Source organism: Scyliorhinus torazame, chromosome 9, assembly GCF_047496885.1.
Source record: "Scyliorhinus torazame isolate Kashiwa2021f chromosome 9, sScyTor2.1, whole genome shotgun sequence".
Taxonomy (NCBI): Eukaryota; Metazoa; Chordata; class Chondrichthyes; order Carcharhiniformes; family Scyliorhinidae; genus Scyliorhinus; species Scyliorhinus torazame.
In genome coordinates this window covers 128025995-128513581 of record NC_092715.1, presented here as the reverse complement: position 1 = coordinate 128513581, position 487587 = coordinate 128025995, and the positions used below count along the sequence as shown (strand labels likewise).

Genomic DNA, 487587 nt, shown 5'->3' with positions numbered 1-487587 from the left:
TAAGATGGCACAAAGGAACTGGCTGAAGTCTGTACCTGATATGTGCATTGCTCTCTCCTCGTTTGATGTGCATTGCTCTCTCCTCGTTTGATGTGCATTGCTCTCTCCTCGTTTGAACCCGATTCAAGTGAGATCGTGAGGACCAAGCAGACTCTCCTTTCAAATTAAAGTAAGAAGTCTTACAATACCAGGTTAAAGTCCAACAGGTTTATTTGGAATCAGTAGCTTTTGGAGCGTTGCTTCTTCATCAGGGGAATGATGACTTTAACCTGACTTCTTACAGTACCCACCCCAGTCAAATGCCAGCATCTCCATCATGGCTTTCAAATTAAAGATAAGCGAACGTGGTGTGTGTCGCGAAGGTCAGTCGGCATGGGTTGTAAGATTTTATGATTGGAAAAAGTATGTCCTGGGAAAAAAGTTTGAAAAACACTGATCTTGGGAACCCATATTACAACTGAGATTTACAGTAATTGGCCAAATATGCAATGGCCACAGGACAAAAAACTTTTTCAGCAGCAAGAAATTAGGATTAGAAGGTAGAGGCAGGTTCAGTCCAGACCACTAAACACAACTAAATGATGTTCTGAAAAGGACTGAGGTGAATTGCCCCTTCAGAGAGCCAGCAGGTGCCAAATGGCCTCCGTCTGTGTCGTAGCCATTCTGTGAACCAGTGTTTGTGCGCCCTCTGATGGTGACGAGGAAACCTGCAGCCGACGCGCCCCCTGCCGATGCACAGGCGTATCGCTCGACCCTCTGACAGGCCGGGCGGGGGACGCTCCCTTTCAGCCGCGCTCTGGTGCAACATGGAGCCCGAAAGGGCGGGGGGAGAGGCGGCTGCAGACCCGGATGGCCGGGAGGCCGGCGCAGTCTGTGCGGAGGAAGAGCAGAACGTGTTGCAGGAACTGTCCGAGTTGCCGGTGGAGGCGGCGGGCAAGAGGCCGACTTGCTCACGATGCAGGTACTGGAAGCGATGTTTGCAGCGGGAGTGTGGCCTGAGAATGGCCTCGGGTGCCAGAGTCAGCCCCAGCTGCAAGTGAGTGAGAGAGAGGAGCTCAGTGCCACAGAATAACCCCCTCCCTCAATATCACTGCTGGTTCTGCGCTTTGCATCGAAACTCTTCTTTCAAACCCCAGAAATCCAGTTTTAATTGAATATTTAAGTCTATCTAAAGTTTTAAATCGCCCCTGCTGTCTGACTCCAGTGATGCTCTGGGAAGGGGAGCTGTCTGGATTTGATTGACGGGGACATCAGCCTATTGTCCCTGTCCTTAAATCATTGGTCGCCGTGGAAACTGTGAGACGCTTGTGGGGATTGGGAGGGGGAGCCCTGTTGTAGTTTTGACATTTGCAAAGATCCAACAAACTGCACTCTGCTCATCATGCAGATCATAAAATGGTTACAGCCCATGTGGGCTTTCTGTAAGAGTTACTCTGTTAAACCCACTCCACTGCCCTTTCCCTATGAGCCTTACAATGCCTTTTATTTATCCACTAGTTTTTTGAAGGCCACGATTGCATCTGCCTTCACCACACTCAGGAAGTGCATTACAGATCCTAACTACTTGTTGCATTAAAAAAATGTATTCCCTCATATTGCCTCAGGTTCTTTGCCATTCGTTTATATCATTGTCCTGTGGTTCTTGACTCTTGTGTCAATGGGAACAGTTCTCTCTTTCTCTGTTGTCCTGATTGCTCATGATTTTGAACACCTCCATCAAATCTCCTCTTAACCTTCTCCAAGGAGTGCAGGCCCAGCTTCGCCAATTTATCCACATAACTGAAGTTTCTTATCCCTGGAACCATTCTTGTGAATCTTTTTCCGGTTCTCTTCAGTGCCTGCGCAGAATTTCACACAATGCTCCAGTTGAAGCTGAAACTGTGTTTTATAAAGATTCAGCATGACTTACTTGCTTTTGCACTGCTTGTCTCGATTGATAAAGCCCAGGATCCCGTATGTTTTATTAGCCACTTTCACAACCTGCCCTGCCATCTTCAACAATGTGTGCATATATCTTCAGGTCCCTATGCTTCTACACCCTCCTTAGAATTGTACCCTTTATATTATGTTTCCTGTTGATATCATAGAATCCCTCCAGTGCAGAAGGAGACCATTTGGCCCATCGAGACTGCACCGACCCTTTGAAAGAGTACTTCACCCAAGCTCACTCTCCCGCCCTGTCCCATTTTTCACTTAATCTAACCTATACATCTTTTTGGACACTAAAGGGCAATTTAGCACATCCAATCCACCTAACCTGCACATTTTTGGACTGTGGGAGGAAACTGGAGCACCTGGAGGAAACCCATGCAAACACAGGGAGAACGTGCAAACTCCATACAGACAGTGACCCAAGGCCAGAATTGAACCTTGGTCCCTGGTGCTGAGGCAGCATGGTTAACCAATCTGCCATCGTGACACCTATTTCCTTATACCATGTAATTGATGCAGTATTCAGCTGCATGTTGATAAGTGAGTTAAAAGATATGTACACTATTTAAAGTGAAAGCTGCGCAAACCAGCAACACTTAGAGATGCAAAGAAAGTCAACAATGGAGATTCAGGGGATGGGTTAAAATATGTTGCCCGAGCCAACCTCGTAAGAGAGCATTGTACTTTGTCATTTTAAAATTGCTTACAAACACATTGTTTGAGATAATGTACAGCATATAAATTTGTTCTTCTGCTCCTGAGGAAGATCTGTGTATAACTTGCTCTGTGCTTTAACATCACAATGTCTTAGTTTAAGATCAATGAAAGGAGATTTTCTGTTCTTAGGAAGTTTTTCTCAAGTTAATAGAAATTAACATTTTGGAGTGCGATACAGAAGTGTGTGCGTGTGATGTCTGAAATGTGATGGATGCATCCTAAAATATTATATATATGTGATAATCTCCTGTGATGAATAGTCTGGGTCTGAACGACAGTTATGATTTTTGCATGGCTTTATCTGCGAAGGGATGAATACAGCAGAGAGGATGGAACCAGAGAAAACAACATAGTGGGGTTCAGGAGGGCAAGGATAAGAGTGGTAGAGATGTGACCAGAGCTTGGAGTGCATAAAGGACGTGGTTCAGAATTATTACTTTAAAAAAATGTATTTTATTGCAAACATGTATCAAAACAGGTTACAGCGAATAAACACCCCGGGAAACATACTTCCCAACAATCAGCTATCCAGTCTGTACAGATTTTCCCCCTTTTTCACCCCCCCTCCCCCGCGACAAACAGCCCCTCAAACACGGTCACTAACATCCCCCACCTTTCCTCAAACCCCCCTGAAGAGCCCCTTTACTCATACTTTATCTTTCTAATCACAGGAAGTCGCACAGATCACCCAAGTGGTTCAGAATTCTAATAGTAAAACCATTGGATGTGAAGAAAAGTAATGGGTAATCTGTTTATTCGTGCCTGTTGAATGGCAAGTGGTGACGGTCGTTCTTCTGAAATATATTTCCTCTTGATCTGATTTTTAATCACAATATTCTGACTATGTCAGAGACACTTTTATTATTGTTGATTCAAAACTTGGAAGTATTGTAATCCATCAGGAGTTCCTTCAATAACTTGCAAGTTGTTTATTGGCGGATGTTTTTGCTCACTGATGCTGCCTAATTTGTAAGTTTCATATCTTCCTGATTGTTGTTGATTGGGAGTTTTCAATTTTTACTTTTCACCTGTGTAGACATCTGGGTTGGTCACTTCCCAACTTAAAATGGCGAACCGCAAAGACTGAAGGGAAATTCAGCCAACACAGGCAAAATTGAGCAATTACAGAAATCATGTGTATTGAAATTTGCAAAAACCAGACAGCACTGAAACCAGCAGCCATCTGCATAGTAATGAGCGATTCCAAGGCACAATCGCAACACTTAAGGTGAATAAAGCCAAGCCAGACTCCTCGGCGCCAGCAGGAGCCAAGACAAAGGAAGGCCAACGGACATTTAGGGACCGCCCAGCGATCAGGGAACAACTCCAGTATTGGAGAAATCGATCCAAGTGATCGGGATGCAGTCCAATCACTTGGAACCAGGTACGGGGTCCGCCCCGAAGGGCGGGAAGCCCCTGGGGACTATAAAGTAAAGCCCCCAAGTTCAAATCGTCCTTCTTTGGCAGGGTCACTCAGCAACTTGAATCAACCCGTGAAAGTGACCTGTCCAAGCTGCCGCATCAACCAAGTAAGTCTCCAGTCAATGCTCGCTACGAGATAGGCGCTCCTAGCTACCAGTCCATACCAGCTTTTGAATCCTGCAGATTCAGGACCTGAACGAAAGGCCATTTGTTCCCCTGACCTGGAGGACCAGTCCGAAGCCAAGTACAGGCCTTTTAGTGATAGGAATAGTCTAGAAAGTAGAGTTTATGCATGAGTAGTAACTTACTGTATATAATAAATGTGTTTTGATTTGAATCTTACTAATTGGTGTGTTGAGTTATTGATCATTACTTGAACGTGAACCTCGTGGTGGTATCATAAAGATACCTGGCGACTCTAGAGCAAAGGTTAAACAAACAGAGCAAATTACGAATTAAGAGCCAACCAAAAGTTAGCAACACCTGTAAGTAACTTGCTCAGTTGTAGTTTGTTAGTTTTCTGCAAAGGTAAAACTGGAGCCAATCATTGCAAGAGTAACCCAGAAGTTAACCTGTGGGACCAGAGAAGTCAGATGTAGAGCTGGAACAGCCAAGCTTTTCAAATGGCAAACTTTGGATGGTTCTGACAGGATTAGATCAAACGTTACACAAAAAAAGGTTAGAAGAAGTAAAACCTCTTCTAACTTCTGGGTAACTATTGTAAAGAGCAGTCCGGACTCTTTCTCCCCCCCCCACCCAACACCACCCTTTTCCCACCTCTAACCACCCAGGGGACACCTCCACCCCTGACTAACCACAACTCCACCGTATTCTACACCCCAATGATCCCAACTAGGATCTCCAAAGTAACTTCTCCCCCTCCCCGTCCTGACATGACCACTCCCCCTCTTGCAGGCACAACACAACTCGTACCCAACTCAATACACCACCTCCCCCGAGATCCGACCCCTGCACTACTCTCTGATGCTCTTTCGACCTCTGATGCCTTTTCGACCTCTGATGCCCTTTCGACCTCCGATGCTCTCCGTTGACTTCTGATTCCCCTCCTACACACCAAATCCTATCCACTTTCCTTTGTCTTGGCCTGTCAGTTTCAGTGGGACCTTTAATTTACCTGGTTTATGGCAGCTTGTGCTGTAAAAAAGGGAGTGGAAACGGCACAGTGGTGCAGTGGTTAGCACTGTTGCCTTACGGTGCTGAGGACCTGGGTTCGATCCTAGCCCCGGGTCACTGTCCGTGTGGAGTTTGTACATTCTCCCCGTGTCTGCGTGGGTCTCACCCCCACAACCCAAAGATGTGCAGGGTAGATGGATTGGCCACACTAAATTGCCCTATAATTGGAAAAATTAAAAAACAACTATAATAAAAAAGGAGTGTGTCCTTCATTTTGACAGAGCTGGGGCGCTATGCTGGGTCTCGAGGACTGTTGTGTTGTCTGAATTTTTTGTTATCAAAAATATAATTTTTCGTAAAACTTTGCAAATTTAGCATCACATAATGTGCAATGAAGTTCAATTTCTTTAAATACAGCACTGTATATGGTTGGCATTCTGAGGTGCCCCACTATACTTACAAAAACATACATTGAGGTCTGCATTTTTGTTCTCGCATCAGGAATGCAGAGTTGGGTAAATGCCCAGCTCTGCAAGCCCAACTCCTGAAAAGCTGCCTCAGATGTTCTCATTTATGTTATACCTCCTCACCTCACCACACATTCCCCATGCCCCATCCATGCCGACCCATGCCACTTCATATGCTCCACCCACTATCATATCCCTCCATACCACCCTATGCTCCTATGTCTACTCCCATGTCCCTTTTTAGTTCATTTATCAACCCAACGTCTCTATTCCGTCTCCATGTCCCTTTGTAGTCCCTTTGCCAACTTAGAGCCAACTCATGCCAACCCATACCTCATTCCCTTCCACCTTCCTTGCCAACTCATCCAATATACACCATGTACAGACCTTAGGACTCTTGTTCGATGAAATTAAGTTCCAAGTGCATTCAGGTCTGGGCACAGATTGACGGGAAGGATGCATTTACCCGAGAATGGGTACCGATCTGCATGGTGAATATACAGCTTTACCAAATGTTCAGTTTTTCTCAATGAGAAGTATAAAATTGAAGAACAGATTGAAGTAATTAGTATTTTTCCTTCTTTAGTAAGTACTTCTGCAAGTCTACACTGTGTTCAGAATTTTGATTCAGATCTTATCTGCAAGTGTCAGTGAGGGTAGAGACCGTCACAAATTTCTACCTGTATTAGTTTTTTGGCAATTGCATTGAATTCATGAAATAGACATACATTAAAAAAATTGCAGCTACTACATCCTTAGAAAGTATTTTAGAAAATATGAATTAATACGGGACCCGGATTCAATTCCAGCCTTGGGCGTTTGTCTGTGCGGAGTTTGCACTTTCTCCCAGTGTCTGCGTGGGTTTCCTCCGGGTGCTTTGGTTTCCTCCCAAAGTCCAAAGATGTGCAGGTTAGACGGATTGCCCATGCTAAAATTGCCCCCTTAGTGTCCAAAGGTTAGAGAGGGCTGTGGGGATAGGGCAGGGACGTGGGCCGAGGTAGGATGGCCATGTGACCCGATGGGCCTCCTTCTGCACTGTAGGGTTTCTATCAAATCCATGAATAATTTGACAATTGAAATATTTCAAAGTGCAAAGTTGCATTTGTCACAGTGATAACATACGATGTTTACAACACAAATAGTCTGGGGAATATAGTAACTTAAGTTGTTTTTTTCAGTAGAGGTACCTGAGAAAAAGTTGAAGACTTCATGACTCACCTTGTTTTCATGTTTTATACTAAAACAAAGGATATTCTTGTTACTTTCCCTGATTTTCACGGGGTGTGGTTTGGCCTTCATACATCTCCATCAGTGAAGTAAAGGAAAGGATGAGACTTCTGTGACTGTCTTACTGTGAATCGCACTATTGTGTAAGAGTGATAGACCAGATACATAGGCCCATAACTTACAGGTTGCCCAGCATCGCATTTGGGGGGAACCCCATGATGCACTGGGAATCCCTCTAGGATGTTCCCACTTAAGGGTTTACTCGGCAATTGCCTAGACGTGCTAGCGCCCTGTGTGGAACCATCCAGCAGAAGTTTTAAGTTGTTAACTTCAGTTGGCGCTGCCAGTTTTACCCTGATAGTTACTCTGAAAGAATTAGAACAAAATAAATCACTTTTAACTCCAGAGTGACGATTTAATAAACCCAGACACAGCCTCGCGCAGGACACCCCACACAAACAGGACCCCCCCCCCCCCTCGCCGTGTGGATATTAATTTGATTCTCGTTCCTTTGTTGTTTAGAATTATTTTCCAGATATTATCCTGAAGAAACACAGTGGCTATCTACTCCCCAGAGCAGAGTCGTCTGTGACAACAGTTTGTTGTGCTTATCGATCTGCATTTTTACTCCTCCCTGGTTTATGCTCAACAATCCCACACTGCAATGGTAACCGAAAGATTCGGCATTAAAACATATCAAGGGTGTGAGTTTGTGGCACTTCAATCAAATCAGTTGAAGAGACACATTGTTGCTTTTCCTGTTGGCGCGGTAGAGGTATTGAAAAAAGTTATTGAACAAACCCTGAAGATACACGTGTTTCCTTGGCCTACTGCAATATTCCAATGAAACCCAACGCAAACTGGAGGGGCAGGACATCCTCTTCTGATTGGGCACTTTACAGCCCCTGGGACTTAGCTTTTGACTGTGACCCTTCTCCATCTTGACCACTTTTCCATATCCCCCCAAAAACTTTTTGTCCCAATGTACCATACCCCGGTCCCCCACTTGGCCATCTGCCATTTATTATTTTGTTTTTCTTTCAATTAGCACTGACCTTTGTTGTCCTATTAACACATTCTGCTACCTTACCGTAATGCCTTATCAACACCTTCCATTGTCCTTCACACAGCCGCTTACATGTCCTCTGTCTTTTAAAAAATTCCTTGATGGGATGTGGCCGTTGCTGGATAGGCCAGCATTTATTGCCGATCCCTAGTTGCCCATGGTGGGCTGCCTTCTTGAACTGCTGCAGTCCCTGAGGTATCTTGTGCCCTCTACATCTTTGTTGCAATCTCTCCTAGCTCCAACCTATCACTGACCTTCTACTTTGTTCCACCTGCTCCATTCCCCCTTGTACAGTGCATCATCCATCTCATTTCTCCCTCTCTTTAGCTCTGAAGAAGTCAAATGGACTCAAGTGTTAACTCTGTTCTCTCTCCATAGCTGCTGCCACAGCTGCTGAGTGTTTCCAGCATTTTCTGCTTTTATTCCTGAAAGGACAAACTCAGTTTCTTAATTTTCCCATTTCCTTATTTTTTAAAATCACTCGTGGGATGTGAGCATTGCTGGCTCGGCGAGCATTTATTACCAATCCCTTATTATCTTTGAGAAGATGGTGGTGATTTGTCAACATGAACTGCTGTGGTCCATCTAGTGTAGGTACACCTAGAGTGCTGTTAAGAAGGCAGTTCCAGCTTTTAATCCGATGACAGTGAAGAAACAGCGATTATAGTATTTCCACATCCTAATCTCCTTTTACTTCACACATCACGTCACTGTATTTTCAGCATGGACATCTAACATCTTTACATCTCAATTCCCCATCTTGATCATCTTGCGTTTTTGCTCCCAATTATATCTGTTATGACGCTGCGATGTTCCACAACAATGTTTCTGGTATAGCCTCTGTTTTCTTGAACTGAGGATTCCACCCACACTTCCTTCGCCAAACCGTGTCCCACGATGGTTGACAGGACCCGCAGCCATGTTATTTACATTTCACACCTTCTCCTCTCGCCTCTTACCACCTTGTCCTAAAACCATAACAGGGTTCCCCTTGTCTCACCTTCCACCTCAGCAAGTAACATTCATGCCACACAAGTGCCTCCCTTGAGAACTGTCGATTCTGATACTGGGAAAGTGTTCCATATCCAAAAGGCAAATTGAAAATGGAAAAGGAAGGAAAATTGTCCTGTGTCCACAAAGAGGAGTGTCCACAGGAGGGAGATAGAGAACCTAGTGGAGTGGTGTAGCGACAACAATCTCTCCCTCAATGCCAGCAAAATGCCAGCAAAACTAAAGAGCTGGTCATTGACTTAAGGAAGCAAAGTACTGTGCACACCCCTGTCAGCATCAACGGGGCCGAGGTGGAGATGGTTAGCAGTTTCAAATTCCTCGGGGTGCACATCTCCAAAAATCTGTCCTGGTCCACCCACGTCGACGCTACCACCAAGAAAGCACAACAGCGCCTATACTTCCTCAGGAAACTAAGGAAATTCGGCATGTCCACATTAACCCTTACCAACTTTTACAGATGCACCATAGAAAGCATCCTATCGAGCTGCATCACAGCCTGGTATGGCAACTGCTCGGCCCAGGACCACAAGAAACTTCAGAGAGTCGTGAACACCGCCCAGTCCATCACACGAACCTGCCTCCCATCCATTGACTCCATCTACACCTCCCGCTGCCTGGGGAAAGCGGGCAGTATAATCGAAGATCCCTCCCACCCGGCTTACTCACTCTTCCAACTTCTTCCATCGGGCAGGAGATACAGAAGTCTGAGAACACGCACGAACAGACTCAAAAACAGCTTCTTCCCCAATGTCGCCAGACTCCTAAATGACCCTCTTATGGACTGATTTCATTAACACTACACCCTGTATGCTTCATCCGATGCCAGTGCGTTTGTAGTTACATTGTATATGTTGTGTTGCCCTATTATGTATTTTCTTTTATTCCCTTTTCTTCTCATGTACTTAATGATCTGTTGAGCTGCTCGCAGAAAAATATTTTTCGCTGTACCTCGGTACACGTGACAATAAACAAATTAAAAAATAAATTAAAATTTAAAAAAAAAGTAAAATAAACTTGATTTCATAAGCACAAGACAAATTCTTCCTTATGTTAAAACTTGAATATTGAAGTGCTTCTGTTGTATTGCTCTACTGCAATCACTTGGTGGTGCTATGGGGAACAGCTAGACAGCAGAGTTGCTTCAGCACTGAAACCTTTACCACATCACCACCCAGTCAGAAAAGAGTGTCACTCCAGAAACAACACATCTCTGAATTTTCAGATTCATTTTTAGGGGCAAGTTTCCAACACTGGAATTTTTAAACTTTCATTTCACATCATTTAGCTGCGTGATTTGATATGTCACTGCTGTGCATTATTATTAAGTATACGTATATAATTAAGAGGCCCCTTGAAGGATTGATACTGGGACATGGTTCCATGGATGCTGACTGCATTGAGCATTTACTCATAGACAATGAATACTGTTCAGGATGTGACGATTGGACCTATCCTAATCCTTACTCATTATCCATTCACGCATTCTTCTACCAAAGATTAATGTGTAATGATCAAGAGTGGGAACCCAGGGCGGCATGTGGCACAGTAGATAGCACTGGGATTGTGGCGCTGAGGACCCGGGTTCGAATCCTGGCCCTGGGTCACTAACTGTGTGGAGTTTGCACATTCTCCCCATGTCTGCGTGGGTTTCACCCCCACAATCCAAAGATGTGCAGGCTATGTTAGACAATTAGTTGCTGTGATATGAAGAGTCTAAAGTTCTGTTCCTTTTTCACAAACATTCATTTATTTTCTTCCAACAGCCTTTGCACAAAACTCTCACTATACATCACCTGACAGAGGCCACCTGAAACCCCTTTTCATATCAGTGTCAATTAATGGATACTTAACATAAATGAGACAACTAATTGCAATGTCTCTTAACCCATTACTTAACAGTCGCCCCTTGGAGAAAAAAAATTAGGTGAAAACAAAATTTCAAGAAACTCAAAAACACACACATGATTTGCCCCCTTTGTTTTTTTGTTTGGACGAGAAAGAAAAAAAAAAAGTCACAGAAACAAGCGCCCTTCATTAACAATATCCAAAAGTTTCTGTGAACTCGTCCCTCTTTTCGTAAAACAGTCTGACAGTTGATAGCTCCTGTCAACCCATTTAATTTTTGTTATTTCCCCTCTGTCCAACATCTGCTTCAAACTTGCGATGTCTATCCGTAACCTCTTTTCATTGACACTTTTTGTAGAGTCCACATTTTCCCACAGGGATTTATTGTCAATGTAACAGTCAATAGGTATATTACCCAAATCCCCGAATCCCAAAATTTCTGTCAATATCATACTTATATAAAATGCCATATCCACCGCCTCTACAAGGCTTAACGTCTCAGCAGCCAAAGTGCTTTTTACCACTCTCCTTATTTTCTTTGTTTCCCACACAAGCGGGCAACATTTACCATTGTTCCCCAAAAGGAAAATTATGAAACCTCCTGCGCTTGAAACCCCATTACATAAATTTGCGTAGGACACATCACTATAAACGATGAGTTTCAAGTGCCTAAGGTCACCTAAAACTGGGAACTTCAAAACACAGTCCTGCATTTTTAGTTGGCCAACTCTTTATTTGCTCTTATTATGTCTTCCACTTTGTGATCATTCATTTTTGTACTCAACTCTAAGACATCAAAACTCACGTCCGGTCTAGTCTGTCTACCTAACCAGTTCAGTTGCCCAATTAAACTTCGCAGTTGCTCTTTTTCTATCTTTGAAACCATTGCGTCTTTTTGTGAAACTCGGCCACGACTAATTGCTTTTGAGCTGATGCTTTCTAAATAAGATTGCTGACGTAAAGTTGCCCCTAACTTAGTCTGTCCAATTTCCAGTCCAATATATTTAAATGCACCGTAAGCCTGACTTCCAACCCTTAATTCTTTCCTCAAACCAGAGATTACAATAGCTTCAAAATCACTAATCCCCCCCCCACAAAAAATCATTGACATGCATCATAAAAATGCCAGAAAGATTTCCTTTATAGTGCCAGTAAAACATTGCAGGATCTGCTTTCAACTGGCAACAGCCTAACTTTAACAAAACTGACCTTACCGAAAAATACCAGACTCTAGATGCATCATTTAATCCATATACACATTTGTTCAACTTCCAGAGTACCCCTTCTGTGTTAGCTGCTTCTTTAGGAGGATGAAGAAAAATGTCTCTCTGGAGCTGATGCCCCTGCAAAAAGGCAGCTTTTATATCTATAGGTTTGCATTCCCATGCCTTTGTGGCTAATAGAGCCAAGAAAGATCTTTAAAATAACCTTTCCTGCTGTAGGTGAATCTACCCTTAAATCCTGATCTAAGTTTTCTTCAAATCCCCTTGCCACAAGCCTGGCCTTTGCCTTATAAGTTCCATCCGGAAGAACCTTTTCCATGCAAATCCATCTGTGGGATAGAGCTCTTTGTCCCCTATCCGGTACTTCCGTGTATACCCCAAATTCACTCCAATTATGCAATTCTTGCTGTTTAGCTTCTTTGATAACTTTTTCATCTAATTTATTTGAAGCCACCAAAATCTCACGTGCATGTGGGCTTCTACTCCTATTAGTATTCGTAGTCTTACTCATGTTCCGAGATCTTGATAAACTACGTCCCCTCTCCCGCCTGGTATCTCGTTCTTTACTGCTACTGCTTGATCTTTCCCTTCTGCTGTGGGATGGCCTTTCAATAGTTCTTGACCTTTTCCTGCGGACCTGTTCATTATCCGATGTACTATCTGAACTGGCACTGCGTTTCTGTGCCCTCCATTTTTGAACTTTGTTTTCCCAATCCATTGTCCGGACTCCTTCCCCTGAATGCTGTACATTCAACCAATGTTTATACTTTCCAGTGGCCTTCCCTGCTCTACTAATAACAGTTGCATCCTTCCATTGACTAGACCCTTCAGGCAAGTATGTCACTTTTGTACCAACTTTTGGCAGTTGCCCTTTAGGAAAAATGGCCTGTTCTAATTCATCAGAAGTGTTGTGTTCCTCCACAGAAACCCTGTCGATATCAGTTAATTGGTCCTCATAGTTCTGTAACACATGCGTACCAGATGACTCTGGTTCCTCGTCATATCTGTTTGCTCGGTCTAAGTTTGAAAATTTATAATCTGTACCCATTATCCTTGATGAATGTACCCTAACAGTTTGATTACCATGTTGCAAAATAATTGTTTTGCCATCTATGCCTATGATCTTCCCTGGGCCTTTCCATTCATTAGAATTGTCTCTCTCATAGTATACCATGCTTCCTTGCTGAAAAACGGCATCTGATGGCCGTACGTTATGTCTTAAAGCTCTGTGAATTCTTTCAGAGACTTCTGCTTCCAAAAAAGCTTTTCTACTGTGATGTAATGCATTTAAATGTTCAGCAAAACCAGAGCTAATTGTAGTCCTCTCCCAAGCTGGAGGCTGGTCATCCAAAATGGACGGAATTTTAGGATTTCTACCAAACACTAATTGATAAGGACTATAGCCCCCAACCATCTGCAATGAATTATTTGCATGTACTGCCCATGCTAAAGCTGAATTTAGCCTGCAATTTGGTCGATCTGCCAAAATTTTCCGAAGCATGTCATCGATGACAGCATGATTTCTTTCACAGACACCATTACTAAATGGGCTTTCTGCAGCTGTATTCATAACTCTGATATTCATGTTTTCACACATATCCCTAAACTCCTCATTAGCAAATTCTCCCCCATTGTCCGTAAGGAATTTTGCCGGTGGACCCATTCCTGTCCCTATCCATTTTTCCATGATTTGATCCAGAATTACTCTCTTTTCTTTACTTCGTACAATCATTGATTGACTAAATCTGGTTGCTAAATCTACAAAATGCGAAATAAATATATTATTTGCTTTATCCCAGATCTTAAGATCCATGGCCACAATGTCGTTAAAATCCCTGGCCAAAGGTAGGGTTACTATCGGTGTTGCTGGTGTCCTTCTGTACTTCCTACAAACTTCACAGCGGTCACTAACCTGTTCTATCAGTTTAGTATAGGCATCATCCCTTACCCCTGCATCCTTTAATACATTTTTCAGCCTCCGAGGAGACAGATGTGCAAATTGCCTATGCAGTTTTAATACCACAAGCTTTTTATCAGCTAAAGTCCCATTTTCAACTGCCATTAACACATCCTTAACCACTCTACTTGAAATATTATTTGTCAGTAATGGAATACAGTAGTGTCCCGACTGTGTAAATTGTAAGTCCACCGTCTTTCCAAAAACTTTTGCCTTATCCTGTTCCATATCCAGTTTCAGGTGTGCTTTCTTCATCGATGGTCTGCTCAGAAGCAAAGGTATCTCACTTGATACAACATCTGTGCTAATGAAATGATTCACCTCGGCAATATTGCAAGGGATCACCACTCTTTTCAGCGACTTCAGAGTATTATCATCCCCAAACCTGAAACATGTGGAACTTTCAAATTCCTTAACCTTGTTACGATTTTCAGCATTCAAAGAGTCCAGGTAACATTTTAACCAGTCAATTCCATACACAGTAGATGTGCAGCCACTGTCCAATACAGCACAGCTGAAGGATTCTGCAACCAGCAACCTCCTTACCGGCGTAAAACTGCTTGTCAATAGGACAATGTCTTCTTTCTGGTCACTATCTTTTTCCTCTTCTGACTCTTCCATGTCATGTGTCGCTTCAAACACTCTATCATAACGAGTTGGACAGTTGAAAGCATAATGGTATTGAGAGTCACATCAAAAACATCGATTTATCATGCCCCGTGCATTTCTGGGGTTCATCTTCCTATTGTAGGTTCTAACTGGGTTTCTGTCTTCATAATTTCCTTGTCTCGGTCTCCTTCTATAGTCGTGAGCCCTGTTCGTAGCCATACGATTTCGCCATCCTGTTAGTAGTGTTTCTTCCGTATTCTGCCTTATTGCAGGCTGACCTATTTGGGTCATCAGAGCCATCGGAATCGAATGTTTCCCAAGAAACTTTTGTAAAGCTTTTGTCATCTGTTCGAATAAGGTATCCTTATCAGTAAACTGAACTCCTGTCAAAACCAGGAGCCTATCCATGTTGCTCACTCTAGCACAGTCAACACAGGCCTCTGGAAACTCCAGGTTGTGTTTCTGCAGTCTTTTATATAGTCTGCCAAATTCCATTATATAGTCTTCCATGGAGATATCCTCCATTTTCCGGAACTTATCAAAATCCGACCATGCTTCATACGTACTTAACAAGCCATCTTTCTTATAAATCTTATCCATATAATGTAATAAAGTCTCCAGACCTTCTTCTAAGTCTAACTCTTCCAATTCCAGCTCAGAAAGCACTTTGTTTCAGATTTTACTGCCATATGGTCTCGAAAGAGCCAATGCCATACCTTGTTTTCTCTTTCCCAAAGCAGTTACCTTCGTCCACATAACTACTGCACTTCTCCATTGGTCGTATGATTCCCTTTCAGAAAATAAAGGAGGATAGTCATATCCAGCCATCTTTATCCTCGGTTCTACTATATATCCCTTTTTTTTTCTTTTCTCACTCACTCCTTGGTTTGATCTGGAAAAGTTGTATCGTTCAACCCTTCACATTTTCACAGCAACCATCCTCTGCTACCAATTGTTAGACGTTTTAGTTGCTGTGATATGAAGAGGCTAAAGTTCTGTTCCTTTTTCACAAACACACATTTATTCCCTTCCAACAGCCTTTGCACAAAACTCTCACTATACAGCACCTGACAGAGGCCACCTGAGGCCCCTTTACATATCAGTGTCAATTAATGGATACTTAACATAAATGAGACAACTAATTGCAATGTCTCTTAACCCATTACTTAACAGGCTAGGTGGATTGACCATGCTAAATTGCCCCTTAATTGGAAAAAAAAAGAATTGGGTACTCTAAATTTATTTTTAAAAAAGAGTGGGGACCCTGACAGGTTTTCTATCCTATCCCTGGAAGCCACTGTTGTGTCCCTCTTGTCAACGTGATTTAAATCAGTAAATTAAGCAGGCTGATGATCTAACCTGGAACTTTCTTTGGGTAATATGACACTGTATCAAGAGCGTCTATTGCCAGGGAACTTTAACATTAATATAGAAAACTATTTTATTATATTTGAATGGGTTTCGTAGAATTTACAGTGCAGAAGGAGGCCATTCAGCCCATCGTGTCTGCATCGGCTCTTGGAAAGAGCATCCTACCCAAGGTCAACACCTCCACCCTATCCCCATAACCCAGTAACCCCACCCAACACTAAGGGCAATTTATCATGGCCAATCCACCTAACCTGCACATCTTTGGACTGTGGGAGAAAACCGGAGCACCCGGAGGAAACCCACCCACACACGGGGAGGATGTGCAGACTCCATACAGACAGTGACCCAAGCCAGAATCGAACCTGGGACCCTGGAGCTGTGAAGCAATTGTGCTATCCACAATGCTACCGTGCTGCCCACTATGTACATATGTTCGAATGTACAATGCCAGTTCTATCAGCTTTCTGAAATATTTTTAGAGATTATGCAACTCTGCTGAATATTTATAATATTTTGAAAATCAAATTCAGGATTTTGAAGGATTTCCACTCTCTCCATATCTTGACATTACAGTTTACATTTCAGGGTGTACTTGATTTCCATGTTTTAGTAAGAGAAGATGCAAGTGATTTTCGATCCTTTCTCAGCATAGAAAGTTGCTGATACAATACAAATTAGCATTTCAAAATTCATTCGTGAGATGTAGCGTTTTTGGCAAGGCCAAACATTTATTGCCGATCCCAAGAACTGGATTTTAATGCATAGAGAGTGAAGGGGCCAACAGTGCTTGGGAAATCAAGAAATGTAAGAAACACATCTTTAGAAGCTTTTTAATGCAACACTTCATTAATATTTGATATCTGGAATTCACATCAAATTAGTGCCAGTTCGGATGATGACGATCCACTTTATTTTTCATTCCTGGCATTTGGGCATCGCTGGCAAGGCCAGCATTTATTGCCCATCATTCATTGCCCATGGGAAGGTGCTAATGAGCCGTCTTCTTGAACCACTGCAGTCCTTTTTTATTAAATGTATTTTATTTCAAACATATATGAAAAGTTACAATATATACATAATTCGGGAAAAAAACTTCCCAACACACAACCACACAATTTGTACAGATTTTCCCCTTTTTTGTCCCCCCCCCTCCCCCCGCGTGACGAACAACTCCTGAAACACAGACACAAACCTCCCCCACCTTGCCTCGAAACCCTCCGCTGAACCCCATAACTTGTATTTGATCTTTTCCAGCCGAAGCAAGTCATATAAGTACCCCAGCCAGGTTGTTACTCCCAGTGGGGTTGATGACCGCCACTCCAATAAAATTAGTCGCCGGGCAATCAGAGAGGCGAAGGCCATAACATCGGCCCTCCTCCCCTCCATCAGCTCCGGCTTCTCCGAAATCCCAAATATCGCCATCAAAGGGTCCTGCTGAACCTCCTCACCCGCTATCCTTTCATGCGCCGCGAACATTCCCGCCAGAATCTCTCCAGCTTATCGCAGCCCCAGAACATATGTGCATGGTCCGCTGGTCCCCACCCACACTTCTCACACTCATCTGCCACCCCCTGAAAGAACCCACTCATTCTTGCCCGTGTCATATGTACCCTGTGCAGGAGGAGGTCGCATTTACCCTTTGTAGCGCCTCACTCCATACTCCCCAGTTTATCTCCCCACCCAGCTCCCCTTCCCACTTCTCCTTAATTTTCCCACCCGCTCTCCTCCCTGCTCTTCTAGCCACCTTTATATGTCTCTGATCCTGCCCTCCCCTTCCATGTCCGGATGCAACAGTCACTCCAGCAAGATGTATCTTGGGGAACTCTTTCCAAACCTTCTGCGCAAAGCCAACTTATCTGCAGGTACCTAAACTCACTTTTTCTCGGGAGCTCTACCCTCTCCTTTAATTCATCTATACTGGCAAACCCTTCTTCCAGATACAAATCCCTCACCTTAACCAGCCCCACTTTTCTCCATTTCCTGTATGTGCTATCTATCTTCCCCCCCCCGGCACAAAACTGTGGATTTCTCACAACAGCATTAACACTGACATCCCCTCTACCCTAAAGTGCATTATCAGCTGGTTCCAGATCTTCACCATGGACTGCACCATCGGGCTCCCTGAGAATCTTCTCGGCGCCAATGACAATGCTGCCGTCACCATAGCCCTTAAGCTGGCCCCCTACAGGATTCCTCCTCCATTCTAACCCATTCTCTACCATCTCCTTCCCGCCATCGCCTCATCCTCTCCACGTTCGCTACCCAATAGTGATGTAGCAGATTCGGAAATGCCAACCCTTCCTGCTGCCTCTATAACAGGGTCCTCTTAACCCTTGGCACCTTCCCTTCCCATACAAAGTCCAAAATAATTATGTCCAGTTTCTGAAAGAAGGCCTTCGGTATAAAGATCGGGAGTGTCTGGAATATGAACAGCAACCTGGGCAGAATGTTCATCTTAACTACTTGGACCCTCCCTGCCAAAGTCATATGCAGCGTGTCTCACCTCTTCAGATCTTCCCTAGCCTCCTCCACCAGTCCTCCAGCGGATCCCAAACATACTGTTGGTGTTTTTAGCACCCAGTGACGCCAATAATGTTGCTCTGTTTCGGTCCCAACAGAGTCACCAATACTGTGGATATTTCTATTTATCTTAGTGAACCACAAGCCTTCCCTTGCATCGATCAAATGACCACGCAACCAGTTAGTTAGTTCAAAAGATGGTTTATTTACACACACAAGAGTTATCTCAACATGCAAACACAATATCTACTACGAGTTAAACTACACCTATCAGCTACAATAACCTATACTTAACTTCAGGGCAACCGGCACTGTGCAAATGGATAAGGCCTTTATCTGGATTTCACTTGGCAGTTTTGAAGGAAGTGGCTCTGTCTCTGTTGGGCTCATCTGTCAGGTAGCAATCGTTGGTCTTGAACTTGGCTGGCTGTTCCTGCTACAATTAGGTTGGCACGGGCCGGATCCAAAAGAGTCAGAGCACATGGCTGTGCTCTCTTTTATCCCTCTAGGATCACGCTCTTTGGGGCGGGTTTCGATCAGGTCTGGTTACCTGTGTTTCAGATACACATAGGCTCTGTATCTGTCTGAGTCCTGGGTTTGCTATAATTCCCATGGTCCTTTGCAGGTGCCCATCTTAGATGGCTGCAATACAATAGTAGGTCGTCAGCATTGAGCGACACCCGATGATCCCTCGCCACTCTGCTGGCCCCCTACGAGCCATTGGCAGAGGCTCTATATCCAGCGCAACCAGCAAAAGCGCCAGTGGGCACCCAGTGGGCCTTGTTCCCCTGTGTAATTCAAAGTTCCGTGAACCAATGTCATTCGTCCGCACACTTGCCCTCGGTGCCACATATAACCGGCACGCCCATGCCACAAACTTTGGTCTAAACCCAAACCTTCCCCGGACCTCAAACAGGTACCGCCACTCCACCTGGTCGAATGCCTTCTCTGCATCCATGGGCACCACGATCTCCGGTACCTGAACTCTCGATGGGCTCATAATCACATTTAACAGCCTCTTTACATTACTAGAAAGCTGCCTGCCCTTCACGAAGCCTGTTTGGTCCTCCGCAAACATCCCCAGGACACAACCTTCCATCCTTCCCGCCACCAACTTAGCCAGCACTTGCACGTCTATAGTTAACAGCGATATGGGCCTAAATGACCCACATTCCAACGGGTCCTTCCCTTTTTTTGGTATGAACATTTGGTATGTCGTTGCCTGAGTCATCGTCTCCAGCAACACCCCCTTCTCCAACACCTCACTAAACGCCCCCAAGAGATGTGGTGCCATCGGGCCCCAGGGCCTTCCCCGACTTCATGCCCCTTGGACTGATCACTGTCTCCCTCAGCCCCAGAGGCTCCCCTCGTGCCTGCCTCTTCTCTTCTCTTCCGCCAGCTGTGGAAAATCCAGTTCATCTAAGAACCGTCCCATGTCCCCTTCTTCACCCTCCCCGGTCCACCCTGTACAGCTCCTTTATAATAATCCCCAAATGCCTCGTTTATCTGCCCGGCTCCGACACCACATCTTCTGCCCCAGTCCGTGTCTTCAGCCTCTGCAGCTGATGCGCTAACATTCAACTCGCCTTCTCTCCGTATTCATAGAGCACCCCTCTTGCCCTAAACAGCTGTCCTACCGCCCTCCCTGTTGTCAACTATCAGATTGCCCTCGTAACTTTTTTTCCCCAAACCAATCCCTACTTGGTGGGCACCCTCGAGTACTCCCTATCTACCTCCACTATCTCGTTCATTAGCCGTTTGTATTCCTCACTCCTTTTCCTATCCGCTTGTGCCTTGAATGAGATAATCTCCCCTCGGATCACCGCTTTTAGTGCTTCCCAAAAAGTGGCCGCCGACACCTCCTCGTTTTGGTTCAATTCTACATAATCTTTAATAACAGCCCGCACTTTGTCACAAAGCCCTCTTATCTGCCAACAACCCTGAATCGAGACTCCACCCTAGTCTCTGCACCTGTCCCGATCTAAGCCCAATCTCCGGCCAATGGGGCTTATGGTCCGTGATTACTATCCCCGCGTACTCTGCCCCCTCCACCCCAACCAAAATCTCCCGGCTCACCACAAAAAAGTCAATTCTGGAATATCCCCTGTACACATACGAAAAAAAGGAATACTCCCCCGGGTTCTTGAAGTGCCACCGGTCCACCATACCCATCTTTTCCATAAACCCACCCAGCTCCTTTGCCATACGTATCCTACCCATTGACCTGGGACTCGATCTATCTAACCTCGGCTCTAGGATAGTATTTTTTAAACTTAATTCCGGGGACCCATTTTTACCAACCGGCCAACCTTTGCGACCCACCATTTTCTCTGACCTTGCTTGTTGCTGACAAAAATGGAGGAAATGGTTTTGGGTCCCTTTGGCCCAAATTGTCCCTTTGGCTCCCCGAACTTGAAAAAAGTAGTTTTGCGCATGTGCACTGATGATCGGGCACGCATGCGCAGTGCGGCTGAATTTAAAAAATCTGTTCCTGGCCATTTTGAAGGCCGCTCGCAGCCGGCATTATTAAAAGCCAGCTACTGCGGCTGTTGTACGCGGATTTGCGCGATCCGGAGCGTTGCGATGGATGGCTCCACGACCCTCCCAACACCTGTCCGCGACCCACCCGTGGGTTGCGCCCACACAATTAAAATCTCCTCCCATAATCAACACATGCATGGCCACAGTTGCGAGCAACCCCCTCATACAACCTTCATCATGCCAATTCGGTGCATACACGTTCACCAGTACCACCGCGTCCCTTCTAATACTCCACTCACCATCACTTATCTCCTGCCCGGGTCCCTCACTTCTTTTGCGCTCACAAATCCCGTTTCCTTACTCATCCAAATTGCCACTCCCCGCGACTTTGAATCAGACCCCGAGTGCAAAAGCTGGCCCACCCATCCCTTCCTTAGCCTAACCTGGTCCTTCACGTGGAAGTGCGTCTCCTGCAGAAAGACCACCTCCGCTTTCAAGCTCCTGAGGTGTGCAAAGACCCGTGATCTGTTGACCAATCATTGAGTCCTCGCACGTTCCACATTATCAGCCTTACCAGGGGCTTACTCCACCATTCCCCTCTACCGTCCGCCATCCTCCTCTTTTGGCTCTACCCCTGTTAATTTCACCCTATACCATGCCCACCCAAGATGGCCCCTTTCTCTGCCCCGGCTATGTTTCTTCTCCAACCTTGTCTCGTCGCATCGGAGGAAAGGAAAACCCCCCACTCCTTCCAACCCCCACTCTACCCATACTCCCAATTACGTCAAAGTGCCAGCACCTCAGTCTTCCAGGATTGTTCAGTTCAACTCTCTCCCAGTTTATGCTCCCTGATAAAGTCATTGGCCGTTTCTGGGGTCTTGAAATAGTATTGCTGGCCTTCATATGTCAAAGCTTTTCCAGGTAGAGCAGTCCAAACCTGATTCACTGTTGATACAGCACCGCTTTGGCTTAGTTCAACCCCGCACGCCGCTTTGCCAGCTCAGCTCCAATGTCCTGGTATATTCGGACCTTGTTCCTCTCCCATTCACAGTTGCGCTTCTCCCTGGCCCACTTCAGAATCTTCTCTTTCTCCACGACCTTATGGAGCCTCATGATCACCGCCTGCGGCGGCTCCCCTGCTCTAGGCTTTTGCCTCAGAGACTGTGCGCTCCGTCCACTTCAGAGGCCTTATCCAACACCTCCTCCGCCAGCATCCTTGAAACGTACCTTGTGGCACTCACACCTTCCACTCTTTCAGGCAGGCCCACTACCGCAGATTCTACCTTCTCGATCTATTTTCCTGCTCCTCCACCTTTGCTCTCAACGTCTTGCAAAGGTCTCCTAAGAGCCCCACCTGTCTCCAATGCCATCGCCCAATCGCTGTGGTCCGACATCACCCTTTCAATCTCTCGGATCTGCGATCCCTGTGCCTCCAAACATTTCTCCACCCTCTCTATCGGGCCCTTCAGTGGTGCCACAGCCCCTTCGATGGCCTTCGAGTGATCCTCCTGGATCACCTTCCTCTGCTGGTGGAACGCTTCCTTGATGAAGACCATCAACTGTTCCATTTGGGGCTTTGCTACTTGCACTGGCCCTTCCCCCTCCGCTATCTTTCCTCTGGCTGCTGCGCCACGGGTCTCTTGGCCAAGTCCTTCACCTGCCAGGTTTGGTAACCAGCAGACATACCACTCCTGGGGGGAACCTCTCCTCCGACCTTCAGCTACACTTTGCTGTCGAAGTTGCATCCAATTTGGGGTAAAAATAGCTCTTTTCTACACCTTCAAGCAGAAGCTGCCCTGTGTGTGACCACTCACACCATGGTCGCCACCGGAAGTCGAATCACTGCAGTCCTTGTGCTGTAGGTATACCCACAGTGCTGTTAGGGCGGGAATATTTCGAGGTCAAATTGATATGTGACTTGGAGGAGAATGTCATTCCAAAGTGTTTGTTGCCCCTATTCTCAGTATCGAGGCCATGGGTTTGGAAGATGCGCTTGAAGGAACCTCGGCAGATTCTTGTAGTGCATCTGTAGATGTTGCCATCATGTGCCATTGGTGGAGGAAATGAATGTTTAAAGTCGTGGATAGAATACCAGGGAAGTGGGCTGCTTTTTCCTGGATAGAGTTGAGCTTAAGTGTCGCTGGAGTTGCACATTTCCAGGGTGACACGATAGCACAGTGGTTAGCACTATTGCTTCACAGCGCCGTGGACCCGGGTTTGATTCCAGGCTAGGGTCATTGTTTGTGCGGAGTCTGCAGGTTCTCCCTGTGTCTGCGTGGGTTTACTTCGGGTGCTCTCCGGTTTCCTCCCACAAAAGCCCCGAAAGACGTGTTTGTTAGGTGAATTGGACATTCTGAATTCTCCCTCCGTGTACCCGAACAAGCGGCAGACTGGCGACTAGGGGATTTTCACAGTAATTTAATTGCAGTGTTAATGTAAGCCTACTTGTGACACTAATAAAGATTATTATTATCAAGTGGACAGTATCCCATTGCACTCATGCCTTGTCCTTTGTTGATAAGGGACAGGCTTTGGGAGAAGGGATGAGTAGAATAGAAGGCGCAATCTCAATTTCAGTATATTGAAGGCGCACTTCTAACATGCTCGTTGAACCAGTTGAAGTTGGGAAAGAGAGAGAAAGAAGTGTTGTCTTGGAAAGTGGCGGTCAAAGTCTGTGGTCCACTTCACTGAGCCTTCCAGGGGAGGCGGTGACATAGTGATATTGTCACTGGACTAGCAAGCAGAGACTCAGAGTAATGCTCTGCGGCAGGTTCAAATGCCGCCACTGTAGATGGTGAAATTTGAATTCAATAAAATCTGGAATTAAAAGTCGAATGATGACCATGAAACCATTGTCGATTGTCATGAAAACCCATCTGGTTCATTAATGTCCTTTTGGGAAGGAAATCTGGCATCCTTACCTGGTCTGGCCTACATGAGACTCCAGACCCACAGCAATGTGGTTGACTCTTAACTTCCCCCTCAAGGGCAATTCGGTAGAGATGGGCAATAAATGCTGGCAAAGCCTGCGACGCTGCATCCCATGAACGAATAAAAGAAAATTCCGACATCTGTGAGAATCTGGAAATTCGCAGTGTTTTTTGGAAATGATAGGAAGAAACCAGCTGGAAAAATCAGGAAACCGTGATTGGAGGTTGCACGAAAAGCCAGCAGCAGAAGCGTAGTATTACATCCTGGATTCAATGCAGGAAGCAGTTCAATGACCTAAGGAGGGCAAGAAAGATGAGAACAATGGGATATTAACCTACATTGTGATCTAATATCATCCCTACCCCCTCAATCCTCCTCCTTAAGCCTACTCAAGCATATCATTCTTCTCACCAACTCACCTTGTAACTTTCTCCATTCCCTCTGCACTTCCTCATGTTTCCATCTATGCATCCACCGCCGACACTCATTCTTATGTAGTAGATGTCTCTACCTCATTATCACCCTCAACAAATGCTCTCCATCCGTTTGGTGAACATGTGCCATTGCTCTCACTCATAGGTCCTTTCTTTTGCTCCTTACTGGAGAAATGAGTATAGAACACCTTGGAGAGGCAGGGAACGAGAGATGGCTCTCTGGCTATCTCGCGATGAATAGCTGCAAGACGAAGAATGCATAGCATGCCTGGCCATGTCCCAGCTCCCAGGTCGCAGACTTAAATATCAGATAGTCACAGATACAGCAGTTGCTCATGTTATTGCATTCAGGAAATTGGGGTTAATGCCACAGCCACACCTGAGATGGTGTATGGTTTGCATAAGTCCTGTGATGGTGCACCCTCAGAGGGATTGAGCTCCTCTGAGGAGTTGGAGGTGGAGTCAGCGGTGACCTTGATGACTTCCAATTGTGGGAGATACAAGACATAAATGAGTACTGTCAAGATAAGAAAGCTTCAAGTTATTATTATTCATGTGATCGTATTTATCTCACAGATCAGCCATAATCTTATTGAATAACAGAGCAGCATTTAAGGGCCAAATGGCCTACTGCTCCTATTATATTGATGTCAACAGCAGATACGTGTGAAGACCCTTCAAACCACCATTGTACTGACTTGAAACTATACCACTGTCCCTCGGTCAAAGTCCTTGAACTCCCTTCCTAATAGCATTGTAGGTGTACCTACACCAGATGGACTACAGTGGCTTAAGAAGGTGGCATACCATCACAGTCTCGAGGGCAATTAGGGATGGGCAGCAAATGCTGGACTTGCCAGAAATCCTCAAATCTCACAAAACAATTAAAAAAAATATGGGTAGACCAAACGTAGATTGGATGACTATTTTGTGGAACACTTCCATTCAGTCTACAAGCATGACCTCGAGCTTCTGCTCAGCTATTATTTAGATGGTTTAGCACACTAGGCTAAATCGCTGGCTTTTAAAGCAGACCAAGGCAGGCCAGCAGCACGGTTTAATTCCCGTGCCAGCCTCCCCGAACAAGCGCCGGAATGTGGTGACTAGGGGCTTTTCACAGTAACTTCATTGAAGTCTACTTGTGACAAGCGATTTTCATTTCATTTCATTTCATTCTCCATCTTGCTGATAATGCTGACCTTTCTTTCCTCTGCCTGCTGCAGCATTCCATTGAAATTCAATATAAGATCGAGGAATTTGATCAGGAGCTTTAGGGCCTTCTGAACTGACCATTGACTTTAACCATTTCAGTTCGCAACCCCTGCGCCAAATGACCTTTTTGACCTTGAAATTAACTTCAAACTATGTATTCTGTCCAGCGTCAAGTGCTTAATTTCATCCTCCACAACATTGCTTGGCTTCAACCTTAGTTGATTCCACCGAGCTTGATACTGATGTCCATCACCAGTCTAGGCTTAGGCACAGGAATGCCTACTTTAGTGAAGTACCACAGGGTAAACTGCACATGTAAAACTTCAGACAAGCTTGACTTTTATAATAATACTCCTTGCCAGCCTTCCCCTCAATTAATCCAAAACTCCACTGCCTGCATTCTGTCCCTCAGAACGTCTGACTTACTCGTCACCTTTTGCTTGCTGACTTCCACTGGCTCTCCAGGTTCCAAAACATTGAATTCAAAACCATCTTCCTCCTCCACCCTCCTTCTGCAACTAATGTACCTCATTACTGCTCCAACTTATTCAAGGTAGAAATGACATCTCCTTGGTCTATGTGTTCAGCACCAGTGCACTGAGTAACTGAGTCATTGGGGAACAAATGCACACAAGTGGTGTCCAATTCTTCGAATTTTCAGCACACCTTTACTTTTGCTCATATACTTATTTGCCAATTATTTTTCTTGTGCTTTTGGTGTTTCATTGCTTTCTTCTCGATTATTTTTTAATTCTTCAAGTTTGTACTGGTTCAGCGAATCAACCCCATCTGACAAAAAAACATTTTTGTTCTCTGTTGCTCAAAGAAATTGGAACAGATTTTGAAAGACGTTCTATTATTTTAATTGTCTTGCGTTGTGATACTTTACACCTTTTGGAGAAGGCAGAAGAAGTGATTGGCATGCTTTGTGATTTCCAGTGGCCAATATTGCAATTGAAGCAAATTTTAAAATAAGAATATATTGGGTTTCATTTTTGACCTGCTGCTTGAACGTATTGGAATTGGGGATTGTGTGACTGTTTTTGAGGCGCCTTGAGTTTCCTTTGCACTGAATTACAGTTTTATGCTGTAGCAATAAATTGAAATTGACCTCATGTGAACTGTTGAGTGATGTGCCAGTGGAGCACGCTAGCTGCCCAGCTATCTGACAATACTGGCAGGAAGCCCAAACCATTTGGGGGTTGATATTTATTGACATATGAGTAACCGACTGTGGACATGAATTGATATTCTGCTCGCCAGCTCCAATCTGCTGGTGGCGCAGTGATATTGTCACGGGACCAGTAATCCAGAGACCCAGGGTAATGCTCTGGGTTCGAATCCCACCATGGCAGATGGTCAAATTTGAATTCAATAAAGTCTGGAATTAAAAGTCCAAGATGACCATGAATCGATTGTCATAAAAAAACTATCTGGTTCACTAATGTCCTTTTGGGAAGGAAATATGCCATCCTTTACCTGGTCTGGCCTACATATGACTCTGTACTGTCCAGCTGATGATCCTAGGATAGTGTCTAATGGACTGGTGAGTCTACCATTTCCAGTTTTCTCTGTAACTGTCCTTTCCCACCAAGTGGAGTGACTTACTTTGAAGATGCCAATTACAAGGACAGAGGTTTAGGCATATAGGAAATCCAATCTACTTATGGAAACTATCTTTCTGCTCGAGAACAAGATTGGTGGGAGAAACACTGAGTTGATCCTCAGGTTAATCAACACTCAGACTACCCCGTGTCTTCAATTATAAATTTTAAAACCCATCATTTATTTTTTGAGGTGATACAAATCTAAATCTAAGTATCATTTTAACAGGATTTTAATATGAAACATCAGATTCAAAATATCCAGAATTTTTTATGCTGAGTGAAATTGTGGCCCAGATTTTTCTCTCAGCAGTGAAGGAATGCCACTCCCTGTTCGCCTCGCCGATAACTTCCCATATACTTTTCGTGGAGTTGTCATTGGAGATGGTGCCTTTTCCAGCGTGGCAACCTCGACGGCGGATCAGTGGTATCTACGAGCAAGGCAGGCAACAAGGTTTTCAGCCAATCAAGTAAAGTATCTGAGACATAAAGGCTCTGAATTAGGAAGCATTAATTTGATTTATATGATATATAAAAGCAAAATACAGATTCAGAAATATGGATGGAATTATGGGCGAGAGTTAAAAGTGATATACCTAAGAAGCATTAAAAAAGTTTGTTTCTCAAAAAAATTCTCCAACATTAATTTTCTTGATGTGGAGATGCCGGCGTTGGACTGAGGTGGGAACAGTAAGAAGTCTGACAACACCAGGTTAAAGTCCAACAGGTTTGTTTGGAGTCACTAGCTTTTAGAGCACAGCTCCTTCCTCAACTGAGTTCTTCTCAGCAGATGAAACTCCACACTTGTAAAATTATTTTTTCAGGAATAAAGAGGCTGTTCAGTAATTATCACATCATTAAAAGCTCATTCACGTCTAAGTACATGAGCCTTAACCTTTTCAATAATTTTTACTGCAGAGTTAATGGGTAAGTACCGGAACTCACGTGTTCATAGAGTCATAGAATTTACAGTGCAGAAGGAAGCCGTTCAGCCCATCAAGTCTGCACCAGTCCTTGGAAAGAGCACCCTACTTAAGCCCACGCCTCCACCCTATCCCCGTAACCCCAGCTAACCTTTTTGGACATTAAAGGGCAGTTTAGCATGTCCAATCCACCTAACCTGCACATCTTTGGGCCGTGGAAGGAAACTGGAGCACCCGGAGGAAACCCACGCAGTCACAGGGAGAACATGCAGACTCCACACAGACAGTGACCCAAGCCGAAAATCGAGCCTGGGACCCTGGAGCTGTGAAGCAACAGTGCTAACCACTGTGCTACCATGCCGCCCATGTGTTGCGGTCAATTCAATGCAGAGGCTATTGATGAGAGCACCAATCAATCTGTGGAAGGCAGGGCATCACTAATACCCTGATCAACTTCCAGATTTCGCTTTTAGCTGTGCATGCATGAATGCCAGACGTTGCTGTCAGATTTATCCTTTGCTTATAGCCTCATCATAATACACATTTTTGGCCAACGTTTATTCATTAAATCTGAAGCTAAGTTTGATCCTTACTACACTTTGGCAAAATTGAAACATTGCCCATGGGATTGAAATATTTGTCAAGTATACTCAGGAGCTTGAGTGAAGCTGTGAGATTAATTGTGCTGCATATTTGAATCTTCTCGTCTGTAGGCTCTTATTGTTCTTTTTAAATTAATAGTTGCATTTAAGATGATTGGGTTTAATTTCTGAAAAGTGACTTATTGGCCAAGTTTAATTTCCGAGATGACTTTTGCAGCCATGTCATAACTCTTTGTCATAATGAAGCTGAATGGTTTAAGTCTTAATTTTTTGTGGTTTTCTGGAAAACAGTAATTGCAAGCAGCTCAGTCATTGATAACACATGTGCTTGCCTAAGACTGCTTACAGCATGACGTGACAGCGGTCACAGCTGGTGCAGACCAGGCAATGCCACAACCAATCCTTTTTAATCAAACAAATGTCAGGTTTGTTTTGATCAATAACTTTTGCAATAATTAGCATTTGCCATCATATTCAAAGGAGTACATAGAACATAGAACATTAGGTCAAGAAATTGTCAAATAATCTGCATAAAACAATCCGATGATTTTCATTGCTGACTAAAATAAATATAACTCCTATTTACTTTCTATTAGTTGTGGTTTGTACTCGTTGCCACTTCATGAGCGCTTCGGCCAAAAACAGCAGAGGTTTATGGCTGTCAATGAGCTGCTGCTATGTTAGAGAAGTCACAGTGGGGCCTCTTTGTGCACTCTTCGTTTTCAGCTAGTGCTTCTCCCAGGGAGTTCCTGAACCTCTACCACCAGTCAGTTCCCAGTGTGGCTGTTTTAAAAGCCTGGATTATTCTGGACCAGCTAACTGGAATGAATCGCTGAAAAGCATTCACTGTCGCCTTAATTTGTACTGTTGATGAGATAACATAGTAATTGACAGGTCCATATTAATTAAAAAAATAAACACTACTTACATTGACATTTAGTCATTTCTGATTTTCAAATCATGATTAAATAAAAACAGAAAGTTTGGGTTTTTGTCCAATTGTTTGGCTGTAATTCGTTTTTTTTCTATGTGACTGCATTGCATTACTATTACAGCCGCATTCGGAACTGATTTGAACATGGTGATAGCTATCTAAGTGGGAGCAGATATTTCCAAATTGCTTATTGCAAATTAAAATAGTTTGGTCTTATAAGTGTTCTGTATTCAAGTGCTGCAAATTCATCTATTTCAGTGCGAACAATAAATACAGTCATGTAACGTTATGGACATTTCAGTGAGATTTCACAAGAGCAAAGGATTAAAGTAGGGGTTTGGGGGTGGTGTAATGCCGCTGTGTATTGAGGGTAGATTCAGAGTCATGACTTTCTACCTCAAAAGAAAAATAATCAAAGATTTGTGTTACAGTTGCTCTATTCTTCAGCTTCAAATGAAATCACTCTTTTAATAAAATCAAATACTTGTTTTAAAATGTATTTTGTTACAGAGATTTAGTCACCATTTAATGAATATGCTTTTAGAATCTCATTCGACCTACATAGTATTACAGTACTTTTATGAACAAATGTATTCAAGATATGTTTATTTTTCAGCATCTGATGTATTTTATCTGTGCTAGAATCTTGAGAATGCTATGAGTTTTCCTTGTGACTTTCTGGATTTAAACTGTCTTTGTGAAAATTCTCATATACTCTGGTTACTATTTGTTTGTCTCTGGGAGTTGCTGATTTTGGATTGACTTTTAAGAAATATTTTCCTCCACTCCTGAGAGAATAACCCATGTTGGGAAACAGTTCTGTGGATGTTGCTAGGTCTCAGATAGTTCTCCCCAGTAGTAGTTCTTCATGTGTGACACCAGGCAGCAGGTGTTGCAGGGCCATTTGACAGAGCAAAGCATCGCAACTGAGCTTTAGTATCAAGGATTAAACCTTGGTGCTTCCTGGTCCATATAGTTCAGTACTACATCACATGGCTTATTTAACTACATGAGCCCTTTGGCAATATTTTCACACCAATCACTTTTAGATGGGATGGTAAATCAGATTTGTTTTGGACTGCAGGAAAGCAGCGACAGCACATACATAGCCAGGATGTGACAGAAACCTTCAAAAGGCATGACTGTCTGGCACTATTATTTTTTTTTTATTGTAAATTTATTGTACCCAATTCATTTTTTCCAATTAAAGGGCAATTTAGCGTGACTGATCCACCTACCCTGCACATCTTTGGGTTATGGGGGCAAAACCCACGCAAAGATGGGGAGAATGTGCAAACGTCACATGGACAGTGACCTAGAGCTGGGATCGAACCTGGGACGTCGGGCCGTGAGGCAGCAGTGCTAACCACTGTGCCACTGTGCTGCCCCAACTGTCTGGCTCTATTATGATCATCTATTTATGGAGAAATGCGATGCCTGGGATTTTAACATGGAAATTAATTAAATTGCAAATGTCTTCATGTGACTGAAGATGAATGCCAGCTCTTACTGGTAATTAAATTGTGCTTGATATAAGAGGTTATCAAGTTTAACTGTGAGAAACACCTTAAACACTGTAGTCAAATTAGATTTGGAGAGAAAGTGAAGAACATACAAAAACCTTTTGCGGATTTCTATATAGTACCTTTTCTTTGATATTTACCAAATGGTACAGTTTTGCACTCATCTTTTGAAAAGAAAACCTGTAAATAATCATATTTTGAGGCTATAACTGCCAGATGAGAAAATAGCAGTAAACAGCAAAAGAGTCAACATTGCTATGATTTTACAGTAATTGGTAAGATGAACTAATTTAAATAGAAAATAAGTTAGAACTGCTGCACTAAATTAGAATGTTTTCTTACAATATGGATCTTTTTCACCCCAAAATGCATGTAAGCTCATGTCTTCAGATCATTAAGAATCAGCTCTTTACAGATGGAAAGTAAACCAGCACAGATTCATTACAATTGCTGGAAAAGCAATATTGCTTCAATCTCTTCATATTTACACGAGAGGAACTCTCCAGATTAGATGATAATTCTAATCACGCACTTTCCAGTGTCTTGTACAGCTTCTCATCTTTGATGCACATTCTCATCTTTTATAATTTCACTGTGTGATAGGAAATATGAAAAATTGGGCTTCAGGAAAGAAGCAATAAAAATCCCCACAGGGCTTCAATGGTTGAAATGATGAAGTGATGTTCTGCTAATAATTTTTTAAAAATCACAGCTGGCTATAATGTCAACCTCTTTCAGAGAAAAAGCGCATGTTTTAATTATTGTCACAGTAACACTTTGTTTTACCCTAAGCTTCTTCACCTCCTTCACGTGCTTTGTTGGTGTTCCTTTGTTGCATGCAGTGAGTAAAATATTCTCCCTACATCAATTAAACTCTTAAATATCAATTATTCTCATAAAGAAAATATATTCTCCTATCTGCAGCACAACGATCGAATTACTTCCAAATCCCGAGTGTTGACACACACAATTTACACTACAGAAAACAACCCCATATTGTTGGATTATGACATTTGACAGGGTAATTTTGAAATGTTGAGTTAATGCCATGGTGCAGTACTGTGGCAATTATTGTGAAACTTGTTCAGCAAAGATTGAATTGCACTATGGATGCAGGATTGCATCCGTGATTCCTCACACAGTGAATTGTTCATACGTTTTCTATATGTTGATGTGTAGTCCCAGAGTGAAGGAAGGAAAACAAGGGTAATAGCTTTCTTCCAAGGGGCTATATGGAACAAGCCATGGGAGGTCAAGAGGAGGGAAAAAGAGGGCTGGACACTAATGCACCACATAATATGATACTGGACCACATTAATTGAAAAGTCCTAGATCTTGAGTTCAGTCCCTTGCTTGGCCTCCGTTTCCTCACTCTTCCAACTTCTTCCATCTGGCTGGAGATACAAAAGTCTGCGAACACGCATGAACAGATTCAAAAACAGCTTCTTCCCTGCTGTTAGCAGACTCCTAAACGGCCCTCTTATGGACTGACCTGATTAATACTAAACTCCTGTATGCTTCACCCAATGCCGGTGTTTATGTATTTAAATTGTGTACCTTGTGTTGCCCTATTATGTATTTTCTTTTTCTTTTCTTTTCTTTTCATGTACTAAATGATCTGTTTGAGCTGCTCGCAGAAAAATACTTTTCACTGTACCTCGGTACATGTGACAACAAACAAATCCAATCCAATCCAGTTGATGATCCGAGCAGCAACAAAAGCAGGCATGAAGCAGTTGGCCTCAGTACCGTTGGCTACAGAAATGAAAAAATAAGCCAGGATTCCTGCTACTGATTGCCATTTCTGAGACTTGCTGGAAAATCCACGAATGTGGGCATTAGAAAAGGGGTAGAATTTTGCTGTTCCACAGAGCCCTCAACAGTTAAAGGGGCTGGTTTAACACAGTAGGGGCTGGTTTAGCACAGCGGGCTAAACAGCTGGCTTGTCATGCAGAACAAGGCCAGCAACGCGGGGTCAATTCCCGTACCGGCCTACCCGAACAGGCGCCGGAATGTGGCAACTGGGAGCTTTTCACAGTAACTTCATCGAAATCGACTTGTGACAATAAGCGCTTATTATTATTATTATTATTAATAAATAGCCTGCTCGATGTTCAGGTTCTCATGTACATGCAAGGTAGCACCTGTGAATCTGTATCCCAGCATAAATTGCCAACTTTAGGAAAGTAGAAGATGGGGAGAAAAGCAGAAGGAGAATTGTAGCTCAAGATGAAGAATAATTTAATGAGCGGAATATTAGTATTTGCTAAAAGTGATCGAATCAAAATAACTGGTTAAGTGATTCTGGATTCTATAGCAATAAATGTAGTTTACCTCCACAGTGAGTGAAGAGGATTGTTTAATCTGGGTTAATCTAGTTTAGAATGTTTAGATTGGTTTGTCTATATTTTGCAAGTGAATACAATCCATCTTCAGTAAATGTTGAGGCAGTTTATGTAATTTGCATGAATATTGAGTTTAACTCCAGGAGCTGCTGTCGTCAGTAGAATAATAATCACGTAGATTAAATGCAGGCGAGCCTTGGAGCAACAACACATGCGTTATTCTTAAATCCAATTTAGCTGATTGATTTTATCAATTATTGTGACATGTCTAACCACTTCAGCATTGTTTACCTTAAAATTCCTGATTTTTTTTTTGTAAAACATTTTATTAAGGTATTTATAATTTTATAATGATAACAGTAAACAGTACAAATATAAACATAGTGCATAAACCATCTTCATCCCTAACAAATCCCACCTACTGTAAACGGAAAATAGCCTACACCCCCCCCCTACCACCTCCTCTTCCCCCCCCCCCCTCCCTCCCCTCCATCCCCGCTTTTTCTTATTGCCTCTGATGACAGTTAATTTTCCCTGAAGAAGTCGACAAACGACTGCCACCTCCGGACGAACCCTAGCATTGACCCTCTTAAGGCAAACTTAATTTTCTCAAGTCTGAGAAACCCGGCCATGTCTCTAACCCAGATCTCTGATTTCGGGGGCTTTGAGTCCCTCCACGCTAGCAATATCTGTCTCCGGACTACCAAGGAAGCGAAGGCCAAGACGTCGGCCTCTTTCACCCCCTGGACTCCCGGATCTTCCGACACTCCAAAAATCGCCACCTCTGGACTCGGCACCACCCTTATTTTTAGCATCGTGGACATGACCTCTGCAAATCCCTGCCAGAATCCCTTAAGCTTCGGACATATGGACATGATTTGCTGGCCCTCCCGCACACCTCACATACCTGTCCTCTATCCCCAAAAACTTGCTCATCAGGGCCGCCGTCATGTGTGCCTCAGTAGCTTACAGGGACGGCACAGTGGTTAGTACTGCTGCCTCACTGCGTCAGGGGCCCGGGTTCAATTCTGGCCTTGGCTGACTATGTAGAATTTGTACATTCTCCCCGTGGATGCGTGGAATTCGTCTGGGTGCTCCGGTTTCCTCCCACAGTCCATAGGTGTGCGGGTTAGGTTGATTGGCCATGAAAAAAAAAAAATTACCCCTTTGTGGCCAGGGTTGTGCAGGTTGAGTGGGGCTGCGGGGATTGGGTGGGGGAGTGGGCCTAGCTGGGGTGCTCTTTCAGAGGATTTATGCAGACTCGATGGGTCGAATGGTCTCCTTCTGTACTGTCAGTATTCTGTGTTCTAGGATGCAAAGTCTCACAGGTTTCCATTTATTTTGACCACTCTCATGAACTGCCATTTTGGGTGTCATTCTCTCTCTTTTAATTGCAATGACTCCCCTGATTACTCAACAAACTCATCCAGTGAATTGGGCCATGCAAACTAGCAGGTCACAGGTTCGTTCACCACTGTGTTCTATATCTGCTGATTTCAGCATGGATCAAGAGGGGTTGCTATTCAGTGGCACCCCTCCCCCCTACAGAAAGCTTACGTGTATGCCGGGCGCATACAGGATTGGGATCATTTGTAATGTTTGCCCATGCGCAAATGACACAAGAAAAACATTGTTGCTTAAAGTAAGCAAAATTATTCAAACAATCCACTTTTCGATTGTTCAGTGGGTGGCACGGTAGCACAGTGGTTAGCACTGTTGCTTCACAGCACCAGGGACCCAGGTTCGATTCCCAGCTTGGGTCACTGTGCGAGGTCTTCACGTTCTCCCCGAGTCTGCGTGGGTTTACTCCGGGTGCTCCGTTTTCCTCCCACTAGTCCCGAAAGGCGTGCGTGTTAGGTGAATTCAACATTCTGAATTCTCCTTCAGTGAACCCGAACAGAAGGAGTCTGGCAACAAGGGGATTTTCACAGTAACTTAATTGCAGTGTTAATGTAAGCCTACTTGTGACACTGATAAAGATTATTATTAGAAATTGATAGTGTGCATTGTGGCCATGCACCAGTAAGGGTTGCATATGAGTTGTGGCAGTACTGGTAAAATTATTATTTTAAAAAATAAATTTGAAGTACCAATTCTTTATTTCCAATTAAGGGGCAGTTTAATGTGGCCAATTCACCTCCCCTACACATCTTGGGGTTGTGGGGGTGAGACCCATACAAACATGGAGAGAATGTACAAACTCCATACAGACTTACTGGTGAAAATTGATGTCCTTGTGAGGGCAAGGAACAAAATAGGCAAAAATTCTAACGGGAATAGAGGGGAGAATTGATTTTAAATTCCTTTTTAATGTTGCATTAATAGAAAATTTGTTTGCTTTTATTTTCCACGTACAAAGGCATTAAAATATTAATTGGCTCCCATGCCTCTGTTTTGATAGCTGGCAAAGGTGATGAAATCTCAAGAAAAATGAATGCTTTCACAACTGAAATCTCATTCTCTGACACATAAACCCACTGAACTTGCGAATTACAAAGATTCAACTGCTCTGGAAAAGTGACAACATGCATTGAACTAGAAAATGCATGTGATCTTGAGTTGGTTTTGTGTTTAGTCAAAATTAAAAAAGCCAACAATCATGCATCATTCCTGATTATCTGTAATTTTGCATTCTATGTAATTACTTTTTTCTTCTGAGGTTTGTACAAAATTCCTAATATCATAGTGGCACGTTAAAGAAAATGCTTCATGAAAATTGGATTTTCACATTGTCACCAATGAAGAGAGTCCAAAAATTACAAAGTGAGACTTTCCATCTTTAACAACAACAACTGTTTTTCAGTAGCACCTTTAAGGCAGTAAAAATGTCCCAAGGCATTTCAAAGGACCTCAGCAAACAGAATGTGGTCACAGTCACATAAGGTGATATTAGGGCAGAAGACCAAAGGCTGGGTTAAAGAGTTAGTTCTTAAGGAATTTCTATACATTAGAAATCAAGGTGGAGAGGTTTAGGGAGGAAAATCCAAATCTTTTGGATTTGGTAGCTGAAAGTTACTTGTGGTGGAGTGATCAAAATTGGGTATACTCAAATAGGGCCAAAAATTGAAGGATTGTTCTCATAGCTTTGTAGTGTTAGAGGAGGTTATGAAGATAGGGGTGAGGCCATAGAGGGATTTGAAAAAAAGAAAGAGAAACTCAAAATCGAGGTGTTGCTTAACCAGGAGCCAACATAGGTCTGCATGTACAGGGTCCTGAGTGAATGGGACTTGGTGAGAATTAAGATGTGGGCAACAAATTTAGATGACTTCATGTTTATGAAAGGTGGAATGCGGGAGTCTTGCCACAAGTCTGTGGAATACTTAAGTCCAGAGTAAAATAAAGTTTTGCAACTGTATGACACCTTTCATGACCACCCAAAGCTTAACTGTTGAAGTCACTATTGTAATATAGGAACATAGTAACTTGCTTGGATGAATGCAGCTCCAACAACACTCGAGAAACTTGACGCTTACCAGAACAAAGTAGCCCACTTGATTGGTCCCCCTTTCACACATATATGCACTCCTTCCACTACTGACAAACAGTGACAGCAGTGTGTACCATCTACAAGATGTAGGTTTGGAAGGTGGTTCCTAAGGAGCCTTGGTGAGTTTCTACAGAAACTCTGTAGAAACTCACCAAGGCTCCTTAGGAACCACCTTCCAAACCTACAGCTGCTGTCATCTAGAAGGACAAGGGCAGTAGACACATGGGAACACCACCGCCTGGAAGCTCCCCTCCAAGTCATTCATCATCCTGACTTGGAAATATGTTGCCGTTCCTTCACTGTCGCTTGGTCAAAATCCTGGAACTTTGTCCTTAACAGCACAATGGGTGTACGTACGTCAGATGGACTGCAACAGTTCAGGAAGGCAGCTCAGCACCATCTTCTTGAGGGCAATTAGGGATGGGTAATTAATGCTGGCCTAGCCAGCGATGCCCATAACCCATGAATGAAAAAAAGATGTTACTTGTGTACGGATTCTTCCTGTTAATTCAATATTTCCCCTTTTATTTTGCCATTAGTATTTTTGATCTATGGATGATTTATGGACATGTATCTTTAAGTCAAGCAGCAGACTTCACGTGTTACTGGACAGAACACACTGGTACTATCTGCTGGTTTAAACAGGAGCTTCAGACTTGTCAGCACCAGAGAGAGAGATGGGGTGGGACTCTGTTTAATTGATTGGCTTGTGTCAACGAATTGGACCAAAAGGCTGTATTCTGCCCGGTAACGGGTGGCGATTGGATCCTACCCCAGTGGAATGATTTTCAGAGTTGTAAGGAGTTTCAGTTTGATCCTGGCAGCACAGAGACAAGGTCCTGTGACTCTCTCTCCTCCCTGTTTTCTCCAGAAAGGATGTCAATGCTGTATTCCTGCGGCTGCAGAAAACCTAAAGGAATCAATCTACAGGAAAACCATTACGGGATGCAAACAATGACAAGAACCTTCTCTGTATCTCTCCAGTGAGTGCTGGATTTCTGAAATTACATGGTCTGAATGAATCCACAATAAAAACCACTCACTGAAGCAAGGTTTAAAAAGGAGTAGGGTGCTGGAAACCACCATCTGAAACAACTATTATTTTTTTCCTTTTACTTTATGATTTTTACCTCTTTCCACCCCACTGTGTCTGCCTGTCTGTCGTGTGTGTGTGTAGAGGGTGGGGGGGGGCGGAGGCAAGCTAAAGTGGGGATTAGGAATTAGATAATAGTTACCCAGTTGTATTTGCTGCATATTTCATTATAGTTCTTGTTATAAATATACAGTAATTGTTTTTACATTTACAAACCTGGTGACTGTAATTATCGGACAGCCGCCGGCCAAAGACTTTGGGTATTTTTCTAAGAGTTATTGGTTAATTCATTTGTGTTGTGATTCTGGATCAGGTGTGGCTGGAATTGACCCCACGTTAGCCCAGGGTGTTATAACACTTGTATGCAGCAAGCTCCCAGATATAGCAATGTGGTAATGACTAGATAATTTTTTTGTGCTGTTAATCGATGGATAATATTGGTCAGGACACTGGGGATAACTGCCCTGCTGTTCTTCAAAATAGTGTCTTTTATATCCACCTGAGAGGGAAGATACAGCCTGGGTTTAATGTCTTATCTGAGAGACGGCAGCTCTGACACCTGCATTCTCTCGGTAATGGAGTGGAGTGCCAGTGTAGATTGTTGTACTTAAGTCCTGGAGTGGGATTTGAACCCCCTCCCCCTGTCTCCATGCCCTGCTCCTCCTCCCAGTTCCGTATGGTCTCGTCCAGTAGGGTCCTGACCTTTTCTATGATTCGTCCGTAGATGTGTCCACATTTGTCATCCCTTAACCAGTCCAGTCCTACCATTGTGTCCAGAATATGTTTTTGTCTCCTTGTGGAGGAAGGGTGTCATTTGTGGCTGCGCGCTGTTTTGATTGTGTAAAATCTGATTAGAAAGTTTCAAACATGGAATTCCAGGAATGAGAGCTGCCATGAGAGCCATGGATTTAGGAAGTGACAACACATTCCTGGAGATTGAAGATGGATGGTAATTTACAAAGGCAGAGGGGTCAGATGCTGATTTTTTAGGACTGCAGCGATGACAACAGATTTGAAGGAGTAGGGGACAGTATCTGAGGAGAGAGAACCATCAACTATATCAGTTGACAAACAAGCTAGGAAAGAAAATTGTGTGGTCAGCAGTTTAGTGAGAATAAGGTGGAAGAAGGAGATAGTACGTCTCATGGGTAGGATGAAGATGGTGAGGACAGAGAGGTAGATAGGAGAGAAACAAGAAAAAGGAAGGAATGAGTTCAGGACTTGGTCTTTAATAATAATCTTTATTGTCACAAATAGGCTTACATTAACACTGCAATAAAGTTACTGTGAAAAGCCCCTAGTCGCCACATTCCGGCGCCTGTTCGGGTAAACAGAGGGAGAATTTAGAATGTCCAAATTACCTAACAGCTTGTCTTTCGGGACTTGTGGGAGGAAACCGGAGCACCCGGAGGAAACCCACGCAGACACAGGGAGAACGTGCAGACTCCGCACAGACAGTGACCCAAGCAGGGAATCGAACTTGGGATCCTGGAGCAGTGAAACAACAGTGCTACCCACTGTGCTACCGTGCTGCTAAAAGACGTTCAGGCAGGTGAACGAGGAGAAGGGAAGGTAGTGGCAGAGGCAGCCCATTGGGTGGTCTCAATCTTGGTGACAACTTTATGAGCTCCTCACATTGGTTGTTGGAGGACATGGGGAAAGGAACCACATTTATTGGTTCTTTCAGATCTGATAGTGAATGACTAAATCAGTTGTTTGCCATATCTTAAGGGAGTGGAGATGAAGAACCTACAAGGGGGCATGGCTAGGCTGAGAGTGTAGTGGTTTTAATGGAGACTATGGCATCAAAGATGGGGGTAGGGTATGGCTGAGCCGATCGATAACTGCCAAAGTGTTGTAACGAACGGAGGGCCAAAGGCTGGAGAGTTGAGATAATGAAAGTGCAATTGTAAGTGAATTGAGGAAGAGTTTTATCCAAGGGGAAGAGATAAAGAAGGAAACAGAATTTGGAGTGGGAAGGGGAATATGAGTGGAGAGTGATACAAGGAGGTGATCAAAGATGGCCTTATCTGTGTTTGGCATAATGGATGTACTGAAGCTATGTGAGCTGTCAACCTACAGGGTGTGACATGAATATAGTTTAGCGAGTAATATAGTCAGTTTTACATACAATTCACATTTAATTCAAAGTATATTTTTTAAAAATTAGAATAAATGATTTTTCCTGGTTAGTGCAGTACACACCAATTGAGTGGTGATGCTTCCAAGACTTGTAACAGAGGTATTCTAAAACTCTGGTTTAGAACGGCCTGTGTATGACATTCCTTGCTATATAAAAATCAGACTTACTTACCCTTGGACCGACCCTAACCCTACACCCATACAAACAAAAGTAACAAGTCCCTCCGCCCAACAAAACGCAAGCTGCGCTAGAAGGGTTTCTGAGTTGGAGAACCACCTCAAATATTTTAACTAAACGTGAACAGGAGCAAAATCACATTCTACCCACCTGTGGGACCATATATCGGAGATGTAACATGCTGTGCTATTTGCTACCCTACAATCTGCATGTTTTACCAGAATTTCACAGAGATATGTCAAGAAATTAACTGAAAGACAACATTTTGTAATAGAAATGTAGAGGGATAAAATACTTTGTGTGTGTGTGTATACATACTACTTCATTCCTTCTGCTGTGACTTATCATTTATGAGTAAACTTGATGATCTGTTGTTGAATTGTCACAAATAGCTTTAAAAATATTTTTTCTTGTTGTAACTAACTTTCTGGTGCACTCCCAAACCTTTTTCTCCTTTTTTTCACATCACTAACTTTCTGCCATTGTCATCGTATTTCTGTTTGACACCAACTCTTTGTTGCTCTGTCAGTTTATTTATGTAAGCCTACCCATCTCTCTATCTTTTCTGTAATCTGTATTTTTGGCTCTTCAGAAATTTAATTGATTTGTATATTTTACCTTTTCCCAACCCTACACATACAGCAAAATGCAGCTTACATGTTGGAAGTGGATATTGATAGTGTTTACGAACAGGGCAGCGGCTGTAACATGCAGATGAGAGAGAGCAGCTTCGGGTCAGAATTTGGGACAAGGATGGAGAAGAGTAGGGGCCGCGATTCTTCTCTCCCGCGCCAGTTGGGTGAAGCGCCTGGCGCCCCATTTTTCCCCGCGACGCGGTCCGACGCCCTCCCGCGATTCACCCAAGCGGCGGGAACAGCCCCGTCGAGTTCTGCGCGGCGCAGGCCGGAGAATCGCCCGGGACACCCAAAATGGCGATTCTCCGCTACACCCGCTATTCTCCGGACTGCCCAAAACGACAGCTTCCCGCCGGTGCCATCCACACCTGGTCGCTGCCGGCGGGAACAGCGCGGGAACGCTGGGGGTGAGGCCTGTGGGGGGGGGGAAGGGGCTTCTTTCACCAGGGTAGGACTCAAAAGGGGTCTAGCCCGCGATCGGTGCCCACCGGTCGGCGGGCCCGCCTCTCTGAAGGAGGACCTCCTTTCCTCCGCGCCCCGCAAGATCCATCCGACACCTTCTTGCGGGGTGGCCTCGGGGAGGATGGCAACCACGCATGCGTGGGTGACAGCAGTTACGCGGCGGATGACGCGGCGCCGCTTTTATGCGGCGCCAATGCCCGGCGCGCGCTGACAACGCTGCTTTCGCGACACGCCCCCGAGTTTCTCGTGGCCCCGATCCTAGCCCATTTTCGGGCTCTGAATCGGTCGAGATCGGGGCCGTTTCGCGCCGTCGTGAACCTCGACGCGTGGGCACATAGTCGCGGGAGCGGAGAATCGCGCCCAAGGTGTTTCAGGTTGAGATAGAGTGGCGGCAGGGAGGCAGTGGAATCTGTACTTGGGACTGGAGAAAAGGAAGGTGTTGAGCTGGTTCTGCAAAGGAGTGTGGCTAGGTGGAGAGCTGTTATCACCTTGTGGTAATAGATCTATCATGATAGGGCCTTGGGGAAGTACTCATAGATTTCATAGAATTTACAGTGCAGAAGGAGGCCATTCAGCCCATCGAGTCTGCACCGGCTCTTGGAAAGAGCACCCTACCCAAGCCCACACTTTCACCCTATCCCCATAACCCAGTAACCCTACCCAACACTAAGGGCAATTTTGGACACTTATGGGCAATTTAGCATGGTCAATCCATCTAACCTGCACATCTTTAGACTGTGGGAGGAAACCGGAGCACCGGGAGGAAACCCACGCACACACAGGGAGAACGTGAAGTCTCAGCACAGACAGTGACCCAAGGCGCGATCGAACCTGAGACCCGAGAGCTGTGAAGCAATTGTGCTAACCACTATGCTACCATGCTGCCATGTGTAAATAGGGAGAGCTAGAGAGGAAATCTGCATTGCCAAAATAGACAGGGATGAAGCAGTTTTGTTTTGGTGAGGAGTGAAAGGTTGAAAAATGCAACATCGAGAATGACAACTGGAATGTTTGGCTGAAGTGATGTAACTGGAACTGGACCAGTACACCAGAACTGTGAGTGGGGAGAGACTGGAGCTGGAACACTCGAACTAGGTGTCAAGTAGAGCTGACATGTTTGTGATGGGGCCCTGGATTGTTACTGAGTAGTGAGCAGGGTGAGTAAGATGCCCAGAGTAATGAATTAATAAGGTTGGGGGTGGCGAGGTGGGGGGTGTTGAATGGTGTGTGGAACTATTTTGATTACTATAACAAGTTGAAATATATTTCTACCGACAATTTGTTGGCTTGTTGTATGAGGTGGTTAGCATGGACCCGATATTAGAACATAGAACATAGAGCTGTACAGCACAGTACAGGTCCTTTGGCCCATGATGTTGTGCCGAACTAGTCTGAAACTAAGATCAAATCAACCTACTCCCAATCATTCTAGTGCACTCCATATGCCTATCCAATAACCGCTTGAAAGTTCCTAAAGTGTCCGACTCCACTACCATAGCTGGGAGTGCGTTCCACGCACCAACCACTCTCTGAGTAAAGAACCGACCTCTGACATCCCTCCTATATCTTCCACCATGAACCTTATAGTTATGCCCCCTTGTAGCAGCTACATCCACCCGAGGAAAAAGTCATTGAACGTCCACTCTATCTATCCCTCTCATCATCTTATACACCTCAATTAAGTCACCTCTCATTCTCCTTCACTCCAATGAGAAAAGCCCTAGCTCCCTCAACCTTTCCTCATAAGACCTACCCTCCAATCCTGGTAAATCTCCTTTGCACCCTTTCCAATGCTTCCACATCCTTCCTATAATGAGGAGACCAGAACTTCACACAATACTCCAAATGTGGTCTAACCAAGGTCTTGTACAGTTGCAGCATAACCTCAAGGCTCTTAAACTCAATCCCACTGTTAATAAATGCTAAACACACTATAGGCTTTCTTCACGGCTCTATCCACTTGGGTGGCAACTTTCAGAGATATATGAACTCCGAGATCTCTTTACTCCTCCACATTCTTCAGAACCCTGCCGTTAACCCTGTAATCCACATTCAAATTTGTCCTACCAAAATTAATCACCTCATACTTATCAGGGTTAAACTCCATCTGCCACTTTTCAGCCCAGCTCTGCATCCTATCAATGTCTCTTTGCAGCCTACAACAGCCGTCCACATTATCCACTACTCCACCAATCTTGGTGTCATCAGCAAATTTACCAACCCAACCTTCAACTCCATCATCCAAGTCATTGATAAAAATCACAAATAGCAGAGAACCTGCACTGATCCCTGTGGTACACCGCTGGTGACTGGGCTCCAGGATGAAAATTTACCATCGACCACCACCCTCTGTCTCCTATGTGATAGCCAGTTACTGATCCAATCGGCCAAATTTCCCTCTATGCCATGCCTCATTACTTTCTGCATGAGCTGACCATGGGGCACCTTATCAAACGCCTTACTAAAATCCATGTATACAACATCAACTGCTCTACCTTCATCTATACATAGTTACCTCCTCAAAGAATACAATCAAACTTGTGAGGCAAGACTTACCCTTCCCAAATCCGTGCTGACTATCCTGGATTAAGCTGTATCTTTCCAAATGATCATAAATCCTATTCCTCAGAACCCTTTACAATAATTTACCTATGACCGAAGTGAGACTAACCGGCCTGTGATTCCCAGGGTTATACCTATTCCCTTTCTTGAACAAGAGGACAACATTCACCTCCCTCCAGTCTTCTGGCACTATTCCTGTAGACAGTGAGGACATAAAGATCAAAGCCAAAGGCTCTGCAATCTCATCCCTCGCCTCCCAAAGAATCCTAGGATATATCCTACCAGGCCCAGGGGACTTATCTATCCTCAGGCGTCTCAAAATTTCTAACACATCTTCCTTCCGAATATCTACCTCCTCCAAACTACCAGCCTGTATCGCACTATCCTCCCCAACAACATGGCTCCTCTCCTTTGTGAACTCTGAAGAAAAGTATTCATTTAGGGCCTCTCCTATACATTCAGACTCCATGCACACGTTCCCACTACTGTCTTTGACCAGCCCTAACTTCACCTTGGTCATTCTTTTATTCCTCACATAAGTATAAAAAGCCTTGGGGTTTTCCTTGATCCTACCCGCCAAGGACTTCTCATGCCCCCTCCTAGCTCTCTTAAGCCCTTGAGCTCCTTCCTAGCTACCTTGTACCCCTCAAGTGCTCTAACTGGACCTTGTTTTCTCATCCTTACATATGCCTCCTTCTTCCTCTTGACAAGACATTCAACCTCTTTTGTAAACCATGGTTCCCTCACTCAACCATTTCCTCCCTGCCTGACAGGGACATACATATCAAGGACACGCAGTTATTAATATTAGAATTTGATTTATCCATGTAACTTCAAGGACCTATCAGCTCACATTAGAAACTTAACTATAACATTGCAATCATAGCATTAAAGATTCAAAACATAAGATATAATATAAATAGATTGAATTACAGCCATCTTAGTAATTCATTCTGACCAGAGCTGGATCAATTGGTTTAGTGCTTTAGATCTCTCTATATTTGATTTTCTTTTCATGTTAACATTTTGACCCTTTTATAACAATATTATAATTTATAAAATTATTTTGAACATCTCGTATTCAGCAGTGAAAAATATACTGATACATTCAAGGCTAATTCCCCTACAAAAAAATATGTCGGAGTGAAAACTTGACTGACATGGTAAAATCTTTCCATTCTGCTCTCTGCTGGGGTAACAGAAATTTATTACTAAAACACTGGGCTGGATTCTCTGTTTTTGGGACTATGCCCCATGCCTTCGTGAAAACTGGTCTTTTACGCCAGCAAAACTGGCATCAACAGGCCACAGATTCACCGTCTTGCAGGGGGCTAACAGACTTGCTGTCGTGGAGCTCGCAACTCTAGCTGCCGATGCGGCCTCTCGCACTTACGAGTCAGAGCTGTGTGTGTGCAGAGCAGCGGCCTCCAGGGCCACACCTTGCTCCATGGCGGACTCAGCCCGTGGACCTGGACTGCCGAAACAGTGCCCTGCATCGGCTGCTCGCCCGCCCCGAACCAGCCGCACACATAGCCCCCAGTCCCGTTTGAAGCCCCCGTCCTCCTGAGTCCACAGCTGCCACTCGAGGTTCCGAACGGCAGGACCATATTAGAACCGCGCCGTCGGGAATTCGACTGGTTGGGAAAGGAGAATAGCGGGGCGGGCCTCAGGCAATGGCCTGAGGCGGTGGATACTCGGATTTTCAGGGCACAAAGAATAGCGAAACTGGCGCCGGTCCCGATTCCGTGTGCAAAAACGGATTCTTTGCCCTGTCGCCGAATGCGATTTCGACGTTGGGGTGCGGAGACTCCAGCCCACCATTTTCCACACAAGTTGAAAGTGTGTGTTGCTTTGATGTGCCTCTCTTCATTCACTAGGGGTCAGTGTTGTATTTTATCTGACTTTGCGACAAAATGTACTGTTTTCCCCCCCAGGCTAGGGCTGCTTTCCTTCATCATAACTTTTACATAATTCGGTTTTAGTCAGAACTGAATTTTACTTCATCTGAGGCATTTGATAAAATGTAAGTTAGATGAGACAGGTTCAAGTTACTGCTTTTTAATGATAGTATCTTTTTTTTAAATGTAAAGACTGGTGTTTACATCAGTGGACACATTACAGTCGGGACATGTAGATGAGAACTCTAGGGAACTTACCTTGTGACTTTTACCCTAGGATGCCTTCCTTGTTAGAAAGCATTATTAGGAATCTGCTGCCTGAGGAATCAATGGGTTGAGTATGAATCCTATAGCACTATCGATATATCTCAGCACAATGATGATGCAACCAGATTAAATTAAGTATCAGGGTGCTTACATAAAACATTTTGTCAAGCAGGAGATAGAACATTTTTCTTTTTTTTTTTGTTTGTTATATATAATCATAGCTGACATAATTTCATAATAAACATTTCAGTATAGTACTGAGAGGCTGCTGAATTAGCAGAGATAATGCCCTTCAGATGAGAAGTTTAAATATAGAAACATTTGGGGCACAAGAGGTAATTTGGATCATTGTGTCTGTGCTGGCCAAAAAGAGTTATTTAGTCGAATCCCACCTTGCAGTTGTTTGGTTCTTAGCCCTGTAGTTTAGGGCACCGCAAGTTCATATCCAAGTGTAGTTTAAACAAGAAGAGTGTTTCTGCCTCTACCATCATTCTAAGCACAGACTTCCAGACCTCCGCCATCCACTGAGTGAAAAACATTACCCTCAACTCGGGGGAGGCAGTGGCATTGTGATAATGTCGCTAGATGTGCAATCCAGAGATATGGGTTTAAATCCCACCGTGGCAGTGGTGAAATTTAAATTCAATTAATAAATCTGGAATTAAAAACTAGTCTCTGTAATTCATCACCATAAAACACCCATCTGGCTTACTAATGCCTGCTGTTCTTACCTGATCCAACCTACACTTGACTTCAAAGATTCAATGTGGTTGAATCTTAACTGCCCTCTGAAATGGTTTAGCAAGCCACTCAGTTTTTCAAACCACTGCAAAGTCAAAAGAAAGGAATCAAACTGGACAGACCACCCAGAAATGACCTAGGCACTGTAAACCACCAACCCAGCCCTGTCAACCCTGCAAATTATTCCTTCCTAACTTCTGGGAGCTTCTGCCAGAATTGGGAGAGCTGTTCCACAGTCTTGTCAAACAAGGGTCTGACATTGTCTAAAAGGTATATGATTCTGTTAGTATGACTATGTCACAGACACTACCATCATCATCCCACCAGAAGTGGCAGCACAGTGTTGTACAATGAGGAGGGAGTTGTCCTGGGAGTCCTCATCATCGACTCTGGACCCCATAAAGTCTCATGGCATCAGGTGAAACATGAGCAAGGAAAATTCCTGATTACCACCTTCTTCATCACAGATACCAGTTCATAGAACATGAGTTCATAGAATTTACAATGCAGAAGGAGGCCATTCAGCCCATCGAGTCTGCACCGGCTCTTGGAAAGAGCACCCTACCCAAGGTCAACACCTCCACCCTATCCCCATAACCCAGTAACCCCACCCAACACTAAGGGCAATTTTGGACACTAAGGGCAATTAATCAAGGCCAATCCACCTAACCTGCACATCTTTGGACTGTGGGAGGAAACCGGAGCACCCGGAGGAAACCCACGCTCACACGGGGAGGTTGTGCAGACTCCGCACAGACAGTGACCCAAGCCGGAATCGAACCTAGGACCCTGGAGCTGTGAAGCAATTGTGCTATCCGCAATGCTACCGTGCTGCCCCGAACTAATTCTATTCAGCTGTTTCTTGATATCATGTGGAGTGAAGTTACTGGATACTGCAAAGGCTATTGGCCCTGACAACATTCCGGCAAGAGTACTGAAGACTTCTGCTCCAGAACTATCTGCACCCCGAGCCAAGCTGTTCCAGTACAGCTATGACACTAGCATCTTCCCAGAAATGTGGAAAATTGCCCAGATATGTCCTGTCCTCAAAAAGCAGGACAAATCCAACCTGTTGATCATCAACAATGTGATGGAATGTCCTCGATAGTGTTGTCAAGCAGCACATATTCAGTATTAAACTCACTGACACTCAGTTGGGTTCTGCCAGGGACACATACCTCCTGACCACATACATCAAACATGGACACATGAGCTGAACTCAAGACCCGAGATGACAGTGACTGCCCTTGACATCATTGCTGCATTTGATTGAATTTGGTATCAAGAAGTCAGAGCAAAATTGAAGTCACGCTAAAACTCTCCACTAGTTGGAGCCATACCTAGCACAAAGGAAGGTGGTTGTAGGTGTTGGAGGTAAATTATCCCAGTTCTGGGTCATCACTTCAACTGTTCCATCAATGATCGTCCCACCTTCATAAGGTCAGAAGTGGGACGCTTGTTGATAATTATACTATTTGTGACTCCCCAGATACGCAAACAGTACGTGCCCAAATGCAGTAAAACCTGGGCTTTGGCGGTGACAATGTTATTGCTGCCCAAGTGCCAGGCAATAACCATCTCCAACAAGAGAGAATCTAACCATCTACCCAAGGCATTCAATGCATTATGCTGAATCCCGTACTATCAATATCCAAGGGTTGTCATTGACCAAAACTGAACTGGACCAGCCGTATAAATACTGTGGCTGCAAGTGTAGGACAGAGACTGGGCACTCTGCCTTCACTGTGAAAGCAGGCTCTGGAGATGAGCAGCTGAAACTGATCACAAACCGACTTGAAGAGAGCTTACCTCCTGAAAGCTGAAGTTGCTCATCCTGACTCTCACAACTCACCTCCAGAACCTGTGATCACACTGAGGGTTCAGGAGAGGGAAGAGGCAAGTGGGAGAGTCGGGGAGAAGGAGGGTTGGCGAGAGAAAATCGGTGAGAGGATGGATAAGGGAGAGGCCACAAGCCAAGGCGGCCAACAGTGAGACGGTGCGTTGGAGAGCGGGAGAGGCTGCATATCCAACGATTGACAAGAGGGTGAGTCAGGAAGTGGGGGGGGGGGGGGGGTGAGGGTCAGAGAGTAGGATGTGTAGTGAGTAGGATCGTCAGCGAGCATAAGGTACTGAAAGTAACAAGTTACCATATTTCTTTTATATTTTTAAGTTTGTTTAATTTTAAAAGTTATTTCATTTACCAATACAGGAATGTAGCATGTGATTCACTTAAAGTTGTACCAATTAAAATCACACCTTTCACGAATGCAACAACGATTTTAAGTGAGGATTTACTGTATCCGAGAAGTGAGTGGAGGATCGAGAGGAGACAATAGGACTGAGTACGGAATTAAAGTCAAAATTCCTGTTGTGGTTTAAAGTTGCGGAAGGTTGGAGGAATCAGAGTGGAGCATCAATAAACCCCATGTCCAATTTTGGAGACAGTGTGGTGGACGAGTGAAGTTCAGAAGCTATTTGAAGACATTGTTAAAGAGGAGTCACTGATGGAGGAATTCCCATTGAAATGAAGATTTGGGAAGTGTGCAGAATTGGTCTTGCTGTAGGCTTATATAGTTGTTTATGTAGTTGTTTATGTATGTTTTCTATAGTTCTAGCATAACCTCCCTGCTCTAACAATCTTGCTCTGGACCAATAAAAGAAAGCCTCACTTATGTGTTTTTTGACTGCATATTTACCTGCCCTGCTATTTTTGGGGATCTGTGGACATAGACTTTGTGGTCCCTCTGTTCCTCCACATTTTTGAGAGTCCTACCAACTATTATGTATTCCCTTGCCTTGTTTGCCCTCCCCAGATGCATTACCACGCACTTCTCCGGATTGAATTCAAGTTTCCACTTTTCTACCCATCTGACCAGTCCCATGATATCTTCTTCCAGTTTACAGCTTTTCTGTTCACCATCAACCACATAGTCAATTACCATAACATCTATCAAGTTCTTGATCTTCCCCCTACATTGAAGTCTACAACATTGATATATGCCACAAACAGCAAGGGGCCCAATGTTGAGCCCTGCAGCATCCTCCAAGCTACACACCATCTGGAATTGAATTCATTCCTTCACTGTCACTGGATCAAAATCCTGGAATTCCCTTCCTAACTGTACTGTGAGTGTCCCTGTAGCAGGTGGACTGCAGCAGTTCAAGAAGGTGTTTCATCATCACATTCTCAAAGGCAATTAGGAATGCGCAACAAATGCTGGCCATGCCATCAATGACCATATCCCATGGAAGAATGAAAAAACCAGTAGAAACAGCCTTGCAGTCAGAAATACACGTCAACCATAACCCTTTGCTTTATGCCACTGAGCCAGCTTTGAATCTGAATTGCAATCTTCATTTGGATCCTGTGAACTTTTAATTTACTGACCACTCTGCCATGTGGGACCTTGTTAAAAACGTTGTTGAAGTCCATGCCCACCACATCAAATATGCTACCCCCATCAACCGCTTGTCACTGCCACAAAACATTCAATCAAGTTAGTCAGACATGACCTTCCCTTAACAACTCCATGCTGACTGTACATGTGTAATTCATGCCTCTCTAAATGCAATTAATGTAATTTCACTGAATATTTTCCAATATCTTGCTTACCATCGAGGTTAGACTCTCTCTTGCAATTACTTGAGTTGTGGCTTGTTCTTTTTTTTAAATGGTGCAACATTAGCAATCCTAAAGTCTTTGGAATGATGTCTGTAGCCGAAGTGAATTGGGAAATAATGGTCAGAGCCTTTGCTATTTCTTTCCTTTTAGCAGCTTGAAAACATCCCATCCGGGCCTGGTGGTTTATCCAGTTTCAATATTGTGAAACACCTGAATATTTCCTCCCTCAATATTCTTTCCCAGCTAATATTTCACACTCTTACTCCTTAACTCCAAAGACCTCCTCTGTTGTGAAAACAGACACATTGGGGGCGATTCTCCAATATGGAGCCCAAGTGTTCGTGCCGTCGTGAACACTGTCGCGTTTCACGATGGCGCGAACCGGGCCCGGGTACGACCGATTCTGTCCCCCACAGGGGGCCAGCTAGGCACTGGAGCAGTTCACGCCGCTCCAGCCTCCTTTCCCGGCGCCAAATAGGCGCCGCGCCAACCCGCGCATGCGCAGTTGGGCCGCGCCAACCTGCGCATGCACGGGGGACTTCTTTAGCACTCCGGTCCCGACTCAACATGGCATCGGTGTTCAGGGGCCGACTGCACCAGAAAGTAGGCCCAGGGGGGGAGAGGCCGGCCCGCCGATGGGTGGGCCCAGATTGTGGGCCAGACACCATCGGAGGCTCCCCCAGTGAAGGAGCCCCCCCCCGATTGTTCGTGCAGAGTTCTCACCGGCAGTGACCAGGGGTGAACGGCGCCTGCGGGACTCTGGTGGATCCGCGCGGCCGCTCGGCCCATTTGGGCCGGAGAAGCGACTGCTCCGCTGATTCCAGCGTCCCACGTCCGGCGCCACGCCAAATGCGCCGGCGCAAATGGTGCCGATTCTCCGCACCTTGGAGAATCGTGTGCCAGCGTCGGGGCATCGTAGCGTGCTTGTGGCGATTCTCCGGCCCGGCGCGGGGCTCGGAGAATCGCCCCCATTAAGGGCTGGATTTTCACAGAGTCAGGAAGAGAGAGGATGGAAACCAAACTCAGGGCAATTTGATCTTCGTGACCTATTTTGGTTGTTGTAAGGGCCTATGAGAACGATACATTTAAAGAGTAAACATAATTGCTCTTGAATGGTAGATAAAAGTCCTGCTCTTTGAATGTGTCGGTGAGATTAAAAAGCCCTCTCCTGAACTGATTTTATTACAGGCCTAAGTTTAAAGAAAAAATTAGTATCTGGTTGTGCAGTTTCAATAGAGTTCTTTGTTGATGTATACTCAAGGGCTATCATTATTATCAGTGCTTGGCTGAGTTACAAAGACTACAATTATCTCAGCAGGAATTTCTGAGTTCACAGATTTACAGTTTAAAGAATCTGTTCAAGGATTAGCTACCTTTGATGTCGTGTCTGAATAATATTTTTAATCAGAGAGAAACTACTTGAGAGTTCAAATAGTTTTATGAGTGGGAGTTTTTCAAATATGTTGACACGGGACATGTATTAAATTGTTAGAAGTATTTTTTTCATATCCACATGGCTTATGAGGTCTGTCCATGATGGCTACTGAGTGAACGGCTATGGAAGTGAATGGAGGGTATGAAGGGCCATGGGGTGGCGTGGGGGAGGGTGGGTGGTGAGAGTAAAGTAGAATGAGGTTTTGAGTGCTAAGAGGACCTAACAACGTCTAAAACAGCTGGAATCAAGTCCCAGAGAACCAAGGCATACCTTCTAACCAGCCCACCTTGGTATTCACCTGCTCTTATTGTCGTCGCCAACTCTCTGCTTCCATAGTTGGCACTGCCCCAAGCAGTGAAGGAGTAACTTTTACTGAGGTGCGCTGTCCACCTCAAAGCCAATATCCGATCCAAGGTAATTATTAAGAATCTTGGCCACGTTTTGTGCCTCCACACAAGTTATTTTTTGGTCCCTAATTGACCCTACGCTTTCCTTTGTTCGTCTCCTGTTCTTTACATATTATAAACATTTTTTTGGTTTGCCTTGATTTTACTTGCCAATATTTTTTCATGCTCTCACTTTTCATTCCCTGAGGGGTTGAAATAAGATCTTATCTTGAGTGTTATAACGGTGTAGGTGAACGTTAATGATCCCATTTCACTGTTTGAAAAAAATGTGGCTGGGAATTCTCCCACAGTGTTAAAACATACATTCTCACTTCAACCAAACAAAAAGCAGATTAGCTGGCCGTTTGTCTCATTACTGTTTTATGGGATATTTAATTGGTGAAGTCAGGTAATTGTATTTGTGTCCAGAGCAGTCAATCAATTTGAAAGGTAATTTGTTGTGAAAGGCATTTTGAGACATTTCAATCTGCCAAGGTGCTATAAAAATGTAAATGGCGTACTAAATTGTTGTATCACACAGTTGCAGTTTAGATTTAATGTAGTAAAATGAACAAGAAAAACTCTCTCTGCCTTAGCCTCAATCTCAGTCTCACAAAAACACATGAAGTGAACCAATGGGAATTATTTTCCATTTTCTGCTTCAGCCTTCATCATTGCCAGTTTTAATGATATTACCAGTTTACCTGGCACTGAATTATGTTATGTTTTGTGTCATAGCCACATACGTATTAGAAACTAGGTAGGGCACCCCAAATTTACTTCATATCATGTGGTTACAGCCAATAAAGATTTGATTTGGTTGGATTTAAAGATTTGAAAGAATAAAGTATATTGTGCTGCACAGAAACAGATGCAGCATCTGTTGTCTGTTGGAAACATCTGTCTCGAGCCCCCCAGCTGACACGTTAATTAGTTACATTTTAATTTTGCAAATGGAATGACTAATAACCATGAACAACTGCTAACAAGCCCTACCTCATTGAAGGTTCAACCTTTACTAATAGTCATCAGCATTTTATTCCAACAGCCACCATGAGTTTATTCTATTGCTCAAAACTAGTTTGAAAAGTGATAAATGTAAAAAATAGCTAGCGTGGTGCCCCTCTTTAAAAAGGGTGGAGGGGGATAGACGCAGCCAGTCGTCTAACGTCAGTGATGGGGAATTGGAGACAATAATCTGGGACAAAGTTAATTGCATTTGTAAAATATGAAATCCAGCACAGATTTGTTGAAGGAAAATTGTTTAACATTGGGGGCGGGATTCTCCATTAGCTGACGCCGAAATGACAAAACGGGATTGGGCAGAGAATAGGTCCCGATGCCTAAATTGCGCGGGTGCCGAATTGATGCCAAACTGCAATTCTCGTCACTTTGACAGCGGCATCAATGCGTTCCGGAATGCAAGTACAATAAATACCGTTTGCATGTCATTAGCGGGCCCAACCTGGTATTCTCCGAGGCCTCTGCGAATTCTCCGCCTCCAATGGGCCGAGTTCCCGACGGTGTGCTTCACTTGTGCTTTTAAAAATTGTGAAACAGGCGTTGTGGCTGACGAGGGGGAGAAAGAGGAGGTAGGACATGGAGAGGTGCGACTGTGGGCTGCCGGGCCGGACACTGGCCGGGCTGGGTGAGGTGTGTGTGGGGGGGGGGTGGCCAGTTCAGGGGGAGGGGGGGTGATGGAGGAATGGGCCATGTGGCCGGGATGACACTCCACAGGACTGGGGCGGAGCCCAGGCATGGACAGCCATTGCTGCGGCCTGCAAGGCAGCAATCGTGCTGTGCACTTCATTGACCACCCATCTTGGCCTCTGGTTCTGCAGAGTGACACCGGACAGATGGGTGCCCCCACCCCAGCACCCCAACCTCCACCATACCCCCCACCACCCAACCGGCCATATCCCCTACCACACAACCAGTGGGGCATAAGGGCAACGACAGTGTAGCCCCTATGAGGGTGCCAGGCGGGGTCCGTGGAGCGTACTGCTGGCAAGGGTAGTGCCAGCCAACCGTATCCCTGGTATCAGGGACACATGCCAGAGGCCCCCACGGCGCCGGCCACCGATTGGGCCGGGGGTACGGGGATTGGGTGGTGGGGGGTAATGCGGGGGTGGAGCCTGTTGGACCTGGTTTGGCATGGGGATACGCACCATGCTAACATGTGGAGCTGCCTACCAGATGCACCTGCAGGCGGGGTTGGGGGGGGGAGGGTGGGGGGCGGGAGTGGGATATCCGAGATGTTGTGGTGTTCCGCCACCTGCCCTGTGGGAGTCGCCGGCACGGGCCCCATCAACTCCTCCTCCCTTGGGGTGCTCGATGACTCTGGGCTACAGCATGGGACGGGGGTGCGAGCAGAGCTAAACGCTGAGGCTCCTCGTCACCTGCCGCTACCAGTCCTAGAGGCCCGCTCTGATCTCGACCAGGGCCTGCATGGCCATGGAGCACAGGGAGTGGACCATCTCCATGGCACCGGTTTGGGGGCCAGCATGTGGTGCAGGGTGGGGGTCGGCCACCCTCCGGGTTGAGGATAGGGTTAGGGGTTTGGTGCCAGGGCCAGGGTTGGTGTTTTCCCTGAGGAGTTTGTGCAGTTTCTTCTGGCATTGCTGGCCGGTCCAGAAGGTGTTACTTACGGCACAGATCGCCTCTGTCACCTGCGCCCAGGCATGGCGAATGGCGGCAGCTGGCAGCCTCCTTCCCAGGTCAGGGAACAGGGTCATTCACCTCGCCTCCATTGCGTCCAGGAGGGTCTCAAGTTTGCCGTTGGTGAAGCGTGGAGCTGCTCTCCTTGCTGCCATCTTGTTGGCTGGGATGGTGTGTGTGGGGACTGAAGTGTGTACAGGCGACTGCAACTCAATAGCCTCCTGAATGTCAATTTCAGACCCGGCGAATCCCGCACCTCTTCTCTTTGGAATTGAGTGTGTTCCACGTGGCATCAGTGCTGGCCCCTTAACTGGAGTTGAATTGGTCTAGATGCGGCGCCAGTTTTGCTGTCATGGAACTCCATGATTTCTGCACCGGCATCGACACTTACTCTCAGAAATGGAGAATCCAGCCCTGGATATTTTGATTGCCACTTGGAAACCCAAATATATTACATCTACTGGTTCCCCTTTATCTGCCTCATTAGTTATATCTTCAAAAAACTCAAATAAATTTGTCAAACACAATTTTCCCTTTTGTAAACCCATGTTGACTTTGTCTGATCATGCAATGATTTAAAAAAAAAAACTTTTTATTGAGATTTTCACAAAATATCAACAACAGAATGAAAAAGGAACCCAATAGAATTAAATACAGAACAAAATAAAACAACCCCCCGCCCCCCCCCGGGTTGCTGCTGCTGCTGCTGACCATTGTCTACCGTTTTGCCAGGAAGTCCAAGAATGGTTGCCACCGCCTGAAAAACCCTTGCACCGATCCCCTTAAGGCAAATTTCACCCTCTCCAATTTAATAAACCCCACCATATCGTTGATCCAGGATTCCCCGCTTGGGGGCCTCGCATCCTTCCACTGAAGAAGAATCCTTCGCCGGGCTACCAGGGACGCAAAGGCCAGAATACCGACCTATTTCGCCTTCTGCACTCCGGGCTCCTCTACAACCCCAAATATTGCGAGCCCCCAGCCCGGTTTGACCCTGGATCCTACCACCCTCAACACCGTCCTCACTGCGCCCTTCCAAAATTCCTCCAGCGCTGGGCATGCCCAGAACATATGGGTGTGGTTTGCTGGGCTCCCTGAGCACCCAACACACCTGTCCTCACCCCCAAAGAACCGGCTCATCCTTGTCCCGGTCATGTGTGCCCTGTGCAGCACCTTAAACTGTATGAGGCTGAGCCTCGCGCACGAAGAGGAAGAGTTCACCCTCCCAAGGGCAGCTGCCCACGTCCCCTCCTCGATCTCCTCCCTCAACTCCTCCTCCCACTTACCTTTCAAACTCCACCACCAAGGTCTCCCCCTCCTCCTGCATCATCTGGTAAGTTGCCGAGATCTTCCCCTGTCCAACCCCCCCCCCCCCCCCCCCACCCCCGCCGAGAGCACCCTGTCCTGTACTGTGCGTGGCAGCAGCCGCGGGAATTCCACCACTTGCCGCCTGGCAGACGCCCTTACCTGTAAATACCTAAAGGTGTTCCCCGGGGGGAGCCCATACTTATCCTCCAACTCACCCAGGCCCACAAACTTCCTATCCACAAACATGTCCCCCAACCTTCTTATCCCTGCCCTGTGCCACCCCAAAAACCCCTCATCTATTCTCCCTGGGACAAACCGGTGGTTCCCCCGTATTGGGGTCCACACCGAGGCCCCCACTTCCCCCCGTGCCGCCTCCACTGCCCCCAGATTTTGAGGGTAGCCACCACCACTGGGCTCGTGGTATACCTCATTGGAGGGAGCGGCAGCGACGCCCTTGCCAGCGCCTTCAGACTCGTACCCTCACAAGACGGCGTCTCCAGCCTCTTCCATGGAGCCCCCTCCATCACCCACTTGCGCACCATCGCCACATTGGCGGCCCAGTAGTACCCACAGAGGTTGGGCAGTGCCAGCCCCCCCCATCCCTACTCCGCTCCAGGAACACCCTTCTCACCCTCGGAGTCCCTCGCGCCCACACAAACCCTGTTATGCTCCTGTTGACCCGCCTAAAGAGGGCCTTCGGGATAAGAATGGGGAGGCACTGGAACAGGAACAAAAACCTTGGGAGCACCGTCATCTTAACTGATCGCACCCTACCTGCCAGGGAAAGGCAACAAATCCCACCTCTTACATTCCTCCTCCATTTGCTCCACTAGCCTCGTGAAATTAAGTCTATGCAGGGCCCCCCAGCTCCTGGCCACCTGGACCCCCAAATACCTGAAGCTCCTCTCCGCCCTTTTTAGTGGGAGCTTGCCAATCCCCCTCTCCTGGTCCCCTGGGTGAACTACGAACAACTCGCTCTTCCCCATGTTGAGCTTGTACCCTGAGAAATCCTCGAACTCCCTGAGGATCCACATTACCCCCGGCATTCCCCCCACCGGGTCCGCCTCATATCGCAGTAAGTCGTCCGCATAGAGCGACACCCTATGCTCCTCCCCACCCTGCACCAACCCCCTCCAGTTCCTCTACTCCCTCAGTGTCATAGCCAGGGGTTCAATCGCCAGTGCGAAGAGCAGGGGGGACAGGGGACAACCCTGCCTCGTCCCTCGATGCAACCAAAAGTACCCAGACCTCCTCTTGTTCGTGGCCACACTCGCCATCGGGACCTCGTACAACAGCCTAACCCTCCTGACAAACCCCTCCCCAAACCCGAACATCTTCAGCACCTCCCAAATGTACCCCCCAATCTACCCCCTCGAAGGCCTTCTCAGCGTCCATCGCCACCACTATCTCCGCCTCCCCCTCCCTTGCCGGCATCTTAATAACGTTCAGGAGCTTCCGCACATTCGCGTTCAACTGCCTCCCCTTCACGAACCCCGTCTGGTCTTCGTAGATCACCTGCGGCACACAATCCTCAATTCTCGTGGTTAAGACCTTCGCCAGCACCTTGGCATCTACATTTAGCAAGGAAATCGGCCTGTAAGACCCACACTGCAGGGGATCCTTGTCCCGCGTCAGGATCAAGGAGATCAGTGCCCGGGACATCATTGGGGGCAAAGCCCCCCCCTCCCTTGCCTCATTGAAGGTCCTAACTAGCAATGGGCCCAACAGGTCCACATATGTTTTGTAGAATTTGACCGGGAAACCGTCCGGCCCTGGTGTCTTCCCCGCCTGCATGCTCCCTATCCCTTTGGCCAGCTCCTCCAGCCCAATCGGGGCCCCTTATCCCGCCACCAGTCCCTCCTCCACCTTCGGAAACCTCAATTGGTCCAGAAAGCGGCCCATCCCTCCCTCCTCCAGTGGGGGCTCGGACCGATACAGTTCCTCATAAAAGACCCTGAAGACCCCGTTGATGCCAACCCCACTCCGCACCGCACTCCCATCCCTATCCTTAACTCCCCCGATCTTCCTAGCTGCGTTCCGCTTCCGAAGCTGATGCACCAGCATCCGACTTGCCTTTTCCCCATACTCATAAATCGCCCCCTGGGCCTTCCTCCACTGCGCCTCCGCCTTCCTGGTGGTCACCAGGTCGAATTCGGCCTGGAGGCTACACCTCTCCCTCAACAGTCCCTCCTCGGGCACCTCCGCACACCTCCTGTCTACCCTCACCATCTCTCCCACCTGCCTCTCCCTCTCCCTTTGCTCTCTCCTCTCCTTGTGGGCCCTAATGGAGATCAGCTCTCCCCTAACCACCGCCTTCAGCGCCTCCCAGACCATCCCCACTCGGACCTCCCTGTTATCATTGGCCTCCAGGTATCTCTCTATGCTTCTTCGGACCCCCTCACTCGCCACCTCGCCTGCCAACAGCACCACCTCCAAGCGTCACAACGGGCGCTGGTCCCTCTCCCCCCTGAGCTCTCGGTCTACCCAATGCGGGGCGTGATCCGAAATGGCTATCGCTGAGTACTCGGTATCCTCTACTCTCGCTATCAGCGCCCTACTCATAATAAAAAAGTAGATCCGGGAATAAGCCTTATGAACATGCAAGAAGAATGAAAATTCCCTAGACCCCGGCCTTGCAAATCTCCAAGGGCCCACCCCTCCCATCTGGTCCATAAACCCCCTCAGCACTTTAGCTGCCGCCGACTTCCTACCCGTCCTAGACCTGGAGCGATCCAGTGCCGGATCCAACACCGTGTTAAAGTCCCCCCCCATTATCGGGCCCCCCACTTCCAAGTCCGGGATCCGACCCAACATGCGCCGCATAAAACCCGCATCGTCCCAGTTCGGGGCGTACACGTTGACCAGCACCGCCCTCTCCCCTTGCAGCTTACCACTTACCATTACATACCTGCCGCCATTGTCTGTCACAATGCTCGACGCCTCGAACGACAACCTCTTTCCCACCAAGATCGCCACCCCCTGATTCTTGCCATCCAGCCACGAATGAAACACCTGACCTACCCACCCCTTCCTCAATTTTACCTGGTCTGCCACCTTCAGGTGTCTCCTGGAGCATGACCACATCCGTCTTCAGCCCCTTCAGGTGCGCGAACAACTGGGCCCGCTTGACCGGCCCATTCAGTCCCCTTACATTCCAGGTTATCAGCCGGATCAGGGGGCTACCTGCCCCCCATCCCCACCGACTAGCCATAATCCCTCCTCGGCCAGCCACGCGCCTGCACTCCACGCCCGGCCCGTCACCCATGGTGGCAGACCCCCGTCCCAGCCCCCTCTACTCGCTCTAGCTCCTCCTTGACCATACCAGCAGCAACCCGGTCCCCCCCCCCAGCTCGGACCGCTCCTAGCTGCTTTGCTCCCCCCATTACACTCCCGCAAGTCAGCTGACCCCTGCTGACCCCGGCCACTCCCGCCTCACCTTCGACTCCTCCCATTGTGGGACATACCCTCCTCCTCCATTACCCATCAGCAGGCTCTCCGCCTCCCCCTTCCATACCAAGCGCGGGAAACAACCCTCGCTACCCCGCCCAGGCCCCGCCCCCTCCAGCCTTCAGCGCGGGAAAAAGCCCGCGCTTTCCACCTGCCCGGCCCCGCCACCTCTGACGCAGCTCCTTTTACAGGCCCAGTCCCCTCACCCCCGACTCGGGCCTCCCCCTCCCCCACGGGGCCCCATCCCCCCTACCCGCCATCCACCCCTGCTCCATTTACTTACCCCCCCTCCAAGAGCCCACCCGACAGACCCAACCAAAACAGTGCCCAAACCACTCTAACCACCCACACCGAACCAAAAAGAAACAAGAGCAAAGAACCCCCCCCTCAAAATGTAACACACCAACAGCAATCCCCGACCACCCATCCCGACCCTCAGTCTGTGTCCAGCTTCTCGGCCTGAGCAAAGGCCCAAGCCTCCTCAGGAGACTCAAAATAATGGTGCCGGACCTTGTAGATGACCCACAGTCGCGCCGGCTGCAGCATGCCAAACTTCACCGCCTTCCTGTGCAGCACCGCCTTTGCCCGGTTGTACCCGGCCCTCCTCTTCACCACCTCCGCATTCCAGTCTGATATATTCGAACCTCCGTGTTCTCCCGCCTGCTGCTCCTCTCTTTCTTGGCCCACCTGAGCACGCACTCCCGATCAGCGAACTGATGAAACCACACCAGCACCGCCCGCGGCGGCTCGTTAGCCTTGGGCCTCCTCGCCAACACTCTATGGGCCCCTTCCAGCTGCAGGGGCCCCTGGAAGGACCCCGCTCCCATCAGCAAGTTTAACATGGTGACCACATAGGCCCCCACGTTCGACCCCTCCAGCCCCTCCGGGAGGTCCAGGATCCGCAGATTCTTCCACCTTGACCGATTCTCCATCTCCTCAAACCGTTCCTGCCATTTCTTGTGGAGCGCCTCGTGCGCCTCCACCTTTACCGCTAGGCCTAAGATCTCGTCCTCGTTGTCGGAGATCTTTTGTTGGACCTCGCGGATCGCCACCCCTGGGTCGTCTGGGTCTCCAGCAGCTTGTCGATAGAAGCCTTCATCGGCTCCAGCAGGTCTGCTTTGAGCTCCCTGAAGTAGCGCTGGATAACCTCCTGCTGCTCCTGCACCCACTGCATCCACGCTGCCTGGTCCCCGCCCGCCACCATCTTGCTCTTCTTCCCTTGCACCTTCTTTGGGTTCATCACCACTTTTTTAGTCGCCCCGCTCCTGGTCCAAGCCATACACTGTCAGGGGAATATTACAATCTTCTTCCCACACCGGGAAATGTCGAAAAAATGCCGTTGGGGGCCCTGAAAAGAGCCCAAAAGTCCGTTCCAAGCGAGAGCTGCCGAACGTGCGACTTAGCTCTGCATAGCCGCAACCGGAAGTTCATGCGATGATTTTTTAAAGTGCATTGTTCAGACTTAACATAGAACATTACAGGGCAGTACAGGCCCTTCGGCCCTCGATGTTGCACCGACCTGTGAAACCACTGTAAAGCCCATCTACACTATTCCCTTATCGTCCATATGTCTATCCAATGACCATTTGAATACCCTTAGTGTTGGCTCCTTAACAATAGATTCCAGTTGAGACTCGAAATATGCTGGATATATTTTTTAACTACAGAATTGGATATCTTTGATTGAATTTTAATGATGTATTACAAGAAAGGCAGCCTGACCTATTAAAGAAAAAGGGAATGTTGGAGAAAGTCAGCAAGTCGGGCAGCATTTGGAGAAAGAGAAAACAGTGGTAATGTTTAGAATCCATTTGGCTCTTCATCAGAACTGAGAGAGGGGGGGAAATCTGTTGGACACTAGACAGTCGCTGGGAGAGATTGCAACGAAAGTGCAACAAATGTAAGAATGAGAGACCAGGTGCGGGGGTGCATTCTTCGACTTTGCTTTTCCAACCTTCAAAATATTAAAGCAATACATCACCTCGTAACATTTACACTCAAGTTTTTTAATCTTTATTGCGGTGTACTTTTTAAAATTCAGATTTACTGGTTAGTCTTTCATGAAAGACTTTAACAAAATCAAAATGTCACACTCTGGAAAAAGCTACATAAAGCTGTCCATGAGTAAAAACAGGCCTCTGAATATATATATAAATTTTGTCAAGAGTCTGGCCTTGTGACTTGTTTATAGTCACATAATATGTTAGCCTAATTGGGAACTGTTTTCTCCTGAGTTGAAAAGGCAGGTTTACACCTGATGGGCTCAGTATTATTTAAGAAATAAAACTCTTTTTCCAGATATCTCCCTGTAATGATTTCAGAATCAATCATTGAAGAAAACAACTTCCTAGCTCCCAATCTTGTACCATGACAAAGCCCTTCTTTACGATTCAAGTTTCATAGCATCATTACTCTTGCTCCTTCCTGAGTCTTCAGTTTGTGCGATGACCTGTCAATTGGAGTTAGACTGTGTCAAAACTCCGGAGTTGGAGGTTGTTATCATTATATTTGCCAAAAGAATCAATGCTGATGTATTCTTGTCATTCACCTGACAACTTTTCTCAAACTGTTTTATTCAAATTGAGTGAATTTTCAATTATTTCAAAGAATAGCTTTTGAATCATTTGGACCACATAATTGTCCCCACCATTTTGTCACACTTCATCATTCCAGCATCTCAACCACTACTCCCATGCTATGTCCTCTCTCCTTACCATCCCTAACACATACCATTGCCCCTTGCCATGCCATCCCCATCCCTCCCATCATCCCATTCTATCCTCTATGGGAACAATCTTCCCTACCAGGGTAACTTCATTGTTGAGGTTCTCTTACCTTCTGCTGCTTTTGTTCTCTCCCAAAACCCCCACATGCTGCAGCCGCAGGTATGTCACTTGGTCAAGTCCTGCCCTCGCCCCATTTTCAAAATTCTTTCATGGGATGTGAACGTCGGTAGCTCGGCCAGCATTCTTATTATCTCCACATAATTGCCCTTGTGAAGGTGGAGCTGAACCACCTTCTTTAACTGCTGCAATCCATGTGGTGTAGGTACACCCACAGTCCTGTTGGGAAGGCATTCCAGGACTTTGACTCAGCAACAGGGAAGGAATTGGCGATATAGCTCCAAGTCAGAATGGTGAGTGGCTTGGAGGGGAACTTGTAGGTAGTGGTGTTCCAATGCATCTGTTGCCCTTGTTCTTCTAGATTATAGAGGGTTTGGAAAGTGCTGTCGAAGGAATCTTGGAAAGTTGTTGCAGTGCATCTTGCAGACGGTACGCAAGGTGCCACCCTAACGGGTTGCTTTGTCCTGGATGGTGTCGAGCTTCTTGAGTGGGTTGAGTGTTGTTGGAGCTGCACTCACTCAGGCAAGTGAAGAATATTCCATCCTTGCTTGTGCTTTGTAGATGGTGGACAGGCTTTGGGGAATAAGGTACTGCAGAATTCTCACCCTCTGACCTGTTCTTGTAGCCACAGTATTTATATGGTTGATCCTTATCCGGTTCTGGTAAATGGTAACCTCAGGATGTCGATTGTGGGGGTTCAGCGATGGTAATTGTGGTGTTGGGTGCTCTGCGGTACAGATGAACTAACACGGTTGCGATTGGTACAACGCAGTTTTATTCCAACTTGTGGTTTACAGATCTGTCTTGGTACTCAGCACGTGGTGACTGTGTGAGTGTCTTTTTAATCAGGTCCTGTCCCTGTCCTGTCTCCAGATCGACTGACCACCAGGTGTCGTGTTTCTTGTCTTATACTGTCTCTGTCCTTGTCTGCGATTGGCTGTCGTGTTATGTGTGCTAATTGGTCTGTTGGTCTGTCTATCATGATGTGTGTGTTTGAATATCATGACATCCCCCCTTTTTTTACAGGATTATGTGCCTACGTGGTTATAAATATGAATGTGTCCTGAGTGCAGCTAAAGGTGTGTGTGCGTGATATTTACAGCATTAACATGTGGCGTAACTATATACATGGGGCGATGTCAGGTGTGGCATGCTAACGAGGTTTTACCATAACAAAAGAAGAAAAACTTTGAAGTGTGGTCCGGTCAAACGAGATCTGGAACGATAAAACAGTAACATGTTACAATACAATAGTTGCTAAACTTTAACGTGTGAACAGTCTCATAAGTCCAGTCCAGTAGGTGGGTGACGAATTCGGGTTGACCGCCTCAAGGGTGGGTCGAGAACCACCGGCTGAGGTGCGAGCCTGGCCACGGGTGGCGACAGAAGGGGCATGGTATATGGCAGCTCCACGAAGTCACTATCAGGAACCAGTGGAGGACACGGTGTCTGTGTATGGTTCCGTTGCGAGCGTGGAAGTAGGCGAAGGGCTCGCCGATTGCGCCTATGCACGGATCCATCCGGCATGCGCACCAGGAACGAGCGGGGAGCCACGCGTCGGAGAACTTCGGCAGGTGCTGACCAGCCACCGTCTGGTAGATGAATGCGGACGTTGCCTCCAGGGGCCAGGGAAGGAAGATCAGTTGCCCTTGTGTCGTACGATCTCTTTTGGCGATCACGCTGCAGTTGCATCTTATGCAGGACCGGAGCATGGTCTGTTGTTGGTGCCAGGATGGAAGGCACAGTGGTTCTGAGGGTGCGACCCATCAGCAGCTGTGCTGGCGAGAGACCCGTGGCTAGCGGGGCCGAGCGATAGGCGAGCAGGGCGAGGTGAAAGTCCGATCCGGCAGCAGCAGCTTTGCAGAGGAGCCGCTTGGCAATGTGAACACCCTTCTCCGCCTTTCCGTTGGACTGGGGATGCAGAGGGCTGTACGTCACGTGTGTGAAGCCATACGAGGCGGCAAAGGACGACCATTCATGGCTGGCAAAACAAGGCCCATTGTCCGACATGACAGTCATCGGAATGCCGTGGCGAGTAAAGGTGTCTTTGCAGGCCCTGATAACAGCAGACGACGTCAGATCGTGTAGGCGTATGACTTCTGGGTAATTGGAGAAGTAGTCCATGATGATAACATAGTCCATGCCAAGCGCGTGAAAAAGGTCAACACCCACCTTCGCCCAGGGGGACGTCACCTGCTCATGGGGCAGAAGCGTCTCAGGAGGTTGCGCCTGCTGAAACCTTTGGCAGGTTGTGCAGTTGAGCACCATGTTGGCAATATCGTCACTGATGCCCGGCCAATATACCGCCTCTCGGGCCCTCCGTCTGCACTTCTCAACCCCCAAGTGGCCTTCGTGTATTTGATTGAGAACCAGCTGGCGCATACTGTGTGGAATGACAATCCTGTCTAGCTTCAGAAGGATCCCATCAATGATGGCTAGGTCGTCCCATACATTATAGAACTGCGGGCACTGCCCTTTGAGCCATCCTCCCGTCATGTGGCGCATCACTCGCTGTAAAAGGGGGTCGGCCGCTGTCTCTCGGCGGATGCGGGCCAGACTGGAGTCGTCAGCCGGCAGATTTGCCGCTGTCAAGGCCACCTGTGCCTCGACCTGACATACGAACCCCTCCACATCTGGTGGCGTACTCACTGCTCGGGATAGGGCATCCGCCACGATGAGGTCCTTCCCTGGAGTGTCCTGAGTTTAAGTAGGATGCGCTGGAGGCGAGGGGTCATGTCGTTCAGGTCCTTGTTTATTATGCTGACCAGGGGGCGGTGGTCAGTTTCGACCGTGAATCATGGAAGACCATATACATAATCGTGGAACTTGTCCAAACTGGTTAGCAAGCCCTGGCATTCTTTTTCGATTTGCGCGTAGCGCTGCTCTGTGGGGGTCATAGCCCGTGATGCATAGGCAACCGGGGCCCATGACGACGTGTCATCCCTCTGCAGGAGCACTGCTCTAATGCCGGATTGGCTGGCATCAGTTGAGATTTTGGTGGGTCGAGACGTGTCGAAGAACGCCAACACTGGTGCCATGGTGAGTTTGCGTTTGAGCTCCTCCCATTCCAGCTGGTGTGTATGTTGCCACTGGAACTCTGTAGATTTTTTTACGAGATGGCGCAGAGTCGTTGTGTGGGAGGCAAGGTTGGGAATGAATTTCCCGAGGAAGTTGACCATGCCCAGGAATCGTAGGACAACCTTCTTGTCGGCTGGCCGCGGCATGGCTGTGATGGCGCTCACCTTGTCTGCATCCGGACGGACCCCTGACCGGGAGATGTGGTCCCCCAGGAACTTCAATTCGGTCTGGCCAAAGACACACTTGGCTCGGTTGAGGCACAGGCCGTTTTCCCGTATGCGGGCAAAAACGCGTTGGAGACGATGTATGTGCTCCTGCTGTGTGGTGGACCAGATGATGACATCGTCCACATATACGCGCACCCCTTCGATGCCTTCCATCATCTGCTCCATGATTCTGTGGAAGACCTCGGATGCCGAGATGATGCCAAATGGCATCCGGTTGTAGCAGAATCCGCCGAAAGGGGAGTTAAAGGTGCATAGCTTTCGGCTGGACGGGTCCAGTTGGATATGCCAAAATTCTTTAGAAGCATCCAGTTTCGTGAATATCTTCGCTTGGGCCATTTCACTGGTGATCTCCTCCCGTTTTGGTATGGGATAATGTTCCCGCATAATGTTATTATTGAGGTCTTTGGGGTCTATACAGATGCGGAGCTCGCCAGAGGGCTTCTTGACACACACCATGGAGCTGACCCATGGCGTGGGCTCCGTGACCCTGGATAGGACCCCTTGGTCCTGGAGATCCTGCAGCTGCAGCTTGAGACGGTCTTTAAGTGGCGCAGGAACCCTGCGAGGTGCGTGAACGACCGGGATGGCGTCCGGTTTGAGGCGAATTCGGTATGTGTATGGCAGTGTTCCCATGCCTTTGAATGCCTCCTGGTGTGTGGGCGAGGAGCGATTGGAGCTTTGCATTGAACTCAGCATCCGGGAAGTCAGATGTATCGTCTGGCGAGAGAGACAGAATTCGTTGTACAAGGTGGAGAGCCTTACATGCCTGTGCGCCCAGCAAGGAGTCCTTCGATGAGCCAACTATTTCGAACGAGAGTGTGGCCGTGTGTGTTCTGTGTGTCACCTGGAGCTGGCAGGATCCCATGGCCGGGATAACGTTCCCGTTGTAGTCGACCATCTTGCCATTGGTGGTCTGACCTTCATGGCATAGAATGCTGACCATGCTATGAGGTTGGCGGATGCGCCAGTGTCCAGGCGGAAAGTGATCGGTGATCGGTTGACCGTCAGGGTGGCACTCCATTCATCGGCCGGATTGATGGTGTTGACCCGGTTCACATCAATGACCGCAACCCGGAAGGCGTCTTGGTCATCTGTGTCGTTAGGTTGGATATCCTGATGTGGAGGCTGGATGGTTCGCATGTGTCTGCGAGGTTGTCAGAGATGTGGAGAATCCATCGGTTGAACCGCTCGACAGTAGGCAGCGTAGTGGCCCATCCTGCCACAGCATCGGCATTGTCGGTTTTTTGCAGAACATTGCCCTTTTAAATGTGCAGCTCCACAGTTGCCGCACGTCATGACGTCATGGCGTTCGTTACGCCACTGCGCATGCGCAGGTCGGTCTTGTGTCGGGCGCGCCTGCGCAGTGCGTCCCTCGATGTTGCCGTTGGTTTTGCTGCGCACAAACGCGGGAGACCTCAAAAAGCGCGCGAAACAGCCGTCCTCGTCCGGGCCGCGGGCCGGGAGAAACTCGATTGCCTGGATGCGTTCGGCCTCGTGGGCGGCCTGGCTTGCCGATTCGATCGCTTGGGACCCCCTCCGTGCCGATTCGGTCGCCTGAAATTGGGCAAAGTGGCTGATCGCATTTTCATGCAGGACACAGGCTTCCACTGCAGATGTTAAGGTCAGGCCTTTAATTTTAAGAAGCTGCTGGCGTAGGCCACTGGAGGCAACGCCAAAAACGATCTGGTCCCGGATCATGGACTCTGAGGTGGTGCCGTAACCGCAGGACTGCGCGAGTATGCGGAGGTGCGTCAGAAAGGGTTGAACGAGCTCATCCTTACCTTGCAGGCGTTGCTGAAAGATATACCTCTCAAAGCTTTCATTGACCTCAACGTTGAAGTGCTGGTTGAGCTTGAGGAGGACCGTGTCATATTTAGATTTGTTCTCGTCTTCCGCGAACACCAAGGAGTTGTATACATCGATGGCGTGCTGACCTGCGGTAGTGAGGAGCATGGCAATCTTTGTTTCGTCCGAGGCACCCGGTCTTACGTTGGCTCGCATGAACAGTTCAAATCGCTGCTTGAAGAGCTTCCAATTAGTGCCCAGGTTCCCAGCGACTTGCAACGGCTGCGGTTTGTTGTGGGTGTCCATGGCTCAGGATGGCAGATTTGCCGGCAGGTATCGATCCACTCACTGGTATCATGTGGTGTTGGGTGCTCTGAGGTACAGATGAACCAACGCGGTTGCGATTGGTACAATGCAGTTTTATTCCAACTTGTTATTTACAGATCTGTCTTGGTACTCAGCACGTGATGACTGTGTGAGTGTCTTGTTAATCAGGTCCTGTCCTTGTCCTTGTCTCCAGATGGACTGACCACCAGGTGCCGTGTTTCTTGTCTTATACTGTGTCTGCTGTTGTCTGTGATTCGCTGTCGTGTTATGTGTGCTAATTGGTCTGTTGGTCTATCTATCATGATGTGTGTGTTTGAATATCATGACAGTAATGCCATTGAATGTCAAGGACTATAGTTGGATTTTCTTTTGTTTGAAATGGTCATTGCCTGGCACTTATGTTATGCGAATGTTACTTGTCACTTATCAGCTTAAACCTGAATGTGTCAAGATCTTGCTGAATATGGATATGGACTATTTCAGTTTCTGAGGATTCCAGGACGGTACTGAATGTTGTGCAATTCTCAGTGAACATCTCCACTCCTGATGGAGGAGAGGTCATTGATGAAGCAGCGGAAGATGGTAGTGCCGAGGACACTACTCAGGACTCTTGTAGTAATGTTGTGGAACTGTGATGATTGATCTCTAACAATTACAACCATCTTCCTTTCTGAAAGCTATGACTCCAACCAGTGGAGAGTTTTCTGTCTAATTTGCATTGACTCCAGTTTGAATTGTGCTCCTTGAATGCCATACTTGCTCAAATGCTGCCTTGATGTCAAGGATAGTTATCCTCGCCTCACCTCTTGAGCTCAGCTCTTATGTTCATGTTTTGACCAAGGCTGTAGTGAGGGTAGGAGCTGAATGGCTCTGACAGAACCCAAACTAATTGCCAGTGAGCAGATTATTACCAAGTGTCGCTTGATAGCACTGTTGATGTAACCTTCCATCAAATAACAAACAACATCCGATATGACTGTGACAAAGGCAGATGATCCCACTTTGTCCATCTCTACTTGTCGGCAACCTTTGATAGTTGATCACACTGTCTTCCTCCAGTGCTTCTCCATTACTTCCCAGTTGTGTGGGACGTCCCTTGCCTGGTTCCATTCTTGTCTAATCGTAGCTGGAGAATCACCATCAGGGCTTCCCTTCCCATTTCCTCAGTGTTATCTCTGCTGTCAACCAAGGATCTATTCTTGCATCCCTCCAATTTCTCAACTACCTGCTACACCTTGATGATATTGTCTGAAAAGAAAACACTAGATTGCACATGTTTGCAGATGCCCCAAGGTTTGATCTCAATATAAAGATAAGAGACTTTGATATTATCAGACAAGAGAGCAGTCTGGGGATGTTACTGAGGTGGAAATGGTCAATTTTTTCCAATCAAATGGATTGGAGGCTAAAGCTCAGCTGGAGATGAATAGGAATTTGAACGTACAAAGACTCTTAGCTGGATTTTTAATTGCTGAGAGTGGGAATGGGTGCAGGCTTGTCTTGAAAATCATATTTGTGGAGGGCAGCACTTGTTATCGCTGCCTCAGGAATGCAGTGTAATTTTCAATGGCAGGGTGGGAAGGGGGAGATGTCTGGAACCTGTCACATCTTCAATTAACTGTCTGTTAAGCTAGTTATGGAACCAATTAAGAGGCCTCACTGGGACACTGTTTGGATTTCCAGTCTGCAGGCACAGGGAACATGCAGTATCTGTGACACGTCAGGGTGCACCTGGCATGTGCACAGTGGGGAGCCATCAGGGCTAACAGACGCACTGATCAGATAACAATTGGCAATCTTGCTCAGCTGCTCGACCATTGGTCCAGAATTACCATTGCTGTTACTGAGAGGCTGGTGAAAGGTTGGAGTCCTGAGAGGGACAGCAGAGTTTTGCAGAAGAAGGCCTGTTGCACAAACGACCAGACGCTCTGGAACTGGAGATGGGGACAGGCTACTCTGACATCGGGTAGAGCAACGAGGAGGAGGCAGAAGAGGCATCCTCTGGTCAAGAGAAGGCTGGAGAAGCCGAGTGAAGGGCTGCAAGTGGAACAAGGTGCTACTCATGATATCTGGTGAACTGCCCAAGAGTTAGCTGCTTGTAAATCATAGAATACTTACAGTGCAGAATGACAGGGTGCTAGTGATGAAGTAGGCTGTTGCTTTGTGACCCTGATGGAGGTGCTCTACTTGCAGAGATTAAGGTTACTTGTGCATCCATGATATTTCAAGGGTCAACTGAGGATCTGGGTAGCATTTCCCAGTCAGCAGCTCATCATATTATCAGGCAAGTCACAGATTTCCTACTCCAGAAGGGAAGGGGAGGGGAGGAATACATCCATTTTGACACACAGGGGTCAGCAATGCCTCCATTAATTGGTTCCCCAAGGTCCAGGGGGTCATTGATTATACCCAAAAAATCCATGAAGGTACAGATAGATCAGCCAACCTAACCCAACCCAATACAACAGAAAATAATTGTACTCATTGAATGCACAGCTGACCTGTGACCACAAGAAGCACATTTTGCAGCTATGCATTTGGTTCCTGGGAAAAGGCCATGATGTCTTCATTCTGTGTGAGTCACATGTGTCACATCTCTTCAGACCAACATCCAGATTATGCAGCTGGAGGATGAAGGGGGTGCTCCAGAGGAACGCAGCACCTACACATTTGAAGGAATTTTTTGACTCCTTATTGTCCTCATGGGAATCGGCAGGCTGGCATGATCACAAGAACCATGTTAATTTGTCAGTGCCTCACCTGACTAGCACCCAGCCGTATGTCACATGATTTGCATTCTGAATTTAAACCATTGAAGCAATTTTTCGAGCCTGCACACAGTCCCATTGCGACCCAAAGATGAGGAGCATGGGGTCTCCACTGCCACCATTGACCCACCTCACAGACACAGCACCCAAAACAAGTCTATAGTGCCTCCCACCCCTCCCGATTCCCCCCTTAGCCGCCTTCTCTGTCCCCACCACACTCTATGAACAACAGAAGTCTGAGCGATACCATCAAAAATATTTTTAGAGGGGCAGCACGGTGGAATGTGGTTAGCACTGGGACTGCGGTGCTGAGGACCCGGGTTTGAATGCCGACCCTGGGTCACTGTCCGTGTGGAGTTTGCACATTCTCCCCGTGTCTGTGTGGGTTTCACCCCCACAACCCAAAAAGATGTGCGATGTAGGTGGATTGGCCATGCTAAATTGCCCCTTAATTGGAAAAGAAATAATTGGATACTCTAAATTTGAAAGAAAACAAGGATTTTTAGAACTACATAAATCAACGTAAATACAAATAATGCAAGCTTCACCCAGGTGATCGATCAAGTGCAGCAATGATGTGGTGCCTTGCACTTACGTCTGCTTTTATTGTCCCCCTGTGGCTGAGGATGAGGTGGAGGCAACATGTTCCATTGTACCTGCAACCAACTGAGATGTCTGTGGCTTGTAACCTCGTCACGCGGATTACCTTGGGGCTCCTCCATAGATTCTGAGCTTGTGTCATTACAGGGCAGAGCCTGTCATAGGGCCTTGCAGCATGGCTGGTTCCTGAGTTGGAGGGATTAAGGAGGCAAGATACCCCCTGAGAGGTGGCACCTCATCAGCTTCTTTGATTGTCTCCGCCGTCTCAAGGTGCTATTGGTAGTTGTATGATGCTACTGACTGTGATGTAGCTGGCATCCACTCCAGTCATCTCTGCACCTTCAGGGACAATGAGTAGTCCATGCTACAAAGTGTCTCATTCTTTCTGCACATGGCAGTGCACTACACCTGCATCTACTCAGTGATGCTGAATGTTACTCTTTAAGAGGGTGGCCATTCTCTCAGGGGAGGAGATGGAATGCTCAAACCCATGAGCAATGACAGAGCACATGCACTACATGGACTCCACCATTGTCAGCCCATCATTCTACACTGCTTCAGAGATACCCAACCATGAGAAACTCATCAGCCTCTAGTCCTCCAGAAAGGTCCTCCTTGCTGTGACACCTGAGGCCCAGCACCTTTGCGCTCCGAAGCATGGCTTTGTCTGTCCTCCATCCTCCAAAGGGAGACTGCCTACAGCTGACTCTGCCACTCTCTGCACCTCCTGCCCAGTAGTGGTGCTTACCTATCTTCTCTGTAATAATCTAAACTGTGTTCTTCCATCCCTCCCAACCCTGGTGTCAATGCGTTTGCAATGGTGGATGGTGCAGACACGGGATGTGCCGGTGCAGTCTATGTCAAACCCCTCCTCCCGCACCAAGGAGGCTGGTGACATTTTTTAAAAATTCTTTCACGGAATGTGAGCATTGCTGGCTAGGCCAACAGTCATTGCCCATCCCTAATTATCTTGAGATTGCGGCAATAATCCGCCTTCTTGAACTGCTGCAGTCCATGATAGGAGAGGTGCTAAGTGAATATTTTTCATCAGTATTCACACAGGAAAAAGACAATGTTGTCGAGAAGAATACTGAGATTCAGGCGACTAGACTAGAAGGGCTTGAGGATCATAAGGAGGAGGTGTTAGCAATTCTGGAAAGTGTGAAAATAGATAAGTCCCCTGGGCCGGATGGGATTTATCCTAGGATTCTCTGGGAAGCTAGGGAGGAGATTGCTGAGCCTTTGGCTTTGATCTTTAAGTCATCTTTGTCTACAGGAATAGTGCCAGAAGACTGGAGGATAGCAAATGTTGTCCCCTTGTTCAAGAAGGGGAGTCGAGACAACCCAGGTAACTATAGACCAGTGAGCCTTACTTCTGTTGTGGGAAAAATCTTGGAAAGGTTTATAAGAGATAGGATGTATAATCATCTGGAAAGGAATAATTTGATTAGAGATAGTCAACACGGCTTTGTGAAGGGTAGGTCGTGCCTCACAAACCTTATTGAGTTCTTTGAGAAGGTGACCAAACAGGTGGATGAGGGTAAAGCAGTTGATGTGGTGTATATGGATTTCAGTAAAGCGTTTGATAAGGTTCCCCATGGTAGGCTACTGCAGAAAATACGGAGGCATGGTATTCAGGGTGATTTAGCAGTTTGGATCAGAAATTGGCTAGCTGGAAGAAGACAAAGGGTGGTGGTTGATGGGAAATGTTCAGACTGGAGTCCAGTTACTAGTGGTGTACCACAAGGATCTGTTTTGGGGCCACTGCTGTTTGTCATTTTTATAAATGACCTGGAGGAGGGCGTAGAAGGATGGGTGAGTAAATTTGCAGATGGCACTAAAGTCGGTGGAGTTGTGGACAGTGCGAAAGGATGTTACAAGTTACAGAGGGACATAGATAAGCTGCAGCGCTGGGCTGAGAGGTGGCAAATGGAGTTTAATGCAGAAAAGTGTGAGGAGATTCATTTTGGAAGGAATAACAGGAAGACTGAGTACTGGGCTAATGGTAAGATTGTTGGCAGTGTGGATGAGCAGAGAGATCTCGGTGTCCATGTACATAGATCCCTGAAAGTTGCCGCCCAGGTTGAGAGGGTTGTTAAGAAGGCGTACGGTGTGTTAGCTTTTATTGGTAGAGGGATTGAGTTTTGGAGCCATGAGGTCATGTTGCAGCTGTACAAAACTCTGGTGTGGCCGCATTTGGAGTATTGCATGGAATTCTGGTCGCCGCATTATAGGACGGATGTGGAAGCATTGGAAAGGGTGCAGAGGAGATTTACCAGAATGTTGCCTGGTATGGAGGGAAGATCTTATGAGGAAAGGCTGAGGACTTAAGGCTGTTTTCGTTAGAGAGAAGAAGGTTAAGAGGTGACTTAATTGAGGCATACAAGATGATCAGAGGATTGGATAGGGTGGACAGTGAGAGCCTTTTTCCTCGGATGGTGATGTCTAGCACGAGGGGACATAGCTTTAAATTGAGGGGAGATAGATATAAGACAGATGTCAGAGGTAGGTTCTTTACTCAGAGAGTAGTAAGGGCGTGGAATGCCCTGCCTGTAACAGTAGTGGACTCGCCAACACTAAGGGCATTCAAATGGTCATTGGATAGACATATGGACGTTAAGGGAATAGTATAGATGGGCTTTAGAGTGGTTTCACAGGTCGGCGCAACATCGAGGGCCGAAGGGCCTGTACTGCGCTGTAATGTTCTATGTAGTATTGGTGCACCCACAGTGCTGTTTGGGAGTCTCCTTTTGTGCGTTTCAGGCTGCAGTCCTTATAGGATTGACAAGAAGGTGTTGATAAGTTAGGTGGATTACCCATGCCAAATTTTCCATTAGTGCAAACAGATGTGCAGGTTAGGTGGAGTGGCCATGATGAATGTGCAGGGTTATGGGGATAGGGCTGGGGAGTGGGTCTTGGTAGAGTACTGTTTCAGAGGGTCGGTGCGGACTCGGTGGGCTGAATGCCTCCTACAGTACTATGGGGATTCTATGACCCTCTATAACTTGGACAACTCAGCAAGTGCCTCAACACAACCAAGACCTGAGATGACACTGGTCAATGACCTCAGCGCATTGGGCAGAAATTTCCTCCATGTCCTTCACCTAATGATAGAGTTATTAAGTGACCAGCTCTTCATGGCTTCCAACTTTTCCAAGTTGGATATCCTGTCACATTGGTACCCATGCAATGTTCAGCACTGCTTCTTGCTTTGAATTGGTGCAGGTACAAGAATCTGCCTCCTGTCTGTGCCATCTCCTGGATATTGCACATGTGATTCCTCTGCAGGATGAGGAAAGAATGAGTAGGCTGCCTCCCCTCAACTCTCATAACGTGATACTGACATGAGCTGTTGCCCATCTCAGTGGTGCCCCTGCTTACTAGTGGCCCACACATGAGGGTGTTTGACACCTCAGTGAGTCAGTGACTCGCTCTGCCAATGTTAGGGAGCACTAAATATACAGTCTTCTGAGCTTGGAGTTAGAGGCCTGAACCGTGGTTGGCACTTGCCATTCAGCTTGCCAGATCTTATGAGGTCATTGAAGCTCTTACAACATTTGACATGTGTCCTCTGAGTCATGCTACAATTACTGACCATCTCTGACACCTCTAGCCAGGCCCTTTCACTGAGTGGCAGGTGTGGGTTGCTGTATTGGCCAGAGGCCGAGAAGAAACTCTGCAGCCTCTTGGGCACAGCCTTGGTGCGGGCATCAAGGAAGGCATTCACAAGTCTGGGAGGCTATCCATTACCCGCCTGCCCCTGGCAATGCCGGCCTGTTTCCACTCTTCTCCCTGGAAGCCATCTCCACAAATGGCAGGCCCAGTCTTGGCTGCCTCTTACCTTTTCAAAGCGTCCTTGTTGACTGTGCCCTGCCTCCACATTGCCAATTGGGTGCTGAACCCACTCCTGGCAAAATTAGGTCATTTCCAATTGGGAATAAAGAAAATGAAGAAGTTGCGATCTGGCAGCAGGGTTCCTGAAGCACTCTGAAAATCCTGCCCTCTGTCAACTTGAAGGGGTGACCAGGAAATGGGCTGGGGTTTGTAGCATGGGCATGGAGTTTGTTGTCAGGATTGAAAAGGAATGGAACAGAGATTTTTGTAACTTTTGAGAAAGGAACATTTTAGGCCCAAAATGAGTTGGCAGCTGGGACTTGGAGTAGAAATAAATAAATGACTTATTTTGGCAAAACCATGCTAGTTTCACAATTGTACAAAATGACAACTTCTTATAAGTATATGATTTGTTTAACAGCAGTATAAACTCAAATATTATTCTGTTAAAGATAACATAGCGTGACTTTTTAAACAAAATTTGGAGTACCCAATTTTTTTTCCGAATTAAAGGGCAATTTAGCGTGACTAATCCACCTTCTCTGCACATCTTTGGGTTGTGGGGGTGAGACCCATGCAAAAACAGGGAGAATGTGCAAACTCCACATGGGCTGGGATCGAACCCGGGTCCTCAGTGCCTTGAGACAGCAGTGCTAACCACTGCGCCACCGTGCCATCAGAACATAGCATGATTGAACTGATTTACAGACATCCAAAAGACAGAAGAAGATCAGTTTGTCCATCGTGTCTGACCCATAGAGCCTTGAGTTTGTTTTATTCATTGTCAGGATATGGACATTGATAGTAAGATCAGCATTTATTGCCTATCCCTTGTTGCGCTTGAGAAGCAATGCTGATAATTCTTGAATCACTGAAGTCCTTGTGGTGAAGGTATTCCCACAATATTGAGAGAGAAACAGTTAATTTTTCACCTCTAATATTTTAAATCGAATGTGACTCTTCTGAACTGAAGGGTCATATTTGACGCGAAACATTAACTCTATTTCGATTTCGCTCTCCATAGATGCTGCCAGACCTGCTGAATATTTCCAGCACGTTTTCTGTTTTTATTTCAGATGATCAGAATCTGCAGGATTCCCTACTCCCACAATATTGTTAGGTATGAAGTTCCAGGATTTTACCCCGGTGATGATAAAGGAGCTGCAATATATCTAAGTCAGGATGATGTATGATTTGGAGGGGATCTTGGATATGACGGTCTTCCTGTTCACTTACTATCTTTATACTTCTAGGCAGTGGAGGTTATGGGTTTGCGAATTGTTGCCAAAGAAGCCTTGGTGACTCCCTTCAGTGCATTTGTAGATAATACACACTGCAGTCTCCATATGCTGGTGATAGCTTTAAATCTGCATGCAGGTGCTGATCAATCAGACTGCTTTGTCCTGCATTGTGTCAGTCTACAAGCAGATTGCTTTGACTTGCATTGTGTCAAGCTACGAGTGTTATTGGAATGACACGTATCCAGGCAAGTGGAGAGTATTTCTTCACTCTCCCAGATCTTGTCATGTGGGGAGCACGATGGGATTGCTTGAAGGGTCCCTCAGTGAGGACCCTCGTTCAAAGGCATTCAGTATCTGATCGAGGGTCCCAGCATCACGTGCTCACTGAGAGTCACCCTCCTGGCCTTATTCCCAATCGCCTGTGTCCCCATTGACCCCCCTGTGCCGTGTGCCCCCCCCCCCCCCCCATTCCTGCCATTGCTTACCTGTGGCTTGGGATCCAAAGATGATACTAGGCCTTGGGTTGTGTTGTACCGTCAGCAGCCCCTAGTTCCTGATGATACTGACATTCAATCGAGCAGCCAGCCTCTGATTGGCTGGCAGCTCTTGGTAGGTAGAACTTCCACCCTTGAGGTACATGATTCTGGGGGATGGCCAACCGCTGGGCAGTCACGTTCCTGAGTCGAGCAAAATCCAGTGACCCAGAAAATGGGTGATGCAGTTGGTGAACTCCTTGTTTCTAGTGTTTGACGATCTGTAATGAGTGAATTTCCAATAAGATTAAATGCAAGAGATATAGGACAGAATACAGGGGAAATCTTTTTTACACAGAGGTTTTTCCAGGTGTAGAACACGCTAATAAAGCTAGTAATTCAAGTAGAGACTGTGTCGGCATTTTAAGAGTCAGGTAGATTGTTGGTTGAATGAAAGGACGAACAAACTGATATGGATAGATAGGTACATGAGATTATAATAGTAATCTTTATTAGTGTCACAAGTAGGCTTACATTTACACTGAAATTAAGTTGTGTGGAGGCTGCATGTTCTCCCCCTGTCTGCGTGGGTTTTCTCTGGGTGCTCCGGTTTCCTCCCACAAGTCCTGAAAGACATGCTTGTTAGGTGAATTGGACATTCTTAATTTTCCCTCGTATACCCGAACAGGCGCCGGAGTGTTGTAGGACTGCTACTCATGTGGCAGCATTAATGGACCAAATGTCTTGTTTGAATGTTACAATTTTGATATAATGTAATTGTAATGACCTGTAGTAACTGTTGCCAATCGGCACCAGAGTCACCGATAATGTTGCCAATTTGCACCGGAGATGCCAATAATGTTGCTCTTTTTAATGAATGGAATACTATCCCACTAGCGTCACCAATAATGTTACCAAATTAACTAGATATGGCAGCTATTAATGACAATATTGCTTTTCAGAGTCGCCAGGTATCAAATGATACCACCACAAGGCTTTGCCGGATATCGATCACAGGACCACACAACCAGTTAGTCAGTTCAAGTTCAAAGATGGTTTATTTACACACAAGGATTGCTTCGACATGCAACACAAAACACTACAAGTTAAACTACACCTAACAAATACAATAACCTATACTTAACTTCAGGGCAACCGGCTCTTTGCAGATGAACAAGGTCTTTGTTCGGATCTTGCGTGGCTAGGTAGAAGAAGTGGCTTCGTTTCTGCTGGGCTCTGGTAGCGATCGTTGGTCTTGAACTTGTCTTCTGGTCGTAATGCTACACTTGGTTTTAGGCGTAGGCCGGGACCAAGAGAGACCGAACATATGGTTGTGTCTCTTTTTATCCCTCTGGGATTTCGCGCTCTTTGGGGCGGTCCTTAGATTTGGACTCAATAATTCGACAGGCTTCGATTACTGCCTTCAATTTTGGCCAATAAAGGGGTGGGTGCCTTGATGGCTGGGCGTGTCCTGAGCGGTCATTGACCTTTCTGTTTGGGCTTTCTTAGCAAAGGGAGTGGCCCTGGTTAGTCTTGCATCTGTATCGGTTACCTGAGTACAGTCCTTTTGTTCTGGGGAAATGGGCCATTAGAATGCAAACGAGCGGGGGTTTCGATCATGTCTAGCTATCTGGGTTGCAAATACTCACACAAGCTCTGAGTGTGCCTGGGTCCTGGGTTGGCCATAATTTCCATGGTCCTTTATAGGTGGCCATCTGAGATGGCTACATAACCTGCACAGGACTCATCCAGCTGGGCATGATTGTTCCCTGTGCTCAACTGGACTGAGTTAACCCAGCACTAGCATCAAAGGCAGGCAGCTGTAGAGCCAGCAAAAAAAAGGGAACGAGGACCAGGTGAAAGGAACCGGTCCCTGTGCATGTATGATGCTGTTGCTGAAATAAAGGACTTTTAAGAAGCTCGTTGGACTCCCCTGGCTTTATCACAGTAATGATCTAGATATTGCTGTAAAGTAATTGAGGAATGTCTTTCAACAAAACTTAAAAATTAAATCAAATTTTTTTTTGGTAACTTCAAGAGATGTTTAGAAAATGTTTACTTTCTATTTCATGCCTCCTGCAAATATTAAAACAAATTGTAAATCAAGTCTCAATTAAAAAAACAACAGAAAATGATTACAGAAGGCAAGCATTTTAACTTGTAAATTTGCAGACTTTTGTTTGTTTTCATTAATATTGCCAAATCCCTATCTGTCAACATAGATGTGTCAACGTTACAGACTGACTTGTGTTGCTTATGCTGAGGCCAGTAAGCTTTTATGTTGTTCACTTGGGATACATTTGTATTGCCACACACCGGCGCCTGTTCGGGTACACAGAGGGAGAATTCAGAACGTCCAATTCACCTAACAAGCACGTCTTTCAGGACTTGTGGGAGGAAACCGGAGCACCCGGAGGAATCCCATTCTGACTTACGGCGAATGGGATCAAAGGTTATCGGGAGAAAGCAGGATTAGGCTATTGAGTTGGATGATCAGCCATGACCGTGATAAATAGCGGAGCAGGCTCCAAGGGTCAAAAGGCTCCTTTTGCTTCTATCTTCTATGTATCCATGTATTTCAGATGTCTTGTTCCTGTATTTTGATTGATTTGTTGAACTCTGGAATCTACCTTGGAACGGGTGGCAGAAATCTGTAAAAGAGCTAATCAGCATTCTATCCATAGTGATTCTGCACTGAATAAAGTTTCTTGTATAACTATCTTCAATCCCCTGAATCAACTGCAATTTAAATAGATGCTTTGTGTGTCACTTTACTCAGCCAGCAACATATATTACTTGTAATTTGGTAACGCCGTTGTTTTGAAAAAAATTAATTTACGGGATGTGGGAGTCAAGTGGTTAGGCCAGCATTTATTGCCCATTCCTAGTTGCCCTTCAGAAGTTGTTGGTGAGTTGCCTTCTTAAACCACTGCAGTCCTTGAGGTGTAGGTAACCCACTGAGCTGTTAGGGAGGGATTTCCAGGATTTTATTCCAGCGACATTGAAGGAGCGGCAATATATTTCCAAGTCAGGTTGGTGAGTGACTTGGAGGGGAACCTCCAGGTGGTGGGGTTCCCAGGTATCTGCTGCGCCCTTCTAGATGGTAGTGGTTGTGAGTTTGCCTAAGCAACCTTGGTGAGTTATTGCAGTGCATCTTGTAGATGATACACAAGGCTGCCACTGTTCGTCGGTGGTGGAGTGATTGAATGTTTGTGGAAGGGGGAGCAATCAAGCGGCTGCTTTGTCCTCGATGGTTTGAGCTTCTTGAGTGTTGTTGGAGCTGTACACATCCAGGAAAGTGGAGAGTATTCCATTACACTCCTGACTTGTGCCTTTAGATGGTGGACAGGCATTTTGGGGGGTCAGGTGGTGAGTTTTTCGTTCTAGGATTCCTAGTCTTTGACCTGCCCTGGTAGCCACAGTATTAATGTGGCTAGTCCAGTTCAGTTTCTGATCAATGGTAACCCCCCAGGATGTTGATTGTGGGGGATTCAGCGATGGTAATGCCATTGACTGTCAAGGGGTGATGGTTAGATCCTCTCTTGTAGGAGATGGTCATTGCCTGCCACTTGTGTGGTACAAATGTAACTTGCCACTTGTCAGCCCAAGCCTGGATATTGTCCAGGTCTTGCTGCATTTGGACATAGACAGCTTCATTATCTGAGGAGTCGCGAATGGTGTTGAACATGATGCAGTTATCTGCAAACATACCCATTTTTGACCTTATGATGGAAGGGAGGTGATTAATGAAGTAGCTGAAGTAGCTTCTATGAAGATGGTTGGGCCTAGGACACTACCCTGAGGAACTCCTTTAGTGATGCCCTAGAGCATTTTCCACCACAACCATCTTCCTTTGTGCCAGTATGACTCCAACCAGCGGAGTGTTTTGCCCCTGATTCCCATTGACTCTAGTTTTGTTCGGGCTACTTGATGCCATACACGGTCAAATACTGCCTTGATGTCAAGGGCAGTCACTCTCACCTCACTTTGGTAGGATAAAGTTGATATATCTACAGACACAATGGGAGGTGGTGGCGTTAGCGGGAAGGCAATGGTATTGTTGCTGGACGAGTAATCCAGAGACCAAGTGTAATGCTCTGGGACCTGGATTCAAATCCCATCACGGCAGATAGTGATGTTTGAATTCATAAATTTTGGAATGAACAGTCTAATGATGACCATAAAACCGTTGTCAACTGTAAAACCATCAGGTTCACGAATGTTTTTTTAAAAATCTGCCATCCTTACCTGGCCTACCTGTGACTCCAGATCTACTACATTGTGATTGAAATGCCTCCGAAATGCACTCAGTTCAAAGCAATTAGACATGGGCAATAAATGCTGGCCCTGCAGAATTGCCCAAGTCCCGTGAGTGAGTAAAAATAGTTAAATTGTTCAAATGTAAAACAACAGGTAATCAGAAAGTGTCTGAGAAGGTACAAATTGAACATTATAATTAAACACTTTTCATAATTTACATATTTTTAAATTCCACACCAAATGGAGTGCAAAACAAATTTCCTTCTGAGAATAATAGTGTTCAAGGAAACATTTGGCATTGAATTACTCAATAGGCAGGATAATATCCCTGAATGTTGTTACAATTCCAGTAGATGTTATAACTGGACGGGAAGAATATGGAGAAACACAGATGGAGAATCGGGATCCGGACAAAATTGAAGCCTGCGCCCAGCCTCGCCAACCACTGTGCTCCAGCCCCCCACTGGCAGCGGGATCGAGGTCCGCGCTCGCACGCCAGCAGGAGGACACTAATGGAAACAAATGGGTTCTAATGACTCATTTTCATCCATTCAGCTGGCCCGGCACCAGAATCTATAGGCCCATGCAATTCCGCAGTCCTCCGGGCTGTGAATCACGTGGGCGTGGGTCACTACTGATATTTACCAGCGAGGACCTTGCCTTGGGCCAAGGGGGTAACCCTACCAAATCACAGCCACTAAGAGAAATGAATGAATGGCTTGCAGATGAAGGTTCCGAGGGGTTCTGCTTTTCTCTTTCCAGAAATAGACACATGGGGGGCGATTCTCCGAGCCTCGCGCCGGGCCGGAGAATCGCTGCAACCGCGCCATGACGCCCCGACGCGGCGCGCGATTCTCCGAGGTGCAGATAATTGCCGCCATTTGCGCCGGCGCGTTTGACGCGGCGCCGGCCGCGGGCCGCTGGAATCGGCGGGGCTGCCGATTCTCCGGCCCAAATGGGCCGTACGGCCGCACAGATACAACAGAGTCCTGCCGGTGCCGTTCACCCCTGGTCGCTGCCGGCGGGAACTCTGCGCGAAGGGTCGGGGGGGGGTGGCGGCCTGTGGGGCGGGGAATAACGATCCTTCACTGAGGCAGCCTCCGATGGGGTCTGGCACGTGATCGGGGCCCACCGATCGGCGGGCCGCCCCCCCCCCCCCCGGCCTACTTTGTTGCGTGACCGGCCCCTGAACACCGACGCCATGTTGAGTCGGGGCCGGAGCGCTGAAGAAGTCCCCCGCGCATGCGCAGGTTGGCGTGGCCCCCATTTGGTGCCGGGGAGGGAGGCTGGAGCGGCTTGAACCGCTCCAACGCCGTGCTGGCCCCCTGTGGGGGACAGAATCGGTCGTACCCGGGCCCGTTTTGCGCCGTCGTGAAATGCGACGCCGTTCACGACGGCACGAACACTTGGGCTCCATTTCGGAGAATCGCCCCCATGGTGCTTCCTCTGTCTGAGCCAGCAGGTGTATTGCCCAGGTGAATGTTATACCAGTAATTTTTTTTACTACCCCTGTCTGGACTGCTCTCTAGCTTCCAGGCAGGATTCTCTTTTCTGGGCGTGTGTGTGTGTGTGTGTGTGTGTGGGGGGGGGGATATCTTAGTTAGGGGATCTCTGGGGCGGGGTTCCCTTTAGTTAGGGTGTGTCCCTTTAGTTAGGGCATTTCTGGGGCTCATTCCGTTAGTTAGGGCTTCTCTGGGGGGTGTCTCTTTAGTTAGGGGAACTCTGGGGGGGGCTTGCTATTCAGGGGGTCTCCCTATTCATGGGGTCTCGGGGTGGTCCCCCTGTTCAGGGGGTATCTAGTGAGTAGGTGGGTTGGATCAACCCCGAACCTGGGGGAATGCGGGGGACTCAGGAATCTGGGGGTGAGGACTGGCGGCGGGAAGGAGTGGGGGCTGCTCCGTGATGCAGGGTGGGGGCTAATTTGCAATGGCGGGGCGTGGGGGGGGGGGGGCGCGGTGGCCTGCTGCTGGACCTCGCTATCGGGCTGCCTGCTCAAAATTGTGGCCTGAAAGCGGGATTCCTTCAGGAATCCTTCGTATTTCTCGCCATGCATAAATTTCCCTGGCGAGGGATACTCGCTGGTAGTGCAAATCAACTCCAATTCACTCCAGCGGGAGAACGTAGTCTCCCAAAAGGAGAATTCGGCCAGTGTCACAGGACTGCTAGTTACTTTTAACTACAAGAAAATTAATTTATTAAACATGAAAAATTATAATACAGTACTCCTTTATTCCCCCCTTAGCTTAATAAATAAACACAGATTTAAAGATGAACATTAATTACAACGTATATCTTGACCTACACTGGTCTCATTAACACACAACGTTCCTTCCAAGCACACAAGATGACTGTGGTCAAATACACACTTAGCTCTGAATCCAAGTTAGTGTCTGTGGATTTCTCCCCAGAATCCCCGCCCCCCCGCCCCCGGCATGGTGGGACAATGGCTAGCCGTGCTTCCTCACGGCGCCAGGAACCTGAGTTCGATTCCAGCCTTGTGTCACTGTCTATGTGGTGTTTGTGCGTTCTCCCCGTGTCTGCGTGGGTAACCTCCGGGTGGTCCAGTTTCTTCCCACAGTTCAAAGATCTGCCGATTAGGCAAATTGGCCAAGTTAAATTGCCCCATAGTGTTCAAAAGGTTAGTTGGGGTTATTACAACTGCTCTCAAATTACCTAAACTAAAATGTAAAAGCTATTTACATTACAAGGACTTCCAGTTGCTAAGGAACACCCACATGCTTATGTATTTTATTTATTTTTCACACCGTAACCCTCTCTAAGTGCAAGCGAATCACAGTTGGCATTGAAACCAACCCCCCCACAGATACAAACACCTTTGTCCAGTATGAATCTAAATATAGGTTTTACCCTTCCATGCACAGAAACATCAAATTAAACACACCTAAAACTATACCTTATTTTTTATGTTTATCAATACAGAGATGAATCCCTTAAAATTACCTTTGTTTTCCTCCCAATGTGCTTTGATCATAGTAATGATAAATAAATCAACTGGTGGCACAATGGTTAGCACTACTGCCTCATAGTGCCAGGGACCCAGGTTCAATTCTGCTCTTGGGTGACTGTGTGGAGTTTGTGCATTCTCTCCGTGTCTGCATGGGATTCCTTCCACGCAGAGAAGAGCAGATGAATTCTCCTAGGTTCTGTTGTAAGGTTTTGGGTGTAGTTCAGTGGGTCTTATTAAGGTATTTGTAATCTTAGATTATTTATAAGGTATTTATTAGCTACTGGAAACTATATACATTGATACAGTAAACGTCTAAGCTCGGAGCTGTCTTCATGATTGCTTCTTGTGGGGAGGCGCTGGAATAGTGGTATTGTCACTGGACCAGTAAACCAGACATCAAGAGTAAGGCTGTGGGGACCTAGGTTCAAATCTAGCCACTGCAGATGGTGAAATTTGAATTCAATAAAATATCTGGAATTAAATGTCTGATGATGACAACCGTGAAACCATTGTCGATTGTCGTAAAAACCCATCCGGATCACTAATATTTTTTAGGGAAGGAAATCTTCCATCCTTAACTTGTCTGGCCTACATGTGACTACCGATACACAGCAATGTGGTTGACTCGTGACTGCTCCCTCAAGGGCAATTAGGGATGGGAAATAAATGCTGGCCCAGCCTGCGATGTCCACGTACCATGAACGAATAAAAGAAGCATGGTTCTGTCCAACACTACATTGACCCTTCGTGCATGTCATGTGTTTTCTTACATCTTGTGTGGGCGGTACTGTACCCAGCCCCACATTAACCCGTTATGTGCCAGACCCTTTTTCAACTATATCCTGATCAAGATTATCCACAAAGTAGATTATCAGACCACTTAACTCATTCCTGTTTTTGGGGGTCTTTTGTGCCAAATTTCAAATATTACAGCAGTGATTATACTTTAAAAGTATTTCATTGACTGTGGGGCTCTGGGACATCTTGAGTAAATTAAAACCTTGAGTCAAAATGCAAATTATTTAATTTTATTCTGTAAATAAAAATCATTCTTCTGTGGTCTTAATTTCCTATGGCATTGCTCAGACTTATTTTGAGGTGGGAGGCAGACTTACAATGTCTAATTGCTTACCTGATTTGTTCCTTTATTACCACTGCTCAGGTACTCTAAGTGGGGATGTTCTCCAAATAGGTTCTCAGGTCAATTATAGTTGAATTGCTGTTAGAAGTTTTGCTGCATTTACAGTTGCTTTTTTCCTTCTGTAAGTGTAATGACCCCTCTGGGTTATCTCCAGGTCAGGAAAACAGCAGGAAAAACCTACGTTCTGTCTGTGGTTTATCTTAAAAGAGCATATAAAACACCAAGTCACTGTTGAATTAAGTGAGGCATCTGAATGTAATGACTGCCCTCAGAAATAGATAACTGTCATGTTTGTGAAGCTAGCTGTTGACATCTTTTTCTCCTGTTTGAATTTATACTATATATATATATATATTGACTAATATTGCTTTCTCATTGCAGCCGCCCTCAGAAGGTTTGCCTCTGCCCATTTCTACCGGTTAATCCATTGAACGTCTCCACATGCTTGTATATAGTACAGCATCCAGCAGAGGTGAGTAAGGTTATGGGAAGGAGCATAAACCACCAGCCATCTAACAAGAATGGGACTATGGGAAAGGGCAAGAGGAAACCATATTGTATGAGTCAGTCTTGATTTCCACAAGCCTCCCTTACAAAATTTGTAAACTTGTCAGTAACAGATTTTGCATCCGTTGCCATTTGCCCACACCCATCACAAAAAAAGTATCATTATCTCTGCTGCTGTGAAATTGCTGCGGCGACCTTCAGTGTCATTTCCTTTTCCAGGCATTTGACGTTGTTTTACTGTTTTGAGGCAGATTTGAGGGAACAAATGTATTAAGCTGTGTGAATGGTGACTGGTTTATCAAGCTTTTAAAGGAGCAGCACCATTTAATAATAACAAATTGTAAATCAGTTTTTCCTTGTCAGGATAAATAGAAAAATATTAAGCAAGTGCAGTCAAATGGTTGGATAAGTATCAATATGAAATCATCTCGGGTTAAGTATATGGCATAAAATCTGGCAGAAAGCCATTTACGTTTGACATTGACCACGCATCATTGAAGAAAGATTCCATAAGACTTCCGTGAGCTTGGAGCACTACTCTACGACAAAGAATCAAGAAGCCACTGTCTTCCTTTGCCTTGTGAATTTTCCAGATGAATCAAGCTTTGCCAAGGGAAGGGGTTGTGGGGCAGCCAAGTGACCATGTGCACTCTTCCAACCCTGTTCTTCAAATGGTCAATATTTGTTCCAGCTTGATCAAATTTAGATGAAGGAATGATCAGGTGAATTAGGTCAAGGCTGAAATAATGATTGTCGAAAGATGAGTAAGATTTATTTGCAGTCCCTCAACTTCTGACTCTATTCACTCTTTTCCTTCCTAAAGAAATAATTTACATTACATAATATGCCATGGATAATAATACCTTTTAAATCCTTTTGCCACAACTCATTGGAACACAAACAAACTTTTCAGTTTACCCACTCATTGTCATGCACGCAACTCTTGTGTGTATTTTTTCCTCCTCTCTATAGGGATAAAGACCCTCTGCTGATGCAGCACCCCCTTGAGCAACATGCAGCAAGAAACTCTGCAGAATGCGATATTGAAGTTGCAGTGCTGTTGTGTCTGATGCCATGTTGCTGCTCTGATATTTGCCACTACAGATCTGTTCACAAATGTAGCAACATTAGCCCTGGTATCTGTTTTAGAACCATGACTCCCCTAACCAAGTGTGAATGTGCATAGGGTGAAGGGGTACAATATCAAAATTAACAGATGGTAGAAAGTGTGGTTCATGGAGAGCACTGTCAGCAACTTCAAGAGAACATGGACATAATAGTAGATTGGGGCAGATGAATGTGGCAATCTATGGCATTTGAGGGGAATAACACGCAATGGTCAAACTTTAAAAGGACAAAAAAAGTGAAACTTTAGGGATTGGTCCATTAATCCTTAAATTTGGGAGGACAACTGACTAAAGCTTTAAATATAAACAAATTTGAATCTAGGGCCCGGATTTTAACACTGGGCTGCATTTAAATCTCACTAGATAACCAGCTCCGAACGGAAAGTAGATGGAAGGTGCAAAAAATTACAGTTGGGAATGAAGGGTATGACATCATTGGCTGTGAGGGCCATTCTGTCTGGGGGTCTCGGGATTGAGAAATGAAGCACAAGTCTTTGGCAAGAGAGGTGTAAACTTAACTTGTGTGGCTTGGAGGAACATTGATGTTCCTCCTGGTTCCATGAGGAAAGGAGCATCATAAAATAAATACATTTTAGGACATTTTCTGCCTCAGTCCAATTCCCCGCCATGTTGGCATAGTGAAAAACTCACCATGGCTTCCTGCGCAGATGATTGAGTTAAAATTGCAATCGTGACCCAATGATATCAATCGGTCAGAATCTGTGGAGAGAACAAATAAGTTAATGGTTCAGAGGTGGGCTCATCATTATTATTCTTTACATCATAAGTTTTGTCTTTCTTCCAGATAGTTATGAGATTTATTCCTCGTGATGCCTTTTGTATTAAAGCTTCAAACAATTACCTTTTACTAATTTACTGGTGGTTAAATACTTTGGTGTTGGTGTGAAATAATTCAATGGAAAATAAATTATGTCAATAACTTCTAATATTTTCCAAACGCAAAACTGTGAGCATGGAAATGTTATTAAATCTAGGTACAGTACAAACATTTCTCCAGTTGATTAATGAATACAATTTGTCAAGTAAGATTAACACTAATTTCATGAATTCTCATCCGATTAAGTCAATGGAAAATTTCACAACAGAGATTTCTTAACTCTGGGAGGAAAGATTGATTATGTTCTATAATCAAGTTTATACTTTGAGAGGTAATTGTAGGACCATACATGTGCAGATTGTGAAAACATTGGATTTTGGACATTGGATTTTCCCACCACATTGCGTTCAGCGCCGATTCCATTACACCAGGAGCATCGCAGGAGAGACTCAAATCCTGCACTGCCATGGTGCCAGGGACATTACCTAGATGCCAGGCTGGCAGTGCCAAGGTGCCAGATTGGCACTGCCAAGGGTTGGGGTCTGAGGGGGGTCATGCCCTTAAAAGGGGGGGGGGTAATGGGGGAGGGTATGAAGGGGTGCCATGAAGGTTTGGGGGTGGTGAAGGGGGATTCCTTAAAGGGGGGTCCTAAAGATGGGGGATCCTCAGCGAATTCATAGGGTGTGCTCACTTGGGGGCGGGGTGGGGCGGGAATTGTCCATGGGTGAGGGTGTAGGGGACCACTTGCTGGGGGGGCTGCTGAATCACAGGGAGTCCGTTGGATATGGGGTGGCTCCCATTAATTGTATGCTCACTTAGAGATCAGGGTACCCTTTCAAAATGGTGCCCTGATCTATGAAGATCCGATCTGGCTGGCGACTTTGTTTCCCCACTGCTGGAAACATTTCGAAATATGGGCTAGATCAGTGAGAAACTCCCAAAGCTCCAGAAAATGATCAAGTATTGATGAACACAGGCCTGGAAAACACCCAAAAAACTGGTGGGAAACACCCGGCCAACTCGCCCAAAATGACACTTTGGGCGTGATTCTTCTGTCTTGATTTGCTCGAGAGAGAGAGAGAGAGCACAATGAGGCCGGTGAATAGCGGGAGAGACAAAAACGAGAATCGCGTCGGGCGCCAAACAGTTTGTGATGCAATGGTCTGCTCCTGTAGACAAAATCGGTGGCGAGAAGCCAATAATCACCAATTAAACCCTATTTCCATACAATTAATGGGAGCCACCCCATATCCAACGGACTCCCGTGATTCAGCAGCCTCCCCAGCAAGTGGTCACGCTTTGATTTTTTTTTTTTTACAAATATTTTATTGAAAATTTTTGGTCAACCAACACAGTACATTGTGCATCCTTTACACAATATTATAACAACACAAATAACAATGACCTATTTTATAAACAAAAAAAAAAAATGAATAAATAATAAATAACAAAAATGAAAACTAACCCTAATTGGCAACTGCCTTATCACAAATAACACTCTCCAAAAATATAATTTAACAGTCCAATATATAATTATCTGTAGCAACGACCTATACATATTATATAGTATATATTAACAACCCTGAGAGTCCTTCTGGTTCCTCCTCTTTCCCCCCCCCCCCCCCCCCCCCCGATCCTGGGCTGCTGCTGCTGCCTTTTTTCCATTCCATCTATCTTCTGCGAGGTATTCGACGAACGGTTGCCACCGCCTGGTGAACCCTTGAGCCGACCCCCTTAGAACGAACTTAATCCGCTCTAGCTTTATAAACCCTGCCATGTCATTTATCCAGGTCTCCACCCCCGGGGGCTTGGCTTCTTTCCACATTAACAATATCCTGCGCCGGGCTACTAGGGACGCAAAGGCCAAAACATCGGCCTCTCTCGCCTCCTGCACTCCCGGCTCTTGCGCAACCCCAAATATAGCCAACCCCCAGCTTGGTTCGACCCGGACCCCCACTACTTTTGAAAGCACCTTTGTCACCCCCATCCAAAAGCCCTGTAGTGCTGGGCATGACCAAAACATATGGGTATGATTCGCTGGGCTTCTCGAGCACCTCGCACACCTATCCTCCACCCCAAAAAATTTACTGAGCCGTGCTCCAGTCATATGCGCCCTGTGTAATACCTTAAACTGAATCAGGCTTAGCCTGGCACACGAGGACGACGAGTTTACCCTGCTTAGGGCATCTGCCCACAGCCCCTCCTCGATCTCCTCCCCCAGCTCTTCTTCCCATTTCCCTTTTAGTTCATCTACCATAGTCTCCCCTTCGTCCCTCATTTCCTATATGTATCTGACACCTTACCATCCCCCACCCATGTCTTTGAGATCACTCTGTCCTGCACCTCTTGTGTCGGGAGCTGCGGGAATTCCCTCACCTGTTGCCTCGCAAAAGCCCTCAGTTGCATATACCTGAATGCATTCCCTTGGGGCAACCCATATTTCTCGGTCAGCGCTCCCAGACTCGCGAACTTCCCATCCACAAACAGATCTTTCAGTTGCGTTATTCCTGCTCTTTGCCACATTCCATATCCCCCATCCATTCCCCCCGGGGCAAACCTATGGTTGTTTCTTATCGGGGACCCCCCCAAGGCTCCAGTCTTTCCCCTATGCCGTCTCCACTGTCCCCAAATCTTCAGTGTAGCCACCACCACCGGGCTTGTGGTGTAGTTCCTCGGTGAGAACGGCAATGGGGCTGTCACCATAGCCTGCAGGCTAGTCCCCCTACAGGACGCCCTCTCTAATCTCTTCCACGCCGCTCCCTCCTCCTCTCCCATCCACTTACTCACCATTGAAATATTAGCGGCCCAATAATACTAACTTAGGCTCGGTAGTGCCAGCCCCCCCCCCATCCCTGCTACGCTGTAAGAATCCCTTCCTCACTCTCGGGGTCTTCCCGGCCCACACAAAACCCATGATGCTCTTTTCAATCCTTTTTAAAAAAAGCCTTCGTGATCACCACCGGGAGGCACTGAAACACAAAGAGGAATCTCGGGAGGACCACCATCTTAACCGCCTGCACCCTCCCTGCCAGTGACAGGGATACCATATTCCATCTCTTGAAATCCTCCTCCATTTGTTCCACCAACCGCGTTAAATTTAACCTATGCAATGTGCCCCAATTCTTGGCTATCTGGATCCCCAGGTAACGAAAGTCCCTTGTTACCTTCCTCAACAGTGGATCCTCTATTTCTCTACTCTGCTCCCCTGGATGCACCACAAACAACTCACTTTTCCCCATGTTCAATTTATACCCTGAAAAATCCCCAAACTCCCCAAGTATCCGCATTATTTCTGGCATCCCCTCCGCCGGGTCTGCCATGTATAGTAGCAAATCGTCCGCATACAAAGATACCCGGTGTTCTTCTCCTCCTCTAAGTACTCCCCTCCACTTCTTGGAACCCCTCAACGCTATCGCCAGGGGCTCAATCGCCAGTGCAAACAATAATGGGACAGAGGGCATCCCTGCCTTGTCCCTCTATGGAGCCGAAAATATGCAGATCCCCGTCCATTCGTGACCACGCTCGCCATCGGGGCCCTATACAACAGCTGCACCCATCTAACATACCCCTCTCCAAAACCAAATCTCCTCAACACCTCCCACAAATAATCCCACTCCACTCTATCAAATGCTTTCTCGGCATCCATCGCCACTACTATCTCCGTTTCCCCCTCTGGTGGGGCCATCATCATTACCCCTAACAGCCTCCGTATATTCGTGTTCAGCTGTCTCCCCTTCACAAACCCAGTTTGGTCCTCGTGGACCACCCCCGGGACACATTCCTCTATTCTCATTGCCATTACCTTGGCCAGGATCTTGGCATCTACATTTAGGAGGGAAATAGGTCTATAGGACCCGCATTGTAGCGGGTCCTTTTCCTTCTTTAAGAGAAGTGATATCGTTGCTTCAGACATAGTCGGGGGCAGTTGTCCCCTTTCCTTTGCCTCATTAAAGGTCCTCGTCAATACCGGGGCGAGCAAGTCCACATATTTTCTATAGAATTCGACTGGGAATCCATCCGGTCCCGGGGCCTTTCCCGCCTGCATGCTTCTAATTCCTTTCACCACTTCTTCTACCTCGATCTGTGCTCCCAGTCCCACCCTTTCCTGCTCTTCCACCTTGGGAAATTCCAGCCGATCCAAAAAGCCCATCATTCTCTCCCTCCCATCCGGGGGTTGAGCTTCATATAATTTTTTATAAAATGTCTTGAACACTCCATTCACTCTCTACGCTCCCCGCTCCATCTCTCCTTCCTCATCCCTCACTCCCCCTATTTCCCTCGCTGCTCCCCTTTTCCTCAATTGGTGTGCCAGCAACCTGCTCGCCTTCTCCCCATATTCGTACTGTACACCCTGTGCCTTCCTCCATTGTGCCTCTGCAGTGCCCGTAGTCAGCAAGTCAAATTCTACATGTAGCCTTTGCCTTTCCCTGTACAGTCCCTCCTCCGGTGCTTCCGCATATTGTCTGTCCACCCTCAAAAGTTCTTGCAGCAACCGCTCCCGTTCCTTACTCTCCTGCTTCCTTTTATGTGCCCTTATTGATATCAGCTCCCCTCTAACCACCGCCTTCAGCGCCTCCCAGACCACTCCCACCTGGACCTCCCCATTATCATTGAGTTCCAAGTACTTTTCAATGCACCCCCTCACCCTTAGACACACCCCCTCATCTGCCATTAGTCCCATGTCCATTCTCCAGGGTGGGCGCCCTCCTGTTTCCTCCCCTATCTCCAAGTCTACCCAGTGTGGAGCGTGATCCGAAATGGCTATAGCCGTATACTCCGTTCCCCTCACCTTCGGGATCAACGCCCTTCCCAGCACAAAAAAGTCTATTCGCGAGTAGACTTTATGGACATAGGAGAAAAACGAGAACTCCTTACTCCTAGGTCTGCTAAATCTCCACGGGTCTACACCTCCCATCTGCTCCATAAAATCTTTAAGTACCTTGGCTGCTGCCGGCCTCCTTCCAGTCCTGGACTTCGACCTATCCAGCCCTGGTTCCAACACCGTATTAAAATCTCCCCCCATTATCAGCTTTCCCATCTCTAGGTCCGGAATGCGTCCTAGCATCCGCCTCATAAAATTGGCATCATCCCAGTTCGGGGCATATACGTTTACCAAAACCACCGTCTCCCCCTGTAGTTTGCCACTCACCATCACGTATCTGCCCCCGTTATCCGCCACTATAGTCTTTGCCTCGAACATTACCCGCTTCCCCACTAATATAGCCACCCCCCTGTTTTTCGCATCTAGCCCCGAATGGAACACCTGCCCCACCCATCCTTTGCATAGCCTAACCTGGTCTATCAGTTTCAGGTGCGTTTCCTGTAACATAACCACATCTGCCTTAAGTTTCTTAAGGTGTGCGAGTACCCATGCCCTCTTTATCGGCCCGTTCAGCCCTCTCACGTTCCACGTGATCAGCCGGGTTGGGGGGCTTCCTACCCCCCCCCCCTTGTCGATTAGCCATCCCCTTTTTCCAGCTCCTCACCCGGTTCCCACGCAGCTGTATCTCCCCCAGGCGGTGCCCCCCCGCCCATCCCCTCCCATACCAGCTCCCCCCTCTCCCCAGCAGCAGCAGCCCAGTAATTCCCCCTTCCCACCCCCCCCCCCCCGCTAGATCCCCCGCTCGCGTAATTACTCCCTCCATGTTGCTCCCAGAAGTCAGCAAACTCTGGCCGACCTCGGCTTCCCCCCGTGACCTCGGCTCGCACCGTGCGACGCCGCCCCCTCCTTCCTGCTTCTCTATTCCCGCCATGATTATCATAGTGCGGGAACCAAGCCCGCGCTTCTCCCTTGGCCCCTCCCCCAATGGCCAACGCCCCATCTCCTCCACCTCCCCTCCTCCCCCCATCACCACCTGTGGAAGAGAGAAAAGTTACCACATCGCAGGATTAGTACATAAAACTCCTCTTTCCCCCCTTTTTAACCCCCCTCTTCGCCCCCCACATTCGCCCCACCACTTTGTTCAAACGTTCTTTTTAATAACCCGCTCATTCCAGTTTTTCTTCCACAATAAAAGTCCACGCTTCATCCGCCGTCTCAAAGTAGTGGTGCCTCCCTCGATATGTGACCCACAGTCTTGCCGGTTGCAGCATTCCAAATTTTATCTTTTTATGAAGCACCGCCTTGGCCCGATTAAAGCTCGCCCTCCTTCTCGCCACCTCCGCACTCCAGTCTTGATAAACGCGGATCACCGCGTTCTCCCATTTACTGCCCCGAGTTTTCTTTGCCCATCTAAGGACCATTTCTCTATCCTTAAAACGGAGGAATCTCACCACTATGGCTCTGGGAATTTCTCCTGCTCTCGGTCCTCGCGCCATCACTCGGTATGCTCCCTCCACCTCCAACGGACCCGCCGGGGCCTCCGCTCCCATTAACAAGTGCAGCATCGTGCTCACATATGCCCCGACGTCCGCTCCCTCCGCACCTTCAGGAAGACCAAGAATCCTCAGGTTGTTCCTCCTTGCGTTGTTCTCCAGTGCCTCCAACCTTTCCACACATCGTTTCTGATGTGCCTCATGCGTCTCCGTCTTCACCACCAGGCCCTGTATGTCGTCCTCATTCTCGGCTGCCTTTGCCTTCACGACCCGAAGCTCCCGCTCCTGGGTCTTTTGCTCCTCCTTTAGCCCTTCGATCGCCTGTAGTATCGGGGCCAACAGCTCTTTCTTCATTTCCTTTTTGAGCTCTTCCACACAGCATTTCAAGAACTCTTGTTGTTCAGGGCCCCATGTTAAACTGCCACCTTCCGACACCATCTTGGTTTTTGCTTGCCTGCCTTGCCGCTGTTCTAAAGGATCCACTGCAATCTGGCCACTTTCTCCTCCTTTTTTCATCCGTATCCAGGGGGGATTCCCTTCTGGTTTACCGCACAGTGTTTTTAGCCGTCAAAATTGCCGTTGGGGCTCCTATCAAGAGCCCAAAAGTCCGTTTCACCGGGAGCTGCCGAAACGTGCGACTCAGCTGGTCATCGCCGCACCCGGAAGTCTCTGGTCACGCTTTGATTAGTACTCCTTTTTAAAAAGGTGAACCTGGCGGGAGGGTTTCTGCGGGGAGTCGAGGAGGTGAGTCCCCATTTTCGTGCACAGGCAGTGTGCCCGGTGGTACAAGCTTGCCACGCAGTGCTCGGCAGGAGTTGGGGGGGACCCTTGGCTGGGGTAGGCCGGCATGCGAGGAGGGGGCATCCGTGCATGGCTCCACCATGCCAACCCCTGGATCGGGGGCAACCCTTGTTCCTGCCCGTCTGCCCCACCAACACCCATAACCTCCACCGACTGCTGAGGATTCCCGTGTGTGTGCTCGTCATGTAGCATGTGGGAGTCATTGCCTAACATCCCAGTCAGGCCGCGATGCCTGGACACTGTGCATTAACACTGTGGGAGGCCACACCACAAAGGCAGCAGCCAACATCCGAACACCCAGGGGGTGATACACCATTCCAGTGATATGTCCACGGTCGGATAGTGGGTGAGTGCACCGGGCGGGGACTAGCGCCCAGTCCAAGTAAAGTTATGAGCGGGTGTTGGGTACAGAGTCTGGGGTCAGTTGAGGGGGGCCCACTGTGACCGGGAGTGCATGGGCATGGCGTTCCGGCGTGGGGGAGAGGGGTGAGATCAACAGGGGAATAGAGGGTCCTGGGGTGGGAGCCACCGATGTTTGTCAGTCTCGTACTCTCCCAATTTCATACAGATATTGAATGGTGTGGATGGTATTTTGGACCCGGCAGAACAGGCCCTAGTTCTGCTGCTGATGGTCAGATGCCAGAGATGGCGGCAGCATCAGTAGAGGCTTGAGGCGGTAGCCCATGTGCTGGACCCTGTCCCCCACCATGAGGACGTGGCCACCCATAATGCCAATGTGAGACCCGCAACGGCCAGGGTGTACAATCGTCGCTGGTCATTTGAACAGATGACGGACATCGCGTGCCTCAGGAGGCTCCGCCTTAACAAGGGGATGGTGCGACACCTGTGCCATGTCCTTGCGGACTTGGCACCACGTGATGGAGGAGGACACCCACTCTCCGTGGCCGTCAAGGTCAACGCAACCCTGAACCTTGTGCCTCGGGATCCTTCCAGGGCTCGAGCAGGGACCTGTGTGGCATCTCGCAGGCCACAGCCCACAGGTGCATCCGACATGTCATGGATGCCCTGTTTGCCCAGGTGGAAAACTGTATAAACTTTGACATGGACCAAGCCCAAGAAGATGCCCAGGCAGCAGGATTCTCCGCCATCGTCGGGATGCCCCAGGACCAGGGGCTGATAGATTACATACATGTCACCTCGCATTGTTCTATGTTCTATAGTGTAGGTTAGATGGCTTTTGTTTCGGTGCAACATCGTGGGCCGAAGGGCCTGTACTGCGCTGTATTGTTCTATAGTGTAGGTTAGATGGCTTTTGTTTCGGTGCAACATCGTGGGCCGAAGGGCCTGTACTGCGCTGTATTGTTCTATGTTCTATGCACCGGGCAGGCTGAGAGTGTCCTACATTAACAAAAAGGAATTCCACTCCCTGAACATACAGCTCTGTGTGACCACCACAGGAAGATCCTGCATGGCTGTGTACGCTTCCCAGGGAATGTGCACTACTGCTACATCCTGGGGCAGTCGGATATCCCCAATCTTCGAGGACCATCCCAGGATGGCAGGTTGGCTCGTAGAGGATGAGTGTTATCTGCTGAGGACCTGGCTAATGACGTCAATACAGAGGACGGAGACTGAAGTGGAGACCCGATACAATGAGGCCCATGCAGTCATCCGGGCTGTCATTACTGGTGGATCGGAATGCTCAAAATGCAGTTCCAATGCTTCGACTGCTTCGGTGGTGCCCTGTAATACACCGCCCGGAGGGTCGCCCGCTTTGTGGTGGTCTGCTATGTCCTCCACAATCTGGCACAGCAGCAGGGCGACGTACTGGAGGTGGTGGATCAGTAACGTGTGGCCATCTCCGAGGTGGATGAGGAGGCGCTGATCCAGCAGGTGCTGGAGGATGATCCCAGGTATGAACCGGAGGACCAGTCAGAGGCTGCAGGACAAGTGGCAGTGGCGAGGGTCCAGCAAGCCTAGAGGGCCAGGGAGGCCCTCATTCTCGCCCACGTCACTTAGGACATGGCCTGGTCCGTCATCACAACCCTCCCAGACACCCCCATTTTCCACCCTCCCAGGGTATGTGTGACATCACTCCAGGGACTGTGTCGGCACCGTCAGCGGGTCAATGTTGAGGGCAGTGGGTTGATATCCTGTAGAGAGCTGAGCGTTGGTGCTCCTCAATCTCTACCATAGTCTGAGCCCTGCCCGTCTGCCGATTGTCCACTCACAGCCATCACCTGCACGCAGTGTGCCCGGGGGGAGGGCTCGGCTGGAGACATGGGCCAAGGGTTTGGATGTCGGCTCGCATTAAGGAAAAAGGTGACAGAGGCGCCATACCCAATGATGCCACCCTACTCTCCCCACCGCCCCCTCACCCAGTACCTACCTCCCCCCCCACCCCCAGTGCCCTCTCAGTGATCTTCAATGTGCATTGCCTTCCTTGCTCTACTGCTACGTCTAGGTATGTCCCCAGGATGCACATCCGAGGTGGAGGCAGCCTGTTGCTTACCGCGCCCATGGCCTTCGATGACCCTGGCAGGTCTCCTCTGGCGCCGGAAGGCCCCGGTGCAATTGGCGGCACATGCCATGCACAGCTGTGCCGCCCTGTCCGTGTGGAACCCGGTGGAGCTGGTGGTCACCATACCCACTCCATCGGATGGGTCCGGGTTGGCACCCAGCGCCCTCTCATCCCGCTCGGTGCCCACAGGGCACTGGGGTTCACCTCGGGACGGAGGAACAGCTTGTTCGAGTCCCAGCTGCCCCTGCATAACCTGCCCTTGCCAGCCCTAACGGCTCAATATTGTCTGCACCATGGTTGACGCCCTCGGCAATGCTGCTCAGTGATTGGGACATGCTCTCCAGCACCTTAGCAATGCCCACCTGCGACTGGGACAAGCTCCGCAGTGCCTCAGCCATTCCCTTCTGAGAGTGGGACATGTCCCACAGAACCTCATCAAGGTCACCCTAGTATTGGGTCACGTTCCCCCAGCAAGTCTGCCATTCTGCCGAGGCCATCAGCCATGGCCATCACCCACTGCGCCACACCTCGAACACCTCCACTAATGCTGCTGACGTCATGCACTAGGCTCTCCATTGCAGTCGCCACCCTAGCAGTGTTGGCCTCGATGCCACGTATCGCCAGCAATATCTCCCTGCGTCCTTAACCTCTGCGGCTCCTCCAATCGACTATGGACCTTCTGGAGTATCACCGACATCTCCCTCTGAATGAACCCGGCTGCTCCCTAACGCTTCCATCAGCTCCGGAATAGTGTGGTCCAGCGGCTCAGCATCTTTATGGGACCCAGCTGGACCCTGGGATCCAGCAGACCTCCAATTGCTGTCTTGCCTGGGCGTTCCTGCCTCCACCTGATGTACATAAGCAATTGTGTGGTGCTCACCAGATTGTGCCCCAGAAGCCTGACCACTTGTGTTGCCCACCGAGATGTGTGGCTCTGCGCTGGAGGAGGGTGGGCTTGACAGCTGTGACGTGTTGATTGTGGCATCCTCTGAGCTCTCCTCCGAGGTGGTCTCATGGGAGGCAGGGGATGGGGCCACCCCAGATGAGCTGGCAGTGTCGGTGGGAGGACCTGCGGGAGAACGAACATATGGTCAGTGGGAGGAATGGGTCATCCGGGGGTGGGGCCTGGTAAATCCTCACCTCTGCGGCATGCGCCAACCTCTGCATCGGTGACCGCTCTGCCCTCAGCCACCCCCATTACCTCCTGGGCCAGTTCCTCGAAGGTCATGAGGATTCTTACGTCTGGCGCACCTCCACCAGTCTGGGGCCTCTCCCGGCGACTGAGAGAACTTCTCCTGTGGAAACCCAGAGAGGGCATCATTTGCCGCACGCGTGGTTCACAATGGTGGGAGGGGAATTGAAGGGAATGGGGGGGGTGAAGGGAGGGTTGGGGGCCACTTGGCGGGTTGGGGGGGTGGAATCCTCGCATGGGGGCAGAAAGATCTGGAGGGGATGTTGGTGTCAACTCACCCGTGCTGACCTTCTTAGGGCACTGGGTGTTGGTCCTCCTGGTTACGCCTCCCTAGCTGACGGCCACTGTCACTTAACCCCAGGTGGCACTTGTGGCTCACCCTCTTGGACTCTCGGGAAAACAAGACGTCCATCCTGGTCTCAACCGCTTTGAGGAGCTTCCCCAGGTCCACGTCTCCAAACCTTGGGGACGGTCGTCTCGGCGCCATGGCTGCGATCTGAATTCGTTGGCTGTGCAAGAACTGTTTAGGTGCTGCTCAACCTTGTTAGCGGTGAGCTGGTGAGTATTGTCCTGGCGAATCCATTGACGAGCATTCATTTGCGGAGTGAAGTCTGTGGGGTCTCATTAAGTGGACCAATTAACGTATTATTGCGTTGCCGGCCTTGCCAGACCGAGCGCTGGGATGCTTGTAGCTGTTTCTGCTCGCTACCACACTTAGAAATCTTTCCGGAGAATCCCGCCCGTGGTAACCTTTTGGGAGAATCGCGCCCATTGTATTCTGCAGTGTTCTGCCGAGATGAATTGCACAGATGCAGGACATATTGTGGAAGAAAACAATTCTCATTTGTATGGAGGAATATGAAGAGAAACTAAGAATGAGTTTCATGTGAGCGAAATTTGAAAATGGGGCAGCACGGTAACATAGTGGTTAACACTGTGGCTTCACAGCTCCAGGATCCCAGGTTCGATACCCGGCTTGGGTCACTGTCTGTGTGGAGTCTGCACATTCTCCCCGTGTCTGAGTGGTTTTCCTCCGAGTGCTCCGGTTTCCTCCCACAAGTCCCGAAAGACGTGCTCTTAGATAATTTGGACATTCTGAATTCTCCCTCAGTGAACCTGAACAGGCACCGGAATGTGGCGACTCGGGGATTTTCACAGTAACTTCATTGCAGTGTTAATGTAAGCTTACTTGTAACAATAAAGATTATTAAATTATTAAAATGTCACTTATTTGACTGAATCCATGAATCCCAAACTAATGTATCAGATAGTGTGAAACAAACCGGGATTAAAAATCTGAGCCAGATTCTTCACTGGCAGGTCAATCTATTACCTGGTATTGACTTATTTGTTTTATTGATTAGCCTTTGCACTGATTAACAATTTAGAAGATGTATGCAACTGTCAAAAATTGGTGCAGTGGCACAAGAATGTCCATGTTCCATCAGGCTATGTCCTCCAGCGTGCTGGGATATGATTTCATGCTTTCTGTTTCTTATTAAGGAGAGAAATGTGTTGCTTTGGAAATATTACAGATTATTGTCGCTATTTAATTATTTTCCTATTTACTCCCTCCCACCAGCACCAATCTACCAGTAAATTAATGAATGGCAATACTGTACTTGCAATAGGAAATTTTTGATTATTATTGGGGACATTTGTTCAGAAGGACTGATTAGAATTTGGGAAAGGAAAATTAAGGGGGAAATCTCAGATTGGTTCTTAACTTCTCGGGCTGAATTTTAGTTCAGTGTTTTGACCCAGATGCTGGGCTGAATTTAGCAAGTCACCATAACGGGATTTTTGAGAAGGCAGCCAATTAAGAGAACACTTCCAGGTGTCCTGTGGGCAGGTTCCTGAGCTAGAAAGACCAACAGGATGGCCCGTGGCTCTTAATGGCCGCCAGCTCCACTGGGTGATGTGGGTGCTGCTACTATCGGCAGGACTTTAAGACTGAAGATTTTGTTACGTTCCTCATAGAGACCAACAACTTTCAAAGAAGGTCCCCTATTCTGGACAGGAGGGGGTCCGCTCAACCAGCACTGCTTCCCTCTTACCACCTGCCCGTAAATGGAAGATGTTTTGAATTTTTTTTCTTTTAGAATAAGCAATGGCGTATTTTCCTAATGCCTCGGTTTTTGTGTCATCCAATTTTGCCAATACTCCCTCTGCAAACTCGAGTTAGGATTAACTCTGCAGGTGAGTATTGTACACATTCAAACCCACAAAAAGGAGTGTTAACAATGTCTCACTCCACATTCACACAGTGAAGGGGGGGTGATGGATCTGAACTTTGTTCATATATTTATGTGTCGCTGCACTATATATTAATCGACAGAACTTGAGACTGAGCTTCTTGGGTGAAGTAAAGTATAGCTTTATTTGTGTCAGTTTTAAAGTCTATTGATCAAGTCAAATTTTATGCGAGTACAGAATCTAGAAAGTTTGTTTGTCCAACGCAAATACAGATGGTTGAGTTGAATTCAAAATACAATTCAGTTTGTGATAATTTCTTCAGATCAAAATGCACAATACAAAAATGAAACGGAAGGAAATAGCTGTTTGCAAACAAAGTAAAGAATAGGTTTCAAAGGTTAGGTTAAAGATGATTTCGGAGAGAGAATGAGAGAGAGAAGGTTCTCTCCCGGTCTCATAAGGAAATCATAACCTTTTAAGGTTCTGTCCAATTTCTGACTGTGATTGGGTTAAAATAATTATAATTCATCTAATTTGACCGAAATGTCTGTCTATCAAGTTTTAAGAGATAATGTGGCATGAGAAAATGTCTTTATGTTTCCATAATATGGTGTGATCAAACACCTGTTTCCCACCATGTTTTCTAGAACTGGGATTTTTGCCCAGTAATGATAACAATGAGCTTACTCTGCAACTTGGATAGTCAGTTTTCAAACTGACTTCCTTATCTGATCTTTTCCCATGCTCTCAGCCTTTTCTGCTGTCATGGCTAATATATGATTTTTAATAGTATAATGTCACTAAATCATTTCTTCCTTTAAACTTTTATTACCTATAAGAAAAGTAGCTTTCTATCAGGGGGATAGTACCACAGAGAAAATGAATATTGATTCAAGTGAGTTCCAGAGTCCTAAGTCACAGTCCATTGAGGAAGCTTTCACGTGGGCATTCGATGGTCAACAGGCTGGAGACTGGTGTTGCACGATTTTTTTTTCAAGTGGTGTTGATGCCACAAGATGAAGTAGGCATGCTGAGAGTGCGTCAAATCTGTAGGCGATGATACAATATCTTCCAGCAGAGTCAAGTTAGGTGACCGAGTTGCCCAACCTGGAATTTGACCTGTGGCCTGCTGGTAGATGGATGTCAAACAGCAGACTGGCTGCACAGCTCAGAAATGTAATGGTAAACTGCTCAAAAAGCCAGAGTCTTGGGCCATGTGGCCTTCCTTCTTCACAGTGACTTCAACAATGCATGTTGATTCAGCGTCTGGAATTTGGATTTTTTTCACAGGGCTGATAACATCTCAGCCATTATGTGTTCGAGCGGGTGCCATTTGTGTTGAGGGTCTGGTTTTTGGGAAGTCATTATCTCAACAGACCCACAGACTCTGCTGAACTACAGAAAACATATTCCCCCTGCTTTGAACAGGAGGGGGTCAAATGTAAATGACATTCCTGTAGCTTGCTTTAAAATTGGTCTGTGCAGTTCCAGATGGTCTGTTAGAAGCTCCTTAGACATATCAAAGTGTGATATTTCTGAAACTGAGAAGACTGGAGATAATCCTAGGCCCAACCATCTTCAGCTGCTTCATCAATGACCTCCATTCCATCATAGGCCAGAAGTGGGGATGTTTGCGGATGACTGCACAATGATCAGCACCATTCGCGACTCCTCAGACAATGAAGCAATCCATGTCCAAATGCAGCAAGACATGGACAATATCCAGGTTTGGGCTGACACATGGCAAGTTACATTCGCGCCACGCAAATGTCGGTCAATGACCATCCTGTACAAGAGAGGATCTAACCATTGCCCCTTGACATTCAATAGCATTACCATCACTGAATCCCCCACAATTGGCATCTTGGAGCTTAACATTGATCAGAAACTGAACTGGACTAGCCACATTAATACTGTGGCTACCAGGATAGGTCAAAGGCTAGGAATCCTCCGGCGAATAATTCACATCCTGGCCCACCAAAGTCTGTTCACCATCTACAAGGCACAAGTCAGGAGTGTAGTGGAATACTCTCCACTTGCCTGGATGAGTGCAGCTCCAACAACACTCAAGAAGGTCGACACCATCCAGGACAAAGCAGCCCGCTTGATTGCTCCTCATTCCACAAACATTCAAACCCTCCATCACCGCCGAACAGTGGCAGCCATGTGCAGAAGATGTACTGCAGTAACTCACCAAGGTTCCTTAGACAACGCCTTCCCAAACCCACGACTGCTGCCACCTAGAAGGACAGAGCAGGAGATACCTGGGAAACCCATCACCTGGACGTTCCCCTCCAAGTCACTCACCACCTTGACTTGGAAATATGTCGCTTCATTGTTGCTGGGGTAACATCCTGGAACTCCCTCCCTGACAGCACAGTGGGTGTACCTACACCTCAAGGATTGCAGCGATTCAAGTCGGCAACTCACCACCACCTTTTGAAGGGAAAATAGGGATGGACAATAAATGCAGGCCTAACCAGCGAGGCCCACATCCCGTAAATTAATTTTAAAAACATTTCCAGACAGAGGGTCAACCATCTTAATTGTCTTTGTTCTGCAGAAAGGCCCAGTTTAAAAATAAGAAATAGTAATAAGGATAACGTTTTTAAATGGTTTCATGGTTGGATTTCTGTTGGGTTGGAGGAACTGAGCACCACTTAATTTACTAGCATGACCGAAAACGTGCTTATAAATTACACCATACTCTTCACGCAATTGTAGCATTTGCTGGAAGCAGTTCAAAGTTACTTGCACCTTCCATAAGGCTTGCTTCTCCAAGTTTTGCTGAGCCATAACATCCAGTGTCCAATGAAAGTCTTCTGAGAGGCCCCAAAGAGATTTCGAATGATAAGGCCTTCTGGTTGCACCAGGGCAAATTTTCCAATTTCCTTTGATCTCGACAACTTCCATTTCTTGAGGAAAGCCTGGCAGCTAACGGAGAATAGCCTTGTCTCCTGCTGTTCGCGGCAGCTGCGGATCTCCTGTGTGTGTCTCTCTCTTTCTCTCTGTCCGGGGTCTCATGAGTCTGTAAGCCTGAGAATCTGCCTATACTAAAGCCAGCTCCTCATTTCTTCCTGTCCAGATGTAAGAACCGCTATGTGGCTCTCGACAAGACTTGACCTGGGTCCCAGGTTCTCATGGCAACCTGGTCACATTGGCTTACCTTTGAGCGGAATTAGTAGGACATCGAATGCCTCTCTTTCTTACTCCATTTTACATTGAATTAAAGAGACAATTTAAAACTAACCATCTTATTACCTTACACTCGTAACAACTTGTACATGGAACAAAAAATTCCGTGGCCACAGATGCCAGATAATTAATGCAGAGGGAGAGCTCCTGCACAGGATGGTCTATGGCCATAACTGTAGCCCTTCCAAACCAGTCGATCCATGCTGGGCGTCTGTGAATTTGCAGCTCTGGCCTCCCCGGCCTGTTGCTGGGAGGCATTCTCCATTCCACGTAAAAGCACCAGGCACTTTGGAGTGCCTGTCACTCATCAAAAAGATACAGGCTGCATGTGAAGAGTACCCCCATTGTTACTTTTATTGACCTAATTGGCTGCCCACATGCTGGCTGGCAGATAGCTATTACCACCCGAGAAGCCACCTTCCTGACAACAGACTAGAGATGGAACATGCTGGAAAACCAGCACACTGGCTAGGAGCTAGGAATTGCCGGCACACATGCCTCCAAGCCAACTTCTGCCTCAGGGTGAAAATTTTGCCCTTCGTGTTCAAATCTTCTGTGACTGCTCAATTTTCATGATCTCAAATTTAAAACAAAAGTCGCTAAGATCTCAGTATTGGGAAACAGATTTACGTGTTACAAATTTTGAAGGTGGGCCTTCTTTTGTGTAATGGCTCAAAACTTTTAACACTTTGTTTCTTAAATTAGGGGAATCGTGTGCTGCGAACAGTGCCTCTGCTGGCTGCCTGCCTTCCAGCTGAAAAATGCAAAGTCTTTATTGGTCGACGTTTTAATGAGGACAGGTAAAGATACCTTTAGTTCCATACTTGTACTTTCCTGTATTACAACATTGACTGCAGTTCAGAAATATTCCATTTGCTGCAAACTTTGGGAAACCTTTAGCTCATGAAAGGTGCTGCATGAATGCAAGTTGTCTTTCCTTTTTTCCTTTCTGTCTTACTTTGTTCCTCCTTCCTTTCCTTCAATCCAGTTTACTGCCAATTTATTTAATTTGCAAGTAGAGAGGTAGAGAACATCACTGGGGTACCAGTGAGTTCATTGTATCGATGACAATCAGGCTTTTTATGTAGTAGTTGAGGATGAGGTAGTGGTGATATTGAATAGGATAAAAATAGATTAAAAAGATGTAGTTAAAAGTGTCACTGTGTCCAAATGGGATCCATCCTTAGTTAGTGAGGGAATTTAGGGTTGGAATTGCCCAGTCTCTGGCCACAATCATCTGCCCCTCCTTTGTGGGTGGTGCCAGAGGATTAGATTATTGTAAATGTGACAGTCCGGTTTTCAAAAGAGGTGAGCGATAAAGTACAGGTCATTCATTTAATTGTTGATATTAGGACAGCAATCTCTAATAAATTAATTGGCATTTGTAAAGTATGAGTTATGGAGTCATACCTAGCACAAAGAAAAGCTATTGTGGTTTTTGGATGTTAATCACCTGCATTCGGGGGGGAGGGGGGAACTGGGTTGTTGCTGCATTGGCCAAAGGGGAGATGGAGCTCGGAGAGAGAGTCGGGGTGGGGGTCTGCCGCTGGGGGGAACGGGCACGTGGCTGGCCTAGAAAAGGGGATGGCTAATCGGCAGGGTGGGGGGGGCAGGAAGCCCCCTGATCCAGCTGATAACTTGGAATGTGAGAGGCCTGAATGGGCCGGTCAAGAGGGCCCATGTGTTCGCGCACCTGAGAGGACTGAAGGCAGATGTGGTTATGCTCCAGGAGACGCATTTGAGGGTGGCAGATCAGGTTAGGCTGAGAAAGGGGTGAGTAGGGCAGGTTTTCCACTCTGGGTTGGATGCAAAGAATCGAGCGGTGGCGGTTTTGGTGGGGAAGAGGGTGTTGTTTGAGGCGCTGAACATCGTGGCAGACAATGGAGGTAGGTATGTGATGGTGAGTGGTAAGCTGCAGGGGGTGCGGGTGGTATTAGTGAATGTATATGCCCCGAATTGGGACGATGCCGGATTTATGCGGCGCATGTTGGGCCGGATTCCGGGCCTGGAGGCAGGGAGCTTGATAATGGGGGGGGACTTCAACACGGTACTGGATCCAGCATTGGACCGCTCCAGGTCCAGGACGGGCAAGAGGCCGGCGGCGGCCAAGGTGCTGAGGGGGTTTATGGACCAGATGGGAGGAGTGGACCCATGGAGGTTTGTCACGCTGGGGGCCAGGGAATTTTTCACACTTCCATAAAGCCTACTCCCAGATAGACTTCTTCGTTATGAGCAGGGCACTAATCCCGAGGGTGGCGGACACGGAGTATTCGGCCATAGCCATCTCAGACCATGCCCCACATTAGGTGGAGCTGAAGCTAGGGGAGGAGAGGGACCAGCGCCCGCTGTGGCGCCTGGATGTGGGCTTGCTGGTGGATGAGGAGGTGAGCAGGCGGATCCGGGGGTGCATTGAAAGCTATCTAGAGGCTAACGATAATGGGGAGGTGCAGGTGGGGGTGGTCTGGGAGGCGCTGAAGGCGGTGATTAGGGGAGAGCTAATCTCCACTAGGGCCCACAAGGAGAAGAATGAGAGGAGAGAGAGGGAGAGATTGGTGGGGGAGATTTTAAAGGTGGATAGGAGGAATGCAGAGGGCCCCGAGGAGGGACTACTCAAGGAGCGACGAAGCCTCCAGGCCGTGTTCGACCTGTTGACCACCAAGAAGGCAGAGGTGCAGTGGAGGAAAGCGCAAGGGGTGGTGTATGAGTACGGGAAGAAGGCTAGCCGGATGTTGGCACAGCTTCGGAAGCGAGAGGCAGCGAGGGAGATTGGGGGAGTTAGGGATAAAGGGGGGAACAATGTGCGGAGTCCGGTGGGAATAAATGGGGTATTTAGAGACTTTTATGATGGGCTGTATAGGTCAGAGCCCCCGACGGAGGAGGGGGGATGCATTGATTTTTGGATCGGCTGAGGTTCCCGAGGGTGGAGGAGGAGCAAGTGGCTGGGCTTGGGGCACCGGTAGGGTTGGAGGAGCTGACTAAGGGGCTGGGGAGTATGCAGGCGGGGAAGGCATCGGGGCCAGATGGGTTCCCGGTGGAATTTTACCGGAAGTACATGGACCTGCTGGGCCCTCTATTAGTGAGGACTTTCAATGAGGCGAGGGAGGGGGGGCCCTACCCCCGACGATGTCCAGGGCGCTGATCTCGCTGATCTTGAAGCGGGACAAGGACCCATTACAGTGTGGGTTGTATAGGCCAATCTCTCTCCTCAACGTGGACGCGAAGCTGTTAGCGAAGGTGTTGGCTACCAGAATTGAGGACTGTGTCCCGGGGGTGATTCACGAGGACCCAGATGGGTTTTGTGAAGGGAAGGCAGCTGAATACCAATGTGCGGAGGCTCCTTAACGTAATCATGATGCCTGCAGTGGAGGGGGAAGCGGAGATAGTGGCGGCGATGGACGCAGAGAAGGCCTTCGATAGGATGGAGTGGGGGTACCTTTGGGAAGTGTTGAGGAGGTTTGGGTTCGGGGAGGGGTTCATTAGTTGGGTTAGGCTACTTTACGAAGCCCCGGTGGCGAGTGTGGCCACGAATCGGAGAAGGTTGGAATACTTTCGGCTGTACCGGGGGACGAGACAGGGGTGCCCCCTATCCCCTTTGCTATTTGCATTGGCAATTGAGCCTTTGGCTATGGCTCTAAGGGAGTCCAGGAACTGGAGGAGGGGGGGGGGGGGGGCGGGGGGGTGGGGGGGACACACCGGGTATCGTTGTATGCCGATGACCTGTTACTGTATGTGGCGGACCCAGTGGGGGGGATGCCGGAGGTGATGCGGATCCTCAGGGAGTTTGGGGACTTTTCCGGGTATAAGCTCAACGTGGGGAAGAGTGAGCTCTTCGTGGTACACTCGGGGGACCAGGGAAGGGGGATAGACGAGCTTCCATTTAAGAGGGCGGAAAGGAGTTTTCGGTACCTGGGGATCTAGGTGGCCAGGAGCTGGGGGGCCCTACACAAGCTCAACTTGACGAGGTTGGTGGAGCAGATGGAGGAGGAGTTTAAAAGGTGGGATATGCTGCCACTCTCCCTGGCGGGTGGGGTGCAGTCGGTAAAAATGACGGTGCTCCCGAGGTTCCTTTTTGTATTCCAGTGCCTTCCCATCCTGATCACTAAGGCCTTTTTTAAGCGGGTCAGCATGAGCATCATGGGATTCGTGTGGGCGAAAAAGACCCCGAGGGCGAGAAGGGTGTTTCTGGAGCGGAGTAGGGACAGAGGAGGGTTAGCGTTACCTAATCTGTGTGGGTATTACTGGGCTGCCAATGTGGCGATGATACACAAGTGGGTAATGGAAGGGGAGGGGGCGGCATGGAAGAGGCTGGAGATGGCGTCCTGTGTGGGCACGAGTCTGGAAGCGCTGGTGACAGCACCGCTGCCGCTCCCGCCGACTAGGTACACCACGAGTCCGGTGGTGGCGGCGACTTTGAAAATTTGGGGGCAGTGGAGACGCCACAGGGGTGAGGTAGAGGCTTCGGTTTGGTCCCCGATCTGGGAGAACCATCGGTTCGTCCCGGGGAGAATGGATGGAGGGTTCCTGAGCTGGCACAGGGCAGGAATTAGAAGGATGGGGACCTGTTTTTAGATGGGACGTTTGCGAGCCTTGGGGCGCTGGAGGAAAGATTTGGGCTTCCCCTCGGAAATGCCTTCAGGTACGTGCAGGTAAGGGCGTTTGTAAGGCGGCAGGTGAGGGAGTTCCCGCTCCTTCCAGCACGTAGGATCCAGGATAGGGTGCTCTTGGGGGTGCGGGTTGGAGAAGGCAGGGTCTTGGCGATCTACCAGGAGATGCAGGAGGAGGCGGAGATCTTGGTGGAGGAGCTGAAGTGTAAAAGGAGGAGGAGCTTGGGGAGAAGATATACGAGGGTGCGTGGGCGGACACCCTGGGTAGGGTTAATTCTTCCTCCTCTTGCGCCAGGCTTAGCCTGATACAATTTAAGGTTCTTCACAGAGCGCATATGACCGGGGCGAGGCTGAGCAGGTTCTTTGGGGTGGAAGACAGGTGTGTGAGGTGCTCGGGGAGCCCAGCAAATCACACCCACATGTTCTGGGCGTGCCCGGCGCTGGATGGGTTCTGGAGAGGCATTGCGAGGATGGTGTCTAAGGTGGTGAACACCCGGGTTAAGCCGAGCTGGGGGTTAGCACTATTTGGGGTATCGGATGAGCTGGGAGTGCAGGAGGCGAAAGAGGCCGGTATTCTGGCCTTTGTGTCCCTGGTAGCTCGGCGGAGGATTCTGCTACAATGGAAAGATGCGAGGCCCCCAAGCGTGAAAGCCTGGATCAGCGACATGGCAGGATTCATTAAATTGGAGAGGGTAAAATTTGCCTTGAGAGGGTCTGTGCAAGGGTTCTTCAGGCGGTGGCAACCGTTCCTAGACTTTCTAGCGGAGTGTTAGGAGGTGGTCAGCAGCAGCAGGGGGAGGTGGGGGGGTGTACTTTGTGTTTTCTACTGTGTTTATTATTGCTTAATGGGGGGTTTGTATATTGGGGGAATTCGTGATGTAGTTGTAAGATGTTTATTTATGTGTTCTTTGTTTTTCCTTTTTTCTGTAAGGGGGAGGGGTTTGTTGAAAATATGCAAAACTTTGAATAAAAATATTTTAAAAAAAAAAATCACCTGCATTCCAGGACTTGGTTTTGGATTTATTGTCAACGAGGTACAATGAAAAGTACCTCAGGAGTGTCTTAAGCCCAACTATCTTCAGCTGTTTATCAATGATCTTCCCTCCATCAATGAGGCCAGAGGTGGGGAAGGTTTTTAATATAAATTTAAAGTACCCAGTTCATTTTATTTCCAATTAAGGGGCAATTTAGCTTGGCCAGTTTAACTCTTCGCACATTTTTGGACTTGTGGGGGTGAGACCCACACAGACAGGGACAGAATGTGCAAACCCCACACAGACAGTGACCCGGGGCCAGGATCGAACCTGGGTCCTCAGCAGTGTGAGGAAGCAGTGCTAAGAGGTGGGGAAGTTTGCAGATGATTGCACAATGTTTAGCACCATTCCTGACTCCTCAGGTACTGAAGGAGCTCTTGTCCATATGCAGCAAGACGTAGACAATATTCAGGGGCGGGAGGGGGCTGCGGTGCCTGGCACTCCCAAATTTGTTGTATTATTTCTGGGCAGGGAACATAGAGAAGGTCTGGCAGTTGTGGGGGGAGGAGGGGGCGGGGTAGGTGCAAGTGGAGGAGGTGTCATGTGTGGGGTTAACCCTTTCCGTTCTCCCTGGGGAGATATACGGTGAGTCCAGTGGTGGCATCGTCCTTTAGGGTCTGCAATCAGCTAAGGCGGTATTTTGGTATGGAGTTTATATCGGTACTGGTCCCTATTTGTGTGAGTCACCGGTTTGCCCCAGCAGGGATGGATGTGACATATATGTTATGGCATAGGGAAGGGCTGGAATGGGTGGGGGACTTGTTCGTAGAAGGAAGGTTTGCAAGGTTGAGCGAATTACAGAGGAGATACCAGTTGCCGTGGGAGGGGGTGGGGCGGAGTTCAGGTATATACAGTTGTGAGATTTTGTTTGGGAGGAGATGTCTGTGTTCCCTTCGTTACCTGAGCACACTCTGTTGGACGAGTTATTATCGCAAGAAGAGTTGAGGGATGGGAAGATTGGGGATATTTACGCATGGTGGATGCAGGAAAAGTGCCAATTGAGGGGATTAAGCGGAAGTAGGAGGAGGAGCTGGGCATTGAGTTGGGATCGGGTTTAGGAGTGAGATTATGCACCTGGTGAATGCAACGTCGTCCTGTGCTGGGATGAGCTTGGTGCAGTTCAAAGTGGTGCATAGGGCTCACATGACACCGTCTTGGATGAGTGGGTTCTTTCCAGAGCTAGAGGATAAGTATGAGAGATGTGGAGGGCGGGGGGGTGGGGGGCAGCAAATCATGTCCACATGTTTTGGTCATGTCCAAGATTGGAGGGGTTTGGAGCCCAATATTTGAAGCATTATCAAAAATCGTGGGGATGGTGATGTTGCTAGGCCTTCTGGTGGCGATATTTAGGGTGTCGGAACTGTTGGACGGGAAGGGGGCCGTGTGTTGACCTTCGCCACTCTAATTGCCTGGCAGCGAATTCTACTGGATTGGAGATTGGTGGGGCCACTGAGGGTGGTGGAATGACTGGGGGATGTAGCAGAATTCCTTAAGTTGGAAAAAATTAAGTTTGCCCTTGGGGGGACATTAAGAAGAGAATGTTGGTGAACTAAAACAGTTCCTTTATCAGCCTGGAGAAATATATATAATAATAATCTTTATTGTCACAAGTAGGCTGCAATGAACTTACTGTGAAAAGCCCCTCGTCGCCACATTCTGGCGCCTGTTCGGGTACACAGAGGGAGAATTCAGAATGCCCAAATTACCTAACAGCATGTCTTTCTGGACTTGTGGGAGGAAACCATCACCCAGAGTAAACCCATGCAGACACAGGGAGAACAGGGAGAACTGCAGACTCCACACAGGATTCTCAGTGGCCGGGAATCGAACCTGGGACCCTGGCGCTGTGAAGCAGCAGTGTAAACCATTGTGCTACCGTGCCCCCACATAGTAATGTTCCCCAGGAGTCCATATTAGGGCCATTGTTCTTTTTGATATCCTACCATTCACAGCCCCTCCATAGTGAATTTGTTTACTCACGTGAATGTGTATGTACATCAAATTGCAGCTCGCGGCCCCAAAATTTTGCTAACCTATGATTTTGGCTCTCATGTTACACTGCAAGACTGTTTAAATCACCTGTCTCATGTCTTTCCCACATAGAAAGTGCGTACTGAGCATGCACCATCACTGTTCGCGATTTGACTCTTCATGAGAATTCACAGGAATGTAACCCAAGCGATTGACAGGAGATGACTGTACATTAATGACGTGGACATAATTTAAAGTTTTCAGTTCACATAAAACGCTGAAATACAGTAAGCGGCGAGAAGGATGGTAACAGACTTCAGGAGGGCGAGGGCAGTCTGGTAAATGGACTGATTAAATTTAATGCAGAGAAGTATGAAGTGATACATCGTGTTAGGAATTAGGTGATGAGGAAATATAAGAAAATGATACAATTTTAAACAATGCAGAAACTGAGAGTACTCGGGATCCACATATGCAAATATTTGAAGGTGGCAGGATAACTTGAGACAGTTTTTGAAAACGCTTCACTTGATGGAACTTAGATGACTGATTCCATCATTTTATGGACGATTGGGAGGACTGTAATCGGACAATAGTTTGCTGATGGGTAGGATATACCTGGACGATCCCCTACATAGTTGAGTAGATGTCATTGTCACAGGTGTACTTGAACAACTTAGATGGAACATTAGCCAGCTTTAGTGCACAGATCCTCAGCAATACAGCTGTGATTCCATCAAAGCCTATAAGTGTTTGCTGCATCCAGTTCTCATGGCTGCTTCTTAATGTTACGTAGAGTGATCCATATTTGCTGGACACTGTGCAACCCAATGACATGAAGTTAGCCCTGAGTAGTAGCTGCATACCTGCTTCTAAGATATGCCAGCTTTTGTGAAGAAGCACCATTTGGAATCGTCAGTGTTTGCACATGTTCTGGTGTTCTGCTTAAAGCAGATCATTACGATTCTAGACCAGACCCTCAAGTTCTTGATACAATCCTGTGAGGGACCAGCAATCTTTTGTTTAAAGCAGACAAAGTTTGAAAATTAAGATACTTGCAAAGGGAATAACGCCACAAGGTTCTACAGGTCTTGTACAAACAAAAGTAAACTTTACTGTACAAGGTCAGAAAGATAAAACAAATTGCAATATCTGTCTTATAGTCTCATATTCAAGGTAATTTAAGGTACCTATAAATTATACAGCAATGAGGGCTCAGGAGAAGCCCTGAAGGTTTAAGGCAGCTGAAGATCGATGGCTCTGTGCTGCAGGCCATTGAGGTGATGGTAACCTGTAAAGCAGCGTTCTGCTCTGTGCAGCTCAAAAGCTGATGTTATGTTTGTGAGTTGGAGTGCTGACGTGGAAATCCAGGAGAACAGAGTCTCAGAAGACATGACTGAAACCCTGCAAGGTTGGCAATGTTCGAGGCCATTCAGAATGACTCTTAGAGAGAATTCCAAGATGAGATCTTCAAAGCTGAAGATAGGAATTCTTCATGAGGGAGACAGAGTTTTAATGAGATTGGTTGACTCACAGCATTTATTGCTGTCTGGGTGGTTTATTGAGAAATTTTGCAATCTGTCTTGGTTGCATCTGCCCTTTGTTGTACAGTGCTGCACATTGCCTCAATAAATACTGTGGCCATTAACCCAGGTTTGTCATCGGCATACAGCCGAGTGGACATGGCGTTGGCAGCAAACGCAGCCCACCTATAGTTATGATAAGCCTATGCCTCACTGCATTTTAAGTTTGTGAATTTAAGAGCATAAGAAATAGTGGTAGGAGTCAGCCATTTGAATTTTATTTTCAATTTAATTTAATTTGAACATTGTACACCTGATCTTAGTTTTTTTTTAACCATTTGCTCCTCTTGAACTGCCAACTGTTTTGAAGCTGTTGGACTAGCTCATGCTATGTTTCTGAGTTGATACATTTTGGTACAGTTGTAACGTTTAATACAGTTCCATTCTGAGCAAGGGACTGAGGAAGAGGGCGCTAGACTGGTGGATCCCGTGTGAGAAGGTCATAAGTGGGTCACTCGGGCTGTCGATGATTCCTGGGTGGTCAGGGTAAGTGCTGGGTGGCTCCCTGACCCTTCCCCTGGAATGTGGGCACCTTGGCACTGGCCAACTGGCACCTTGGCACTGCCACCCTTGCACTGTGAAGCCAGCAGGAGTACTATGTGAGTGTCAGGGTGGCACTGCCAAGTGTAAGGGGATGAGGGGGGCCATGCACATGAAATGAGGGTTGAGGGGGTGTTTGAAGGCTGGGGGAGTGCAAGGCAGGTAGGTTCTGGCCTCCAGGAAGTCTGGGAGTGATGGGTGTGTGTCCTAGAAGGGAGGGGGTGCTGTAAGGGGGTTTGATGAGGGCCTGAAGCTGCGGGACCCCATAATGGCGTGTCCTCACTTGGGGGTGTGGGGTAATGTCCATGTATGTGGGGGTGACATTGCCTATGGGAGGGGGAGGGGGGGCACAAGCTCACTTGGAGATAGGGCTCCCTTTCAAAATGGTGGCCCGATCTATGAGTTCAGCTCCCAATGCTAAGAAAATTCCAAATGTGGGCCAAACCTGTGAGAAACTCCCCAGGGCCCTAAAAAGTGTCATTGAATAGCAGTGGGAAACTCCCTGAAAAACCCACCACAAAGCAACTTCAAAATTTTTTTGGAGAGTCGCGCCGTCCGTTTTGAGTTTTGCAAGCATAGGCTGGTTGGGTATGGTTAGTACTTTGCCTATTGTTAACAGCCAAAGCGATGTGCTATTTGATACAATCCACCAGTCACTCGTTGTATGGCCTGCACACCTGACATCACACCAGCACTGAAATTCTTATACCACATTACTCATTTGTGTCGCCAGCTGAATATCTTTTTGGATTGATGGCAGAATCCTCTTAATTGAGAATATCACTGTGTTGCTACTGCATAGTAGCATTGTGAAATGCGTAGCTTCACCTTAGCCTTCCAGGGTAATCTGAGGTAAACTAGGTACTATTCAGGATGGAAAATGGCAGCTTTATGCCCATTCATGAGTTTGCGTGATACACAGTGAGCAATCACAGAATCACAAAATAAGAACTATTGCTGCGCAGGAGGCCAATTGTCTGCAGAACTCAAAACATAGTGCTGAACATTAGCTGTGAATTTTTGGTTGGACAGAACTTGCTTAACAATCCTGATTGTGCAAAGAATTACAGCCGGCAATAAATTTAAGATTATCAGCCTGACTCAGAAGCCTTATGCATTCACACACACAGCCCTGTCTTTGCAGAGAAAAAGCGCACATCCACATATTGTGCCTTTTTCAACGCAACAAAAGTTTGTAGGGACCCATTCCCTGGTTCATTTCCCATGGCAATGCCTTGACCTGTCAGAGTCGATCTTCCTGGTTTGAATTTAAACAAAAGCTTGGCAATTAACTGTACCCTGGTGATTCTTTCTGTCAATGCCTCTATCTACCAGAGTCCACTTCCCAACCAATCAGCACTTCATTCTCATGCAGTATAAATTGTTGTTCCCTTTACAATTGGCATTCTTGCAAATCTGTCCTGATGAGTGCAAAACGAAAAGCTTCAACCGCATTTCTCCTTTTCTCAGTCGTAAACAAATGGCTGTTTGTTCAATCCAGCTAAACATGCAATTCCAAATGATATCTCTCTCTTCCAGTGATTCCCAAAAAAACTCCAGTGATTGCCCAGCCCCTCCCCACGCCACTTGCCACAGAAGAACCCGTGTCACTAAGCTAAATATTGCAAGCTAGACCATTTAGTTGTGGGCTTACTTATTTCTAGCACAGAGTTGCAGTTCTGATGAAATCTGGTTCCAAGAGAATATTTTTCACTGGATCTGAGAGAAAAATAATTGTTTGTCTAATTGGAAAAGTAGAATGTGTCATCAGAGCACTTGGTTTTTTTCACGATTGAAAGCAAGACCAGGAAAGTTGGGCAATGAGTTACTGTCTTTAAACCTTTTTATCCAGTTTGTCTCTAGAATAAAGCTGTGCGCCCTGCTGTGCATGATGTATACCTGCAGTTACAATGAAATTGTTGAAATAAAATGATTATTATGTCTTTTGCACACAGCAAGTTTCCAGAAACAGCAATGAAATAAATGACGAGGGAGTCTAATTTTCATGCTGGTGGTTGAGGGCAGAATATTAACTGGGTCACCAGGAGAACTCATTTGCTCTAATTCGAATAGTGTTCTATGATTTTTAAAAAAACAGTGTGTGCATATTTCATGAAGCTAATAATTACAAAGTCAAACACTCAGTTAAAAATTCAGTCCTGGTGTATTTTTTTAAAAAAAATGCTTTTAAGGGAAAGATTGTTAGTTTAACTGGAATTATCAGACATGGTTGCAGTTAACATTTTATCAAAAGGATAACAGCACCAATAATGCAGCGCAATAATGGCAGAAATGACAACTTTTTCACAATGTAGTGGCTCTCACGGACGAAAGTGTCCCAGAGCCCTTCATTAGAGTGGAGCCAGACAAAACTGGACACAGAGCCAGGGAAGGAGATACTTGTACAAATAACTGAAAGATTAGTCCAAGCGGTAAGTCTTAAGGAAGGTCTTAAAGGAGAGGGAAAGCTGATGTCAGGTTTAGGACGATAGTGCAGATCTTATGACCTATTAGGCTAAAGGCGCATCCACAAGCAGTGGGATTAAAAAAAGTGGGGAATGCCCAAGAGGCTAGAGTTGACCATCCCATTGGCACAGGTCCCCTCTTCCCCAGTACTGGTGCTAATGTCCCATGAATTCAAACCCATTCCTCCCACACCAATCTTTGAACCATGCATTTACCTCCTTAATCTTATTTACCCTGTGCCAATTAGCTTGTGGCTCAGGTAGTAATCCAGAGATTATTACCTCTTTGGTTCTGCTTTTTAATTTAGCTCCTAGCTGTTCATACTCCCTCAGCAGAACCTCTGTTCCTGTTCAACCTATGTCGTTGGTACCTACGTGGTTCACGGCAACTGGATCTTTACCCTCCCACTCTGTAGCCCAGATAAGATATCCTGAACCCGAGCACCAGGCAGGCAACACAACTTTCCGGATTCTCGATCCTGGTCACAGGGAACAGTGTCAATGCCTCTAACTATACTATCCCCAATTACGACTACAATTTATTTTTTCTGCCCCCACTTGAAAGGCTCCCTGTACCACGGTGTATCACTTGTTAAAGATTTGCCATTGACTTTCCTTGTACAGATGAAATACAGGCAAAAGTTGACTTTTAAAAGAAGATTACTATACTGCGTGGAAGTCCAGACTTGTTCTTTGGCGAAAACTTAAAAGAATACAAAGCTACATCAGTTATTTACTGCTGGTGCTCGTGAACTAAGAATGTGTATTTTTCCTCATGGCTCTTATTCAGTAGGAGACCCCAACTGGGAATAGGCTTTAATATTCGTAAATTAATGGATCATGGGTGGTCCCAGAAGATTGACATCTGGAAAAAAAAAATCAGGCCCATAAGACCATAAGACCATAAGACATAGGAGCGGAAGTAAGGCTATTCGGCCCATCGAGTCCACTCCGCCATTCAATCATGGCTGATTTCAACTCCATTTACCCGCTCTCCCTCCATAGCCCTTAATTCCTCGAGAAATCAAGAATTTATCAACTTCTGTCTTAAAGACACTCAACGTCCTGGCCTCCACCTCCCTCTGTGGCAATGAATTCCACAGACCCACCACTCTCTGCTGAAGAAATTTCTCCTCATCTCTGTTCTAAAGTGACTCCCTTTTATTCTAAGGCTGTGCTCCCGGGTCCTAGTCTCCCCTGCTAATGGAAACAATTTTCCAATATCCACCCTATCTAAGCCATTCATTATCTTGTAAGTTTCTATTAGATCTCCCCTCAACCTCCTGAACTCCAATGAATATAATCCCAGGATCCTCAGACGTTCATCAAATGTTAGGCCTACCATTCCTGGGATCATCAGTGTGAATCTCCGCTGGACCCGCTCCAGTGCCAGTATGTTCTTCCTGAGGTGTGGGGCCCAAAATTGCTCACAGTATTCTAAATGGGGCCTAACTAATGCTTTATAAAGCTTCAGAAGTACATCCCTGCTTTTATATTCCAAGCCTCTTGAGATAAATGACAACATTACATTTGCTTTCTTAATTACGGACTCAACCTGCAAGCTTACCTTTAGAGCATCCTGGACTAGGACTCCCAAGTCCCTTTGCACTTCCGCATTATGAATTTTGGCACCGTTTAGAAAATAGTCCATGCCTCTATTCTTTTTTCCAAAGTGCAAGACCTCGCACTTGCCCACGTTGAATTTCATCAGCCATTTCTTGGCCCACTCTCCTAAACTGTCTAAATCGTTCTGCAGCCTCCCCACCTCCTCCATACTACCTGCCCCTCCACCTATCTTTGTATCATCTGCAAACTTAGGCTCACATTCTACCAGCTGAATAGTGTTCAGATTTTCAATATAAAGATGAGGGGCCAGTACAATCTGAAATGCTGAATGCAAATACACCTTATTAGAATTCCCAACTAAGGGACAAATGATCTTTAGGGAACACCCATCAAGAAGACTGAGTTCTATTCAAAAAATGCTTCGCATTTTTTGTTTTATTATGTAGCTAAATGGTCAGCCATTTATCCTGAGCATGGAGTCCCATGTTCCAGATTCCCCAGGCAGGGGAAGAAACTTCTTTGGCATGAAGTTTTGCTCTTGAAGCAGATGCGGCGAGTTGGGAGATCGCCCGGTTTGCTGCATCCACCTCAGGAAAAAGTGCCCCAAATTACAGGATCTACATTTGGATGGGGGTGGGTGGGATGGGACATGGAAGAGCAGTGTTATGGTGGCGTTGCACATGTAGGTGGGATAGATCGGGCCAATCACCCCCCTGGACACAGATCAGAGGAGGTTACAGGTGCTGATAATTAAAAGGCCGCAGCCGGCTCAGTTATCTTGGAATTCGGCCCAATTGTCTTGTTAAATATTAGACCCTCTGGGCCTCAGCCCTCCCACAGCCTTACACCTTCTCTCCTCCCACTCATTTCTCATGCTCGAAGATGCCAGTTCTTGCCAACCAGTGCTCACCACCCACCCCATGGTCCATTATAGCCCCATGCCAATGTAGTGCCAACCCCATGGCACCTATCCAACTCGATGGCTCCTTATTGGCCCATACCAACTTCCTGTCAACTTGTACCCTTTGCATCTTTCATGACAACTTGTCCAGTATCCACCATGGGCAGGGCTCAGGAACCATACTGAGATAAAACATTAAACAAAACAAAGTTCTAAATATCCACTACAGCCTTCACTATATAAAAAAACACTCCATTCTTGAAAGCCCATTAAATACATTTAAATATCCCCAAGTACTTAAATCCCTTATTAAAAACAAACATTTGTATTCATAAATCCACATCCAGCCTCCCTACCCACCCCTTGGATTCTTGCAGATTGGCCCTACTGGTGGGGTTCAGTGATTTTTAGGAAACCTCCAACCTGATCCAACAATGTCATCCTTTGGCTTTTTCCCCTCTCAAAGCGCATCTCCATGGCAACATGAGACACATAGGTCTTGGTATAAATACTAATTAGTTATTTGCCAGACCCCCAACTTCACTTTATCTTGGAATTAAATAGACTAAGAAACAAAACATACTATCCACCATCAGCACAGCCACACTGGTCATTGTTAACAGATGTGAATATCTTTCACCTGCAAGCAAGACAGCATGTCTTCGTTCCACCACCACCACTTTTAATCTTTAGCAACCAAGCCCCAAGGCTTATTGTCAGTAGAATTCAGAACAGGTCACATGACACCATTCATTCGTCCATTTTACCCCAAAATAAAGTGTTCGGATCAGGACCAAAAACCCTGGGCGGGATTCTCCAATTCTGTTGCTATGTTCCCACGCTGGCGTGGGAACAGTGGCGCTTTACTCCAGGAAAATTGGCGCAAACGGCCATCGATTCCCCATTTTGCTGAGGCCTAGCAGGACGTCCCATAATGGATCTTCTGGAAATGTCCAGTCTGACTGGGTGATCTGGGCCAAAGTCGCAAAACATAATAATTATGAAACCTTACATTTGTAATAAGGAAGTAATAAATCCTTAGATAGGAGCAGACCTAGAAGGACCATGAATGCAGATATGTAAAAGCACAATGCGTGGTTACTAAGGTTGGTGAACATTTTTTTATTCATACACGGGATGTGGGTGTAGCTAGCTTGGCAAGCATTTAGTGCCCATCCATAATTGCCCTTGAGAAGTTGACGGTGAGCTGCCTTCTTGAACCATTGCAGTCCATGTGGTGTAAGTACACCCACTGTGCTGTTAGGGAGGGTGTTCTAGGATTTTGAAGGTACAACGATATATTTCCAAGTCAAGATGGTGAGTAAAATGGAGAGGAACTTACAGCTGGCGGTATTCCCATGTATCTCCTGCCCTTGCTTTTCTAGATGGTAGTGCTCATGGCTTTGTAAGGTGCTGTCTAAGGATCCTTGGTGAGTTCCTGCAGCACATCTTGCAGATGGTACACACGGCTGCTACTGTGCATCGATGGTGCAGGGAGTGAATCAAGCAGGCTACTTTGCCTTGAATGGTCTTGAGCTTCTTGAGTGTTGTTAGAGCTGTTGTTAGAGCTGGATTCATCCAGGCAAGTGGAGAATCTTCCATCACACTCCTGGCTTTTGCCTTGTAGATGGTGGACAGGCTTTAGTGTGTCAGAAGGTGAGTTACTCCCTGCAGGATTCCTAGCCTCTGACCTGCTCTTGTCGTCACAGTATTTATATGGCTAGTCTAGTTAAGTTTCTGGCCGATTATAATCCCAGGATGTTGACAGTGGGGGATTCAGCAATGGTAGTGCCATTGAATTTCAAGAGGCAACGGTTAAATTCTCTCTTGTTGGAGATGGTCATTGCCTGGCACTTGTGTGATGTGAATGTTACTTGCCACTTGTCAGCTTAAGCGAGGATATTGATGTATTAGCACTTTGACTGCTTCATTATCCGAGGAGTCGCGAATGGTGCTGAACATTGTGCAGTGAACATTTGCATTGTGCAAACTTCCCCACTTCTGACCTTATTTTCAAGGGAAGGTCATTTAAGAAGCAGCTGAGGATGGTTGGGTCAGGGACACTCCCCTGAGGAACTCCTACAGTGATGTCCTGGAACTGAGATGTTTGTCCTCCAGCAACCGCAACCACCTTCCTTTGTGCCAGGTATGACTCCAACCAGCAGAAAGTTTCCCCCCAATTCTCATTGACTCCAGTTTTGCTAGGGTTCCTTGATGCCACATTTGGTCAAATGTGGCTTGATGTCAAGGGTAATCACTCTCACCTCACCTCTGGAGTTCATGTTTGAACCAAGACTGTAATGAGATCAGGAGTTGAGTGACCCGAGTGGAACTGAAATTGAGCATCATTGAGCAGGATTTTGCTAAGTAAGTGCCGCTTGATAGCACGGTTGATGACCCCTTCCATCACTTTACTGATGATTGAGAATAGACCGATAGGGCAATAATTATTTGGATTGGATTTGTCCTGCTTTTTTGCACACACAACATGACTGGGCAATTTCCCACATTGCTGGGTAGATGCCTGAGTTGTAGCTATACTGGAACAGCTTAGCTAGAGGTGCAGCAAGTTTTTGAGCACAAGTCTTCAGTAATAGTGCCAAAATATGGCCAGGGCCCTAATCGTTTGCAGTATCCTGTGACTCCCGCCCTTCCTCCCCATCAATGAGGATGGGGATATTTGTGGAGCCTCTTCGTCCAGTGAGTTGCTTAATTGTCCACCACTATTCATGACTGGATGTGGCAGGACTGTAGAATGTAGATCTGATCCTTTGGTTGTAGAATTGCTTAGCTTTGTCTATTGCTTGCTGCTTACACTGTTGGCACACAAATCCTCCTGTGTTGTAGCTTCACCAGGTTGACACCTCATTTGTAGGTATACCTGGTGCTGCTGGCATGCCCTCGTAATCTCTTAATTGAACCAGACGTGATCCCCTGTTTTGATGGTAATGGTACAATGGGGAATGAGGTTACAGATTGTGGTTGAGTATAGTTTTGCTGCTGCCGATGGCCCACAGAGCCTCATGGTTGCCCAGTCTCGAGTTGCTTGATCTATTTGAAATCTAACCCATTTAGCATGCGGTAGTGCCACATAATACGGTGGCCGATATCCTCAAGGTGAAGATGAGACTTTGTCTCCTCAAGAACTGTGCTTTGGTCACTCCAACCAGTACTGCCATGGGCAGATGCATTTTTGGCAAGCAGGTTCGTAAGGATGTTTTTCCCTCTTGTTGGCTCTCTACTGTAGACCATATCTGGCAGTTGTATCCTTTAGACTCAAACAACTTGGTTGTACCAAACTTGGTGATGGACTTTACAGTCTCTCAGTACTTTCTCCAAGTGCTGTTCAACATGGCAGTATATTGATGCATCAGCTGAGGGGTTAATTCACAGGAGGTTTCCTTTCCAATATTTGACCTGATGCCACAAGACTTTGCGGCGTCTGGAGTTGATGTCGACAACTCCCAGAGCAATTCCCTCCCGACTGTGTACCGTTGTGCTGCCATCCCTGCTGGTGTTGCTGCTGCCTGGGACTATGTCAGGCTGTTGACAAGCTGTCAGATTTTAATAACGAACACTTTGCAGGTTCGATGTGTCTGAGTTTGCCATTGTCGTTTCTGGTTACAAGGTCGATTTCTGGTGGTCCATCCAGTTTCAATCTTTTTAGTTGCATCTTGCTGTGAGTCTGGAGTCACATGTTAGGAGGAGAGATTTCCTTCCCTCAAGGAGATTAGTGAACCAGATTGTTTTTTTTAACAATCCACAGTGGTTTCATGGTCATTATTAGACTTTGAATTCCCGTTTCTTTTATTAAATTCAAATTATACCACCTACCAGGTTGGGATTCGGACCCAGGAGCACAGAGCATTACCCTGAGTCACTGGATTATTAGTCCAGTGACAATACTACTGCACCACCATCTTCCCTTACAAGCACAAAGAATAACAGAAATGTGGCTATGGGCGCAGGAGATGGCGCTGACAATGCGTGGCACCGAGGCCAACACTGCAAGAGTGGCGACTGCTTTGGAGAGCCTGAAGCACAATGTTAGCACTGTGAATGCTGGTGCCCAAGGTGTTGCTTGGTCAATAATGGCCATGGCTGAGGGCCTCAACATCGTTTTCCAATTGCTGGTGACATGTCCCAGTCACAAGTGGAGCTTGTTGGGGTGCTGTGGAGCATGTCCCAGTCTCAGGTGGGAATTGGCAATGTTAGTAATGTGAGCACTTCACAGCCCCCAAGTGATTTAAGCAGTCCAATGCACCGCTCAATGACAACCTGGTGGCTACATGGACCTCATTGTAACGGGTCTCCACATCGATCACTGGCCTCGCAATGGTGACATTAGCCAGGTCCTAAGCAGCTACCCCTTATCCCCAAGAAGCAACCCACCATTCTGGGGTGTCTCTTGAAGACGCCAGGGATCTCCAACTGTCCCACGATGTAGCTGTTGTGCACACTCCCTGGTAAGTGTGCACACATGTGCATGATCTTCCAGTGGTGTTCCTACACAAGTTGAATGTTCAAGGAGTGGAACCCCTTCCAGTTAATGAAGGGTGCTCCCGGACCGCCCGGTGCATGCAAAGTGATCTGTGTTCCATCAATTACCCCTTGGACCTGGGGCATTCCGGCGATGGCAGAGAATCCTGCTGCCTGGTATGTTGATGGGCTTGGTCCAGGTCAAAGTTTATCCTGTCAGCTGCGTGAGCAAACAGGGCATCCATGACTTCATGGATGTACTTGTGGGCTGTTAGTTGGGATATGATGCACAAGTCCCCATTCGAGTCCTGGAATGACCCCGAGGAGTAAATGTTCAGGGCTGCAGTGAACTTGATGGCCACCCCGGGACCCTCTCATTCCCCGGGCCTCCCCACACCTTTTCATTACCTGCCATCTCTCAGGGTGCTATCCTACAAGCCGCTTGTGCTGGGGAACCCCGCCTGCATATGCACCCCGTCCACAGCATGGGCCCCTGAGTAACAAACCCCAGACGGGAATGGCACTGGACAAAAATAGACTGATTGATAGAAAATCAGCCGTGGTAAATGGTTATTTTTCAGACTGGAGGATGATCGACAGAGGTGTTTCGCAAGGGTTAGTGTTTTTTGATAACTAGATGACTTGGATATTGGAATACAAGTAACATTTCAAAGGAGTCCTATGATACCAAACTTAGAAGGAGTGACAATCGGCGAGGATGTTACAAATTGATTGCAACAGGACATAGGTAAACTAGCTGAATAGGCAAAAAAGCATCAAATAGATTTCCAGTCCACCTGAAACAGACCCCATTTCAACTCACTGGTGTTTTACATTTTTTATTAATGTTTTTCAATTTTACCAAATAAATTCAAAAAGTTAAAATTTTACAAATCTACAAATGAAACATTTCACGAAAAAAACCACTCAAAAGAATACAAACCCACACAACCTATACCCCCCCCCCCTCCCCCTCCCCGGCCCCTCACTTCCCCTGGTAACTGACGGTGATTAGTTATTTAAAATAGGCCGGCTTGAACAGATGGTTGATACAAATAGAGGCCAACCTCAATAGAGGCCCGAGCTTAAAATGTTGCCTGAACTGTCCCCATAGCATATTTTGTCGGCGAAAACAGGAGCAAAGCTGCCATCAGCGCGCCAAACCCAGACCCTCTACATGACCCCGCCTCAGCCTGCAACCAAGCGGCCCATAGGTCACTCCACCAACTCAGCACCTTTTCCACATTTGCCACCCAACAATAAAAACACAAATTAGGCAACGCCATGCCCCTCCATTTGTCTGTCTCACTGTAAAACTGTCGTACGAATTCCCGGAATCTTACCCACCATATAAAAGCTGCTATCAACTTCTTAACCCTCCCAAAAAAGGATTTAGGGAGGAAAACGGGAAAATATTGAAAAGAAACAAAAACCGTGGAAGTATATTCATTGTGATGGGCTAGACTGTGCCCGCCAAGGACAGGGGAAGGTTATCCCACCTTCGCAGATCAGGCTTGACCTTGCTCACCAGACTGGCGAAGTTCTGTTTATAGTGCTGGGCCCAGTCCCGTGCCCCTCGGGCACCCAGATATCTGAAATTTGATCCGACAAGGGAACAGGGAAACACCCAGGGTTGGCTCACCTCCCTGTGGGGTCCAATGGAAAATACTCACTCTTATCCAAATTCAACTTGTATCCCCAAAAAGCACCAAAGCTCTTCAGTAGCTCCATTATATCACCCATAGTGGGAACTGGGTCCGTCACATAAAGCAGCAAGCCATCTGTGTTTAGGGATACCCTATGCTCCACCCCCTCAACTATCCCCTTCCACTTGAAGCCTTCAGAGCCATAGCTAGGGAATCAATCATAAAATATAAATAGGAAGGGAGACATCAGACACCTCTATCTCATTCCCCTACCGAATTGAAAGTACCCCGAACTCAAGAGTGTTGGTACGCATACTAGCCGAGGGTTCCTTGCTCACCAGACAAGCGTAGTAGACGTATCCATGAAACAAACTTTGGTCCAAGACCAAACCTTTCCAAATCTGTAAACCGATACTTCCACTCCATCCGATCAAATATATTCTCAGCATCCAAAGACACAACCACCTCTGGATCTTGCCCCGCAGCCAGGGAAAAAACAACAGTTAACAGTCGCCGGACGTTGGAAGACAACTGCCGGCCCTTAACAAATCCTGTCTGATTTTCACCTACCACTCCAGGGAGACGAGGCTCTAACCATTGTGAAACGGCAGGGGTGGGAGCTTGGCGGGCGTTGGGTCGACCGGTGATCTGGAAAGGGAAAATAAAAGGAGGGACAGCCAGCTGCAAGAAGGCTGCTCGGGGTTGGGAGAAAGGCACATAGAGCTGATCAAGAGACCCAAGAAAATTGGACCGTATGGTGGCCTCAGTGCCAGGCGGGCACAGTAGGCAAACTGCCAATATTGGTGGATACTCAGCCCCATGATTCACAGGTGACAAATGCGGATTCTAGTACCAGTGCCCTGTGTGATGTTATAATGCATGGGATGGAAGGAGGAGGGCACTCCACCAGACAAAGAAAGCAGTGAGCAGGAATAATGCGGTGCACTGCAGTGGGATACAGTGTCAAAATATGTCATTGATCTTCCGTGCTCTGCAAGGGTGAATACCAGCCTGTATGGATGGCTTGGAGGGTGAACGTCAGTAGGGATGCTCAGGGATGAGTCATGCATGCAGACAATAGGCACACATCCCGATGAATGACATAGGTGGGAGATTGGGCTGTGCACCTTGAATGTATGGAAGGGTGAGGTGTCCCAGTCTGATGGGCACTTGAAACTGGTTCTTCAGTTGGGAAGCTCATGAGAGTGGAATGGTGTAGCAGGACAAGGCTTGATTAATTGGAACACTTGCTCACGTTCAGAAGAAGAGAAATGTGCCAGAGCATACATGAACGGGTGGTGTGCCCAACATTCTCATACTCTACCTTTCTAGATGGACAACCTAGATCTCAAGGGCCATCAAGGAGTGAAGTCCTCAGGAGTCAGGGTTGTCCAACTGGGTGCTTTGGAAGTTCAGGCAGAGATCCCTGAGGATCTGTGTGCCATAGACTCTGTTGTGGAGGAGTTACTGCAGAGCATAGGCACATCGTTGACCCTGAGAACTGAGCACACAACCGCCTCTATTGAGAGTGTGGCGAATCGCATGGAGAAACTGCTCCAAGATCTGCAAGCCTTCGTACAGGCAATGATCTCAGTGTCCCTGCCAGCGAGGGAGGAGCTGGGATGGGCACCAAGATGTAGCACTCGCAAGTGTACCTTTAAGGCACCTTGAACATAGGGCGGGTTTTCACAGGTGATTTTAGTTAATTTCATCAAAGTGTGTCTGCGTGACTTTGCCAAACATTTTGTGTTCTGTTTGTTGTCTGGTAGTTTTAAAAACAGATATAAAAGTTTTGTGTTGTAATGACCTGAGTGATGGTGGCCTAACGTTGGACTTCAGGTAGTTCAGTGACATTTGGCTCCAGGCATTGAGTTCTCTGACGATGACTATGAGCGACACCTGCTGTGGAGGATGTTTCAGTGACCCCACGGAACGATCCAGGCAGCAGAGCCGCATTTTCGGTAGCGCTATTGTCCTCTCCATGAGCTACCTTTTCAACTGATACCCCATGCCACCCAGCAACCGTCCATCTAGTCGAGTCAGAGCCATGAAGAGCCAAGGCATCCGCGAATGTTGAAGTATGTCGGCATCATGGGAGGTGCTCGGGAACCTCGCACATACTTGAAGAATTTGGGTCCTGTGGTCACAGACAATCTGTACGTTCACGAAGTTACACCCCTTCCCATTTGCAAAGGTGCCCGGCTGGTCTGCTGCCATCTTGATGGCTAGATGGATTCAGTCTATGGTCCTTGGATGCGGCAGAGCACTGAAATAACCTCAGAACCTCTGACTCACCCAGTCTGGCTGGCGTGGTTCATTCTGAAATGGATGAAGGTGCTTACCCAATTGAATAGAGCGTCAGTCACCAGCTTGATGCAGCTTTATACTATTGATTGGGAGACTCCACAAAGATCATTCACTGACCCCTGGAAAGATCTGGAAGCATAAAAGTCTAGGGTTACAGTGTCCTTCAGAGCCATGGGCATTCGGTGTCCACCCACACAGTTGGAGGTGATCTCTCGCCTAATCAATTAGCACAATGAAGTAACGGTTTCCATGGAAGCCTCGTGCTGCACTGGATCTACACTGCATGTGAGGCAGCTGATCACTGTCTGTGCACCCTGGCAGCTGGACAGTGGAATCTACTGTGGGCCCATCCTCATTGGCCTCCTTGCTGGCGCTTTACATCCTGTGCCTGCGCCTCTCCTCACGAAGATCTCTCCCTGAGGAGGATCCACACACACTGATTCTGTCCAGCAGTTATGACGTACTCACTACTTATGAGAACAAGGAGAAATATTGCAGGGAGAACAGCCACGACGCAGACCAAGATGTTGTGGCTCAGAAGGCTATCCAAGGGTTAAGACAGAATAGAAGTCTGGTAGTGATAGGGGACTCTGCAATTAAAGTTTACAACTGTAGATAACACCTATTAGTGTGATCATAGAATCAGTGCTGAGATTGCTGTTCGCAATTTACACTATTAATTTGGACTTTGGAATCAAAAATAATTTCTAAATTTGTAGATGCTACAGATCGTAGTAAAATAGTGGAGGTGTGGAAGATAGATGGATTGATTGGTAGCGTGTACTACTCTGGTAGCTGACATTTACAGCTAGACTCCTACTGAAAATTCATTTTCTTATGGTTGAAGAGCACCAGCTGCCTTCATGGCAACACATTCAAGTTGAGACCTGTTTCTAATTGGTATGTTAGAATGAACTATCACGGACAGATGTGTGCTAGTCTTATTATCAAATGGAGAGAAAAAACACTTCCAGATGATTCACTTTCACTGGCTCCTGCCTTTTCGGAAGGTGAAATTTGAAGGGGTGTTGTAAATCAATCAGTTATCACATTATGTAAGTCCCACAGTGACCACAGTTTCAAATTTGGTAAAACTGCTGCTCGTAACTCCTGAATGGAGGGACTTGTTGAATGAATCACTTAACTTTCCTTCTAAGAAAATGATGAAAATGCCAATGGAATCTCACATTAGTAACCAAGAACACATCATCTTTTGTTATTTAATATTAGATGTGTATTAGAGATTATAAAGGTTTTTATTCCCTTTTATTAAATGCACGGACTACTTTGTTTTATTTTCCTATTGAACAAAGACTAATTTTTGTTCAGTTACAGAAAAAAACTTTGTCCAGTAACACACACTATCAGCTCAAGCGGTTATGCTTTAACATAACCCAAGGCTGTTAAATGGTGAGGGGAGCTGCCCTATTTATTCTGTGGAGTGAATTTACAGCACCAGAGCCATAAAGTATTTTAATACATACTTGTTCTGTCAGGTTCTCCGAGTGAAGGTCTCGCACAACTAGCTGCAGGCCAAAAGTAAAACTATCAGTGCTTGCTAATCCCTGTTGCCCATATTTAATGGTGTTGCCTAATTTAACAAAGGAGCATGATCACTAAAACAAAAGCTGTCTTTGACAGTAATGCTGCTGTTCAGTGTAGCGCAACAGTGCAGATGGCACCAAACAGTCAGTAAATACTTCAGTTTGTTTTCATTTTTTAGGCTTACGTGCATCTTATTCGTTCAAAGTATTTCTTGACTCAAGATGGAGAAAACAGGGTGAATTACAATAAATAGAAGATAGTGAATAGATTTCTGGTATTTGTATAATTTCTGCTGGGGGAAAACTCAATGAACATAACTGACTATGTATTAGTTATTACTGTGATGCAAGGTAAGTGATGGACCAGGATTTATGCAGAGTTGTGGAAACTTTGCGGGCCTTTAGAAATTGAAGGTGTGACCCAATTGGAGGATTTCTGCCTCCATTCCCAGCATTCCCAATTGGCGCGGGGGAAGGGTGTACGCAATGAGTCATGGCCTGCTTTGCTGACCTGGTTGGCTCCATTGTGGAGTTAGACATCTAGCCCCCCTCAATTGTCGTGGAACTGAGCTCAAGGACCCATGGTTCTCGGCCCCGCAGAGCTGTCGAGAACCATAGTCTGGATGTGGGAACCTTTGGAAAGACACCTTCCAAAGGTCTTACCCATCCGTCAAATTCCAACTCATACCCCCACCCACCACCAGTGCCCCCCCCCCCCCATGCACTTCTATACCTTTTCACCCTCTATAGAACCAATGAACTATAACAATGGCATGTGCGAACAAGCTTTAAAAACACCCATTCATCATTTATTTGAAAATAAATGTTGCTGCAAAAACTCTGTAAAAGTGTCAATCAGCCAGACTTTTTAACTATCAGTCACAGAAACTATAAGCATTTGACACAACTTTGTCTTGTGTAAATAAACTTTGAGCCAGTGAAAAAATAGATCACAGAGAAAAAGTTTGCCAAGTTGTCAATCAAGCAATGTTTTCCCTTCTGTGCATCTGTTTCAACACAGTGAAGCCTTTATGCAATTCTGGACTCTCAGCCAAGCTTTATTATTCATGCTACGATAATTCAGGCATCCTTTACTGACAGAGAGGAATCACAAAATAAAAAATATTGTTCTTTGGTCAGCTGTAGTATTTGTAAATAATTAAGAAAACAGATACTGTAAACAAATTATTTTATTTTTGTTATTGAGAAACCAAAGTGAAAGCAAATTGAACGTGTTGTACTTTGTGCCTCAGAGATATGCAGAGATGATACATCGGATCCTATTGGTGGAATCTTCCAGTCTGCAGTATAATTTGGGAGGCAGGATGGCCACGTGTGAACTTGGGCTAGTCAGCTTCATCGGCTATGCATGTGTGAGAAACACAACAAATCTTTCAGTGCTTCCTCCTCGGTTGAACCGTAGCCAGTAGAAGTAATAACTTATAATAATCTATATTAGTGCCACAAGTAGGCTTACATTAACACTGCAGTGAAATTACTGTGAAAATCCCCTAGTCGCCACATTCCGACAATTGTTCGGGTACACTGAGGGCGAATTCAGAATGTCCCATTCACTTAAGCATGTCTTTCATGACTTGTGGGAGGAAACTGGAGCACCCGGAGGAAACCCACGCAGACACGGGGAGAATGTGCAGACTCCACACAGGCAGTGACCCAAGCCGAGAATTGAACCCGATTCCCTGGCGCTGTGAAGCAACAGTGCTAACCACTGTGCTACCATGCCGCTCTACATGGATGCCTGGAGTCAGCATTACCTGAGGTGATCTGTGAACAAATTGTAGTGATACATCTAGTCAGCACATTCTTTGAAGCTGTCCCTTCACCCCTGAGCATTTCAGCCAATAGGAACCGCTGCATCTAGCATTGGTCTACTCATGCCCCCTCCACCCCCTCCAGGGTGAAGCCCATCCTGGAGGACCACAGGTGAGTTCTCCTCATGTTCATTTATCCATGTGCGTAGACTGCAGCATTGGCTGGCGTGATGAAAGCCGTGACTACACACCTTCTCTGAGATTGGGCTTCCCTCCATCACCATTGGGACACATTTGAGAGACCTTGCCTTCCCAACCATCCTCCATTATCAGCTATGACCATCTACCCAGGTCCCTCAAGGTTGTGAACTAGCATATTGTTGTTGCTCTGAACTCCATTTCTAGTATCACTGTGGGTGTTCCAACAACACGACTGCAGTGGTTCAAGAAGGTGACTCACCACCATTATCTCAAGTGCATTTAATGCACAATAAATCCTGGCCAACCAACGACACTCACCCAAGTGTGAATATATAAATATCTGATCAGCCAAATCCAAGAAAACATTACCTTACATAAAAGGGCAGCACGGTAGCAGAGTAATTAGCACAATTGCTTCACAGCTCCAGGGTTCCAGGTTCGATTCCCGGCTTGGGTCACTGTCTGTGCGGAGTCTGCATGTTCTCCCCGTGTGTGCGTGGGTTTCCTCCGGGTGCTCTGGTTTCCTCCCACAGTCCAAAGATGTGCAGGTTAGGTGGATTGACCATGCAAAATTGTCCTTAGTGTCCAAAATCGCCCTCAGTGTTGGATGGGGTAACTGGGTTATGGGGATAGGGTGGAGGTGTGTGGTTGGGAAGGGTGCTCTTTCCAAGAGCCGGTGTAGACTCAATGGGCCGAATGGCCTCCTTCTGCACTGCAAATTCTATATTTAAAAAAAAAAGAAACTCACCATTGCTATTGTAATAATTGGCTAAACAGTTTCAACCAGTGCATCATTTTGGCTTTATATCGTAAGACCTGCATTAATAGATAGTGAAGTGTTTTTTTAAAGTAGAAATGCTCGCTAAGTAAGCATGTTTCAAACTAGCACAGGATCAAGTTGTTAAATCATCAGAATATTGGTCTCATTGCCCATTGCAGATAAAAGTCTTATGCACATTACGATCACAACATTCAGAAATTTGACAAGTTGCATCTTGAACACCTAAGATCTGTCTTGCACATTAAATAGCTGGGCAAAATTACCACCACCAGGACAGGCAAGAACACCAGCATTGAGACCATGCTGATCACCATATATCTTTCTGTAGAAGAATGCTGCATCAAGGAGTGCAACAAACGGAAGAAAAATGAACAGTGACAGAGTACTAAGGAGATGCTGCAGCATATCCCTGCCCTATGTAATATCATTACCAGCAGTGAGCAAACTTTGCAATTGATTGCATGAGCTAGCAAAAAATGTTAACAGCCGTAACTTAAATAGCCGAAACTTCTTAATTCCAGCTGCTCCCTCCCAGCCTGTGAAATATGTTGAAAAGCATGTCCCTCACATATTGGCTTTAATATTTGGTGTACCTATCAACACTAATTTTCCTTCTGAGAATGGTGCCATTTTTTTGTATGAATGGTTAGATTTAAGCTTTCTCCAGATACTTCCCTTGTGCCAAATATAGGAACCCATTTTCATTGATAAGCACTTGCTTTCTGTGAGTCAAAATGTGACCTTACACATAAAGCAATCTGGCATAGCATGCTACTTGGTAAAAATAGAACATTTTATTTTGTGGTGTATGCTAGAAATATAATCATGGAAAAGAATCATAGAATCCCTACAGTGCAGAAGGAGGCCATTCGGCCCATCAAGTCTGCACCAACCAAAGAACAAAGAGAAGTATAGCACAGGAACAGGCCCTTTCGTCTTCCAAGCCTGTGCCGACTATGCTGCCCCACTAACCTAAAACCTTCTACACTTCTGGGGTCCGTATGCCGCTATTCCCATTCTAATCATGTATTTGTCAAGACGCCCCTTAAACATCGCTATCGTCCCTGCTTCCACCACTTCCCCCGGCAGTGAGTTCCAGGCAACCACTACCCTCTGTGTAAAAAAATCCTTCCCACGCACATCTCCTCTAAACTTTGCCCATTGCACCTTAACCCATGTCCCCGAGTAATTGACTCTTCCACCAGGAAAAACCTTCTCACTATCCAACCCTCCGAGAGAACACCCTATCTAAGTCGACTCGTGTACAGGATTTCATGGTATTCTCTGATTTCTCCAATTTATAAACAGATTACATTTCTACAGACTATGTTGCTCAGGTTAAACAAAACTACAAAACAATCTTATGAAGAACTAAGATGAACAACAGATGATCAGAATCAGCAACAGTAAGAATAACAGCAAATATTAGCAAGATTATAATCATTCTTATAATTCACTGCATTTCTGTCAAGACCGTAAATATCAATGGCCTTGATTTTTCTCATATGCTGGTGGGAAGGCAAGTTTCAGGTTCCTAGTGGATTTCCTGCTGTGCCTTCCCTATTCTCACTGTTTCCCCAGCTGGCAGTAGTTCCTAGGATACTGAGGGGAAGGCCCTGCGGTCTCTTGAAGGAGGCCAAAATTCAATGTAATAATGTCCCTTTCCTCCATTCCAGTCTTGGGTCTTAACCGTTGAAGTTGGGAGATTGATATGAATCTTTCCTCACTGTGCTTCTGCTGCTGCTACTGCAGCACCACTGGTGTTGGTCTTAAGACAATTGCTGCTCTGTTTGCCAGGCAAAAATCCTGCTGGAAGCCTGCTTAAGAAACTGACTCCCAGCCCAGCAAGTGAGTTGGAGTGAGGCAGAGGTCCTCCCCTTATGATATAGAACTATCAATCACAGACACAGACTGCAATGTCATAACTCAACCAAGGACGAGCATAAGAAGGAACTTGCATTTATATACCATTTTTCACAAATTCAAGAGGTCTCATAGCACTTTTCACTGCCCAGTAAGTAATTGTGAAGCAGAACTGCAGTTGAAGCTTCGGGATATGTGGCAGCCAGTTTTCACACAGCAAGGTTCCGCAAACATCAGTGAGATAAATGAACAGATAATTTGTTTTTACTTATGTTGGTGAAGGATTAGTGCTCATCAGAACACTAGGGGAACTCCCCTGCACTTTGTGTCATGCCATGGTAGCTAGATTTGTCGTGAACACCAAGATAGATAGAAAAGTAAGTTGTCATGAAGAGCTAGAGGGCGGAATTCTCCGTTCCAGCGGCTGAGTGCCGGTGCCAAAGGAGAATCCACGGTTGGATCGCGAAGGGATAATTGCGTGACCCCCGCACCAATTCTGGTACCAATAAGGGGCTAGCACTGGCACCTCGTTAACCACCCTTGGACCGCGTGGAAAATGGCCTGAGAATCACCAAGTTCCTGGCTGCGCAGGCCTGACGAGCAGCACCAGTCGTGCCAGAAAACATGGCGCCGGCGGTACTGGAACTCCAACCCTCCCACCCCAACCCCTTAGCCCACCACTCCTCCTAGCCCTATCAGAAGCCCCCTGGCCAGCGTCACGGATCCCGGAGGAGTTTGGCGGCACTGGACTCTGTCTGCAGCCGGCACGCCGGGTCCCCGATCGCTGGCACCACACGTGGCCCAAGCAGTTGGGATTCGGCTGATCAGGGACAGAGCATCACGGGTGAGTCGACTGAAGACGCGCCAATGGCCTTGTGACTACGCGCGACGTGCATCCCGATGACGCCGATTTGGAGGGGGCGGAGCATTGCGACGTGCCGTCAAACCGCGCCTTCCCGGATCCGGCTTAGGAAGCCATTCTCCACCCGATCGCCAATCCTGACTCCGGTGACGGGCGACGGAGAATTCCGCCCAGAGTGTCTGCAAAGGGATATAGACAGGCTAAGTGAGTGGGCAAAAATTAGGCAGATGAAGTATAATGTGGGAAAATGTATTTAAATAGAGAGAGCTTTCTGAACTCGGTAGTACAGAGGGATCTGAGTGTCCTGGTACATGAATCACAAAAGGTTAGTACACCGATACAGCAAGTGATCGGAACGCAAATGGAATGTTGGCATTCCTTGCAAGAGAAATGGAATGTAAAAGTAAGAATTGTATTGCAGCTGTATAGGGCATTGGTGAGACCACATCTGGTGTATTGTGTACAGTTTTGGTCTCCTTATTTGAAAAAAGATATAATTGCTTTAAAGCAGTACAGAGAAGGTTCACCTAACTCATTCCTGGGTTGAATGATTTATCTTATGAAGAAAGCTTGAACAGGTTGGGCCTGTACCCATTGGGGTTTAGAAGAATGAGAGGTGATCTTATTGAAACATACAAGATCCTGAGGGAATTTGATTGGGAGGATACAGGGAGATATCTCCACTTGTATGAGAGAGTAGAGTCGGGGGACAAAGTTTAAGAATAAGAGGTCTATCATTTATCAAGGAGAAGAGGAGAATTTGTATCTCTCGAAGGGTGGATAGTCTGTGGAATTCTCTTCCCCAGAAAACTGGAGGTTGTCATTGAATTTATTCAAGACAGAATCCATTGAATCCCTACCGTGCAAAAGGAGGCCATTCGGCCAATCAGGTCTGCACCAATCCTCAGAAAGAGCACTGTACCTAGGCCTTCTTTCCACCCTATTCCCGTAACCCCGCGCATTGATCATGGCCAATCCACCAATCCTGCACCTGCTTGGACACTAAGGGGCAATTTAGCATGGCCTAATCCACCGAGCTACATCTTTGGCCAGAGTTAGGCAGATTTTTGAGAAACAAAAAAGGAGTCGAGGGTCAATGGGGTCAAATGGCAAAGTGAAATTGAGACTACAACTAGATCAGCCATGATCTTATTAAATGGCAAAGCAAGCTCAAAGGGCTAATCAGCCTACTCCCGCTCCTAAGTCCTATATTCCTATACCCTTTTAAATCTGTATGAAAGCACGTACTTGTTTTATTTTAACATTGTATCCAAGATATGTTTGTGGCAAAGCAGCAAACTCCTTCAGTACTGCATAAGAACGTCAGCTATGCTTTTATGCTCAGGTTTCTGGAGTGAACCTCAAATCCATGGCCAGCTGCCTGAGGAGAGGGAGCTACCACTGTGTGAAGCCAGTACCTTCATTAGGTTGATTTGATTATATTCTAAACTCACTGCAGTGAGGGATTTTTATAACTGAGCCACTGGAGAAAGTGGATTCCAGGTGACCCTGATCCTGCTATCCGTCAGTGTCCAGACCTGCTTTTTCCATTAAAGTTTGCTCAATAATGATCAAGAAAGGGAATCTGAGTTTAACTTTCCCCTGCAGAGCCTGGAGGTCTTAAGGCCTTTATTTTCTGCCCTGTCTACTTAACTCAGCACAAACAAAGGATGAATTATTCATTAATTATTAATTAACACAACGACTGAACTATTCCTTCCTGGTTCATTTTTCTTATAGTACACCAAATTAAAAATATACACCACTAAGTTACCCTTCTGGGTTTCGGGATACTGTCGTGTTTAACATCAGCGGGGTTCTTAACAAATTGGGGGCTTTTTGGCGGAACTTTGAAAAGCATAATTCCTTGGGTGTAGGGGAATTTGTGACTTAAATGTAACAAGAGTGAGGAAAGTGTAGAACCAAATGAGGAGGTGTGTGATTTAAAATAAGGTGACTGCAACATGACTCTTGCCTTTGCCAAGGCTTTCCTAAAGATGGAAGATGTAACTTTGTCTGGTTTACAGAACGTAACCAAAAGTCAGTTAACTGAATTGGCAGACATATCTGATGTGTTATGTACTCTGGGATAACACAGGCTGCAACTGGTCAGAAAGGCAAAGTCACAGTGATCATGGAGGACTTCAATATGAAGGTGGACTGGGTAAATAATGCTGCCAGTGGACCCAAGGAAAGGGAATTCATTGAATGTTTACAGGAGGGCTTTTTGGAACAGCTTGTAATGGAGCCCACGAGGGGACAGGCCATTCTGGACTTAGTGTTATGTAATGAGCCAGACTTGATTAAAGATCTTAAAGTAAGGGAACACTTAGGAGGCAGTGATCATAATATGGCCGAATTCAATCTCCAATTTGAAAGAAAGAAGGTAGAATCAGATGTAAATGTGTTACAGTTAAATAAAGGTAACGACAGGGGCATGAGGGAGGAAATGACGAAAATGGACTGGGAGCAGAGCCTAGTGGGAAAGACAGTAGAACAGCAATGGCAGGAGTTTCTGCGAGTAATTGAGGACACAGTACAGAGGTTCATCCCAAAGAAAATAAAGGTTATCAGAGGGGGGATTAGGCAGCCATGGCTGACAAAGGAAGTTAGGGAATGCATCAAAGCAAAAGAGAAAGCCTATAATGTGGCAAAGAGTAGTGGGAAGTCAGAAGATTGGGAAGGCTACAAAAACAAACAGAGGATAACAAAGAGAGAAATAAGGAAAGAGAGGATCAATTATGAAAGTAGGCTAGCCAGTAACATTAGGAATGATAGTAAAAGTTTCTTTAAATACATTAAAAACAAACGGGAGGCAAAAGTAGACATTGGGCCGCTCCAAAATGACGCTGGTAATCTAGTGATGGGAGACAAGGAAATAGCTGAGGAACTAAATAAGTACTTTGCGTCAGTCTTCACAGTGGAAGACCTGAGTAATATCCCAACAATTTGGGAGAGTCAGGGGGCAGAGTTGAATATGGTAGCCATCACAAAGGAGAAATTGCCAGAGAAACTAAGAGGTCTAAAAATTGATAAATCTCCGGGCCCAGGTGGGCTACATCCTAGAGTTCTCAACGAGATAGCTAAAGAAATAGTGGAGGTGTTAGTTATGATCTTTCAAAAGTCACTGGAGTCAGGGAAAGTCCCAGAGGATTGGAAAATCGCTGTTGTGACCCCCCTGTTCAAGAAGGGAACAAGGAAAAAGATGGAAAATTATAGGCCAATTAGCCTAACCTCGGTTGTTGGCAAGATTCTAGAATCCATTGTTAAGGATGAGATTTCTAAATTCTTGGAAGTGCAGGGTCGGATTAGGACAAGTCAGCATGGATTTAGTAAGGGGAGGTCGTGCCTGACAAACCTGTTAGAGTTCTTTGAAGAGATAACAAATAGGTTAGACCAAGGAGAGCCAATGGATGTTATCTATCTTGACTTCCAAAAGGCCTTTGATAAGGTGCCTCAGGGGAGACTGCTGAGTAAAATAAGGGCCCATGGTATTCGAGGCAAGGTACTAACATGGATTGACGATTGGCTGTCAGGCAGAAGGCAGAGAGTTGAGATAAAAGGTTATTTTTCGGAATGGCAACCGGTGACGAGTGGTGTCCCGCAGGGTTCAGTGTTGGGGCCACAGCTGTTCTCTTTATATATTAACGATCTAGATGACGGGACTGGGGGCATTCTGGCTAAGTTTGCCGATGATACAAAGATAGGTGGAGGGGCAGGTGGTATGGAGGAGGTGGGGAGGCTGCAGAAAGATTTAGACAGTTTAGGAGAGTGGTCCAAGAAATGGCTGATGAAATTCAACGTGGGCAAGTGCGAGGTCTTGCACTTTGGAAAAAAGAATAGAGGCATGGACTATTTTCTAAACGGTGCCAAAATTCATCATGCTGAAGTGCAAAGGGACTTGGGAGTCCTAGTCCAGGATTCTCTAAAGGTAAACTTGCAGGTTGAGTCCGTAATTAAGAAAGCAAATGTAAAGTTGTCATTTATCTCAAGAGGCTTGGAATATAAAAGCAGGGATGTACTTCTGAAGCTTTATAAAGCATTAGTTAGGCCCCATTTAGAATACTGTGAGCAATTTTGGGCCCCACACCTCAGGAAGGACATACTGGCACTGGAGCAGGTCCAGCGGAGATTCACACGGATGATCCCAGGAATGGTAGGCCTAACATACGATGACCGTCTGAGGATCCTGGGATTATATTCATTAGAGTTTAGGAGGTTGAGGGGAGATCTAATAGAAACTTACAAGATAATGAATGGCTTAGATAGGGTGGACATAGGGAAATTGTTTCCATTAGCAGGGGAGACTAGGACCCGGGGGCACAGCCTTAGAATAAAAGGGAGTCACTTTAGAAGAGATGAGGAGAAATTTCTTCAGCCAGAGAGTGGTGGGTCTGTGGAATTCATTGCCACAGAGGGCGGTGGAGGCCGGGACGTTGAGTGTCTTTAAGACAGAAGTTGATAAATTCTTGATTTCTCGAGGAATTAAGGGCTATGGAGAGTGAGCGGGTAAATGGAGTTGAAATCAGCCATGATTGAATGGAGGAGTGGACTCGATTGGCCGAATGGCCTTACTTCCGCTCCTATGTCTTATGGTCTTAACTGGATGCAGCTTTAACCAAAAGATACTCCAGACCTTGAAGTTAGTTCAATCTGATTTATTGAACCAGTAGCTCAGTTAGCACAGTTCTCTATGAGTTTGACTCTCTGCTAACCTAAGTGTGGTTACTCTGTCTGACTGAACCAGACTAGCTCTTAGCCACGTGCTGGAGGTGTGATACTGTACATACACCCTGACTCACTCTGTAGATGTTCATCAGTGGAACGAGGAGTGTGAGTGCCTCGTGCCTTTTATAGTGAGATACCACCCCTGAGTCCGGGCGCGCCCTGCTGTGAGATCTGGTCACCTAGGAACTTGAGTGTCGACATGCCAAAGCAACATTTGGACCTGTTCAGCTTCAGGCCATTCGCATGGACACGGCGGAATAACTGCTGGAGACGGGAAACATGCTCTTCAGGGGTCGTGGACCATATGATGATGTCGTCCACGTACACACAAACCCCTTCAATGCCCTCCTTCATCTGCTCCATGATGCGATGGAAGATCTCCGATGCCGAGACAATGCCAAACGGCATGCGATTATAGCAGTATCTGCCAAACTGTGTGTTGAAGGTGCAGAGCCTTCTGCTGGACTCATCCAGCTGGATTTGCCAAAATCCATGTGACGCATCTAACTTGGTGAAAAAACGTGCGTGTGCCATCTCACTGGTGAGGTCCTCCTGCTTGATGGGGTAGTGTTCACGCATTATATGACGTCGGCATCCTGACGCTCCGCTCGTCGTCGCACATGCGGGTGTCAGCCGCTTTGTTATCCCGTTCACATCGTGCATGCGTGGGGCCCCGGGAAAAGCGTGCAAAATGGCCGCTTTCATCAATGCTGAGGCACTGCATCCAGGAGATGGCCTGCACACTCTCTGCCTCGTGGGAGGCAAGTTTCTCATTTTCGGCCGATGTGTACTGGGCATAGCGATTTTTGGCGTGCTCATGCACTGTGCATGTTTCAATCGCGACTGGCAGGGTCATATGCTTGATTTTCAGTAACTGCTCTCTCAGAGGATCTGAGTGAACTCCAAAAACGATTTGGTCTCTGATCTTGGAGTCAGCAATATCATATCACCAAAGTTGCAGGACATCGCTAGCAGGCGGAGGTTAGTTAAGAAGGAGTTGAAAGATTCATCTTTACCTTGTAGACGTTGTTTGAATTTGTAGCGCTCGAAGATTTAATTGGTGTCCACTTCACAGTGACTGTCAAACTTGTCCAGGATGGTCTGAAACTTTGTCTTGTCCTGGCCTTCGGTGAAGTGAAAAGAGTTGAAGAGTTTGATGGCTTGATCACCCGCTGTTGAGAGGAGAAGCCCGATCTTCCTTGCATCAGACGCACCCACGAGGTCTGAAGCTTTGATGTACAGCAGAAACTTTTGCTTGAATGTGCGCCAGTTGGCACTGAGATTGCCGGAGGTCCTGAGCTGGTGAGGAGCCTGAATCTTCTCCATGGTGCCAGGATACATTCGCTGGTTGTCATGGAACGGACTGAGGTAAACCACCTAGATTAAGCAGTCACCTGGCAGCATGATGTGTTATGTACTCTGGGATAACACAGGCTGCAACTGGATGCAGCTTTAACCAAAAGATACTCCAGGCCTTGAAGTTAGTTCAATCTGATTTATTGAACCAGTAGGACAGTTAGAACATAGAACATTACAGTGCAATACAGGCCCTTCGGCCATCGATGTTGCGCCGACCTGTGAAACCAATCTAAAGCCCATCTACACTATTCCATTATCATCCTTATGTTTATCCAATGACCATTTAAATGCCCTGAATGTTGGCGAGTCCACTACTGTTGCAGGCAGGGCATTCCACGCCCTTACTTCCCTCGTGCTAGCCATCTGAGGAAAAAGGCTCTCACTGTCCACCCTATCTAATCCTCTGATCATCTTGTATGCCTCTATTAAGTCACCTCTTAACCTTCTTCTCTCGAACAAAAACAGCCTCAAGTCCCTCAGCCTTTCCTCATAAGATCTTCCCTCCATACCAGGCAACATCCTGGTAAATCTCCTCTGCACCCTTTCCAATGCTTCCACATCCTTCCTGTAATGCAGCGACCAGAACTGCACGCAATACTCCAAATGCGGCCGCACCATAGATTTGTACAGCTGCAACATGACCTCATGGCTCCTAAACTCAATCCCTCTACCAATAAAAGCTAACATACTGTACGCCTTCTTAACAACCCTATCAACCCTATCAGGGATCTATGTACATGCACACCGAGATCTCTCTGCTCATCCACACTACCAAGAATCTTACCATTAACCCAGTACTCTGTATTCCTGTTACTCCGTCCAAAATGAATCACCTCACACTTTTCTGCATTAAACTCCATTTGCCACCTCTCAGCCCAGCTCTGCAGCTTATCTATGTCCCTCTGTAACCTGCAACGTTCTTCCACACTGTCCACAACTCCACCGACTTTAGTGTCATCTGCAAATTAACTCGCCCATCCTTCTACGCCCTCCTCCAGGTCATTTATAAAAATGACAAACAACAGTGGCCCTAAAACAGATCCTTGTGGTACACCACTAGTAACTGAACTCCAGGATGAATATTTCCCATCAACCACCACCCTCTGTCTTCTTACAGCTAGCCAATTTCTGATCCAAACCGCTAAATCACCCTCAATCCCATGCCTCTGTATTTTCTGCAATAGCCTACCGTGGGGAACCTTATCAGACACTTTACTGAAATCCATATACACCACATCAACTGCTTTACCCTTGTCCACCTGTTTGGTCACCTTCTTAAAGAACTCAATAAGGTTTGTGAGGCACGACCTACCCTTCACAAAACTGTGTTGACTATCCCTAATCAAATTATTCCTTTCTAGATGATTATAAATCCTATCTCTTATAATCCTTTCCAAGACTTTGCCCATAACAGAAGTAAGGCTCACTGGTCTATAGTTACCGGGGTTGTCTCTACTCCCCTTCTTGAACAAGGGGACAACATTTGCTATCCTCCAGTCTTCTGGCACTATTCCTGTAGACAAAGATGACTTAAAGATCAAGGCCAAAGGCTCAGCAATCACCTCCCTAGCTTCCCAGGGAATCCTCGGATAAATCCCATCTGGCTCAGGGGACTTATCTATTTTCACACTTTCCAGAATTGCTAACACCTCCTCCTTATGAACCTCAATCCCGTCTAGTCTAGTAGCCTGTATCTCGGTATTCTCCGAGACAACATTGTCTTTTTCCTGTGTGAATACTGACGAAAAATATTCATTTAGTGCCTCTCTTATCTCCTCGGACTCCATGCACAACTTCCCACTACTGTCCTTGACTGGCCCTACTCTTACCCTAGTCATTCTTTTATTCCTGACATACCTCTGGAAAGCTTTAGGGTTTTCCTTGATCCTACCTGCCAGCGACTTCTCATGTCCCCTTCTGGCTTTTCTTAGCTCTCTCTTTAGGTCCTTCCTGGCTAACTTGTAACTCTCAAGCGCCCTAACTGAACCTTCATGTCTCATCTTTACATAAGCCTCCTTCTTCCTCTTGTCAAGTGATTCAACTACTTTAGTAAACCACGGTTCCCTCGCTCGACCACTTCCTCCCTGCCTGACAGGTACAGATTTATCAAGGACACGCAGGAGCTGTTCCTTGAACAAGCTCCACATTTCAATTGTGTCCATCCCCTGTAGTTTCCTTCCCCATCCTATGCATCCTAAGTCTTACCTAATCGTATCATAATTGCCTTTCCCCCAGCTATAACTCTTGCCCTGCGGTATATACCTATCTATTTCCATCGCTAAAGTAAACATAACCGAATTGTGGTCACTATCACCAAAGTGCTCACCTACCTCCAAATCTATCACCTGGCCTGGTTCATTACCCAGTACCAAATCCAATGTGACCGCGCCTCTTGCTGGCCTATTGTCATGAGAGTACCCTTTAAGAAATGGGTGTTTAAGAAATGTATCTTTAACAAATGGAGCTGCTCATGTTACTGGAGTGATGTCAGAGTGTGGGTGGAGCTGAGCTCTGCTTCTGCTTTTTTTAGTTTCAGTTTGAGAAAGAGCTTGGGTGTGTCTGTTTTTCAGTGAGCTGAATCTGAAGTTAAAAGTGAGCTGCACTGCTGTTGATCTCTGCCATCCAAAAACTACCTATGGATCGTTTGGTGAATTCAGAAGAAGTATAAATGGTTTCAGTCTTGAATGTAAACCCTGATGTGCTCCTGATACGAGGTTTGTTAAGCCTTTTGGATGTTAAAAGGACAGCATACAGATTACCTAGTGTTGTATTCTTTGGGGGGTGTATTTGATTTACTGGTTGCTGAGATGTTCACTGTTTGTTTTAGAAAGATTAACTTGAGTTCATAGAATAAACATTGTTTTGTTTTAAAAAATACTCGTCCATTTCTGCTGTACCACACCTGTAGAGTGAGCCGTGTGCTCCCCATACCACAATCTATTAAAAGTTGTGGGTCAGGTGAACTCCATGATACACTTTGGGGTTCTCTAAAGCCTGGCCCATAACAACTGGGGGCTTGAGGGGGATAAAAGTATATTGGATTGGCTTAGTGAACTTCAAGACAGTGATGGGCGAGCATATTGTAGTTGCTTTTCAGGTGTGGTATTTTAGTTTAAGTGGGGAGTGTGTTGTGGACAATGGCTCTTTCAGAGGCTCAGAAGTTTTTGGGAGTGGAGACGGTCACACGCAGTACCTTACAGACAGAGACTAAAAGCAGACTGTTAGATTTGGCAAAAACATTGCAGTTAACATTACCTGACAAAATGCGAAAAGATGATGTAATTATGGCAGTGGCTAAGCATTTAAAGTTGCCTGAGATGCAGTTTGACTCATTGGAAATGGCAAGAATTCAGTTGCAAATTAAACAAATGAAACATGAGAAAGAATTAAAGCAGCTTGAATACAAAAGAGAGAGAGCGGAAAAAGAAAGAGAGAGAGAGGAAAAAGAAACGGAGAGCGAAGAAAGGAGAAAAGAACGAATCGCCCTAGCAGAACAAATAGAAAGAGAAAGGGAGATACAGATCAGGGAAAAAGATAAAGAGAGAGAGTTTGAACTTCAGAAAATGGCCATGAAACATGACAGTGAGTTAAAATTGGCAGACATAAAGGGAAACGTACAGTTGGATGGTAGTGATGAGAATAGTGAGAAAGAGCATCAAAGTCGAAGGCTTGGTGGGAATCTATTTAAATATGTCCAAGCATTGCCAAGGTTTGATGAGAAGGAGGTGGAAGCCTTTTTTATTTCATTTGAGAAGGTAGCTAAACAAATGAAATGGCCACAGGACATGTGGGTATTACTGATTCAAACAAAGCTGGTAGGTAGAGCTAGTGAAGTGTTTGCATCACAACCGGAGGAGGTATCTGGGACGTATGAGGAGGTGAAAAAATCCATCTTAGGTGCATATGAACTAGTGCCTGAAGCCTACAGACAAAGGTTTAGAAATTTAAGGAAAGAATTTGGTCAAACATACATGGAGTTTGAAAGGCTCAAACAGAGTAATTTTGATAGGTGGATAATGCAGATGTGGTAAAACAGGATAAGACAGTGGGGTTTGTTAGAGTGGTAAAGGAAAGTCCAAGGGAAGCGAATTGCAAAAGATTGTACAGCCTGATCAAGAGGTGATTGATGACTTCCGGTTGTGGCTATGCAGAGCTAGGTCGCACGTTCGGCAGCTCCCGCTAGAAATTGACTTTTGGGCTCTTTTTAGAGCCTGTAACGGCGCTTGCTCGACGTTTCTCTGTGTTGAAGGAGATAGCAACATTCCCCCAATAGTGTATGGCTTGGACCAGGAGTGGGGCGACCAAAAACGTGGCAGTGAAGCGAAAGAAGGTGTGAGGGAGGAAGGCCAAGATGGCGGCGGGTGGAGACCAGGCAGCGTGGATGCAGTGGGCGCAGAAGCAGCAGGAGTTTCTTCAGCGCTGCTTCAGTGAGCTGAAAGCGGATCTGCTGGAGCCGATGAAGGCGTCAATCGATAAGCTGCTGGAGACCCAGACTGCCCAAGGGGCGGCGATTCAGGAGGTCCGACAAAAGGTCTCTGAGAACGAAGTTGAGATCCTAGGCCTAGAAGTGAAGGTGGAGGCGCACAAGGCGCTCCATAAAAAATGGCAGGAGAGGTTCGAGGAGATGGAGAACCGGTCGAGGCGGAGGAATCTGCGGATCCTGGGCCTCCCGGAGGGATTGGAGGGGTCGGACGTGGGGGCCTACGTGGTCACCATGCTGAATTCGCTGATGGGAGCGGGGTCCTTCCAGGGGCCCCTGGAGCTGGAGGGGGCCCACCGAGTGCTGGCGAGGAGGCCCAAGCCCAACGAGCCGCCGCGGGCGGTGCTGATTCCACCGGTTTGCTGATCGGGAGTGCGTGCTAAGGTGGGGCAAGAAGGAGCGGAGCAGCAGGGAGAACACGGAGGTCCGGATCTAATCAAGATTGGAGCGCAGAGGTGGCGAAGAAGAGTGCCGGGTACAATCGGCCGAAGGTGTTGCTGCACAGGAGGGGGGGTGAAGTTCGGCATGCTGCATCCGGCGTGTCTGTGGGTCACCTATAAGGACCAACTTCATTATTTTGAATCCCCGGATGAGGCGTGGGCCTTTGTCCGGGCCGAAGACTTGGACTGAGTGTCAGGGGCGGGGTGCTGCGGTGAAGGGATGGTTGGGGATTGTTGTGTTGTATTTTGAGGGGGGGGTTCTTTGTTCATTGTTGGTTCTTGGTTTTTCGGGGGTTGGTTGGGCACTGTTTCAGTTGGGTCCGCCGGGTGGGGGCTCGTGGAGGGGGGCAGGTAAACGGCTTGTGGAGTTGGTGGCCGGCAGGGGGGATGGGGCCCCGGGGGGCGGGGGGGGGGGGGCGGGGGGGGGGGGCGTGAGGACTGGGATGGGGGCAAGGGGACCGGGCCTTAAAAGGGAGCTGCGCCAGAGGAGGCGGGGCCGGGTGAGTGGAAAGCGCGGGCTTTTTCCCACGCTGAGGGCTGAAAGGGGTGGGCCGGAGCTGGGAAGCGCGGGCTTTTTCCCGCGCTGGGAGTGAAGGGGAGAGCCTGCTGGTGGGCAATGGGGGGGGGGAGGGGAAGTTCCATACTGGGAGGGGTCGAGGGAGTGGCGGGAGTGGCCTGGGAGTCTGCTGACTTATGGGAGTGCAATGGGGGGGGAGCAATGCAGGTCCGGGGGGGGTCCTAGCTGGGGGGGCGGGGGGAGAGCGGGGGGGCGGAGAACTGGGTTGCTGCTGGAATGGCTAAGGGAGAGCTGGAGTCGGTAGAGGAAGTCGGGGCGGGAGTGTGCCGCTGTGGGGAACGGGCTGTGTGGGGGGCGCGGGCACTTGGCTGACCTAGTAGGGGATATGGCTAGTCGGCGGAGGAGGGGGGCGGGTAGCCCCTGATCCGGCTGATGACCTGGAACGTAAGGGGACTGAACGGGCCGGTCAAACAGGCCCGGGTGTTCGCGCAGCTGAAGGGGCTGAAGGCAGATGTGGCTATGCTTCAGGAGATGCACCTGAGGGTGGCGGGTCAGGTAAGGTTGAGAAAGGGGTGGGTAGGCCAGGTGTTTCATTCGGGGTTGGATGCAAATTATCGGGGGGTGGCGATCTTGGTGGGGAAGAGTGTGTCGTTTGAGGCGTTGAGCATCGTGGCAGACAATGGCGGTAGGTATGTGATGGTAAGTGGCAAGCTGCAGGGGGAGCGGGTGGTGTTGGTCAATGTATACGCCCCGAATTGGGACGATGCGGGCTTCATGCAGCGTATGTTGTGCCGGATTCCGGACCTGGAGACAGGGAGCCTGATAATAGGGGAGGATTTCAATACGGTGCTGGGCCCGGCACTAGATCGCTCCAAGTCTAGGATGGGTAGGAGGCCGGCGGTGGCCAAGGTGCTGAGGGGATTCATGGACCAGATGGGAGGGGTGGACCCATGGAGGTTTGCGAGGCCAGGGGCCAAGGAATTCTCATTCTTCTCCCACGTCCACAAGGCCTATTCCTGGATTGACTTCTTTGTTATGAGTAAGGTGCTGATTCCAAGAGTGGAAGATACTGAGTACTCGGCGATAGCCATTTCCGATCACGCTCCGCATTGGGTAGACCTCGAGCTGGGGGAGAGGGACCAGCGCCCATTGTGGTGCTTAGAGGTGGGGTTGCTGGCGGACGAAGAGGTGAGCTGGCGGGTCCGAGGGTGCATAGAGAGGTACCTGGAGGCTAATGACAATGGGGAGGTCCAAGTGGGGGTGGTCTGAGAGGCGCTGAAGGCGGTGGTCAGGGGAGAGCTGATCTCCATTAGGGCCCATAAGGAGAGGAGGGAGAAGAGAGAGAGGGAGAGGCTGGTGGGGGAGATGGTGAGGGTGGACAGGAGGAACGCGGAGGTCCCGGAGGATGGATTGCTTAGGGAGCGGCGTAGCCTCCAGGCCAAATTCGATCTGTTGATCACCGGGAAAGCGGAGGCGCAGTGGAGGAAGGCGCAGGGGGCGGTATATGAACATGGTTAAAAGGCGAGCCGGATGCTGGCGCACCAGCTTTGGAAGCGAGAGGCAGCTAGGGAGATTGGGGGAGTTAAGGATGGGGGAGGGAGCATGGTGCGAAGTGGGGTGGGTATCAATGGCGTCTTCAGGGACTTCTACAAGGAACTGTATCGGTCCGAGCCCCCACTGGAGGAGGGAGGGATGGGCCACTTTCTGGACCGGTTGAGATTCCCGAGGGTGGAAAAGGGGCAGGTGGCGGGGCTGGGGGGGTTGGTTGGGTTGGAGGAGTTGGTCAAAGGGATAGGAAGCATGTAGGCGGGGAAGGCACCGGGGCCAGATGGGTTCCCGGTCGAATTTTATAAGAAGTATGCAGACCTGCTGGGCCCTCTGTTGGTAAGGACCTTTAACGAGGCAAGGGAAGGAGGGGCTTTGCCCCCGACGATGTCTTGGGCGCTGATCTCCTTGATCCTGAAGCGGGACAAGGATCCCCTACAATGTGGGTCATACAGGCCGATCTCACTCCTAAATGTAGATGCAAAGTTGTTGGCGAAGATTTTAGCCACGAGGATAGAGGCAGGTCATTCACGAGATCAGACGGAGTTCGTGAAAGGGAGACCGTTGAATACGAATGTACGGAGGCTCTTGAATATTATAATGATGCCGGCGGTGGAAGGGGAGGCGGAGATAGTGGCGGCGATGGATGCGGAGAAGGCCTTTGATAGGGTGGAGTGGGGGTACCTGTGGGAGGTGCTGAAAAGGTTCGGGTTTGGGGAGGGATTTGTCAGGTGGGTTAAGTTGCTGTATTAAGTTGCAAGTGTGGCCACGAACAGAAGGAGGTCAGAGTATTTTTGGTTACACCGGGTGACGAGGCAGGGGTGTCCCCTGTCCCCCCTGCTCTTTGCGCTGGTGATTGAACCCCTGGCCATGGCATTGAGGGAGTCGAGGAATTGGAGGGGGATGATGCGGGGTGGGGAGGAACATCGGGTGTCGCTCTATGCGGACGATTTGCTGTTATATGTGGCGGACCCGGTGGGGGGGAATGCCGGAGGTGATGAGGATTCTCAGGGAGTTTGGGGATTTCTCTGGGTATAAGCTCAATATGGGGAAGAGCGAATTGTTCGTCGTTCACCCCAGGGGACCAGGAGAGGGGGATTGGTGAGCTCCCACTAAAAAGGGCGGAGAGGAGTTTTAGGTACCTGGGGGTCCAGGTGGCTAGGAGTTGGGGGCCCTGCATAAGTTTAACTTCACAAGACCGGTGAAGCAAAAGGAAGAGGAATTTAAGAGGTGAGACGTGCTGCCACTCTCCCTGGCGGGTAGGGTGCAGTCAGTTAAAATGACGGTGCTCCCGAGATTTTTGTTCCTGTTCCAGTGCCTCCCCATCCTGATCCCTAAGGCCTTCTTCAGGCGGGTTAATAGGAGCATTATGGGGTTTGTGTGGGCGCAGAAGACCCCTAGGGTGAGAAGGGTGTTCCTGGAGCGGTGCAGGGATAGGGGGGGGGGTTGGCGCTGCCTAATCTCTGTGGGTATTATTGGGCCGCCAACATGGCGATGGTGCGTAAGTGGGTGATGGAGGGGGATGGGGCGGCATGGAAGAGGCTGGAGATGGCGTCCTGTGTGGGCACGAGCCTGGAGGCGCTGGTGACGGCGCCGCTGCCGCTTCCTCCAACGAGGTATACCACGAGCCCGGTGGTGGCGGCTACCCTCAACATTTGTGGGCAATTTGGAGGGAGGCGGGGGCCTCGCTGTGGTCCCCGATTCGAGGGAACCACCGGTTTGTCCCGGGGAGGATGGACGGAGGGTTCCTGAGCTGGCACAGGGCAGGTATTAGGAGGATGGGGGACCTGCTTGTGGACGGGAAGTTCGCGAGCCTGGGTGAGCTGGAGGAGAAGTTTGGGCTTCCCCCGGGGAACACCTTCAGATATATGCAGATAAGGGCGTTGGTTCGGCAGCAGTTGGTGGAGTTCCCACTGTTGCCGTCACGCAGGGTCCAGGACAGGGTGCTGTCGGGGGTGTGGGTTGGAGGGGGGAGGATCTCGGCAACGTACCAGGTGATGCAGGAAGAGGAGGAGGCCTTGGTGGAGGAGCTATAGGGGAAGTGGAAGGAGGAGTTGGGTGAGGAGATTGACAAGGGGGCGTGGGCGGATGCCCTGGGGAAAGTAAACTCTTCCTCCTCTTGCGCGAGGCTCAGCCTCATACAATTTAAGGTGCTGCATAGTGCTCACATGACCGGGGCAAGGATGAGCCGGTTCTTTGGGAGCGAGGACAGGTGTGTTAGGTGCTCAGGGAGCCCAGCAAACCACACCCATATGTTCTGGGCGTGCCCAGCGCTGGAGGACTTTTGGACGGGTGTAGCGAGGACGGTGTCGAGGGTGGTAGGTTCCAGGGTCAAGCCGGGCTGGGGGCTCACAATATTTGGGGTGCAGAGGAGCCGGGAGTGCAGGAGGCAAAGAGGCTGGTATTCTGGCCTTTGCGTCCCTGGTAGCCAGGCAAAGGATTCTTCTTCAGTGGAAGGATGCGAGGCCCCCATCCTGGATCAACGATATGGCGGGGTTTATTAAATTGGAGACGGTGAAATTTGCCTTAAGGGGATCGGTGCAAGGGTTCTTCAGGCGGTGGGAAACCGTTCCTAGACTTCCTGGCAGAGCGTTAGAAGATGGTCAACAGCAGCAGCAATCCGGGGGAAGGGGGCGGGGGGCTCAGGGAGGTTGGTTCGTTTTATATAATTTATATAACAATTCAAAGTTATGCCATTTGGCATGAAAAACGCTCCAGCCACATTTCAACGGATAACTGACAAAGTAGTTTCAGGATTACCCAATTGTGCGGTATACATCGACGATTGGTAATTTTCAGCCAGACATGGACAGAACATTTGAAACATCTGATGGAGTTATTCGGTCGACTTCTGGAGGTGGGTTTGGTGATAAACCTAGCCAAAAGTGAATTTGGAAAAGCCCGAATCACTTTCCTTGAGGAGTATTCGATACCTCGAGACAAAGGGAAATAATGCGATTTCTTGGCATGAGTGGATTTGATCGAACATGTGTGCAAACGTTTTGTAGCGTGATTGCTCCACTGATGGACTTGCTTAAGAAACGTCGAGAATTTCAATGGACAGTGTACTTTCAACAGGCATTTGACTGCCTGAAAGCTGTGATAACCAATGCACATGTGTGGAGAATTACAAGGGACTCTGTGATCAGATTAAACTAAAGTATCTGACTTTAAAGAGAAATGCTGAGGCGTAGAGAATTGGACGGATCGTGCAGAGACCTTCCTGTTCGATGAGACTGTCGATCATGAAGGATTTCAGTTGGAGGAAGAAGAACAGAAAAAATGGACTTTATTATTATACCCAGTTTGCGTGCGTTGTTTTTTTAAACGAACAAGTATATTTACTGTGTGCATTTCTTAAAGGATAGTGCAAAGGTAAAAAATGAAACCATCTTGAAGTTTTTTTCTTTGGGGTGGGGGGGGGGGAAGTGTCATGAGAGTACCCTTTAAGAAATGGGTGTTTAAGAAATGTACCTTTAAGAAATGGAGCTGCTCATGTTACTGGAGTGATGTCAGAATATGGGTGGAGCTGAGCTCCACTTCTGCTTTTTTAGTTTCAGTTTGAGAAAGAGCTTGGGTGTGTCTGTTTTTCAGTGAGCTGAATCTGAAGTTAAAAGTGAGCTGCACTGCTGTTGATCTCTGCCATCCAAAAACTATCTATGGATCATTTGGTGAATTTAGAAGACGTATAAATGGTTCCAGTCTTGAATATAAACCCTGATGTGCTCCTGTTTGGAGGTTTGTTAAGTCTTTTGGATGTTAAAAGAACAGCATACAGATTACTTAGTGTTGTATTCTTTTGGGGGTGTATTTGATTTACGGGTTGCTAAGATGTTCACTGTTTGTTTTAGAAAGGTTAACTTAAGTTCTAAGAATAAACATTGTTTTGTTTTAAAAGATACTCGTCCATTTCTGCTGCACCATGCCTGTAAAGTGAGCTGTGTGCTCCCCATACCACAATCTATTAAAAGTTGTGGGTCAGGTGAACTCCATGATACACTTTGGGGTTCTCTAAACACTGATCCATAACACTATCTACATACTATGTCAGGAAACCCTCCTGCACACATTGGACAAAACTGACCCATCTAAAGTACTCGAACTATAGCGTTTCCACTCATTATTTGGAAAGTTAAAGTCCCCCATTCAACTACCCTGTTACTTTCACTCCTATCCAGAATCATGTTTGCAATCCTTTCCTCTACATCTCTGAATCTTTTCAGAGGCCTATAGAAAACTCCCAACAGGGTGACCTCTCCTTTCTTGTTTCTAACCTCCGCTCATACTACCTCAGTAGACGGATCCTCATCAAACATCCTTTCTGCCACCGTAATACTGTCCTTGACTAACAATGCCACACCTCCCCCTCTTTTACCACCTTCCCTGACCTTACTGTGGGGAGGCAGTGGCGTAGTGGTATTGTCATTGGGCTAGTAAGCCAGAGACCCAGAGTAATGCTCTGGGGACCCAGGTTCGAATCCCACCACTGCAGATGGTGAAATTTGAATTCAATAAAAAGAATTTGGAATTAAAAATCTAATGATGACCATGAATCAGTTCTTGTAAAAACTCATCTGGTTCACGCATGTCCTTCCCTGGTCTGGCCGACATGTGATCCCAGACCCACAGCAATGCCCCCTCAAGGGCAATTAGAGATAGGCATGAACAAATTTTGTCTACAAAATTATGAGGGGCATAGACAGAGTGGATAGTCAGAGGCTTTTCCCCAGGGTAGAGGGGTCAATTACTAGGGGGCATAGGTTTAAGGTGAGAGGGGCAAGGTTTAGAGTAGATGTACGAGGCAAGTTTTTTACGCAGAGGGTAGTGGGTGCCTGGAACTCGCTACCGGAGGAGGTAGTGGAAGCAGGGACGATAGGGACATTTAAGGGGCATCTTGACAAATATATGAATAGGATGGGAATAGAAGGATACGGACCCAGGAAGTGTAGAAGATTGTAGTTTAGTCGGGCAGTATGGTCGGCGCGGGCTTGGAGGGCCGAAGGGCCTGTTCCTGTGCTGTACATTTCTTTGTTCTTTGTTCTTTGTACTGAAACATCTAAACCCCGGAACCTGCAACAACCATTCCTGTCCCTGCTCTATCCATGTCTCCGAAATAGCCACAACATCGAAGTCCCAGGTACCAACCCATGCTGCAAGTTCACCCACCTTATTCCGGATGCTCCTGGCGTTGAAGTAGACACACTTCAAACCACCTTCCTGCCTGCCGGTACACTCCCGAGACCTTGAAACCTTACTCATGACCTCATTACTCTCAACTTCCTGTACATTGGAGCTACAATTCAGGTTCCCATCTCCCCTGCTGAATTAGTTTACCCCTCCTGAAGAGCATTAGCAAATTTCCCTGCCACGATATTGGTACCCCTCTCGTTCAGGTGTAGACCATCCCATTTGTAGAGGTCCCACCTACCCCAGAATGAGCCCCAATTATCCAGGTATCTGAAACCCTCCCTTCTGCACCATCCCTGTAGCCACGTGTTCAACTGCTCTCTCTCCCTATTCCTCGTCTCGCTAGCACATGGCACGTGTAACAATCCAGAAATAATAACTCTGTTTGTTTTAGCACTAAGATTCCACCCTAGCTCCCTGAATACCTGCCTTACATCCCCATCCCTTTTCCTACCTATGTCATTGGTGCCTATGTGGACCACGACTTGGGGCTGCTCCCCCTCCCCCTTAAGCATCCCGAAAACATGATCCGAGACATCACGGACCCTGGCACCTGGGAGGCAACACACCAGCCGCGAGTCTCTCTCGTTCCCACAGAATCTCCTATATTTCCCCCTAACTATGGAGTCCCCAATAACTAATGCTCTACTCCTCTCCCCCCTTCCCTCCTGAGCAACAGGGACAGACTCTGTGCCAGAGACCTGTACCCCATGGCTTATCCTGGTAAGTCCCCCCCCCCCCCACCAGTATCCCAAAAGGTATACGTGTTACTAAAGGGAACGACCACAGTGGATCCCTGTACTGACTGTGGACGATGACTCCGGATGGCCTGCCTCATCAGATGGAGATCCTGGGAGAAAATCGATATGTGGTCAGTCAGAAGAAAGGATCATTTTGTTTGACATGAACAACTCACTTGGGACAGGTCATCTGGGTGAAGGGGCAGTGGATCCTTACCTCTGGATTGGATTGGATTTGTTTATTGTCACGTGTACCGAGGTACAGTGAAAAGTATTTTTCTGTGAGCAGCTCAACAGATCATTAAGTCCATGAGAAGAAAAGGGAATAAAAGAAAATATAATAGGGCAACACAACATATACAATGCAACTACATAAGCACTGGCATTGGATGAAGCATACAGGATGTAGTGTTAATGAAGTCAGTCCATAAGAGGGTCATTTAGGAGTCTGGTGACAGTAGGGAAGAAGCTGTTTTTGAGTCTGTTCATGCGTGTTCTCAGACTTCTGTATCTCCTGCCCGATGGAAGAAGTTCGGAAGAGTGAGTAAGCCAGGTGGGAGGGATCTTTGATTATACTGCCCGCTTTCCCCACGCAGCGGGAGGTGTAGATGGAGTCAATGGATGGGAGGCAGGTTCGTGTGATGGACTGGGCGGTGTTCACGACTCTCTGAAGTTTCTTGCGGTCCTGGGCCGAGCAGTTGCCATACCAGGCTGTGATGCAGCCCGATAGGATGCTTTTTATGGTGCATCTGTAAAAGTTGGTAAGAGTCAATGTGGACATGCCGAATTTCCTTAGTTTCCTGAGGAAGTATAGGTGCTGTTGTGCTTTCTTGGTGGTAGCGTCGACATGGGTGGACCAGGACAGATTTTTGGAGATGTGCACCCCTAGGAATTTGAAACTGCTAACCATCTCCACCTCGGCCCCGTTGATGCCGACAGGGGTGTGTACAGTACTTTGCTTCCTGAAGTCAATTACCAAAGTACTGTACACACCCCTGTCAGCATCAACGGGGCCGAGGTGGAGATGGTTAGCAGGCCAACCTCGCGATTTCCAGGGCTAGTTCCTCATGGGGGTGAGGACGCGAATCTCTGGGACTCCGCTTATTATGGGCTATCTCCTCCTACGTGGACAAAGAGAGGGCATTGCCAGCCACACACTTGATGGGGCAGGGGGGTCTATAACAGATGGCACGTGTGGGCATCGCACCTAGATATGTAGGGGGTGGGTTCCAGTGGGTTCTGAGGAACAAGCGAGAGGATCGGATGTCGTGTCGGAAAGGTGCAAAGTTTCAACCAATGATTTGTTGGGGGGGGTGTGGTCTGGGGATTTGAGGGGTGGTAGAACTGATGCCAGGAGACTTAACCTGCAGCTTGGTGGAGGTCATTCGTCTTCCGACATTGGATGGTGGTCCTCCTTGTCCTGCTGTCCGCACTGACGGCCACTGCCACTGACTCTCAAATGGCATTGCTGACCCTGCTGCTGGTCCTGGGACCGCCTTGGGGGAACAGGATGCCCCATCTCGCATCAACGGCTTCGAGAAGCCTGGCTTTTCTATATTTAGAGAGAATCAAGTATACCAGAAGATGATCCACTGAGAAATATTTTTGTAGATGGCAACCATTTGTCTCTTTCTTTGAACAGTTAATTACTGTCGACTTAATTTTACTTTTTTTTTTGGAAGAGTTTTTATTTGTCTGTTTATTGGAGGGGTGTTGCATTATGATATTGTATTGTTACTTTGTTTACCTGCTCCTTTCCTCTTAGAAATCAATGAAAAGAATTTACAAAAAATAATTATCCACATGATTGGGACAAAGGGATTCCATTTTTATTATTTGCTCTGAGGGATGCACCAAATGATTCTATAGCATGTAGTCCTTTTGATTAGGTTTATGGACATGTGGTTTTTAAACCTTTGTAATGTTTGATAAGGTAGAACTGATAAGAAATGGTTAAGAAATGAAATCATCTTTCAACTTAAGACTATTCATTTTTAAAAGGAGGGAACGTGTTAAGAGTTGGGGAAATTAAGATTAAAACATTAAATTGGGATAAAATAAACAGGGAGTTGATCAGGGCAGTGTCGCAAATTTTGAGATGTGAATTAGCATTCAGTGAGAAAAGCAAGTGTTCACCTATGTGACTGGAGGAAAACCAGAGGGTATAGAAGAGGTAACTTCAAAGTGGAGGGATAAGGAAATTGACATGTAAATGCAAAAATTGGACTCCACAGGTTGGATACACCAAAGGGAAAGAATGATATATCCATGGCACAATGACCAGGGAAAGAGACACAGACACAGCTACCACCCAACCGCAGAAACAATCTCCCGCTAAGAAGTTGCATATTTTGTGTTCGCTGAAACTGAAGACGTTTTTCCCAAACTTGGCAAATAACCTGTGCTGGTAACTATCTGTTGGATTTAGCTCACTGAGTTTTATAATATTAGATGTTGGTTAGGGACAAAGGGACGTTTCAGAGTTCAGGGAACATAGATAGTTGCGAACCAAGGGGTAGCTTCACAGGCACGATTCTCCCCAAAATTTCTAAGTTAATTTGTGGCGGGTTTTTCAGGGAGTTTCCCACTGGCTCTGCCGGCGAGTTCCCCACCACGATTCAATGACACATAGTCACTCTTTTGGGCCCTGGGGAGTTTCTCATCGGTTCATCCCACAATTGGAATTTTGTTTCATACTGCGGAGCTGAACTCCGAGATCGGGCCGACATTTTGAAAGGGTGCCCCGGTCTCTAAGTGAGCTTGTGGGTCTCCCACAGCCCCACCCATGAGCAATATCACCCCCCACAGACATGGACACTACCCCACACCCCCCACAGACATGGACACTACCCTACACCCCCCCAAGTGAGAACACCCCACTATGGGATCCCCCCTTTTCAGACCCCCCAAGCCCCCTTACAGCACCCCCTCCTTTCTAGGACCCCCCCCCCCCACCATCCCCCCCCCCCCCCAACCTCCTGGAGACCGCTACTTACCTGCCCTGCACTCCCTCACCCTTCAAACCCCCCTCCACCCTCATTTCATAGGCATGACTCCCCTTGCCCCCGACCCTTGGCATTGCCAGGATGGCAGTGCCAAGGTGCCAGCTGGGCAGTGTCAAGGTGCCCATGTTCCAGGGGGAGGGTCAGGAAGACACCATGCACTTAGCCTGACCACCCAGGGGTATCTGATGGCCGGGAGCACCCCCCAGGTGCCATTCCGCCTGGACCACGTTTTTGTGAACCAGCACTGCTCGGCGCCCTCCTGCAGCCTCCCAGGAGGGGCCGAAGAATCGAGGGAGGCCAGTGGATCCCGCGCAGGTAGGTCATAAGTAGGTTTACGACCTACTTCTGTGAGCGTCATTCGGTCCCACCCATTTGGGGTGGAGGTCTGACTCAGACATCACGCGGGACTCCGGAGAATCCTGCGAGGCGCGATGCCTGTCGGGAGGCCCGCTGGAAGCCTCTCCCTGCATTCTCCGGCCACACTGTTCTCTCCTTGAGCGCAACGTGTCCGGAGAATCTCGCCCCAGGTAATTCCGTGTGCTTATAGCCATCAGTGTAATTAAGTGTTGTAGTGTATTATAGTCCTTCTTGTCGTATGTATTTTAAGTTAATAAATATTCTTTATTAATTGTTGACACAACAATTGGAGTATTCCTCCCTAGTTCAAATTTTTCTCACAGTGTAGCAAATTGAAAATATACACCACTAAGAACCGATGTTGCAAGTTTCCATTCTGGGTTTTGGGCTACCCTCACATTGAACATCAGCACAGTTCTTAACACTATACCTGTTCAATTTTAACCTCTATTTGTTTCCTTGATTCTCAAGACAGTTTATGAAAGGCCACTTTGGCACATTTGGTTTTCAATTTAAAAAAAAGTTATGAAACAATGGAATATTGAATTATTTTATTCTTTTTTTTGTATTTCATTGACTCAAGTTTGCAAAAATTACAAACGTTCATTGCATAGTAATGTAGTATGTTTTTATCCGTAATTCCCAATCTCTCTATAGTTGATGCTAACGTGTTTAAACACTATACAGAGTATTATTTACTGAAAAAAATGGCATAAATTTGACAACAGTAATTTTTGCTGGGATTTAATGGTGCAGTTTTTGGTAGCATGCCCCTTAAAGGAACGAGTTCTCAGAAGTTCATGTGACACGTTCGGCCAGTCGGGTTGGTGTGCGTGAACTCTGGAGCTGAGCGTGGGTTTTCCATGACAGTTTTGGAGTCTGGAGCCATGGAGTACGGTAGCCTTTGCCTCACTTTCTGTAATAGTTAGTTACTTTAACAAACCATTTATTCGTTGATCTACTTGGTGGTTGTCAGTCTTACAGAATATAATATTTGGTGTTGAGAATCAATCGGAGTACCTTCCTATTGCTATGGAAATCAGGAGAGCAGACCTCATATGGAATACTTTTTTGAAGAAAGCTCGTCCAGCAGTCTGAGAGTGTCAAAATGCACCTTTTTGGGAAAATTGAACCATTGGACTCTAACACGGAGCAGTCGGTGCTATATGTTGAACACCTGTACTATTCTTTAAGGAAAATTAAATTGTGGGGGTGGGGGGGGGGGGGGGGGCGGTGGAGGGAGGGGGGGGGCGGCGCGGGTGGTGGTGGAAGAGAAGCAGTGGGTAATCCTATTAACAGCCTGCGGACTCCCATCTATAACCTGTTAAGGAGTCTGACTTCTCCAGGTGCCCCTGACTCCAAGCTTTTGAGGAGCTTGTGAAATTAGTCAAGGGACAATATCACCTAAAGCCCTCAGTGATAATGCAACAATAGAAATTTAACTAAACGACAAGAGCCCTACCCTAGGGGAGACGATAGTGCCGTTTGTGGCGTGCCTAAGATAAATGGTTGAACAGTGCTAGTTTCGGTCTGCACACAATGACATGTTGAGAGATAGACTAGTCTGTGGTGTGAACAACATTCCGATTAGTAAAACAGTCCCAATCACGTTTGTGTTGATGGTAAACGGTCAGCCACCTCGAATGGAGATGGACATGGGTGCCTCTACTCCAGTTGTAGGCGAACAAACGTATCGTTATCTGCAAGGGGCGGGGAGGGTCCAGCCCCTGATTTTAAGAAGCCCGATAGCATGGCTCGCCATGTAGATTGGGGAAGCTTTACAGATCCTAGGAACAAAAACAGTGCCCGTAAACTGCGAGCACCAGTCAACTCAACTGCATGTGGGGGGCCAAGTTTAATGGGCTGAAATTGGTTTTGCCAATTTAGATTAAATTGGCTAGAAATCATTAAAATGAACGAGGGAGTTTATCATTTAAAAAAATATATGTATATATTTATTCAAATTTTTCAACAAATTTTCAACAAACCCCCCAACCCTTGGGCTGCTGCTGCTGCTGACCTCCTCCGAACGCTCCGCGAGATAGTCGAGGAACGATTGCCACCGCCTGAGGAACAGTTGCACAGACCCTCGCAAGGCAAACTTTATCCTCTCCAGCTTGATGAACCCTGCCATGTCATTGATCCAAGCTTCCACACTAGGGGGCTTCGCATCTTTCCATAGTAGCAAAATCCTCCACCGGGCTACCAGGGACACAAAGGCCAGAATACCGGCCTCTTTCACCTCCTGCACTCCCGGCTCGTCCGATACCCCAAATAATGCTAATCCCCAGCTCGACTTGACCCGGGCGTTCACCACCTTGGACATAGTCCTCACAAAACCCCTCCAAAACCCATACAGCGCCGGGCACAAATAGAACATATGGACGTGGTTTGCCGGGCTCCCCGAGCACCTCCCACATCTGTCCTCCACACCAAAGAACCTACTCAACCTCGCCCCTGTCATATGCGCTCTGTGAGTAACTTTGAACTGTATTAGGCTGAGCCTGGCGCAAGAGGAGGAAGAATTAACCCTACTCAGGGCTCTGCACACAGACCCTCATCTATCTCCTCCCCAAGCTCCTCCTCCCACTTGCCCTTTAACTCCTCCACCGAATCCTCCTCCTCTTCCTTCAACTCCTGGTAAATCGCCGAAACCTCGCCTTCTCCAACCCATACACCCGAAATCACCCTGTCCTGAATCCCACGTGCCGGAAGCAGTGGGAATTCCCTCACCTGCCGCCTCACAAATGCCCTCACTTGCATGTACCTGAAAACGTTTCCCGGGGGTAACCCAAACTTCTCGTCCAGCGCCCCGAGGCTCGCAAACGTCCCATCGATGAACAGGCCCCCCATTCTTCTAATCCCTGCCGATGCCAGCTCCGAAACCCCCCATCCATCCTTCCCGAGACGAACCGATGATTCTTCCGAATCGGGGACCAACCCGAGGCTCCCACCTCGACCCTGTGTTGCCTCCACTGCCCCCAGATCTTCAGCGTCGCCGCCACCACCGGACTCGTGGTGTACCTTGTCGGCGAGAGTGGCAGCGGTGCCGTCACTAGCGCCCTCAGGCTCGTGCCCACACAGGACGCCATCTCTAGCCTCTTCCACGTCGTCCCCTCTCCCTCCATTACCCACTTACGGATCATCGCCACATTGGCTGCCCAATAATAGCCACACAGATTTGGCAGCACCAGCGCCCCCCTGTCCCTGCTATGCTCCAGAAACACTGTCTTCACCCTCGGGGTCTTATTCGCCCACACAAATCCCATGATGCTGCTGCTTACCCATTTGAAAAAGGCCTTGGGGATCAAAATGGGAAGGCACTGGAACACAAAGAGAAACCTCGGGAGGACCGTCATTTTGACCTACTGCACCCTACCCGCCAGTGAGAGTGGCAGCATATCCAATCTTTTAAAATCCTCCTCCATCTGCTCCACCAACCGCGTCAAAGTGAGCTTGTGCTGGGCCCCCCAACTCCTAGCTACTTGGATCCCTAGGTACCGAAAGCTCCTTTCCGCCCTCTTCAGCGGTAGCTTGTCTATCCCCCTTCCCTGGTCCCCTGAATGCATCACAAAGAGCTCACTCTTCCCTACGTTGAGTTTGTACCCCGAAAAGTCCCCAAACTCCCTAAGGATCCGCATGACCTCCGCCATCTCCTCCACTGGATCCGCAACATACAACAGGTCATCGGCATATAACGACACCTGGTGTTCCTCTCTCCCCCACCCCGAACCAATCCCCTCCATTTCCTGGACTCCCTCCGTGCCATGGCCAGCGGCTCAATTGCCAGTGTAAACAACAAGGGGGATAAGGGGCACCCCTGCCTCGTCCCCCGGTCCAGCCGAAAGTACTCCGACCTCCGCCGGTTCGTAGCCACACTCGCCACCGGGGCTCTATATAGCAGCCTGACCCAACTGATGGAGCCCTCCCCGAACCCAAACCACCGCAACACTTCCCAAAGATACTCCCACTCCACCCGATCAGAGGCCTTCTCCGCGTCCATAGCTGCCACTACCTCCGCTTCCCCCTCCACCGAGGGCATCATAATCACATTGAGGAGCCTCCGCACATTTGTATTTAGTTGCCTACCCTTCACAAATCCCGTCTGGTCCTCATGAATCACCCCCGGGACACAGTCCTCAATTCCTGTAGCCAGCACCTTCGCCAGCAACGTAGTGTCAACATTGAGGAGCGAGATCGGTCTATACGACCCACATTGCAATGGATCCTTGTCCCGCTTCAAGATCAAAGAAATCAGCAACCTGGACATTGTCGCCTTATTAAAAGTCCTCACTAGCAACGGGCTCAGCAAGTCCACGTATTTCCTGTAAAATTCAACCGGGAACCCATCCGGCCCCGGGGCCTTCCCCGCCTGCATGCTCCCCAATCCATTAACCAGCTCCTCCAGCCAAATCGGCGCCCCCAAACCAGCCACCACCTGCTCCTCCACCCTCGGGAACCTCAGCTGATCCAGGAATCGTCGCATCCCCTCCTCCCCCGCTGGGGGCTCAGACCTGTAGAGATCCCCGTAGAAGTCCCTAAATACCTCATTTATTCTCACCGCACTCCGCACCGTATTCCCCCCTCTATCCTTAACTCCACCAATCTCCCTCGCTGCCTCCCTCTTACGAAGCTGATGTGCCAGCATCTGACTCGCCTTCCCCCCATACCCATACGCCGCCCCCTGCGCTCTCCTCCACTGTGCCTCTGCTTTCCCCGTGGTCAACAGGTCGAATTCCGTCTGGAGGTTCCGTCGCTCCCTAAGTAGCCCCTCCTCGGAGGCCTCTGCATACCTCCTGTCCACCCTTAAAATCTCCCCCACCAACCTCTCCCTCTCCCTCCCCTCTCTCTTCTCCCTGTGGGCCCCAATGGAGATGAGCTCTCCCCTGACCACCGCCTTCACTGCCTCCCAGACTACTCGAGGGAGTTTATCGTGACATCTTAAAAATAAACACCAGGAGGTGGTCCAAAATGAGTTAGGCAAGATACAGGGTGTAAAAGCAAACATTTATAATGGATCCTGAGGCCACGCCCAAGCTTTACAGAGCCCAATCCGTCCCCTATGCCTTACATGAGGAGGCCGAGTCTGAACTCAAGCGGTTGGAAGAATTAGGCATCATCAAACCTGTACAGTTTTTGGAGTGGGTGGCTCCCATCGTGTCAGTGGTTAAGCCAAATAGAACCATGAGGATATGTGGGTCTGCCACCCCAGCAGGGCCACCTTAAACAGGGTGCGCTGCTCGGACTACAAGCAGTCCCATCAATCTAACTACTGGCACCCCAATGGCCCGCTAAGTACAGGATCCCACAGTGGAGACTGGATGTGATTCATATGGATGATAAGGGAATAGTGTAGATGGGCTTTAGAGTGGTTTCACAGGTCGGTGCAACATCGAGGGCCGAAGGGCCTGTACGGCGCTGTAATGTTCTATGTTCTATGTCCATGGTCAGGAATGGAGGTGGGAGTCGTGCTGGCAGTGCCAGACGGGGAGCGAGCAACTAGGGGACTGCAAACTTTGGGAGGGGGAGGCTCTGATCTCGAAAGGGGGTTAGTAATGGGGATACTCTTTTCTACTCCCCCCTTACCTTTCATTCCCAAGGCCCAAGCAAAGTGATCTGCCAGGCTTACATCCCTGAAAGCCATTTGGACTGGTCGGGGGTATTAGGGCCTCAATTGGGGTGAGAGTGGATCTAGGCCTTGACTGCTAACTGTGAAATTGGGGCAGGTGGGAGGTAGGAGGAAGACTAGCCGGGGACTTTTACAGGCTTGCTTGCTTGCCTCAGACCGTAAACTTCTGTCCATAATATTGAGACTCTTGGGAGATTCAGGATGTTATGATTTGTGCTGTTTTGCGTCAGTCTAGATACATAGAAGTATGTTTTTGGTGTTTAAGTGATGTTAATGATGGATGGGCTGCACCTCAAAGAAGGAAATAAAAATAAGAAATCACAAAAACCTTTGGCCTTTTGATAATTTAATTTTTTAGTCGATTATTTTCAAGGTTATAAACTGAGGAAACATAAATTTGAGTGTAGGAATAGGGATGTTTTACTACACTGGTATAGGGCATTGATGAGGCTATTGATGAGTATTGTGTGCAGTTTTGGTGTCCTTATCTGACGAAGGATGTTCTTGCTATGGAGTGAGTGCAACAAAGGTTAACCAGGCTGATTCCTGGGATGGCGGGACTGTCATATGAGGAGAGACTAAGTCGGTTATGATTATATTCATTGGAGTTGAGAAGTGTCAGGGGGGGATCTTGTAGAAACTTATAAAATTCTAACAGGATTAGATAGGGTAAATTCAAAAAGAATGTTCCCAATGATGGAGGAGTCCAGAATTAGGGGTCATAGCTTGAGGATAAGGGGTAAACCTTTTGAGACTGAGGTGAGGAGAAATTTCTTCACCCAGAGAGTGGTGAATCTGTGGAATTCGCCACCACCAAAAGTAGTTGAGGCGAAAATGTGTAATTTCAAGAAGGAATTAGATTTAACTCTTGGGGCTAAAGGGATATGGGGGAAAGGCGGGATCAGGATATTGAACTTGATGACCAGCCATGACAATGAATGGCGGAGCTCAAAGAGCCAAATGGCCTCCTTCTATTTTCTCTGTGTGAAGTACTATAAAATACTAAGCAAAGGATTTGTATTGTTAATTGACTGTTATGATATAACTTTTATGAACATTATGCTGCCTATAAAACAGCAATAAATAATAAGTAAGCATTCTGTTTTTTCTTTACAAAGTGTACAAAACCCACTTATTTTCTGCTGTTTTCTTGAATTGAGATAACTTGGACATATTGTTGAGGCAATAAAAATAGGAGCCAAGCAACTGCCAATCTAGAAAAACTTCTAACAGTAATAATTAGCATATAATTGACCTTGGGATCTGTTTCGATCACTTGTTCGGATTTGAGCAATGAATATAAAACCACAAGAACAAACCATGTCTTGGTTTGGGCACCTAATCATTGAATTTCTACCCAAGGCCATAATCAATGCTGTGGTAATCAGCTAGTATAGAAAAATAAATGAAGCTTTCATTTCCAAGATCTAATTTTAGGAACTCTTAGCTGTTTATTTTGAATATGCTTGAAATACTTAGGTTAATTTCAGATAAATAAAAAGCAAAGAGAAAAAGATTGTGAAGTAATTTTCAATAAAAGTGGATTGTATGAATCATTTCTGAAATGCAATCATAATGATGTAGGCAACTGTAGCAGCTAATTTACATTCAGGATTAGTGTCCAAAAAGGTTAGGTAGGGTTTCTGGGTTACGGGGATAGGATGGAGGCTTGGGCTTGGGTGCTTTTTCCAAGGGCCAGTGCAGACTCGATGGGCCGAATGGCCCCATGAACGTGCGGCGTCTGCACGTTCTCCCCGTGACTGCATTGGTTTCCTCCGGGTGTTCCGGTTTCCTCCCACAGTCCAAAGATGTGCAGGTTAGGTGGATTGGCCATGCTAAATTGCCCTTAGTGTCCAAAAAGGTTAGGAAGGGTTATTGAGTTACGGGGATAGGGTGGAAGTGAGGGCTTAAGTGGGTTGGTGCAGACTCAATGGGCCGAATGGCCTCCTTCTGCACTGTATGTTCTATGTTGTCTACAGATTTGACTAGTAATCTGGGATTCCAATGTACCAGGGCCTGATCCGTTCTCACGCCTTTGAAATTGTCTGTCCCCCAGTTAATTATTTTTACTCTGGATTTCTCCATGTCCTTTTCATAGTTATCCTAAACCTTAACACGATAGGATCACTGTCTCCTAAATATTTCCCTACTCACACATGGGGCTGGATTTTTGTTCCAGGGTTCCAATCCGGAATAGCCAATTAAGTGGCTGCATGGCCTGAACTCCATCGAATTAAGAACAATGGGTGGGTTTCCAAGGTTGGTCAGTTAATAGAAGTACCCCTAGCACTGACAGATTGGCAGCCCAGCAATGGGAGCTCCATATGCAAGTAGGTAAAAGAGAGGGTGCCTCAAGATGGAGGTGCTCTCTGAAGCCCTTTTAAAAACTTGCATGGAGGCTGCAGCTGCCAGGCCGCCGCCATGGAGGGGGAATTCTTCCATAGTAAAGCCTCAGTTGTGACCCTCTGTCGATCATGGCTGTGGGGGGAGGGGGTGAACTTGTAAGATGGAGTCCAGGTCATTTGGCTTAACATGGGAAATCAACCTCCATAATGCAACTAGATTTCAGCCTCAACAGGGTAGAGAGCAGCCGTCACAGTAGCCATAGTTAGGCCCTTTAGACTGCCTAAATAGGTAGATGTCACCCACTTCCCATCCAGCCTATTCAAAATAGGCGTGAACACAGTAAAATTCCAGCAAACAGGATCACCAGCTGGTAGCAGGAATTTATAGGCCATTGCAACTCCATGCTCACCTTGACAGCTCTTTGTATATCTGGAAAATTTGGCCCTTGGTTTACTTGACCCACGTCATTCCCCAGAACCATCAGCCTTGAAATTTCTAAATTTGTTTTCAGTACGTGTTGTGGATAGGGATAAGTATAATTATAGTACCAGCAAACTTGAGCAAATCTCTCTGGCAGCATCATTTGCATTGTTTACAGCTTCAATTGGGTCTCTTGCCATAGCAAGCATATATGCTTAATGGATAGACACATAAAATGCAACTGCCACATAAAACAATGCATGTACATTGGCATGAAATTAAGACTAATAACGCTTCTGCTGTTGTTCTGGTTTCAGACAGACTGCTTATTTTACTTATCGATACTGTCTATATCATATTAAAAAATTATTAAACTGCAAAGTTTATTAACGTTCCTTACTCATCAATAAAGCTAATAAACGTTAAAAGCTTTTACATTGTTTTGGGGTAAATAATTTGTTTCCTTCAGAAGCAGACTTGGTCAACGTCTTGTATATGTTTAATCTTTGTATATATGCAATTACTTATTGCTTTTAAAATTTCTGATTTGAAGTACAAGAGATAAAACTAGTTGCACGTACTCCACGGCAGCATATTGAGACAAAGAAAACGTGCGATGCTATAAATCTGAAATGGAAACATCATGCTGGAAACAAAATGGATGACCTACATTTATATGGTGCAAGCTTGTCCAAACTCTTTGTGTGGGGGGCCACATTTCAAAACCATTCTCACTGAAGGGGCTGATGAGCAAATTTCAGAAAGGTAAAGTTTGGCACAATATTAACGTGAATATTTTTTAAACTGAGGTGTGAAGAAAAAACTGGCTGAACAAAAAAAAGACAATAAGTAACAAAGCTCGAGCCTACAAGTGACTCCAGATCCATAGCAATGTGGTTGACGCTTGAATGCCCCCTCAAGGGGAATTCGAGATGGGCAGTGAATGCTGGCCCAACCTGCGACGACCACATTCCATGAAGAATTAAAAAAGGAGCATCAGGATGTGTGTATCTGGCTCACTCCCAGTCTCGGGGTGCTTACTCAGGCACACTACCCACTGTGAGAGTGGATAGGTGTGCATGACGTGTGAGGGTGAATGAGAACACTGATACTAAAAGTGAACCAGACTTATGGAGACATTCCGCTCTGCACACAGATGCCCCTCACACACACTTCCTCTCTCCCCTTATGGTTACCCCCTCTCACACACTCACAACCACTCTTATACTCTCTCAGTCCCATTACACTCTCAGCCCTCCTCATACTATCAGACCCCCTCACTCTGAGCTCCTCTCACACTCTCAGCCCCACTCGCATTCTCTTATCCATAGAATTCCTACAGTGCAATTCGGCCCATTGATTCTGCATTCAGCCTGAGAATGAGCACCCTATCTAGGCCGACACCCGGTATCCTGGTAACCCCGTAACTCCACCTAACCTGCACATCTTTGGACTCTGGGAGGAAATTGGGGGACCTAGAGGAAACTTACGCATACCCAAGAAGGTGCAAACTGCACACAGTCACCTAAGGCTGAAATTGAAACCAGGGCCGGGATTCTCCCGGCGGGGCGGGGGAATCCGGCGTAATGGAGTGGCGGGAACCACTCCGGCGTCGGGCCGCCCCAAAGGTGCGGAATTCTCCGCACCTTTAGGGGCCAAGCCCTCACCTTGAGGGGTTAGGCCCGCACCGGAGTGATTTCCGCCCCGCCGGCTGGCGGGAAAGGCCTTTGGCGCCACGCCAGCCGACGCCGAAAGGACTTCGCCGGGCAACGCATGCGTGGGAGCGTCAGCGGCCGCTCACGGCATCCCCGCGCATGCGCAGTGGAGGGGGTCTATTCCGCCTCCGCCATAGTGAAGACCATGGCGAAGGCGGAAGAAAAAGAGTGCCCCCACGGCACAGGCCCGCCCGCCAATCGGTGGGCCCCGATCGCGGGCCAGGCCACCGTGGGGGCACCCCCTGGGGCCAGATCGCCCCGCGCCCCCCCCAGGACCCCGAAGCCCGCCCGCGCCATCTGCTCCCGCCGGTAAGGTAGGTGGTTCAATCCACGCCGGCTGGCAAGGGTTGACAGCGGCGGGACTTCGGCCCATCGCGGGCCGGAGAATCGCCGGGGGGAGCCTGCCGACCGGCGCGGCGCGATTCCCGCCCCCGCCGATTCTCTGGTAGCGGAGAATTCGGGACACGGCGGGGGTGAGATTCACGCCAGCCCCCGGCGATTCTCCGACCCAGCAGGGGGTTGGGGAATCGCGCCCATGGTCTCTGACGCTGTGGAGCAGCAGTGCCATTATCTCAGCCCCCAACTCTCTAACATTCCCCACTCTCTCACCTCACCCTCTCTCTCACCCCACCCTCTCTCACCACCCCCCCCAGCTCCCTCACCACCTCGTACCATCCTCACATACTCTCACCACCCTTGCACTCTCAATCCCCCACACATTCCCTCCCCTTCACACTCACTCATGTCCCCTTACACTCACTCACACCCCATCAAACTCGCCCATGCCCTTCGCACTCGCTCACACTTGCTCACGCCCCCTCACACTCTCCACATGCTTCTCACACTCTCTTCACCCCGCTCAAACTCTACCACACTGATGTCTCTAGCCCACAAATTCTCTACCTTCCCTCTCACACTCTATCACTCCCTCCTCACACACTCCCTCTCTCTCTCTCTTTTTCTCTCCTCTCTCTCTCTCTCTCACACACAGACTTCAGTCACTCACATATTCAGACAGAGGCCAGTGGTCCCCACTCCTGCTGCCTTGTGCTCTGCTCTGGCATCCATCAGGTCCCACTGCTTGCGCCCTGCTCTGGATGCCTGAACCCTTTTTCTAGGCATTTGGGCCCTGCACCGGATGCCTGGGCCCCCCTCTGGATGCTTTGGCACTCTGCCGGATGTCACTCCCCACACCCATGCTCCCTGGGCCCATATCCCCGGCACCTTTGCTCCCTGGGCACCATGCTCTGACTGCTCTGCACCCTGGGGCCTATGCCACAGCATCTACTCTCCCTGGGTTCGGCTCATGGCTCATTTCTCCAGCTCCTCAGCTCCCTGGCCCTCGGCACTCCAACGCCCACACTTCCACCCCCCTGCAACAGGCCCTGCTCCTCAATTCCCAGCTCTTGATTCTCTAGGGCCTGAACTCACCTCTGCTGGTGCTCATTGCTCCTCCAACCACAGATTGTTTCCCACAGATTGCTGCTGATAGGCTCACTAGTAAGAATTGGTCTGTGATTGAAGGAGCAGCTCCATGGAATTCTTCCATTCAAACTTACCTGTTGACCGGCATTTTGAAAACTGACCCTGGGAGCCACATTGAGGGTCTTCAAGAGTCGCAATCCGTGGGCTGCACGTTGGACAAGCCTGATGTGGTGCCTTTGATAACCTGAAAGAGAGCCCCAAGTGCTTTACAACCAAAGAAGAATATTTGAAGTGTTGTCATTGTTGGATTTAAACCCATATCCACTGGTAGCCATTTCTGGGGTTTCAAATTCACCAGCAGTTCACTCTGGGGTAGAGGTGGACTTTATCGCCTTTGTCTCACTGACAGCTTGGAGGCGAATATTGCTTGGTTGGTGGTTCGGCTCCCATTCCACCCAGTGCCTGGTTGGCCGACTTAATGTCATTCCTACACTTTGAGAAATCACTTCACCATCAGGGGGTTGGTGGAGAGGTTCTACCTGAGATGGCAACTATTTATTTAATTTTTTAAGGATCTAGACACCGTCAGATGTTGAGGGTTTAGTTATAGTGTTTATGTTAATTATGTGTTTTTGTTGTATATTTACTTGTAACATTTTTGCACTCTTGCGTTGTCATTTGTTATTTTGTTATTATGTATAACTTAAAGAAACATATATTTTTTTAATTACAAAAGTTTCCCTGCAAACCACACACCATCCTGATTTGGAATAATCACTTTCTCTTCACTGTCACTGAATCAAAATCCTGGAATTCCTTTCCTATTTAAACTACTGCCTACTACCTCCTTGTTCTCTATTTTTATTTCATCTGGTATCTTAGCTATAGCTTTGATTTCTTCTTTGATAAGCAGCAATGCAAAGTCTTCAATTAGTACCTCAGCCATTCCTTCTGCCTCCATTAATGTATACCATTTTGATCACTAAACAGCCCTATCACACTGATAACTTCTTCAGTGTTAATATGCTGATGAATGGATTCCCTTTTAAGTTACCTGCCAATCCACTCTTAGTTCCTTGTTCACTTGTTCCCTATACCTTGATTATTCAGTCTGATTGTTCTTTGTCTCAACAAGTTGACATCCGTCAGTTACCCTTTTCCTATCTCTCATTCATCCCGAGACAACTTTGTTTCTGTCTCCACATATCGCCTCTAACAGTCCCCTTGGCCCACTCTTCTCTCTCATCTATATGCAAATATGCAATCCCTCAATAAAATGATATGCTGACATGGGGTCAAGTGATGAGCACCAGCACTTGCTGCCCAGAGGGCTAGGAATCCTGAGATGACAAAAATGCATGGAACCCATTTGGATCCAAGATTTGCCCCAAATTCAAATATCATCACTGATATTGTACTGTAGAAGATTAAGGAGAAATGGGAAGGGAGTTGGGAGGGACGATCAATTGGGAGGTATGGAGTGAGGCACTGCGTAGGGTAAATGGGACCTCCTCCTGTGCAAGGATGAATCTGATACAGTTTAAGGTGGTGCACAGGGTACATATGACTCGGGCGAGAATGAGTGGGTTCTTCCAAGGGGTAGCAGATCAGTGTGAGAGGTGTGGGCGCTGGCAAGCGAATCATGCGCACATGTTTTGGGGTTGTGAAAAATTGGGAAGATTCTGGGCGGGAGTGCTCGCGGTCCTAGCCAGGGTAGTGGGGGAGGAGGTGGACCTGGACCCTTTAGTGGTGATATTTGGGGTTTCAGAGAAGCTGGAGCTCATGGAGACGGCAGAAGGGCTGATGTCGTGGCCTTCGCCTCTCTGATTACATTGTGGCGAATTTTACTGGAGTGGTAGTCGGCATTGCCACCGGAGGTAGCGGCTTGGTTGGGTGACCTGTATGACTTCCTGCGTTTGGAGAAGATAAAGTATGAGTTCAGGGGCTCTGCAGAGGGGTTTGAGAAAAGGTGGGGGATGTTTGTGACCGTGTTTGAGGAGCTGTTTGTCAGAGGAGGTGGGGCGGGGGGGGTGAAAAAGGGGAAAACATTTGTTCAGACCGTACAGTTGATTGATGGGAAATATGTTTCCCGGGATATTTATAACCTGTTTTGATACATGTTTGTAATAAAATACATTTAAAAATAAAAAAGATATTGTACTGTAGATCTAAGCTTCCTGACTCGGAAACAGCAGGATAAAATACAAATTCAATTGATTTTGTTTGTGAAGGAATGCCAAATTTTGATTTTTAGCATTTGATCAGCCTTGTATTCTTTTCCAGTGATTTATATTTTTAATTCTAAGTGGATAAATCTACAAAAAACTGCTCTGTAAGACCATGAAGAAGGATTGTAATGTAATAGCTTTTGATAACATTTCTAACTTTCCTATCTATTTGTAATTATTCCCAGATTGATCAAACACATATTAATGAGTTTAGACACGAACAAGCAAAAAGACCAGATAGTCTGTGTGAATGTGCATTTTACAAATCTTCATCACTGCTACACATGGTATTTATAATTCATTTTTCATAAAGATTAGCCAAAGTCTTGCTTGTTTTGTTCACTATACCAACTGGAGTCCTGATTTTATATTTCTCTCTCTGCTCCATTACAAATTGACATTGGTTGATGTCCTGCCCTGGATATACCTTACGATAGATTTCTTGAATAACTGCTAACTTACGTACTAGAAGTGAAAATAATTATCGCAAGTGCTTAATACATCTGTTGTTAATGCCAAGATTGTGCACATAAGATGCCTTATGCCACAATAATGACTGCCTAATTCCAAAAAGAAAACATTGGCCTTGATTTTCAGTTTGATTTGATTTAATTTGATTTACTGTCACATGTACCGAAGTACAGTGAAAAGTATTTTTCTGCGGCCAAGAGAACATACACAGTATGTACACAGTAGACAAACGAATAATCAACAGAGTACATTGACAAACAGTGATTGGTGACAGTGCGAAACAAGGGGCCAAACAAAGCAAATACATGAGCAAGAGCAGCATAGGATGTCGTGAATAGAGTTCTTACAGGGAACAGATCAGTCCGAGGGGGAGACGTTGAGGAGTCTTGTAGCTGTGGGGAAGAAGCTGTTCCGATGTCTGGATGTGCGGTATCTTCTGCCTGATGGAAGTGTCTGGAAGAAGGCAAAGCCTGGGTGGGAGAGGTCTCGGATAATGCTGTCTGCCTTCCTGAGGTGGCGGGCGGTGTAGACCGACGTGAGGGTGACTGCAGGAATGAGCATGATTTGAAAATTGTGCTTCTGGATCATGCGTCAGTGCCCCAAAGCCTCCAGGATACATTGCTCCTTTCAAAGTGAGGGCAGGAGGGTGGTTAGTGGGCAACTCCCTCACCTCCAATTAACTGCTCATTAAGATTCTTAAGGAACTTGGTAATGGATTGATAAAAGGTCAGATATCTCACCAGTCAGTTTGACTTTGTGGTTTCTAAAAGACAAACTTGATTAAATGATTCCACTTTCCACCTATTATGAAAGGATTATTACGATGTGAACATTCTACTGCTCACTATCTGCAATTATAACGTGTGTGTTCCTGATTGCAGTGGATAGAAAGCTCTCAGTTTATAGGCATGACAAAGAGGGAAGGGTCAGATACCTATTTAGTCAGTTCTCTGCCGGGACTACCAACTACAAGTTTTCTGTAGCTTCCTAATATGTGCTGATCTGTGCCTGCGCCTACAGTAGGGTAGCAAGTGATATTTTCAACTCAGCCACCATACTGTTTATGCATTTATCCATGGGGCACCCAAATAGACGAGCAGCCTAATAATCAAACATTGTATCAAAGTTTTCTGTAGACGTTTGGATCGTTGGGGCTCCACAAAACCCAAAAGATGGAGCCTTTCTACAAGGAGGTGTTGAGTCCTTCGATAGGTTGGTTGCAGATCTTGGACCTTTTGGCTGCTGCTCTCCAACATACTGCAGAGGTTTGCCATCTGATGAGAGGGTCAAGTGTAAAATCAGTCTTCAACCAACTTAATGCAAGCAATTTGCTGAGTGATCAACTAGTATGTAACATAGTCCAAAGATGTGCAGGTTAGGTGGATTGGCTATGCTAAATTTCCCCTTAGTGTCCAAAGGTTAGGTTGGGTTACGGGGATGGGTGGAGGAGTGGACTTAAGTAGGGTGCTCTTTCAAAGGACCGGTGCAAACTCGATGGGCCGAATGGCCTCCTTCTGCAGTGTAAATTCTATGAAATATGAGTGTGTGTGTGTGACCATTTCTTTCAAAAACAAGGAAAATGTAAATGTTGACTGAAACATTTGTTTCTTTTATTTTAAAGGCACCCTGAACTTGCAGCTGTTTGCCGGAGTCTTAGTACATTAGTCTTGTATCCTGGACCTGAAGCAAATAACCTAGAAGAACTTGAACTTGACCCATCGCTGTCCCCATACAATATCATCATCATAGATGGGACATGGAGTCAGGCCAAGGGGATGTTTTATGGAAATTCTCTTTTTCGCTTCCCTAAACAAGTAAGTATTAGCTCACAATACTGCAGCAAGAAATCTGTTCAGTATCTTTTAAAAATACAATGCACATTTACCTCATTCTATGATAAACCACAGAGATCATGATGGTGACCCAATACCTGGTCTTTGCTGCGATAACTGATCTTGGCTGAGTTAGTAGTGGGTCATTGATTTTGGTGTCCTTAGTCTTGGAAAAGAGAAAATTAGCTACAGTTCCCGCTCAAAATCTAAATGCAAACTAGTCAAATTCACAATTGATATCACACTATGTAGTGCAGCCCGGGAAGAATTAGAGAAAATATATATGTGGGCAGAACATTGGCAGATGAAATGTGATATGGGCATGTGATATGAGAAAGAAGCATGCTGTTCTTGAATGATTAAATAGTGAATGGTGTAATTCAAAAATAAGTACTGGGGCAGCAAACCCAGCATCTCCTGGTTCTTTGCCTGTGAGCAAAAATGGCTACTCACTTCCTCGGCTCCCCACAGAAGCCCTTCCGCCAGGTTCACGTTTTTCAAAAGGAGCATTAATCGGCGCCAGCGTGGGCACTTGTTGGTGAGGCCTCTGAATGACGGGAAGCCGTTGGATATGGGGTCGTTCTCGTTGATTATATGGAAATTGGACTTAAGTAGTGATAATTGGTTTTTCGCCACGCTACGGCGATATCTCAATTTCGCCTATGGGAGCGGGCCGGTTGCATCGTGAACTGTTTGGCGCCCGGCGCGGTTCTCATTTTTGGTCTCATGCTTTTCACCGGCGTCATTACGCTTGAGCGAGAGCGCAATGAGGCTAGAGAATCACGTCCTTTATCTTTTCTTATGTAATATCCAGAACAATAGAATGATAGTAACTAACCTCTTTTTAAGTTATAAAGGTTTGGTCTGGGTTATTTTAAATTGAATTTCTCACTCCACAAGTAAGAAAATAGAAATGCATTGATGATGGGTGACTTTGGGGAAATACATTTTAAAGCATCCATGACGCCTTCAGGACGTTCCTCCCACAAGTCCCGAAAGACGTGCTGTTAGGTGAGTTGGACATTCTGAATTCTCCCTCAGTGTACCCGAACAGGCGCCGGAGTGTGACGACCAGGGGCTTTTCACAGTACTTTCATTGCAGTGTTAACTTAAGCCTACTTGTGACAATAATTAAAATTATTATTATTACTCAAGAACTGTATAGCCCTTTAACTTATTGCTTACTCTATCATCCAATTCTGTTATCTATTTGTGTGTGCGTGTGAACTTCCAGTGTGATGTGTGTGTGTGTGTGAGTGAAAGGTAGAGGGCGCTATTCCCCCCCCCCCTCCCCCCAACACGGCAGGTGGGAGAATCGCCGGGGCGCCGCGTGAATCGCGCCACGCCGCTCCGACCCCCGCACGCGATTCTCCCACCCCCCCGGAAACCAGCGCCGTGCGATTCTCACCGGGCCGCTCGGAGAACCGGCGAGCGGCGATTCTCCGGCAGGATGGGCCGAGCGGCCGCTAAGACACAAAAGGTTCCCGCCGGCGCCGTCCACCCCTGGTCGCTGCCGGCGGGAACTCTGCGGGACCGCTGGGGGGGGCGACCTGTGGTGGGGGGGAGGGGGGCTCCTTCACCGGGGTGTCCTCCGATGGGGTCTGACCCGCAATTGGGGCCCACCGATCGGCAGGCCGGCCTCTTCCACCCCCTGGGCCTACCTCCTTCCGCGCACGGCCCCAGAACACCGGCTCCATGTTGGTGAGGGAGCGGCGTGCGTAAGACGTTCCACACGCATGCGCATGTGCAGGATTGGGCTGCCCCAACTGCACATGCGTGGGTTGGTGTGGCGCCCATTTGGCGCCGCGTAAGGACGCTGGAGCGGTGTGAACTGCCAGAATAGGTCGTGTCCGGGCGACGGCGCGAACACTTGGCCTCAATATCGGAGAATCGCCCCCAGAGTATCTGTAACTATTTTTCTTAGACTGGATTAAGTGGAATAAAAAACATCCTCTTTCTTTTCAAAAAATTCAAACAAACCTATCTCTTATCTCTTCACAACATGTAAATACTTAAATATTTACTGAAATAGCAAGCATATCCTTTTGATTTTGTTTTTTTCAATACATTTAGAGTACCTAATTCATTTTTTCCAATTAAGGGGCAATTTAGCATGCCCAATTCATCTACCTTGCACATCTTTGGGCAGAAACCCACGCAAACACGGGGAGAATGTGCAAACTCCACACGGACCGTGTTCCAGAACCGAGATCGAACCTGGGACCTCGGCGCCGTGAGGCAGCAGTACTAACCATAGTGCCACCGTGCTGCCCAGCATAGCCATTTAATAAAAGCTGGTTATGGTCAAACAAGAGGGGAGCCATTCGACCCTCCCCTGCTCATTGTAACACTTAGCAAACTACACGCACTGCATAACTACACACTTTTAAAAAAATTTATCCACCTCTGTTCATAATTCAAGTGGAAGACATTTTCTGGACAAATCCAGCCAAGCACCAGGGACCTTCTCAAACAAAGAGCATGAGGTGTTTATCATTTACTGAGGCAGGGTAATTAAGTTGTTCATTCGTTTGAAGATTAGGATTTCAACCATCTTTTGTCATTGCTTTGAATATACCCATTCCCCTCAGATCTTGCTGAAGACTGACTTCATTTTGTTTTGTGACTCTTTATGTAAAATTAGGCAAATGTAAAATTAAACAGTGGTGTGTGCAACATTTTATCCGTTGCAGGAGCAGCTGCCATGTGGTTTGCTATCACCCAAAGTCAACATGAAGCTAATTTGACAGGTAGTGAGAATTATTGAAACATTTGTTTTATTTTCCTGCTTTTTAAGTCTATTTATGTCTTGCTCCCTTTTTATTTACTTTTGATGGATCTTCAAACATTGCAGTAAGAATGCGTTGTGGATTTTATATGAAGATTCTACAGAGAAAGAAAGGGAACTTGTAATCCGCCAAAATATCAGAACTAAACCAATTTCACTGCTTTATTACACTGGTGAGGAAAAGCATTCAGAATATTTGCGAATGTTTTTCTAATTTTCTTTTGCCTCTGATCCCCCAGGTAATCGAGAAATATGTGGAGCAGGCAGGAAAGAGGAGTTGAGGTAGAGATAATTGTATTGAATGGTGGCTCAGGCTCAGGGGGTCATTTTGGTCGTCTTCTGCTCCCATTTCTTCTGTTCTTATCTAATTCATGGCAAATACCTGAACTGGAATGGAATCAGTGTCCGAGCAGAAAAGATAAATAGAGCTGTGATTTGGACTTCAAACTAATAAGATGGGCAGAGGGATTTGGTGAAAAATGTAAACCTGAGAGATGAGAGCAAAGGCAACATAAATATAGTTATGGAACATCAGTATAAAATGACTATTTAAAATAAAGTGAGGGGGACAATTAATCAAAAAGATTAAATTGCTTGCACGGCAAAGTTTGTTAAAGTAAAGTACTGCAGATCCAGGAGATCGAAAATAAAAACAAAGTGCTGAAAAAACTCAGGTCTGGAAGCTCCAAAGAAGAGCCATATTGGACTCAACACCAACTCTGTTTCTCTCTCAATAGATGCTGCCAGACCTGCAGAGTTTTGCCAGCATGTCTGTTTCTATTTCAAGAAAGTTTGTATTATCTTTAACTGGCAGATTGTGAATCGTGAATCCCATGCCTGAAAATGAATACCAATGAATTTTAGCCCCAAGAATCTAAGTGGAATACAGGAACAAAAAAATCTGACCTACGCAGCAGGTTAATAAGAGCATAAAAAGCAAACCAATCATTGGGACCTTCATTTCTGGAGGAATGTAATTAAAAACCATGAGAGTCATGTTAAACATGTATGAATCTTTGGCTCAACCACACTTGGAGTACTGTAATTAGTTGCGCCCTTCATATTTGTAAAAGGATACAGAGGTATTGAAGAGGGTGCAAAATGATTAACAAGGGTAATATTTGAACAGGTTTTGGACTCTGTTGTGGAAAATAGAAGGTTGATGAATGACCAAATAGGCAACTTTAAGACATATAGAATCATAGAATTTACAGTGCAGAAGGAGGCCATTCGGCCCATCGAGTCTGCACCAACCTTTAGAAAGAGCACCCCATTTAAGCCCACACCTCCAACCTATCCCCGTAACCCAGGAACCCCACCTAACCTTTTTGGACTCTAAGGGCAATTTAGCAGGGCCAATCCACCTAATCTGCACATCTTTCGACTGTGGGTGGAAACCGGAGCACCCGGAGGAAACCCACGCAGTCACGGTGAGAACGTGCAGACTCCGCACAGACAGTGACCCGAGCCGGGAATTGAACTTGGGACCCTGAAGCTGTGAAGCAATTGTGCTAACCACTGTGCTACCATGTTACCCAAAGGATTTGATAGGGTAGACATGGGGAAAATGCTTCCAATTGTTCAGGAGTGTAAACCAGAGGTCATAAACATAAGATTGGCATTAATAAATCTAATAGGGAATTCAATAAAATTTTCTTTCCCCAAATAATGTGAAGTATGTGAACCATGGTTACGATAAGGGGTATGCTATTTCAGGGGTAGCTTAGATAAGCTCATGAGGGAGAATGAAACAGAATGGTATAACAATAGGTCTACATGAAGAGCTTCTTGGAAAATAAATGGCACCCTGAATTTTCTGTTTCTATGCTGTTGAATCTTAAGTAAAATAAAAGAGTTGACTAAATGATGCACTGCTAAATTAAAATTTAGGTCATGTGCCTAACAGGCACAGAGTTTTACCTAAAAGCGGGGCTAATTTTCTTCCCTTCTGCCGAGGAAGAACGGGCAGCTAGATTTAAATATTCATTTACTTGCCGCCTGTTTCTGCTGACATCTAAGGCACTTCCATTTTGTTTAGTGCCTTGAAGTGGTTGTTGCACCTCATTAACCTTCAAATTAGAGTCCTGCAACATTAACAGGATCCCAGTGCAATTCTAAAGTACCACTGGACAGAATGGGAACTTGGCCAGACCTTAACCAATGGAACTTAAGAGCTTAAAGGCAACACTGCAGGTCATTCCTAAGAAAATTAAAGATAAAATAGTTTGGTGAATGATTTCTGGAGGGTCATTAGAAGCATTAATGTTTTTTATAACCTCATGTAAATCCATCCCGATGATGCATGATCCTCCCGTGTGATTGCCCCCCCCCCCTCCCTCCTATTTCACTTCCTTGGGATCTCCAGTGAAGCCATCAGATATCCTGCCCCTTCCAATTGGCAAGCTGCTTGAAATGTGTGAATAGTTCACCGATGGAACAATCAGGTTTCAGAGGCCAGGAAATTCTTCGGTGTTGCTATCACTTTCCCAATGTTACTGTACCAGAAGTGGCACACTTCCAGTGCACTAATGACAATGGAACAGAGGCTGCTCCAAGGAACTTACCGATCATAGTGACTCAAAATTACTAAAATATGTGAAATTAAATGGTATAAACAAGTACGAACACCTCGTATTTCAGTTCCCTTATATTTTCTTCCAGAGTATCCATTAAACCAATGGACAAAAGCTTTTTCTTTTGGAGATTTCTCCACAGCAACAACTATTTGAATTTATATATCACTGTGAAGATACAAAAATGCCTTGATGCTTCACAGATGAGGAAAAGGAACCAATGTCAAGCTTTTGATGAGAGACAAAAGAAGTGGCTGAAAGATGAAAAATAATGGGTTTTGTGAAATCTTGTACAGCTTGCAAGGGAGATGAAGAGATTGGAGAAAGCATTTGCACAGCAGATCAGAAATTATCTGAAGCTTTGCCACAAATAAAGGAGAAGAGGGGTTGGGAGCTGTACAGGAGACAACAGTCAAAATATTGAATGACATGTTAAAACTTGGAGCTGAATTAAGTCCAGAGGGTGGGCTGAAACCTTAGAGGAAATGAAATGAAATGAAAATCGCTTATTGTCACAAGTAGGCTTCAAATGAAGTTACTGTGAAAAGCCCCTAGTCGCCACATTCCGGCGCCTGTTTGGGGAGGCTATTACAGGAATCGAACCGTGCTGCTGGCCTGCCTTGGTCTGCTTTCAAAGCCAGCGATTTAGCCCTGTGCTAAACAGCCCACTTAGTAGATAAGCAGAAGGATTTTAAAGTCACTGTGTTGGGGAACAAAGGACCTAGGTCTGGGGTGATGAGAAATCCGTGTTTGGTGTGGCACAGGATGTGGATAGTGGTGATAGTGGATAGTGGGAGTTTACAAAAGATAGAAATCTTGAGAATGGCAAAGAGACCATCGAATAAATCAGGACTAACGATGGCTAACGAAATAGATAAGGAGCAGTACGAGCAAATTGGAGGTTGAGATGGGCAATGTAACAAAGGTGAAAGGAAAGCAGCCTTTGTGATGTGGGATTTGAAGCTCAACTCTGGGTCAGGGATCACTGAGCTTGCATACAATCTGACCCTGTCTGACTCAGTAAGCAGATGAGAGATTTTGGCATTGACAGAAAATTATGGTTTTGTTTCCTTGATGATTGGTTAGTGATTGTTCTGGCTCATCTACAACATTAAAAGTTAGATAGGCAGTCTGCCAGTAAGATGAGGGGGAGAGCTTACTCTTGTTAGCATATTAATTAACACTGCCCCAAGCCTGCCACTGAAGAACATAATGGCACTCAAAAAGAAGAGGAAACTTTGAACATAATCTTGAAGGGACAGGAGGAGAATTCATTTTTGAAACGGAATGCAAGTGTTTATACATGTAGAAGTGGCTGTTTCATTGAGCAAGACCCCAGGAAACAGTCAAAGAGGATGTTAATAATTTTGATTTGGGATAAGCCTTGGTAGTGTGAGGTGAAACCGGACTGAACAAGGGGTTGTATGAATGGTGAGCACAGTTGTGATCAGGATCTTACAGGATTTGTGGAACAAACATTAAGTCCAGTTGGTCTGTGGTGCGGTATGTTAGTGTACTGATCCACGAATGCACTGTGTTACTGCTACATCTCCCTACCTTTGTAGATTTTAAATTTTATTTCTAATTTCTATCTTGAGGTTCTCTCCCTAACAGCATGTTGTTGATTATGCATTCTACCAGCAGCAGGAAACCGCCAACATGGTGTTGCTGCTATAATGCGACAGGAAGGCAATTAAACTAACTGAGAAGGCAATTTAGACATGTTTATATCCAATTGATTTCAAATTAGTGGCGAGTTTAGAATTCAGTGAGTGTCACACAGGGATCATTGGCTGTCAGATTGGTGTCTTGTGGCTTACTCCCCACAATAGCTTTGGATGGGTCCTGCACCTCTATCCATGATCGAGGCCAGCTTGCAGCATTCCTTCTGTGCGGCGATGACACCGCCTCTCAATCTACTGTCAAATCCCGTGCTGCACAGATTACATTCAGCCCTTACTGCCATAAGCCATCCGAAGATGCTTCATAAGGTGCAGGAGAAACAAGACGGGGAGGATCCAGTTGTTGTGGTCCACGTTGGGACTAACAACATAGGTAAGACTAGGAAAGAGGACCTGTTTGGGGATTATCAAACACTAGGGACTAAATTAAAGAACAGGTCCTCCAGGGTTATAATCTCTGGATTACTACCCGAGCCACGTGCCAATTGGCATAGGGTTGAGAAAATTAGGGAAGTTAACACATGGCTAAAGGAGTGGTGCGGGAAAGAGGGATTCCATTTCATGGGGCATTGGCATCAGTGTTAAATCCCAAGTTTCTTTACCCGTCAGTCTGGCCTCAATAAAAGTCGAGATGGATTTGCAGGTACAGCATTAGTTATTTTATTTAGCTTGCAAGCTTTCCTCAATTCTCAGGAGCACGAAGCACATCCTGCTTCGTAGACTTCAGGAATCAAGTGAAGCTGTAGAACAAAGGAGTCTGTACTGATACATTCAAATGGCATCAAGTTTCACATACACGATGCCCATAGGTCATCCTATATCCCTCCTGACCTGTTGATATATTCTGATTGGCTCACTTCCAATCCCTTCCTCTGGCCCCTATTACCCAGCATCCCTTTCTCCTCCTTTGGTGGACACACCTCTTCCTGCTTTGCCATGCAGTCTGAAATCCTTTGTCTGTGAACTCACCAGAATCAGACTGGCCTACCTCTACATTACATTAACTAATATCTCTAAAGTAACTATTTTATATCACATTCGTCATCAGTACTGGGGCAGGAGGGACCTGTACCGTTGGGACGGTCTTCACCTGAACCATCCTGGGACCAGTGTTCTAGCGAATAGGATAAATAGGTTGGTCACAAGGACTTTAAACTAGCAAGTTGGGGGGAAGGGAAGTGTAAAGCTATGGACAGTATAATGGTTAATGGAGATCAAGGCAGCAGGTTACGTGACAGGTTATTATGTAGAGATATGGGTTCAAAGACAAGGAAAATTAGGAGAATGGGTAAGAGGAAAAATAATTTGCGAAAAGTTACTGATCAAGGTGTTAGGATTCATAACAAAGACATAAAAAACAGCATAAGTGTACTTTACCTGAATGCTCGTAGTATACGAAATAAGGTAAATGAGTTGATGGCGCAAATCATCGTGAATGACTATGATTTAGTGGCCATTACTGAAACATGGTTAAAAGATGGTCACGACTGGGAGTTAAATATCCAAGGGTATCAGACTATACGAAAGGATAGAATGGACGGTAAGGGCAGTGGTGTAGCTTTGTTGTTTAAGGATGGCATCCGGGCAATAGTGAGGGATGATATTGGTGCTATGGAGGACAAGGTTGAATCAATTTGGGTGGAAATCGGGAATAGTAAGGCGAAAAGGTCACTGATAGGAGTAGTCTATAGGCCACCTAATAGTAACAGGATGGTAGGGCAGGCAATAAGCAAAGAAATAACAGATGCATGTAGAAATGGTACAGCGGTTTTCATGGGAGATTTTAATCTGCATATCGATTGGTTTAACCAGGTTGGTAAAGGCAGCCTTGAGGAGGAGTTTATAGAATGTGCCCGGGATAATTTCCTGGAACAGTATGTAATGGAACCTACAAGGGAACAAGCGGTCCTAGATCTGGTCCTGTGTAATGAGGCAGGATTGATTAATGATCTCATAGTTTGGGATCCTCTTGGAAGGAGCGACCACAATATGGTGGAATTTAAAATACAGTTGGAGGATGACAAGGTAAAATCAAACACTAGTGTTTTGTGCTTAAACAAAGGCGATTACAATGGGATGAGAGAAGAACTAGCTAAGGTAGACTGGGAGCAAAGACTTCATGGTGAAGCAGTTGAGGAACAGTGGAGAACCTTCCGAGCGATCTTTCAAAGTGTTCAGAAAAGGTTCATACCGACAAAAAAGAAAGACGGTAGAAAGGGGAAAAATTGACCGTGGATATCTAAGGAGGTGAGGGAGAGTATCAAATTGAAGGAAAAAACATACAAAGTGGCAAAAATTAGTGGGAGACTAGAGGACTGGGAAGTCTTTAGGGGACAACAGAAAGCTACTAAAAAAGCTATAAAGAAGAGTAAGGTAGACTATGAAAGTAAACTGGCTCAGAACATAAAAGCAGATAGTAAAAGCTTCTACAAATATATAAGACAAAAAAGAGTGGCTAAGGTAAATATTGGTCCTTTGGAAGATGAGAAGGGAGATTTAATAATAGGAGACGGGGAAATGGCTGAGGAGCTGAACAGGTTTTTTGGGTCAGTCTTCACAGTGGAGGACACAAATAACATGCCAGTGACTGATGGAAATAAAGATATGATAGGTGAGGACCTTGAGATGATTGTAATCACTAAGGAGGCAGTATTGGGCAAGCTAATGGGGCTAAAGGTAGACAAGTCTCCTGGCCCTGATAGGATGCATCCCAGAGTGTTAAAAGAGATGGCTAGGGAAATTGTAAACGCACTAGTGATAATTTATCACAATTCACTAGACTCTGGGGTCTAGATGCATGTAGAAATGGTACAGCGGTTATCATGGGAGATTTTAATCTGCATATCGATTGGTTTAACCAGGTTGGTAAAGGCAGCCTTGAGGAGGAGTTTATAGAATGTGCCCGGGATAATTTCCTGGAACAGTATGTAATGGAACCTACAAGGAAACAAGCGGTCCTAGATCTGGTCCTGTGTAATGAGGCAGGATTGATTAATGATCTCATAGTTTGGGATCCTCTTGGAAGGAGCGACCACAATATGGTGGAATTTAAAATACAGTTGGAGGATGACAAGGTAAAATCACTGTGACACCACTGTTTAAAAAAGGAGGTCGGCAGAAAGCGGGTAATTATAGGCCGGTAAGCTTAACTTCGGTTGTAGGGAAAATGCTGGAATCTATCATTAAGGAGGAAATAGTGGGGCACCTGGAGGGAAATTGTCCCATTGGGCAGACGCAGCATGGGTTCACAAAGGGTAGGTCGTGTCTGATTAATTTGGTAGAATTTTTTGAGGACATTACCAGTGCAGTAGATAACGGGGAGCCAATAGATGTGGTATATCTGGATTTCCAGAAAGCTTTTGACAAGGTGCCACACAAAAGGTTGCTGCATAAACTAAAGATGCATGGCATTGAGGGTAAAGTGGTAGCATGGGTAGAGGATTGGTTAACTAACAGAAAGCAGAGAGTGGGGATAAATGGGTGTTCTCTGGTTGGCAACCTGTAACTAGTGGGGTCCCTCAAGGATCAGTGTTGGGCCCGCAGTTGTTCACAATTTACATAGACGATTTGGAGTTGGGGACCAAGTGCAATGTGTCCAAGTTTGCAGACGACACTCAGATGAGTGGTAAAGCAAAATGTGCAGAGGATACCGGAAGTCTGCAGAAGGATTTGGATAGGTTAGGTGAATGGGCTAGGGTCTGGCAGATGGAATTCAATGTTGCCAAGTGTGAGGCTATCCATTTTGGGAGGAATAACAGCAGAATGGATTATTATTTAAACGGTAAGATGTTAAAACATGCTGCTGTGCAGAGGGACCTGGGTGTGCTGGTGCACGAGTCGCAAAAAGTTGGTGTGCAGGTGCAATAGGTGATTAAGAAGTCTAATCGAGTTTTGTCTTTCATTGCTAGAGGGATGGAGTTCAAGACTAGGGAGGTTATGCTGCAATTGTATAGGGTGTTGGTGAGGCCGCATCTGGAGTATTGTGTTCAGTTTTGGTCTCCTTACCTGAGAAAGGACATATTGGCACTGGAGGGAGTGCAGAGGAGATTCACTAGGTTGATCCCAGAGTTGAGGGGATTAGATTATGACGAGAGGTTGAGTAGACTGGGACTGTACTCATTGGAGTTTAGAAGGATGTGGGGGGGATCTTATTGAGACATGTAAAATTATGAAGGGAATAGATAGGATAGATGCGGGCAGGTTGTTTCCACTGGTCGGGGAAAGCAGAACTAGGGGACATAGCCTCAAAATAAGGGGAAGTAGATTTAGGACTGAGTTTAGGAAGAACTTCTTCACCCAAAGGGTTGTGAATCTCTGGAATTCCTTGCCCAGTGAAGCAGTTGAGGCTCCTTCTTTAAACGTTTTTAAGAAAAAGAAAGATACCTTTCTAAAGAATAAAGGGATTCGGGGATATGGTGTACAGGCCGGAGAGTGGAGCTGAGTCCACAAAGATCAGCCATGATCTCATTAAATGGCGGAGCATGCTCGAGGGGCCAGATGGCCTACTCCTGTTCCTAGTTCTTATGTTCTTAAGACACTGAACAAAGGTTTGGAGCAGCACTAGCTTAAGAAAAAGCAGCTGAGGAAGATAAATTGATGAATTCGCGACTTGAGTGAGCAATCATGTTTTATTGAGGTTATCGTGACATTTGATCGGTTTCTCAATCACACAAATTAAGAACCGGCCAATTGTAACAAGAATTGGATCATAATCATTTATCTTAATTAGTTGCATTCACTTAGTCCTTGTTGAGGATTCTCACCATGACATACAATTCAGGTGAATGATTCACCTGAGGAAGGAGCAGTGCTCCGAAAGCTAGTGTTTGAAACAAACCTGTTGGACTTTAACCTGGTGTTGTAAGACTTCTTACTGTGCTCACCCCAGTCCAACGCCGGCATCTCCACATAATGTATACCTTTTAAGTTTAGGAGCAGATGCCACAGCAAATGAAGTGCAAAAAGTATTTAACTTACATTATAAAATGTCAATAACATCACACTTTATTCTTTCTTTGGAACACCAGTTCAATGCAAAATGAATGTCTCAGGAGGGAAACAGTTCAGAACACTTATATGAGCATCAGCTAATCTTTTTTTGCCACCTGCAGTGCATCTCTCTACTGCAACATTGCATGATGCATATTGACAGTAAGTTGTTTGTAGCTGGCTCTATTGATTGCAGCTTCCAGGTGTTCTAATGCCTTTTATCTAGAAAAAGCATAACATGATTTTAGTTTTTTTGCAATAAATTATACTTTGAAAGCATTTAATTTAATAGGTTTATAGCTAAATATCTGTATCCAGTGCAAACAAAAGCAATCTTACTACTTTGCCACAGTTTTGAGATTATCTGTTTTGTTGCAATGAAGCATAACATTGCACTGTACATGAGGTACCCTCAATAATGATGCTTAGAGATTAAACTGTAAAGAAGGCTTTATTAGGCTAATAACTATGCTACAGATTTGGACGAGAGCTGACTGCTCTACAGACCATGAGGCAGGCCTTTATGTATGGCTCCCAGATGGGCGGAGCCAGAGGCAGAGTCCCCAGGGTTCCAAGCCTGGTCTTAAAAGGGACATCACCTTACATGATGATAAGGCAGTAACCGTTCATCACATTCACCCCCTGTTTAAAAAAATAATCCGGCGGGGGTGAAGTGCCATCATAGGTCCATCCGTCTCGGCGGCCGGATTGTCCTCCTCGATCTCCTCAGTTCGGGCGGTGGTGCGGCGGGCACGGACGTCCCGGTTGAGGGCACATCCGGGAGCACAGCGGTCGGAGCTTCGGTCCGGGTCGGGGCAGAGGAACTAGGCAGGGCCGGGGGTAGCGGAGCCGGCGCCGGCGGGGTGTGTAAAGGGGGGGCGCACGGTAGGGGCTCACCAACGGGTGGAGGGCCGGAAGGGGGTGTGTTGTAGGGGGCGACGGGTCCTGCAGGGGAGCGGCGCGGGAAGGGGCGTCTGTGGTGGAGGATCCAGCGGGCGCCAGATCCCGGAGGGAAACCGTATCTTGCCTGCCGTCGGAGTACTCCACGTAGGCGTAACTGGGGTTGGCGTGGAGCAGTCGGCCCTTTTCAACTAGGGTGTCCGTTTTATGGCTCCTCGCGTGCCTCCGGAGAAGAACAGGTCCCGGAGCCGTCAGCCAAGGTGGAAGCGAGACCCCGGAGGTAGACTTCCTGGGGAAGAGAAACAATCGCTCATGAGGGGTCTCATTTGTGGCCGTGCAGAGGAGTGACCTAATGGAGTGTAGGGCATCGGGTAGGACCTCCTGCCAGCGGGTGGTTGGGAGATTTCTCGACCGCAGGGCCAGAAGGACAGCTTTCCACACGGTCGCGTTCTCCCTCTCCACCTGCCCGTTTCCCCGTGGGTTATAGCTGGTCGTTCTGCTCGAGGCGATGCCTTTGCTGAGCAGATACTGACGCAGTTCATCGCTCATGAACGATGTACCCCGGTTGCTGTGGATACAAGCAGGGAAACCGAACAGGGTGAAGATGCTGTGCAGTGCCTTAATCACCGTGGCTGAGGTCATGTCAGTGCAGGGAATGGCGAATGGGAAACGGGAGAACTCATCGATCACGGTGAGGAAATAGGCATAACGGTTGGTGGACGGGAGGGGACCCTTAACGTCCACGCTCAGTCGCTCAAAGGGGCCCGAGGCCTTCACGAGCCGAACCTTGTCTGGCCGATAGAAGTGCGGTTTGCACTCCGCACAGACCTGGCAGGCCCTGACCATGGCCTTGACCTCCTTGGTTGAGTAAGGTAAGTTGCGGGACTTGATGAAATGGACGAGCCGGGTAACCCCCGGGTGGCAGAGGTCATTGTGGATGGCTTGCAGGCGGTCCTCCTGCGCGTTGGCGCATGTGCCGCGGGACAGGGCATCTGGGGGCTCGTTGAGCTCCCCTGGACGATATTTGATATCGTACGAGTAGGTGGAGAGTTCGATCCTCCACCTCAAAATTTTATTGTTTTTTATTTTGCCCCGTTGTGTGTTATCGAACATATAGGCGACCGACCGTTGGTCGGTGACGAGGGTAAACCTCCTACCGGCGAGGTAGTGTCTCCAGCACCGCACAGCCTCCACAATGGTTTGTGCCTCCTTTTCGACTGCAGAGTGTCGAATCTCGGAGGCGGTGAGGGTTCGGGAGAACGCTACTGGTCTGCCTCCTTGATTGAGGGTAGCAGCCAGGGCGATGTCTGATGCATCGCTCTCTACCTGGAAAGGGATAGTTTCGTCCACCGCGTGCATGGCGGCCTTGATGATGTCGGCCTTGATGTGGTTGAAGGCCAATTGAGCCTCAGCCGAGAGGGGAAAAGTGGTGGTCTTTAGCAGTGGGCGGGCTTTGTCCGCATACTTGGGGACCCACTGGGCGTAATAGGAGAAAAACCCCAAGCACCGTTTGAGGGCCTTGAGGCTGCGGGGGAGAGGGAGTTCCTTAAGGGGGCGCATGCGGTCGGGGTCGGGACCTAGAACCCCGTCTTCCACGACATAGCCGAGGATGGCCAGCCGGGTGGTGTGGAAAACGCATTTGCCCTTGTTATAGGTCAGGTTAAGGGCTCGGGCGGTCTGGAGGAACTTTTTGAGGTTAGCGTCATGGTCCTGCTGATCATGGCCGCAGATGGTGACATTGTTCAAGTACGGGTATGTAGCCCGCAAACCGTACTGGTCCACCATTTGGTCCATCGCCCTTTGAAAGACGGAGACCCCATTTGTGACACCAAAGGGGACCCTGAGGAAGTGGAAGAGCCGGCCGGCTGCTTCGAAGGCAGTATAGAGGCGGTCTTTTGGTCGGATGGGGAGCTGGTGGTAGGCAGATTTGAGGTCGACCGTGGAAAAGACTCGGTATTGGGCGATCCGATTTACCATTTCCGCGATGCGAGGAAGGGGGTACGCATCAAGCTGCGTGAATCGGTTTATGGTCTGGCTATAATCCACGACCATCTGTTTCTTCTCCCCGGACCGGACTACCACCACTTGCGCTCTCCAAGGGCTGTTGCTAGCCTCGATGACCCCCTCTCCCAGTAAACGCTGGACCTCTGACTTGATAAAAGCCATATCTTGGGCACTGTAGCGCCGGCTCCTGGTGGCGACGGGCTTACAGTCGGGAGTGAGGTTAGCGAATAGCGAGGGGGGTGCGACTTTCAGTGTCGCAAGGCAGCACACTGTGAGGGGGGGCAAGGGTCCGCCGAACTTCAGTGTCAGGCTTCGGTGGCTGCACTGGAAATCCAGTCCGAGCAGCAGGGGGGCACAGAGGTGAGGGAGGATATAAAATTTGAAACGGGTGTATTTGGCACCCTGGATCGAGAGATCCGCAATACAGTACCCCGTGATTTGTACCGAGTGGGACCCAGATGCGAGGGCTATGGTTTGGGATGTGGGATGGGTGCGTAGGGAGCAGCGCCTTACCGTTTCAGGGTGGATAAAGCTCTCCGTGCTCCCGGAGTCGAAAAGGCATGCAGTGTCGTGCCCGTTGACCTGGACCTGCATCATGGAGTTCTGCAGGTGTTTTGGCCGAGTTTGATCGAGGGTGATCGCACCCAGTCGCGGGTAGTCGGAGTCGTAAAATGGCCGCTGCCGTTGGTCACACGTCGGGTCGAGAAGATGGCCGCCGACCAGATGGCCGCTCCCATGATTCGCACGAGGCTGATGACGCGTCAGAAGAGGATGTGTCGGTTCGGTGCGCAGCAGCATTGCGAGGCCTGCGGGCCTGAGAGCCTGATTTTCGGGCCGGCTGTTCTTTGTTTTTCTGGCCCCTGGGTCTGGCCAGGCAGACCCTCGCAAAGTGCCCTTTCTTCCCGCAGTCGCTGCAGATCGCGGAGCGGGCTGGGCAGCGTGGGCGTGGGTGCTGGCCCTGCCCGCATAAGTAGCAAGGTGTGCCCCCATGGTGAGCGGGTCGCCGCGTGGCGCAGGCCTGTAATACGGGCGAGTCTGAGGAAGTCCGGGGGGGGCTGGCAGAGTCCGCGGGGTACGTACCCAAGTTATGTCGGGCCACCTCCAGCGAGGAGGCGAGCGTTAGAGTCTCCTGGAGGTCTTTTGCCCCGTTTTCGAGCAGTCGCTGCCGGATGTAGGTCGAGCGGATGCCGGACACGAAAGAATCTCTGATGTGCAGATTCATATGGACTTCCCCTGTCACATCCTGATGGTCACAGTCCCTGGCCAGCGCGGTGAGTTTCTCAACAAACTCGTTGAGCGATTCCCCCGAGCGCTGCCGGCAGGTAGAGAGCAGATGCCGGGCGTGCACCTCATTGACGGGTTTGACAAACCGCTTGCGGAGCAACTCAATCGCTTCCTCATAAATCGTCGCCTTTTCGAGCGTGGCGGAGATTCTGTGACTCACCCGGGCGTGGAGTAGACACAGCTTGCGTGGCCCCAGGATGGGAGTCTCTGCGGAGTCCAGGTAGGCCTCGAAGCACCGCAGCCAGTATTAAAAAATTTCCTTTGCCTCCGGCGTTCGTGCTTCCAGATTGAGCTTCTCTGGTTTTAGGCCTGCGTCCATCCTGAATCTAGTTTAGCCTAATAAATTGAGGTACCCTCAATAATGATGCTTAGAGATTAAACTGTAAAGAAGGCTTTATTAGGCTAATAACTATGCTACAGATTTGGACGAGAGCTGACTGCTATACAGATCATGAGGCAGGCCTTTATGTATGGCTCCCAGATGGGCGGAGCCAGAGGCGGAGTCCCCAGGGTTCCAAGCCTGGTCTTAAACGGGACATCACCTTACATGATGATAAGGCAGTAACCGTTCATCACAGTACAGAAACCTTCCATAGATATTATTGAATGGTTTGAAATGTTATGAATGCAAATATAGGAGCATTGTGTTCTGAACAATTCAGCAGAGAAAAACAGTTAAAATAAGTGAAAAGGCCGCTCAGTAAAGTGGATACTTTCACCAGGCTATGTTAACTCAATGTTTTTACAGTTACACAACCCTTCCGTGAGGTTTTTTTTCTGTCTGGCTGTTGATCTGTAGTTACAAAAATGAGAAAATAAATAATTTTGTCAAGAGTCCCATCTCACATTGGGCTTCAGACCAATCCGCATCCAACAACCTCCTCTGAAAATTCTGCTCACATTTTGACTGTGCGAAAGATTGCACCACAGCAGCTGAGACAATCCACAACATTCTAAAATGATCACCAATGTTCTAAATAAAACAATCCACAACATTTTTAATAAAGCAATCTACACCATTCTAAAAAAATAAGTCAATGTGTCCTAACTCCCAGTGTTAATGGATCCCACATTCCAATCTTTGCCAAAAAAGTAGTTCTTCCCTGGGTTGTACCCTATCTGTGTACCAAGTTTCACTGAAATCTGGCCATTCATTTTTGAGACACTAACAAATGGGGGGAAAAAACATGACCTCCACTTACCTTCAGTAATGATGGTGGTAGATCTATCTGGAGCAGCTGAGGAGTATTTCTACATTTAAGAAAATTACCACAAAATGTATTTTTTATGCTAAACCATGTGTAAAAACAAAGTTAAAAGATTATTTTAAACCTGAAGAGAGAAGCAATACTGATAATACAAAGACATAAATTGTTTATATTGTTAGCTAGGTTAACCCTTATTTTCTAATATTGTAACTGTGCAGAAGTAGAAGCTATTGCATGATGCTGTCAGATTGCATTGTTTTATCACTTCATCAATTTAATGAGAAGCATCTTGTTTAACACCACATGGTTAACTGAACTCTTCACTTGAGCCAAAGTGGATTCTAAAGCATTGGCCCACTTTATACCATCATAAATGTTTAGTCTATGACCCCAAGAGCTTTGCTGTAATGCAAAGCTTCTGTAATGCAGGTGACAGCTCTGTAAATGTCATCTTTAGCATTATGCCATAAACAAACTTACTATGTGTCATGTACATAAAAATGGTGTTTCGCTGAAACTGGTTTGGCAATGAGGATCATTAACTGGGTCTGAAAGTTAAAGACTAGAAACATTCATATACCTTGTTTAGAGTTACTTGAGCTTTCCAGAATGTGATTTCAAACCTTTGATAATTTTAGTCTGAGTTGCAAAGCAAATTTCAATTACTAATATTCAACCAGAAAATGCTTTTCATTCGGTCAGACAACATCTGTGGAGACAGAAACATGAATAAACAATTGACCTGAAACGTTGGACCAAATGTTTCCCTCAGCAATGGGAACCACAAGTCAGGTCATTTCCAGATGCTGTGTTCCTGATTTTAGAAAGTCAACCCATTCAGAAGAAATTTTCATCCAGAGGAGGTGGAAGTGGGCTGGAGTCAGGGCTTTCGCCTCATGAAACAGTCCTGAAGTGTCCATCGAGGTCTGTGGATACAGAGATGGGCAAATTAGAAGGCCTCCAGTCTCCAGGACATTATTCGTGGTTGTTAGATCCCAATGCCCATCTCTCCCCCAGGATGCCCCATGCCCTTTTATACCATCTCCATTCCCTCCCACCCTACATATGATCCATCCACCCCACCATTATCCTTCCATATTTCATGCCTCTTCCATACCCCATATGCATCCACCATAGCAACTCTTCCAATTTCCACTACGGTATAGAATCAATGACTCATTTGCAAGTCTTTGAAATGCTACTGAAATTATAAGAAAATTAATGAGACAATCTTGCAAAACAGTTGTCAGGCCATCTGTTCGGTCTTTTGTTGATACAGTTGTGAGATGTAATCTCATAATGAATGTCTGGCTGAGCTCGAAGACTCACTAATGGATGCAGCTCTGTGGGGACTGTGCAACTGCCAATGGGAATTGCTACATTTGTTTGATTGACAATTTTGTGAGCTTGTAAAATATTTCTGTTTCTTTTAAAAGATATTTCAATGTCTTCATTTATTTGGGAAAGATTAAGAAATGTTAAGTGACTTAAAACCTTTTGCAATGGGAGTGTGAAAGGCTGTGTTTGACAGTTTTATGAGCTTGTAAGATGGGCAGTTTTTCAAGAGGACTTTGAATGTTTTTTTTTTAAGTTTTAAAAATTTTAAATGAGCAATTAAAAAATGTCATTTTTAAAAAATATTTTAGTTAGGATATCCATCCAACATTAAAGTAATATTTACCTTAATCCCTCAGTGAGTGAGAGACATATAAACTCGTCAAGCGAATCTGACTATCCAATGCATACTCTCAATACTTGTTGTGTGTCTTGGGCTGCATAACTAATTTCTTAAGAATATGGGTGAGGGGGCAGCATGGTGGCGCAGTGGTTAGCACCGCTGCCTCACGTTGCCGAGGTCCCAGGTTCAATCCTGAAGAGTCGAACTGTGAAGGAATTTATGTGAAGATGTATAGTCGTAATGCAGACTCCTGACTCATGAGAAAATTAACCATAATGCGTTCCGGCAAGCATGGCTTCTCTAGAATCAATAAGAGCCAGGCCATATGTGGAATTTAACAATTATATAAACTCTCTTAGAATCAAGAAGCTCCCGTTAATAGGAAAATAACTTTTTACTTCATAAGCCCTCATTACGACTATACATCTTCACATGAATTCCTTCACAGTTTGACTCTACAGGAATGCTTTGAGGACATCCCAAAAGTGTTTCCACTCCTGGGAGTCTCCTGCCGCAAGCGAGTTTTGAGAACAGAAGTTACTTTAGGAATCTGATATCAGGCATAAGAACGACATGCCCTGCCCAGCCCTGCTGGTTTGAGCGATTAGTGCTTTGATGCTTGGAAAGTTGGCTTGGGAAAAGATGCTGGCGTTGAACTACCTTTCTAGACACTGGACCCGAAGGATCTTGGGTGTCTCTGCTTGATGAAGAAAGGAATAGACAACTAAATTCATCATCACCTCCAATATTACAGCTCAGCCTTTAGCGACTGAGATAAAAGGTATTTGAGGACCAGGATCTCAAATCTGAGACTAAGGTCGTGGTTTACTGGACAGCACTGATCCCTGCACTCCCATATCCTTTGGAAACTTGGACAATGTACAACAGGTACCTCAAAGAGCTAGAGAAGTACCACCAGCAGTGCCTTGACAAAATCCTTTAAGCTGTGATATAGGTCTGGAAACTGGGTTGTGTGTGTCATTTTCAAAATAAAATAAGGAATTCTTTCAAGTGTCTTGCATCTGAACTGAGACTTGCTCATTTTGGTTTTAGATGTGACCTGCTTTAATCAACCTTGCTCCGACAATTTAAAATATACTCACTATGTTTTAATGAGTTGCATTCTGAAACATTCATTTTTTGATCGCATTTTTAACATTTCCATGAGTTTGCAAGCAGGCTACTCACTCCACATTTTCAGAGTTAAATCCTTAGGATACTTGATACCAAACCACTGAATTTGGCATGAAAACCATCACACGGATCTTTAATTGACACAATTGGGGATTAAGAAAAAAGTAGGGCAGTTGCTTGTTGTCGCAATAGCAGCTTCGGATGTAACAGTGCTATGCCTTTATTGTAATAACAGAATAAAAGCTCAGATATTTAATGTAGTCCTTATTGCATTGAAACCATGATTATAGCACACTATAGCATTTTAATTTATGTTTTCTTCGTAGTATCGAATACTTGTTAGAATAAATTGCTTTTATTTTAAATGATAACCTCACCTACTGAGAATTGTTAGTGTAGAGGGTCTTTTGTGTCTAATTAATTTTTAAATATTAAGAACTTCTGTATTGCAGTTCGTTGGATCTTTGAATTTCTTATCTAGGATATTTCTAAAATGCTATTTGAAAGATGGACCTTAAGCATAATTGGGATGTGTGAATTCAAGTTTAAAATGTGGTCATTTTTCACTTTTTCCCAATTAACTAAGGATGAGATTTCAGATTGTCCCAAAGGCATCTTGATATCCAAGGTATTAAGCGGCTTGATTTGAAATCTTCAGGTTTAATTTACAGTTTCGATATTTGGCTTTTTTTGAATAAGAGTTTGCCTCTTTCGCATGATTGAACAAGTTGATAGGACAGAGCTGAGATTGTTGCTCACTTGTACTGGGTTTTTCCACTTCCTGACATATTAGTTTAAGTAAAGCTTCCTGATTCTAGCAAACAGAGATCTGTGTAATTCCATTGGGAATGCAAGCCTTTCTTTGAAGATGAGGCATCAAGCTGGGTTCATCTCTAACCCGTTTCCCGGAGGTACAAATCAGAAACATATTTACAACATAGTCACTTTTGGAAGCACCATAGTGCTCCAATTAAAATATTTCTCAAATCCATGAATAACTAAGATCAAATCTAGGCTGTGATTAAAAAGCACAATTCCTTTATGTATTAACCTTTGTGGAATTAGCAAACATAAATGCATTTCAAAATCAACCTTGTGACTTCAAACAGTGCAGTGTTTGATAATTCAGTTTCAGCTGTGTATTTTTTCCAAATGTTTTACAATTAATATTTGCCTCCCTTCTTGCTGCTTCTATTAGTGCCACATCAATCTAAAAATTGCTGTAAAAGAGTTAGTGATGTTCCCATCTATTGAAAGTTAAATAATTTAGAAAATAGAAGCAATTCATTTCTCTCTTCCCTCCCCCTTGATCTAATATTCCATTCTTCGGCTAAATCTTGTAGCACCACTTTTACTCTCCTTATTAATTATTTAAGAAATTCTGCTACATAAAAGATTCATAAGGTTTCTGTCAGTTTTTAAATGTATGCAGTTTCAGAATATGAGTAACTTTAGGGCTCTCTGAAGAATCTATACTGCTGTGTGTTCTGAAGCAAATATATTCTCTCAGCATTGACCTGGTTGTCAAAATATTTTAGTTAAAAGCTGTGTTTTATGTTCATTGTCTTTTTTTATTTGACAGAAGAAATATGAAATTTTAAGCATTGCTGGTCCTTTGCTTCCTTATAACAACTCTGCTTAAGAGATAAAGAAATAAATGTCATATAGTCACATTGTGCTGTAATGTAAGTCATTTGCATTGTCACATTTATCTTTATTCTTCAAATGTCAGCAGAATAAAACATTTTATTTCTTATTTAAAAAACAAAGCCACCTTTGTAAATTGGCCTCTCCAAGTTAACATTTTTTTTTATCCACAAGATCCAAGTCAATAAGTTTAAAAATAAGTAGCATTGAAAATGAGATATTTTTATGAACAAGTATGCAATTAGTTACGTGATTGTTAGAGCGCTATGGACGGAATCTTACCTAAAAATGGCGTAGGGTCAGTTCCAGTGAGCAAACCATGCAAATCCCACCGGCGGCAGGAAATTTCATGGATTATTGAGCCTCTTAAAGAAAAGTTATTTTCTTTACGTGAATCACACCGCTCTCGTGGCAGACTCCCGCTGATTCTCTTATCCCGGGCTAACTTAATCACTGCAATCAACAGGAAGCTCCATTTAAATACTCCCCGGGAATTGTTCCAGATCCAATCGAGGGGATAGCAGTGAAAAGAAGAGAATACCAGAGTGAGCGTTGAGGATTCCTGACAGAGCCCTGACCCTCAGCACTCCACGTCTCTGAGACTTCCAGCCATGTGCTTCCCCCTTAGTGAGCACTTAGTGAGTGCCTTCACCACTAAGTCCCACACCTCCCCCCTGACACTGCCATTTCCCCACAGTTGTCCCTCTCAACTCCACCAGGATGAGGCACGTGGACCCTCGAGAGTCTCAGTGGCACCTTTCCACCGACCATTCCCCAAGCTACCCCAACCCTTGCGTTAGGTGAAAGAGCAGTCAAGTACATGCATGGGATCAGCATCTGCATCATCATGGGGCACCTCAAAGACGCCCCCCTGTCATAACCTTGAATGGGATGAGTGATGACCATCATGCCTTGCACAAGGGACACATCAGCGTAAGTTGTGTTATATTAATGATCGAACTCCAATGTTCATTCAGTGCTTGGGGCCAACGCTTCCAAATATTTTATTTTACACAAGTAATTAAGTAAACAAAGTCAAATGAACTGAGGGACAAATTAATGGGGCAGGGCCAACATGTCAGAGTTGATTTGGGCACAAATCCATCATGGAGGACACAGGAAATGATACCTGCATGCCAGTCTCCAGACCCCCTTAAAGCAAGGTGCATCCCAAAATGAAGGGAAGGTAAGGCCTGCTAGCAACTTGTCCCCCCAAGATTGAGAGACTGAATCCGAGTCCTGGCCCCAGTTGAACTTATCTGTGTCCCCCGTGTCCTTTACGATGCACCCTGAGTATTGAACACCCTGGAGATTCATGGCTGCCTGAGTGCTCACCTTCAATACCCACCTTGGAGGTGAAGCCGCCAGGTTCACATTTGTTAAAACCTGGTGTAAATGGCACCAGCAGGGCATCACACCGGTGCTCACTGAATATTCAGTGAGGAGGGGAAGGTCCGGAGTAAGTGCTTGCGAATGACATGCTAGTGTATTAAATGGAGGTTCCCCGTCTCTCGCGACGTGTTTCGCATTAATCCATTGATGTGGGAGGGTGAAAATCGGAAATCCTGATCTTGACTTGAGCCCACGCCACCATTCTCACTGACAGCTAGCGTGGGCTCAAAATCACCCCCCTATTTGTGTTTATTGTTCCTCTTCCGATTTGTGATAAAATGCTAAAAGCGTTAACAATAACTCTCATACTAATAAACCATTAGTATTGTATGTATGCTGAAATTATGTCCCCTCATTTTAAAGGTTTCAGAAGCTTCATCTATTGCTGGAACTGTCAGATTTATTTCAGAGGCATAGCCATATAACCCACAAGATAGCCTATGGATAGCCCATATAATCTCTCAGTGTACCCACCTAAAGTAATTGCTTCGCACTTTCTTTTCTATCAAGCACATCATACATTGGATTTATACTATAAGGATTTGCTTTGTGTTGATGTGTCAATGAAACTGTAACAATTACTGTGGTCTATATGTAGGGCAAAGCTTTTAAATTTAGTGTAATGTATCATGTTGTTTAATAGCATGGATCCAGGCATTGCTGGAACGCACTTAGTTTGTTAAATCTAATTAGGAATGCACATTGATTTTATGCACATCAAAAGTGGTAGTTATTCCAAGCCTTCTGCGTCACTGCAAGGACCAAAGTAGTTACACATTTGTAGTAATGATCTGGAAATCGAGGAAGTGAGATACAAACAGTAGAAAAAAAGATTACTTTAATAATACAGCCATCATTTCCCAGCTTTTCTACCCATGACAGAACCGTTATACATATCTATGTGTTCTGTCTGAAGGTGATGGTGATAATGGCACAGAAATTGCTGCAAAATAAATGGTGAGTTCATGGCTATTGAATTTGAGACAGTGGTAATATTCCATGAGTTCTGGTTCACCAGAAATTTCTGAATAATTTGCCCTGTTGCTCCACTAGCATTCGAACCACATTACGATTCCAGCATGACTTATCTATTGTGTAACATAAAAGTGCTGATTCTACACGTTTATATAAATAAGATCTCATGACCTCTATCTGAGCTTCCACTGCACAACTGATACTGGGAGGCCTCTGCCTGTGGAGTAGTGAAAGTTGAGTTAGTGATGAGCAGATGCTCCATTATGGGTCAGTTTGGCAGTGCTACCATGGAGGAGTTCATGGTGAGTTACATGATGAAAAGAATGGGTTTCATGTTTTCTGCGATGTCCTGTGCCATTGTTGAACTGGACTCCTCAATGCTTCTTTCCTGTGATAGGTGCCCATCTGATAAGCCTGCAAATGCATTAAATATCTCGGTGTGCACGTTCATTGGCATGTTCCTATGGTGCTGAGGCCTTCATTTAAGTCCTCTGTTACCTTAGCCTTAGGAGTTTGCATACAAGCTCTGACCAAACTTCTGGGCCTGACTTGTTCCCAGTGACTCATCACGTGCAGATCTCTGCTCCATTCTAACCTGTTTGTGCAGTGCTAATGTCTGACCTGGTAGCTGTGAGTGTTAGTTCAAGTGACAATCTTCAAGGACACTGTCTCTTCTCGCTCTTCCCCTGAGGCTACTGTTGCTGAGCAGCTGGCACTGAAAGGGGAGATTGAGGTAAGAGACGGTGGGGAGGAAATCATGAAGGTCTACAATTACTCCCGTGGTAGTTTTCTATTTCATGGCACCTTTTTAATAATAATCTTTATTGTAACAAGTAGGCTTACATTAACATTGTAATGAAGTTACTGTGAAAAGCCCCTAGTAGCCACATTCTGGTGCCTGTTCAGGTACACAGGGAGAATTCAGAATGTCCAAATTTCAGGATGAGGGTGGGTACTGAGTGGGAAAGTTGCATAAGGCGGCAATCTTCCTTGTTGGTATTGCCACTGATGCCCATAATCCTCGGGACCTACTGCTCAAGGATGATGAGAGGATTAATCTATGGATTGCCTGCCTTTCCCATCTGTTGTGAGAAATCTTCTCTTGAAAGGGTGAGGGTAGAAAATTAATGATTATTTACCTGTGTATATAGTTAACGTCCCTGGTGTTAAGGATGAGAGATGTGATGGTCAGATGCATTCTCTCACCTTGACCAGCTAAGAGAGGGGCTATGACACTCTGGGCTAAGGCATGGTCAATTCCAGCCCCCCGTGACCCGGATTCGCAACACAATTGTATTAACCTCTAATTCTTAGAAAAATACCCAGAGTCTTTGGTCTTTGGCTGCCCAATAATTACAGTCACCAGGGGCGAGATTTTCCGACCCCCCGCCGGGTCGGAGAATCGCCGGGGGCTGGCGTGAATCCCGCCCCCGCCAGTTGCCGAATTCTCCGGCACCGGATATTTGGCGGGGGCGGGAATCACGCCGCGCCGGTTGGTGGCCCCCCCCCCTCCCCCGGCGATTCTCCGGCCCGGATGGACCGAAGTCCCACTTCTAGAATGCCTGTCCCGCCGGCGTAGATTAAACCACCTACCTTATCAGCGGGACAAGGTGGCGCGGGCGGGCTCCGGGGTCCTGGGGGGGGCACGGGGCGATCTGGCCTCGGGGGTGCCCCCACGGTGGCCTGGCCCGTGATCGGGGCCCACCGATCCGCGGGCGGGCCTGTGCCGTGGGGGCACTCTTTTCCTTCCGCCTTTGCCACGGCCTCCGCCATGGCAGAGGCGGAAGAGACTCCCTCCACAGCGCATGCGCGGGGATGCCGTGAGCAGCCGCTAACGCTCCCGCGCATGCGCCGCCTGGAGATGTCATTTCCGTGCCAGCTGGCGGGGCACCAAAGGCCTTTTCCGCCAGCTGGCGGGGCGGAAATTTGTCCGGCGTGGACCTAGCCCCTTAAGGTTGGGGCTCGGCCCCCCCAAGATGCGGAGGATTCCGCACCTTTGGGGCGGCGCGATGCCCGACTGATTTGCGCCGTTTTGGGCGCCGGTCGGCGGACATCGCGCCAATACCGGAGAATTCCGCCCCAGGTTTGCAAATTTAAACGCAATAACGTTTTATTTTATAACAAGAACATAGAACATAGAAACTACAGCACAGAACAGGCCCTTCGGCCCACGATGTTGTGCCGAACCTTTGTCCTAGATTAATCATAGATTATCATTGAATTTACAGTGCAGAAGGAGGCCACTCGGCCCTTTGAGTCTGCACCGGCTCTTGGAAAGAGCACCCTACCCAAACTCAACACCTCCACCCAACACCAAGAGCAATTTTGGACATTAAGGGCAATTTATCATTGGCCAATTCACCTAACCTGCACATCTTTGGACTGTGGGAGGAAACCGGAGCACCCGGAGGAAACCCACGCAGACACGGGGAGGACGTGCAGACTCCGCACAGACAGTGACCCAAGTCGGAATCGAACCTGGGACCCTGGAGCTGTGAAGCAATTGTGCTATCCACAATGCTACCGTGCTGCCCTTAAGAACAAATAAATCTACACTATATCATTTTACCGTAATCCATGTACCTATCCAATAGCTGCTTGAAGGTCCCTAATGTTTCCGACTCAACTACTTCCACAGGCAGTGCATTCCATGCCCCCACTACTCTCTGGGTAAAGAACCTACCTCTGTATCCCTCCTATATCTTCCACCTTTCACCTTAAATTTATGTCCCCTTGTAATGGTTTGTTCCACCCGGGGAAAAAGTCTCTGACTGTCTACTGAAATATGCAACAAGTACAACTGGTTAATTCCTAATCCCCCTCTTTAATTTGCCGCACCCTCTATATACACACACACACACACACACACACACACAAGGCAGGAACATAGGGGAGAAGAGAGGTGTAAAAATAATAATCACCTTTTATTGTCACAAGTATCAAGTTACTTCGAAAAGCACCTCGTCGCCACATTCCAGCGCCTGTTCGGGTAAGCTGGTACAGATAAAAGTCTGTGTTTCAGATGGTTGTCTTGTAGCATACCTTCCTTAAATTTAGGCTTCCAATTCCAGATGTTCACTGTAGATCCATTCATTCAGGTTCTCTGTAGGTTCAGAAATACAGGAACTCACAACATTTCTGGAGAGAGAGAGAGAGTGAAGAGGGGGAACAGGCACTCACAGCTCCTTCTTCCTTGAACATCCAGGACCAACTCTGCTTTCCTTCCACTCAGCAGAATCCAATCACCACCTGTTACCAGGCAGAATATGGCCATTTTGCCAATTCATTGACCACCAGCCAACCAATCGAATCGAGTCCCACGCCATCTCTTGGGTGCCACAAAGTCTGCGTTCGGCTGCTTGAAAGCTAGCACCACATATGTTGGAGCAACTTTTTAAATTCCTCATTCTCTCTGCTGCTTGACTTAAAGATACATGTCCATTATGCATCCATGGATCAAAATGACAATGGGAAATAAGGGAATCAACAAGAAGGACCCTGACAGAGGTCATTAAATGTTTTGTAGCATTGCTGCCAGTTTCTGGATGTCAAGCTGTGAGCATTAACCACCCTTACCACGTGTACCATCCCCACCAGATGGGTAGTTTTGAGAGCTTCCTGCCCCTTGCTGGAATGGTGGCCCCCTTTCTGGCCTCAGTCTCTCAAGACAAGCAAGTCTAAGGTGGCATCACTAAAGATGGTGGGACCGGGTGAGGGGGAACGCTTTACTTCACCTGATGTGCCAAAGTGTCTCCCTGCATGCCAATAAATAATTATCCAGCTACCTGCAGTGCATTGCTGCAAATTCTCTTTTATACAAACTGTGTCTTTTAAAAGGCAAGGTTGCCTGGAGCACATGGTTTCTTCCCAATGATACTTGGCACCCCAGTGGGTCTGCACAGGATCTGATCCAGACTTCGTTCTTTCCTGCCCCCAGAAGAACCCATTTATATCTCTGTAGGCCAGTAAACCTCAATTAATTTGGCATCTGAGCCTCCTATGTTTTGTGGAGTCCCAGCTGAACCAGTGAAATTGCAGCTCCTGTCATAGTGAATCCCTGGGCCACTTCCTGACATATTTGCCATTCTAAGAGGTGGGTGGAAGTTTCATTCCGTTTAAAATTAATCCTGGAATTTTGCAAGAATGTGACACAAATGAGTCCTTGATATTTTCTGGTGGTTTTTACCCAAATTATGGCAAATATTTAATCTGAGAAAATACAGAGCTATATTTTGTTAAGTAAACCATTGTTGTTTTGCTGTCTTTTTTATACAAATGTAAGCAGAAGATTACAGATATTGACAGCAGTAGAAAAGAAAATCAGGAGGAGTATAAAATGGCTGTCAGTTTTTTAATGTTTGCTCGACTGAGCAAGATGAATTCATACTGAATGACCTAGTCAGTTAAAATTTAGCACAAGTCAATCTCAGGTCTGTTCTATAGATTCCTCTTGACTTATAAAATGTAGGGTCTAAAGACAGGATTTTCTGGATGTTGGGGTTCCCACCTAAAGAGTCAGCAGGGATTGCATCCTGATCACAGCAGCCCATAACCATTTGCGCTCCATGGAGCATTGATTGGCTGGAAACGACTTGTAATCTCAGCAAGTGGATGTGGAAAGGGGGCCCTTGAGGGAGATGCTCCCTCTTGCCTGAGACCCAAGCAGGGTAACCTGCTGGGCTTAACCTTGTTCCTGAACCCCTCTCACTCACCTCATAATTGAGGTTGGATGGGGAGGGACCCTGAAGTGCCTGGCCAATAATTGGCCCTGGGCTTCGACCACCTTACATAAAATTGTGAACCGGTTAGGAGCAGGTAGGAAGGAAGTAGGAAGGCCACCCAGGACATTTATTGGGAGCCTATCTGCAGGAAAGGGAACTATAAAATTCTGCTCCAGATCTTTTACTTAAGTTACCATTGATTTAACTATGGTATATTTTTGATTTGTGGTGATTAGGATTATATTTGTGTTTTAGATTTGAATAGTGTTAAAATTGAGGCATAGAGCCGAATTTTACACATCCCCTGAGGTGGGCATGGGATTCCCCGGAAACCTGCCACCCAAACCCAGACGCAATTTCACGCTTGGGCAGCAGAGCCTTGGGTGGGAAACCTGCCCATTCACCTCTTAAGGCCCTTAAATGACCACTTAATGGCCACTTAAGGGCCTTATAACACCCAGCCTCAATTTTTAGGCTGGCAGGTGTGGGTAGGGTGGGAAAGTGGCAGTAAACTTTTCCCCCAGCTGGGCAAAAAGGTGTGTGTGAGGGGGGGGGAGGGGGTAGCGCCAGCGCCCTCCGAAGGCCCCCTCAGAGTTGGGGCGCACTTCCTCCTGAACTTTGGGAGCTCTGCGACACCCACCCTTCCTATCCCCTCCCTCTCCTTCCCCCTCTACCTCCCTCCCCCCTCCTTCCTCCCCTCCTCCCCCCCCCTCTCCCTTTCCCCCCCACCCCCCTCTCCCTTCCTTCCCCCCCCCTTTCCCCCACTCCCTGACCCTTTTTACACGACAAGCCAGCCACATCCACAAAACCGGCCTGGCCCTCAGGACAAATTAATCACCGTTGGGAGTTTCCATTAATTGTGCTCGTTTGCAGTCCTTCGAGGGGGCTCTGCAAATTAAGTTGTTTAATTTGAGTGCAGACACCAATAGCCATGGTCTTTTGCATTTATATTTATCTAAACTCTTGCTGCCGTCCAATAAAACCAGCAAGTGATTCTATCTTGTTTTTTATGAAGTTGTAATTTGAGAACAGGTTATAGATGGTGTCTTTGACACTGATGAAAATGCTTAGCTTTGTGATCAATCATTTTTCAGCTGCATTAATCAAACTGTACCAAATTACACATGTCAAGAAGTATTTTTGAAACAAATTTGTTTTAAGACACTGCCCAATTGTGAAGTTCACAATGAATTTTGTGTTTGGCAAAACGCAAATCAATTTGAGTGAGAACTCAAGAACAATTATTCACTTCCCAAAGTGCAATTTGCAGCTGGATCGTCGATTGTATTCAAAGGGAAATACCCAAACCTAAGGTAGAAAATTCCACATACATATTCAAGCTGGAGGTTCAATATGTTGGAATTTTAACTACAACTGCCTATCTGAAGTTGACAGTTGATCGGCATGACTTGAAGAAAGTCAAAGTGTTTCGTGACATACATTTACAACAATTGCATGACTGGAAATCCCTGCAGAATCTATAAACAGACAGCTCTTAAACTGTCACTTTGAATTACTGCTACTTTATACTTTCCCCCTGGAAACAGATGACTTATTTATGTGTTATTGACAGTGTTTGTACTGTGGAGGTGCCTTTATTGTGTTGAGTGTGTAATAAAAATGTTAACGCCATTTGAGATGTTAACCTTTATGGGGATTGGATTTTAATTTTGTTGTGGAAGTATCATGTCTAAAAACAAATATGTTTACGTGAGTAACGCATCACTGATACTTGTCACATTTTTCCCAAAGGATTTTTCATTCAGTGGATTAAACAATGGTGAAGCTCAGCACCAATTCACAAGTCAAAACTGAAGCATTTGCAACTATTTTCAGTTTGACGTTTGGGTGTGAATTATCCATCTAGGCCTCCTCCTCAAGTTCTACCATCACAGGATTCAAGTCTTCCAGTCTAACCAATCCAATTCACTCCATTTAACAGCTGAGTGCATTGGATACAGCAAAAGCAATGGGTCACCACAACATCCTGGCTGGGGTATTGGGGACTTGTAGTCCAGTATTAGCCTCATTCCTATCAAGTTCCAGTACACGTCCCAGCTTTGTCCTATTCTCAAAAGGCAGGACAAATCCAATCTGGCCAACCACTGCCCCGTTAACCTACTCTCAGTTATTAGCATCGTGATGAAAGATGCTTTTGACAATGCTATCAAAAAACACTTATTTGGATTCTCCCATTGGCAAACCCACTTGCAATGTCTCTCATTCATTGTTGGTCTCTTTATTATGAATCTGCATTTTCACTTCTGCTTGTTTTCTTCAATGAAAAAAACTGGCTGTGTTAGAATTTAACTCTTACACAATAAGCAACATCAAATGTGCTAATTCACACGGTCAGAACTTTTTGAGAAATGTCATTCTAACTCTTTCTGTTTTTGGTTACACAGAAATCATTTCCTTACAACTTGTTCCATTATTCTGCCAATTATTGACCACACTATTCATGCCAAGTTACGTTCTTTGTTCTTGTTCCACTGAAAGCTGGTCTTTGTGTGTGGGCATTGGCATTGAATGTCTGCAGACTATCAAAAAGCTGGGGATATTGCAGCTGAAACCTTCTTCTGTCCTAACCTAGTGTCCGCTTTGCATTTTTCATCCGCGATCATTCTGGAGCAGGAATATTGTCTCTTTGTTTCCTTATCTTTAAAAAAATATATATGTTTATTCAGGTTTTCCAACAAAATTTTTGACAAACCCCCCCCCCCCCCAATAACAAGATAAAAGAAACGCAAACACAGCAATTAAACATTGTACATTGTACAAAACATTTACATTGGGTTTCCCCATGTACAATCGCCCCCCCCATATGACATTTAAAGGTACTCGTAGGGAAGCCCCCCCCCACCCACCCCCATTCCCCCCGCCCAACAGAAACCCCCCCCTTTCCCCCCCCCCCCCCCACCCTAGGGTTGCTGCTGCTGCTGACCTCCTTCTAACACTCCGCGAGATAGTCTAGGAACAGTTGCCACCGCCTGAAGAACCCCTGCACAGACCCTCGTAAGGCAAACTTTATCCTCTCCAGCTTAATGAACTCTGCCATATCATTTAGCCAGGCTTCCACACTGGGGGGCTTCGCGTCCTTCCATAATAACAAGATCCTCCGCCGGGCTACCAGGGACGCAAAGGCCAGGATACCGGCCTCTTTCGCCTCCTGCACTCCCGGCTCGTCCGTTACCCCAAATAATGCCAACCCCCAACTCGGCTTGACCTGGACTTTCACCGCCTTGGACATAGTCCTAGCAAGACCCCTCCAAAACCCATCCAGTGCCGGGCACGACCAGAACATGTGGTCGTGATTTGCCGGACTCCCCGAGCACCTCCCACATCTGTCCTCCACCCCAAAGAACCTACTCATCCTCGCCCCTGTCATATGCGCTCTGTGAACAACCTTGAATTGTATTAGGCTAAGCCTGGCGCAAGAGGAGGAAGAATTAACCCTACTCAGGGCATCAGCCCACAGACCCTCATCTATCTCCTCCTCAAGCTCCTCCTCCCACTTGCCCTTTAGCTCCTCTACCGCGGCCGCCTCCTCCTCTTTCAGCCCCTGGTAGATCGCCGAGACCCTGCCCTCTCCAACCCTCCACCCGAAATCACCCTGTCCTGGGTCCCCTGTGCCGGGAGCAGCGGGAATTCCCTCACCTGCCGCCTCACAAACGCCCTCACTTGCATATACCTGAAAGCATTCCCCGGGGGTAACCCAAACTTCTCGTCCAGCGCCCCTAGGCTCGCAAACGTCCCATCTATGAACAGGTCCCCTATTCTCCTAATCCCTGCCCGATGCCAGCTCCGAAATCCCCCATCCATCCTTCCCGGGACGAACCGATGATTCTCCCGAATTGGGGACCCAACCGAGGCTCCCACCTTGCCCCGTGTCGCCTCCACTGTCCCCAGATCTTCAGCATTGCCGCTACCACCGGACTCGTGGTGTACCTTGTCGGCGAGAGCGGCATCGGTGCCGTCACCAGCACCCTCAGGCTCGTGCCCACACAGGACGCCATCTCCAACCTCTTCCACGGCGTCCCCTCTCCCTCCATTACCCACTTACGGATCATCGCCACATTGGCTGCCCAATAGTATCCGCACAGATTCGGCAGAGCCTGTCCCTACCCCGCTCCAGAAACACCCTCTTTACTCTCGGGATCTTATTTGCCCACACGAAACCCATGATGCTCCTGCTTACCCGTTTAAAAAAGACCTTGGGAATCATAATGGGAAGGCACTGGAACACAAATAGAAACCTCGGGAGGACCACCATTTTAACCGACTGCACCCTGCCTGCCAGCGAGAGTGGCAGCACATCCCATCTTTTAAAATCCTCCTCCATCTGCTCCACCAACCGCGTCAAATTGAGTTTGAGCAGGGCCCCCCAACTCCCAGCCACCTGGATCCCTAAGTACCGAAAGCTCCTTTCCGCCTTTTTCAGCGGCAGGTCGTCTATCCCCCTTCTCTTGTCCCCTGGATGCACCACAAAGAGCTCACTTTTCCCGAAATTCAACTTATACCCCGAGAAGTCCCCAAACTCCCTTAGGATCCGCATGACCTCTGCCATCCCCTCCACTGGGTCTGCCACATACAGCAACAGGTCGTCCGCATATAGCGACACCCGATGTTCCTCTCCCCCACGGACTCCCTTAGTGCCATGGCCAAGGGCTCAATTGCCAGTGCAAATAGCAAGGGGGACAGGGGGCACCCCTGCCTCGTCCCTCGGTAGAGCCGAAAGTACTCCGACCTCCGCCGATTCGTAGCCAGGCTTGCCACCGGGGCTCAATATAACAATCTGACCCAGCCGATAAACCCCTCCCCGAACCCCAAACCTCCGCAACACTTCCCAAAGATACTCCCACTCCACACGGTCGAAAGCCTTCTCCGCGTCCATAGCTGCCACTACCTCCGCTTCTCCCTCCACCGAGGGCTTCATAATCACGTTGAGGAGCCTCCGCACGTTAGTATTTAGCTGCCTGCCCCTTACGAACCCCGTCTGGTCCTCATGAATTACCCCCGGGACACAGTCCTCAATTCTCGTAGCCAGCACTTTTGCCAGCAACTTAGCATCCACATTAAGGAGCGAGATCGGTCTATATGACCCACACTGCAGTTGGTCCTTGTCCCGCTTCAGGATCAGAGAGATCAGCGCCCCGGACATTGTCGGGGGCAAGGTCCCCCCCTTCCTAGCCTAATTGAAAGTCCTCACTAGCAACGGGCCTAGCAGATCCGCGTACTTCCTATAAAACTCGACCGGGAACCCGTCCGGCCCCGGGGCCTTCCCCGCCTGCATGCTCCCCAATCCTTTAACCAGCTCCTCCAGCCCTATTGGCGCCCCCAAACCAGCCACCTCCTGCTCCTTCACCCTCGGGAACCTCAGCTGATCCAAGAATCTGGGGGCTCAGATCTGTACAAATCCCCATAAAAGTCCCTAAATACCTCATTTATTCGCACCGCACTCCGCACCGTATTCCCCCCGCTATCCTTAATTCCACCTATCTCCGTCGCTGCCTCCCTCTTACGAAGCTGGTGTGCCAGCATCCGACTCGCCTTCTCCCCATACTCATACATCGCCCCCTGCGCTTTCCTCCACTGTGCCTCTGCTTTCCCTGTGGGCAACAGGTCGAACTCCGTCTGGAGATTCCGTCGCTCCTGAGTAGCCCCTCCTCGGGAGCCTCTGCATATCTCCTATCCACCCTTAAAATCTCCCCCACCAACCTCTCCCTCTCCCTCCCCTCTCTCTTCTCCCTATGGGCCCTAATGGAGATTAGCTCTCCCCTAACCACCGCCTTCAGCGCCTCCCAGACTACCCCCATTTGCACCTCCCCATTGTCGTTGGCCTCCAAATATCTTTCAATGCACCCCCGCACCCGCCCACACACCTCCTCATCCGCCAACAGTCCCACATCCAGGCGCCACAACGGGCGCTGGCCCCTCTCCTCCTCCAGCTTCATCCAGTGCGGGGCGTGGTCTGAGATGGCTATGGCCGAGTACTCCGTTCCCTCCACTTTTGGGATTAGCGCCCTGCTCAGAACAAAACAATCTATCCGGGAGTAGGCTCTGTGGACGTGGGAAAAGAATGAAAATTCCCTGGCCTGGGGCCTGACAAACCTCCATGGGTCCACTCCTCCCATCTGGTCCATAAATCCCCTAAGCACCTTGGCCGCAGCCGGCCTCTTACCCGTCCTGGACCTAGAGCGATCCAATGCTGGGTCCAGCACCGTGTTGAAATCCCCCCCATTATCAAGCTTACTGCCTCCAGGTCCGGAATCCGACCCAGCATGCGCTTCATAAATCCGGCATCATCCCAATTCGGAGCATATACATTTACCAGAACCACCCGCACCCCCTGCAGCCTACCGCTCACCATCACATATCGACCTCCACTATCCACTACAATATTCATTGCCTCAAACGACACCCGCTTCCCCACTAGTATTGCAACCTCTCTGTTCTTCGCATCCAGTCCCGAATGGAACACCTGTCCTACCCATCCCTTTCTCAGCCTAACCTGATCTGCCACCTTCAAATGCATCTCCTGAAGCATAACCACGTCTGCCTTCAGTCCCTTTAAGTGTGCGAACACCCGGGTCCTCTTGACCGGCCCGTTCAGGCCCCTCACATTCCAAGTTATCAGCCGGATTGGGGGGCTGTTCCCCCCCCCCCCCCCCATCCCGCCGACTAGCCATCTCCTTTTCTAGGCCAGTCACGTGCCTGCGCCTCCTGCACCCTCCAGTCCCCCAGACGGCGGACCCCCGCCCTGACCACCTCTCCTACTTCCAGCTCCCCTTTGGCCAATGCAGCAGCTACCCTATCCCCCCCCCTTTACCCCCCCTCCCCCCGCTAGATCCACATCTAGCCCTTTTGCTCCCCCCATAACACTCCCGTAAGTCAGCTGACTCCTGCTGACCCCGGCCTCTCCCGCCATTCCATCGACCCCCTCCAGTGTGAGAATACCCCCTCCCTGGCAGTCAGTGTGCGCCCCCCCCTCCAGCACCACCCATTCCCCCCCCGGCCCCCTCCCCGGCCCCCCACCCCCGTCCTTCTCTAGCACGGGAAAAAGCCCGCGCTTTCCTGAGCTGGCCCCGCCCCCTCTGGCACAGCTCCTTCTGCGGCCTTACCCCAATTCCCCTCCCCGGGCCTCCACGCCCCCTCTTCCCTCGTGGGGGTCTGCCCCTCCAGCACCGACGCACACACTCTCCCACAGTCTCCCCATCAAATCCCTCCACCCATCCCCACCCAGCACCCTAACAAAAAGAACATTCCCCAAACGTAGCAAACACAGCAAACATCCCCCCACAACAAACCCTCAATCCGAGTCCAACTTTTCAGTCCGTATGAAGCTCCATGCCTCATCAGGCGTTTCGAAGTAGTGGTGTCGATCCTGGAACGTGACCCACAGTCGCGCTGGCTGCAGCATACCGAACTTCACCCCCTTTCGATGGAGCACCGCCTTCGCCCGATTAAAACCAGCTCTTTTCTTCGCCACCTCTGCACTCCAGATTCGGATCTCCGTATTCTCCCACCTACTGCTCCGCTCTTCCTTGGCCCATCTCAGGACACACTCTCTGTCCATAAAGCGGTGTTACCTCACCACTACAGCCCTTGGCGGCTCGTTGGCCTTGGGTCTCCTTACTAGAACCCGGTGAGCCCCATCTAGCTCCAGAGGCCTCTGGAAGGCTTCCGCGCCCATCAGCGAATTGAGCATCATAGAACATAGAACATAGAACAATACAGCGCAGTACAGGCCCTTCGGCCCACGATGTTGCACCGAAACAAAAGCCATCTAACCTACACTATGCCATTATCATCCATATGTTTATCCAATAAACTTTTAAATGCCCTCAATGTTGGCGAGTTCACTACTGTAGCAGGTAGGGCATTCCATGGCCTCACTACTCTTTGCGTAAAGAACCTACCTCTGACCTCTGTCCTATATCTATTACCCCTCAGTTTAAAGTTATGTCCCCTCGTGCCAGCCATATCCATCCGCGGGAGAAGGCTCTCACTGTCCACCCTATCCAACCCCCTGATCATTTTGTATGCCTCTATTAAGTCTCCTCTTAACCTTCTTCTCTCCAACGAAAACAACCTCAAGTCCGTCAGCCTTTCCTCATAAGATTTTCCCTCCATACCAGGCAACATCCTGGTAAATCTCCTCTGCACCCGCTCCAAAGCCTCCACGTCCTTCCTATAATGCGGTGACCAGAACTGTACGCAATACTCCAAATGCGGCCGGACCAGAGTTCTGTACAGCTGCAACATGACCTCCCGACTCCGGAACTCAATCCCTCTACCAATAAAGGCCAACACTCCATAGGCCTTCTTCACAACCCTATCAACCTGGGTGGCAACTTTCAGGGATCTATGTACATGGACACCTAGATCCCTCTGCTCAGCCACACTTTCAAGAACTTTACCATTAGCCAAATATTCCGCATTCCTGTTATTCCTTCCAAAGTGAATCACCTCACACTTCTCTACATTAAACTCCATTTGCCACCTCTCAGCCCAGCTCTGCAGCTTATCTATATCCCTCTGTAACCTGCTACATCCTTCCACACTATCGACAACACCACCGACTTTAGTATCATCTGCAAATTTACTCACCCACCCTTCTGTGCCTTCCTCTAGGTCATTGATAAAAATGACAAACAGCAACGGCCCCAGAACAGATCCTTGTGGTACTCCACTTGTGACTGTACTCCATTCTGAACATTTCCCATCAACCACCACCCTCTGTCTTCTTTCAGCTAGCCAATTTCTGATCCACATCTCTAAATCACCCTTAATCCCCAGCCTCCGTATTTTTTGCAATAGCCTACCGTGGGGAACCTTATCAAACGCTTTGCTGAAATCCATATACACCACATCAACTGCTCTACCCTCGTCTACCTGTTCAGTCACCTTCTCAAAGAACTCAATAAGGTTTGTGAGGCATGACCTACCCTTCACAAAGCCATGCTGACTATCCCTGATCATATCATTCCTATCTAGATGATTATAAATCTTGTCCCTTATAATCCCCTCCAAGACTTTACCCACTACAGACGTGAGGCTCACCGGTCTATAGTTGCCGGGGTTGTCTCTGCTCCCCTTTTTGAACAAAGGGACCACATTTGCTGTCCTCCAGTCCTCTGGCACTATTCCTGTAGCCAATGATGACATAAAAATCAAAGCCAAAGGTCCAGCAATCTCTTCCCTGGCCTCCCATAGAATCCTAGGATAAATCCCATCAGGTCCCGGGGACTTATCTATTTTCAGCCTGTCCAGAATTGCCAACACCTCTTCCCTACGTACCTCAATGCCATCTATTCTATTAGCCTGGGGCTCAGCATTCTCCTCCACAACATTATCTTTTTCCTGAGTGAATACTGACGAAAAATATTCATTTAGTATCTCGCCTATCTCTTCAGACTCCACACACAATTTCCCATCCCTGTCCTTGACTGGTCCTACTCTTTCCCTCGTCATTCGCTTATTCCTGACATACCTATAGAAAGCTTTTGGGTTTTCCTTGATCCTTCCTGCCAAATACTTCTCATGTCCCCTCCTTGCTCGTCTTAGCTCTCTCTTTAGATCCTTCCTCGCTACCTTGTAACTATCCATCGCCCCAACCGAAACTTCACACTTCATCTTCACATAGGCCTCCTTCTTCCTCTTAACAAGAGATTCCACTTCCCTGGTAAACCACGGTTCCCTCACTCGACGCCTTCCTCCCTGTCTGACCGGTACATACTTATCAAGAACACGCAGTAGCTGATCCTTGAACAAGCCCCACTTATCCAGTGTGCCCAACACTTGCAGCCTACTTCTCCACCTTATCCCCCCCAAGTCACGTCTAATGGCATCATAATTGCCCTTCCCCCAGCTATAACTCTTGCCCTGCGGTGTATACTTATCCCTTTCCATCATTAACGTAAACGTCACCGAATTGTGGTCACTGTCCCCAAAGTGCTCTCCTACCTCCAAATCCAACACCTGGCCTGGTTCATTACCCAAAACCAAATCCAACGTGGCCTCGCCTCTTGTTGGCCTGTCAACATATTGTTTCAGGAAACCCTCCTGCACACACTGTACAAAAAACGACCCATCTATTGTACTCGAACTATATCTTTTCCAGTCAATATTTGGAAAGTTAAAGTCTCCCATAATAACTACCCTGTTACTTTCGCTCATATCCAGAATCATCTTCGCCATCCTTTCCTCTACATCCCTCGAACTATTAGGAGGCCTATAAAAAACTCCCAACAGGGTGACCTCTCCTTTCCTGTTTCTAACTTCAGCCAATACTACCTCGGAAGAAGAGTCCCCATCTAGCATCCTCTCCGCCACCGTAATACTGCTCTTGACTAGCAGCGCCACACCTCCCCCTCTTTTGCCTCCTTCTCTGAGCTTACTAAAACACCTAAACCCCGGAACCTGCAACATCCATTCCTGTCCCTGCTCTATCCATGTCTCCGAAATGGCCACAACATCGAAGTCCCAGGTACCAACCCACGCTGCCAGTTCCCCTACCTTGTTTCGTATACTCCTGGCATTGAAGTAGACACACTTCAAACCACCTACCTGAACGCTGGCCCCCTCCTGCGACGTCAAATCTGTGCTCCTGACCTCTATACTCTCATTCTCCCTTACCCTAAAACTACAATCCAGGTTCCCATGCCCCTGCTGCATTAGTTTAAACCCCCCCAAAGAGCACTAACAAATCTCCCCCCCAGGATATTTGTGCCCCTCAGGTTCAGATGTAGACCATCCTGTCTGTAGAGGTCCCACCTTCCCCAGAAAGAGCCCCAGTTATCCAAAAATCTGAAACCCTCCCGCCTGCACCATCCCTGTAGCCACGTGTTTAAATGCTCTCTCTCCCTATTCCTCATCTCACTATCACGTGGCACGGGCAACAACCCAGAGATAACAACTCTGTTTGTTCTAGTTCTGAGCTTCCATCCTAGCTCCCTGAAAGCCTGCCTGACATCCTTGTCCCCTTTCCTACCTATGTCGTTGGTGCCAATGTGGACCACGACTTGGGGCTGCTCCCCCTCCCCCCTAAGGACCCGGAAAACACGATCCGAGACATCACGTACCCTTGCACCTGGGAGGCAACATACCAAACGTGAGTCTCTCACGCTCCCACAAAATCTCCTATCTGTGCCCCTGACTATAGAGTCCCCAATTACTAATGCTCTGCTCCTCTCCCCCCTTCCCTTCTGAGCAACAGGGACAGACTCCGTGCCAGAGGCCCGTACCCCATGGCTTACCCCTGGTAAGTCATCCCCCCCACAAGTATCCAAAGCGGTATACTTGTTTCTCAGGGGAACGACCGCAGGGGATCCCTGCACTGACTGTTTTTTCCCAGTCCCTCTTACAGTTACCCACCTATCTCCAATCTTTGGTGTAACTAATTCCCTGAAGCTGCTATCTATGACCCCTTCTGCCTCCCGAATGATCCGAAGTTCTTCCAACTCCAGCTCCAGTTCCCTAACTCGGTCTTGGAGGAGCTGGAGATGGCAGCACTTCCTGCAGGTAAAATCAGCAGGGACACTAACTGCATCCCTCACCTCAAACATCCTGCAGGAGGAACATTGTACTCCCTTCCCTGCCATTCCTCTAACTTTCTACCAAGATCTAGCTAACAACTAAATTAAATTTTTATAAAAAATAATAATAATATAATAAAAATATGGTACTTACCTCAGACCAATGGGTTTTATTATTAGGTTAGAGGAGGAGGGCGGGTGGGAGACACTACACGTGTAGTGTCTCGGGTTTCCTCTCCACCAGAATTTATTGGTGAGGGTCTTCCCAGACGTCCGCGGGTCGACTTCCTGATCCCGCCTAAAAAACTAATTTAAAGAAAAGAGAAAAAGTCTCAGCTCCTGCTGAAACTGACTCACCACTCACCAGCTGCTCTCACGCCGCCGAAATCGACTGGCCTGCCCCTGCAAAGAGAAGTGCTTTTAAAGGTTGACTTACCTCCCAGCACCCTCCTTCCGCAATGCTCCCACTGAAACTGACTCGGGGCATCGTGCTCACATATGCCCCGACATCGGGCCCCTCCACTCCCTCAGGGAGACGCAGAATCCGAAGATTCTTCCTCCTTGACCTATTCTCCAGGTCCTCAAATCTTTCCACCCACCTCTTGTGCAGCGCCTCGTGCACCTCCACCTTCACTGCCAGGCCCAAGATCTCGTCCTCATTCTCCGAGGCTTTTTGCCACACCTCTCGAATCGCCGCCCCTTGGGCCTTCTGGGTCTCCACTAGCTTCTCAATCGCCGCCTTCATTGGCGCCAGCATTTCGGTCTTCAGCTCCTCAAAGCAGCGTCTAAGAAACCCCTGCTGCTCCTGTGACCACTGCGCCCATGCTGCTTGGTCTCCACCCGCCGCCATCTTGTTTTTCCTCCTTCTCACTTTTCGTTGCTCCAAGATCACTTTTTTCACCGCTCCACTCCTGGTCCAATCCATATACTGCCGGGGGGGACCTTGCTGTCACCTTTCCACACTGGAAGCCGTCGAATAATTGCTGTTGGGGCTCCTCTAGAGAGCCCAAATGTCCGTTCTCGGCGGGAGCTGCCGAACGTGCGACCTACCTAGGCATAGCCGCAACCGGGAGTCCTCCTTTGTTTCCTTCTCATCTGATCGTAATTGTGTACCCCTATTCCCACCATAGCTAAGGTTCACTAACTTCATAAAGATTGAGTTAGGAATCTTCCTGTTCTCTTTGGTTCAGTAGCACACCAGTCAGTATCTTTATCTCCTGTGCCACAACATAACTGAGGCACGATCAATTTGGCTGGAGACGAAGTTGGATTCAAACTGAGGCTTTATTAGTATCTAAAGTGTGGCCTCCTACAACAGCTGACGAAATGGCTGCTAGCTGAAGGCCACGCATATTTATAACCCGGCTCCTGGGCGGAGCTAGCATGCAGGGGCCCAGGTGAACCTGTAGTGCAGGTTCTACCATACAACCCTTAATATAGGAACACAGTGGTTTACCATATTCAACCCCTGTTAAAATTGAGTCCGGCGGGGTGGTGGATAACTATATACAATTCGCAATCTTTAATATTTACAGAACAGTGAAAACAAAATGTCTCTGGTCATCCAGTGGGCCGGTCAGAGGTTCAGCCGGTCCGGCGCCTTGATCGTCCTCTGGGATCGACGAAGTGGAGCTGGCGATGTTGTTGCTGTTGTGGCTGATGTTGACTCCGGGAGCGTGCCAAAATCCTCTTCATCAACGGGGCTGGGCAGGGGGAGGACGGACGGTCCTAGGTGGGGTGATGGGGGCGGCGGGGGAGGGGAGGGTGGCGACGGGGTGGTGTGGGGGCAGAACCTGCTGGTGCCAGGTCTCTGAGGGAGACGGTATCCTGGCGGCCGTCAGGGAACGCCACGTAGGCGTATTGGTGGTTTGCGTGGAGCAGGTGCACCCTTTCCACCAACGGGTCCACCTTGTGGAGCTGCACATGTTTACGGAGAAACACGGTTCCCGGAGCTGTGAGTCAAGTTGGGAGCGATACCCCGGATGTGGACTTCCTGGGGAAGGCAAAAAGGCGTTCATGCGGTGTACTGTTAGTAGCAGTGCAAAGTAATGAGCGAATGGAATGTAGTGCCTCAGGGAGGACCTCTTGCAAGCGGGAAGATTTCTGGACCGTAGAGCCAGCTGGACGGCCCTCCATACCATCCCATTCTCCTTTTCTACCTGTCCGTTTCCCGGGAGGTTGTAGCTCGTCGTTCTGCTGGAGGCGATACCCCTGCTGAGCAGGAACTGGCGTAGCTCATCACTCATGAATGAGGAACCCCTATCACTGTGGATGTAGGCGGGGAAGCCGAACAGAGTGAAGATAGAATTAAGGGCTTTAATGACGGTGGCAGACGTCATGTCGGGGCGTGGGGTGGCGAAGGGAAAACTGGAGTATTCATCGATCACACTGAGGAAATACGTGTGTCGATCGGAGGAGGGGAGGGGGCCTTTGAAATCCACGCTGAGGCGTTAAAAGGGGCGGGAGGCCTTCACCAGGTGCGCGCGGTCCGGCCGGTAGAAGTGCGGTTTGCACTCCGCACAGACCTGGCAGTCCTTGGTGATCGTCCTTACTTCCTCGACGGAGTAGGGCAAATTTTGTGCCTTAATGAAGTGGGACAACCGAATGACCCCTGGGTGACAAAGGCTGTCGTGCAGGGTCCGGAGTCGGTCTACCTGTGCGCTGGCACATGTACCTCGGGATAGGGCGTCTGGGGGCTCATTGAGTTTACCAGGGCGATACTTAATCTCGTAGTTATAGGTGGAGAGCTCGATTCTCCACCGCAAGATTTTGTCATTTTTGATCTTGTGTGTTATTGAACATGAAGGCTACCGACCGTTGGTCAGTGAGGAGAGTGAATCTCCTGCCGGCCAGGTAGTGCCTCCAATGTCGCACAGCCTCAACGATAGCATGGGCCTCCTTTTCGACGGATGAGTGCCAAATTTCGGAGGCATGGAGGGTGCAGGAAAAGAATGCCATAGGCCTGTCTGTCTGGTTGAGGGTGGTGGCAAGGGCGACCTTTCTACTTGGAAAGTGATACACAGTCAATACGCTTGAGTCCACGTGGAGTCACATCGATTCAGCTTTAATCAGATAGAACTGTACCCAGCAGCGAAGTTACAGAAGTGAAGGCTGCTGGGACGGCATTGGTTCTTATACCCCGCCTCTCAGGGCGGGGCTATGTACATTGCCCAATGGTAGACCCCGCGGTCTAGCCAATGGTTATTCCTCCCTCTGGTACCGCAATACCTGGTATTACCACAGAAAGGAAGTGTTTTGTCTACAGCGTGCATTCCAGCTTTGGCAATATCAGCTCTGATCCGGGCGAAGGCCTGTTGGGCCTCTGCCGTCAGGGGGAAATGAGTGGACTGTATGAGTGGGGGGGGGCCTTGTCCACATAGTTTGGGACGCACTGAGCATAATACGAGAAGTACCCCAGGCAGCGTTTGAGGGCCTTGCGGCAATGGGGGAGGGGAAGCCCCATGAGGGGGCGCATGCCGTCGGGATCGGGCCCCAGAACTCCATTCTGGACCACGTAGCCGAGGATGGCTAAGCGGTTTGTACGGAACACACACTTCTCCTTGTTATACGTGAGGTTGAGGAGAGTGGCGTGCGGAGAAATTTAGCGAGGTTGGCGTCGTGGACATGGCCGCAGATGGTCACATTGTCTAGGTACGGAAATGTGGCCCGCAAGCCGTACCGGTCGACCATTCGGTCCATCTCCCTTTGGAAGACCGAAACCCCATTGGTGACGCCGAAGGGGACCCTAAGGAAGTGATATAGCCGGCCGTCTGCCTCGAAGGCGGTGTATGGCCGGTCCGATTTACGGATGGGGAGCTGGTGGTAAGCGGATTTCAGGTCCACCGTTGAGAAGACCCGGTACTGTGCAATCTGCTTAACCATGTCAGATATGCGTGGGAGGGGGTACGCGTCGAGCTGCGTGTACCTGTTGATGGTCTGGCTGTAGTCCACGACCATTCAATTTTTCTCCCCAGACTTAACCACTACCACTTGAGCTCTCCAGGGGCTGTTGCTGGCCTCGATGACTCCCTCCTGAAGCAACCGCTGGACCTCGGACCTGATGAAGGCCTTATCCTGGGTGCTGTACCGTCTGCTCCTGGTGGCGACGGGTTTGCAACCTGGAGTTAGATTGGCAAAGAGGGAAGGAGGATCGACCTTTAGGGTCGCGAGGCTGCACACAGTGAGGGGTAGTAAGGGTCCACCAAATTTAAGGGTCAGGGTCTGGAGGTTGCACTGAAAATCCAGGCCAAGGATAAGTGCAGCGCAGAGGTTAGGGAGGACGTAGAGGCGAAAACCGTGGAACTCTACGCCTTGGACTGTGAGCGTGACCGTGCAGTACCCCCGGATCGCTACGCGATGGGATCCGGAGGCCAGGGAGGTACTTTGATTGGTAGGGTGTATCTTAAGGGAGCAGCGCCTTACCGTATTTGGATGTACAAAGCTCTCGGTGCTCCCGGTGTCCAGTAGGCAGGAGGTCACGTGGCCGCTGACTTTCACGCTGGTGGATGCGTTGGTCAGAGTGTGTGGTCTGGACTCGTCGATCACCATGGATGCGAGTCGTGGTTGATCGTCGGGTAGTGAGGCGGCCGCTGCGTCGGGGTCCTGAAACACCGTTGGTCTCCATGTGCTGTGGGGTGGACAAGATGGCGGCGCCCGGAGGTCCTGGGGGTCACAAAATGGCGGCGCCCATGGAACACACGTTGCGGGGGTGGAGCCAGATGGTGGCGCCCATGAAACGCATGTGTTGTGCGGGGGAGAAGATGGCGGCGCCCATTGCTCGCACATGGCCTGGGAGGAGGGGAGGAGAGTGGCGCCCATTGTCCGTGACTGGGGGGGGTGGGGGCAACCGCTGCCGCTGAGCAGGCCTGGCACACAGCTGCAGGAGGGGAGGATAGTGGCGCCCATTGTCCGTGACCGGGGGTGGTGGTGGGGGCTGCCGCTGAACGGGCCTGGCACACCGCTGCAGGAGGGGAGGATAGCGGCGCCCATTTTCCGTGACCGGGGGGGGGGGGGGGTGGGGGCTGCCGCTGAGCGGGCCTGGCACACCGCTGCAGGAGGGGAGGATAGCGGCACCCATTGTCCGTGACCGGGGGGGCGACCGCTGCAGCTGAGCAGGCCTGGCATACCGCTGCGTAGTGGCCCTTCTTCCCGCAGGCCTTACAAAGGGCAGCGCGGACCGGGCAGCGTTGGCCGGGGCGTCTTTGTTGGCCGCAAAAATAGCATCGGGACCCCCCGGAGATCACCGGCTGCCGTGTAGCGCAGGCGTACTGGGTGGGTAGCGACCCCACTGGGGCGGCTGCCTGTGGGGCCCATGAAGAGTAGGAGGAGTGGGCCGCACGGTTGGGGGCGGAGGACTGTACATTGCGCAGGGCGACCGTCATGGAAAGCGTTAGTGTTTTAGTCTCTGCGAGGTCATGCGTGGCCCCTTCTAGGAGCTGCTGCCTAATAACATCGGACCCAATCCCAGTTACAAAAGCGTCCCTCATAAGGAGGTCTGAGTGCTCCTTAGCTGTAACGTCCTGGCAGTCACAGTCCCGAACTAGTTGGATCAGGGCCCTCCAGACGTCTTCGATTGACTCACCAGGTAGTTGAACATAGAACATAGAACGATACAGCGCAGTACAGGCCCTTCGGCCCACGATGTTGCACCGACATGGGAAGTCAAAAAACAAAAGCCATCTAACCTACACTATGCCATTATCATCCATATGCTTATCCAATAAACTTTTAAATGCCCTCAATATTGGCGAGTTCACTACTGTTGCAGGTAGGGCATTCCACGGCCTCACCACTCTTTGCGTAAAGAACCTACCTCTGACCTCTGTCCTATATCTATTACCTCTCAGTTTAAGGCTATGTCCCCTCGTGCTAGCCATTTCCATCCGCGGGAGAAGGCTCTCACTGTCCACCCTATCTAACCCCCTGATCATTTTGTATGCCTCTATTAAGTCTCCTCTTAACCTTCTCTCTAACGAAAACAACCTCAAGTCCATCATCCTTTCCTCATAAGATTTTCCCTCCATACCAGGCAACACCTGGTAAATCTCCTCTGCACCCGCTCCAAAGCTTCCACATCCTTCCTATAATGCGGTGACCAGAACTGTACGCAATACTCCAAATGCGGCCGTACCAGAGTTTTGTACAGCTGCAACATGACCTCATGACTCCGGAACTCAATCCCTCTACCAATAAAGGCCAACACTCCAAAGGCCTTCTTCACAACCCTATCAACCTGGGTGGCAACTTTCAGGGATCTATGTACATGGACACCTAGATCCCTCTGCTCATCCACACTTCCAAGAACTTTACCATTAGCCAAATATTCCGCATTCCTGTTATTCCTTCCAAAGTGAATCACCTCACACTTCTCTACATTAAACTCCATTTGCCACCTCTCAGCCCAGCTCTGCAGCTTATCGATGTCCCTCTGTAACCTGCTACATCCTTCCGCACTGTCGACAACACCACCGACTTTAGTGTCGTCTGCAAATTTACTCACCCACCCTTCTGCGCCCTCCTCTAGGTCATTGATAAAAATGACAAACAGCAACGGCCCCAGAACAGATCCTTGTGGTACGCCACCTGTAACTGAACTCCATTCTGAACATTTCCCATCAACCACCACCCTCTGTCTCCTTTCAGCTAGCCAATTTCTGATCCACATCTCTAAATCACCCTCACTCCCCAGCCTCCGTATTTTCTGCAATAGCCTACCGAGGGGAACCTTATCAAACGCTTTGCTGAAATCCATATACACCACATCAACTGCTCTACCCTCGTCTACCTGTTCAGTCACCTTCTCAAAGAACTCGATAAGGTTTGTGAGGCATGACCTACCCTTCACAAAGCCATGCTGACTATCCCTAATCATATTATTCCTATCTAGATGATTATAACCTTGTCTCTTATAATCCCCTCCAAGACTTTACCCACAACGCGTTGCGAGCGTGTGTCTGGCGAAGAGCGTGTTCGTCTTCTGCTCATAACTCTCTTTCAGTCGAGTCATAGCGTCAGCGTAATTGGGCGCATCCTGGATCAGCGGGAAGATTTTAGAGTTGAGTCTGGAGTACAAGATTTAAATCTTCTGAACCTCTGGAACAGGGGTCGGCGCCGCGTTGATATACGCTTCGAAACAAGCTAGCCAGTGCTGAAAGTCCTTTCTGGCGTCGCTTGCGGGTGGATCCAGCTGCAGTCGATCTGGTTTAATCCGGAGGTCCATCTTCTGAATCAGATACTAATAAATTTACGCACAATCAATTTGGCTGGAGACGAAGTTGGATTCAAACTGAGGCTTTCTTAGATCTGAAGTGTGGCCTCCTACAGCAGCTGACGAAATGGCTGCTAGCTGAAGACCACGCATATTTATAACCCGGCTCCTGGGCGGAGCTAGCATGCAGGGGCCCGGGTGAACCTGTAGTGCAGGTTCTACCGTACAACCCTTAATATAGGAACACAGTGGTTTACCACAATAACCTTGCATATGATGTTGCTTTTTGCTGTCGGCTATTTGTGTCATTTTTCATGAGAAACTAAATAGCTTTAAGAAAATAAAACCTTTATCCCTCTCTTTGCGTTTAGGTTCAACTCAAAACCAGTTTGTCGAGCCAATACATAATTCGAACTCAGCCAACAAATACTTGTCTCTCTACACTGGAGTGTGCAGCCTTTGCACTGTCTGTGGTGGAAAAGAACCATTGCATTCATGAGGTAAGAAGTCACAAGGTGCAGCAGTTCGAGGCAGCCCATGTTACGTTGCAAATTGTATAGTTATGCTGACAGGAACAAAATAATTCATTGGATTTCATGCATCAGAGACATTAAGTAAATTGAAATGATTTGAGTTTATTAAAATAACTAGGCTGCGTGTAAACACGTTTATGAATGGTCTTAATATTTTTGTAGGGGTGGGAGGAAACACTAACTGACACTGAAGTAAATCTTCATGAAGTAATAGATAATGCATTCTCTGCATTTTGAACATTCTCTCAAACATGTCAGATAAGTAGCACACCTGGGGCGGAATTCTCCGCAATCGGCGCGATGTCCGCGCGACCGGCGCCAAAAACGGCGCGAATCAGTCCGGCATTGCGCCGCCCCAAAGGTGCGGAATCCTCCGCATCTTGAGCGGCCGAGCCCTAACCTTGAGGGGCTAGGCCCGCGCCGGACTGATTTCCGCCCCGCCAGCTGGCGGGAAAGGCCTTTGGTGCCCTGCCAGCTGGCGTGAAACTGACTTTGCCGGGCGGTGCATGCGCGGGAGAGTCAGCGGCCGCTCACGGCATCCATGCGCAGTGGAGGGGGTCTCTTCCGCCTCCGGCATAGTGGAGACCATGGCGAAGGCTGAAGGAAAAGAGTGCCCCCACGGCACAGGCCCGCCCGCGGATCGGTGGGCCCCAATCGCGGGCCAGGCCACTGTGGGTGCACCCCCCGGGGCCAGATCGCCCCGCGCCCCCCCCCCCCAGGACCCCGGAGCCCGCCCGCGCCGCCTTGTCCCGCCGGTAAGAGAGGTGATTTAATCCACGCCGGCGGGACAGGCATTCCAGCAGCGGGGCTTCGGCCCATCCGGGCCGGAGAATCGCCGGGGGGGGGGGGGCCCGCCAACCGGCGCGCCACGATTCCCGCCCCCGCCGAATATCCAGTGCCGGAGAATTCGGCAACCGGCGGGGGCGGGATTCACGCCAGCCCCCGGCGATTCTCCGACCTGGCGGGGGGTCGGAGATTCCCGCCCCTCATCGTTCTCTATGCCCACGTGCCCCACTGCAAGCCCCATATTACTACTATCTACCAGCCATCGTGCTGAAAGAAATGTATAGCTCATTACAGAGTGTTAAGCATTGTTTATTTCACATTTAAAGATTCTGGGCGGGATTCTCCGACCCCCCACCGGGTCGGAGAATCTCCGGGGGGCAGCGCGAATCCCGCCTCGATGCCGGCTGCCATATTCTCCGGCGCCGTTTTTCGGGTGGGGGTGGGGTTCACACCACGCCGGTCGGGGGTCGTTGGCAGCGGCCCCCCTGGCAATTCGATGGGCCAAGTGGCCGTCGGTTTGTGGCCAGTCCCGCTGGCGTGGATTAGACATGGTCCCACACGGCGGGACCTGGCAGGTAAATCGGCTGGGGGGGGAAGGGGGCACGGGGGGATCTGGCCCACGTTCGGGGCCCACGATCTGCGGGCGGGCCTGTGCCATGGGGGCACTTCTTCCTTCCGCGCCGGCCCCTGTAGGGCTCCGCCATGGCTGGCACAAAGAAGACGTCTCCCTGCGCATGCGCCAGAATACGCTGGCGGTTACATGCATTTGCGGGATCACGCCAGCCCTTTGGCGCATGTGCAGACTCGCGCAGTCCCTTCGGCGCCGGCTGGCGCGGCGCCAACCCCTCCGCCGTCCAGCTAGCCCCCCCAGAAGTGCGGAGAATTCCGCTACTTCCAGTCGGCCCAACACCAGAGTGGTTCGTGCTGTTTTGACGCCGGCGTCGGGCCATCGTGCCTATTGCAGCGAATCCTGCTGTCTATTTCGAGGGAAACAGGTTGGGTGGAATCTTACCATATTTTTTCCAAGTGGCAGGCTCAGAATGAAAACTGGTTTGTAGCTCTCCAGTTGCACAGCCCAGTTTTCATTCCAGACCTTGATCCTCTTTAACGAGAAAAAAATGAGTGGGCATGGTTTATGCCATCACTCTGGTGGGTGGTGGAGCCTGATAGAGCCGGCACCTGGCTGAACAGAGATTGGGGCGCCACCTTTAAAAGGCTGGGGTGTGCCACCCCCCCCAACTCCGGCCCCCCAAACACAGAGGCATCAGGTGCTCCCCACTGCCCCAGACAATCATTGGAGACTCTCCACCCTTTATCAGGCCATCACCAGCCCCCCACCCCTGGAGAAGTATCACCAGCGTTCCCCCCCCCCCCCCCCCACTCAGTGTCCGCTCTTCCCTGTGCCTGCAAGTTCCCTCCTCACTGCTCGCTCAGCCCATGCCACAAGCACACATAATTGGAAACTGTCCCCACCCTGCATTGGGTTACCACAAGGGGCTGTGCGAGGCATGTGGCTCTCCCCCAGGGGCTTTACTTACCATTGTGCCCTCGGAGGAATTCCCTTGACTGAATCTCATTTTTAAAAAGCTGTCGTGACGTCAGTGAGGTATGAATATTTAGTGAGGGGGTCATGTGGCAGGGAGGCCCGTTGATAACTTTAAAATTTATTACCATCCATTTAACTTATGTTCCCTCCCTTTGAACGTTTGAACCTCATGATATCACCGATGAGGGGTGGGGAAAATCGAGAAATGCAATCTGCCCAGAGATGATCGTTGTTCTGAATTTGGGAAATTAATGAAGTTAGCATGAACTTGAGATGGAATCAGAATAATAAACAAGTAACCGGGCTTCTAGAGGAATAATGCAATGTGATTTTCCCAATCACATGGCTAGCAGGCATCTGGAGATATTAAGGTGCGAATGGCCATATCAGAAATCTTGTTTACCAGAGATCAGTGGTGTTATACAAACGATAACTTCTAAAGACAAGGAATTTGAGAGATGTAGACAATTGAATCCACAGAGTGGAATATCAAAGAGACTGAACAGTATAACTGTTGGCAACCTCATTGGGGAAGGAGGCTAGTTCTCCATCCAGCAGTTAGCAGGCCCGTTCCATCTATGATCTGAGCCAGGGAGGCCTGTTCCATCTAACATTTAGAGCCACAGCAGACTGCACATATTCTCCTCTAAAAGATGCAGTTTTGTGCCTTCGCTGAACCAGGAAGAGATGTTTCCCAGACTTGGTCATCTCAGCAGTATTGTGTGGCAACTATTAACTGGATTTTACCCATATAGAGTTACTAAAAGTGGATGTTGCTTGGGAAAAGGGGTCTCTTGGTGAGTTCAGATAATGTGGATATATTTTGGGAACAAGGGGTAACTTCAGATAAAACTGTGCGTTTCATAGAATCATAAAATTTACAGTGCAGAAGGAGGCCATTCAGCCCTTCGAGTCTGCACCGGCCCTTGGAAAGAGCACCCTACTTAAGCCCCACGCCTCCACCCTATCCCCTTTATCCCCATAACCCCACCTAACCTTTTTGGACACTAATCGCAATTTAGAATGGCCAATCCACCTAACCTGCATATCTTTGGACTGTGGGAGGAAACCAGAGCACCCAGAGGAAACATGTTTAAAGTGACATGGTGTATATTAGTCTTTTGTCGTGTGGTTTTTCTTTTCTTTTACTTTAAGAAATGTTTTGTATTAATTTTTTACACAATGACTGGTCTGGGGCGCAATTCTCCCATCGGGAGACTGAGTCCCGACGGCGGAGTGAAAACCGGAGTGTTTCACTCCGGCATCGGAGCCCACTCCCAGCCCCCTATTCTCCCGCCATGGGGGGCTAGAAGCGGCATCGTGTCATTTACGCGCGCTGGGTTACGCGGCGCCACGTAAATGACGTCACCCGCGCATGCGCGGGGTGGCCGTGCCAACCCTCGCATGCGCGGTTGCTGTCCTCCCTGAGGCCGCCCCGCAAGAAGATGTCGGATGGATCTTGCGGGGCGGCGGAGAAAAGGAGGTCCTCTTTCAGAGAGGCCGGCCCGCCGATCGGTGGGCACCGATCGCGGACCAGACCCCTTTTGAGGACCCCCCCGGTGCAGGAACCCCCTGCACCCCCCTCACAGGCCGCCCCCCTCAGCATTCCCGTGCTGTTCCTGCTGGCAGCGACCAGGTGTGGACGGCGCCGCCGGGAACCCGTCGTGTTGGGCAGGCCGCTCGGCCCATCCGGGCCGGAGAATCGCCACTCGCCCGTTGCAAACGGCGAGCGCCGATTCTCCCAGCGGCCAGCCGTGATTCTCGCCACACCGGTTTTGGGGGGGGTGAGAGAATCACGTCGGGGCGGCGTGGCGGAACACGCGCGGCGCCCCGGCGATTCCCCCACCCGGCCTGGAGGGGAGAATCCCGCCCCTGGTTCCTCACTGGGTTGTATATTGTTCGTGATATTATTCCAAACAAAAATACACCACAAAGAATCAGTATTTCAAGGTATCCTTCGGGGTTTTGAGACACAAACATTCAAACCCTCCACCAGCGACGAACAGTGGCAGCCTTGTATACCATCTCCAAGATGCACTGCAGTAATTCACCAAGGCGCATTAGACAGCACCTTCCAAACCCGCAGCCACTACCATCTAGAAGGACAAGAGCAACAGATACCAGGGAACCCCACCATATTGGAGGTTCCCCTCCAAGCCACTCACCACCCCACCACCCTGACTTGGAAATATAATCACCATTCTTTAGCTGTCTCTGGGGAAGCATCCTGGAACTCCCTCCCTAACAGCACAGTGGGTATACTTACACCTGAAGGACTGAAGCGGTTCAAGAAGGCAGCACACCACCACCTTCTGAACGGTAACGAGGGATTGACAATAAATGCTGGCCTAACCAGCAACGCCCATATCCAGTAAATGAATTTAAAAAAAACACTCTCACAAGTAACATCAGTGGGGTTCTGAACAAAATTGGGGTCTCCTGGCCAGAATTTTAAAATGCGTAAATCCTTTTTTTAATGAGCAGATTCTGCCGCAAGTTCATGCCGAGCTTTTGCAGGGTGGCAGCACCACTTACAGAGTTCTTAAAGAAGAACAAGCACTTTAATTGGACGGAGGACTGCAAAACGGCCTCTCTAAAAAGGCAGAGTCTCGCCAGTGCCGTCCACACCTGATCGCAGCCGGCTGGAACTCTGCGCGCAGGGTCGGGGGGTGAGGCACATGTGGAACCAAATGAGAATATGCTGTTTGAAATAACAAAACTGCAAAGATGGTTCTTGCTTTCGCCCAGGTTTATTTGGACAATATTAATGTAGCAAATTTGAAAGGTGTACCTAAAGCTAAATTGATGGAATTGTCTGATAAATTAGAATTCGGATTATCTATCTAAAGGGACTAAGAAAGCTGAAGTAATTGAGACCATAGTAACCGATTTAAAGATATATGCGATGTCAGACAGGCCCAGTACTTTGAAAAGTGGGGAAATTGAACTCGCTAAAATTCAATTACAAAGAGAATTAGAAATGAAGAAATTAGAAATGCAAGAAAGAGGGAGCTTTCCAAAGGGAAGTGGAAATGCAGAAGCTAGCAATGGCAGAAAGAGAAAAGGATAGAGCGAGAGAGAACATCAAATTAAAATGCAGCAAATTGCAACCAGGACAACACACCTGGATGAAGAAAAATGTAGTCTGGACATGAACCTAGTGGGGAGATGTTTTGATTTGTGCAAGCACTTCCAAAATTTGTTGAAAGGGTCGGCGAGGTATTTTTTAACAACTTCGAGAAAATAGCTAAACATATGAAATGGTAACAAGACATTTGGACGCTGCTCTTTCAAAATAAATTTGTAGGTCGGGCAAGTGAAGTCTATGCGGCTTTATCAGAGGACAGGTCTGGGGAATACGAGACAGTGAAGAGAGCTATACTGAGTGCTTACGGGTTAGTACCAAAGGCTTATAGACAAAAGTTTCAAAATTTCAGAAAACAGTCTAGACAGACTTGTTGAATTTGAAAGGGTTAATAGTAATTTTGATAGGTAGATGAGAGCATTAAAAATAGAGGAAACCTATGAGGCCCTTCGAGAAGTAATTCCATTGGAAGAATGTAAAGTCTCATTATCTACAATGATAAGGACTCATAGAATCATAACATAGAATCCCTGCAGTGCATAAGAAGGCCATTTGCCCATCAACCCTGCACCGACCCTCATTTGCAGAAACAAACAGTTAAAACTACAAGACATGCATCAGAGTTTACTGACGATTATGAGTTCATTCAGAAGTCAAAGCCGTTATTACGACAATCTTTTTATTTTGAGAAAGACAGAAAATGGGAAGGTGCAAGAAAGGACAGTCGAGCAAGAGAGGGAGTGGTTGAAAATTCCAAGGAGACTTCACCTCAAAATATAGAAGATAATGCTGAGAGGATAAGAGAAGTGAGGAAAGTTAGATGCTTTCTTTGTAATAAACTGGACCATACAAAGTCAGCATGCTGGGGATTAAATGGATAGTCAGTTGGAGTTATAGATCTTAAAATGGGAAATATGAAATCAGAGGCTGGAAATCAGGAGATGCAGGTCGGGTTTATGCACAGAAGAAAAGAGCAAACAATAGGAATGAAAGTGACCAGCAGGTGGCTGATGTGTTTAAGGATTTTGTGTGCGAAGGTTGAGTATTTCCATGTGGACAGACAAGAATGGGGAAAGATATTAACGTTTTAAGAGATACAGGTCCGAGTCAAGCCCTAATGTTGTGAGAAAAAAAAATTGTAGTTTAGAAGGGATATTGAAGGAAGAGGTTCTGGTCAGCAGCATTCAAGGCGAAACAAGAAAAATTCCTTTGGTAAAAATAAACTTGAGTAGCTTGAAGACAGGACCCCTGGTTGTTGGAATGGTAGAAACATTGCCCATTGCAGGGATCATTTCATTCTCCGGAATGATATAGCAGAATCACAGTAGATGCCTACTGTGGTTGAACAGCTGATAGAAAACTCAGTTCCAGAGAAATTTCAAACAGACCATCCAGGGTTTTTCTTGATTGTGTAGTGACAAGATCACAGGCTCCTAAGATAAGACAAAAGAGTGAAGAACTACGAGTTTAGGATGAGATAAGTGAGATCAAGTTATCTGATACGATCTTTAGCAAACTGAATGAAGATGAAACAGACAAAGGGAAAGAGACAGATGTGTTTAATTCAAAGAGACTGATAGAATTACAACAGGGTAATTCCAAATTAAAACAAATATATCAGACAGCACAGCAGGGAATGAAAGCAGAACCTCCTGGTTTCATAGCAGGGAAAGAAGTGCTCCTGTTTTTACCCATATCAGGTAAACAACTGATAGCCGGATGCACTGCACCATATCAAATCAAAAGAAAGCTGAGCAAAGTAAATTATCTGGTACGCATGGCAGATAGACATAAATTGCACAGAGTGTATCATATCTTAAAGTGGAGATGCCAGCGTTGGACTGGGGTGAGCACAGTACGAAGTCTTACAACACCAGGTTAAAGTCCAACAGGTTGGTTTCGTGTCACTAGCTTTCGGAGCGCTGCTCCTTCCTCAGGTGAATGAAGAGGTCTGTTCCAGAAACAGCGAGACCATGCAGACGCTACGACAACGAAAGGATGTCCCGAAGCGTGGTACATTGGCGAGACCATGCAGACGCTACGACAACGAATGAACGGACATCGCGCAACAATCACCAGGCAGGAATGTTCCCTTCCAGTCGGGGAACACTTCAGCAGTCAAGGGCATTCAGCCTCTGATCTCCGGGTAAGCGTTCTCCAAGGCGGCCTTCAGGACCCGCGACAACGCAGAATCGCCGAGCAGAAACTTATAGCCAAGTTCCGCACACATGAGTGCGGCCTCAACCGGGACCTGGGATTCATGTCGCATTACATTCATCCCCCACCATCTGGCCTGCGAAATCCTACCAACTGTCCTGGCTTGATACAATTCACACCTCTTTAACCTGGGGTTACCCCATCTCTGGATCTGTAAAGATTTAATCACCTGCTAATGGTCGCATTCCTAGCATTGTTTGGCATCTTTGTATTTGTCTATATATGTGTTTCTGGAACAGACCTCTTCATTCACCTGAGGAAGGAGCAGCGCTCCGAAAGCTAGTGACATCGAAACAAACCTGTTGGACTTTAACCTGGTGTTGTAAGACTTCGTACTATATCTTAAAGTGTATTGGGATAGAGGAGATGACTACAAACATAAGGTGTTGATAATAATGAAACAGGGAGAAGAAGAGTCACGTTCTGAAAGTGACTTACCTAAAATTAATTTGGGTTATGAGAAATCATGAAAAATTTCAAGAACTGGTTAAATTATCTTCCAGATAAGAGCCGGAGCGAATTGAAAGAGTTACTGCAGTCCTTTTAATGTATTTGTGGGGATAAATTTGGTAGAACAGAGGTACCAATGCATGATGTAGATGTGGGTGATAAAGCAGTATCGATATAAGTTAAATCCAGAAATGTTATCACAAATACAAGAGGAAATTGAATATATGCTCCAAAGTGACATTATTTAATTGAGTTCCAGTAATTGGAGCTCTGCCATTGTACTGGTGCCGAAGCCAAATGGAACACAAAGGGCTGGATTCCCCGATTGTGAGGCTATGTCCTCATGCCGGGATGGGAATAGTGGCGTTTTACGCCCAGAAATTTGGAGCAAAACGGCCACTGATCCATCGTTTGGCTGGGGGCTAGCATCCGAGCAGCATAGAGCACCCGGCTCTATTGGCTGTGCAACATGGCGCCGGACACGTGCGGACACGGACTGCAAAATAATGTCCCATTTTGGCCGGCTTGCAAGCTCCGGGCCACGCCCCAACAGTGCCCCAGCCCCTCACAAAGTCTCTCTTGCCAACATATCGGCCCTCCCCCGACTGTGGTGGCGCTGGACTGAGTCTGCAGCTGCCATGTCGAGTTCCCAACGGGTGAGACCATGAGAAACTGATGGCGCCGAGAATTTGGCCGGTTAGGGCGGACCATCGGGGGTTGGGCCTCCGGCAACGCCTTGAGGTTGTCGATATGGTGCGCAGTGTACTCTGCGAGTACGCCACTTTGGAGGGGGCGGAGTGTCGCGACAGAGGCGCAGCCCCCGATTTGGTCGGAAACAGGTATTCTCAGGCCGATCGACAAACGGGATTTTGTTGTCGGCGACCGGAGAATCTCGCCCAAAGACTGTGTGTGGACAAGAGGAGAGTGAATACCGTCACCAAGAGGGATTTGTTTCCTATTCCACGTTTAGAACATTGCCTGTATGAGTTGGGCAGTCTAAATTCATCACAAAGATAGACTTGCTGAAGGGCTGTTGGTAAGTAACTTTGACCAAGAGGGCAAAGGGGATCTTCGTATTTGTGATGCTGAATGGACTTTATCAATTCAAAGTTATGCCATTCGGGATGAAGAATGCACCTGCAACTTTTCAGAGACTCATGAATAAAGTTATTAAAAGTCTGAGTCACTGCTATATACATCTGCACCCCATAAAATAACTGACCACTTGAAAGGAGCCAATCTCATCATGAATCTCGCAAGAAGTGAAATTGCTAAAGCCCAAATTTCATATCTAGGACATGGTCAAATGGCACCACGAGATGCAAAAATGCAGGCCATTTGGGATTTTCTGGAACGCAGCACAAGAAAAGGGATTTTAATGAGCGGATTCTGCCGCAAGTTCATGCCGAGATTTTGCAGGGTGGCAGCACCACTTACAGAGTTCTTAAAGAAGAACAAGCACTTTAATTGGACGGAGGACTGCAAAACGGCATCCAAAGATTTATAAACTGTGTTAACAACAAAATCAGTGTTAGCTACACCAAGTTACAACAAGCAATTTAAACTGACTGTGGATGCTAGTGATATTGGTGTGGGAGCTTATTTGCTACAGGAAGATGAACTTGACATTGAGAAGCCTGTGGGCTATTTCTCAAGAAATTAAATCCTCACCAACAGAAGTTGATAAAGGGACTTGAAGCTTGGTACTGACATAACAACATTTTCAGTTTTACGTTGCCAGTAATTCCAGAGGTACAATCATATATACGGACCATAACCCCCTAAAATTTCCAGAAAAAGTTTGAGATCGGAACACCAGGGTTATTCCAAATGGAGCCAGTTGTTACAATTATTTAATATAAAAATTAATAATGTAGCCGAGAGAGAACATCATCAGGGACACTTTATCATGAGTATATTGCAGGAGGCATGGAGTGAAAGGCCAAATTGGTTTACTTTAAACCAGGACTGTTGGGAACTGCCGGAAGCTACAGTTAAACATTCTGCTAACGTGCCCCAGCTGGGCAGGCCTCCGCCCGCTCACCACAGGAACTCGTATTCTATGAAACCCACAGGAAGATCAATTAGTGATCCTCATGGTCTTCGTGAGGGTTATCACATCCCTCCCCCCATAAGTCTGAATTTTCCCCTTCACTCCCGCCACTTGATACAAGGCCTCTAGTCGGCAGCAGGATGGAGCCGGATTGGGGCCGTGAAGCAGACTGGGGATCATTGTTTCCTTGTTGAGCGTTGAAGGGCTACAAGTGGAGGCTCATCTTCAGTGCTGACCTCTAGCAGAGGATCAATCTACTCAGTCTCCATTTCGGACTCCGAATCTTTATCGTCGGGGAGAGCGACGTTTGGGTCCCCCATAGACTCAGTCCCCTTGCCTGAGGTAGTCGTAATGGGCGTTAAGGACATCGTCTCTTCCGAAATAATCTCTGCCGGAGTGGGTTCTGTGCTTCTCAAGTGGTCGGAGTGTTTCTTTCACGGCCTTCCCTTGGACTTTGACTTTGTAAGAAACCAGACCGTCCAGCACGACTCCTCGTATCCATTGGGAGCCATCTCCAAAATTCCGCACATTAGAACATAGAACAATACAGCGCAGTACAGGCCCTTCGGCCCACGATGTTGCACCGAAACAAAAGCCATCTAACCTACACTATGCCATTATCATCCATATGTTTATCCAATAAACTTTTAAATGCCCTCAATGTTGGCGAGTTCACTACTGTAGCAGGTAGGGCATTCCACGGCCTCACTACTCTTTGCGTAAAGAACCTACCTCTGACCTCTGTCCTATATCTATTACCCCTCAGTTTAAAGTTATGTCCCCTCGTGCCAGCCATATCCATCCGCGGGAGAAGGCTCTCACTGTCCACCCTATCCAACCCCCTGATCATTTTGTATGCCTCTATTAAGTCTCCTCTTAACCTTCTTCTCTCCAACGAAAACAACCTCAAGTCCGTCAGCCTTTCCTCATAAGATTTTCCCTCCATACCAGGCAACATCCTGGTAAATCTCCTCTGCACCCGCTCCAAAGCCTCCACGTCCTTCCTATAATGCGGTGACCAGAACTGTACGCAATACTCCAAATGCGGCCGGACCAGAGTTCTGTACAGCTGCAACATGACCTCCCGACTCCGGAACTCAATCCCTCTACCAATAAAGGCCAACACTCCATAGGCCTTCTTCACAACCCTATCAACCTGGGTGGCAACTTTCAGGGATCTATGTACATGGACACCTAGATCCCTCTGCTCAGCCACACTTTCAAGAACTTTACCATTAGCCAAATATTCCGCATTCCTGTTATTCCTTCCAAAGTGAATCACCTCACACTTCTCTACATTAAACTCCATTTGCCACCTCTCAGCCCAGCTCTGCAGCTTATCTATATCCCTCTGTAACCTGCTACATCCTTCCACACTATCGACAACACCACCGACTTTAGTATCGTCTGCAAATTTACTCACCCACCCTTCTGCGCCTTCCTCTAGGTCATTGATAAAAATGACAAACAGCAACGGCCCCAGAACAGATCCTTGTGGTACTCCACTTGTGACTGTACTCCATTCTGAACATTTCCCATCAACCACCACCCTCTGTCTTCTTTCAGCTAGCCAATTTCTGATCCACATCTCTAAATCACCCTCAATCCCCAGCCTCCGTATTTTTTGCAATAGCCTACCGTGGGGAACCTTATCAAACGCTTTGCTGAAATCCATATACACCACATCAACTGCTCTACCCTCGTCTACCTGTTCAGTCACCTTCTCAAAGAACTCAATAAGGTTTGTGAGGCATGACCTACCCTTCACAAAGCCATGCTGACTATCCCTGATCATATTATTCCTATCTAGATGATTATAAATCTTGTCCCTTATAATCCCCTCCAAGACTTTACCCACTACAGATGTGAGGCTCACCGGTCTATAGTTGCCGGGGTTGTCTCTGCTCCCCTTTTTGAACAAAGGGACCACATTTGCTGTCCTCCAGTCCTCTGGCACTATTCCTGTAGCCAATGATGACATAGAAATCAAAGCCAAAGGTCCAGCAATCTCTTCCCTGGCCTCCCATAGAATCCTAGGATAAATCCCATCAGGTCCCGGGGACTTATCTATTTTCAGCCTGTCCAGAATTGCCAACACCTCTTCCCTACGTACCTCAATGCCATCTATTCTATTAGCCTGGGGCTCAGCATTCTCCTCCACAACATTATCTTTTTCCTGAGTGAATACTGACGAAAAATATTCATTTAGTATCTCGCCTATCTCTTCAGACTCCACACACAATTTCCCATCCCTGTCCTTGACTGGTCCTACTCTTTCCCTAGTCATTCGCTTATTCCTGACATACCTATAGAAAGCTTTTGGGTTTTCCTTGATCCTTCCTGCCAAATACTTCTCATGTCCCCTCCTTGCTCGTCTTAGCTCTCTCTTTAGATCCTTCCTCGCTACCTTGTAACTATCCATCGCCCCAACCGAAACTTCACACTTCATCTTCACATAGGCCTTCTTCTTCCTCTTAACAAGAGATTCCACTTCCTTGGTAAACCACGGTTCCCTCGCTCGACGCCTTCCTCCCTGTCTGACCGGTACATACTTATCAAGAACACGCAGTAGCTGATCCTTGAACAAGCCCCACTTATCCAGTGTGCCCAACACTTGCAGCCTACTTCTCCACCTTATCCCCCCCAAGTCACGTCTAATGGCATCATAATTGCCCTTCCCCCAGCTATAACTCTTGCCCTGCGGTGTATACTTATCCCTTTCCATCATTAACGTAAACGTCACCGAATTGTGGTCACTGTCCCCAAAGTGCTCTCCTACCTCCAAATCCAACACCTGGCCTGGTTCATTACCCAAAACCAAATCCAACGTGGCCTCGCCTCTTGTTGGCCTGTCAACATATTGTTTCAGGAAACCCTCCTGCACACACTGTACAAAAAACGACCCATCTATTGTACTCGAACTATATATTTTCCAGTCAATATTTGGAAAGTTAAAGTCTCCCATAATAACTACCCTGTTACTTTCGCTCATATCCAGAATCATCTTCGCCATCCTTTCCTCTACATCCCTAGAACTATTAGGAGGCCTATAAAAAACTCCCAACAGGGTGACCTCTCCTTTCCTGTTTCTAACTTCAGCCAATACTACCTCGGAAGAAGAGTCCCCATCTAGCATCCTCTCCGCCACCGTAATACTGCTCTTGACTAGCAGCGCCACACCTCCCCCTCTTTTGCCTCCTTCTCTGAGCTTACTAAAACACCTAAACCCCGGAACCTGCAACATCCATTCCTGTCCCTGCTCTATCCATGTCTCCGAAATGGCCACAACATCGAAGTCCCAGGTACCAACCCACGCTGCCAGTTCCCCTACCTTGTTTCGTATACTCCTGGCATTGAAGTAGACACACTTCAAACCACCTACCTGAACGCTGGCCCCCTCCTGCGACGTCAAATCTGTGCTCCTGACCGCTATACTCTCATTCTCCCTTACCCTAAAACTACAATCCAGGTTCCCATGCCCCTGCTGCATTAGTTTAAACCCCCCTTATTGATATCATCTCCAATTCTGAAAGTCTTTTTGGGTCTTCTAGTGTCGTACTTTCTTTTTTGAGTCTCCAGTTTTGACTCCACCTTAGCACTTAGCAGCTCCCCAGGTAAGGAAACAGCAGGCTGAGCCTAGTGTGCAGTTATCATCCCATTAACAATTCTGCTGGTGCAAGTCTGGGCCACTTTCATATCCAGGGAACCAGCAGGTTCTTTCTTCATTCTGGTTTTGAATGTTTGAACTGCCCTTTCGGCCAGGCCATTGTACGATGTGTTAAATGCCATTCAACTTCATGAATGCCTGAAATTTTCCATTGGTAAAGGGGCTACCTTTATCAGATACAAGGACTTCACGTATGCCATGGGTACAGAAACTTTGCCGGAGTCTTTGTATTGTTGCTTGAGAAGCCTTTGAGGACATTTCTGCACTGTAAATTCTATGATTCTATATAGTGTACTTTCAACTTTTTCAAGTGAGCATCCATAGGGAATGTCGATCCCAAGAGTACATAGAACATAGAACATACAGCACAGAACAGGCCCTTCGGCCCACGATGTTGTGCCGAACCTTTGTCCTAGATTAATCATAGATTATCATTGAATTTACAGTGCAGAAGGAGGCCATTCGGCCGTGGTCAAAGTCAATGTACACCCATCCCTATGGTCTTCCTAAACATCCCCATAGGTGCAAAGAGGCCAAAGGTGGGAGCTTCTGGTTCTCCTGGTAAAAGGAGTACTGATTCATCAGATTCTTGATGTCTGTATTGAGCCGGGCCACCAGACTTTGCTCTTTGCGAGCATTTTTATCTTGAATACCCCAGGATGTCCATTGTGTAATTCTCTCAGGATTGGACACCGATCTGGATGAGGGACTACTCGGGCTCCCCACAGGATAATGCCATCCTCTACACTCAGCACTTATCATTTGGTGAGGGAAGGCTTTATGTAATCTGTGGGGTATTGTCTGATTCTGCCACTGCAATCATCTGATGGAATTTTACCAGTGAGTGGTCCTTCTGGGTCCACGCTTGCATTTGCTTCGCAGATACTGGCAAGGTATCCAGAAAGTTCAAGGTCATGATGACTTTTTCCAATGCCAGCAGAGGGGCGAAGCTTGTGGGAAGTGGGAGGTACCTCAGGCTATTCACTTGTGTTCCTGGGTGGTGCTCGAGTGAGTATTTTTAGGCTGCTAACAGTAATAGCCAATATTGGACCCGAGCCGAGGCGATGTGGGGAATCGCTTTATTCTCTTTGAAAAGGCCCAGCCAGGGGTTTATGGTCTGTTATGATTGTGAAATATTGGCCATAGACATATGGATGGAATTTCTTCACCCCAAAAATAACAGCTAATCCTTCCTTTTCGATCTGAGAACAGTGTCTTTCCGTGTCCGCCATGCTTCTGGATGCATATGCTATAGGTCTCCCTGTGCCAGTGTCCCATCGATGGGAAAGGAGTGCCCCTAATCAATATGGAGAGGCATCATGTGTTAACACCAGTTCTCTCTTGGGGTCGTAATGAGTCAGGATCTTTGATGATAGTAACTGCTGCTTCACCTTTGTGAAGGCTTCATCCTGGGGCACCTGACATGACTACTTCTGGTGCTTTTGTAACAATGTCTGCAGAGATGACAGTAAAGTGGCCAAGTTTAGAATAAATTTCACATAGTTTGCGAGGCCGAGGAAAGATTTTAATGCTGTTTTATTTTGTGTGGTTGGTGCCTCTTTGATGGCCTTAACTTTATCCACCATGGGGAGTATGCCTTTTTTATTGACGCAGTGTCTTATGCAGATCATATGATGTGATGATGCTATCCTTTAAAGGCATATTAACAAAATCAATAAATAAGTATTACTTCTGAATTATCAGTCATTTTTGTTGTTTTAAATCTACAGGTTATCCTACGTCCCCTTCAAGCTTTGTGCTCATTCCAGCTTCAGCATGGAGCTCAGATCCATCACAGCAAGGAGCATCTGATCAAGAATGGATTGTATGCAAAATCGATGCCAAAGAATAAACGTAAACTCAATAGAATGGAGTGTTTAGTGGACAATGTCAAAGTATAGGAAACAAGTATAATTTTAATATGGCTTTATTTTTGCAGAAACTTTCTTATGAAATTTTCTATGGATCATCATAGTTTTCTATCTTTGAATTTTCATTTAGACAGCACATCAATTTTCTGAAGTCTGATTGTTTGTTGCTTTCCTCAGGGCTTCCCATGCTACATTGCCGAAATTTAGGCAAATGCTCAGCATGAATCTTGTTTACATGGGGTTCCTCCAGAAATCTCATTGACTTTTTAGCAGAATAGTGACAGACCTTCTGCGGAGTCACTCCTTAATAGGTTTAGAGGGTTAAAGCTGGGTTTCTTCTTTATTCTGTTTTCTGAGGTCAAGTTTACAATTTTACAGTTCTCAGTTTTGTAATGATGGAGGGTTATATTTTTTTAAACAACATGGTTTTGTTAGCCTCACTTGGGAATTTACCTCCTTTAGGCAAGAATAGGGCATTTGACTCAGGCCCATCTTTTTTAAAAAAATCACCAATCACCATATGACCATATATGGTGATATGGTCAATCACCATATCAATAACAACGATTCCATCCTCCCACCAAACCCCAGCAGTAGCCCGCATGTTCACATAAACAAATAACAAAAAGGAATCAGGAATCACCCATAGTCACCATCAACACACACCACCACCCCCCCCCCCCCCCCCGCCCCCCCCAACTAATGTTCCATGTTATTCAGTTCTTGAAAGTGCATGTTGAATAATGCCCATGAATTGTAGAACCCCTCCATCCTTCCCCTCAGTTCAAACTTAACCTTCTCAAGAGCCAAGAATTCCAACAGGTCCCCCCGCCACGCCAGGGCACAGGGTGGAGAGGCTGCCCTCCATTCCATCAGGATCCGCCTTCAGGCGATCAACGAGGCGAAGGCTACAACATCTGCCTCCGCACCCGTTTCCAACCCTGGCTGGTCCGACACCCCGAATATGGCCACCCAGGGGCCCGGGTCCAGTTTCACGTGCACCACTTTAGAAATTACCCTAAAAACCTCCTTCCAGTAATCCCCTAGCTTTGGACAGGACCAAAACATATGAACGTGATTAGCAGGGCCCCCCCCCCCCCCACTTAGTTCACACACATCTTCTACTCCTTCAAACAATCGGCTCATCCTGGCCCTCGTGAGGTGTGCTCTGTATACCACCTTCAGCTATATCAACCCCAACCTCGTGCACGAGGTAGAGGCATTCACTCTCACCTCACACAATAAACCCTCCTCCATATCCTCTCCCAACTCTTCCTCCCACTTTTCTTTGATCCCTTCCAGTGGTGCCTTCTCCTCTTCCAAAATAACTCCGTAAACCGCTGGCACTACCCCCTTCTCCAGTCCCCCTGTCGTCAGCACCTCCCCCAGCAATGTGGAGGCCGGCTCCTCCGGGAAGCTCTGTATCTCCTTTCTGGCAAAATCTCGAACCTGCATGTATCTAAACATTTCCCCTTGCTCCTGCCCATACTTCGCTTCCAGCTCCTTCAATCCTGCAAACCGACCCCTAAGAAACAAATGTTTCAGTGTCTTAATCCCCTTCTCCTCCCATTTCCAAAAATTTCCATCCCACCTCCCTGGCTCAAATCTGTGGTTCCCCCGAATCGGCATTTCCCTTGACCCTACCCCCAACCCGAAGTGTTATGAAATGAAATGAAATGAAAATCGCTTATTGTCACGAGTAGGCTTCAATGAAGTTACTGTGAAAAGCCCCTAGTCGCCACATTCCGGCGCCTGTTCGGGGAGGCTGCTACTGCTGGGAATTGAACCGTGCTGCTGGCCTGCCTTGGTTTGCTTTAAAAGCCAGCGATTTAGCCCAGTGTGCTCAACCAGCCCCTGAAAAATCGACGAGGATGGGAAATTAGCGGGGAGTTAGCGAAATTGCCTCCAAATTCTCAATGAAGCTATTATTACCGGACTCCCTGAGTACTTCCCAGGGGCTATCGGGAGCGGCGCTGTTGCTAGTGCTTTCAATCCCGACCCCCTGCACAAACTCTCCTCCATTCTGACCCACTGGGAATCAATCAGCTCCGCACCTTCTCCACATTCGCCGCCCAGTAATAATACATCAGGTTCGGAAGACCCAAACCCCCTGCCTGCCTTCCCCTCTGTAGTAGCACCTTTCTAACTCTGGCCACCTTCCCTCCCCATATGAACAACGTAATCCTTCCCTCAATCTCTCTGAAAAAAGCCTTTGGCAGGAAAATTGGCAGGCATTGAAAAATAAACAGAAATCGCGGCAACACGTTCTTTTCAACCGCCTGTACCCGATCCGCCAGTGACAGAGGGAGACTATCCCACCTTGCGAGATCAGCTTTCACTCTCCCCACCAAACTAGAAATGTTGTACCTGCGGAGCCCCCCCCCACTCCCGGGCCAACTGCACCCCCAGGTACCTAAAGTCAGTCCCTGCCCTATGGAATGCAGCCCCACCCACCCCTGCCCCCACCCCTGGCCGAGACACCACAAAATACTCACTCTTGTCGAGATTTAGTTTGTATCCCGAGAAAGACCCAAACACTCGAAACAGCCCCAATATTCTCCCTATCAACACACTTGGTTCCGACACGTATAACAGCAAATCATCGGCATACAACGACACCCTATGCTCTATTCCCCCCGCACTATTCCTTTCCATACCCCCGAACTTCTTAATGCGATGGCCAACGCGAGTGCAAACAGCAGGGGGGACATAGGACATCCCTGCCTAGTCACACGGTGGAGAGAAAAGTATCTCGAGCGAATGTTGTTTGTGCGGACACTCGCCCTCGGCTCCTTATATAGCAGCTTTACCCAGTTCACAAATCTTGGTCCAATCCCAAACCGCTCCAGAACTGCCATCAAGTACCCCCATTCTACCCGGTCAAATTCCTTCTCAGCGTCCAATGCCACAACCACCTCTGTTTCCTTCCCCTCTGCCGGTGCCATAACGACGTTCAATACCCTTCTAACGTTTGAAAAGAGCTGCCTCCCTTTCACGAACCCCGTCTGATCTTCACCTGTCACCTTCGGGAGGCACTCTTCCAGCTTACCCGCCAGTACCTTTGCCAATACTTTTGCGTCCTCATTCAGAAGCGATATGGGCCTATACGACCCACACTGTCGGATCCTTATCTTTTTTAGGAAAAGGGAAATAGATGCCTGCCCCAAAGTTTGTGGCAACACCCCCTTCCCTATCGCCTCCTTAAGCACCCCCACCATCAGGGGTGCCAGCTTATCCTTGAATTTTTTAATAATATTCCACCCATCCGGCCCTGCCACCTTCCCCAACTGCATCCTCCCAATCACATCCTTTGTCTCCTGCTCCACTATCACTCCTTCTAATGTAACCCTATCCCCCTCCCCTAACCTCGGGTACTCCAACCCATCTAGAAATTCCTGCATCTCACGGTCTCCCCCAGGTGGCTCTGACCTGTACAACCTCTCATAAAATTCCACAAAAACCTTGTTGATCAGATCCGGAGCCATCACCAACTTCCCTGTCCTATCCCTCACCTGCATAATTTCCCTTGCGCTGCGTCCCTCCGGAGCTGACCTGCTAACATACCTGCCTTATCTCCATGTTCGTAAACTGCACCCCTTGCTCGTCTCAGTTGGCGCACTGCCTTCCTGGTAGATAGTCGGCCAAAGCTCGCTTGTAGTTCCTTCCTCTTTTCCAGCTTTGCTGGGTCCCCATCCTCTGCATAACTCCTATCTACCTCCAACATCTCATCTATTACCCTCTGCCGCTCCAACTTCTCCTCGTTGTCCACCCGGCCTTAAACAAAATCACCTCCCCCCTCACCACCGCCTTTAGAGCCCCCCAGACGACCACCTTCGACACCTCACCCGTACAGTTGAAACCTACATATTCCTTAATTACCTTTTCAATTTTGTCACAGAATACTTGGTCCCCCAAAAGTCTAATTTCCACCCCGGCTTCTGCGCTACCCCCTTCTCCAACACCATATCCACCCAATGCGGAGCATAATCTGACACTGCAATTGCCAAGTATTCCGACCCCTTAACCCCAACCAACAAAGCCTTCCCCACAACAAAAAAGTTGATCCGCGAATATACCTTATGGACTGCTGAGAAAAATGAGTCCACCCATTCCCTCGGGTGCAGAAACCTCCAAGGGTCCACCCCTCCCATTTCCACCATCAGCCCAGCTAACGCCTTCGCCCCCCCTGATGGGACCAGCGAGCCCGGCCATGACCTGTCCAACTTTGGCTCCTGCACAAAGTTACAATCCCCCCCCCACTATCAGTTTGTGTGTGTCCAAATCGGGGATGGCCCCAAACACCTTTGCGAATCCCACATCATCCCAATTGGGGCCGTATACACTTAACAGCGCCACTAACCTCCCCTCCAGCGCCCCTGTCACAATCACATATCTCCCCCCCCTGATCTGCCACCACCTTCTCCACATGGAAGCGTACTCTTTTGCTGACCATTACCGCTACCCCTCGAGCCCTTCCGTCAAGTCCAGAGTGAAACACCTGACTAACGCAGCCCTTTTTAAGTCTCACCTGGTGTTTCACCCTCAAGTGAGTCTCCTGCAGCATTGCTACATCGGCTTTCAAACTTTTAAGATGTGCAAGCACCCTTGATCTCTTGACCGGCCTCCGAACCCCTCACGTTCCACGTGACTATCCTAACTGGGGGTCTTTCACCCCCCCCACCCTTATTATCCACCATCATCATACCACCGGGCCCTGCCCCATGAGCCTGACCCGCCCCCATCCATTATTAACATCGAACCCCTTCCCCTCCCCCTCCCAAACCCCCCCACACATTTCCTCTCGAAAAAACATCTCCCAGCATCAATCCCTTCACCCCCATCGCTCGCCTCGTAGGCCCATTGAAACCTGCTAACCAGGCTCCAATATCCGCAGCCTTCCTCTCACCTCACCTCCGTTCACTAGCCGACTTTAGTTAGCTAGCGCGGGTGGCTCCCCCCGCCAAGATATACCGTCCCCTCCCACCCAGTCCCAGAGAAAGAAAAACAACAATCAAACCCATACAATTCACTAAAATAAGATATAACCGTCGCAACACAGAATGCCAATCAATCCAACCAATATCTTGAACTCTGTAACAATGTGAAGAGAAGTAAATTACAATACACGCCAGTCAAAAGAAAGTTATGACATTTATACATTTTCCAGCTCCCCAATCACAGACTACAGTCTCTCTTCCAGCTCGCTCCTCACGTCAGTCCCAAGCCTTCCGCCCTCACGAACGCCTCAGCCTCCTCCACTGCCTCCTCCACTGTCCAAAAGTCTTTGGGATCATACGTCACCCTCAGCTTCGCCGGGTATACAGCAACAAATCGCACCCCCTTTTTGTACAGTGCCGCCTTCACTCGCCGCAACGCTGCTCGTCTTTTTGCCAACTCCACCATCAAGTTCTGATAGATCCAAACTCCAGCACCACCACACTGCACCTCGCGCTTCTGCTTCGCCCAGCTTAATACCTTCTCCTTCATGTATGGAAGCAGATAATTACAGCTCTTGGCAGGTCATTCACCTTGGGCTTCGGCCTTAATGACCGATGAGCTCAGTCCAGCTCGTACCGGGAGGAGTTCTCACCCTCCCCCATCAGCTCCGCCAACTTCTTAACAAAGTACTCTGTTGGCCTTGGGCTCTCTGTCCCTTCGGGCAAGCCCACAATTCTCAGATTGTGCCATCTCGAGCGGTTCTCCAAGTCCTCGAGCTTTGCTCGGAGACCTCTGTTGACCTCCAACACTCTCCGCAGCTGGTTCCCCCATCGAGGTGAGTTGGGTCTGTGCTGCGACACGGCCTCCTCCACTTCCTTCATCTTCTCGCCCTGCTCCCTCACCTCTGCCGATGTCTTTGCCACAGCTACCCTCACCGGGGTGATTGCCTCCTCCACCAGTGATTTCAATGCAACCGCCGTCGCCTTTCTCAAAGCCTCCATATGCCTCGCAAACTGCTTTTCCAGCTCCACCACCATCACCTCGGTCATCTTTTCCACTGTAAGTAGTGCGGCCCCACCATGCGGTCCGGCATCCGCCATCTTGTCAGCGCTTTTGCTGGCCCTCTCATTCAACCGCGAACCCGGGTTTTCTTCCTTCTTCCTAGCTACTTTTCGCATCCTCTAACGACTTATTATTTTTTTCTTTCTTTCTTCAATCCGAAAATAAATAAATAATTATTTTCAAAATTTTTTTCCAAAAATTCCAAAATCAAGAAATCTCTTCCCCCGGGGACCGGATGTCAAACTCCTCAAAGATCCATTTTCAGTGGGAGCCACCCAATGTGCTCTAGTTCCCCTCTACATCGCGTTCTGGACTCGGGCCTGCCACCTCGATTGCCTCGCCTCATGTCAAGCTCCGCCCACGCATCCGACCTCTGGGTCGATGCCTCCCGCTTCGGCCACCGGACACTCCCACGGGGCTCCTCACTGGCTCCAAACTGGACCGACCCGACGCCCGTCCCTCAGACCCTAAAGGCCGAAGAAACCCGTGAAGAAAGAACCACGAGGAAACGCCCGAAAAAGTCTGAAATATCGCGGACCGGCGGGAGCCTCTTCTCGACGCAGCCACTCCGCTCGCGAGCGCCACCGGAAGTCAACTCAGGCCCATCTTAATCAGGATTATCACTAGGAGCTTTTTTATCTGGACTGCTTTCGTTAGGACAATTTTAAGATGGGCAGCCGGTTAATCCACATGTCATTTTAATTTATCAAAGAAAATAATCTACAGCTATGAATTGGATTCCAACTTCTGTTTCATACATGGAAAGACTGTAGCGGCTCAGAGGAAAATTCCCAGTGTAAGTCATCAGGACCTGATTACATTATAGGACCCAATGTGCAGCACCAACTTCTATTTGTGGCAGAACTTCAATCTGCTTCAAATGGAACACGTGATATTACGGGTGGCAAAGTTGGAAGAAGAGAAATTTCTTGTCAGGAATGATAGCCCTTTGGAAAATGTCAACAGTTATTGTGACTGGTGGAATAAAGACTTTCAGCTGACACAAACGCCCTGTTTTCATTTTTTCAATTTCTGGACTCCTTTGTTTTCCAGGATGAAACTGGTCTATTATCACTTGGAATGATAATGTAGGGTCTGTCAAGGATGGGAGGAGGGGATGTGTGATGCTTTGATCTTGGTTCTCAACTGGACCTCCAAATTTGCCAACATTTCAGGATGATTGACCCTCTTCTGAAGGGAGCTGTTAAGAACTGGCTGTGCTGACAGCAGCAGAATTTTCTCTAGTTGCTGTGCCAGGGCTGTTTTCAAAGCTCCTTCTCACCCTGTCTCCCCTTTTCTGGCAGGTTCCTCCTCCATAATAGATGACCTGTTCCATGGCACAAATGCCGGTAAAGTGGTACAATGTATTTTCAGGTGCTGTTGCACCATGTGTCCTTCAGTCCTATTGAAAGCAAGTCCCTGGTGCATTCTTGCGTAGTTCAGTGCACACTGTAAAGTTGATATCAGCCATTTAAAATACCTTGGGCTTGATTCTCCAAAATGTCCCCACGCCAGTGTAAAAACGCTGCCGATTCACACCAGACTTTCCTTAAAAATAATTACAGCTTTTCACCTATCTTGAAGGGGCTGGCAGGGCACCGGAGTGCTTCTCGCACTTCAGCTGCGGATACGGGCACTTCCGGTTGCGAATCCGCGCATGCGCAAGGCGGCCTGCAGTGGCAGAGCCGAACACGATGGCGGACTCAGCCGGCGGACCTGGACCAACAAAAAAGGTCCCAATGATCTGCCCCGCGCCGCTTGATCTAACCCTCCAGATCGCCGCCCCGGCTGCCCATAAGGCTCCCCCCCCGGTACTTAATCCTGCTGCACCCACCAAGGCGGCCGCGGACTGAGTCCCGACTGGCCAAACGTGGTTAGAATCACGCCGTCGGGAATTCATCAGGTCGGGACCAGAGCATCGCTGGGAGGGCCTCTGGCAATGGCCCCCCAGCCACACCGCGTAATTCACACGTGAGCGATTCTCCGGGGACCAGAGAATCATGGGAGCGGCAGCGGGTCTGGTCCTGTCGTAAAAGTTCATTCTCCACCCCTGCGCCAAACGTTATTTATGCGCGGGGCTGCGGAGAATCCAGCCCATTAACTATTCAATACTCCGTATTTGTCAAAAAAATTAAGGAAAGAGTAATTCCAATTAAAAATAAAGGCATGTGCATTCAAATGAATGTTTATGGCAGCTTTCTTATCAAATCTTGCAGATATCAGGATGTCATCCAGGATAGCATGCTACACAGAAGCTGCAGTGCTTCAATATTTAGGGTGTAGTAATAACGAAAATTAAAGTTGAGCTTGGTGTATTTATTTGTTTGCAGTGGGGGGGAATTATCTTGTTCTTTTCTCTGATCTGCATTTGTTGGGGTAAGTATTAGGCTGCAACTAACGCTACCTGGAGGGCTTGAATCAGCTCCCTATAGTTCATTATTGGACTTTAATCTTTGAAGCTCACTTAATTAGGGGTTGGAAAGAATAATAATTGATTAAAACAAATCTGTTAATTTACACTGCTGCCTCGCCTGCATTGCTTTGCATTTTAACTCTGTGTGGCTCAGTCCTGGCTGGAATAAAATATTAATTCAAATCCAGAATTCAAACTGCTGCAACTTGCAAAAGGTGCACAGTGATAATGGCCATTTGCTGAGTCATCAAATTTCATCAAAACGGTTCAAAAAGAATTGAACAAATGGGTGATGAGGTGCTGTACAGCGTTTCCAACTATAGTTCCCTATACTGTCCATTGCTAATAACAAACTTGCTGCCAGGCACTTCACGGAATTCTAATTGGGAGAGAAAAAAATGGATGTCACATGGCCAGTTCACTTTGTTAATGACTGCCATTGGTTGCAGCCCATGTTGCTAATCAAGTAATGTGCAGTGTGTGTGTGGATACTGAGAAAGAACAAATGTGCAAAGTAAATTCCAAACCCTTGGCAGCTGTGTGTTTATTTTATCTTACCTCTGTAGGAGTATGTTTTATTTGCTTTCCTTGAGCAAATTAAAAAAAAACTCTGCTTTGTGTAAATGAACTGATGGTTTACATGGAAAAAAATCAATCTGATGAAAGTATCATTTACAGATTTGATTGCTTTGAAAAAGACATCCAACAATGAAAATAACAATTTATTTACTATTATTTACCTTTTGTACCCGTTTTTAATAAAGAGCAGTTGGAGCAAGACCTTTCTCGTTACCTTTTGATTATTCATTTGTGTGTGATATATAATGACTTTTTTCTACAGTCAGTTGTTGATTATTACCCTTTTTCAAAAACTACCCTTCTGGGAAAGAATATTGGGCGGGATTCTCTGATACTGAGGCTAAGTGTTGACACTGTCGTAAATGCCATTAACTCCCCATGACAGAATTTTTAAAAATCCCTGAACTGTGCTGGGACCAGTGTTTCGGCAAGTTGTATAAGTAGAGAGGGCTTTAAACTAAATAGTGGGGGTGAGGGATCAAGTTCGGGAAGATGCAAAAAATTAAATAGAGAAGACAAGGCAAGGAAGGAATAAGATAATGATGATCATAGTGAGGCAGGAAGGAACAGAATGTCCAAACTTAAGTGCACCAGCAGATAAGGCTAGAAGTTCCAAAAATAGTAAAAACACAGAACTAAAGGGTCTGTATCTGAATGCACCTGGCATCCATAACAAAACAGATAAATTGCCAGCACAATTAGATCAAAATATGTATGATCTGATACCCGATACAGAGACATGGCTGCAGGATGGAAAAGACTGGGAACTGAATATTCAGGAATACGTGACATTTAGGAAGGACAGGAAGCTAGGAAAAAGTGGCGGGGTTTCTGTTAATTACGGATTAAACTGATACAATAGGGAGAGATGATATTAGTTCTGGAAATCAAGGTGTGGAGAGATGAGAAATAGTCATTTTTGGAAGGGGTTTATTGGCCCCTCACACTAACCACACTAGGATGGAGTATACAGGAAGAAATAATGGGAGCTTGTGAGAGAGGTATGGAGATAATTATGGGTGACTTCAATGTACATATAAATTGGACACACCAGATTGGCAATCGTAGCCTGGATGATAAGTTCATAAATTGCTTTTGGGACAGTTTATTAGAGCAGCACATCCTAGAACTAACCATAGAGTAGGGTATGCTAGATCTGGTAATGTGCAAGGTGAGATTACTAATAAATGACCTCATAGTGAAGAAACCCCAAGGTAATAATGATCATAATACGATTGAATTTTACATTCAATTTGATAGAGAGAAATGTGGATCTAGAATAGTGTTTTAAATTTAAGTTTGTTCTTTGTTCTTTAGGGTTTTGGCAAAGGTAGGTATCATGACCGGTACAGGCTTGGAGGGCTGAAGGGCCTGTTCCTGTGCTGTTTTGTTCTTTAAGGGCAATTGTGAGGGTATGGAGACAGAAGTGACTAAAGTGAACTCTGAGATTAGGTTAAGGGATAAGCTGGTCGAGATGCAGTGGCAGACATTTTAGGAGATATTTCACAATACTCATATAAGACACATAAAAGAAGGATTGCTCACCTGCAGTAAAATTAAAGATAAAATTAAAGTGAAAGGAAAAGCATATAATTCTGCAAATTTGAGAGATAGGTCAGAAGATTGGACAGAATTTAAAGAACAGAAAAAAATGACTAAAATCAACAAAGAGGGAGAAATTAGAGTACGAGAGAGAAGTAGCCAGCAAAATTAAAACATGATAAGTTTCTTCAGGTATTTAAAATAGAAAAGTGTAAGTTAAGGAAGTATTGGTTCTTTGCAGAGTAAGAATGGGAAATTGATAATGGAATTAATAAAGAAACAGAGGATGAATTGAACAAATAATTTGTATCAGTCTTCACTGTAGAGGATACAAATAACAACCCAGAAATAATTGTGATCAGGAGGTGAAAGGGAGGGAGAAACTTAAACAATTACCACAATCACCAGGGAACATGTATCACAACATTTATTGGAACCAAAAGCTGCCATGTCCTGATGGACTTCATCCTAGGAGCTTAAAAGAAGTAGCTGCTGAATTCATAGACTCATTGGTTTTAATTTTCCAAATTCCTAAATTCTGGAAAGGCCCCATTGAAATGTGACTCCTCTTTCCAGAAAGGAGAGTGACAGAAAGCAGGTAACTACAGGCCAGCTAGTTTCACATCTGTTGTAAATGCTGGAATCTATTATTAAGTTAATCGCAGGGCACTAGAAAATCTCAATGCAACCAGGCAGAGTCCACATGATTTTGTGAAGGGGAAATCTTTGACTAATTTATTGGAGTTCTTTGAGAAACTATCGAGCAACATGGATAAAGCTAACCTGTGGCTGTGCTGTATGTAGATTTCCAGAAGCTATTTGGCAAGATGCTACATCAAAGGTTATTACGCAAAATAAGAGCTCATGATGTAGGGGATAAGATATTAGCATGGTAGAGGATTGGTTAGCTAACAAAAATAAAGAGTAGGCATATATGGGTCAATTTTGATGGCAAGATGTGAAGAGTGGTGTGCTGCAAGGATTACTGCTTGACCTCAACTATTTACAACTTGTTTCAGTGACTTGGATGAAGGAAGAATAGAAAAGCAGTATATTACGGCACGGTGGCACAGTGGTGAGCACTGTTGCCTCACAGCGCCAGGGATCCAGGTTCAATTACAGCTTTAGATGACTGTATGGAGTTTGCACATTCTCCCCATGTCTGCGTGGGTTTCCTTCGGGTGCTCCGGTTTTCTCCCACAGTCCAAAGATGTGCGGGTTAGGTGGATTGGCTATTCTAAATTGCCCTTTAATGTCCGAAGGTTATGTGGGGTTACGGAGTTAGGGTGGGGCTGTGGGCCTAGGTGGGGTATTCTTTTGGAGGGTTGATGCAGACTTGATGGGTCGAATGGCCCCTTCTGCACTGCAAGGATTCTATGATTCTATTTAAATGAGGAGAGACTGCAGAACACTGAGGTATGGAGGAATCTGGGTGTCCTAGTGCCTGAATCACAAAATCTTAATATGCAGGTACAGCAAGTAGAATGATGTCATTTATTGTAAGGGGAATGGAATATAAAAGTAGGGATTTTTCACTACAGTTGTACAGGCTGCTGCTAAGACAATATCAGAAATACTGTACAGTTTTGGTCTTCTTATTTAAGAAATTGTATAAATGCGACATATCTGGGATGTTTGATGGGGTTGGGGGTGGTGTATTTTATGCTGAAAGGTTGGACAGGCTAAGTCCATATCCATTGAAGTTCAGAAGAATGAGAGGTTACTTAATTGAAAATCCTGAGAGGACTTGACAGGCTGGATGCTGAAAGGATGTTTTCCTGGGTGGGAGAGACTACAACTAGGGGACACAATTTAAAAATAAGAGATTTCAGGAGGAGACGAGGAGAAATTCTTTCTCTCAGAGTCTTTGGAATTCTTATTTTTAAATTGTGTTCCCTAGTTGTCAAGAATCTATCTACCTCTGCCTTAAAAAATATTCAATGGCTCTGCCTCCACCGCTCTCTGGGGAGGAGAGATTTTCCATTTAAGAGGAGATGAGGAGAAATTCTTTCTCTCACAGTCTTTGGAACTCTCTTCCCCAGAGAGAGGTGGAGGCAGGGTCATTGAATATTTTTCAGGCAGAAGTAGATGATTCTTGACTAACAAGGGAATCAAAGGTTACCAGGGGTAGGTGAATTGAAGCAGCATTCTTACCAGTCATGATCTTATTTAAAAGCAGCCGGAGCAGACTTAAGAGGCACATTGATCTACTCTTGCTCTTAATCTCTACGTTTGTATGTTCACATTTGTCCAAATTATTGTTTCAAAAGCTTTCCCAACAGGAGTTTAAACTGTCTGACTGTAGTTGTTGGGTTTATCCTTATATGTTTTCTTGAACGCAAGTGTAATGTTTGCAATTCTCCAGTTCCCTGGCCACCACCCCTGTAGAGGTAAGCGTGTCTCTTTGGCACAAAAGAAGACAGGAACCCTGGAGGTACTGTGCAAGCTGGTTAAAAAGATCTAAAATCTGGAAAGTTAGGTGAATAGCTCGGAGGTGCGAAAGAGCTGGGTGATTTCCTAGAAGTGTCCAAACTGTGAACTCAGGTGTGATTGGTTGGTTAAAACGGAATTCTCAAAATCTACACCATCAGGACTGTTGTGCCCTGAGAGAAAGAGAATTCTTGGAAGTGCATCTTGCGGATGCTGATCGTACAGGTGAAACTTGAAGGTGAAAGCTTTTTTAAAATACTTTTATTAACAAATTTTCAATATAACACCTTTACATCTGTATACGTCAAATAGTTTATATTATTTCAACCGTTCCTCCAAACCCCAAAAAGCAACAACCAATTCCCGATGTCACACCCCCCCCCCCACCCCACCCCCCCCCCCCCCCCCCCCCCCCCCCCCGGCTCCCCTCCCCCTTCCCCAGTGCCTAACATCCGACAATGACCTACTCTGAAATAGGAAATAAATGATTGGCACTTCAGTGGAACCCTTCAGCCAATTCTCTCATTAAATACTTGTTTTTTTTTAAGTACAGAAATGCCATCAGGTCACTTAACCATGCCTCACACTGGTCGGGGCCAAAGACTTCCAACCAAGCTGAACTCACCTTCGGGCAATTAAGAAAGTGAAGGCAAGAGCATCAGTCTTCCCCGCTTGATTGCAACTCCGGTAAATGTCAGACCCCCAAAATAGCCACCAGAGTACATGGTTCCAAATCAAGCCCAGGGATTCCTGACATAGTGCTGAAGACTGGGACTCAGAAGCTCACACCTTAGTAAAGGATTGGAACATTTGTGCATGATGCATGTGTATGATGTATGTAGAGCACCACTCGCACTTATCCTCTACATCCGAGAAAGATCCACTCATCGAGCCCTCGTCAGGTGTACCCGATGCACCATCTTAAATTGAATCAGGCTGAGCCTAGCTCACGAGGAGCTGGGGTTGACTCTGACTCTGTATAGAGCCTTGCTCCTCACCGCACCCTCCCCCCCAAACCCCTGGCCCAACTCCTCCTCGCACCTCTTCTTAATCTCATCCAATGGGGCCTGCTCTGTCAACACCAGCCGACCATAGATCTCCAGCATCCTCCCCCCAACTACATCAACCACTGAGAGAATTCTGTCCATCACCGAGAGAGGGCTGGTGGGGAGGGTAGGCAGGGGGAAGGAAGCAACCTCCTTGTGTACAACGTTTTGCACTTGATAGTACTGAAACTGATTAACTCTTAGAAACTTGTGCATCTCCAGTCACTCCTCAAAACTAGCGAACTTCCCATCTACAAACAAGTCACCAAACCACTCTAACCCCTCTTCCCTCCAAGCCCCAAAGGACGAGTCCAAAACCACCAGCACAAAATGCTGTTGTTGTGTCTTAGTGAATGGTGTAATGGTCAGTGACAGAGAGAAGGTAAGGTTGACACTGCTGTTGAATGGGAAATCGGGTTGGAGTTGCTGGTATACACTTGAATTAGTTGAATTAGCAGCGGTCTACTTTAGCACGTTTAATGCAGCAGAATTAACTTTCACTGTGTGCATGCTGCCTGCATGAGTTATACCCATGTCATCAGCGAATAGCCATTGCCAACCAATACCTATCCATTGGTTTATCATGATGGCCCAAGTGCATCTGGCGCAGTGTGGCTATCCTGCCCGCTACCAGGATTTCACGCTTCGACCTGCATGATTCACAGCCTATAGTCACACACCGGTTCCCCATTTAGCGCATGGAATCTCTTTTGGATGAATCTCTTCTGGTTTTGATATAGGGTAGAGTTGAGATGCAACACCCATGGTGTGGTGTGTGTGCAGTCAATGGCACTCGGCACCATGGGCATGTCAGTCACACACACAATCTGTCTGGTTCTCTTTAACAAGAGGGAATGAAATATAACTCATTCTCTTAGAATACAGAGCCCTGTTACTTCCCTTATGCAAAAAAAATGATATAATAACCCACAAGTAGGCTTACATTAACACTGCAATGAAGTTACTGTGAAATCCCCTAGTTGTCACATTCCAACGCCTGTTCGGGTACACAGAGGGAGAATTCAGACTATCCAATTCACCTAACAAACACGTCTTTTGGGACTTGTGGGAGGAAACCGGAGCACAAGGACAGGACTGTGAGATGTTGCTAATATCATGAGCTCCAGCCTGAAAGGAGCCTGATGCATAGATGCTAATGACCACAGCCACCTTCATAGCCATGGTCAATGCAGTCCGTGCCCTACTTGAGATTTCAGACAAAACTGCAGCAGGTGACAGGCTTCAATGAGGACACCTTTACTAGAGTACAGATATCTCACTCATTGTTTGTCACTGAGGCTCAAATAATGAACATCCTGGGCAGATATGGCCTTCAGCTGTAAGTTTTTTCCATGTACTGCTCCTCCCTCTTCTAGCAGATTGCCCTCTAGTCATTCTTCCAGTCATGCAGTTTGTCCAAGGGAATGCCTATTAGTACACCCATGTCTAGGAGCAAATTATTTCTACAGAAGGCTTAAAGTCAGCATAAAGTCCTTCAGCACCTTACACTACTCCTTGTAGACTTTTGAAATTTGAAACATGAATGTAGATTTGTAGCAACAACCAGAAGATCGCAATAGCAATTAACCTGTAAATAATTGATGATCCAACAGCAGCAGCAATAACAACCTATATTTACATAATGCCTTTAAATAATACTAATAGGAGGTCTTTCCTACTACTAACAATGTTCGGCTGAGTCAGGTTAAGAGATGTGTCATGTGAGGGTACCTTTAAGACATGGATGTTTAAGAAATGTACCTTTAAGAAAACAGTGATGTCATAGAGTGGGTGGAGCTCAGCTCAGTTCAGCCATTTTGAAGTTTGGTTTTGCAGTTTGAAAAGTGCCTGGCTGGTTTTGCTGAGAGGAGCTAAAAAGTGGCTGGCTGGTTTTGCTGAGAGCAGTTTAAAAGTAGAAAGCCAGTTTGAGACAGCAGCTTGAGAAGTTCTGTTTTGCTGCGATCTGCTTGAAGGGAGAAAGCCAGGTTTGAAAAAGCAGCGTGGGTATGTCTATGGGTTTCCAGAGAGCTGCATGAAGAAAGCAAGGTGCTGGAGCTGAAGTCACCCAAGCTAACATATCTCTGCCATTCTACAGAAAATATATATATCCTTTAACCTGATGTGATACTGTTTAAAGGTGTTCAGTCTCTTGGAAGTTTGAAGGAACATTTTAAGGAATTATTTACTGTTGCAATATTTTCTGAGTTATCTTTGAAGTAAGGGGTGTTAAGAGATCCAATGTTTATTTAAGATGTTAAGTTGAATTCATGGAATAATCAGTGTTTTGTGTTTAAAAACCCACGTGTCCATAATTGTCATATCACACCTAGGGAAAAAGCCGCGTGCTCGGAAAAGCAACAAATCCATTAAAGGGAGAGGTTGGTTGAACTCCATGATACATTTTGGGGTTCTGAAAATGCCTCGCCCATAACAGATGGTTTTGGCTGGAACGATGAGTTCCAAAGTACCATTGGTGGCATCAAATCAGCATTGCATGCTGACTGGCATAATGATCTGTTTGCTCTGCTTCCTTCCAGCAGACATTAATTTTACAAATACTAATAACCCTCACCAAGATGGTCTCTGGTACGATTCACTGCTGAAGTGTGTGTGCATGTAACTAACAACATTTTGAAGTGGCACCCATGACACCCAAACAATGGCTACCAAATCCAATTTAGAACCATTAGAGTTTCATTTGCACAATTTTTTTAAACGTATGACAACATGTTAATAAAGGTTAAGATAAGCATATAGGCTTTTTCAATGGGGACACTGGGATTGCAAAATGGGTGACCTTCATTTGGAAGCCCAATATTCTTGTTAGAGAGGTTGCTGATGCCTGTTTTGGATTTTAATTTCCACAATTTAAAAGCAAAGAAGTAACGTTAAATTATAACGGACAGTGACCCAGAGCCGGGATTGCACCTGGGACCTCGGTGCCTTGAGGCAGCAGTGCTACCCACTACACCACCGTGCTGCCCTCCAGTCCACCTAACCTGCACATCTTTGGACTGTGGGAGGAAATCGGAGCACGCAAAGGAAACCCACACAGACGTGGGGAGAAAGTGCAAACTCCACACAATCACCCAAGGCCAGAATTGACCCCGGGTCGCTGGAGCTGTGAGGCAGCAGTGCTAACCACTGTACCACCATGCCACCCATCGTCAAAAGAAGGGACATTTTAGGTGACAGTCTACTTTTAACACAGAACGTTAATGCCCTTGCAGTGACAGTGGTGACAGTAGAGTTAAGCAAAAGTTGAAAGGGAATTGGTTGGGAAAGGGAATTGGGATTAGGTAGATAGCTTTTTCTGAGAGTTAATACAAGCACGGTGGGCTAATTGAGTTTCTTTTATGCTGTTGTGTAGGTTAGGTCGAGCTCAACACAGACTGGTGACGAAACTGACATCTTGTAATCTGTAATCCGCCTGGGTCAACTCAGCAAATATGATTCCTTTTAAAGTTTAAGCATTAGAACCCTTGTTGAAATTGAATTAAGACCAGTCATTTTTTGTATCCAAGGCAAAAGCTTAGTTTTGAAAAAAAATCCTGAGAAATATTAACCAGCGATTTACTTGCATGTGACCTCTTATCACTTCAGCTCTTGCAGTGTTCAACTTCAGTGCTGGAGGAGGCATTTTAACAATGTGTCAGGCATTAATCCATAATGCTTCAATTAATCCTGTTTCAAGAAATCATCTGCAGCACAAATTGCATTTAATTACAGTACAGCTTAAGACTGCAATTGTATTTCCACTCAAGCATAACTGATAAGCTAGTCAGTGGCAGTAGCATGCTTCCAATAGTATTAAAAATATATTTGGAAACATCATGTTAGATACATCATTTTTTCATCCAGATGGAATGCAGTGACTCGTAAATTGTTAATTACCGTAATGCATCATCTTGACAACACCCATAGGTACTACTACATCGTTTAGAAACAAACATTTAATATCAACTGTTATAATTTAGAGACAAGATAATATTTAGTACATTATCTAACTGGAAACAACACATTCCTTGAATATCTTTCCCAAAAGGCCAGTCCTGAAAAAGAGCGACTGGGACTTTCAGCTAAGGTCAAGGACAGTTATTATTGGGTGGATTTTCATGCTGGCTTTGGCTTAATATTCAGGGAGGAAAGAATTTCAAGCTGCATGTCAAGAATCAGTTGGGGATTTCACTGAACTCTCAGTGGGTTACTGGCAACAATTTCCTTGGCAACACAGGAAGTCAAGAACACCAAAACTAGGAACAGCAAAATCATTTATTGTCACGTATCGAGGAGACTTCAATAGGACAACTATAGTATCTGAGTAGGAACAGCTACCTCCCACCCAGCGAAGACTGTAACTCTGTGAGGTCTTTGTTCAAAAGGCTAGAAAATGTTAAAGATCTAAATGGTATTCTGCAGAATTGGACAATTTCTAAACATAGTACCTGACTATAACCAGCCTCATGCACCCCAAAGAAAAACAACTGACTGAAAGCCCTTTTCCTGAAATCTCAGTGGAGGTAAGTTGACATTGTGCAGTAAGTTAGGCTGGAAGGTGCATGTTCCTAACAATGCTGGTGACACAAACCGTCGCATTGAAGATAAGGATTATCAGTCACTTTAATTGCACAATCAGTATTCACAAAACATTTATGCTCCCATAACTCTTCCACCATTGTGATTTATTTATCACATGTATTCTGAATTTCATTTGAAGTATTTCACTTTGCTCCTGCTAAAAAGCCTAAGGGTGATTTTCTATCCCAAGACAATTTTCCACCCAAACAGGTGGCAGACCTTCTTTCTTATAACATTACAGCTGCCTTTCATTCGGTCCCACAAAGATGTTCCATTCTGCTGGAGTGGCTGCCACATCATTGACTGAAACACTTGGCAGGTTAGGCAGCGTCTATAGAAGAGGAACAAAATGAATGTTTCGGATCGAAGACCTTTCGTCAGAACTCGAAAAGGTTAGATATTTTTTCTGATCATTGTCTCCTCATTTTGCTCATTAAAAACATATGCGGTGGAATTTTCTGTTCCCGATACCAATTATTGACGCCGGGGCAGGATTCGTGGACTTCTACGACAGCAAAATTGATGCCGCACTTGGACTGATCCAGCAACCGCTGAGGGGCTAGCACCGGCGCCATGTGGATCAAGACCGATGTCAATGAAAAACGGTGTCTGATTTGCCGGGACCGTGATTGACACTCAGGAGGTTGACAAGCTGCAGCTGCATATATACGCTTCACTTCCCACACACACCATCCCAGCCAACAAGATGCCAGCGAGGAGAAGGGCACCAGGGTTCACAGACACCGAGATGGAGACCCTGCTGGATATCATGGAGGAGAGGCAGGCCACCCTCTACCCCGGCCAGGGAAGGAGGCTGCCAGTTGCCGCCGTTTTCTGTACCTGGGCTCAGGTGACAGATGCTGTAAGTGCCACACAAGCAGCACCATCCGTTGCTCTTGGGCGGGCTGCGTGATGCCCTGCTGGCAGGTGATGGCCATTGAGGTGGGGGTGGTATGGCGGAGGGTGGGGGCAGAGGAGGTGGAGTGGGAGTGGGGGCTGGGGTGTGGGGTGGTGGTGTAGGAGAGTGGGGGCTGAGGTGAGGGGGTGGGAGCACCCATACACTTTGCAGAACCAATGGTCAAGCTAGGTGGTCAGTGGGGTGCGTAGCATGATGGCTGCCTTGCAGGCATGCCTGGACACCGCCCCAGTTCCATGAGGGTCACCGTGGCCCCACGGCCTGTCCCAGTCACCCACCAACCCCCTGGCCTTGGCAGGGCCCCTTCCCCCAGCCAGCCTGGCCAGTGTCAGGACCGGGAGCCCACGGTCACGCCTCTCTGTGTCCTACCTCCTCTCTCTCCCTCATCAGCTATTATGCCTGTTTCACCATTTTTAAAGGGACAAGTGAACCTCGCCATCAGGAATTCCCCCTGGTGAAGGCGGAGAACCACGGAGGCCCTGGAGAATACCGGGTCAGGGTGCAAATAATGTGCCAATGGCATTTATTGTACTTGGGGAGTGGAACACATTGAAGCCGCAGTCGAGGCACCAGAGAATTGCGATTTGGCGTGAAACCGGCGCTCGCCATGATTTTTGCGCCAGAACCGATTCTTCGCCCAATCGCGTTTCCCGATTCTAGCATCAGCTGACGAAGAGTCCTGCCCACACTTTACCACCTTCCACAGCTGTCATAATATACACCAGTATATCATGGTGCAGACACACACTGATGGACACACAGTGGGACCAATCAACATACACAACACCGCAGCCAATCACCAGTGAGAGCACATGCACTATAAAGACAGGGGACATCAGAGTTCCCGCTCATTCAAGTAGCAGCCAGCTCAGAGCACAGAGCTCACAGCCTGCAACACAGACATTCAGCATGTGCTGAGTGCATCAACTGGTTAGGACAAGGCAAAGGTCTTTAGTTAAAGCTGGTATCGTATTTACCTACAGTTCAAGTATGTTTAAATAGTTAACCTTTTAATAAAATAGTGTTGCACTCCAACAAGTGTTGGTGACCTGTATGTGATCCAGAACACCCAACACATCAACAGCCACTTTTGGTTTCACAGCTTTGTTACCTTGTCCTTTTAATTATAAATTACAGTACAGAAAGAGGAATCTGTAGCTCCTGCTGATTTTAGCTCTTTAGAAACACTTGGGTTTGATCTATGTCGAAAAACATCTCTGCCATGTACTACTAACTTCACCTATATTCCCTACCACTCTCCTAATACCAACAAATATGTGTAGCTTTTCATCTTTTTTGCAAGAAAAATGAATTCTACTGGTTCAATAGTAAAAATATCAAGAGGACCTCGGATGCTGACATGTAGGTGGAGGTCACCTCGACATGTCACCATGTCCCCCCAAATAATGATAATCTTTATTGTCACAAGTAGGCTTACATTCACATTGCAGTGAAGTTACCGTGAAAATCCCCTAGTCGCCATATTCCGGCACCTGTTCGGGACACAGACGGAGAATTCAGAATGTCCAAAATACCTAACAGCATGTCTTTCGGGAGTTGTGGGAGGAAACCGGAGCACCTGGAGGAAACCCACACAGACACGGGGAGAATGTGCAGACTCTGCACACTCAGTGACCCAAGCCGGGAATCGAACCTGGGACCCTGTCGCTGTGAAGCAACATTTCTAACCACTGTGCTACCGTGCTGGTGGTTTGTGCTGGCGATAGAGCCCTTGGCCATTGCGCTGAGAAGCTGAGATAAATGGAGTGCGATAGTGAGGGGCAGGGGGATGGAGCAAAGGGCTATAGGCTGATGACCTGTTGTATATTTCCAACCCGGGTCCCATGGTGGGGGACATAATGAGGCTGCTTAAGAGATTTGGGGTTTTTTAGGAATACAAATTGAATTTGGAAAAGCGCGAGTGCCTTCTGGTCTCCCCGCCTGGGATGGGAACGGATTTGGGGGATTGCCATTTTGTGTTGCGCGGACTCACTTAGGTACCTGGGGCTGCAGGTAGCTCGGTATTCGGTTTGGTTCCGTAAATTTAATTTTATGAGCCTGGTGGGCAGGGTCAAGGCGGATTTGTTGAGATGGGATAGGCTCCCCCTATCATTGGCAGGCCGGGTGCAGGCAGTAAAGATGAATGTTTTGATGCGGTTTTTTGTTTTATTCCAGTATTTACTGGTCTTCTTGCCAAAAGTGTTTTTTATGCGGGTGGAACAGCTGATTTTGTCATTTGAATTTTTCGAATATCAATTTGTCTGGGCAGGTAACATAGCAAGAATTCAGAAGATGGTGCTTCAGCGAGGGAGACAGTCGGGGGGGATTGACATTGACGAATTTGATGTATTATTATTGGGCGGCGAACACCGAGAAGGTGTGAGGTTGGGGTAGGGAGCCAGAGGCAATGTGGGCGAGGATGGAGGCAGGTTCATGTAGGGGGTTGGGTTTGAGGGGGCTGGCAATGGCTGCACTTCCTTTTGCATCTGGGAAATATTGGGGCAGTCCGGGTGTATGGCCACGCTGAAGATCATAGATTCATAGGATTTACAATGCAGAAGGAGGCATTTGGCCCAATGAGTATACACCGGCCCTTGGAAAGAGCACCTTACTTCAGCCCACATCTCCACCCTATCCCCGTAACACAACCTAAGGGCAATTTGGCATGGCCAATCCACCTAACCTGCACATCTTTGGACGTTGGGAGGAAACCGGAGCATCCAGAGGAAACACACGCAGACACGGGGAGAACGTGCAGACTCCACGCAGACTGACCCAGCGGGGAATTGAACCTGGGACCTGGGAGCTGTGAAGCAACAGTGCTAACCACTTTGCTACCGTGCCACCCTGGAGGCATTTCCGGCAATATTTTAAGTTAGGGGTGGGGTCGAAGCTGATGCCGATCTGGGAGAATCATGTGTTTGAGCCGGCGAGACCGAATGCTAGATTTTGGAGAGGGGGGGGGGGGGGGATGACTGACTTATTTCTGGAAGGGCGGTTCACGATTTTGGAGGAGTTAGCAGAGAAGTTCCATGGGGTGTGGCCTTTAGGTATATGCAGGTGTGGGATTTTGCAAGGAAGGTTTGCCCAACGTTTCCGGTGACACCGACCCCTTCAAAATTGAAGGTGATGCACCAAAGCATTCGCTTTGGTGTGGGATCAGGCCATGAAGTCATTGCAATGCCGTGGTTCCAACCTGGTAATCGAAATCCCACCCTTTAAGTCTCCACTGTCCTGCAGTCAGATAGCCTAAAGTATTCACTATATCAAGGTTCGTACCTGAATATTGGACAAAGTACTCAAAATATATTGCTCTCTGTGCAGCCAGACCCATAAAGGTGTTTGTCTTCAGGGGAGAATTGAGGGAGAAACTTGAAGAGGAAAATATAACTTCTTATAATTTTGTTCTTTCTTTCACTTCTTGTCAGGTTATAATTCAATTTCTATTCCACTTCTCTGACAAGTTTTGTAACTAGATTTCTGTCTTTGTTATAAATATGGTAATTTATGGTACATAGAACATGATGTCAATAGCCTTTAGCTTGTTAGCACCTTTGAATCTTCATTTTATGGACAGGTCATCATTGTAAATGAGCAACTTACATTGGAAAATGGACTGAAATTAGTTGTAATTAACTAAACAAATTAGGTTTAGATTTATAGACAGATCAATCCATTGTAGTAGTGTGCCTTTATATTGAATTATTTTATTGTGCGTAGTTGAAGAATTGAACTGAGTCATAATTGAATCATAAATCTTCTTTCACAAGATAATTACATTTGACAGAGGAAGATATAGCTCCTGCATATGAGCAAATTCACACATTCGTTTTTTGGGTTAAAGTTTTACAGGATAATTTACAGCAAAAAATGTGCTTTAGTATTTTATATGTTCGATATTAGATTATAATTGTACATGACAGTTACAGCAGATGTCCTGTATCCTTGGGGGGAGCAGGAGGCTCTTCAGCCACTTGACGAGAAGTCCGGGAGAACAGTCACCTTTGAGGTCAATGCCAACTGTGTAGCTCCAAGGATCTGGACAGAATGCCAGAAGAAGATTAGTAACCTCACCCGAGTGGTCAAGGTCAATGGATGCATTTTCAAATTCCATTTCCTATTAGTTGCGTTACTAGCCTCAGCCGCTGCTCCATTCACCACACCCACATCACTCACCTCCCAACGATCTTTATCAATCATGACTCAAACCTATATTATATGCTTCACCTCATCCTTGCACACTTAGCACTGCTCGAATAGTCACACTCATGTCTCACAGCTTGGACTCACTGCCTGGCATTCAATCATGACAGCCATATCATCCAAACAGGCTTCATGTCACTCACTCTCTGTTGCAGGAGAAGGTGGTGAACAACTGAAGGCAGTATCAACTAAGTGGAGGGAGAAAGGCATACTTCCTTGTTCTGACCTCATGAAGGAGATAGTCCTGACCGTTATGGGAAGACCATTGCTGAGGAAGTAGCCACCAGTGGGACAGAAGCCATTGAAAATAATGTTTTGCTCATGCCTAATCTTCCCTCACATAATCCACTTCTCCCTCATCTTTAACTTTCTTCTGGTTTACAACTTACAGATGATGTTAGCATCCACCTCTTACTTTCTCCTCACCTCAACCTACACACCAACCCTTGACCTTTTTTTATTTTCAACAGCCAAGAACTGTAAACTCCCTAGGTAGTTGTGGAAAACAGGAAGATACTTATGATTAAGTCACAGCACCATTATCCAATTTCACACCTGCACCCACCATCTCAGACACAGTGGATATTTTAAGGGATAGCGTAGAAATGAGAGTGCCGTGTTGTGAGGCAGAGGGCAGAAGTGTGCTGCAGCCAGGGCAAGAGAGACAAGGAAAGCAGTGGTGCTGGCTCACCGGTGGGAGGGCGCGGGGAGGGGAGGAGGTGGGTGTGCGGGGGAAGGGCACACATGAGGTCTGCTGCAGACTAGCACCAACAATTCCTCGGGCTTTTCACCCAGCTTAGAACCCATGTTTCCAGTATGAAACTAGTCGCTAACTCCATTAACAGACCATGGAACCCAGTATGATGCTGCACTTGATGCCAGATGTTCCAGCTTCCATTGTAGTACATGCAGCAGCCACCCAGACTGTTCCCACCATGGCTATGGATCACAGTGATCAAAGGGGATTCCAGAGTGTCATAGTAATCCCTCTCCAAAAGTTCACTAGGATCACTGATGCAGTACCCCATAAGAGTGACAGTGGCTCCTTGGAGGAGGCCTCTGCTCACTGAAAGAGAGCATTCATTTTTCCTCCTCTGCCACTGTGCCAGTATCTGTGCCATTGCCCATCAGCTAAACAATCCCAGCATGCTGCTTCCGAGACCCAGATGGAACAGTCTGAAGCCAGCTCGATAACACAAAGCCTTTCAAAGTTATCATCCGGGGCAATCTACATTTCCCTCCATTGAAAGGCAGCAGTCTTCCATCAGCCAAACTGCAGCTACATGGGTAGCATGTGGAGGATAGGCAGAGCCGGGGTGGGGGGTTGAGGATAAAGGAGCGCGAGAAAGAGCGAGATTGAGAGCGGAGTTGTGGAGATAAAAGAGTGTGAGAAAGGGCGAGGTTGAAAACGCAACCAGGAGGATAAAGGAGCACAAGAAAGACCAAGACCTAGAGGTAAGATAAAAGAGTGCGAGAAAAGAGTGAGACTGAGAGAAGAGCCCGAAGGATAAAAGAACTTGCGAATGAGTGAAGCTGAGAGTGGCGATGGAAGGATAAAAGGTCATGAGAAAGAGCGAGACTGAGAGTGGAGAACTGCTTGGATTTGGAGCTCCTGAATTCGCATCAGGATTCAAAAGTGTCGCGAGGTAAATGGAAGCAGCTGAGTATGGTCAGATAAGTATTTACTTATTCCGCTCATAGTTTGTAAGGTCTATATTTTGTGGTCCATTGTTTGTAGGGGCTATATTCTGTGGTAACAAGGACCAGGGAAGAAGGGTCCTAGAGTAATTGATATTATTTGATTTTCAGTATCTTCTAAAATGTTTAATTTAAAGGGATAAGATACGATAGGAGAGCTCAAGGCCATGGTGTACACCTCCTGCTCTATGTGGGAAGCCAATAATATTTCTGCCTGTGGCCAGCATGTATGCAGGAAGTGCCTCCAGCTGTAGCTCCTCGAATTACAGGTTTCAGAACTAGAGCTGTGGCTGTGAACACTGTGGAGCATCTGTGAGGTGGAGAGCATCATAAATAACACATGGTACCCATGGACACAGGAAGGCTATTCCTGATGGTGGGCAAGTCCAGAACCAGGGGTCACAGTCTAAGGATATGGGGTAAACCATTTACGACAGAGATGAGGAGAAACGTCTTCACCCAGAGTGTGGTGAGCCTATGGAATTCGTTACCACAGAAAGCAGTTGAGACCAAAATATTACAAGTTTTCAAGAAGGAGTTAAATATAGCTCTTGGAGCTAAAGGGATCAAAAGATATGGAGGGAAAGCGGGAACAGGTTACTGAGTTGGATGACCAGCCATGATCATAATGAATGGCGCAGCATGAAAATTCCAGTTGGCCTCCGATCATTGACCTCAATTGGCCTTTGAATTATTTTAACAAGTTACTTACCACTTGTAGATGGGTGCCATTCCGTTCCCGATTCAGGTTTCAGGAAATGGCTCAGGGGTGGGATGGTGCTGGCAATCCAGCAGGCCAGCCATCAGTTTTAAATTCCCCAACTGTCTCCATTCCTGCCCCATTTCAGGACAAACATCCTGTGTGATGATTGTGGAATTGAGCTGAGGATTTTCTTTTGTTATTCATGGGAACTGAGCTTGTTGCTCCAGCATTTGTTCCCATCCCTAATCCCTACTGAGATTGTCTTGGTGAGTCACTTTCTTAAAAGTCTACAGGCCATGTGGTGTAGGTACACACACAGTGCTCTTAGAGAGGGAGTTCCATGATTTTGACCCAGTGACAGTGAAGGAACGGCAGTTTCCAAATCAAGATTGTGTGTGACTTAGAGGGGAACTTTCAGGTGGTGATGTCCCCATGTGTCTACTGCCTTTGTTCTTCTAGGTGGTAGAGTTTGCAAGTTTGAAAGGTTCCGTTGAAGGAGGCTTGGCAAATTGCTGCAGTACATCTTGTAGATGGCACACACTGTTGCCACTGTGTTCCAGTTGTGAAAGAAGTGAAGGTTTAAGGTGGTGAATGGAGGACTGATCAAGCTGGATGCTTTGTCCCGGATGGTGGTGACCTTCTTGAGTGCTGTTGGAGCTGCACTTATCTAGGCAAGTGGTGAGTCTTCTATCACACTCCTGACTTGTGCCTTGTAGATGATGGCCAGGCTTTGGGGAGTCAGATGGTGAGATATTTGCCACAAAATTCCCAGCCTCTGACTTTTTCTTGTAGCCGCAGTATTCATATGGCTGGTCCAGTTCAGCTTATGATTAATGGTAACCCCCAGGATGTTGATGATGGGGCATCCAGCGATGGTAATGCCATTAAATGTCAAGAGGAGATAGTTAGATTGACTCCTATTGGATATATTCAATGCCTGGCACTTGTGTGGCACAAATGTTACTTGCCACTTATCAACCCAAGCCTGAATGTTGTACCAATTATGCTGCATGGACTGTTTTAGTATCTGTGGAGTTGTAAATTGTACTGAAAAACGCAATCAACAATGAATATCCCCATTTCTGACCTTATGATGGAGGGAAGGTCAGCTTAAGATGCTTAGGCCCGAGGAATTCCTGCAACAATGTCCTGGTTCTGAGATTATTGGCCTCTAACAACAATAACCATTTTACTTTGAGCTAGGTATGACTCAAACCCTTGGAGAGGTTTGCGACTGATTCCCTTTGATTCCAGTTTCACCCCTTGATGCCACATTCAGTCAAATGTTGCCTTGATGTCAAGGTCAGTCACTCTCACTTACTCTCTTGACTTCAGCTCTTTTTTTCCATATTTGGACAAAGGCAGTATTGAGGGTAGGAGCCAAATTGCCGTGGCAGAACCCAAACTAGGCATCAGTGAGCAGGTTACTGCTGTGCCAGTGTCAGTTGATAGCATTGTTGATGATATTGTTGATCACTTTGTTGATCGTTGAGAGTTGACTGATGGGATGAAAATTGGGCAGATTGGATTTGCCCTGCTATTTGGACAGGACATAGCTGGACAACTTTCACATTACCGGGTAGATGCCAGTAGCAGTACCTGAACAGCTTGGCTAGATGCGCGACTTATTCTGCATCACAATCCTTCAGTACAACTGTCGGAATGCTGCTAGAACACATAACCTTTGCATTATCCAGTGCATTCTGCTACTACTTGATATCATGTGGAGTGAATTGAATTAGCCAAAGAATAACATCTATTATGTCAGGGTCCTGAGGAGGAGGCTGAGATGAGGGGGGCCAGCACGATAGCACAGTGGTTAGCACAGCTGCTTCACAGCTCCAGAGTCCCAGGTTCGATTCCGGGCTTGGGTCACTCTGTGCGGAGTCTGCACGATCTCCCCATATCTGCGTGGGCTTCCTTCGGGTGCTCCGCTTTCCTCCCAGAGTTCAAAGATGTGCGAGTTAGGTGGATTGGCCATGCTAAATTGCCTTCATTGTCCAAAAAAAAGAGGTTAAGTGGGGGTTACTGTGTTACGAGGATAGGGTAGAGACGTGGGCTTGAGTACGGTGCTCTTTGTAAGGATGGTGCAGACTCGATGGGCCGGATGGCCTCCTTCAGCACTGTAAATTCTATGATTCAATGATTCACTTGGTTGAAGATGGTTGCAAATGCTTGTCTTGTCTTTTGCACTAATGTGCTGGGGTTCCACATTGTTGAGAGTGAGAATGCTTGTGGAGCCTCCTCTTCTAGTTAATTGTTTAATTATCCACCATCATTCATGATTGGATGTGGCAGGACTGCAGAGCTTTGATCCATGATCCATTGATTGTGAGATCACTTAACTCTGTCTATCACATGCTTCTTCTGCTGCTTGGCATGCAGGTAGTCCTATACAGTAGCGTTACCGGGTCAGCACCTTATTTCTAGGCATGCCAGGCATGTTCTCCAATGGTCATCATTTAGCTTGGGCTGATCCCTGGCTTTATGGTAATGGTTGCTGGTCCCTGAGGTTACATATCGTAGTTGAATACAATTTGTTTGCTGCTGATGATTCACAGTGCATCATTTATGCTCCGTTTTGAGCTTTCTGTATCTATCCACATATCCATTCATGCATTTAATATCTTAAAATCTTTTTTTTTTGATAAACAATTTTATTAAGACATTTTGGCAGAGTAAACAACAACAATATAAAACAGTGTGCAAAGAACAATCAATATAGTGCAAGAAAACCAGCTCCCCTCCTACAAGGACCAGCCTAACTACCCCCCTAGTCTACGTTACCCAAACCCTCCCCCCCTCCCCCGCTGACGATGAATTTTCCGCGAAGAAGTCGATAAATGGTTGTCACCTCCGGGAGAACCCTGCCAGTGACTCTCTCAAAGCAAACTGAATTTTCTCCAGACCGAGAAAGCTCGCCATATCCGATAGCCAGGCCTCCGACGTCGGGGGCTTTGAGTCCCTCGATGCCAACACAATTCATTGCCGGGCTACCAGGGAAGTGTGGTAGTCAGTGTAGAGGCATTACGGTACCTGGTAATGCTGGAACACCATTGGTAGATATTGTATGTTTCCTATTGGTCAAGCTGTATGGTAGCTCCGCCCTGCAAGGTGGGGTATAAGAGCCCGTGCCGCCCCAGCAGCCTTCATTCTGTACCTGAGCTGCTGGGGGAAACATTTAGCTTATTAAAGCCTTCAGTTGGACTACAACCTCGCTTTAGTGGTCATTGATTGTGCATCAGGAAGTAAAGGCCAAAACGTCAGGTAAACATAGGAGGAATAGATTTCCAGGTTGATCTGCTTGTTAACAGCATCCTCACATTCCTTGTGGTAGTTCTGCTGCACTTGGGAAGCCACTGCTTCTGCTACTGTCACCTAGAAAGTTCTCTCTTCTCCTGGACTCCCGGGTCCTCCGAAACCCCAAAAATAGCCACCTCTGGACTCATCACCACCCTTGTTTTCAGTACGCGGGACATAATGTCCACAAATCCCTGCCAGTACCCCCTGAGTTTTGGACATGCCAAGAACATGTGGACATGGTTCACCGGTCCTCCCGAACATCTGGCGCACCTGTCCTCCAATCCAAAAAATGTACTCATCCGGACCACTGTCATGTGGGCCAGGTGGATGACTTTGAATTGAATCAGGCTGAACCTAGCGCATGTTGCGGTCGCGTTAACCCTACTCAAGGCCTCCGCCCATAACCCTCTTCCATCTCACCCCGGAGCTCCTCTTCCCACTTAAGCTTCAGCTCCTCGATCTGCGTCTCCTCTGCTCCCATAAGTTCTTTTTATATATCGGAGACCCTCCCCTCCCCCACCCACCCACTGGACACTACCCTGTCCTAGATCCCCCTAAGTGGCAGATGTGGGAAGGATGGAATCTGTCTGCGTAGAAAGTCCCACACCTGAATATCTTAAAATCTTTAACCTCAGTCTTGAACATACTCAATGATTGAGCCGCTACAGCCCTGTGGGACAGAGAATTCTAGAAATTCACCACTCTCCGAGTGAAGAGATTCCTCCTCAATCTTAAATGAATGGTCTACCCCTTATTGTGAGACTGTGTTTCTTGGTCAAAACCCTGCAGCCAGGGAATCATCCTGCATCTACTCTGTAAAGCTCTGTAGGAATTTAGTACACTTCATTGAGGTCACTTCTCATTCTTCTAAACACCAGAGGAAGGGGTAAGTGAGGGCGCTTGGCAGGGTAAATGAGTAGAGGTGGCGGTAGGCTTCGTGTAGAAAGAAAGAGTTGGGGGATATTCAGAGTGATGAAGGTGATCGGGGGATGGGGGGTGTAAGGGAAGGAGTAAGGATTACTGAATGAATGGTGGGGGGAGAAGGAGTGAGAGAAGATGAAGGAGTGGGGGATTGCATAAGGAGTATGGGGGGAGAGGGAATTTCCAAGTGAATGTGCAAAGGAGGGGCTTGCAGAGTCAATATTTGCATCAAGGGGAACAAATTTCGGGTGAGTTTGGAAGGACGAAATGATGAGTTTGAGAGTCAGAGCGAGCCAGTAGGGTGGAGGCTGTGGGTGCATTGGTAGCGGCAGAAGGGGCGTTGGAGGTGGTTGGTGGAGTCTCGGAGACAGACACAGACACTGGGGTGAGAAGTGGGTCAGGATGGTCAATGTAGATGGAGGTGAGGTGCTCAGCGAGGTGGGGAATGTACCTGCTCACCTGGACATTGATGAAGGAGAAGGGTTGGGCTGTAGGGTAACAGTGGGAATGTCGAAAGTGGTGCCAGTGGGGTAGGGGGAGCGGGGGGGAGGGTAATGGTGTTGGGAAGAAGGACATGGGTGACATGGGAAGGGGAAATGAGGAGGGAGCTGATCAATAACCATACGATCACCATCTTTTCAAAAGCGAAAGTAATCAGAACCACGTGTTGGGAGGACACAGCTGCTGCATGGCAATGGGTGGCCGGAGATACCGGTCGGTGCGGATGAATAATTGAAAGAAAACTGCAGAAGGCAGTAGTGGAAAAGCTCTGGACAGTGAGATGTGTGGGAGATGGGTGTGAGAGAGGATCCACGTGTGTGGGGGAGTGCTTGCATGAGGCTGTGAAAGGCCCTGCTACACACTGCACCAAACTGTGAGTGTTGCAGGAGGGGTGGGGGGTAAGAGTAGACATTATTTAGTGCAAGTGTGAATACATTTATAGTTTGTACAGTGACAATGTTCACCTGTGCAACAACTTGTGCTCTTCATTTCTCTATACTTACCACTATGTCTAGGCGCTGCTGGTACAGCCGCAGCATGGGCGGAGGCAGCCTGTGGGGTTATCAACCCACTTGTCTTTGATGACTTCAGCAGCCGTTCTCTGGAGAGCTGAGGCCTAGAGGGTCTTGGCTGACTTTGACTCTCTACTGATGGGCCAACTGTTCCTCTGTAGTGACAGAGGACGAGGTTGAAAGAGTCACAGGCTGAAGGAATATGGAGGAAGCAGACAACCTCTGAGAGTCCTGAATGAATGATCAGGGGTGTCTAGTTGCTGATCTTCCTCCCTCCCTACGGGTGCCCGAGAGCCCCAGCCTGACTCATTAAGGGGAAGAGACACCTAGAATGACATCAAATTTCCCCGTTCCATTCTTGCATTGCCATTTCATAAACTCACCCATGACAATGGCGATGGAGTTCAGGTCAGCGTGTATCTCTGAATGAAACTTAGCATTCTGTTGGGAAAGGATCTCTATGGCATCTGCTACCCTCCCTATGGAGTCGCACATGTGTGGACCAATAATAGGACAGGTGGATAGACTCTTCTGCCTCACATCCACTTTGTTGATGACATACAACAGCTCTTTCTCCTGTTGCCTGACTCCTGCTGACTCTCCAACATTAATTGGAAATTAATTCCAGAGGCATGTCATCTGCCTGGGACCTCACAGATTCCTCTTCCCCAGCTGCCTCTGACAGCCGGGGAACACAGCTGAACTTGCCGCCTCTTGCTGCAGACACATGTCTGTGCGGTGACCACCAGACGGTGCGACCCACATTGTTATGGCACAGGAGGCCATTTGGACAATCGTGTTTGCACCGGCTTTCCAAATGAACATTATGACTTATTGCCATTCCCCTGCCTGTTCCACTTCCTCTACACATTTTTTTATATTCAAATAATCATCTAATGTCCTTTTGAATGCCTCGATTGAACCTGTCTCTACCATACATTCAGGCAGTGCATTCCAGACCCGAACCACTTGTGTGAAAATAAAAATTCTCACATCACATTGTGCCTCTTTTGAAAATCACTTTAAATCTGTGCCCTCTCATTTTTCATCCTTTTACGAGCGTGAACAGTTTCTCCCTATCTTCTCTGTCCAGCTCCCTCATCATTTTGAACATCTCTATCAAATGTCCTCTTAGCCTTCTTATCTCGAAAGAGAACAGTCCCAAGCTCTCCAATCTATCCTCATAACTGAAGTTTCTCGTAGCTGGAAACATTCTTGTAAACCTTCGTCGTCCAGTACTTCCCCGGAGCGGAGAAACCACAACATCTTCTTCGCAGCCTTCAACATGTCATCGATGAAGATGAACATCTTGCCAAGGTCATCCCCATACTCCCACTACTTGCCTTCAAACAACTGCGCAACCTCAAACAAACCATTATTTGCAGCAAACTACCCAGCCTTCAGAACAGCGACCACGACACCACACAACCCTACCATGGAAATCTCTGCAAGACGTGCCAGATCATCGACATGGGTACCACCATTACATGTGAGAACACCACCCACCAGGTACGCGGTACATACTCGTGCGACTCGGCCAATATTGTACACCTCATACGCTGCAGGAAAGGATGTCCCAAAGCTTGGTACATTGGCGAGACCATGCAGACGCTGCGACAACGGATGAACGGACATCGCGCGACAATCGCCAGGCAGGAACACTTCACCAGTCAAGGGCATTCAACCTCTGATCTCCGGGTAAGCGTTCTCCAAGGCGGCCTTCAGGACGCGCAACAACATAAAATTGCCGAGGAGAAACGTATAGCCAAGTTCCGCACAAATGAGTATGGCCTCAACCGGGACCTTGGATTCATATCGCATTGCATTCATCCCCCACCATCTGGCCTGGGCTAGCGAAATCCTACCAACTGTCCTGGCTTGAGACAATTCAAACCTCTTTAACCTGGGGTTACCCCGATCTCTGGATCTGTAAAGACTTAATTACCTGCAAATGCTCGCATTAAAAGCATTGTCTGGCATCTTTGACTTTGTCTATATATATGTTTCTGGAACATACCTCTTCATTCACCTGAGGAAGAAGCAGTGCTCCGAAAGCTAGTGATTTGAAACAAACCTGTTGGATTTTAACTTGCTGTTGTAAGACTTCTTATTGTATAGATTCAGCATGGCCTCCTTGCTCTCCTAGTACTTTATGCCCCTATTAATAAAGTACAGCCTACAATATGCTTTATTAACCGCCCTCTCCATCTGTCCTGCCATCTTTAATGATCTATGAACATATACACCCAGGTCCCTCTGCTCCTGCACCCCCTTAAACATTTTATCCCTTATTTTATATTGCCTCTCCATGTTGTTCCTATCAAAATGCAGCACCCTACACTTTTCCACACTGAATTTCATCTGCCACCTATCTGTCCACTTCATCAACTTGTCTATGTCCTTTTGAAGTTCTACACTGTCCTCACAGTTTATAATATTTCCAATTTTCATATCATCCTCAATTTTTGGAACTGTCCCCTGCACATCAAGATCTAGATCATTAATATATATCAGGAAAAGCAAGGGGCGGGATTCTCCGATCCCCCGCCGGGTCGGAGAATCGCCGGGGGGTGGCGTGAATCCCGCCCTCGCCGGCTGCCGAATTCTCCGGCGCCAGAGATATGGCGGGGCGGGAATCGCGCCGCGCCGGTCGGCAGGCTCCCCCCGGCAATTCCCGGGCCCGTGATGGGTCGAAATCCCGCCCGTTCTATGCCGGTCCCGCCGGCATAAATTGGAGTTGGTCCCTTACCAGCGGGACATGGCGGCGCGGGCGGGCTCCGGGGTCCTCGGGGGGGGGGGGGGGTGCGCGGGGCGATCTGGCCCCGGGGGGTGCCCCCACAGTGGCCTGGCCCGTGCTCGTAGGACACTCCTGCACCGCCTGCAGACAGTCTGGTGGTCATTCACTGCCTCTCTTCCTGCTTTCCCTTAACCTGTGGTGGGACCACTTTCTAACTATGCTATCCATATGCATTCTAGCCTCCCGGATGCATCAAAGTGACTGCAGCTGTCGCTGGCATTGTGAGGTTTGTGCAGCTGGTAACACATCCTACCTATGTGGATATCCAGGCCACAAGAAGTGTCTGTGTCTTCCCACATGTTACAGGATGGGCATTCCATGGGCCAAGCCGCCCTGCCATACCTTTACTTTACAAGCTATTCATAGGAGATGAGAAAGTAGAATTATGCACCAGGTCCGCACCTGCCTGCTACTTTCCCTGTAGCTCGCCCTGTCGTTCAAACATTGATTGTATAAAATTATTAAAACTTATCACTTACACAGAATAAAGCAGAAGACTCACCTGTTACTTAGTTCCCTTTTGCTGGCTTCCCTTAGCTATAAGAAACTCATAAAAAGGAATGAAATCGGACAGACCACCTGGCATGGACCCAGACACTGTGAACGACAGAGGCAAACCCAGCCCTGTTGACTCTGCAAATCTCCTTACTAACATTCAGAGGCTTATGCCAAAGTTTGGGAGAGCTGTCTCACAGACTAGTTAAGCAACAGCCTGACATAGTGATACTCACAGAATCACACCTTACAGACAATGTCCCAGACACGACTATCGCCATTCCTAGGTATGTCTTGACTCAGTGGCAAGACGGACCCAGCAGAGGTGGCGGCACAGTAATATACAGTTGGGAGGGAGTTGCCCTGGGGGTCCTTAACATCAACACTGGAACCCATGAAGTCTCATGACTTCAAGTTAAACATGGGTAAGGAAACTTGCTGTTGATTACCTCGTACTGTCCACCATCAGCTGATAAATCAGTACTCCTCCATGTTGAACAACACTTGGAGGAAGCACTGAGGATAGCAAGGGCACAGAATATGCTTTGTCTAAGGGACTTCAATGTCCATCACCAAGCGTGGCTCGGTAGTACCACCACAAACCGAGCTGGCTGGGTCCGAAAGGACATAGCTGATAGACTGGGACTGCAGCAGGTGGTAAGGAAATCAACAAGAGAGAAAAACATACATGACCTCATCCTCACCAATCTGCCTGCTGCAGATACATCTGTCCATGACAATATCGGTAGACGTGACCACCGCACAGTCCCTGTGGAGACAAAGTCCCGTTTTCACATTGAGGATACCCTCCATCATGATGTGTGGCACGATTACTGAGCTAAATAGGATAGACGTCAAACAGATGTAGCAACTCAAGACTGGGCACCCATGAGGCACCGTGGGCCATCAGCAGCAGCAGAATTGTATTCAACCACAATCTGCAATCTCATGGCCCGGGGTATCCACCACCCTAGCCATTACCCCCAAGCCAGGGGATCAACGCTGGTTCAATGAATGCAGGTGAACATGCCAGGAGAAACATGGGGCATACCAAAAAATGAGGTGCCAACCTAGTGAAGCTATAACACAGGACAAATTGTGTGCCAAACAGCATAAGCAGCAAGTAATACACAGAGCAAAAGTATTTCTGCAATGAACACGCCATTTCTAAGATCTGCAGTTTTGCTAAATCCAGCTCTGAATGGTGGTGGACAATTAAACAACTCACTGGAGGAGGAGGAGGCTCCACAAATATCCCCATCCTCAATGATGGAGGAGCCCAACACAAATGTGCAAAAGACATTCGCAACAATCTTCAGCCAGAAGTGGCGAGTGGATAATCCATCTAGGTCTCCTCCGGAGTCCGCAGCATCACAGAAATCAGTCTTCAGCCAATATGATTCACTCCACATGATAGCAAGAAACAGCTGACGGCACTGGATATGGTGAGGACTAAAGGCCCTGACAATATTATGTTTTGGGCCAGGGTTTAGAGAACCCCAAAGTGTATCATTGAGTTCACCTGACCCACAACTTTTAAACCAAACCCACCCTGTAGCAAAAAGCCTAAAGGGAAAGTAAAAAGCTGCCAGACAGCCTAGCTCCACCCACTCTCTGACATCACTGCAGGAGTAAAAACCCATTTCTTAAACGTATTCTCACATGACACCTCCCCCCAAGAAAAAAACCCCATCAACTTCAAAATGGTTTCATTTTTCACCTTTTCACTATCCTTTAAGAAATGCACACAGTAAATATACTTTTTCATTTAAAAAAAAAACAACACACGCAAACAGCTATAATAATATAGTCCGTTTTTTTTTCTTCTTCCTCCAATTAGAATCCTTCTCGATTGACAGTCTCTTTGAACAAGAAGGTCTCTGCACAATCCAGCCATTTCTCGACACCTCGGTATTTCTCTTTAAAGTCAGATATTTTAGTTCAATCTGATCACAGAGTCCCTTGTAATTCTCCAACACAGGAGCATTGGTTAACACAGCTTTCAGGCAGTCAAATGCCTGTTGAAAGTCCGCCGTCCACTGAAACATTCAACGTTTCTTCAGCAAGTCTATCAGTGGGGCAACCACGCTACAAAACTTTTTCACAAATGTTCGATCAAATCCACTCATGCCAAGAAATCGCATTATTTCCCTTCATCTTGAGGATATCGGAAACTCCTCAATAACTGTTGGTTTCACATCCTGTGTGACCATTCGACCCTGTCCGATTCTATGGCCAAGGAAAGTGACTTGGGCTTTTCCAAATTCACTTTTGGCTAGGTTTATCACAAAACCCGCCTCCTGAAGTCAGTCGAATAACTCCATCAGATGTTTTAAATGTTCTTTCCATGTCTGGCTGAAAACTACCAGATCGTCGATGTATACCGCACAATTGGGTAATCCTGAAATGAATTTGTTAGTGAACCGTTGAAATGTGGCTGGGGCGTTTTTAATGGCATAACTTTGAATTGGTATATACCATCTGGAGTCACAAAAGCTGAAATGTCCTTCGCCCTTTCGGATAAAGGTACCTGCCAGTAACCTTTAAGTAAATCAAGTTTGGAAACAAAAACTGATTGTCCCACTTTCTCAATGCAGTTCTCCAAACGTGGGATGGGATAAGAGTCCGTTCTTGTAACTGCATTCACCTTTCTATAGCCCACACACAACTGTTGGGTATCGTCTGGTTTAGGTACCATCACTATGGATGAGCTCCATTGATAGCAACCCACTTTAATTATGCCATTTTTAAGCATACTCTCAATCTCTTTGTTAACATGTGCCAATTTTAAAGGGTTAAGTCTGTATGGATGTTGTTTGATTGAACCGCATTTCCCACATCTACATCATGTATAGCCATTTTACTACTTCACAATTTATCTCCACAAACTTGCCCATGTGATATCAATAACTCTTTCAGGTCAGTTTGTTTTTCCTCTGAAAGGTAACTCAACAATTTATCCCAATTTTTAAGAACATCCTCGTTTTCCAATTTAATTTGAAGTATGTCAAATCCACAGTCATCTGGATTTGGTTCGTCACTTTGTGTTAGAATAATTAAAACCTCCTCCTTTTCTCTCCTTCCCTTTCAAAGTACCTTTTAAGCATATTCACATGACACACTCGGTGAGTCTTCCTTCTATCTGGTGTTTTTAACCACATAATTCACCTCCCTTAATTTCCTTTCAATCTGATAAGGTCCACAAAACCTTGCTTTTAAAGGTTCACCTACAACTGGTAACAACACTAAAACTTTATCTCCACTGGCAAAACTACGAACTTTGGATTTCTTGTCCACTATCCGTTTCATCACATTTTGTGCAACTTTTAAGTGTTGTCTAGCCAATTCACCTGCTCTATTTAATTGTTCACTAAAATAATGTAATTTCCGATTTCTCACTCACCAATTTTTCCTTAATCAATTTAAGTGGTCCTCTTACCTCATGATCAAAAATTAGTTCAAAAGGACTGAATTTAGTTGACTCATTAGGTGCATCCCTAATTGCAGACAGTACGAATGGAATTCCTTTCTCCCAATCCTCTGGATAATCTTGACAATAAGCCCTCAACATTGTCTTTAATGTCTGATGCCACCTTTCTAATTCTCTCTGCGATTCTGGATGGTACACAGTTGATTTAAATTGTTTTATTCCTAAGCTATCCATAATTTCTTTGAATAACCTTGAGGTAAAATTTGATCCTTGATCCGATTGTATTTCTGTGGGTAGTCCATATCTAGTAAAGGATTTAAGTAACTCTTCCACAATCTTTTTAGCTGTAATATTACGTACTGGAATGGCCTCTGGAGACCTAGTAGACACATCTATTATAGTCAAAAGATATTGATTCCCACTTTTCGTTTTAGGAAGCGGTCCTACGCAATCAATTAGGACCCTTGTAAAAGGTTCCTGAAATGCTGGAATGGGTATTAAAGGCGCTGGTTTTATCACTGCTTGAGGTTTCCCTATCACTTGACATGTGTGACATGATTGACAAAATTTAACTACATCTTTATGTAGTCCAGGCCAATAAAAATGTTTTGGGATTTTAGCTTGAGTTTTGCTTATTCCAAAATGACCTCCCACTGGTACCTCATGTGCAACTCACAACATCTCCTTTTGATACCCTACTGGCAATACTACTTGATAAACGTCTGCCTACTTTTCATCCACCTGCATATGTAAAGTTCTCCAGTTTCTCATCAAGACATCACTTTTACAGTAATATCACTCTGGTATACACTCAGATTCCTCTTCCGTTATGCTTTCTGATACATCTGTTTTATTTCTACATCTTTCTGTTACAACTCCGCCAATTTTCCTGAACTAAAAGTATCCGCCTCATCCTCCACCTGCCCTTGTTCTTTTTCAACCATCTGATCAAAAATCATTTCTGATAATTGCACTTCAACTTCATCTTCACTCTGATTTCTCCTCTTGTCATAACCTGTGACTTTGCGACCTTGTTACTACACAATCCGGAAAAATCCCAGGATATTCGTCCTTCAACACTTCAGTTTTCTGATTTTCCACTGGCTTATCAACCACAGTAGGCATCACTCCCAACTGCTGTCCAGCTATATCATTACCCAAGATAAACTGTATTCCTGGACAAGATAGTTTCTCTATTACTCCTATTACCACTTCACCACTCTTCACTGGACTTTCCAACTTTACCTTATATAATGGAACACTACTCCTCTCACCCTGAATTCCACATATTACCATCTTTTCTGGCAATATTCCTTCCAAACTACATAACTCCTCATCTCTGACCATTAAAGATTGACCAGCTCCCATATCTCTTAAAATTGTAACTTCTTTACCTGCTCCTCCTGATACACATGAGTAAACTTTACCCACACAAGTAAATTCTTTAAAGACATCTGGCACCTTCTTATCAATCACCTCTTGATCAGGCGGTACAATCTTTTGCACCTCCTTCGCTTCACTTGGGCTTTCCTTTCCCACTTTAACAAACCCCACTGTCTTATCCTGTTTCACCACATCAGCCTTCCCAGTGCTTTTCTTCAACCACCAACACTGTGACTTTACATGGTCTAGTTTATTACAGTGAAAACATTTGAAATTTTTCATTTCTTTTCCACCGTCTTGGATTTCTTTTTTAGTCTGAGGTACCCTCTCCTTATTATCTCCCATCAGATCACCTTTACCTTTACCACTTGAGTATTTCTCATGTCCCCAGTTTCTATCCCGCACAGGCTGAAACTGATGTCGGAAACCAATCTTTGATTTATGAACTAATTCATAATCATCTGGCCATTTCCACTGCCAATCTCGCAGTTTTAACCCTCTGTTCTTCCACATGAATTCTCACTACATCAGGAATTGAATTTTTAAACTCCTCCAAAAGTATAATTTCTCTGAGAGCTTCAAACGTTTGGTTTATTTTCAAAGCCCTTATCCACCTATCAAAATTACTCTGTTTGAGCCTTTCAAACTCCATGTATGTTTGACCAAATTCTTTCCTTAAATTTCTAAACCTTTGTCTGTAAGCTTCAGGCACTAGCTCATATGCGCCTAAGATGGCTTTTTTCACCTCCTCATACGTCCCTGATAGATTGGTGTGGTACAGCAGAAATGGAAAAGTATTTTTTAAAGCAAAACAATATTTATTCTATGAACTCAAGTTCACCTTTTTAAAACATAGTGAACATCTTAGCAACCATCAATTCAAATACAACCCCCAAAGAATACAACATTAAGTAATCCTTGTGCTTTCCCTTTAACATCCATAAGACTTAAATCAAAACCTTTTAACAGACGCGCCTCAGGTTTAAATTCACTACTGAGAACAGTTACCACGTTGAAATCAGCAAATGGACATTCATAAGCTTGCAGAGATTCACACACATCCTGCTGTGATTGCAGCTTCTCCAAAAGTAAAATGAAACCAAACCCACCCTGCAGCAAAAAGCCTAAAGCAAAAGTAAAAAGCTGACAGACATCCTAGCTCCACCAACTCTCTGACATCTCTGCAGTAGTAAACACCCATAGATAGGAGATTATGTGGGAACAAGAGAGACTAGTTGGTGTGTTGCCTCCCAGGTGCCAGGGTGAGTGATGTCCCGGATCGTGTTTTCGGGATCCTTAAGGGGGAGAGGGAGCAGCCCCAAATCGTGGTCCACATAGGTACCAACGACATAAATAGGAAAAGGGATAGAGATGTAAGGCAGGAATTCAGGGACTAGGGTGGAAACTTAGGTCGAGGACAAACAGAGTTATTATCCCTGGGTTGTTACCCGTGCCATGTGATAGCGAGACGAGGAATAGGGAAAGAGAGGAGTTGAACGCGTGGCTACATGGATGGTGCAGGAGGGAGGGTTTCAGATTTCTGGATAATTGGGGCTCATTCTGGGGTCGGTGGGACCTCTACAAATGGGATGGTCTACACCTGGACCAGAGGGGTACCAATATCCTGGGGGTGAAATTTGCTAATGCTCTTCGGGAGGGTTTAAACTAGTTCAGCAGGGGCTTGGGAACCTGAATTGTAGCTCCAGTATACAGGAGGTTGAGAGTAGTGAGGTCATGAGTAAGGTTTTAAAGTTGCAGGAGTGTACCGGCAGGCAGGAAGGTGGTTTAAAGTGTGTCTTCTTCAATGCCAGGAGCATCCAGAATAAGGTGGGTGAACTTGCGGCATGGGTTGGTACCTGGGACTTCGATGTTGTGGCCATTTCGGAGACATGGATAGAGCAGGGACAGGAATGGTTGTTGCAGGTGCCGGGGTTTAGATATTTCAGTAAGCTCAGGGAAGGTGGTAAAAGAGGGGGAGGGGTGGCATTGTTAGTCAAGGACAGTATTACGGTGGCAGAAAGGATGTTTGATGAGGACTCGTCGATTGAGGTAGTATGGGCTGAGGTTAAAAACAGGAAAGGAGAGGTCACCCTGTTAGGGGTTTTTTATAGGCCTCCGAAAAGTTCCAGAGATGCAGAGGAAAGGATTGCAAAGATGATTCTGGATCGGAGCGAAAGCAACAGGGTAGTTGTTATGGGGGACTATAACTTTCCAAATATTGACTGGAAACGCTATAGTTCGAGTACTTTAGATGGGTCCATTTTTGTCCAATGTGTGCAGGAGGGTTTCCTGATACAGTATGTAGATAGGCCAACGAGAGGCGATGCCATAATGGATTTGGTACTGGGTAATGAACCAGGACAGGTGTTAGATTTGGAGGTAGGTGAGCACTTTGGTGATAGTGACCACAATTCGATTACGTTTACTTTAGTGATGGAAAGGGATAGGTATATACCGCAGGGCAAGAGTTATATCTGGGGGAAAGGCAATTATGATGCGATGAGGCAAGACGTAGGATGCATCAGATGGAGAGGAAAACTGCAGAGGATGGGCACAATGGAAATGTGGAGCTTGTTCAAGGAACAGCTACTGCGTGTCCTTGATAAGTATGTACCTGTCAGGCAGGGAGGAAGTGGTCGAGCAAGGGAACCGTGGTTTACTAAGGCAGTTGAAACACTTGTCAAGAGGAAGAAGGAGGCATATGTAAAGATGAGACATGAAGGTTCAGTAAGGGCGCTCGAGAGTTACAAGTTAGCTAGGAAGGACCTAAAGAGAGAGCTAAGAAGAGCCAGGAGGGGACATGAGAAGTCTTTGGCAGGTAGGATCAAGGATAACTCTAAAGCTTCCTATAGATATGTCAGGAATAAAAGAATGACTAGGGTAAGAGTAAGGCCAGTCAAGGACAGTAGTGGGAAGTTGTGCTTGGAGTCCAAGGAGTTAGGAGAGGTGCTAAATGAATATTTTTCGTCAGCATTCACACAGGAAAAAGACAATGTTGTCGAGGAGAATACTGAGATTCAGGCTACTAGACTAGAAGGGCTTGAGGTTCATAAGGAGGAGCTGTTAACAATTCTGGAAAGTGTGAAAATAGATACGTCCCCTGGGCCGGATGGGATTTATCCTAGGATTCGCTGGGAAGCTAGGGAGGAGATTGCTGAGCCTTTGGCTTTGATCTTTAAGTCATCTTTGTCAACAGGGATAGTGCCAGAAGACTGGAGGATAGCAAATTTTGTCCGCTTGTTCAAGAAGGGGAGTAGAGAAAACCCTGGTAACTATAGACCAGTGAGCCTTACTTCTGTTGTGGGCAAAATCTTGGAAAGGTTTAAAAGAGATAGGGTGTCTAATCATCTGGAAAGGAATAATTTGATTAGACATAGTCAACACGGTTTCGTGATGAGTAGGTCGTGCCTCACAAACCTTATTGAGTTCTTTGAGAAGGTGACCAAACAGGTGGATGAGGATAAAGCAGTTGATGTGGTATATATGGATTTCAGTAAAGCATTTGATAAGGTTCCCCATGGTAGGCTACTGCAGAAAATACAGAAGCATGGGATTCAGGGAGATTTAGCAGTTTGGATCAGAAATTGGCTAGCTGGAAGAAGACAAAGGGTGGTGGTTGATGGGAAGTGTTCAGACTGGAGTCCAGTTACTAGTGGTGTACCACAAGGATCTGTTTTGGGGCCACTGCTGTTTGTCATTTTTATAAATGACCTGGAGGAGGGCGTAGAAGGATGGGTGAGTAAAAATACAGATGACACTAAAGTCAGTGGAGTTGTGGACAGTGCGGAAGGATGTTACAAGTTACAGAGGGACATAGAAAAGCTGCAGCGCTCGGCTGAGAGGTGGCAAATGGAGCTTAATGCAGAAAAGTGTGAGGTGATTCATTTTGGAAGGAATAACAGGAAGACAGAGTACTGGGCTAATGGTAAGATTCTTGGCAGTGTGGATGAGCAGAGAGATCTCGGTGTCCATGTACATAGATCCCTGAAAGTTGCCACTCAGGTTGAGAGGGTTGTTAAGAAGGCGTACCGTGTGTTAGCTTTTATTGGTAGAGGGATTGAGTTTCGGAGCCATGAGGTCATGTTGCAGCTGTACAAAATGCTGGTGCGGCCTCATTTGGAGTATTGAGTGCAATTCTGGTCACCGCATTATAGGAAGGATGTGGAAGCATTGGAAAGGGTGCAGAAGAGATTTACCAGAATGTTGCCTGGTATGGAGGGAAGATCTTATGAGGAAAGGCTGAGGGACTTGAGGCTGTTTTCGTTAGAGAGAAGAAGGTTAAGAGGTGACTTAATTGAGGCATACAAGATGATCAGAGGATTGGATAGGGTGGACAGTGAGAGCCTTTTTCCTCGGATGGTGATGTCTAGCATGAGGGGACATACCTTTAAATTGAGGGGAGATAGATATAAGACAGATGTCAGAGATAGGTTCTTTACTCAGAGAGTAGTAAGGGTGTGGAATGCCCTGCCTGCAACAGTAGTGGACTCGCCAACACTAAGGGTATTCAAATGGTCATTGGATAGACATATGGACGATAAGGGAATAGTGTAGATGGGCTTTAGAGTGGTTTCACAGGTCGGCGCAACATCGAGGGCCGAAGGGCCTGTACTGCGCTGTGATGTTCTGTGTTCTATGTTCTATTTCTTAAAGGTACTCTCACTACAGATATTTATATACATACCCATTTATAAACACACATTTCTTAAAGGCACTCTCACATGACAATTCCAACAGTAGAACTGAAGATATGTGTTCCAGAACTTGCCGCATCCCTAGCCAAGCTGTTCCAGTACAGCTACAGCACTGGCATCTACCCAGCAATGCGAAAAATTGCCCAGATGTGTCCTGTACACAAGAAACAGGACAAATCTATCCCAGCCAGTTACAGCCCTATCAGTCTACCCTCCATCATCAGCAAAGTGATGGAAGGATTCATCAACAGTGTTATCACTTACTCGGCAATAACCTCCTCAAGGATGCTCAGTTTGGGTTCCGCCAGGGTTCTCTCAGCTCCTGACCTCATTACAGGCTTATTACAAACATGTACAATAGAACTGAATGTCAGAGGTGAGAATGACTGCCCTTGACACCAGGGCAGCATTTGACTGAGTACGGCATCAAGGAGCCCCAGCAAAACTGGAGTCAATGGGAATCAGGGGGAATATTTCCGCTGGCTGGAGTCATATCTGACACAAAGGAGGATGGCTGTGGTAGTTGGAGGTCATTCATCTCAGCTCCAAGACATCACTTCAGGAGTTCCACAGGGTAGTGTCCTAGGCCCAACCATCTTCAGCTGCTTCATCAATTACCTTTTTCTGGACTTCCGGTTGCGGCTATGCGGAGTTAAGCCGCATTCGGCGGCTTCCGCTAAAACTGACATTTGGGCTCTCCAGAGGAGCCCCAACGGCAATTTTTTCGACGACTTACAGTGTGGGAAGGTGAGCAAGGTCCCCCCTCCATAGTATATGGATTGGACCAGGAGTGGAGCGGTCAAAAAAGCGTTTATGGAGCAGAGAAATGTGCACGGAAGAAAAAACAAGATTGCGGCGGGCGTAGATCAAGCGGCATGGGTGCAGGAGCAGCAGGAGTTTCTCAGGTGCTGCTTTGAGGAGCTGAAGAAAGAGGTGCTGGCGCCAATGCTGACGGCGATCGAGGGGTTAGTGGAGACCCAGAAGGCCCAAGGGGCGGCGATCCAGGAGGTGCGGGAAAAAACCGCGGAGAATGAGGATGAGATCTTGGGCCTGACGGTGAAGATGGAGGCGCACGAGGCGCTGCACAAGAGGTGGGCGGAAAGATTCGAGGACCTGGAGAACAGGTCGAGGAGGAAGAATCTTCGGATTCTGGGTCTCCCTGAAGGAGCGGAGGGGGCCGATGCCCGGGCATATGTGAGCACGATGCTCAACTCGCTGATGGGGGCGGGGGCCTCTCTGAGTCCCCTGGAGCTAGATGGGGCTCATCGGGTCCTGGCGAGGAGACCCAAAGCAAACGAGCCGCCAAGGGCGGTAGTGGTGAGGTTTCAACGTTTCATGGATAGAGAGTGTGTCTTGAGATGGGCCAAGAAAGAGCGGAGCAGCGTGTGGGAGAACACGGAGATCCAAATCTATCAGGACTGGAGTGCGGAGGTGGCAAAGAGGAGAGCTGGTTTTAATCGGGCCAAGGCGGTGCTCCATCGGAAGGGGGTGAGGTTCGGGACGCTGCAGCCAGCGCGATTGTGGGTCACATTTAAGGATCAACACCATTACTTCAAAATGCCTGAGCAGGCTTGGACCTTGATACAAACTGAAAAGTTGGACTCAAACTGAGGGTTTGTGGTTGTGGGGGGGGATTCGGTTGTATACAGGGTTTTAACTATGCTTAGGGAATGTTCCACGGGTTGGGTGATAGATGGGGATGGGGGAAGAGATCTGATGGGGAGACATTGAGAGAGTGTGGGCGTTGGTGCTGGAGGAAGGGGAAGCCCGGGGATGGGGGAATTGGGATAAGGCCGCAACAGGAGCGGTGCCAGAGGGGGCGGGGCCGGCTCAGGAAAGCGCGGGAAAAAGAGAAGGACGCGGGGGGGTGGGGGGGGGGGGGGGGCTGGAGGAGCGCACACTGATTGCTGGGGAGGAGGGGGAGGGGGGATTCCCACACAGGGGGGGGGGGCGGTCAATGGAACGGCGGGGAGGCCGGGGTCAGCAGGAGTCAGCTGACTTACGGGAGTGTTATGGGGGGAGCAAAAGAGCTAGATACTGATCTAGCGGGGGGAGGGGGAGGGAGGGAGGGGAAATAGGGTTGCTGCTGCATTGGCCGATGGGGAACTGGAAACAGAAGAGGTGGTCGGGACGCGGGTCCCCCATCTGGGCGACTGGAGAGTGCAGGAGGCGCGGGCACGGGACTGGCCTAGAAAAGGAGATGGCTAGTTGGCGGGGGGGGGGGGGGGGGGGGGAAGCCCCCCAATCCGGCTGATAACTTGGAATGTGAGGGGCCTGAATGGGCCGGTTAAGAGGGCCCGAGTGTTCGCGCACTTAAAGGGACTGAAGGCAGACGTGGTCATGCTTCAGGAGACACATTTGAAGGTGGCAGACCAGGTCAGGTTAAGAAATGGATGGGTAGGACAGGTATTCCATTCGGGGCTGGATGCAAAGAACAAAGGGGTGGCAATACTGGATGGGAAGCGGGTGTCGTTTGAGGCCAAGAAGATTGTAGTGGACAATGGAGGTCGATACGCGATGGTGAGCGGTAGGTTGCAGGGGGCGTGGGTGGTATTGGTAAATGTATACGCCCCGAACTGGGATGATGCTGGATTTATGAAGTGCATGTTGGGGCGGATTCCGGATCTGGAGGCAGGAAGCTTGATAATGGGGGGGGATTTCAACACGGTGCTGGATCCAGCATTAGATCGCTCCAGATCCAAGACGGGGAAGAGGCCGGCTGCGGCCAAGGTGCTTAGGGGGTTCATGGACCAGATGGGGCGAGTAGATCCATGGAGGTTTGCTAGGCCCTTGGCCAGGGAATTTTCTTTTTTTTCTCACGAACACAGAGCCTACTCCCGGATAGATTTTTTTGTTTTGAGTAGTGGAGGGAACGGAGTACTCGGCCATAGCCATCTCAGACCACGCCCCGCACTGGGTGGAGCTGGAGTTAGGAGAGGAGAGGGACCAACGCCCGCTGTGGCGTCTAGATGTGGGATTACTGGCGGATGAGGAGGTGTGCGGGAGGGTGCGGGGGTGCATTGAAAGGTATTTGGAGGTCAACGACAACGGGGAGGTGCAGGTGGGGGTAGTATGGGAGGCGCTGAAGGGGGTGGTCAGGGGAGAGTTAATCTCCATCAGGGCTCACAGGGAGAAGAGTGAGGGCAGGGAAAGGGAGAGATTAGTGGGAGAGATCCTAAGGGTAGACAGGAGATATGCAGAGGCCCCCGAGGAGGGACTACTTAGGGAGAGGCGAAGTCTCCAGATGGAATTCGACCTGTTGACCACAGGGTAGGCAGAGGCACAGTGGAGGAAAGCACAGGGGACGACGTACGAGTATGGGGAGAAGGCGAGCCGGATGCTGGCACATCAGCTCCGTAAGAGGATGGCAGAGAGGGAGATAGGTGGAGTCAAGGATAGCAGGGGAACTACGGTGCGGAGTGCGGTGAAAGTAAATGAGGCATTTAAGGACTTTTATGAGGAGCTGTACAGATCTCAGCCCCCAGCAGGGGAAGAGGGGATGCGTGGGTTTCTAGATCAACTGAGGTTCCCGAGGGTGGAGGAGCAGGAGGTGGCTGGTTTGGGGGCGCCAGTTGGGTTGGAGGAGCTGTTGAAAGGACTGGGGAGCATGCAGGCAGGGAAGGCCCCGGGGCCAGATGGGTTCCCGATTGAGTTTTACAGGAAGTATGCGGACCTGTTAGCCCTGTTGCTGGTGAGGACTTTCAATGAGGCAAGGGAGGGGGGGACCCTGCCCCCGACAATGTCTGGGGCGCTGATTCCTCTGATCCAGAAACGGGACAAGGACCCACTGCAATGTGGGTCGTATAGGCCAATTTCACTCCTCAATGTGGATGCTAAGTTGCTGGCAAAAGTGCTGGCTACGAGAATTGAGGACTGTGTCCCGGGGTTGATTCATGAGGACCAGACGGGATTTGTAAAGGGCAGGCAGCTAAACACCAATGTGCGGAGGCTCCGAAACGTGATTATGATGCCATCGGTGGAGGGAGAGACAGAGATAGTGGCAGCTATGGACACGGAGAAGGCCTTTGACCGGGTGGAGTGGGAGTATCTCTGGGAAGTGTTGCGGAGGTTTGGGTTTGGGGAGGGGTTTATCAGTTGGGTTAAGCTCCTTTATAGAGCCCCGGTGGCGAGTGTGGCTACGAATCGGCGGAGGTTGGAGTATTTTCGGCTGTATCGAGGGACGAGGCAGGGGTGCCCCCTGTCCCCCCTGTTGTTTGCATTAGCAATTGAGCCTTTGGCCATGGCATTAAGGGAGTCCAGGAAATGGAGGGGGGTGGTTCGAGGGGAGAGGAGCATCGGGTGTCGCTGTATGCGGACGACCTGTTGCTGTATGTGGCAGATCCAGTGGAGGGGATGGTGGAGGTCATGCAGATCATAAGGGAGTTTGGCGTCTTCTCGGCCTATAAGCTCAATGTAGGGAAAAGTGAGCTCTTTGTGGTGCATCCAGGGGACCAGGGAAGAGGGATAGACGACCTACCGTTGAGGAGGGCGGAAAGGAGCTTTTGGTACTTGGGGATCCAGGTAGCTAGGAGCTGGGGGGCCCTGCACAAACTTAATTTGACGCGGCTGGTGGAGCAGATGGAGGAGGACTTCAAAAGACGGGATGTGTTGCCTCTCTCGCTAGCGGGCAGGGTACAATCGATTAAAATTATGGTCCTCCCGAGGTTTCTTTTTGTGTTCCAGTGCCTTCCTATTATGATTACCAAGGCCTTTTTTAAGTGGGTAAGTAGGAGCATCATGGGTTTTGTGTGGGCAAACAAGACCCCGAGGGTAAGGAGGGGGTTTCTGGAGGGACAGAGGAGGGCTGACGTTGCCGAATCTGGGTGGCTATTATTGGGCAGCCAACGTGGCGATGATCCGTAAGTGGATAATAGAGGGAGAGGGGGCAGCATGGAAGAGTTTGGAGATGGCGTCCTGCAAAGGAACGAGCCTGAGGGTGCTGGTGATGGCACCGCTGCCGCTCTCGCTGACCAGGTACACCACGAGTCCGGTGGTGGAGGCAACGCTAAAGATCTGGGGGCAGTGGAGACGACATAGAGGTAAGATGGGAGCCTCGGTGTGATCCCCGATCCGGGAGAACCATCGGTTCGTCCCAGGAAGGATGGATGGGGGGTTTTGGAGCTGGCATCGGGCAGGGATCAGAAGGATGGGGGACCTGTTTATAGCCGGGACATTTGCGAGCCTAGGGGCGCTGGAGGAGAAGTTTGGGTTACCCCCGGGAAATGCATTCAGGTATATGCAAGTGAGGGCGTTTGTGAGGCGGCAGGTGAGGGAATTCTCGTTGCTCCCGGCACAGAGGATTGAGGACAGGGTGATTTTGGGTATATGGGTCGGAGAAGGCAAGGTTTTGGCGATATATCAAGAGATGAAAGAAGGGGAGGAGGCTTCGGTAGAGGAGCTGAAGGGCAAGTGGGAGGAGGAGTTGGGGGAGGAGATTGAAGAGATGATGCCTTGAGTAGGGTTAATTCCTCTTCCTCATGTGCCAGGCTCAGCCTGATACAGTTTAAGGTTATTCACAGAGCGCATATGACAGGGGCAAGGCTGAGTAGGTTCTTTGGGATGGAGGACAGATGCGGGAGGTGCTCGGGAAGCCCAGCGAATCACGCCCACATGTTCTGGTTGTGTCCGGCACTGGATGGGTTCTGGAGGGGTTTCGCGAAGACTATGTCCAAGGTGGTGAAAGTTCAGGTCAAGCCAAGTTGGGGGCTGGCATTATTTGGGATAGCGGACGAGTCGGGAGTGCAGGAGGCGAAAGAGGCCGGTAGTCTGGCCTTTGCTTCCCTGGTAGCCCGGCGGAGGATCTTGCTTATGTGGAAGGACGTGAAGCCCCCCAGCGTGGAAGCCTGGATAAATGACATGGCAGGGTTCATTGAGCTGGAGAGAATAAAGTTTGCCTTGAGAGGGTCTGCGCAGGGGTTCTTCAGGCGGTGGCAACCGTTCCTGGACTATCTCGCGGAGCATTAGAATGAGGTCGGTCAGTAGCAGCAGCAACCCAGGGAGGGGCGGGGGGGGCCTCTTTCGGGGGGGGGGGGTATTTGGGCGGGCGGGGGAGGGGTTTTTCCTCGGGGTACTTGTAAAACAAAAAGCATATGGGAGGGTTAATATGTGCGGGAGAAACCCATTGTATAAGTTCTGTATTATGTTTGCTTAATATGTTTGGTTTGAAGTGTGTCTACTTCAATGCCAGGAGTATACGAAACAAGGTAGGGGAACTGGCAGCATGGGTTGGTACCTGGGACTTCGATGTTGTGGCCATTTCGGAGACATGGATAGAGCAGGGACAGGAATGGATGTTGCAGGTTCCGGGGTTTAGGTGTTTTAGTAAGCTCAGAGAAGGAGGCAAAAGAGGGGGAGGTGTGGCGCTGCTAGTCAAGAGCAGTATTACGGTGGCGGAGAGGATGCTAGATGGGGACTCTTCTTCCGAGGTAGTATGGGCTGAAGTTAGAAACAGGAAAGGAGAGGTCACCCTGTTGGGAGTTTTTTATAGGCCTCCTAATAGTTCTAGGGATGTAGAGGAAAGGATGGCGAAGATGATTCTGGATAAGAGCGAAAGTAACAGGGTAGTTATTATGGGAGACTTTAACTTTCCAAATATTGACTGGAAAAGATATAGTTCGAGTACAATAGATGGGTCGTTTTTTGTACAGTGTGTGCAGGAGGGTTTCCTGAAACAATATGTTGACAGGCCAACAAGAGGCGAGGCCACGTTGGATTTGGTTTTGGGTAATGAACCAGGCCAGGTGTTGGATTTGGAGGTAGGAGAGCACTTTGGGGACAGTGACCACAATTCGGTGACGTTTACGTTAATGATGGAAAGGGATAAGTATACACCGCAGGGCAAGAGTTATAGCTGGGGGAAGGGCAATTATGATGCCATTAGACGTGACTTGGGGGGGATAAGGTGGAGAAGTAGGCTGCAAGTGTTGGGCACACTGGATAAGTGGGGCTTGTTCAAGGATCAGCTACTGCGTGTTCTTGATAAGTATGTACCGGTCAGGCAGGGAGGAAGGCGTCGAGCGAGGGAACCGTGGTTTACCAAGGAAGTAGAATCTCTTGTTAAGAGGAAGAAGGAGGCCTATGTGAAGATGAGGTGTGAAGTTTCAGTTGGGGCGATGGATAGTTACAAGGTAGCGAGGAAGGATCTAAAGAGAGAGCTAAGACGAGCAAGGAGGGGACATGAGAAGTATTTGGCAGGAAGGATCAAGGAAAACCCAAAAGCTTTCTATAGGTATGTCAGGAATAAGCGAATGACTAGGGAAAGAGTAGGACCAGTCAAGGACAGGGATGGGAAATTGTGTGTGGAGTCTGAAGAGATAGGCGAGATACTAAATGAATATTTTTCAGTATTCACTCAGGAAAAAGATAATGTTGTGGAGGAGAATGCTGAGCCCCAGGCTAATAGAATAGATGGCATTGAGGTACGTAGGGAAGAGGTGTTGGCAATTCTGGACAGGCTGAAAATAGATAAGTCCCCGGGACCTGATGGGATTTATCCTAGGATTCTCTGCAGGCCAGGGAAGAGATTGCTGGACCTTTGGCTTTGATTTCTATGTCATCATTGGCTACAGGAATAGTGCCAGAGGACTGGAGGACAGCAAATGTGGTCCCTTTGTTCAAAAAGGGGAGCAGAGACAACCCCGGCAACTATAGACCGGTGAGCCTCACGTCTGTAGTGGGTAAAGTCTTGGAGGGGATTATAAGAGACAAGATTTATAATCATCTAGATAGGAATAATATGATCAGGGATAGTCAGCATGGCTTTGTGAAGGGTAGGTCATGCCTCACAAACCTTATTGAGTTCTTTGAGAAGGTGACTGAACAGGTCGATGAGGGTAGAGCAGTTGATGTGGTGTATATGGATTTCAGCAAAGCGTTTGATAAGGTTCCCCACGGTAGGCTATTGCAGAAAATACGGAGGCTGGGGATTGAGGGTGATTTAGAGATGTGGATCAGAAATTGGCTAGCTGAAAGAAGACAGAGGGTGGTGGTTGATGGGAAATGTTCAGAATGGAGTACAGTCACAAGTGGAGTACCACAAGGATCTGTTCTGGGGCCGTTGCTGGTTGTCATTTTTATCAATGACCTAGAGGAAGGCGCAGAAGGGTGGATGAGTAAATTTGCAGTTGATACTAAAGTCGGTGGTGTTGTTGATAGTGTGGAAGGATGTAGCAGGTTGCAAAGGGATATAGATAAGCTGCAGAGCTGGGCTGAGAGGTGGCAAATGGAGTTTAATGTAGAGAAGTGTGAGGTGATTCACTTTGGAAGGAATAACAGGAATGCGGAATATTTGGCTAATGGTAAAGTTCTTGAAAGTGTGGATGAGCAGAGGGATCTAGGTGTCCATGTACATAGATCCCTGAAAGTTGCCACCCAGGTTGATAGGGTTGTGAAGAAGGCCTGTGGAGTGTTGGCCATTATTGGTAGAGGGATTGAGTTCCGGAGTCGGGAGGTCATGTTGCAGCTGTACAGAACTCTGGTACGGCCGCATTTGGAGTATTGCGAACAGTTCTGGTCACCACATTATAGGAAGGACGTGGAGGCTTTGGAGCGGGTGCAGAGGAGATTTGCCAGGATGTTGCCTGGTATGGAGGGAAAATCTTATGAGGAAAGGCTGATGGACTTGAGGTTGTTTTCTTTGGAGAGAAGAAGGTTAAGAGGAGACTTAATAGAGGCATACAAAATGATCAGGGGGTTGGATAGGGTGGACAGTGAGAGCCTTCTCCCGCGGATGGAAATGGCTGGCACGAGGGGACATAACTTTAAACTGAGGGGTAATAGATATAGGACAGAGGTCGGAGGTAGGTTCTTTACGCAAAGAGTAGCGAGGCCGTGGAATGCCCTACCTGCTACAGTAGTGAACTCGCCAACATTGAGGGCATTTAAAAGTTTATTGGATAAACATATGGATGATAATGGCATAGTGTAGGTTAGATGGCTTTTGTTTCGGTGCAACATCGTGGGCCGAAGGGCCTGTACTGCGCTGTATTGTTCTATGTTCTATGTTCTATTTTCTATGATATGTTTATGTTCTGTTCTGTTCTTTTTTCTCTTTTTCTTTTCTGTTACGGGGGGGGGGGGGGGGGGGGGCGCGGGGGGGGGGGGGGTTTAATTGGTTGAAAATTTTTGTTGGAAAAGCTTTGAATAAACATTTTTTTTTTTTAAATTACCTTTTTCTCATCATAATGTCAGAAGTGGGGATGTTTGCGGATGTCTGCACAATGTTCAGCAACATTTTCGACTTCTCAGATAATGAAGCAGTCCATGTCCAAATGCAGCAAGAAATGAACAATATCCAGGCTTGGCTGACAATTCCATTTGTGCTGCACAAATAGAACAAAGAACAAAGAAATGTACAGCACAGGAACAGGCCCTTCGGCCCTCCAAGCCCGTGCCGACCATGCTGCCCGACTAAACTACAATCTTCTACACTTCCTGGGTCCGTATCCCTCTATTCCCATCCTATTCCTGTATTTGTCAAGATGCCCCTTAAATGTCACTATCGTCCCTGCTTCCACCACCTCCTCCGGTAGCGAGTTCCAGGCACCCACTAGCCTTTGCGTAAAAAACTTGCCTCGTACATCTACTCTAAACCTTGCCCCTCTCACCTTAAACCTATGCCCCTTGAAATTGACCCCTCTACCCTGGGGAAAAGCCTCTGACTATCCACTCTGTCTATGCCCCTCATAATTTTGTAGACCTCTATCAGGTCTCCCCTCAACCTCCTTCGTTCCAGTGAGAACAAACCGAGTTTATTCAACCGCTCCTCATAGCTAATGCCCTCCATACCAGGCAACATTCTGGTAAATCTCTTCTGCACCCTCTCTAAAGCCTCCACATCCTTCAGTTAGTGTGGCGACCAGAATTGAACACTATACTCCAAGTGTGGCCTAACTAAGGTTCTATACAGCTGCAACATGACTTGCCAATTCTTATACTCAACGCCCCGGCCAATGAAGGCAAGCATGCCGTATGCCTTCTTGACTACCTTCTCCACCTGTGTTGCCCCTTTCAATGACCTGTGGACCTGTACTCCTAGATCTCTTTGACTTTCAATACTCTTGAGGGTTCTACCATTCACTGTATATTCCCTACCTGCATTAGGCCTTCCAAAATGCATTACCTCACATTTGTCCGGATTAAACTCCATCTGCCATCTCTCCGCCCAAGTCTCCAAACAATCTAAATCCTGCTGTATCCTCTGACAGTCCTCATCGCTATCCGCAATTCCACCAACCTTTGTGTCGTCTGCAAACTTACTAATCAGACCAGTTACATTTTCCTCCAAATCATTTATATATACTACAAAGAGCAAAGGTCCCAGCACTGATCCCTGTGGAACACCACTGGTCACAGCCCTCCAATTAGAAAAGCATCCTCCCATTGCTACTCTCTGCCTTCTATGACCTAGCCAGTTCTGTATCCACCTTGCAGGCTCCCCCCTGATCCCGTGTGACTTCACCTTTTGTACTAGTCTACCATGAGGGACCTTGTCAAAGGCCTTACTGAAGTCCATATAGACAACATCCACTGCCCTACCTGCATCCATCATCTTAGTGACCTCCTCGAAAAACTCTATCAAGTTAGTGAGACACGACCTCCCCTTCACAAAACCATGCTGCCTCTCACTAATACGTCCATTTGCTTCCAAATGGGAGTAGATCCTGTCTCGAAGAATTCTCTCCAGTAATTTCCCTACCACTGAAGTAAGGCTCACCGGCCTGTAGTTCCCTGGATTATCCTTGCTACCCTTCTTAAACAGAGGAACAACATTGGCTATTCTCCAGTCCTCCGGGACATCCCCTGAAAACAGTGAGGATCCAAAGATTTCTGTCAAGGCCTCAGCAATTTCCTCTCCAGCCTCCTTCAGTATTCTGGGGTAGATCCCATCAGGCCCTGGGGACTTATCTACCTTAATATTTTTTAAGACACCCAACACCTCGTCTTTTTGGATCTCAATGTGACCCAGGCTATCTACACACCCTTCTCCAGACTCAACATCTACCAATTTCTTCTCTTTGGTGAATACTGATGCAAAGTATTCATTTAGTACCTCGCCCATTTCCTCTGGCTCCACACATAGATTCCCTTGCCTATCCTTCAGTGGGCCAACCCTTTCCCTGGCTACCCTCTTGCTTTTCATGTACGTGTAAAAAGCCTTGGGATTTTCCTTAACCCTATTTGCCAATGACTTTTCATGACCCCTTCTAGCCCTCCTGACTCCTTGCTTAAGTTCCTTCCTACTTTCCTTATATTCCACGCAGGCTTCGTCTGTCCCAGCCTTTTAGCCCTGACAAATGCCTCCTTTTTCTTTTTGACGAGGCCTACTATATCCCTCGTTATCCAAGGTTCCCGAAAATTGCCGTATTTATCCTTCTTCCTCACAGGAACATGCCGGTCCTGAATTCCTTTCAACTGACAGTTGAAAGCCTCCCACATGTCAAATGTTGATTTGCCCTCAAACATCCGCCCCCAATCTATGTTCTTCAGTTCCCGCCTAATATTGTTATAATTAGCCTTCCCCCAATTTAGCACATTCATCCTAGGACCACTCTTATCCTTGTCCACCAGTACTTTAAAACTTACTGAATTGTGGTCACTGTTACCGAAATGCTCCCCTACTGAAACATCTACCACCTGGCCGGGCTCATTCCCCAATACCAGGTCCAGTACCGCCCCTTCCCTAGTTGGACTGTCTACATATTGTTTTAAGAAGCCATCCTGGATGCTCCTTACAAACTCCGCCCCGTCTAAGCCCCTGGCACTAAGTGAGTCCCAGTCAATATTGGGGAAGTTGAAGTCTCCCATCACCACAACCCTGTTGTTTTTACTCTTTTCCAAAATCTGTCTACCTATCTGCTCCTCTATCTCCCGCTGGCTGTTGGGAGGCCTGTAGTAAATGCCAGGCAATGACCATCTCCTACAAGAGAGTATCTAGCCATCGCCCCCTTGACATTCAATGGCATTACCATCACTGAATCCCCCACAATCAACATCCTGGGGGTTACCATTGATCATAAACTGAACTGGACTAGCCATGTTGATACTGTGGCTACCAGAGCAGGTCAAAGGCTAGAAATCCATCTACAAAGCACAAGTCAGGACTGTAATGGAATACTCTCCACTTACCTGGATGAGCCCAGCTCCAACAATAGCACCTTCCAAATCCACAACCTCTAATAATAATCTTCATTAATGTCACAAGTAGGTTTACACTGCAATGAAGTTACTCTGAAGTCCCCTAGTCGCCACACTCCGGCGCCTGTTCAGGTACACTGAGGAAGAATTCAGAATGCCCAATTCACCTGACAAGTATGTCTTTTGGGACTTGTGGGAGGAAACTGGAGCATCCGGAAGAAACCCATGCAGACACAGGGAGAACATACAGACTCCGCACAGGTAGTGACACAAGCAGGAATCAAACCCAGGTCCCTGGCGCTGTGAAGCAGCAGTGCTAACCGCTGTGCTACCGTGCCACCCCACTACCATCTAGAAGGGCAAGAGCAGCAGATACCTGGGAGCCCCTCCACCCGGAAGTTCCCCGACTTTGAAATATATTGCCGTTCCCTCAATGTCGCTGTGTCAAAATGCTGAAACTCCCACCATAACAGCACAGTGGGTGTACCTGCACATAAAGGAATGCAGCAGTTCAAGAAGGCAGCTCACCACCACCTTGTGAAGGGCAGCTAGGCATAGGCAATAAATGCTGGCCTAACCAGCAACGCTCACAACCTATGACGGAATTTTAAAAACTGCCGACAATTTACACACACTCCCTACGAGTTCTGTACTAACCAACCACATGCTCAAGAGGAGTTGTATATTCATCAATCAATCAGCTTACAAGATTCCTGTGATGTCACTGTTCAATTTTTGAACTTCTTTCCAAGTTCAGTGCACAGCCTGACCGACCTGCTCCAAAGTGATGTTCTCCTTGCAGATCCACCCCACTCCTGAAGGTAAGTGATAAGCTCAAAGCCTGACACTCGCTTTATCAGCTCCTGAGTACTGTTTTCCTCACAGGTCTGCCTCTCTCCTGGCTCCTGAAGGTAAGCAATGCTGATCTATATTATGACTTGCCACCTCTACATACTTCCAGCGACGTCAGGCGATCTAGATAACCACTTTACCAATGTCGCATTTGGCACACTTGGAACATTAAGGGATCTTATAACCCCCCAAAATAGGTAATGCTGAGCTCTATCTTCAGGAGAAAACGCTGAACACAATTTTAGCTCTAGAAATCCTTCGAGTAGCTTTTAGGAATAGTCTAAGGTGGTTGATGTTCAGATTCGATTTATTCATGGCATGGCGAGGGAATCAAATAGGTGATTTTGACACAATCAACCCAGCAGGAAGCTGGCAAGATGAGATCATCTGAGTGTTTTACATACAGCCTGATTTTCCATTCCACTGAATCTAATGGAAAGTAATATCGAACAGCAGTAAAATGGATGGCCGAACTGGTCTTGTAAAAGTAGTCCGCCAGGCTGATGAGATAAGATTAATCTGTAGCTAAAGCTTGCATCATTCAACGGTGTCAGTGCCTTAACAATGGGGCAAAATAATAGTTTCATAGTTTAGAATTCCTGCAGTGGCCGGGCAGTCATATTTTGTTTATTCTTCTCCTGTTTCAATATAAGCAATTAGGGATGTGCAGTAAATTCTGGCCTCACAGCCCATGTTTGAATAAAAAAAATAGGATTTTCCTTGAGAGAATTTATTCCTGTTCTGAGAAATCTCTGATCCTTATTCTTATTTGACATTGCCTAACCTTTTCTCATTTTCCATTCTCTCAATTTGCAATGTAAATAGTGTCGAGTGTGTTCTAAATCAAAATGGAAATAGAGTGCCCTACTGTACTTAATCTAACTGAGGCAGATGGGTCACCATACCTCTACTTCATTGCCATGTTACTTGTTCCAAGTGCTTTTAAATTGCCAGAGCCAATAATGGGAAATGATTATTCAATGTTGCTCCTGCACACCTTAACCAAATTCATTCTGATAGAATTGAAACACTTAGTACAAAGTACAGAAGATACTTAATATGCCTGATTGAGTCATTCACTATTAAGGGCCTGCTAGTTTGGAGGTCAGTGATATTACATTCACAGCAGAATGTGAATATATATTAAAACATTTTTCTGGAATTTAAAGTAATTGCTTTTTGGTTTCAGGTATTTCCTTGCCTCTTCTGAAGATACTGATACTTGTTGCAGTAACACTCCACCCCACTAGTAGCTGCTTCATTTTGGCTACATAATCCTGGCCAATGTTGCAAGTAGCCTTTTAACAATGTGACGATTGTTAATGATTGCCAATCTACCTCTCATGGCTGGAAAGAGAATACATTAAAAAGTGTTGAGTCTCATTCCTTCAGTTAGTGACTTGTTGGAGATTTTGAAAATGTCAATTTATAAAATTTTAATTTTATTTCCACCCTTTTCCTTTCGGTTTCTTTTTTTTCTCCCCAATCTAATCTGTTTTTCTCTTCTGTTATTTTGCTCCCTGTATCGGGTTTGACATTGAACTTCTCTGCTCTAGTTTACCTTCCTTCTTGGTATTTCCTTGTTTAGTTCTCAATTCTAAAAGTTTATTGGTTAAAGAGACAGACTGCTGGCCTTGTTATTCACTCAGGTCCCAGATGCTCCATTACCCATTATCAGCTTGCATTGCCATTAATTTACAGAACAAAATATGCTGCAATCGTTGGCTGCAGGAAATAATTTAACTAACCTGGCACGCCGTGAGATGCTCTGCTGCAGTAAATTCTGGGCCAATATTTGTTATAAGGTAGAATGTTGTCTCATAAAAAGGTTTAGAGCTTTGTACGGTTGAACAATAACTGTTTGATAACAACACATAACTATATATTTTGTATATATAAATATAATTATATGTATATACACAGGATACAGTCCTGACTAGGTGCTATCTTCATGCCAACTTCTACCAGACTCACTATTATACTTTACTACACCCGAGGTAGGATGTTCTTTCAGAGGGTCGGTGCAGACACAATGGGCTGAATGGTCTCCTTCTGCACTGTCGGGATTCCATGATTCTATAATGTAGCGGTACTGTTCCCGCAGTGCCAAAGTAATTCTTAAAGTCACGAACATCTTAATACTATACAAATGGTGACATTTTCATGTGAGATGTTTGCAAAACTCTTTATGAATTTGTAGCATAATGACACCATTAAGAGACAACGATTAATTTTGTTAAGATTTAGTGCATTTTGTCAGTGGTTTATAAAAACAAATTATTGTTACTTTTGCTATGAAGCTGCATCTGTTATAACCAGGAAGGGAAGAGTGTGCAGTTTCTCGAGTCCCACTATTCCACAGGTCGCACCAGAAATATAAATTACCAACTCACCAAAAGGCCAATTGTTTTATTTCAATAAACTCAGAATGATAAATTTATTCTGAGACAAAGCTTATTTTTTGAAAACAATTTCAAAAACTGGTTAACATACAACTTATAATTGGAAGTGTAATAATATGTTACTGTGAAGTGAAAGCAAAACTCCTTAAAATATAACAACTGTGAGCAAACTGCCTTTTGCAAGAAGTCACATGACTAAATGTCAGCTAAATGACCAGTAAGGTACCTGAGGAGATAAGAACTATTTGCCTATTTGAACTTTAATTGCTGGAGAATGCACACACCAAAACAAATAGAGCTGGTTGAGGAAAAACAAACACCTTTTAACCAGTATGAAAACTTAATGAAAAAGGATGAAGTTTAAGGGGTTTAAACGCTGTTGATCTGGTATCCGCGCATGCAAAAACGGATCACTGGCCACAGTACCTTTTTGGAAGTTAGTTCCAAAGGTGCTTTGGTGTGCAGAACAGAGTGGGACCAATGTCCTTGGCATCTCTCCCTCGTCTCAGCTTCCCAGGTTTCCAAATACAGACATGTTATACTGAGATGAGATCTCTCGCTGCATACTGATAACTGCACTGAATTTCAGATAAAGCAAGCAGAGAGCGAATTGGGCAACCTTCTCCTTTGTGTATTTTTCCCAAAACCGAGCCCAAAAAACAAATTCAAAACAGAAACTCATCTCAGATGGATTTCAGAAAAATCACCGGGGCCTCACAGCCTCTGAAAGCAGCAGATTTTTTTCTCCAGCAATTAAAGTTCAAATAAACAAATAACTCATGCACCAACTCGCACTTTTGTGGAGCAGACCATAGGGATGTTGAAGATGACTGGTCTGGTGGGGCCCTGCAATTCAATCCACAGAGGATGTCATGCACCATCATCGCCTGCTGCACTATGCACAACCTGCTGCTGCAATGGGGGGCAGAACTGCCTGAGGAGAGATGGAGGAGAGGCACGCTTCCGTCAAAGGGGATGAGGAGGCTGAGGTGATGTCTTTGACGCAAAGGATGTTAGCCATGAGGCAAAGGTGATGTCCAGATGAGGCAGACAAGCTTGGGATGCACTCATTGCCACTTGATTCATGGAGAATGATGAGGACACCCTGCTATTTTCACGTGGCATCTGTGTGCATTGCATGCATGTCTGAAAGATAGCTGCACACATTCCCTCTGTGATAAGCCTCCTGTTTTGGAGATGCAGAAGACCTCATAGTCCCCTTATTCTAGGAGGATGATGATGACTTGATTTGGGGACAGTCCATAGATCTTAACAAATCTTATGCGTGACTCCTGCTTGGCTGCTGGCAGCTCGCTTGTTGTTAATGACTAGAGTCATATCATGGTGATGTAATGGGGTAAGTTTCACCTCTCCTGATTCTATGGCATCCTTTGTGAGCTGAACTCATGAGGAATAGTGCCACGGATGGAGAAGCTGCTGGGATGGCGATCCTGCCATACGTCAAAGGTGCAGAGAGCACATATGGGGAATGACTGGAATCTGTGATGCCAGCTCTGTACATTGTGGCATTCATCCTAATTCCCATCGAGATACAGGCATGGCTGATGTGTCCAGTCACTGTGAAGGAACACCATCAATTTGGTGGGAAGGTTGCACAAAGCACAGGCAGGAAGCTCGGGACTGAGCACTCGGTCTTTATCTTCTGCAGGAATCAGGTTTTCACTTCAAACTGACAGAAACACAGCTCATCAGACCAAGGAGCCATAGGAAGGGTAAAATTGGTGGGAGTTTATTTACAGAGATGAACGTTGTGCACAAGTGATTAACACCTGTGTCCGTGCCGTATAACTACAACTTCTTAACATCCCTTACCCTTACTCGCATCTTGGTGCATCCCCAACATCCACAGTGGAGGTGGAGACACCCTGTTGAATGCTACACCCTGTTGTCTGTGAGGAATTTGGTGGGTGACCTATGGGGACCCTGGCCTGCTTTGCGTGTCCTGATGTGTGGCAGTGTTGTCCACCTTGATCTGTGGAGCTGTAGCTGATGCAATCACAGGAAGAGGGGATTCAGATGGGCAGGACACTTCCAGAGTCACCTGGATGGATGGCCCCAGGGTGTGCACCAGCTGATCCTCCTCCCTATGGGTGCCCACGGGCCCCTGGCTCCCTCCTTGAGATATTGGGGCAGCTGAAGTGATCTTGTGAAGCCCAGCCATCCTGTGGTGTTGGCACTGATGGATACCATCTAATGCAGCAGTGAAGGACAGAGGTCTTGTGCCAAGGTCTTTGCTGCAGCTGCCACCCTACCAGTGTTGGTCTCATTGCATTGGCCTGTTGGCACAATCACCTCAGTATGAATGCGGATTAAGTTCTCCTTGCAGCCTTTTAATCCGAGGCGTACAGCAGACATCCCTTCCTGATTTCCCTGAGCTTGTCTTTGCAGCTTCAGCTACTGAAGCGTGACCGGATCCAGAGCCTCCTCATCTGACTCAGACTCATCAAATTCCTGGTCTCCAATAATCCTTTGGGTGCCAGCACCCTGGGATGTCTCTGTCTCTGCATGCAGTGGATTGGATGCCAGTTTATGAGCCCGAGGCTGCTTTAAAACTAGGTGCCAACAAGGTGTGTGACTCTGCACAGGTGGAGGCTGTGGGTGAACACTATGGCCGTTCTTCAATTTCGGGCTTGGAGAATTCATGGTCCATGCTGCTGGTGGGTCTGGAGTCGAGGACCGGGCTTGTCAACCCTCCCGACTGCTTCCCAGACGTGCCTGCGAAAGAAAGGGGAGGTCTTTAGTGCAAGGCAGGAGCTTTAGAAACTGGGGACATGACCCAGATTGTGTGAGTTTGTGATTTCAGAGTGATGAGAAGAGTGACTTACCCTGGAGGAGATATTCATCCTCTTCTGGCACTCTTCTGAATGGCATTTGCACTGACCCACTGCTGCCACCTCCTCCCATGCTGGATTGGTAATGCGCTGGCAGGTTTTTGCCCACAGTGTGGGTATATCACATCGCAGCAGACCTCCATGGTGTCCAACAGTCGCACGAGGGAGGCGTCGGAGAACATGGCTGCGGAGTGTTTCCTAGGTCTGGCAGCCATGACTTCCCAAAGAACTTTGAAGTGTGCTGGCTGAGTGCAGAGGTGTCTTTTAAATATGACAGAAGATCATCAAAGCGCTGAGTTTGTGGTGAGGCAGGTGAATCAGAGGCTGCCTACCAGTGATATGATTATGCGACCAGAGACTGCTAATGTTTGGACAAAGTGCCGCACTATACGGTGGAAAAAGGCCACCATTGCCGTTGGCGGGTTCCACGCCGTTTTCCCTCCTGATACTGGATGTTGCCGATATTGGAGTCGATTCTGCCCATAGTTTCATTAAATCCAATATTTGTTTGTAAATTATTCTCAATAACTCAATTAATCAGTGATCCTTTTGGACCATAATAATTCATGTTATTTTCTACTTTCTTATTTTTACCCACATTCTTTTCTTTTGGGTCTCACCAAGCTATGAATTGCTATGAAAATGGATGGCACTCATCTACCCGCACACCACCATACATTGATCTTTTCCCACTGTCTCTGTTTCAGGAGTGCTACTTGTATCCAATTAGTAGCTTTTGTCAAAATTGATTTTCATCTCATCAAGCAGCTCTGGTTCAGTAAAGGGACTTGAGAGGCAGAATTGCAGGATTATGCAATTAGTATCCTTTATTTGTCCTCGAGAGGCGAGCGGTAAAGCATATTAACACCTCACCAGTTTATAGATCAGGATCTCAGTTTGTAACTGAGGATGAGTTTGCAGAATCCTTCAGAATGTCCAAGGCTACTTTCTCCAATCATTTCTTGGAGTAGTGAATACTAGAAAATAATATTATTTTCTTAATTAGTCTTGTTGTTACTTGCAAGTGAATAGATGAATTCAAAAGGAGCAATAGAATTCTGTAATTAGTGAAATTTTATCTTTCTACAGAAAAGTTCAGTGCACTTTGGCTGTCATCAAGAATTGAAGGAATGTGGTTTAATTTCCCTTGTTCATTTTCACATTAAGAACCATAATTTTACCAAACTCTTAGTTAATAGGCTGGGACGTAGAAGGTTAACAACAAGGTGTATAAAGGCATCTTGTGGCATATTCAAATCTTCCTCCACCATGCCATTTTGCCAGCGGTGAGAGAGCTGGCCAACAGGCCACCACTGGAAGCTCAATTTAACCACTTATGTGGCCAATTCTGGGGCTCTGGGGCATTTTGCCAATGGCTGGGAGAACCCACCGCCACATGGGGTGACCATCCAGTGAAACCTGATGGTCTTCCAGTGGATGGGGGTTGGACCTCCATTTCGGGCACTCCCCAGTCAAACAAATACTGGTGGTATTAGCTGCTCTGCCCCATCCCCCTCCCTCCCGTGGAATCGCACTGCCTGCCATCAGTGACAATCCCATTCAATCACCAGAGCCTGCCTGCCTGGCTCTGACATCTCCACAACCCACTTACCATTCCTTGAGGGCACCAAACCATTGACATGCTCTCATCTTGTAGCTACGGCCTCAGCAATAGTCACACTGGTGGTGGAGCTTCTGTGGCTGCTGGGTTGCCCGCCCTCTGATTGGGGAGGCAGCTCTTGGAGTGGGCTGTTATCCTTAATAGGGCCGGCAGTCCCGGTGACCGCCAGTTAATTTGTAGCAACCCGGAATATGATCCCACTGACACTGTAGTTGGTTGAAGCAGCCTTGCGTTTCACTTTCGACACCGGCAGTGGGACCTCAGTCTCTAAGATAAGACTTGGCCCAAGGTTTCAGTTTTTAACTCAACGAGTTTATAACTGAAAACGTTTCCAAGTCTTTCAATTTATGAACAATCAAAACTTAAACTTTGCAGATGGTACTTCTTTTTCTTGCAATGAAGGTGCAATGAATTACAACGATTTATTTTGTCTCTTCGTTGCATAACTAGAATTACCTTTTCTAATGTGTTCTTTCAGCCACAATGCTTGCCCTCGTGCACATAAACAGACCAAGTGCCCAATAAACGAAACGTTAACAGACCCCAAATTTCATTGGGGTACTTCATCCATTGAAGAATGGCAGAGTGGAACCTTGTTTACCTACATACTCGATTATTGATCTCATTCCAAATTATGGGATGCGGGGGGGGGGCGGGCGGCGGGGGGGGGGGGGGGGGGGGGGGGCGGGGGGGGGGGGCGGGAGAGTGTGAAATTGGATAAGGGCCAATGATGAGCGTGGAAATCATTTTTTAAAAATAAATGTTTTTTTATTGGGTTTTTGAACAAAGTATATTTATCATTATGTACACAGAATAAAATATATATATATACATATACAGAAGAGAAGGGCACACCCAAACATACCAAAAATAAAGGAATAATAAAAAATAAAATAAAATAGAATAACTGGTAAGGTGTTATGCACCAGCTCAACAGCAGCAACTCTGTACAATTGGCAATATTATTTACAACACATAAGTAGGCGACTGTTTGTGTGTGTGTGTGTGTGGGGGGCGGGGGGGGGGGGGGGGGGGCTGGCTGGGGAGGTAGATATACATTAGGGTGCCGGAGAAACAATTACAGAGGGCTATACTCGAATGGGTCTGGTGTTGGTGTTGTCACTTGCTTCTCCCGGACAGATCTCGCTGCCGTTGTCGTCTCACCTCCGCTTCAGCCGTTTGTCCCGTCTTTCGCCTGGATTTCCCTTGTTCTCTGTTCCTGTAGAAGCCAAGTTTGTTATCGTTTCCCGTGCCCTCCTTCCGGCTATCATTTCCCTGCATCCGCCCCACCTGTCTGGTTCTCCTCTATTGTTCCCTGTCCCTTGTCCCTTCCATCTCCCCCCCCTCCCCCCCACGTCTGCCCCCCCTGTGGTTCACCTTTCTTTCCTCTTAGGTTTAGCTGTACAGCTTTGTACACTGGCCCTCACCAGTATGCGCCAGTTTCCCCAACCCTTCATGTTATCTCTTGCTCATCCACCCTCCCAGGCAGTCCCCCCTTTCCCCCCCCTTCCCCCCCTCCCCCCCCCTCCCAGGACGTTCCCCCCCCCCGTCCCGTCCCGCCCCCCCCCCCCCCCCCAAGGTTGCTGCAGCTGCTGACCGACCTTCCTCTAACGCTCCGCGAGATAGTCTAGGAACGGTTGCCAACGCCTGTAGAACCCCTGCGCAGACCCTCTCAAGGCGAACTTAATCCTCTCCAACTTTATGAACCCAGCCATATCATTTATCCAGGCCTCCAGGCTGGGGGGCTTCGCCTCCTTCCACATTAGCAAGATACTTCGCCGGGCTACTAGGGATGCAAAGGCCAGAATGCCGGCCTCTTTCGCCTCCTGCACTCCCGGTTCGTCCACCACTCCAAATATTGCTAGCCCCCAGCTTGGCTTGACCCGGACTTTCACCACCTGAGATATTGCTCCCGCCACTCCTCTCCAGAACCCCTCCAGTGCCGGGCATGACCAAAACATACGGACATGGTTCACCGGGCTCCCTGAGCACCTTCCACATCTGTCCTCCGCCCCAAAGAACCTTCTCAACCTCACCCCCGTCAAGTGCGCTCTGTGGACCAGCTTAAATTGTATCATGCTGAGCCTGGCACACGAGGAGGAGGAATTAACCCTACCTAGGGCATCAGCCCACAGACCTTCCTCGATCTCCTCCCCCAGCTCCTCCTCCCATTTACCCTTCAACTCTTCTACCAGTGCTTCCCCCTCTTCTTTCAACTCCTGGTGTATTTCCGACACCTTGCCCTCCCTGACCCATACACCCGAGATCACCCTATCTTGAACTTCTTGTGCCGGGAGCAACGGGAATTCCCTCACCTGTCGCCTCACAAAAGCCTTCACCTGCATATATCTAAAGGCATTTCCCGGGGCTGTCCCCACCCTATTTCAATCTCCAGGTCCTCCTCCCATTTCTTTCTTGTTGCGTCCAGTACGGTGTCGGCCTTTTCTACCAGTCGGTCATACATGTTGCTACAGTTTCCTTTATCTAGTATGCTTGCATCCAGTAACTCTTCCAGTAATGTCTGTCGTGGCAGTTCTGGGTACGTCCTTGTCTCCTTTCGTAGGAAGTTTTTGAGTTGTAGATACCTTAGCTCGTTCCCCCTGGCTAGCTGGAATTTATCTGTCAGTTTGCCCAGTGTTACGATCCTGCCGTCCGTGTATAGGTCCCTGACTGTCAGTGTCCCTCCGTCCTTCCCCCAGCTTTTGAAGGTGGTGACGTCAGTCAGTGCTGGTGCGAACCATGTTGCAGATGGGAGCTTTGTCCGACATTCTGGTCAGGCCAAATTGCTGCCGTAGTTGGTTCCAGGATTGGAGGGTGGCTATCACCACCGGGTTGCTGGAGTGTTTTTTGGGTGGAGATGGGAGTGCCGCCGTGGCGAGGGCCCAGAGGGAGGTCCCCCTGCAGGAGGCCTCTTCCGCGCGCACCCACTCGGCTTCTGGCTCCTTGATCCGTCCTCTTATTCGCTCGGCCGTCGCCGCCCAGTGGTAGAATTGTAGGTTTGGGAGGCCTAGCCCCCCCCCCCGGATTTTGTTTTTTGTAGGACCACCTTTGGGATCCTAGCATTCTTCCCCCCCTACAAACGCCATGTTTGTCTGGTGTTTTGAAAAAGGCCTTGGGGATGTAGATCGGAATGGATTTAAGTAGGAGGAGGTACCTGGGCAGCACATTCATTTTCATCGTCTGTACTCTCCCCGCGAGGGAGAGTGGGAGTGTGTTCCATCTTTGCAGGTCCTTTTTTACTTCCTCTGTCAGACTGGTGAGGCTCCATCTGTGGATCCCTTTCCAGTCATGGGCTATTTGGATCCCCAGGTAGCGGAATTTGTGTGGGGCTTGTTTAAATGGCAGTCCCATTAGTGCTGCCCTCCTTATTTGTGGGTGTACCGGGAAGATCTTGCTTTTGCTGATGTTGAGTTTGTAGCCCGAGAAGGCGCCAAACTCTTTCAGGAGCGCGATGATTCCGTCCATGCTACTTTGTGGGTCCGAGATGTAGAGGAGCAGGTCATCTGCATAGAGTGAGACTCTGTGCTCTCTACCGCCCCTTCAGATCCCCCTCCAGCTATTTGCTGCTCTGAGTGCGATTGCTAATGGTTCGATCGCTAGAGCGAACAGCAGTGAGGACAGTGGGCATCCTTGTCTGGTGCCCCCCTGCAGCTGGAGGTATCGGGAGTTGGTGTTCTTGGTCCGTACGCTCGCCATGGGAGCGTTGTATAGGAGCTTTACCCAGGAAGTGAACCCTGTTCCAAGCCTGAACCGCTCCAGTACCTCGATGAGGTATTTCCATTCGACTCTGTCGAAGGCCTTTTCTGCGTTGAGGGAGACGATCACCTCTGGTGTTCTCTCCCCGGAGGGGGTCATTATCACGTTCAGCAGGCGCCTGATGTTCGAGGTCTACCTTTGACAAAGCCCGTCTGGTCCTCTGCGACCACCTCTGGCAAGCAGTCTACTAGCCTTTTGGCTAGGATCTTGGCCAATATTTTGGCATCTACGTTCAGCAGTGAGATGGGTCTGTATGACCCACATTCTCTTGGGTCTTTGTCTTTCTTAGGTATCAGCGAGATTGAGGCCTGTGCTAGTGTGGGTGGCAGTGTGGCCCTAGCTAGCTAGTGTGGGTGGCAGTGTGGCCCTAGCTAGCGAGTCTGTGAACATTTCCCGCACGTGCGGGGCCAGTGCGGTCGCAAATTTTTTGTCGAAGTCCGCCGGGAACCCATCTGGTCCTGGCGCCTTCCCTGCCTGCATGGAGCTAATGCTGTCCATGATCTCTCCCAGTGCTAGTGGTGCTTCCAGGCCCCAATTTCTGCCCTCCCCCATGACTGGTATGTCCAGTCCATCAAGGAACCGTTTCATCCCGGACTCCCCCATTGGGGGCTCTGAGGTTACAGCCCTTGGTAGAAGGCCTTGAAGGTTTTGTTGATCTTTTCTGGTTCTTTTTCTGATGTGCCTCTGGTGTCCCTGATTTGTGCACTTTCTCTGGTGGCTGCCTGCTTTCTCAGCTGCTGTGCCAACAGATGGCTGGCTTTATCTCCGTGTTCGTATAGGGTCCCACGTGCCTGGCGTAGTTGGTGTACTGCTTTCCTGGTGGAGGGCAGATCAAAGTTCCTTTGTAGCTCTTTCCTCTCAACCAGAAGCTCTACGGTCGGGGCCTCGCAGTATTTATGGTCTACCTCCAGTATGGAGTCGACCAGCTGCTGCCTAGCTGCCCTTTCCTCCCGATCTCTTTGCGCTTTGAAAGCAATGATTTCACCTCTTAGTACGGCCTTTAGTGCTTCCCAGAATGTGGAGGGTGAGACCTCCCCGTTCTGGTTGTTCTCCGTGTACTCTGCTATGTCCCACGATATCTTTTCGTCGAAGGCCTTGTCAGCTAGTAGGGAACGTCCAACCTCCATGTGGGGCGTTGGGCCCTGCCCGTCTCCAGCCTCACGCCCATGTAGTGTGGAGCATGGTCTGATATCACAATTACGGAGTATTCCACTTTGTCTATCCCCGGAAGCTCCGTTTTCTCCACCACAAAGAAGTAAATTCTTGTGTATATGTTGTGTACTGGGGAGAAGAAGGAGAATTCCTTCTCCCCCTGGGTGGGTGAACCTCCAGGGGTCCACCGCTTCCATCTGTTCCATAAAGTGACCAAGTTCCCTTGCCATGCTTGAGGCTTTTCCCGTTTTGGGGTTTGATCTGTCTGTCGTAGGATCCTGTACACAGTTGAAGCCCCCCCCAACCCCCTCTCCCATGATTAGTCGGTGCGTCGCTATGTCAGGGATTTCGGCCATGGTCTTCTTGATGGAGCCCGTGTTGTCCCAGTTGGGTGCGTACACGTTAACTAGTACTACCGGTGCCCCATCCAGGGCCCCGCTCACCATGACGTACCGCCCCCCTGGGTCCGTAACCGTCTTTGTGGCTCTAAACATCGTCGTCTTGCTGATCAGTATTACCATCCCCCTGGCCCATAGCAGGAATGGTAGGTTTGTCCCACCCAGCCCTTTCTTACCCACAGTCGGTCCTGCTCTCTCAGGTGTGTCTCTTGGAGGAAGACTATGTCGGCCTTCATATTTCTTAGGTGGGTGAGGATTCTGGATCTTTTCACTGGGCCGTTGAGAACCCTTACGTTCCAGTTGACTATCCTGGTGGGGGGCTTCTGCCCCCTCGCTCCTGTGGGATTAACCATACTTACCCGGTGAACACGCCCCTGCCCTCCGGGGTTTCCCTTTGTTAGGGGGCATCCAGGATGGCCGCTGTCACTGCTCTCACCATGCGGTCGGGTGTGCATACTGTGTGTCCACCACACGGGTAGCCCCCAGAGACCGCACTGGGTGGATGTTTGCAGTGATTCTTTGTTTCGAGCCCTTGGTTGTGGCACTTTATAGCCCTATTGCTATTCCTTTTCTAGCCTTGTTTGTCCCTCCTTCCCTGTCGTCGTCCCCCCCCCCACCCACCCCCGGTCTCTCCCTCCCTGTGTCTCCCCCCCCCCACCCCGGTCGCTCCCTTCCCCCCCCTTTTTCCCCCCTCTCTCTATTACCCCTCCTTTGTCCCTCTTTCCACTGTTCCTATCCCTGATTGCTCTCCCGCCTCTGCTGAGTGGTCCTCCCCACCCCCTGCCTGGCGCCTTCCCCTCTGTTGGGGGCGCACTGCGGCCCTGCTTTGTTGCATGTCCCCGGCGCTAGCTTTCCTGCTAGTGCGGTGGCCCCCCTCTCGGAGTTACTGTCTCGCTTCTCCCCTGCCCGGCCTCTGCGGTTTTCTGCCCGCTCTTCCCCATCCTACCCTGCACTCCTCTCGCTTGCTCTCCCTTCTCCGCTACTCTCGCTCTCTCGTGCTGGGGCCTGGTCCCCCACCTGAAGCGGTCCCTAGGGCAATGGTTTGCTTTTTGTTCAGGGTGCGCTCGCCGTGGCGAGGGTGGGGGGGCCTGGCATTGCCTCACCCCCCCCCCCGTTGGTGCGTTGTTGCCCCTTGCCAGGGGCCCCTAATTTCTACCCTAGCTGTTGGTTTTCCAGCCCGTGTTTCTGGACAAACTCGTTTGCTTCGGCAGTGGCTGTGAAGAAGTACTCTCTTTCTTGGTATGTGACCCAGAGTTTCGCTGGGTGCAGCATACCAAAATGTACGTACGCAATAGCTGCTTTCGCTCTATTGAATTCGGCCCGTCTCCTGGCGAGGTCTGCCCCAATGTCCTCGTAAACTCTAATGAAGTGTCCTTCCCATTTGCAGGTTCTGTTTTCCTGGCCCAGCGCAGGATTGTTTCCCTGTCTTGGTCCCGGTGAAGTTTAGCTATAACTGCTCTCGCGTGGTCTCCTGCCTTGGGCTTCGGGCACAGCGACCGGTGTGTGGTATTCACCACTGTTGTATTATATTGTATATACTGCACTGCATACAAGGGTATTACCTAAGGCCCCTGTACTACAGGTACGGGAGCAGATCCTTGCCTGCTGGCTCCGCGTTTGAAGCGGACGGCTGCCTTTACCATTTCCTTAGGGTTCCCTTCGGTGTCACTAATTGGGGCAGCACGGTAGCATTGTGGATAGCGCAATTGCTTCACAGCTCCAGGGTCCCAGGTTCGATTCCGGCTTGGGTCACTGTCTGTGCGGAGTCTGCACATCCTCCCCGTGTGTGCATGGGTTTCCTCCGGGTGCTCCGGTTTCCTCCCACAGTCCAAAGATGTGCAGGTCAGGTGGATTGGCCATGCTAAATTGCCCATGGTGTCCAAAATTGCCCTTAGTGTTGGGTGGGGTTACTGGGTTATGGGGATAGGGTGGAGGTGTTGACCTTGGGTAGGGTGCTCTTTCCAAGTGCCTGTGCAGACTCGATGGGCCGAATGGCCTCCTTCTGCACGGTACATTCTATGAAATCTATGGGTCTCGGTCTTCCAACGGGAGATGGACCGAATGGTTGACCGGTACAGACTGCGGACCACTTTCCCGTACCTGGATAACGCCACCATCTGCGGCCACGACCAGCAGGACCACAACGCTAACCTTTCCAAATTTCTCCACACCGCTAAACTCCTCAACCTAACCTTCAACAAGGAGAAGTGTGTGCTCAGCACAAACCGATTAGCCATCCTCGGCTATGTGGTTCAGACCCCGATTGCACGCGCCCCCTCATGGATCTCCCCCTTCCCCACTGTCCCAAGGCCCTCAAACGATGCCTGGGGTACTTTTCGTACTACGTCCAGTGGGTCCCTCACTATGCGGACAAGGCCCACCCACTCACCCACTCCACCGGTTTCCCACTGATGGCCGAGGCTCACCAGGCCTTCAACCGTATCAAGGCTGACATCGCCAAGGCTGCGATGCACGCGGTCGACGAGACGCTCCCCTTCCAAGTCGAGAGCGATGCATCAGATGTTGCTCTGGCCGCCACCCTCAACCAGGCAGGCAGGCACGTGGCATTCTTTTCCCGCACCCTCCATGCCTCTGAAATTCAGCACTCCTCCGTCGAAAAGGAGGCCCAAGCTATCGTTGAAGCTGTGCTGCACTGGAGGCATTACCTAGCCGGCAGGAGATTCACTCTCCTCACTGACCAACGGTCGGTTGCCTTCATGTTTAACAACACACAGCGGGATAAGATCAAAAATGATAAGATCTTGTGGTGGAGGATCGAGCTCGTCACCTTTAATTACGAGATTTTGTATGGCCCCGGTAAGCTCAACGAGGACCCGATGCCCTGTCCCAAGGTACATGTGCCAGTGCCCAAGTGGACCGACTCCGGACCCTGCACGACGATCTCTGTCACCCAGCAATCACCCGCTTTTATCACTTCATTAAGGCCTGCAATCTGCCCTACTCCATCAAGGAAGTCAGGGCTGTCACCAGAGACTGCCAGGTCTGCGCGGAGTGTAAACCGCACTTCTACCGGCCAGACCGTGCATGCCTGGTGAACGCTTCCCACCCCTTTGAATGCCTCAGCGTGGACTTCAAAGGGCCCTTCCCCTCCACCGACCGCAACACGTATTTTCTCAATGTGGTCGGCGAATATTCCAGATTCCCCTTCGCCATCCCATGCCCCGATATGTCGTCTGCCACCGTCATCAAAGCCCTCAACACAATCTTCGCTCTGTTCGGTTTCCCTGCCTTTGTCCACAGCGACCGGGGATCCTCATTTATGAGCAATGAGCTGCGCCAGTACCTGCTCAACAGGGGCATTGCCTCTAGCAGGACGACCAGCTACAACCCCAGGGGAAACGGGCAGGTGGAGCAGGAGAATGGAACAGTCTGGAAGGCCGTACAGCTGGCCCTACGGTCCAGAAATCTCCCGGCCTCCCGCTGGCAGGAGGTCCTCCCCGACGCACATCATTCCATTTGGTCGCTCCTGTGCACGGCGAGTAACGAAACCCCCTATGAACGTCTCTTTGCCATCTCCAGGAAGTCCACCTCCAGGGTTTCGCTCCCAATGTGGCTGGCAGCTCCAGGACCCATTCTCCTCCGCAAGCACGTGCGGCTCCATAAGGCAGACCCATTGGTTGAGAGGGTACAGCTACTCCACGCAAACCTGCAGTATGCCTACGTAGCGAACCCCGATGGCTGCCAAGACACAGTCTCCCTCAGGGACCTGGCACCAGCTGGGTGTGTCCCCCCCCCCTCTGCCCCGGCGCCATCCTCCCTTCCCCCAGCGCACCCCGCCACAGTCCCCGCTCCAGGACAATCCGTCGTCCTCTTGGTCCCACCCGGGGATGAAGAGGATGTCGACATGCTCCCGGAGTCACCGACGACCGAGCCGACGCCTGACTCGTCACCAGCACTGCGGCGCTTTCAACGACGGATCAAGGCGCCCGACCGTCTAAATTTGTAACCTTCTCTGAAATTTTAATGACAACCTGTATGTAAATAGTTTTCCACCACCCCGCTGGACTCATTTTTAACAGGGGGTGAATGTGGTAGTCATCATTGTTGTATTATATTGTATATACTGCACTGCATATGAGGGTATTACGGTAAGGCCCCTGTACTACAGGTACGGGGGTAGATCCCTGCCTGCTGGCTCCGCCCAGTAGGCGGAGTATAAATGTGTGTGCTCTCCGAACTGCAGCCATTTCAGCAGCAGCTGTAGGAGGCCACACATCTCTGTGTAATAAAGCCTCAATTACTCTCTACTCTCGTCTCGTCATAATTGATAGTGCATCACGGTGCGCTCTGTCCATTTCTGGTGGGTTGGGGAAAGTTTTCCTCCCCACTAATTTGTCCAGCATCTCGGCCACATAAGCCGTGGGGTTTCTACCCTCGAGCTCCTCTGGTAGGCCCATTATCCTGACATTTTGCCTTCTCGAGAGGTTTTCCTGATCGTCCACTCTGCCCTTCAGGCTCCCCAGTGTTGTGCCCAGTCTCGCCACCTCCTTCTCCAGGTCCATGATCCGGTCGCTCTTGTCAGTCGCGGCTTTCTCCAGCTCCTTAATGGTCGCCTTTTGGGCTTTTAGTTTCTCCTCTGCTCTGTCCAGGGTGAGCTGCACCTCCGCCAGGGCCTTGGCCATTGCTGCCTGCACTGCAGCCTCTATGTCCGCTCTGGCCTCTGCCTTGTTTTCCTGCTGATGTTCCCTCAGCGCCTCGGCAAAGGCTGCCTTCCAGTTCCCCCTTGGCCCAGGGGAAAATGCTCCAGTCTGCCCAGTTCTTTTTGTTGCGGCGAACCTTCCGTTCCGCCGCTTCATGCGCTGATTAGCTCATCTGAACAGTCTCACACATTGCCCCGTCTGCTTTTGGTGCCCCTTCTCCCTCTGCTTTGGCTCCCTTCTGGCATTATCCCCCCCCCCTTTTTTTCCCCCTCCTTTTTTTTTTCCCTTTCTTTTCCCCTTTATTCCCCCCCCTTTTTCTTTTCCCCTCCCTTCTCTCCTTCACCACTTTTTTTTCATAAAATTCTTTTCAAGAGAATTTTTTTTTTTTAAATGTGAAAAAAATTATTTTTCTTTAAAAGTTTTCTTTTCAAACTTTTGTTTTTGAAAAAGGGGAAGTTCTTATTCCTTTTCCCTCACTCACCCAGGTCGCGAGAGAGGCTTCTGGTTGGGCCGGGAGTCCCTCTTTGTCCCTCTGTGGTGGTCGCCGCCAGGGGGAGGGGGGGGCTCGGTCCTTGCTCCTAGCTTGGTCCCCACTTTGGTCCCTGCCTTGGTCTGGGCCGCTGCTCGTCTTACCCTGCGCTCTCCTGCTGGAGGTGGTGGGGGGGGGGTCGTTGGTCGTTCCTGCTGGCTCGGTCCCCGCTTTGGTCCTGGCCGCCGCTCGTCCTGCCCTGCGCTCTGTTGCCGTGCGTGGGGTGGGGGGGGGAAGGGGGGGTTCCCGTCGGATCGTCCGCTCCAGAGCGCCCAATTCTCCCGCTCTAATGAGCTTTGGAGCCCGGGTTTTTCTTCGTCCCCACTCTCTTGTTGCGGGTGGCCCAAACGGGTGAATTTGCGCACTTGGCTGCAAGTTCTCGGCGTGGGGTGGGACGCAACTTTGTTTCCTTCCAGGAGCTCCTCCACCCTCGACTGCTCTCTTCCCCCGCTGGAAGCTGAATCGAGCGTGGAAATCATAATGGTCAATTAACCTGTGCCTGTTTGTTATGATGTAGGCAGCATCCACACCTCATGCTGCTGGATTATTATAACAATAGTCATAACCAGGAGAAAGAAATTAGAGTATGAGAGGCAGCTAGCTAGAAATGTAAAAACGGACAGTAAGCATTGAAGACACGCTGGGTCGAATGGTCTCCTTTGGCACAATACCAATTCTGTGATTCTGCGTTTGGTCTTCCAGAGAGTGACAATGGGGAATTATTAGTAGATAATGAGTAAATGATGGATGAAACAAACAAATATTTTGTTTATGTCTTCATTATAGAAGATACAAAAATTCCAGTTATTGCTGTAAATCAATCGTCGGATCGAACCAGCGTCAAACCAGCGCCTGCCCCGATTCCGGTGTTGGAAGCCATTCTCCGCCCAATCGCTGTTCCCGATTTTGAAGTCGAGCTACGGAGAATCCCATCCCTTACCTTTGAAGGATTGGAGCGCATGGCGGGTGCACATAGACATTTAATTAATTTGATAGACATTACTGAATCTTAAGTAATGACCTATGCCTGGATAATAACAGACGTTCTAAGTGACAGACCGTTATTTAAATAAATCAGGAAGCCTCAGCTGAAAATTAGAAATCAGTGAGAGTAAATAAGGGGTTGAACCATAGATATTGATTCCCTTAAAAGCAATAATAATAATAATCTTTATTGTCACAAGTAGGCATACATTAACACTGCAATTAAATTACTGTGAAAAGCCCCTAGTCGCCACGTTCCGGCACCTGTTCGGGTACACAGAGGGAGAATTCAGAATGTCCAAATTACCTAATAGCATGTCTTTCGGGACTTGTGGGAGGAAACCGGAGCAGCCGGAGGAAACACACGCAGACACAGGGAGAACGTACAGATTCTACACAGACATTTGCCCAAGGCCGGAATCGCACCCAAGTATCTGGCGCTGTGAGGCAGCAATGCTAACCACTCTGCCACCATGCCGACTCAAACCCAGAACTTCTGGCTCAGCTACCCACTGTGCCACAAGACCTACTAGTTACTCAGATTAGTCCACAATAATCTGCAGCCCAGATGAGGTATAAAGGTATATTCTGGTTTGATTTCCACGGAATTAACCTGGAATTTAATTGGTGACACCATTGCTGAGGACTTTAGAAGATGTTCCTTCCTCATCTTCTTATTCTCCTTCTGTTTCAGAGAATAGAGCTTCACCTGCTAAGAATGCTTATTGGGAACTGAGTCATACACTCCCTAGGGTTTCCCATCCATTAAAATGAATGGGTGAAAATTGCAAGCAGCCATAGTTTGATTTTAAAATGCTCTCCTGGCAGGGATCTTTCTAATCTTCCCCATCTCTCTTGAAGGCATTGCTTCATATGAGAAGGCAGTTGAAGGGCACAAACTGTTTCTTCGTTGCTTGCTCAAGTGTATGAGATTAGACAGTCAATGTTATTATCCAATTCACCTCCGAGGATAACTCATAGAATTATAGAATAGAATCCCTACAGTGCAGTAGGAGGCCATTCGGCCCAACAAGCCTGTCTTGTTACCTGTGTGGTAGGTAGCTCGTGCTACTCAATCCTTGGTTGATGGTGAGGTCTTCGGAATCTCGATGAAGAAGACTTGAACTCGTCCAGTTACAACAAAGATGTATTGAGTAACTATAACAACAAGTGCACGAGTTATTTACTTTAACTTTGATACTAGCGATCAGGTTAACAAGATCTAACTGCAATAACTATACGTAACTCCACTAGCCATCTGAACTATTCTGATATTGTCCTGGTCACAATACACCCGTGAGAGAGAGACTGAGGGAGACACAATGTAGTTGCTTTCTTTACCCCTGTTGGTCTGGCCCTCTAGTGATCATGTGGTGCTGTTGATTACACATTAACCCCTTGAGTACATGCACATACAGAGTCTGCACCGACCCTCTGAAAGAGCACACTCCCCAGGCCTACTGACCCACAAACCCAGAACACCACCTAAACTTTTTGGACACTCAGGGGCAATTTATCATGGCTAATCCACCTAACCTGCACATCTTTGGACTGTGGGAGGAAACTGGAGCACCCGGAAGAAACCTACGCAGACACGGGGAGAAAATGCCAACTCCACATAGACAGTCAGCCAAGGTCTGATTCGAACCCGAGTCCCTGGCATTTTGAGACAGCAGTGCTAACCACTGTGCCACATTGGCACTCATTCAACATTGTCATTACTTATCAGCAACACTTTCCAGCAGGGGTCAATGTTTAACGATTAAGAGTGGGAATTTTGGCTGATTTTGTTTCCGAAGTCGGGTTTGATCAGATTAATTTTAGCACCATCCTGCTGAGATCAGCTAAAATGGTGTACCGTTGTATTGACACTGAGACTTTCTTTGCCTGCTTGATGCAGATGTACTCAGCAGTGTTTACTAACTGAACCAACAATGGATCAGTGAAACTGTCCTTTTGTCTCTTTTTTGTTCGTTTCCACCACGATAATGTGGCAAACTTGATTCAAATCACATGATTATCATCTAGGTCTGCAACCTAGAAAGACAAGGGCAGCAGATGCATGGGAACACCACCACTTGCATGTTCCCTTCCAAACCACACCCCATTCTGATTTGGAAATATTTCACTGTTCCTTAATGTCACAGGGTCAAAATCCTGAACTCCTTTCCTGACAGCGGTGTGCATGTACCTACAACAAATGAACTACAACAGCTTAAGGAGGCAGCTCACCACTATCTTCTCAATTAGGGATTGGTAATAAATGCTGGCATAGCCAGTGACCCCCCACCTCCTATGAAAGAATACATTTTCAAAAGTATTTCATTTGATTTTTTGACGTCTGTTCCACAGCTTTTATAATTTGTTTTATTTTTCACTGCAGGACCATAATATCAGGGGAGATGAGATAAGTGAATTGCGATAAATTAGATAATACAAACTAATCAGATCACTGGAGTTTCTTCATTACTTTCTGAAAGCTCCTTGTTGGTGGTGAGCTTTATTTCCCCTTTTTTTAAAGGTTTATTACAAAAAAACACATTTTGACAGAAGCATCTCTTTGACTTGGCTTGGATTAAAAAATCTTTGATTTCCCTCTTGTCTGTGTAATGCGTATTTGGTAGATCTTTTCACTACAATGTATGTATGCATTAGGCACATAATCAAATATCAAACAGAGTTAATGAGCAGGATTTAGCAGGCCCATTAGTTCCAGTGGCAAATCCCGTCATGCCATGAAATTTTGCGAGAGGCCAAAAACGGGATTTGCGGCAGCATGGTTCCCATAGCCATCTTCCTGAGGAAGGGCATGAACCTGATTTGCATGAATTTGTATCTATTACCATGTACTTAGTGTAGTCAACATTGCATCTTCAGCCCTCATTGAATCTTCCTACCCACCAGGTGTGACGTACACTAGTGCAAATTACTACTGCTATTTAAACATGGGAACCAGGGGCCACGGCCTCTAAGAGGGAGGAAGGAGGTGAGCACTACTGTCTCCATCTAGCACCAGGGTGTCGAAAGGGCCAGAGCCCACTGGACAGCTCAGGAGAAGGGGTCGGGGTCTTGTGGGTGTTACATTTGGAAGATTTTAGGAAAATTGGATTGTAAATGCATTGGGCAATTTAAAGGTTAAAAGCCTGGGGTTAGAATGTGTTTTATTGCAATGGTCATTTAAAAGAAAAGGAATTCTGCTCTGCAGGGTCTGGGTAGTTTCAGCAGCCAACATGTGAAATTGACTGAGGAATGTGTTTTCAGTTTAGGTTAATGGACCCAGGTTTGACTGGAGAAGTCCCTGGGGAGTTAAAAGTGCTTTGCAATCTGCAGAAAGATTTGTTGTTTTTTTAGCTTGGAGAGATGAGGTCACTGCTGGGTGGAGCCAAGGACTGCAGAGAGACATTTTGCGAAGCTGCGGAGAGAGGCAGATTTGGAAAAAGCTGATAAAAGGGATGTGTTTTGGAAAAAAGGTTTTTGGAAGTGACATCTGATCTCGCAACCCTTGTGTTTTTTTTAGACCACGCATAAAGGCAGTTTCCTTTCCCAGTAGGATAGGGATAAAAGAGTAATAATAATTTAAGAGCAGAGTAGTCTTGTCTGAAGAAAAGGAAGAAGCTAAAACAACCAAGTTGAAGCAGTTATTTAAAGATATTCAGCCAGAGTCTGAAGGGGTTCTATCAAGAGCCAGAATCTGTTCTGTCCCATAACTATTACTCTATGCCCTGCTAACCTTAAGCTAGATTAAGATCTGTATGTTTCTTTTCATGTTGTTCAATGGGAAATTGAGTAAAAGTGTTAAGGGGTAATTGTAAGCTATTCTTTCTCAGCGTGAAGTTGAAAACTTTAATATTGTGTTCGATCCTGGCCATAGGTCACTGTCCGTGTGGGTTTTGCACATTCTCCCATGATTGTGTGTGTCTGACTAGGGAGATTGTATGGTACCTTTGCCAAGTCTGTGCGGACTTGGTGCCATATGTGGTGGCAGAGGACACTCGCTCCCTGTGGCCATGAAGGTCACAAAAGGCCTAAACCACTTCGGAGTCCTTCAAGGACTCCATGGTTGACCTGTATGGAATATTGCAGGCATTCGCCCATAAGTGCATCCAGGAGGTCACAAATGCACTTTGTGCTTGGGTTTTGGACTTTATATATTTTGACCTGGACCAGGCCTGGTGGGACGAGAGGGCTGCGGGCTTTGGAAACATAACCTGTCTGCCACAGGTGCAGGGGGTGATCGATTGCAGCCATGTGGCTCTTTGCGTACACGGGCATTAGGGAGCCCCCTTCAAAAACCAAAAGGGATTCCGCTTCTTCAATGTTCAGTTGGTGTATGACCACCAGATGTGCTTCATGCACGTGTGCCCGTTTTCTAGGCAGCATGCATAATAGTTACATCCTAGCATATCGTAGATCTCTGACATTTTTGAGGGTCACTCCAGGCTGCAACAATGGCTTGTAGGGGACAAGGGATATTCCCTCAGGTCTTGGTCGATGATGCCAGTGCGGAGGCCAGAGATCACAGCAGAGTCTAGTTACAATGATGCTCACAGTGCCATCCGATCAGTAATTGATATGGTTCCGATGTCACGACAGGTCCAATGAGGCTCTCCAATACAACCCCCAGAGGGCCTCCCACAATGTTGTGGCCTTCTGTGCCCTACACAAACTGGCTTTGTAGCAGGGTAATGCTACATTCCCAAGGGTGACCTTGAGAAACAGCATGTTTCCTTGGACGAGGGGGTCTTTAAGGAAGACGTCAAGGAAGTGTCTGCTAAAGATACAGAAATTGGCGGTCGGCTGCAGATGAGGGTGCACATGTGCATTAGGGATGGGATGCACTCATTGCCTCCCACCTTATGGAGTAGGACTAGCATGTTGTCCCACATCGTGCCCGCCCCCCCCCTCGCTCCCCGGACATCGGGACCCCTCTGCAAACAGGGGATGAAGGTGGCTGAGATCTTAATCATCAGGGAGGTGGGGCTGAGGAGTCCGCGAGTGCCTGGCGTCCAGTCAATGCAGGAGGGTGATGACAACTAGCAATGAGGAACGGTCTGTGGTGCTCCTTGGCTGCTGCTTATGTCTGACTCCAGTCAGTCGGCTGCCAGCACACTGACTCCCCAGCTCATGTCTGAGTGAGGTTCAGCCCTACATTCCTTTGCTCTAGAGGGGGATGAGGAGCGAGGGTCTAGGGTTCACTGAATCATGCCTGAATCCTAACTCTGCTAATGAAACATTCACACTGTATGGGCCTAGCCATCTGGTGGACATTGTGGGCCAGTGAATACAACTGTGTCCCGATGGGGAAAAATGCGTTGCCACTGGGGAGCATGTTAAAGATTGTGAGGTGTTAAGGTGGTGAAGAAGAATAATATTTAATTCAGTGACATGTCCAGATTTAACATGTGAGATTTCCCACAACCACCTGTGCCTAACTTCACTTGTGCTCATGCTGTGCCCCTACAATTTCTTTGACCTTCGTACCTTCCCACTATCTGTCCCTAGGAACACATCAGAGGTGGAGGTGGCTTGCTTCCTTTCATGCCCTGTTGGCCGAGATACCTTTGGCAGGCGGCCTCTGGAGGGCCAGGACCTGGAAGGCCTGCCGTACTTTTGGGTGGCACTAGTGGTGTTGCGTCACCTTGCTCTGTCCGCTGTGCCTCAGTTACGTTGGTGTTGCATCTCTGTGTCTATTCGTATACCTGTAATTGCATACCATATACCCAATAACAGAGATTCAAGACTAGCTTCTTGGGTTAAAAGCAATTTGTAACTTTTATTTTGTCAGCTAGTAGTGCCTACTGGTATTTTAATTAAGTTCAATTTTAACACAAGTGCAGAATTTAGGAAGATCCGACTATCCCTGCAGTAAACTAGTCAGATGTATTGAGTGTTTGTTCTCAGCAAATACAGATAAGTTGAATTGAATTTAAAATACAATTATAGTTTGTGGTAATTTCTTCAAATCAAGATACACAGTACAAAAAGACTGTGCAGTTTAAAATAGAACAAAATAGCGGTTTTGCAAAGCAAGCAGATAGAATAGGATTCAGAGATAGGTTGAATTGATTCTAGAATGTCTTTCCCATCCTGATACCTAAATTTTTAAGGAGATTACTATCGTTAAAGTTTCTTCTTTTTTACAGCTGTGATTGGTTTTAACTAATCTATAATTCATTTAATTCAGCCAAAGTGTCTGTCTGTCAAATTAAAAGATAAACATTTCTGTATTTTTCCATAGTGAAACACATTTCCCACAAGAAACTATCACTATGAGCTGACCAGCCATTACCATCGAAACAAAACTAGGATTTCATCCAAGTTCTTTGTGAGACAAAGGGTCTTTTCGCAGCATGACCTTGCGCAGACTCTAGCAGTCTATGAAAATGTGCTCATCAGATCAATTCACAAGCACACAGCTTTTCTTACTGTCATGGTTAATATATGACTTTAAATTTTAGTTAATATGATTTATCTAAATAATGTCTTCCTTTAACCCTTTTTTACCTATAATAAAAGGTTGGTTTCTATCAACTGGTCTCAGAAAGGGTTAGGGTTAGAGTTCATGTTGGCTGGACACTCTCCTGAATGAAAGGCCCAGGGCTATGCTCCAGCAAATCCTCCTCCCTCTGGGCCCTGGGTTACTGCATGGGATGGAGGGGCAGCTGGAGTGAGCTCCAGAAGCCTCAATGTCATATAGCACTGCTAGTCTTTGAGGCCTGTCATTGTCTGAACCATACAGCTGAAGCCTTTAGCCATGGTGCTCACGGACTGAACCTTGCTTTGGAAGTTGGTCATGGATCTGACCTCTTGTCCCAGCATTTCCACTGCGGATACCACCCTTGCAGTGTTGGCCTGTGTGCCATACATTTCCGGCACCATCTCCTTCCTTCAGATTTGAGCTCACAGGTATGTAATTGACCGCCCCTCCTGGTATTCCCAGCTCTGCCTTTTCATCTCAAGCAATTGAGGGATAAACGTGTTCAGAGGCACCTGGCTGGGGCACAACTGAATCCTGGGATCCAGCAGACCTCTGACTGTCCAATCCCTGGGCTGTTCCTGCCTCCACCTATTGTGCATCAGAAGCAGTGACCAGATAGTGACCGAGTAGCCTGCTGGTTAAGTTCACCCACTGAGGTGTGTGTCACTACGATGGTGCGGGTGATAGCCGTGACACGCCATTGGTGTTCTCTGAAATCTTCTCCGGGGTGATGTTGAAGGTGGACGGTGGGACACTGGTGGTGGATGACCCAGGCTCTTCGCGTGATGTTCCTGCAAGGCAAGGAGGGTAGCATTAGTGCATGGCCTGGTCCAGTGTTTTGAATACATAGAACTCACTTGTATTTGTCATCTGGATGAAAGTGCGGTGACTGCACATTTTCCCTTGCAGGCTCATCTCACTCCCAGTACCGGCCTACTGCTGCTCCTCCCCTGCGAGCTCCATGCCTCTCTCCCTCTAAGGAGTGAGGATACTCAGCTCGGGCATCCCACAGCCCGTCTTCTCTTGCTCGCATCGCTTGTGAGCAAGCTTCTCCTGCAGAAACACAAATGGAGATGAGGTTTGTGGGTCAGTTGTTGATGATACATGGCATGTGTGGGCACTGCAGATAAGCAGGGAGGGGTTTTGAAAAGAAATGCAGGGGGGTTGTGGATGCTGTTGGTCGGTCGGGTGCTGGGACCCTGCATTGTGCCGGCATGTGGGATCGAGGTGACATTCTGGGGGTTATGGAAGGGTGGAGTGCAGGCAGGACACAGGGAGCACTCACCCTGGCTAATTGGAGTAGGTCATTCATCTCTTTAAACATTTCACACCCATCCTCTTTGTCAAGCTGCTGGAACTGACTGACTAGTGCTGTCACCATCTCCCAGACAGGATTCATCACCTTGCTAGAGGATCTCCTGCCAGCCCATGGGTATGTTGCTACCCACCTCTTCTCCACAGAATTCAACAAATGGGTTAGGATCCCTTCGTGGAATCGAGGTGCTTGTTTCCTCACTGCCATCTTCCTGGCTTGAATGAGAGCAGGTTCTGTGGTGCCGTTTAAATGCAGTGCCCCTTCATTGAAGTGCTCAGATGACCCTTGGCCATTTTTCCCATTGGGGAAAATAATTATTTTAAGTGACTGAAAATTGAGTTCCAGATTGCACTGGCAGGAATTGCACCCGTTTATGCACCGAAAATTACTCTGTCATTTTTTCAGAAAATACGGACCTATATTTTTGCTTTGAAACATCCCAATCAAAGAATCCAGCATTTTACAAGAAAACAGCATGGGATTTGAAAGTGTTGTAACTGCAATCACCAGAACTGGTGGTATTGTTTCCCTCTCTCCTGCCAGTCAACTAATGGTTGATAACCATCAAGGAAAACACAGAAAATGAAATGTCCAACCACTGTAAAACTGTGACACCCAATGTGGAGAAGAGCCAGGTAAACAAAACTCGAGGAAATATTCACAATTTGAAGACATCAGAAAGTTTCAGCAATCAAATTCTGCTGGGTAATTCTATCTGCAGAGGACACAGCATCTCAGGATCCATAGAATTTTAAACTGATTTTCATAAAGAAAATACTTACTGGTCATAGCCAACAGATTGTCCATTGGCCAGACCTCTAATCTGAATGGCCTGCCCAAGTAATAGATCTGTGTTTCCCTCTTGCGGCAGGATAGGGTTCTCACCCAAAGTCACTTTTCCAGGTTTGGGATCACACAACATGAAGGGCAATTTCCTTGAAGGATTCCCAATGCCAAAAGGAAGCTTGACATTACTGAAGAGGAAAATCTGCTAATCCTATCGAAATCTGGTGCGGCAATCCCCTGGGATTCTCTGTCTTGCCAACCAGCCAATGGGGTTTCCCATTGTGGGAAGCCCCAAGCCGTCGGAAAATCTCTGGGCTGCCGGCGAATCAGAGAATCCCGACAGCGGAGAATCCAACCCAGGGTGTGCTTCCTGATGCACTGTGTATGTGTGCAATTTCGAGGTGGACGGGCTGAGGTGACGATGAAAACCAGCTGCATGGTGCCAAAGGTACTGGAGCTTCAATGCACAATCTGGCTGCAACACCTCTCTTTCAGATGGGAGGACGCCATAATATTTGCAATACCTGTTGGACAAATATCTGTGAATCTGACAGCCCACCTCACCATGGCTCAAGAAACAAGCTGGCCACGAACATTCTCTCATATTTGATGAGGACATACAGATTGATAATACCACCACCCATTCTTCGGCAGTCTGTATCATTATAGCTTCTCTTCTCCTGACAACCAGATGCACAGGACATGACAAGACAGTAGGGACAATTATTGCAAAGATTTTATATAGATATTAAGCATAAGTTGGCTTTGATCGATTGGGGAATGTTACTTCAAGGGATGACAGGGATAGACAATGCAAACATTCAAGGAGCACATGGGGGAACTGCAACAATTATTTATTCCTGTTTGGCACAAAAGTAAAACGGGAAAGGTGGCTAATCCATGATGTACAAGGGAAATTAGAGATTGTATTCAATTCAAGGAAGTAGCATACAAATTGGCCAAGAAAAACAACGGGTCTGAGGATTGGGAGGAGTTTAGAATTAAGCAAAGAAGGACCAAGAAATTGATTAAGAAGGGGAAAATAGAGTACGAGAGTATGCTTGCAGGGTACATAAAAACTGACTGTAAACTTTTCTATAGGTACATGAAGAGGAAAAGATTGATGAAGACAAATATTGTTCCCTTATAGAAACAGGGAAATGTATAATAAGGGACAACAAAATGGCTGAGCAACTGAATACATAATTTGGTTCTGTCTTCACAAATGAAGCCACAAATCAGAAATGTTGGGGAACACAGGGTTTAGTGATGGGAGGAACTGAACAAAATCAATATTAGTAGAGAAATGGTGTTGGGGAAATTGAAGGCTGTTAAATCCCCAGTGCCTGACAATCTACATCCCAGAGTACTTAAAGAAATTGCTCTCGAAATAGTGGATGTATTGGTGATCACGTTCCTGGATTCTATAGACTCTAGAACAGTTCCTACAGATTGGAGAGTAGCTAAGATAACTCCACTATTAAAAATGAGAGGTAGAGAGAAAACAGGGAATTATAGACCAGTAAGTCTGTTGTGGGTAGCGCGGAAAATTCGAGAATCTATTGTCAAAGATTTTATAGCAGAGCGCTGAGAAAATAGTAGTCGGATCGGACAGAGTCAGATGGATTTATGAAGGCGAAATCATGCTTAACAAACCTACTGGAATTCTTTGAGGATGTAACTAGTAGAGTTGATGAGGGGGAGACAGTGGATGCGGTATATTTGGACTTTCAGAAGGCTTTTTACAAAGTCCCGCATAAGAGATTGGTGTGTAAAATTAAAGTGCTTGGGATTAGGGGTAGTGTTTTGAGATGGATAGAAAACTGGTTGGCAGACAGGAAACAAACAGTAGGAATTAATGGTCATTTTCAAATTGACAGGCAGTGACTAGTGGGGTACCACAGGGATTGGTGCAAGGACTTTAGCTATTCACGATATATATTTATGATTTAGATGAAGGAACAAAATGTAATATATCCAAATTTATTGACACCAAGTTGGGTGGGAGAGTGAGCTGTGAGGAGGATGCAGAGATCCTTCTGTGTGAATTGGACAAGTTGAGTGAGTGGGAAAGTGAATGGCAGATGCTATATAATTTGAAGAAATGCAAACTTATCCATTTTGGTAGCAAAAACAGTTGTCTGCATGCCCATGAATTAGGAGAGGGAAATATGCAACAAGACCTATGTGTCCTCATACACCAGTCACTGAAGGCAAGCATGCAGTCACAGCAGGCGGTAAAGAAGGCAAATGGTATGATGGTCTTCATAGTGAGAGGATTTGAGTACATGAGCAGGGATGTCTTGCTGTAATTGTACAGGGCCTTAGTGAGGCCACACATGGAATATTGTGTGTAGTTTTGGTCTCCTTATCTGAGGAAGGATGTTCTCGCTCTAGAGGAAGTGCAGAAAAGGTATTGGAGTATTGATTTATTGATTTATTCATAGTTTTAGGTGCTAATTGCATGCATGTAGCTGAAAGGTAAAATTATTAAAAATGTCCTGACTCTGGGAATCCAGTCATTGTTTCACATAATTAATTAACCATTGTATTCCAGTGACTTTACTGTGCAAACTCATACATTGTTTCAGTAGATGTTTCATATAATGAATTAGCCAATGTATTCCAGTGTATTCAGCACCAAAATTGCATCAACTAATCAAGTACAACAAAGTTTCCAGGCCAAGCGGTGGCATGAGAAACCTATCCAGTAATTTTCCTAAGACTGTGCACATAGATGCTGAGCTAGTTGTGATAGGCACCAATCAATCTTAAGTAATCTCCAATCTTTGATTACTAAATCATCCTCCAAGTTACAGACATCCATTTGAACAAACCAGGAGGTCTCAGATGAGAATTGGAAACCAATGAGAGTAAATGAGGGATTAAACCAGAGATAAAGGGTGGGATTCTGCGACCCTCCACGCCGCAATCGAGCCCGGTGCGGGGGCGGAGAATAGCCGTTCGCGCCGGAAATGCCCTTAAAAGTAAGACCTCGTGGTTGAGGTCTTGTTCCTGAGTTCCTGCATTCCTGAATTCTTGAATCATCTATCTGTTTGTTTGTGTTTAAAGGTTCTTTATGCTTTGATGTTTTATGCATTTTTGCCATTTCTTTGACCCTTTTATGTATTGTTTGATATTTTGTTTCTAAGTTTTGGTTCAGTTCTTATTCACGTGTGTTCAGTTAATGAATAATTAGGAATACATTTGTATTTTTGAGACCTCCAATCAACCGGACTATCGACTCTCATTGAAAGGTAAAAGAGTTCCAACAAAAGGTTTACCAGACTGATTCCTGGAATGACGGGACTGAGGTGTGAGGAGAGATTGAATCAGTTAGGATTGTATTCGATGGAGTTCAGAAGAATGAGGGGAATCTCATAGAAAGAGTAAATACAGGAAGGATGTTCTCGATGGTGGGGTGTCCAGGGGTCAGAGTCTGAGGTCACAGTCTGAGGATAAAGGGTAAACCATTTAAGACAGAGATGAGGGGAAATTTCTTCACCAGAGAGTGGTTGGCCTCTGTAATTTGTTACCACTGGAAGTAGTTGAGGCCAAAACATTTTGTTTTCAAGAAGCTGTTAGATATAGCACTTAGGGGGAAGGGAATCAAAGCGCATGGGGGAAAGCGGGATTTGATTATTGAGTTGGGTGACCAGCCATGATCACAATGAATGGCAGAGCAGGCTCGATGGCCTCCTCCTGTTCAGGTGCCATGACCTTCTACTTGACACTCCCGTGTAGTCCCAGCAATGAACGCCATGACTCACTTGTTATCCCTGAGGAACATTGTTAAGATCAGACTCAGTGCATTATCACTGGCAGGACCACCCTTTTTAAAGTCAGCATGTTGCTGACTAACCTTTCCATTGGGGACAGGTGGTGAGCAATACGCTCCCCCTCCCCCCACCCTAAAACTTATCCCCAACTACATGGCTTAAAAAGGTTAATGAGGGGAATGAAATGGAGATAGTGGAGGGCACTTTGAGGCCCTCTCACTTCAGGTTGCGTCTTCAGGGTCTTGCTGCTGCCAGCCCTGGGCTTACCTATACCTTTTTGCCCATTGTTTTTGGGGAGCAGTGGATGGCTGACCTTGAGTCAGACCGATCCAGAGGGTGGCAAAATGTATGTAGGGTCAATTAAATAAAAGAAAAAATAAACCTCTCTGTACAATAAAGTAAATCATTGCTGGTAAGAAAAATGTGATGTATATATACAATTGTTTATAAATATGAGAAATGCCAATAAAAAGATTTAAAACAAAAAAATGTTCAAACCAAACTAATAACATTGCCAATTGTACATTGGTAACTGAAATAACTAATTTGGGCAGCACGGTGGTGCAGTGGTTAGTACTGCAGTCTCACAGCTCCGAGGTCCCAGGTTTGATCCTGGCTCTGGGTCACTCTTCGTGTGGAGTTTGCACATTCTCCCCATGTTTGCGTGGTTTTCGCCCCCACAACCCAAAGATGTGCAGAGTACGTGGATTGGCCGCACTAAATTGCCCCTTAATTGGAAAAAATGAATTGGGTACTCTAAATTTAAAAAAAGAAAGAACTAATGTATACATGGAACTGAAGATAGCTGCAGGTGTGTCAAATTTACATTGGGTGATTACACACAGGATTGCATCTGGTAAAATTCACTCAAAGGTGCAATTAAGGAAACAACCAGATTACATAATTTACCCTGAAGACACAACAGGGTATCTATAAATCAATGTGGTAATGGACTCAATTGTTAACATCCATGACAGCCGACACCATTTTGCATCTGTTGCAAGGCAACCACAATGCCTGGCAGGGTAGGTATTCTGTTTTGAGACACTGGAACACTTCCACGACCATAAGACATAGGAGCAGAATTAGGCCACTTGGCCCATCAAGTCTGCTCCGCCATTCAATCATGGCTGATATTTTTCTCATCCCTATTCTCCTGCCTTCTCCCCATAACCCCTGATCCCCTTATTAATCACTCAGTGATTTTGCCTCCACAGCCTTCTGTGACAAAGAGTTCCACAGATTCACCACCCTCTGACTGAAGATATTCCTCCTCATCTCTGTTTCAAAGGATCGTCCCTTTCGTCTGAGATTGTGCCCTCTGTTTCTAGTTTTTCCTACGAGTGGAAACATCCTTTCCACATCCACTCTATCCAGGCCTTGCAGTATCCTGTAAATTTCAATAAGGTCCTCTCTCATCCTTCTAAACTCCAATGAGTACAGACCCAGAGTCCTCAACCGCTCCTCGTATGACACGCTCTTTATTCCATGGATCATTCTTGTGAACCTCCCCTGGACCCTGCCAACACACCCTTCCTCAGATATGGGGCCCAAAACTGCTCACAATACTCCAAATGGGGTCTGACCAGAGCCTTATATAGCCTCAGAGGTACATCCCTGCTCTTGTATTCTAGCCCTCTCAACATGAATGCTAACGTTGCATTTGCCTTCCGAACTGGAGTTCTGGTATCCCACTGCTGGTTTCCACCATGAAGACTGATGCAAAGCAACTATTCAGTTCCTTTGTCATTTCTTTGTTTCCTATTACTACTTCTCCATCCTTATTTTCCAGTGGCCCAATGTCTATTCGTGCCTCTCTCTTATCTTTTATATATTGAAAAAAGCTCTTCCTAACTCGTTTTATATTACTAGCTAGCTTGCAATCATATTTCATCTTCTCCCACCTTATTGATTTTTTAGCTGCCCTCTGTTCACTTTGTTGCTAACTTTGGCTGTTGTCTCTTAATTTGGCTCTGTTTAATTACGTTTGCTCAAGAGTCGCCAGGTATCTTTCGACACCGCCACAAGGTTCAGAACCGAATACTAATCAAAGACTCGATACACCAGTTAGTAAGTTCAAAAGCAATGCTCATTTATTTACACACAGTCAAATCTACTCATGCATAAACTCTACAAACTAAACTACCACTATTACTAAAACCTATACTTAGCTTCGGGTGCCCACTCAGTCAGAAGAACAATGGCCGTTACTCGGTTCTGAGGCTGCTGGGTTAAACTGTTTACAGGGTATCAACTAGAAGTGTCTATCTCGTAGCGTGCGTTGACTTGGAACTTACTTGGTCTGGTGTAGCTGCTAAGCTGGTCTCTCTCTTCGCTGCGAGCCAAAGCCAAAGAAGAAGGATTCTCCCTTGGGGAATACCTTTTATACTGAAAAGGGTTTCGCATGCTTTTGGGCGGGCCTTGAACTTGGCCTCAATTAATTGGGTCTTTCCAAATCATTCGTATCGATCTTCCTCCAATAGAGAGGTGGTTCCCTGATTGCTGGGCGTGTCCTAGGTGACCGTTGGTCTGCTTTCTTTTAGTCTCTTCTGGCGCCGGGGTGTCCGCCTTAACATTGTGTATCTAAATGTTTCCCTTTTGTCCCCGAAGATGGCTCATTAGTATGTAGATTGCTTAGCAGTTTCTGTCCTGTCAGAGAGCTTAAGGTTCTAATCAACAGACAGACCTTGCACCTGCTTGTTTCTTAGTATTGTCCAATTTTCCCTGCATTCTTTGCAAGTGTCCATTTTGTAACTGGGACGTGGCCATCCCCGATGGCTACAACTTTTAAATATTTCCCAATCCTCTGGTTTTCCATTAATCCTCGCCACTTTTTATGCTTTTTCTTTTGCTGTCGTTGACTTCCCTCGTCAGCTATGGACCAACCCTTTGACAGCCATTTTCGTGACGAAGACTGCCAAAGGCTCCAATGTGGCCCAATGCTATTTGTACTGTCATTTTTGTTGTAGACTTAAATATCAGATTTATCCTGACAACCAGTGAAGTGAAGTCAAGGTCTTGTACTTTCAAACTCACTCTGAAAATCTTTATTGTGTCGACCTGTACCTGGAAGCACTAAAGTAAGGAAAATTTGTAATTTGTTTAAAATGTTTGTGGAACCTGTAATTGTTTTTAGGAATTTTTGGAAATGACTTTGAAGAGTTTGTATCAATTGTAAAGGGATCAATTGTAATTTTGTCAGAGGGAGGTCATGCCTAACAAATTTGATTGAATTTTTTGAGCATGTGACCAAGGGTATAGATGAGAGTAGTGCAGTGGATGTAGTTTAAATGGATTTCAGCAGAGCGTTTGACAAGGTCCCACATGGGAGACTTATTAAGAAGGCAAATGCACATGGAATCCAGGGTGATTTGAAAAGGTGGAATCATAATTGGCATGGCAGTGGGAGAGAGAGGGTGATGATAGACAGCTGCTTTAGTGTCTGGAAGCCAGTGACCAGTGGCGTACCACAGGCTCCCGTGCTGGGCCCCCCATTTGTTTATCAATTATACAAATGACATAGATGACTCATGTGGGGGGTAGAATCAGTAAGTTTGTGGATGATACAAAGATTGGCCGGGTGGTTAACAGTGATATTGAGTGTCTTGGGTTACGGGAAGATATAGACGGGATGGTCAAATGGGCGGATAAGCGTCAAATGGAATTTAACTCTGAAAAGTGTGAGGTGATACACTTTGGAAGGAGTAATTTAACAAGGAAGTATACTCTGAAAGGTCTGACACGGGGAAGTTCTGCAGAACAAAGGGACCTTGGAGTGTTTGTCCATAAATCTCTGAAGGCATAAGGGCAGATTAATAAAGTGGTGACAAAGACATATGGACATTCGCTTTTATCAATCGAGGCATAGATTACAAAAACAGGGAGGGCATGATGGAGCTTTATAGAACTTTGGTGAGGCCACAGCTGGCACTGTGTGCAATTCTGGTCATCACCGTATAGGAAGGATGTAATTGCATTGGAAGGGGTGCAGAGAAGGTGCACCAGAATGTTGCCCGGGATGGAACATTTAAGTTATAAAGAGAGGTTGGATAGGCTCGGGTTGTTTTATCTGGAACAGGGAAGACTGAGGGGTGACCTGAATTGAGGTGCACAAGATTATGAAGGGCATGGATAGGGTGCATAGGAAATAGCTGTTCCCCTTAGTTGAAGGTCAGTTATGAGGGGAGACAAGTTCACAATGAGGGGTCTGAGGTTTAGGGGGGATTTGAGAAAAAATGTTTTTACACAGAGAGTGGTGATGGTCTGGAATGCACTGCCTAGTAGAGGCGGGGTGCCTCATATCCTTTAAAAGGTGCCTGGGTGAGAATTTGGCACGTCTTAACATTCAAGGCTACGGGCTAATTGCTGGCAAGTGAGATCGGGTGGACAGGTCAAAGCCTTTCATGCATCGGTACAGACTCAATGGGCCGAAGGACCTCTTCTGCAATGTAGCTTTCTGTGATTCTGTAAAATTTCTTGAATTAATAAATCCTGGTCCATGTGATCTGGCAACCCTTAACCTGAAAGCAGTGCCAGATGGAAGGAAGTTAAGACACATAAATCATGTGGCCACAAAGGAGAGATTTACTTAATCATACTTTAAGTGACATTTTTAGTTGATATTTACGAAAGCTATTCAACTGGGGACACATTGATTGTTCAATTTCAAGTCAAGGTGTTTTTTCAAAACTTTAGTCAGTTGTGAAGCTGTCTTTTTCACAGAAAATCAAAATCCTGAACTGCAATGAAGAACATTTTTACACTATGGTGTATCTGGCCAAGAGATCTAAAGGGTCATAAAATGAGCCAAAATCAACAATCACCTTCAGTTCAAAGCTATGTTTTGCTTTTTGCAAAGTTAGAACTTTTGATAAGTCTGATAAGAAATGAAATTGGACACAAAGAACACAGAACCACTTTCCTCTCGGGACAAGTCATTAACCAGTTGGACTTAGAATTATTTTCGGGGGCAAATCATAAACCACTTTCCTCTCAGGATAAGTCATTAACCAGTTGGACTTAGAATTATTTTCGGTGGCAAATCATAAACCACTTTCCTCTCGGTGGCAAGTCATAAACCACTTTCCTCTCGGGACAAGTCAGAGTCATGGGGTCATATTTTCATGTTGGAGGTGGGGGATCGGGAGGCAGGACTCATCCCATTGTGATCCCACTTCCATCTTGACTGTACTGGGAGGAAAGATCTTCCGGCGTTCCAGGCTCCAAGTGTCTTGGAGACAGCTGGCCATCAAATGGAAATGGAGGCTGACCAAATCCAGTGGGGGCAGTTTAAAAGGCCCACCTCCAAATTAACAAAAACCTTGGTGTGGTGCTCCTGATACAGTCAATGGCATACCTATATACAGTTAAACCTTCTAACCACTTTAATTCCCTCTCCGTCCCTCACCCACTTCACACTCACCTCTCTCCCTCACCTCCTCATCCTCTCACACACCTCATCTGCAACCCCTCATCCTGAGCTTTCCACTTCCTCACCCTCATTCTTGAAGCTCTACAACCTTCACCCTCACATGCCTCATCTCTCTCACCCTCGCCCTCTCATCCATTATCCACTTATTAACATAACTCACAAGTCCTATTAAAACAGTTGGAAGCTGCTGAACAGCCGATAAAACCCCCTAAGTAAAATAACAATCTCATCAAACCAGCTTTGTAAACAAATTCAAGCACTATAATGTCTAGGTTGATGGAAAAGCCCATAAAACTCTCCAAGCAAACAAACAGACTTCAGAGCTGCTAAGTGAAAAACGCCTCAAATGAATACACAAAAGCAATGGGAAAGGATTTAACATTTATATCTAACAAGGCTAGCCTTTCAATAGTGTCAAATTTTCTCTACCTTGTTATAATTCATCTTACTGAGCACAGAATCAATACATGCTACAGAATTTAATGATGGGCAAGTCCAATACTGTTCTTGCACCCAATGGTGCACTAGGCAGACCTTTGTCTGTTTCCATAGCTAGTAATTCCTGGAACATGTTGCTAGTCTGTCTCCAGGGGCTTATAGCTTGAGGGGCGCCTCTCCACTTCAAGCATGGCTGACCAGAAGTCTCTCTTGCTCTTACCCCCAGTCATTGGAGAGTTTGGAAGGATTTGAAACACTTAACCTGTTTGACTGTGTTATGATCGCACATTCCTTGGCCATCAAGTCCTGGGGTGGAACTCAAACTGGAGCTTCTGGCTCAGAAGCAGAGACTCTTCCCATTGCACCACAAGTTCTCCGTAATGATGAACAATGAAAGAGGCAAAACCACGTGAGTCACTGTAGCACCATCAATATGACGTGAGGCAGGTTGAGGTAATGTCAATTGAAGGCTTTATTAAGCAGAACTTTATCCCCAGCAGCGTGGTTACAGAATGCAGCTGCTGAGGGAAATGGAGGGAAAAACTGGGTTCTTATACCGGCATTTCTGGGTGGAGTCCAGTAGGTGGCAGATCCTATCAGGACCTGGCATCCCTCCACCAATAGCCTGTCGACACATGGTGTACCGTATTACCCCTAATACTTACCACCACATTCACCCCTTGTTGAAAGAAAACCCGGCGGGATGGTGGTTCGCATGGTGGTAGGGGTTTACAGAGTCGGTACTGTGCCGTAACTTTGAACAAAACACAAAATTATCGCTTCAACTGGGCCAACGGGCCAAACAGGGTCGGCATGATGCCATAACTATAACAAGACACAATAACTGAAAACTGGGCCAACAGGCCAAACAGGGTCGGCATGATGCCATAACTATAACAAGACACAATAACCGAAAACGTTGAGAGTTAAAGTGATTCGATGAGCCGGATGGGCGCCCTGGTCGTCCTTTCCGATCGTCTCAGGCGTGGTGGTGATGGCGCTGGCTCGAGTCCCGTCGACTCTGGGAGCACAGCGCTGTCCCCTGTGTCCTTACTCCTGGGCGGGTCTGGGAGGAGAACCGAACCCCCCGGGAAGGGGGTGGCTGCGGGATGAACCGACGGGTGTGAGGAGGTGGTGATTGGCGTTGGGGGGGTGTGGGTAGCTCCGGCGGGCGCCAGATCTCGCAGGGAGACCGTGTCCTGTCGGCCATCGGGGTACTCCACATAGGCGTATTTCGGGTTGGCGTGAAGGAGATGCACCCGTTCCACCAACGGATCTGACTTGTGCGCCCACACATGTTTCCGGAGCAGAATGGGTCCCGGAGCTGCTAGCCAGGTCGGAAGTGGCGTTCCAGAGGAGGACTTCCTAGGAAAGAGGAGGAGGCGCTCGTAAGGCGTTTGATTCGTGGTGGTGCACAGCAGGGACCGGATAGAGTGAAGGGCATCCGGGAGGACTTCCTGCCAGCAGGAAATTGGGAGGCTCCTCGACCGGAGGGCCAGCAGGACGGCCTTCCAGACCGTTCCATTCTCCCTTTCTACCTGCCCGTTCACCCGGGGGTTGTAACTGGTCGTCCTGCTCGAGGCTATGCCCCTGCTAAGCAGGAATTGACGCAGTTCGTCACTCATAAAGGAGGACCTCCTGTCGCTATGGATAATATAGTCGGGGAAACCGAGCAGTGTAAAAATGGTACCGAGGGCTTTAATGACCGTGGACGCTGTCATGTCGGGGCAGGGGATGGCGAAAGGGAAACGGGAGTATTCGTCAATGATGTTCAGGAAGTACGCATTGTGATCGGTGGAGGGGAGAGGGCCTTTGAAATCCAAACTGAGGCGTTCAAAGGGTCGAGAGGCCTTAACCAGGTGCGCTCTATCTGGCCTGAAAAATTGCGGTTTGCACTCAGCGCAGATCTGGCAGTTTCTGGTGACTGTTCGGACGTCCTCGACGGAGTAAGGGAGGTTGCGGACCTTAAGGAAGTGGTAGAAACGAGTGACCCCCGGGTGGCAGAGGTCCTCGTGGAGGGCTTGTAGACGGTCCACTTGTACATTGGCACATGTGCCGCGTGATAGGGCATCGTAATCAGGCAGTATGTGGCCGCCTGTGTCGGGGTCCTTTAGCCAAGATGGCGGCATCCACGGATCGAGCTCGGTCGGGGGTGGGCAAAATGGCGGCGCCCATCTCTCCCTCGTGGCGTCCGGGGTCCAAAATGGCAGCATCCGTTGGTCACACGTGGATCGCTGGGGGGGCTGGGTCTGTGGTCCCATTTCTTCCCCGGAGATAGCGGCGACCCCGCAGGACTTGCACACCATCGCGTAGTGGCCCTTCTTCCCGCAGATTTTGCAGGTAGCCACGCAGGCCGGGCATCGCTGCCGAGGGTGTTTCGGCTGGCCGCAAAAATAGCAGCGGGGCCCCCCCGGTTGGTCTGGTGTTTTGGCCGCGCAGGTTTGCGGGGGTGGGGGGGGGGGGTGTCAGAGAGTCGACCGCACCGGATGTCCACGGAGCCCAAGGGGCTGTAGTGCGGTCGGGGGCGTAGGTGCGGGCGTTACGCGAGGCCACATCGAGGGATGCCGCCAGTGCCCGAGCTTCCGTAAGTCCCAGAGATTCTTTCTCCAGAAGCCTCTGCAGGATCTGGGAAGAGGCCAAACCTGCCACATACGCATCGCGGACCAGGAGCTCTGTGTGTTCACTCGCTGTTACCACCGGGCAGTTGCAGTTTCGACCCAGGATTTGCAGGGCGTTATAAAACTCGTCCAGCGATTCCCCTGGAAATTGCCGTCGTGTGGCGAGCTGGTAGCGAGCAAAAACCTGGTTGGCGGCCGGATGTAGATATCCTTCAGCGCGGCGATGGCACCGGTGAAACCGTCCTCGTCCTCGATAAGGGGGTAGACGTCAGGACTCACCCTGGAATAGAGGACCTGCATCTTTTGTTCGTCAGTCGGTGTGCCGGGGGCCGTTCGGAGGTAGCCCTCAAAGCATGCCATCCAGTGTTTCAAGATAGAGGCCGAGTTAGCTGCTTGGGGTGCGATGCGGAGGCACTCTGGGGCGATTCGGAGCTCCATGTTCCCACGTCGTTTTCTTCAATTTAAATTCTGCTTAATAAATTGTAGCACCGTCAATATGACGCGAGGCAGGTTGAGGTAATGTCAATTGAAGGCTTTATTAAGCAGAACTTTATCTAGAGCAGCGTGGTTACAGAATGCAGCTGCTGAGGGAAATGGAGGGAAAAACTGGGTTCTTATACCGGCATTTCTGGGTGGAGTCCAGTAGGTGGCAGATCCTATCAGGACCTGGCATCCCTCCACCAATAGCCTGTCGACACGTGGTGTACCGTATTACCCCTAATACATACCACCACAGTCACTCACCTGATGAAGGAGCTGTACTCCGAAAGCTAGTGATTCGAAACAAACCTGTTGGACTTTAACCTGGTGTTGTAAGACTTCTTACTGTCTGTGTGGAGTTTGCACATTCTCTCAGTGCCTGTGTGAGTTTCCTCTGGGTGCTCCAGTTTCTTCCCACAGTCCAAAGATTTGTGGGTTTCATGGATTGGCCACACTAAATTCCCCCTTAGTATCCAAAGGCTAGCTGGAGTTATGGGGTCAGGGGGATAGGCCGGGGGAGTGGGCCGAGGTAAGGTGCTCTTTTGGAGAGGTGGTACAGACTCGATGGGCCAAACAGCCTCCTTCTGCACTGTAGGGATACCCTGGACACATTTGAAGAGACACATTTGAAGAACCAGCACAGACCCCTTTGGGACTCTATTTGTCACATCCTGCCGATCAGAAAAATACCCAATTGTGCATACTCTCTGTTTTCTGTAAACCAACTATTTTTTATCCATGTAAATATGTTACCTACCCCGTACACCATGAGCTTTTATTTTCTGCAATAACCTTTGATGTGGCATTGGGCAGCATGGCATCACACTGTTGCTTCACAGCACAGGGTCCCAGGTTCGATTCCCGTTTTTTGTGGAGTCTGAACCTTCTCCCCGTGTCTGCTCCAGTTTCCTCCGGGTGCTCCGGTTTCCTCCCATAAGTCCTGAAAGACATGCTGTTAGGTGAATTGGACATTCTGAATTCTCCCTCTGTGTACCCGACCAGGCGCTGAATGTGGCGACTTGGGACAGTCTTCAAACTTCGCAATAATGCCTTCAGTTCCTTCTTCCAGATCATTTCACAGTAACTTCATTGCAGTGTTAATATAAGCCTACTTGTGACAATAAAGATTGTTATAAAGATTATTATCTTATCAAGTGCCTTTTGGAAATCCAAGTACAATACGTTTAATTAAATGAAAAAACATGAAAATCGCTTATTGATACAAAGACATGCAGAGGGACAGGTAGTATAGAGGAAACGGGGGGCTGCGAAGGCCCTTGACAGCTAGGAGAGTGGGCAAACAAGTGGCAGATGGAATACAATTTTGTTATGTGAGTGTCCCTTTAAGAAAGATTTTGTTTGACCACATGGCTTGTAGCACAGCTTCAGTGATGTCATTTGTGGGTGGAGCTGGGCTGTGGCTGTCAGGTGAGAGGGGGTTTAGTGTTTTGGGTTTCAGTTTTGATTTATTGCATTGAACTACAGAAGAAAAAAGCAGTATTTCCCCGTTTTCTCTGTTTTTATTTTAAAACCTGTTCCAGAGAACTGAAAGTACATTGGGTGTGGCAAACTGCCTTGGAAACTTGAAAGATAGAGTTGCTTTCTGGAAAGAGTTTTGAATCTGCTGGTAAAAGGACCAGTCCCATTCAATTGAGATTACAGTGTGCCTTGAAAGGGGTTTTGAGTTATTGGATTTAAGAGTTGTAGAGCTGGTCATTAACTTCAGGAAGCAAAGTACTGTACACATCCCGGTCAGCATCAACAGGGCTGAGGTGGAGATGGTTAGCAGTTTCAAATTCCATGGGGTACACATCTCCAAAAATTTGTCCTGGTCCACCCACATCGACGCTACCACCAAAAAAGCACAACAGCGCCTATACTTCCTCAGGAAACTAAGGAAATTCGGCATGTCCACATTAACTCTTACCAATCTTTACAGATGCACCATAGAAAGCATCCTATCGACTGCATCACAGCCTGATATGGCAACTGCCCAGCCCAAGACCACAAGAAACTTCAGAGAATCATGGACATAGCCCAGTCCATCACACGAACCTGCCTCCCATCCATTGACTCCATCTACACCTCCCGCTGCCTGGGGAGTTGCCATATCAGCATAATCAAAGACCCCTCCCACCCGGTTTACTCACTCTTCCAACTTCTTCCATCGGACAGGAGATACAAAAATCTGAGAACACGCACAAACAGACTCAAAAACAGCTTCTTCCCCGCTGTTAACAGTCTCCTAAATGACCCTCTTATGGACTGACCTGATTAGCACTATACCTCTGTATGTTTCACCCAATGCCGGTGTTATCTAGTTACATTGTGTACCTTGTGTTGCCCTATTTTCTTTTCTTTTCATGTACTTAATGGTCTGTTGTGCTGCTCACAGAAAAATACTTTTCACTGTACCTCGGTACACGTGACAATAAACCAATCCAATCCAATCCAAGATACATAGATTACTGTAGCTCTTGTGTGTTTTTTCATGTTAATGATTGAGAACAACTTTTTGGTCACTGTTTTACATATGTTAACTACATTCTTATAATAAACTTTGTTTTGATAAAAGCGTCTAGGAAATCTGATGAATCAGACCTGAAATGAAGACTCTTGTGCTCATCCCAGCCAAATTCAACATAAAAGTTGTAGGTCAGGTGAGCTTCATAATAAACTTTGGAGTTTCTAAGCCCTGGCCCATAACAACATGGGAAAATATAAGGTTATGCACTTTGGAAGGAGGAATGTAAGCATAGACTATTTTCTAAATGGGGAAATGCTTAGGAAATCAGAAGCACAAATGCACTGGGAGTCCTTGTTCAAGATTCTTTTCAGGTTAACGTGCAGGTTCAGTCAGCAGTTAGGAAAGCAAATGCAATGTTAGCATTCATGTCGAGAGGGCAATAATACAAGAGCAGGAATGTACTTCTGAGGCTGTATAAGGCTCTGGGTCAGATCCCGTTTGAAGTACTGTGAGCAATTTTGGGCTCCGTATGTAAGGAAGGATGTGTTGGCGTTGGAAAGGATCCAGAGGAGGTTCACAAGAATGATTCCTGGAATGAAGAGCTTGTCATATGAGGTGCGATTGAAGACTTTGGGTCTATACTCATTGGAGTTTAGAAGGATGAGGGGGATCTTACTGAAACTTGCAGGATACTGTGAGGCCTGGATAGAGTGGACCTGAAGAGGATGTTTCCACTAGTAGGAAAAACTAGAACCAACGGACACAATCTCAGACTAATGGGATGATTCTTTAAAACAGAGATAAGGGGGAATCCTAGCTTTGACAAAGAGTCATTGGACTCGAAAGGTTAGCTCTTTTCTCTCCCTACAGATGCTGCCAGACCTGCTGAGATTTTCCAGCATTTTCTTTTTGGTTTCAGATTCCAGCATCCGTAGTAATTTGCTTTTATTTATGAGCAGGAATTTCTTCAGCCAGAAGGTAGTAAATCTGTGGAACCCTTTGCCGCAGAAGGCTGTGGAGGCCAAATCACTGAGTGTCTTTAACACAGAGATAAATAGGTTCTTCATTAATAAGGGGATCAAGGGTTATGGGGAGAAGGCAGGAGAATGGGGATGAGAAAATTATCAGTCATGATTGAATGGCGGAGCAGACTCGATCGGACGAGTGGCCTAATTCTGCTCCTATGTCTTATGGTCTTATGAAATCCTAATTGACTGTGATAGCTGCATAACTTGTATTTCCTGTTGATACAACCCGCAGTAAGACTTCTAATTAAAACATACGCAAAAATTACTTTGCAGTCCATAAAGCGTTAATGAATTTTATACAAGTTATCCTAATTATGTATAAAAAATTTCTCAGGCAGTGTTGAAATCCTCTTAAATAATTGAACAAAAATCAATAAGTGAATTAAGTGCATCAGTAACAGTCAACGACTTAATGTTCACCATCTAGTGATTTAGTGGTACCATTATTAAACAACAACTTGGATTGCTTATTATTCTGCTTAGTCAGGAAGGCTCAAATCTGCTGATTTGCAATACATGGACTACCTTTTCATCAATTTCATTACAATATATATTCAGTGATTGAGATAGTAAGCTATTCATATGTAGGACAGATAAGCATATATTTGCCTTGATATTTTCTGATAGTATTAATTCCAAAATTAGTGTGTAACTTTAATATTTATGGGAAGAAAAGAAATCTTGTGTCATCCTCTGGGTAGTTCATCTTCGGTCTTACTATTGCTTTCAAACAGTTCTATTAATGGTGATCTTATTGGCACCCTACAGTGCTAATGCACCGCTTGCAAGCATTTTCTTCAAAGCATGTGGTTGTGTCGTACTCTTAGTACTCTGCTCAATATGCTTATTTATCAGATCAAGAGACAGGCTAATTAGATGTCAGGCTTTTAGTGACATGATATCAGGTCTTTAAACTTCAGGACACCTAAGGTGCTGTACTGCCATGTTTCAGTCAATAGTTGGCAAAGCGAAACGAACAAAAAAGAGAATTCTATTAAGCTACAAGATAAAAAGTCAAGGCAGTAGGCAGTTTATTATTCAATGAAACATGCAGAATTGAGCAAGTTCTGAGCAAATGGCTTCCTTTACACAAGCAATTGATTAACCAGCAAGTATTCATACCATCATATACTTACCGCTAAATCTATCATGCTTTGTCTCTGGGGTAAATAATCCATTATCTTTCTTCAGAGGTTTCACATAAATAACCGCTCTGATTTTAATCCCACTTTTCAATGGGAGCAGTGTGGTTGGGCAGGAGTTACCGGGGCGGAATTCTACCCCCCCGCCCACGCCGGGTGGGAGAATTGCTGGGGTGCCGCGCGTGTCCCACCACACCGCCCTGACGCCCGCACGCGATTCTCCCAGCCCCCCCCAAATCGGCGCGGCGAGAATTAAGGCTGGCCGCTGGGAGAATCGCCGCTCGCCTGTTGCAAACGGCGAGCGGCGATTCTCCGGCCCGGATGGGCCGAGTGGCCTGCCCAATACGATGGGTTCCCGCCGGCACCGTCCACACCTGGTCGCTGCCGGCGGGAACAGCGCGGGAATGCTGGGGGGGGGGAGGGGGTGGCCTGTGGGGGGAGGGGGGGGTTCCCTGCACTGGGGGGGAGGCTCAAATGGGGCCTGGCCTGCGATCGGTGCCCACCGATCAGCGGGCTGGCCTCTCTGAAGGAGGACCTCCTTTCCTCCGCCGCCCCGCAAGATCCATCCGACATCTTCTTGCGTGGCGGCCTTGGGGAGGACGGCAACCCGCATGCGCGGGTTGGCGCCGGTTAACCCGTGCATGCGCGGGTACGCGGCTCCGCTTTTACGTAGCGCCGCTTTTACACAGCACCAAGGCCCGCCGCGCGTAAATGACGCGACGCCGCTCCTAGCCCCCCAGGGGCGGGTGAATAGGGGGCTGGGAGCGGGCTCCGACGCCGGAGTGAAACACTCCAGTTTTCACTCCGGCGTCAGCACTTAGGCTCCCAATGGGAGAATTGCGCCCCAGGTTCCTGCAGCGTCCTCACATGCATGGATTTAATTCCTATGCCTATTACAGATTGGTGGGAGCTACGTGATATAGCAATGTGGAGGTCCAATTATATAACTCAAACCCAGATGTAACTTTACCTCAGCAATTCATGCACTGTCTTCAAAAGCTGATCCATTTTGATATGGTTCTTTTGGCCCAGGTAAAGCAGGGGTGCTCCTTCTCACCCAACAAAGAAATCTTACTTCTCCCCTGTCCCAAGATTTCTCCCCATCCTCCTCCAGCTGTAATTTGTCTGGAGCCACACTCCTGCATTGCGGGAGCACGGGAATATGGCATTGAGATAGCGAATCAGCCACAATCATATTGAATGGCAGAGCAGTGGGTGCACAGTTGTTAGCTCTGCTGCCTCAAAGTGTCAGGGACCCGGGTTCAATTCCAACCTTGGGTGCTTGTCTGTGTAGAGTTTGCACTTCCTCCCCGTGTCTGTGTGGGTTTCCTTCGGGTGCTCCGGTTTCCTCCGACAGTCCAAAGATGTGCAGGTTGGGTGGATTGGCTGTGCTAAATTGCCCCTTAGTGTCCAAAGGTTAGGTGGGGTTACAGGGATAGGGTGGGGGAATGGGCCTAGTAGGGTGCTCTTTCAGAGGGTCGGTGCAGACTCGATGGCTGAATGGCTTCCTTCTGCACTGTAGGGATTCTATTATTGAGCAGGCTCAATTACCTACTCCTGCTCCTATTTTCTATATATCTGTTTGTCATATTCGCATCCATTCTCTTTGGACCACTCTGCCTTTTGGTTCCCATCTGATTGCCGTGGTCACCTGCATGCCAAGTTGCCATCTCTCATTTTGGGCTGGAAACAGAACTGAATTATGTAAATGAGACTAGGGGCTGAATATTCCTCTGGATTCAGGAAACTCAACCTGCCCACTTTTGCGGCTCACAAACTGCACACTTTTGTGTGGCCTCATTGGCCATTTTTGGCTTTGCAGTTTGTGAGGCACACTGGAGTGCTTGGGGACTATGTGCTGAGGCAGGCCAATTAGAACACAATATCCCACCTTTCAAAAGTGTTTACAGGCCCCCTAATGCTCATGCCTCACCTATCTCATTCCAACCACTATCATGTCAGCCCATACCCTCACACATCCATTTTCTCAATGAATCCTCCTTGCCCCACACATCACCCATGACACCTCTTTGCTCCCCAAGTATCGTCCATGTCAGTCAACCAGAATATTAACCAGTATATACTATGTATAGACCTCAGGTTCCTTGCAATATCATAGGGAATTTTTTATATTCCATGGGAGAAAAATAAACTTCTCACCATCGAAGAAAAGCCTTTATATCATTGATGTTGACAAAAAAAACTTTCAGACATGTGAAAAAAGTTTGTAATTCATTGTAATCCTATTAATTTATATCAATAAACTAGAAATCACATCAAGGAGACAACTTGATATTGCAACTTCTTGAAACTGTCATTCAATTGCACGTGAATGGAATACCTACTCTGCTGGAACCCATTAGCACCTGAAACTTAGCAAGCTTGGTTTTAAATGGTGAATGGAATGCTATAGAAAGATGAAAGAAACTAGAATGTTGGAATGCTTTGCAAGAATATTAGTAAAGTATCTTGGGATAGAGAATCTAATGACCTGGTTGAACCATGGAGCTATTTATTGTGCTTTCTTCAGAGTAAAGTTAAAGATGTAGCGAATGAAGCAAAAACGAAAGACTTTAAAAAGCCTAATTTCAAAGTGGAAGATGATGGAAATGGCGAAGGGTGAGAAATATTGTGAGAAAAATTTACTGACTAGCGAAGTCAGCAGACAAAATTGCACACCTGTCAAAAAAAAAACTCAGAATTGTTTGATTCTTGCAAAATGTAAAGGGATAATAATTTGTTGGAGTAAAGTTTTACCACAGCTGACCAAACAATAGACTGAATCCTGGGAAGGAAAGAACAGAAGTTCCTTATTGTCACTCAATGCAAGGGAGCGGGTGGTTAGAACTTTTTCAAGTGTCAAAGTCAGAAGTTCTTTTGTTGTTAGTCAGAAGCATTCACATCACAGTGCAAAAGATGACAGCACAGGCTGACTGGACATTTTGTAACATTGTTGTGGCATGTTGGTGCTTTCTCTATTGGAAAACCAATGAAATGCATATGATTAAATACGCAATGCTGGTTAATGGTCTGGAACAGTGTGTTGAGGATCAACTGGAGAATGGGCTATTATAGAGATAGTACTGTGCAATGAGAAAAGGCTAATTAATAATCTTGTTGTCAAGGAATCTTTGGGGAAGAGTGACCATAATATGATAGCACTTTACATAAAATTTGAAAGAAGTGTTGTTCAATCCAAAGCTAGAAACTACAAAGGTATAAGGGACAAGGTGGCTGAGGTAGATTGGGAAACTACATTAAAGGGTATGATGGTAGGCAGGAAATGGCTAGCATTTAAAGAATAAATGCATATTTTTCAACAAGGTTACATTTCTTTAAGACACAAAAAGCCAGGAAGAAAAGTAATTCAACCATGGCTAAAAAGATAGGTTAAAGATTCTATTAGATCAAAGGAAGAGGCTTACAAAGGAGAACTAAGAAATTGATAAAGAAAGAGCAAATCAAATATGGAAGTAAACTAGTGAGGAACATACTAATGGATTGTAAAATATTCTATAGGTATGTACAAAGCAAAATGTTAGTAAATAAAAATATGGGCCCATTACAATCAGAGAATGGAACATTTATAACGGGTAATAAGAAAATTGGCAGAGGAACTAAAGCCCATAACTTGTGTTTGGCTTTCCGGTGGAAGATATAAGAAAAAACTCCCAATATATTGGGGTGCCAAAGGATTGGTGAGATTGAGGACTTGAAAGAAATTAGTCTTGGTAAAAAAATAATGCTGGAGAAATGAAAGGGACCGAAAGTTGGTAAATTCCCTGGACCTGACTGAAAGAAGTGGCTGCAGAGATCATGAATGCATTGGTAATCATCTTTCAAAATTCTATAGATTCTGGAATGGTGGCTGCAGATTGGAAAGCTACAAAATGTAATCCCACTATTTCAGAAAGGGGGGAGAGAGAAAGAAAATATAACAACCCTGTTAGCCTGATATCAGTAGGAGAGATAATGCTAGACTGTATAATAAAGCATGTGATAACTGGGCACTTAGAGAATAATGGCAAGATTGGGCCGACTGAACATGGATTTACCAAAGGGAAATCATATTTAACAAACATGTTGGCATTTTTGAGGATGTTACTGGCAGGATAGATAAGGGACAGTGGATGTGGTGTACCTGAATTTTCAGAAGGCTTTCAATAAGGTCGCACACAAGAGTAAGAAAAATGAAAGCACAGAGGGTTGGCAATAATATACTGGCAGGGATTGAGGCTAGGTTAACAGACAGAAAACAGAGAGTAGGGATAAACCGATCAATCTCAGGTTGGCAGGCTGTGACTAGTGGGGTACAGTTCTTGGGCTCCAATTATTCACAATGTATATCAATGATTTGGATGTGGAGACTAAATGTAATATTTCCAAGTCTGCTGATGACACAAAACTAGGTGGGAATGTGAGTTGAGGAGGAGGATGCAAAGAAGCTTCAAGGAGATTTAGACAGGCTAAAACCAAGGGACCTAGTCTGAAACTCAAAGGTAAGCCATTTAGGACCGAGATAAGGAGGAAAGTCTTCTGTCAGAGGGTGGTAAATCTTTGGAATTCTCTACCCAAGTGGGCTGTGGAAGCTACGTTACTGTATGTTCAAAAAAAAAGATGGTAGATTTCTAGATACCAATTACATTAAGGGATAGTGCAGAAGATAATTTTAAGTTAATAGGTAAGTAATAACCATGTTGAACATGGAGCAGAATCGAGGAGCCAAATGGCCAAATCCTGCTCCTAAATTCCTATGTTCCTAATAAAAGTGTCAGCTTGTCTTTAAAGATAAGGTGGTCATGATGAACCACTGCTTTAAAAATACATCTACATTACAATACAACAGCTAATAGTGACATTCAAAGGTGTGAAAACATTTTAAATTTATTTTACAGAATGTTCCAGGCTCCCCAGCACACTTTCTATTATCTTCACAAACTCTTAAATCTGGTGTGCTTTTATTGGCCTCCCCAAATCCCGCACCAGCAGATGTAAATGACATGTGGAAGAACATCAGATTTCCATTTAATATGAGGAACCTAACCCCAGTGGGGGCAGGTGTGCGTCTTTCACACTACACATTCCCGATCTGCAAAAAGGCCAGATTAAAATGGCGCGGGCTCATGAATGTGGAGGAAAATCAGATTTTCCCTGAAAAAATAAACTAAGTGTGTCCATTCACACACTGCAACACATCTCTGCACCCAGATATAAATTGGGAGTCCTGGTGTGAACTTTATTCCTTGACATTGAACTGATGGATTTCTGAGGGTATATCCCAGAGCTGAAGGGGTTGGATTACGAGGAGAGGTTGAGTAGACTGGGACTGTACTCGTTGGAATTTAGAAGGATGAGGGGGATCTTATAGAAACATATAAGATTATGAAGGGAATAGAAAGGATAGATGCGGGCAGGTTGTTTCCACTGGCGGGTGAAAGCAGAACTAGGGGGCATAGCCTCAAAATAAGGGGAAGTAGATTTAGGACTGAGTTTAGGAAGAACTTCTTCACCCAAAGGGTTGTGAATCTATGGAATTCCTTGCCCGGTGAAGCAGTAGAGGCTCCTTCATTAAATGTTTTTAAGATAAAGATAGATAGTTTTCTGAAGAATAAAGGGATTAAGGGTTATGGTGTTCGGGCCGGAAAGTGGAGCTGAGTCCACAAAAGATCAGCCATGATCTCATTGAATGGTGGAGCAGGCTCGAGGGGCCAGATGGCCTACTCCTGCTCCTAGTTCTTATGTTCTTATGCTCTTATTCCAAGTTAAGGAAATATATATGGAATGGGAAAACTGTGATTTAATTCCCAGCGAATTTGGAAGATAATGACCAAATTTCATTGTGCTTTAATTTTGATTTTGATCAAGGTTTATTTGCCACAATCCTTGTTTTGTTAGAAAAGGTTATTTCCAGAGTCTATTTAAGATCAGAAACATTTTTTAACGTAATCTCAATAATTGGAAAACTGGGCATTTAAGTTCCTTTCCTGGTTTATTTGCCTTATAACCAGCACTCACTTGAAGTTAAACCGGAAGGCTGAAAAGTGTTTTCTATCTGGCTTCCTTATTGGCTAATTTTGCAATGTACATGCCCCAAATGTTTGTGTTATGCACTTGTTTTCTTCTCCTACTCTCCATGTTTGGGTACTGTATCGTTCTGTGATATGGTACAATATGTTTAATTGCTCTAATTCTGTCACCTTTGCTCTTGAGTCGCCAGGTATCTTTCTGATACCGCCACGTGGTTCAAGTCCGAGTAATGATTAATAATCCAACACACCGCTTAGTAAGAGTTAAATCAACGCTCATTTATTATATACAGCAATCAATACTTATACATTAATTCTACCTCTAAGCTACTTCCTATAACTAACAGGCCAATACTTAACTTTGGAAATGGCCCACCAGGTCAGGGAAACGAATGGCCTTTTGAATGGGTTCTGAGCCTGCGGGATTCAAAAGCTGGTACAGGTCGATAGTCAGGAGTGTCTATCTAGTAGCGATCGTTGGAGTAAAACTTACGTTCTCTTGCGGCTGTTATAGAGGGTCTCGAAGGGTGCGGAGAGGAGAAGGGAAGAAGGGTCGATTTGAACTTGGCCCCTATTCTTATAGTCCCCAGGTGCTTCCTGCCTCTCGGGGCGGACCTTGTACCTGGTTCCAAGTGATTGGACTTGGTCCCAATCACTTGGTTCGATATTCTCCAATGCTGGAGCGATTCCTTGATTGAGCGGTGGTCGTTTACCTCTCTTTGTGTCAGCTCCTGCTGGCGCCGAAAGGTCTGGGTTGGCTTTGTGTGTCTATTTTGTATCAATTGTTCCTGGGGATTGCTGATTAATATGCAGATTGCTGGGGTGTTGTTATGTTGATGGCTGCAGGTATCGATTCGGTCTGGCTTCCCCAGAGGCGAATACACTGTTTTACCTGCAGCTGTCTGTTTGAGTCCTGTTGGCTGATTTTCCCATCAGCCTCTTCCGTTCACCATTTTACATTGGGGTTTGGCCATTCTAATCGGGAGTCAGCCATTTTACATGGCTACATTCCTCCTTGTGATCCTAACGCGAAGCGTGAAGGATCACATCATGTTTGTTACCTTCCATTCCCTGACCGGGGGACACACCTCCTACATGGCCTCTGCACTGACCATAGCTATGCACAGAAAATTTTAACTACCAATTCTTAGGGCGCTATGTCAGACAGGGACATGCATGACAAAATAACAAACTTGGAACCTCTAATTTATCCTTAATATACTACCCTCGCTAAACATTCCATCATCCTACCTTCCTCAATCATACAACAAAAATCACAACATTTCATAGTCTTTCCTGGCTTGGCAGTCAAAATTTTTTATTTTTTTGTTCATGAAAAAGTTTTTTTTTTTAACATCTCTTTATTTACAACAACAATAAACGCAGGTGAATGCACTTTATTATTTTATTATAGATCGCGGGGTCGGGGGTCTGGTCGTAACCGAATATAGGGGATCTGATCTATATACCGGGGTTCGAGCGCGGTAGGCTCTCCTCCATTTACGTAGGCGCATAGTCTGCACGATGCAGCAGAGTATCGCCAACGCGAACAGTGTTTCGATCACATAGGACAGGGTGTACCAGGTTATGAACCTGGCACACCAGGAAGATGCAGTGTCGCTGGTGACTGGGCTCTGGGTACTGCGGGGCAGTGAAACATTAACGGCTGGGGTGTTTGAAGTCATGGGGTTCGCGGTCACGCGCAACCAAATGTCCAAAAACAAAATGTTGATCACGATGAAGGAAGTCCTCATGGCTGTCCTCTTTCCTTCTCTTTCTTCTTTTCTCTTTATTTTCTCCGATCCTGGAGCTTCTGGAGTTCTGTAGAAACAAGCATAGTGTCTGTAACTATCTTTGTTTAATATCTGGTATGCTAGTGTGTCTGTCCTTTTGGTGCCAATTATTCCCTTATAATTGGTCACTATGTGTGACTCCCTCATTTTTTTTTTTGAAAAAACAAATTTTAGGACACGGCACACTTCCCAATCTTGAACCAGTGCTGATTTACCATCCAAATGTTCCAGGATGTAAATAGCAGATGGCGGGCAACCTAAAGGTTCCCTAAACAAACAAAACTTTTTGAAATGAAAAATGCCAAATGAGGTGTATATGGGCCGCGACGGGTAAGATTTGGATGGAGTCCCTGGGTAGGACGGCTACCAATGCCGTATCTCCCCTACCCGAGCGTAGTTGACCAGCGGGGGGGTCCTCAGGCAGAGCGGGTCTCAAGCGGTTTCTCCACTGCTTGAGCAACCGACAAGAACGGGCAAAAATGTAGTCATCGTGGTGGGGCTGCCGTAGTGGTTCTATCCCTCGAACCAGAAGGGCAGTTACGATCGGGCGTCTGATACCCGAACAAGCATCAGCAGAAAAGCTAGTTCCGCTGAACAAGCGTCTGGCCACGGTGGGTCTCTGAGGGCAAGTCCTCAGAGGTTTCTGCTGAATGGGCATGTGGCAGTGAGAATAAAATTCTCCTGTCGGACATGCAACATGTAACAAACAAAACAACATAAAACATTCTACAGGTTCCATCAGGAAGGACAACACTTCTCCCAAGCGGTTCCTTTTAAAACATCATTTGGACACCTCAGTTCTCGGTTGCGAACAGGGTCGCAAAGGGGTTGGCGGCTTGGGAGTCAGACCCGAGGTCGTCACCTTCTCCCGGGTGCCAAACTCTGGAGTGGATTAGGGCTGAAAGGGCTGTATGGTGTGAGTTGGGGTTGCTCTCGTCGTTGCGGACGAGTCTGTAGGAGTTGTCACGGTGCCAATAATTGGTGTCTAGTTGTGTGGGGACAAAATCGGGGTCGTCAGTGTGGTTCGGTGGTCGGTGGTGGGGTTTGTTCAGAAAAGTGATCAGGAAGGGATCACTGGGATCGTAGTTGGAGTCGCTGGGTGTGGGTCTGGTTGCCTGGGGATAGTAGGGAGGCGTGCTGTGGCTATCGTCCGAGTCACAGTCGCTGTCTCTGCTGCTGCAGTCTGTGGGCGTTCCGGGGCGGAGTGTATATTTCGGGGGTGGAGTCGAGGTCGAGTCCATGGCTGGGCTGGACGTGGTGGGGGTTGGTCGGGTTACGTTGGCTGTGGGCGGGGTGTGGTCTGCTGCGTCAAGCATGACGTGGTGTGCGTGGTTCGACTGTGCTCCATAAACCTTCAACTGGTTAATATGAAACCACGCAGTCTTACCATTGGGGTACTTGATTTTGTAAACGGATGGGCTTACTTTGTCCGCAATGGAGTACGGACCCGAGTATTTAGGTGACAGGAATGTGCTGGGCTTCTATACAGACAGCATCACTTGCTGGCCGATATCGTACTCCGTTGCATGCACTGTCTTGTCGAAACAAGCCTTGCTCTGTTTCTTTTTGGTGCCCAATTTTACTGCGGCTGCTAACTGAGCCGTTTTTACATTAGCAACTAATTGCTCCACGGCTTTCTCATGTGTGAAGGCCGTTACTTCGGGGCTGGTCAGGTCTAAACCTAACAAGTAATCTGTCCCTTTCATGGGGCGTCTGGTCATGAGAGTGTGTGGGGTGTAACCTGTGGATGTAGAAATAGTGTTACGCAAAAACATCAGCGCAAAAGGGAGGACTGAGTCCCAAGTGGTGTTGTTCTGCTGGACCATTTTTCTGAGGGTGGTTTTTAGGGTCTGATTCATGCGCTGCACGATACCACTCGACTGTGGGTGGTATGCAATGTGGAATTTTTGGGTGATGCCAAATATCGTGAGGACGTTCTGCATGATGCGTCCCGTAAAATGAGAACCTTGATCCGATTCAATGCTGCGGGGAGTCCCCATCTTGTAAAGATGGGTGGGTTAGAATCTTGGCTGTGGTTTTTGCAGTGTTTGTGTGGGCTGGAAATGCTTCCACCCATTTTGTGAAAGTGTCTATGACCACAAGTATATATTTATAGCCATTCCTGCAAGGGGGCAATTGACCGATAAAATCAATCTGGAGGTTAGTCCAGGGGCCATTAACTGGTCGGGTGTGGCTGAGTTGGGCCTTTTTGGCATATCTGTTGGGGTTATTCTGCGCACAGATAAGACAATTTTCTATGTAATGGCTTACATCTTCCTTTAAATTTGGCCACCAACAAAGCTGTTTGAGATGGGCTGTAGTGGCATCGATTCCCTGAAGTCCATGACCGTCATGGAACAAGCAAATCAATTGGTTCCTGTCCTGTTCAGGAACCACATAAAGGGTGTCCTTTAACACCACACCGTCATGTGTGGTCAGTGTATTTCTGAACCTCTCGTAGGAGGCGGGATACTTCCCTTTCACAATCTCCGCGAGATTGCTGTCCTGCTTCTGGGCCTCTACTAGATCCTCTATTCTAGTCTGTGTGACCTGAACTGCACTCACTGGTGCACTTTCGGGGGTTTCCAAAAATGCCCATGCCTGGAACCTGCCTTAGCCAGTGCGTCGGCTTTTACATTTCCAGGGGAGGAGGAATGATGGTGGCTGCGGACTTTTATGATCCCAAAAGTCCTGTTCTGGGCTTTTTCTAAAATATGGCGGAGTAATAGGGCTGAGGGGAGGGGTTTCCCATCTGCGGAAACAAATCCTCTTGCTTCCCACAGGGGCAGAAATTCCGTAAGGCTGTTCCAGACATAGAGGCTGTCTGAGTATATGTCTGCTGGGCTGGGGAAGGAATCTGGGTGCTCAACTATGTATGCAATGGCCGCAAGCTCTGCTGCCTGCGCGCCTAAGTGTCCGGGTACTTTCAACGCTATTTCCTCGAGGGCGCATCCCTGCGCGTCCTCGACATAGATCCCGCAACCTGTTATGCGCTTCCCATCTAAGACTGTGGAAGATCCATCCACATAAATCTTAATGGGCTCACACGTGTCCGTGTGCGGGGGGGCTCTGAGATGAATTTCCTATCTTTCTGGGGGGTGTCTTAGCGATAAAGGGGCCTGTATTGTGGTGTGGAGAGATAATCTCACATTCATGGGGGGTTCCGGGGTACTGTAAATTGTCGGATAAGTAGGTGTGTGTCTTTGTCCTTTTTACAGTGATGTCCCGTCCCTGCAAGAGAAGGGTCCATCTGGCTGCTCTTATCTGACTAACTGTACCGTCCTTGAGTCGTCCGTCCAGTAAAAGTTGGGTGGGGGTGTGTTCAGTCAGAATTGTGATGGGGTTCAGTCTGGTAATATATGAAAAGTACTGGACTGCCCAGAAAACTGCGAGCAGGTGCCTCTCACAGGCTGAAAATCCCTGCTCCACAGCATCTAAAAGTCGGGAGGCGTAAGCTACGGGCCTTAACTGGTCGTGCCATTCCTGGAGGAGCACGGCTGAAAGGGTGCGGTCTGTGGTCGCTACCTCTATGGCGTAAGGGGAAAGCGGGTCTGGAACTTGTAGTGCGGGGGCTGCTATGAGTGCCTGTTTTAAAGAGTCCACAGCATCCGTATGCTGCGGAAACCATTCCCAGGGGGCTCCCTTCTTTAGGAAGTCTGAGAGGGGCGCTGCCTTGCTGGCGAAACCGTCAATGTGGTTTCGGCAGTAGCCAACCCGTCCTAAAAACGACCGGAGGGCTGAAACGTTCTGGGGAAGGGGCAATTTAGCGATCGAGTCAATCCTTTTATGCTCGATCTCGCGTTTACCGTGCGTGATAATTGTTCCCAAATATACCACTTTTTCTTCCAAATTCTGGGCCTTTTTGGGGTTGACTTTACAACCAATTGCGTGTAATAGTTCCAGGAGTTCGGACAGAAGCTCAATGTGCTCTTCCTTGGTGTCTGTCTGCAGTAGTAGGTCGTCTACATATTGTACCAGACATTCGGGGCGAGAAAATTTTGCTAATCCATTTGCCAGCTGTCGGTGGAAAATGGAGGGGGAGTTGTGGAATCCTTGTGGCAGGCATGTCCATGTGTACTGCTGTGCTTTAACGGTGAAGGCAAATTTGTACTGGCACGCCTTTGCCAATGGAATGTACCAGAATCCATTCCTGATGTCCAAAACCGTGAAGTAGCGGGAATTGAGTCCCTGCTTGAGCATGGTCTCGGGACTTGTTGCAACGGTGGGGGCTGCTGCGGGGGTGACTTTGTTGAGCTCCCGATAATCAATGGTTAGTCGCCATGATCCATCGGGCTTTCTCACTGGCCAAATCGGGGCATTATTAGTGGAGGCTACTGATCTAAGTACGCCCTGCTCTAATGAGCTCTCTATTACTTTTAAGATTTCTCCCTCTGCCTCTTGGGGAAATCCGTACTGTTTTGGGGGTCTAGGGTCAGGTCCTGTTACTTGTACGGAGCCAGTCATCCGTCCACAGTCGTGCTTGTGAGTCGCGAATGCTGCCCTGTTCTTTTGCAGGACTTCCCTAACCTGCTTGTCCGCACTAAGCGTGGTCGGGTTGAACCAAAATTTGCCTACGGCTCTAATTTTGTTCATGTATTCCCCTATGTTGAGCGTTGCGGGAGCTCTAGCGGATTTTGCCATCTTCCAGACACACTGGTTGACTGGATCGAATGAAAGGTGGTGGGAATTCATGAAGTCAATTCCCAGAATGTGTTCTGCTGTGTGGGGCAGGTCTACTAAAACTACGGGGTATTTGGTGGTGATGGTTCCGATTTGAATGGGTACAGGGGCTGTGATGTGTCCCTGCTGTGAGTGGCCTGTAAAGCCGCTGAGGGTGATAGTGGCTGTAGTGGGCCACGTGTCTTTTTGAAATAGGGTGGAGGAATTTATGGTGGTGCGGGACCCTCCTGTGTCCCAAAGAAATTCGATGGGCTGTCCCCGAATTTTCGCTGCGACTACGGTTCGTCCTGACCTATCCCAAAGGGTGTCGCAGACCCAACTTGGGGAGCCCGTACACCATCCGTCCGTTCCGGTCAAGTCCGTCTGATCCGAACGGGCGCTAACGCTATGGATGGGCTCTGTCTTTTTCTTACTCAGAGTGCCTGTCTGTTGGGCTCTCTGTGGCTTTTTAGGGCCATTGCACTCTTTTGCGAAATGTCCCAACTGTCCGCAGTTGTAACACTCTAGTGACTTGGGTGGGGGGCTCATTTACCCAGGCGGAGTTGTGATGTGTTGCTTTTACTGCCTGCATGTCTACGGCGGCTTGCTTTTCTTCGGTGTTTTTAACTTTGGGTTTACTCTGAACAGATTGCTCCCAAACGTGGGACAATCTTTTCACCACCCACTTCTCGTTATGGGCCTCTTCTGAGGGATCATAACTAGTACAGGCTTTCTGTCCTGCATCTGTGGAATGGGAGATAAGGGTGCGGGTCCATTGGCCATGTTGTCTGGGGACAAATGGGCGCGGTCTACGTCTCCGAAGACTGCTGCGAAGTGAATCCACAGGCGTCCAGCGAACGCTGTGGGGTGCTCAGATTTCTTCTGCCTACACTTATTGAGGCCATCTACGGGGTCACCCCGGTTATACCCGATCGCATCCAGGATCGCGGTATGCATTTCTGCAAGGGTGCCTCCTCCTACATTCTGTGGGTCGGGAAGGGCTGCTGCTACCGACGGATCTAAACTTAAAACCATGAGCTTTACATGTTCTCTCTCGTCCAGGCCGTACATGTTCGCCTGACGTCTAACTGTGGCAAAGAACTGGTGGGGGTCTGAGGTGGGGAGGAACGGTGTGATCTTCTCGCACGCGTCCCGTAATTGGGTCACTGTTAAGGGGATGGAATATAGAAATTCCGCATCGTCCGATGTGGCTGTGCGGTGGGTGGTTACAGGGTTCATTGGAGTCTGAACTACCTGCTGTGTGGGGGGTTGGGGTGCTTTTCTCTTCTGGGGCTTTCCCTGCGCACATGTTCCCTGAACATATCTCTGCGCTGTTTCTTGTAACTCTTCCCAATCAGGACCGTCTTCCTGGTCTAACTTTTCCCCAAAGGTTTCCTGAAATCCTTTCTGAACAAAAAGCAGTGATTGCAGCTCTGCAATCTGCTTCCGGCACTTTGCATGATCTATGGTGCTCTGTCTTTGTTCTGGGGTGGCAACCTGGAGTGCTGTCAAGGCTGCCTTGAGATCACTACACTGTTTCTGTAGCGCCTCTACCTGTTTTTCTGTCTCTTTTCTTACCAGGACTGCACGTTGCGTGTCCTGATAGGTCTTTTCATACTGTGATTGGAAACTGCTTAAATGCGACAGACAAGACTGGTGACCCCGTTTGGCGTCAGCCACTTCTTCATCCTTTGCTGCCAATTTCCTCCTTAACTCTAAATTCTCTTTCTCAACTTCGCTTACATTGACTTTACTCATCCGATGTATGCCCTCAACTTCTTTGTGAAGCGTCCTGACAACCTCCTCTGTGCCTCGCAATTGTGCCAAACAGGACACGATTGCCATCGGCTGGCGAGCTTTTCCCAAGCTATTTTTGTGTATCTCGCTCAGGCTCTCCCACCAAATATGCCCTATACTTCCGGGACCTGATTCCTCATTATCGCAGAAATCATTCCACGGGGGCCATCCTTTGCCCTTGAGATATTTCAGGATTTCCTCCTCCCAAATGGGACAGTGTGCCACTCTACTGCTGCTGGTCGCTGCGACCGCAAATTCCTCAGGGTTCATGAGGCGCTGCATTGCCTGCATGGCCATCTTTCCTATCCGACTGCTTCTTCTAAATTTGGAACAGGGGGCTAAGGTGGTGTCGTAGATGCGGGTACGGCTTTTGCTAATTTCCGAAAATACAGACTTCCGACAGTTTTGACGCAACAAAAATCCATCAGTTTTACCTTATAGACCTGTTAGTTACGTATGCATACACACACTTCCGAATTATGACTATTAATCAAAACCGCTTGAACACTTGTGGTTTTCTGTTTCCAATTGGGTTTCTAATTCAAATTTCTTGGGTTCTCCCGGAGTGGTTTCCCACTTCTAGATCGGGTCCCGTCAGGATGTCGCCAAAATGTTGCTCGTTTTAGCCTTAGTTTAATTGCTCTAATTCTGTCACCTTTGCTCTTGGGTCACCAGGTATCTTTCTGATACCGCCACGTGGTTCAAGTCCGAGTAATGATTAATAATCCAACACACCGCTTAGTAAGAGTTAAATCAACGCTCATTTATTATATACAGCAATCAATACTTACATATTAATTCTACCTCTAAGCTACTTCCTACAACTAACAGGCCAATACTTAACTTTGGAAATGGCCCATCAGGTCAGGGAAATGAATGGCCTTTCGAATGGGTTCTGAGCCTGTGGGATTCAAAAGCTGGTACAGGTCGATAGTCAGGAGTTTCTATCTAGTAGCGATCGTTGGAGTAAAACTTACGTTCTCTTGCGGCTGTTATAGAGGGTCTCGAAGGGTGCGGAGAGGAGAAGGGAAGAAGGGTCGATTTGAACTTGGCCCCTATTCTTATAGTCCCCAGGTGCTTCCTGCCTCTCGGGGCGGACCTTGTACCTGGTTCCAAGTGATTGGACTTGGTCCCAATCACTTGGTTCGATATTCTCCAATGCTGGAGCGATTCCTTGATCGAGCGGTGGTCGTTTACCTCTCTTTGTGTCAGCTCCTGCTGGCGCCGAAAGGTCTGGGTTGGCTTTGTGTGTCTATTTTGTATCAATTGTTCCCGGGGATTGCTGATTAATATGCAGATGGCTGGGTTGTTGTGATGTTGGTGGCTGCAGGTATCGATTCGATCTGGCTTCCCCAGAGGCGAATACACTGTTTTACCTCCAGCTGTCTGTTTGAGTCCTGTTGGCTGATTTTCCCATCAGCCTCTTCCATTCGCCATTTTAAATCGGGGTTTGGCCATTCTAATCGGGAGTCAGCCATTTTACATGGCTACACTTCCTTATTGGCTAATTTTGCAATGTACATGCCCCAAATGTTTGTGTTATGCACTTGTTTTCTTCTCCTACTCTCCATGTTTGGGTACTGTATCGTTCTGTGATATGGTACTATATAGCAGGCACCCACTCATTATTCTTCCTATTTGAGCCAAGCCAGAGAGTGCTGTCAAGCTAATCAACAGTGAAGAGCTTCAGACTGTGCTGATCACTCTCCTACCTTGAAGTACATACACGTGCATTACAGGAGGCGGTGTGGTGGGAGGGGGGCGGGGGGTGGGGGGGGGGGGGTGGGGGGTGGTCACAGGCTAGTGATTAGGAATAATACTCTAGTTTATACCCCTCTTCCTAGTTGGGCATGTTGAAGCTACTTGTGATATTCTGTACTGAGATACGCAGCACGGTAGCCTTGTGGGTAGCACAATTGCTTCACAGCTCCAGGGTCCCAGGTTCGATTCCGGCTTGGGTCATTGTCTGTGCGGAGTCTGCACATCCTCCCCGTGTGTGCGTGGGTTTCCTCCGGGTGCCCCGGTTTCCTCCCACAGTCCAAAGATGTGCAGGTTAGGTGGATTGGATATGATAAATTGCCCTTAGTGTCCAAAATTGCCCTTAGCGTTGGGTGGGGTTACTGGGTTATGGGGATAGGGTGGAGGTGTTGACCTTGGGTAGGGTGCTCTTTCCAGGAGCCAGTGCAGACTCGATGGGCCGAATGGCCTCCTTCTGCATTGTAAATTCTATGATAAGCCAACTCAACAGGACCAATTGTTCTGTGTAATTCAACCACACCTTCCAGTAACAACTAAGTATATTAGACATTCATATTCAATGTCAATCTTCTGATATTCTATTTGTAAATCACTTTATAAATCATGAAAATTAACTGAATTAGCATTTGAATTTAACATAACCATGTTTCATTTCCTATGTAAGTTTAGATTCACTTATTTTCTGATCCATATTGACTTCGTAAACATACTGTCAATTTTCAGTTGAAAGCAAACATTCTCGAGAGTTCCCCAGAAGTCCAATGGGATATATACTTATAAAACAAAAGACTGGGGATTCTGGAAATCTGAAATAGAAACAGAAAATGCTGGAAATCCTTAGCAGGTCTGGCAGCATCTGTGGAAAGAGAAACAGAGGTAACATTTCAGGTAGACATCCTTTCATCAGAACTTATGACAGGTTCTTGATCTGAAATGTCAATGCTGAAAGAAAATGTGCATAAGTAGGTAGATATATAAGAAGGTAGGAATAGGAGAATAAGCCAGAGAGGAAGATGCTGGTGATGAGGAAGTTCCTGCCCATTCTGTTGATTCCCAAATGGAAAAGAATGAATAGGTAAGAGACATGGCCATGTAGCCAGTGCTGACAATGTACAGGAGGGGATCATCACCAGACCTGTCCTAGTGCAAAATGAATTGAGATATCTCACAATTTCCATTGAGCTAGTCCCTTGCGAGCAACTTTCAAATAAAGAACCTTGTATGGTTGTTATCACAATTACTCAGGGTAATGCCTCTCCCACAATGGAGAGAATCAATATCAATGTGTTTGACTCAGTTACATTAAAATAGCTGAAACTCTCACTATCATAACCATAGATCTCAACATATTATAAACACACATGGTAAGACACACAACCTGGCCCCCTCACATAACTGACAGCGCCTAGAATAGAGGTGCCAAAGCCACCATCCTGTGCATAATCAAACCATGCCCACAGCGATGAGAGTGACATTACAACCTAAGACTTTACACTCTACATACTGAGAGGATTGTGTGTGCCAGCAAACGTGTAGATCAGGCATACCATGCAGAATGAGCTCATAATTGTGCAACAACAGTTCTTAGAATGAATTTGTGTACCATCCATTCTGTCTAATAGTCCAGTTTCTAGAGTGGACACCACATGGAACATTCCAGGCTTCCATAAAGCTCTGCTGCCCTCACAAAGCACATCCCCTACAACCTGGAACGTAGCGGAGACAGCAGATGAGCAATATGCCCGAGAGCATACAGATTCTTACATCTAGGCCAATGTGTGACACTACCATGTGGATGAATGCTTTGCACCCAGCAGACATGCTTGACATGCACCTGCTGCCCAGCATCTGTTCATGGAGTCTGATCATGAAAACACCCTTAAATCTACTTTGGATGAAAAGATACACGGAGCATCTCAGTGCTTGAGCCATTGAACACTGGATTCTTGCGTGCTAAATGAGAGAAGGAAGAAGCCTTTCAATGCCTGTTAATCATAGAATCCCTACAGTGCAGAAAGAGGTAATTTGGTTCATCGAGTCTGCATCGACCCTTCAAAAGAGCACCCTACCTAGGCCCACTCCACTGAATTCCCACCTAACCTTTAGACACTAAGGGGCAATTTAGCACAGCCAATCCACCTAACCTGCAGATCTTTGGGAGTGTGGAAGGAAACTGGAGCACCCGGCAGAAACCCACGCAGTCATGGGGAGAACGTGCAAACTCCACACAGTCAGCCAAGGTCGGATATAAACCCGGGTCCCTGGCGCTATGCTGCAGCAGTGTTAACCGCTGTGCCACCGTGCCGCCATCTGGTCACATCCTTACTCTTGATGACTTAACATTGAGATGGACCCGAGTATGCCATTTTCATTATCACTGGTGAGAACACCCTTCATAATGCTGCCATTCATTTGGAGTTCTGTTGTGTACAAACACACACCAAGTCATCCGAGTGTATGTAAATATATTTAAAAAGTACTCACAGGTACACAATGTGAAAAGTGGAACCAATGTGAACCCATTAGTGTTCTAGGTGAGATGGTGTCCTGTGCCGACGCGCACACCTGCACAGTGTCCTTAGTGCTGCCTCAGAGTAGGTGGAGGCATTCTGCTCGCTTCTCAATCTAGATGGCAATGAGGAACATGGTGGCCAGCCAGGTCATGTAGGCACCGATTAAGGCCCTCCTTCAAACAGCAGCCTCCACGTCTCTGCATGGGTAGCCTACATGCAGAGCCTACTCACACATGCAGAGCAGACACATTCTTTAGCGGGGCTGGGGAGGTAAAAGATGATGAAGGTGTGAGAGGCTCCCAATACCTTCACCCTCCTCAGTAACCTTCACAGCCCTGGGTTGACCTTCAGATAGGGTTGATGCGGCAGGCTGTCTGGTGTGCACGAGTCATCCATTCCAGCAGCTGCTGTGCCAAAAGTCTGACCATCCTCATGTCTGCCATAGATGTCAGCACATATACCCTGAGCAGAGCATTCCAGGCTACTGAGGCATGGTTGAACCCTTTCCTGGTCAAGATGCTGCTTTTCCATCCACTCCGAGTGCTGCTATTGCATGTGTCTCTCCATGGGACTGGCCAACCACTCATGGTCAGAGCTCTTGCAGTTGAACTCATAATGCTGATGGACTTCTCCATTTGCAGTCCTTGACCTCCTACTGCCTCTGGAAAGTTTTGCCGGTGTCCACACATCTGCTGCTAATTGTCCACATACAGTTCTCCAAAAGGTGACTCCTAAGGCTTCATGTTCCTCCCCACTCGAGCACCATCATTACTTTCTTCCCTCTTCTGAGGGAGATTGTGCACAGATGTCCCTGATTCTGACATGTCCTGCATCACCATTGCCGCTAAGCGCCCAGTGATTTTAACACAGCCTTTATCACCCACTACCGATGATTCACCATCACCAACAGGCTCTGGCACCCTGGCAATTTCCATGGCCATTTGTTCAACCGAGTGAAGCTGACCCACCCCCATTTCAGGCCATCTCCTTAGCATTTTCGGCCCTTTTCGATTGCAAAGACACCATTGCTTTATGTTAACCTGATATATAGTGCATGCGGTGATATTTCTCTTCACTTTTTCTGTGCAGCACTATGTTCTGTGCACACCTACATGAGCTGTGTACACATGCAAGCTTCAATTCTGAAACAGAAGTGTGTGCCAAGTCTCACATCTCAGCTGCAGCAAGGCAGACATGACCCTTCCCATGGGGTTTTGTGTGGATGAGCCAAGCTACTCACCTTGCTGGGACACAGCAGGTCATTGAACCTTTCCTGTGCTGAATCCTTGAGTGCTGTTTTTTTTTCTATTTCGCTCACCGCAGACATTATTTGAATGCAGACCTTTTGGTTGCTGGAGGAGCATTACAGTGGCCAGCAGCATAGAGGACAGGTGTCCTCTTCTGGATATCTTCCACCAACATTTGGAGGTCCTGATCATAAAAACGTGGGGCAGCTGGAACCACCTGCTTCCCCACTGACCCTCTGTGTGACATTCTACTGATAAAAATACACAGCGAGAAAGTGTAATGAGCCATTCATATAATAGTGCTCTCATTCACTTTTACATGCTTCCATGCACTCACTAATCCTTTTCACTATATCATTACTGATTACTGTTAAGGTGTGATGGAGAAAATGTCTCTGCACAAATGCTGGGTGCCGTGTATGTTGTGGCTATTACTCCAAAGTAGCATGCTGTGCTCCGTGATTGACAGTCCTTCTAGTTTACTCCCTCTTAGTCGCACTGTTATGCCATAACAGTATAGTAATAATAATCTTTCAGTATACAGATGAGAGAAACTTAGTCCTCAACCATGAGGGCGCATCCTGATAGATGCAAAAGGGCAAGTGGATAAGATAATTGCCATGGCATCCATTGAGACTTGGCAGCTAAGTACACTGCAGAATACCAGGTAATGATGGCAAGATGATGCCATCTCCCATGGCTGTCTTGTGAATCTGCTCCATGGTTTCAGTATAGTTCGTTGTGAATAAGCAGCAAAAATCACAATTTTTTCCTGTGGAAAGCCCATGATGGGACTTCTGTTCCAGTTCAGTTAACAGTTGGACAACATTTAAAGAATTCCCTTTCACCTGACAAGTCGATTATATCTCCTCCAAGGCACATGAAATTTACCATGGATGTCCAACCTTTCAAATGGGCCTTTCTGACGGCCTGCATTTTATCTGTAACTGAGTCACCCAACCCACACCAAACCTGCCTCCAGACCCTCACCTCTTCTGGAGTTGCCCGCCCAACCTCTTGTAGCTTCCCCCACCCCAGACTAAAATGTTGATGTTTGGTCATATCATAATATGCACTCATACTGTCCTGAGGTAAAGACAGGTAGTGATAGACACCCAGGTTAGCCAATCAACACACAGGACAGAACACAACGAATCACTAGACAGAACACTAGAGGGGGACTTCCTACAATAAAACACACGAGGCATCAGCACTCCACCTCTTTCCACTGGTGACAGTCAGGGTGTATATATTAGTGAGCACCTTCTACACGTGACTCAGGGCTAGCCTGGTCTAGTTAGTTAGAGTTAGTATACGTAGAGTAGTAGAGTGTCAACCCTCAGCAAGCTCTGTGCCTTGTTACAGAAGTTCTTATTGAACCAACGTGTAAGTTTGGTGTCTGCTTTACAGTCTAACTGCATTCAGTTACAGTCCGTGTTACCCCAGGGTCAATAACACAACAGGTCAGACATTTTTAGAAGTCAGGTCCAGGGGGCATGTGACGAGCGGTTGAAAATCCAGGCCTTAATCTACTGTACGTAATGTACTCCCTTCCCCAGTTCATATACAAGTCATGGGAGGGGGGTCACCAACTTGGGGGGGGGGGGGTGCTGCAGGGTGGCGGGTTGTTGAAAGGAAAGGGGTGGCTCTGAGCAAGACCTGCCTTCCTGCTGTCCAGTCCCTCGATCAGGTGCCAGTGAATGAAAGAAACCCTCCAACATCACCCCACATGATGAGTTCCATGCCGGCCAATGCTGAATACCAGTGACGGCAGGATGAGGCCCTTCAGTGGCATCAATTGTCCATTTGAGGACTTCAATTGGTGTCCAGGTAGGAAGGCCACCGCAAGCCTCCCTGCCCCAAACATAATCGGGAGAAGGTGGGTAGGTAGCTGGGTCTGTACCGACAACCTCCAGCCCAATCAAAAGCCCCTCTGAATTTGCCTCTGTGGGGGAGGTTAAATTCTGCCTGATATGTCTGGACCTCAGGATCTTTATCACGCACAAAATTATGGTTTTGTGTATCTAAACTGAGAATTAATTGCCTTCTCAAAAATGTTACAACATCCACAATGCCCCAGTGTGATTGATGGTGAAGAATCATGATGAAAGTTGAAGTTGCTATGATAATTTAAATTTGATGGAATCCACTAATGATGGAGACATACTTTAAGTGTATTAATATTATATTCACATTCTGAACTCGACCTAAATAGTTTTCAACTATAAATACTGTGATAAAGGTAGTCACCAAAAACCATAAAATATCCATCTTATCTTTCTTCTGGTATTGATTTTTACATCATTTAACCATGATTTGATTCCTGAAAAAATGTCTTTGCCATAAACAATCGCTATTGATGCAAGAAATTCCTATAGGCAAAAACTGTATTCCTGGCCTGTACATGCAGGCTGAAAGTACAGCTTACCTGTAGGTAAAAAATAAATAAATCTGAAACCTGTCCTGTTTTTGCCAATTATGCTTGCTGCTAGAAATTATTATGGCAGAGCCTCCACTGCACACAAGGTAAACCAGCCTTTGGCACTGGAGGCAATAGCAGCAGATTTATATTATGGTACTGCCAACAAAAACTTTGCTTTCTCCCTCTAATCACACTGGCATCTGCATCCCCTCCCTTGGTACAAGTTTGGAAATAATTCATGCTGCTGCCTTGAATCCTTGTCCCCTTCCTCTACCATGCTTCAGTTCCCAGTGCTCCCTCCTTCCTTCTTCCTGCTGTTCTGGGAATGAGATGTTGTACCGTGCAGGGATTATTATTAATAAATTTGCCAACCTAAGTCTCACAAAACATCTTGAGGAATTCCTGCACACAGGAGCACAGGGTAGAAATGATGCCAACTGAACTTAAAATGTATGTGAGTGTATGCACTATGTGCACCACCATATCTGGAGCTTTCTGATCTCCTTGGCATCTGTTCCTTTGCCTCCTCTTCCGTTAAATACAAGGAGAGCATGTGGAGAACTGCTAACAATCCCCACATTTTCAGTTATATTCTATTGGGTTTGGCAACATTGGAAGCAAACAGAAATGATCATCTAACTTCTTTACGCCAGCTGCAAGGTTTTATAATGTATTTACTCATCCGGTTATCTAATACATATTCCACTACAACATAATTTATTATGATTTTAGTTACATCGACTTATGTTGTGCAAACCAAACAGAAACCTGCTGTTTGAGCAATTTATGGTAAGTACATGTAATACAAAATGTAATAAAACCAAACAATACTGCTGTTAGATGCCTCTTTGCTTTTGGAAATATTTAAATCCCCTTCAAGTTGCATTCTGTGTTAGCGACTGACTATTAAGCTCCAATAATTCTGCATACATTCATTAAAAAACAGTATCAATTTGATTGACAACTGTTCTCTGAACGCCTCAAGTGCTCTCAATTGCACCAGATGAAGCAGCCAGATTCGCTGACAGACACAGGTCACATTAAATTGAACTGCACGGTTTCAGTTAGAAAAGGCATGAAGCTAATCACCAGGAATTCATGCTCTGAAGCACAAGCCTTTGAAGTTTAAAATCTTGAAACATGATCTCACTCATCGTGCCATCACTTAGTCGATAAACAGAGAAAGCAGATAGTTTATTTTAAATTTTTTAACAATTCCAACAATTATTGTTCTTAATACATTCATTAAACTACGATCAGGTATTTTGAATGTGAAGAAAGCACTTTAAAGTTATCTCCTTTGTGTTTTGATTAAAAATCTCTTATTTACCCGGATATTTTCCATTGATTTTATGGATAATTTATAACTGTTTATCAATTTAACAATGTAATTTGGCAATCTCTAGTCATAAAAGTGAGCAGAGTAAGTCACCCTGTCGAAAGTGAGAGCTGACCTTGAAGTGCGAAATATTGCAAATAAACACTCTGGCTTTTTGAAAAGCTGACTTTCAAATGCCACCACCATTTGGCTACACAGGTGCTGTTTATAGAAATATCTGTCTACATGCTCTTTGACATTCTCCTCACACTACATGCTCAATTTGTGCGTATTGAAATCCATCCCAGATTTGTGCAGTATTCTAAATCTGTCTTTGGCTTTCACTCGCTGTTCCAAGACTGCCATCCATCAGCAGGTGCTGATCCTCAACGCCTCAAAGGACGCACTATGAGGTTGCGTACCAGCTGAAGGGCAATGGCCATCAGAAAGCCAGCTGAAGTTGGATCATGTATCAAAAAACATGATGACATCTGCTGCAGCCAGTAAAAGCTGCAGTCATATTGGAGAAGAGAAGAGTTTGAGCTCACACCTTTTACACCTGTTGTCTCCCAATCTGTGAAGGTAACAAGACAAGCGGATCAGATTGTCACATAATCATACAGGATCCTTGGGCTTTTCAGAGGATTTTACGGTTTTATAGCTTGCTAAAACACAGAAGTTATGCAAAGCCTTTTTAAATCACTTGGCACCACACTCCAGGTAGCCTGGCAAGATCTTGGAGAAGGAGATGTTTTCTGCAATTATATAGAACATAGAACATACAGTGCAGAAGGAGGCCATTCAGCCCATCGAGTCTGCACTGACCCACTTAAGCCCTCACTTCCATGCTATCCCCGTAACCCAATAACCCCTCCTAACCTTTTTGGTCACTAAAGGCAATTTATCATGGCCAATCCACCAAACCTGCACGTCTTTGGACTGTGGGAGGAAACCGGAGCACCCGGAGGAAACCCACGCAGACATGGGGAGAACGTGCAGACTCAGCACAGACAATGACCCAGCGGGGAATCAAACCTGGCACCCTGGCGCTGTGAAGCCACAGTACTAACCACTTGTGCTACCATGCTGCCCACCAATTATACCAGGACTGAGGGAATTTAAATATGTGGAGTCACCAGATCAGCTGGGATGGTTCTCCTTAAAATGGAGCATGGAGACTTCATAGAGGTGAGCAAAATTATGAAGGGTTTTGATATTGTATGCAAGAAGAAACTGTTTCCACTGAGCAGAGGATCAGTAACCAGAGGAGGCAGATTTAAGATAATTGCCAAAGGAACAAGAGGAAAGATAACATGCATGGTTGTTGCACAGTGAATTGTTTTGATCTAGGTGGAGCTATCTGAAAGACTGATATAAGCAGATTCAATAGTAATCTTCAAAAGTAAGTTGAACATATACTTGAAAAGGAAAAATATCTGTTGGGCTATGGGGAAAGAATGGAGGAGTGGGACTAATTGGATCGCTCTTTCAAAAATCAGCACAGGACATGATACAGTTTGGCAGATTTCTGTGCTGTATGATTCTGGGTTCTAATCTCAATCCTCTGCTAAGATTATCTTGTGTCAACCTGCAACATTGAACCTTTGAACAGCAGAAATAGAATACCATCCATGTGTGTGTATCAATACCACTGTCTAAGGAAAAAAAATGAATTAGGAATATTTGTCAACGGATAGAATCACTCAAGATCTGGCTTCTGAATTATTTTTGCTGCACTTGTACTTTCTGTATTTCCACTTGGAAATATATCATACTTATTTCTGTAATATGGCTTAAAGAAGGGCAAGGATGGCAGCTCAATATTCCTCATTAAGGATTTTCCAATGAGGTAGACAGGAGGATTAAAAGGAATGGTGGGGTTGCAATATTGGTTAAAGAAACAATTACAAGGGCAGCACGGTGGTGCAATGGTTAGCACTGATGCCTCATGGCGCCGAGGTCCCACGTTCGATACCGGCTCTGGGCCACTGACCGTGTGGAGTTTGCACATTCTCCCAGTGTTTGCGTGGGTTTCGTCCCCACAACCCAAAGATGTAGGTGGATTGGCCATACTAAATTGCCCCTTAATTTAAAAAAATGAATTGGGTACTCTAAATTATAAAAAAAACAGAAACAAATACAGTTTTGAGGATGGTTGATATATTGGAAGGACAATCAAATGAAGCCAAATGGATTAACCTGAAGAACAAAGGAGGGCAACTGGGAGTGTACTATGATCCCCCAAGATGTCAGAGGGAGATAATTTCAGCCAATTTCTGAGATGCTGAAAAACAATACAATAGTAATAAAAAGTGATTTCCACTACAAAGAAAATAAGACTTGCACTTTTCCCAACCATGGGCATCTCGAAGTATTTTACAGTCAAGGAAGTATTTGAGGTCTATTCACTGTTGCAATGTAGGATATGTGGTAGCCAATTTGCTCTCACAAACAGAAAATGTTAATGATCAGACAATCTATTTTTGGGATGTTGATTGAGGGATGAATAGTATAAGGAAGTCAGGGATATTTCCCCTGCCCTTCTTCGAAGTCAGGATTATTTGACCTTTTATGTCCACCTGAGAGGGCAGATATGGCCTCCATTAATATCCTATCCAAAAGACAGCACTCCATCATTGCTGCACTGGAATGTTGGGAACAATCTAACGGAAAGGTTTTAAGTGTCATTTGTGGAGGACTTTGCTGGGAATTTCTCCCCGACTCTGATGGCGAGTTCCCCGCCGCTATCTAACCACATTTAGGGTGTGATCTACTGGCCTTGTTGCGCTCTCACTTGAGTGTGACACGGCCGTTACAAGTCAAAATCGGGAACCCCACCAGGCGCCGATCAGTTTGTGATCTTACCGGCCCGTTCCCATTGGTGTGATCAGGATCATACTGTGGCATGGTGAGAAACCAACAATTACCAATTAAAGCCAATCTCCACACCAATAATGGGAACAACCCCTTACCTAGTGGGCTCTTGTGATCTAACTGCCTCCCAGCAAGTGGTCACACGGGCGTTGGTTAGTACACCTTTTTAAAAACATGAATCTGGTGGAGTAGCTGCTGTGAGGATTGGAGGAGGTGAGTAGTCATCTTCGAACTTGGGCAATCAGCCCGTGGGCACTGGGGTTACTGACCCAATGCTTGGCGAGGGGTGGGGGAAAGTCCCTAGTCGGCCTTGGCCTCGGTTTTGGGGGTGTCCAGCTATTGGTGGGGAGGGGTCGCCCCTGGGCTGGGGGGTGTGTGCCCCAGCGTCTGTGGGTCCGCCATGCCATTCCCTGGATCATCTACCCGTAAGGGGCCAGCTCCCGCTACTGCCTATCTGTCCCAACGACCACCCATAACCACACTGACCGTGGCGCCCTTCAGGCGCACAACTGAAGGCTATTGCTAATAGGGAATTGAAAATTGTCGTAATGTGAGCACCTCACAGTCCCCAAGTGGATTCCAGTGGGTACACATGCCACGTTGCAGGTGAGAGTTACTGTCCCGAATCCAACCAGACTGTGAGGCCTAGACACTCAGCCTGAACACCGGAGGCTTCAACACCACAGAGGCAGAAGGCAGCATCCAGACACCCAAGAGCTGGGCCTCAGCATTGGGGACATGTCCACCTCCAGAGGGTTGGTGTGTGCACTGGGAAGGCAACCAGCGCCCGGTCCAGGTAATCTTACCAAGGGGTGTCTGGGGTACAGGCTCTGGTGCCCGGGGGCTTGCGCTGTGGCCAGAATGCATGTTCAGGGCAAGTTGGGCGGCACCTTGAGAGATGGCAGGGGATGTGAGGCGGAGAGCATGAGGGACTGGAAAGTATCAGGTTGGAGGCCATCACTGATTGACTGTCCCTCACCCTTGTGAACTCAGTACAGATATAACATGGGATAGATGGTATCTCGGACCCCGTGGAGGCTGCTTTCGCGGTGCTGCTTTCGGCGGCCAGACACGGATAAGATAGTGGCAGCAGCATCGACAGAGGCTTGAGGTGACGGCCCATGTGCACGGCGTCACCCCGCATTGAGGAGTCAGCTGCTCATCAGACTAGGGAGGGATCTAGAGGGGAAGCCGGTGACGGCCCAAAGCGTACAGGTGTCACTGGTCATTCGAACAGATGATGGACAGTATGTGATGCGGCAGACTCCGCCTCAACAAGGGGACTTGGCATCTTCAGACTCTCCAGACCCACCCCTTCAACCCTCCCTCCACCCCCTCCCCCTTCAATCCTCCCTCCACCCCAACCCTCCCATCACACCCTGAGCCTCCCCCAACTGTGAACCACATATATGGCTACCGATGCCCTCTCTGTGTCTCCTCAGGAAAAATTATGCCTTAATCTGCGGGAGAGGGCCCAGACTGGATCTGGGCTGCCGGATTTGAGAATCCTCACCATCTTCGAGGAGCGGGCCCTGGGGTGACTGGTGTGGCCGAGGACATGCTGGTCACCAACACGGAGGCTGGCGGATGGTGCAGAGGTGAGGAACCACCAGGCTCCACCTGTCAAACATGAGTAGTGATTGCCTTACTGACTGACTCATCCCCCCACTGACCACATGTCCATTCTCCCGCAGGTCCTCCAGCCGATGGCACTGGCCCATCCCGAGCGGCCCCCTCTCCTGACCCCGAGGGGAACACCTCGGTGGAGAGCTCTGAGGATGCAACTGTTAGAGTCGTGGCACAGCTGCCATCCCCATCCTCCACCAACGCAGATACACACACCTCGGTGGGACATGTTAGTGGTCAGGCTTCTGGGGCACAATCTGGTAAGCACCACACTGCTGCTGATGCACATCTGGCAGGAACCCCCAGGTGAGACAGCAGTTGGAGGGCTGCTGCATCCCAGGAACCAGCTGGGTCCCAGCCTGATGCTGAGCCTCTGGAAGTGGGTTACCCGGAGCTGATGGAGACGACAGGGAGCAGCTGGGATATTCAGAGGGAGATGTCAGTATCACTCCAGCAGATCCATAGTAGCTTGGAGGAATCCCAGAGGCTATGCGCACAGGAGTTGTCGCAGGCAATGAGTGGCACCGAGGCCAACACTGCTAGGGTGGCTACTGCAGTGGAGAGTCTGGTGCATGACGTCGACATCGTGAGTGAAGGTGTACAAGGCATCGCGCAGTCGATGACAGCCATGGCTGAGGGTCTCGGCCATGTCTGCCTTGCTGGGGGATGTGACCCAGTACCAGGCTGACCTTGATGAGATGCTGCAGGACATATCCCGGGCTCAGATGGGGATGGCTGAGGCGCTGCAGAGCTTGTCCCAGTCGCAGGTGGGCATTACCGAGGCGCGTAGAGCATAGCCCAATCACTGAGGAGCATCGCCGAGGGCGTCAACGTGACAGTGCGGACCATGGGAACCACCAGGACTGGCAGAGCCAGACGATGCAGGGGTTGCTGTGGCTCTTACCAGCTGCCCCTCCATCCCAAGGTGAACCCCAGGGCCCTAAGGGCACTGATGGGAAGAGGAGGCGCTGAGTGCCAACCAGGACCCGTCCCATGGAGCGGCGTCAGTGGAAACCAGATCCTCCGGGTTCCACCCCTCTGATGAGGCCATGTTTCGGGGTCAGCACGCAGGACAGGGTGACACGCTGTGCATGTGCTGTCGACAAGTGAGCCGGGTCCCTCCGGCACCAGAGGGTGGCCGCCATGGACATCGAAGGCAACAGGACAAGGTAAGCAGCTAGCTGCCTCCACTTCTGGTGTGCATCCTGGGGACACAGCAAGACCTGGTGGTAGAGTAAGGAGGGCCAGGCACTTGAGGATCACCGAGGGTACTGGGGTAGGGGGAGGAGGTGGGGGCATAGATAGGGGGTGGGGAGGGAGTGGCATTGGGGGCTGGGAGGTGTTGCGGGGGTGGCAATATTGGGAATGGGGTATTGTACAGCACATTAAACAACTTTTTGGACAACCATTATGATGTCTCTGTCTTTCTTCTGCAATGCAGCTGACCCTCAGACCCTTTGTCCATCTCTCCAGGCAATCCCCCCCTCCCTGTGGCACTCATCCATCCTCCGGCTGTGGACATGCCCCAGAGCTGTGTCCCATCCCCTGGGTATTCGGATGTTGGCTGCTGCGTGTGTGGCGGTGCGTCCCACAGTGTTCAGGCACAGTGTCCATGCATCAAGGTGTCATTGAGATGCTAGACAATGACTCCCACTTGCTACATGGCCCACACACTCATGGGAACCCACTTGGCATGTATCAAATGCTCACTTAACCACAATTGCCAATTCCCTATTAGCGATAGCCTTCAGCCGCGCAGCCACAGTCCTCAGTAGTCAGTGGGGGTTAGGATCCAGGGGTTGGCATGGTGGTGCCGTGAGACATTGCCCTCCCCCCCCCCCCCCCCCCCGGCACCCCCCCCCCCCCCCACTCTCCCTTGGCGGCCCACCCCTGCGAAGGGTCCCCCCAACCCAAACCGTGGATCCCCCATCCCCCACTGAGCACTGAGGCAGTAAGCCCAGCGCCCTGGGCTCTTTGCCTGTGAGGAAAGATGGCAACTCACCTCCTCAGCTCCCTGTGTATTATCAGGTATTGCAGTACCCGAGAGGCTGAAGTTCCATTGGTTAAACCTGGGGGTTTACCATTGGCTGTATAGTATGTAGCTCCACCCTGATAGGCGGGGTATAAGAGTCGGTGCCGTCCCAGCAGCCCTCATTCTGTACCTGAGCTTCTGGGGAACAGTTCTAGTCTATTAAAGCCTTCAGTTGTGCTACAACCTCGCTTTAGTAGTTATTGATCGTGCATCAATTTAATAGTCTAGACTTAAGTAGAAAGGATGGATCTCCGAATCAAGCCGGAGTGTCTGCAACTCAGCCGCCACGCGGAGAACTCAGCGGCGATTTTCATGCACTGGCTGGCATGTTTCAAAGGCTACCTTGAGACGGCTGGAGGCACACCCTCGGGGGAGCAGAAACTGCATCTCCTGCACTCCTGGGATCTACACCCTCATCGAGGAGACGGAAGACTTTGATGCAGCAATCGAACTTTTAAAAGGAGATTATATCCGCCCAGTAAATCAGGTCTACGCACGTTATTTGCTTGCAACGAGACGACAAAGCCCCGGGGAATCGTTGGAGGAGTTCTACCGCGCGCGACTGATGATAGGCAGAAGTTGTGGCTGCCCGCAAGTTTTGGCGAGCGACCATACGGAACTCCTAGTCTGGGATGCCTTCGTAGCTGGTATGAGCTCCTCAGAGATCCGCCAGCCTCTTATAGAGAAAGATACCCTGGGACTTAGGGAGGCACGGGCCCTGGCTGGGTCCATGGACGTTGATGTGTTGGGTACTCTGCTGCACAGACGAACCAACACGGTTGCGAATGGTACAACTCAGTTTTATTACTAACATTTATTTACAGTGGTAAACTGGTTACTGAGGTTTGATCATAACCCTAGAATCTGTGGACCTATTCCTAATACTATCTTGGAGTGGCACTCAGCACATGGTGGATGTCTGAGTGGCTTGCTGTGAGCTCTGTGCCCTGAGCTGTCTCCTGCTGGAATGCCTGGGAAGTGCCGTGTTCCCTGTTTTGTAGTGTGTATGCTCTTGCCTGTGATTGACTGTGGTGTTGTGTGTGTGTTGATTGGTCCATTGATCTGTCCATCAGTATGTATGTATGTTTGTATCATGATGTTTACCTGAATATCATGACATCCCCCTTTTTTTACAAGAACATGTGCCTATGTAGTTATAAATAGAGATGTGTACTGAGTGCAGCAGGATGTGTGTGTGTGCAATATCTGCAGCATGTACATGGGGCTAAACTATATACAAGGGGCGATGTCGGGTGCGACATAGCAATGAGGTTGTACCATAAACAAAGAATGGGGAAATGTTGAACGACAAAACAAACTCCTGTAACGACAAGGAAGAACAGAAACATATTAACACAGTGGTATTATGAGTTCAATGTACAAACAGGCTCATAAGTCCAGTCTAGTAGGTGGGCGACGAATTCGGGTTGACCGCCTCAAGGGTGGGTCTGGATCCACCGGCTGAGGAATGGGCCTGGCCACGGGCGACGACGGAAGGGACATGGTGGCAGGAAGCTCCACGAAGTCGATATCAGGAACAACAGGAGGGCATGGTGCCGGTGTAAGTTCCCGTAGCGAGCGTGGAAGTAGGCGAAGAGCCCGGCGATTGCACCTACAAATGGATCCATCAGGCACGTGAACCAGGAACAAGCGGGGAGCCACGGGTCGGAGAACTTCGGCAGGTGCTGACCAGCCACCTTCTGGTAGGTGGATGCGGACGTCGTCTCCAGGCGCCAGTGCGGGAAAATCAGTTGCCCGTGTGTCATATGCCATCTTCGGGTGAACGCGCTGCTGTTGCATTCTGTGTAGTACCGGAGCATGGTTGGTTGTGGGTACCAGAATGGATGGCACAGTGGTCCTGAGGGTGCAACCCATCAATAGCTGGGCTGGTGAGAGGCCAGTGGCTAGTGGGGCCGAGCGATAGGCCAGCAGGGCTAGGCAGAAATCCAATCCGGCAGCAGCAGCTTTGCAGAGGAGCAGCTTGACAATGTGAACGCCCTTCTCCGCCTTTCCATTGGACTGGGGATGCAGAGGGCTGGACGTCACGTACGTGTGTGAAGCCATACGAAACAGCAAAGGACGACCACTCCTGGCTGGCAAAACAGGGCCCATTGTCCGACATAACAGTAATCGGAATGCCGTGGCAAGCAAAGGTGTCTTTGCAGGCCCTTATGACAGCGGAGGATGTCAAGTCGTGCAGGCGTATGACCTCTGGATAGTTTGAAAAGTAATCACTGGCGATTACATAGTCCCCGCCGAGCACGTAAAAAAGGCCCACACCCACCTTCGCCCAGGGGGGCGTCACCAGCTCATGGGGCTGAAGCGTCTCAGGAGGTTGCGCCGGTTGAAACCTTTGGCAGGTGGGGCAGTTGAGCACCATATTGGCAATGCCATCACAGATGCCCGGCCAGTATACCGCCTCTCGGGCCCTCCGACTGCACTTCTCGACCCCCAGATGGCCTTCGTGTAGTTAGTCGAGGACCAGCTTGCGCATGCTGGGCGGAATCACAATCCGGTCCAGCTTTAGGAGGACACCATCAATGACGGCCAAGTCGTCTCGGACATTGTAGAATTGTGAGCACTGTCCTTTGAGCCACCCTCCCGTCATGTGGCGCATCACACGTTGTAGAAGGGGGTCAGCCGCAGTCTCCCGGCGAATACGGGCCAGACTGGAGTCGTCGGCTGGCAGATTTGCCGATGTGAAGGCCACCTGCGCTTCGACCTGACATACGAACCCCTCCGAATCGGGCTCTAGATAGGGCATCCGCAATGATAAGGTCCTTTCCCGGGGTGTAGAAAAGTTGGAAGTCATACCTCCTGAGTTTCAGTAGGATGTGCTGGAGGCGAGGGGTCATCTATGTATGATGCTGACCAGGGGGCGATGGTCAGTCTCAACGGTAAACTGGGGGAGACCATACACGTAGTCATGGAACTTGTCTATTCCGGTCAGCAAACCCAGGCACTCCTTTTCGATCTGCGCGTAGCGCTGTTCTGTGGGGGTCATGGCCCGCGAGGCACAGGCGATCGGGGACCATGACGCAGTGTCATCCCGCTGTAGGAGTACCGCCCCAATGCCGGACTGGCTGGCATCAGTCGAAATCTTAGTGTCACGAGATGTGTCGAAAAATGCCAATACCGGGGCTGTGGTGAGCTTAATTATGAGCTCCTCCCATTCCTTCTGGTGTGTGGGCAGCCACTGGAACTCCGTGGACTTCTTGACAAGGTGGCGCACAGCCGTCGTGTGGGAGGCAAGGTTGGGAATGAACTTCCCCAGGAAGTTGACCATGCCTAGGAAGCGTAGCACTGCTTTCTTGTCTGCTGGCTGCGGCATGGCTGTAATGGCGCTCACCTTGTCTGCATCCGGACGGACCCCTAACCGGGATATGTGGTCCTCCAGAAACTTCACCTTGGTTTGGTCGAAAGAACACTTGGCTCGGTTGAGGTGCAGGCCGTTTTCCCATATGCGCGCAAAGACGCGCTGGAGACGATTGATGTGCTCCTGTGGTGTGGTGGACCAGATGATGACGTCGTCCACGTAGACGCGCTCCCCTTCGATGCCCTCCATCATCTGCTTCATGATCCTGTGAAAGACCTCGGATGCCGAGATGATGCCAAACGGCATTCTGTTATAGCAGAACCTGCCAAAAGGGGTGTTGAAGGTGCAGAGCTTTCTGCTGGACTGATCCAGTTGGATCTGCCAAAAACCCTTTGTGAAGATTTTAGCCCGGGCCATTTCGCTCATGATCTCTTCCCGTTTGGGTATGGGGTAGTGTTCCCTCATTATGTTGTTGTTGAGGTCTTTTGGTTCAATGCAGATCCGGAGCTCGCCGGAGGGCTTCTTAACACACACCATGGAGCTGACCCACGGCGTGGGCTCCGTGACCCGGGACAGCACCCCTTGGTCCTGGAGGTCCTGCAGCTGCTGCTTGAGGCGGTCTTTGAGTGGCGCTGGGACCCTGCGAGGGCCATGAATGACCGGGGTGGCGTCCGGTTTGAGCCGTATTCTGTAGGTGTAGGGCAGTGTTCCCATGCCCTCGAATGCCTCCTGGTTGTGGGCGAGGAGCGATCGGAGCTGTGCCCTGAATTCTGCATCCGGGAAGTCAGATGTGCCTTCTGGAGACAGAGCGTGGACTCATAGCACAAGGTGGAGAACCTTGCATGCCTGTGCGCCTAGCAGAGCTGGCAGGATCCCATAGCCGGGATAATGGTCCCATTGTAGTCGACCATCTTGCAACGGGATGGCCGAATTGGTGGTCTGACCTTCATGGCGTAGAAAGCTGACCATGCTATGGGGTTGGCGCAGGCGCCAGTGTCCAGACGGAATGTTATCGGTGATCGGTTGACCGTTAGGGTGGCACACCATTCATCACCCGGATTGACAGTGTTCACTTGCACCGGCTGGTGGGTCCTGGCTTGAGACATCCGGTTCCCATCAATGACCGCAACACGGAAGGCGTCACTAATCTGGATATCGTCTGGGCACGACTCGTAGGAAGGAGGCTGAATGGTCCGCACGTCCCTGCGAGGTTGTCGGAATTGGGGAACATTGATAGGTTGAGCTGCTCGACAGCAGGCAGCGTAGTGGCCCATCTTGCCACAGCGGAGGCATTGTCGGTTTCTTGCCGGACATTGCCGCTTTAAATGTGCGGCTCCGCAGTTGCCGCATGTCGTGATGTCATGGCGTTCGTTGTGCCACCGCGCATGCGCAGTTCGGTCTTGCATCGAGCGCACCTGCGCATCACGTCCCACTGTGTCAACGTCATTTTTGGCGCGCACAAACGCGGGAGGCCCCGGAAAGCGTGCGAAATGGCCGCCCTCGTCCAGGCCGGGAGGAACTCGATCGCCTGGACCCGTTTGGCCTCGTAGGACGCCTGCCTCACCGATCCGGCCGTGTAGGACCCCTGCCGCGCCGATTCGGCCGCTTGAAATTGGGAGTAGCGGCTAGTCGCGTTTTCATGCAGGACACAGGCTTCGATTGTGGAGGCTAGGGTGAGGCCTTTAATTTTTAATAGCTGCTGGCGTAGTCTGCCCGAGGTGACCCCAAAAACAATCTAGTCCCGAATCATTGAATCGGAGGTGGTGTCGTAACCGCAGGACTGCGCGAGGATACGGAGATGCGTAAGGAAGGATTGAAAGGGCTCATCCTTAACCTGCAGGCGCTGCTGGAAGAGATACCTCTCGAAACTCTCATTTACCTCGATGCTGAAGTGTTGGTCGAGTTTGAGAAGGACCGTCTTGTACTTGGTCTTGTCCTCACCTTCCGCGAACACCAGGGAGTTGTAGACATGGATGGCGTGTTGACCTGCTGTGGAGAGGAGGATGGCGATCTTTCTGGTGTCCGAAGCGCTCTCCTTTTCGTTGGCTTCCAGGAAGAGCTGGAAGCGCTATTTGAACAGATTCCAATTGACGACAAGGTTTCCAGCGACTTGTAGCGGCTGCGGTGTGCTGACGGTGTCCATGGCGCAGGATGGCAGATTCCGGAGGATTCGTAGGTAAGTCCCACAGTTACTCCTGGTACTATGATGTGTTGGGTACTCTGCTACACAGACGAACCAACACGGTTGCGAATGGTACAACTCAGTTTTATTACTAACATTTAGTTACAGTGGTAAACTGGTTACTGAGGTTCGATCATAACCCTAGAATCTGTGGACCTATTCCTAATACTATCTTGGAGAGGCTCTCAGCACATGATGGATGTCTGAGTGGCTTGCTATGAGCTCTGTGCCCTGAGCTGTCTCCTGCTGGAATGCTCAGGAAGTGTCGTGTTCCCTGTTTTGTACTGTGTATGCTCTTGCCTGTGATTGACTGTGGTGTTGTGTGTGTGTTGATTGGGCTGTTGATCTGTCCATCAGTATGTATGTATGTTTGTACCATGATGTTTACCTGAATATCATGACAGACATTGCCTCCAGGAACGCACAATCCTACGTGCCCGACTGCGCGGTGGCCCCCTGGGCAGTGTGGAATCCCGCAGCAGCAGCCCCACAGACCTTCTCCGTGTCCCCGCAGGCCTGCGCTATAAGGCGGCCCGCCAACTCCGATGGGCCCCACTGTTTCTTCTGTGGGCAGGAAAAGCACCCCCGCCAGCACTGCCCGGCCCGCACATCCACCTGCAAAGTGTGCGGCAAGAAGGGCCATTTTGTGGGGGTCTGCCAGGCACGAGCGGTGGCCGTGGTCTCCAGCGGCGACTCCGGACTTCCACAGCGAACTTCTCCTCAGGCCCCAGGCGGCCAGCAGTCACCGCCACCCCCATATCCTAGGGCCACGTGCGGCCCACGGGCGCTGCCATCTTGTTCCCCGGACACCGCGCTGGACGGATGGGCACCGCCATTTTGTCCATCTCCGACCACCATGTGCGACCCATGGGAGACGCCATCTTGGATGGGGCCCCAGGCCCCCAGCCCGGCCAACTACACACTGCCCGATCAAAATTCACAACTGCTGCGTCTGGCCTCGGTGACTCTGGACCAAACTCGACATCGAACACTCTCAACAGCAACGACGACGGTCTTCATCAATGGCCACGAGACGTCCTGCCTGATCAACTCTGGGAGCAAGGAGAGCTTTATACGTTCCGACACGGTAAGGCGCTGTTCACCTTTTACCCACCCTGTAAAGCAAAGAATCTCCCTGGTCTCCGGTTCCCACTCAGTGGAGATAAAGGGTTCTGTCTCGCAAACCTCAGTCCAAGGAAGGAAATTCAACAATTTCCGCCTTTATGTCCTCCCTAACTACGTAGACAAAGCCCGCCCCCTGATCCAGTCCACAACCTTCCCCCTGTCGATGGAGGCCCGCCAGGCCTTCAGCCGCATCAAAGCAGACATTGCAAAGGCCACAATGCACGCCATCGACGAGTCCCTCCCCTTCCAGGTCGAGAGCGATGCATCCGACGTAGCTCTGGCGGCCACCCTCAACCAAACGGGCAGACCTGTGGCCTTCTTCTCCTGTACCCTCCATGCTTCCGAGATCCGCCACTCCTCAGTCCAAAAGGAGGCCCAAGCCATAGTAGAAGCTGTGCGACACTGGAGGCATTACCTGGCCGGCAGGAGATTCACTCTCCTCACTGACCAACGGTTGGTGGCGTTCATGTTCGATAATGCACAGCGGGGCAAGATAAAAAACGACAAGATCTCGCGGTGGGGGATAGAACTCTCCATCTACAATTACGAGATCTTGTATCATCCCGGGAAGCTAAACAAGCCTCCTGACGCCCTGTCCCGCGGCACATGTGCCACCGCACAAGTGGACCGCCTCTGAGCCCTTCACGAGGACCTCTGCCACCCGGGGGTCACTCGCTTCTTCCACTTTATCAAGACCCGCAACCTGCCCTACTCCATCGAGGAGGTCAGGACAGCCACCAGGGACTGCCAAATCTGCGCGGAGTGCAAACCGCACTTCTACCGGCCAGAGAGGGAGCACCTGATAAAGGCTTCCCGTCCCTTTGAACGCCTCAGCATGGACTTCAAAGGCCCCCTCCCCTCCACCGACCGCAACACGTATTTCCTGAACATGATTGACTAGTACTCCCGGTTCCCATTCGCCATCCCCTGCCCAGACATGACCGCAACCACCGTCATCAAGGCCCTCCATAGCATCTTTGCACTGTTCGGTTTCCCCGCTTACATACACAGTGATAGGGGGTCCTCCTTTATGAGCGACGAACCGTGTCAATTCCTGCTCAGCAAGGGCATCGCCTCAAGCAGGACGACCAGTTACAACCCCCGGGGAAACGGGCAGGTAGAGAGGGAGAACGGAACGGTCTGGAAGATCGTTCTACTGGCCCTACGGTCCAGGAACCTCCGAGTCTCCCGCTTGCAAGAAGTCCTCCAGGAGGCCCTCCACTCCATCCGGTCACTGCTTTGTACGACCACCAATCAGACACCCCACGAACGTCTCCTTGTCTTCCCCAGGAAGTCCTCCTCTGGGACCTCGCTCCCGACCTGGCGAGCAACACCCGGACCCATCCTGCTCCGAAAACACGTGCGGGCGCACAAGTCGGACCCGTTGGTCGAGAGGGTCCATCTGCTGCACGCTAACCCCCAGTACGCCTATGTGGCGTTCTCTGACGGCCGACAAGATACAGTCTCCCTATGGGACCTGGCGCCCGCCGGAACCCCACGCGCACCCCAACCACCACCCCCACCCCCCCCCTGCACAGCACCTCACAGGAGGGTCAGTCCTCCCGCCGCCTCTGCCTGGGCCCTCCCACCCACCGATGCCCCCTACAGGCGCCCCCCTCCCAGGTAAACTGCTTTCCCCACCAGCGCCGTCTAGGGGTGACGAAGCTGCCATGGAGGCCGAAGCCACACTCCCGGAATCGCAGACGCCTGGACCCCCACCGGAATCACCACCGAGGCTCAGACGATCCCAGAGGACGACCAGGGCACCCAACCGACTGATTGCTTCATTTTAACTGATCTGTAACTGTAAATAATAAACACTGACGGTATACAACTGCCTTGACTGTAAATATCCTCTAAACACTGTAAAGAGGTATCACGGTACCTCCATATCTGATCATACCATGTTGAATACAGTTGTAGACGCTGGCCATCACCCCCGCCGGACTCCTATTTTAACAGGGGGTGAATGTGGTATTATCAGGTATTGCAGTACCCGAGAGGCTGGGGGTTTACCATTGGCTGTATAGTATGTAGCTCCACCCTGATAGGCGGGGTATAAGAAGCAGTGCCGTCCCAGCAGCCCTCATTCTGTACCTGAGATGCTGGGGAACAGTTCTAGTCTATTAAAGCCTTCAGTTGTGCTACAACCTCGTTTTAGTAGTTATTGATCGTGCATCACTCCCCACAGAAGCCCTCCCGTCAGGTTCACGTTTTTCAATTGGAGTACTAATGTGCGCCAGCGTGAGCCCTTGCTGGGGAGGCCGGTGAATGACAGGAGGTCATTGGATGGCTCTCGGTAATTGTATGGAAATGGAGCTTAAGTGATGATAACTGGTTTCTCGCCACGCTACGGAAGTCGGCCGGTTGCATCGCAAACTATTTGGTGCCTAGCACGGTTCCCATTTTTGGCCTTTCTCACTATTCCCGGTCTTGTTTAGCTTGAGCGCGAGTGTAACCAGGCCGGAAGATCGCGCTATAGAAACCTTTCCATTAAATCACTTTTTTGGATCATGGGGCATTTGTCTCCACTCAAGCCCACACTTGGAATTCTTTTCATCACCGGGGAGCTGAATTCGCTGGCCACACTGTCTCCTCAGGGATTGGGCCACCATTTTGAAATGCTGCCCTGATCTTGAAGTGGGCTTGAAGGTCCCCAACCCCCCACTCATGGGCAATGTCACCGCCCCTCTCCCCCCCTCCACACACACACGGGCACAACCCACATCCGCCCAAGTGATGACACCACGCTATAGAATCACTGAGGGCCCCCCACTTTTTAGCCCTTCCCAAGCCTCCTTTCAGGTCCTCCTCTCCAGGATCCCACCCTTCACCCCCCAGATTTCTAGAGACCCCATCCTACTTGTCCTGCACCTCTCACCACTTCTGCAGTGGGACTTGAACCTAACGTGCTATTAGCTGAGCCATGGGTCGTTGCTCTTTTTAACCTTAGTCTATTTGCTCTGCTTACGTCACCTTTGCTCATGAGTCGCCAGGTATCTTTATGATACCGCCACGTGGTTCAAGTTCAGGTTATGATTAATAATACAGCACACCGCTTAGTAAGGATTAAAACAACGATCATTTATTATATACAACAAGCAATATTAATACCCAAATACTACTTTCTATACAATAAACCTATCACTACTGGCCAATACTTAACTTAGGAAGAGCCCACCAGGTCAGGGAAACGAATGGCTTGTCCAATCAAATCTGGCCCGCGGGATTCAAAAGGCTGCTACAGGTCGGTGGCTAGGTGTCTCTACCGGATAGCGATCGCTGGATTCAAACTAACAGTTGCCGGTGGCTGGTCTTGCGAAGGTCTCGAGCAGGCGAAGAGGAGAGAGAGAGCGATCTGAACTTGGCCCCTCACTTTTATAGGGCCCAGGGGCTTCCCGCCTCCCAGGACGGCCCTTGACCCTGAGTCCCAAGTGATTGGATTTGTCCCCAATCCCTGGGGTCGATGTGTCCAATGGTGAGGCGATTCCTCGATCGGGGGGTGGTCGTTCACCTGTCTTTGTTTCGGCCACTGCAGGTGCCGACAGGTCTGGCCCGGTATTCAATTGCTAATATGTTGCAATTGTTCCCGGGGATAGCTGATTTCACTGCAGATGGCTGGATAGATGGGCTGCAAACAGTCCTGAATGTAACTGCAAATACCTGGGTTGATGGGCTGTAGATAGCCCTGAGTATCGATCTGGGCTAACTTCCCCAGAGCCGAATATGCAATACTGTCTGCAGCTGCCTGCTTGTGTCTTCTTTGGCTGCTTTTCCCAGCAGTCTTTCGGGTTAGCCGTTTCAAACTGGGTTTTGGCCATATTTATCGGAACGCAGCCATTTTACATGGCTACAGGGTGATCATCTACACAAAAATAGGTTTTGGAATGTCCTCAGAAACAGAATCTAAACTCGTTTCTGTTCTGAGGTCTGGTGTCTCGATTTTCCAAGGGAAGTACATCTCGAGAAGTTTCAGCAAATTTGTTTTGTAAAGCTATTAGCTGATCGGTATGATGTTGCCAACGCTTTCATCATCTGTCGGCACGGATAAAGAAGACATGGAAAATGATTCACAAGTTTTATTTATTCATTCATGGGTATGTGGGCATTGCTGGCAATTACCCTTGAACTGAGTGGCTTGCTCCCATTTCAGAGGACAGTGAAGAGTCAACCATATTGCGTGTGACAAGTAGCCCAGAACCGGTAAGGATGCCAGATTTCCTTCACTACAGAGTACTCGTGAACCTGATGGGTTTTTCTAACAATTTATGATCGATTCATGGCCAGATTTTATTAATTGAATTTGAACCCCATCAGCTGTTGTGGTGGGATTTGAAACTAAATCCTCAGAATTTTAACCTGGGCCTCTGAACCAGTGACTTTACGATGATACCCAAGTCTCCTGTGTAAAACCAAAGAAAATCCACTGATGTTTCATAAACAAATAAAAAGCAATATGATAACTGTTATATCTCTAAGTTAGCCGCAATGAGAAAGGTAATGGAGGTGCCCATATTCTGGATTCTTTCAAAACACGATAAGAGATTTCATTAAGAAGTGATACTCGTACAATCTAAGATGGTGAACTAAAAGCCTATGCAAACACTCTGCTAACATCACTACACATCACGTGATGATTCAGAAGGCAGGATATAATCTCTGTTACATAACGCCCCATCTCCTTTATTTCTTTTGTACAATGACAACTACTTAACATTATACTGCAGACCCACTTATGCGTTATCTCTATACATATATATAACTCAATATGATAGTCTCTCAGGTGGATGTCTATTCATTTTGGATTGAATCCAACATCCTGGAACTTGGTTATTCGAACCCTTGGAAGTGTCCTCATTTCCTTCAGTAGGTGGTACTTCCTGGAAAGTTACCCCAGTGTCCGTCTCTATAGGTTTTGGAATGTCCTCAGAAACAGAATCTGAACTCGTTTCTATTCTGAGGTCTGGTGTCTAGATTTTCCAAGGGAGTACATCTCGAGAAGTTTCAGCGAATTTGTTTTGGAAAGCTATTAGCTGATCGGTATGATGTTGCCAACGCTTTCATCTTCCGTCGGCACGGTGTCTGATATTGGATCTGTTATTGCTAAGATCACAGCAGGTACCTGTTTCTCATTGGTGGTGTAACGTCTGGCTAGCACTGGCTCTCCTTGATTGAATACTCACTTTTTGCAGTTTTGCTCCCTTCTAGCAATCTGTGCTTGTTGTTTCTCTGAAGTATCAGGCAGAATCAACAAATTAAACTGTGTTTGCTGTTTACTTTTAAACTGCAGCGTTGCTGGTGATCTCTGTGTTATTGTGTGTTCAATGCTCCGATAAGACATTAGGAATTTGTTCACTCCTCTTGCCAATATTCTCTGGTCTTTCGATGCCTTGATGGAACGTTCTGCCAATCCATTTGTTGCAGAGGATTATGGAGCTGACTTGATGTGATCTGTTTCCCTTCATAGAATATCATAGAATTTAAAATGCAGTAGGAGGCCATTTGGCCCATCGAGTCTGCACTGGCTCTTGGAAAGAGCACCCTACCCAAGGTCAACACCTCCACCCTATCCCCATAACCCAGTAACCCCACCCAACACTAAGGGCAATTTTGGACATTACGGGCAATTTATCATGGCCAATCCACCTAACCTGCACATCTTTGGACTGTGGGAGGAAACCAGAGCACCCGGAGGAAACCCACGCACACACGGGGAGGATGTGCAGACTCCGCACATACAGTGAACCAAGCTGGAATCGAACCTGGGACCCTGGAGCTGTGAAGCAATTGTGCTATCCACAATGCTACCTCAGGTGGTCCTCAAACTCCTTTGACAACTCCCATTATCACTTACAATCTGCTTCCATGTTCCAAATCGTGTGAAGATTTTGTTTAGTTTCTCAATGATCTGTTCTGTCATTGTGGATTTCATGATTACGACTTCCAGCCATTTAGCGTGCGCATCCACAATCATGAGGAACATGTAATCCTCCACTGGACCAGCATAGTCCATATGAATTCTCTCTGTGTCAACCATTCCCATGGATGTAATGGTTGTAATAGTATGTGTTTCTTAGTTTTGCGTAGGATTGACATTGCCCTATTTTCTCTTCAATTTCAGCATCTAATCCCGGCCACCAAAAATAACTGTGTGCCAGTTCCTTCACCCTCACCAGACCAGGCTGTCTTTCTCTGTCTGTTAGCTTTGACAAAGAGTCATTGGACTCAAAATGTTAGCCCTACAGATGCTGCCTGACCTGCTGAGATTTTCCAGCATTTTCTCTTCTGTCCCTCATGTAGTTGGTCAAGGATTTTATTACGCAAGCACAGCAGAATAATCACTCGGATTCCCAGAATAAAACTCCATTGTGGACGGTCAAGTCTTTCAGTGAAGTTGGGCTTGATGAATGTCTGACAGCGTTCCTTTCTGGCCCAGGTCCATCACCTTCCCCTTCACTGGATCAGTTCTTGTGTAGCTCTGAACCTGACATGAATTCACAGGCAAATCATCTACGATCAAGAAATACAGGATGTTGATGAAATTATCTTCGGTTTCATGCTTGACTTGTAACAGCAAACCCAATAAAGCACCATCATTTTCATGTTGCTGCAACTTGTGATATTGGATATCTACATGTGTTGACAAATCAAAGACCATCTCTGCAACCTACTAGCTGCTAAAGAATACCTTTATACGGCCCAAAGACCATTGTCAAGGGTCAAATATCTTCCAAAAGATCAAAATGACGTCCCACCCCGAAAATTATGCTCAAAGTTCCCCCCCCACCAGCTGAGCGTAAATCATCACTCCGCTAGTAAGAGTCTGTGAAGCAAATGCTATCGGTCGCTCCTCCCCCAAAGGACAACCACACCAACCCCACAGGGTGATGCATCGCAAGCAAGTAATAACTTCAGCCGGGTACTGCAACAAACCATCAGCCCTGATCTCTACCTCATTCCATGCACCTTTGTACGCTTCCAGCCAGCACCGTCAGGTATGCAATGACTTCAGTCATGTTGCTAAGTTTGGCACAAATTTACCATAATAATTGATCAATCCTAAAAATGACACCAATTGCATCGCACCTCGACAAAGCAGCATTTCCAAGATTGCTGCTATCCTCCTCAGCTCTCCATGCAAGCCAACTTCATTGATGATGTCACCCAGACAATTCATGGATGTCTTGAAAAGGTCGCAACCGTCCTTTTTAACTCAAAGATTGTCATGTTGTAGATGCTTCAGAGTAGCTTCCAAGTTCTTCAAGTGTTCCTGCTAACTTGAACCAGTGATGAGGCTATCATCCAAACAACATTGCACCCCATTTAGCCCACTCAGAATTTGATCCATGGACCATGAAAAAGAGCAGGAGCAGATGACATTCCTGAGAAGTCCTCTGTAATGAAGCAGACCTTCATGCGTCACGACAGTGAGCAGTGACTATGATTTTGCAGCCACATTCATTTGTAAATATGCCTGTGAAAAATCAACTGCACTGAATTTCTGCCCTCTGGAAAGTCCAGCAAACCTGTCTTCAATCAAAGGCCATGGATAATGATCTGCGAACAAGACTGGGTTAATAGTTGCCTCAGAATCTTCACATATTCTCACTGAATTATCATGTTTCAATACAGGAACTATTGGAGTTGCCCAATCACTTGTAGAAACTGGTTCAATGACTCCTGTTTGGATTAGTCTTTCTCGTTCTTCTTCAATTTTTGTCCAAATGACATATGGGACGGTTCTGGCTTTGAGACATTTTGGTGCACTGTTTGACTTGATTTTTAGCTGCGCTTCAACTCCAACCATTAGCCTTGTGAATCTTCGAACACCTTCTCACACTTCACAAGAAGTTGTTGCATGTTGCTCTTTGAATCCACCAGTTGATTTTCTGCTGCCTAATTGAGTTTAATCTTTCACAACCATGCTGTACCAAATAAAGCAGGAAAATTGTCATGGACAATGTATAGAGGAAACTCCTCGGTCTGTCCATTTGCTTCTACATTCACCATTATGTATCCTTTTAATGGTACAACCTCTTCTGTGCTCATCCTTAGAATCACATTTGATGGTTTTAAAGGCAGATGCTTCAACTTTTGATTATAAATTGTCTCAGGTATTAACGATACAGCTGTGCCCGTATCTATTTCTATTTTGATTTTGTGGTTTTCGAATTTTGGATACACCAAAAATGTTGTAGATCGCCCAACACTGACATGACACCTAGTTTCAGCCCCTGAAGTTGCTCTGGTGCATTGTAGAATCATAGAAGGAGACGATGGTCGGTTTCCACGGTAAACTGGGGGAGACCATACACGTAATCGTGGAACTTATCTATTCCGGTCAACAAACCCAGGCACTCCTTCTCGATCTGCTCATAGCGCTGTTCTGTGGGGGTTATGGCACGCGAGGCATAGGCGACCGGGGCTCATGATGCAGTGCCGTCCCATTGCAGGAGTACCGCCCCAATGCCGGACTGGCTGGCATCAGTCGAGTTCTTCATATCCCGAGAGGTGTCGAAGAACGCCAATACCGGGGCTGTGGTGAGCTTAGTTTTGAGCTCCTCCCATTCCTTCTGGTGTGCGGTCAGCCACTGGAACTCCGTGGACTTCTTAACTAGGTGGTGAAGAGCCATTGTGTGGGAGGCAAGGTTGGGAATGAACTTCCCCAGGAAGTTGACCATGCCTAGAAAGCGTAGCACTGCTTTCTTGTCTGCCGGCTGTGGCATGGCTGTAATGGCGCTCACTTTGTCTGCATCCGCACACACTCCCGACCGGGATATATGGTCCCCCAGAAACTTTAGCTCAGTTTGGCCAAAGGAGCACTTTGCTCGGTTGAGGCGCAGGCCGTGTTCTCATATCCGCGCGAAGACACGCTGGAGACGACTGATGTGCTCCTGTGGTGTGGTGGACCAGATGATGACGTCGTCAACATAGAGGCGCACCCCTTCGATGCCCTCCACCATCTGTTCCATGATTCTGTGCAATACCTCGGATGCCGAGATGATGTCAAATGGCATTCTGTTATAGCAGAACCTGCCGAAAGGGAGTGTTGAAGGTGCACAGCTTCCTGCTGGACTGATCCAGTTGGATCTGCCAAAAACCCTTCGAGGCATCAAGCTTTGTGAAAGTTTTAGCCCGGGCCATTTCGCTCGTGATCTCCTCCCGTTTGGGTATGGGTTAGTGTTCCCTCATGATGTTGTTGTTCAGGTCTTTCGGGTCGATGCAGATCCGAAGTTCGCCAGAGTGCTTTTTAACGCACACCATGGAGCTGACCCATGGCGTGGACTCCGTGACCCGGGATAGCACTCCTTGGTCCTGGAGATCCTGCGGCTGCTGCTTGAGGCGGTCTTTGAGTGGTGCTGGGACTCTACGAGGTGCGTGAATGACCGGGGTGGCATCCGGTTTGAGCCGTATTCTGTAGGTATAGGGCAGTGGCATGGTTGTGGGCGAGGAGTGAGTGGAGCTGTGCCCTAAATTCAGCATCCGGGAAGTCTGACGTGCCTTCTGGAGACAGAGCGTGTACCCGCTGAACGAGGTGGAGAACCTTGCACGCCTGTGCGCCTAGCAGGGAGTGCTTTGATGAACCAACAATCTCTAAGGACAGTGTGGCCTTACACGCATTGTGCGTCACCTGGAGCTGGCAGGATCCCATGGCCGGGATAACGTTTCCGTTATAGTCGACCATCTTACAACAGGATGGCCGAATTGGTGGTCTGACCTTCAAGGCGTAGAAGGCTGACCATGCTATCAGGTTGGCGGAGGCACCAGTGTCCAGACGGAATGTGATTGGTGATCGGTTGACTGTTAGGGTGGCACACCATTCATCACCCGGATTGACACTGTTCACTGGCATCGGCTGGTGGGTCCTGCTTGGAGACATCCGGTTTCTGTCGATGACCGCAACGCGGAAGGCTTCCCGGTCGTCTGTATCACCGGTCTGTATATCGTCCGGGTATGATTCAGAGTATGGAGGCTGAATGGTCCGCACGTCCCTGCAAGGCTGTCGGAATTGGGGAGCGTTGGCAGGTTGAGCTGCTCGGCAGCAGGCAGCGTAGTGGCCCATCTTGCCACACGGAGGCATTGTCGGTTCTTTGCTGGACATTGCCGCTTTAAATGTGCGGATGCACAGTTGCCGCACGTCGTGATGTCATGGCGTTCGTTGCGCCATCGCGCATGCGCAGTTCGGTCCTGCGTAGAGCGCGCCTGCGCGTCACGTCCCTCTGCGTCGACATCTCTTTTGGCGCGTACAAGCGTGGGAGGCCGCGAAAAGCGCGCGAAATGGCGCCCCCGTCCGGGCCGCGGGCCGGGAGGAACTCAATGGACTGGACCCGCTCGGCCTCGTATGACCCCTGCCGTGCCAATTCGGCCGCTTGGCATTGGGAGTAGCGGCTGGTCACGTTTTCATGGAGGACGCAGGCTTCGATGGCGGTGGCTAGGGTGAGACTTTTTATCTTGAGGAGCTGCTGGCATAGGGTGCCCGAGGTGACCCCAAAAACTATCTGGTCCTGAATCATGGATTCGGGGGTGGCCTCGTACCCGCTTGGACCGCGCGTGGATACTGAGGTGTGTAAGGAAAGATTGAAATGGCTCATCCTAACCGTGCAGGCGCTGCTGGAAGAGGTACCTCTCGAAACTCTCATTTACCTTGACGCTGAAGTGTTGCTCGAGTTTGAGAAGGACCGTCTTGTACTTCGTCTTGTCCTCACCTTCCGCGAACACCAGGGAGTTGTAGATGTGGATGGCGTGTTGCCCTGCCGTGGAGAGGAGGAGGGCGATTTTCCTGGTGTCCGAAGCTTTCTCCCTTTCTGTGGCTTCTAGGAAGAACTGGAAGCGCTGTTTGAACAACTTCCAGTTAACGCCGAGGTTTCCAGCGATTTGGAGCGGCTGCGGCGGGCTGATGGTGTCCATGGCGCAGGATGGCGGATTCCTGAGGATGGGTAGGTTGGTCTCACAGGTACTGGGTTCCAATCCTGGTACTATGTCGTGTTGGGTGCTCTGCTACACAGACGAACCAACACGGTTGCGGAAGGTACAACTCAGTTTTATTACTAACAATATTAACATTTGTAAACTGGTTACTGTGGTTCGTTCATTACTCTTTAACCTGTGGACCCAGCCCTAACACTATTTTGGAGAAGCACTCAGCACATGGTGAATATCTGAGTGGCTTGCTGTGAGCTCTGTGCCCTGAGCTGTCTCCTGCTGGAATGAATCAGAAGTGTCGTGTTCCCCGTTTTATAGTGTGTCTGCTCTTGCTTGTGATTGGCTGTGATGTTGCGTGTGTATTGACTGGTCCGTTGATCTGTCCATCAGTGTGTATGTGTGTTTGCACCATGATGTTTATCTGAATATCATGACAATGTGCATCCTGGGGAAACAACTAGACTTAGCAGCAGAGCATGTAGGGTTAAGCAGATAGAGGATCACTGAGAGGGCACTAGGGAGAGGAGGGGGTGGCACCATTGGGGGCTAAGGACAGTTAAAGTCACGATTGTTCACTATTGAAACACATTATAACCGAGACATGTGACGTCTCTGTCACGTTATTCTGCACTGCAGGACGGCCTGCACCCACCTCACCCAGTTGCCCTTGGCTCCCCCCCTGCCCTAGTATCCCAAGCTCCCTGCTACTAGATCTAGCACCCGCCTCAAGGCATACCACCTGCAGGTGATGAGTGTGATCGCGCTGACAGCAGACTATGCCATAGACTGAGGAGCACCAGAGCTCAGCTCACAGCGAGTCATCTTCACCCTCCTGCCTTGTATATTGACCCGCTGACAGCGCCGACACAGGCCCATCAACCTGGAGTGATTAACACAGACTCTGCAAGGCTGGGACAGGGCGATTTAGGGGGGTGGGGGAGAAGAGGGCGGGTAATTAGTGGGTGGGGAATGATTGGTAAAGTGGGGGTGGAGGGAGGGGGGTGGGAGAGGTGAATCAGGTGGGGGAGGGGGACGGTGGGTGGGAAGTGGAGAGATGACTGACGAAGCCACATCCTATGAGGAGCGGGCGAGGATGAATGCCTCCCTGGTCCTCCGACTGCCCCAGGATGTAACTGTTGTGCACATATGCACATATGAGGGGTGGTCACACACGAGTTGAACGTTTAGTGGAACCCCTTCCTGATAATGAAAGGTGCTCCCGGACCGTCCAGTGCGCGCAAGGAAACATGTATGCCATCTGTTACCCCCTGGACCTGGGCATCCTGGCAATGGTGGTGAACCTTGCTGCCCGGGCATCTTGATGGGCTTGGCCCAGGTCAATGTTTTTTGTAGTCATCTGCCTGGGAAACAAGGCATCCGTGACTTCATGGGTGCACTTGTGGGCTGTAGGTTGGGAAATGCCACACAAGCCCCCGCTCGAGCCTTGGAACGATCCTGAGGCATAAAAGTTCATGGCTGCGATGACCTTGATTGCCACCGGGAGTGGATATCCTCCTCCTCCATGTGGTGGCAAGTCCGCAAGGACATGGCACAGGTGCCGCACCGTCCCCTTGTTGAGTTGGAGCCTCCTGTGGCACATGCTGTCCGCCATTTGTTCGAAGGACCAGCAACGCCTCTACACCTTGGGCCGTCACCAGCCTCCCCCTCTGATGGGCGGCCGGGTCCTCAGGGTGTGGGGCAGGGTCCTGAACATGACCCTTCGCCTGGAGCCTCTGTCGACATTAGCGCTGCCGCCTTCTCTGGCATCTGGCCTGCCAACGCAACCACGAGGGTAGATTCCAAGTTATCAAGCATGATGTAATATTTGTAAGGAGTTGGAGAGGATGAGAGACCCACAAATAGCTCTGGCTTCCATCACAGTACTTTCGGATCCCCCAAGTGTCACCACCATCACATCCCCTGAAATCCTTCAGGATGTCATCCAACGCGCCCTGCCAAGCACCTCTGGCTGCAGCAGTGGCCTCTGGGCACAAGAGCCCAGACCTTTTCCCCCAAACACCCGCTGGAAAGGTGACCTGGACCGGGCACTGGTTCCCTCCCTGGTGCACATACCCACCCTCTGGTCGCGGGGATGTCCCCAGTGCTGAGGCCCAGCTCTCGGGTGTTCGAATGTTGCCTGCTGCCTCTGTAGTGTCGATGCTTCCGGAGCTCAGGACAAGTGTATCCCTGATTGAGATCCTAGGCAGTAACAACCACCTGCGTCATGGCACGTGTAACCATGGGGATTGACTTGGGAGCTGTGAGGTGCTCATATTACATGAATTATCTATTCCCCATTAGCAATAAGCTTCATCTGTGCGACCAGCGGGGTTAAAGTGACCATCACCATATTACCATGGATGGGGCTCTGTCATAGGGTGTTCAGTGGGACAGACAGGCAACATCTGGAGCTGCCCCCATTATGGGTATACACGATCCAGGGTCTGGCATGGCAGATCTGTGGGTGCTGTGCCCAGGGTCGACACTCCCAATGATGGCGGCCACCACTCCTGACCGAACCTGTCCACCCAGGGGCTCCACCACCTCCTCCAATACTGCGGCAGCGGCCCCATGCCTCTGGGCTGACTGCCCAATTTCAAAGATGGCTACTCACCTCCTCGGATCCCCACAGCAGCCACTGCACTCGCCTCACATTTCTAAATAGGTGTGCTGGGCGGCACCCGTGTGACCATTCGGTGGTGACTCAGTTAGAGCACGGGAGGCCGTTTGATGGGGGCGTCGCCTTTCTGTTAATGGAAGATTGGTCTTAATTGGTGATTATTGGTTTCTCACCACGCTGCGGAGGGATCTGGATCCCGCCAACACGAGCGGGCCGGTTAGATCATAAATCGATCGGCGCCCAGCGTGGTTCAGAATTTCGGCCTCTCCCGCTATCTAACCAGGGGGCTCGTTTATACACTTGCCACAACACGGCCGGTAGATCGCGCCCAGATTGTGGGAGGTGGGAAGCGGCAAGCAGGCGGCTCCACCAAATAAACTCATCCAACACATTAATGATAAGTAAAAAAATATTATTATTATTATAGACACATTGTTGTAGTCACCACTGTTGTATATATTAGGTGATTTGTGGTAAGGCCCTGTACTACAGGTACGGGGGTAGTTCCCTGCCTGCTGGCTCCGCCCATAAGGCGGAGTCTAAATATGTGTGCTCCTCGTACAGCAGCCATTTCGCCAGCTGCTGTAGGAGGCCACACAACTTAGTGTAATAAAGCCTCGATTGCATCCAACTCCCGTCTTTGTGCAATTGATCGTGCATCAATTTATTACACTAAAGTTTTCAGAAGATGGACCTCCGCATCAAGCCGGATCGCCTGCAGCTGGATCCACAATCTGGCAACGTTAAAAAGGACTTTGAACATTGGCTAGCCTGTTTCGAAGCTTACATCAGGTCTGCATCAGACCCAATTCCGGAAGCTCAGAAGATTCAGATCCTCTACATGCGGCTGAGCTCCAATGTCTTTCCGCTTATCCAGGACGCGCCAAACCACGACGAAGCCATGGTGCTACTGAAAGAAAACTACGCTCAGCGGACTAACACGCTTTACGCCAGACACATCCTCTCCACGCGCAGTCAACTCCCTGGTGAGTCAGTAGAAGACTTCTCTAATTCCCCTAGTCAGAGACTGTGACTGTCAGGCCGTCACGGCCACGGAACACTCGAACTTGCTTATGAGGGACGCATTTGTTACGGAGATAGGGTCAGATTACATCCACCAACGCCTTTTAGAAGGGGCCACGCTCGACCTCTTGGCAACCAAAAAGCTTGCGCTGTCGCTGATGGTCGCCTCGCGCAACATCCAGGCCTGCACCCCCGGCGGCGCAGCCCACCCCTCCTACGCATCGTGGACTCCGCAGACGGCCGCCCCATCGGGGCCCCACTTAGCCAACCCCACACCTGTGCCGTGCGGCAGCCAACCAACCCCGGACGCCCCAAATGTTACTTCTGTGGGCAGCCAAAACACCCCCAACAATGCTGCCCAGTCCGAAGCGCCCTTTGCAAGGCCTGCGGCAAGAAGGGGCACTTTGCGGCGGTGTACCAGGCCCGTTCAGTCGCCGCTATTGTTCCGACCCCAACCCCCATACGGCGAGTGGGCGCCGCCATCTTCCCCTCCTCGGACCACGCACGGGCAGTGGGCACCGCCATCTTCTCCTCCTCAGACTACGTGCAGCCCGGGGGCGCCGCCATCTTGTTCAGCCCCCACCACGTGCGGCCCGTGGGCGCCGCCATCTTGTCCTCCCCAGGAACATCAAGCGCCGCCATCTTGTCTCCCCCATGGCACCTGCGGCCCGTGGGCGCCGCCATCTTACCAGGACCCATGCCACCTGGGCACCCCATCGTCTGCCACCATCGACGATCAGCCGCGTCTCGTCTCGGTCACGATTGACCAGTCTCGCCCACACAACCTAGCAACCGCCTCTACAAACGTGAAAATCGATGGGCACGAGATCTCCTGCCTGCTGGACTCCGGGAGCACCGAGAGCTTCATTCATCCCAATACGGTAAGGCGCTGCTCCCTCGCGGTACACCCCGCCAATCAGAGAATCTCCCTGGCCCCCGGGTCCCACTCCATGGCGATCCTGGGGTACTGCATAGTCACTCTCACTGTCCAGGGCGTGGAGTTTACCGGCTTCCGCCTCTACGTCCTCCCCAACCTCTGCGCTGCCTTACTACTTGACCTGGACTTCCAGTGCAACCTCCAGAGCCTAACATTGATATTCGGCGGGCCCCTACCACCCATTACTGTGTGCGGCCTCGCAACCCTAAAGGTCGACCCACCTTCCCTATTTGCAAACTTAACCCCAGATTGCAAACCCGTCGCCACCAGGAGCAGACAGTAGAGCGCCCAGGACAGGACCTTCATCAGGTCCAAAGTCCAGCGACTGCTTCAGGAAGGCATCATCGAGGCCAGCAACAGCCCCTGGAGAGCCCAAGTGGTCGTGGTGAAAACTGGGGAGAAACACAGAATGGTCGTGGACTACAGCCAGTCCAATAGGTACATCAATAGGTACACGCAGCTCGACGTGCACCCTCCCACGCATATCTGATATGGTCAATCAGATTGCACAGTACCGGGTCTTCTCAACTGTGGACCTTAAATCCGCCTAACACTAGTTCCCCGTCCGTAAGGTGGACCGCCCATACACTGTCTTCGAGGCAGATGGCCGCCTTTACCACTTTCTCAGGGTTCCTTTCGGCGTCACCAATGGGGTCTCGGTTTTCCAACGGGAAATGGACAGAATGCGTGCCACTTTCCCGTACCTGGACAATGTCACCATCTGCGGGCACGATCAGCAGGACCATGACGCCAACCTTGCCAAATTTCTCCACACCGCCACACTCCTCAACCTAACTTACAACAAGGAGAAGTGTGTGTTCAGCACGAACCGCTTAGCCATCCTCGGCTATGTGGTCCAGAATGGAGTTCTGGGGCCCGATCCCAACCGCATGCGCCCCCTCATGGAACTCCCCCTCCCCCACTGCCCCAAGGCCCTCAAATATTGCCTGGGGTTCTTTTTGTATTACGCCCAGTGGGTCCCAAATTATGCAGACAAGGCCCGCCCACTCATCCAATCCACTCTTTTTCTCCTAACGGCCGAGGCTCACCAGGCCTTCAACTGTATTAAGGCCGACATCGCCAAGGCCGCGATGCACGCAGTCGATGAGACGCTCCCCTTCCAAGTCGAGAGCAATGCATCAGACATCGCTCTGACCGCCACCCTCAACCAGGCAGGCAGGCACGTGGCATTCTTTTCACGAACCCTTCATGCCTCTGAAATTCAGCACTCCTCCGTCGAAAAAGAGGCCCAAGCCATCGTTGAAGCTGTGCGACATTGGAGGCATTACCTGGCCGGCAGGATATTCACTCTCCTCACTGACCAACGGTCGGTAGCTTTCATGTTTAACAACACACAGCGGGGCAAGATCAAAAACGATAAAATATTGAGGTGGAGGATCGAGCTCTCCACCCACAACTACGAGATTTTGTATCGCCCCGGTAAGCTCAACGAGCCCCCAGATGCCCTATCCCGAGGTACATAAGCCAGCGCACAGGTGGACCGACTCCGGACTTTGCACGACAACCTTTGTCACCCGGGAGTCACACGTTTGTACCACTTCATCAAGGCCCGCAATCTGCCCTACTCCGTTGAGGAAGTCAGGGCAATCACCAGAGACTGTCAGGTCTGTGCGGAGTGCAAACCGCACTTCTACCAGCCAGACCGTGTGCGCCTGGTGAAGGCCTCCCGACCCTTTGAACGCCTCAGCGTGGACTTCAAAGGGCCCCTCCCCTCCACCGTCTGTAACACGTACTTCCTCAGTGTGGTCGATGAGTACTTCAGATTCCCCTGCGCCATCCCATGCCCCGACATGACGTCTGCCACCGTCATCAAAGCCCTCAACACCATCTTCGCTCTGTTCGGCTTCCCCACCTACATCCACAGTGACAGGGATCCTCATTCATGAGCGATGAGCTGCGTCAGTTCCTGCTCAACAGGGGTATCACCTCGAGCAGGACGACCAGCTATAACCCTTGGGGAAACAGACAGGTGGAGAGGGAGAATGGGACGATCTGGAGGGCCGTCCAGCTGGCCCTACGGTCCAGAAATCCCCTGGCCTCCCGCTGGCAGGAGGTTCTCCCCGACGCACTGCACTCCATTTGGTCGCTCCTATGCACTGCGACTGATGACACACCCCATGAACGCCCCTTTGCCTTCCTCAGGAAGTCCACCTCCGGGGTGTCGCTCCCGACTTGGCTCGCAGCTCCAGGACCCGTACTCCTCCGTAAGCACATACGACTCCACAAGGCGGACTCGTTGGTTGAAAGGGTACAGCTACTCCACACCAACCCACAGTACGCCTACGTAGTGTACCCCGATGGCCACCAAGATACTGTCTCCCTCAGGGACCTGGCACCAGCAGGTTCCACACACACACACATACCCCTCCGGCCCGGCGCCACCCTCCCCTCCCCCGGTGCACCCAGCCGCAACCCCCACCCCAGGACAATCCGTCCTCCCCCTGCCCACGCCCGAGGATGAAGAGGATTTCGGCATGCTCCTGGAGTCACTGAGGACCAGACCGGCACCGGAATCGCCGCCACCACTGTGGCGCTCCCAACAGCAGATCAAGGCTCTGGACCGACTGAACCTGTAACTTGATCTGGACTCTTAAAACATCATCCTTCTGTATAATTCTCCTCCATCCCCGCTGGACTCAATTTTGTTTGTCTGTATTTTAAAACATGTACTTGTGTATAGTTCTCCACCACCCCCGCCAGACTCAATTTTAACAGGGGGTGAATGTGGTAGTCTCCACTGATGTATATATTAGGTGATTTGTGGTAAGGCCCTGTACTACAGGTACGGGGGTAGTTCCCTGCCTGCTGGCTCCTCCCAGAAGGCGGAGTATAAATATGTGTGCGCCCGTACAGCAGCCATTTCGCCAGCTGCTGTCGGAGGCCACACATCTTAGTGTAATAAAGCATCGATTGCATCCAACTTTCGTCTTTGTGTCATTGATCGTGCATCACACATGTTTACCTGTAATGTTTAATTATAATTATTTACAAAACGTGCGTCAATAGAAGGATTGCTAAAAAAGAAATTGCCGACAGCGATGTGCAAATATTTGTGAATCTGAATAAGGGTACATGACTAAAAACGGGGCTAAGAGAAATAATCCTTGAAGACCACAGCACTCAATTGGTCTGACCAGAATCCTCTGAGTCAGAACCAAGGCCTTCTCCATGGACAGTGCCATTCCCCGTTCATTTCATCAACTTTAAACAGCAATAGAATATTCAAAGCACTTCTACAAACTGAAACAATGCTAGTAGAAATCAAACAGCAACTAACCAGAAAGCAGTTGATGATCCCTTTAAATAGTACTGCTGGAGAATCCTTCCTGCTACTGAATGAATGTTCAGCTCTACGTGTTTAAGAGAGCGTGTGAGCAGGAGTACCGATGCATAAAATGGTGGTGCTTGTGTCAAATCCACATCACATTTTGACTGATGCCATGACCTAACTACTCTTCATAATTCAGGTACCTCTTCCTAATGCCTGCACCAACCCTCCTTCCTCCAAAAAGGTATTCAGCACAGGCTGCACTAGAAGCATGTGCGTGCTGTGCTGACCTCGCTTTCAAGTAACCCTGATGGAGGTTTACACAAATGGGCCTGGACTAAGGACAGGATTGGTTTCTGCTGTGATCTCACCCACAAGTGAATTACCGCTGAAGTTCAGAGTTAAAGTTCAAACAAAAAGAACAGTCACTTTGTTGAGATAACAGAAGGCTGTAATTGCTGCAGAAACCATACTCTGACATGAATTATTGCCACCAGAGGGGTCAGGGGAGAAAGCTGGATAACAAAGCGAAGTCACCTCACTGCTTTAATGAAGAAAAGGTTATATGTTAGAATGCTTTCCTCCTTCCCGACCAAGGTACTTTAAAATGTGATTTCATATGAGGGAGTTCATAACCAAGAAATTGCTGAATGAACTGAACCAAGCAACTACCCAGTTTCACTGTTTGTGGCTGTTAGGGCAGCTGTGATAGCAATTTTAGCCTCCTTAATCTCAATCACATGATCCGCAGTAGATCATCCCACGGTTCACTTTCCTGCCTCGGGAAATGGATACCTGAAGCATCTGTGCTGATTGCTGGCCAAAGAACTGCTATCTGATGTTCATTTATTTCCTGACAGAACTGAACTTTCCATTTTAAAATAGTTACAAGGGTTCTATGCCAGCACATTTTGTCAGTGGAACAAACTACGGAATATCCATAACTGGCAGGAAGTCTCAATGAATTGTATTTGAAAGAAATAATTAAAATGCAAATGTACAAGATGTCTGTGTTTGCACTTTCCTACAGAAAATTGGATTTAGCAGTTCGGAGACAGTCCAGTGTCTCATGACAAAAACGAACCTTTGCACTGCAAGTATGGAAAGTGAAAAGCACAAACTGAATTTCATCCATTTCATATTATTTATCGTTCAAAGGGGAAGATTTGCTGCTCTCTTTGGCAAGGAGTTTAGGCTAATTTTGTTCCAATTCTGAGATTGGCTAATCTCAGCACAGAAGGGTGCACAGAGCCAATGTTAACTGTGACTCCCCAATGGGATGATGGCTTGAAATTAACGTGGCCGCCGGTGCTCTGGCCTCAGTATCTTAGTAGGAACCTTTAGCTGTTTCAGGACCAATGCATCGATGCGAGACAGGACATCCTGTTCCCTTGAGGGGGTCGGAGGACCAGCAGCAGGATCAGCAATGCCACCTGGGAGGTAGTGGTAGCGGCTGCCAGTGCGGGCAGCATAACCAGGAGGACTGCCGTCCAATGTCGGAAGAAGAGCAACCATCTCCACCGCACTGCAAGGGTAAGTTACCACCTCTCTCCTGGCATCAGTTCCGCCTGCTACCCTTCAAATTCCCAGTACCCCCTCCCTTACACAAATCACTGGCTGACACCTCACACCCGCCCCACATCCGATCTTTGTGTTTGTTCCTCAGAACCCCCTGGCACCCACCAGCACAACCTTTCATGCCCACACATGCCACCTGCTATAGACCCACCTGACCCATCAAACGTGCATCTCATAATGCCCTCACTTTGTCCCCGCATGAGAAGATAGCCCATAATAAGCAGGGAAAGGCCAAGATGGGGGGCGGAGTACCAGTTCTCAACCCCTATGAGAAACGGGCCCTGGAAAACGTGGGATTGGCTATGGAGAGAGCCGTCTCCGACAGTGAGGTTGGCCTGCACCAAAGAGGTGAGGATCCACTGCCCCTTCATCCAGGTGACTTGCCCCAAGTGAGTTGTTCACGTCAGGTAAAATGATCCTTCCCTCTCACTGACCACATGCCCATTCTCTCACAGGATCTCCATCCGTTGGGGCTGGACCACCTGGAATCATACCCACCCCCCTACCACCCAAGAGACCACCTCGGAGCTCTCCTCCGCGGAGACCACCATTGAGGCGTCACAGCTATCACCCGCACCCTCCACTTGCACAGAGACACACATCTCAGTGGGTGACATTAGTGGACAGGCTTCTGGGGTACAATCTGGTGAACACACACAGTTGCTGATGCACATTAAGTAGAGGCAGGAACACCCAAGGCAGTCAGCAGTCAGAGGTCCGCTGGATCCCAGGACTCGGTTATCCCAGAGCTTTGCAAATGCTAGGACATGGCTGTGAGATTCAGGAAGGGATGTCAGCGATATTCCAGTGAGTGTATAGCCAATTGTCCCAAAGGTTATGGGTGCAGCAGATGGTACTGACAATGCATGGCCCTGAGGCCAACACTGCTAGTGTTGCAACCACAGTAGAAAGCACGAGGTCAGCGTCTTAAGTTGTGGTTAAGGCATGGCTCAGTCTATGACGACCATGGCTGAGGGTGTCAACATCATGTCCCATCGCTGAGGGACATGAAATTCTGACAGAATTCCCACAGTGCAGAAGGAGGCCATTTGGTCCATTGGTCTACACTGACCCTCTGAAAGAACACCCTTCCTTGGCCCACTCTCCCACCCTGTCCCTGTAACCCCATAACCCCACCTAACCTGCAAATCCTGGATACTAATGGGCAATTTAAGATGGCCAATCCACCTAATCTGCACTTCTTTTTACATGGGAGGAAACTGAAGCACCCGGAAGAAACCCAAGCAGACATGGGGAGAAAGTGCATACAACACTCAGACAGTCACCCAGACAGAACCCGGGTCCCTTGAGCTGTGAGGCAGCAGTGCTAACCACTGTGGCACCGTGCTGCTTCACGTGTCTCATACACAGGTGGACGTTGCCGAGGCACTTCATAGTGTGACCCAGTCACCGTGGGACATGTCCCAGGCACAGGTAGACACTGCCAAGGCACTGCAGAGCGTGGCGCAGTCACTGAGGAGCATCGCTCGGGGCGTCGACAGCATGGTGCAGGCAACAGGGAGGCACCAGGACTGGAAGAGCTAGGTGACGCAGAGGCCTCTGGACTTCACTCCATCTACCCCTCTGTCCCATGGAAACCTCCAGAACCCACGAGCACTGACAGGGAGCGGGAAGCACTGGAGGTAATCCAGGGCCAGCCACCAAGGAGTCCAGTTCTTCCGAATCCCCCCCTTCTGACACTGGCACATCGCAAGGGCAGCAGGCAGGCCACGATGGTGTGGCAAAGCCAGTGACACCAGTAAGTCGACTGGATCCCTCTGGCTCCAGGCCCTCCGGAAGACATCCGCCAAGGGCATATTTGAAGTTAGATTTAGAAACAAAGTATTTAGACAAAAGGTACCCATTGGCTTAGATGCCTGGATAAGAGGCAATTTGTAGGAATAGATAATGTATAAACAATGCATGTGATTTTATAACCTAGAATTACTAATATCAGAAAGGACAGACATACAATTGAAAGAAGTTACACAAACTGGCTGTTAGCTGAGTTAGCAATACTAAAGACACAAAATGGCCTTTAGCTGAATTAGCCACATTCTGAACAACCATTAGCTGGGTTAAGTTGCAAACTGGTATAAACAACATCATTTAATTACAGACAGTAGAGATAGTCAGGGAGACCAGGATGATTGATATCAAGGCATTGAATGGAAAACAGACATGGGAGATTCTAGGGAGTACTTCACCAGCGAGTGATAACAGCTCCACAGGACAAGGAGCATTATGTATCTTCGCCAGCCCAAGGTCACCGGTGCAGGCAGGAAAGATAACTTTAACAGTTAGCATGAATGACTTCTTTATGAAGTCGGGGCTGGTAAGATGCCAACTCACTTTACATAATGTCAAATTTAATTGGATATATAACTAATGTATGTAATGTATAACCAATATTATTGGACAAGGGACAGCCGAAATGGACTGTGTAGCTGTTTTGAAAAATGTATAAGAATAGATGATTTCCTTTGTTCGGTGTAGAGACAGTCTGGGACTTTAACAGACGCCATCTCCCCGCTGGTGAAATAAACCATTTGATGGGAGGACCAGCAGCCTGGGCGTTGAGTGAGTTCTTTGAGATCCTCTCCCACTAACAGGCATCAAAGGCCACAGGACGTGCTAAACAGCAGGCTGCCTCCACCTCTGATGTGCATCCTGGGGACATACCTTGTCATAGCAATAGACCACGTAAGAGCAAGAAGATTGAGGAGTACTGAGTGGGCAGTGAGGGGCAGTGGGGGGCACTGCGGGGGGGGGGTCACTATGTGTAGGTAGGGGAAATGAAAATGTCCAATGTTTGCTATTGAACCATGTTACACCTGATACACCTGAAGCCTCTGTAATTCTTGCCCCTCATACTGGAGCCTAAACCGGTGTCATCTCTCTGTTATCGAAAGTCAGGGGGCAGAATTCCCCGCTGCACAGATTTCTTGTGTGGCGCGCCCCCGGGATTCTCCGTCTCGCCAGCCGGCCAATGGAGTTTCCCATTGTGGGCAGCCCCTTGACGTCGGGAAATCCACTGGCAGCCAGCGCAATGGACAATCCTGACAGCGGAGAATTCAGCCCAGGGATTTCAATGCTAGTGGCTTATCTCCCAAAGGGTTAACTAGTGTGCACCAATCAGTGGCAACGTCGTCCATCACTGACTTAATGAGTGTAATTGACTTGTCAAGGAAGGGTCAGGGATATTATTGGGGAAGTGGCTTCCACCTATGGCAGGCGAGGCTCACCTCATTCATTTCAAGACTCCAAATTGCACTCAACATGACCCTTCACTTTAATTGGAGTGTCTTTGCCGATTGCTGCTGTACTTATTGTACTGTTGTCTGTCCAATGTCCTCGGCCTGGAGGTTGAGGGTTCATTTGCTGCTGCCTCCTCTGGTTCTGTGGCATGGAACGAGGAAAGGGAGGCTGCACAATGTCTTGCCACTGACGTTGGAACAGAGGGGAGGGTATCCGGTCTCTCCTCCAGCACACCCTGCATCATATGACTGTTCTTTTCACTGCTGGGACTCTACCACTGGGAACTGCAGGCGGGGGAGCACAAGGCTGACTCACCCAAATGGACACCTTGATGCGGATATTGCAGGCATGTTCTTATGGCCTGCTGCTGACCATGTGTTGTTGCTGCCTGTTTACTTTTCAACATGTATTTGGTTTTCTTTGTGTAACTACACTGTTGTGGTTTTGTGCTTGTATCGCTCTTCTGTGGCTTAATGGTGCCTTTGTGTGAATGGCATGGTGCCTCTTCTGGATGCTGTAGATCGTTTGGTTTTTTCGACTTGTAATGTTTACTGTTTAATAAACAAAATATTCTCACAGGTAATGGATCCTACAAGCCTCCAATCTTGAACAGCAGCACCCATGATAAAATCCCTGATGGCCTGGCCTCCCAGACCATTGACAGTGCATTTCCACACTGCTCGTGCCCTATAGCTGTCCCTTGCAACCTGAGGGTGGGGGATAAATGTGACTGGCCTTGTCATCCTCTCTGTGCCAGGGTCCCTCTGCCCACATGGAGCAAATCAGCACCCCATGTCCCCCACATTGCCATCTGACCTGGTGTGTCACCAGACCCCACCTTGGAACCTTACAGTCGCCCCCTGTGCTGACCTGGTGGCTGATTTTACTCCCACTCCACTTTAGCTGCCACCCAGAAAGGCAATCCCGTTGAGGAACCATCGCTTAACCGCCCCCCCCAGCAAAGGTGACACGAGATGCACAAAGGATACATTAATGTGTCGTCCCCCCCCCAGCAAGCGCCACACCCATTGAAGACCAAGAGCACCATAATGACAGAGGCCTGTAATATATCTGCGAGCAGCAATGCCTCCATCCCGCCCTCCAAAGTCTGGACTCAACCTCCCACCACAGCGAATGCCTTAGCTAGTTCCCCCAAGTCCTCTCCGGTGCTCCTTCTCCTTTGGATTCCCTAATGGGTAGTAATGGCCTGCGCGCTCACCTCTGATAGCCCTCTCAGAGGTGACGTCGTCAGCGTTATTTTTTTATACATCTTTTTTAAACCGGGTCGGTGGATGAAAGTGATGGCGGGATGGTTCACTAATGCAATGCTAATTTAATAAAATGAGGTTCCTGACCTTTCCGTGCAAGAACTTTGTTTCGTCATGGGCGAGGGGCATGGAAAATCTGGAAATGAGACAGAATCTCGTTTCCCGACTCCCGTGGGATTTGGGGCTCCCGTCACCATTTAAGCTACCAGCTAACATGGGCTCAAAATTCCGCCATCTATGTCTAACATTTGCTACCACAGAAAATCTGCTGCCAGTGACACCGGTATTTTCTATGGACTGACCGCCGCTGTATTTGTACTCTGGGTATCAGAAAGAACCCAATGCTCCTCCTGACAAATTTCAAATGTTTCAAAGATATCATGCTTCAATATATAAAATCTTCAACAGATAACCTGAACATTTTTTTAAACGGTCAGGTTTGAATTACAATGGTGTGTATTCCACACCATGTCAAATCCAAGCATTGACAGACAGGTTCCGAAAGGAACCTGTTACTGATGCAGACCATAATAGATCCAGTGTTGCTGAGACCATGGAAATGTCAAAGCAAGGAATCCAGAATATATAATGTAACATGTTTTCCTACGACATACACAAAAAAACTGTCTGGTCTTTGACATTTCTGTTAGGAGGAGAAAGGTTTTTTGACCAGCTTAATTCAGCCATCTAATCTACAGAACGTATCTCAGTAACAGTGGTCCTTTCCTGTCTTCCTGAGCTTAGGTGAAAGTATAGTACATCCATTTGTGCTAAGGAACAAGTATAAGCAGCATTGCCATTCTATAGAGTTATCTTTTCTCATTAGTTTTCTCCTTATCCCATCCCCTGGAATTATTGGCTCTATTGCAATGTATAATTGCACTGGTGAGCTGCCAGATGTCATGACTGATATGCAAGTCTTGGCACTGTGTGTTGGCAGACTTCTTGACCATTCATCTTAACTTGTATTAAATCATGCTCATCCCTTGAACTACACTGGCTCCCAGTTAAATACATTTTAATTTTAAAATCTCATCCTTGCTATTAAATTTCTCCAAGGTCTCATTGTTCCCTCTCTCTGTAGTCCCTGACAGACCTCTGAGTACTTGTACTCCTCCAAATTTGGCCTCTTGCACATCACTGATTTTAATTATTTCCGGACTAATAGCTTTGCCTTCAGCTGCTGAGACTCTGAATGCTGGAAATGTGTTCTTTAAATGATTCTGCTTCTCTATCTCTCCCTTTTCAGGAGGCTCTTTAAATGTAGCACTTTGACTAACATTTTGACCTTTTCCCCATGATATCGCCTAGTGTAGCTCAGTGTCACAATTTGCCATCTAATGCTCCTGCGAGGTGCCTTGAGACATTTTGTGAAGATAAATGCATTTTGATGGTGGTGGGTCTCATTGCAGATCCACTCCTACCTTCACCCAATGATGGTATATGCATTATGCAACAGATGGCAGCGAACAATCAACAGGAGGCAGTGAACAATGACCAAGATGGGAACTCTGGGAGAAGGTCACTTCCTTCACACAGCTGAGAGCAATAATCTCAGCACAGACTAAGGTTGACATTGGAACCTCCTGATCTCCATTGCGCTGTCAACAACTGAATTTTAGATTTGCCAACAACTGAATTGTGATTCCTTGAAACCCACCTTCAAACTCAATGCAATTCGGTCCTGTAGATTCATATAGTTAACAATGTTTTGCAATGTGACCTCATTGATTTTACATTAAAGGGAATTCACAGAGCTCATGAATAATTTTAGAAGCTTTATTTTATAATCTACTTAATTTTCCTTTGTCCTGTTCAGGCATGTCCATAATTTAAAAAATTGGACACAAGCCATTAAAATGCCTGCCGCAAATCTTGTGATTTTGGCATTTGGATGACAGGCAGTGTCAAGTCTCTGGTGAATACCTAATTAAATGTGGACATAGGCGAGGGTACCTCACAGCCACTTGTAGAATTCACACATCTCATTGCGTAAGGAGGGTTATCACCTAAGGACTATAAGGTTTCTAGACTGCCTGTCTTCATGTTTCATACTGGACAAAAGGGTAGATCGAAACTCAATGACCACTATCAATTTCGTATTGTATCACAATGGGCTCCCCAATCCCAACTAGACAGTATAGGCCTCATAAATATTAACTGAGCAGTCATGTGATTGAATTTGGTTTCAGGGACTGCATTTTTTATTACCCAGAACCCAGCAGATCAATAAGGACCATTCATTGTCAGCTACCCTGAGAACCAGACTCTGAAACTAGCTGCAGGCAATTAAGCCTCCATGGTAATTAACCTACTTCAGTTTCAAAGTTCATTTGAGAAGTTCCTAGATATTTATCTACAAGAAATCATGCAACCCGTGAAAGTTTCCTTTTACACGACCCTTACTTCAACTTTAAGTCATCAAATCAATTCAAGAATCCACAGACCTGCCACGCGAAAGACCAGGGGCGCGATTCTCCGACCCCCCCCACCGGGTCAGAGAATCGCCGGGGGCTGGCGTGAATCCCGCCCCCGCCGTGTTCCGAATTCTCCGCCACCGGAGATTTGGCGGGGGCGGGAATCGCGCCGCGCCGGTCGGCGGAAATCACGCCGGTCGGCGGGCCCACCCCCGGTGATTCTCCGGTCCGCGATGGGCCGAAGTCCCGCCGCTGTCAACCCACGCCAGCTGGCGTGGATTGAACCACCTTTCGAACAGCGGGACAAGGTGGTGCGGGCGGGCTCCAGGGTCCTGGGGAGGGGGGGGGGGGCGTGGGGCGACCTGGCCCTGGGGGGGGCCCCCACGGTGGCCTGGCCCGCGATTGGGGCCCACCGATCCGCGGGCGGGCCACCATGGGGGCACTCTTTTCCTTCCGCCTTCGCCATGGTATACACTATGGCGGAGGCGGAAGAGACCCCCTCCACTGCGCATGCGCGGGGATGCCGTGAGCGGCCGCTGACGCTCCCGCACATGCGTCGCACGGCAAAGTCATTTCCTGGCCAGCTGGCGGGGTGGAAATCAGTCCGGCGCAGGCCTAGCCCCTCAAGGTGAGGGCTTAGCCCCTCAAGATGTGGAGAATTCCGCACCTTTGGGGCAACGCGATGCCGGACTGATTCGCGCCGTTTTTGGCGCCGGTCGGCGGACATCGCGCCGATTGTGGAGAATCCCGCCCCAGAAATCATAAAGCTGAGACTAAATTAGCTGCAACCTATAAAGGTGTACTATCTTTATCTGTATGCTGTCTGTGTGTGTGCATGACAGAGAGAGAGAGAGAGAGAGGGACCAAACATGTGATGTTGTGTTCATTTGGGGTGAATTTGTGAGAATGAATAACCTGGTCATCTAGTGGTGCCGGCCCATCCGGGGTGGTCCCCCCCATGCCTCCCATGAGAACACCTCAGAGGGAAGCTCCAAGGAGACCACTGTATTCGTGGCTCAGCACTCACCCCCACCCTCCACAGCGCGGAGACACACACCTCGGAGGGTGGTAGTGGTGGTCAGGCTTATGGGGCACATTCTGGTGAGCACCACACAGTTGCTGATGCATGTCAGGTAGAGGCAGGAACGGCCAGGTGAGACAGCAGTCGGAGGTCTGCTGAATCCGAGGACCCAGTTGGGTCCCAGTCAGACGCTGAACCTCTGGACCAGATTTACCCGGAGCTGATGCAGCCGACAGGGAACAGCCGTGAGATTCAGAGGGGGATGTCAGCAACCCTCCATAGCTGATTGGAGGAGTCTCAGAGGCTATGAGCGCGGGAGCTAGCAATGGCAATGCATGGCACTGAGGCCAACACTGCGAGGATGACAACCTCAGTGGAGAGTCTGGTGCACGACGGCAGCAGCATGAGTGGCGGTGTCTAAGGCATGCCTGAGCACCTCAACAGCATGTCCCAGTCGCTGGGGGCGAATCCCTGTCCAACATGGACTTTGATGAGGCACTGTGGAGCATGCCCCAGTCTCCGGTGGGCATTGCCGAGGCACTCCAGAGCATGTCCCGGTCGCTGGAGGTGGTGTCCCAGTCACAGGTGGGCATTGCCAGGGTGTTTCAGAGCATGTCCCAGTTATTGAGTAGCACCACCGAGGGAGTCGACACTGTGCTGCAGACATTGGGGACCCGCCAGGCTGGCAGAGCCATATGATGTAGCAGGCAGCTGCTGCTCGATCCAGCTGCCCCTTCATCCCGAGGTGAACTGCAGGGCCAAGGGCATTGACCGAGAGTACGGGGCACTAGACACCAACCTAGAGCCACCATATGAAGTGGTGATGGTAGCCATCAGCTCCCCAAGTTCCCCCCGGGGCAACGGCGTGTATCGGAACTGGGTGGCACGATGGGCCATGTGCCGCCGGCAAGTGGGCAGCGGCTCTCTGGCCCCAGAGCTACCGGACGACAATCGGCAGGTGCATCAAAGGCCACGGGACGTGTTAGGCAGCAGGCTGCGTCCAACTCTGATGTGCACCCTGGGGACAACCTAGATGCAATGGGAGAGCGCAGAAGACTGATCAGAGTGTGGATCACTGAGAGGGCACTAGGGGTTAAGGGAGGGGGGGGGCGTGTTGAAGGATGGAAAGGGGTGGGGCAAGGGATTTGTAGGGGTGGTGAAGATGGGGGTCACCACTGGGGGCTAGAGGGAGTTCGGGACACATATGTACAGCATTCATTGGATTGGGTTGGATTTGTTTATTGTCACATGTACCAAGGTACAGTGAAAAGTATTGTTCTGCGAACACTCCAGACAGATCATTCCATACATGACAAAAACAGGGTAAACATCAATACACAATGTAAATACATAGACACAGGCAATCGGGTAAAGCATACAGGAGTGCAGTGCTACTCAGTAGAGAAGATGTGTGAATAGATCAGATCAGACCATAAGAGGGTCATTCAGAAGTCTGGTAACAGCGGGGAAGAAGCTGTTTTTGAATTTGTTAATGCATGTTCTCAGACTTTTGTATCTCTTGCCTGATAGAAGAAGTTGGAAGAGACAATAATCCAGGTGGGCGAAGTCTTTGATTATGCTGCCCACTTTCCCAAGGCAGCGGGAGGTGTCGACAGAGTCAATGGATGGGAGGCAGGTTTGTGTGATGGATTGGGCTGTGTTCATGATTCCCTTTAGCTTCTTACTGTCTTGGGCCGAGCAGTTGCCATACCAGGTTGTGATGCAGCCAGATAGAGGGCAGGGTTCTCCGCAATGGGCGCGATGTCCGCTGACCGGCGCCCAAAACGGCACAAAGCAGTCTGGCATCACACCGCCCCAAAGGTGCGGAATTCTCCGCACCTTGAGGGGCCGAGCCCTCACCTTGAGGGGTTAGGCCCGCGCCAGACTGATTTCCGCCCCGCCAGCGGTCGGGAAAGGCCTTTGGTGCCCCGCCAGCTGGCGTGGAAATGACTTTGCCGTGCGGCGCATGCGCAGTGGAGGAGGTCTCTTCCGCCTCCGCCATAGTGGAGACCATGGCGAAGGCGGAAGGAAAAGAGTGCCCCCACGGCACAGGCCCTCCCACGGATCGGTGGGCCCCGATCGCGGGACAGGCCACCGTGGGGGCACCCCCGGTGCCAGATCACCCCGCGCCCCCCCCAGAACCCCGGAGCCCGCCCGCACCGCCTTGTCCCGCCGGTAAGAGAGGTGGTTTGATTCTCGCCGGCGGGACAGGCATTCCAGCAGCGGGACTTCGGCCCATTGCGGGCCAGAGAATCGCCGGGGGGGGGGGGGGGCGCCAACCGGCGTGGCGCGATTCCCACCCCTGCCGAATATCCGGTGCCGGAGAATTTGGAAACCCGCGGGGTTGGGATTCACGCCAGCCCCCGGCGATTCTCCGACCCGGCGGGGGGTCGGAGAATCCCGCCCAGGATGTTTTCTATGGTGCATCTGTAAAAGTTGGTAAGAGTTAATGTGGACATGCCAAATGTCCTTAGTTTCCTGAGGAAGTATAGGCGCTGTTGCGCTTTCTTGGTCGTAGCATTGACGTGGGTGGATTATTGGTGATGTGTACACCATTAAAAATCGTTTCACCCGAGAAATGACGCCTTTGGAACTTTGTTCTGCAAAGAGGAGGGGAGGGGAGGGGGGTGGGGCGGGGAGGGGGGGAAGGGGAGGGGGAGGGAAGAGGGGGAAGGGGATGGGAGTAGCAGCAAGGAAGGGGAGGGGGATGAGGGGTTACGGAGGGAGGGAGGGTGTAACGTCCCGATTCCTTCCCGCTCCTTGAGTTCTGTTCCTGTCCCATGGACCGTGTCTGGCTCTGAGCTCTGCCTGTTGATCCCGCTGCAGACCCTGTGGCCATACCATCCTATACTTGGTTAACGTCCCCTTCAGCCATGCTTTCGGGCTCGGGGGCCACCTTTTACAGCGCATTCAGTCAGCTGAGCTATTGTGATCATTTACCAATGTAATTGTGGTCTCTGCCAGAGCGTCTTCTGGATGTTAAGGTTGTGGATCCCACAACCAGCCAGTCATGCAACGGGTCGCTAAGTCCAGTCCCAAACACATAATACTCAGCAAACTGGTGAAGCCTGGCCATGAAAGGTGGGACAGACTTTTCATGGTCGCTCACTGGAGAGTTAAACTTATAACTTTGGAGGATAAACAAGGGCCTCGGGTTTTAATTTCAAGGATCTTCGAGTCAGATGCCCTCGGGATGTCATATCCGTAATAAAATCATACGTTTGAGGCCCGTAAACTGTCAGAAGTATCATCTTCTGCTTTTCCTTGTCTGTGATCTCGTTCATGTTAAAGAAAAAATGGAGACAATCATTCAATCATTGTACTGACTCCATAACTGAACCTCTTGGTCAAATGGGTCTAGTTTCCCAATGATAGGCATTTCCACTCATGGTTTAAATGACTTCAACTCTTGCTGGAGTTTCTCACCTTTCTTAACTGTTCCTTCCTTTCCCCTCGATTCATGATGGCTGCCGGCTGTGGTAGAAATCTTTAACCTCGTTGCCAATGTGGTGCCACGAGACATACACTGGAAGCTCCCTGCAGTTAACAATGAGTTTATTAGGGCAGCACAGTGGCGCAAGTGGTTAGCATTGTTGCCTCACGGCGCCAAGGTCCCAGGTTCGATCCCGGCTCTGGATCACTGTCCATTATGGAGTTTGAACATTCTCTCCGTGTTTGCGTGGGTTTCGCCCCCACAACCCAAAAGATGAGCAGGGTAGGTGGATTGGCCACGCTAAATTGCCCCTTAATTGGAAAAAATGAATTGGGTACTCTAAATAAAAAAAAAACAATGGGTTTGTTGATGAACGGCAAAGGCAGTTAGATAACAGACACAGAACACTATACAACAGGTCTTTGCACTTCAGCTCCCTGGTCCACACTGCCCAGGGCCATATTCTCAGGGCCCCATGTAAACCCCCCATTGGCCAGGGTTTTCCAGCTCCCATGTGATTGGCCCTGAGCTAGCCGCGTGGTTCATATAGCGCCCCCCCCCTAAAGGGGCCATGCTACCGCAGCCCTCCTGCTGCCCAGGGACCCTTCCTCATCACACAACTTTGCTGAGCGGGAGCTAGACCCATTTTCAGTGGCAATCTTCTTTTCTTGGATTAAATTTCTGCAAGCCCTGGCCAAATTGGCTACTCTAGCTCAAGCCCTGGCCAAATTACTTATACCCCATTGGTGGCAGAGTTTTGACCATTCCCTGAGTTGTCACAGAGGTCACTCATGCCTCCTCTTTGTGTAACTCCAGCACCTTCCCCGGGCCTTTCCGACTCGCTTTTCATATACACTTTCCAAAACCTTTTCAACCTTCAGAATGTCCTTCTGTGTCCTTCACAATTGCATTGTGTTGCCATGTTTTTGTTGGGAACACTTTAATCACAGAAAATGGTTCATCTTCAAGGACTAAGAGCATTTTGGAAGAATTTGTCACTTAAAAGACCACTATTTCTTAAAGGAGTCAGATTCCTATTGCTGGAAAAAACATATTTTTACAAGAAAATGTAATATTGCAGTTTTGAAGAAGCTGAAAACATATTGACCCTGGTGGGCTGTGTACAAAACGGGGTCACGTGGTAGTTTACAGCGCTAGAAAAAAAGCCTGGAAAACTGATTAAAAAGTTGTCTCTCGGTTTGCTTTGAAAAGTCGCTGCAAGTGTTCCTCTAGCCCGCCTGAAAAGCAGTGTGAGAATCGTCGGTGTTTCGCAGATCAGCTGAGAAACCAACCAAATAACCCAAACACCATTTCAAGGACTCAATCATCTTTCTTTTTCCCTTGAACCATTAAAATTTAACCTTTCCCAGAATTCCTCCATTTTTATTTAATTTATTGTTTTGGTGTGTGTGTGATTGAGAGAGAATTAGGGTATCTCGAAAGAGTAATCAGTACACTTGCCTAATTTATACTGGATGTTAATAAACTTTGACTTTCTATTCAAGCAGACTGGTTTTATTAAAAAAAAGGTTTGTTGTTTATTGGAAGAAGCCTGGTTATAGTCTTTTATTCTGGGTAACAGTAGCAAAGGTAAATAATTGGCCATTTTGGTGAGTGAATCAAACTTTTAAGCTATGGTACGAGCTGCAGAGAAATGGGGCGAATCGAACTGCGCACTCATTTTGGTCGTAACATTTTACACAGCGTTCTAAAATCATCCCGACCTCATGGAAATCCCACAGTTACTGGTTCTGGACTCCTCTATGGCTCTGATGACATCTCTCCAGCTGCATGTGAACTCCTGACACACCCACTTTCCCGTGCTGAGGAAAATGGCCAGCACTATAAATGTGGACTGGAATTTCGGATCTGCATTCCAGCTGCTATTTATAAGCCAGCCTGATTCCATTCGGTACCATTTCGTGATCGCAAAATCCGACCCTGAATCTGCCCCTAGCAGGTCAGTCAGCACAAAGTGGAAAGAACAGACCAATTAATATGGGTGGCACAGCAACACAGTGGTTAGCACTGTTGCTTCACAGCTCCAGGGTCCCAGGTTCGATTCCCGGCTTGCGTCACTATCTGTGTGGAGTCTACACGTTCTCCCTGTGGCTGTGTGGGTATCCTCCGGGTGCTCCGGTTTCCTCCCATAAGTCCCGAAAGACGTGCTTGTTAGGTGAATTGGACATGTTGAATTCTCCGTCCATGTATCCGAACAGGCAGCAGAGTGTGGCGACTAGGAGATTTTAGGATAGTAACTTCATTGCAGTGTTAATGTAAGCTGACTTGTGACACTAATAAAGATTATTATTATGCTTTCAGTTCTGGTCCTTCTTCAGAAGATAAATGAACATTTTAAAACAAAGTGGAATGCAGTGGGAGGGATAAACAAATGAAGGGAGTATATAGTGGTGGAATCACCTGCTTAAAATATCAGATGGAGATGGTCCCCAACCTTTCCTTCTACTGATGGTTGCAAAGAATTGCAAGATATTAGAAACCGGGAACAAGTGAACAGTTGTGGCAGCAGAGGCAATTGGGAGATCAAGCAGGACGGACTGTAGATTAGGTTCAAAATGAAAATAGGACATTTTGGAAAAATCCTATGCCATCTCCAGAAAGAGGAACAAAATTAGTGTCAATCCCAAAGACATTCATTCCTCCACCAGGGCTGTGGCCTGATGCATATGAACTATGAGTATTTTTTTCACCATGATGGTCCCGCCATTGGGGAGGTGAATTGATGGACAAGCTGCAATCTGCAGTTAAAGGTTTAGCATTTCACTTGGTAAAAGCTCATACAAACTGCTCTCTTCTCTTCACTTCTTAAAACTTGGCCTTAATTTGCCATTCTTCATGTGTGGATCTGGCTCGATGTGCACGAATTGGGACTATCTCAGGCAAGCTTCTGCTTGTTCTCATCTGAAGGCTGCATTTTTATTTTCCAGCAGAACGGCAGTCAACTGTTGGAGCCCTAGCAGATTAATTTTTCTTCCCTCCTCTTTAACTGAGGGCACTGTGACCAACTGTAATGTCCCCAGCCCTTCTACAATTCATAGCAGCTGATGCAGCACAGATCGGGATCAAATATTAGATCTTTCTGAAGGTGGAACTCATTGCAACATTCCATTGTTGATAATGTCGTCATGGTGAAACTCTTGAGATGGCTGGGATTTCAGAACTATGTGTGGTTGAGGGAGAATGATCTGAGCTCCCCCTTTAGTGCAAAATCAGCTTGTTCAAATATTTTCTATTGCTCTCAAGACATTGTTCATGATGTATCAATACAGCGGAGAATGAGGCTGAAACATTAGAATTATAGAATCATAGAATTTACAGTGCAGAAGGAGGCCACCCGGCCCATCGAGTCTGCACCGGCCCTTGGAAAGACCACCCTACCCAAGGCCACACCTCCACCCTATTCTCACAGGCCGCATCAGAGAAAGTAAAACCTACTTACTATCCTTCACGTTTTAAAATTGATATTTTAGAGAGTGAAATAAATGATTGGGACTGGCCTAATGGAAGCTGAAATGTCCAACTTAAATTCCAAGATATAACTGTTTTAATTAGAATGAAAGATTTGTCAGCACGGTAGCATTGTGGATAGCACAATTGTTTCACAGCTCCAGGGTCCCAGGTTCGATTCCGGCTTGGGTCACTGTCTGTGCGGAGTCTGCACATCCTCCCCGTGTGTGCGTGGGTTTCCTCCGGGTGATCCGGTTTCCTCCCACAGTCCAAAGATGTGCAGGTTAGGTGGATTGGCCATGATAAATTGCCCTTAGTGTCCAAAATTGCCCTTAGTGTTGGGTGGGGTTACTGGGTTATGGGGATAGGGTGTAGGTGTTGACCTTGGGTAGGGTGCTCTTTCCAAGAGCTGATGCAGACTTGATGGGCCGAATGGCCTCCTTCTGCACTGTAAATTCTATGATAATCTATGATTATACAAATAAAAATGAAATTTTCCAGGGCAAGAGAGGTTCTACAGAGGTAGTTATGATTTATTACACCATTTCTAAAAACCCAGTTACATCTCATCAACAAGGGGGCTGCAGCAACTCTAACATCATGGACGTAAAGTTTGTATTGCTAACTTTCTCCTTGGTTCAATTGCTCTGTTTTATTACCTTTGCTCTCGAGTCGCCAGGTATCTTTATGATACCGCCACGAGGTTCAAGTCCGAGTAATAATCAAAAACCCAATACACCGATTAGTAAGATTCAAATCAAAGCACATTTATTATACACAGTAATCGCTACTCATGCACAAATTCTACGTCTAAGCTACTTCTACAACTAACAGGCCTATCCTTAACTTCGGACTGGCCCACCAGGTCAGGGGAACAAATGGCCTTTTGTTCAGGTTCTGAGTCTGCGGGATTCGAAGTTGGTACGGATTGGTAGCTAGGAGCGCCTATCTCGTAGCGAGCGTTGAATTAAGACTTACTTCATTCGGTGGTCACTGCACCGGTCACGGTCAATGTTGGTGGGTGACCCGGGCAGGACGAAGAGGTGAAGAGGGCTGAAGAGAGAGCGATTTGAACTTGGGCCCAACTCTTATAGTCCCCAGGGGCTTCCCGCCTTTCGGGGCGGACCCTGGTCCCAAGTGATTGGACTTTGTCCCAATTGCTTGGTTCGATTTCTCCAATACTGGAGCGGTTCCCTGATCGATGGACGGTCTTGAGGTGCTCGTTCACCTCCTTTGTGTTGGCTCCTGCTGGCGCCGAGGAGTCTGGCTTTGCTTTGTGTGTCCAAAATGTTACTTATTGTTCCCGGGGATTGCTCATCAGTATGCAGATGGCTGCTACTTTGTTATGCTGATGGTTGCTGGTATCGATGTTGTCTGGCCTTTGCAGAGGTAAATACACAGCAAACCTGCAGCTGCTGGTTTCTATCTATGTTGGCTGACTTTCCCATCAGCCTTTGCCATTCGCCATTTTAAATTGGGAGTTGGCCAATTTAGGTGGCTACTCTCCCTCCTTGTGATCCTAACGCGAAGCGTGAAGGATCACATAACTACGTTGCTTTCCATTCCCTGACCTGGGGAGCACTTCTTTCATGGCCTCTACACTGACCATAACTATGCAAAAACATTTTTAACTGACAATTCTAAGGGGCGCTATGCCAAACAGGGACATGCATTAAAAAACAAAAAAATTGGGAACCTCTAGCTATTCTTAATACATTACACCCACTTAAACATTTCATCACTCTAACTTCCTCAACCATACAAACAAAATCATAGCAGTTTATACACATGTTTCCTGGCTTGGCAGTCAAGCTCAGGATCGTACAATTGCTCATGAACATTTCTTTACATTTATTTATTATAGATCGCGGGGGTCGGGGGTCTGGTCGTATCCGAAGATAGGGGATCTGATCCTATATACCGGGGTGCGAGCGCGGTAGGCTCTCCTTCTCCATTTTCTTGGATGCATAGTCTGCACGATGCAGCAGAGTATCGCCAATACCAGTAAGGATTCTATTACATAGGACAGGGAGAACCAGGTTATAAACCTGTCACACCAAGATGGTGCGGTGTCGCTGGTGACTGGGCTCTGGGTACTGTGGGGAAATGAATCATTAACGGCTGGGGGGCTTGAGATCATGAGGTTCGCGTTCACGCGCAACCAAATGTCCATTGTGATGATGAACCATCCGAAGGAGGTCCTCATGGTGCTTCTTCTTTCTCTTCTCTTCACTTCTCTTCTCCGGTCCTGGAGCTTCTGGAGTTCTGTGGAATCAAGCATAATGTCTGTAACTATCTTGGTTTAACATCTCGTACGATAGTCTGTCTGTCCTATAGTGCCAATTACTCCCTTTATAATTGGCCACTATGTGTGACTCCCTCATTTTTTTTCTTCAAAAAAATGAATTTTAGGACAAGACACACTTACAAATACTGAACCAGTGCGAGCCGTCTCGCAGACTGTGCGGTTTACCATCCAAATGTTTCAGCATGTAAATAGCATGTGGTTGGCAACCTAAGGGTCACCTGAAACAAACTAAAACTTTTTGAACTAAAATTTCCAAATGAGGTGCGTATGGGCCGCGACGGGTGAGAGTTGGATGGGGTCCCCGGGTCGGATGGCTACTAATGCCATGTCTTTCCCTACCCGAGCGTAGTTGACCAGAGGGGGGTTCCCAGGCAGGGCGGGTCCCAAGCCGTTTCACCACTGCCTGAGCAACCAACAAGAACGGGCAAGAAATGTAGTCATCGTGGGGAGTTGCCGTAGTGGTTCTTCCCTCGAACCAGAAGGGCAGTTCCGAACGGGCGTGTGGTATCTGTCGACAGACAAGTTCCGCTGAACTGGTGTCTGGGACCTTAACAAGTCTCTGCAGACAAACTAGTTCCTCTGAACTAGCGTCTGGCCAATAGTAAGTCTCTGTGGGCAAGTTCTCAGAGGTTTCGGCCGAAAAGGCATGGGGCCGTGGAAAAAAAAAAATTCCTGTCTGACATACAACATTTAACAAAACGCTACAAACAACATAAAGCATGCTGCAGGTTCCATCAGAAAGGACACCATTTCTCCCAAGCGATTCCTTTAAAACATCATCTGGACACCTCAGTTATCGGTTGCGAACAGGGTCGCAAAGGGGTTCTTGTTTTAGGAGTCAGACTCAAGGTCGTCATCGTCTCCCGGATGCCAAACTGTTGAATGTATTAAGGTTGATAGGGCTGCATGGTGTGATTTGGGATCGCTCTCGTCGTTTCGGATGAGTTGTCTCTGTGCCAATAGGTGGTGTCTAGTTGTGTGGGGACGGAATCGGGGTCATCATGGTAGGTCGGTGGTCGGTGGTGGGGTTTGTTTAGGAAAGTGATCATGAAGGGATCACTCGAATCGTGGTCAGATTCGCTGGGTGTGGGTCCTGTTGCATGGGGATAGTAGGGAGGCGTGCTGTGGCTATCGTCCGAGTCACAGTCACTGTCTCTGCTGCTGCAGTCGGTGGGCATTCGGGGCGGAGTGTAATTTCGGGGTGGAGTCGAGGTTGAGTCCGTGGCTGGGCTGGACGTGTTGGGGGATGGTAGGGTTACGTTGACTATGGGCGGGGTGTGGTGTGCTGCGTCGAGCATGACGTGGTGTGAGTGGTTAGACTGTGTTCCATATGCCTTCAGCTGGTTGATATGGAACCACGCAGTCTTTCCGTTGGGATACTTTATCTTATATACGGAAGGGCTTACTTTGTCCGCAATGGAGTAAGGACCCGAGTACTTTGGTGACAGGAATATGCTGGGGTTGTATACGGAGAGCATGACTTGCTGTCCTACACTGTACTCAGTCGCATGCACTGTCTTGTCGAAACAAGCCTTGCTCTGTTTCTTCCTTGTGCCCAATTTCGCTGCAGCTGCTAGCTGAGCCGTTTTATTCACTAATTGCGCTACTGCTTTCTCATGTGTGAGGGCCGTCACCTCAGGGCTGGTCAAGTCTAAACCTAATAAAAATTCTGAGCCTTTCATGGGGCGTCCGTTCATGAGGGTGTGTGGGGTGTAACCTGTGGAAGTTGAAATTGTATTACGCAAAAACATCAGCGCAAAAGGGAGGACTGAGTCACAAATGGTGTTGTTTTGTTGGACCAGTCTTCTGAGGGTGGATTTTAGGGTCCGATTCGTGCGCTCCACGATACCACTCGACTGTGGGCGGTCTGCTATGTGGAATTTTTGGGTGATGCCAAATATCGTGAGGACGTTCTTCATGACACGTCCCTTAAAATGGTAACCTTGGTCGGATTCAATGCTGCGGGCGAGTCCCCATCTTGTAAAGATGTGGTGGGTCAAAATCTTGGCTGTGGTTTTTGCAGTGTTTGTTCTGGCTGGGAATGCTTCCACCCATTTCGTAAACGTGTCTATCACCACGAGAACATATTTATAACCATTCCTGCAAGGGGGCAATGGTCCTATAAAATCAATCTGGAGGTTAGTCCAGGGGCCATTAACGGGTCGGGAGTGGCTGAGCTGAGCCTTTTTGGCATATCTGTCCGGATTATTCTGGGCACAGATAAGACAATTCTCGATGTAGTGATTAACATCGTCCTTTAAATTCGGCCACCAACAAAGCTGCTTGAGGTGGGCTGTAGTGGGATCGATTCCCTGATGTGCATGACCGTCATGGAATAAACAAATCAGTTGATTCCTGTCCTGTTCAGGAACCACATAAAGGGTGTCTTTTAACGCCACACCGTCATGTGTGGTCAGAGCATTTTTAAATCTCTCATAGGGGGCTGGATACTTTCCTTTTAAAATCTCCCTGAGATTGCTGTCCTGCTTCTGGGCCTCCACTAGATCCTCGATCTTTGTCTGTGAGACCTGAACTGTACTCACTGGTGCGCTTTCGGGGGGTGGCCAAAAATATCCATGCCTGGAACCTGCTTTAGTGGAGGAACGATGGTGACTACGAACTTTGACTACCCCAAAAGTCCTGTTCTGTGCTCTCTCTAAAATGTGACGGAGCAATGGGACTGAGGGGAGGGGTTTCCCGTCTGCGGAAACAAATCCTCTTGCTTTCCACAGGGGCAGGAATTCCGTGAGGCTGTTGCAGACATAGAGGCTGTCCGAGTATATGTCTGCTGGGCTGGGGAAGGAATCTGGGTGTTCCACTATAAATGCGATGGCTGCAAGCTCTGCTACCTGCGCGCCTAAGTGTCCTAAAAGTTTTATTGCGATTTCTTCGAGGGCATGTCCCTGCGCGTCCTCGACATAAATGCCGCAACCTGTTATGCGCTTCCCATCCAAGACTGTGGAAGATCCATCTACATAGATCTTTATGGGCTCACACGTGTCTGTGTGCTGGTGGCTCTGGGTTGAACTGCCTATCTTTCTGGGGGGTATTTTAGCAATAAAGGGGCCTGTGTTGTGGTGTGGAGAGATAATTTCACATTCATGGGGGGTTCCGGGGTACTGTAAGTTGTCGGCTAAAAAGGGGTGCGTCTTTGTCTGTTTAACAGTGATGTCTCGTCCCTGCAAGAGAAGGGTCTATCTAGCCGCTCTAATCTAGCTTACTGTACCGTCCTTGAGTTGTCTGTCCAGTAAAAGTTGGGTGGGGGTGTGTTCGGTGAGAATTGTGATGGGGTTAAGTCCGGTAATATACGAAAAATACTGGACTGTCCAGAATACCGCGAGCAGGTGCCTCTCACAGGCTGAAAATCCCTGCTCCACAGCATCTAAAATTCTGGAGGCGTAAGCTACGGGCCTTAACTGGTCGTGCCGTTCCTGGAGGAGCACGGCCGAAAGGGTGTGGTCTGTGGTTGCTACCTCTATAGCGTAAGGGGAAAGCGGGTCTGGAACTTGTAGTGCGGGGGCTGCTATGAGTGATTGCTTCAACGCGTCCACAGCATCCGTATGCTGCGGAAGCCATTCCCAGGGGGCTCCCTTCTTTAGGAGGTCTGAGAGGGGTGCTGCCTTGCTGGCGAAACTGTCAATGTGGTTTCGGCAGTAGCCAACCAGTCCTAAAAACGACCGGAGGGCTGAAACGTTCTGGGGAAGGGGCAATTTAGTGATCGAGTCAATCCTTTTATGCTCGATCTCGCGTTTACCATGTGTGATAATTGTTCCCAAATATACCACTTTTTCTTCCAAAATCTGGGCCTTTTTGGGGTTGACTTTACAACCAATTGCGTGTAAGAGTTCCAGGAGTTCGGACAGAAGCTCAATGTGCTCTTCCTTGGTGTCTGTCTGCAGTAGTAGGTCGTCTACGTACTGGACCAGACATTCGGGGCGAGAGAATTTGGCTAAATTATTTGCCAGCTGTCGGTGGAAAATGGAGGGGGAGTTGTGGAATCCTTGTGGAAGGCATGTCCACGTGTACTGCTGTGCTTTAAAGGTGAAGGCAAATTTGTACTGGCACGCCTTTGCCAATGAAATGGACCAGAATCCATTACTGACTTCCAAAACCGTAAAGAATCGGGTATTGAGTCCCTGCTTGAGCATGGTCTCGGGACTTGTTGCTACTGTGGGGGCTGCTGCGGGGGTAATTTTGTTGAGTTCCCGGTAATCGATGGTCAGTCGCCATAATCCATCGGGCTTTCTCACTGGCCAAATCGGGGCATGATTAGTGGAGGCTACTGATCTCAGTACGCCCTGCTGTAATAAGCTTTCTATTACCTTTGAGATTTCCCCCTCTGCCTCTTGGGGAAATCCATATTGTTTTTGGGGTCTAGGGTCAGGTCCTGTTATTTGTACGGAGCCAGTCATCCGTCCACAGTCGTGTTTGTGGGTCACGAATGCTGCCCTGTTCTTTTGCAGAACTGCCCTAACCTGCTTGTCCGTGCTAAGCGTGGCCGGGTTGAACCAAAATTTGCCTACTGTGCTAATTTTGTTCGCGTATTCTCCTATGTTGAGCGTTGCGGGGGCTCTTGCAGATTTTGCCATTTTCCAGACACACTGGTTGACTGGATCAAATGAAAGATTGTGCGAATTCATGAAATCGATTCCCAGAATGTCTTCTGCTGTGTGGGGCAGGTCAACTAAAACTATGGGGTGCTTGGTGGTGATGGTACCAATTTGAATGGGTACAGGGGCTGTGATGTGTCCCTGCTGTGAGTGGCCTGTAAAGCCGCTGAGGGTGATAGTGGCTGTAGTGGGCCACGTGTCTTTTTGAAACAGGGTGGAGGAATTTATGGTGGTGCGGGACCCTCCTGTGTACCAGAGAAACTCAATGGGCTGTCCCCGAATTTTCGCTGCAACTACCGGTCGTCCGGACCTATTCCAAAGAGTGTCGCAGACCCAACTGGGGGAGCCCGTACACCGTCAGTCCGTTCCGGTCAGGTCTGTCTGATCTGAACGGGCGCTAACACTATGAATGGGCTCTGTCTTTTTCTTACTCAGAGTGCCCGTCTGCTGGGCTCTCTGTGGCTTTCTAGGGGCATTGCACTCTCTTGCGAAGTGTCCCAACTGTTCACAGTTGTAACACTCCTGTGACTTGGGTGGCTGTTCTTTCCTTCATTCACCCATGCGGGGTTCTGGTGTGTTTTTACTGCCTGTATATCTGCGACGGCCTGCTTTTCCTCGGGATTCTTGACTGCGGGTTTGCTTTGTATAGATTGCTCCCAAGCGCGGGACAATCTTTTCACTACCCACTTTTCGTTATGAGCCTCCTCTGAGGGATCATAACTCGCACAAGCTTTCTGTCCTGTTTCTGTGGCATGGGAGATAAGGCTGCGGGTCCATTTGGCCATGTTGTCTGCGGACAAATGGGCGCGGTCTAAGTCTCCAAAGACTGCTGCAAAGTGGATCCACAGGTGTCCAGCAAACGCTGTGGGGTGCTCGGCTTTCTTTTGCCTGCATTTGTTGAGGCCATCTACGGGGTCACCCCGGTTATACCCAATCGCATCCAGGATCGCGGGATGCATTTCTGCAAGGGTGCCTCCTTCTACATTCTGTGGGTCGGGAAGGGCTGCTGCGACTGAAGGGTCTAAACTTAAAACTGTGAGCTTTACATGCTCTCGCTTATCCAGGCTGTACATGGTCACCTGATGCTTTACTGCGGCAAAGAAATGGTGGCGGTCTGAGGTGGGGAGGAACGGTGTGATCTTATTGCACGCGTCCCGTGATTGGGTCACTGTTAAGGGGGTGAAGTATAAAAATTCTGTGTCGTCTGCTGTGGCTGTGCAGTGGGTGGTTATTGGGTTCATTGGAGCCTGAACTATAGAACATAGAACATAGAACATAGAACAATACAGCGCAGTACAGGCCCTTCGGCCCACGATGTTGCACCGAAACAAAAGCCATCAAACCTACACTATGCCATTATCATCCATATGTTTATCCAATAAACTTTTAAATGCCCTCAATGTTGGCGAGTTCACTACTGTAGCAGGTAGGGCATTCCACGACCTCACTACTCTTTGCGTAAAGAACCTACCTCTGATCTCTGTCCTATATCTATCACCCCTCAGTTTAAAGCTATGTCCCCTCGTGCCAGCCATTTCCATCTGCGGGAGAAGGCTTTCACTGTCCACCCTATCTAACCCCCTGATCATTTTGTATGCCTCTATTAAGTCTCCTCTTAACCTTCTTCTCTCCAACGAAAACAACCTCAAGTCCATCAGCCTTTCCTCATAAGACTTTCCCTCCATACCAGGTAACATCCTGGTAAATCTCCTCTGCACCCGCTCCAAAGCCTCCACGTCCTTCCTATAATGCGGTGACCAGAACTGTACGCAATACTCCAAATGCGGCCGTACCAGAGTTCTGTACAGCTGCAACATGACCTCCTGACTCCGGAACTCAATCCCTCTACCAATAAAGGCCAACACTCCATAGGCCTTCTTCACAACCCTATCAACCTGGGTGGCAACTTTCAGGGATCTATGTACATGGACACCTAGATCCCTCTGCTCATCCACACTTTCAAGAACTTTACCATTAGCCAAATATTCCGCATTCCTGTTATTCCTTCCAAAGTGAATCACCTCACACTTCTCTACATTAAACTCCATTTGCCACCTCTCAGCCCAGCTCTGCAGCTTATCTATATCCCTCTGTAACCTGCTACATCCTTCCACACTATCGACAACACCACTGACTTTAGTATCGTCTGCAAATTTACTCACCCACCCTTCTGCGCCTTCCTCTAGGTCATTGATAAAAATGACAAACAGCAACGGCCCCAGAACAGATCCTTGTGGTACTCCACTTGTGACTGAACTCCATTCTGAACATTTCCCATCAACCACCACCCTCTGTCTTCTTTCAGCTAGCTAATATCTGATCCACATCTCTAAATCACCCTCAATCCCCAGCCTCCGTATTTTCTGCAATAGCCTACCGTGGGGAACCTTATCAAAGGCTTTGCTGAAATCCATATACACCACATCAACTGCTCTACCCTCATCTACCTGTTCAGTCACCTTCTCAAAGAACTCGATAAGGTTTGTGAGGCATGACCTACCCTTCACAAAGCCATGCTGACTATCCCTGATCACATTATTCCTATCTAGATGATTATAAATCTTGTCTCTTATAATCCCCTCCAAGACTTTACCCACTACAGACGTGAGGCTCACCGGTCTATAGTTGCCGGGGTTGTCTCTGCTCCCCTTTTTGAACAAAGGGACCACATTTGCTATCCTCCAGTCCTCTGGCACTATTCCTGTAGCCAATGATGACATAAAAATCAAAGCCAAAGGCCCAGCAATCTCTTCCCTGTCCCCCCAGAGAATCCTAGGATAAATCAGGTCCCGGGGACTTATCTATTTTCAGCCTGTCCAGAATTGCCAACACCTCTTCCCTACGTACCTCAATGCCATCTAATCTATTAGCCTGGGGCTCAGCATTCTCCTCCACAACATTATCTTTTTCCTGCTGTGTGGGGGGTTGGGGCGCTTTCCTCTTTTGTGGCTTTCCCTGCGCACAAGTTCCCTGAACATATCTCTGCGCTGTTTTGTTTAATTCTTCCCAATCAGGGCCGTCTTCCTCATCTAACTTTGCTCCAAAGGTTTCCTGGAATCCTTTCTGAACTGAAAGCAGTGATTGCAGCTCTGCAACCTGCTTCCGGCACTTTGTGTGATCTAGCGTGCTTTGTCTTTGCTCTGTGGTGGCAGCGTGGAGTGCTCTTAACACTGCCTTTAGGTCGTTGCACTGTCTCTGCAATGCTTCTACCTGCTTTTCTGTTTCTTCACTACCAGGACTGCACGTTGCGTGTCCTGATAGGCCTTTTCATATTGAGACTGGAAGCTGCTTAAGTGCGCCAGACAAGACTGGTGAGCCCTTTTGGCATCCTCCTCCTCTCCATCTTTTGCTGCCAATTTCCTCCTCAATTCTAAGCTCTCTCTTTCTACCTCGCTTACATCGACCTTACTCATTCGATGTATGCCCTCTACTTCTTTCCGGAGCGTCCTAATGACCTCCTCTGTGCCTCGCAATTGTGCCAAGGAGGACATGATTGCCATCGGCTTGCGAGCTTTCCCTGAGCTCTTTTTGTGGATCTCGCTCAGGTTCTCCCACCAAGTATGTCCTATACTCCCGGGGCCTGATTCCTTGTTGTCACAGAATTCATTCCAAAGGGGCCATCCTTTCCCTTTGAGATATTTCCTGATTTCTTCCTCCCAAATGGGACATTGTCCCACCCTACTGCTGCTGGTCGCTGCGACCGCAAATTCCTCTTGGTTCATGAGGCGTTGCATTGCCTGCATTGCCATCTTTCCTATCCGAATGCTGCTCTTCAAATTTGGGATAGGGGTATTAAGGCGGTGCTGTAAATATGGGTACGGCTTTCGCTACTTTCCGATATACAAACTCCCGACAGTTTTGTCGCAACAAAAAATCTATCAGTTTTACCTTATCGCCCTGTTAGTTACGCATGCATACACACACTTCCGAATTATGAGTATTGATCAGAACTGCTTGAACACTTGTGGTTTTCTGTTCCCAATTGGATCTCTAATTCAAATTCTTGGGTTCTCCCGGAGTGGTTAGGCCACTTCTAGATCAGGTCCCGTCAGGATGTCGCCAAATAACGTTGCTGATTTTCTCCTTTGTTCAATTGCTCTGTTTTATTACCTTTGCTCTTGAGTCGCCAGGTATCTTTATGATACCACCACAAGGTTCCAAGTCCGAGTAATGATCAATAACCAAATACACCGATTTGTAAGATTCAAATCAAAGCACATTTATTATACACAGTAATCGCTACTCATGCACAAATTCTACGTCGAAGCTACTTCTAACAGGCCTATACTTAACTTCGGACTGGCCCACCAGGTCAGGGGAACAAATGGCCTTTCGTTCAGGTTCTGAGTCTGCGGGATTCGAAGTTGGTACGGATTGGTAGCTAGAAGCGCCTATCTTGTAGCGAGCGTTGAATTAAGACTTACTTCATTCGGTGGTCACTGCACCGGTCACGGTCAATGTTGGTTCGTGTTGCTGGGTGACCCGGGCAGGACGAAGAGGTGAAGAGGGCTGAAGAGAGAGCGATTTGAACTTGGGGCCCAACTGTTATAGTCCCCAGGGGCTTCCCGCCTTTCGGGGCGGACCCTGTACCTGGTCCCAAGTGATTGGACTTTGTCCCAATTGCTTGGTTCGATTTTCTCCAATACTGGAGCGGTTCCCTGGATCGATGGGCGGTCTTGAGGTGCTCGTTCACCTCCTTTGTGTTGGCTCCTGCTGGCGCCGAGGAGTCTGGCTTTGCTTTGTGTGTCCAAAATGTTACTTATTGTTCCCGGGGATTGCTCATCAGTATGCAGATGGCTGCTACTTTGTTATGCTGATGGTCGCTGGTATCGATGTTGTCTGGCCTTTGCAGAGGTAAATACACAGCAAACCTGCAGCTGCTGGTTTCTGTCTATGTTGGCTGACTTTCCCATCAGCCTTTGCCGTTCACCAATTTAAATCGGGAGTTGGCCAATTTAGGTGGCTACATTTGTCACATCAATGATTTCCCATTCATTCGTGTCTGTGGGGATCTCAACAGAGCATCCAATGGAGATGTACAGAATCACTGACAGTAGCTCCTTGATTTCTACATTTAAGTACACATATGCAGAACCAAGGTTGCTGTCAGTTTCAGAGGAGTAATGGCAGCTGACATTGGCAGTTTTGCCATTATTACTACTGCAAAATCTGGCCATTAATTTATCGGCGGCTGGAATGTATTAAGCTATTGCTTTTATTGATTGCCAAACTGGACTGGAATGCTGAGAGATGCCATGACAGTGCATGGCTGAATACTGCTATTCAATGTCCCCTTCTCTGAAACTAGGCCCCATTCAGCCTGCTTGCTATTCAGTAAATGAAGCAACTTACAGCAATTGAAAGGAGGGGCAAAATAAGGTATTTTGTTATGTTATTATTAAAACACACATATATCACTAAATCAAACACTTTTTAATAGTTTCCGAAATGTTAAATTTTTAAAATGAATCCCTGGAGCAGAATTATAATTCTAACAAAAAAAAAGTACAATAATTGGTTGGTAAGTACCAGCTGAGAAAGCATTCATTCACTCACTTAAAGAAAGCACCCAGGGAGACAGAGGATGTTATAAATGTCACACCTCCGAATCTTTAGAAGCAGTAGATAAATTATAAAATAGTGACAAGAAAGTACAGCCAGAGAAGTAAATGTCAAAGCTGTTTAAATTCCTCCATCCTAAAGTACCTAACGATTAAATTATAGAGCTGCAGGATTTTGATGCCATTTTAAGGATAGCAGTGGATCAGAAGTTACTGTCTGAGTCTCACAAACTGAAAGCCTACTGGGATCAAATGCTTGGAAAATGATGGGGGCCTTACAACTGAATTTCCAGTATTCAGTCCAGGCACGTGGGATTCCCTTTAAGGAATATGATTGCTGAAATTCACCCCGAACTCCATGCCACTTTTGACTGCATTGAGTTTTGAAAAAAATGTTTGCATCATTCATTAGAGGCATGCCAGTGCTTGAGGGTGGATTGCTTTACCATTCTGTTAGCCAGTGACAGCATCACATTCTCAGGATAGTTGCAGTAAACTGCGATGTAGAGTTAAGCTTGCTCAGCTCAACCTTGTAAAAGCGGCAGCGTGACTTTCAATTTCTCTACCGGTTATACTTATGGCTGTTCAGGGTAAGAATGCCACTTTATTGTCATGGGTAAGTACCTGAAATTAAAGAATATAAATTGAAATGAAAGGCGAACATGGTGGGAATACACAATAAATCAGTAGAAAAAACAGAAAAGTTAATGGACGTGATTTAAAAAAAAAATAGAGTCCCATTTTGGGCACGTCTAACGTTTTTCTTTATCTCTGTGGGTATTGCCCCACTGAGGCTGCACTCAGCTGACATGCTCAGTGCAGGAAGAGATCAGGACGCCCTTTTCAAATGCCGCCCCAATATTTTGACCCCCCTCAGCATCCCACTGTGGCCTTTGGACCCATCCACTGCCCCAATTTACCTATTAGGGGATCCTAGAGCACCCCCCCCCCACTCACCCCATCTCTTAAGAGCAGGGCATCCCTGGACCTGATCCCTGCCTCAGGCAACCTGGCACCTAGACACCTTGGCATCGCCAGCCTGCTACCCTGGGAGTGCCACTCGGATATTGCCAGGGTGCTCACATGGCAGTGCCAAGGTGCCTGGGTGACAGCGGGCGACCGGCCACCCATGAGCCTCCAATGGTCTGGGACATTCCCCCCCCCCCCACCGGAAGGTTCTGTTATGACTGGTCCATGTTTGTGAGGACCAGTGCTAAAAGGCACCATGGAGAAGTCTCCCCAGGCGAGGCAATTCGTTTCTGGGATTTGGGAGAAACCTCGTCCAGCGAGGGCAAGATCTGGATTGGGACATCCCGTTAGATCTCGCTGGGCATTCCGAGTGCTGTGAACCCACTCGCGAGGTTACGGTCTCGTTGCTTCACCAAGTCGAGAGTGACGAGGCCATTAAATCACGCCCAATATTTGAAGTCCAGGTCGTCCTTCGAGATACAACAAAATATAAGGTGTGATTTAACAAAAACATTTTAGAGGCTCATTTTAGGCGCGTTTAGCAGGGTCTTTTACGGCGCCTGCAGTGACGAGGAATATCCCGCTATTCATTGGTACTTTGCCGGTTTGTTTTGGCCTCGGTGAGGAATGCCCTGTCGATTTCAGTTATTTTCTCAGCTCTCCGGTGCAGGAAGACTACTTGTGGATCGGGGCGCCGTTTTTAAAGGCAACTCTGATCTTTTGACCACTCAGCAACCCCACCGTGGCCTCTGGACACTGCCCCACTTCACCCAACTTACCTCTTACGGGGTCCTCAAGCCCTCCTTCACCCCACCTGTTATGGATAAGACATTTCTGGATCCGACCCCTGGCATGGGCATCCTGGTACTTGGGCCCCTTGAGACTGCCAACCTGATACTGACATGGTACCCAGGTGGCAGTGCCAAGGTGCCCAGATGTCAATAGGAGTGCAAAACTGCTGGCCCTGGGCAGTAGAAATATTTAGACTTATTACTATAGAATATAGCTCTTACAAACTAGAGACCACAAAATATAGCCAAAATATAAACTATAAGCAATAAAAGTAGTAAATTCTTACCCAACCATACTTAACCAATCATCTGCTTCCGCTTACCCCACATCACTTTTGAATCCTGATGTAACCTCAGGAGTTCCTAACTCCAAGCTGTCACTCTGCTGTCAGTCTCGCTCTTTTTTGTGCTCTCGTATCCTTCCGTCTCCACTCTCAGTCTCGCTCTTCCTTGCGCTCTTTTATCTGTCGCCCCGCCAACCCCGTCAGTCTCCCTCTTTCTAACACTCCCCTGCTCTGCTGGTTTTCCTGTGATGTCACTCTTTGTTTTTTTCAACAAAGACAGACTGCATCACTGCAATGCAACTGCAGCACACTCTTCCCTGGCTGCATCACTGCGATGCAACTGTAGCACACTCTTCCCCGACTGCATCACTGCAATGCTGACTGCAGCACACTCTTCCCTGACTGCATCACTGCGATGCTGATTGCAGCACACTCTTCCCTGACTGCATCACTGCAATGCTGAATGCAGCACACTCTTCCCCAACTGCATCACTGCAATGCTGACTTCAGCACACTCTTCCCTGACTGTACCACTGCAATGCTAACTGCAGCACACTCTTCCCTGACTGCATCACTGCAATGCTGACTGCAGCACACTCTTCCCTGAGTGCATCACTGCGATGCTAACTGCATCACTCTTCCCTGACTGCATCACTGTGATGCTAACTGCAGCACACTCTTCCCTGACTGCATCACTGCAATGCTGAATGCAGCACACTCTTCCCCAACTGCATCACTGCAATGCTGACTTCAGCACACTCTTCCCTGACTGCATCACTGCAATGCTGACTGCAGCACACTCTTCCCTGAGTGCATCACTGCGATGCTAACTGCATCACTCTTCCCTGACTGTATCACTGCGATGCTAACTGCATCACTCTTCCCTGACTGCATCACTGCGATGCTGATTGCAGCACACTCTTCCCTGACTGCATCACTGCAATGCTGAATGCAGCACACTCTTCCCCAACTGCATCACTGCAATGCTGACTGCAGCACACTCTTCCCTGACTGTATCACTGCAATGCCGGCTGCAGCACACTCTTCCCTGACTGCATCACTGCGATGCTGACTGCAGCACACTCTTCCCCGGCTGCATCACTGCGATACTGACTACAGCACACTCTCCCCCGACTGCATCACTGCGATGCTGACTGCAGCACACTCTTCCCTGACTGCATCACTGGATGTTGACTTCAGCACACTCTTCCCTGACTGCATAACTGCAATGCAACTGCAGCACCCTGTTTTCAGGCTGCTTCACTGCGACGCTGACTGCAGCACACTGTTTTCAGACTGCTTCACTGCGATGCTGACTGCAGCACACTGTTTTCAGACTGCTTCACTGCGATGCTGACTGCAGCACACTGCTTTCGGGCTGCTTCACTGCGATGCTGACTGCAGCACCCTGTTTTCAGGCTGCTTCACTGCGATGCTGACTGCAGCACACTGTTTTCAGACTGCTTCACTGCGATGCTGACTGCAGCACACTGCTTTCGGGCTGCTTCACTGCGATGCTGACTGCAGCACACTGCTTTCGGGCTGCTTCACTGCGATGCTGACTGCAGCACCCTGTTTTCAGGCTGCTTCACTGCGATGCTGACTGCAGCACCCTGTTTTCAGGCTGCTTCACTGCGATGCTGACTGCAGCACACTGTTTTCAGGCTGCTTCACTGCGATGCTGACTGCAGCACACTGTTTTCAGACTGCTTCACTGCGATGCTGACTGCAGCACACTGCTTTCGGGCTGCTTCACTGCGATGCTGACTGCAGCACACTGTTTTCAGGCTGCTTCACTGCGATGCTGACTGCAGCACACTGTTTTCAGGCTGCTTCACTGCGATGCTGACTGCAGCACACTGTTTTCAGGCTGCTTCCCTGTGATGCTGACTGCAGCACACGGTTTTCAGACTGCTTCACTGCGATGCTGACTGCAGCACACTGTTTTCAGGCTGCTTCCCTGTGATGCTGACTGCAGCACACTGTTTTCAGACTGCTTCACTGCGATGCTGACTGCAGCACACTGTTTTCAGGCTGCTTCACTGCGATGCTGACTGCAGCACACTGTTTTCAGGCTGCTTCACTGCGATGCTGACTGCAGCACACTGTTTTCAGGCTGCTTCCCTGTGATGCTGACTGCAGCACACTGTTTTCAGGCTGCTTCACTGTGATGCTGACTGCAGCACACTGCTTTCAGGCTGCTTCCCTGTGATGCTGACTGCAGCACATTGTTTTCAGACTGCTTCACTGCGATGCTGACTGCAGCACACTGTTTTCAGACTGCTTCACTGCGATGCTGACTGCAGCACCCTGTTTTCAGACTGCTTCACTGCGATGCTGACTGCAGCACACTGCTTTCGGGCTGCTTCACTGCGATGCTGACTGCAGCACACTGCTTTCGGGCTGCTTCACTGCGATGCTGACTGCATCACACTGTTTTCAGGCTGCTTCACTGCGATGCTGACTGCAGCACACTGCTTTCGGGCTGCTACACTGCGATGCTGACTGCAGCACACTGTTTTCAGGCTGCTTCACTGCGATGCTGACTGCAGCACCCTGTTTTCAGACTGCTTCACTGCGATGCTGACTGCAGCACACTGCTTTCGGGCTGCTTCACTGCGATGCTGACTGCATCACACTGTTTTCAGGCTGCTTCACTGCGATGCTGACTGCAGCACACTGCTTTCGGCTGCTTCACTGCGATGCTGACTGCAGCACCCTGTTTTCAGGCTGCTTCACTGCGATGCTGACTGCAGCACCCTGTTTTCAGACTGCTTCACTGCGATGCTGACTGCAGCACACTGCTTTCGGGCTGCTTCACTGCGATGCTGACTGCATCACACTGTTTTCAGGCTGCTTCACTGCGATGCTGACTGCAGCACCCTGTTTTCAGACTGCTTCACTGCGATGCTGACTGCAGCACCCTGTTTTCAGGCTGCTTCACTGCGATGCTGACTGCAGCACACTGCTTTCGGGCTGCTTCACTGCGATGCTGACTGCAGCACACTGCTTTCGGGCTGCTTCACTGCGATGCTGACTGCATCACACTGTTTTCAGTCTGCTTCACTGCGATGCTGACTGCAGCACACTGCTTTCGGGCTGCTTCACTGCGATGCTGACTGCAGCACACTGCTTTCGGGCTGCTTCACTGCGATGCTGACTGCAGCACACTGTTTTCAGGCTGCTTCACTGCGATGCTGACTGCAGCACACTGCTTTCGGGCTGCTTCACTGCGATGCTGACTGCAGCACACTGCTTTCGGGCTGCTTCACTGCGATGCTGACTGCAGCACACTGTTTTCAGGCTGCTTCACTGCGATGCTGACTGCAGCACACTGCTTTCGGGCTGCTTCACTGCGATGCTGACTGCAGCACACTGCTTTCGGGCTGCTTCACTGCGATGCTGACTGCAGCACACTGTTTTCAGGCTGCTTCACTGCGATGCTGACTGCAGCACACTGTTTTCAGGCTGCTTCACTGCGATGCTGACTGCAGCACACTGTTTTCAGACTGCTTCACTGCGATGCTGACTGCAGCACACTGCTTTCGGGCTGCTTCACTGCGATGCTGACTGCAGCACCCTGTTTTCAGACTGCTTCACTGCGATGCTGACTGCAGCACACTGCTTTCGGGCTGCTTCACTGCGATGCTGACTGTAGCACCCTGTTTTCAGACTGCTTCACTGCGATGCTGACGGCAGCACACTGTTTTCAGGCTGCTTCACTGCGATGCTGACTGCAGCACACTGCTTTCGGGCTGCTTCACTGCGATGCTGACTGCAGCACACTGCTTTCGGGCTGCTTCACTGCGATGCTGACTGCAGCACACTGCTTTCGGGCTGCTTCACTGCGATGCTGACTGCAGCATACTGCTTTCGGGCTGCTTCACTGCGATGCTGACTGCAGCACACTGCTTTCGGGCTGCTTCACTGCGATGCTGACTGCAGCACACTGTTTTCAGGCAGCTTCACTGCGATGCTGACTGCAGCACCCTGTTTTCGGGCTGCTTCACTGCGATGCTGACTGCAGCACCCTGTTTTCAGACTGCTTCACTGCGATGCTGACTGCAGCACCCTGTTTTCAGACTGCTTCACTGCGATGCTGACGGCAGCACACTGTTTTCAGACTGCTTCACTGCGATGCTGACTGCAGCACACTGTTTTCGGGCTGCTTCACTGCGATGCTGACTGCAGCACCCTGTTTTCAGACTGCTTCACTGCGATGCTGACTGCAGCACCTTTTTTTCAGACTGCTTCACTGCGATGCTGACTGCAGCACACTGCTTTCGGGCTGCTTCACTGCGATGCTGACTGCAGCACCTTGTTTTCAGACTGCTTCACTGCGATGCTGACTGCAGCACACTGTTTTCAGGCTGCTTCACTGCGATGCTGACTGCAACACACTGTTTTCGGGCTGCTTCACTGCGATGCTGACTGCAGCACACTGCTTTCGGGCTGCTTCACTGCGATGCTGACTGCAGCACACTGCTTTCGGGCTGCTTCACTGCGATGCTGACTGCAGCACACTGCTTTCGGTCTGCTTCACTGCGATGCTGACTGCAGCACAGTGTTTTCAGACTGCTTCACTGCGATGCTGACTGCAGCACACTGTTTTCAGGCTGCTTCACTGCGATGCTGACTGCAGCACACTGCTTTCGGGCTGCTTCACTGCGATGCTGACTGCAGCACACTGTTTTCAGACTGCTTCACTGCGATGCTGACTGCAGCACACTGTTTTCAGGCTGCTTCACTGCGATGCTGACTGCAGCACACTGTTTTCAGGCTGTTTCACTGCGATGCTGACTGCAGCACCCTGTTTTCAGGCTGCTTCACTGCGATGCTGACTGCAGCACACTGTTTTCAGGCTGCTTCACTGCGATGCTGACTGCAGCACCCTGTTTTCAGGCTGCTTCACTGCGATGCTGACTGCAGCACACTGTTTTCAGACTGCTTCACTGCGATGCTGACTGCAGCACACTGCTTTCGGGCTGCTTCACTGCGATGCTGACTGCAGCACACTGCTTTCGGGCTGCTTCACTGCGATGCTGATTGTAGCACCCTGTTTTCAGGCTGCTTCACTGCGATGCTGACTGCAGCACACTGCTTTCGGGCTGCTTCACTGTGATGCTGACTGCAGCACAGTGTTTTCAGACTGCTTCACTGCGATGCTGACTGCAGCACACTGCTTTCGGGCTGCTTCACTGTGATGCTGACTGCAGCACACTGCTTTCGGGCTGCTTCACTGCGATGCTGACTGTAGCACCCTGTTTTCAGGCTGCTTCACTGCGATGCTGACTGCAGCACACTCTTCCCTGACTGCATCACTGCAATGCAACTGCAGCACACTCTTCCCTGACTGCATCACTGCGATGCAACTGTAGTACACTCTTCCCCGACTGCATCACTGCAATGCTGACTGCAGCACACTCTTCCCTGAGTGCATAACTGCGATGCTGACTGCAGCACACTGTTTTCAGACTGCTTCACTACGATGCTGACTGCAGCACACTGCTTTCGGGCTGCTTCACTGCGATGCTGACTGCAGCACACTGCTTTCGGGCTGCTTCACTGCGATGCTGACTGTAGCACCTGGTTTTCAGGCTGCTTCACTGCGATGCTGACTGCAGCACACTGTTTTCAGGCTGCTTCACTGCGATGCTGACGGCAGCACACTGTTTTCAGACTGCTTCACTGCGATGCTGACTGCAGCACACTGCTTTCGGGCTGCTTCACTGCGATGCTGACTGCAGCACACTGCTTTCGGGCTGCTTCACTGCGATGCTGACTGCAGCACACTGTTTTCAGGCTGCTTCACTGCGATGCTGACTGCAGCACATTGCTTTCGGGCTGCTTCACTGCGATGCTGACTGTAGCACCCTGTTTTCAGGCTGCTTCACTGCGATGCTGACTGCAGCACACTCTTCCCTGACTGCATCACTGCAATGCAACTGCAGCACACTCTTCCCTGACTGCATCACTGCGATGCTGACTGCAGCACACTGTTTTCCGACTGCTTCACTGCGATGCTGACTGCAGCACACTGTTTTCAGGCTGCTTCACTGCGATGCTGACGGCAGCACACTGCTTTCGGGCTGCTTCACTGCGATGCTGACTGCAGCACACTGCTTTCGGGCTGCTTCACTGCGATGCTGACGGCAGCACACTGCTTTCGGGCTGCTTCACTGCGATGCTGACTGCAGCACCCTGTTTTCAGCCTGCTTCACTGCGATGCTGACTGCAGCACACTGTTTTCAGGCTGCTTCACTGCGCTGCTGACTGCAGCACACTGCTTTCGGGCTGCTTCACTGCGATGCTGACTGCAGCACACTGTTTTCAGGCTGCTTCACTGCGATGCTGACTGCAGCACACTGCTTTCGGGCTGCTTCACTGCGATGCTGACTGCAGCACACTGTTTTCAGACTGCTTCACTGCGATGCTGACTGCAGCACACTGTTTTCAGGCTGCTTCACTGCGATGCTGACTGCAGCACACTGCTTTCGGGCTGCTTCACTGCGATGCTGACTGCAGCACACTGCTTTCGGGCTGCTTCACTGCGGTGCTGACTGCAGCACCCTGTTTTCAGACTGCTTCACTGCGATGCTGACTGCAGCACACTGCTTTCGGGCTGCTTCACTGCGATGCTGATTGTAGCACCCTGTTTTCAGGCTGCTTCACTGCGATGCTGACTGCAGCACACTGCTTTCGGGCTGCTTCACTGCGATGCTGACTGCAGCACACTGCTTTCGGGCTGCTTCACTGCGATGCTGATTGTAGCACCCTGTTTTCAGGCTGCTTCACTGCGATGCTGACTGCAGCACACTGCTTTCGGGCTGCTTCACTGTGATGCTGACTGCAGCACAGTGTTTTCAGACTGCTTCACTGCGATGCTGACTGCAGCACACTGCTTTCGGGCTGCTTCACTGTGATGCTGACTGCAGCACACTGCTTTCGGGCTGCTTCACTGCGATGCTGACTGTAGCACCCTGTTTTCAGGCTGCTTCGCTGCGATGCTGACTGCAGCACACTCTTCCCTGACTGCATCACTGCAATGCAACTGCAGCACACTCTTCCCTGACTGCATCACTGCGATGCAACTGTAGTACACTCTTCCCCGACTGCATCACTGCAATGCTGACTGCAGCACACTCTTCCCTGAGTGCATAACTGCGATGCTGACTGCAGCACACTGTTTTCAGACTGCTTCACTACGATGCTGACTGCAGCACACTGCTTTCGGGCTGCTTCACTGCGATGCTGACTGCAGCACACTGCTTTCGGGCTGCTTCACTGCGATGCTGACTGTAGCACCTGGTTTTCAGGCTGCTTCACTGCGATGCTGACTGCAGCACACTGTTTTCAGGCTGCTTCACTGCGATGCTGACGGCAGCACACTGTTTTCAGACTGCTTCACTGCGATGCTGACTGCAGCACACTGCTTTCGGGCTGCTTCACTGCGATGCTGACTGCAGCACACTGCTTTCGGGCTGCTTCACTGCGATGCTGACTGCAGCACACTGTTTTCAGGCTGCTTCACTGCGATGCTGACTGCAGCACATTGCTTTCGGGCTGCTTCACTGCGATGCTGACTGTAGCACCCTGTTTTCAGGCTGCTTCACTGCGATGCTGACTGCAGCACACTCTTCCCTGACTGCATCACTGCAATGCAACTGCAGCACACTCTTCCCTGACTGCATCACTGCGATGCAACTGTAGCACACTCTTCCCCGACTGCATCACTGCAATGCTGACTGCAGCACACTCTTCCCTGAGTGCATCACTGCGATGCTGACTGCATCACTCTTCCCTGACTGCATCACTGCAATGCTGAATGCAGCACACTCTTCCCCAACTGCATCACTGCAATGCTGACTGCAGCACACTCTTCCCTGACTGTATCACTGCAATGCTGACTGCAGCACACTCTTCCCTGACTGCATCACTGCGATGCTGACTGCAGCACACTCTTCCCCGGCTGCATCACTGCGATACTGAGTGCAGCACACTCTCCCCCGACTGCATCACTGCGATGCTGACTGCAGCACACTCTTCCCTGACTGCATCACTGGATGTTGACTTCAGCACACTCTTCCCTGACTGAATAACTGCAATGCAACTGCAGCACCCTGTTTTCAGGCTGCTTCACTGCGACGCTGACTGCAGCACACTGTTTTTAGACTATATCACCATGATGCTGACTGCAGCACACTGTTTTCAGACTGGTTCACTGCGATGCTGACGGCAGCACACTGTTTTCGGGCTGCTTCACTGTGATGGTGACTGTAGCACCCTGTTTTCAGGCTACTTCACTGCGATGCTGACTGCAGCACACTGCTTTCGGGCTGCTTCACTGCGATGCTGACTGCAGTACACTGCTTTCGGGCTGCTTTACTGCGATGCTGACTGCAGCACACTGCTTTCGGGCTGCTTCACTGCGATGCTGACTGCAGCACACTGTTTTCAGACTGCTTCACTGCGATGCTGACTGCAGCACACTGCTTTCGGGCTGCTTCACTGCGATGCTGACTGTAGCACCCTGTTTTCAGGCTGCTTCACTGCGATGCTGACTGCAGCACACTCTTCCCTGACTGCATCACTGCGATGCAACTGTAGCACACTCTTCCCCGACTGCATCACTGCAATGCTGACTGCAGCACACTCTTCCCTGAGTGCATCACTGCGATGCTGACTGCATCACTCTCCTCTGACTGCATCACTGCGATGCTGACTGCAGCACACTCTTCCCTGACTGCATCACTGCAATGCTGACTGCAGCACACTCTTCCCTGAGTGCATCACTGCGATGCTGACTGCATCACTCTCCTCTGACTGCATCACTGCGATGCTGACTGCAGCACACTCTTCACTGACTGCATCACTGCGATGCTGATTGCAGCACACTCTTTCCTGACTGCATCACTGCAATGCTGAATGCAGCACACTCTTCCCCAACTGCATCACTGCAATGCTGACTGCAGCACACTCTTCCCTGACTGTATCACTGCAATGCTGACTGCAGCACACTCTTCCCTGACTGCATCACTGCAATGCTGACTGCAGCACACTCTTCCCTGAGTGCATCACTGCGATGCTAACTGCATCACTCTTCCCTGACTGCATCACTGTGATCCTGACTGCAGCACACTCTTCCCTGACTGCATCACTGCGATGCTGACTGCAGCACACTGCTTTCGGGCTGCTTCACTGTGATGCTGACTGCAGCACAGTGTTTTCAGACTGCTTCACTGCGATGCTGACTGCAGCACACTGCTTTCGGGCTGCTTCACTGTGATGCTGACTGCAGCACACTGCTTTCGGGCTGCTTCACTGCGATGCTGACTGCAGCACCCTGTTTTCAGACTGCTTCACTGCGATGCTGACTGCAGCACCTTTTTTTCAGACTGCTTCACTGCGATGCTGACTGCAGCACCTTGTTTTCAGACTGCTTCACTGCGATGCTGACTGCAGCACACTGTTTTCAGGCTGCTTCACTGCGATGCTGACTGCAACACACTGTTTTCGGGCTGCTTCACTGCGATGCTGACTGCAGCACACTGCTTTCGGGCTGCTTCACTGCGATGCTGACTGCAGCACACTGCTTTCGGGCTGCTTCACTGCGATGCTGACTGCAGCACACTGCTTTCGGGCTGCTTCACTGCGATGCTGACTGCAGCACAGTGTTTTCAGACTGCTTCACTGCGATGCTGACTGCAGCACACTGTTTTCAGGCTGCTTCACTGCGATGTTGACTGCAGCACACTGCTTTCGGGCTGCTTCACTGCGATGCTGACTGCAGCACACTGTTTTCAGACTGCTTCACTGCGATGCTGACTGCAGCACACTGTTTTCAGGCTGCTTCACTGCGATGCTGACTGCAGCACACTGTTTTCAGGCTGTTTCACTGCGATGCTGACTGCAGCACCCTGTTTTCAGGCTGCTTCACTGCGATGCTGACTGCAGGACACTGTTTTCAGGCTGCTTCACTGCGATGCTGACTGCAGCACCCTGTTTTCAGGCTGCTTCACTGCGATGCTGACTGCAGCACACTGTTTTCAGACTGCTTCACTGCGATGCTGACTGCAGCACACTGCTTTCGGGCTGCTTCACTGCGATGCTGACTGCAGCACACTGCTTTCGGGCTGCTTTACTGCAATGCTGACTGCAGCACACTGCTTTCGGGCTGCTTCACTGCGATGCTGACTGCAGCACACTGTTTTCAGACTGATTCACTGCGATGCTGACTGCAGCACACTGCTTTCGGGCTGCTTTACTGCAATGCTGACTGCAGCACACTGCTTTCGGGCTGCTTCACTGCGATGCTGACTGCAGCACACTGTTTTCAGACTGATTCACTGCGATGCTGACTGCAGCACACTGCTTTCGGGCTGCTTCACTGCGATGCTGACTGCAGCACACTGTTTTCGGGCTGCTTCACTGTAATGCTGACTGCAGCACACTGCTTTCGGGCTGCTTCACTGCGATGCTGACTGCAGCACACTGCTTTCGGGCTGCTTCACTGCGATGCTGACTGCAGCACACTGTTTTCAGGCTGCTTCACTGCGATGCTGACTGCAGCACCCTGTTTTCAGGCTGCTTCACTGCGATGCTGACTGCAGCACACTGCTTTCGCGCTGCTTCACTGCGATGCTGACTGCAGCACCCTGTTTTCAGGCTGCTTCACTGCGATGCTGACTGCAGCACACTGCTTTCGGGCTGCTTCACTGCGATGCTGACTGCAGCACACTGTTTTCAGGCTGCTTCACTGCGATGCTGACTGCAGCACCCTGTTTTCAGGCTGCTTCACTGCGATGCTGACTGCAGCACACTGCTTTCGCGCTGCTTCACTGCGATGCTGACTGCAGCACCCTGTTTTCGGGCTGCTTCACTGCGATGCTGACTGCAGCACACTGCTTTCGGGCTGCTTCACTGTAATGCTGACTGCAGCACACTGCTTTCGGGCTGCTTCACTGCGATGCTGACTGCAGCACACTGTTTTCAGACTGATTCACTGCGATGCTGACTGCAGCACACTGCTTTCGGGCTGCTTTACTGCAATGCTGACTGCAGCACACTGCTTTCGGGCTGCTTCACTGCGATGCTGACGGCAGCACACTGTTTTCAGACTGCTTCACTGCGATGCTGACTGCAGCACACTGTTTTCAGACTGATTCACTGCGATGCTGACTGCAGCACACTGTTTTCAGACTGATTCACTGCGTTGCTGACTGCAGCACCCTGTTTTCAGGCTGCTTCACTGCGATGCTGACTGCAGCACACTGTTTTCAGGCTGCTTCACTGCGATGCTGACTGCAGCACACTGCTTTCGGGCTGCTTCACTGCGATGCTGACTGCAGCACACTGTTTTCAGGCTGCTTCACTGCGATGCAGACTGCAGCACACTGTTTTCAGACTGCTTCACTGCGATGCTGACTGCAGCACACTGCTTTCAGGCTGCTTCACTGCGATGCTGACTGCAGCACACTGCTTTCGGGCTGCTTCACTGCGATGCTGACTGCAGCACACTGCTTTCGGGCTGCTTCACTGCGATGCTGACTGCAGCACCCTGTTTTCAGACTGCTTCACTGCGATGCTGACTGCAGCACACTGCTTTCGGGCTGCTTCACTGCGATGCTGACTGCAGCACACTGTTTTCAGGCTGCTTCACTGCGATGCTGACTGCAGCACACTGCTTTCGGGCTGCTTCACTGCGATGCTGACTGCAGCACACTGCTTTCGGGCTGCTTCACTGCGGTGCTGACTGCAGCACCCTGTTTTCAGACTGCTTCACTGCGATGCTGACTGCAGCACACTGCTTTCGGGCTGCTTCACTGCGATGCTGATTGTAGCACCCTGTTTTCAGGCTGCTTCACTGCGATGCTGACTGCAGCACACTGCTTTCGGGCTGCTTCACTGCGATGCTGACTGCAGCACACTGCTTTCGGGCTGCTTCACTGCGATGCTGATTGTAGCACCCTGTTTTCAGGCTGCTTCACTGCGATGCTGACTGCAGCACACTGCTTTCGGGCTGCTTCACTGTGATGCTGACTGCAGCACAGTGTTTTCAGACTGCTTCACTGCGATGCTGACTGCAGCACACTGCTTTCGGGCTGCTTCACTGTGATGCTGACTGCAGCACACTGCTTTCGGGCTGCTTCACTGCGATGCTGACTGTAGCACCCTGTTTTCAGGCTGCTTCACTGCGATGCTGACTGCAGCACACTCTTCCCTGACTGCATCACTGCAATGCAACTGCAGCACACTCTTCCCTGACTGCATCACTGCGATGCAACTGTAGCACACTCTTCCCCGACTGCATCACTGCAATGCTGACTGCAGCACACTCTTCCCTGAGTGCATAACTGCGATGCTGACTGCAGCACACTGTTTTCAGACTGCTTCACTACGATGCTGACTGCAGCACACTGCTTTCGGGCTGCTTCACTGCGATGCTGACTGCAGCACACTGCTTTCGGGCTGCTTCACTGCGATGCTGACTGTAGCACCTGGTTTTCAGGCTGCTTCACTGCGATGCTGACTGCAGCACACTGTTTTCAGGCTGCTTCACTGCGATGCTGACGGCAGCACACTGTTTTCAGACTGCTTCACTGCGATGCTGACTGCAGCACACTGCTTTCGGGCTGCTTCACTGCGATGCTGACTGCAGCACACTGCTTTCGGGCTGCTTCACTGCGATGCTGACTGCAGCACACTGTTTTCAGGCTGCTTCACTGCGATGCTGACTGCAGCACATTGCTTTCGGGCTGCTTCACTGCGATGCTGACTGTAGCACCCTGTTTTCAGGCTGCTTCACTGCGATGCTGACTGCAGCACACTCTTCCCTGACTGCATCACTGCAATGCAACTGCAGCACACTCTTCCCTGACTGCATCACTGCGATGCAACTGTAGCACACTCTTCCCCGACTGCATCACTGCAATGCTGACTGCAGCACACTCTTCCCTGAGTGCATAACTGCGATGCTGACTGCAGCACACTGTTTTCAGACTGCTTCACTACGATGCTGACTGCAGCACACTCTTCCCCAACTGCATCACTGCAATGCTGACTGCAGCACACTCTTCCCTGACTGCATCACTGCGATGCTGATTGCAGCACACTCTTCCCTGACTGCATCACTGCGATGCTGACTGCAGCACACTCTTCCCTGACTGCATCACTGCGATGCTGATTGCAGCACACTCTTACCTGACTGCATCACTGCAATGCTGAATGCAGCACACTCTTCCCCAACTGCATCACTGCAATGCTGACTGCAGCACACTCTTCCCTGACTGCATCACTGCAATGCTGACTGCAGCACACTCTTCCCTGAGTGTATCACTGCGATGCTAACTGCATCACTCTTCCCTGACTGCATCACTGTGATGCTGACTGCAGCACACTCTTCCCTGACTGCATCACTGCGATGCTGATTGCAGCACACTCTTCCCTGACTGCATCACTGCAATGCTGAATGCAGCACACTCTTCCCCAACTGCATCACTGCAGTGCTGACTGCAGCACACTCTTCCCTGACTGTATCACTGCAATGCTGACTGCAGCACACTCTTCCCTGACTGCATCACTGCGATGCTGACTGCAGCACACTCTTCCCCGGCTGCATCACTGCGATACTGACTGCAGCACACTCTCCCCCGACTGAATCACTGCGATGCTGACTGCAGCACACTCTTCCCTGACTGCATCACTGGATGTTGACTTCAGCACACTCTTCCCTGACTGAATAACTGCAATGCAACTGCAGCACCCTGTTTTCAGGCTGCTTCACTGCGACGCTGACTGCAGCACACTGTTTTTAGACTATATCACCATGATGCTGACTGCAGCACACTGTTTTCAGACTGCTTCACTGCGATGTTGACGGCAGCACACTGTTTTCGGGCTGCTTCACTGTGATGGTGACTGTAGCACCCTGTTTTCAGGCTACTTCACTGCGATGCTGACTGCAGCACACTGCTTTCGGGCTGCTTCACTGCGATGCTGACTGCAGTACACTGCTTTCGGGCTGCTTTACTGCGATGCTGACTGCAGCACACTGCTTTCGGGCTGCTTCACTGCGATGCTGACTGCAGCACACTGTTTTCAGACTGCTTCACTGCGATGCTGACTGCAGCACACTGCTTTCGGGCTGCTTCACTGCGATGCTGACTGCAGCACACTGTTTTCAGGCTGCTTCACTGCGATGCTGACTGCAGCACCCTGTTTTCAGGCTGCTTCACTGCGATGCTGACTGCAGCACACTGCTTTCGCGCTGCTTCACTGCGATGCTGACTGCAGCACCCTGTTTTCAGGCTGCTTCACTGCGATGCTGACTGCAGCACACTGCTTTCGGGCTGCTTCACTGCGATGCTGACTGCAGCACACTGTTTTCAGGCTGCTTCACTGCGATGCTGACTGCAGCACCCTGTTTTCAGGCTGCTTCACTGCGATGCTGACTGCAGCACACTGCTTTCGCGCTGCTTCACTGCGATGCTGACTGCAGCACCCTGTTTTCGGGCTGCTTCACTGCGATGCTGACTGCAGCACACTGCTTTCGGGCTGTATCACTGCGATGCTGACTGCAGCACACTGCTTTCGGGCTGCTTCACTGTAATGCTGACTGCAGCACACTGCTTTCGGGCTGCTTCACTGCGATGCTGACTGCAGCACACTGTTTTCAGACTGATTCACTGCGATGCTGACTGCAGCACACTGCTTTCGGGCTGCTTTACTGCAATGCTGACTGCAGCACACTGCTTTCGGGCTGCTTCACTGCGATGCTGACGGCAGCACACTGTTTTCAGACTGCTTCACTGCGATGCTGACTGCAGCACACTGTTTTCAGACTGATTCACTGCGATGCTGACTGCAGCACACTGTTTTCAGACTGCTTCACTGCGTTGCTGACTGCAGCACCCTGTTTTCAGGCTGCTTCACTGCGATACTGACTGCAGCACACTGTTTTCAGGCTGCTTCACTGCGATGCTGACTGCAGCACACTGCTTTCGGGCTGCTTCACTGCGATGCTGACTGCAGCACACTGTTTTCAGGCTGCTTCACTGCGATGCAGACTGCAGCACACTGTTTTCAGACAGCTTCACTGCGATGCTGACTGCAGCACACTGTTTTCAGGCTGCTTCACTGCGATGCTGACTGCAGCACACTGCTTTCGGGCTGCTTCACTGCGATGCTGACTGCAGCACACTGCTTTCGGGCTGCTTCACTGCGATGCTGACTGCAGCACCCTGTTTTCAGACTGCTTCACTGCGATGCTGACTGCAGCACACTGCTTTCGGGCTGCTTCACTGCGATGCTGACTGCAGCACACTGTTTTCAGGCTGCTTCACTGCGATGCTGACTGCAGCACACTGCTTTCGGGCTGCTTCACTGCGATGCTGACTGCAGCACACTGCTTTCGGGCTGCTTCACTGCGGTGCTGACTGCAGCACCCTGTTTTCAGACTGCTTCACTGCGATGCTGACTGCAGCACACTGCTTTCGGGCTGCTTCACTGCGATGCTGATTGTAGCACCCTGTTTTCAGGCTGCTTCACTGCGATGCTGACTGCAGCACACTGCTTTCGGGCTGCTTCACTGCGATGCTGACTGCAGCACACTGCTTTCAGGCTGCTTCACTGCGATGCTGATTGTAGCACCCTGTTTTCAGGCTGCTTCACTGCGATGCTGACTGCAGCACACTGCTTTCGGGCTGCTTCACTGTGATGCTGACTGCAGCACAGTGTTTTCAGACTGCTTCACTGCGATGCTGACTGCAGCACACTGCTTTCGGGCTGCTTCACTGTGATGCTGACTGCAGCACACTGCTTTCGGGCTGCTTCACTGCGATGCTGACTGTAGCACCCTGTTTTCAGGCTGCTTCACTGCGATGCTGACTGCAGCACACTCTTCCCTGACTGCATCACTGCAATGCAACTGCAGCACACTCTTCCCTGACTGCATCACTGCGATGCAACTGTAGCACACTCTTCCCCGACTGCATCACTGCAATGCTGACTGCAGCACACTCTTCCCTGAGTGCATAACTGCGATGCTGACTGCAGCACACTGTTTTCAGACTGCTTCACTACGATGCTGACTGCAGCACACTGCTTTCGGGCTGCTTCACTGCGATGCTGACTGCAGCACACTGCTTTCGGGCTGCTTCACTGCGATGCTGACTGTAGCACCTGGTTTTCAGGCTGCTTCACTGCGATGCTGACTGCAGCACACTGTTTTCAGGCTGCTTCACTGCGATGCTGACGGCAGCACACTGTTTTCAGACTGCTTCACTGCGATGCTGACTGCAGCACACTGCTTTCGGGCTGCTTCACTGCGATGCTGACTGCAGCACACTGCTTTCGGGCTGCTTCACTGCGATGCTGACTGCAGCACACTGTTTTCAGGCTGCTTCACTGCGATGCTGACTGCAGCACATTGCTTTCGGGCTGCTTCACTGCGATGCTGACTGTAGCACCCTGTTTTCAGGCTGCTTCACTGCGATGCTGACTGCAGCACACTCTTCCCTGACTGCATCACTGCAATGCAACTGCAGCACATTCTTCCCTGACTGCATCACTGCGATGCAACTGTAGCACACTCTTCCCCGACTGCATCACTGCAATGCTGACTGCAGCAAACTCTTCCCTGAGTGCATAACTGCGATGCTGACTGCAGCACACTGTTTTCAGACTGCTTCACTACGATGCTGACTGCAGCACACTCTTCCCCAACTGCATCACTGCAATGCTGACTGCAGCACACTCTTCCCTGACTGCATCACTGCGATGCTGATTGCAGCACACTCTTCCCTGACTGCATCACTGCGATGCTGACTGCAGCACACTCTTCCCTGACTGCATCACTGCGATGCTGATTGCAGCACACTCTTACCTGACTGCATCACTGCAATGCTGAATGCAGCACACTCTTCCCCAACTGCATCACTGCAATGCTGACTGCAGCACACTCTTCCCTGACTGCATCACTGCAATGCTGACTGCAGCACACTCTTCCCTGAGTGTATCACTGCGATGCTAACTGCATCACTCTTCCCTGACTGCATCACTGTGATGCTGACTGCAGCACACTCTTCCCTGACTGCATCACTGCGATGCTGATTGCAGCACACTCTTCCCTGACTGCATCACTGCAATGCTGAATGCAGCACACTCTTCCCCAACTGCATCACTGCAGTGCTGACTGCAGCACACTCTTCCCTGACTGTATCACTGCAATGCTGACTGCAGCACACTCTTCCCTGACTGCATCACTGCGATGCTGACTGCAGCACACTCTTCCCCGGCTGCATCACTGCGATACTGACTGCAGCACACTCTCCCCCGACTGCATCACTGCGATGCTGACTGCAGCACACTCTTCCCTGACTGCATCACTGGATATTGACTTCAGCACACTCTTCCCTGACTGAATAACTGCAATGCAACTGCAGCACCCTGTTTTCAGGCTGCTTCACTGCGACGCTGACTGCAGCACACTGTTTTTAGACTATATCACCATGATGCTGACTGCAGCACACTGTTTTCAGACTGCTTCACTGCGATGCTGACGGCAGCACACTGTTTTCGGGCTGCTTCACTGTGATGGTGACTGTAGCACCCTGTTTTCAGGCTACTTCACTGCGATGCTGACTGCAGCACACTGCTTTCGGGCTGCTTCACTGCGATGCTGACTGCAGTACACTGCTTTCGGGCTGCTTTACTGCGATGCTGACTGCAGCACACTGCTTTCGGGCTGCTTCACTGCGATGCTGACTGCAGCACACTGTTTTCAGACTGCTTCACTGCGATGCTGACTGCAGCACACTGCTTTCGGGCTGCTTCACTGCGATGCTGACTGTAGCACCCTGTTTTCAGGCTGCTTCACTGCGATGCTGACTGCAGCACACTCTTCCCCGACTGCATCACTGCAATGCTGACTGCAGCACACTCTTCCCTGAGTGCATTACTGCGATGCTGACTGCATCACTCTCCTCTGACTGCATCACTGCGATGCTGACTGCAGCACACTCTTCCCTGACTGCATCACTGCAATGCTGACTGCAGCACACTCTTCCCTGAGTGCATCACTGCGATGCTGACTGCATCACTCTCCTCTGACTGCATCACTGCGATGCTGACTGCAGCACACTCTTCACTGACTGCATCACTGCGATGCTGATTGCAGCACACTCTTTCCTGACTGCATCACTGCAATGCTGAATGCAGCACACTCTTCCCCAACTGCATCACTGCAATGCTGACTGCAGCACACTCTTCCCTGACTGTATCACTGCAATGCTGACTGCAGCACACTCTTCCCTGACGGCATCACTGCAATGCTGACTGCAGCACACTCTTCCCTGAGTGCATCACTGCGATGCTAACTGCATCACTCTTCCCTGACTGCATCACTGTGATCCTGACTGCAGCACACTCTTCCCTGACTGCATCACTGCGATGCTGACTGCAGCACACTGCTTTCGGGCTGCTTCACTGTGATGCTGACTGCAGCACAGTGTTTTCAGACTGCTTCACTGCGATGCTGACTGCAGCACACTGCTTTCGGGCTGCTTCACTGTGATGCTGACTGCAGCACACTGCTTTCGGGCTGCTTAACTGCGATGCTGACTGTAGCACCCTGTTTTCAGGCTGCATCACTGCGATGCTGACTGCAGCACACTCTTCCCTGACTGCATCACTGCAATGCAACTGCAGCACACTCTTCCCTGACTACATCACTGCGATGCAACTGTAGCACACTCTTCCCCGACTGCATCACTGCAATGCTGACTGCAGCACACTCTTCCCTGAGTGCATAACTGCGATGCTGACTGCAGCACACTGTTTTCAGACTGCTTCACTACGATGCTGACTTCAGCACACTGCTTTCGGGCTGCTTCACTGCGATGCTGACTGCAGCACACTGCTTTCGGGCTGCTTCACTGCGATGCTGACTGTAGCACCTGGTTTTCAGGCTGCTTCACTGCGATGCTGACTGCAGCACACTGTTTTCAGGCTGCTTCACTGCAATGCTGACGGCAGCACACTGTTTTCAGACTGCTTCACTGCGATGCTGACTGCAGCACACTGCTTTCGGGCTGCTTCACTGCGATGCTGACTGCAGCACACTGCTTTCGGGCTGCTTCACTGCGATGCTGACTGCAGCACACTGTTTTCAGGCTGCTTCACTGCAATGCTGACTGCAGCACATTGCTTTCGGGCTGCTTCACTGCGATGCTGACTGTAGCACCCTGTTTTCAGGCTGCTTCACTGCGATGCTGACTGCAGCACACTCTTCCCTGACTGCATCACTGCAATGCAACTGCAGCACACTCTTCCCTGACTGCATCACTGCGATGCAACTGTAGCACACTCTTCCCCGACTGCATCACTGCAATGCTGACTGCAGCACACTCTTCCCTGAGTGCATCACTGCGATGCTGACTGCATCACTCTTCTCTGACTGCATCACTGCGATGCTGACTGCAGCACACTCTTCCCTGACTGCATCACTGCGATGCTGATTGCAGCACACTCTTCCCTGACTGCATCACTGCAATGCTGAATGCAGCACACTCTTCCCCAACTGCATCACTGCAATGCTGACTGCAGCACACTCTTCCCTGACTGCATCACTGCAATGCTGACTGCAGCACACTCTTCCCTGAGTGCATCACTGCGATGCTAACTGCATCACTCTTCCCTGACTGCATCACTGTGATGCTGACTGCAGCACACTCTTCCCTGACTGCATCACTGCGATGCTGATTGCAGCACACTCTTCCCTGACTGCATCACTGCAATGCTGAATGCAGCACACTCTTCCCCAACTGCATCACTGCAATGCTGACTGCAGCACACTCTTCCCTGACTGTATCACTGCAATGCTGACTGCAGCACACTCTTCCCTGACTGCATCACTGCGATGCTGACTGCAGCACACTCTTCCCCGGCTGCATCACTGCGATACTGACTGCAGCACACTCTCCCCCGACTGCATCACTGCGATGCTGACTGCAGCACACTCTTCCCTGACTGCATCACTGGATGTTGACTTCAGCACACTCTTCCCTGACTGAATAACTGCAATGCAACACTCTTCCCTGACTGTATCACTGCAATGCTGACTGCAGCACACTCTTCCCTGACTGCATCACTGCGATGCTGACTGCAGCACACTCTTCCCCGGCTGCATCACTGCGATACTGACTGCAGCACACTCTCCCCCGACTGCATCACTGCGATGCTGACTGCAGCACACTCTTCCCTGACTGCATCACTGCGATGCAACTGTAGCACACTCTTCCCCGACTGCATCACTGCAATGCTGACTGCAGCACACTCTTCCCTGAGTGCATCACTGCGATGCTGACTGCATCACTCTCCTCTGACTGCATCACTGCGATGCTGACTGCAGCACACTCTTCCCTGACTGCATCACTGCAATGCTGACTGCAGCACACTCTTCCCTGAGTGCATCACTGCGATGCTGACTGCATCACTCTCCTCTGACTGCATCACTGCGATGCTGACTGCAGCACACTCTTCACTGACTGCATCACTGCGATGCTGATTGCAGCACACTCTTTCCTGACTGCATCACTGCAATGCTGAATGCAGCACACTCTTCCCCAACTGCATCACTGCAATGCTGACTGCAGCACACTCTTCCCTGACTGTATCACTGCAATGCTGACTGCAGCACACTCTTCCCTGACTGCATCACTGCAATGCTGACTGCAGCACACTCTTCCCTGAGTGCATCACTGCGATGCTAACTGCATCACTCTTCCCTGACTGCATCACTGTGATCCTGACTGCAGCACACTCTTCCCTGACTGCATCACTGCGATGCTGATTGCAGCACACTCTACCCTGACTGCATCACTGCGATGCTGACTGCAGCACCCTGTTTTCAGGCTGCTTCATGCGATGCTGACTGCAGCACCCTGTTTTCGGAATTCTTCACTGCGATGCTGACTGCAGCACACTGTTTTCAGGCTGCTTCACTGCGATGCTGACTGCAGCACACTGTTTTCAGGCTGCTTCACTGCGATGCTGACTGCAGCACCCTGTTTTCGGAATTCTTCACTGCGATGCTGACTGTAGCACCCTGTTTTCAGGCTGCTTCACTGCGATGCTGACTGCAGCACACTGTTTTCAGGCTGCTTCACTGCGATGCTGACTGCAGGACACTGTTTTCAGAATTCTTCACTGCGATGCTGACTGCAGCACACTGCTTTCGGGCTGCTTCACTGCGATGCTGACTGCAGCACACTGTTTTCAGACTGCTTCACTGCGATGCTGACTGCAGCACACTGCTTTCGGGCTGATTCACTGCGATGCTGACGGCAGCACACTGTTTTCAGACTGCTTCACTGCGATGCTGACTGCAGCACACTGCTTTCGGGCTGCTTCACTGCGATGCTGACTGCAGCCCACTGTTTTCAGGCTGCTTCACTGCGATGCTGACTGCAGCACACTGTTTTCAGGCTGCTTCACTGCAATGCTGACTGCAGCACATTGCTTTCGGGCTGCTTCACTGCGATGCTGACTGCAGCACACTGTTTTCAGGCTGCTTCACTGCGATGCTGACTGTAGCACCCTGTTTTCAGGCTGCTTCACTGCGATGCTGACTGCAGCACACTCTTCCCTGACTGCATCACTGCAATGCAACTGCAGCACACTCTTCCCTGACTGCATCACTGCGATGCAACGGTAGCACACTCTTCCCCGATTGCATCACTGCAATGTTGACTGCAGCACACTCTTCCCTGAGTGCATCACTGCGATGCTGACTGCATCACTCTTCTCTGACTGCATCACTGCGATGCTGACTGCAGCACACTCTTCCCTGACTGCATCACTGCGATGCTGATTGCAGCACACTCTTTCCTGACTGCATCACTGCAATGCTGAATGCAGCACACTCTTCCCCAACTGCATCACTGCAATGCTGACTGCAGCACACTCTTCCCTGACTGTATCACTGCAATGCTGACTGCAGCACACTCTTCCCTGAGTGCATCACTGCGATGCTAACTGCATCACTCTTCCCTGACTGCATCACTGTGATGCTGACTGCAGCACACTCTTCCCTGACTGCATCACTGCATGCTGATTGCAGCACACTCTTCCCTGACTGCATCACTGCAATGCTGAATGCAGCACACTCTTCCCTGAGTGCATCACTGCGATGCTAACTGCATCACTCTTCCCTGACTGCATCACTGTGATGCTGACTGCAGCGCACTCTTCCCTGACTGCATCACTGCATGCTGATTGCAGCACACTCTTCCCTGACTGCATCACTGCAATGCTGAATGCAGCACACTCTTCCCCAACTGCATCACTGCATGCTGACTGCAGCACACTCTTCCCTGACTGCATCACTGCATGCTGATTGCAGCACACTCTTCCCTGACTGCATCACTGCAATGCTGACTGCAGCACACTCTTCCCTGAGTGCATCACTGCGATGCTAACTGCATCACTCTTCCCTGACTGGATCACTGTGATGCTGACTGCAGCACACTCTTCCCTGACTGCATCACTGCATGCTGATTGCAGCACACTCTTCCCTGGCTGCATCACTGCAATGCTGAATGCAGCACACTCTTCCCCAACTGCATCACTGCAATGCTGACTGCAGCACACTCTTCCCTGACTGTATCACTGCAATGCTCACTGCAGCACGCTCTTCCCTGACTGCATCACTGCGATGCTGACTGCAGCACACTCTTCCCTGGCTGCATCACTGCGATACTGACTGCAGCACATTCTTCCCTGACTGCATCACTGGATGTTGACTTCAGCACACTCTTCCTGACTGAATAACTGCAATGCAACTGCAGCACCCTGTTTTCAGGCTGCTTCACTGCGACGCTGACTGCAGCACACTGTTTTCAGGCTGCTTCACTGCGATGCTGTCTGCAGCACACTGTTTTCAGGCTGCTTCACTGCGATGATGACTGCAGCACACTGTTTTCAGGCTGCTTCACTGCGACGCTGACTGCAGCACACTGTTTTTAGACTATATCACCATGATGCTGACTGCAGCACACTGTTTTCAGACTGCTTCACTGTGATGGTGACTGTAGCACCCTGTTTTCAGGCGACTTCACTGCGATGCTGACTGCATCACTCTCCTCTGACTGCATCACTGCGATGCTGACTGCAGCACACTCTTCCCTGACTGCATCACTGCGATGCTGATTGCAGCACGCTCTTCCCTGACTGCATCACTGCAATGCTGAATGCAGCACACTCTTCCCCAACTGCATCACTGCAATGCTGACTGCAGAACACTCTTCCCTGACTGTATCACTGCAATGCTGACTGCAGCACACTCTTCCCTGACTGCATCACTGCAATGCTGACTGCAGCACACTCTTCCCTGAGTGCATCACTGCGATGCTAACTGCATCACTCTTCCCTGACTGCATCACTGTGATCCTGACTGCAGCACACTCTTCCCTGACTGCATCACTGCGATGCTGATTGCAGCACACTCTACCCTGACTGCATCACTGCGATGCTGACTGCAGCACCCTGTTTTCAGGCTGCTTCACTGCGATGCTGACTGCAGCACCCTGTTTTCGGAATTCTTCACTGCGATGCTGACTGCAGCACACTGTTTTCAGGCTGCTTCACTGCGATGCTGACTGCAGCACCCTGTTTTCAGGCTGCTTCACTGCGATGCTGACTGCAGCACCCTGTTTTCGGAATTCTTCACTGCGATGCTGACTGTAGCACCCTGTTTTCAGGCTGCTTCACTGCGATGCTGACTGCAGCACACTGTTTTCAGGCTGCTTCACTGCGATGCTGACTGCAGCACACTGCTTTCGGGCTGCTTCACTGCGATGCTGACGGCAGCACACTGTTTTCAGACTGCTTCACTGCGATGCTGACTGCAGCACACTGCTTTCGGGCTGCTTCACTGCGATGCTGACGGCAGCACACTGTTTTCAGACTGCTTCACTGCGATGCTGACTGCAGCACACTGCTTTCGGGCTGCTTCACTGCGATGCTGACGGCAGCACACTGTTTTCAGACTGCTTCACTGCGATGCTGACTGCAGCACACTGCTTTCGGGCTGCTTCACTGCGATGCTGACTGCAGCACACTGTTTTCAGGCTGCTTCACTGCGATGCTGACTGCAGCACACTGTTTTCAGGCTGCTTCACTGCAATGCTGACTGCAGCACACTGCTTTCGGGCTGCTTCACTGCGATGCTGACTGCAGCACACTGTTTTCAGGCTGCTTCACTGCGATGCTGACTGTAGCACCCTGTTTTCAGGCTGCTTCACTGCGATGCTGACTGCAGCACACTCTTCCCTGACTGCATCACTGCAATGCAACTGCAGCACACTCTTCCCTGACTGCATCACTGCGATGCAACTGTAGCACACTCTTCCCCGATTGCATCACTGCAATGTTGACTGCAGCACACTCTTCCCTGAGTGCATCACTGCGATGCTGACTGCATCACTCTTCTCTGACTGCATCACTGCGATGCTGACTGCAGCACACTCTTCCCTGACTGCATCACTGCGATGCTGATTGCAGCACACTCTTCCCTGACTGCATCACTGCAATGCTGAATGCAGCACACTCTTCCCCAACTGCATCACTGCAATGCTGACTGCAGCACACTCTTCCCTGACTGTATCACTGCAATGCTGACTGAAGCACACTCTTCCCTGAGTGCATCACTGCGATGCTAACTGCATCACTCTTCCCTGACTGCATCACTGTGATGCTGACTGCAGCACACTCTTCCCTGACTGCATCACTGCATGCTGATTGCAGCACACTCTTCCCTGACTGCATCACTGCAATGCTGAATGCAGCACACTCTTCCCTGAGTGCATCACTGCGATGCTAACTGCATCACTCTTCCCTGCCTGCATCACTGTGATGCTGACTGCAGCACACTCTTCCCTGACTGCATCACTGCATGCTGATTGCAGCACACTCTTCCCTGACTGCATCACTGCAATGCTGAATGCAGCACACTCTTCCCCAACTGCATCACTGCATGCTGACTGCAGCACACTCTTCCCTGACTGCATCACTGCATGCTGATTGCAGCACAATCTTCCCTGACTGCATCACTGCAATGCTGAATGCAGCACACTCTTCCCCAACTGCATCACTGCAATGCTGACTGTAGCACACTCTTCCCTGACTGTATCACTGCAATGCTGACTGCAGCACACTCTTCCTGACTGCATCACTGCGATGCTGACTGCAGCACACTCTTCCCTGGCTGCATCACTGCGATACTGACTGCAGCACACTCTCCCCCGACTGCATCACTGCGCTGCTGACTGCAGCACACTCTTCCCTGACTGCATCACTGGATGTTGACTTCAGCACACTCTTCCTGACTGAATAACTGCAATGCAACTGCAGCACCCTGTTTTCAGGCTGCTTCACTGCGACGCTGACTGCAGCACACTGTTTTCAGGCTGCTTCACTGCGATGCTGTCTGCAGCACACTGTTTTCAGGCTGCTTCACTGCGATGCTGACTGTAGCACACTGTTTTCAGGCTGCTTCACTGCAACGCTGACTGCAGCACACTGTTTTTAGACTATATCACCATGATGCTGACTGCAGCACACTGTTTTCAGACTGCTTCACTGCGATGCTGACGGCAGCACACTGTTTTCGGGCTGCTTCACTGTGATGGTGACTGTAGCACCCTGTTTTCAGGCGACTTCACTGCGATGCTGACTGCAGCACACTGCTTTCGGGCTGCTTCACTGCGATGCTGACTGCAGCACACTGCTTTCGGGCTGCTTTACTGCGATGCTGACTGCAGCACACTGCTTTCGGGCTGCTTCACTGCGATGCTGACTGCAGCACACTGTTTTCAGACTGCTTCACTGCGATGCTGACTGCAGCACACTGCTTTCGGGCTGCTTCACTGCGATGCTGACTGTAGCACCCTGTTTTCAGGCTGCTTCACTGCGATGCTGACTGCAGCACACTCTTCCCTGACTGCATCACTGCGATGCAACTGTAGCACACTCTTCCCCGACTGCATCACTGCAATGCTGACTGCAGCACACTCTTCCCTGAGTGCATCACTGCGATGCTGACTGCATCACTCTCCTCTGACTGCATCACTGCGATGCTGACTGCAGCACACTCTTCCCTGACTGCATCACTGCAATGCTGACTGCAGCACACTCTTCCCTGAGTGCATCACTGCGATGCTGACTGCATCACTCTCCTCTGACTGCATCACTGCGATGCTGACTGCAGCACACTTTTCCCTGACTGCATCACTGCGATGCTGATTGCAGCACACTCTTCCCTGACTGCATCACTGCAATGCTGAATGCAGCACACTCTTCCCCAACTGCATCACTGCGATGCTGACTGCAGCACACTCTACCCTGACTGCATCACTGCGATGCTGACTGCAGCACCCTGTTTTCAGGCTGCTTCACTGCGATGCTGACTGCAGCACCCTGTTTTCGGAATTCTTCACTGCGATGCTGACTGCAGCACACTGTTTTCAGGCTGCTTCACTGCGATGCTGACTGCAGCACCCTGTTTTCGGAATTCTTCACTGCGATGCTGACTGTAGCACCCTGTTTTCAGGCTGCTTCACTGCGATGCTGACTGCAGCACACTGTTTTCAGGCTGCTTCACTGCGATGCTGACTGCAGCACACTGTTTTCAGAATTCTTCACTGCGATGCTGACTGCAGCACACTGCTTTCGGGCTGCTTCACTGCGATGCTGACTGCAGCACCCTGTTTTCAGGCTGCTTCACTGCGATGCTGACTGCAGCACCCTGTTTTCGGAATTCTTCACTGCGATGCTGACTGTAGCACCCTGTTTTCAGGCTGCTTCACTGCGATGCTGACTGCAGCACACTGTTTTCAGGCTGCTTCACTGCGATGCTGACTGCAGCACACTGTTTTCAGAATTCTTCACTGCGATGCTGACTGCAGCACACTGCTTTCGGGCTGCTTCACTGCGATGCTGACTGCAGCACCCTGTTTTCAGGCTGCTTCACTGCGATGCTGACTGCAGCACCCTGTTTTCGGAATTCTTCACTGCGATGCTGACTGTAGCACCCTGTTTTCAGGCTGCTTCACTGCGATGCTGACTGCAGCACACTGTTTTCAGGCTGCTTCACTGCGATGCTGACTGCAGCACACTGTTTTCAGAATTCTTCACTGCGATGCTGACTGCAGCACACTGCTTTCGGGCTGCTTCACTGCGATGCTGACTGCAGCACACTGTTTTCAGACTGCTTCACTGCGATGCTGACTGCAGCACACTGCTTTCGGGCTGCTTCACTGCGATGCTGACGGCAGCACACTGTTTTCAGACTGCTTCACTGCGATGCTGACTGCAGCACACTGCTTTCGGGCTGCTTCACTGCGATGCTGACGGCAGCACACTGTTTTCAGACTGCTTCACTGCGATGCTGACTGCAGCACACTGCTTTCGGGCTGCTTCACTGCGATGCTGACTGCAGCACACTGTTTTCAGGCTGCTTCACTGCGATGCTGACTGCAGCACACTGTTTTCAGGCTGCTTCACTGCAATGCTGACTGCAGCACACTGCTTTCGGGCTGCTTCACTGCGATGCTGACTGCAGCACACTGTTTTCAGGCTGCTTCACTGCGATGCTGACTGTAGCACCCTGTTTTCAGGCTGCTTCACTGCGATGCTGACTGCAGCACACTCTTCCCTGACTGCATCACTGCAATGCAACTGCAGCACACTCTTCCCTGACTGCATAACTGCGATGCAACTGTAGCACACTCTTCCCCGATTGCATCACTGCAATGTTGACTGCAGCACACTCTTCCCTGAGTGCATCACTGCGATGCTGACTGCATCACTCTTCTCTGACTGCATCACTGCGATGCTGACTGCAGCACACTCTTCCCTGACTGCATCACTGCGATGCTGATTGCAGCACACTCTTCCCTGACTGCATCACTGCAATGCTGAATGCAGCACACTCTTCCCCAACTGCATCACTGCAATGCTGACTGCAGCACACTCTTCCCTGACTGTATCACTGCAATGCTGACTGAAGCACACTCTTCCCTGAGTGCATCACTGCGATGCTAACTGCATCACTCTTCCCTGACTGCATCACTGTGATGCTGACTGCAGCACACTCTTCCCTGACTGCATCACTGCATGCTGATTGCAGCACACTCTTCCCTGACTGCATCACTGCAATGCTGAATGCAGCACACTCTTCCCTGAGTGCATCACTGCGATGCTAACTGCATCACTCTTCCCTGCCTGCATCACTGTGATGCTGACTGCAGCACACTCTTCCCTGACTGCATCACTGCATGCTGATTGCAGCACACTCTTCCCTGACTGCATCACTGCAATGCTGAATGCAGCACACTCTTCCCCAACTGCATCACTGCATGCTGACTGCAGCACACTCTTCCCTGACTGCATCACTGCATGCTGATTGCAGCACACTCTTCCCTGACTGCATCACTGCAATGCTGACTGCAGCACACTCTTCCCTGAGTGCATCACTGCGATGCTAACTGCATCACTCTTCCCTGACTGGATCACTGTGATGCTGACTGCAGCACACTCTATCCTGACTGCATCACTGCATGCTGATTGCAGCACACTCTTCCCTGACTGCATCACTGCAATGCTGAATGCAGCACACTCTTCCCCAACTGCATCACTGCAATGCTGACTGTAGCACACTCTTCCCTGACTGTATCACTGCAATGCTGACTGCAGCACACTCTTCCTGACTGCATCACTGCGATGCTGACTGCAGCACACTCTTCCCTGGCTGCATCACTGCGATACTGACTGCAGCACACTCTCCCCCGACTGCATCACTGCGCTGCTGACTGCAGCACACTCTTCCCTGACTGCATCACTGGATGTTGACTTCAGCACACTCTTCCTGACTGAATAACTGCAATGCAACTGCAGCACCCTGTTTTCAGGCTGCCTCACTGCGACGCTGACTGCAGCACACTGTTTTCAGGCTGCTTCACTGCGATGCTGTCTGCAGCACACTGTTTTCAGGCTGCTTCACTGCGATGCTGACTGCAGCACACTGTTTTCAGGCTGCTTCACTGCAACGCTGACTGCAGCACACTGTTTTTAGACTATATCACCATGATGCTGACTGCAGCACACTGTTTTCAGACTGCTTCACTGCGATGCTGACAGCAGCACACTGTTTTCGGGCTGCTTCACTGTGATGGTGACTGTAGCACCCTGTTTTCAGGCGACTTCACTGCGATGCTGACTGCAGCACACTGCTTTCGGGCTGCTTCACTGCGATGCTGACTGCAGCACACTGCTTTCGGGCTGCTTTACTGCGATGCTGACTGCAGCACACTGCTTTCGGGCTGCTTCACTGCGATGCTGACTGCAGCACACTGTTTTCAGACTGCTTCACTGCGATGCTGACTGCAGCACACTGCTTTCGGGCTGCTTCACTGCGATGCTGACTGTAGCACCCTGTTTTCAGGCTGCTTCACTGCGATGCTGACTGCAGCACACTCTTCCCTGACTGCATCACTGCGATGCAACTGTAGCACACTCTTCCCCGACTGCATCACTGCAATGCTGACTGCAGCACACTCTTCCCTGAGTGCATCACTGCGATGCTGACTGCATCACTCTCCTCTGACTGCATCACTGCGATGCTGACTGCAGCACACTCTTCCCTGACTGCATCACTGCAATGCTGACTGCAGCACACTCTTCCCTGAGTGCATCACTGCGATGCTGACTGCATCACTCTCCTCTGACTGCATCACTGCGATGCTGACTGCAGCACACTTTTCCCTGACTGCATCACTGCGATGCTGATTGCAGCACACTCTTCCCTGACTGCATCACTGCAATGCTGAATGCAGCACACTCTTCCCCAACTGCATCACTGCAATGCTGACTGCAGCACACTCTTCCCTGACTGTATCACTGCAATGCTGACTGCGGCACACTCTTCCCTGACTGCATCACTGCAATCCTGACTGCAGCACACTCTTCCCTGAGTGCATTACTGCAATGCTAACTGCATCACTCTTCCCTGACTGCATCACTGTGATCCTGACTGCAGCACACTCTTCCCTGACTGCATCACTGCGATGCTGATTGCAGCACACTCTACCCTGACTGCATCACTGCGATGCTGACTGCAGCACCCTGTTTTCAGGCTGCTTCACTGCGATGCTGACTGCAGCACCCTGTTTTCGGAATTCTTCACTGCGATGCTGACTGCAGCACACTGTTTTCAGGCTGCTTCACTGCGATGCTGACTGCAGCACCATGTTTTCAGGCTGCTTCACTGCGATGCTGACTGCAGCACCCTGTTTTCGGAATTCTTCACTGCGATGCTGACTGTAGCACCCTGTTTTCAGGCTGCTTCACTGCGATGCTGACTGCAGCACACTGTTTTCAGGCTGCTTCACTGCGATGCTGACTGCAGCACACTGTTTTCAGAATTCTTCACTGCGATGCTGACTGCAGCACACTGCTTCCGGGCTGCTTCACTGCGATGCTGACTGCAGCACACTGTTTTCAGACTGCTTCACTGCGATGCTGACTGCAGCACACTTCTTTCGGGCTGCTTCACTGCGATGCTGACTGCAGCACACTGTTTTCAGGCTGCTTCACTGCGATGCTGACTGTAGCACCCTGTTTTCAGGCTGCTTCACTGCGATGCTGACTGCAGCACACTCTTCCCTGACTGCATCACTGCAATGCAACTGCAGCACACTCTTCCCTGACTGCATCACTGCGATGTTGACTGCAGCACACTCTTCCCTGAGTGCATCACTGCGATGCTGACTGCATCACTCTTCTCTGACTGCATCACTGCGATGCTGACTGCAGCACACTCTTCCCTGACTGCATCACTGCGATGCTGATTGCAGCACACTCTTCCCTGACTGCATCACTTCAATGCTAAATGCAGCACCCTCTTCCCCAACTGCATCACTGCAATGCTGACTGCAGCACACTCTTCCCTGAGTGCATCACTGTGATGCTGACTGCAGCACACTCTTCCCTGACTGCATCACTGCATGCTGATTGCAGCACACTCTTCCCTGACTGCATCACTGCAATGCTGAATGCAGCACACTCTTCCCTGAGTGCATCACTGCGATGCTAACTGCATCACTCTTCCCTGACTGCATCACTGTGATGCTGACTGCAGCACACTCTTCCCTGACTGCATCACTGCATGCTGATTGCAGCACACGCTTCCCTGACTGCATCACTGCAATGCTGAATGCAGCACACTCTTCCCCAACTGCATCACTGCATGCTGACTGCAGCACACTCTTCCCTGACTGCATCACTGCATGCTGATTGCAGCACACTCTTCCCTGACTGCATCACTGCAATGCTGAGTGCAGCACACTCTTCCCTGAGTGCATCACTGCGATGCTAACTGCATCACTCTTCCCTGACTGGATCACTGTGATGCTGACTGCAGCACACTCTTCCCTGACTGCATCACTGCATGCTGATTGCAGCACACTCTTCCCTGATTGCATCACTGCAATGCTGAATGCAGCACACTCTTCCCCAACTGCATCACTGCAATGCTGACTGCAGCACACTCTTCCCTGACTGTATCACTGCAATGCTGACTGCAGCACACTCTTCCCTAACTGCATCACTGCGATGCTGACTGCAGCACACTGTTTTCAGGCTGCTTCACTACGATGCTGACTGCAGCACACTGCTTTCGGGCTGCTTCACTGCGATGCTGACTGCAGCACACTGCTTTCGGGCTGCTTCACTGTGATGGTGACTGCAGCACACTGTTTTCAGGCTGCTTCACTGCGATGCTGAATGCAGCACACTGTTTTCAGGCTGCTTCACTGTGATGCTGACTGCAGCACACTGCTTTCGGGCTGCTTCACTGCGATGCTGACTGCAGCACACTGTTTTCAGACTGCTTCACTGCGATGCTGACTGCAGCACACTGTTTTCAGACTGCTTCACTGCGATGCTGACTGCAGCACACTGCTTTTGGGCTGCTTCACTGCGATGCTGACTGCAGCACACTATTTTCAGGCTGCTTCACTGCGATGCTGACTGCAGCACACTGCTTTCGGGCTGCTTCACTGCGATGCTGACTGCAGCACCCTGTTTTCAGGCTGCTTCACTGCGATGCTGACTGCAGCACCCTGTTTTCAGACTGCTTCACTGCGATGCTGACTGCAGCACACTGCTTTTGGGCTGCTTCACTGCGATGCTGGCTGCAGCACACTGTTTTCGGGCTGCTTCACTACGATGCTGACTGTAGCACCCTGTTTTCAGACTGCTTCACTGCGATGCTGACTGCAGCACCCTGTTTTCAGACTGCTTCACTGCGATGCTGACTGTAGCACCCTGTTTTCAGACTGCTTCACTACGATGCTGACTGCAGCACCCTGTTTTCAGGCTGCTTCACTGCAATGCTGACGGCAGCACACTGTTTTCAGGCTGCTTCACTGCAATGCTGACTGCAGCACACTGCTTTCGGGCTGCTTCACTGCGATGCTGACTGCAGCACACTGTTTTCAGGCTGCTTCACTGCGATGCTGACTGTAGCACCCTGTTTTCAGACTGCTTCACTGCGATGCTGACTGCAGCACACTGCTTTCGGGCTGCTTCACTGCGATGCTGACTGCAGCACACTGCTTTCGGGCTGCTTCACTGCGATGCTGACTGCGGCACACTGTTTTCAGGCTGCGTCACTGCGATGCTGACTGCAGCACACTGTTTTCAGGCTGCTTCACTGCGATGCTGACTGCAGCACACTGTTTTCAGACTGCTTCACTGCGATGCTGACTGCAACACACTGTTTTCAGGCTGCTTCACTGCGATGCTGACTGCAGCACACTGTTTTCAGACTGCTTCACTGCGATGCTGACTGCAGCACACTGCTTTCGGGCTGCTTCACTGCGATGCTGACTAGCACCCTGTTTTCAGACTGCTTCACTGCGATGCTGACTGCAGCACACTGTTTTCAGACTGCTTCACTGCGATGCTGACTGCAGCACACTGCTTTCGGGCTGCTTCACTGCGATGCTGACTAGCACCCTGTTTTCAGGCTGCTTCACTGCGATGCTGACTGCAGCACAGTTTTCAGACTGCTTCACTGCGATGCTGACTGCAGCACCCTGTTTTCAGGCTGCTTCACTGCGATGCTGACTGCAGCACACTGCTTTCGGGCTGCTTCACTGCGATGCTGACTGTAGCACCCTGTTTTCAGGCTGCTTCACTGCGATGCTGACTGCAGCACACTCTTCCCCGACTGCATCACTGCAATGCTGACTGCAGCACACTCTTCCCTGAGTGCATCACTGCGATGCTGACTGCATCACTCTCCTCTGACTGCATCACTGCGATGCTGACTGCAGCACACTCTTCCCTGACTGCATCACTGCGATCCTGATTGCAGCACACTCTTCCCTGACTGCATCACTGCAATGCTGAATGCAGCACACTCTTCCCCAACTGCATCACTGCAATGCTGACTGCAGCACACTCTTCCCTGACTGTATCACTGCAATGCTGACTGCAGCACACTCTTCCCTGACTGCATCACTGTGATCCTGACTGCAGCACACTCTTCCCTGACTGCATCACTGCAATGCTGATTGCAGCACACTCTTCCCTGACTGCATCACTGCAATGCTGAATGCAGCACACTCTTCCCCGACTGCATCACTGCAATGCTGACTGCAGCACACTCTTCCCTGACTGTATCACTGCAATGCTGACTGCAGCACACCCTTCCCTGACTGCATCACTGCGATGCTGACTGCAGCACACTCTTCCCCAGCTGCATCACTGCGATACTGACTGCAGCACACTCTCCCCCGACTGCATCACTGCGATCCTGACTGCAGCACACTCTTCCCTGACTGCATCACTGGATGTTGACTTCAGCACACTCTTCCCTGACTGAATAACTGCAATGCAACTGCAACACCCTGTTTTCAGGCTGCTTCACTGCGACGCTGACTACAGCACACTGTTTTCAGACTGCTTCACTGCGATGCTGACTGCAGCACACTGCTTTCGGGTTGCTTCACTGCGATGCTGACTGCAGCACACTGCTTTCGGGCTGCTTCACTGCGATGCTGACTACAGCACCCTGTTTTAGGGCTGCTTCACTGCGATGCTGACTGCAGCACACTGCTTTCGGGCTGCTTCACTGCGATGCTGACTGCAGCACACTGCTTTCGGGCTGCTTCACTGCGATGCTGACTGCAGCACACTGCTTTCGGGCTGCTTCACTGCGATGCTGACTGCAGCACACTGCTTTCGGGCTGCTTCACTGCGATGCTGACTGCAGCACACTGCTTTCGGGCTGCTTCACTGCGATGCTGACTGCAGCACACTGCTTTCGCGCTGCTTCACTGCGATGCTGACTGTAGCACCCTGTTTTCAGGCATCTTCACTGCAATGCTGACTGCAGCACAGTGTTTTCAGACTGCTTCACTGCGATGCTGACTGCAGCACACTGCTTTCGGTCTGCTTCACTGCGATGCTGACTGCAGCACCCTGTTTTAGGGCTGCTTCACTGCGATGCTGACTGCAGCACACTGTTTTCAGACTGCTTCACTGCGATGCTGACTGCAGCACCCTGTTTTCAGGCTGCTTCACTGCGATGCTGACTGCAGCACACTGTTTTCGGGCTGCTTCACTGCGATGCTGACTGCAGCACCCTGTTTTAGGGCTGCTTCACTGCGATGCTGACTGCAGCACACTGCTTTCGGGCTGCTTCACTGCGATGCTGACTGCAGCACACTGCTTTCGGGCTGCTTCACTGCGATGCTGACTACAGCACCCTGCTTTCGGGCTGCTTCACTGCGATGCTGACTCCAGCACACTGCTTTCGGGCTGCTTCACTGCGATGCTGACTGCAGCACCCTGTTTTCAGACTGCTTCACTGCGATGCTGACTGCAGCACACTGTTTTCAGACTGCTTCACTGCGATGCTGACTGCAGCACACTGCTTTCGGGCTGCTTCACTGCGATGCTGACTGCAGCACACTGCTTTCGGGCTGCTTCACTGCGATGCTGACTGCAGCACACTGCTTTCGGACTGCTTCACTGCGATGCTGACTGCAGCACACTGCTTTCGGGCTGCTTCACTGCGATGCTGACTGCAGCACAGTGTTTTCAGACTGCTTCACTGCGATTCTGACTGCAGCACACTGCTTTCGGGCTGCTTCACTGCGATGCTGACTGCAGCACACTGCTTTCGGGCTGCTTCACTGCGATGCTGACTACAGCACACGGCTTTCGGGCTGCTTCACTGCGATGCTGACTGCAGCACACTTCTTTCGGGCTGCTTCACTGCGATGCTGACTGCAGCACACTGTTTTCAGGCTGCTTCACTGCGATGCTGACTGCAGCACACTGTTTTCGGGCTGCTTCACTGCGATGCTGACTGCAGCACACTGTTTTCGGGCTGCTTCACTGCGATGCTGACTGCAGCACACTGTTTTCAGGCTGCTTCACTGCGATGCTGACGGCAGCACACTGTTTTCGGGCTGCTTCACTGCGATGCTGACTGCAGCACACTGTTTTCGGGCTGCTTCACTGCGATGCTGACTGCAGCACACTGTTTTCGGGCTGCTTCACTGCGATGCTGACTGCAGCACACTGCTTTCGGGCTGCTTCACTGCAATGCTGACGGCAGCACACTGTTTTCAGACTGCTTCACTGCGATGCTGACTGTAGCACCCTGTTTTCAGGCTGCTTCACTGCGATGCTGACTGCAGCACACTGCTTTCGGGCTGCTTCACTGCGATGCTGACTGCAGCACACTGCTTTCGGGCTGCTTCACTGCGATGCTGACTGTAGCACACTGCTTTCGGGCTGCTTCACTGCGATGCTGACTGCAGCACCCTGTTTTCGGGCTGCTTCACTGCGATGCTGACTGCAGCACACTGTTTTCGGGCTGCTTCACTGCGATGCTGACTGCAGCACACTGCTTTCGGGCTGCTTCACTGCGATGCTGACTGCAGCACCCTGTTTTCAGGCTGCTTCACTGCGATGCTGACTGCAGCACACTGCTTTCGGGATGCTTCACTGCGATGCTGACGGCAGCACACTGCTTTCGGGCTGCTTCACTGCGATGCTGACTGCAGCACACTGCTTTCGGGCTGCTTTACTGCGATGCTGACTGTAGCACCCTGTTTTCAGGCTGCTTCACTGCGATGCTGACTGCAGCACACTGTTTTCAGGCTGCTTCACTGCGATGCTGACTGTAGCACCCTATTTTCAGACTGCTTCACTGCGATGCTGACTGCAGCACACTGCTTTCGGGCTGCTTCACTGCGATGCTGACTGCAGCACACTGTTTTCAGACTGCTTCACTGCGATGCTGACTGCAGCACACTGCTTTCAGACTGCTTCACTGCGATGCTGACTGCAGCACACTGCTTTCGGGCTGCTTCACTGCGATGCTGACTGCAGCACACTGTTTTCAGACTGCTTCACTGCGATGCTGACTGCAGCACCCTGTTTTCAGGCTGCTTCACTGCGATGCTGACTGCAGCACACTGCTTTCGGGCTGCTTCACTGCGATGCTGACTGCAGCACACTGCTTTCGGGCTGCTTCACTGCGATGCTGACTGCAGCACACTGTTTTCAGACTGCTTCACTGCGATGCTGACTGCAGCACCCTGTTTTCAGGCTGCTTCACTGCGATGCTGACTGCAGCACACTGCTTTCGGGCTGCTTCACTGCGATGCTGACTGCAGCACACTGTTTTCGGGCTGCTTCACTGCGATGCTGACTGCAGCACTGTGTGCGGGCTGCTTCACTGCGATGCTGACTGCAGCACACTGCTTTCGGGCTGCTTCACTGCGATGCTGACTGCAGCACACTGCTTTCGGGCTGCTTCACTGCGATGCTGACTGCAGCACAGTGTTTTCAGACTGCTTCACTGCGATTCTGACTGCAGCACACTGCTTTCGGGCTGCTTCACTGCGATGCTGACTGCAGCACACTGCTTTCGGGCTGCTTCACTGCGATGCTGACTGCAGCACACTTCTTTCGGGCTGCTTCACTGCGATGCTGACTGCAGCACACTGTTTTCAGGCTGCTTCACTGCGATGCTGACTGCAGCACACTGTTTTCAGACTGCTTCACTGCGATGCTGACTGTAGCACCCAGTTTTCGGGCTGCTTCACTGCGATGCTGACTGCAGCACACTGTTTACGGGCTGCTTCACTGCGATGCTGACTGCAGCACACTGTTTTCAGGCTGCTTCACTGCGATGCTGACGGCAGCACACTGTTTTCAGACTGCTTCACTGCGATGCTGACTGCAGCACACTGCTTTCGGGCTGCTTCACTGCGATGCTGACTGTAGCACCCTGTTTTCAGGCTGCTTCACTGCGATGCTGACTGCAGCACACTCTTCCCTGACTGCATCACTGCGATGCAACTGTAGCACACTCTTCCCCGACTGCATCACTGCAATGCTGACTGCAGCACACTCTTCCCTGAGTGCATCACTGCGATGCTGACTGCATCACTCTCCTCTGACTGCATCACTGCGATGCTGACTGCAGCACACTCTTCCCTGACTGCATCACTGCAATGCTGACTGCAGCACACTCTTCCCTGAGTGCATCACTGCGATGCTGACTGCATCACTCTCCTCTGACTGCATCACTGCGATGCTGACTGCAGCACACTCTTCACTGACTGCATCACTGCGATGCTGATTGCAGCACACTCTTCCCTGACTGCATCACTGCAATGCTGAATGCAGCACACTCTTCCCCAACTGCATCACTGCAATGCTGACTGCAGCACACTCTTCCCTGACTGTATCACTGCAATGCTGACTGCAGCACACTCTTCCCTGACTGCATCACTGCAATGCTGACTGCAGCACACTCTTCCCTGAGTGCATCACTGCGATGCTAACTGCATCACTCTTCCCTGACTGCATCACTGTGATCCTGACTGCAGCACACTCTTCCCTGACTGCATCACTGCGATGCTGATTGCAGCACACTCTACCCTGACTGCATCACTGCGATGCTGACTGCAGCACCCTGTTTTCAGGCTGCTTCACTACGATGCTGACTGCAGCACCCTGTTTTCGGAATTCTTCACTGCGATGCTGACTGCAGCACACTGTTTTCAGGCTGCTTCACTGCGATGCTGACTGCAGCACCCTGTTTTCAGGCTGCTTCACTGCGATGCTGACTGCAGCACCCTGTTTTCGGAATTCTTCACTGCGATGCTGACTGTAGCACCCTGTTTTCAGGCTGCTTCACTGCGATGCTGACTGCAGCACACTGTTTTCAGGCTGCTTCACTGCGATGCTGACTGCAGCACACTGTTTTCAGAATTCTTCACTGCGATGCTGACTGCAGCACACTGCTTTCGGGCTGCTTCACTGCGATGCTGACTGCAGCACACTGTTTTCAGACTGCTTCACTGCGATGCTGACTGCAGCACACTGCTTTCGGGCTGCTTCACTGCGATGCTGACGGCAGCACACTGTTTTCAGACTGCTTCACTGCGATGCTGACTGCAGCACACTGCTTTCGGGCTGCTTCACTGCGATGCTGACTGCAGCCCACTGTTTTCAGGCTGCTTCACTGCGATGCTGACTGCAGCACACTGTTTTCAGGCTGCTTCACTGCAATGCTGACTGCAGCACACTGCTTTCGGGCTGCTTCACTGCGATGCTGACTGCAGCACACTGCTTTCGGGCTGCTTCACTGCGATGCTGACTGCAGCACACTGCTTTCGGGCTTCTTCACTGCGATGCTGACTGCAGCACACTGTTTTCAGACTGCTTCACTGCGATGCTGACTGCAGCACCCTGTTTTCAGGCTGCTTCACTGCGATGCTGACTGCAGCACACTGCTTTCGGGCTGCTTCACTGCGATGCTGACTGCAGCACACTGTTTTCGGGCTGCTTCACTGCGATGCTGACTGCAGCACTGTGTGCGGGCTGCTTCACTGCGATGCTGACTGCAGCACACTGCTTTCGGGCTGCTTCACTGCGATGCTGACTGCAGCACACTGCTTTCGGGCTGCTTCACTGCGATGCTGACTGCAGCACAGTGTTTTCAGACTGCTTCACTGCGATTCTGACTGCAGCACACTGCTTTCGGGCTGCTTCACTGCGATGCTGACTGCAGCACACTGCTTTCGGGCTGCTTCACTGCGATGCTGACTGCAGCACACTTCTTTCGGGCTGCTTCACTGCGATGCTGACTGCAGCACACTGTTTTCAGGCTGCTTCACTGCGATGCTGACTGCAGCACACTGTTTTCAGACTGCTTCACTGCGATGCTGACTGTAGCACCCTGTTTTCGGGCTGCTTCACTGCGATGCTGACTGCAGCACACTGTTTACGGGCTGCTTCACTGCGATGCTGACTGCAGCACACTGTTTTCAGGCTGCTTCACTGCGATGCTGACGGCAGCACACTGTTTTCAGACTGCTTCACTGCGATGCTGACTGCAGCACACTGCTTTCGGGCTGCTTCACTGCGATGCTGACTGTAGCACCCTGTTTTCAGGCTGCTTCACTGCGATGCTGACTGCAGCACACTCTTCCCTGACTGCATCACTGCGATGCAACTGTAGCACACTCTTCCCCGACTGCATCACTGCAATGCTGACTGCAGCACACTCTTCCCTGAGTGCATCACTGCGATGCTGACTGCATCACTCTCCTCTGACTGCATCACTGCGATGCTGACTGCAGCACACTCTTCCCTGACTGCATCACTGCAATGCTGACTGCAGCACACTCTTCCCTGAGTGCATCACTGCGATGCTGACTGCATCACTCTCCTCTGACTGCATCACTGCGATGCTGACTGCAGCACACTCTTCACTGACTGCATCACTGCGATGCTGATTGCAGCACACTCTTCCCTGACTGCATCACTGCAATGCTGAATGCAGCACACTCTTCCCCAACTGCATCACTGCAATGCTGACTGCAGCACACTCTTCCCTGACTGTATCACTGCAATGCTGACTGCAGCACACTCTTCCCTGACTGCATCACTGCAATGCTGACTGCAGCACACTCTTCCCTGAGTGCATCACTGCGATGCTAACTGCATCACTCTTCCCTGACTGCATCACTGTGATCCTGACTGCAGCACACTCTTCCCTGACTGCATCACTGCGATGCTGATTGCAGCACACTCTACCCTGACTGCATCACTGCGATGCTGACTGCAGCACCCTGTTTTCAGGCTGCTTCACTACGATGCTGACTGCAGCACCCTGTTTTCGGAATTCTTCACTGCGATGCTGACTGCAGCACACTGTTTTCAGGCTGCTTCACTGCGATGCTGACTGCAGCACCCTGTTTTCAGGCTGCTTCACTGCGATGCTGACTGCAGCACCCTGTTTTCGGAATTCTTCACTGCGATGCTGACTGTAGCACCCTGTTTTCAGGCTGCTTCACTGCGATGCTGACTGCAGCACACTGTTTTCAGGCTGCTTCACTGCGATGCTGACTGCAGCACACTGTTTTCAGAATTCTTCACTGCGATGCTGACTGCAGCACACTGCTTTCGGGCTGCTTCACTGCGATGCTGACTGCAGCACACTGTTTTCAGACTGCTTCACTGCGATGCTGACTGCAGCACACTGCTTTCGGGCTGCTTCACTGCGATGCTGACGGCAGCACACTGTTTTCAGACTGCTTCACTGCGATGCTGACTGCAGCACACTGCTTTCGGGCTGCTTCACTGCGATGCTGACTGCAGCCCACTGTTTTCAGGCTGCTTCACTGCGATGCTGACTGCAGCACACTGTTTTCAGGCTGCTTCACTGCAATGCTGACTGCAGCACACTGCTTTCGGGCTGCTTCACTGCGATGCTGACTGCAGCACACTGTTTTCAGGCTGCTTCACTGCGATGCTGACTGTAGCACCCTGTTTTCAGGCTGCTTCACTGCGATGCTGACTGCAGCACACTCTTCCCTGACTGCATCACTGCAATGCAACTGCAGCACACTCTTCCCTGACTGCATCACTGCGATGCAACGGTAGCACACTCTTCCCCGATTGCATCACTGCAATGTTGACTGCAGCACACTCTTCCCTGAGTGCATCACTGCGATGCTGACTGCATCACTCTTCTCTGACTGCATCACTGCGATGCTGACTGCAGCACACTCTTCCCTGACTGCATCACTGCGATGCTGATTGCAGCACACTCTTTCCTGACTGCATCACTGCAATGCTGAATGCAGCACACTCTTCCCCAACTGCATCACTGCAATGCTGACTGCAGCACACTCTTCCCTGACTGTATCACTGCAATGCTGACTGCAGCACACTCTTCCCTGAGTGCATCACTGCGATGCTAACTGCATCACTCTTCCCTGACTGCATCACTGTGATGCTGACTGCAGCACACTCTTCCCTGACTGCATCACTGCATGCTGATTGCAGCACACTCTTCCCTGACTGCATCACTGCAATGCTGAATGCAGCACACTCTTCCCTGAGTGCATCACTGCGATGCTAACTGCATCACTCTTCCCTGACTGCATCACTGTGATGCTGACTGCAGCGCACTCTTCCCTGACTGCATCACTGCATGCTGATTGCAGCACACTCTTCCCTGACTGCATCACTGCAATGCTGAATGCAGCACACTCTTCCCCAACTGCATCACTGCATGCTGACTGCAGCACACTCTTCCCTGACTGCATCACTGCATGCTGATTGCAGCACACTCTTCCCTGGCTGCATCACTGCAATGCTGAATGCAGCACACTCTTCCCCAACTGCATCACTGCAATGCTGACTGCAGCACACTCTTCCCTGACTGTATCACTGCAATGCTCACTGCAGCACGCTCTTCCCTGACTGCATCACTGCGATGCTGACTGCAGCACACTCTTCCCTGGCTGCATCAGTGCGATACTGACTGCAGCACACTCTCCCCCGACTGCATCACTGCGCTGCTGACTGCAGCACACTCTTCCCTGACTGCATCACTGGATGTTGACTTCAGCACACTCTTCCTGACTGAATAACTGCAATGCAACTGCAGCACCCTGTTTTCAGGCTGCTTCACTGTGACGCTGACTGCAGCACACTGTTTTCAGGCTGCTTCACTGCGATGCTGTCTGCAGCACACTGTTTTCAGGCTGCTTCACTGCGATGCTGACTGCAGCACACTGTTTTCAGGCTGCTTCACTGCGACGCTGACTGCAGCACACTGTTTTTAGACTATATCACCATGATGCTGACTGCAGCACACTGTTTTCAGACTGCTTCACTGCGATGCTGACGGCAGCACACTGTTTTCGGGCTGCTTCACTGTGATGGTGACTGTAGCACCCTGTTTTCAGGCGACTTCACTGCGATGCTGACTGCAGCACACTGCTTTCGGGCTGCTTCACTGCGATGCTGACTGCAGCACACTGCTTTCGGGCTGCTTTACTGCGATGCTGACTGCAGCACACTGCTTTCGGGCTGCTTCACTGCGATGCTGACTGCAGCACACTGTTTTCAGACTGCTTCACTGCGATGCTGACTGCAGCACACTGCTTTCGGGCTGCTTCACTGCGATGCTGACTGTAGCACCCTCTTTTCAGGCTGCTTCACTGCGATGCTGACTGCAGCACACTCTTCCCTGACTGCATCACTGCGATGCAACTGTAGCACACTCTTCCCCGACTGCATCACTGCAATGCTGACTGCAGCACACTCTTCCCTGAGTGCATCACTGCAATGCTGACTGCATCACTCTCCTCTGACTGCATCACTGCGATGCTGACTGCAGCACACTCTTCCCTGACTGCATCACTGCGATGCTGATTGCAGCACGCTCTTCCCTGACTGCATCACTGCAATGCTGAATGCAGCACACTCTTCCCCAACTGCATCACTGCAATGCTGACTGCAGCACACTCTTCCCTGTCTGTATCACTGCAATGCTGACTGCAGCACACTCTTCCCTGACTCCATCACTGCAATGCTGACTGCAGCACACTCTTCCCTGAGTGCATCACTGCGATGCTAACTGCATCACTCTTCCCTGACTGCATCACTGTGATCCTGACTGCAGCACACTCTTCCCTGACTGCATCACTGCGATGCTGATTGCAGCACACTCTACCCTGACTGCATCACTGCGATGCTGACTGCAGCACCCTGTTTTCAGGCTGCTTCACTGCGATGCTGACTGCAGCACCCTGTTTTCGGAATTCTTCACTGCGATGCTGACTGCAGCACACTGTTTTCAGGCTGCTTCACTGCGATGCTGACTGCAGCACCCTGTTTTCAGGCTGCTTCACTGCGATGCTGACTGCAGCACCCTGTTTTCGGAATTCTTCACTGCGATGCTGACTGTAGCACCCTGTTTTCAGGCTGCTTCACTGCGATGCTGACTGCAGCACACTGTTTTCAGGCTGCTTCACTGCGATGCTGACTGCAGCACACTGTTTTCAGAATTCTTCACTGCGATGCTGACTGCAGCACACTGCTTTCGGGCTGCTTCACTGCGATGCTGACTGCAGCACACTGTTTTCAGACTGCTTCACTGCGATGCTGACTGCAGCACACTGCTTTCGGGCTGCTTCACTGCGATGCTGACGGCAGCACACTGTTTTCAGACTGCTTCACTGCGATGCTGTCTGCAGCACACTGTTTTCGGGCTGCTTCACTGCGATGCTGACTGCAGCACACTGTTTTCAGGCTGCTTCACTGCGATGCTGACTGCAGCACACTGCTTTCGGGCTGCTTCACTGCGATGCTGACGGCAGCACACTGTTTTCAGACTGCTTCACTGCGATGCTGACTGCAGCACACTGCTTTCGGGCTGCTTCACTGCGATGCTGACTGCAGCACACTGTTTTCAGGCTGCTTCACTGCGATGCTGACTGCAGCACACTGTTTTCAGGCTGCTTCACTGCAATGCTGACGGCAGCACACTGCTTTCGGGCTGCTTCACTGCGATGCTGACTGCAGCACACTGTTTTCAGGCTGCTTCACTGCGATGCTGACTGTAGCACCCTGTTTTCAGGCTGCTTCACTGCGATGCTGACTGCAGCACACTCTTCCCTGACTGCATCACTGCAATGCAACTGCAGCACACTCTTCCCTGACTGCATCACTGCGATGCAACTGTAGCACACTCTTCCCCGATTGCATCACTGCAATGTTGACTGCAGCACACTCTTCCCTGAGTGCATCACTGCGATGCTGACTGCATCACTCTTCTCTGACTGCATCACTGCGATGCTGACTGCAGCACACTCTTCCCTGACTGCATCACTGCGATGCTGATTGCAGCACACTCTTCCCTGACTGCATCACTGCAATGCTGAATGCAGCACACTCTTCCCCAACTGCATCACTGCAATGCTGACTGCAGCATACTCTTCCCTGACTGTATCACTGCAATGCTGACTGCAGCACACTCTTCCCTGAGTGCATCACTGCGATGCTAACTGCATCACTCTTCCCTGACTGCATCACTGTGATGCTGACTGCAGCACACTCTTCCCTGACTGCATCACTGCATGCTGATTGCAGCACACTCTTCCCTGACTGCATCACTGCAATGCTGAATGCAGCACACTCTTCCCTGAGTGCATCACTGCGATGCTAACTGCATCACTCTTCCCTGCCTGCATCACTGTGATGCTGACTGCAGCACACTCTTCCCTGACTGCATCACTGCATGCTGATTGCAGCACACTCTTCCCTGACTGCATCACTGCAATGCTGAATGCAGCACAATCTTCCCCAACTGCATCACTGCATGCTGACTGCAGCACACTCTTCCCTGACTGCATCACTGCATGCTGATTGCAGCACACTCTTCCCTGACTGCATCACTGCAATGCTGACTGCAGCACACTCTTCCCTGAGTGCATCACTGCGATGCTAACTGCATCACTCTTCCCTGACTGGATCACTGTGATGCTGACTGCAGCACACTCTATCCTGACTGCATCACTGCATGCTGATTGCAGCACACTCTTCCCTGACTGCATCACTGCAATGCTGAATGCAGCACACTCTTCCCCAACTGCATCACTGCAATGCTGACTGTAGCACACTCTTCCCTGACTGTATCACTGCAATGCTGACTGCAGCACACTCTTCCCTGACTGCATCACTGCGATGCTGACTGCAGCACACTCTTCCCTGGCTGCATCACTGCGATACTGACTGCAGCACACTCTCCCCCGACTGCATCACTGCGCTGCTGACTGCAGCACACTCTTCCCTGACTGCATCACTGGATGTTGACTTCAGCACACTCTTCCTGACTGAATAACTGCAATGCAACTGCAGCACCCTGTTTTCAGGCTGCTTCACTGCGACGCTGACTGCAGCACACTGTTTTCAGGCTGCTTCACTGCGATGCTGTCTGCAGCACACTGTTTTCAGGCTGCTTCACTGCGATGCTGACTGCAGCACACTGTTTTCAGGCTGCTTCACTGCAACGCTGACTGCAGCACACTGTTTTTAGACTATATCACCATGATGCTGACTGCAGCACACTGTTTTCAGACTGCTTCACTGCGATGCTGACGGCAGCACACTGTTTTCGGGCTGCTTCACTGTGATGGTGACTGTAGCACCCTGTTTTCAGGCGACTTCACTGCGATGCTGACTGCAGCACACTGCTTTCGGGCTGCTTCACTGCGATGCTGACTGCAGCACACTGCTTTCGGGCTGCTTTACTGCGATGCTGACTGCAGCACACTGCTTTCGGGCTGCTTCACTGCGATGCTGACTGCAGCACACTGTTTTCAGACTGCTTCACTGCGATGCTGACTGCAGCACACTGCTTTCGGGCTGCTTCACTGCGATGCTGACTGTAGCACCCTGTTTTCAGGCTGCTTCACTGCGATGCTGACTGCAGCACACTCTTCCCTGACTGCATCACTGCGATGCAACTGTAGCACACTCTTCCCCGACTGCATCACTGCATTGCTGACTGCAGCACACTCTTCCCTGAGTGCATCACTGCGATGCTGACTGCATCACTCTCCTCTGACTGCATCACTGCGATGCTGACTGCAGCACACTTTTCCCTGACTGCATCACTGCGATGCTGATTGCAGCACACTCTTCCCTGACTGTATCACTGCAATGCTGACTGCAGCACACTCTTCCCTGACTGCATCACTGCAATCCTGACTGCAGCACACTCTTCCCTGAGTGCATCACTGCAATGCTAACTGCATCACTCTTCCCTGACTGCATCACTGTGATCCTGACTGCAGCACACTCTTCCCTGACTGCATCACTGCGATGCTGATTGCAGCACACTCTACCCTGACTGCATCACTGCGATGCTGACTGCAGCACCCTGTTTTCAGGCTGCTTCACTGCAATGCTGACTGCAGCACCCTGTTTTCGGAATTCTTCACTGCGATGCTGACTGCAGCACACTGTTTTCAGGCTGCTTCACTGCGATGCTGACTGCAGCACCCTGTTTTCTGGCTGCTTCACTGCGATGCTGACTGCAGCACACTGTTTTCAGAATTCTTCACTGCGATGCTGACTGCAGCACACTGCTTTCAGGCTGCTTCACTGCGATGCTGACTGCAGCACACTGTTTTCAGACTGCTTCACTGCGATGCTGACTGCAGCACACTGCTTTCGGGCTGCTTCACTGCGATGCTGACGGCAGCACACTGTTTTCAGACTGCTTCACTGCGATGCTGACTGCAGCACACTGCTTTCGGGCTGCTTCACTGCGATGCTGACTGCAGCACACTGTTTTCAGACTGCTTCACTGCGATGCTGACTGCAGCACACTGTTTTCAGACTGCTTCACTGCGATGCTGACTGCAGCACACTGCTTTTGGGCTGCTTCACTGCGATGCTGACTGCAGCACACTATTTTCAGGCTGCTTCACTGCGATGCTGACTGCAGCACACTGTTTTCAGACTGCTTCACTGCGATGCTGACTGCAGCACACTGCTTTCGGGCTGCTTCACTGCGATGCTGACTGCAGCACACTGCTTTCGGACTGCTTCACTGCGATGCTGACTGCAGCACAGTGTTTTCAGACTGCTTCACTGCGATTCTGACTGCAGCACACTGCTTTCGGGCTGCTTCACTGCGATGCTGACTACAGCACACGGCTTTCGGGCTGCTTCACTGCGATGCTGACTGCAGCACACTGTTTTCAGGCTGCTTCACTGCGATGCTGACGGCAGCACACTGTTTTCGGGCTGCTTCACTGCGATGCTGACTGCAGCACACTGTTTTCGGGCTGCTTCACTGCGATGCTGACTGCAGCACACTGTTTTCGGGCTGCTTCACTGCGATGCTGACTGCAGCACACTGCTTTCGGGCTGCTTCACTGCAATGCTGACGGCAGCACACTGTTTTCAGACTGCTTCACTGCGATGCTGACTGTAGCACCCTGTTTTCAGGCTGCTTCACTGCGATGCTGACTGCAGCACACTGCTTTCGGGCTGCTTCACTGCGATGCTGACTGCAGCACACTGCTTTCGGGCTGCTTCACTGCGATGCTGACTGTAGCACACTGCTTTCGGGCTGCTTCACTGCGATGCTGACTGCAGCACCCTGTTTTCGGGCTGCTTCACTGCGATGCTGACTGCAGCACACTGTTTTCGGGCTGCTTCACTGCGATGCTGACTGCAGCACACTGCTTTCAGGCTGCTTCACTGCGATGCTGACTGTAGCACCCTATTTTCAGACTGCTTCACTGCGATGCTGACTGCAGCACACTGCTTTCGGGCTGCTTCACTGCGATGCTGACTGCAGCACACTGTTTTCAGACTGCTTCACTGCGATGCTGACTGCAGCACACTGCTTTCAGACTGCTTCACTGCGATGCTGACTGCAGCACACTGCTTTCAGACTGCTTCACTGCGATGCTGACTGCAGCACACTGCTTTCAGACTGCTTCATTGCGATGCTGACTGCAGCACACTGTTTTCAGACTGCTTCACTGCGATGCTGACTGCAGCACCCTGTTTTCAGGCTGCTTCACTGCGATGCTGACTGCAGCACACTGCTTTCGGGCTGCTTCACTGCGATGCTGACTGCAGCACACTGCTTTCGGGCTGCTTCACTGCGATGCTGACTGCAGCACACTGTTTTCAGACTGCTTCACTGCGATGCTGACTGCAGCACCCTGTTTTCAGGCTGCTTCACTGCGATGCTGACTGCAGCACACTGCTTTCGGGCTGCTTCACTGCGATGCTGACAGCAGCACACTGTTTTCGGGCTGCTTCACTGCGATGCTGACTGCAGCACTGTGTGCGGGCTGCTTCACTGCGATGCTGACTGCAGCACACTGTTTTCAGGCTGCTTCACTGCGATGCTGACTGCAGCACACTGTTTTCAGACTGCTTCACTGCGATGCTGACTGCAGCACACTGCTTTCGGGCTGCTTCACTGCGATGCTGACTGCAGCACACTGCTTTCGGGCTGCTTCACTGCGATGCTGACTGCAGCACTGTGTGCGGGCTGCTTCACTGCGATGCTGACTGCAGCACACTATTTTCAGGCTGCTTCACTGCGATGCTGACTGCAGCACACTGTTTTCAGACTGCTTCACTGCGATGCTGACTGCAGCACACTGCTTTCGGGCTGCTTCACTGCGATGCTGACTGCAGCACACTGTTTTCGGGCTGCTTCACTGCGATGCTGACTGCAGCACAGTGTTTTCAGACTGCTTCACTGCGATTCTGACTGCAGCACACTGCTTTCGGGCTGCTTCACTGCGATGCTGACTACAGCACACGGCTTTCGGGCTGCTTCACTGCGATGCTGACTGCAGCACACTTCTTTCGGGCTGCTTCACTGCGATGCTGACTGCAGCACACTGTTTTCAGGCTGCTTCACTGCGATGCTGACTGCAGCACACTGTTTTCAGACTGCTTCACTGCGATGCTGACTGTAGCACCCTGTTTTCGGGCTGCTTCACTGCGATGCTGACTGCAGCACACTGTTTTCGGGCTGCTTTACTGCGATGCTGACTGCAGCACACTGTTTTCAGGCTGCTTCACTGCGATGCTGACTGCAGCACACTGCTTTCGGGCTGCTTCACTGCGATGCTGACTACAGCACACTGTTTTCGGGCTGCTTCACTGCGATGCTGACTGCAGCACACTGCTTTCGGGCTGCTTCACTGCAATGCTGACGGCAGCACACTGTTTTCAGACTGCTTCACTGCGATGCTGACTGTAGCACCCTGTTTTCAGGCTGCTTCACTGCGATGCTGACTGCAGCACACTGCTTTCGGGCTGCTTCACTGCGATGCTGACTGCAGCACACTGCTTTCGGGCTGCTTCACTGCGATGCTGACTGTAGCACACTGCTTTCGGGCTGCTTCACTGCGATGCTGACTGCAGCACCCTGTTTTCGGGCTGCTTCACTGCGATGCTGACTGCAGCACACTGTTTTCGGGCTGCTTCACTGCGATGCTGACTGCAGCACACTGCTTTCGGGCTGCTTCACTGCGATGCTGACTGCAGCACCCTGTTTTCAGGCTGCTTCACTGCGATGCTGACTGCAGCACACTGTTTTCAGACTGCTTCACTGCGATGCTGACGGCAGCACACTGCTTTCGGGCTGCTTCACTGCGATGCTGACTGCAGCACACTGCTTTCGGGCTGCTTTACTGCGATGCTGACTGTAGCACCCTGTTTTCAGGCTGCTTCACTGCGATGCTGACTGCAGCACACTGTTTTCAGGCTGCTTCACTGCGATGCTGACTGTAGCACCCTATTTTCAGACTGCTTCACTGCGATGCTGACTGCAGCACACTGCTTTCGGGCTGCTTCACTGCGATGCTGACTGCAGCACACTGCTTTCGGGTTGCTTCACTGCGATGCTGACTGCAGCACACTGTTTTCAGACTGCTTCACTGCGATGCTGACTGCAGCACACTGTTTTCAGGCTGCTTCACTGCGATGCTGACTGTAGCACCCTATTTTCAGACTGCTTCACTGCGATGCTGACTGCAGCACACTGCTTTCGGGCTGCTTCACTGCGATGCTGACTGCAGCACACTGTTTTCAGACTGCTTCACTGCGATGCTGACTGCAGCACACTGCTTTCAGACTGCTTCACTGCGATGCTGACTGCAGCACACTGCTTTCGGGCTGCTTCACTGCGATGCTGACTGCAGCACACTGTTTTCAGACTGCTTCACTGCGATGCTGACTGCAGCACCCTGTTTTCAGGCTGCTTCACTGCGATGCTGACTGCAGCACACTGCTTTCGGGCTGCTTCACTGCGATGCTGACTGCAGCACACTGCTTTCGGGCTGCTTCACTGCGATGCTGACTGCAGCACACTGTTTTCAGACTGCTTCACTGCGATGCTGACTGCAGCACCCTGTTTTCAGGCTGCTTCACTGCGATGCTGACTGCAGCACACTGCTTTCGGGCTGCTTCACTGCCATGCTGACTGCAGCACACTGTTTTCAGGCTGCTTCACTGCGATGCTGACTGCAGCACACTGTTTTCAGGCTGCTTCACTGCGATGCTGACTGCAGCACACTGTTTTCGGGCTGCTTCACTGCGATGCTGACTGCAGCACTGTGTGCGGACTGCTTCACTGCGATGCTGACTGCAGCACTGTGTGCGGACTGCTTCACTGCGATGCTGACTGCAGCACCCTGTTTTCGGGCTGCTTCACTGCGATGCTGACTGCAGCACACTGTTTTCAGGCTGCTTCACTGCGATGCTGACTGCAGCACTGTGTGCGGGCTGCTTCACTGCCATGCTGACTGCAGCACTGTGTGCGGGCTGCTTCACTGCCTCGCACATGTTCCTCTGCTGCCTTCGCATTCCACAGGCCAATAGCCTGTCAGACGGTTGGCGGTTGGGCGGGATACTTGCTGAAAAATATCTAAAAGATGTCTTGCGATTAATTTGCTCTTGGATTTTCCACTGTGGGAGGTTTCCCGCCCTGTCCTTTTCTCCCATTACCTTCGACCCCGAGTAAATATCAGGCCCATTAATGCTGTTCTACTTCCCATAGATGCTGCCTGGCCCACTGTTTATATTTAGAAGCAGATATAACTGTCCGCACCCAACATGTGTGAAAAGGAACAAAAACAGAAAATGCTGGAAACACTCATCAGCTCCTGCAGCACCTGTGGAGAGAGAAACAGAGTAAATGTTTCAGGTCAATGACCTTTCATTAGATCACTTTTGCTGTTGCTCGTGGGGAAAGGAACATTTTTTGAAACTATTTCCAGTACTCAGAGAATAGATTAAGATTTAGATATGTCCTTTCAAAATAAGAGGACAGAGTTTTCCTTGCAACAGTTTTGTGCCTCATTCTTTATCAATGAAAATGGCAATTAAGCCTGTCTCCAAATATTTTGTATCTCAGCCGGAATGACAGTTCATTCTAGTTTTGCCGCTAATTGAAGGACACATCTCTACTGGAGAACTGTTCATGGCTGAAAACAAGCTGCTGTACATGTCCTGCATCCAAGCTAGTTAATGAATATACTGAGCTGGATTCTCCGATCGGCAAAATTGAAATCGCGTTCGGCGATCAGCCGGAGAATCCCCATTTACGACAAAATGGGGGGGGGGGGGGGGGGGGGCGTGCCTCAGGCAATGTCCTGAGGCCGTCGATACATTGGAGTACGACGCTTTGGAGGGGGCGGAGCATTGCAAAAGGATGCTCCGCCCCCTCCAAAGCGTCGTACTCCAATGTATCGACGGCCTCAGGACATTGCCTGAGGCACGCCCCCCGATGCTCTGCCCTCGACCGTCCGAGTTCCCAACTGTTCTTTACAGGACCTCGGCATGGTGGCTGCGGACTCAGTCCAGCGCCACCACAGTCGGAGGAGGGCCGATCAGCGGGCATGGGGGGCTTTGCCAAGGACTGGGTGCACTGTGGGGGAGTGGTTTGGGGCAAGCAAGCCGGCCAAAGGGTGGGCACTATTGCGCAGGCCGGGTCCGCGAGCGGCCGGCACCATGCTGCACGGCGCTGCTACTGCAGGCCACCGCCATGTGCATGCGTGGCCATGAATCCAGCAATTCTCCAGGCCATATCGGCAGCTAGAGTCGGGTGCTCTACGCTGCCTTGCTGCTAGCCCCCAGCCAAACGGAGGATCGGTGGCCATTTTACACCATTTTTTCTGTCTTGAAACACCGGGCGTCATTCTCCGACCCCCCGCCGGGTCGGAGAATGGCCGTTGGCCGCCGTGAATCCCGCCCCCGCCGGTTGCCGAAGTCTCCGGTACCGGAGATTGGGCGGGGGCGGGAATCGGGCCGCGCCGGTTGGCGGGCCCCCCTGCTCGATTCTCCGGCCCGGATGGGCCGAAGTCCCGCCAATAAATTGCCTGTCCCGCCGGCGTAAATTAGAGTTGCTATTTACCGGCGGGACAAGGCGGCGTGGGCGGGCTCCGGGGTCCTGGGGGGGGGGGGGGGGCGCGCGGGGTGATCTGACCCTGGGGGGTGCCCCCACGGTGGCCTGGCCCGCGATCGGGGCCCACCGATCCGCGGGCGGGCCTGTGCCGTGGGGGCACTCTTTCCCTTCCGCCTCCGCAACGGTCTCCACCATGGCGGAGGTGGAAGAGACTCTCCCCACTGCGCATGCGCGGGAAACTGACAGCGGCCGCTGACGCTCCTGCGCATGCGCCGCCCCGAATGTCATTTCCGCGCCAGCTGGCGGGGCAACAAACGCCGTTTCCGCCAGCTGGCTGGGCTGAAATCCCTCCGGCGCCGGCCTAGCCCCTCAATGTTGGGGCTCGGCCCCCAGAGATGCGGAGCATTCCGCACCTTTGGGGCGGCGCGATGCCTGTCTGATTGGCGCCGTTTTGGGCGCCAGTCGGCGGACATCACGCCGTTGGGGGAGAATTTCGCCCACCATCTTTCCCATGCTGGCCTGGGGACATAGCCACAAATTTGGAGAATCCAGCCCATAATATCTGAATGAAGAACACAGGCTGAATTCTCTGTTCTGGAGACTAAGTGCTGACGCCGGGACTGAATCCTGATTGTTCTACCTTCACAAAAGCGGTGCTGGTACCGGAGCGATTCACGTCCCGTTAATGGGCCAGTAGAGACGTCACGAGAACCCATGCAATTCCATTGCATACCGACCCTCATCCCAGCCAAGGTGATGGGACTGGTTGTGCTGGAGCACGTCCATCCCCTCGATAGGTCGGCTGCAGCCAGAAGGTACTTGGGGAGGCACCCATATGACCCGTGGCGCTATGTTCATAGTGGGCAGTCAGCGGCATGCACAGAGAGTGTGTCTGCTGTGGCGAAAATCCAGACTCTATATCACTTTATAGGTAAACCGACCACAATTATACATGGGAAGCTGAAGCAGCTCGAAGTGCTCTCATTTCATCCTTCAGTTTTCCCAATATTTAAGGTGGGAAATTAATGTGCACAATAAATGAGATGAATTTGATTTGTTGTAGACACACAAAATATTAGTTCAGTATTTTTGTGACTTCTATCACCCAAGAAGGGGAAGGCAGAAGTTGGACAGGGGAGAAAGTTTTCCACTTACAACATTCACTGTTCATTTTGGCCTGAATTTCCAGATAGATGGTATGCACTGTTATTCTATCTTTATTTGTTAATGAAAATGAATATACATGCAATATTTGCATTTACTGGCACCTTTGTATTGAAGCTATGCAGTATATTGCAATATATATTGCTTCATTTACAATCAAAGAATCTTAGAATTTACAGTGCAGAAGGAGGCCCATCGAGTCTACACCGGCACCTGAAAGCGTACCCTACTTAAGCCCGCACCTCCACCCCATCCCCACAACCCAGCAATTCCACCTAACTTTCGGACACTGAGGGGCAATTTATCATGGTCCATCCACCTAACTTACACATCTTTGGACTGCGGGAGGAAACCGGATCACCCGGAGGAAACCCACGCAGACACGGGGAAAACGTGCAAACTCCCGACAGGTCACCCGAGGCCAGAATTAAACCTGGGTCCCTGGAGCTGTGATGCAGCAGTGCTAACCACTATGCCACCGTGCCATCAATGAGTTTATCTATTTTTAAAACCCAGCAGATCAAGAATTGCCTGCAAATGTTTTTGTTATATTGCATTGTCAACTTTTCTTAAAATAATATTTTAACATCGCTGGACGACGCAGCATTTAACGATGCCGCCCAATGTGGCACTGAACCTAGAGGCTGATATCCTTCTAATTTAATGGTGTTATCATCAATATTATTAAATGCATAATTGTGAGAAAACCTATTTTTCTCAGTTGCAGTGTTTTGAGAAAAGACGCATGGAACTCTGTATTCACAGCATTTTACATTCCCGTACCAGCCTCCCCGAACAGGCGCCGGAATGTGGCGACTAGGGGCTTTTCACAGTAACTTCATTGAAGCCTACTCGTGGCAATAAGCGATTTTCATTTCATTTCATTTAATTTCATTCATTTACAGGTACAGAAAAAAAGTATGAATTCAGATCTTTATTAGATAATTGTTTACTCCTTTTCATAAGACTGGATTTTATGACACATGACTAACTATTTACATGTACAGAAACTAAACTAAAATATGAATTCAACCCTGTATCAGTTAATGGTTTCTGCCTCTTCATGGATTGGATTTTACAACATAAAAGATTGAGGAAAGCTTACTTCTGCTTGGCCAGCCCTCCCAAAGTCTCCTGGGACTGCCACAGTCCTGAAGAAAGAGAGTTGCGATGGAGCCCAGATTTTAAGGTAAGCCCGGGATCTCGCTGGGGCAGGCTGGCAGGTGGCTAGTGCCGGGAGTGGACAAGGAAGAGGAGGAGGGGGAAGACAAGGGCAGGGACACCATCATGGGGGCCTCTGATGGGCCCTGAAAAGGAAGCATGCCTTCCCCTGAGCAGTCACTAGTCCAATCAGTGAAAACCGCCGGGCTGCACATTGATATGGGTCTCCCCTGTCGCAGGTAAAACCCTAGTGGTGGTGGAAGGAGACCCTTAAATGACCATTAATTGGCTCCTTTCCGGGCTCAATTGGCCCTGGATAGTTGGGCTCCCAGGCTAATGGTAAAACCATGGTGTGTGGGTAGGTAGACACCAGGGATAGCACTCATGACCTGGTAACAAATTTTACCGCCCCTTGATTGCTGACCCACTCCCGGGGGCTGTAAAATCCAGCCCTCCAGTTCCCAAAGTTGCACTTTGTAGGGAAGAACAGATGAGGGATAGAAATGTAGTGACGGGTAACAGAACGTTACATCAATGTGTAGTGCGGATTGCAAGGCAGCCTTAGAATCTCAGCCAAATATCTTGTAAAGCCAAAAGCAGAGAGCTGGGCGGATGGAGTATTGGATGGTCAGGTACTAGTGTCAGCAGTTGCATATGCCCTCACAAACTACAAAAGAAAAGTGTTGAACCAAAACCTGGGAACAGAGTATCCTAATTTAAGAAACATTGGGGGGCAATGAAAGTGAAAACAAATATAACTAAAACATTGGAGAAAAATATCTTATTTCTGGAAGGGAATGAAAATGTCTGACAAACTCAAACAAAACTTCATTGTTTAATCTGTGCCAGCAGGCAAAGGCTGAAGTAGAGCTTGCTAGTCATCCAACACTCTCTTTATTGAAAATATTTCTCCTGATCTGCAACAATGTAGTTTATGTGAAGCAAAAAATATTTAATGAAGTGTTGGCGCATTGAGTGCACGTCTCACTTTTACTAAAATGTTAACCAGCCAATAGTAAACAGTTCAAGAGGTTAGTGTCACAAGGTGAATGCACCTTGGGAACATTTTGATTGCCAAATCATAAATATAAAGATGTAAGGGAAATGTTTAAGTTCCATTTCCTTATTTATGTTTTTTGGATTAGTGTAGTTGACTCTTTAAGGAAATCTAAATTACAACACAATGTGCTCAGGAAGAATTGCTTCCTGACTCAATGTTTTTCAAACAATTTGTTTCAGCAGAGATTTTAATCAGGGAAATTGAGGAAATACAAATTTTAACTTATTTTGTGAAAGAAAGATTGTTTTGCAGTGCTTCCTTCGGAGGATACTGACCTTCTCTTTAACTTTAGAGCATCGTATTTAGGCAATTTTGAAACTGTTGTAATTGCACACTATTACAAAATGTCCATTCTGTCCAAGAAACTAATTGTTACATGGTAAAGCATTTATGTTTTATTGAAACTTTGCATTTGGTAATTCACACAGTGTTTGATTAGCTGCACATTAAAGCTCACATTGCACTGGCTATTCTAGAAGCTAAATTGAAAATGAAAGCAATTAAAATCTAATAAAAAAGGGAAAGTGTAAAGAAGCACGTTCACAGATGATTTCATTAATGAACACAAAAGGTATCTATTAATACGAAAATAGCAGCCCTTTGGCTGTAGCTAGCTCCCAAAATGTCTCCTTGCCTTGGAGCCTCTCTCACCATGGGGTGATTGCACACTCTGAGTCCCAATTGGTCAAACAGGTCATGTGACTCTTACTCTGCTGTGTTGCTCTTAAAAGTACATCCCCCCCTTTAAGTCCTTTGTACAATTTTCAGTAAGTAATTCACTCAGTTCTAGATATTAACTAAACATTATGTATATAAGTTGGACAATTATAAATCAAGTCTTTGAGGAGGTTTTCTGTTCATTGCATAATTCTATTGTCTGAGATCAACATTAACAAGAACTACAATAATGGGTGCCTCTTCTGGAACAGATGACTCATCGCTTTTTGGTTTCATGGAAACATCAGTTATGTGAATGACAGGTCAGTCAGGTACTTCGGTGCTCATGGGTTTGAAAACATTTCTTGATGGCAATGCTGACTGCTGGAGCTTCTCAAGTGCCCCACAAGTTTACAAACGATCCGTCCCTCCACATACTCTTGGTATGAAAGGGGTCTGCTCTTCGAAACAATAATTCCGCGGATGAATTTAATCCGCTACCAAAGTTTCTCACGGATACGGCTTCATTTACACTAATTTTTTTTAAAATAAATGTTTTTTATTGGGTTTTTGAACAAAGTATATTTACCGTTATGTACACAGAATAAAATATATAGATATAGAAGAGAAGAAAAGAAAACTAGAAAAAAAAACTGGTTGGATATTGTGCACCAGCTCAATGACAGCAACTCCGTACAGTTAGCAATATTATTTTTAACACATAAGTAGGCACCTGTTTGTGGGGGGGGGGGGGGGGGACTGGGGAGGTACATATAAATTTGGGTGCCGGAGAAACAATTACAGTAGTTATGTCCAATACAAAGAGGGCAATACGAGAATGGATCTGGTGTTGGTGTTGTTGCTTGCTTCCTCATTGACAAGAAATGACCTATGTGAATCATTGCTTGCTTTCTGATTAATTTGGCTGCCTTCTACCCTCCCTGGCAAATTTGAAAACACGAAGCTCAGTCTCGTTCTGAGACGATGTAATTTGTAACCAATCACTATTTGTCGATGTACCATTTGTCAATGTACTCTGTTGATTATTATTTTGTCTACTATGTCCGTACTGTGTACTTTCCCTCGGCCGCAGAAAGATACTTTTCACTGTACTTCGGTACATGTGACAATAAAGATCTATCAATCAATCAGTGTCTCATTAGCAGTTCCGTTGGTGTAACTCCCATTGTTGCATGTGGAGTGGTACGATAGCTAAGGAGGAATCATGAGATTTTGGTCTCCAAGGTTCCTTCTGACAGTTCTTTAGGCCAGATCTGAATGTTTGGACGGCTCTCTTGGCTAGTCCAATTGATGCTGGGTGGTAAGGCTCAGTTCTAATGTGTTCAATTCCGTTGAAAGCAGTGATGTTTTGAAGCTCAGCACTTGTGAATACGGTTCCATTGCCTGACAACATGACTTCAGGAAATCCGTGAGGTGAAAAGCATTGGCAGAATCTTTCGATGATAGCATACAATATAGGTGACTTCACCTCAAAAATGTTCATCCATTTAGAGTGTGCATCATTCATGAGCAAAAACATTGTGCCCAGGAACAGACCAACATAATCGATATGGAATTGCACCCATGGCCAGCCAGACAATTCCCAGGGGTGCAGTGGGGCTGTGGCAGGCAACCTTTGTTGCAGTTGGCACTGTTGACAGTGTTTGACTAGCTTTTCGATATCAACATCAATACCAGGTCACCACACATAACTCCTGGCAAACATTTTCATCTTAAAGATGCCAGGATGAGCGCTGTGTAATGTAGCCACCTGAAATGGCCACCTGCAAAGGACCATGGGAATTATGGCCAACCCAGGACTCAGACAGATATAGAGCTTCTGTGTATTTGAAACGCAGGTAGCTAGGCCTGATTGAAACCCGTGCTCGTTTGCATTCTAATGGCTCATTTCCCCAGAACAATAGGACTGCACTCACGAAACCGATACAGCCACAGACTGATCGGCGCCACTCCCTTTACTCAGAGAGCCAACTGCCAAGGTCAAAGACCGCTAAGGATCCGCCCAGCCACCAAGGCACCCGCCCCTTTATTGGCCAAAATCGAAGGCAGTGATCGAAGCCTGTCGAATTATTGGGTCCAAGATTAAGGACCGCCCTAAAGAGCGCGAAATCCCAGAGGGATAAAAGGGGACACAGCCATATGTTCTGCCACTTTTGGACCCGGAAGTGTGTACTAACCTGCATGCGTACTAACAGGGATATAAGGTAAACTCGTTAGATTGTGTCAAAACTATCGAGGGAATTGTGAACCGGAAAATAGCTCAGGCCATACCCGCAGGTCAAATCGCTGCCTTATTCCCCCACTCTCAGAACTCCTTAAAAAGAATGCCCCATGGGAATGGCTTCCGCAGCACACAGACGCCATCGATGAATTAAAACGCGCCCTAGGCACAGCCCCCGCCAATCGAATTATTGGGTCCAAGATCAAGGACCGCCCCAAAGAGTGCGAAATCCCAGAGGGGTAAAAGGGGACACCAGCCATGGGTTCTGCCTCTTTTGGACCCGGCCTGTGCCAGCCTTTTTTGGATCCGACCTGTGCCAGCCCAACTGCAGCATAACGACCAGACAGCCAAGTTCAAGACCAACGATCGCAACCTGACGGATGAGCCCAGCAGAGACAGAGCCCCGTCTTCAAACCAGCCACGTGAGATCAAGATAAAGGCCTTATCCACTTGCACAGAATTGGTCGCCTGAAGTTAAGTATAGGTTATTGCAGCTGATAGGTGTAGTTTAACTTGTAGTATATTATGCTTGGATGTCGAAGTAACCCTTGTGTGTAAATAAACCATCTTATAACTTGAACTGATGAACTGGTTGTGTGGTCATTTGACCGATATACGGGAAAGCCTTGTGGTTCAGTAAGAGAAACAGAAACACCCACAGTATTGGCGACGCTGTTGGGACATAATATCATATCAAAAAAAGAGCCTCAGTATCATACTGTCGACTCTAAAGAGCAACATTATTGGTGACGCTCGTGGGATGATATCACATTAAATTGGCAACAGTAATTCAGTTCGGAGCAGCTCTCTTCCTGGTACAGGAATGATTATTCTTGCTCCCCACAGTATGCTGCCATCCTGACAACTCAATTCACTCTTGCTGATAACAAAGGATTGCATTTCCTTGTAAACTGGCTCATTTACTCATCCAAGAAGAATTTTGGATTCTCCAATTCTGGGGCTTTGTCCCCACGCCGGCGTGAGAACGGTGGCGTTTTGCAGCAGGAACTCGGCCGGTTGGGAGCGGAGCATCGGGGGACGGGCCCCAGGCAATGGCCTGAGGCCGTTGATACATGAGTACGCCGCTTTGGACAGAATTAACGGTCATCGCTGAATTCTTGCTGAGGCGATTGGTGGGACAGCCTTGTCGTCTTTGAAGAGACCCAAGAGCAGTTTGTGGTCAGATGATAAAGTATCTACCATGTAAGTAGATTCATAGAATTTACAGTGCAGAAGGAGGCCATTCAGCCCATCGGGTCTGCACCGGCTCTTGGAAAGAGCACCCTACCCAAGGTCCACACCTCCACCCTATCCCCATAACCCAGTAACCCCACCAAACCCAGTAACCCCACCCAACACTAAGGGAAATTTTGGACACTAAGGGCAATTTATCGTGGCCAATCCACCTAACCTGCACATCTTTGGACTGTGGGAGGAAACCGGAGCACCCGGAGGAAACCCACGCAGACACGGGGAGGATGTGCAGACTCTGCACAGACAGTGACCCAAGCCAGAATCGAACCTGGGACCCTGGAGCTGTGAAGCAATTGTGCTATCCACAATGCTACCATGCTGCCCAGTGTTGGTGGAATTTCTTGACGTCAAAGACTATCAATAATCCTTCCTTCTCAATTTGTGAGTAACCTTTTCTGGCTGAGGTGAGGATTCTTAACACATATCCTATCGGCCTTTCAGAGCTGTCATCCATCTCATGAGGCAACATCGCAACAGCGCCACATTTAGTGGCCTCTCACTGCAACATCAGCTCTTTAGATGGGTTGAAGTGTACTAACACGTTTGAGAAATGCAACAACTACTTTACTCTGTTGAAAACTTCCTCCTGGTGACCCTGCCAAGATCAATGGTGTTGATTCTTCAGCAGAATAGGCAAGGAGGCCAATGCTGTCAATACGTTTGGTAAACAACATCCATTGTAGTTTACCATCCGCAAAAATGATTTGAGTTCAGTTATGTCTGTGGGGACAAGTTTATCACCTTGACCTTGTTTTCCATGCGGTGTAATCCTTATGCAACTACACAATGTCCTCAGTAGCTTGGAAGGTGCACTCCTTTTTCTTGAGGCAAACTCCAGCCTGCTGAAATCTCTTTAACACCTCTTCTAAGTTTGCTAGATGCTCGGCCTCTGTCGATCCAGTTATAAGGACAGAATCAAGGTATGCTATAACCTGTGGTAGTTCCTGTAGTAGATTTTGCATTGTCCTGTGGAATATTGCACATGCCAGAGACACAACAAAAGGTAGGTGCGTATATTTGAATAGGACTAACCCCGGGAAGCGTCATCTAATTCGAGTTGCTGGTAGGGGTGACTCACATTCAGTTTTGTGTAAAATCTATCTCCTGCCAGCTTTGCATATAGTTCTTCAATTCTCTGGATTGGATGTTTATTCAGCTTGGTGGTCTGATTAAATGTTAGCTTATAACCATTGCAAATGCAGATTATCTTGTCCGGTTTTGTTAAGAAAATAAAGGTTGTGTTAAGGGATTTATATTTGTATTGGTAAACTTGAGAAATAAGGTATTGTTTTAAGTGGCATTAATTTAAAGTTTTTGTGCCTGGAAGGTTAAACCTATTGTTAGATTCATGCTGGACAAAGGTTATGTGTACGTGTGAGGGTTGGTTCAGTTCAAACTGTGTCTTTTTTGTGCTTAGACAGGGTACGGCGTGAAGAATAAATAAACCAGCAGTGATCGCTTAGCAACTGGGGCCTTTTAAGGTAGAGAAGCTTTCAAGTTTTAGTTTAGCTAATTTGATTGCAGTTGGAGATAGGTAGTGATAGGTAGTGAGATTAGAAGATAACTCTCACAGCTCTGCTCGAAGCAGTTGGTTTCAGAAGGCTAAAGAGGGAATACCTCTCTCAGCCTTACTTGCAGAAAACCATACTATGGAGCAAAGGCTCAGAAAACAGGTGCGAGCAATCTAAAGTTCAGCTACTTAAGGAAACTAGACAAATGAAGAGAAGTTACCAAGAAGCCTGAAGTTAAAAGAACAGTGGAAACTGGGAAACAGGACAGATTACTGTTCAGTAAAGTCACAAAGAGTTGAAAAGAGGCTGTTTAGCACAGGGCTAAATCGCTGGCTTTGAAAGCAGACCAAGCAGGCCAGCAGCACGGTTCAATTCCTGTAACAGCCTCCCCGAACAGGTGCCGGAATGTGGCGACTAGGGGTTTTTCACAGTAACTTCATTTTGAGGCCTACTTGTGACAATAAGCGATTTTCATTTCATTTCATTTCAAAAGGCAATAAACTGTGAGAGGCCGGAAAGGTCTCTGCAGTAGTACTAAGGTTTGTGAGAAATTATGACCATTTGGGGGACATTATTTGAAATGATTGTGGAAATTGGTGGCTGGATCTTGGAATTTGTGTAAAATCCTTCAAGACAAAGGAAACCTGAAGGGAGAGGTGTGAAAGCTGACAGTGAAACCTTGATGGAACCAATGGAGAGAAAGCACAATTTAAAAGAAGATTTGGAACTGTGACTTTTGAAAGCAGAATTTGAAATCACTCATGTGGAAATGTCGCAACCTCCTCGAAGCTTGGCCTGGTGAGCTGTCACCGCTATAAAACTTGAATTAGACCACTTAATGAAACCCAAGGGATTCACGCCACAAATCATGGTGCGCCAGCTGATTTGGCTGGGACCGCGCTCAGCAGCCCCCTGCTAACAAGTGACAACAGCACTTAAACTGCTCCTACACATCCATCCCCACTCCGCTCGCAGCCAGGCCACCATGGAGGCCAGCCCCACGCTTTGGTGACGCCGACCTGGGACGACTGCTGGATGCAATGGAGGCCAGATGGGATGCCCTGTTCACCCGGGGTCACAGAGCACTTGCCACTGCTGCCTGGGAGGAAGTGACAGCGGCCGTCAGTTCAGGGAATGTGACCAGGAGCATCAGCACCCAGTGCCCAAGAAGGTCAATGACCTCAAATCAGGCCACGCGGGTGAGTTTGCACCGGACACCCAACCCTCCCTTCCACATACTCTCCCCCCCATACACCCCCCTCCCCCACATGGCCTCTCCCCCAGCACAAGTAACTACGCGTGCAGCTAACTATGCCCCCTCTGCGACAACGCTGGAGAAGTTGGCCCAAAACCGAGGGGAGGGGGCCCAGGTGGGTGGTGGGGTGTCGGACATCAGAGTTCTCATCACCTTCAAGGAACGGGCCTGGAGGTCGCGGGGGTGGCCGAGGACAGATCAGTGACCACTGTGGAGGTTTGCACATGGCGCAGAGACCAGGATCCACCGGCCCCCACCCAGGTGACCTGCCAAACGTGAGTTGTTAATGCCAGACAGACTGACCCATCCCTCCCACTGACCACATGTCCATTCCCCGCAGGACCTACAGCCGATGGCGCAGACGCATCCAGGGTGGCCCATCCCTTGCCTCTCAACAGAACATCTTGAGAAGAGCTCCATTGTTGCAAACATAATAGTCGCAGCACAGCTGTCATCCCCACCCTCCATCAGCGCAGAGGCACACACCTCGGTGGGTGAAAGTAGTGGGCAGGCTTTTGGGGCACATTCTAGGGAGCACCACACAGCTGCTGATGTACAGCGGGTGGAAGCA

General features: G+C 48.4%; 1 protein-coding gene across 3 annotated transcripts; it reads left to right on the top strand.

The window, feature by feature from the left end:
* Positions 1-759: 759 nt before the first annotated feature.
* dtwd2 (DTW domain containing 2) lies at positions 760-245672 on the top strand. Of its 3 annotated transcripts, none has more exons than XM_072516506.1 (7): positions 762-961; positions 85738-85828; positions 104715-104809; positions 172342-172534; positions 220643-220771; positions 236339-236462; positions 242692-245672. In XM_072516506.1, the coding sequence occupies exons 1-7, from the start codon at positions 807-809 to the stop codon at positions 242766-242768; spliced, it is 864 nt and encodes a 287-aa protein (XP_072372607.1). In that variant the 5' UTR covers positions 762-806; the 3' UTR covers positions 242769-245672. The 3 variants fall into 3 exon arrangements, with proteins under 3 accessions (XP_072372608.1, XP_072372607.1, XP_072372609.1); XM_072516508.1 differs by lacking the exon at positions 762-961 and adding an exon at positions 965-1036; XM_072516507.1 differs by lacking the exon at positions 242692-245672 and having other exon boundaries at positions 760-961; positions 236339-242685.
* Positions 245673-487587: the final 241915 nt, after the last annotated feature.

Bases quoted from the DNA above. Each gene is read 5' to 3' on its own strand.
- dtwd2 (XM_072516506.1), top strand. From the start codon at position 807: ATGGAGCCCGAAAGGGCGGGGGGAGAGGCGGCTGCAGACCCGGATGGC. The intron at 962-85,737 runs GTACTGGAAGCG...TTCTCATTGCAG, and splicing joins CCGACTTGCTCACGATGCAG to CCGCCCTCAGAAGGTTTGCC. The intron at 172,535-220,642 runs GTAAGTATTAGC...CTTTGCGTTTAG, and splicing joins TTTTTCGCTTCCCTAAACAA to GTTCAACTCAAAACCAGTTT.